General features: G+C 46.4%; 11 protein-coding genes, 1 non-coding gene and 3 pseudogenes across 20 annotated transcripts in view; 5 read left to right on the top strand and 10 right to left on the bottom strand.

Annotated features, from left to right (window-relative positions):
* cblc (Cbl proto-oncogene C, E3 ubiquitin protein ligase) overlaps positions 1–3,340 on the top strand; it is a 19,022-nt gene extending 15,682 nt beyond the window's left edge. The window contains exons 8-12 of the mRNA XM_014155438.3: positions 1–136; positions 272–330; positions 734–817; positions 2,643–2,709; positions 2,870–3,340. The exon at positions 1–136 is cut by the window's left edge and continues 14 nt beyond it. Coding sequence (XP_014010913.3) covers positions 1–136; positions 272–330; positions 734–817; positions 2,643–2,709; positions 2,870–2,953 — 430 coding nt within the window. The 3' untranslated portion in view covers positions 2,954–3,340. The remainder of the gene's footprint in view (positions 137–271; positions 331–733; positions 818–2,642; positions 2,710–2,869) is intronic.
* Positions 3,341–3,346: 6 nt separating this feature from the next.
* On the bottom strand, positions 3,347–4,951 carry LOC106577462 (trypsin; the record flags this gene model as incomplete). Its single annotated transcript, XM_082968627.1, has 5 exons — positions 4,849–4,951; positions 4,445–4,601; positions 3,962–4,060; positions 3,663–3,826; positions 3,347–3,435 (listed from the first exon to the last, which is right to left on the bottom strand). Coding segments are annotated over exons 1-5 (549 nt in total), but the record flags the coding sequence as incomplete, so codon positions are not given.
* Positions 4,952–10,327: 5,376 nt separating this feature from the next.
* On the top strand, positions 10,328–12,258 carry LOC106577461 (trypsin-2). Its single transcript, XM_014155458.3, has 5 exons — positions 10,328–10,442; positions 10,744–10,897; positions 11,205–11,464; positions 11,696–11,832; positions 11,941–12,258. Exons 1-5 carry the CDS (start codon positions 10,379–10,381, stop codon positions 12,088–12,090), a joined length of 765 nt encoding a protein of 254 aa, XP_014010933.1. The 5' UTR covers positions 10,328–10,378; the 3' UTR covers positions 12,091–12,258.
* Positions 12,259–27,532: 15,274 nt separating this feature from the next.
* Positions 27,533–32,073, bottom strand: LOC106577349 (interferon-inducible GTPase 5-like; annotated as a pseudogene).
* An 8,364-nt stretch (positions 32,074–40,437) lies between these two features.
* On the bottom strand, positions 40,438–43,701 carry trp-ii (trypsin II). The gene is made up of 6 exons (XM_014155449.3): positions 43,622–43,701; positions 43,292–43,442; positions 42,877–43,127; positions 41,069–41,205; positions 40,787–40,888; positions 40,438–40,606 (listed from the first exon to the last, which is right to left on the bottom strand). Exons 1-6 carry the CDS (start codon positions 43,695–43,697, stop codon positions 40,559–40,561), a joined length of 765 nt encoding a protein of 254 aa, XP_014010924.1. The 5' UTR covers positions 43,698–43,701; the 3' UTR covers positions 40,438–40,558.
* Positions 43,702–50,376: 6,675 nt separating this feature from the next.
* Positions 50,377–67,422, bottom strand: LOC106577430 (trypsin-2). 2 transcript variants are annotated; one of them, XM_082961265.1, is made up of 6 exons: positions 67,333–67,422; positions 67,003–67,153; positions 65,155–65,405; positions 64,836–64,972; positions 64,580–64,681; positions 50,377–50,437 (listed from the first exon to the last, which is right to left on the bottom strand). In XM_082961265.1, the coding sequence occupies exons 1-6, from the start codon at positions 67,406–67,408 to the stop codon at positions 50,390–50,392; spliced, it is 765 nt and encodes a 254-aa protein (XP_082817391.1). In that variant the 5' UTR covers positions 67,409–67,422; the 3' UTR covers positions 50,377–50,389. The 2 variants fall into 2 exon arrangements, with proteins under 2 accessions (XP_082817391.1, XP_014010878.3); XM_014155403.3 differs by lacking the exon at positions 50,377–50,437 and adding an exon at positions 64,236–64,403 and having other exon boundaries at positions 67,333–67,421.
* Positions 52,172–52,991, bottom strand: LOC106577581 (trypsin-1-like; annotated as a pseudogene). The gene is made up of 3 exons (XR_014380445.1): positions 52,928–52,991; positions 52,598–52,748; positions 52,172–52,425 (listed from the first exon to the last, which is right to left on the bottom strand). The product of XR_014380445.1 is annotated as a trypsin-1-like (transcript).
* A 2,488-nt stretch (positions 67,423–69,910) lies between the features above and the next one.
* Positions 69,911–82,255, top strand: LOC106577421 (trypsin-2-like; annotated as a pseudogene).
* A 2,775-nt stretch (positions 82,256–85,030) lies between these two features.
* Positions 85,031–87,059, top strand: mrpl17 (ribosomal protein L17 mitochondrial-like protein). 2 transcript variants are annotated; one of them, NM_001279117.1, is made up of 3 exons: positions 85,087–85,414; positions 86,195–86,263; positions 86,431–87,059. In NM_001279117.1, exons 1-3 carry the CDS (start codon positions 85,241–85,243, stop codon positions 86,689–86,691), a joined length of 504 nt encoding a protein of 167 aa, NP_001266046.1. In that variant the 5' UTR covers positions 85,087–85,240; the 3' UTR covers positions 86,692–87,059. The 2 variants fall into 2 exon arrangements, with proteins under 2 accessions (XP_014010769.1, NP_001266046.1); XM_014155294.2 differs by lacking the exon at positions 86,195–86,263 and having other exon boundaries at positions 85,031–85,414.
* Positions 87,060–90,267: 3,208 nt separating this feature from the next.
* Positions 90,268–186,076, bottom strand: LOC106577338 (transmembrane protein 145-like). Its single transcript, XM_014155305.3, has 15 exons — positions 185,771–186,076; positions 111,063–111,137; positions 110,472–110,549; positions 106,489–106,575; positions 104,544–104,645; positions 102,516–102,600; positions 101,901–101,972; positions 100,814–100,882; positions 100,341–100,421; positions 98,244–98,322; positions 96,379–96,472; positions 95,204–95,376; positions 94,751–94,871; positions 93,612–93,800; positions 90,268–91,972 (listed from the first exon to the last, which is right to left on the bottom strand). Exons 1-15 carry the CDS (start codon positions 185,873–185,875, stop codon positions 91,733–91,735), a joined length of 1,650 nt encoding a protein of 549 aa, XP_014010780.3. The 5' UTR covers positions 185,876–186,076; the 3' UTR covers positions 90,268–91,732.
* A 9,879-nt stretch (positions 186,077–195,955) lies between these two features.
* Positions 195,956–249,397, bottom strand: LOC106577399 (hormone-sensitive lipase). Of its 2 annotated transcripts, none has more exons than XM_082961227.1 (13): positions 249,056–249,397; positions 222,691–222,932; positions 221,722–222,006; positions 221,519–221,609; positions 220,333–220,478; positions 219,680–219,865; positions 216,822–216,974; positions 214,572–214,716; positions 212,254–212,481; positions 211,967–212,125; positions 210,731–210,957; positions 206,295–206,561; positions 195,956–202,429 (listed from the first exon to the last, which is right to left on the bottom strand). In XM_082961227.1, the coding sequence occupies exons 1-13, from the start codon at positions 249,141–249,143 to the stop codon at positions 202,028–202,030; spliced, it is 2,619 nt and encodes an 872-aa protein (XP_082817353.1). In that variant the 5' UTR covers positions 249,144–249,397; the 3' UTR covers positions 195,956–202,027. The 2 variants fall into 2 exon arrangements, with proteins under 2 accessions (XP_082817353.1, XP_082817355.1); XM_082961229.1 differs by lacking the exon at positions 249,056–249,397 and adding an exon at positions 242,446–243,112.
* A 412-nt stretch (positions 249,398–249,809) lies between these two features.
* On the bottom strand, positions 249,810–253,643 carry LOC106577375 (B-cell antigen receptor complex-associated protein alpha chain). 2 transcript variants are annotated; one of them, XM_082961271.1, is made up of 5 exons: positions 253,427–253,643; positions 251,639–252,004; positions 250,791–250,906; positions 250,500–250,559; positions 249,810–250,358 (listed from the first exon to the last, which is right to left on the bottom strand). In XM_082961271.1, the coding sequence occupies exons 1-5, from the start codon at positions 253,464–253,466 to the stop codon at positions 250,194–250,196; spliced, it is 747 nt and encodes a 248-aa protein (XP_082817397.1). In that variant the 5' UTR covers positions 253,467–253,643; the 3' UTR covers positions 249,810–250,193. The 2 variants fall into 2 exon arrangements, with proteins under 2 accessions (XP_082817397.1, XP_082817399.1); XM_082961273.1 differs by having other exon boundaries at positions 251,639–252,001.
* Positions 253,644–253,682: 39 nt separating this feature from the next.
* Positions 253,683–305,250, bottom strand: LOC106595078 (rho guanine nucleotide exchange factor 1). Of its 4 annotated transcripts, XM_045712925.2 has the most exons (30): positions 304,945–305,250; positions 282,270–282,356; positions 281,903–282,016; positions 281,328–281,426; positions 280,718–280,760; positions 280,490–280,595; positions 280,089–280,229; positions 277,519–277,548; positions 274,063–274,171; positions 273,762–273,852; positions 273,428–273,460; positions 272,044–272,253; positions 271,807–271,948; positions 270,640–270,651; positions 269,340–269,492; positions 266,331–266,527; positions 266,020–266,166; positions 265,190–265,269; positions 264,747–264,987; positions 264,482–264,582; positions 264,274–264,348; positions 264,080–264,155; positions 263,312–263,479; positions 262,719–262,806; positions 262,176–262,295; positions 261,846–261,907; positions 258,985–259,131; positions 258,658–258,899; positions 258,163–258,266; positions 253,683–257,900 (listed from the first exon to the last, which is right to left on the bottom strand). In XM_045712925.2, the coding sequence occupies exons 2-29, from the start codon at positions 282,318–282,320 to the stop codon at positions 258,195–258,197; spliced, it is 3,150 nt and encodes a 1,049-aa protein (XP_045568881.2). In that variant the 5' UTR covers positions 282,321–282,356; positions 304,945–305,250; the 3' UTR covers positions 253,683–257,900; positions 258,163–258,194. The 4 variants fall into 4 exon arrangements, with proteins under 4 accessions (XP_045568881.2, XP_082817346.1, XP_082817347.1 ...); XM_082961220.1 differs by lacking the exon at positions 270,640–270,651; XM_082961221.1 differs by lacking the exon at positions 273,428–273,460.
* trnaa-ugc (transfer RNA alanine (anticodon UGC)) lies at positions 287,691–287,766 on the top strand. Its single transcript has one exon. It is a non-coding gene; the product is annotated as a tRNA-Ala (tRNA).
* Positions 305,251–305,795: 545 nt separating the features above from the next.
* LOC106577047 (ETS domain-containing transcription factor ERF-like) lies at positions 305,796–442,265 on the bottom strand. The gene is made up of 6 exons (XM_045712965.2): positions 441,299–442,265; positions 318,070–318,146; positions 317,004–317,238; positions 312,843–313,026; positions 310,551–310,680; positions 305,796–308,735 (listed from the first exon to the last, which is right to left on the bottom strand). The coding sequence occupies exons 1-6, from the start codon at positions 441,316–441,318 to the stop codon at positions 307,903–307,905; spliced, it is 1,479 nt and encodes a 492-aa protein (XP_045568921.2). The 5' UTR covers positions 441,319–442,265; the 3' UTR covers positions 305,796–307,902.
* Between the last annotated feature and the right edge of the window lie 15,235 nt (positions 442,266–457,500).

The raw sequence follows: 457,500 nt of genomic DNA, 5'->3' as shown, positions 1-457,500 counted from the left end.
GTACCAATTCCCCAGCTCTCGCCTGGCTCCACCCCTCCCTCCCAAACACAGCACCTTCTCCCACTGCCCTTCCCCACAAGCCCCCTTACGACCCTCTGATATACTGGCCAAATACTCCCACTCTAACTCGCGTTCTGTAAGTTCCCCCATACACACACTCTACAGAATTGATAGTAAACAGTCCCACAATGGAAAAAATAAGTCTAACCCATATTCACTGATAACTGGGGCTTTGGTAGACAGGTAAAAGTGTGTCCTTATTCCACCACAGGCTCACAGTGACACCCCATCAGACAGAGTGCTTACACACCACAATGCCAGCACTAACAGGTGAGCTCTAAATGCCTACTGCAGTGGATGGATAACTGCATTTTAGGCTATTAAGACTTATTTGAAATGAATCAACAATATGGAAGATGTTTGTCGGAAAGAGAAGAATTGTGTACTGTAGCCTACATCCTAAAGAAGCTCAGGAGATAAAATAGGACAATGTAAACAATGTTAGCTCACTGTTTGTTCCTCCCTTGGTCTGATGTTTACTGGCCATAGCCATACAGTTTACTGAATACATTTTATATAAACACTTTTGGTTTGTATGGTTTTCGCAATAACCTGAAACCTCACTACTTTATGTGTGACCTAATGTTACACAACTAAATATAATTCATTTGGTTACAGTACTTCCTCATTGAACTTGATTGAGAGCTCTTGTGTTCTGTCTCCTTCCCTTAAGATGCCAGTGGGAGGAGCTAGCTAGTAGTGAGGAGGAGAATTCTGGGGGGTTCAGACAACCGCCCACACTCCCAATCTCTCACAGGTCAGGCCATGCCTGTCCCCCAATGGGACTATTTTTAGTGTAACACAATAATATACTTGCTATACAGTGAGGGGAAAAAGTATTTGATCCCCTGCTGATTTTGTACGTTTGCCCACTGACAAAGAAATGATCAGTCTATAATTTTAATGGTAGGTTTATTTGAACAGTGAGAGACAGAATAACAACAAAATAATCTAGAAAAACGCATGTCAAAAATGTTATAAATTGATTTGCATTTTAATGAGGGAAATACGTATTTGACCCCCTCTCAATCAGAAAGATTTCTGGCTCCCAGGTGTCTTTTATACAGGTAACGAGCTGAGATTAGGAGCATACTCTTAAAGGGAGTGCTCCTAATCTCAGCTTGTTACCTGTATAAAAGACACCTGTCCACAGAAGCAATCAATCAATCAGATTCCAAACTCTCCACCATGGCCAAGACCAAAGAGCTCTCCAAGGATGTCAGGGTACAAGATTGTAGACCTACACAAGGCTGGAATGGGCTACAAGACCATTGCCAAGCAGCTTGGTGAGAAGGTGACAACAGTTGGTGCGATTATTCACAAATGGAAGAAACACAAAAGAACTGTCAATCCTCCCTCAGCCTGGGGCTCCATGCAAGATCTCACCTCATGGAGTTGCAATGATCATGAGAACGGTGAGGAATCAGCCCAGAACTACACGGGAGGATCTTGTCAATGATCTCAAGGCAGCTGGGACCATAGTCACCAAGAAAAACAACTGGTAATACACTACGCCGTGAAGGACTGAAATCCTGCAGCGCCCGCAAGGTCCCCCTGCTCAAGGAAAGCACATATACATGCACGTCTGCAGTTAGCCAATGAACATCTGAATGATTCAGAGGACTACTGGGTGAAAGTGTTGTGGTCAGATGAGACCAAAATGGAGCTCTTTGGCATCAACGCAACTCACCGAGTTTGGAGGAGGAGGAATGCAGCCTATGACCCCAAAAACACCATCCCATCCGTCAAGCATGGAGGTGGAGAACATTACGCTTTGGGGGTGTTTTTCTGCTAAGGGGACAGGACAACTTCACCGCATCAAAGGGACGATGGACGGGGCCATGTACCATCAAATCTTGGGTGAGAACCTCCTTCCCTCAGCCAGGGCATTTGAAAATGGGTCGTGGATGGGTATTCCAGCATGACAATGACCCAAAACACACGGCCAAGGCAACAAAGGAGTGGCTCAAGAAGAAGCACATTAAGGTCCTGGAGTGGCCTAGGCCAGTCTCCAGACCTTTAATCCCATAGAAAATCTGTGGAGGGAGCTGAAGGTTCGAGTTGCCAAATGTCAGCCTCGAAACCTTAATGACTTGGCGAAGATCTGCAAAGAGGAGTGGGACAAAATCCCTCCTGAGATGTGTGCAAACCTGGTGGCCAACTACAAGAAACGTCTGACCTCTGTGATTGCCAACAAGGGTTTTGCCACCAAGTACTAAGTCATGTTTTGCAGAGGGGTCAAATACTTATTTCCCTCATTAAAATGCAAATCAATTTTATAACAATTTTTGACATGCGTTTTTCTGGATTTTTTTGTTGTTATTCTGTCTCTCACTTTTCAAGTAAACCTACCATTTAAATTATAGACTGATCATTTCTTTGTAAGTGGGCAAACGTACAAAATCAGCAGGGGATCAATGAATTTTTTTCCTTCCATTGTACATAAAAAAGTAAATGCGGCCACAAGTACTATGTTTTAATTGTAAACATTATTTGTATAGCACCTTGTATACAGTATTAGCTTTCCAAAGTGTTAAAACATGACGGTGGTGAATGCTGTTGTTGTGATCTCTGTGTAACAGTGAGGATTCTGTCTCAGAGCCGCAAACCTCCCCTCCTGTTCCGTCTCCTCCCAGTCCTGTGGAGAGGGTGAGTATCAGAGAGGAGGGGGGAGGGAGGGAGTGGAGGGCTGTTCTTTACCATAATAAACTATTTTACAGGGGCTTCTCCACTTACTGTAACACACAAAAGGTTGACCCCCTCACTAATCTCTCTCTCTCTCTCTCTCCTCTCTCTCTCTCTCATACAGTTGAAGTCCGAAGTTTACATACACCTTAGCCAAATACAAATACGTTTATTACAAAATACGTTTTTCACAATTCCTGACATTTAATCCTAGTAAAAATTCCCTGTTTTAGGTCAGTTAGGATCACCACTTTATTTTAAGAATGTGAAATTTAGGAATAATAGTAGAGAATGATTTATTTCAGCTTTTATTTCTTTCATCACATTCCCATTGGGTCAGAAGTTTACATACACTCAATTAGTATTTGGTAGCATTGCCTTTAAATTGTTTAACTTGGGTCAAACATTTCGGGTAGCCTTCCACAAGCTCCCCACAATAAGTTGGGTGAATTTTGGCCCATTCCTCCTGACAGAGCTGGTGTAACTGAGTCTGGTGTGTAGGCCTCCTTGCTCGCACACGCCTTTTCAGTTCTGCCCACAAATTTTCTATAGGATTTAGGTCAGGGCTTTGTGATGGCACTACAATACCTTGACTTTGTTGGCGGGTGAGCATGCCAGGGTAGGCCATCTCACACTTCTCCTCCTCCAGTATGGGCACATCCAGACACTGCAGACGGGCGGGCATGTTTACTGAGAAGGAAGCAAAAGACAGGGAGATTTAGTCATTTAATATCATTTTTTCCATAGTCATACCTCTTCTCCGGGTGAGGTGGTGTGTTGTTAGAGTGTGTGTGGATAAAGGCTCTGAGGGTATAATTAATGTTGGTAAAGTTTGTTTGGTATAGTGTGTTTGGTTGTAATTTATGTGATTACAGTTTTGTAAAGGTAAAAATGCAGGGGTATTTGGTCCGTCTCACCCTCCTCGCCAGTGGCGATGTTGCCCCAGCCAGAGACGGAGCAGGGGAGGCCTGCGTATGGGCAGCCTGTGGGCAACGGGATGGGCTTCACATAATCAGTGATCTCTACAGGGTGGAACAGCTTGATCAGCATCATGTCATAGTCCAGCGTCTGGTAGTCATAGCTACAGAGAGAAGAACAAAGATAGGCCAAGGGATTTGTATTGCATGTGATAAAACCCCATTCAGCCTGGGTTCAGTTGTTATAAAATGACTTCCCTACAGTGATATGTAAGGGGTAAGTGTGGGGTGTAGCTTGCCTGGGATGCCAGATTATGTTTTGAGTCTTCATGAGCTGCTCAGTTCCCTCAAACACACGCAGGTTGTGCTCTCCAAGCATGATCTGCATAGCGTAGGGGCTGAGAGAGAAGGACGAAGGAGAGGAAGGGCAGAGGAATGAGAGGAGGGAGAGGACAAAAGGAAAGACAGGGTGATACAATTATGATTACAGAGAAACCTCATGTCAGTTTGATAAGATTCAAAGTGTCACACTGCAGAAGACAAAGAATAGCCCTCCTTTTGGTCCATATTGGCCCAAAATCTGTCGTTCTGCCCCTGAGTAAGGCAGTTAACCCACTGTTCCCAGGGATGCCGAAGACATGGATGTTGATTAAGTCAGCCCCCCACACCTCTCTGATTCAGATTAAATGCGGAAGACACATTTCAGTTGAATGCATTCAATTGTACAACTGACTAGGTATCCCCCTTTCCCTTTCCCTCCCCTGCCCTCCACCCTTACTCACTTGTACCAGCAGTGAGCGACAGAGATCACCCACTGCTCGTTGATGAGCACGGCTCCGCAGAAGTGGTACCCGTAGTTGAGGGAGGCCATCCAGGGTCGGGAGTGAGGTTCACACTCCTGGCCACCGATGATCCTACCATCCTCACGGGGCACTGCCACTGAAACACACAAAGAGAGACACCATACAGAGAGAGTGGTCACAAGAGGGGAGAGATGAGGACATTGTTGCACTCTGAACAGTATTCATCAGAATTGTTCTACATCACATAGAAACAGCTTGTTGGGTAAAATAGTTTAACGCTGTTATAAGCTATATGAAAGATTAATATTCCCTATGAATAGTTTATGATATATAATTGGTAGACTATATTAAAGTACTGGATGTGTGTGTGTGTGTTTAATTACCAGCAGCTCCAACCAGCAGTATCAGAGCGAGCAGTCTCATGGTGTCTGTCTGTCCGGTGAACACTGGCTGATCAAAGACACCTGGACACACGCATGGACTTTATTTATACACACCCTATCTGCCCTCCCCCATCCCTCACACCCTACCTTACCTCCTCTACCCCTCACACCCTATCTGCCCTCCCCCACCCCTCACACCCTACCTTACCACCCCTACCCAGCACACCCTATCTGCTCTCCCCCACCCCTTACACCCTACCTTACCTCCCCTACCCAGCACACCCTATCTGCCCTCCACCACCCCTCACACCCTACCTGCACTGCCCTCCCATATGCTCACAACGTTCACTCTACCCTGCTGACCACCCTAATCACCTCCCCCTCCCCTTACTCTGCCTTATCCCTAAACATACAAGCATACAAGGGCCACAATATTTTATTTCATGCACCTGCATACACTTCCCAACATACACTCTCCTACATATTTATTTGGACAGTGAAGCTAAAACTATTCATTTGGCTCTATACTTCAGCGTTTTGGGTTTGAGATCAAATGTTTTATATAAGCTGACAGTACAGAATGTCACCTTACATTTGAGGGTGCTTTCATACATATCTGTTTTACCATTTAGAAATGAAAGTACTTCTTATGCATCTAGTCCTCCCATTGGAAGGTGTCATAAGCATTCAGAGTGTTGTAGTGTGCCATCTGATTTACATTTACATTTTACATTTAAGTCATTTAGCAGACGCTCTTATCCAGAGCGACTTACAAATTGGCGCATTCACCTTATGATATCCAGTGGAACAACCACTTTACAATAGTGCATCTAAATCTTTTAAGGGGGGGGGGGGGGGGGGGGGGGGGGGGGGTTAGAAGGATTACTTTATCCTATCCTAGGTATTCCTTAAAGAGGTGGGGTTTCAGGTGTCTCCGGAAGGTGGTGATTGACTCCGCTGTCCTGGCGTCGTGAGGGAGCTTGTTCCACCATTGGGGTGCCAGAGCAGCGAACAGTTTTGACTGGGCTGAGCGGGACTGTGCTTCCTCAGAGGTAGGGGGGCCAGCAGGCCAGAGGTGGATGAACGCAGTGCCCTTGTTTGGGTGTAGGGCCTGATCAGAGCCTGAAGGTATGGAGGTGCCGTTCCCTTCACAGCTCCGTAGGGAATCACCATGGTCTTGTAGCGGATGCGAGCTTCAACTGGAAGCCAGTGGAGAGAGCGGAGGAGCGGGGTGACGTGAGAGAACTTGGGAAGGTTGAACACCAGACGGGCTGCGGCGTTCTAGATGAGTTGTAGGGGTTTAATGGCACAGGCAGGGAGCCCAGCCAACAGCGAGTTGCAGTAATCCAGACGGGAGATGACAAGTGCCTGGATTAGGACCTGCGCCGCTTCCTGTGTGAGGCAGGGTCGTACTCTGCGAATGTTGTAGAGCATGAACCTACAGGATCGGGTCACCGCCTTGATGTTAGTGGAGAACGACAGGGTGTTGTCCAGGATCACGCCAAGGTTCTTAGCACTCTGGGAGGAGGACACAAGGGAGTTGTCAACCGTGATGGCGAGATCATGGAACGGGCAGTCCTTCCCCGGGAGGAAGAGCAGCTCCGTCTTGCCGAGGTTCAGCTTGAGCTGGTGATCCGTCATCCACACTGATATGTCTGACAGACATGCAGAGATGCGATTCGCCGCCTGGTTATCAGAAGGGGGAAAGGAGAAGATTAATTGTGTGTCGTCTGCATAGCAATGATAGGAGAGACCATGTGAGGATATGACAGAGCCAAGTGACTTGGTGTATAGCGAGAATAGGAGAGGGCCTAGAACAGAGCCCTGGGGGACACCAGTGGTGAGAGCGCATGGTGCGGAGACAGATTCTCGCCACGCCACCTGGTAGGAGCGACCTGTCAGGTAGGACGCAATCCAAGCGTGGGCCGCGCCGGAGATGCCCAACCCGGAGAGGGTGGAGAGGAGGATCTGATGGTTCACAGTATCAAAGGCAGCAGATAGGTCTAGAAGGATGAGAGCAGAGGAGAGAGAGTTAGCTTTAGCAGTGCGGAGAGCCTCCGTGACACAGAGAAGAGCAGTCTCAGTTGAATGCCCAGTCTTGAAACCTGACTGATTAGGATCAAGAAGGTCATTCTGAGAGAGATAGCAGGAGAGCTGGCCAAGGACGGCACGTTCAAGAGTTTTGGAGAGAAAAGAAAGAAGGGATACTGGTCTGTAGTTGTTGACATCGGAGGGATTGAGTGTAGGTTTTTTCAGAAGGGGTGCAACTCTCGCTCTCTTGAAGACGGAAGGGACGTAGCCAGCGGTCAAGGATGAGTTGATGAGCGAGGTGAGGTAGGGGAGAAGGTCTACGGAAATGGTCTGGAGAAGAGAGGAGGGGATAGGGTCAAGTGGGCAGGTTGTTGGGCGGCCGGCCGTCACAAGACGCGAGATTTCATCTGGAGAGAGAGGGGAGAAAGAGGTCAAAGCACAGGGTAGGGCAGTGTGAGCAGGACCAGCGGTGTCGTTTGACTTAGCAAACGAGGATCGGATATCGTCAACCTTCTTTTCAAAATGGTTGACGAAGTCATCCGCAGAGAGGGAGGAGGGGGGGGGGAGGGGGAGGAGGATTCAGGAGGGAGGAGAAGGTAGCAAAGAGCTTCCTAGGGTTAGAGGTAGATGCTTGGAATTTAGAGTGGTAGAAAGTGGCTTTAGCAGCAGAGACAGAAGAGGAGAATGTAGAGAGGAGGGAGTGAAAGGATGCCAGGTCCGCAGGGAGGCGAGTTTTCCTCCATTTCCGCTCGGCTGCCCGGAGCCCTGTTCTGTGAGCTCGTAGTGAGTCGTCGAGCCACGGAGCAGGAAGGGAGGACCGAGCCGGCCTGGAGGATAGGGGACAGAGAAAATCAAAGGATGCAGAAAGGGAGGAGAGGAGGGTTGAGGAGGCAGAATCAGGAGATAGGTTGGAGAAGGTTTGAGCAGAGGGAAGAGATGATAGGATGGAAGAGGAGAGAGTAGCGGGAGAGAGAGAGCGAAGGTTGGGACGGCGCAATACCATCCGAGTAGGGGCAGAGTGAGAAGTGTTGGATGAGAGCAAGAGGGAAAAGGATACAAGGTAGTGGTCGGAGATTTGGAGGGGAGTTGCAATGAGATTAGTGGAAGAACAGCATCTAGTAAAGATGAGGTCAAGCGTATTGCCTGCCTTGTGAGTAGGGGGGGAAGGTGAGAGGGTGAGGTCAAAAGAGGAGAGAAGTGGAAAGAAGGAGGCAGAGAGGAATGAGTCAAAGGTAGACGTGGGGAGGTTAAAGTCACCCAGAACTGTGAGAGGTGAGCCATCCTCAGGAAAGGAACTTATCAAGGCGTCAAGCTCATTGATGAACTCTCAAAGGGAACCTGGAGGGCGATAAATGATAAGGATGTTAAGCTTGAAAGGGCTGGTAACTGTGACAGCATGGAATTCAAATGAGGAGATAGACAGATGGGTCAGGGGAGAAAGAGAGAATATCCACTTGGGAGAGATGAGGATTCCAGTGCCACCACCCCGCTGGCTCGATGCTCTAGGGGTATGCGAGAACACGTGGGCAGACGAAGATTTGCTTAATATAAGGAATTTGATGTATAGCGTTTACTTTTACTTTGTACTTTTACTCAAGAATGACAATTTAATACTTTTTTACACCACTGCTAAATCAAGCTTGTGACTCTACAAACTTGTTGGATGCATTTGCAGTTTGTTTTGGTTGTGTTTCGGATTATGTTGTGCCCAATAGAAATGAATGGTAAATAATGTATTGTCATTTTGGAGTCACTTTTATTGTAAATAAGAATATAATATGTTTCTGAACACTTCTACATTCATGTGGATGCTACCATGATAATCATGAATGAATCTTGAATAATGATGAGTGATAAAGTTACAGATGCATGAATATCATACCTCCAAGGAAATCCTAACCTCCCCTGTTATTTGTAATGGTGAGAGGTTAGCATGTTTTTTGGGCATGACCTTTGTCCATCTGTAACTTTCCCACTCATCATTATTCATTCATGATTATCCGTTATCAAGGTAGCATCCACATTAATGTACAAGTGTTCGGGAACATCTTATATTCTTACCTACAATAAAAGTGACTCCAAAATGACACAATACATTATTTACCATTTGCACAACATCATCCAAAACACAACCAAAACAAACTGCAAATGCATCCAACAAGTTTGTAGAGTCACAAGCTTGATGTAGTCATTGTGTACTAGAAATATGGGACGAAATACTGAACTTTTGACTAAATTAAATACACTATAAGTGATGAGGGGACTGGATACAAAAAGTGCATTAATTTCTAAATGGTAAAACAAATATGTATGAAAGCACCCTAAAATAAAAGGTGTAATTCTGTACTGTTGCCTCATACACTACATGACCCAAATTATGTGGACACCTGCTTTTGCGTCCTGCCATTTTGCAGCTGCGCCATTTTTTCTCCTAGACGTTTCCACTTCACATTAACAGCGCTTACAGTTGACAGGGGCAGCTCTAGCAGGGCAGACATTTGTTGAACTGACTTGTTGGAAAGGTGGCATCCTGTGTCGGTGCCACGTTAAAAGTCACTGAGCTCTTCAGTATGGGCAATTCTACTGCCGATGTTCGTCTATGGAGATTGCATGGCTGTGTGCTTGATTTTATACATCTGTCAGCAACGGGTGTTGCTGAGCCAAATCCACTAATTTGAATGGGTGTCCACACACGTTTGGCCTTGTAGTGTATAAAACATTTGTTCTCAAATCCAAAATGTTCGAGTTTAGAGCCAAATTAAAGGTTTTATCTTCACTGCCCAAATAAATACGTGGGGGAGTGTACACCTAGCTGATGATTAAACAGTAGCTGGCAAACTGAATGTGACAGACATTTAGCCTTTTGAAGTGGCATGTGGCAAACAAGGACATGTACCCATGGCTGGCCATATGCAGTATCCAAAGGACCACGGCTACTTAACATCCCGTGCTCATCCCACAAAGTCTATTCGCTTCCCAATGTTGCATCTTACAGAACAACCAATTATTCTGTTGAATGCACTGATTGCACAACATTTTAAATGTGCAAATCATCTTTCTGTCTGGTTCTATTAAAATTTAACTCATAGAGTCTTCCTTATCTCTGCTACTATTCTTTAGTATACTTAGTATGCCCTTGAATATAGGCCAGGAGCTGTGAGAGAAATGGCCACCTGTGATGTTAGAACTCGTGCCTGAAAAGTACAAGTTTTTTCCCCCGCTTCTTTGAGGTGTTGCAAGAGGTCTCAATGATCCAACCACTCTGACAATCTGGCCAACAACTGTTCAACCCTGTTTCAACATAAACGCTCTGAGTACCTGGTAGAATGGAAGGGGAGTTTGTGATAAGACGAGGCATGATGGGGCAGGAGAGTTTGAGGTGGGGTGGGGCATCAGGCACGAGAGACTTGGAAAGGGGGCAGGGCAGGGTGGAGGGATATCAGTTGAGATAAAGGTATAAATGTAGAGAATCGCAGAGTGCACATGTCCAGTCTGGTGAATGAAGACTTGTCTCAGCAGCACGATGATTGGCCTGATTGTACTCACACTCCTGGGGGCTGCAGGTAACAAACACACACATAGAGACACACATAGAGACACGCAAAGAAACACGCATAGAGACACACATTGAGACACGCAAAGAAACACGCATAGAGACACACATCTTTTACAGACAATGTGGACATCAGTTTAATGCTCTCCTTTTGCCCATCTTGTATAATATAACATTATCTCTAACCTCTGCATCTCTCGGTCTTCTGTCACCTTCCTCCTGTCATGCTTTCTGAACACTACTCCCTCTCTCCATCCTACTCTCTTTCTCCTCTGACCCTCCCTCTCCCTTCCACTCCTTCCCTCCCTCAGCGGCAGCTCCTATGGATGACAGGATCGTGGGGGGTTATGAGTGTGAGGCTCACTCCCAGCCCTGGCAAGCCTCTCTTAACATCGGCTACCACTTCTGTGGTGGCTCCCTCATTAACGACCAGTGGATCATCTCTGCCGCCCACTGCTGGATGAAGTGAGTACTGCAGGGTCACTGTCAACCATCTTTTCCCTTTACTGTGCCTCCCTAAACGTTTCTATTTTTTTCTCCTCTCCCTTCTCCAATTTTCCATCTGTCTTCACGTTCTGTCTTCCCCTCTCTCTCCTTCTTGTTTTCTCTGCCTTCCTCTCTCCACTTCTTTACCTTCATCCCTTCCTGCTCTCCTTCCTCTCATAAATCATGTCCTCTCTCTCTCTCTCTCTCTCTCTCTCTCTCTCTCTCTCTCTCTCTCTCTCTCTCTCTCTCTCTCTCTTTCTCTCTCTCTCTCTCTCTCTCTCTCTAGTCCTTGGAGTCAGCTTGCCATCCTGGGTGACCACCACATCTGGAAGCACGAGGGAACGGAGCAGTACATGTCTGTGGATGCCATCTACTGGCACCAGAGCTATGACTACCAGACCATGGACCACGACATTATGCTGTTGAAGCTGGCCCACCCTGTCACTCTCAACAAGTTTGTCAAGCCCATCGCCCTGCCCACGGCCTGCCCCAAGGCTGGGGACATGTGTGTGGTGTCTGGATGGGGAAACATCTACACTGACTCTGGTATTTATGTAGAAGGGTGTATTATGGGATGGGGTGGAATAAGGATGAGATTGGGATGCTGAATGTAATCAACTAAAATACATTTTCCTTCAACTGTAGTTCACTGTAGGTCTACATGTTGACGGGAAATCAGCAAGTCAATTTACTTGAGAGGGTAGCTACTACTTCTCTCTCTCTCTCCAACTCTGTCTCTCTCTTTCTCTGTCTCTCGTCTGTCTCTCTCTCTGTCAGTGTTCAACCCATTTAACCTGCAGTGTGTGGACATCCCCATCCTGTCTAAGAAGGCCTGTGATGAGTCCTACCCTGGCCAGATTACTGATACCATGGTGTGTGCCGGATACCTGGAGGGAGGCAAGGACGCCTGTCAGGTATGGAGAAAACCCCTGAAACCTCACAAACAGAACATTTCATTTGTTTGTTTATTCATTTATATATTCATTCATTATCTCTCTCTCCCCCCTCTGTTTCTCTCTCAGGGTGACTCCGGCGGTCCCCTGGTGTGTAACGGAGAGCTGCATGGCATCGTGTCCTGGGGTGTTGGCTGTGCCCAGCCCAACTATCCTGGTGTCTACACCAAGGTCTGTGCCCTGCTGCCCTGGATCCATGAGATCATCACCAACTACTAGCCTGTACCCTCCACACCAGAGTAGAGAGAGAGAGAGAGAGAGAGAGAGAGAGAGAGAGAGAGAGAGGAGAGAGAGAGAGAGAGAGAGAGAGAGAGAGAGAAGGCTGATGTTGTTACATGCAGGAAGACAAAGACACATCTAGTCAATAAAATGGCATCTTTGACTTCACTACTGTATGTTTGTCTTTTTATTACAATTCTTTGTGTCAATTAAAAAAAATACCAAAACAATCATAATATTTAAAGTCACATCAAACACTTTAATAATTGAAAATTAGATGACACAAAGACTAATCTTTTTTTTTAAATAAGCATGCTAACAGAGGTACTCTTCCACTGTTTGGCATTTCCTAAGCACCCACCTACTAGTTCATAGTACAATCAAATAGTGACAATGGCATAGAGTACAGAGCAGGAAATTAGATGGCAAAGACAGATTAAATGGAAAAGTAACCATGCTAACAAACATATGCTAACAGATGTATGGCCTCCATTGTTTTGCACTACACAGATAATGCTGATAATGATGCAAATGCTAATAATGATGCTATAGCTAATACCAATACTAATGTTAATAACAACACTATAGCTAATAACAATGCTATAGCTAATTACGATGCTAATGCTAATAATGATGGTATAGCTAACAACAATGCTAATTCAAATAATGATGCTAACTCTACGTACAACACTAGAACTAAGTAAACAAACTCAAACCTTGGGTTCCTGGCTCTATTCATATTGTCATGGTAACAAAAGTGATCAGACATGAATCGGACATTTTACTTGTGAAAAGCAGTATCTAAAGTACAGCCATTGTAACCACATCCACCTTGAAGAACAGGGTGTTTTCAGTCTGATCATTTTTTTGTCATTCCAAGCCTGCCGCCATTAGCACTGCTTTAGCATCCTCCACCATCTCTTTTATTCCCTTGTGCAGAAGGTGTAGTGTAGTGGCAAAAGCAATCCCCATTGCACCAAAACTAAAAACAACAGTTGTCAACACAGCTTCGATAGCCTTGGCTGCCACCATGGCTGTTGTATGCATCATTCTAGCCACCACCTTCTCATCGACTCCCCCAGCGAAGCGAGACTTCATCGCTGAGCTCAGATCACCCACTGGCTTATTGACACGGTCTGAGAGTCTCTGGAGAGATTTCTCATCCAGTCCAAAGGTTAGGAAGTCCTTGTGGAAGAAGGCCTGCATAACACCAATCTCACAGCCCACTGAGAAGCCAGGGATGGGTACAGCTGCTGTGGTGGAGGCACCAGCAGCTGCAGCAAAGGCGGTTTTGAAAATATATTTCCTCTTCTTCTCAATCATGACTATTGAGCAAACCGGCAGACCTCTTGTGCTCTGAGAGGTTTTCATCTTCTGGATCTCTTTGGCCAGCATGATGTCATTCTCTTTGAACCTCACCGTGCTGATGATGATGAAGAAGTCGTATGTTTTAAACTTGACATCCTTCACGTACTTTTTTGCTTTAAAGTTAGGGCTGCCGATACCAGGCAGGTCCCAGATTTTCACGTTAGGCATTGTGTGATGGCTGTATCTAATGTGCTTCATTGTGGTCTCGGTCACTCCAGTTTCTGCTGCCCCTTCGTCCCCGTCCAAGTAAGGCATTAACAAAGGTGGACTTTCCCTCCCCGCTCTACCCTGTGTCATGACGTTGGCCTGTGGGTAAGGTTTATGACCCCCCCCCATAAATACCTTTCTCCCTTCCCCTCTCTTTCTGACCCTACTGAAGGACTGCAGAATAGCCTGTGTTAAATATAGAGAGTCTGTGAACATCAAACAAATGGGGAAAGGAACCATATTTTGGTAATAAAACCAGTTGGAAATATGCTTTGGAACGTAATGAGTATGGATGTCAGTTCAGTTGTCATCTGAGACATTATGACTGATGACAGGACGACATAAACTGTACCTGGGAAAGTATACACCCTCTAGTTATCAGAGTCACATGGAATTGTTATGCAATTGAAATGTTTGATATTGAAATTGTTTGTTAGGAGATGAAATGTAATTTTAGCTTCCAAATGAGAGAATTGGGTTTTCATAAGGAAAGTGCCCTGCTTGATCAGTGGCCCACCCCTGTGAAGAGACAGGGGTTATAAACGATGAAACACATCCTTCCCCCTCTCCACTATATAAGCCTTTGACGAAAAGATAACCAGATGTTCCAGTACGTGAGGTCTGCAGCCTCTACGTTAGAAGGACACACGTCAAGTACAGAACTAAGCCAACCTCGGCGTGAGCTTTGGTGGCGAATGGTATGAACTTTGAGCTTATTCACTACAGAAGTGATACTTCCTAGCCGTTGAGTTAGCAGCGGCCGCTGTAGACGTGGGCTAGGAAAGGACGGACGACGGATCCAGTCTAACAAACAGACGAAGATACCACCACGTATCCAATTTACCACCAGAGACATTCTTCCGAGGACAGGAAGATCTGTTGGCCAACCCGGCCAACATCTACGACCAATCTACCGAAGCGCAGCTCAGAGCAAATACAGTGGGGCAAAAAAGTATTTAGTCAGCCACCAATTGTGCACGTTCTCCCACTTAAAAAGATGAGAGAGGCCTGTAATTGTCATCATAGGTACACATCAACTATGACAGACAAAATGAGAAAAAAAAATCCAGAAAATCACATTGTAGGATTTGTAATGAATTTATTTGCAAATTATGGTGGAAAATAAGTATTTGGTCACCTACAAACAAGCAAGATTTCTGGCTCTCACAGACCTGTAACTTCTTCTTTAAGAGGCTCCTCTGTCCTCCACTCCTTACCTGCATTAATGGCACCTGTTTGCACTTGTTATCAGTACAAAAGACACCTGTCCACAACCTCAAACAGTCACACTCCAAACTCCACTATGGCCAAGACCAAAGAGCTGTCAAAGGACACCAGAAACAAAATTGTAGACCTGCACCAGGCTGGGAAGACTGAATCTGCAATAGGTAAGCAGCTTGGTTTGAAGAAATCAACTGTGGGAGCAATTATTAGGAAATGGAAGACATACAAGACCACTGATAATTTCCCTCGATCTGGGGCTCCACACAAGATCTCACCTTCGTGGGGTCAAAATGATCACAAGAACGGTGAGCAAAAATCCCAGAACCACACGGGGGGAACTACTGAATGACCTGCAGAGAGCTGGGACCAAAGTAACAAAGCCTACCATCAGTAACACACTACGCCGCCAGGGACCCAAATCCTGCAGTGCCAGACGCGTCCCCCTGCTTAAGCCAGTACATGTCCAGGCCCGTCTGAAGTTTGCTAGAGAGCATTTGGATGATCCAGAAGAGGATTGGGAGAATGTCATATGGTCAGATGAAACCAAAATATAACTTTTTGGTAAAAACTCAACTCGTCGTGTTTGGAGGACAAAGAATGCTGAGTTGCATCCAAAGAACACCATACCTACTGTGAAGCATGGGGGTGGAAACATCATGCTTTGGGGCTGTTTTTCTGCAAAGGGACCAGGACGACTGATCCGTGTAAAGGAAAGAATGAATGGGGCCATGTATCGTGAGTCTATGAGTGAAAACCTCCTTCCATCAGCAAGGGCATTGAAGATGAAACGTGGCTGGGTCTTTCAGCATGACAATGATCCCGAACACACCGCCCGGGCAACAAAGGAGTGGCTTCGTAAGAAGCATTTCAAGGTCCTGGAGTGGCCTAGCCAGTCTCCAGATCTCAACCCCATAGAAAATCTTTGGAGGGAGTTGAAAGTCCGTGTTGCCCAGTGACAGCCCCAAAACATCACTGCTCTAGAGGAGATCTGCATGGAGGAATGGGCCAAAATACCAGCAACAGTGTGTGAAAACCTTGTGAAGACTTACAGAAAACATTTGACCTGTGTCATTGCCAACAAAGGGTATATAACAAAGTATTGAGATAAACTTTTTTTATTGACCAAATACTTATTTTCCACCATAATTTGCAAATAAATTCATTAAAAATCCTACAATGTGATTTTCTGGATTTTTTTTCTCATTTTGTCTGTCATAGTTGAAGTGTACCTATGATGAAAATTACAGGCCTCTCATCTTTTTAACTGGGAGAACTTGCACAATTGGTGGCTGACTAAATACTTTTTTGCCCCACTGTATTTATTGCATTTTCCTTTTCCAAATGGGCGGTAATTTAGTAATGCATAAGATAATGTATTTACGATAGCATAGCTGCTGTTTCTTTGTTCCTAAGTCTTCCCGCTCTTTCATTCAAGCCCAACCCCCTTTCCTTTGTGTAACCAGCCGTCATACAGGTTCCGTCCACCAGGGACGTTTTCTGTATGACATCATTTGTATTCTGTGTATTTGTAATTCTGTGTGATTAGTTAGGTATTTAGTAAATAAATAATTAAACCCAATTTTGTATTGCTGATTCAACTTGTTAGCCAGGGTTCGTGAAGATAACCAAGAATTTACAACTTTCATTATGAGACTGAAAATAAGATGATTAAGATGACAGCTATCGATGTAAAAGATTACTAAGTATTTTAAGAGTTTATTCGGAAGATAACAGCTCTATAAACGTTCTTCCGTGGTGCCCCGACTTTCTAGTTAATTACATTTACATGATTAGCTTAATCAGGTAATATTATTTACAGAGAAAGGATTTTATAGAATAGCATGAAATATCACTTAATCTGGCATAGCCAAAGACATGACACCTGTCACAGCAATGTTAAGGGTCACTTTCTCCAGCAGATCCAGGTGCTCCTTTGCTTTGGCTGCATTCTCTGTTGGGGTAAACTTGTCATAGTTCTTCATTTCCTTGACGATGTCAAGATCCTCATATAAGTTTTCATCAGACATCTTGCTCCTGAAAACCCAGAAAAGTAGCTAAATGAATAACACACAAACATCCATCACATGCGGAACTATCAATTTATGTAATTTAAACATGCATTGTGCAATCTTAGAAAAAAGGGTTATTTGGGGTTTTCCGCATTGTTTTATGGATTGGCAAATTTGGTTCTTTGGGCGATATTTCTTTCTTTTTACTTTTTTGATTATTTGTGTATTGTTTTGTGTTTGTATTGTAAGATATTACTGCACTGTTGGAGCTAGGAACAAGCATTTCGCTGCACCTGTGATAACATCTGCAAATCTGTGTATGCGACCAATAAACTTTTATTTGATTTGACAAGATTAACTAACCATTCATTAAAGAAGGTTCTATATCTAAACCCAGTGAAGGCAAAAAACCTTGAGGTTTCTATCCCTATCCCAGAAGGTAATGTGGATTTTAGCAAACAACAGCTGAGAAAACCTAACACATTCACAGCAAACTCTGAAATGACAGCTAACTAGCTGCCTTTTCATTTGTTTTAGCTGTTTTGCATTGACATTTACATAAATATTAATGATGCTGCTGAATGGTCAGAAAAATGGCTAGCTATCTCGTCTGACACCGTTTACTCTCAATGGCAAGGGGTAGAGTATATTAGTATTTTTGCAGAATTGTTGCCGAGGTTGGAGTGGCAAAGACCAAGGTTCATACATTTTTTAAATTTAATTCAAATGCGTTTATGAAGCCATAATCATATAATAAACTGTAGGCTAGCTAGATAAGGTTGTTTCAGGATTTGAGCACATTTTTGTAAACAGGAAAAGGTAGGCTACTTTTAGTTAGCTTCTTTACAAGCTAGCTAAATCTTACAAATAAACATGAATATTTGTTAAAGAATATGCCCAATAGAGCTACAGACCACCTGACATTGGCAATTAGCTAACTGTTACTTTTATTTCAGCATTTCATTGTGGAGTCAGATGATGGGACTGTTTCATGAAGCCATTAGAAGACTGGACTGAGTGTTGCTGTCCTCTGATAAATGCACGACACGTGATGGGCTGTGAGCTTACTGAGAGGAGGTATGTATCTCATTTATGTATAATACATCTTGGTGATTCAACAGCTAATCATTACATTACTTTTAACACACTATCTACAGCGCCTTCAGAAAGTATTCACACCCCTTGACCTTTTTCACATTTTGTTGTGTTACAGCCTGAATTTAAAATGGTCATGAGTACAAATTTGTTTAACAAATCCCATAATAAGTTGCATGGACTCACTCTGTGTGCAATAATAGTGTTTAACATGATTTTTGAATGACTACCTCATCTCTGTACCCCACACATACAACTGTCTGTAAGGTCCCTCAATCGAGCAGTGAATTTCCAACACAAATTCAACTACAAAAACCAGGTAGGTTTTCCAATGCCTCACAAAGAAGGGCACCTATTGGTAGATGGGTACAATAAAAAAGAGCAGACATTCAATATCCCTTTGAGTATGGTAATGTTTTTAATTACAATTTGAATGGTATATCAATACACCCAGTCGCTACAAAGGTACAGGCGTCAATTTCTAACTCAGTTGCCGGAGAGGAAGGAAACATCTCAGGGATTTCACCATGAGGCCAATGGTGACTTTAAAACAGTTACAGAGTTTAATGGCTGTGATAGGAGAAAACTGAGGATGGCTCAATGACATTGTAGTTATTCCACAAAACTAACCTAATTGACAGAGTGAAAAGAAGGATAAAAATAATAAATATATTTCAAAACATGCATCCTGTTTGCAACAAGGCACTAAATACTGCAAGAAATATGCCAAATCAATTAGTCTTGAAAACAAAATGTTTTGTTTGGGGAAAATCCAATACTACGCATGACAGAGTACCACTCTCCATGCAAAGTAGTGGCTGAATCATGTTATGGGTATTTTTTTTATTTTACCTTTATTTAACTAGGCAAGTCAGTTATGAACAAATTCTTATTTTCAATGATGGCTTAGGAACAGTGGGTTAACTGCCTTATTCAGAGGCAGAATGAAAGGTTTTCACCTTGTCAGCTCTGGGATATTGCAACCTTTTGGTTGCTAGTCCAATGTTCTAACCACTAGGCTACCTGCTGCCCCATGCTTGTAATCATTAAGGACTGGGGAGATTCTCAGGACAAAAATGAAATGGAATGGAGCTAAGCACAGACAAAATCTTAGAGGAAAACCTGCTTTCCATCTGCTTTCAACCAGACTGGGAGATTAATTCACCTTTCAGCAGCACAATAACCTAAAACACAAGGCCAAATCTACACTGGAGTTTCCTGCCAAGAAGACAGGGAATATTCCTGAGTGGCAGAGTTACAGTTTTAACTTAAATCTACTTATATGACAAGACCTGAAAATGGTTGTGTAGCAATAATCAACAACCAATTTGACAGAGCTTGAAGAATTTAGTAAATAATAATAAGAAAATGTAGCACAATCCAGGTGTGGAAAGCTCTCATAGACTAACCCAGAAAGACTGACAGCTTTGATTGCTGCCAAAGGTGATTCTACAAATATTGACTCAGGGGTGTGAATTCTTATGTTTATTTACTTTTATTTTTATTTCACCTTTATTTAACCAGGTAGGCCAGTTGAGAACAAGTTCTCATTTACAACTGTGACCTGACCAAGATAAAGCAAGGCAGTGCAACACAAACAACAACACAGAGTTACACATGGAATAAACAAATGTACAGTCAATAACACAATATAAAAGTCTATATACAGTGTGTGCAAATCAAGTAAGATTAGGGAGGTAAGGCAATAAATAGGCCATAGTGGCGAAATAATTACAATTTAGCAATTAAACACTGGGGTGATAGATGTGCAGAAGGTGAATGTGCAAGTAGAGATACTGGGATGCAAAGGAGCAAAAAAAAAAAATATATATATATATATATATATATGGGGATGAGGTACTTGGGTGGGCTAATTACAGATGGGCTATGTACAGGTGCAAGGATCTGTAAGCTGCTCTGACAGCTGATGCTTAAAGTTAGTGATGGAGATATAAGACTCCAGCTTCAGGGATTTTTGCAATTCGTTCCAGTCATTGGCAGCAGAGAACTGGAAGGAAAGGCGGACAAAGGAGCAGTTGGCTTTGGGGGTGACCAGTGAAATATACCTGCTGGAGCGCGTGCTACGAGTGGGTGCTGCTATGGTGACCAGTGAGCTGAGATAATGTGGGGCTTTGCCTAGCAAAGACTTATAGATGACCTGGAGCCAGTGTGTTTGGCGACGGATATGTAGCGAGGACCAGCTAACGAGAGCACACAGGTCGCAGTGGTGGGTAGTATATGGGGCTTTGGAGACAAAACGGATGGCACTGTGATAGACTGCATCCAATTTGCTGAGTAGAGTGTTGGAGGCTGTTTTGTAAATAACATTGCCAAAGTCAAGGATCGGTAGGTTAGTCAGTTTTACGAGGGTATGTTTGCCAGCATGAGTGAAGGAGGCTTTGTTGCGAAATAGGAAGCCGATTCTAGATTTAACTTTGGATTGGAGATGCTTAATGTGAGTCTGGAAGGAGAGTTTACAGTCTAGCCAGACAACTAGGTATTTGTAGTTGTCCACATATTCTAAGTCAGAACCGTCCAGAGTAGTGATGCTGGTCGGGCGGGCCGGTGCAGGCAGCGATCGGTTGAAGAGCATGCATTTAGTTTTACTTGCATTTAAGAGCAGTTGGAGGCCACGGAAGGAGAGTTGTATGGCATTGAAGCTCGTCTGGAGGTTTGTTAACACAGTGTCCAAAGAAGGGCCAGAAGTATACAGAATGGTGTCGTCTGCGTAGAGATGGATCAGAGAATCACCAGCAGCAAGAGCGACATCATTGATGTATACAGAGAAAAGAGTTGGCCCGAGAATTGAACCCTGTGGCACCCCCATAGAGACTGACAGAGGTCCAGACAACATGCCCTCCGATTTGACACACTGAACTCTGTCTGAGAAGTAGTTGGTGAACCAGGCGAGGCAGTCATTTGAGAAGCTAAGGCTGTTGAGTCTGCCGATAAGAATGTGGTGATTGACAGAGTCGAAAGCCTTTGCCAGGTCAATGAATACGGCTGCACAGTATTGTCTTTTATCAATGGAGGTTACGATATCGTTTAGGACCTTGAGCGTTGCTGAGGTGCACCCATGACCAGCTCTGAAACCAGATTGCATAGCGGAGAAGGTACGGTGGGATTCGAAATGGTCGTAATCTGTTTGTTAACTTGGCTTTCGAAGACCTTAGAAAGGCAGGGTAGAATAGATATAGGTCTTTAGCAGTTTGGGTCTAGAGTGTCTCCCCCTTTGAAGAGGGGGATGACCGCTGGCAGCTTTCCAATCTATGGGAATCTCAGACGATACGAAAGAGAGTTTGAACAGGCTAGTAATAGGAGTTGCAACAATTTCGGCAGATAATTTTAGAAAGAGAGGGTCCAGATTGTCTAGCCCGGCTGATTTGTAGGGGTCCAGATTTTGCAGCTCTTTCAGAACATCAGCTATCTGGATTTGGGTGAAGGAGAAGTGGAGGAGGATTGGGCGAGTTGCTGTGGGGAGTGCAGAGCTGTTGACCGGGGTAGGGGTAGCCAGGTGGAAAGCATGGCCAGCCGTTGAACAATGCTTATTGAAATTCTCAATTATAGTGGATTTATCGGTGGTGACAGTGTTTCCTAGCCTCAGTGCAGTGGGCAGCTGGAAGGAGGTGCTCTTATTCTCCATGGACTTTACAGTGTCCCAGAACTTTTTGGAGTTTGTGCTACAGGATGCAAATTTCTGTTTGAAAAAGCTAGCCTTAGCTTTCCTAACTGCCTGTGTATGTCTGTTCCTAACTTCCCTGAAAAGTTGCATATCACGGGGCTGTTCGATACTAATGCAGTACGCCACAGAATGTTTTTGTGCTTGTCACGAGATGCTAGGAGCGGTGGTAGGAGTCAGGCGCAGAGAGCAGAGGTAAGGTATAATGTCCTTTATTCTTCCCGGCACAAAAACGGTCAACGCCAACACAAACGGGCACGTGAACAAAACGACCAACCCAGAACAACGGGCACACAGTCCGGAGAGAGAATACAAGGCGAAATAGCCAGCACATCCAAAAAACACAACGATAGCAAAATAATCCCGCACAAACCTGGGCGGGCTAAGCAGGCTTAAATAAACACAAATCAAGACACACAATAGGGAACAGGTGCAACCAATAAGACATTACAAACAGAAAAGGAAAAAGGGATCAGCGGTGGCTAGTAGGCCGGCGACGACGACCGCCGAGCGCCGCTCGAGCAGGCAGGGGAGCCACCTTCGGTGGGATTCGTGACAGTACCCCCCCTGACGCGCGGCTCCCGCAGCGCACCGCCACCGGCCTCGAGGGCGACCCGGAGGACGAGGCGCAGGGCGATCCCCATGAAGGCGATGGAAATCCCTCAGAAGTGAGGGGTCCAAAATGTCCTTCACTGGTACCCAGCACCTCTCCTCCGTGCCGTACCCCTCCCAGTCTATGAGGTACTGTAGGCCCCCCACCCGATGTCTGGAGTCCAGAATGGCGCGTATCGTATACGCCGGGGACCCCCCAATGTCCAGAGGGGGTGGAGGGACCTCCGGCACCTCACCTTCCTGCAGGGGACCAGCCACCACTGGCCTGAGGAGAGACACATGAAATGAGGGGTTAATACGGTAGTAAGATGGAAGTTTTAACTGGTAACACACCTCGTTTATCCTCCTCAGGACTTTAAACGGCCCTACACACTGCGGCCCCAGCTTCCGGCAGGGCAGGCGGAGGGGTAGGTTTTGGGCCGAGAGCCAGACTCGATCCCCTGGTGCAAACACAGGGGTCTCGCTGCGGTGCTGGTCAGCGCTCTTCTTCTGCCGTCCACTCGCCTTTGTTAATGCGTCCTGGATGGCTCTCCAAGTGTCCTTCGAGCGCTGTACCCACTCCTCCACCGCAGGAGCCTCGGTCTGGCTCTGGTGCCATGGAGCCAGGACCGGCTGGTAGCCCAACACGCACTGAAACGGTGACATGTTAGTTGATGAGTGACGGAGGGAGTTTTGGGCTACCTCTGCCCATGGGACGTACCTCACCCACTCCCTGGGCCGGTCCAGGCAATATGTCCGTTGATACCTACCCACTTCTTGGTTCACTCTCTCCACCTGCCCATTACTCTCGGGGTGGAAACCCGAGGTCAGGCTGACCGAGACCCCCAACCGTTCCATGAACGCCCTCCAAACTCTGGACGTGAACTGGGGACCCCGATCAGAAACGATGTCCTCGGGCACCCCGTAGTGCCGGAAGACATGGGTAAACAGGGCCTCCGCAGTCTGCAGAGCCGTAGGGAGACCGGGCAACGGGATGAGACGGCAGGACTTCGAGAACCGATCCACAACGACCAGGATTGTGGTGTTTCCCTGAGATGTGGGAAGGTTGGTGAGAAAGTCCACTGACAAGTGCGACCACGGCCGCTGTGGAACGGGGAGGGGCTGTAATTTCCCTCTAGGCAGGTGTCGAGGAGCCTTGCTCTGAGGGCACACCGAGCAGGAGGAAACATAAAACTGCACGTCCTTAGCCAATGTGGGCCACCAGTAATTTCCCCTAAAACTCCGCACTGTCCTCTCGATCCCAGGGTGACCCGAAGAGGGGAGATTATGGGCCCATTGAATCAATCGATCACGGACACCAAGCGGCATATACTGAGCAACTGCTGGACACTGAGATGGTGCAGGTTCCATCCGTAATGCCCGCTCGATCTCCGCGTCCACCTCCCATACCACCGGTGCTACCAAGCATGACGCTGGGAGGATGGGAGTTGGATTGATGGCCCTCTCCTCGGTCATATAGGCGGGACAGCGCATCGGCCTTCGTGTTTAAGGAGCCTGGCCGATAGGAGATTGTGAACCGAAATCGGGTAAAGAACATGGCCCACCTGGCCTGACGCGGATTCAGTCTCCTAGCTGCCCAGATGTACTCGAGATTACGGTGGTCAGTCCAGATGAGGAAAGGGTGCTTAGCCCCCTCAAGCCAGTGTCTCCACACTTTCAGAGCTTTGACTACAGCTAACAACTCCCGGTCCCCCAAATCATAGTTCTGTTCCGCCGGACCGAGCTTCCTTGAAAAGAAAGCGCAAGGGCGGAGTTTTGGTGGCGTGCCCGAGCGCTGTGATAGCACGGCCCCCACCCCAGTCTCGGACGCGTCCACCTCCACTATGAATGCCAAAGAGGGGTCCGGATGAGCCAGCACAGGAGCGTCGGTAAACAGCTCCTTCAGATGACTGAAAGCTCTGTTCGCTTCTGCTGACCAGCGCAAGCGCGCCGGGCCCCCCTTCAGCAGTGAGGTAATGGGAGCAGCCACCTGAACAAAGCCCCGGATAAACCTCCGATAGTAATTGGCAAACCCTAAGAACCGCTGCACCTCCTTTACCGTGGTCGGAGTCGGCCAATTACGCACGGCCTTAACGCGGTCACACTCCATCGACACCCCCGAGGTGGAAATGCGATACCCCAGGAAGGAAACGGCTCGTTTGGGAAACACACATTTCTCAGCCTTAACGTACATGTCATGCTCCAGCAGTCGCCCAAGCAACTTGCGCACCAGGGATACATGCGCGGCGCGTCTGGCGGAATAGATCAGGATGTCATCAATATACACCACCACACCCTTCCCGTGCAGGTCCCTGAGAATCTCAGAAAAGGAAAAAGGGATCAGCGGTGGCTAGTAGGCCGGCAACGACGACCGCCGAGCGCCACTCGAGCAGGCAGGGGAGCCACCTTCGGTGGGATTCGTGACAGTGCTGGTCAAGAGCAGTCAGTTCTGGAGAGAACCAAGGGCTATATCTGTTCCTGGTAAAACAAAATTGGAATGGTGCATGTTTATTTAAGATGGTGAGGAAGGCACTTTTAAAGAATAACCAGGCATCCTCTACTGACGGGATGAGGTCAATATCCTTCCAGGATACCCGGACCTGGTCGAATTGAAAGGCCTGCTCGCTGAAGTGTTTTATGGAGCGTTTGACAGTGATGAGGGGTGGTCGTTTGACAGCAGACCCATTACGGTTGCAGGCAATGGGTCAGTGATCGCTGAGATCTTGGTTGAAAGCAGCTGAGGTGTATTTGGAGGGCAAGCTGGTTAGGATGATATCTATGAGGGTGCCTGTGTTTACGGATTTGGGGTTGTACCTGGTGGGTTCATTGATAATTTGAGTGAGATTGTGGGCATCAAGCTTAGATTGTAGGATGGCTGGGGTGTTAAGCATGTCACAGTTTAGGTCACCTAGCAGCAAAATCTCTGAGGATAGATGGGGGGCAATCAATTCACATATGGTGTCCAGGCACAGCTGGGGGCAGAGGGTGGTCTATAGCAAGCGGCAACAGTGAGAGACTTGTTTCTGGAAAGATGGATTTTTGGATACAGACCTGGATAGTAAGACAGAACTCTGCAGGCTTCCTCTGCAGTAGATTGCAACTCCGCCCCCTTTGGCAGTTCTATCTTGTCGGAAAATGTTATAGTTAGGGATGGAAATTTCAGGGTTTTTGGTGGACTTCCTAAGCCAGGATTCAGACACGGCTAGGACATCCGGGTTGGCAGAGTGTGCTAAAGCAGTGAATAAAACAAACTTAGGGTGGAGGCTTCTAATGTTAACATACATGAAACCAAGGCTTTTGGAAGAAGTCAACAAATGAGAGCACCTGGGGAGTAGGAGTGGAGCTAGGCACTGCAGGGCCTGGATTAACCTCTACATCACCAGAGGAACAGAGGAGGAGTAGGATGAGGGTATGGGTAAAGGCTATCAGGACTGGTTGTTTAGTGCGTTCAGAGCAGAGAGTAAAAGGAGCAGGTTAATGGGCGTAAGAGAATAGATTCAAGGTATAATGTACAGATAGAGGTATGGTAGGATGTGAGTACATTGGAGGAAAAAACCTAGGCATTGAGTAATGATGAGAGAGATATTGTCTTTAGAGACGTTTAAACCAGGTGATGTTGAGGCATATTGAGCAGGGCTAGAGGCTCTACAGTGAAATAAGACAATAATCACTAACCAGGACAGTAATGGACAAGGCATATTGATATTAGGGAGAGGCATGCGTAGCCGGGTGATCAAATAGGGGTCCAGTGAGTGGTTGGGCTGACTGGAGACACGGCGATTCAGACAGCTAGCAGACCGAGGCTAGCTAGCTAGCTGACCGGGGCTAGCAAGCTAGCAGAAGGGCCTTAGAGGGATGTCTTGATGGAGGAAAGTCTGTTTTGGCCTCCGCGTGCGGTTACGTCGGTAGACCAGTCGTGATGGATTAGTAGGGTTCCGAGTAGCAGAGGGGTCCAAGTCCAACTGGCAAAATAGGTATAGTGGGCCAAGAAATTGGCCGTTGGATCTATACAGCTAACAGTCCAATATGCGGGCCACGGATAGCGGGCATTCAGGGGTGGTCGCGATGTAGAGGCCAGTTGAGTACCCCCTCGAGCAGATTTCGTCTTAGTCCAGTTGTGAAGGATCGGCGGGGTTCCGTGCCCCGTACAGGCAGTAGAAGGGGTCCGGGTATTGTAGCCCAGGAGTGGCTGATGGGCCTCTTTAGCTAACTGGGAGAAAGGGCCTAGCATGGGCTAGCTTCAGGCTAATTGGTGCTTGCTCCAGGACCAATGTTAGCCAGTACTCGGATAGCAGCTAGCTAGCTGCGAAGATCCAGGTGAAAATGTCCAGAGCTTGCGGTAGGAATCCGGGGATATGGAGAGAAAATAGGTCCGGTATGCTCTGGTTTGAGTCGCGTTGTACAGATTGGCGAGAGTTTTCCAAGCTAAAGGTTAGCTGCTGACTACTAGCTAGTAGCTAGTGAGTTGGCTAGCTTCTGTTGGGGGATTTCGGATTCGAGGTGAATAATACTTTCGAAAAAAACATCTGCACCACACTGGGTGAGGCGGGTTGCAGGAGAGTGCTTTGAAGTTGAGTTTTAGAAAAAAATATAAAAAGATATGCGAAGAAAAAGATATATAAAAAGAGAGATATATATATATATATATACACGGGACACAACAAGACGAGGACAAAAGACGTCTGATTGCTACGCCATCTTGGATATGAAGATACAATACAAAATATCTCAAATAAAAAGGGATGTCATTACTTCAATATAAACTCACATATTTTTTTTTAATAGATGATTTTACATTTCCCAAGCATTCACCTGCTAGTTACTTGTACAATCAAATAGTGACAACTGTAAAGAGTGCAGAGCAGGGAAAAAAATATGGCACAACGATAAATCAAAATGCTAACACAGATTTGGTAACACATATATGTATAGCATCCATTGTTTGACACTCAACAATGCTAATGTTAATAATGATACAAATGCTAATAACAACACCATAGCTAATAACTATGCTGCAACTAATTACAATGCTAATGCTAACAACAATGTTATAGCTAACAAAATGCTAATGCTAATAATGATGCTAATTCTAATAACAACGCTATAACTAAGTTAACAAACTCAAACCTTTGGTTCCTGACTCTTTGTTGTCATGGTAACAAAAGTGGTTAGACATTTGACATTGACATTTGACCTGTAGGATATGTATCTGCAGCCATTATAGTATCCACCATGATGAACAGGGTGTTTTCAGTTTGATAATTTTACATCATTCTACACCTGCCACCATGAGCACTGCTTTAGTTTCCTCCGCCATCTCTTTTAATCCCTTGTCCAGAAGGTGTAATGTAGTGGCAAAGGCAATCCCCACTGATCCAATACTACCAATGGCAGGTATGCTAGTCAACACAACCTCAATGGTCTTGGCTGCCACCATGGCTGTTGTACTCAGCATTCCAGCCACCACCTTCTCATCGACTCCCCCAGCGAAGCGAGACTTCATCACTGAGCTCAGATCACCCACTGGCTTATTGACACGTTCTGAGAGTCTCTGTAGGGATTTCTCATCTAGTCCAAAGGCTATAAAGGCCCTGAAGAGGAAGGCCTGCATAATACCAATCTCACAGCCCACTGAGAAGCCAGGGATGGGTACGGGTGCTGTGGTTGAGGCAGCAGCAGCAGCATCACAGGCAGTTTTGAAAAGCTCCTTCCTCTTCTTTTCAATCATGACTTTGGAGCAAACCAGCAGAGACTGGATCAAGGCAGACCACTTGTGCTCTGGGAGGTTTTTCGAGAGAGAGTCAATCTGCTGCTGGAAATCATACTTCCCCAGCTCAAAGGTGGAGATGAGGAAGACTTTGGGCTCCCTACGGTCTTCAAGTTCTCCTCCCAATTCTGTCTGATCTTGGAGAGCAGATCTTCCTCCCTGTAGTTCTTCTTCCATGCCTCGGCTCGGATGTCGTTGTCGATCTTCGACCGGATGAAGTAAAACATCTTCTTCATCTTCTGGATCTCTGTGGCCAGCATGATGTCAATCTCTTTGAACTTCACTGTGCCGATGATGATGAAGAAGTCATAGGTTTCAAACTTGACCTCCTTCAGGTACTTTTTTGCTTTAATGTATGGGGTGCTAATACCAGGCAGGTCCCAGATTATCATGTTAGGCATGGTGGGGTGGGAGTATCTGATGGCCTTCATGGTGGTCTCCATCACTCCGGTTTCTGGTGCTCCCTTGTCCCCATCCCTGAGTCCAAGTAAGGCATTAACGAAAGTGGACTTTCCTGACCCACTTTCCCCTGTCACAGCAATGTTAAGGGTCACATTCTCCAGGAGATCCAGGTCCTCCTTCGCCTTGGCTGCATTCTCTGCTTAGGTAAACTTGTCATAGTTCTTAATTTCATTGATGATGTCAGGATCTTCATGGAAGTTTTCATCAGACATCTTGCTCCTGAAAACCAAGAAAATGTATTAAATTGAGAAAAGTAATTACATTAATAACACACAAACATCCATCACATGCAGAACTATACATGTATGTAATATACATGCATTGCAACAAGAGGATAAGGCAGTGATGTAAGAAAGCCAGTTGTCCTGACTCTACCCTTTCATCAATGACAAACTGATGTTGTCTACTTACAGACGTGTATGTTGGAACCTAGACCTCGCGACAGGATAAAGTGACTATGGGGGCAATTGAAATCGCCGTGGCGGGAAACTTTCTGGGGGTTCTTGAATTAGAATTGTATTTAATTCTGGTTATGTAATTACACTACACCACAAAAAACATGAAGTTAAAACTCCAAGATCATTGAATGCTTTTAAAATCTGTAGCCTATATCTGCTGTGCTGTATCATCACAATGGACAGTGCCCTACACCTAAGCTGTTTTTGCTACAAGATAGATAGGACAATTCACCTATAACAAACATTCTATGTGAATGCAGCCGTACACACAGCAGTCTTACCAAAATAATGCAAATTAAGCAATGCCAGCCTACCATAAACACGTTTCCAATACGTACAGTTCCATTTACAGCAACGAAAACCAATAGGCTACCAAGAAAACCATAATAACCATCATCTACAATGAGTGTACAGAACATTAGGAACACTTTCCTAATATTGAGTTGCAACCCCTTTTGGCCTCAGAACAGACTCAATTCGTCAGGGCATGGACTCTACAAGGTGTCGAAAGCATTCCACAGGGATGCTGGCCCATGTCGACTCCAATGCTTCCCACAGTTGTGTCACGTTGGCTGGATGTCCTTTGGGTGGTGGACCATTCTTGATACACACAGAAAACTGTTGAGCGTGAAAATCCCAGCAGAGTTGCAGTTTTTGACACACTCAAACCGGTGTGCCTACACCTACTACCATACCCAATTCAAATGCTCTTAAAACTTTTGTCTTGCCCATTCACCTTCTGAATGGCACATGTAACCGATGTGAAATGGCTAGTTAGTTAGCGGTGGTGCGCGCTAATAGCATTTCAATCAGTGACGTCACTCGCTCTGAGACTTGAAGTAGGGTTTCCCCTTGCGTTGCAAGGGCCGTGGCTTTTGTGGCGCGATGGGTAACGATGCTTCGTGGGGTGTCAGTTGTTGATGTGTGCAAGGGTCCCTGGTTCGAGCCCAGGTTGGGGCGAAGAGAGGGACGGAACCTACACTGTTATACACACATACACAATCCATGTCTCAAGGCTTAAAAATCAATCTTTAACCTGTCTCCTCCCCTTCATATACACTTATTAAAGTGACATCAATAAGGGATCATACCTTTCACCTGGATTCACCTGGTCAGTCTATGTCATGGATAGAGCATGTGTTCCTAATGTTTTGTACACCCAGGGTATTTCTATGATGAAACATACTGATACCTAGCTATACCCAGGGGCATCATTTGGGTTCTTGCATTGGAGTTATATTGAATTCTGCTTATATCACGCTATAGCACAATAAACATCAAAGTGTAAAAAATCCTTTTGACCAAGAAGAGACAGGTCCCTGTGCTGAAACAGCGCAGTGGCGATACAGATTCTTTGGCCACCAACCTGTCATTTTTGGGCTATTTTTATATAGGGACATAAAACTAAAACTGAGGGGGCTGCGACCCCTTTAGCCCCCTCGTGGAGCTGGGCCCGGCTGCAACATTGATACATTGTGGGAGGCAACCCATCTGTCTAGAGAGACTATGCAGGGATGGATTGATCAGGGGATGTTCATTCATCAAACAAACCGCTAGCTGTCCAACTCTATGCGGGAGAGTAGAGTACCCATAAGTCTAAAAAGTAACAGAGAGTATATATGTACAGTCATATAGAGAGGTCTGAATGCTAGCTGTTAGGTTCTTAGCCTAGAAATTATGCAATGGTCTCAGCCTAGAATAAGTTTAGAGGGTGTAATACAATACAATACAAAACAATGTAATATTATCACATTTTCATCTCAATACTTCTTGTATTCCCCAAAAATGTTGTTTTGAACATACAGCGCCTTGCTAAAGTATTCAGACCCCTTGGATTTCTTCCCATTTTATTGTGTTACAAAGTGCGATTACAGTGTAAACGGTGCAATGAAATGCTTACTAGCAAGCTTTCTCAAAAGTGCAATGTAAAAAAAGCTTGAAAAAATTGTAAAATATAGCAAAGGGCAATAGTATGTAAAGATACAAATGCAAATACTATACCAATAAAAAGTTGTAAAAGGTAACAAAACATCAAATATATTGAAGAAATATACAGAATATACTATGTCAACTAATGGCATATAATACAAGTAGAGATTGAAAAGTGACCTACAGTAGTGAGTTTTCACATACTACAGTTAATATTTCATGCATTATGTCTTCAAGACAGATCTAGTGACTGAAGTTAAGTTTCAGTGTCAACAGAAATTGTATTTTAATTCTATTATTTAGAATCTGTATTAGGATATTGAATGTGAATGTAATATTTTTGAATGTTTAATCCAAAATTGAATCATTTCATTTATTCATCGAACTTGTATTTCATGATTTGAAACTTAATTGAATGAATATCACATTCAGTTTTACAATTACATTTTCAGTTTAATTGAATAATCAAGTTCAATATTTATATATTCAGTTTCAATATGGTAAATATTGCATTCATTGTCTGTGTATCAGGTTTACAAACTATAATTTCAAGTTAATCAAAGTTTCATATGTTCAACTTCTCAGATGCATTCAGGATCAGTTTTCAAATTCAGTTCTCTAAATTTAGATTCATAACCAGAGACAACATCCTGGTACTTTGCCAGCTAGGAAAGGCAGAGGAGAACAGATAGAATCAAAGGTTCTCTGTGGCAGAAGCTTCTGGCAGTTTCTGAAGCCAATGTGGCATATTGAATTAAAAAATGTTCCTATGAATTTGGCTCTAGTGTTTGAACTGCTTTGGCTATAAGCTATTAAGCTAAGGCTCTCTGGAGCATGGATTTTCTTTCTTTTCCCCTCTATGATGATCACAGTCCGTGTTAGAAAAGAATGTCACAAAAATAACACAATTTAGGCTTTAGCTAAGTGGGCTAACACAGTCTTGTGACATGCCAGAGACCTGGTTCGAACCTAGTCAGTCACAATAACTAAATTAAATAGGGATTGAAAGCTGGAATCGTTTATAAGATCTAGTACATTATAAAAGTAGAATAAAAGTATGACTATGTGATGATATCAAATGTAATGAAGAACCATTCCATCAAATCTGAATGAATAAGCCTTCTTATATTTGTTGTGCTGTCTAGATATGTTCACAATCAAGTTTGAAAATGAGAATATGATTTTACCTGCCATTTTTCTATAAAAAAAAATATAATACATTTGTGATAGTCATAATGTCTGAATTTTTATAGGTACTGTATTTTGTTGTCATTGATCTGATGCTGTATACAAACACTTAGAAGGAAGTGGTTACCCTGTTAGGGCGCATGAACCGCTAGCGGGACACCTACGACAACATCTGGTGAAATCGTAATATTAAACATTCATGAAAATACAAGTGTCATACATCATTTAAAAGCTTAACTTCTTGTTAATCCAACTGCGTTGTCAGATTTCAAAAAGGCTTTACGGCGAAAGCATACCATGCGATTATCTGAGAACAGCGCCCCATATCAAAATACTTTTTCAACCAGCACAGGCGTCACAAAATCACAAATAGCGATTAAATAAATCCCTTACCTTTGAAGATCTTCCTCTGATTGCAATCCCAAGGGTCCCAGCTACACAATGAATGGTTGTTTTGTTCGATAAAGTCCTTCTTTATATCCAAAAAAGTATGTTTAGTTGGCGCCAATGATATCAGTAATCCACTTGTTCAACATGCATACAAACAAATCCAAAAAGTTACCGGTAAAGTTTGTCCAAACAAGTCAAACAATGTTTCTAATTAATCCTCAGGTACTCTAATATCTAAATAAATGATAATATTTGAGACAGAGAATAGTATGTTCAATAGGGAAGATAAATAACGAAGAGCACGCGCACCTCATTCACACGCCAACAAGACTACTTTTCTAATGAGAGACACCTTGGAAAAACTACAACTACTTGCTCATTTTTTTTATAGCCTGAAACCCTTTCTAAAGACTGTTGACATCTAGTGGAAGCCATAGGAACTGCAATCTGGGAGGAATTATTTTGTATATCCCACAGGCTAGCATTGAAAATGCCTGTGACTTCAAAAACAAGTAATTCTGGACTGATTTTCCTCGGGTTTTCACCTGCCATATCAGTTCTATTATACTCACAGACATTGTTAAAATAATGTTAGAAACTTCAGAGTGTTTCCTATCCAATGCAACCAATTTTATGCATATCCTAGCTTCTGGGCCTGAGTAACAGGCAGTTTACTTTGGGCACATCAGTCATCCGAAATTCCAAACAATAACCAGTATGCTAAAGAAGTTGAAATGACGTGGAAACAACATTGATTCAACCAGTGTGTGCCCAGTGGGTAGGCCCTGTGAACGAGGTAGAACAAGACCGACATATTGTATTGTTTGTGAATGGCTGTGACCAACAGACCTGACTGTAATTACATTCTAATTTATCATGGTTAGATATTCCCGAAAGCTGGAACAATGTCTTTAAAACGTACATTGCGGACAAAGCGTGATCAGATCCTGGCCTGGAAAAAAGAGGTGCTATTACAGGCACCATCCAATACTACACTATTGGAAGCCACTGAGTTATTGTCTGCCCGTTTATTGTCTGCCAGTTTTCCTGAGGCAGTATGTCATTCACACACCTCACTAATAAAATAATATTTTCATTACAGCACACAAAAATAAGATTTCAGGGCCAAAATCGGGGACAGGCTGCTGCTGTCAGCTAATGAAAGTTAATGGGTGTTTAGTATAGAGCTGAGAGCAGTAGCTGGTTCCTTTATTCACCATTGTAAGCATATGGCATATGAAACACATTGGATTTCAAACAAATGTATTTATAGTTTAAAAAGCATAAATAGTATCAAAATCATTTAATCAAGCAACTTAGTGTCATGTGCACATATTTTGTTATGTATTTAAAGGTCTAATGCAGCTGTTTTTATCTCAGTATCAAATCACTTCTGGGTAACAATTAAGTACCTTACTGTGATTGTTCTCAATTAAAATGGTCAAGAAAAAACAAAAATAGCTTCCTAGCAAAGAACAGAAATGTATCAAGCAATAGTTTTGTTAGGACTATGTGAGAGTGGTCTGAGTGGGCAGGGGGAAACTAAAAATGTGATATTATTGGCTCTATAAAAAAATAAATAATAATAGGGGGTTTGGAAGTGTCTTTCATATTGGTCTATTAATTAATTTACCACAAAAATCCATGCCACCAAAGTAGGCTGAAATTTCAGGTGGTCTTTTCAAACATCTCTTACACTAAAAGTGAATTATCATACTTTTCACAATCTCACAGTATTATTCCAACCTCGTGTGAAAATATATATAAAACACAGGAAAGTCACGTGTTTGACTGCACTAGGCCTTTAAGTAGTACAGTGAGGGGAAAAAATGATTTGATCCCCTGCTGATTTTGTACGTTTGCCCACTGACAAAGAAATTATCAGTCTATAATTTTAATGGTAGGTTTATTTGAACAGTGAGAGACAGAATAACAACAAAAAAATCCAGAAAAACGCAGACGTTTCTGGTAGTTGGCCACCAGGTTTGCACACATCTCAGGAGGGATTTTGTCCCACTCCTCTTTGCAGATCTTCTCCAAGTCATTAAGGTTTTGAGGCTGACGTTTGGCAACTCCACAGATTTTCTATGGGATTAAGGTCTGGAGACTGGCTAGGCCACTCCAGGACCTTAATGTGCTTCTTCTTGAGCCACTGCTTTGTTGCCTTGGCTGTGTGTTTTGGGTCATTGTCATGCTGGAATACCCATACACGACCCATTTTCAATGCCCTGGCTGAGGGAAGGAGGTTCTCACCCAAGATTTGACGGTACATGGCCCCGTCCATCGTCCCTTTGATGCGGTGAAGTTGTCCTGTTCCCTTAGCAGAAAAACATCCCCAAAGCATAGTGTTTCCACCTCCATGTTTGATGGTGGGGATGGTATTCTTGGGGTCATAGGCAGCAATCCTCCTCCTCCAAACACGGCGAGTTGAGTTGATGCCAAAGAGCTCCATTTTGGTCTCATCTGACCACAACACTTTCACCCAGTTGTCCTCTGAATCATTCAGATGTTCATTGGCAAACTTCAGACGGGCATGTATATGTGCTTTCTTGAGCAGGGGGACCTTGCGGGCGCTGCAGGATTTCAGTCCTTCATTGCGTAGTGTGTTACCAATTGTTTTCTTGGTGACTATGGTCCCAGCTGCCTTGAGATCATTGACAAGATCCTCCCGTGTAGTTCTGGGCTGATTCCTCACCGTTCTCATGGTCATTGCAACTCCACGAGGTGAGATCTTGCATGGAGCCCCAGGCCGAGGGAGATTGACAGTTCTTTTGTGTTTCTTCCATTTGCGAATAATCGCACCAACTGTTGTCACCTTCTCACCAAGCTGCTTGCCGATGGTCTTGTAGCCCATTCCAGCCTTGTGTAGGTCTACAATCTTGTCCCTGACATCCTTGGAGAGCTCTTTGGTCTTAGCCATGGTGGAGAGTTTGGAATGGCATGGGGCTGTTAAATGTTAAATGACAGACATGTATAAACAAAAGTATGTGGACACCCCTTCAAATTATTGGATTCGGTTATTTCACCCACATCCGTTGCTGTTTGTCTATGCAATCTCCAAAGACAAATATTGGCAGTAGAATGGCCTTACTGAAGAGCTCAGTGACTTTCAATGTGGCACCGTCATAGTATGCCATCTTTCCAACAAGTGAAATTTGCCCCAGTCAACTATAAGTGCTGTTATTGTGAAGTGGAAAGTCTAGGAGCAACAACCGCTCAGCCGCGAAGTGGTAGACCACACAAGCGCAGAATGGGACCGCAGAGTGCTGAAGCGCGTAACGAGCAAAAATCGTCTGTCCTCGGTTGCAACACTCATTACCGAGTTCCAAATTGCCTCTGGAAGCAACATCAGCAAAATACCTGTTCGTCAAGAGCTTCATGAAATGGCTTTCCATGGCCGAGCAGCCACACACAAGCCCAAGATCATCATGCGCAATGCCAAGCGGAGTGGTGTAAAGCTTGCTGCAATTGGACTCTGGAACAGTGAAAATGCATTCTCTGGAGTGATGAATCACTATCTGGCAGTCCGACGGATGAATCTGGGTTCGGCAGATTCCAAGAGAATGCTACCTGCCCAAATGCATAGTGCCAACTGTAAAATTTGGTGGAGGAATAATGGTCTGCATACAATGACATTGTAGACGATTCTATGCTTCCAACTTTGTGGCAAAGGTTTGGGGAAGGCCCTTTCCTTTTTACGCATGACAACGCCCCCGTGCACGAAGCAAGTTCCATACAGAAATGTTTTGTCGAGATTGGTGTGAAAGATCTTGACTGGCCTGTACAAAGCCCTGACCTCAACCCCATGAAACACCTTTGGGATGAATTGAAACGACGACTGCGAGCCAGACCTAATCGCCCAACATCAATGCGCTTGTGGCTGAATGTAAGCAAGTCCCCGCAACAATGTTCCTTCCAATATCTAGTGGGAGGCCTTCCCAGAAGAGTGGAGGCTGTTATAGCAGCAAAGGGCGGACCAACTCCATATTAATGCCCATGATTTTGGAAGGAGAGAAGGTGTCCAAATACTTCTGGTCATGTAGTGTATTTGTTTAAAATCTATCACTTGATGGTTTCATTTCAGAGAGACAAATAATCATGTTTTTTTGCAAGATGCTATATACCCACTTCACTCTCAGAGAAATAGAACTGTACACATTTTACATTTGTGACATCAATATTTTTTATTTTTTTTTAAACAATTCAATACAGTAATATGAGATCTGTACGTAAAACATTTACATTTTACATTTTACATTTTAGTCATTTATTGAGAGCGACTTACAGTTAGTGCATTCATCTTAAGGTGAGCCAACCACATATCACAGTCAAATATACAGGATACGAACATTCCATTCTAGCTAAACAATGGATTAAAGCATTCTGCCCCCAAAAAATACATTTTCATACACATCAAAGATCTATGAATTAAACATCTGAGAACAGTAATATTTTAAACACAAATGAAGGTACCCATAAGCAGTAACTTCTGATGAAAAAGAACAAATGTGGAAAATTGGTGGATTTAGCATTTGGAAATAAGCTCTTCATATTCCCATTGATTTTTAAAGAATATAACTTATATGCCTCATCAGCTTAGTTCATGAACTGTTGTACCCCATCAGAACTCCTTATATAAGCCTGTGTAACGCCATTGTCCGTGAACAATATAATTGTAAACAAACCCTGTATACCCTCAAAACATCATTAAAAGTATTGTTTTGATATCATGGATGGTCAGTCCTTGCTTCCATGTTTCTGTCTAAGAGTTTGAGAGTGGTTACATTCCTCCAGCCCCATCCTTCAGATTTTCACCAAAACAGCGGCGGTGTGACCGCTTTGCTATTCTTTGAACTGCAGACTGCCTCTTTTAACCTTTCAAAAGTGTGAAATATTAAGCTTGAAGTATTGGCAATAACAATGATGTGTTTTCAGCCGTACCATTAATGGTTTCTTTGAAAATAACTATTCAATAGAAAGTCCACAAACAATAGAGGATTGCCAGAAAATAGAGTTGTCTTACCTTGTTGCAATCAAAAAGAAAAGTTGTGGTGAGATTTGTTTTCTCTGACTGTATCTCAGGGATGCTGTTTCAAAAGTAAATCAGAAAGGAGGATACCTACCACCTCAGGTCAAAAAGTTCTCAGTCCTCTTTCCTTGTACGTATAAGCCTCAGTCACATGCCGTTCAGAACATTGTAAAACAACACTGCATGTCCTATCAACTGATACTCATTTGGGTAGGACTTTATTTTGGTAACACCTTTATCTCACTTTAGGGCAGCATTAGGTTTTTAGCCATTACAGAAACATTATAATTAGCTAAAATCCCCTCCCCCCAAAGGGTATGTCCTAACCAGACATTCGCTAGTGGGTGGGCCTACTGAAGAGTATTTTTGTAATTATAATGTATACTTTTTGCATGTATGATTATATTTTTATTGCCATTCTTGTGTTTGAATGTGATCAGCGAAGATAGTTTGCTATGCATCTCGCCCAACTAGTTTCTTGTTTACTGAGGCTGACTCCCTACTGCGGTGAATAAATGTCTTCCTTATGAGAACTTTTCATCTGAACCTGTTTGACAACACATTTCTGTAGATTAGAGGTGTCAAATATATGACCAGATGCAAGGTGGCACCGCTGGCAATTTAGCAATTAGACACTAGCTTAACGCTCCACATTTGCCCATCTTCTATATCTCTAAACTCTGCATCTCTCTGTCTTCTGTCATCTTCCTCCTATCATGCTTTCTGAACACTACTCCCTCTCTCCATCCTTCTCTCTTTCTCAGTAGTTTTTCCAACAATTGTTTACAGACAGATTATTTCACTTATAACTCACTGTATCACAATTCCAGTGGGTCAGAAATTGACATACACTAAGTTGACTGTGCCTTTAAACAGCTTGGAAAATTCCAGAAAATTATGTTATGGCTTTAGAAGCTTCTGATAGGCTAATTGACACTATTTGAGTCAATTGGAGGTGTACTCAGTGCCTCTTTGCTTGGCATCATGGGAAAATCAAAAGAAAACAGCCAAGACCTCAGAAAAAAAATTGTAGACCTCCACAAGTCTGGTTCATCTGTACAAACAATAGTACGCAAATATAAATTACTATTTTGTTCAAAGATTGTAGCCATTCCAATTATGTGTGATTGCCTACACACTTCTTTATAATGTCAACCAAGAGCCTCCTCTTTCTGACATGCCATCAGCAGAAGTTTGTCTGGGGGATCTCTCATTTTCTGTCTCTCAGGGTGACTCCGGTGGCCCCATGGTGTGCAACACTGAGGTGCAGGGTGTTGTGTCCTGGGGTTATGGCTGTGCCGAGCCCGGTAACCCTGGTGTCTACGCCAAGGTAAGAATATAGGCTTCTGCTGCCAGGTTTGTGGGACAAAGCATCAAGTAGTTTGTGTGACAGCATTCCTTTAAATTAGATCGCTGGTTCATCCATGTCACAACTACATGTTTCTAACTTCAATAATACCAACTTTATCTCAGGTCTACAGTGACTTGGCCCTGTGTCCACTGATGTCTCCCTTCTCCTTCTCTTCCTCTAGGTGTGCATCTTCAACGACTGGCTGACCAGCACCATGGCCAACTAATACATCTGATCCTGGCTTCAGTCCCCCAGCACTATCGCACAACTCTACAACATCATCTGCAGTTCACCATTCACCTATTCACTGGAGATGCAAATCGTATGATGAATAAAGCATTTAAAATTATTTCAGTCTACTGAGACTGTTTGAACTTGTTTTAACAGCTCGGAGGGATTGGGCTGGGGAAATGTAGCCACTCTCAAATGTATAGACAGATCTATGGATGCAAGGAATGACCATCAATGAGACCAAAATAACCATGTTTTGAAGCTAAACTGTTTGTGTTAACAATTACACTGTTTACAAACAATAGAGTAAAAAGGCTGTATATTTGTGTTCTGATTGGGTAAGACAGTTGAACTAAGCTCATGATTAGGTATTTCTCTATAGTATAATACCATAAGCCACAAACTTGCAGCTGGGTCTGCTCACACAACTTTGCATAGATTATTCTCATTTTTGGCTCCTAAGTGCTTCGTCCAGAGACATGCCATAGGCCACTTTATACTCGCCTATGTTTTATATTTCTTTACGTTTTTTGTGTTTTTGGAATGTCTGTAACCATGGGAAACCGTGATGTCACAATGTACACCAGAATCTCAATTGAGATTCTCCCAATGTATAGAATGCTGCCTCTGTCTGGTCTTAACTTTCATTATAGTTGAAGTTCAAGTCTTCGAACCCCCTGAACGGCGCCTTACACTATTGAACACATACACAACAGTATGTGTTCAATAGCATACTGTAGCAAAAATATAAATGTGTATACACTGAATATAGTTAATTTTGATTTATCGGAGCGTTGGGGAAAATACATAGTTGTAACACTTTTTATGCATCAAGTGATCACTTCTCTCTGACATTTACGCAAGCATGGCCCCATAAAACGAATGTTGCCACTTGTGGATTTATGAAAAATATGAACATGTCTATGACGTTTCCAATAGAAAGATATTTCTAGTGAGAAATAATTCCTCTTAACAGTTTACAAGGTTAAAGGGATAGTTCACCAAAATTAAGAATGAACATAATCCTAATGATTTGTAGAGAGAGTAGTCTGTGCAGTCAGAGAATCTGTATTCTGTAGAGCCAGAGAATCAGCAACCCAAGTTTTGTTTGATATGTTCCCACATATTTGATAGCCAAACATAAATGGGACTGGTAGATCCCCCCCCTCTGTTACAATTACAGATTTATAAACAGACACAAATTTAGACATTCCACTTGTAAACAACACTCCTTTGATGACATACAGAACAAAATATTGCACTACTACATTCATGAATATGTGCTCTATGCTGCCTGCATGTAAGAAGTACCTTCTACGGTATATTCATTTTTATAGTTAACCTTGGGAAATAGACTCAGTAACTCAAATTATTTTAAATGCTTTATTTGTCATTAGTATTTAATCTCCAGCACATAAGGTGGATGTTGAACTGCAAACGATGTTGTAGAGTTGTGGGACCGTGCTGGAGGACCGAAGCTAGGATCAGATTTAGTAGGTGGCCATGGTGCTGGTCAGCCAGTCATTGAAGATGCAAACCTAGAGGAAGAGAAGAAGAGAGACATTAGTAGACACGCTCAATGGGAGGCAACATGAGAACCATCAATCAATGTTTTATAGACTCAGTGTCTTTTTTCAGGAAAACAAGGGATGTCACAGTGATGTATGAATGTTGATGTTTTCCTCAAACACAACAGGAAAACAGTTTTTCTGTCTTACCTTGGCGTAGACACCGGGGTTACCGGGCTCGGCACAGCCATAACCCCAGGACACAACACCCTGGAGCTCACCATTGCACACCACGGGGCCACCGGAGTCACCCTGAGAGAGAGAGCGAGAGAGAGAAAGATTGAGAGATCAAGAGAGAGGAAGGGAGAGAGAGAGAAAGAAGGGAGACAAGTGATATGAATTGGTTATTTCATTATCAATTTCTAATCAATTGAAAAAGTTAATTTAAAGTCATCATTGGTACCACTGAACTGAGGTCAGAGTAGTAAGTACCTGGCAAGAGTCCTTGCCTCCCTCCAGGTATCCAGCACAGAACATGGCGTTGGTGATCATGCCAGGGTAGGAGTTGTTACAGTCGCTGTAGGACAGGATGGGGATGTTCAGGCACTGAAGCTTGTTCTTGTCAGCGGCTGTGAGGAAAAGCAGACCGAGAGAAATGGAAGAATGGAGAGAGAGAGAGAGAGAGAGAGAGAGAGAGAGAGAGAGAGAGAGGATGGAGGGAGGAATGGAGGGAGGAAGGAAGGAAGGTAGAAGAAGGTGGAGAAGGAGGAGAGTTATTGTTAGATATAATGACATAGTGTTTTTAACCTCTCTTGGGTAGGGGGCAGTATTTTCACGTCCGGATAAAAAACGTACCCGATTTAATCTGGTTATTACTCCTGCCCAGAAACTAGAATATGCATATATTTGTTTGATTTGGAAAACACCCTAAAGTTTCTAAAACTGTTTGAATGGTGTCTGTGAGTATAACAGAACTCATATGGCAGGCCAAAACCTGAGAAGATTCTATACATCAAGTGCCCTCTCTGACCATTTCTTGGCCTTCTATAGCCTCTTTATCGAAAACAGAGGATCTCTGCTGTAACATGACATTTTCTAAGGCTCCCATAGGCTCTCAGAAGGCGCCAGAACGGGGAATGATGACTCTGCAGTCCCTGGCTGAAAAACAGTAGCGCATTTGGAAAGTGGTCGATCTGAGAACAATGACACGGGCGTGCGCGTGCACGTGAAGACACCATTTTCTTCTTTCAGTCTTTGAACGAAAACAACGTCTCCCGGTCGGAATATTATCTCTATTTTACGAGAAAAATCGCATAAAAATTGATTTTAAACAGCGTTTGACATGCTTCGAAGTACGGTAATGGAATATTTTGAAATATTTTGTCACGACATGCGTCCGCGCGTCACCGTTCGGATGGGGACCTGAACGCACAGACAAAAAAGAGGATATTTGAACATAACTATGGATTATTTTGAACCAAAACAACATTTGTGGTTGAAGTAGAAGTCCTGGGAGTGCATTCTGATGAAGAACAACAAAGGTAATCCAATTTTTCTTATAGTAATTCTGAGCTAGCCCGTGATGGCGAGCTATCTACTCAGAATATTGCAAAATGTGCTTTTGCCGAAAAGCTATTTTAAAATCTGACACCGCGATTGCATAAAGGAGTTCTGTATCTATAATTCTTAAAATAATTGTTATGTTTTTTGTGAACGTTTATCGTGAGTAATTTAGTAAATTCCCCTGGAAGTTTTCGGTATGTTTGCTAGTTCTGAACGTCACATGCTAATGGAAAAAGCTGGTTTTTGATATAAATATGAACTTGATTGAACAAAACATGCATGTATTGTATAACATAATGTCCTAGGACTGTCATCTGATGAAGATCATCAAAGGTTAGTGCTGCATTTAGCTGTGGTTTTGGTTTTTGTGACATTATAAGCTAGCTTGAAAAATGGGTGTGTGATTATTTCTGGCTGGGTACTCTCCAGACATAATTTAATGTTTTGCTTTCGTTGTAAAGCCTTTTTGAAATTGGACAATGTGGTTAGATTAACGAGAGTCTTGTCTTTAAAACTGTGTAAAATAGTCATATGTTTGAGAAATTGAAGTTATAGCATTTTAAAGGTTTTTCAATATCGCGCCACTCGATTCCACTGGCTGTTGACTAGGTGGGACGATGGTCCCACATACCCGAGAGAGGTTAATAGTAGGTCTACATTTTCTATGCCTGTAAACACTCTCGGTCACCATGAAGATGATCAACTGGCACAACCTTTGACCCAGATTCTGTACTCACTAGAACTCATGGTGTTGCCCCATCCAGAGACGGTACACATGGTGCCAGCGGGGGCACAGCTGGTGGGCAGAGCAACAGGCTGCACGTAGGTGTTGAGGGTGGCGGGTTTGCTCAGCTTGATCAGCATGATGTCATTGTCGATGTTGTAGGAGCTGTAGTTGGGGTGACGGATCACGCGGGATGAAGAGATGAACTGCTCGCTACCCTCAGTCACCTGGATGTTGTGCTCGCCCAGACGCACCTCCACACGGCTGAAAGAGAGAGAGTTCCATTTTTACGTTTTTTACTTTCACAGTTCATGTGAATGTGGAGTTCACCTGTGTCCTTTGGTTTTGGAAAAGTTATTTTTAACAAATTCTTGCAAGGTGTTATTGACTCAACATGTTGCTAGTAGTTCACATGGTATGCTACTTACGACTGGTAGCAGTGAGCAGCAGACACAACCCAGTTCTCATTGACCAAGGAGCCACCACAGAAGTGGTACCCAGAGTTCAGAGACACCTGGTGGGGCTGGGAGTAGGCCTTGCACTCATACCCTCCGACGATCTTGTCGTCCTCCGTGGCGACTGTAAAGGGAGAGCAGGCACATTCTTAGCTATATTACCTCACCTTTTGAGATGGAAAAGCAAGGAACTGTGATAAAACAACAACAACATATTTCTTAATAAAGTCAAAGAAACAAATGTGTGATGTTAGTGTCATTACACAGTCCTGTTCTTTATTCTATGATCATTACTATACTCACAAGCGGCTCCAATGAGCAGAACGAAGACCAGAGAAATCATGGTTGCTGTGTGATCCTGTCGATGAAAGGGGTTCATCTGCACCCCTGGTATATATGCAGAATTGGGTGTGCCGCCCCGTTTAATGAAACTGTTTGATTGGTCAAGAGAAAACCAATCAGAGGCAAAATGTGCAATGCCAAGGTCAGCATTATGACACAGCAGTTTCCATCAAGGATTGGTATGAAGTTGACCCTAAAAGCAGCATGAAGCTAAATATATGTTGTCATTAGTCCCAGTACTTTTTAAGTGCAGATTCTTGACGTCTGGATTTGATTTAATTTAATTTCTTACAGAAGAAAGTGATACATGTTCAGTAAACTACAACTGATAGTTTGAGATGGACAGTATTCTCTGCAGTTCAGACTGTATGTTGACCTCAACATGATTGGAACGCAGCTGTGTGGTTCACACGTTGGTGTTCTCTTGGATAAGTTGACAAACACAGGTTTGCTGCTCACAAGGCCAATTTTAGCTTTGTAAACAAGTAAACTGGGTTTAAGGGGTTTTGTTGAAAAGTCATTCAAGGCTGTCTTAAAAATATACTCTGTATAACTTATGGCCATGAGTTCATTACATAAATTATACTGTATGCAGTTAATATACAGTAAAACACTCAAAGTAAGCACACACTTACAATTTATTATGTTAGGTATTGTCATGGATCCCCCGGTATTGCTAATCATTCCGTTCACCAGCTCCAGAGGTCTACGTCACCATCATTATACAACGTGACAGAATAATCAACCCATCTAATGGAGACAGCAGGAAAGGCCAAGCTGGCGACCATCGTGGGGATAGACTAGCATCACGAGAACTGTCTCTCCAGACTCGGCAGCGCCATGGACAGCGTAGTGGCAACCATCCTGCATTTGGAGGGGAATGTGCAGTCCCTCCAGTCCCCAGCACCGGTTCCAGCATCAGCCCACACACCACCACTACCTGCCTCCATCCCATCTGAGCCGGTCTGCGGAATACCCCTGTCCCTCCCGGAGCGCTTTGACGGCTCCCCAGCGAGATGCAAGGGGTTCCTTCTACAATGCGACCTGTACCTCACTTGCTATGCCGAGGCTGTCTCCGGGAGAGACAGGGTTGCCACCGCCATCTTGGCACTGACCGGACGGGCCCTGGATTGGGGTGCCGTGGTCTGGGAAACTGGCGGACCCAAGGTCGAGTCCTACGAGCGCTTCATCCTCCTCTTCTACTCGGTGTTTGAGAGGGGGTTGAATGCCTACTCCAACTACGCCAGGGATCTAGGACCGCCTCGGAGTTTGGCATGGAGTTCCAGACCGTTGCAGCCTCCACCAGATGGAATGAGTCGGCTCTGGTCACCGTGTTCCACAGCGGACTGCGAGAGGATGTCACGTCCTGACCCTTGTAAGAGGTAATTTTCCATAGTAGAGGGGTCAGGGCGTGACAGGTGGATGTTTTGGGTGGTTTTGGTTTTCTGTTTCTATGTGGGGTTCTCTAGATTTCTATTTCTATGTTTTTGTTTTCTATGTTTTGGCCAGGTATGGTTTCCAATCAGAGGCAGCTGTCTATCGTTGTCTCTGATTGGAAGCCATACTTAGGCAGCCTGTTTTTCATGTGTGGGTGTGGGTAGTTGTTTTCCGTTTTGTCTATGTACCTGACGGAACTGTTGGCTGTCGTTTTTGTTATTTTGTTTAAGTGTTATCATTAAAAGGAAATATGAGCACTTTACACGCTGCGCCTTGGTCCCCTTTATACGACCCATGTTACAGAGGAGTTACAGGCGAAGTTAGCCTGCCATGATGACAACCTGTCACTCGACCAGTTCATCAGCATGACGATCCGGTTGGACAACCTCCTGCGGTCCCGACGAAGAAACTGCACATAATCCAGAGCTCATTGCCAGAGCTCATGTGGCCAGAGCCGATGGAGGTGGGTTTTGCACGTTTGCACGAGACAGCGCGTAGGAGAAGGAGGAATCTGGGCCTCTGCTCCTATTGTGGAGAAAGGGGTCATTTCTCCCTGACCTGCCCTCTATCCACTAATAGGCGAGGAGGTGACAAGCCAGGGAATTCCCCTGCTCCAACCCAGGGAGGATGCAAGATCTCCTCTCCTCTTCTGTCAACTCAACCAGTGTGTTTTCCCATTAAATGCCCAGAATATCCTAGCCCCTCACTCCCGTTAGATCTGATTGATTCCGGAGCTGCCGGGAATCTTTTAGGTAGAACACTGGCCACTGCATTACGCATTCCTTTGGCTCCCCTACAGTCACCCATTCCGGTTCGAGCCCTGGATAATCGTCCAATAGGAACAGGGCTCGTACATCACATCACTGTTCCCATTTCTCTGCTGACACATGACACTCATTTAGAACAAATCACCTTTTTGATTATAGACACCCCCACGCACCCCGTTGTTTTGGGTATCCCCTGGTTGAGTGGGCATAACCCTACTATTTCCTGGTCCGAGAGGAGACTGCTGGGTTGGTCGCAGGAGTGTCAAGGGAGGTCCCTCGCAGTGTCCGTCAACACCACTACGGTGGAAAGTCCGGACCACGCCCCTCAAGTGGATTTACCGGAGGAATACCAGGATCTGCACCGGGTTTTCTCTAAGACCCAGGCTACACGCCTGCCTCCTCATCGCCCCTGGGACTGTGCCATTGACCTGCTGTCTGACACAGAACTCTTGAGAGGACCCGTCTATCCACTCTCCTATGCGGAGACCGAGGCCATGGAGACCTACGTACAGGAGAGCCTCCAGCAGGATTTTATCCGCCAATCTACACCACCAGCCTCCCCAAGCTTCTTTTTTGTTAAGAAGAAAGATGGGGGACTAGCGCCCATGCATTGATTATCGAACACTGAATAATGCCACCGTTAAGTTCAGCTATCCTTTACCCATCCCAACCATCATCAAACAAATGCACGGGTGCAGTACTTCACGAAACTGGACTTGCCGAGCGCTTACAATCTGGTGGGCATTACGGCCTTTTCCACGACCACGGGGCATTACGAGTATCTCGTGATGCCCTTTGGCCTGTATAACGCTCCTTCAGTCTTCCAGGCCTTTATTAATGAAGTGTTCCGGAACATGCTGGGACGGGGCATTGTGGTTTATATAGACAACATTTTGGTCTATTCTGCTGACCACGCCAAGCATGTCTCATTGGTCAGGTCTGTGCTGGGAAAACTGTTGGAGCATAATCTATATGTTTGTTTTTCCAGCGGTCCGTGTCCTTTTTGGGCTACCTCATATCCACGGAGGGAGTGGAGATGGAGGAGCAACGCCTCAGCGCAGTCAGGTCATGGTCCATCCCGAACTCCGTGAAAGCAGTCCAGCAATTCCTGGGGTTCGCCAACTATTTCCGCAGGTTACTGTACATTGTGTTATGGTTTACATACCGTGTTAGTGTGCACTTATTATTACGGGTCTCGTCGCGTGTATTTATTAGAGGTTTACACCTCACTCTTTTGTTTGGGTTTACATCCCTGTGTTCCATATGTTCGTGTTTGTTTTGGGCTTCGTCCCTGTCATTTTCATGACATACGAAATAAAACCCCCTATTTTTGTATTCCTGTGACTGTCTCCCATCATTATACAACATGAAAGGCATGAATATACCTTGACAGTAGATTAAAGTCTACCCCCTGTCTCAACCCTAAACCTAGCTTAATGTCCAAGTCTCTGCTCAACCCGAACCTGAACCTTAACCCTAGCTTCAACCCTAACCCTAACCCGAGCTTCTCTTCCACATCCCTGCTCAACTCTAACCCTCAACCCTAACTAACCCTAGCTTCATGTCAACATCCTGGCTCAACCCTAACCCTAGCTGCATGTCCACATCCCTGCTCAACCCAAACCCTAACTCTCAACTCTAACCCTAACCCTAGCTTCATGTTCCACATCCCAGGTCAACCCTAACCTCAAACCTAACCCTAACCCTAGCTTCATGTCCACATTCCAGCTCAACCCTAACCTCAAACCGAACCCTAGCTTCATGTCCACATCCCAGCTCAACCCTAACCCTAATGTTTACCAACCTCAATTCGAAATACTGTTGTTGAGTGGAGATATTGACTTAAGTAAGAATAATACAAGAATAATATGTTTATCCATTTCTCAAAATAACAAGTTTACCCAACTGAAAATAATTAAATAAGTACATCAGTTTATCCAACTCATTATAAACATTTAACATACTCATAATACCACATTTTGGCTCAACCGTAACCCTAGCCTCAACACTAACCCTAAAACTAACCGTAACCCCAGCTTTATGTTCAACCCAGGCAACACCCACCAAATGGGAGCAAACGTGCCTCAAAGGCTGTTGAAAAATGATGCGCACCGTTTTGGGGAAACATGTGGTTCAGTACAAACAGTCACACAACGTAGCAACCGTTGAAGCGAACTGAATGCACCCCTGGCTCTCTTCTAACCTCTTCTAAAATTATTTTGGCTCATTACAGCATAAAAGTATGTATTCAATAGTATACTGTAGAAGCAATATAGAACTGCTATATACAGAAGACTCACCCAATATAGAGTACATTTAGATTTAATAGAGCAATGTGAAAAAATTGCTCTAGAGAATTGGTAGTCTTAAACAAATCTACTTTGAAACAAAAGTATACACCTCACATGGTCATAGAAGACAGCTGTACCATGTCAGATATAGAGTTGAAATGTATTCCATTTTGAGTTTGAATCCCAATATTACACTTTACATACATCACAAAAGACTAAAATATAACAAAACTGTTTGACATAGAAACACCAGGTTTTAACACCAGTTATACTCAGGACAGGTTCCAGGCATAAGCGACATAAGTGGTCGTTTAAGTCCCCTAGGCCACTAGGAGGCCCCCGACCCCAAAAACAAACACTTTTTTATATACAGTTGAAGTCGGAAGTTTACATACAAGTAGGTTGGAGTCATTAAAACTCATTCTTCAACCACTCCACAAATTTCTTGTTGACAAACTATAGTTTTGGCAAGTCGGTTAGGACATCTACTTTGTGCATGACACAAGTATTTTTTCCAATAATTGTTTACAGACAGATTATTTCACTTATAGTTCACTGTATTACAATTCCAATGGGTCAGAAGTTTACATACACTAAGTTGACTGTGCCTTTAAACAGCTTGGAAAATTCCAGAAAATGATTTCATGGCTTTAGAAGCTTCTGATATGCTAATTGACATAATTTGAGTCAATTGGAGGTGTAGCTGTGGATGTATATCAAGGCCTACCTTTAAACTCAGTGCCTCTTTGCTTGACATCATGGGAAAATCAAAAGAAATCAGCCAAGACCTCAGAAAAAAAATGGTAAACCTTCACAAGTCTGGTTCATCCTTGGGAGCAATTTCCAAATGCCTGAAGGTACCACATTCATGTGTAAAAACAATAGTACGCAAGTATAAACACCATGGGACCACACAGCCGTGATACGGCTGAGGAAGGAGAGGCGTTCGGTCTCCTCGAGTATAACGTACTTTGGTGCGAAAAGTGCAAATTGATTCCAGAACAACAGCAAAGGGCCAGGAAATTAAAAATGTTTCTCTCCACCGTCAAGAGGGGGGCCACTCAAATGTCTTGCTCCCAAAAGGCTAGAGCCGGCCCTGGTAATACTCTTCAAGAATCAATGGTTATGTAGATCATTGGAAAAGTCAAGAAATGGGTGTACCAATCACAGACTGTAGCTTTTAGCTGTTGTAATGACATACTGTAATTGTCACAAATGTATACATTCCACTTGCAATCAACACTCCCTTGATGCCATACAGAACCAAATATTTCACTACATACTTGACCATGTACTCTATGCTGCATGCATGTATGAGGAACATTCATAAGTATATATATATATATTATATAACCTTGGGAAAATGGCTCAGTAAACTGAAATGACGTTAAATGTTTTATTTGTCATTAGTATTTAATCTCCAGTATAAAAGATGGATGTTGAACTGCACAAGATGTTGTAGAGTTGTGGGACCCTATTGAAGGACCAAAGCTAGGATGAGAGAGATGAAGGGAGAGAGGGAGGAAGGGAGAGAGAAAGAGAACTATATGCGAAGGAGATGTGTCACACTGCATGAGGCAAATACAGTAGTGGTCACACCAGATACTGACTGGTATTCTGATCCACGTCCCTACCTTTTTTTATTAAGGTATGTGTGACCAACAGATGCATATGTGTATTCCCAGTCGTGTGAAATTCATAGATTAGGGCCTAATTAATTTATTTCAATTGACTGATTTCCTTGTACGAACTGTAACTCAGTAAAATCTTTGAAATTGTGCCATGTTTCGTTTCTATTTTTGTTCAGAGTAAAAACATTATGTAAGATCCAACCATGTTCATGTTGCACTACATAGTATTTCAGTAGCAACACAACTCTCACAGACAGAATACTCTAAATGAGTAATGTTCCTTGTTTTTTCTTGTTGTATTGATTAAAAAAAATTGTTAAGGTGACACAATGAATTTACCCCCTGCATCTTTTAGTGGTTACTAGTTTCTCTGGCGTTTACTAGTAATACCACTTGACATAAGAAGACAGAAATACCTTTACATAGATTTCTAAGGACAGTGAGAGTACAAACACAACAGCAAAAAAGTATTCAGTAGTAAATGCTTTATTTATCGTAAACATAAATAATGTATAATCTCCTGTACAAAAGGTGGATGTTCATCTGGAACGTGATGTTGTAGAGTTGTGCGAATGTACTCGACGACCAAAGCTAGGATCAGATTTAGTAGGTGGCCATGGTGCTGGTCAGCCAGTCGTTGAAGATGCACACCTGAAGGAAGAGAAGAAGAAGAGAGACATTAGTGGACACTCTCAATGGGAGGCAACATGAGAACCATCAATCAATGTTTTATAGACTCAATGTCTTTTTCCTTCAGGAAACCAAAGGATGTCATAGTGACGTATGAATGGCTCGGCACAGCCGTAACCCCAGGACACAACACCCCAGGAGCTCACCGTTGCATACCACGGGGCCACTGGAGTCACCCTGAGAGAGAGAGAGTCACCCTGAGAGAGAGAGAGAGAGAGAGAGAGAGAGAGAGTCACCCTGAGAGAGAGAGAGTCACCCTGAGAGAGAGAGAGAGAGAGAGAGAGAGAGTCACCCTGAGAGAGAGAGAGTCACCCTGAGAGAGAGAGAGAGAGAGAGAGAGAGAGAGAGAGAGTCACCCTGAGAGAGAGAGAGAGAGAGAGAGAGAGTCACCCTGAGAGAGAGAGAGAGAGAGAGAGAGAGTCACCCTGAGAGAGAGAGAGAGAGAGAGAGAGAGAGAGACAGAGAAAGAGAGAGAGAGAGAGAGAGAGAGAGACAGACAGTCACCCTGAGAGAGAGAGAGAGAGAGAGAGAGAGAGAGAGAGAGAGTCACCCTGAGAGAGAGAGAGAGAGAGAGAGAGAGAGAGAGTCACCCTGAGAGAGAGAGAGTCACCCTGAGAGAGAGAGAGAGAGAGAGAGTCACCCTGAGAGAGAGAGAGAGAGAGAGAGTCACCCTGAGAGAGAGAGAGAGAGAGAGAGAGAGAGAGTCACCCTGAGAGAGAGAGAGAGAGAGAGTCACCCTGAGAGAGAGAGAGAGAGAGAGAGAGAGAGAGAGTCACCCTGAGAGAGAGAGAGAGAGAGAGAGAGAGAGAGAGAGAGAGAGTCACCCTGAGAGAGAGAAAGAGAGAGAGAGAGAGAGAGTCACCCTTAGAGAGAGAGAGAGAGAGAGAGAGAGAGTCACCCTGAGAGAGAGAGAGAGAGAGAGAGAGAGAGAGAGAGAGGGAGAGAGAGAGAGAGAGAGAGAGAGAGTCACCCTGAGAGAGAGAGAGAGAGAGAGAGTCACCCTGAGAGAGAGAGAGAGAGAGAGAGAGAGAGAGAGTCACCCTGAGAGAGAGAAAGAGAGAGAGAGAGAGAGAGAGAGAGAGAGAGAGAGAGAGTCACCCTGAGAGAGAGAGAGAGAGAGGGAGAGAGAGAGAGAGAGAGAGAGAGAGAGAGAGAGAGTCACCCTGAGAGAGAGAGAGAGAGAGAGTCACCCTGAGAGAGAGAGAGAGAGAGAGAGAGAGAGAGAGAGAGAGAGAGAGAGAAAGTGATATGAATTGGTTATTTCATTATACATTTCTAATCAATAGAACAAGTCCATTTAAAGTCATATTTGTGGTACCACTGAATAGAGGTCAGAATGGTAAGTACCTGGCATTAGTCCTTGCCTGCCTCCAGGTATCCAGCGCAGAACATGGCGTTGGTGATCATGCCAGGGTAGGAGTTGTTACAGTCGCTGTAGGACAGGATGGGGATGTTCAGGTACTGCAGCTTGTTGCTGTCAGCAGCTGTAAGGAGGGGGAGAGAGAGAGAGAGAGAGAGAGAGAGAGAGAGAGACAGAGAGAGAGAGAGAGAGAGAGAGAGAGAGAGAGAGAGAGAGAGAGAGAGGAATGGAGGGAGAAGAAGGAAAGTTAGATATAATGACATTGTGTTCCTAATAGTATATTTTCTATGCCTTTTCAGTCACCATAAAGATGACCAACTGTCAGATTCTGTACTCTCTAGAACTCATGGTGTTGCCCCATCCAGAGACGGTACACATGGTGCCAGCGGGGGCACAGCTGGTGGGCAGAGCAACAGGCTGCACGTAGGTGTTGAGGGTGGCGGGTTTGCTCAGCTTGATCAGCATGATGTCATTGTCGATGTTGTAGGAGCTGTAGTTGGGGTGACGGATCACGCGGGATGAAGAGATGAACTGCTCGCTACCCTCAGTCACCCGGATGTTGTGCTCGCCCAGACGCACCTCCACACGGCTGAAAGAGAGAGAAAGAGATAGCTACATTTTTACGTTTCTTACTTACACAGTTCATGTGAATGTGGAGTTCACCTGTCTCCTTTAGCTTTGCTAAAGTCAATTTTAACAAATTGTTGCTAGGTGTTATTGACTCAATATGCTGCTAGTAGTTCACATGGTATGCTACTTACGACTGGTAGCAGTGAGCAGCAGACACAACCAAGTTCTCATTGACTAAGGAGCCACCACAGAAGTGGTACCCAGAGTTCAGAGACACCTGGTGGGGCTGGGAGTAGGCCTTGCACTCATACCCTCCGACGATCTTGTCGTCCTCCGTAGCAACTGTAAAGGGAGAGCAGGCACATTCTTAGCTATATTACCTCACCTTTTGAGATGGAAAAGCAAAGAACTGTGATAAAACAACAACAACATATTTCTTAATAAAGTCAAAGAAACAAATGTGTGATGTTAGTGTCATTACACAGTCCTGTTCTTTATTCTATGATCATTACTATACTCACAAGCGGCTCCAATGAGCAGAACGAAGACCAGAGAAATCATGGTTGCTGTATGATCCTGTCGATAAAGGGTGTTAATCTGCACTCAAAATCAAATCAAATCAAATGTATTTATATAGCCCTTCGTACATCAGCTGATATCTCAAAGTGCTGTACAGAAACCCAGCCTAAAACCCCAAACAGCAAGCAATGCATGTGAAAGAAGCACGGTGGCTAGGAAAAACTCCCTAGGAAAAACTCCCTAGAAAGGCCAAAAACCTAGGAAGAAACCTAAAGAGGAACCAGGCTATGAGGGGTGGCCAGTCCTCTTCTGGCTGTGCCGGGTGGATATTATAACAGAACATGGTCAAGATGTTAAAATGTTCATAAATGACCAGCATGGTCAAATAATAATAATCATAGTAGTTGTCGAGGGTGCAACAAGCACGTCCGGTGAACAGGTCAGGGTTCCATAGCCGCAGGCAGAACAGTTGAAACTGGAGCAGCAGCACGGCCAGGTGGACTGGGGACAGCAAGGAGTCATCATGCCAGGTAGTCCTGAGGCATGGTCCTAGGGCTCAGGTCCTCCGAGAGAGAGAGAAAGAAAGAGAGAAAGAAAGAGAGAATTAGAGAGAGCATATTTAAATTCACACAGGACACCGGATAAGCCAAGAGAAATACTCCAGATGTAATAGACTGACCCTAGCCCCCCGACACATAAACTACTGCAGCATAAATACTGGAGGCTGAGACAGGAGGGATCAGAAGACACTGTGGCCCCATCCGATGATACCTCCGGACAGGGCCAAACAGGCAGGATATAACCCCACCCACTTTGCCAAAGCACAGCCCCCACACCACTAGAGGGATGTCTCCAACCACCAACTTACCGTCCGAAGACAAGGCCGAGTATAGCCCACAAAGATCTATCTCCACCACGGCACAACCCAAGGGGGGGGGGGGGGCGCCAACCCAGACAGGAAGACCACGTCAGTGACTCAACCCACTCAAGTGACGCACCCCTCCCATGGACGGCATGGAAGAACACCAGTAAGCCAGTGACTCAGCCCCTGTAATAGGGTTAGAGGCAGAGAATCCCAGTGGAGAGAGGGGAACCGGCAAGGCAGAGACAGCAAGGGCGGTTCGTTGCTCCAGCCTTTCCGTTCACCTTCACACTCCTGGGCCAGACTATACTTAATCATAGGACCTACTGAAGAGATAAGTCTTCAGTAAAGACTTAAAGGTTGAGACTGAGTCTGAGTCTCTCACATGGGTAGGCAGACCATTCCATAAAAATGGAGCTCTATAGGAGAAAGCCCTACCTCCAGCCGTTTGCTTAGAAATTCTAGGGACAATTAGGAGGCCTGCGTCTTGTGACCGTAGCGTACGTGTAGGTATGTACGGCAGGACCAAATCGGAAAGATAGGTAGGAGCAAGCCCATGTAATGCTTTGTAGGTTAGCAGTAAAACCTTGAAATCAGCCCTTGCCTTAACAGGAAGCCAGTGTAGGGAGGCTAGCACTGGAGTAATATGATCAAATTTGTGGGTTCTAGTCAGGATTCTAGCAGCCGTATTTAGCACTAACTGAAGTTTGTTTAGTGCTTTATCCGGGTAGCCGGAAAGTAGAGCATTGCAGTAGTCCAGCCTAGAAGTAACAAAAGCATGGATTAACTTTTCTGCATCATTTTTGGACAGAAAGTTTCTGATTTTTGCAATGTTACGTAGATGGAAAAAAGCTGTCCTTGAAACAGTCTTGATATGTTCTTCAAAAGACAGATCAGGGTCCAGAGTAACGCCGAGGTCCTTCACAGTTTTATTTGAGACGACTGTACAACCATCCAGATTAATTGTCAGATTTAACAGAAGATCTCTTTGTTTCTTGGGACCTAGAACAAGCATCTCTGTTTTGTCCGAGTTTAAAAGTAGAAAGTTTGCAGCCATCCACTTCTTTATGTCTGAAACACAGGCTTCTAGCGAGGGCAATTTTGGGGCTTCACCATGTTTCATTGAAATGTACAGCTGTGTGTCGTCCGCATAGCAGTGAAATTTAACATTGTGTTTTCGAATGACATCCCCAAGAGGTAAAATATATAGTGAAAACAATAGTGGTCCTAAAACGGAACCTTGAGGAACACCGAAATTTACAATTGATTTGTCAGAGGACAAACCATTCACAGAGACAAACTGATATCTTTCCAACAGATAAGATCTAAACCAGGCCAGAACTTGTCCATGTAGACCAATTTGGGTTTCCAATCTCTCCAAAAGAATGTGGTGGTCGATGGTATCAAAAGCAGCACTAAGATCTAGGAGCACGAGGACAGATGCAGAGCCTCGGTCTGACGTCATTAAAAAGTAATTTACCACCTTCACAAGTGCAGTCTCAGTGCTATGATGGGGTCTAAAACCAGACTGAAGCGTTTCGTATACATTGTTTGTCTTCAGGAAGGCAGTGAGTTGCTGCGCAACAGCTTTTTCTAAAATGTTTGAGAGGAATGGAAGATTCGATATAGGCCGATAGTTTTTTATAATTTCTGGGTCAAGATTCAGCTTTTTCAAGAGAGGCTTTATTACTGCCACTTTTAGTGAGCTTGGCACACATCCGGTGGATAGAGAGCCGTTTATTATGTTCAACATAGGAGGGCCAAGCACAGGAAGCAGCTCTTTCAGTAGTTTAGTTGGAATAGGGTCCAGTATGCAGCTTGAGGGTTTAGAGGCCATGATTATTTTCATCATTGTGTCAAGAGATATAGTACTAAAACACTTTAGTATCTCCCTTGATCCTAGGTCCTGGCAGAGTTGTGCAGACTCAGGACAATGGAGCTTTGGAGGAATACGCCGATTTAAAGAGGAGTCCGTAATTTGCTTTCTAATGATCATGATCTTTTCCTCAAAGAAGTTCATAAATGTATTACTGCTGAAGTGAAACCCATCCTCCATTTGCGAATGCTGCTTTTTAGTTAGCTTTGCGACAGTATCAAAAATAAATTTCGAATTGTTCTTATTTTCCTCAATTAAGTTGTAAAAATAGGATGATCGAGCAGCAGTGAGGGCTCTTCGATACTGCACGGTACTGTCTTTCCAAGCTAGCCGGAAGACTTCCAGTTTGGTGTGGCGCCATTTCCGTTCCAATTTTCTGGAAGCTCGCTTCAGAGCTCGTGTATTTTCTGTATACCAGGGAGCTAGTTTCTTATGACAGATGTTTTTAGTTTTTAGGGGTGCAACTGCATCTAGGGTATTGCGCAAGGTTAAATTGAGTTCCTCGGTTAGGTGGTTAACTGATTTTTGTCCTCTGACATCCTTGGGTAGGCAGAGGGAGTCTGGAAGGGCATCAAGGAATCTTTGGGTTGTCTGAGAATTTATAGCACGACTTTTAATGCTCCTTGGTTGGGGTCTGAGCAGATTATTTGTTGCAATTGCAAACGCAATAAAATGGTGGTCCGATAATCCAGGATTATGAGGAAAAACATTAAGATCCACAACATTTATTCCATGGGACAAAACTAGGTCCAGAGTATGACTGTGGCAGTGAGTAGGTCCAGAGACATGTTGGACAAAACCCACTGAGTCGATGATGGCTCCGAAAGCCTTTTGGAGTGGGTCTGTGGACTTTTCCATGTGAATGTTAAAGTCACCAAAAATTTGAATATTATCTGCTATGACTACAAGATCCGATAGGAATTCAGGGAACTCAGTGAGGAACACTGCATATGGCCCAGGAGGCCTGTAAACAGTAGCTATAAAAAGTGATTGAGTAGGCTGCATAGATTTCATGACTAGAAGCTCAAAAGACGAAAACGTCATTGTTTTTTTTTTTTGTAAATTGAAATTTGCGATCATAAATGTTAGCAACACCTCCGCCTTTGCCGGATGCACGGGGGGTATGGTCACTAGTGTAACCAGGGGGTGAGGCCTCATTTAACACAGTAAATTCATCAGGCTTAAGCCATGTTTCAGTCAGGCCAATCACATCAAGATTATGATCAGTGATTAGTTCATTGACTATAACTGCCTTGGAAGTGAGGGATCTAACATTAAGTAACCCAATTTTGAGATGTGACGTATCACAATCTCTTTCAATAATGGCAGGAATGGAGGAGGTCTTTATACTAGTGAGATTGCTAAAGCGAACACCGCCATCTTTAATTTTGCCCAACCTAGATCGAGGCACAGATACGGTCTCAATGGGGAAAGCTGAGCTGACTACACTGACTGTGCTAGTGGCAGACTCCACTAGCTCACACTCCTGGTATATATGCAGAATTGGCTGTGCTGCTGTTTGATTGGTCAAGAGAAAGCCAATCAGAGGCAAAATGTGCACTGCCAAGGTCAGCATTATGACACAGCAGTTTCCATCAAGGATTGGTATGAAGTTGACCCTAAAAGCAGCATAAAGCTAAATATATGTTGTCATTAGTCCCAGTACTTTTTAAGTGCAGGTAATTTAATTTCTTACAGAAGAAAGTGATACATGTTCAGTAAACTACAACTGATAGTTTGAGATGGACAGTATTCTCTGCAGTTCAGACTGTATGTTGACCTCAACATGATTGGAACGCAGCTGTGTGGTTCACACATTGGTGTTCTCTTGGAGAAGTTGATAAACACAACTTGGCAGCTCACAAGGCCTATTTTAGCTTTGTAAACAAGTAACTGGGTTAAAGTGTTTTGGGGGGAAAGTCATACAAGGCTCTGGTAAAAAAAAAAGACTATAGCTTATATGTCCTTGTAATGCTATTAATTAAAAATGTATAATCGTAAGTTCCTCCAAAAACCATTATACTGTATGCAGTTAATATGCAGTAAAACAATCAAAGTAAGCACACACTTGGGTAGTGTGATTTATTATATTAGGTATTAATACATGATTTAAACAAACAGTTGTACCTTGCCAGTAGATTCAAGTCTACACCCCGGCTCAACCATAACCTTACCCATAACCCTAGAAAAAACCGCATTCATCTCTCCCCTCAGATTTGATCAGTTTGAGAGGATGCCACAAGGAGTCACTGGAGCCCCAGCAACATTCCAGCGCTTGATGGAGAAGACAGTGAGTGACATGAATCTCCTGGAGGTGCTTGTGTACCTCAAAGACCCGATATTCTTTGGGAAGACCCTTGAGGAGCACAAAGAGAAGCTTATGAAGGTGTTGGACCAGCTGGAGGCCTATGGGTTGAAGCTCTCGGTGGAGAAGTGCCAGTACTGCCATACACCAAACCTCGTCCAAACCAACCTCAAGACCCTTCAGTCTTTCCTGGGGTTCTGTGGCAATTACAGATGGTTCGTCAAAAGTTACTCCTCCATCGTGCATTCTCTTCATGAGCTGACAAAAAACTATGCTCCAAAGAGAAGGCAAAGTCGACCAGTCAAACCCTCTTCCTGGAGTTACCTACTTCAAGGACTGTGAGCCATTTGGAAATCATTGGACCCCAATCCTGAACTGCCTAACAGTCTCTCCTGTGTTGGCCGTTGCAGACCCAAGCAAGCCTTACCTGCTCCACATTAACACCAGTTTAATTGGCCTGGGAGAAGTGCTGTATCAAAAACAAGAAGAGGAGTGGCTCTCTATGGAATAAGGTGTGCTCTACAGACTCCATAGAGGCCCCAGTCAGGTCAAAAGAAAGCAGTTGGTTCTCCCCCAATAATTTAGAGCCGTGGTCATGAAGTCTCTCTACAATGAAATGGGACATTCTATTCACAATCTACTGCAGAGATAGCCTGCAGAGTTCTGTCCTGCTATCCAGGTCTGTACCCAAACAATTTGAACTTCTACTTTTAAAAATCCACCTCTCCAAAAACAAGTCTCTCACCGTTGCCGCCTGCTATAGACCCCCCTCGGCCCCTAGTTGTGCTCTGGACACCATATGTGAACTGATTGCCCCCCATCTATCTTCAGAGCTCGTGCTACTAGGTGACCTAAACTGGGACATGCTTAACACCCCAGCCATCCTACAATCCAAGCTTGATGCCCTCAATCTCACACAAATTATTAATGAACCCACCAGGTACAACCCCAAAGCCGCAAACACTGGCACCCTCATAGATATCATCCTAACCAACGTGCCCTCTAAATACACCTCTGCTGTTTTCAACCAAGATCTCAGCGATCACTGCCTCATTGCCTGCACCCGTAATGGGTCAGCGGTCAAACGACCTCCACTCATCACTGTCAAACGCTCCCTGAAACATTTCAACGAGCAAGCCTTTCTATTCGACCTGGCCCTGGTATCCTGGAAGGATATTGACCTCATCCCGTCAGTAGAGGATGCCTGGTTATTTTTTTTAAATGCCTTCCTCTCCATCTTAAATAAGCATGCCCCTTTCAAGAAATTTAGAACCAGGAACAGATATAGCCCTTGGTTCTCCCCAGACCTGACTGCCCTTAACCAACACAAAAATATCCTGTGGCGTTCTGCATTAGCATCGAACTGCCCCCGCGATATGCAACTTTTTAGGGAAGTTAGAAACCAATACACACAGGCAGTTAGAAACGCCAAGGCTAGCTTTTTCAAACAGAAATTCGCTTCGTGCAACTCCAACTCTAAAAAGTTCTGGGACATTGTAAAGTCCATGGAGAATAAGAACACCTCCTCCCAACTGCCCACTGCACTGAGGATAGGAAACTCTGTCACCACCGATAAGCCCACTATAATTGAGAATTTCAATAAGCATTTTTCTACGGCTGGCCATGCTTTCCACCTAACTACCCCTACTGCATTCAACAGCACTGCACCCCCCACAGCTACTCGCCCAAGCCTCCCCCATTTCTCCTTCTCCCAAATCCATTCAGCTGATGTTCTGAAAGAGCTGCAAAATCTGGACCCCTACAAATCAGCTGGGCTTGACAATCTGGACCCTCTCTTTCTAAAATTATCTGCCGAAATTATTGCAACCCCTATTACTAGCCTGTTCAACCTCTCTTTCGTGTCGTCTGAGATTCCCATACATTGGAAAGCAGCTGCTGTCATCCCCCTCTTCAAAGGAGGTGACACTCTTGACCCAAATTGCTACAGACCTATATCCATCCTACCCTGCCTTTCTAAGGTCTTCGAAAGCCAAGTCAACAAACAGATTACCGACCATTTCGAATCCCACCGCACCCTCTTCGCTATGCAATCTGGTTTCAGAGCTGGTCATGGGTGCACCTCAGCCACGCTCAAGGTCCTAAACGACATCGTAACCGCCATCGATAAGAAACAATACTGTGCTGCCGTATTCATTGACCTGGCCAAAGCTTTTGACTCTGTTAATCACCACATCCTCATCTGCAGACTCAGTAGCCTTGGTTTCTCAAACGATTGCGTCGCCTGGTTCACCAACTACTTCTCTGACAGAGTTCAGTGTGTCAAATCGGAGGGCCTACTGTCTGGACCTCTGGCAGTCTCTATGGGGGTACCACAGGGTTCAATTCTTGGGCCAACTCTTTTCTCTGTATACATCAATGATGTCGCTCTTGCTGCTGGGGAATCTCTGATCCACCTCTACGCAGACGACACCATTCTGTACACTTCTGGCCCTTCTTTGGACACTGTGTTAACAACCCTCCAGACGAGCTTCAATGCCATTCAACTCTCCTTCCGTGGTCTCCAACTGCTCCTAAACACAAGTAAAACTAAATGCATGCTCTTCAACCGATCGCTGCCTGCACCTGCCCGCCTGTCCAGCATCACTTCTCTGGACGGTTCTAACTTAGAATTTGTGGACAACTACAAATACCTAGGTGTCTGGTTAGACTGTAAACTCTCCTTCCAGACTCACATCAATCATCTCCAATCCAAAGTGAAATCTCGAATTGGCTTCCTATTTCGCAACAAAGCATCCTTCACTCATGCTGCCAAACATACCCTCGTAAAACTGACCATCCTACCAATCCTCGACTTCGGCGATGTCATTTACAAAATAGCTTCCAACACTCTACTCAACAAGCTGGATGCAGTCTATCACAGTGCCATCCGTTTTGTCGCCAAAGCCCCATATACTACCCACCACTGCGACCTGTACGCTCTCGTTGGCTGGCCTTCGCTTCATAATCGTCGCCAAACACATTGGCTCCAGGTCATCTACAAGACCCTGCTAGGTAAAGTCCCCCCTTATCTCCGCTCACTGGTCACCATAGCAGCACCCACCTGTAGCACGCGCTCCAGCAGGTATATCTCTCTGGTCACCCCTAAAGCCAACTCCTCCTTTGGTCGTCTCTCCTTCCAGTTCTCTGCTGCCAATGACTGGAACGAACTACAAAAATCTCTGAAACTGGAAACACTTATCTCCCTCACTAGCTTTAAGCACCAGCTGTCAGAGCAGCTCACAGATCACTGCACCTGTACATAGCCCATCTATAATTTAGCCCAAACTACTACCTCTTCCCCTACTGTATTTATTTATTTGATTTATTTTGCTCCTTTGCACCATATTATTTATATTTTATCTCTGAACTTTCTTCAAACTACAAATCTACCATTCCAGTGTTTTTCTTGCTATACTTTGCCACCATGGCCTTTTTTGCCTTTACCTCCCTTATCTCACATCATTTGCTCACATTGTATATAGACTTATTTTTCTACTGTATTATTGACTGTATGTTTGTTTTACTCCATGTGTAACTCTGTGTTGTTGTATGTTGTCGAACTGCTTTGCTTTATCTTGGCCAGGTCGCAATTGTAAATGAGAACTTGTTCTCAACTTGCCTACCTGGTTAAATAAAGGTTAAATAAATAAATAAATAAATAAAACATTTAGGTTATGAGTGGACATGATCTAGCCAGTGCTGGGTTCTACTGGCGCTTCATGATCAGAGACATTCAGTTTCACTGCAAGTCATGTTCAAGGTTTGTGCAGTTGAAGACACTGCCTGCTAGATCAGCAGCTTCAGTGAACATCACCACTGTGGCCCCCCTAGAGTTGGTGTGTATAGACCTGCTCTCTCTGGAGAATGACACAAAGAACATCAGTAACATCCTCGTAGTGACAGATCACTTCACTCGCTACGCCCAAGCTTACGCCACTTAAGACCAGGAAGCCAGCAATGTGGCCAGGGTGCTTTGGGAGAAGTTCTTTGTCCATTATGGCCTGCCTCTCTGCATAAACTTTGATCAGGGCATCAGGGCAGAAACTTTGAAAGAAGAGTCATCCGGGAGGTCCTTCAGCTGGCTGGATGAAGAAGTCCCGTACATCACCATACCATCACTTCACCTCATTACAGCGTGTTTTCTTGCACCACACACATATCATACTTCTGAGAGTTTTTTGGTTTGAGGGTGTGTTTTTATATGCCTGTGCTTTACTGTTGCATAGTGTTAAGAGAAGTTATAGCTCAAGGTGTGTTGTAAACTGTGTTATGTGTCGAATTCATTGTGATGCCTAATCTTCTGTTTTATGTATAACTTGTCGGGACGTCAAGTTTTCCTAGTGAGGGGTGAATGTAACCTCCTGTAAAGACTGGGTTTAGTTTATTCTATTATTTTATTTCCCGCATCCCCGTACAGATCTGTCCGCATCCATGTACGGTGTGACGTGAAGTAGATTGGGCGGGTACGTGCGTATTGGACGGAGGTGATCTTGGAGAACAATGACGGAGTTTGCTAGAGTGTTGCAACACCGAAATGTATTGTTCAATTTGCTTTTGTTTAATAGGCCGGGACGGTATGAGTATAGCCAACTACTTTTCACTCGCTATACTTGTTTAATGTTGTGGTTTACCGGGTTTGTCATCATTCTCGAGGGGCAGACAAACAACCTGCTGGCTAGCCAAGCTAGTCAGTACAGCTAGCTACTCAACCCGCAGCATCCTAGTGATCCTACCACTACACCATCACTGGCTGCCTTCAGTTATTGTGCAAGTAACCAACGTAACAGTTTTGCTTCCGTCCCTCTCCTCGCCCCACCCTGGACTTGAACCAGGGACCCTCTGAACACATTGACCACTGCTTCCCACGAAGCATTGCTACCTATCACTCAGTAAAAACCACAGCCCTTGCAGAGCAAGGGAAACAACTACTTTAAGTTCTCAGAGCGAGTGACTTCACCGATTGAAATGCTACTAGCGCGCCCTGTTAACTAGCTAGCCATCTCACATAGGTTACAGCTGTAACACATTAGTTCTCTCTGAACTGTACGCAACCATAGCCCCATAGAATACATAACTAATGTTTGAACTCAAATAAAAAATTTGATATATTTCCAATATAAGGATGTTCATATTGAGATTCCTCCTAACAGTTTAAATTGTTAAAGGGATAGCTCAACCAAATAAAAAGAAATGTTGTCTTATTGATTGCTATAGAGCAGGGGTATTCAACTCTTCCCATACAATGTCCAGAACCTGCTGGTTTTCTGTTCTAGAGTTGAGGGCTATAGGGAGTAGTAAATTGACTTTAAAAAGCAGAATAATCGACAGAGCAATGCGCTTGTCAACAATGCGCATATGATTGAATCATGACCCGTGTTTCGAAGTTATAGTGTTTGTTTACAGTTACATTGTTTACAAACAATGGAGTGAAATGTACTTATATGTTGAGTTCTTTTCTAATATATTTTTTTAATTTAACATGTATTTAACTAGGCAAGTCAGTTAAGAACAAATTCTTATTTACAATGACGGCCAACCAGAAGGCAAAAGGCCTCCTGCGGGGACGGGGGCTGGGATAAAAAAAAAAATCTATAAAAATATAGGACACAACACACATGATGACAAGAGAGACACCACATGACTACATAAACAGAGACCTTAGACAACAGCATAGCATAGCAGCTACGCATGACAACACAACATGGTAGCAACACAACATGTCAACAACATGGTAGCAACACAACATGGCAGCAGCCCAACATGGTAGCAGCACAAAACATGGTACAAACATTATTGGGCACAGACAACAGCACGAAGGGCAAGAAGGTAGAGACAACAATACATCACAGGAAGCAGCCACAACTGTCAGTAAGTGTCCATGACTGAGTCTTTGAATAAAGAGATGGAGATAAAACTGTCCAGTTTGAGTGTCTGATGGGGTACGACAGATTGCCTGAGCTCCTGAGGCATTTATACATTATACTCTTCAACAATCAATGGTTATAGCATTTATTTAAAAGTCAAGAAATATACTGTATGTACCAATCACAGACTATAGCTTTCAGCTGATGTAACTCCAGCATTTACTAACTGTCACAAATGAAGACATTCCACTTGCAATCCACACTTGCAATCCATGCTATACAGAACAAAATATTTGATATCATACATGAATATGTGCTCTATGCTACAGGCATGTAAGAAGTACCTTCGAGAGTATACTCACTTTTTTATTTATCTTTGAGAAAAATACTCAGTAAACTGAAATGGTGTTAAATGTTTTATTTGTCATTCGTATTTCATCTCCAGTATAAAAGGTAATGTTGAACTGCAAAGGATGTTGTAGAGTTGTGGGACCATGCTGGAGGACCGAAGCTAGGATCAGACTTAATAGGTGGCCATGGTGCTGGTCAGCCAGTCATTGAAGATGCACACCTGGAGGAAGAGAAGAAGAAGAGAGACATTAGTGGACACACTCAATGGGAGGCAACATAAGAACCATCAATCAATGTTTTATAGACTCAATTTCTTTTTTTCAGGAAAACAAGGGATGTCACAGTGATGTATGTATGTTGATGTTTCCACAACAGGAAAAAAAATGTCTGTCTTACCTTGGCGTAGACACCGGGGTTACCGGGCTCGGCACAGCCGTAACCCCAGGACACAACACCCTGCAGCTCACCGTTGCACACCACAGGGCCACCGGAGTCACCCTGAGAGAGAGAGAGCAAGAGGGAGGAAGGGAGAAAGAGAGAGAAATAAATAGTTATATACAATTCATAATTATTTCTGTATTCATTTAACTGAACAAGTCCATTTAAAGTCATCTTTGTGGTACCACTGAACTGAGGTCAGAGTGGTAAGTACCTGGCAAGAGTCCTTGCCTCCCTCCAGGTATCCAGCGCAGAACATGGCGTTGGTGATCATGCCAGGGTAGGAGTTGTTACAGTCGCTGTAGGACAGGATGGGGATGTTCAGGCACTGCAGCTTGTTGCTGTCAGCGGCTGTAAGGAAAAGCAGACAGAGAGAAATGGAAGAAAGGAGAGAGGGAGAAGGGGGAGAGTTATGGTTATATATAATGACCTTGTGTTCCTAATAGTATAGTTACAATACCTATAAACACACTCAGTCACCATGAAGATGACCAACTGGCACATGTAACCTTTGACCCAGGTTCTGTACTCACTAGAGCTCATGGTGTTGCCCCATCCAGAGACGGTACACATGGTGCCAGCGGGGGCACAGCTGGTGGGCAGAGCAACAGGCTGCACGTAGGTGTTGAGGGTGGCGGGTTTGCTCAGCTTGATCAGCATGATGTCATTGTCGATGTTGTAGGAGCTGTAGTTGGGGTGACCGATCACGCGGGATGAAGAGATGAACTGCTCGCTACCCTCAGTCACCTGGATGTTGTGCTCGCCCAGACGCACCTCCACACGGCTGAAAGAGAGAGAGTACCATTTTTACTTTTTTAACTTTCATGGTTCATGTGAATGTGGAGTTCACCTGTGTCCTTTAGTTTTGCAAAAGTTAATTTTAACAAAATGTTTCTAGGTGTTATTGACTCAATTTGTTGCGTCCTTTTTTCAGGACCCTGTCTTTCAAAGATGATTTGTAAAAATCCAAATAACTTCACAGATCTTCATTGTAAAGGGTTTAAACACTGTTTCCCATGCTTGTTCAGTGAACCATAAACAATTAATGAACATGCACCTGTGGAACAGTCGTTAAGACACAGCTTACAGACAGTAGGCAAGTAAGGTCACAGTTATGAAAACTTAGGACACTAAAGAGGCCTTTCTACTGGCTCTGAAAAACACTAAAAGAAAGATGCCCAGGGTCCCTGCTCATCTGCGTGAACGTGCCTTAGGCATGCTTCAAGGAGGCATGAGGACTGCAGATGTGGCCAGGGCAATAAATTGTAATGTCCGTACTGTGAAAAGCCTAAGACAGCACTACAGGTAGACAGGACGAACAGCTGATCGTCCTCGCAGTGGCAGACCACATGTAACATCTGCACAGGATCGGTACATCCGAACATCACACCTGCGGGACAGGTACAGGATGGCAACAACAACTGCCCGAGTTACACCAGGAACGCACAATCCTTCCATCAGTGCTCAGACCGTCCTCAATAGGCTGAGAGAGGCTGGACTGAGGGCTTGTGGGCCTGTTGTAAGGCAGGTCCTCACCAGACATCACCGGCAACAACGTTGCTAGGTGTTATTGACTCAATATGGGCACAAACCCACCATCGCTGGACCAGACAGGACTGGCAAAAAGTGCTCTTCACTGACGAGTCACGGTTTTGTCTCACCAGGGGTGATGGTCGTATTCGCGTTTATCGTCGAAGGAATGAGCGTTACACCGAGGCCTGTACTCTGGAGCGGGATCGATTTGGAGGTGGATGGTCCGTCATGGTCTGGGGCGGTGTGTCACAGCATCATCGGACTGAGCTTGTTGTCATTGCAGGCAATCTCAATGCTGTGCATTACAGGGAAGACATCCTCCTCCCTCATGTGGTACCCTTCCTGCAGGCTCATCCTGACATGACCATCCAGCATGACAATGCCACCAGCCATACTGCTCATTCTGTGCGTGATTTCCTGCAAGACAAGAATGTCAGTGTTCTGCCATGGCCAGTGAAGAGCCCGGATCTCAATCCCATTGAGCACGTCTGGGACCTGTTGGATCGGAGGGTGAGGGTCATTCCCCCCAGAAATGTCCGGGAACTTGCAGGTGCATTGGTGGAAGAGTGGGATAACATCTCACAGCAAGAACTGTCAAATCTGGTGCAGTCCATGAGGAGGAGATGCACTGCAGTACTTAATGCAGCTGGTGGCCACATGGGTCAGTATCTGGTGTGATTTTGACCCCCCCTTTGTTCAGGGACACATTATTCCATTTATTTTAGTCACATCAGTTTGTCTCAGTTGTTGAATCTTATGTTCATACAAATATTTACACATAAACGCAGTTGACAGTGAAAGGATGTTTCTTTTTTTGCTTAGTTTAGTTCACATGGTATGCTACTTACGACTTGTAGCAGTGAGCAGCAGACACAACCCAGTTCTCATTGACCAAGGAGCCACCACAGAAGTGGTACCCAGAGTTCAGAGACACCTGGTGGGGCTGGGAGTAGGGCTTGCACTCATACCCTCCGACGATCTTGTCGTCCTCCGTAGCAACTGTAAAGGGAGAGCAGGCACATTCTTAGCTATATTACCTCACCTTTTGAGATGGAAAAGCAAGGAACTGTGATAAAACAACAACAACATATTTCTTAATAAAGTCAAAGAAACAAATGTGTGATGTTAGTGTCATTACACAGTCCTGTTCTTTATTCTATGAACATTACTATACTCACAAGCGGCTCCAATGAGCAGAACGAAGACCAGAGAAATCATGGTTGCTGTGTGATCCTGTCGATGAAAGGGGTTCATCTGCACCCCTGGTATATATGCAGAATTGGGTGTGCCGCCCCGTTTAATGGAACTGTTTGATTGGTCAAGAGAAAGCCAAATCAGAGGCAAAAGGTGCCCTGCCAAGGTCACCTTTTGCCACATGCGCCGAATACAACAAGTGTAGACTTTACCGTGAAATGCTTACTTACAAGCCCTTAACCAACAGTGCAGTTCAAGAAGAAGAAAGTATTTACCATGTAGGCTAAAATAAAAAGTAATAATGAAAAGTAACACAATAAGAATAACAATAACGAGACTATATACAGGGGGCACCAGTACAGAGTCAGTGTGCAGGGGTACAGGCTAGTTGAGGTAATCTGTACATGTAGGTGGGGACGAAGTGACTATGCATTGTTAACAAACAAACAGCAAGAAGCAGCAGTGTACAAGAGTGTACAATTCATTTTTATGAATTATTCAGCAGTCTAATGGCTTGGGGGTAGAACCAGTTGAGTAGCCTTTTGGTCCTAGACTTGGTGCTCCGCTTGCCGTGCGGTAGCATAGAAAACAGTCTATAACATAGGTGACTAGAGTCTCTGACAATTTTATGGGCTTTCCTCTGACACGCCTATTATGTAGGTCCTGGATGTTGGAAGCTTGGCCCTAGCGATGTACAGGGCCGTACGAACTACCCTCTGTAGCGCCTTACGGTCAGCTGCCGAGCAGTTGCCATACCAGATGGTGATGCAACCGGTCAGGATGCTCTCGATGGTGCAGCGGTAGAACCATTTGAGGATCTGGGGGCCCATGCCAAATCTTTTCAGTCTCCTGAGGGGGAAAAGGTTTTGTCGTGCCCTCTTCATGACTGTCTTGGTATGTTTGGACCATGATAGTTCGTTGGTGATGTGGACACCAAGGAACTTGAAACTCTCGACCCGCTCCACTACAGCTCCCATTACAGTCGATGTTAATGGGAGCCTGCCCGCCTTTTCCTGTAGTCCACGATCAGCTCCTCAGCATTATGACACAGCAGTTTCCATCAAGGATTGGTATGAAGTTAACCCTAAAGGCAGCATAAAGCTAAATATACGTTTTCCTTTTTTTGTGCAGGTTCTTACCATCTGGTTTGATTTAATTTCTTACAGTGATACATGTACAGTACACTACAACTTCCATTTTGAGATGGGCAGTATTCTCTGCAGACTGTATGTTGACCTCAACATGATTGGAACGCAGCTGTGTGGTTCACACATTGGAATTCTCTTGGAGAAGTTGACAAACACAACTTGACAGCTCACAAGGCCTATTTTAGCTTTGTGAACAAGACCATGCTCATAAAAAAAGGGTCGTCCTCCCTCAACTTAAACGGCACCAACCATCATAGCTAAAACTAACAGACTGCCAACCCCACCCCCGCTGCTCCCTCTATGGACATTTCATTTTTATCATTGTCACAGTTGTAAATGTATATATCATTTTTATTTTATTGTTTCATTCACACCTGCACTGTTGGAGCTCGGAGCTTAAGCACTTCACTGTACACTGCAACGACATCTGCGACCCTGTGCATGTGACTAAATAAAAATCTAATCTACAAAATGATGGTAAGCCTTGGGTAGATTGTGTGTGTGAACTACACAGCTGTGTTGCAGCCATGTTGAGGTCAAGATACAGTTTGAACTGCAGAGAATACTGTCCATCTCAAACTGGCAGTTTTAATGTACTGTATCACTGTCTTCTGGTAGAAATGAAGGGTAGGATTTAATCCGTATCGCAGATGTTCGCAGAAGGTCCGCGTTATAACTCGATTGAAATTTAAAGGCATTTTCCCCTGTTCGCAGAGACTGCATTCACAGTAAACACCGCATATGTCAGCTCAATCTGAAATGACCTTCACATATTAATGCTGACCTTGAATGATACTTCCACAATACGGATTGAATCCAGTCCTAAATCTGGAATTAACTCAATCAATAAACACCATACTGGGCTTAATAAGACAACGTTGACCAATACTTAATGAAAAGGTAGGCCTACGTTTTGCGAGGTGATTTGACAGGTTTGAGTCTCATTCACATAGACGTTGGCCTTGGACACAGAGGTAGGATCAGTTGAGTTGACCCTTCCCATATCTTAACCATCACCAGTGAGTGGTGAGGATGCACAACTTTCTGACATTTTACAGCTTGACCTGCTGTATTATTTGCTGTCCAGAGAACCTTTTAAATCTGATTAGCTTTCTCTTGACAAATCAAAAAGTCCATGAAACTGGGCGGTACATAAACCAGGGGTGCAGATTAACCCCTTTCATCGACAGGATGACACAGCAACCATGATTTCTCTGGTCTTTGCTCTGGTCAATTGAGCAGCGTAAAAATGATCATAGAGGAATGTGTTATGACACTAACATCACAAATGTGTTTATTTTACGTTATTAAGAACTTTTATTCCACTTTTATCATAGTGCTATGCTTTTTTTAATAATCTCAAAAGGTGAGGAAATATAGCTAAGAATGTGCCTGCTCTCGATTTCCAGTTGCCATGGAGGACGACAAGATCGTCGAAGGGTATGAGTGCAAGGCAAGCCCTACTCCCAGCACCATCAGGTGTCTCTGCAGTCTGGCTACCACTTCTGTGGTGGCTCCCTGATCTCCAGCACATGGTGGTGTCTGCTGATCACTGCTACAAGTCTAAGTATCATGTGAACTACTTCCAATATATTGTGTCTAGCGTATTTTGTTCTGTCAACATCTAGGAAAGTTAACCTATTTTATTTATTTCACCTTTATTTAACCAGGTAGGCTAGTTGAGAACAAATTCCCATTTACAACTGCGACCTGGCCAAGATAAAGCAAAGCAGTTCGAAACATACAACAACACAGAGTTACACATGGAAAAAACAAACATGCAGTCAATAATACAGTAGATAAAGTCTATATACAGTGTGTGCAAATGAGGTAGGACAAGGGAGGTAAAGGTAATAAATAGGCCATGGTGGCGAAGTAATTACAATATACCAATTAAACACTGGAATGGCAGATGTGCAGAAGATGAATGTGCAATTAGAGATACTGGGGTGCAAAGGAGCAAGATAAATAAATAAATACAGTATGGGGTTGAGGTAGTTGGATGGGCTATTTACAGATGGGCTATGTACAGGTGCAGTGATCTGTGAGCTGCTCTGACAGCTGGTGCTTAAAGATAGTGAGGGAGATATGAGTCTCCAGCTTCAGTGATGTTTGCAGTTCGTTCCAGTCATTGGCAGCAGAGAACTGGAAGGAAAGGCGGCCAAAGGAGGAATTGGCTTTGGGGGTGACCAATGAGATATACCTGCTGGAGTGTGTGCTACAGGTGAGTGCTGCTATGGTGACCAGTGAGCTGAGATAAGGGCGGGGCTTTACCTAGCAAACACTTGTAGATGACCTGGAACCAGTGGATTTGGCGACGAGTATGAAGCAAGGGCCAGTCAACGAGAGCGTACAAGTTGCAGTGGTGTGTAGTATATGGGGCTTTGGTGACAAAACGGATGGCACTGTGATAGAATGCATCCAATTTGTTGAGTAGAGTGTTGGAGGCTATTTTGTAGATGACATCGCCGAAGTCGAGGATCAGTAGGATGGTTAGTTTTACGAGGGTATGTTTGGCAGCATGACTGAAGGATGCTTTGTTGCGAAATAGGAAGCCAATTCTAGATTTCATTTTGGATTGGAGATGCTTAATGTGAGTCTGGAAGGAGAGTTTACAGTCTAGCCAGACACCTAGGTATTTTTAATTGTCCACATATTCTAAGTCAGAACCGTCCAGAGTAGTGATGGTAGTCAGGAAGGTGGATGCGGGCAGTGATCGGTTGAAGAGCATGCATTTAGTTTTACTTGCATTTAAGAGCAGTTGGAACTCACGGAAGGTGAGTTGTATGGCATTGAAGCTCATCTGGAGGTTTGTTAACACACTGTCCAAAGAAGGGCCAGAAGGATACAGAATGGCGTCGTCTGAGTAGAGGTGGATCAGAGAATCACCAACAGCAAGAGCGACATCATTGGATGTATACAGAGAAGAGAGTCGGCCCGAGAATTTAACCCTGTGGCACCCCCATAGAGACTGCCAGAGGTCCGGACAACAGGCCCTCCGATTTGACACACTGAACTCTATCAGAGAAGTAGTTGGTGAACCAGGCGAGGCAGTCATTTGAGAAACCAGGGCTGTTGAGTCTACCAATAAGAATGTGGTGATTGACAGAGTTGAAAGCCTTGGCCAGGTCGATGAATACGGCTGCACAGTAATGTCTCTTATCGATGGCGGTTATGATATCGATTAGGACCTAGAGCGTGGCTGAGGTGCACCCATGACCAGCTCTGAAACCAGATTGCATAGCGGAGAAGTTACGGTGGGATTCGAAATGGTCGGTAATCTGTTTGTTAACTTGGCTTTCGAAGACCTTAGAAAGGCAGGGTAGAATATATATAGGTCTGTAGCAGTTTGGGTCTAGAGTGTCTCATCCTTTGAAGAGGGGGATGATCACGGCAGCTTTCCAATCTTTGGGAATCTCAGACGATACATAAGAGAGGTTGAACAGGCTAGTAATAGGGGTTGCAACAATTTCGGCAGATCATTTTAGAAAGAGAGGGTCCAGATTGTCTAGCCCGGCTGATTTGTAGGGGTCCAGATTTTGCAGCTCTTTCAGAACATCAGATATCTGTATTTGGGTGAAGGAGAAATGGGGGAGGCTTGGGCGAGTTGCTGTGCGGCGTGCAGGGCAGTTGACCGGGGTGGAGGTAGCCAGGTGGAAAGCATGGCCAGCCATAGAAAAATGCTTATTGAAATTCTCAATTATAGTGGATTTATCGGTGGTGACAATGTTTCCTAGCCTCAGTGCAGTGGGCAGCTGGGAGGAGGTGCTCTTATTTTCCATGGACTTTACAGTGTCCCTGAACTTTTTTGAGTTTCTGTTTCCTAACTGCCTGTCTGTATTGGTTCCTAACTTCCCTGAAAAGTTGCATATCACGGGGACTATTGAATGCATCGCCACAGGATGTTTTTGTGCTGGTCAAGAGCAGTCAGGTCTGAGTGAACCAAGGGCTATATCTGTTCCTGGTTCTACATTTTTTGAATGGGGAATGCTTATTTAAGATGGTGAGGAAGGCACTTTAAACAAATAACCAGGCTATCCTCTACTGACGGGATGAGGTCAATATCCTTCCAGGATACCAGGGCCAGGTCGATTAGAAAGCTCACTGAAGTGTTTTAGGGAGCGTTTGACAGTGATGAGGGGTGGTCGTTTGACCGCAGACCCATTACGGATGCAGGCAATGAGGCAGTGATCGCTGAGATCTTGGTTGAAAACAGCAGAGGTGTATTTGGAGGGCAAGTTCATTAAGATGATATCTATGAGGGTGCCCGTGTTTACGGATTTGGGGTTGTACCTGGTAGGTTCATTGATAATTTGTGTGAGATTGAGGGCATCAAGCTTAGATTGTAGGATGGCTGGGGTGTTAAGCATGTCAAGGTTTAGGTCACCTAGCAGCACGAGCTCTGAAGATAGATGGGGGGCAATCAATTCACATATGGTGTCCAGGGCAAAGCTGGGGGCAGAGGGTGGTCTATAGCAAGCAGCAACGGTGAGAGACTTGCTTCTGGAAAGGTGGATTGGGGGCAATCAATTCACATATGGTGTCCAGGGCACAGCTGGGGGCAGAGGGTGGTCTAGAGCAAGCAGCAACGGTGAGAGACTTGTTTCTGGAAAGGTGGATTTTAAAAGTAGAAGCTCGAATTGTTTGGGTACAGACCTGGATAGTAAGACAGAACTCTGCAGGCTATCTCTGCAGTAGATTGCAACTCCGCCCCCTTTGGCAGTTCTATCTTGTCGGAAAATGTTATAGTTAGGGATGGACATTTCAGGGTTTTTGGTGGTCTTCCTAAGCCAGGATTCAGACACGGCTAGGACATCCGGGTTGGCAGAGTGTGCTAAAGCAGTGAATAAAACAAACTTAGGGAGGAGGCTTCTAATGTTAACATACATCACCAGAGGAACAGAGGAGGAGTAGGCTAAGGGTACGGCTAAAGGCTATAAGAACTGGTCGTCTTGTAAGTTCGGAACACAGTGTAAAAGAAGCAGGTTTCTGGGTGCGATAGAATAGATTCAAGGCATAATGTACAGACAAAGGTATGGTAGGATGTGAATACATTGGAGGTAAACTTAGGCATTTTGCGATGAAAGATAAAGATATTGTCTCTAGAAACATTTAAACCATTTGATGTCACCGCATTTGTGGGTAGTGGAACTAAAGGGTTGGCTAAGGCATATTGAGCAGGGCTAGAGGCTCTACAGTGAAATAAGACAATAATCACTAACCAGAACAGCAATGGACAAGGCATATTGACATTAGGGAGAGGCTTGCGTAGCCGAGTGATCATAGGAGTCCAGTGAGTAGTTAGGCTGGCTGCTATATTTCCATCAGACCTGTTGTGAGTTTTCTTATCCGACTGGTACTTTACTTGCAAAATAATGTTTGGATGGAAACATGGTTAGTGACAATCTAACCTTGGTTAAACTAAAGGACATAGTTAAATACAAACTCTAAAACTAAGTTAATTAATTGGACCTCTCTCTCTCGCATTTATTTATTTTATTTAATCTTTATTTAACTATGCAAGTCAGTTAAGGACAAATTCTTATTTTACAATGACCGGCCTACTCCAGCAAACCCTCCCCTAACCCGAACAACGCTGGGTCAATTGTTGGTTGTGATACAGCCCGGGATCGAACCAGGATCTGTAGTGACGGCTCTAGCACTGAGATGCAGTGCCTTAGACTGCTGCACCACTCAGGAGTGTTCCTAGAATCTTCTGATCTTCTCATGTGCAGGTCTGTCTGGGCGAGCACAACATCCAGGTGACTGAGGGTAACGAGCAGTTCATCTCTTCATCCCGCGTGATCCGTCACCCCAACTACAGCTCCTACTACATCGACAATCAAATCAAATTTAATCAAATGTATTTATATATCCCTTCTTACATCAGCTGATATCTCAAAGTGCTGTACAGAAACCCAGCCTAAAACCCCAAACAGCAAGCAATGCAGGTGTAGAAGCACGGTGGCTAGGAAAAACTCCCTAGAAAAGCCAAAACCTAGGAAGAAACCTAGAGAGGAACCAGGCTATGAGGGGTGGCCAGTCCTCTTCTGGCTGTGTCGGGTGGAGATTATAACAGAACATGGCCAAGATTTTCAAATGTTCTTAAATGACCAGCATGGTCAAATAATAATAATCACAGTTGTCGAGGGTGCAACAAGTCAGCACCTCAAGAGTAAATGTCAGTTGGCATTTCATAGCTGATCAATGAGAGTATCTCTACCGCTCCTGCTGTTTCTAGATAGTTGAAAACAGCAGGTCTAGGACAGGTAGCACGTCCGGTGAACAGGTCAGGGTTCCATAGCCGCAGGCAGAACAGTTGAAACTGGAGCAGCAGCACAGCCAGGTGGACTGGGGACAGCAAGGAGTCATCATGTCAGGTAGTCCTGAGGCATGGTCCTAGGGCTCAGGTCCTCCGAGAGAGAGAAAGAAAGAAAGAGAGAAAGAAAGAGAGAATTAGAGAGAGCATACTTAAATTCACACAGGACACCGGATAAGACAGGAGAAATACTCCAATGACATCATGCTGATCAAGCTGAGCAAACCCATCACCCTCAACACCTACGTGCAGCCTGTTGCTCTGCCCACCAGCTGGCACCATGTGTGCCCCCCCGTGTGTGCAGTAAAGGTGGTCTAGAGTTGTTTTCCCTCTGGTTGCACATTTAACATGCTGATAGAAATTAGGTAAAACTGACTTAAGTTTCCCTGCATTAAAGTCCCCGGACACTAGGAGCACCGCATCTGGATGAGCGTGTTTCTGTTTGCTTATGGCAGTATACAGCTGACTGAGTGCGGTTTTAGTGCCAGCATCAGTCTGTGGTAGTATGTAGACAGCTATGAAAAATACAGATGAAAACTCTCTAGGTAGATAGTATGGTCTACAGCTTACCATGAGATACTCTACCTCAGGCGAGCAAAACCTCTAGACTTCCTTAGATATCGTGCACCAAGACACGGGCCCCCACCCCGTGTCTTACCAGAGGCTGCTATTCTATCCTGTCGATAGAGTTTATAACCCGCCAGCTGTATGTTATCAATCTAGAATCGGCTTCCTATTTCGCAACAAAGCCTCCTTCCCTCATGCCGCCAAACATACCCTCGTAAAACTGACTATCCTACCGATCCTTGACTTTGGCGATGTCATTTACAAAATAGCCCCCAACACTCTACTCAGCAAACTGGATGTAGTCTATCACAGTGCCATCCGTTTTATCACCAAAGCCCCATATACCTCCCACCACCGCGACCTCTATGCTCTCGCTGGCTGGCCCTCACTACATATCCGTCGCCAAACCCACTGGCTCCAGGTCATCTATACGTCTATGCTAGGTAAAGCCCCGCCTTATCTCAGCTCATTGGTCACCATAGCAACACCCACCCGTAGCACGCACTCCAGCAGGTATATTGCACTAGTCATCCCCAAAGCCAACACTTCCTTTGGCCGCCTCTCCTTCCAGTTCTCTGCTGCCAATGACTGGAACGAATTGCAAAAATCTCTGAAGCTGGAGTCTTATATCTCCCTCTCTAACTTTAAGCATCAGCTGTCTGATCAGCTTACCGATCACTGTACCTGTACACAACCAATCTGTAAATAGCACACCCGACTACCTCATCCCCATATTATTACTTACCCTCTTGCTCTTTTGCACCCCGGTATCTCTACTTGCACATCATCATCTGCACATATATCACTCCAGTATTAATGCTACATTGTTATTATTTTCGCCTCTATGGCCAATTTATTTCCTACCTCCCTACTCTTCTACATTTCACACACTGTACATAGATCTTTCAAAAAAAAAAATCTTTTGTGTTATTGACTGTACGTTTGTTTATGTGTAACTCTGTGTTGTTGTTTTTGTAGCACTGCATGCTTTATCTTGGCCAGGTCGCAGTTGTAAATGACTGGCCTACCTGGTTAATTAAAGGTGAAATAAAAATAAATGTATGTCGTTGTTCAGCCACGACTCTGTGTAACATAAGATAGTACAGTTTTTAAATGTCCCGTTGGTAGGATATACATGCTTTCAGTTCATCCCATTTATTTTCCAGTGATTGAACGTTGGCTAACAGTACGGATGGTAAAGGCAGATTAGCCACTGGTCGCATGATCCTCATAAGACACCCCGATATCTTTCCGTGAAATCGCAGTTTCTTTCTCCATCGAATGACGGGGATGAGGGCCTGTTCGTGTGTTTGGAGTATATCCTTCCGTCCGACTCATTAAAGAAAAATGATTTGTCCAATCGAGGTGAATAATCGCTGTTCTGATGTCCAGAAGCTCTTTTCGGTCATAAGAGACGGTAGCAGCAACATTATGTACAAAACAAGTTACAAACAATGCAAAAAAAACAAACAAAATAGGACATTAAGAGCCAATAAAACGGCAGCCATCCTCTCCGGCGCCATCTAGTCTAGTCTAATCTATTACCTCCTGTCACGTTCCTCGTATTCTCCCTCATCGGAAGATATGTCGAAATCACTCGATGACCAATACGCAGCAGGTTGACTGTTCCACATCATCTTTATTTTAGATGGAAACGACAAAACAAAATAAACACTCAGAGGAGAAAGGTGACAGTTTCACAGGTGAAACGAAACACAGTGCAAAATTACAATTACCCACAAAAATCAAACACAAACACACCCCACTATATGGGACTCTCAATCAAAGGCAGATAGACAACACCTGCCTTCAACTGAGAGTCCCAACCCCAATTAACCAAACAAACATACACTCACTAAACTCCACATAGAAATACCTAACCTAGAACCTACCCCAACACTCACAACCCCACTATACCATAACCAAACATAACTGCCACGTCCTGACCAAATATAATACAAAAAAACCTAAGTATATGGTCAGGACGTGACATTACCCCCCCCTAAAGGTGCATACACTGAATGCACAAAACCAACAGAAAAAAATAAAAAAAAAATAAAAAAAACAACACACAATTAACCTCCTAACTAAAGGGAGGGAAGGGAGGGTGGCTGCCGTCAACGACGGCACAGTGCTACACCCCCCCTCCCCAACCCACCTCTATTGGAGGTGGCTCCGGTTCTGGCCTACTGTCCAACAGACCGTAGACAGACCTGTTGGGCTTAGGACAGTAGGCAGACTTCTTTGGTTCTGGTTCGTGGGCCGACTCCGTCGGTCCCAGGCTGTAAGCAGACTCCTTCGGTTCTGGGTTGTAGGCAGAATCATCACAGTCATAGTTAATCAACTTTATTTTAGAATTGTGACCAGACTCACCCGGTTCTGGGTCACAGGCAGCTCCCCTCAGTCCCGGGTCGCAAGAGGTTGTCGGATACTCTGGTCCGCACCCCGGTGTCGGATCCTCTGGGCCGCACCCCGGTGTCGGATCCTCCGACGGCCCTGACCCAGGATTCACCAGGCTGGGGAGACATGATGGATGCCTGGCCCTGGGCACAGGCACAGGACTCACCAGGCTGGGGAGACCCACTGAAGGCCTGGTCCTGGGAGGTGGCACAGGATGAACCAGGATGGGGAGACCCACTGGAGGCCTGGTCCGAGGAGGTGGCACAGGACGGACCAGGATGGGGAGACCCACTGGAGGCCTGGTCCTGGGAGGTGGCACAGGATGAACCAGGATGGGGAGACCCACTGAAGGCCTGGTCCTGGGAGGTGGCACAGGACTCACCAGGCTGGGGAGACCCACTGAAGGCCTGGTCCTGGGAGGTGGCACAGGATGAACCAGGATGGGGAGACCCACTGGAGGCCTGGTCCGAGGAGGTGGCACAGGACGGACCAGGATGGGGAGACCCACTGGAGGCCTGGTCCTGGGAGGTGGCACAGGATGAACCAGGATGGGGAGACCCACTGAAGGCCTGGTCCTGGGAGGTGGCACAGGATGAACCAGGATGGGGAGACCCACTGGAGGCCTGGTCCGAGGAGGAGGCACAGGATAAACCGGGCTGTGGGGGAGCACTGGAGTTCTGGTACGGACACTCTTTACCCACACTCCAGGCTGAATGCCCACTTTGGCCCGGCACGGGCGGAGAGCAGGCATTGGGCGAACTGGACCCTCCCAGCGCTCTGGAGACACAGTGCGCAACGCCGGCGCAGGATAACCTGGACCGAGGAGGCGCACTGGAGACCAGACGCGCTGAGCTGGCACCATCCGCCCTGGCTCGATGCCTGCACTCGCATGGCACTTGCGGGGGGGCTGGTATGTAGCGCACCGGGCTTTGAACGTGCACTGGGGACACCGTGCGCTCCACAGCATAACACGGTGTCTTACCAGTACCACGCTGCTTCCGGTAAGCACGGGGAGTTGGCTTAGGTCTACCACCTGACTCCGCCAATCTCCCCGTGTGCCCCCCCAAAAAAAAATTGTGGGGCTGCCTCCCGTGTCCGTTGCGCTCCCTCTCCTCATACCAGCGCCTCTCAGCTCTCGCCGCCTCGATCTCCCACTGTGGGCGGCGATAATCCCCAGCTTGAGTCCATGGTCCTTTCCCGTCCAGGATTTCCTCCCAAGTCCATGACTCCAGATAGCCTTTCTCCTGGTGCCTCTCCTTGTGCTGCTCCTTCCTCTGCTGCTTGGTCCGTTGTCGGTGGGTAATTCTGTCGCGTTCCTCGTATTCTCCCTCATCGGAAGATATGTCGAAATCACTCGATGACCAATACGCACCAAATATAATACAAAAAAACCTAAGTATATGGTCAGGACGTGACACCTCCCTTTAAGTGTATCCACTAATGTCTCTCTTCTCCTTCTCTCCCTCCAGGTGTGCATCTTCAACGACTGGCTGACCAGTTTTAAAAAACAAACCAACAAAGAACAGGACAGGTTCCTATATTACAGATTCCTCTTCTACAGGTATGCATGCCGTGTTGACTTCATGCTGCTGCTGTGGCTACATGCCAAACCTTTCAGAATTCCTGTCGGGCAGCAAGGTACATCTTACAGAGGGTCGCCAAGTCCCAAGTTCATTAGTAAACATCTAACAAAAACCCATTTAATCATTGGTAGAATTGGGCCACAGCCGGGCAAGGATATCCAAAAACGACAGTATTCTAAACTCATTCTAATATTTGCTATTAACTCATTGGTGAGACTGTTATGACCTTTGCCTTATGTTCAACACCTGACTCAACCCCATCCCTAACTCCAACTCTAACCCCAGCCTTAACTACATGTCTCTCCTGCCCCCAAAAATGTATGGAAAGCCTAACTGATAAGGAATCGCATAATCTTACAGTATCGTCCTATGGCTGATTGGTCAGTCAAGAGCCAATGATGTTGCCCTGGAACTGAGGCAGCACTTCTGAATTTATATATAATGCAGAGGTGCAGGTAAACCTCACTCATTGACAGGATCATACAGCAACCATGATTTTTCTGGTCTTCGTTCTGCTCATTGGAGCCGCTTGTGAGTATAGGCTATGTCGTGGAAATTCAGTACTGAGAGAGACTTGGTCATTTCTTCAAACAATCATATTGTTTTAATATTGATTAATTATTGCAATAACGAAGCCGTCAATCCAACAGTCTTGACCGTCTTGACAGAGAATACCGGGTCTTTATATACCAAACCTAAAACTGCTCTTCAACCATGCAGATTGGGCACCATAACCCACCCTGGCTTCATCCTGTCGTTTATCTGCACAGGGGGGGGGGGGGGGGGGGGGGGGGGTATTCTACTCCTTCAGGTTAAGTTTCCCAGATGCAAGGATGAGAACAAACACTGAGATGTTTGTTTTATTCCTTCAATCTATCTCTATCTCATCTATAGAATGCAGGCCCAGTTAGACCGGAGACATATGTCTCACATGCACAACTATGATAGACTGGAATGTGGCAGTTTTTTTTTTTATCACTGAGACATCAATCAATTTTTAGCTTCAAGCTATCTCTAGTAATGCCCATGTCCTCGACACCCAGACTAGCTGCAGGAAGCTAGAGTGGACACCATAAAACTCAGCCTTAGCAGGCCAGTCTTACTCTTAGTTAAATATATAATAGTTTACTATTAATATCAAACAAACCAGGTATGTAATTTTTCTATCACAGCTATTTGAGATGGTAACACTATTCAGTGTCAAATAACTCCGTTTTCAGTGATTCATTTGAATGCATACTGCCATACAATTCAGTATGCTATCAGTATTAGAATATTTTACTTAGAAGGATCACTTTTTAGTAGCTCATGGGACAAGTTTGTCACACCTTTCCTGTTGCTTGTCAAAAATATCTACAGTCCTTTAGAGATGTCAAACAAATATCATGATCTTAGTTTTACATTATAATGTCACGATCATGATTTTCATAATCTCGAAAGGTGAGGCAATGTGTCAATGCTAACTGTGAGAGTTCTCTCTGTTTCCAGTTGCCACGGAGGAGGACCAGATTGTGGAAGGGAATGAGTGCAAGGCCTACTCCCAGCCCCACCTTGGTGTCTCTGAACTCTGGGTACCACCTCTGTGGTGGTTCCTTGGTCAATGAGAACTGGGTTGTGTCTGCTGCTTACTGCTACATGTCATGAGTAAACTACATACCTGTACATGAAGTATCCTATGTGCTTATAGATAAGACTTCCATGTAATGAATACATTCAATATGTGTACTGGTACATCAAGCTGCCTCGCGCTACAGAAACAGGAGATAGGCTCCTGTTCCTATTAGCCGTTCCGGCTCGCACACGCCAAGGCTTGTACAAGGTTATTTACTTACTTTACATGTCTGTCATGGCTTAACAACATCCTATCATCCAGATTATATCATGCAGTTCACGTCACCTGCACCCCAAGGCTCAGCACAGAACACCATCAAGTGACGAAAGACTTTCCTTTCCCTCTTTCTCTTTCACCCTAAGCCACGTGGAGGTGCATCTGGGCAAGAACAACATTGCCAGGACTGAGGGTAAAGAGTAGTTCATCTCTTCTTCCCGCATCATCCCCCACCCCAACTACAGCTCCTACAACATCAACAATGACATCATGCTGATCAAGCTGAGCAAACCCGCCACCCTCAACACCTACGTGCAGCCTGTTGCTCTGCCCACCAGCTGTGCCCCTGCTGGCACCATGTGTACCGTCTCTAGACGTGGCAACACCATGAGCTCTAGTGAGTACAGCAATAAAGGCACCATGTTAATGTATTTTGGGGTTACGTTATAAAATATACTTGGTCTGGTAACCATTGCCAGTGTTAAAATGTAAATGATCCATAAATTACATGTTCTGCCTTTCATTCACCCTTCTTTCTAACCATTCTTTTATTTTTCATCCAGCCTTACAGCTGCCGATAGCAACAAGCTACAGTGCCTGAAATCTCTCATTGTCTCTCTCTCTCTCAAGGTGACTCCAGTGGCCCCGTGGTGTGCAACGGTGAGTTGCAGGGTGTTGTGTCCTGAGGTTATGGCTGTGCCGAGCCCGGTAACTCCGGTGTCTATGCCAAGGTAAGAATATAGGCTTCCCTATATAGGCTTCCCGTCCCTGTCACAACTACATGTTTCTAACTTCAATAATACCAACTTTATCTCAGGTCTACAGTGACTTGGCCCTGTGTCCACTGATGTCTCCCTTCTCCTTCTCTTCCTTCAGGTGTGCATCTTCAATGACTGGCTGACAAGCACCATGGCCACCTACTAAATCTGATCCTAGCTTCGGTCCTCCAGCATGGTCCTACAACTCTACAGCATCCTGTGCAGTTCAACATCCACATTTTTTCCCATGACAAATAAAGCATTTAACACTAAATACTTTTTTTCTGTTGTGTTTGTACTCTCACTCTCCTTAGAAGTCTTTGTAAAGGTATTTCTATCTTCTCGTGTCAAGTAGTATTACTAGTAAACACCAGAGAAATTAGTAAAAACCAGCAAATTGTACCCTACCATAACACTTTGTTTTGTATCAATACAAGATACCACAAGGAACATTATTGATTACATTGATTTGTTTCTATAGTTGTGTATTGATGCGTTGCTGCATATTAATGAATAAGAGGTGCTTGGCTATAAATATCTATTATAAGGTTGTAATTCACTTCAGGAAATATGAAAGCCATACACTAGGGGAGAGTGGGGTAAGTTGAGCCACCCATGTTTCTAGGAAACCATACACAACGTTAATCATTTGACCAAATATTTAGAAAGAGGCCTTAATTTCATTGAGTCTGTGAAGTAAGAAACCACATGGAAAAAGTGGTAAGCAAGTTAGGTCCAAAAAACGGATTTTCACCAAGTCAAATGTATTTATTATATTAGAGGTTTCATGACGCTTGCAATGCATTATAGCTGGGATATGAGGTAACAACAGGGCCTGTCCTATGTTAAAAGTATAAAAAAAAATAACAAAGTGTTTGTTAGGTGTTAAGCCTTTGTTAAAAGATGCTTAAAATGCTTAAAATTGATTGTGTTGAATTCTGTTTTTAAAACGGCACTGGTAATATTTCATTCAGTCCAGAAATGTGTAGCCATCTTGACTTACCCTGTCCTGCGGCTAAACTTACCCCATACCTGGGGTAAGTTGTGCCAAGGAACCACTTTTGAATGATTATAACATCCTGAAATATATGTAGATATCTTTGTTAGAAAGAATACAATATTTCCCTTGATGGAGTGATGCTGAATGAAAAAAATGGCTCAACTTACCCCCCTCTCCTCTACTGTGAGAAACTGCTGATTAAGAGTGACTGAGATATTGATGCATTTTCAGAATGGTCCCAGACCCGTAGCCACAAGGGACCCAGAAGCAAAGCCAGTATGGTGGCCCGAAGGGCTATGCTATCTGGACAATTCTGTCTAGAATACTATTTTGGCTATGCATTTGGGATCATTCGGAGTACAATAATAAATAAATAAATGATATCTATCTATCTATCTATATATATATATCTATATATATATATATATACAGTACCAGTCAAAAGTTTGGACACACCTACTCATTCCAAAGTTTTTCTTCATTTTTACTATTTTCTACATTGTAGAATAATAGTGAAGACATCAAAACTATGAAATAACACATATGGAATCATGTAGTAAGCAAAAAAATATAAATATTTTATATTTGAGATTCTTCAAAGTAGCCACCCTTTGCCTTGATGACAGCTTTGCATGCTCTTGGCATTATCTCAACCAGCTTCATTAAGTAGTCACCTGGAATGCATTTGAATTAACAGGTGTCCCTTGTTAAAAGTTAATTTGTGGAATTTCTTTCCTTCTTAATGTATTTCAGTCAAACAGTTGTGTTGTGACAAGGTAGGGGTGGTATACAGAAGATAGAAGACCCAGAGTTACCTTTTCTGCAGAGGATAAGTTCATTATAAGTTACCAGCCTCAGAAATTGCAGCCCAAATAAATGCTTCACAGAGTTCAGGTAACAAACACATCTCAACATCAACTGTTCAGAGGAGACTGGATGAATCAGGCCTTCATGGTCGAATTGCTGCAAAGAAACCACTACTAAAGGACACCAATTAGAAGAAGAGACTTGGTTGGGACAAGAAACACGAGCAATGGACATTAGACCAGTGGAAATCTGTCCTTTGGTCTGATAAGTCAAAATGTGAGTTTTTGGTTCCAACTGTGTGTCTTTGTGAGACACAGAGTAGGTGAACGGATGATCTCCGCATTTATGGCTCCAACCGTGAAGCATGGAGGAGGAGGTGTGATGGTGTGGGGGTGCTTTGCTGGTGACACTGTCAGTGATTTATTTAGAATTCAAGGCACACTTAACCAGCATGGCTACTACAGCATTCTGCAGCAATACGCCATCCCATCTGGTTTGCCCTTAGTGGGACTATCATTTCTTTTTCAACAGGACAATGACCCAAAACACACTTCCTGGCTGTGTAAGGGCTAATCAACAAAGAAGGGAAGTTATGCAGTGCTGCATCAGATGACCTGGCCTCCACAATCACCCGACCTCAACTCAATTGAGATGGTTTGGGATGAGTTGGAACGCAGAGTGAAGGAAAAGCAGCCAACAAGTGCTCAGCATATGTAGGAACTCCTTCAAGACTGTTGGAAAAGCATTCCAGGTGAAGCTGGTTGAGAGAATGCCAAGAGTGTGAAAAGCTGCCATCAAGGCAAAGGGTGGCTACTTTGAAGAATCTAAAATATATTTTGATTTGGTTTGTTTTAAATAATGTGGGTTACTACATGATTCCACATTTGTTTTTTCATAGTTTTGATGTCTTCACTATTATTCTACAATGTAGAAAATAATAAAAAATAAAGAAAATGATGAGTAGGTGTGTCCAAACTTTTGACTGGTACTGCATATCTATGCTATTTGTCGTCATATATCGTAGAGAAATATGTAATTTAAATATTTACACTTATTTCCGATTACATTTCCAAATCAGAAATTAACCTTTTTTTTTTTTACATTTTGAAATCTCTATGCACATAGAACGGGCTGATATCTCATTTAAAAAATATATATATTAATTAATCAATTCATTAATAATGACAACTAGAAACAAATAGAATACATTTGATGCGGAACCATCCTAAAGTGGAACTATTTTTCACGGAACCCCATTCACCCACACAGACTGCGATTACTGATGCACCGGCAATGTCAAAATTGTCAAACGAAATTTGTCACGTTATGCGACCTCGGGGATGTATTAATGAGCACATGAACCTAATTTACACGAGAATAACGGAATATAATTTTCGTTAGAAACATTGGTTTACATTTTTAAAGGCCGGTTTGATTACTTTTTTTCTTTCTAGCCTCTTGTAGGTGTCTGAACTCGACAAGATGCGCCTCACCATTCAGATGTTGATATCCCATGGCCGGGTGGCCCGTAAAATGGGTCTCGGTCCAGAGTCCCGAATAAACATGCTTCGGAACATTCTTACCGGCCTCGTTCGACACGAGAGGATAGAGACCACCCGAGGCAGAGCAGACGAAGTTCGATTCTATGCTGAAAAGGTGAGGACATGGATGGTAACGTTACCCTTTTATGCAGCTCAACACAGCAGCTTCAACAATAGTAATTCAAAGGCTGGCAGATGGCGATATTGAGTCGTTTCATCTTACCGTCCAAAAGGAATGTATGCAGCCCGCTATACACGTGTATACCCCTTCAGCCAATCAGACCAGGGGTGGAACCTTTTTTGACTGCTCCAACCTGATTGGCTAAACGCGATTGGCAACATTCAGAACATGGCAGAAAATGGTGTTTCATAAGGAAAGTATTATTTTTTTTACCTTCACCTTCTCGCCATTAAATTGAGTTAAGGAGGAAATCGACTCCTTTGCAACCTGAATGGAGAATATTTTATGTGCAACCCGGTCCATGGGGGATATGAGTGTATAGCTGGCTACATAGATTTCCTTTGGATGGTAAGATGAAGAGACTCTTGTCATCTGCCGGAGTTTGGGCTACTCCACCAGTTCACTAAACTCAACTCCCATGGTGAAGGAAGTTTCTGATGAACTCCACCAGTTGAGTTTAGCGGAGTCCTGGCTTGGAAGAAATTCAGCTCTGACTACATTGATTCGCTCAAGGTCAATAGTAAATTATGAAACGCTTATCTTGTACCTATCTAGTTATGTGCCTTTTTTTGCTGAAATCCATACATTGTAATCAAACAAATACAACCATGGAGTATTCAGTCAGCTACTTCTTCAACCATCCCTGTTTAGTAGACTACTGTAGTTTTTGACAGCTTGTCACGTTGTTGACCAATGTGTGATGTTGTTTTGCAGTTGATTGACTATGCCAAGAAGGGAGACACTGATGAGAAAGCGATGAAAATGGCAAACTTCTGGCTCACAGTAAATGTTCTTTCTTTATGATCTTTGTTAGTATTTTACTGTTCTCAGACCCAGACTGTCCCAATGTCCCCAGCTTTGTTGTACTATTATCTACCAGATTAGTATGAGTGTGTTCCTAGTTCTTTCAGTCAGTCATCATCCTGTCGCTCTCTCCTCTGTGGTTTAAGGAAAAGGATCTGATCCCAAAGCTCTTCAAGGTCCTGGCTCCCAGGTTTGAGACCCAGCCCAAAGCCTACACCCGGATGGCCCGCATTCCCAACAGGGAGAACCTGGACAAGGCTGCTATGGCTGTGCTGGAGTATAAAGGCAACCCGTTCCCACCTCTCCAGACCGCCAAACGAGACAATGAACTCACACTAATCAACCAGCTCCTGAAAGGCTACAGAGAGGAGCGGGCACAGCAGGCAGCAGCCAAGGTTGAGGCATGATGCAACCAGCCACACACTGACATTACATGTGTTAGATCAGGGGTGTGTTCGGTGAAACATTTAGAATGTCATGTCTGTTCTACAGTATATGAAGATTCTGGAACGTTGCTCCCTCCTGAATAAGCCACTGTATTTCCCAAGAAGGGGACCCACTGGTGGGTTGTACTCTAAACTTTTATAGTCCACAGATTCTGACTAGGTCCTGGTTTGGAAACATTGTGTTACTTTGTGTGTAATAAGAAAAACACCCAAACAATTTTGGTGGATCACACTGTTTTAGATGACTGGCACAGTATTTGACTTTCTGTGGACCCCACTGAACATGAAAGAGGATGTTGTGTCAAAATAAATGTGATTGTTTGACAATGTTAAGTGTTCTGTTATTTTGACTCTTAGTCAAATGAAAAGTTATGTTCATGGCACTGTGAATTTAACAGATGTGCTTAAATATGCTGTTATTATTCCCTCTACTGGTTCAGAAACATGTCCCCCAAACTTTTCATTATTTTCATGGTTTGATGTCCTGTTTTTAATCCCTCTACTGATTCAGAATTAACAGACAGTGGCAAATAGAGGCAGGATATTTTATGAAAGCAACCACCTTCAACCAGGCAAAATCACACACTCATCATGAGCTTCCACATTCGTTCTATTTGTTTAGATTCAAACTGTTTTGTTATTAAGAGCTGCTGTAGAGTTTGGTTTTTACATACTGGTAACTACTTGCCTAAATTGCCCCAAACCTATTGCAATTACATTCAATTGGACCAGCTCTCCATTCTCCTTTGCCACTTGCCTGTAAGCGCTCCAATTGTGAGGTTGGTTCCAGAGAAGTAATTGTTCTGTACCAAGATGGAGTAGATGTTTTGGACGAATGCCCTTGCCCTTCTACATCACATAAAAATAACTCATACACATACACACTGTGGCCAAGGTATGAAAGAAACAGACACGGTTTCTAATAAAACCAACCATTTTAATTTGGCAAAAAGTGTATGTACAGCGTATTCAGAATATCCTAATTTGACACCATTAAAATGCATTCATTTCGAACAGTGCTTCAGTAATGTGCTCTTAACCAGACCTCTAAATGCCCAGGAAGCTGTGCTGTTGTCTGTCATGCATATAAAACCCTCTCACTCCTCTCCCTTTGCTCTTCCACTTGTGTATAATAGACAAATACCATAGATAAATTGATCATGCAGCTTGTTGTACAGGATGAATGGAACCTGTCTGTCAATACCAATCTATTCAGTCAAGTAATGGCATCCGTAACCATGGACAACAGTGGACTGTAACGGCAATAGACATACAGTTGAAGTCGGGAGTTTACATACACCTTAGCCAAATACATTTAAACTCAGTTTTTCACAATTCCTGACATTTAATCCTAGTAAATATTCCCTGTCTTGGGTCAGTTTATTTTAAGAATGTGAAATGTCAGAATAATAGTAGAGAGAATTATTTATTTCAGCTTTTATTTCTTTCATCACATTCCCAGTGGGTCAGAAGTGTACATGCACTCAATTAGTATTTGGTAGCATTGCCTTTAAATTGTTTAACTTGGGTCAAATGTTTTGGGTAGCGTTCCACAAGCTTCCCACAATAAATTGGGTGAATTTTGGCCCATTCCTCATGAAAGAGCTGGTGTAACTGAGTCAGGTTTGTAGGCCTCCTTGCTCACACATTCTTTTTCACTTCTGCCCACAATTTTTCTACAACATTGAGGTCAAGGCTTTGTGATGGCCACTCCAATACCTGTACTTTGTTGCCATTTTGCCACAACTTTGGAAGTATGCTTGGGGTCATTGTCCATTTGGAAGACCCATTTGCGACCAAGCTCTAACTTCCTGATGTCTTGAGATGTTGCTTCAATGTATCCACATAATTCCCTTCCTCATGATGCCATCTATTTTGTGAAGTGCACCTGTCCCTCCTGCAGCAAAGCACCCCCACAACATGATGCTGCCACTCCCGTGCTTCACGGTTGGGATGGTGTTCTTCGGCTTGCAAGCCTCCCCCCTTTTCCTCCACACATAACGATGTTCATTATGGCCAAACAGTTCAATTTTTATTTCATCAGACCAGAGGACATTTCTACAAAAAGTACGATCTTTGTCCCCATGTGCAGTTGCAAACCGTAGTCTGGCTTTTTTTATGGCGGTTTTGGAGCAGTGGCTTCTTCCTTGCTGAGCAGCCTTTCAGGTTATATCGATATAGGACTCGTTTTACTGTGGATATAGATACATTTGTACCCGTTTCTTCCAGCATCTTCACAAGGTCCTTTGCTGTTGTTCTGGGATTGATTTGCACTTTTCGCACCAAAGTACGTTAATCTCTAGGAGACAGAACGCGTCTCCTTCCTGAGTGGTATGACGGCTGCGTGGTCCCATGGTGTTTATACTTACTATTGTTTGTGCAGATGAACGTGGTACCTTCAGGCATTTGGAAATTGCTCCCAAGGATGAACCAGACTTGTGGAGGTCTACAATAATTTCTCTGAGGTCTTGGCTGATTTCTTTTGATTTTCCCATGATGTTAAGCAAAGAGGCATTGAGTTTGAAGGTAGGCCTTGAAATACATCCACAGGTACACCTCCAATTGACTCAAATGATGTCAATTAGCCTATCAGAAGCTTGTAAAGCCTTGACATAATTTTCAGGAATTTTCCAAGCTGTTTAAAGGCACAGTTAGCTTAGTGTATGCAAACTTCTGACCCACTGGAATTGTGATACTGTGAATTGTAAGTGAAATAATCTGTAAACAATTGTTGGAAAAATTACTTGTGTCATATACGAAGTAGATGTCCTAACCGACTTGCCAAAACTATAGTTTGTTAACAAGAAATTTGTGGTGTGGTTGAAAAATGAGTTTTACTGTGTGTATGTAAACTTCTGACTTCAACTGTATACGCCTACAGAGACAAAACCTTTGGAACACCAGAACAATCTAATTCAAGTATCATTCTTTTTTACAGACTACATTATACCTTTGACTGTATGTTCTCATGTACATAACATGTGCTGTACCATGTGCTGACCAACACAAGCCTACTCCAGACATTACTACAGAAAGACAATAAAGGGCTATTAATTAAACCATTAGAAACAGTAAATATACCACCATTATTTCCCCCACACCTTTGTTTTTACAGATTGGATAAAAAAAATGATTAAAGAGAGTTGCATGTTTCATACTTGGATAAGTTATACAAAAAAAAAAAAATGTAGTTCTTACTTCCATGATTTCCATTTCTTAGAAGAAAGAGGTGGTAAATTGGCCTTGACACTGTCTTATGAATTACACCCCCCCCCCCCCCCCACACACACATTGATATCATTAGGCTATTTAATCAACTTAATATTATTCAGATATATGTACATTTTTAAATGTCTGATAATGACACTTGATGACATTGATAAATATGAACATATCTACAGGTAACATTTGTATATTTGATACCGGAATATCATTGGATGTAGTGTGTGGAGACGTATAATTCAGATAAAAGCCCTATTCAAAGTCTCTTTGAAATAAATGGCGGAACAGAAAAACGAAGAGAAGGGGAACATTAAAGAGCTCCATGCAGGACAAACAGGACGTTGGTGCTACTACTTTCACAGTTACTCTAAAAGGTTTGCTTTAGCTGTTTATGGGCCCAGGACTTTTCATGTTCAGGAAGAACTACTGTTCCTACTTATGGATAAACAACAATGAGCAAGCCCCTCACACAGTTGACATGACATCATAACATACTAGTCGGGGGGGGGGGGTGAAGTTAGTTCATATCCTCGCTGGACAACCTTCCCTCCTTAAATCATGTGTCAAGGATGGAGGCTGAAATTGAAAGTAAAACAAGCTATAAGTATGATTTCTATGTAAAAAAATAAATAAAATGTTACTTTAAAACCAGCCCTTTCCTTGTGCTCTATTGCATTAATACATTCACCAAGATCTACATACATCAAGGAATTACATTCTGAGCAAGCTAGTATCTTGCACTCCAGTGAAAACTGAACAGTAGTATTCGGAGTTAAAACAGTTGTCTGTGGACAGTATGACATAAGGTTCCAATAGAAATCCAGAAGAACTGACATTAACACCTCCTCAGTAGCCTATATGGTATGAAATATACACAATTATTGTATAGTAGTACAACAGGCACACACTATATGAGCACATGGAGTATAATCAGTTTAGAGACAGGGAGTACATGCTTGTTTTAGCAGTACCTCAGGGGTCCACAGTAAACTGAACATTGTACACTTGTACACAAACATCAGTATATCAATCCTATAGCCTGGAGCAATCAACATATATACGAATATAAATCATCCCAACATATTCTATATGGAGAAATTCAATATTTTGTGTGTCAATATATCTGTCAAACATGAAGAAAAAAACATGAATGTATTGTTTCAGGATGTGAGTGAACATTTTACTCTTGTACAATGTAATGGCATGAGAACTGCAATGGTCACAGCACCACTTGGAATTCGACAATGTGGGAAAAAAACATCCCTTTTGTAATATAAACTCTGCAGCTATTTTAGAGTAATGGTAACTCATTCTCTTCAGCTATTTACATGTTTCCCTCAGCCTCTCCATTGGTGCCTTATAAATTCTTGAATAAAAGTGTTCATAAGAGTTTTGTTCAGTCTCCACTGTGCGCTCCTATCATTCTATTGGTCAGGCTACCACTCTGTCATCTCTCCCTCCCGGTGCCTCTCTCCCTGCTCATGTTCAAATATTTATTGCTTCTTTTTTCTTTTACAAGCGCAGCACTTTTTAACTCAAAGTCATTTCCTCTTCTTTATTCTGCTCTTTTCCCATTCTCTCTATTTAGAGGTGAAAATGGGACGTTTCGAACTTCTATTCCACATGTCTGCTTATGATGACTTCCCCTTCTCTTCCTCCTCATATCCATCCCTCCTTCCCTCGTGCCTATACACAGCTTGACCTGTTTTCTGTGCTACCTGATCTTCCTCCACCTCCCTCTCGATCTTTCTCTCTGTGTCCCTCTTTCTCTCTGTCTGTCTCATGCCTTGGTGCCCACGCCCCCTCCCCCCTGCATGCTGAAGTACTCGGTAAAGTGGGAGGGGAGTCGTGGAGGGGGAGGGGGTGGGCGGGCAGAGAGGTGGGGGGGCATGGGGGGAGGGAGTGGGGGGAAGGTGGGTGACGACAGGTCGGCCGTGGTGGTGATGATCTTATGCTCACTGTTCCTCTGCACTTCCTGTCCCTTCTGGGCCACCGTCTCCTCCACCGTCTTCACTGGGCCCTGAGAGAGATGGAGGTAAAGGTTGAAAGGTTAACTTGTTATGGATAGGGGGCAGTATTTTCACGGCCGGATAAAAAACATACCCGATTTAATCTGGTTCTTACTCCTGCCCAGAAACTAGAATATGCATATAATTAGTAGCTTTGGATAGAAAACACTCCAAAGTTTCTAAAACTGTTTGAATGGTGTCTGTGAGTATAACATAACTCAAATGGCAGGCCAAAACCTGAGAAGATTCTGTCCAGGAAGTACCCTGTCTGACCATTTCTTGGCCTTCTTTGTCATCTCTATCCAAAACAAAGGATCTCTGCTGTAACGTGACATTTTTTAAGGCTCTCCATAGGCTCTCAGAAGGCGCCAGAACGTTGAATGATGACTTTGCAGCCCATGACTGAAAAACAGTAGCGCATTTGGATAGTGGTCGATCTGAGAACAATGAGACGGGTGCGCGCGTGCACGTGAAGAGTTCATTTTAGATTATCAGTCTTTGAACGAAAACAACGACTCCCGGTCGGAATATTATCGCTATTTTACGAGAAAAATCGCATAAAAATTGATTTTAAACAGCGTTTGACATGCTTCGAAGTACGGTAATGGAATATTTAGAATTTTTTTGTCACGATACGCGTCCGCGCGTCACCCTTCGTTACCCTTCGGATAGTGTCTTGAACGCACAAACAAAACACCGCTATTTGGATATAACTATGGATTATTTGGAACCAAACCAACATTTGTTGTTGAAGTAGAAGTCCTGGGAGTGCATTCTGACGAAGAACAGCAAAGGTAATCCAATTTTTCTTATAGTAAATCTGAGTTTGGTGAGTACCAAACTTGGTGGGTGTCAAAATAGCTAGCCCGTGATGGCGAGCTATCTACTCAGAATATTGCAAAATGTGCTTTCACCGAAAAGCTATTTTAAAATCGGACACCGCGATTGCATAAAGGAGTTCTGTATCTATAATTCTTAAAATAATTGTTATGTTTTTTGTGAACGTTTATCGTGAGTAATTTAGTAAATTCAATGGAAGTGTTCGGTGGGAATGCTAGTTCTGAACGTCACATGCTAATGTAAAAAGCTGGTTTTTGATATAAATATGAACTTGATTGAACAAAACGTGCATGTATTGTATAACATAATGTCCTAGGAGTGTCATCTGATGAAGATCAACAAAGGTTAGTGCTGCATTTAGCTGTGGTTTTGTTTTTTGTGACATTATATGCTAGCTTGAAAAATGGGTGTCTGATTATTTCTGGCTGGGTACTCTGCTGACATAATCTAATGTTTTGCTTTCGCTGTAAAGCCTTTTTGAAATCGGACAGTGTGGTTAGATAAAGGAGATTCTTGTCTTTAAAATGCTGTAAAATAGTCATATGTTTGAAAAATTGAAGTTTTCGGATTTTCGAGGAGTTTGTATTTCGCGCCACGCCCAATCATTGGATATTGGAGCGGTGTTCCGCTAGCGGAACGTCTAGATGTAAGAGGTTAAAGGTCACGCTGGGTTGTATTTGTCACAATATCAGTTACCACATCCTTCTCTGACAACTTCCTCTGTGCTCTAACACCTCTGGAGTGTTACAGGGACTATATCACACCTTAGTATCAGTTACTACATCCTCTTCAGACCATGCATCCACTCACCGACTGGATGGAGAACAGTTCTGTGAAGTTGGGCTGGGAGTCGCCCAGGAAGGAGCTGTTCCCATAGGCGTGGTGGGGGAAACTCTCACTCGCCACACCCGCCTTCGGACTAGACAGCAGGATCCCGATCTGAGAGGTCCGCACGTGGTACGGGAAGTTCTTATTGGCCGCAGAGGGCCGTGTGATAGCCTGTGGCGAGGGGGGGGGGGGGGGGGGGGTGGCGGATGGGAGGAATGTATCATATCAGAATATTGTCTGTACAAATATTACCCTGTATTCTCCATACACTGATACACATTCATGCACATATAAGATCAGAACAGTAAGTTTCTGAATATGTCACTAACAAAGGACAGAGAGGCTCAGTCTGGTACAGAAGTCTCGAACCGAGAGGCTCAGTCTGGTATAGAAGTCTGGGACCGAGAGGCTCAATCTGGTATAGAAGTCTGGGACCGAGAGGCTCAGTCTGGTACAGAAGTCTGGGACCGAGAGGCTCAGTCTGGTATAGAAGTCTGGGACCGAGAGGCTCAGTCTGGTACAGAAGTCTGGGACCGAGAGGCTCAGTCTGGTATAGAAGTCTGGGACCGAGAGGCTCAGTCTGGTACAGAAGTCTGGGACCGAGAGGCTCAGTCTGGTATAGAAGTCTGGGACCGAGAGGCTCAGTCTGGTATAGAAGTCTGGGACCGAGAGGCTCAGTCTGGTGCAGAAGTCTGGGACCGAGAGGCTCAGTCTGGTGCAGAAGTCTGGGACCGAGAGGCTCAGTCTGGTGCAGAAGTCTGGGACCGAGAGGCTCAGTCTGGGGCAGAAGTCTGGGACCGAGAGGCTCAGTCTGGTGCAGAAGTCTGGGACCGAGAGGCTCAGTCTGGTACAGAAGTCTGGGACCGAGAGGCTCAGTCTGGTATGGAAGTCTGGGTTTGGGAGTATACTAACGCAGAGGCCGATGAGGACAGAGAGATATGACTCATAGATATTAAAAGAGAGGTGAGTGTGTGCGTGCCTGAGTGTGGAGGGCAGGGGGTTACTAACGAGGCGGGCGATGAGGTCTTCGAGATAATTAACGTCAACAGTGAGGCAGTGTGTGTATGTGTGCGCACATGCATGCCTGTGTGTGAGTGTGTAGAGAGATGAAGGGTACTAACGAGGAATACGATGTGAGCATAGAGGTGGATTCCCAGTTGGATGCCGTTGACAATCTTCTCCCGTGCCCAGCGAGGGATGCCAAAGTTAGCTATCAGAGCCATGACGGGAACCGCGAAAAACCTGCCAGAGGGAGAGAAGAGAGAGAGTTAATGAGGGAGAGAGATTATTAAGAGAGAGAGAGGAGAGAGAGATAGGGAAGGGGGAGATTGAGATATGTAAAAGAAGGAGGAGAAAAAAAGGAATATGGTGGAGTAGAGACAAAAGGAAACAAGAGGGAGGGAGAGAGAGGCGGAGGAGTGAGGACAGATTTAAGACGAGCAAGCGAGAAGTGGAAAAATAAGGGAGACGGGGAGTTTATTGGGTGCAATGCTTTTTAGGGAATGATGTTGATGAACCTGACAGAGACAAACTGCATGCAGAGAGTGAAGGGCTGTAGGACTATGTCCTCTCACCAGAGTGTGTATGCCGTGAAGAAGGGGATGTAGAAGGGTTGTTTCTCAGGGTAGTGTTTGAGGGAGATCAGGACGGCGTAGCAGAACCACACGTAGGCCAGCAGCTGGAGACCCATCAGACCGTAGCCCGCCGGGCTGTCATATGCATACAGCACCTCACCTGGGTCAAAGAACTGAGACACACACACACAACGTCATACAACCACTCTAATGGACCGCAGCCTACTAATCAACCTACTAACTTTACCCTCAAATAGCACAGAGGTGTATTACAATAGGTTCCCCAGCATGTTGTAACAGTCTGTGGATTGCTGACATGTTGGGATGTGAAATCTACTCGTTTTTGTTGGTGAGTGTGTCTACAAATGTGTGCGTATACATGTATGTATGTTTGTGTTTGTGCGTCATTGACACTTCTCTACAACTGGGTCATTGACACTTCTCTACAGCTGGGTCATTGACACTTCTCTACAGCTGGGTCATTGACACTTCTCTACAACTGGGTCATTGACACTTCTCTACAGCTGGGTCATTGACACTTCTCTACAACTGGGTCATTGACACTTCTCTACAACTGGGTCATTGACACTTCTCTACAGCTGGGTCATTGACACTTCTCTACAACTGGGTCATTGACACTTCTCTACAACTGGGTCATTGACACTTCTCTACAGCTGGGTCATTGACAGTGCCTCTGCTTCCAGGCTATGTATTCAGTTTCCCAGGCCAGAGATTGGATATCATTGGTCAAACAGGGTTACCCTTGGTCATCCCCTGCATTATGTATGTACAGGCCCAGTGCTAGGCACTGACAGGCTGGGTAAGAAACTCCTATCCCTGTATACTACAGTACATCAGGAGTAGGCCCCTTTTATTTCACCTTTATCTTGCCAGGAGGTCCCATGATATGTGAACCTCATTTCAAAGAGGGACCCATCCTAAATTATAGTAGAGCACATTTTACACTTGTAATGGAGGTGATTCTGTGATCCATGCTCGGCTGATGGGTAACCGTGCCCGAGACCAGCTCCTAGAGCTAATACCTAGGCTTCAACTCAGTAGGCTAACACAGTGTTGTGGGACACAGGAATCCCCGGTGGATACACTGGTCCTTCACGTATAGCATGGACAGTAGGAGTGTAGCAGCAGCAGTTCTGTAGCGTAGACTGCAGTACCTCTGCTTCGTATATGAAGAGGATGATATAGGTGACGGTGTAGACTGTCATGTAGATGGACAGCTTGACAGATCCACTGTGGCTGATCCTCGCCCTGACAGAGACAGATACACACAGGGGGTTAGCTTTTACACAGACAGATGAATACACACACACAAACATACACACACACTCTCTCTCTGGGCTACTGGTACGAGTTAGAAGGAGTGAGACAGAGAGACTGGGCTACTGGTACAAGTTAGAAGGAGTAAGACAGAGAGAGACTGGGCTACTGGTACGAGTTAGAAGGAGTAAGACAGAGAGAGACTGGGCTACTGGTACGAGTTAGAAGGAGTAAGACAGAGATGAGACTGGGCTACTGGTATGAGTTAGAAGGAGTAAGACAGAGAGACTGGGCTACTGGTACGAGTTAGAAGGAGTAAGACAGAGATGAGACTGGGCTACTGGTATGAGTTAGAAGGAGTAAGACAGAGAGACTGGGCTACTGGTACGAGTTAGAAGGAGTAAGACAGAGATGAGACTGGGCTACTGGTACGAGTTAGAAGGAGTGAGACAGAGAGACTGGGCTACTGGTACAAGTTAGAAGGAGTAAGACAGAGAGAGACTGGGCTACTGGTACGAGTTAGAAGGAGTAAGACAGAGAGAGACTGGGCTACTGGTACGAGTTAGAAGGAGTAAGACAGAGATGAGACTGGGCTACTGGTATGAGTTAGAAGGAGTAAGACAGAGAGACTGGGCTACTGGTACGAGTTAGAAGGAGTAAGACAGAGATGAGACTGGGCTACTGGTACGAGTTAGAAGGAGTAAGACAGAGAGAGACTGGGCTACTGGTATGAGTTAGAAGGAGTAAGACAGAGAGAGACTGGGCTACTGGTATGAGTTAGAAGGAGTAAGACAGAGAGAGACTGGGCTACTGGTACGAGTTAGAAGGAGTAAGACAGAGAGAGACTGGGCTACTGGTACGAGTTGGAAGGAGTAAGACATAGAGAGACTGGGCTACTGGTATGAGTTAGAAGGAGTAAGACAGAGATGAGACTGGGCTACTGGTACGAGTTAGAAGGAGTAAGACAGAGATGAGACTGGGCTACTGGTATGAGTTAGAAGGAGTAAGACAGAGAGAGACTGGGCTACTGGTACGAGTTAGAAGGAGTAAGACAGAGATGAGACTGGGCTACTGGTATGAGTTAGAAGGAGTAAGACAGAGAGAGACTGGGCTACTGGTACGAGTTAGAAGGAGTAAGACAGAGAGAGACTGGGCTACTGGTACGAGTTAGGAGTAAGACAGAGAGAGACTGGGCTACTGGTACGAGTTGGAAGGAGTAAGACAGAGAGAGACTGGGCTACTGGTACGAGTTATAAGGAGTAAGACAGAGATGAGACTGGGCTACTGGTACGAGTTGGAAGGAGTAAGACAGAGAGAGACTGGGCTACTGGTACGAGTTGGAAGGAGTAAGACAGAGAGAGACTGGGCTACTGGTACGAGTTAGAAGGAGTAAGACAGAGATGAGACTGGGCTACTGGTATGAGTTAGAAGGAGTAAGACAGAGAGAGACTGGGCTACTGGTACGAGTTAGAAGGAGTAAGACAGAGAGAGACTGGGCTACTGGTACGAGTTGGAAGGAGTAAGACAGAGAGAGACTGGGCTACTGGTACGAGTTGGAAGGAGTAAGACAGAGAGAGTGGCTGGAGGATTTAATCCTGAGACACACTGTAATGAAGCAGTGAACCTGTCAGCCAGACAAGCAGTTAGACTGACATGTCCTCTAGGGTAGAGGGTGTTATTAAGGCTGGGACAGCTACTGTAGCTCTGACCCTGAGACCATAGGTGAGACGGCCTGAGACACACACACAAGCACACTCCCTACCTGGTGACAGTGAAGCCTTTTCCCAGCAGGATCAGCATCAGCAGGAACACCAGGAAACTGACAGAAAACAGTAATTTCCCTGGAGAGAGAGAGATGGTGAGAAGAAGAGAAGAAAATGAGAACCCCACAGAGTGAAAGAAAGATTACTGTAAGTAGGTTATAGTATCTGAATATGTAACATCATACCAGAACCTAAAATCAGGTCACTCACTCACTCCAATACACGCTCACACACTTGCAACACACACCCAAATAAGGATACACTAACACTCTCGTGAGCACTCTCTTGCACTGTATGGGTTGTGTGGGAAAGTTTCTGCTTTACATCCTTTATCAGGGTGTTTCTGCATTACATCCATTATCAGGGTGTTTCTGCTTTACATCCTTTATCAGGGTGTTTCTGCATTACATCCTTTATCAGGGTGTTTCTGCTTTACATCCTTTATCAGGGTGTTTCTGCTTTACATCCTTTATCAGGGTGTTTCTGCATTACATCCTTTATCAGGGTGTTTCTGCATTACATCCTTTATCAGGGTGTTTCTGCATTACATCCTTTATCAGGGTGTTTCTGCATTACATCCTTTATCAGGGTGTTTCTGCTTTACATCCTTTATCAGGGTGTTTCTGCATTACATCCTTTATCAGGGTGTTTCTGCATTACATCCTTTATCAGGGTATTTCTGGATTACATCCTTTATCAGGGTGTTTCTGCTTTACAACCTTTATCAGGGTGTTTCTGCATTACATCCTTTATCAGGGGTTTTCTTGATTACATCCTTTATCAGGGTGTTTCTGGATTATATCCTTTATCAGGGTGTTTCTGGATTACATCCTTTATCAGGGTGTTTCTGGATTACATCCTTTATCAGGGTGTTTCTGCTTTACATCCTTTATCAAGGTTTTTCTTGATTACATCCTTTATCAGGGTGTTTCTGCTTTACATCCTTTATCAGGGTGTTTCTGCATTACATCCTTTATCAGGGTGTTTCTGCTTTACATCCTTTATCAGGGTGTTTCTTGATTACATCCTTTATCAGGGTGTTTCTGCTTTACATCCTTTATCAGGGTGTTTCTGGATTACATCCTTTATCAGGGTGTTTCTAGATTACATACTTTATCAGGGTGTTTCTGCTTTACATCCTTTATCAGGGTTTTTCTTGATTACATCCTTTATCAGGGTGTTTCTGCTTTACATCCTTTATCAGGGTGTTTCTGGATTACATCCTTTATCAGGGTGTTTCTAGATTACATCCTTTATCAGGGTGTTTCTAGATTACATCCTTTATCAGGGTGTTTCTGCTTTACATCCATTATCAGGGTGTTTCTGGATTACATTCTTTATCAGGGTGTTTCTGGATTATATTCTTTATCAGGGTGTTTCTGGATTATATCCTTTATCAGGGTGTTTCTGGATTATATCCTTTATCAGGGTGTTTCTGGATTACATCCTTTATCAGGGTGTTTCTGGATTATATCCTTTATCAGGGTGTTTCTGGATTACATCCTTTATCAGGGTGTTTCTGCTTTACATCCTTTATCAAGGTTTTTCTTGATTACATCCTTTATCAGGGTGTTTCTGCTTTACATCCTTTATCAGGGTGTTTCTTGATTACATCCTTTATCAGGGTGTTTCTGCTTTACATCCTTTATCAGGGGGTTTCTGGATTACATCCTTTATCAGGGTGTTTCTAGATTACATCCTTTATCAGGGTGTTTCTGCTTTACATCCTTTATCAGGGTGTTTCTGGATTACATCCTTTATCAGGGTGTTTCTAGATTACATCCTTTATCAGGGTGTTTCTAGATTACATCCTTTATCAGGGTGTTTCTGCTTTACATCCATTATCAGGGTGTTTCTGGATTACATTCTTTATCAGGGTGTTTCTGGATTATATTCTTTATCAGGGTGTTTCTGGATTATATCCTTTATCAGGGTGTTTCTGGATTACATCCTTTATCAGGGTGTTTCTGGATTATATCCTTTATCAGGGTGTTTCTGGATTACATCCTTTATCAGGGTTTTTCTTGATTACATCCTTTATCAGGGTGTTTCTGCTTTACATCCTTTATCAGGGTGTTTGTGATGATCAGACTCACCCATTATCTTGAGACTGCCGTTGCCCACTCCATCTCTGGCATACAGGCCCCAGTAGATACAGTGGAACAGAAGGCTGACAACTGAGGGGAGGAGGAGGGAGGAGAGGGAGAGAAAGAGAGAGGGATATTTCACTGTTCTGCACTGCAGAGCTGCATATAGCAGCAGCAGTCCTACCCTACACAGAGACAGGGAGCTATCTGTATGGTGCTGAAGCAGTGGTTCATATCTATGATAATCAGAAGGAGTCATTACCATGTCTGAGATGCCAACAACTGCAGTGTGTGAGTCAGATGGTGATGCTGCTGCAACCGGCCGCCTGTGTGTGTGTGTGTGTGTGTGTGTGTGTGTGTGTGTGTGTGTGTGTGTGTGTGTGTGTGTGTGTGTGTGTGTGTGTGTGTGTGTGTGTGTGTGTGTGTGTGTGTGTGGCGTGTGCGTGTGCGTGTGTGTGTGTGGAGTTGTGGTCCACACTCACCCTCTACACCAGCCGCAGTCATAAACATCTTATATGTCGTATGGAGAAGCTGCCTTCCTTTCAGATTATCTAGGAGAGATAGAGAGCGAGAGACAAATAAAGAGACAGATGAAGAGGAGAGGGAGATGGAGAGAGAGAGAGCGACAGATGAAGAGGAGAGAGCGACAGATGAAGAGGAGAGAGCAACAGATGAAGAGGAGAGAGAGCGACAGATGAAGAGGAGAGAGCGACAGATGAAGAGGAGAGAGCAACAGATGAAGAGGAGAGAGAGCGACAGATGAAGAGGAGAGAGAGCGACAGATGAAGGAGAGAGCGACAGATGAAGAGGAGAGAGAGCGACAGATGAAGGAGAGAGCGACAGATGAAGGAGAGAGCGACAGATGAAGAGGAGAGAGAGCGACAGATGAAAAGAGAGAGCGACAGATGAAAAGAGAGAGCGACAGATGAAAAGAGAGAGCGACAGATGAAAAGAGAGAGCGACAGATGAAAAGAGAGAGAGCGACAGATGAAAAGAGAGAGCGACAGATGAAAAGAGAGAGAGCGGTGGGTTAGAAGGGAAAGATGCCGTGACAGAGACACAAAAACAGAGATGGTAATGTAAAGAGAAGGATAGGGAATGAGAGAGAGGGAGAGAGAGGGGAGTGGTGTATTAGGCATTAGTATGTGCAGCAGGGGTCTGTGTGTTTGTAGACACATGGGCTGTATTATCTGAGAAGATACTCTCCATATTGAAACTCTGTCACATCTGCCTTCCCTTTATCTGCCCCACTTTACTTTCCCCGGCTGGCTTCTACATGTTCAGCCCTAATGACAAGTTCCTCCACCAGAGAGGGGGCCACTCTTCCCTCATTCCAGAAAGACATGCCCCCATGACTCCATAATGACAAGCTCTATTCCTCTACTCTTTGTCTTCATTCCAGAAAGGACTAGCACTAATTCTGACGTTTGGTGCATTGGTGCATTAATGCCAATGAGACATTTGTGTGAAGATGGGAGTTAAGAGCAGAGATCTCAGGTTAGGATTGGCTGCTAAGTGCTTTTCTGGTGTGAGGAAGACGAGATCTGATGATGTTCCTCAGGCACTTACAGGCAAAATAACACGAGAGTATGAAGACCAGGGAGAAGATAACCAGGAACGTGATGTCACTTTCCAGGATCCCTGAGAATAGAGGCATGGGGTTAGGGAGAGGTAGAGAGAGGTAGAAACAGAGAGAGAGAGGTAGAGAAAGAGAGGTAAAGAGGTAGAGAAAGAGAGGTAGAGAGAGAGGTAAAGAGGTAGAGAGAGAGATAAAGAGAGAGAGATAAAGAGAGAGAGGTAGAGAGGGAGAATGTGAGGGAGAAAGAGAGGGAGAAATGGAGGGTGAAATCGAAAGCGCGAAAGAGAGGGCAGATAGAGGGTGTGAGATGGTGATGAGAGAGAGAGGGGGAGGGAGGGAGTGAGGGGAAAAGAGAGAGCAACAGAGAGACAGAAAGAGAGAGGTCATTAGAACATCAGAATAAGAGAGTAGCTTAATATTGTCATTTTCTAAACTGAGTCCCTTTTTCCTTTTTACCCATTCCGCTCATGTTAATCCATCATCATTAATTCATTCATCCATTCCTTCCTTATAATCATTTGTTCATTTTAATATGCTTTATTGGCCGTGTTAAATAGTGTTGGACGAGCCATTAACGTTCATTCTGTAATCTGTGTCGTTCTCACCAAACTCGTCTGCAGAGAAATGCTGTGTCCAGAAAGACTGGCCATTGGTCAGCTTCATCTCGTACTCCAGCTGCAAACCTTCTCCCTGAGAGACAGAGACGGAGAGGGAGAGACAGAGGAAGAGGAAGAGAGGGAGAGAGAGAGACAGAGGAAGAGAGGGAGAGACAGAGGAAGAGGAAGAGAGGGAGAGACAGAGGAAGAGACAGAGAGGGAGAGAGAGACAGAGGAAGAGATGGAGACAGAGGAAGAGGAAGAGAGGGAGAGACAGAGGAAGAGACAGAGAGGGAGAGAGAGACAGAGGAAGAGAGGGAGAGAGAGAGACATAGGAAGAGAGAGAGACAGAAGAAGAGGAAGAGAGGGAGAGACAGAGGAAGAGACAGAGAGGGAGAGAGAGACAGAGGAAGAGAGGGAGAGAGAGACAGAGGAGGAGAGAGAGAGACAGAGGAAGAGAGGGAGAGAGAGAGACAGAGGAAGAGAGAGAGAGACAGAGGAAGAGAGCTGGGAGTTAGATGGAGTGATAGTGAGTGCACAAAGAGCTCATTTCACAGAGAGGAGTTCAAAGCCTCTGGAGTTTGTGTTGTTGTGCTGTAAGTGAGAGAAAAAAACCTTTGATTTCATCTGCCAGCCAAGACTCCATCTCAGTACCTCCATCAGAAAGAGTGAGGAGCATGAAGCGTGCACTGTCACAAAATCAATACTAGCCAGGCAGGACTGGGAGAGAGGGAGAGAGACAGAGAGCAGTGGGGAGACAGCCAAGACTGGGAGAGAGGGAGAGAGACAGAGAGCAGTGAGAGAAGACATGCAGGACTGGGAGAGAGGGAGAGAGACAGAGAGCAGTGAGAGAAGACATGCAGGACTGGGAGAGAGGGAGAGAGACAGAGAGCAGTGAGAGGAGACAGGCAGGACTGGGTTGGAGGGAGAGAGAGAGACATTGATGAGAGACAGAGCAGTGAGAGGAGATGAAGTGACGCAGAGAAAGAAGGCCACAGTAAAGGAGAGATTCAAAGAGTGAGTGAACAAGAAAGAGTAAGAATGAGAGAAAGAGGTGAAGAGAAAGAGAGAGAGAGTAAGAACTGAGAGAGGGTGGAAGGCGTGTATTATATTGGCAGTGTGCAGGCGAGGTATGGCGGGGTGAGACGGGGAGAGTCCCTGGGGCCATGTGGGCCGGAGACAGAGCTTTAACTTCAGTCCTACACCATTAGGCATCATGTCCGTCAACAGCCCTCCACTTGCTGCCGTGACAACACAACACACTCTCCAGGAAACATCCGCTTCAATCCTGTCTGTCCCTCTTCACAAACACTCACTCTCTACTAACACCACAACACTGCCCGTCAGTGTGTGGATACACTGGCCCTGCCACAACACACAGGCGCACACACACACACACACACACACTTGTGCATCCATATGCACACACAAAAGCACGCATACAGAGAAGATCTACACTGAGCATACCAAACACCTTCCTAATATTGAGTTGCACCCCCCTCCCCCCCAATTCGTCAGGGCATGGACTATACAAGGTGTCAAAAGCTTTCCACAGGGATGCTGGCCCATGCTGACTCCAATGCTTCCCACACTTGTATCAAGGTGGCTGGATGTCCTTTGGGTGGTGAACCATTCTTGATACACACAGACAACTGTTGAGCATGAAAAACCCAGCACAATAATTTTTTGTTTTGCCCATTCACCTTCTGAATGGTGCACAATCCATGTCTCAATTGTCTCAAGGCTTAAAAATCCTTTAACCCGTCTCATCCTCTTCATCTACGCTGATTGAAATGGATTTAACAAGTGACATCAATAAGGGATCATAGCTATCACCCGGATTAACCTGGTCACTCTGTCATGGAAAAAGCAGGTGTTCTTAATGTTTTGTACACTCAGTGTATGTCAATCTGCTAGTGTATTTGTTATGTGTGTGTGTGTGTGTGTGTGGGGGGGGGGGGGGGGGGGGGGGTGTCATCAGAGTAACAATGTCTGTGTGCGCTAGCCATCAGTGAGAAGTGAAAGGTAGGTGCTCACCCCACACTTGCTGAGAGCGATGTACCACCATCTCTCCCTCACCGAGCGGAAACTACGACCTCCCACACAACTCAGCACCTCCTCATCCCCCTCTCCTTCCACCTTAGAGACAGAGACAGCAGAAACAAAGAGAGACAGAGTTAATATTTCAAAAACACATTGAATCAACACATCCTAACACATTTCCAATGAGGGAGTTACACCCAGACACCTCGGTCTCACATACACATACTCCTCACACCTCAAAATAGCTAGCTCTTTTAGTTATAACTGAATAACTAAAAACAACCACAGTCCCATAGGCAAACATACAAGACAAGCCCACATATACAGTGCCTTCAATAAGTGTTAATACCACTAGACTTATTCCACATTTTGTTGTGTTACAGCCTGAATAAAAAATTGTTTAAATATATTTTATTCCTCACCCATCTACACACAATACCCCATATGGAAAGTGAAAAGATGTTTAGACATTTTCGCAAGTTTATTGACAATTAAATACAGAAATATCTCAATTACATATGTTTTCACACCTGAGTCATTACTTTGTAGAAGCACCTTTCGAGGCGATTACCGCTTTGAGTCGTCTTGGGTATGTCTGTATCAGCTTTGCACATCCAGAGTTACTTTGGCTGTATGTTTGGGGTCATTGTCCTGTTGGAACGTAAATCTTCGCCCCATTTTGAAGGTCGTTTGCACTCTGAAGCAGGTTCTCATCAAGAATTTGATTGTATTTGGCTCCATTCATTGTTCGCTCTATCCTTACCAGTCTCCCAGCCCCTGCTGCTGAAAAGCATCCCCATGGCATGAGTCTGACACCACCATGCTTCACGGAAGGGATGGTGTTAGACGGGTGAGGAGCTATGCCTGGTTTTCTCCAGACATAGCACTTTGCATTCGGGCCAAATAGTTAAATTGGCCTTTTGCCTTATGATCTCAGTCTTTCATGTGCCTTTTTGTAAACTAAAGGCATGCTGTCATGTGCCTTTTTCTCAGGAGTAGCTTCCGTCTGACGATTCTCCCAACAACCCAGATTGGTGAAGTGCTATAAAGCCTTCAAACTCAACTCTGGACCTCAAAGCTAATTCCACTGCATTTTTTCCTTGTTGCCCTTTAATCAGGGACTGATTTGGGTAAAATTAACTTTCAGGTAGAACAGAAAACCAGCAGGCTCCGGACCTCGTAAGGAAATAGCTGAATACCCCTGCTGTAGAGACTGTTGTCCTTCTGGCAGGTTCTCCCATCTCAGCCAAGGAACTCTGTAGTTCTGTCAGAGTGGTCAATGGGTTCTTGGTCACCTCCCTGACCAAGGTCCTTCTTGCCCAGTTGCTCAGTTTGGTCGGACAGCCAGCTCTAGGCAGAGTCTGGGTAGATCCATATTTTTTCCTAATGATTTTCCTAATTTCCTAATGATGGAGACCACTGTGCTCTTGGAGCCTTTCAACACTAGAAATTGTTTTATACCCTTCCCCAGATATATGCCACATCACAATTCTCCTTCAGAGCTCTACGGACAGTTCCCTGGACTTCATGGTATAGTTTCTGCTCTGACATGCACTATCAACTGTGGGACCTTATATATACACACCGATGTGTTTTTCTAAACCATGTCCAAACCATTTTATTGGCCACAGGTGGACTCCAATCAAGTTGTAGCGACATCTCAAGGATGACCAAAGAAAACGGAATGCACCTGAACTCAGTTTGGAGTGTCATAGCAAAGGGGTCTGATATTTCATTTTCAATAAATTTACAAAACATTTCTAAAAACATGTTTTCACTTTGTCATTATGTGGTATGTGTGTATTTTTATATTTAATCTATTTCATTTTGAATTCAGGCTGTAACACAACAAAATGTGGAATAAGTCAATGGGTATGAATACTTTCTGAATGCACTATATAAGACAGAGAGCTGTAGAGGAGGTTGTCCATGTTCTTACCACACAGCCAGACCAGGTGTAGCGTGTGGTCAGGTTGATAACCTGGTTATTCTCTGGCCTCAACACTGCCTCCTTCTGGTAGCAGTCCTGCGGTCAAGAAATACGGTAAAGATTAATAAATAAACGGTGTCATACACACATCACATTATGCACAGGTACTGGACGAACTAACCATAGAAATAGAATGAATAGAAAGGGCATCTCCATTCAAGTCAATGATGGCATAATCAGTGGACTGGCAGCCATTTTGAGTCCACCCATAGTCCCAGTTGGTATTAGATAGAACGTCGCAAGTAGAAAAGGACTCCCGTGGGTCTTGCAGGTCACGCGGGATTCCGGCAGGAATCAAAGTGATATTCTAGAGTCAAGATTGGGACAGGATGTGACAGTCCACAAGAACGGGCAGTACAGGAATAGTTTTAAACAGATTTTTTTTTTTTGGGGGGGGGGGGGTTAGGCTCACTCTCACTCCTTGCTCCAGTTGTAGTTGCCAACGTACGTCAGTGAATGATGAAGCCTTCAAGAGAGGAATTGTAACATCTCATTGCTGCCAAGGATCCACCACTAACAGTAGAGCCATTTAAAGGAAAGAGCAATGTTTTAGCAAAATGTGATATATGCACTACCGTTCAAAAGTTTGGGGTCACTTAGAAATGTCCTTGTTTTCCATGAAAACATACATGAAAATAGTTGAAAAATGAATTGGAAATATAGTCAAGACGTTGACAAGGTTATAAATAATGATTTTTAATTGAAATAATAATTGTGTCCTTCAAACTTTGCTTTCGTCAAAGAATCTTCCATTTGCAGCAATTAAAGCCTTGCAGACCTTTGGCATTCTAGCTGTCAATTTGTTGAGGTAATCTGAAGAAATTTCATCCCATGCTTCTTGAAGCAACTCCCACAAGTTGGATTGGCTTGATGGACACTTCTTACGTACCATACGGTCAAGCTGCTCCCACAACAGCTCAATAGGGTTGAGATCCGGTGACTATAATGGAGTGGCCAGCACAGACAGAATACCAGCTGACTGCTTCTTCCCTAATTAGTTCTTGCATAGTTTGGAGCTGTGCTTTGGGTCATTGTCCTGGTGTAGGAGGAAATTGGCTCCAATTAAGCACAGTCCACAGGGTATGGCATGGCGTTGCAAAATGGAGGGATAGCCTTCCTTCTTCAAGATCCCTTTTACCCTGTACAAATCTCCCACTTTTCCACCACCAACGCACCCGCAGACCTTCACATTGCCTCCACCACTTGCTTGACAGATGGCGTCAAGCACTTCTCCAGCATCTTTTCATTTTTTCTGCATCTCACGAATGTTCTTCTTTGTGATCTGAACACCTCAATCTTAGATTCGTAGGTCCTTAACACTTTTTTTCCCAAACTTCCTCTGTCCAGTGTGTGTCATTTTGCCCATCTTAATCTTTTATTTTTATTGGCCAGTCTGAGATATGGCTTTTTCTTTGCAACTCTGCCTAGAAGGCCAGCATCCCAGAGTCGCCTCTTCACTGTTGACCTTGAGACTGGTGTTTTGCGGGTACTATTTAATGAAGCTTCCAGTTGAGGACTTGTGAGGCATCTGTTTCTCAAACTAGACACTATAATGTACTTGTCCTCTTGCTCAGTTGTGCACCGGGGCCTCCCACTCCTCTTTCTATTCTGGTTAGAGCCAGTTTGTGCTGTTCTGTGAAGGGATTAGTACACAGCGTTGTACGAGATGTTCAGTTTCTTGGCAATTTCATGAAATAGCCTTCATTTCTCAGAACAACAATAGACTGACGAGTTTCAGAAGAAAGTTATTTGTTTCTGGCCATTTTGAGCCTGTAATCGAACCCACAAATGCTGATGCTCCAGATACTCAACTAGTCTAAAGAAGGCCAGTTTTATTGCTTCTTTAATCAGGACAACAGTTTTCAGCTGTGCTAACATAATTGCAAAAGGGTTTTCTAATGATCAATTAGCCTTTTAAAATGATAAACTTGGATTAGCTAACACAACGTGCCATTGGAACACAGGAGTGATGGTTACTGATAATGGGCCTCTATACGCCTATGTAGATATTACATAAACAATCTGCCGTTTCCAGCTGCAATAGTCATTTACAACATTAACAATGTCTACACTGTATTTCTGATCAATTTGATGTTGTTTCAATGGACACATTTTTTTGGTTTTCTTTAAAAAACAAGGAAATTTGTAAGTGACCCCAAACTTTTGAACGGTAGTGTATATTGAACAAAAATATAAATGCAACATTTAAAGTGTTAGTCCCACATTTCATGAGCTGAAAAATAAGATCCCCGAAATGTTCCATATGTACAAAAAGCTTATTTCTCAACTTTTATGCACTGATTTGTTTACATCCCTGTTAGTGAGCCTTTCACCTTTGCCAAGATAATCGATCCACCTGACGTGTGGAATATCAATAAGCTGACTAAACAGCATGATAATTACACAGCTGCGCCTTGTGCTGGGGACAATAGAAGGCCACAACACAATGCCAGAGATGTCTCAAGTTGAGGGAGTGTGCAATTGGCAGGCTGAGTGCAGGAATGTCCACCAGAGCTGTTGCCAGAAAATGTGTTAATTTCTCTACCATAAGCCGCATCTTATGTCGTTTTACAGAATTTTGCAGTACGTCCAACCGGCCTCACAACCGCAGACTATGTGTAACCATGCCAGCCCAGGACCTCCACATCCAACTTCTTCACATGCGGGATCGTCTGAGACCAGCCACCCAGACTGCTGATGAAACTGAAGGGTATTTCTGTCTGTAATAAAGCCATTTTGTGGGGAAAAACTAATTCTGATTGGCTGGGCCTGGCTCCTCAGTGGGTGGGTCTATGCCCTCCCAGGTCCACCCATGGGTGCACCCCTGCCCAGTCATGTGAAATCCATAGATTAGGGCCGAATAGCCTGAGGCCACAGGACTCTTTTCAAATGATCTATTTCTCTAAGTGTGAGCATTGCGAACCGTAGGTTGGGAATTTTGACCTGGTTACATGTGCATTGAACAACACAGCAGCTTTTCGGAATGTTTTGTTATTTCTGTATAACAAACAAAAGTAGACCATGAAGTTAGCTCTTTTACAATGGAGGTCAATGGGAAAGAATGTTTGTTTCCCCCAATTTGTGGGTGTGGTCGTGGGGAATTCCTTCATATGATGTGAATATCTGAATATCAACTGGCTATGCCAGGAAGTAAAAGCAGGAAGTGTACCCTTCAAAATGTGCTGTGATTTGTTGAGTAAACTCAACTGATATTACAAAAAAAACAATTGGCTGTTTTCGCTGCATAACATGTAGAAGTTGTCCCTTTTCAGGTTTAGAAGACTGCTAAATGCTAACTCCTGTTTGTATAAGCTGGTTAGCATACAGAAATCGGTGGTGGTAGTCAGTCATTTGTAACTGTAATGCAGTTGATTGGTAACAATGACATAAACATGCATTGGGTTTGACATCCATACAAGCCTTATATTCCGATTTTTACCTCAACATAGTGTGAAATACACATGTAAACAATAGCCTAAATGTAGGATCATTTTGCTGAGGCGCAATGAGGAGACTCAGGATCTTTTGCCCACGGCCCTTTCCCCCACGCGTTTCATGGCAATTCCATTGTTTTGGTCGAGTTCGATTGACCTCTTTACTGCATCCATCAGTTGATAGAACATTCCAAAATACCATGGAAATTATTGCATCACAATACCAGGCAGTGATTGCGAGTGTACCCATGAGTTTACCAGTCAAATTGCCAGGGTTAGAGCGTCCAAGCCCGTTCTATTCATTCTATTTCTATGGAACTAACTCCATATAAAGAAACAGAAATGCCTGTACACACAATGTTGCCCAGATCACAGAAGGAGCATGGTCAGGTAAAACAGAGCAGATGGAAACACACATACATATATATATATATATATATACACAGGAAGACACACACACACACACGCCAAGCGTGATACAGAGTAGTGGTTTCTCACCTTGTCCGGCTTCTTGTACACAGCTGGCCACTGAGAGCTGTCATCAAAGTAGAGCAATATATTCTGACAGCACCGCGACTAGAGGAGAGAGAGAATGAGAGAATGGAGGAGGGAAGGAATGGGAAAAGGAGGCCTAAGATTAACACCAGACTGCCTCAAAGTCTGCAGACCACTAACAGCAACCAGAGTAACACAGAAAGGAGGACAGAAATAAAAAAGAGGAGAGGAGAGGCCAGAGAGGAGGAGAGGACAGGACAGGAGAGGGTAAATGTATGGAGAATATAACAGGAACAGACAAAGGTAGATACAACTACCAAAGACAGAAAGAGTGAGGAGAGAGAGGGAGAGAAAATGAATCAGTGAGGAGAGAGACAAGAGAGAGATGGACATAGAGGAAAGATGATGAAGGATGACTTGTAAAACAAAGTTTGTCAGACAGAAAATAAGAAAAGAATAGGGTACAGGGGGACAATATGAGAGAGAGCGAGAGAGAGAGAGCAACTCACTAAGAAGGAGAGAGCCAACAATACTGATGAAACAAAATAAGAAAAGAGAATGATAGATAGGGGGTCAGTTGACCTATAACCTGACCTTTTGGTAGCGGAACCGGAAGTCCAGACGTCCAAAATCAGTGAGAAAACAGAAGCGAGTGAGGAACAACCAGTCCTGTTTAGAGTGGGGAACCAGAGACGGGCCGAGGAGGAGGAGGGAGAGAGGGGCATAGGGTAGAGAATGGGGAGAGGAGAGGGGGAGATGAAGGTGAGATGGGGAAGAGAGCAGGAAAACCTGGCTGTAATACTCAACCAGCATCATGTCAAGATATAGAGCTGATGGTATACAGTGCTTCACTGTCCTTCCATAAGGCACTGCAGCAGGGTCAGTCAATGGGCTGTCCTGCAGATGTAGGCTGACAGACACATACACAGGCTGTATAGAATTGATCATTTTAAACAACACAGAAAAGGTTGAACTTACAGCTGCACTATATCTCATAGATAGCGAGCAAATCCATAGCCATATGTCAGAGAGTAAGCCATCTGTAGTTAACAGTTAACACACTCAGCCATACAGTACCAGTCAAAAGTTTGGACACAACTGCTCGTTCAAGGGTTTTTCTTTATTTTTACAATTTTCTACATTGTAGAATAATAGTGAAGACATCAAAACTATGAAAAAACACATATGGAATCATGTAATAACCAAAAATGTGTTAAACAGATCAAAATATATTTTATATATGTTATATTGTTTAAAGTAGCCACCCTTTGCCTTGATGACAGCTTTGCACACTCTTGGCATTCTCTCAACCAGCTTCATGAAGAATGCTTTTCCAACAGTCTTGAAGGAGTTCTCACATATGCTGAGCACTTGTTGGCTGATTTTCCTTCACTCTGCGGTCTAACTCATCCCAAATCATCTCAATTGGGTTGAGGTCGGGTGATTGTGGAGGCCAGGTCATCTGATGCAGCACTCCATCACTCTCCTGCTTGGTCAATTAGCCCTTTCACAGCCTGGAGGTGTGTTTTGGGTCAACAAATGATAGTCCCACTAAGGGCAAACCAGATTGGATGTCGTATCGCTGCAGAATGCTGTGGTAGTCATGCTGGTTAAGTGTGACTTGAATTCTAAATAAATCACTGACAGTGTCACCAACAAACACCCCCACACCATCACATCTCCTCCTCCATGCTTCACGGTGGGAACCACACTTGCAGAGATCATCCGTTCACCTACTCTGCGTCTCACAAAGTCACGGCGGTTGGAACCAAAAATCTCAAATTTGAACTCATCAGACCAAAAGACAGATTTCCACTGGTCTAATGTCTATTGCTCGTGTTTCTTGGCCCAAGCAAGTCTCTTCTTCTTATTGGTGTTCTTTAGTAGTGGTTTCTTTGCAGCAATTCGTTCATGAAGGCCTGATTCACACAGTTTCCTCTGAACAGTTGATGTTCAGATGTGTCTGTTACTTGACCTCTGTGAAACATTTATTTGGGTTGCAATATGAGGTGCAGTTAATTCTAATGAACTTATCCTCTGCAGCAGAGGCAACTCTGGGTCTTCCTTTCCGGTGGGGGTCCTCATGAGAGCCAGTTTCATCATAGCCTTGATAGTTTTTGCGACTGCACTTGAAGAAACTTCTTTAAATTGACTGACCTTCATGTTTTAAAAGTAATGATGGATTGTTGTTTCTCCTCGCTTATTTGAGTTGTTCTTTCCATAATATGGACTTGGTCTTTTACCAAATAGGGCTATCTTCTGTATACCCCCCCTACCTTGTCACAACACAACTGATTGGCTCAAAAGCATTAAGAAGGAAAGAAATTCCACAAATGAACCTTTAACAAGGCACACCTGTTAATTGAAATGCATTCCATGTGACTACCTCATGAAGCTGGTTGAGAGAATGCCAAGAATGTGCAAAGCTGTCATCAAGGCAATGGGTGGCTACTTTGAAGAATCTCAAATATAAAATATATTTTGTGTTATTTCATAGTTTTGATGTCTTCACTATTATTCTACAATGTAGAAAATAGTAAAAATAAAGAAAAACCCTTGAATGAGTAGGTGTGCCCAAACTTGACTGGTACTGTATATCAAGAGGCCTAACTTCCAGACCTGCAGTACTACATACTACATACAGTAGTACATACTGCACTTCAATGTATTTTATTGTCCTAGATTGTATTATCCTAGGTTAAAGGTGTATCCATGACTACAGAGCAGTCACAAAGGAGGAGAGGTGGTGGGACTGGGGGCTGTGCCTGGGGTATATCATATGACTGCCCAAGGACTGTGAAAGACCCCCTTGTTAGGCTCAGACACACACACCAAACCTCCATTCCCCCCATTATTGTCATAGCAACTGACACATGCTGCCCGAGTTTGCAGCTGCCATAGAAACCATGAGAGTCACCGCACTCTCAGAAATACACACTCCTTTCTACTTCCTTCTCTCTTTCACATGCACACACACGCGCACACACCCAACCCTGTAAATTAATCTGTGTTGCACAGACATATTGATCTAATTTTAGACCCTCCAGGCCAAACAGGTTAACGTCTTTCCATTTGTATTGACCATCTCTCTCGCTCTAGCTGTCTTTCTGTCCTTCTGTATCTACGACCTCTTCTCTATTTGGCTGGGCTGTTTGGGGCCTGACGTTCGCAGCTGCTGAGCACTTCCGGCCATGCAGTCCTGTTTTACTCTGTTCTTACCCAATAACGTGGAAATGGTCATCAAAATTGTTAAAAGATAAATAAAAAAATATTCCCCTTAAATGCAATAGTTGAACAATGGATAAAGATACTCCAAACTTTTCACATTTTTATAATCCATCAGATAGTGAATTATAGCACATAATGAATAAAGTTCTGGGATTTCGGTGGGAATTCAGCTATTCAATCTATTGTATTTATTGTATTTTTTTTTCTAAGAATACACACATATATAAATGTTGTTACTGTATCAGGTATTTTTTTTATTTACAGTATATTTTGTGTTCAAATGAAGACAATTTTATGTGTGAAATTTGCTCACATACACCATGTATATTTGCATCTACGAACAAATTAACATAAGGGAAGGAACAGGGCTGCAATCACCAAAAACCTGCTCTGTCCACCCTACCTGCTCTGTCTACCCTACCTGCTGTCACCTGTGTTATCTACTCTACCTGCTCTGTCCACCCTACCTGTATTAACCTGCTCTTGTCTACCCTACCTGCTCTGTCCACCCTACCTGTATTAACCTGCTCTTGTCTACCCTACCTGCTCTGTCCACCCTACCTGTATTAACCTGCTCTTGTCTACCCTACCTGCTCTGTCTACCCTACCTGCTGTCACCTGTGTTATCTACTCTACCTGCTCTGTTTACCCTACCTGCTGTCACCTGTGTTATCTACCCTACCTGTATTAACCTGCTCTTGTCAACCCTACCTGCTCTGTCTACCCTACCTGCTGTCACCTGTGTTATCTACCCTACCTGCTCTGTCTACCCTACCTGTATTAACCTGCTCTCTACCCTACCTACTGTCACCTGTGTTATTCACCCTACCTGCTCTGTCTACCCTACCTGTATTAACCTGCTCTTGTCTACCCTACCTGCTCTGTCCACCCTACCTGTATTAACCTGCTCTTGTCTACCCTACCTGCTCTGTCCACCCTACCTGTATTAACCTGCTCTTGTCTACCCTACCTGCTCTGTCTACCCTACCTGCTGTCACCTGTGTTATCTACTCTACCTGCTCTGTCTACCCTACCTGTATTAACCTGCTCTCTACCCTACCTGCTGTCACCTGTGTTATATACCCTACCTGCTCTGTCTACCCTACCTGCTGTCACCTGTGTTATCTACCCTACCTGTATTAACCTGCTCTTGTCAACCCTACCTGCTCTGTCTACCCTACCTGCTGTCACCTGTGTTATCTACCCTACCTGCTCTGTCTACCCTACCTGTATTAACCTGCACTCTACCCTACCTGCTGTCACCTGTGTTATTTACCCTACCTGCTCTGTCTACCCTACCTGCAGTCACATGTGGTATCTACCCTACCTGCTCTCTCAACCCTACCTGCAGTCACCTGTGTTATCTACCCTACCTGCTCTGTCTACCCTACCTGCAGTCACCTGTGTTATCTACACTACCAGCTCTGTTACCCTACCTTCTCCGTCTACCCTACCTGATGTCACCTGTGTTGTCAACCATACCTGCTCTGTCACCCTACCTGCAGTCACCTGCTCTGTCTACCCAACCTTCTCTGTCTACCCTACCTGCAGTCACCTGTGTTGGCTACCCTACCTGCTCTGTCTACCCTACCTGCTTTGTCTACCCTACCTGCTTTGTCCACCCTACCTGCTGTCACCTGTGTTGTCCACCCTACCTGCTCTGTCTACCCTACCTGGTCTGTGTACCCTACCTGCTCTGTCTACCCTGCCTGCTCTGTCTACCCGACCTGCTCTGTCTACCCTACCTGCTCTGTTTACCCTACCTGCTCTGTTTACCCTACCCGCAGACACCTGTGTTGTCAACCCTACCTGCTCTGTCTACCCTACCTGCAGTCACCTGCTGTCCACCCTACCTGCTCTGTCTACCCTACCTGCAGCCACCTGTTCTGTTTACCCTACCTGCTCTGTCTACCCTACCTGCAGTCACCTGCTCTGTTCACCCTACCTGCTCTGTCTACCCTACCTGCAGTCACCTGCTCTGTTTACCCTACCTGCAGTCACCTGTTCTGTCTACCCTACCTGCAGTCACCTGTTCTGTCTACCCTACCTGCAGTCACCTGTGATGTGTACCCTACCTGCTCTGTCAACCCTACCTGCAGTCACCTGTGATGTCTACCCTACCTGCAGTCACCTGCTCTGTCTACCCTACCTGCAGTCACCTGCTCTGTCTACCCTACCTGCAGTCACCTTCTCTGTCTACCCTACCTGCAGTCACCTGCTCTGTCTACCCTACCTGCAGTCACCTGCTCTGTCTACCCTACCTGCAGTCACCTGTTCTGTTCACCCTACCTGCTCTGTTACCCTACCTGCAGTCACCTGCTGTCCACCCTACCTGCTCTGTCTACCCTACCTGCAGCCCCCTGTTCTGTTACCCTACCTGCTCTGTCTACCCTACCTGCAGTCACCTGCTCTGTTACCCTACCTGCTCTGTCTACCCTACCTGCAGTCACCTGCTCTGTCTACCCTACCTGCAGCCATCTGTTCTGTTTACCCTACCTGCTATGTCTACCCTACCTGCAGTCACCTGCTCTGTCTACCCTACCTGCAGTCACCTGCTCTGTCCACCCTACCTGCTCTGTCTACCCTACCTGCAGTCACTCGCTCTGTCTACCCTACCTGCAGTCACCTGTTCTGTTTACCCTACCTGCTCTGTCCACCCTACCTGCAGTCACCTGCTCTGTCTACCCTACCTGCTCTGTCTACCCTACCTGCAGTCACCTGCTCTGTTACCCTACCTGCAGACACCTGTTCTGTTTACCCTACCTGCTCTGTCTACCCTACCTGCAGTCACCTGCTCTGTCCACCCTACCTGCTCTGTCTACCCTACCTGCAGTCACCTGCTCTGTCTACCCTACCTGCAGCCACCTGTTCTGTTTACCCTACCTGCTCTGTCCACCCTACCTGCAGTCAACTGCTCTGTCTACCCTACCTGCAGTCACCTGCTCTGTCTACCCTACCTGCAGTCACCTGGTTTGTCTACCCTACCTGCTCTGTCTACCCTACATGCAGACACCTGCTCTGTCTACCCTACCTGCAGACACCTGCTCTGTCTACCCTACCTGCAGTCACCTGTGTTGTCTACCCTACCTGCTCTGACTACCCTACCTGTATTAATCTTCTCTGTCTACCCTACCTGCAGTCACCTGCTCTGTTTACCCTACCTGCAGTCACCTGTTCTGTCTACCCTACCTGCAGTCACCTGTTCTGTCTACCCTACCTGCAGTCACCTGTGATGTGTACCCTACCTGCTCTGTCTACCCTACCTGCAGTCACCTGTGATGTCTACCCTACCTGCAGTCACCTGCTCTGTCTACCCTACCTGCAGTCACCTGCTCTGTCTACCCTACCTGCAGTCACCTTCTCTGTCTACCCTACCTGCAGTCACCTGCTCTGTCTACCCTACCTGTAGTCACCTGCTCTGTCTACCCTACCTGCAGTCACCTTTTCTGTTTACCCTACCTGCTCTGTCTACCCTACCTGCAGTCACCTGCTGTCCACCCTACCTGCTCTGTCTACCCTACCTGCAGCCACCTGTTCTGTTTACCCTACCTGCTCTGTTTACCCTACCTGCAGTCACCTGCTCTGTTCACCCTACATGCTCTGTCACCCTACCTGCAGTCACCTGCTCTGTCTACCCTACCTGCAGTCACTTGCTCTCCCTTACCCTACCTGCTCTGTCAACCCTACCTGCAGTCACCTTCTCTGTCTACCCTACCTGCAGTCACCTGTTCTGTTTACCCTACCTGCTCTGTCCACCCTACCTGCAGTCACCTGCTCTGTACCCTACCTGCTCTGTCTACCCTACCTGCAGTCACCTGCTCTGTTTACCCTACCTGCAGTCACCTGTTCTGTCTACCCTACCTGCAGTCACCTGTGATGTGTACCCTACCTGCTCTGTCTACCCTACCTGCAGTCACCTGTGATGTCTACCCTACCTGCAGTCACCTGCTCTGTCTACCCTACCTGCAGTCACCTGCTCTGTCTACCCTACCTGCAGTCACCTTCTCTGTCTACCCTACCTGCAGTCACCTGCTCTGTCTACCCTACCTGCAGTCACCTGCTCTGTCTACCCTACCTGCAGTCACCTGCTGTCCACCCTACCTGCTCTGTCTACCCTACCTGCAGCCACCTGTTCTGTTTACCCTACCTGCTCTGTCTACCCTACCTGCAGTCACCTGCTCTGTTCACCCTACCTGCTCTGTCTACCCTACCTGCAGTCACCTGCTCTGTCTACCCTACCTGCAGCCACCTGTTCTGTCTACCCTACCTGCAGTCACCTGCTCTCCCTACCCTACCTGCTCTGTCAACCCTACCTGCAGTCACCTTCTCTGTCTACCCTACCTGCAGTCACCTGTTCTGTTACCCTACCTGCTCTGTCCACCCTACCTGCAGTCACCTGCTCTGTCTACCCTACCTGCTCTGTCTACCCTACCTGCAGTCACCTGCTCTGTCTACCCTACCTGCTTTGTCTACCCTACCTGCTTTGTACACCCTACCTGCAGTCACCTGTGTTGTCCACCCTACCTGCTCTGTCTACCCTACCTGCTCTGTCTACCCTACCTGCTCTGTCTACCCTGCCTGCTCTGTCTACCCGACCTACTATGTCCACCTTACCTGCTCTGTTTACCCTACCTGCTCTGTTTACCCTACCCGCAGACAACTGTGTTGTCTACCCTACCTGCTCTGTCTACCCTACCTGTATTAATCTTCTCTGTCTACCCTACCTGCAGTCACCTGCTCTGTTTACCCTACCTGCAGTCAACTGTTCTGTCTACCCTACCTGCAGTCACCTGTTCTGTCTACCCTACCTGCAGTCACCTGTGATGTGTACCCTACCTCCTCTGTCAACCCCACCTGCAGTCACCTGTGATGTCTACCCTACCTGCAGTCACCTGCTCTGTCTACCCTACCTGCAGTCACCTGCTCTGTCAACCCTACCTGCAGTCACCTTCTCTGTCTACCCTACCTGCAGTCACCTGCTCTGTCTACCCTACCTGCAGTCACCTGCTCTGTCTACCCTACCTGCAGTCACCTGTTCTGTTTCCCTACCTGCTCTGTTACCCTACCTGCAGTCACCTGCTGTCCACCCTACCTGCTCTATCTACCCTACCTGCAGCCACCTGTTCTGTTACCCTACCTGCTCTGTCTACCCTACCTGCAGTCACCTGCTCTGTTACCCTACCTGCTCTGTCTACCCTACCTGCAGTCACCTGCTCTGTCTACCCTACCTGCAGCCACCTGTTCTGTTTACCCTACCTGCTATGTCTACCCTACCTGCAGTCACCTGCTCTGTCTACCCTACCTGCAGTCACCTGCTCTGTCTACCCTACCTGCTCTGTCTACCCTACCTGCAGTCACCTGCTCTGTCTACCCTACCTGCAGTCACCTGTTCTGTTTACCCTACCTGCTCTGTCCACCCTACCTGCAGTCACCTGCTCTGTCTACCCTACCTACTCTGTCTACCCTACCTGCAGTCACCTGCTCTGTCTACCCTACCTGCAGACACCTGTTCTGTTTACCCTACCTGCTCTGTCTACCCTACCTTCAGTCACCTGCTCTGTCCACCCTACCTGCTCTGTCTACCCTACCTGCAGTCACCTGTGATGTCTACCCTACCTGCAGTCACCTGCTCTGTCTACCCTACCTGCAGTCACCTGCTCTGTCTACCCTACCTGCAGTCACCTTCTCTGTCTACCCTACCTGCAGTCACCTGCTCTGTCTACCCTACCTGTAGTCACCTGCTCTGTCTACCCTACCTGCAGTCACCTTTTCTGTTTACCCTACCTGCTCTGTCTACCCTACCTGCAGTCACCTGCTGTCCACCCTACCTGCTCTGTCTACCCTACCTGCAGCCACCTGTTCTGTTTACCCTACCTGCTCTGTTTACCCTACCTGCAGTCACCTGCTCTGTTCACCCTACATGCTCTGTCACCCTACCTGCAGTCACCTGCTCTGTCTACCCTACCTGCAGTCACTTGCTCTCCCTTACCCTACCTGCTCTGTCAACCCTACCTGCAGTCACCTTCTCTGTCTACCCTACCTGCAGTCACCTGTTCTGTTTACCCTACCTGCTCTGTCCACCCTACCTGCAGTCACCTGCTCTGTACCCTACCTGCTCTGTCTACCCTACCTGCAGTCACCTGCTCTGTTTACCCTACCTGCAGTCACCTGTTCTGTCTACCCTACCTGCAGTCACCTGTGATGTGTACCCTACCTGCTCTGTCTACCCTACCTGCAGTCACCTGTGATGTCTACCCTACCTGCAGTCACCTGCTCTGTCTACCCTACCTGCAGTCACCTGCTCTGTCTACCCTACCTGCAGTCACCTTCTCTGTCTACCCTACCTGCAGTCACCTGCTCTGTCTACCCTACCTGCAGTCACCTGCTCTGTCTACCCTACCTGCAGTCACCTTCATGTTTACCCTACCTGCTCTGTCTACCCTACCTGCAGTCACCTGCTGTCCACCCTACCTGCTCTGTCTACCCTACCTGCAGCCACCTGTTCTGTTTACCCTACCTGCTCTGTCTACCCTACCTGCAGTCACCTGCTCTGTTCACCCTACCTGCTCTGTCTACCCTACCTGCAGTCACCTGCTCTGTCTACCCTACCTGCAGCCACCTGTTCTGTCTACCCTACCTGCAGTCACCTGCTCTCCCTACCCTACCTGCTCTGTCAACCCTACCTGCAGTCACCTTCTCTGTCTACCCTACCTGCAGTCACCTGTTCTGTTACCCTACCTGCTCTGTCCACCCTACCTGCAGTCACCTGCTCTGTCTACCCTACCTGCTCTGTCTACCCTACCTGCAGTCACCTGCTCTGTCTACCCTACCTGCTTTGTCTACCCTACCTGCTTTGTACACCCTACCTGCTGTCACCTGTGTTGTCCACCCTACCTGCTCTGTCTACCCTACCTGCTCTGTCTACCCTACCTGCTCTGTCTACCCTGCCTGCTCTGTCTACCCGACCTACTATGTCCACCTTACCTGCTCTGTTTACCCTACCTGCTCTGTTTACCCTACCCGCAGACACCTGTGTTGTCTACCCTACCTGCTCTGTCTACCCTACCTGTATTAATCTTCTCTGTCTACCCTACCTGCAGTCACCTGCTCTGTTTACCCTACCTGCAGTCAACTGTTCTGTCTACCCTACCTGCAGTCACCTGTTCTGTCTACCCTACCTGCAGTCACCTGTGATGTGTACCCTACCTCCTCTGTCAACCCCACCTGCAGTCACCTGTGATGTCTACCCTACCTGCAGTCACCTGCTCTGTCTACCCTACCTGCAGTCACCTGCTCTGTCAACCCTACCTGCAGTCACCTTCTCTGTCTACCCTACCTGCAGTCACCTGCTCTGTCTACCCTACCTGCAGTCACCTGCTCTGTCTACCCTACCTGCAGTCACCTGTTCTGTTTCCCTACCTGCTCTGTTACCCTACCTGCAGTCACCTGCTGTCCACCCTACCTGCTCTATCTACCCTACCTGCAGCCACCTGTTCTGTTACCCTACCTGCTCTGTCTACCCTACCTGCAGTCACCTGCTCTGTTACCCTACCTGCTCTGTCTACCCTACCTGCAGTCACCTGCTCTGTCTACCCTACCTGCAGCCACCTGTTCTGTTTACCCTACCTGCTATGTCTACCCTACCTGCAGTCACCTGCTCTGTCTACCCTACCTGCAGTCACCTGCTCTGTCTACCCTACCTGCTCTGTCTACCCTACCTGCAGTCACCTGCTCTGTCTACCCTACCTGCAGTCACCTGTTCTGTTTACCCTACCTGCTCTGTCCACCCTACCTGCAGTCACCTGCTCTGTCTACCCTACCTACTCTGTCTACCCTACCTGCAGTCACCTGCTCTGTCTACCCTACCTGCAGACACCTGTTCTGTTTACCCTACCTGCTCTGTCTACCCTACCTGCAGTCACCTGCTCTGTCCACCCTACCTGCTCTGTCTACCCTACCTGCAGTCACCTGCTCTGTCTACCCTACCTGCTCTGCCTACCTGCTACATGCAGCCTACCTGCTCTGTCTACCCTACCTGCAGTCACCTGCTCTGTCTACCCTACCTGCAGTCACCTGTTCTGTCTACCCTACCTGCAGTCACCTGGTTCGCTACCCTACCTGCTCTGTCTACCCTACATGCAGACACCTGCTCTGTCTACCCTACCTGCAGACACCTGCTCTGTCAACCCTACCTGCAGTCACCTGTGTTGTCTACCCTACCTGCTCTGTCTACCCTACCTGTATTAATCTTCTCTGTCTACCCTACCTGCAGTCACCTGCTCTGTCTACCCTACCTGCAGTCACCTGCTGTCCACCCTACCAGCTCTGTCTACCCTACCTGCAGCCACCTGTTCTGTTTACCCTACCTGCTCTGTCTACCCTACCTGCAGTCACCTGCTCTGTTACCCTACCTGCTCTGTCTACCCTACCTGCAGTCAACTGCTCTGTCTACCCTACCTGCAGCCACCTGTTCTGTTTACCCTACCTGCTATGTCTACACTACCTGCAGTCACCTGCTCTGTCTACCCTACCTGCAGTCACCTGCTCTGTCTACCCTACCTGCTCTGTCTACCCTACCTGCAGTCACCTGCTCTGTCTACCCTACCTGCAGTCACCTGTTCTGTTTACCCTACCTGCAGTCACCTGTGATGTGTACCCTACCTGCTCTGTCTACCCTACCTGCAGTCACCTGTGATGTCTACCCTACCTGCAGTCACCTGCTCTGTCTACCCTACCTGCAGTCACCTTCTCTGTTTACCCTACCTGCAGTCACCTGCTCTGTCTACCCTACCTGCAGTCACCTGCTCTGTCTACCCTACCTGCAGTCACCTGTTCTGTTTACCCTACCTGCTCTGTCTACCCTACCTGCAGTCACCTGCTGTCCACCCTACCTGCTCTGTCTACCCTACCTGCAGCCACCTGTTCTGTTTACCCTACCTGCTCTGTCTACCCTAAATGCAGTCACGTGCTCTGTTCACCCTACCTGCTCTGTCTACCCTACCTGCAGTCACCTGCTCTGTCTACCCTACCTGCAGCCACCTGTTCTGTTTACCCTACCTGCTATGTGTACCCTACCTGCAGTCACCTGCTCTGTCTACCCTACCTGCAGTCACCTGCTCTGTCTACCCTACCTGCTCTGTCAACCCTAAGTGCAGTCACCTTCTCTGTCTACCCTACCTGCAGTCACCTGTTCTGTCTACCCTACCTGCAGTCACCTGCTCTGTCAACCCTACCTGCTCTGTCTACCCTACCTGCAGTCACCTGCTCTGTCAACCCTACCTGCAGTCACCTACTCTGTCTACCCTACCTGCTCTGTCTACCCTACCTGCAGTCACCTGCTCTGTCTACCCTACCTGCAGTCACCTGTTCTGTTCACCCTACCTGCTCTGTCCACCCTACCTGCAGTCACCTGCTCTGTCTACCCTAACTGCTCTGTCTACCCTACCTGCAGTCACCTGCTCTGTCTACCCTACCTGCAGTCACCTGTGATGTCTACCCTACCTGCAGTCACCTGCTCTGTCTACCCTACCTGCAGTCACCTTCTCTGTTTACCCTACCTGCAGTCACCTGCTCTGTCTACCCTACCTGCAGTCACCTGCTCTGTCTACCCTACCTGCAGTCACCTGTTCTGTTTACCCTACCTGCTCTGTCTACCCTACCTGCAGTCACCTGCTGTCCACCCTACCTGCTCTGTCTACCCTACCTGCAGCCACCTGTTCTGTTTACCCTACCTGCTCTGTCTACCCTAAATGCAGTCACGTGCTCTGTTCACCCTACCTGCTCTGTCTACCCTACCTGCAGTCACCTGCTCTGTCTACCCTACCTGCAGCCACCTGTTCTGTTTACCCTACCTGCTATGTGTACCCTACCTGCAGTCACCTGCTCTGTCTACCCTACCTGCAGTCACCTGCTCTGTCTACCCTACCTGCTCTGTCAACCCTAAGTGCAGTCACCTTCTCTGTCTACCCTACCTGCAGTCACCTGTTCTGTCTACCCTACCTGCAGTCACCTGCTCTGTCAACCCTACCTGCTCTGTCTACCCTACCTGCAGTCACCTGCTCTGTCAACCCTACCTGCAGTCACCTACTCTGTCTACCCTACCTGCTCTGTCTACCCTACCTGCAGTCACCTGCTCTGTCTACCCTACCTGCAGTCACCTGTTCTGTTCACCCTACCTGCTCTGTCCACCCTACCTGCAGTCACCTGCTCTGTCTACCCTAACTGCTCTGTCTACCCTACCTGCAGTCACCTGCTCTGTCTACCCTACCTGCAGACACCTGTTCTTTTCACCCTACCTGCTCTGTCTACCCTACCTGCATTCACCTGCTCTGTGTACCCTACCTGCTCTGTCTACCCTACCTGCAGTCACCTGCTCTGTCTACCCTACCTGCAGCCACCTGTTCTGTTTACCCTACCTGCTCTGTCTACCCAACCTGCAGTCACCTGCTCTGTCTGCCCTACCTGCAGTCACCTGCTCTGTCTACCCTACCTGCAGTCACCTGGTTTGTCTACCCTACCTGCTCTGTCTACCCTACATGCAGACACCTGCTCTGTCTACCCTACCTGCAGACACCTGCTCTGTCTACCCTACCTGCAGTCACCTGTGTTGTCTACCCTACCTCCTCTGTTACCCTACCTGTATTAATCTTCTCTGTCTACCCTACCTGCAGTCACCTGCTCTGTTTACCCTACCTGCAGTCACCTGTTCTGTCTACCCTACCTGCAGTCACCTGTTCTGTTTACCCTACCTGCTCTGTCCACCCTACCTGCAGTCACCTGCTCTGTCTACCCTACCTGCTCTGTCTACCCTACCTGCAGTCACCTGCTCTGTCTACCCTACCTGCAGACACCTGTTCTGTTTACCCTATCTGCTCTGTCTACCCTACCTGCAGTCACCTGCTCTGTCCACCCTACCTGTTCTGTCTACCCTACCTGCAGTCACCTGCTCTGTCTACCCTACCTGCAGCCACCTGTTCTGTATACCCTACCTGCTCTGTCTACCCTACCTGCAGTCACCTGCTCTGTCTACCCTACCTGCAGTCACCTGTTCTGTCTACCCTACCTGCAGTCACCTGGTTCGCTACCCTACCTGCTGTGTCTACCCTACATGCAGACACCTGCTCTGTCTACCCTACCTGCAGACACCTGCTCTGTCAACCCTACCTGCAGTCACCTGTGTTGTCTACCCTACCTGCTCTGTCTACCCTACCTGTATTAATCTTCTCTGTCTACCCTACCTGCAGTCACCTGCTCTGTCTACCCTACCTGCAGTCACCTGCTGTCCACCCTACCAGCTCTGTCTACCCTACCTGCAGCCACCTGTTCTGTTTACCCTACCTGCTCTGTCTACCCTACCTGCAGTCACCTGCTCTGTTACCCTACCTGCTCTGTCTACCCTACCTGCAGTCAACTGCTCTGTCTACCCTACCTGCAGCCACCTGTTCTGTTTACCCTACCTGCTATGTCTACCCTACCTGCAGTCACCTGCTCTGTCTACCCTAATTGCAGTCACCTGCTCTGTCTACCCTACCTGCTCTGTCTACCCTACCTGCAGTCACCTGCTCTGTCTACCCTACCTGCAGTCACCTGTTCTGTTTACCCTACCTGCAGTCACCTGTGATGTGTACCCTACCTGCTCTGTCTACCCTACCTGCAGTCACCTGTGATGTCTACCCTACCTGCAGTCACCTGCTCTGTCTACCCTACCTGCAGTCACCTTCTCTGTTTACCCTACCTGCAGTCACCTGCTCTGTCTACCCTACCTGCAGTCACCTGCTCTGTCTACCCTACCTGCAGTCACCTGTTCTGTTTACCCTACCTGCTCTGTCTACCCTACCTGCAGTCACCTGCTATCCACCCTACCTGCTCTGTCTACCCTACCTGCAGCCACCTGTTCTGTTTACCCTACCTGCTCTGTCTACCCTAATTGCAGTCACGTGCTCTGTTCACCCTACCTGCTCTGTCTACCCTACCTGCAGTCACCTGCTCTGTCTACCCTACCTGCAGCCACCTGTTCTGTTTACCCTACCTGCTATGTCTACCCTACCTGCAGTCACCTGCTCTGTCTACCCTACCTGCAGTCACCTGCTCTGTCTACCCTACCTGCTCTGTCAACCCTACCTGCAGTCACCTTCTCTGTCTACCCTACCTGCAGTCACCTGTTCTGTCTACCCTACCTGCAGTCACCTGCTCTGTCAACCCTACCTGCTCTGTCTACCCTACCTGCAGTCACCTGTTCTGTCAACCCTACCTGCAGTCACCTGCTCTGTCTACCCTGCCTGCTCTGTCTACCCTACCTGCAGTCACCTGCTCTGTCTACCCTACCTGCAGTCACCTGTTCTGTTTACCCTACCTGCTCTGTCCACCCTACCTGCAGTCACCTGCTCTGTCTACCCTAACTGCTCTGTCTACCCTACCTGCAGTCACCTGCTCTGTCTACCCTACCTCCAGACACCTGTTCTTTTTACCCTACCTGCTCTGTCTACCCTACCTGCATTCACCTGCTCTGTCCACCCGACCTGCTCTGTCTACCCTACCTGCAGTGACCTGCTCTGTCTACCCTACCTGCAGCCACCTGTTCTGTTTACCCTACCTGCTCTGTCTACCCAACCTGCAGTCACCTGCTCTGTCTGCCCTACCTGCAGTCACCTGCTCTGTCTACCCTACCTGCAGTCACCTGGTTTGTCTACCCTACCTGCTCTGTCTACCCTACATGCAGACACCTGCTCTGTCTACCCTACCTGCAGACACCTGCTCTGTCTACCCTACCTGCAGTCACCTGTGTTGTCTACCCTACCTCCTCTGTTACCCTACCTGTATTAATCTTCTCTGTCTACCCTACCTGCAGTCACCTGCTCTGTTTACCCTACCTGCAGTCACCTGTTCTGTCTACCCTACCTGCAGTCACCTGTTCTGTCTACCCTACCTGCAGTCACCTGTGATGTGTACCCTACCTGCTCTGTCTACCCTACCTGCAGTCACCTGTGATGTCTACCCTACCTGCAGTCACCTGCTCTGTCTACCCTACCTGCAGTCACCTGCTCTGACTACCCTACCTGCAGTCACCTTCTCTGTCTACCCTACCTGCAGTCACCTGCTCTGTCTACCCTACCTGCAGTCACCTGCTCTGTCTACCCTACCTGCAGTCACCTGTTCTGTTTACCCTACCTGCTCTGTCTACCCTACCTGCAGTCACCTGCTGTCCACCCTACCTGCTCTGTCTACCCTACCTGCAGCCACCTGTTCTGTTTACCCTACCTGCTCTGTCTACCCTACCTGCAGTCACGTGCTCTGTTCACCCTACCTGCTCTGTCTACCCTACCTGCAGTCACCTGCTCTGTCTACCCTACCTGCAGCCACCTGTTCTGTATACCCTACCTGCTATGTCTACCCTACCTGCAGTCACCTGCTCTGTCTACCCTACCTGCAGTCACCTGCTCTGTCTACCCTACCTGCTCTGTCAACCCTACCTGCAGTCAACTTCTCTGTCTACCCTACCTGCAGTCACCTGTTCTGTTTACCCTACCTGCTCTGTCCACCCTACCTGCAGTCACCTGCTCTGTCTACCCTACCTGCTTTGTCTACCCTACCTGCTTTGTCCACACTACCTGCTGTCACCTGTGTTGTCCACCCTACCTTCTCTGTACCCTACCTGCTCTGTCCACCCTACCTGCTCTTTCTACCCTGCCTGCTCTGTCTACCCGACCTTCTCTGTCTACCCTACCTGCTCTGTTACCCTACCTGCTCTGTTTACCCTACCCGCAGACACCTGTGTTGTCTACCCTACCTGCTCTGTCTCCCCTACCTGTATTAATCTTCTCTGTCTACCCTACCTGCAGTCACCTGCTCTGTTTACCCTACCTGCAGTCACCTGTTCTGTCTACCCTACCTGCAGTCACCTGTTCTGTTTACCCTACCTGCAGTCACCTGCTCTGTCAACCCTACCTGCAGTCACCTGTGATGTCTACCCTACCTGCAGTCACCTGCTCTGTCTACCCTACCTGCAGTCACCTGCTCTGTCTACCTTACCTGCAGTCACCTTCTCTGTCTACCCTACCTGCAGTCACCTGCTCTGTCTACCCTACCTGCAGTCACCTGCTCTGTCTACCCTACCTGCAGTCACCTGTTCTGTTTACCCTACCTGCTCTGTCTACCCTACCTGCAGTCACCTGCTGTCCACCCTACCTGCTCTGTCTACCCTACCTGCAGCCACCTGTTCTGTTTACCCTACCTGCTCTGTCTACCCTACCTGCAGTCACCTGCTATGTTACCCTACCTGCTCTGTCTACCCTACCTGCAGTCACCTGCTCTGTCTACCCTACCTGCAGCCACCTGTTCTGTTTACCCTACCTGCTATGTCTACCCTACCTGCAGTCACCTGCTCTGTCTACCCTACCTGCAGTCACCTGCTCTGTCAACCCTACCTGCTCTGTCTACCCTACCTGCAGTCACCTGCTCTGTCTACCCTACATGCAGTCACCTGTTCTGTTAACCCTACCTGCTCTGTCCACCCTACCTGCAGTCACCTGCTCTGTCTACCCTACCTGCTCTGTCTACCCTACCTGCAGTCACCTGCTCTGTCTACCCTACCTGCAGTCACCTGTTCTGTTTACCCTACCTGCAGTCACCTGTGATGTGTACCCTACCTGCTCTGTCTACCCTACCTGCAGTCACCTGTGATGTCTACCCTACCTGCAGTCACCTGCTCTGTCGACCCTACCTGCAGTCACCTGCTCTGTTTACCCTACCTGCAGTCACCTGTTCTGTCTACCCTACCTGCAGTCACCTGTTCTGTCTACCCTACCTGCAGTCACCTGTGATGTGTACCCTACCTGCTCTGTCTACCCTACCTGCAGTCACCTGTGATGTCTACCCTACCTGCAGTCACCTGCTCTGTCTACCCTACCTGCAGTCACCTGCTCTGACTACCCTACCTGCAGTCACCTTCTCTGTCTACCCTACCTGCAGTCACCTGCTCTGTCTACCCTACCTGCAGTCACCTGCTCTGTCTACCCTACCTGCAGTCACCGTTCTGTTTACCCTACCTGCTCTGTCTACCCTACCTGCAGTCACCTGCTGTCCACCCTACCTGCTCTGTCTACCCTACCTGCAGCCACCTGTTCTGTTTACCCTACCTGCTCTGTCTACCCTACCTGCAGTCACGTGCTCTGTTCACCCTACCTGCTCTGTCTACCCTACCTGCAGTCACCTGCTCTGTCTACCCTACCTGCAGCCACCTGTTCTGTATCACCCTACCTGCTATGTCTACCCTACCTGCAGTCACCTGCTCTGTCTACCCTACCTGCAGTCACCTGCTCTGTCTACCCTACCTGCTCTGTCAACCCTACCTGCAGTCACCTTCTCTGTCTACCCTACCTGCAGTCACCTGTTCTGTTTACCCTACCTGCTCTGTCCACCCTACCTGCAGTCACCTGCTCTGTCTACCCTACCTGCTTTGTCTACCCTACCTGCTTTGTCCACACTACCTGCTGTCACCTGTGTTGTCCACCCTACCTTCTCTGTACCCTACCTGCTCTGTCCACCCTACCTGCTCTTTCTACCCTGCCTGCTCTGTCTACCCGACCTTCTCTGTCTACCCTACCTGCTCTGTTACCCTACCTGCTCTGTTTACCCTACCCGCAGACACCTGTGTTGTCTACCCTACCTGCTCTGTCTCCCCTACCTGTATTAATCTTCTCTGTCTACCCTACCTGCAGTCACCTGCTCTGTTTACCCTACCTGCAGTCAACTGTTCTGTCTACCCTACCTGCAGTCACCTGTTCTGTCTACCCTACCTGCAGTCACCTGTGATGTGTACCCTACCTCCTCTGTCAACCCCACCTGCAGTCACCTGTGATGTCTACCCTACCTGCAGTCACCTGCTCTGTCTACCCTACCTGCAGTCACCTGCTCTGTCAACCCTACCTGCAGTCACCTTCTCTGTCTACCCTACCTGCAGTCACCTGCTCTGTCTACCCTACCTGCAGTCACCTGCTCTGTCTACCCTACCTGCAGTCACCTGTTCTGTTTCCCTACCTGCTCTGTTACCCTACCTGCAGTCACCTGCTGTCCACCCTACCTGCTCTATCTACCCTACCTGCAGCCACCTGTTCTGTTACCCTACCTGCTCTGTCTACCCTACCTGCAGTCACCTGCTCTGTTACCCTACCTGCTCTGTCTACCCTACCTGCAGTCACCTGCTCTGTCTACCCTACCTGCAGCCACCTGTTCTGTTTACCCTACCTGCTATGTCTACCCTACCTGCAGTCACCTGCTCTGTCTACCCTACCTGCAGTCACCTGCTCTGTCTACCCTACCTGCTCTGTCTACCCTACCTGCAGTCACCTGCTCTGTCTACCCTACCTGCAGTCACCTGTTCTGTTTACCCTACCTGCTCTGTCCACCCTACCTGCAGTCACCTGCTCTGTCTACCCTACCTACTCTGTCTACCCTACCTGCAGTCACCTGCTCTGTCTACCCTACCTGCAGACACCTGTTCTGTTTACCCTACCTGCTCTGTCTACCCTACCTGCAGTCACCTGCTCTGTCCACCCTACCTGCTCTGTCTACCCTACCTGCAGTCACCTGCTCTGTCTACCCTACCTGCAGCCACCTGTTAAATTTACCCTACCTGCTCTGTCTACCCTACCTGCAGTCACCTGCTCTGTCTACCCTACCTGCAGTCACCTGTTCTGTCTACCCTACCTGCAGTCACCTGGTTCGCTACCCTACCTGCTCTGTCTACCCTACATGCAGACACCTGCTCTGTCTACCCTACCTGCAGACACCTGCTCTGTCAACCCTACCTGCAGTCACCTGTGTTGTCTACCCTACCTGCTCTGTCTACCCTACCTGTATTAATCTTCTCTGTCTACCCTACCTGCAGTCACCTGCTCTGTCTACCCTACCTGCAGTCACCTGCTGTCCACCCTACCAGCTCTGTCTACCCTACCTGCAGCCACCTGTTCTGTTTACCCTACCTGCTCTGTCTACCCTACCTGCAGTCACCTGCTCTGTTACCCTACCTGCTCTGTCTACCCTACCTGCAGTCAACTGCTCTGTCTACCCTACCTGCAGCCACCTGTTCTGTTTACCCTACCTGCTATGTCTACACTACCTGCAGTCACCTGCTCTGTCTACCCTACCTGCAGTCACCTGCTCTGTCTACCCTACCTGCTCTGTCTACCCTACCTGCAGTCACCTGCTCTGTCTACCCTACCTGCAGTCACCTGTTCTGTTTACCCTACCTGCAGTCACCTGTGATGTGTACCCTACCTGCTCTGTCTACCCTACCTGCAGTCACCTGTGATGTCTACCCTACCTGCAGTCACCTGCTCTGTCTACCCTACCTGCAGTCACCTTCTCTGTTTACCCTACCTGCAGTCACCTGCTCTGTCTACCCTACCTGCAGTCACCTGCTCTGTCTACCCTACCTGCAGTCACCTGTTCTGTTTACCCTACCTGCTCTGTCTACCCTACCTGCAGTCACCTGCTGTCCACCCTACCTGCTCTGTCTACCCTACCTGCAGCCACCTGTTCTGTTTACCCTACCTGCTCTGTCTACCCTAAATGCAGTCACGTGCTCTGTTCACCCTACCTGCTCTGTCTACCCTACCTGCAGTCACCTGCTCTGTCTACCCTACCTGCAGCCACCTGTTCTGTTTACCCTACCTGCTATGTGTACCCTACCTGCAGTCACCTGCTCTGTCTACCCTACCTGCAGTCACCTGCTCTGTCTACCCTACCTGCTCTGTCAACCCTACCTGCAGTCACCTTCTCTGTCTACCCTACCTGCAGTCACCTGTTCTGTCTACCCTACCTGCAGTCACCTGCTCTGTCAACCCTACCTGCTCTGTCTACCCTACCTGCAGTCACCTGCTCTGTCAACCCTACCTGCAGTCACCTACTCTGTCTACCCTACCTGCTCTGTCTACCCTACCTGCAGTCACCTGCTCTGTCTACCCTACCTGCAGTCACCTGTTCTGTTCACCCTACCTGCTCTGTCCACCCTACCTGCAGTCACCTGCTCTGTCTACCCTAACTGCTCTGTCTACCCTACCTGCAGTCACCTGCTCTGTCTACCCTACCTGCAGTCACCTGTGCTGTCTACCCTACCTGCAGTCACCTGCTCTGTCTACCCTACCTGCAGTCACCTTCTCTGTTTACCCTACCTGCAGTCACCTGCTCTGTCTACCCTACCTGCAGTCACCTGCTCTGTCTACCCTACCTGCAGTCACCTGTTCTGTTTACCCTACCTGCTCTGTCTACCCTACCTGCAGTCACCTGCTGTCCACCCTACCTGCTCTGTCTACCCTACCTGCAGCCACCTGTTCTGTTTACCCTACCTGCTCTGTCTACCCTACATGCAGTCACGTGCTCTGTTCACCCTACCTGCTCTGTCTACCCTACCTGCAGTCACCTGCTCTGTCTACCCTACCTGCAGCCACTCTGTTCGTGTGTCTACCCTACCTGCCTACTGTCGTACCCTAACCTGCTAGTCTACTCTGTCTCTGTCTACCCTACCTGCAGTCACCTGCTCTGTCCACCCTACCTGCTCTGTCTACCCTACCGTGCAGTCACCTCGTCTCTGTCTACCCTACCTGCAGTCACCTGTTCTGTTCACCCTACCTGCTCTGTCCACCCTACCTGCAGTCACCTGCTCTGTCTACCCTAACTGCTCTGTCTACCCTACCTGCAGTCACCTGCTCTGTCTACCCTACCTGCAGACACCTGTTCTTTTCACCCTACCTGCTCTGTCTACCCTACCTGCATTCACCTGCTCTGTGTACCCTACCTGCTCTGTCTACCCTACCTGCAGTCACCTGCTCTGTCTACCCTACCTGCAGCCACCTGTTCTGTTTACCCTACCTGCTCTGTCTACCCAACCTGCAGTCACCTGCTCTGTCTGCCCTACCTGCAGTCACCTGCTCTGTCTACCCTACCTGCAGTCACCTGGTTTGTCTACCCTACCTGCTCTGTCTACCCTACATGCAGACACCTGCTCTGTCTACCCTACCTGCAGACACCTGCTCTGTCTACCCTACCTGCAGTCACCTGTGTTGTCTACCCTACCTCCTCTGTTACCCTACCTGTATTAATCTTCTCTGTCTACCCTACCTGCAGTCACCTGCTCTGTTTACCCTACCTGCAGTCACCTGTTCTGTCTACCCTACCTGCAGTCACCTGTTCTGTTTACCCTACCTGCTCTGTCCACCCTACCTGCAGTCACCTGCTCTGTCTACCCTACCTGCTCTGTCTACCCTACCTGCAGTCACCTGCTCTGTCTACCCTACCTGCAGACACCTGTTCTGTTTACCCTATCTGCTCTGTCTACCCTACCTGCAGTCACCTGCTCTGTCCACCCTACCTGTTCTGTCTACCCTACCTGCAGTCACCTGCTCTGTCTACCCTACCTGCAGCCACCTGTTCTGTATACCCTACCTGCTCTGTCTACCCGCTCTGACTACCCTACCTGTATTAATCTTCTCTGTCTACCCTACCTGCAGTCACCTGCTCTGTTTACCCTACCTGCAGTCACCTGTTCTGTCTACCCTACCTGCAGTCACCTGTTCTGTCTACCCTACCTGCAGTCACCTGTGATGTGTACCCTACCTGCTCTGTCTACCCTACCTGCAGTCACCTGTGATGTCTACCCTACCTGCAGTCACCTGCTCTGTCTACCCTACCTGCAGTCACCTGCTCTGTCTACCCTACCTGCAGTCACCTTCTCTGTCTACCCTACCTGCAGTCACCTGCTCTGTCTACCCTACCTGCAGTCACCTGCTCTGTCTACCCTACCTGCAGTCACCTGTTCTGTTTACCCTACCTGCTCTGTCTACCCTACCTGCAGTCACCTGCTATCCACCCTACCTGCTCTGTCTACCCTACCTGCAGCCACCTGTTCTGTTTACCCTACCTGCTCTGTCTACCCTAATTGCAGTCACGTGCTCTGTTCACCCTACCTGCTCTGTCTACCCTACCTGCAGTCACCTGCTCTGTCTACCCTACCTGCAGCCACCTGTTCTGTTTACCCTACCTGCTATGTCTACCCTACCTGCAGTCACCTGCTCTGTCTACCCTACCTGCAGTCACCTGCTCTGTCTACCCTACCTGCTCTGTCAACCCTACCTGCAGTCACCTTCTCTGTCTACCCTACCTGCAGTCACCTGTTCTGTCTACCCTACCTGCAGTCACCTGCTCTGTCAACCCTACCTGCTCTGTCTACCCTACCTGCAGTCACCTGTTCTGTCAACCCTACCTGCAGTCACCTGCTCTGTCTACCCTGCCTGCTCTGTCTACCCTACCTGCAGTCACCTGCTCTGTCTACCCTACCTGCAGTCACCTGTTCTGTTTACCCTACCTGCTCTGTCCACCCTACCTGCAGTCACCTGCTCTGTCTACCCTAACTGCTCTGTTTACCCTACCTGCAGTCACCTGCTCTGTCTACCCTACCTCCAGACACCTGTTCTTTTTACCCTACCTGCTCTGTCTACCCTACCTGCATTCACCTGCTCTGTCCACCCGACCTGCTCTGTCTACCCTACCTGCAGTGACCTGCTCTGTCTACCCTACCTGCAGCCACCTGTTCTGTTTACCCTACCTGCTCTGTCTACCCAACCTGCAGTCACCTGCTCTGTCTGCCCTACCTGCAGTCACCTGCTCTGTCTACCCTACCTGCAGTCACCTGGTTTGTCTACCCTACCTGCTCTGTCTACCCTACATGCAGACACCTGCTCTGTCTACCCTACCTGCAGACACCTGCTCTGTCTACCCTACCTGCAGTCACCTGTGTTGTCTACCCTACCTCCTCTGTTACCCTACCTGTATTAATCTTCTCTGTCTACCCTACCTGCAGTCACCTGCTCTGTTTACCCTACCTGCAGTCACCTGTTCTGTCTACCCTACCTGCAGTCACCTGTTCTGTCTACCCTACCTGCAGTCACCTGTGATGTGTACCCTACCTGCTCTGTCTACCCTACCTGCAGTCACCTGTGATGTCTACCCTACCTGCAGTCACCTGCTCTGTCTACCCTACCTGCAGTCACCTGCTCTGACTACCCTACCTGCAGTCACCTTCTCTGTCTACCCTACCTGCAGTCACCTGCTCTGTCTACCCTACCTGCAGTCACCTGCTCTGTCTACCCTACCTGCAGTCACCTGTTCTGTTTACCCTACCTGCTCTGTCTACCCTACCTGCAGTCACCTGCTGTCCACCCTACCTGCTCTGTCTACCCTACCTGCAGCCACCTGTTCTGTTTACCCTACCTGCTCTGTCTACCCTACCTGCAGTCACGTGCTCTGTTCACCCTACCTGCTCTGTCTACCCTACCTGCAGTCACCTGCTCTGTCTACCCTACCTGCAGCCACCTGTTCTGTATACCCTACCTGCTATGTCTACCCTACCTGCAGTCACCTGCTCTGTCTACCCTACCTGCAGTCACCTGCTCTGTCTACCCTACCTGCTCTGTCAACCCTACCTGCAGTCAACTTCTCTGTCTACCCTACCTGCAGTCACCTGTTCTGTTTACCCTACCTGCTCTGTCCACCCTACCTGCAGTCACCTGCTCTGTCTACCCTACCTGCTTTGTCTACCCTACCTGCTTTGTCCACACTACCTGCTGTCACCTGTGTTGTCCACCCTACCTTCTCTGTACCCTACCTGCTCTGTCCACCCTACCTGCTCTTTCTACCCTGCCTGCTCTGTCTACCCGACCTTCTCTGTCTACCCTACCTGCTCTGTTACCCTACCTGCTCTGTTTACCCTACCCGCAGACACCTGTGTTGTCTACCCTACCTGCTCTGTCTCCCCTACCTGTATTAATCTTCTCTGTCTACCCTACCTGCAGTCACCTGCTCTGTTTACCCTACCTGCAGTCACCTGTTCTGTCTACCCTACCTGCAGTCACCTGTTCTGTTTACCCTACCTGCAGTCACCTGCTCTGTCAACCCTACCTGCAGTCACCTGTGATGTCTACCCTACCTGCAGTCACCTGCTCTGTCTACCCTACCTGCAGTCACCTGCTCTGTCTACCTTACCTGCAGTCACCTTCTCTGTCTACCCTACCTGCAGTCACCTGCTCTGTCTACCCTACCTGCAGTCACCTGCTCTGTCTACCCTACCTGCAGTCACCTGTTCTGTTTACCCTACCTGCTCTGTCTACCCTACCTGCAGTCACCTGCTGTCCACCCTACCTGCTCTGTCTACCCTACCTGCAGCCACCTGTTCTGTTTACCCTACCTGCTCTGTCTACCCTACCTGCAGTCACCTGCTATGTTACCCTACCTGCTCTGTCTACCCTACCTGCAGTCACCTGCTCTGTCTACCCTACCTGCAGCCACCTGTTCTGTTTACCCTACCTGCTATGTCTACCCTACCTGCAGTCACCTGCTCTGTCTACCCTACCTGCAGTCACCTGCTCTGTCAACCCTACCTGCTCTGTCTACCCTACCTGCAGTCACCTGCTCTGTCTACCCTACATGCAGTCACCTGTTCTGTTAACCCTACCTGCTCTGTCCACCCTACCTGCAGTCACCTGCTCTGTCTACCCTACCTGCTCTGTCTACCCTACCTGCAGTCACCTGCTCTGTCTACCCTACCTGCAGTCACCTGTTCTGTTTACCCTACCTGCAGTCACCTGTGATGTGTACCCTACCTGCTCTGTCTACCCTACCTGCAGTCACCTGTGATGTCTACCCTACCTGCAGTCACCTGCTCTGTCGACCCTACCTGCAGTCACCTTCTCTGTCTACCCTACCTGCAGTCACCTGCTCTGTCTACCCTACCTGCAGTCACCTGCTCTGTCTACCCTACCTGCAGTCACCTGTTCTGTTTACCCTACCTGCTCTGTCTACCCTACCTGCAGTCACCTGCTGTCCACCCTACCTGCTCTGTCTACCCTACCTGCAGCCACCTGTTCTGTTTACCCTACCTGCTCTGTCTACCCTAAATGCAGTCACGTGCTCTGTTCACCCTACCTGCTCTGTCACCCTACCTGCAGTCACCTGCTCTGTCTACCCTACCTGCAGCCACCTGTTCTGTTCACCCTACCTGCTATGTCTACCCTACCTGCAGTCACCTGCTCTGTCTACCCTACCTGCTCTGTCAACCCTACCTGCAGTCACCTGCTCTGTCTACCCTACCTGCAGTCACCTGTTCTGTTTACCCTACCTGCTCTGTCCACCCTACCTGCAGTCACCTGCTCTGTCTACCCTAACTGCTCTGTCTACCCTACCTGCAGTCACCTGCTCTGTCTACCCTACCTCCAGACACCTGTTCTTTTTACCCTACCTGCTCTGTCTACCCTACCTGCATTCACCTGCTCTGTCCACCCTACCTGCTCTGTCTACCCTACCTGCAGTGACCTGCTCTGTCTACCCTACCTGCAGCCACCTGTTCTGTTTACCCTACCTGCTCTGTCTACCCAACCTGCAGTCACCTGCTCTGTCTGCCCTACCTGCAGTCACCTGCTCTGTCTACCCTACCTGCAGTCACCTGTGTTGTCTACCCTACCTCCTCTGTTACCCTACCTGTATTAATCTTCTCTGTCTACCCTACCTGCAGTCACCTGCTCTGTTTACCCTACCTGCAGTCACCTGTTCTGTCTACCCTACCTGCAGTCACCTGTTCTGTCTACCCTACCTGCAGTCACCTGCTCTGTCTACCCTACCTGCAGTCACCTGCTCTGACTACCCTACCTGCAGTCACCTTCTCTGTCTACCCTACCTGCAGTCACCTGCTCTGTCTACCCTACCTGCAGTCACCTGCTCTGTCTACCCTACCTGCAGTCAACCGTTCTGTTTACCCTACCTGCTCTGTCTACCCTACCTGCAGTCACCTGCTGTCCACCCTACCTGCTCTGTCTACCCTACCTGCAGCCACCTGTTCTGTTTACCCTACCTGCTCTGTCTACCCTACCTGCAGTCACGTGCTCTGTTCACCCTACCTGCTCTGTCTACCCTACCTGCAGTCACCTGCTCTGTCTACCCTACCTGCAGCCACCTGTTCTGTATACATCCCTACCTGCTATGTCTACCCTACCTGCAGTCACCTGCTCTGTCTACCCTACCTGCAGTCACCTGCTCTGTCTACCTTACCTGCTCTGTCAACCCTACCTGCAGTCACCTTCTCTGTCTACCCTACCTGCAGTCACCTGTTCTGTTCACCCTACCTGCTCTGTCCACCCTACCTGCAGTCACCTGCTCTGTCTACCCTACCTGCTTTGTCTACCCTACCTGCTTTGTCCACACTACCTGCTGTCACCTGTGTTGTCCACCCTACCTTCTCTGTACCCTACCTGCTCTGTCCACCCTACCTGCTCTTTCTACCCTGCCTGCTCTGTCTACCCGACCTTCTCTGTCTACCCTACCTGCTCTGTTACCCTACCTGCTCTGTTTACCCTACCCGCAGACACCTGTGTTGTCTACCCTACCTGCTCTGTCTCCCCTACCTGTATTAATCTTCTCTGTCTACCCTACCTGCAGTCACCTGCTCTGTTTACCCCACTTGCAGTCACCTGTTCTGTCTACCCTACCTGCAGTCACCTGTTCTGTTTACCCTACCTGCAGTCACCTGTGATGTGTACCCTACCTGCTCTGTCAACCCTACCTGCAGTCACCTGTGATGTCTACCCTACCTGCAGTCACCTGCTCTGTCTACCCTACCTGCAGTCACCTGCTCTGTCTACCTTACCTGCAGTCACCTTCTCTGTCTACCCTACCTGCAGTCACCTGCTCTGTCTACCCTACCTGCAGTCACCTGCTCTGTCTACCCTACCTGCAGTTACCTGTTCTGTTTACCCTACCTGCTCTGTCTACCCAACCTGCAGTCACCTGCTGTCCACCCTACCTGCTCTGTCTACCCTACCTGCAGCCACCTGTTCTGTTTACCCTACCTGCTCTGTCTACCCTACCTGCAGTCACCTGCTATGTTACCCTACCTGCTCTGTCTACCCTACCTGCAGTCACCTGCTCTGTCTACCCTACCTGCAGCCACCTGTTCTGTTTACCCTGCCTGCTATGTCTACCCTACCTGCAGTCACCTGCTCTGTCTACCCTACCTGCAGTCACCTGCTCTGTCAACCCTACCTGCTCTGTCTACCCTACCTGCAGTCACCTGCTCTGTCTACCCTACCTGCAGTCACCTGTTCTGTTAACCCTACCTGCTCTGTCCACCCTACCTGCAGTCACCTGCTCTGTCTACCCTACCTGCTCTGTCTACCCTACCTGCAGTCACCTGCTCTGTCTACCCTACCTGCAGTCACCTGTTCTGTTTACCCTACCTGCAGTCACCTGTGATGTGTACCCTACCTGCTCTGTCTACCCTACCTGCAGTCACCTGTGATGTCTACCCTACCTGCAGTCACCTGCTCTGTTTACCCTACCTGCAGTCACCTTCTCTGTCTACCCTACCTGCAGTCACCTGCTCTGTCTACCCTACCTGCAGTCACCTGCTCTGTCTACCCTACCTGCAGTCACCTGTTCTGTTTACCCTACCTGCTCTGTCTACCCTACCTGCAGTCACCTGCTGTCCACCCTACCTGCTCTGTCTACCCTACCTGCAGCCACCTGTTCTGTTTACCCTACCTGCTCTGTCTACCCTAAATGCAGTCACGTGCTCTGTTCACCCTACCTGCTCTGTCTACCCTACCTGCAGTCACCTGCTCTGTCTACCCTACCTGCAGCCACCTGTTCTGTTCACCCTACCTGCTATGTCTACCCTACCTGCAGTCACCTGCTCTGTCTACCCTACCTGCAGTCACCTGCTCTGTCTACCCTACCTGCTCTGTCAACCCTACCTGCAGTCACCTTCTCTGTCTACCCTACCTGCAGTCACCTGCTCTGTCAACCCTACCTGCTCTGTCTACCCTACCTGCAGTCACCTGCTCTGTCTACCGTACCTGCAGTCACCTGCTCTGTCTACCCTACCTGCTCTGTCTACCCTACCTGCAGTCACCTGCTCTGTCTACCCTACCTGCAGTCACCTGTTCTGTTTACCCTACCTGCTCTGTCCACCCTACCTGCAGTCACCTGCTCTGTCTACCCTACCTGCAGACACCTGTTCTTTTTACCCTACCTGCTCTGTCTACCCTACCTGCATTCACCTGCTCTGTCCACCCTACCTGCTCTGTCTACCCTACCTGCAGTCACCTGCTCTGTCTACCCTACCTGCAGCCACCTGTTCTGTTTACCCTACCTGCTCTGTCTACCCAACCTGCAGTCACCTGCTCTGTCTACCCTACCTGCAGTCACCTGCTCTGTCTACCCTACCTGCAGTCACCTGGTTTGTCTACCCTACCTGCTCTGTCTACCCTACATGCAGACACCTGCTCTGTCTACCCTACCTGCAGACACCTGCTCTGTCTACCCTACCTGCAGTCACCTGTGTTGTCTACCCTACCTCCTCTGTTACTCTACCTGTATTAATATTCTCTGTCTACCCTACCTGCAGTCACCTGCTCTGTTTACCCTACCTGCAGTCACCTGTTCTGTCTACCCTACCTGCAGTCACCTGTTCTGTCTACCCTACCTGCAGTCACCTGTGATGTGTACCCTACCTGCTCTGTCTACCCTACCTGCAGTCACCTGTGATGTCTACCCTACCTGCAGTCACCTGCTCTGTCTACCCTACCTGCAGTCACCTGCTCTGACTACCCTACCTGCAGTCACCTTCTCTGTCTACCCTACCTGCAGTCACCTGCTCTGTCTACCCTACCTGCAGTCACCTTCTCTGTCTACCCTACCTGCAGTCACCTGTTCTGTTTACCCTACCTGCTCTGTCTACCCTACCTGCAGTCACCTGCTGTCCACCCTACCTGCTCTGTCTACCCTACCTGCAGCCACCTGTTCTGTGTACCCTACCTGCTCTGTCTACCCTACCTGCAGTCACGTGCTCTGTTCACCCTACCTGCTCTGTCTACCCTACCTGCAGTCACCTGCTCTGTCTACCCTACCTGCAGCCACCTGTTCTGTATACCCTACCTGCTATGTCTACCCTACCTGCAGTCACCTGCTCTGTCTACCCTACCTGCAGTCACCTGCTCTGTCTACCCTACCTGCTCTGTCAACCCTACCTGCAGTCACCTTCTCTGTCTACCCTACCTGCAATCACCTGTTCTGTTTACCCTACCTGCTCTGTCCACCCTACCTGCAGTCACCTGCTCTGTTTACCCTACCTGCTTTGTCTACCCTACCTGCTTTGTCCACCCTACCTGCTTTCACCTGTGTTGTCCACCCTACCTTCTCTACCCTACCTGCTCTGTCCACCCTACCTGCTCTTTCTACCCTGCCTGCTCTGTCTACCCGACCTGCTCTGTCTACCCTACCTGCTCTGTTACCCTACCTGCTCTGTTTACCCTACCCGCAGACACCTGTGTTGTCTACCCTACCTGCTCTGTCTCCCCTACCTGTATTAATCTTCTCTGTCTACCCTACCTGCAGTCACCTGCTCTGTTTACCCTACCTGCAGTCACCTGTTCTGTCTACCCTACCTGCAGTCACCTGTTCTGTTTACCCTACCTGCAGTCACCTGTGATGTGTACCCTACCTGCTCTGTCAACCCTACCTGCAGTCACCTGTGATGTCTACCCTACCTGCAGTCACCTGCTCTGTCTACCCTACCTGCAGTCACCTGCTCTGTCTACCTTACCTGCAGTCACCTTCTCTGTCTACCCTACCTGCAGTCACCTGCTCTGTCTACCCTACCTGCAGTCACCTGTTCTGTTTACCCTACCTGCTCTGTCTACCCTACCTGCAGTCACTTCTGTCCACCCTACCTGCTCTGTCTACCCTACCTGCAGCCACCTGTTCTGTTTACCCTACCTGCTCTGTCTACCCTACCTGCAGTCACCTGCTCTGTTACCCTACCTGCTCTGTCTATTCTACCTGCAGTCACCTGCTCTGTTCACCCTACCTGCAGCCACCTGTTCTGTTTACCCTACCTGTTCTGTTTACCCTACCTGCAGTCACCTGTGATGTGTACCCTACCTGCTCTGTCTACCCTACCTGCAGTCACCTGCTCTGTCTACCCTACCTGCAGTCACCTGTTCTGTTTACCCTACCTGCAGTCACCTGTGATGTGTACCCTACCTGCTCTGTCTACCCTACCTGCAGTCACCTGTGATGTCTACCCTACCTGCAGTCACCTGCTCTGTCGACCCTACCTGCAGTCACCTTCTCTGTCTACCCTACCTGCAGTCACCTGCTCTGTCTACCCTACCTGCAGTCACCTGCTCTGTCTACCCTACCTGCAGTCACCTGTTCTGTTTACCCTACCTGCTCTGTCTACCCTACCTGCAGTCACCTGCTGTCCACCCTACCTGCTCTGTCTACCCTACCTGCAGCCACCTGTTCTGTTTACCCTACCTGCTCTGTCTACCCTAAATGCAGTCACGTGCTCTGTTCACCCTACCTGCTCTGTCACCCTACCTGCAGTCACCTGCTCTGTCTACCCTACCTGCAGCCACCTGTTCTGTTCACCCTACCTGCTATGTCTACCCTACCTGCAGTCACCTGCTCTGTCTACCCTACCTGCTCTGTCAACCCTACCTGCAGTCACCTGCTCTGTCTACCCTACCTGCAGTCACCTGTTCTGTTTACCCTACCTGCTCTGTCCACCCTACCTGCAGTCACCTGCTCTGTCTACCCTAACTGCTCTGTCTACCCTACCTGCAGTCACCTGCTCTGTCTACCCTACCTCCAGACACCTGTTCTTTTTACCCTACCTGCTCTGTCTACCCTACCTGCATTCACCTGCTCTGTCCACCCTACCTGCTCTGTCTACCCTACCTGCAGTGACCTGCTCTGTCTACCCTACCTGCAGCCACCTGTTCTGTTTACCCTACCTGCTCTGTCTACCCAACCTGCAGTCACCTGCTCTGTCTGCCCTACCTGCAGTCACCTGCTCTGTCTACCCTACCTGCAGTCACCTGTGTTGTCTACCCTACCTCCTCTGTTACCCTACCTGTATTAATCTTCTCTGTCTACCCTACCTGCAGTCACCTGCTCTGTTTACCCTACCTGCAGTCACCTGTTCTGTCTACCCTACCTGCAGTCACCTGTTCTGTCTACCCTACCTGCAGTCACCTGCTCTGTCTACCCTACCTGCAGTCACCTGCTCTGACTACCCTACCTGCAGTCACCTTCTCTGTCTACCCTACCTGCAGTCACCTGCTCTGTCTACCCTACCTGCAGTCACCTGCTCTGTCTACCCTACCTGCAGTCAACCGTTCTGTTTACCCTACCTGCTCTGTCTACCCTACCTGCAGTCACCTGCTGTCCACCCTACCTGCTCTGTCTACCCTACCTGCAGCCACCTGTTCTGTTTACCCTACCTGCTCTGTCTACCCTACCTGCAGTCACGTGCTCTGTTCACCCTACCTGCTCTGTCTACCCTACCTGCAGTCACCTGCTCTGTCTACCCTACCTGCAGCCACCTGTTCTGTATACATCCCTACCTGCTATGTCTACCCTACCTGCAGTCACCTGCTCTGTCTACCCTACCTGCAGTCACCTGCTCTGTCTACCTTACCTGCTCTGTCAACCCTACCTGCAGTCACCTTCTCTGTCTACCCTACCTGCAGTCACCTGTTCTGTTCACCCTACCTGCTCTGTCCACCCTACCTGCAGTCACCTGCTCTGTCTACCCTACCTGCTTTGTCTACCCTACCTGCTTTGTCCACACTACCTGCTGTCACCTGTGTTGTCCACCCTACCTTCTCTGTACCCTACCTGCTCTGTCCACCCTACCTGCTCTTTCTACCCTGCCTGCTCTGTCTACCCGACCTTCTCTGTCTACCCTACCTGCTCTGTTACCCTACCTGCTCTGTTTACCCTACCCGCAGACACCTGTGTTGTCTACCCTACCTGCTCTGTCTCCCCTACCTGTATTAATCTTCTCTGTCTACCCTACCTGCAGTCACCTGCTCTGTTTACCCCACTTGCAGTCACCTGTTCTGTCTACCCTACCTGCAGTCACCTGTTCTGTTTACCCTACCTGCAGTCACCTGTGATGTGTACCCTACCTGCTCTGTCAACCCTACCTGCAGTCACCTGTGATGTCTACCCTACCTGCAGTCACCTGCTCTGTCTACCCTACCTGCAGTCACCTGCTCTGTCTACCTTACCTGCAGTCACCTTCTCTGTCTACCCTACCTGCAGTCACCTGCTCTGTCTACCCTACCTGCAGTCACCTGCTCTGTCTACCCTACCTGCAGTTACCTGTTCTGTTTACCCTACCTGCTCTGTCTACCCAACCTGCAGTCACCTGCTGTCCACCCTACCTGCTCTGTCTACCCTACCTGCAGCCACCTGTTCTGTTTACCCTACCTGCTCTGTCTACCCTACCTGCAGTCACCTGCTATGTTACCCTACCTGCTCTGTCTACCCTACCTGCAGTCACCTGCTCTGTCTACCCTACCTGCAGCCACCTGTTCTGTTTACCCTGCCTGCTATGTCTACCCTACCTGCAGTCACCTGCTCTGTCTACCCTACCTGCAGTCACCTGCTCTGTCAACCCTACCTGCTCTGTCTACCCTACCTGCAGTCACCTGCTCTGTCTACCCTACCTGCAGTCACCTGTTCTGTTAACCCTACCTGCTCTGTCCACCCTACCTGCAGTCACCTGCTCTGTCTACCCTACCTGCTCTGTCTACCCTACCTGCAGTCACCTGCTCTGTCTACCCTACCTGCAGTCACCTGTTCTGTTTACCCTACCTGCAGTCACCTGTGATGTGTACCCTACCTGCTCTGTCTACCCTACCTGCAGTCACCTGTGATGTCTACCCTACCTGCAGTCACCTGCTCTGTTTACCCTACCTGCAGTCACCTTCTCTGTCTACCCTACCTGCAGTCACCTGCTCTGTCTACCCTACCTGCAGTCACCTGCTCTGTCTACCCTACCTGCAGTCACCTGTTCTGTTTACCCTACCTGCTCTGTCTACCCTACCTGCAGTCACCTGCTGTCCACCCTACCTGCTCTGTCTACCCTACCTGCAGCCACCTGTTCTGTTTACCCTACCTGCTCTGTCTACCCTAAATGCAGTCACGTGCTCTGTTCACCCTACCTGCTCTGTCTACCCTACCTGCAGTCACCTGCTCTGTCTACCCTACCTGCAGCCACCTGTTCTGTTCACCCTACCTGCTATGTCTACCCTACCTGCAGTCACCTGCTCTGTCTACCCTACCTGCAGTCACCTGCTCTGTCTACCCTACCTGCTCTGTCAACCCTACCTGCAGTCACCTTCTCTGTCTACCCTACCTGCAGTCACCTGCTCTGTCAACCCTACCTGCTCTGTCTACCCTACCTGCAGTCACCTGCTCTGTCTACCGTACCTGCAGTCACCTGCTCTGTCTACCCTACCTGCTCTGTCTACCCTACCTGCAGTCACCTGCTCTGTCTACCCTACCTGCAGTCACCTGTTCTGTTTACCCTACCTGCTCTGTCCACCCTACCTGCAGTCACCTGCTCTGTCTACCCTACCTGCAGACACCTGTTCTTTTTACCCTACCTGCTCTGTCTACCCTACCTGCATTCACCTGCTCTGTCCACCCTACCTGCTCTGTCTACCCTACCTGCAGTCACCTGCTCTGTCTACCCTACCTGCAGCCACCTGTTCTGTTTACCCTACCTGCTCTGTCTACCCAACCTGCAGTCACCTGCTCTGTCTACCCTACCTGCAGTCACCTGCTCTGTCTACCCTACCTGCAGTCACCTGGTTTGTCTACCCTACCTGCTCTGTCTACCCTACATGCAGACACCTGCTCTGTCTACCCTACCTGCAGACACCTGCTCTGTCTACCCTACCTGCAGTCACCTGTGTTGTCTACCCTACCTCCTCTGTTACTCTACCTGTATTAATATTCTCTGTCTACCCTACCTGCAGTCACCTGCTCTGTTTACCCTACCTGCAGTCACCTGTTCTGTCTACCCTACCTGCAGTCACCTGTTCTGTCTACCCTACCTGCAGTCACCTGTGATGTGTACCCTACCTGCTCTGTCTACCCTACCTGCAGTCACCTGTGATGTCTACCCTACCTGCAGTCACCTGCTCTGTCTACCCTACCTGCAGTCACCTGCTCTGACTACCCTACCTGCAGTCACCTTCTCTGTCTACCCTACCTGCAGTCACCTGCTCTGTCTACCCTACCTGCAGTCACCTTCTCTGTCTACCCTACCTGCAGTCACCTGTTCTGTTTACCCTACCTGCTCTGTCTACCCTACCTGCAGTCACCTGCTGTCCACCCTACCTGCTCTGTCTACCCTACCTGCAGCCACCTGTTCTGTGTACCCTACCTGCTCTGTCTACCCTACCTGCAGTCACGTGCTCTGTTCACCCTACCTGCTCTGTCTACCCTACCTGCAGTCACCTGCTCTGTCTACCCTACCTGCAGCCACCTGTTCTGTATACCCTACCTGCTATGTCTACCCTACCTGCAGTCACCTGCTCTGTCTACCCTACCTGCAGTCACCTGCTCTGTCTACCCTACCTGCTCTGTCAACCCTACCTGCAGTCACCTTCTCTGTCTACCCTACCTGCAATCACCTGTTCTGTTTACCCTACCTGCTCTGTCCACCCTACCTGCAGTCACCTGCTCTGTTTACCCTACCTGCTTTGTCTACCCTACCTGCTTTGTCCACCCTACCTGCTTTCACCTGTGTTGTCCACCCTACCTTCTCTACCCTACCTGCTCTGTCCACCCTACCTGCTCTTTCTACCCTGCCTGCTCTGTCTACCCGACCTGCTCTGTCTACCCTACCTGCTCTGTTACCCTACCTGCTCTGTTTACCCTACCCGCAGACACCTGTGTTGTCTACCCTACCTGCTCTGTCTCCCCTACCTGTATTAATCTTCTCTGTCTACCCTACCTGCAGTCACCTGCTCTGTTTACCCTACCTGCAGTCACCTGTTCTGTCTACCCTACCTGCAGTCACCTGTTCTGTTTACCCTACCTGCAGTCACCTGTGATGTGTACCCTACCTGCTCTGTCAACCCTACCTGCAGTCACCTGTGATGTCTACCCTACCTGCAGTCACCTGCTCTGTCTACCCTACCTGCAGTCACCTGCTCTGTCTACCTTACCTGCAGTCACCTTCTCTGTCTACCCTACCTGCAGTCACCTGCTCTGTCTACCCTACCTGCAGTCACCTGTTCTGTTTACCCTACCTGCTCTGTCTACCCTACCTGCAGTCACTTCTGTCCACCCTACCTGCTCTGTCTACCCTACCTGCAGCCACCTGTTCTGTTTACCCTACCTGCTCTGTCTACCCTACCTGCAGTCACCTGCTCTGTTACCCTACCTGCTCTGTCTATTCTACCTGCAGTCACCTGCTCTGTTCACCCTACCTGCAGCCACCTGTTCTGTTTACCCTACCTGTTCTGTTTACCCTACCTGCAGTCACCTGTGATGTGTACCCTACCTGCTCTGTCAACCCTAAATGCAGTCACCTGTGATGTCTACCCTACCTGCAGTCACCTGCTCTGTCTACCCTACCTGCAGTCACCTGCTCTGTCTACCTTACCTGCAGTCACCTTCTCTGTCTACCCTACCTGCAGTCACCTGCTCTGTCTACCATACCTGCAGTCACCTGCTCTGTCTACCCTACCTGCAGTCACCTGTTCTGTTTACCCTACCTGCTCTGTCTACCCTACCTGCAGTCACTTCTGTCCACCCTACCTGCTCTGTCTACCCTACCTGCAGCCACCTGTTCTGTTTACCCTACCTGCTCTGTCTACCCTACCTGCAGTCACCTGCTCTGCTACCCTACCTGCTCTGTCTATTCTACCTGCAGTCACCTGCTCTGTTCACCCTACCTGCAGCAGCCTGTTCTGTTTACCCTACCTGCTATGTCTACCCTACCTGCAGTCACCTGCTCTGTCTACCCTACCTGCTCTGTCTACCCTACCTGCAGTCACCTGCTCTGTCTACCTTACCTGCAGTCACCTGTTCTGTTAACCCTACCTGCTCTGTCCACCCTACCTGCAGTCACCTGCTCTGTCTACCCTACCTGCTCTGTCTACCCTACCTGCAGTCACCTGCTCTGTCTACCCTACCTGCAGACACCTGTTCTGTTTACCCTACCTGCTCTGTCTACCCTACCTGCAGTCACCTGCTCTGTCCACCCTACCTGCTCTGTCTACTCTACCTGCAGTCACCTGCTCTGTCTACCCTACCTGCAGCCACCTGTTCTGTTTACCCTACCTGCAGTCACCTGCTCTGTCTACCTACATGCAGACACCTGCTCTGTCAACCCTACCTGCAGACACCTGCTCTGTCCACCCTACCTGCAGTCACCTGCTCTGTCACCCTACCTGCAGTCACCTGCTCTGTCTACCCTACCTGCAGTCACCTGGTTTGTCTACCCTACCTGCTCTGTCTACCCTACCTGCAGCCACCTGTTCTGTTTACCCTACCTGCTCTGTTTAACCTACCTTCTCTGTCAACCCTACCTGCAGTCACCTGCTCTGTCTACTCTACCTGCAGTCACCTGCTCTGTCCACCCTACCTGCAGCCACCTGTTCTGTCTACCCTACCTGCAGTCCCCTGCTCTGTCTACCCTACCTGCTCTGTCTACACTACCTGCAGTCACCTGCTCTATCTACCCTACCTGCAGTCACCTGTTCTGTTCACCCTACCTGCTCTGTCCACCCTACCTGCAGTCACCTCCTCTGTCTACCCTACCTGCTCTGTCTACCCTACCTGCAGTCACCTGCTCTGTCTACCCTACCTGCAGACACCTGTTCTGTTTACCCTACCTGCTCTGTCTACCCTACCTGCAGTCACCTGCTCTGTCCACCCTACCTGCTCTGTCTACCCTACCTGCAGTCACCTGCTCTGTCTACCCTACCAGCAGCCACCTGTTCTGTTTACCCTACCTGCTCTGTCCACCCTACCTGCAGAAACCTGCTCTGTCTACCCTACCTGCAGTCACCTGCTCTGTCTACCCTACCTGCAGTCACCTGGTTTGTCTACCCTACCTGCTCTGTCTACCCTACATGCAGACACCTGCTCTGTCTACCCTACCTGCAGACACCTGCTCTGTCTACCCTACCTGCAGTCACCTGCTATTTCACCCTACCTGCAGTCACCTGCTCTGTCTACCCTACCTGCAGTCACCTGGTTTGTCTACCCTACCTGCTCTGTCTACCCTACCTGCAGCCACCTGTTCTGTTTACCCTACCTGCTCTGTTTAACCTACCTGCTCTGTCAACCCTACCTGCAGTCACCTGCTCTGTCTACTCTACCTGCAGTCACCTGCTCTGTCCACCCTACCTGCAGCCACCTGTTCTGTCTACCCTACCTGCAGTCACCTGCTCTGTCTACCCTACCTGCTCTGTCTACACTACCTGCACTCACCTGCTCTATCTACCCTACCTGCAGTCACCTGTTCTGTTTACCCTACCTGCTCTGTCCACCCTACCTGCAGTCACCTCCTCTGTCTACCCTACCTGCTCTGTCTACCCTACCTGCAGTCACCTGCTCTGTCTACCCTACCTGCAGACACCTGTTCTGTTTACCCTACCTGCTCTGTCTACCCTACCTGCAGTCACCTGCTCTGTCCACCCTACCTGCTCTGTCTACCCTACCTGCAGTCACCTGCTCTGTCTACCCTACCTGCAGCCACCTGTTCTGTTTACCCTACCTGCTCTGTCCACCCTACCTGCAGTCACCTGCTCTGTCTACCCTACCTGCAGTCACCTGCTCTGTCTACCCTACTTGCAGTCACCTGGTTTGTCTACCCTACCTGCTCTGTCTACCCTACATGCAGACACCTGCTCTGTCTACCCTACCTGCAGACACCTGCTCTGTCTACCCTACCTGCAGTCACCTGCTATTTCACCCTACCTGCAGTCACCTGCTCTGTCTACCCTACCTGCAGTCACCTGGTTTGTCCACCCTACCTGCTCTGTCTACCCTACCTGCAGTCACCTGCTCTGTCTACCCTACCTGCAGCCACCTGTTCTGTTCACCCTACCTGCTATGTCTACCCTACCTGCAGTCACCTGCTCTGTCTACCCTACCTGCTCTGTCAACCCTACCTGCAGTCAACTTCTCTGTCTACCCTACCTGCAGTCACCTGTTCTGTTTACCCTACCTGCTCTGTCCACCCTACCTGCAGTCACCTGCTCTGTCTACCCTACCTGCTTTGTCTACCCTACCTGCTTTGTCCACACTACCTGCTGTCACCTGTGTTGTCCACCCTACCTTCTCTGTACCCTACCTGCTCTGTCCACCCTACCTGCTCTTTCTACCCTGCCTGCTCTGTCTACCCGACCTTCTCTGTCTACCCTACCTGCTCTGTTACCCTACCTGCTCTGTTTACCCTACCCGCAGACACCTGTGTTGTCTACCCTACCTGCTCTGTCTCCCCTACCTGTATTAATCTTCTCTGTCTACCCTACCTGCAGTCACCTGCTCTGTTTACCCTACCTGCAGTCACCTGTTCTGTCTACCCTACCTGCAGTCACCTGTTCTGTTTACCCTACCTGCAGTCACCTGCTCTGTCAACCCTACCTGCAGTCACCTGTGATGTCTACCCTACCTGCAGTCACCTGCTCTGTCTACCCTACCTGCAGTCACCTGCTCTGTCTACCTTACCTGCAGTCACCTTCTCTGTCTACCCTACCTGCAGTCACCTGCTCTGTCTACCCTACCTGCAGTCACCTGCTCTGTCTACCCTACCTGCAGTCACCTGTTCTGTTTACCCTACCTGCTCTGTTACCCTACCTGCAGTCACCTGCTGTCCACCCTACCTGCTCTGTCTACCCTACCTGCAGCCACCTGTTCTGTTTACCCTACCTGCTCTGTCTACCCTACCTGCAGTCACCTGCTATGTTACCCTACCTGCTCTGTCTACCCTACCTGCAGTCACCTGCTCTGTCTACCCTACCTGCAGCCACCTGTTCTGTTTACCCTACCTGCTATGTCTACCCTACCTGCAGTCACCTGCTCTGTCTACCCTACCTGCAGTCACCTGCTCTGTCAACCCTACCTGCTCTGTCTACCCTACCTGCAGTCACCTGCTCTGTCTACCCTACATGCAGTCACCTGTTCTGTTAACCCTACCTGCTCTGTCCACCCTACCTGCAGTCACCTGCTCTGTCTACCCTACCTGCTCTGTCTACCCTACCTGCAGTCACCTGCTCTGTCTACCCTACCTGCAGTCACCTGTTCTGTTTACCCTACCTGCAGTCACCTGTGATGTGTACCCTACCTGCTCTGTCTACCCTACCTGCAGTCACCTGTGATGTCTACCCTACCTGCAGTCACCTGCTCTGTCGACCCTACCTGCAGTCACCTTCTCTGTCTACCCTACCTGCAGTCACCTGCTCTGTCTACCCTACCTGCAGTCACCTGCTCTGTCTACCCTACCTGCAGTCACCTGTTCTGTTTACCCTACCTGCTCTGTCTACCCTACCTGCAGTCACCTGCTGTCCACCCTACCTGCTCTGTCTACCCTACCTGCAGCCACCTGTTCTGTTTACCCTACCTGCTCTGTCTACCCTAAATGCAGTCACGTGCTCTGTTCACCCTACCTGCTCTGTCACCCTACCTGCAGTCACCTGCTCTGTCTACCCTACCTGCAGCCACCTGTTCTGTTCACCCTACCTGCTATGTCTACCCTACCTGCAGTCACCTGCTCTGTCTACCCTACCTGCTCTGTCAACCCTACCTGCAGTCACCTGCTCTGTCTACCCTACCTGCAGTCACCTGTTCTGTTTACCCTACCTGCTCTGTCCACCCTACCTGCAGTCACCTGCTCTGTCTACCCTAACTGCTCTGTCTACCCTACCTGCAGTCACCTGCTCTGTCTACCCTACCTCCAGACACCTGTTCTTTTTACCCTACCTGCTCTGTCTACCCTACCTGCATTCACCTGCTCTGTCCACCCTACCTGCTCTGTCTACCCTACCTGCAGTGACCTGCTCTGTCTACCCTACCTGCAGCCACCTGTTCTGTTTACCCTACCTGCTCTGTCTACCCAACCTGCAGTCACCTGCTCTGTCTGCCCTACCTGCAGTCACCTGCTCTGTCTACCCTACCTGCAGTCACCTGTGTTGTCTACCCTACCTCCTCTGTTACCCTACCTGTATTAATCTTCTCTGTCTACCCTACCTGCAGTCACCTGCTCTGTTTACCCTACCTGCAGTCACCTGTTCTGTCTACCCTACCTGCAGTCACCTGTTCTGTTTACCCTACCTGCAGTCACCTGCTCTGTCAACCCTACCTGCAGTCACCTGTGATGTCTACCCTACCTGCAGTCACCTGCTCTGTCTACCCTACCTGCAGTCACCTGCTCTGTCTACCTTACCTGCAGTCACCTTCTCTGTCTACCCTACCTGCAGTCACCTGCTCTGTCTACCCTACCTGCAGTCACCTGCTCTGTCTACCCTACCTGCAGTCACCTGTTCTGTTTACCCTACCTGCTCTGTTACCCTACCTGCAGTCACCTGCTGTCCACCCTACCTGCTCTGTCTACCCTACCTGCAGCCACCTGTTCTGTTTACCCTACCTGCTCTGTCTACCCTACCTGCAGTCACCTGCTATGTTACCCTACCTGCTCTGTCTACCCTACCTGCAGTCACCTGCTCTGTCTACCCTACCTGCAGCCACCTGTTCTGTTTACCCTACCTGCTATGTCTACCCTACCTGCAGTCACCTGCTCTGTCTACCCTACCTGCAGTCACCTGCTCTGTCAACCCTACCTGCTCTGTCTACCCTACCTGCAGTCACCTGCTCTGTCTACCCTACATGCAGTCACCTGTTCTGTTAACCCTACCTGCTCTGTCCACCCTACCTGCAGTCACCTGCTCTGTCTACCCTACCTGCTCTGTCTACCCTACCTGCAGTCACCTGCTCTGTCTACCCTACCTGCAGTCACCTGTTCTGTTTACCCTACCTGCAGTCACCTGTGATGTGTACCCTACCTGCTCTGTCTACCCTACCTGCAGTCACCTGTGATGTCTACCCTACCTGCAGTCACCTGCTCTGTCGACCCTACCTGCAGTCACCTTCTCTGTCTACCCTACCTGCAGTCACCTGCTCTGTCTACCCTACCTGCAGTCACCTGCTCTGTCTACCCTACCTGCAGTCACCTGTTCTGTTTACCCTACCTGCTCTGTCTACCCTACCTGCAGTCACCTGCTGTCCACCCTACCTGCTCTGTCTACCCTACCTGCAGCCACCTGTTCTGTTTACCCTACCTGCTCTGTCTACCCTAAATGCAGTCACGTGCTCTGTTCACCCTACCTGCTCTGTCACCCTACCTGCAGTCACCTGCTCTGTCTACCCTACCTGCAGCCACCTGTTCTGTTCACCCTACCTGCTATGTCTACCCTACCTGCAGTCACCTGCTCTGTCTACCCTACCTGCTCTGTCAACCCTACCTGCAGTCACCTGCTCTGTCTACCCTACCTGCAGTCACCTGTTCTGTTTACCCTACCTGCTCTGTCCACCCTACCTGCAGTCACCTGCTCTGTCTACCCTAACTGCTCTGTCTACCCTACCTGCAGTCACCTGCTCTGTCTACCCTACCTCCAGACACCTGTTCTTTTTACCCTACCTGCTCTGTCTACCCTACCTGCAGTCACCTGCTCTGTCTACCCTACCTGCAGTCACCTGCTCTGTCTACCTTACCTGCTCTGTCAACCCTACCTGCAGTCACCTTCTCTGTCTACCCTACCTGCAGTCACCTGTTCTGTTCACCCTACCTGCTCTGTCCACCCTACCTGCAGTCACCTGCTCTGTCTACCCTACCTGCTTTGTCTACCCTACCTGCTTTGTCCACACTACCTGCTGTCACCTGTGTTGTCCACCCTACCTTCTCTGTACCCTACCTGCTCTGTCCACCCTACCTGCTCTTTCTACCCTGCCTGCTCTGTCTACCCGACCTTCTCTGTCTACCCTACCTGCTCTGTTACCCTACCTGCTCTGTTTACCCTACCCGCAGACACCTGTGTTGTCTACCCTACCTGCTCTGTCTCCCCTACCTGTATTAATCTTCTCTGTCTACCCTACCTGCAGTCACCTGCTCTGTTTACCCCACTTGCAGTCACCTGTTCTGTCTACCCTACCTGCAGTCACCTGTTCTGTTTACCCTACCTGCAGTCACCTGTGATGTGTACCCTACCTGCTCTGTCAACCCTACCTGCAGTCACCTGTGATGTCTACCCTACCTGCAGTCACCTGCTCTGTCTACCCTACCTGCAGTCACCTGCTCTGTCTACCTTACCTGCAGTCACCTTCTCTGTCTACCCTACCTGCAGTCACCTGCTCTGTCTACCCTACCTGCAGTCACCTGCTCTGTCTACCCTACCTGCAGTTACCTGTTCTGTTTACCCTACCTGCTCTGTCTACCCAACCTGCAGTCACCTGCTGTCCACCCTACCTGCTCTGTCTACCCTACCTGCAGCCACCTGTTCTGTTTACCCTACCTGCTCTGTCTACCCTACCTGCAGTCACCTGCTATGTTACCCTACCTGCTCTGTCTACCCTACCTGCAGTCACCTGCTCTGTCTACCCTACCTGCAGCCACCTGTTCTGTTTACCCTGCCTGCTATGTCTACCCTACCTGCAGTCACCTGCTCTGTCTACCCTACCTGCAGTCACCTGCTCTGTCAACCCTACCTGCTCTGTCTACCCTACCTGCAGTCACCTGCTCTGTCTACCCTACCTGCAGTCACCTGTTCTGTTAACCCTACCTGCTCTGTCCACCCTACCTGCAGTCACCTGCTCTGTCTACCCTACCTGCTCTGTCTACCCTACCTGCAGTCACCTGCTCTGTCTACCCTACCTGCAGTCACCTGTTCTGTTTACCCTACCTGCAGTCACCTGTGATGTGTACCCTACCTGCTCTGTCTACCCTACCTGCAGTCACCTGTGATGTCTACCCTACCTGCAGTCACCTGCTCTGTTTACCCTACCTGCAGTCACCTTCTCTGTCTACCCTACCTGCAGTCACCTGCTCTGTCTACCCTACCTGCAGTCACCTGCTCTGTCTACCCTACCTGCAGTCACCTGTTCTGTTTACCCTACCTGCTCTGTCTACCCTACCTGCAGTCACCTGCTGTCCACCCTACCTGCTCTGTCTACCCTACCTGCAGCCACCTGTTCTGTTTACCCTACCTGCTCTGTCTACCCTAAATGCAGTCACGTGCTCTGTTCACCCTACCTGCTCTGTCTACCCTACCTGCAGTCACCTGCTCTGTCTACCCTACCTGCAGCCACCTGTTCTGTTCACCCTACCTGCTATGTCTACCCTACCTGCAGTCACCTGCTCTGTCTACCCTACCTGCAGTCACCTGCTCTGTCTACCCTACCTGCTCTGTCAACCCTACCTGCAGTCACCTTCTCTGTCTACCCTACCTGCAGTCACCTGCTCTGTCAACCCTACCTGCTCTGTCTACCCTACCTGCAGTCACCTGCTCTGTCTACCGTACCTGCAGTCACCTGCTCTGTCTACCCTACCTGCTCTGTCTACCCTACCTGCAGTCACCTGCTCTGTCTACCCTACCTGCAGTCACCTGTTCTGTTTACCCTACCTGCTCTGTCCACCCTACCTGCAGTCACCTGCTCTGTCTACCCTACCTGCAGACACCTGTTCTTTTTACCCTACCTGCTCTGTCTACCCTACCTGCATTCACCTGCTCTGTCCACCCTACCTGCTCTGTCTACCCTACCTGCAGTCACCTGCTCTGTCTACCCTACCTGCAGCCACCTGTTCTGTTTACCCTACCTGCTCTGTCTACCCAACCTGCAGTCACCTGCTCTGTCTACCCTACCTGCAGTCACCTGCTCTGTCTACCCTACCTGCAGTCACCTGGTTTGTCTACCCTACCTGCTCTGTCTACCCTACATGCAGACACCTGCTCTGTCTACCCTACCTGCAGACACCTGCTCTGTCTACCCTACCTGCAGTCACCTGTGTTGTCTACCCTACCTCCTCTGTTACTCTACCTGTATTAATATTCTCTGTCTACCCTACCTGCAGTCACCTGCTCTGTTTACCCTACCTGCAGTCACCTGTTCTGTCTACCCTACCTGCAGTCACCTGTTCTGTCTACCCTACCTGCAGTCACCTGTGATGTGTACCCTACCTGCTCTGTCTACCCTACCTGCAGTCACCTGTGATGTCTACCCTACCTGCAGTCACCTGCTCTGTCTACCCTACCTGCAGTCACCTGCTCTGACTACCCTACCTGCAGTCACCTTCTCTGTCTACCCTACCTGCAGTCACCTGCTCTGTCTACCCTACCTGCAGTCACCTTCTCTGTCTACCCTACCTGCAGTCACCTGTTCTGTTTACCCTACCTGCTCTGTCTACCCTACCTGCAGTCACCTGCTGTCCACCCTACCTGCTCTGTCTACCCTACCTGCAGCCACCTGTTCTGTGTACCCTACCTGCTCTGTCTACCCTACCTGCAGTCACGTGCTCTGTTCACCCTACCTGCTCTGTCTACCCTACCTGCAGTCACCTGCTCTGTCTACCCTACCTGCAGCCACCTGTTCTGTATACCCTACCTGCTATGTCTACCCTACCTGCAGTCACCTGCTCTGTCTACCCTACCTGCAGTCACCTGCTCTGTCTACCCTACCTGCTCTGTCAACCCTACCTGCAGTCACCTTCTCTGTCTACCCTACCTGCAATCACCTGTTCTGTTTACCCTACCTGCTCTGTCCACCCTACCTGCAGTCACCTGCTCTGTTTACCCTACCTGCTTTGTCTACCCTACCTGCTTTGTCCACCCTACCTGCTTTCACCTGTGTTGTCCACCCTACCTTCTCTACCCTACCTGCTCTGTCCACCCTACCTGCTCTTTCTACCCTGCCTGCTCTGTCTACCCGACCTGCTCTGTCTACCCTACCTGCTCTGTTACCCTACCTGCTCTGTTTACCCTACCCGCAGACACCTGTGTTGTCTACCCTACCTGCTCTGTCTCCCCTACCTGTATTAATCTTCTCTGTCTACCCTACCTGCAGTCACCTGCTCTGTTTACCCTACCTGCAGTCACCTGTTCTGTCTACCCTACCTGCAGTCACCTGTTCTGTTTACCCTACCTGCAGTCACCTGTGATGTGTACCCTACCTGCTCTGTCAACCCTACCTGCAGTCACCTGTGATGTCTACCCTACCTGCAGTCACCTGCTCTGTCTACCCTACCTGCAGTCACCTGCTCTGTCTACCTTACCTGCAGTCACCTTCTCTGTCTACCCTACCTGCAGTCACCTGCTCTGTCTACCCTACCTGCAGTCACCTGTTCTGTTTACCCTACCTGCTCTGTCTACCCTACCTGCAGTCACTTCTGTCCACCCTACCTGCTCTGTCTACCCTACCTGCAGCCACCTGTTCTGTTTACCCTACCTGCTCTGTCTACCCTACCTGCAGTCACCTGCTCTGTTACCCTACCTGCTCTGTCTATTCTACCTGCAGTCACCTGCTCTGTTCACCCTACCTGCAGCCACCTGTTCTGTTTACCCTACCTGTTCTGTTTACCCTACCTGCAGTCACCTGTGATGTGTACCCTACCTGCTCTGTCAACCCTAAATGCAGTCACCTGTGATGTCTACCCTACCTGCAGTCACCTGCTCTGTCTACCCTACCTGCAGTCACCTGCTCTGTCTACCTTACCTGCAGTCACCTTCTCTGTCTACCCTACCTGCAGTCACCTGCTCTGTCTACCATACCTGCAGTCACCTGCTCTGTCTACCCTACCTGCAGTCACCTGTTCTGTTTACCCTACCTGCTCTGTCTACCCTACCTGCAGTCACTTCTGTCCACCCTACCTGCTCTGTCTACCCTACCTGCAGCCACCTGTTCTGTTTACCCTACCTGCTCTGTCTACCCTACCTGCAGTCACCTGCTCTGCTACCCTACCTGCTCTGTCTATTCTACCTGCAGTCACCTGCTCTGTTCACCCTACCTGCAGCAGCCTGTTCTGTTTACCCTACCTGCTATGTCTACCCTACCTGCAGTCACCTGCTCTGTCTACCCTACCTGCTCTGTCTACCCTACCTGCAGTCACCTGCTCTGTCTACCTTACCTGCAGTCACCTGTTCTGTTAACCCTACCTGCTCTGTCCACCCTACCTGCAGTCACCTGCTCTGTCTACCCTACCTGCTCTGTCTACCCTACCTGCAGTCACCTGCTCTGTCTACCCTACCTGCAGACACCTGTTCTGTTTACCCTACCTGCTCTGTCTACCCTACCTGCAGTCACCTGCTCTGTCCACCCTACCTGCTCTGTCTACTCTACCTGCAGTCACCTGCTCTGTCTACCCTACCTGCAGCCACCTGTTCTGTTTACCCTACCTGCAGTCACCTGCTCTGTCTACCTACATGCAGACACCTGCTCTGTCAACCCTACCTGCAGACACCTGCTCTGTCCACCCTACCTGCAGTCACCTGCTCTGTCACCCTACCTGCAGTCACCTGCTCTGTCTACCCTACCTGCAGTCACCTGGTTTGTCTACCCTACCTGCTCTGTCTACCCTACCTGCAGCCACCTGTTCTGTTTACCCTACCTGCTCTGTTTAACCTACCTTCTCTGTCAACCCTACCTGCAGTCACCTGCTCTGTCTACTCTACCTGCAGTCACCTGCTCTGTCCACCCTACCTGCAGCCACCTGTTCTGTCTACCCTACCTGCAGTCCCCTGCTCTGTCTACCCTACCTGCTCTGTCTACACTACCTGCAGTCACCTGCTCTATCTACCCTACCTGCAGTCACCTGTTCTGTTCACCCTACCTGCTCTGTCCACCCTACCTGCAGTCACCTCCTCTGTCTACCCTACCTGCTCTGTCTACCCTACCTGCAGTCACCTGCTCTGTCTACCCTACCTGCAGACACCTGTTCTGTTTACCCTACCTGCTCTGTCTACCCTACCTGCAGTCACCTGCTCTGTCCACCCTACCTGCTCTGTCTACCCTACCTGCAGTCACCTGCTCTGTCTACCCTACCAGCAGCCACCTGTTCTGTTTACCCTACCTGCTCTGTCCACCCTACCTGCAGAAACCTGCTCTGTCTACCCTACCTGCAGTCACCTGCTCTGTCTACCCTACCTGCAGTCACCTGGTTTGTCTACCCTACCTGCTCTGTCTACCCTACATGCAGACACCTGCTCTGTCTACCCTACCTGCAGACACCTGCTCTGTCTACCCTACCTGCAGTCACCTGCTATTTCACCCTACCTGCAGTCACCTGCTCTGTCTACCCTACCTGCAGTCACCTGGTTTGTCTACCCTACCTGCTCTGTCTACCCTACCTGCAGCCACCTGTTCTGTTTACCCTACCTGCTCTGTTTAACCTACCTGCTCTGTCAACCCTACCTGCAGTCACCTGCTCTGTCTACTCTACCTGCAGTCACCTGCTCTGTCCACCCTACCTGCAGCCACCTGTTCTGTCTACCCTACCTGCAGTCACCTGCTCTGTCTACCCTACCTGCTCTGTCTACACTACCTGCACTCACCTGCTCTATCTACCCTACCTGCAGTCACCTGTTCTGTTTACCCTACCTGCTCTGTCCACCCTACCTGCAGTCACCTCCTCTGTCTACCCTACCTGCTCTGTCTACCCTACCTGCAGTCACCTGCTCTGTCTACCCTACCTGCAGTCACCTGTTCTGTTTACCCTACCTGCTCTGTCTACCCTACCTGCAGTCACCTGCTGTCCACCCTACCTGCTCTGTCTACCCTACCTGCAGCCACCTGTTCTGTTTACCCTACCTGCTCTGTCTACCCTACCTGCAGTCACGTGCTCTGTTCACCCTACCTGCTCTGTCTACCCTACCTGCAGTCACCTGCTCTGTCTACCCTACCTGCAGCCACCTGTTCTGTATACCCTACCTGCTATGTCTACCCTACCTGCAGTCACCTGCTCTGTCTACCCTACCTGCAGTCACCTGCTCTGTCTACCCTACCTGCTCTGTCAACCCTACCTGCAGTCAACTTCTCTGTCTACCCTACCTGCAGTCACCTGTTCTGTTTACCCTACCTGCTCTGTCCACCCTACCTGCAGTCACCTGCTCTGTCTACCCTACCTGCTTTGTCTACCCTACCTGCTTTGTCCACACTACCTGCTGTCACCTGTGTTGTCCACCCTACCTTCTCTGTACCCTACCTGCTCTGTCCACCCTACCTGCTCTTTCTACCCTGCCTGCTCTGTCTACCCGACCTTCTCTGTCTACCCTACCTGCTCTGTTACCCTACCTGCTCTGTTTACCCTACCCGCAGACACCTGTGTTGTCTACCCTACCTGCTCTGTCTCCCCTACCTGTATTAATCTTCTCTGTCTACCCTACCTGCAGTCACCTGCTCTGTTTACCCTACCTGCAGTCACCTGTTCTGTCTACCCTACCTGCAGTCACCTGTTCTGTTTACCCTACCTGCAGTCACCTGCTCTGTCAACCCTACCTGCAGTCACCTGTGATGTCTACCCTACCTGCAGTCACCTGCTCTGTCTACCCTACCTGCAGTCACCTGCTCTGTCTACCTTACCTGCAGTCACCTTCTCTGTCTACCCTACCTGCAGTCACCTGCTCTGTCTACCCTACCTGCAGTCACCTGCTCTGTCTACCCTACCTGCAGTCACCTGTTCTGTTTACCCTACCTGCTCTGTCTACCCTACCTGCAGTCACCTGCTGTCCACCCTACCTGCTCTGTCTACCCTACCTGCAGCCACCTGTTCTGTTTACCCTACCTGCTCTGTCTACCCTACCTGCAGTCACCTGCTATGTTACCCTACCTGCTCTGTCTACCCTACCTGCAGTCACCTGCTCTGTCTACCCTACCTGCAGCCACCTGTTCTGTTTACCCTACCTGCTATGTCTACCCTACCTGCAGTCACCTGCTCTGTCTACCCTACCTGCAGTCACCTGCTCTGTCAACCCTACCTGCTCTGTCTACCCTACCTGCAGTCACCTGCTCTGTCTACCCTACATGCAGTCACCTGTTCTGTTAACCCTACCTGCTCTGTCCACCCTACCTGCAGTCACCTGCTCTGTCTACCCTACCTGCTCTGTCTACCCTACCTGCAGTCACCTGCTCTGTCTACCCTACCTGCAGTCACCTGTTCTGTCTACCCTACCTGCAGTCACCTGTGATGTGTACCCTACCTGCTCTGTCTACCCTACCTGCAGTCACCTGTGATGTCTACCCTACCTGCAGTCACCTGCTCTGTCTACCCTACCTGCAGTCACCTGCTCTGACTACCCTACCTGCAGTCACCTTCTCTGTCTACCCTACCTGCAGTCACCTGCTCTGTCTACCCTACCTGCAGTCACCTGCTCTGTCTACCCTACCTGCAGTCACCTGTTCTGTTTACCCTACCTGCTCTGTCTACCCTACCTGCAGTCACCTGCTGTCCACCCTACCTGCTCTGTCTACCCTACCTGCAGCCACCTGTTCTGTTTACCCTACCTGCTCTGTCTACCCTACCTGCAGTCACGTGCTCTGTTCACCCTACCTGCTCTGTCTACCCTACCTGCAGTCACCTGCTCTGTCTACCCTACCTGCAGCCACCTGTTCTGTATCACCCTACCTGCTATGTCTACCCTACCTGCAGTCACCTGCTCTGTCTACCCTACCTGCAGTCACCTGCTCTGTCTACCCTACCTGCTCTGTCAACCCTACCTGCAGTCAACTTCTCTGTCTACCCTACCTGCAGTCACCTGTTCTGTTTACCCTACCTGCTCTGTCCACCCTACCTGCAGTCACCTGCTCTGTCTACCCTACCTGCTTTGTCTACCCTACCTGCTTTGTCCACACTACCTGCTGTCACCTGTGTTGTCCACCCTACCTTCTCTGTACCCTACCTGCTCTGTCCACCCTACCTGCTCTTCTCTACCCTGCCTGCTCTGTCTACCCGACCTTCTCTGTCTACCCTACCTGCTCTGTTACCCTACCTGCTCTGTTTACCCTACCCGCAGACACCTGTGTTGTCTACCCTACCTGCTCTGTCTCCCCTACCTGTATTAATCTTCTCTGTCTACCCTACCTGCAGTCACCTGCTCTGTTTACCCTACCTGCAGTCACCTGTTCTGTCTACCCTACCTGCAGTCACCTGTTCTGTTTACCCTACCTGCAGTCACCTGCTCTGTCAACCCTACCTGCAGTCACCTGTGATGTCTACCCTACCTGCAGTCACCTGCTCTGTCTACCCTACCTGCAGTCACCTGCTCTGTCTACCTTACCTGCAGTCACCTTCTCTGTCTACCCTACCTGCAGTCACCTGCTCTGTCTACCCTACCTGCAGTCACCTGCTCTGTCTACCCTACCTGCAGTCACCTGTTCTGTTTACCCTACCTGCTCTGTCTACCCTACCTGCAGTCACCTGCTGTCCACCCTACCTGCTCTGTCTACCCTACCTGCAGCCACCTGTTCTGTTTACCCTACCTGCTCTGTCTACCCTACCTGCAGTCACCTGCTATGTTACCCTACCTGCTCTGTCTACCCTACCTGCAGTCACCTGCTCTGTCTACCCTACCTGCAGCCACCTGTTCTGTTTACCCTACCTGCTATGTCTACCCTACCTGCAGTCACCTGCTCTGTCTACCCTACCTGCAGTCACCTGCTCTGTCAACCCTACCTGCTCTGTCTACCCTACCTGCAGTCACCTGCTCTGTCTACCCTACATGCAGTCACCTGTTCTGTTAACCCTACCTGCTCTGTCCACCCTACCTGCAGTCACCTGCTCTGTCTACCCTACCTGCTCTGTCTACCCTACCTGCAGTCACCTGCTCTGTCTACCCTACCTGCAGTCACCTGTTCTGTTTACCCTACCTGCAGTCACCTGTGATGTGTACCCTACCTGCTCTGTCTACCCTACCTGCAGTCACCTGTGATGTCTACCCTACCTGCAGTCACCTGCTCTGTCGACCCTACCTGCAGTCACCTTCTCTGTCTACCCTACCTGCAGTCACCTGCTCTGTCTACCCTACCTGCAGTCACCTGCTCTGTCTACCCTACCTGCAGTCACCTGTTCTGTTTACCCTACCTGCTCTGTCTACCCTACCTGCAGTCACCTGCTGTCCACCCTACCTGCTCTGTCTACCCTACCTGCAGCCACCTGTTCTGTTTACCCTACCTGCTCTGTCTACCCTAAATGCAGTCACGTGCTCTGTTCACCCTACCTGCTCTGTCACCCTACCTGCAGTCACCTGCTCTGTCTACCCTACCTGCAGCCACCTGTTCTGTTCACCCTACCTGCTATGTCTACCCTACCTGCAGTCACCTGCTCTGTCTACCCTACCTGCTCTGTCAACCCTACCTGCAGTCACCTGCTCTGTCTACCCTACCTGCAGTCACCTGTTCTGTTTACCCTACCTGCTCTGTCCACCCTACCTGCAGTCACCTGCTCTGTCTACCCTAACTGCTCTGTCTACCCTACCTGCAGTCACCTGCTCTGTCTACCCTACCTCCAGACACCTGTTCTTTTTACCCTACCTGCTCTGTCTACCCTACCTGCATTCACCTGCTCTGTCCACCCTACCTGCTCTGTCTACCCTACCTGCAGTGACCTGCTCTGTCTACCCTACCTGCAGCCACCTGTTCTGTTTACCCTACCTGCTCTGTCTACCCAACCTGCAGTCACCTGCTCTGTCTGCCCTACCTGCAGTCACCTGCTCTGTCTACCCTACCTGCAGTCACCTGTGTTGTCTACCCTACCTCCTCTGTTACCCTACCTGTATTAATCTTCTCTGTCAACCCTACCTGCAGTCACCTGCTCTGTTTACCCTACCTGCAGTCACCTGTTCTGTCTACCCTACCTGCAGTCACCTGTTCTGTCTACCCTACCTGCAGTCACCTGCTCTGTCTACCCTACCTGCAGTCACCTGCTCTGACTACCCTACCTGCAGTCACCTTCTCTGTCTACCCTACCTGCAGTCACCTGCTCTGTCTACCCTACCTGCAGTCACCTGCTCTGTCTACCCTACCTGCAGTCAACCGTTCTGTTTACCCTACCTGCTCTGTCTACCCTACCTGCAGTCACCTGCTGTCCACCCTACCTGCTCTGTCTACCCTACCTGCAGCCACCTGTTCTGTTTACCCTACCTGCTCTGTCTACCCTACCTGCAGTCACGTGCTCTGTTCACCCTACCTGCTCTGTCTACCCTACCTGCAGTCACCTGCTCTGTCTACCCTACCTGCAGCCACCTGTTCTGTATACATCCCTACCTGCTATGTCTACCCTACCTGCAGTCACCTGCTCTGTCTACCCTACCTGCAGTCACCTGCTCTGTCTACCTTACCTGCTCTGTCAACCCTACCTGCAGTCACCTTCTCTGTCTACCCTACCTGCAGTCACCTGTTCTGTTCACCCTACCTGCTCTGTCCACCCTACCTGCAGTCACCTGCTCTGTCTACCCTACCTGCTTTGTCTACCCTACCTGCTTTGTCCACACTACCTGCTGTCACCTGTGTTGTCCACCCTACCTTCTCTGTACCCTACCTGCTCTGTCCACCCTACCTGCTCTTTCTACCCTGCCTGCTCTGTCTACCCGACCTTCTCTGTCTACCCTACCTGCTCTGTTACCCTACCTGCTCTGTTTACCCTACCCGCAGACACCTGTGTTGTCTACCCTACCTGCTCTGTCTCCCCTACCTGTATTAATCTTCTCTGTCTACCCTACCTGCAGTCACCTGCTCTGTTTACCCCACTTGCAGTCACCTGTTCTGTCTACCCTACCTGCAGTCACCTGTTCTGTTTACCCTACCTGCTGTCACCTGTGATGTGTACCCTACCTGCTCTGTCAACCCTACCTGCAGTCACCTGTGATGTCTACCCTACCTGCAGTCACCTGCTCTGTCTACCCTACCTGCAGTCACCTGCTCTGTCTACCTTACCTGCAGTCACCTTCTCTGTCTACCCTACCTGCAGTCACCTGCTCTGTCTACCCTACCTGCAGTCACCTGCTCTGTCTACCCTACCTGCAGTTACCTGTTCTGTTTACCCTACCTGCTCTGTCTACCCAACCTGCAGTCACCTGCTGTCCACCCTACCTGCTCTGTCTACCCTACCTGCAGCCACCTGTTCTGTTTACCCTACCTGCTCTGTCTACCCTACCTGCAGTCACCTGCTATGTTACCCTACCTGCTCTGTCTACCCTACCTGCAGTCACCTGCTCTGTCTACCCTACCTGCAGCCACCTGTTCTGTTTACCCTGCCTGCTATGTCTACCCTACCTGCAGTCACCTGCTCTGTCTACCCTACCTGCAGTCACCTGCTCTGTCAACCCTACCTGCTCTGTCTACCCTACCTGCAGTCACCTGCTCTGTCTACCCTACCTGCAGTCACCTGTTCTGTTAACCCTACCTGCTCTGTCCACCCTACCTGCAGTCACCTGCTCTGTCTACCCTACCTGCTCTGTCTACCCTACCTGCAGTCACCTGCTCTGTCTACCCTACCTGCAGTCACCTGTTCTGTTTACCCTACCTGCAGTCACCTGTGATGTGTACCCTACCTGCTCTGTCTACCCTACCTGCAGTCACCTGTGATGTCTACCCTACCTGCAGTCACCTGCTCTGTTTACCCTACCTGCAGTCACCTTCTCTGTCTACCCTACCTGCAGTCACCTGCTCTGTCTACCCTACCTGCAGTCACCTGCTCTGTCTACCCTACCTGCAGTCACCTGTTCTGTTTACCCTACCTGCTCTGTCTACCCTACCTGCAGTCACCTGCTGTCCACCCTACCTGCTCTGTCTACCCTACCTGCAGCCACCTGTTCTGTTTACCCTACCTGCTCTGTCTACCCTAAATGCAGTCACGTGCTCTGTTCACCCTACCTGCTCTGTCTACCCTACCTGCAGTCACCTGCTCTGTCTACCCTACCTGCAGCCACCTGTTCTGTTCACCCTACCTGCTATGTCTACCCTACCTGCAGTCACCTGCTCTGTCTACCCTACCTGCAGTCACCTGCTCTGTCTACCCTACCTGCTCTGTCAACCCTACCTGCAGTCACCTTCTCTGTCTACCCTACCTGCAGTCACCTGTTCTGTCTACCCTACCTGCAGTCACCTGCTCTGTCAACCCTACCTGCTCTGTCTACCCTACCTGCAGTCACCTGCTCTGTCTACCGTACCTGCAGTCACCTGCTCTGTCTACCCTACCTGCTCTGTCTACCCTACCTGCAGTCACCTGCTCTGTCTACCCTACCTGCAGTCACCTGTTCTGTTTACCCTACCTGCTCTGTCCACCCTACCTGCAGTCACCTGCTCTGTCTACCCTACCTGCAGACACCTGTTCTTTTTACCCTACCTGCTCTGTCTACCCTACCTGCATTCACCTGCTCTGTCCACCCTACCTGCTCTGTCTACCCTACCTGCAGTCACCTGCTCTGTCTACCCTACCTGCAGCCACCTGTTCTGTTTACCCTACCTGCTCTGTCTACCCAACCTGCAGTCACCTGCTCTGTCTACCCTACCTGCAGTCACCTGCTCTGTCTACCCTACCTGCAGTCACCTGGTTTGTCTACCCTACCTGCTCTGTCTACCCTACATGCAGACACCTGCTCTGTCTACCCTACCTGCAGACACCTGCTCTGTCTACCCTACCTGCAGTCACCTGTGTTGTCTACCCTACCTCCTCTGTTACTCTACCTGTATTAATATTCTCTGTCTACCCTACCTGCAGTCACCTGCTCTGTTTACCCTACCTGCAGTCACCTGTTCTGTCTACCCTACCTGCAGTCACCTGTTCTGTCTACCCTACCTGCAGTCACCTGTGATGTGTACCCTACCTGCTCTGTCTACCCTACCTGCAGTCACCTGTGATGTCTACCCTACCTGCAGTCACCTGCTCTGTCTACCCTACCTGCAGTCACCTGCTCTGACTACCCTACCTGCAGTCACCTTCTCTGTCTACCCTACCTGCAGTCACCTGCTCTGTCTACCCTACCTGCAGTCACCTTCTCTGTCTACCCTACCTGCAGTCACCTGTTCTGTTTACCCTACCTGCTCTGTCTACCCTACCTGCAGTCACCTGCTGTCCACCCTACCTGCTCTGTCTACCCTACCTGCAGCCACCTGTTCTGTGTACCCTACCTGCTCTGTCTACCCTACCTGCAGTCACGTGCTCTGTTCACCCTACCTGCTCTGTCTACCCTACCTGCAGTCACCTGCTCTGTCTACCCTACCTGCAGCCACCTGTTCTGTATACCCTACCTGCTATGTCTACCCTACCTGCAGTCACCTGCTCTGTCTACCCTACCTGCAGTCACCTGCTCTGTCTACCCTACCTGCTCTGTCAACCCTACCTGCAGTCACCTTCTCTGTCTACCCTACCTGCAATCACCTGTTCTGTTTACCCTACCTGCTCTGTCCACCCTACCTGCAGTCACCTGCTCTGTTGACCCTACCTGCTTTGTCTACCCTACCTGCTTTGTCCACCCTACCTGCTTTCACCTGCTCTGTCTACCCTACCTGCAGCCACCTGTTCTGTTCACCCTACCTGCTATGTCTACCCTACCTGCAGTCACCTGCTCTGTCTACCCTACCTGCAGTCACCTGCTCTGTCTACCCTACCTGCTCTGTCAACCCTACCTGCAGTCACCTTCTCTGTCTACCCTACCTGCAGTCACCTGCTCTGTCAACCCTACCTGCTCTGTCTACCCTACCTGCAGTCACCTGCTCTGTCTACCGTACCTGCAGTCACCTGCTCTGTCTACCCTACCTGCTCTGTCTACCCTACCTGCAGTCACCTGCTCTGTCTACCCTACCTGCAGTCACCTGTTCTGTTTACCCTACCTGCTCTGTCCACCCTACCTGCAGTCACCTGCTCTGTCTACCCTACCTGCAGACACCTGTTCTTTTTACCCTACCTGCTCTGTCTACCCTACCTGCATTCACCTGCTCTGTCCACCCTACCTGCTCTGTCTACCCTACCTGCAGTCACCTGCTCTGTCTACCCTACCTGCAGCCACCTGTTCTGTTTACCCTACCTGCTCTGTCTACCCAACCTGCAGTCACCTGCTCTGTCTACCCTACCTGCAGTCACCTGCTCTGTCTACCCTACCTGCAGTCACCTGGTTTGTCTACCCTACCTGCTCTGTCTACCCTACATGCAGACACCTGCTCTGTCTACCCTACCTGCAGACACCTGCTCTGTCTACCCTACCTGCAGTCACCTGTGTTGTCTACCCTACCTCCTCTGTTACTCTACCTGTATTAATCTTCTCTGTCTACCCTACCTGCAGTCACCTGCTCTGTTTACCCTACCTGCAGTCACCTGTTCTGTCTACCCTACCTGCAGTCACCTGTTCTGTCTACCCTACCTGCAGTCACCTGTGATGTGTACCCTACCTGCTCTGTCTACCCTACCTGCAGTCACCTGTGATGTCTACCCTACCTGCAGTCACCTGCTCTGTCTACCCTACCTGCAGTCACCTGCTCTGACTACCCTACCTGCAGTCACCTTCTCTGTCTACCCTACCTGCAGTCACCTGCTCTGTCTACCCTACCTGCAGTCACCTTCTCTGTCTACCCTACCTGCAGTCACCTGTTCTGTTTACCCTACCTGCTCTGTCTACCCTACCTGCAGTCACCTGCTGTCCACCCTACCTGCTCTGTCTACCCTACCTGCAGCCACCTGTTCTGTGTACCCTACCTGCTCTGTCTACCCTACCTGCAGTCACGTGCTCTGTTCACCCTACCTGCTCTGTCTACCCTACCTGCAGTCACCTGCTCTGTCTACCCTACCTGCAGCCACCTGTTCTGTATACCCTACCTGCTATGTCTACCCTACCTGCAGTCACCTGCTCTGTCTACCCTACCTGCAGTCACCTGCTCTGTCTACCCTACCTGCTCTGTCAACCCTACCTGCAGTCACCTTCTCTGTCTACCCTACCTGCAATCACCTGTTCTGTTTACCCTACCTGCTCTGTCCACCCTACCTGCAGTCACCTGCTCTGTTTACCCTACCTGCTTTGTCTACCCTACCTGCTTTGTCCACCCTACCTGCTTTCACCTGTGTTGTCCACCCTACCTTCTCTACCCTACCTGCTCTGTCCACCCTACCTGCTCTTTCTACCCTGCCTGCTCTGTCTACCCGACCTGCTCTGTCTACCCTACCTGCTCTGTTACCCTACCTGCTCTGTTTACCCTACCCGCAGACACCTGTGTTGTCTACCCTACCTGCTCTGTCTCCCCTACCTGTATTAATCTTCTCTGTCTACCCTACCTGCAGTCACCTGCTCTGTTTACCCTACCTGCAGTCACCTGTTCTGTCTACCCTACCTGCAGTCACCTGTTCTGTTTACCCTACCTGCAGTCACCTGTGATGTGTACCCTACCTGCTCTGTCAACCCTACCTGCAGTCACCTGTGATGTCTACCCTACCTGCAGTCACCTGCTCTGTCTACCCTACCTGCAGTCACCTGCTCTGTCTACCTTACCTGCAGTCACCTTCTCTGTCTACCCTACCTGCAGTCACCTGCTCTGTCTACCCTACCTGCAGTCACCTGTTCTGTTTACCCTACCTGCTCTGTCTACCCTACCTGCAGTCACTTCTGTCCACCCTACCTGCTCTGTCTACCCTACCTGCAGCCACCTGTTCTGTTTACCCTACCTGCTCTGTCTACCCTACCTGCAGTCACCTGCTCTGTTACCCTACCTGCTCTGTCTATTCTACCTGCAGTCACCTGCTCTGTTCACCCTACCTGCAGCCACCTGTTCTGTTTACCCTACCTGTTCTGTTTACCCTACCTGCAGTCACCTGTGATGTGTACCCTACCTGCTCTGTCAACCCTAAATGCAGTCACCTGTGATGTCTACCCTACCTGCAGTCACCTGCTCTGTCTACCCTACCTGCAGTCACCTGCTCTGTCTACCTTACCTGCAGTCACCTTCTCTGTCTACCCTACCTGCAGTCACCTGCTCTGTCTACCATACCTGCAGTCACCTGCTCTGTCTACCCTACCTGCAGTCACCTGTTCTGTTTACCCTACCTGCTCTGTCTACCCTACCTGCAGTCACTTCTGTCCACCCTACCTGCTCTGTCTACCCTACCTGCAGCCACCTGTTCTGTTTACCCTACCTGCTCTGTCTACCCTACCTGCAGTCACCTGCTCTGTTACCCTACCTGCTCTGTCTATTCTACCTGCAGTCACCTGCTCTGTTCACCCTACCTGCAGCAGCCTGTTCTGTTTACCCTACCTGCTATGTCTACCCTACCTGCAGTCACCTGCTCTGTCTACCCTACCTGCTCTGTCTACCCTACCTGCAGTCACCTGCTCTGTCTACCTTACCTGCAGTCACCTGTTCTGTTAACCCTACCTGCTCTGTCCACCCTACCTGCAGTCACCTGCTCTGTCTACCCTACCTGCTCTGTCTACCCTACCTGCAGTCACCTGCTCTGTCTACCCTACCTGCAGACACCTGTTCTGTTTACCCTACCTGCTCTGTCTACCCTACCTGCAGTCACCTGCTCTGTCCACCCTACCTGCTCTGTCTACCCTACCTGCAGTCACCTGCTCTGTCTACCCTACCTGCAGCCACCTGTTCTGTTTACCCTACCTGCAGTCACCTGCTCTGTCTACCTACATGCAGACACCTGCTCTGTCAACCCTACCTGCAGACACCTGCTCTGTCCACCCTACCTGCAGTCACCTGCTCTGTCACCCTACCTGCAGTCACCTGCTCTGTCTACCCTACCTGCAGTCACCTGGTTTGTCTACCCTACCTGCTCTGTCTACCCTACCTGCAGCCACCTGTTCTGTTTACCCTACCTGCTCTGTTTAACCTACCTGCTCTGTCAACCCTACCTGCAGTCACCTGCTCTGTCTACTCTACCTGCAGTCACCTGCTCTGTCCACCCTACCTGCAGCCACCTGTTCTGTCTACCCTACCTGCAGTCCCCTGCTCTGTCTACCCTACCTGCTCTGTCTACACTACCTGCAGTCACCTGCTCTATCTACCCTACCTGCAGTCACCTGTTCTGTTCACCCTACCTGCTCTGTCCACCCTACCTGCAGTCACCTCCTCTGTCTACCCTACCTGCTCTGTCTACCCTACCTGCAGTCACCTGCTCTGTCTACCCTACCTGCAGACACCTGTTCTGTTTACCCTACCTGCTCTGTCTACCCTACCTGCAGTCACCTGCTCTGTCCACCCTACCTGCTCTGTCTACCCTACCTGCAGTCACCTGCTCTGTCTACCCTACCAGCAGCCACCTGTTCTGTTTACCCTACCTGCTCTGTCCACCCTACCTGCAGAAACCTGCTCTGTCTACCCTACCTGCAGTCACCTGCTCTGTCTACCCTACCTGCAGTCACCTGGTTTGTCTACCCTACCTGCTCTGTCTACCCTACATGCAGACACCTGCTCTGTCTACCCTACCTGCAGACACCTGCTCTGTCTACCCTACCTGCAGTCACCTGCTATTTCACCCTACCTGCAGTCACCTGCTCTGTCTACCCTACCTGCAGTCACCTGGTTTGTCTACCCTACCTGCTCTGTCTACCCTACCTGCAGCCACCTGTTCTGTTTACCCTACCTGCTCTGTTTAACCTACCTGCTCTGTCAACCCTACCTGCAGTCACCTGCTCTGTCTACTCTACCTGCAGTCACCTGCTCTGTCCACCCTACCTGCAGCCACCTGTTCTGTCTACCCTACCTGCAGTCACCTGCTCTGTCTACCCTACCTGCTCTGTCTACACTACCTGCAGTCACCTGCTCTATCTACCCTACCTGCAGTCACCTGTTCTGTTTACCCTACCTGCTCTGTCCACCCTACCTGCAGTCACCTCCTCTGTCTACCCTACCTGCTCTGTCTACCCTACCTGCAGTCACCTGCTCTGTCTACCCTACCTGCAGACACCTGTTCTGTTTACCCTACCTGCTCTGTCTACCCTACCTGCAGTCACCTGCTCTGTCCACCCTACCTGCTCTGTCTACCCTACCTGCAGTCACCTGCTCTGTCTACCCTACCTGCAGCCACCTGTTCTGTTCACCCTACCTGCTCTGTCCACCCTACCTGCAGTCACCTGCTCTGTCTACCCTACCTGCAGTCACCTGCTCTGTCTACCCTACTTGCAGTCACCTGGTTTGTCTACCCTACCTGCTCTGTCTACCCTACATGCAGACACCTGCTCTGTCTACCCTACCTGCAGACACCTGCTCTGTCTACCCTACCTGCAGTCACCTGCTATTTCACCCTACCTGCAGTCACCTGCTCTGTCTACCCTACCTGCAGTCACCTGGTTTGTCCACCCTACCTGCTCTGTCTACCCTACCTGCAGCCACCTGTTCTGTTTACCCTACCTGCTCTGTTTACCCTACCTGCTCTGTCAACCCTACCTGCAGTCACCTGCTCTGTCTACCCTACCTGCAGTCACCTGCTCTGTCCACCCTACCTGCAGCCACCTGTTCTGTCTACCCTACCTGCAGTCACCTGCTCTGTTTACCCTACCTGCTCTGTCTACCCTACCTGCAGTCACCTGCTCTGTCCACGCTACCTGCAGTCACCTGCTCTGTCTACCCTACCTGCAGTCACCTGCTCTGTCTACTCTACCTGCAGCCACCTGTTCTGTCTACCCTACCTGCTCTGGTTACCCTACCCGCAGTCACCTGTGTTGTCTACCCTACCTGCTCTGTCTACCCTGCCTGCTCTGTCTACCTTACCTGCAGTCACCTGCTCTGTCTACCCTACCTGCAGTCACCTGCTCTGTCTACCCTACCTGCAGTCACCTGCTCTGTCCACCCTACCTGCAGTCACCTGCTCTGTCTACCCTACCTGCAGTCACCTGCTCTGTCTACCCTACCTGCAGTCACCTGTTCTGTTCACCCTACCTGCTCTGTCTACCCTACCTGCAGTCACCTGTCCTGTATACCCTACCTGCTCTGGTTACCCTACCTGCAGTCACCTGCTCTGTCCACCCTACCTGCAGTCACCTGCTCTGTCTACCCTACCTGCTCTGTCTACCCTACCTGCAGTCACCTGGTTTGTCTACCCTACCTGCAGTCACCTGCTCTGTCTACCCTACCTGCAGCCACCTGTTCTGTTTACCCTACCTGCTCTGTCTACCCTACCTGCAGTCACCTGCTCTGTCTACCCTACCTGCAGTCACCTGTTCTGTTCACCCTACCTGTTCTGTTCACCCTACCTGCTCTGTCTACCCTACCTGCAGTCACCTGGTTTGTCTACCCTACCTGCAGTCACCTGCTCTGTCTACCCTACCTGCAGCCACCTGTTCTGTTTACCCTACCTGCTCTGTCTACCCTACCTGCAGTCACCTGCTCTGTCTACCCTACCTGCAGTCACCTGTTCTGTTCACCCTACCTGTTCTGTTCACCCTACCTGCAGTCACCTGTCCTGTATACCCTACCTGCTCTGTTTACCCTACCTGCAGTCATCTGCTCTGTCTACCCTACCTGCAGTCACCTGCTCTGTCTACCCTACCTGCTCTGTCTACCCTACCTGCAGCCACCTGTTCTGTTACCCTACCTGCTCTGTCTACCCTACCTGCAGTCACCTGCTCTGTCTACCCTACCTGCAGTCACCTGCTCTGTCTACCCTACCTGCAGTCACCTGCTCTGTCCACCCTACCTGCTCTGTCTACCCTACCTGATCTGTCTACCCTACCTGCAGTCACCTGCTCTGTCCACCCTACCTGCTCTGTCTACCCTACCTGCAGTCACCTGCTCTGTCTACCCTACCTGCTCTGTCTACCCTACCTGCTCTGTCTACCCTACCTGCAGTCACCTGCTCTGTCCACCCTACCTGCTCTGTCTATCCTACCTGCAGTCACCTGCTCTGTCTACCCTACCTGCTCTGTCTACCCCACCTGCAGTGACCTGCTCTGTCTACCCTACCTGCAGTCACCAGCTCTGTCTACCCTACCTGCAGTCACCTGCTCTGTCTACCCTACTTGCTCTGTCTACCCTACCTGCAGTCACCTGCTCTGTCCACCCTACCTGCAGCCACCTGCTCTGTCTACCCTACCTGCTCTGTCTACCCTACCTGCAGTCACCTGCTCTGTCTACTCTACCTGCAGCCACCTGTTCTGTGTACCCTACCTGCTCTGTCTACCCTACCTGCTCTGTCTACTCTACCTGCAGCCACCTGTTCTGTGTACCCTACCTGCTCTGTCTACCCTACCTGCTCTGTCTATCCTACCTGCAGTCACCTGCTCTGTCCACCCTACCTGCTCTGTCTATCCTACCTGCAGTCACCTGCTCTGTCTACCCTACCTGCTCTGTCTACCCTACCTGCAGTGACCTGCTCTGTCTACCCTACCTGCAGTCACCTGCTCTGTCTACCCTACCTGCAGTCACCTGCTCTGTCTACCCTACTTGCTCTGTCTACCCTACCTGCAGTCACCTGCTCTGTCTACTCTACCTGCAGCCACCTGTTCTGTCTACCCTACCTGCTCTGTCTACCCTGCCTGCTCTGTCTATCCTACCTGCAGTCACCTGCTCTGTCTACCCTACCTGCTCTGTCTACCCTGCCTGCTCTGTCTATTCTACCTGCAGTCACCTGCTCTGTCAACCCTACCTGCTCTGTTTACCCTACCTGCAGTCACCTGCTGTCTACCCTACCTGCTCTGTCTACCCTACCTGCAGCCACCTGTTCTGTCTACCCTACCTGCTCTGTCTACCCTACCTGCAGTCACCTGCTCTTGTCTACCCTACCTGCAGTCACCTGTTCTGTTTACCCTACCTGCTCTGTCTACCCTACCTGCAGTCACCTGCTCTGTCTACCCTACCTGCAGTCACCTGTTCTGTTTACCCTACCTGCTCTGTCTACCCTACCTGCAGTCACCTGCTCTGCCTACCCTACCTGCAGTCACCTGCTCTGTCCACCCTACCTGCAGTCACCTGCTCTGTCTACCCTACCTGCAGTCACCTGCTCTGTCCACCGTACCTGCTCTGTCTACCCTACCTGCTCTGTCTACCCTACCTGCAGTCACCTGCTCTGTCCACCCTACCTGCTCTGTCTACCCTACCTGCAGTCACCTGCTCTGCCTACCCTACCTGCTCTGTCCACCCTACCTGCTCTGTCTAACCTACCTGCAGTCACCTGCTCTGTCCACCCTACCTGCTCTGTCTATCCTACCTGCAGTCACCTGCTTTGTCCACCCTACCTGCTCTGTCACCCTACCTGCAGTTACCTGCTCTGTCTATTCTACCTGCAGTCACCTGCTCTGTCTACCCTACCTGCTCTGTCTACCCTACCTGCAGTGACCTGCTCTGTCTACCCTACCTGCAGTCACCTGCTCTGTCTACCCTACCTGCAGTCACCTGCTCTGTCTACCCTACTTGCTCTGTCTACCCTACCTGCAGTCACCTGCTCTGTCTACCCTACCTGCAGTCACCTGCTCTGTCTACCCTACCTGCAGTCACCTGCTCTGTCTACCCTACCTGCAGTCACCTGCTCTGTCTACCCTACCTGCAGTCACCTGTGATGTCTAGACAGTCTCATTAAATTACTGTTGTCATGTTGCTTAATTAAAAAACAATGCTTATAGCAGGATGCCCTCAGATTCAAAAGTCCAACACATGGTGTAAAAATAAATGTAGCCCCCTCCCCAACAATACAAATATTTGTTTACGCCCACAAATAACAACAACTGTATTGAACCTGTGTTTATAAACGTGGATAACAACTTATTGAGGCACAATGGAAAGCAGGCAGGGCTACGGGCCAGAAGGTTGAGGGTTTGCTGACCACCAGAGAAGAGCTCACCTGGCAGTTTCATTACACTACGATCAGAGCTGGCCAAAGACAATGATCAGCTAAGGGGAATTAGATTTTTAACATTTTGATTCCATATTTATAATTATATAAAATATATGCAATTCATTTTCCACCAACAGGTTTCTGTGCCAAGGCACCACACAACCAATAAATAAAGCATGCCGACTTCGGCACTTCAATATCAGGGTTTCCGTTTTCAACACCACAATACATAGATGTCAATCTCAGCAAACAGAAAATACATCCCTCCTTACCTTGTAGCCTTGCCCACTCTGATTGTCATCAAACTTTTTGGTGTTTTGTAACAGTTATCTCCTGATTGGAATGATTGATTGATTTTATTTGTCAGTAAAAAGTAGATATATACACACAGTACCCTTGTCAATTCAACGTCTGTATTGAAGCGTTAGATTCTAGGTGAGTCGGGAATAGCCGCTCGGATTGGAGAGGAGGCAGAGCACGCGTTAAAGTTTCCTGAATAACTGGGCCTGTCTGGAACATATGTTTCGGTTAGCTGGTAATTGCCGGCTTTAGGCCAATAAAATGTATTAAAAGCCGTGAAGGTTCAGACCAGTTCGTAAGTGTTTTGTTTAATTCTGAGCCCTTTTCTTTATTTGCCACAATATTATATCCTACTCGTATTTTCCCTATAAAAATGTACTTACTTTTGATATTACCCTAATAAAGTTTAGAAACTTGTGTGAAGGTTTAATGTGGCTATTAGCCTATTATACTGCAGGCCTATGATATTAAGGGAGTGCGCACCGACACTCCAACTGACACCAACAGTTGAACTTGAGGTGAGGAAAAATATTTTAGGCCTAGCAGAGTTACTCCCATAACCTTACAATATAATGATTATCTTTATAAAAAAATATTAGCATGAAAAACTAACGAAGTAGACTCCTTCTGTACGCCTATATCTCTATAGCAGACGCAGTAGGCTAGCCCATCTGACAAGGATAATTAAATGCATTCTGGTGTAATAGCATGCCCTCGTCATATCGCTCTCTCTCTCTCTGGGGCTAGGCCTAAGCTTCTCTTCCTTTATATAAATTGTTTATATTAATATCGTACAGTGGACGCCTAAATCAAATCAAACTTTATTTGCCACATGCGCCGAATACAAGTGTAGAACTTACCGTGAAATGCTTACTTACAAGCCCTTAACCAACAGTGCAGTTCAAGAAGAAGAAAATATTTACCATGTAGGCTAAAATAAAAAGTAATAATGAAAAGTAACACAATAAGAATAACGAGGCTATATACAGGGGGCACCGGTACTGAGTCAGTGTGCAGGTGTACATGTAGGTGGGGGCGAAGTGACTATGCATTGTTAACAAACAAACAGAGAGTAGGAGCAGTGTACAAGAGAGGGGGGGTCAATGTCTGACCATTTTATGGGCTTTCCTCTGACACCGCCTATTATAAAAGTCTATAGGCTTAAGCATGCAATGCCCAGATGCATTTAGTGCTCAAATCTCTGACAGCTGAACCATGAGGTGGACAATTATTATTTTAGGAAAGTAAAAACCAATAAAACAATAAGCTATAAAGCTTTGTAATGCTACACATCTACACACAAGGAAAGTGGCTCATTTGGCCAATATCCCTTGTTTATTGGTGACGCTGGTTGTATGGGTGACGCCCTAATGGGTTAAGCACCCAATGCATATGGATTTCTCAAATGTTCAATAAATAAAAATCTGGTCGATCTCCAAGGCATTATTAGTCGATCACCAAACATTTATGTAAATGTCTCGCTCTGTTGGTGGTGGGTGCACCTGATTCAGCTGCCCTGCGTACCGGGTAGGTGACGTGTTCACATTTTGAAACATTTCACATGTCTGAAGGTATAAACTCTGCCTTCCTGGCGGGCCCAGGGGGAGCAAATCAAGTGCACTATAGGCCTACAACTGGCCAATGGGATGGCTCAGATGACTGTGTCTGTAGTAACGTAGCAGGCGTTAAAGACAGCTACAGTGAAGTTGATACTGTGAGATTTATAAACACAGAGCATTTAACATCTTACTCAAATGTTTAAATATAAAAAAAAATTGGCAAGGCAATTCAAGCAAAGACAATATGCGGTAATAATGTTTTGGGCCTATAACCTACTGCTCAAATCTCATTACTACACTATTGTTTCATTAGGTTAATGTTGCATAGGCTTACATTTTTTAAGTAACGAAAAAAAACAATTTTAACGGTAGATCTCGGCTTGCATTTTGACTCAAACTGATCTTGACTCAAAAAAGTTGGGACCACTGCTATAGCCTATTACAGATCTGGACAAACAATCCACCTACCACTATTGTCACTTTGGCTCCCGAGTGGCGCAGCGGTCTAAGGCACTGCATCTCAGTGCTAGTGTCACGGCTGTTCGAAGGAGCGGACCAAGATGCAGTGTTTTTGTAGTTACACATATTTATTAGAAGTGAAACTGAATGCAATACATTAATAACTTGAAAATACAAAACAACAAACCGTGATGCAGAGAGGACAACACACTACTCAAAAGACAATAACCCACAAACAACATGCAGAAACACCCCTACTAAATATGACCTCCAATCAGAGGCAACGAGGACCAGCTGCCTCCAATTGAAGGTCAACCCAATAAACCCCAACCTAGAAATAGACAAACTAGAACTACAACATAGAAATATAAAACATAGTGCACATACAAAAACACCCCTGTCACGCCCTGACCACTCTACCATAGAAAATAACAACTTATATTGGTCAGGACGTGACAGTACCCCCTCCCCCCCACAGGTGCAGACGCCGAATGCACCCAGACAAATAAAATCCCCAACAAAACACAAAGGGAGGGTAGGGTTGGTGACTAATGTCTATGGCGGCAGCACTGGTTCTGGGCGTAGTACCCCCACCGCCCGCTGATCCCCCGCTTCTGTATGTCCGGAGGAACCAGACCATGGATCATCGCCGGAGGCTTCGGACCGCCAACCGCCGCTGAAGACTCTGGGCTAAAGGCCGCCGCTGAAGACACTGAGCTGCAGACCACTGCTGGAGGCTCTGGGCTGAGGAGCGTCGCTGGGGGCTCTGGGCTGAGGAGCGTCGCTGGGGGCTCTGGGCTGAGGAGCGTAGCTGGGGGCTCTGGGCTGAGGAGCGTAGCTGGGGGCTCTGGGCTGAGGAGCGTAGCTGGGGGCCGAGTGTTCACAGCAGGCACTGGCTGTACCGGGTTATGGACGCGCACTGGAGGGAGAGTGCGAGGAGCAGGAATCGGTCTCACCGGACTGGGGAGACACACTAATGGCCGAGTGCTCACAGCAGTCACTGGCTGTACCGGGTTATGGATGCGCCCTGGAGGCCTGATGCGTGGGGCTGGCATAGGAGGCGCCAGACTAGTAACACGCACCTCAGGGCGAGTGCGGGGAGCAGGAACAGGACGTACTGGGCTGGGCAGGCGCACTGGAGGCCTGATGCGTGGGGCTGGCTTTGGAGGCGCCAGACTAGTAACACGCACCTCAGGGCGAGTGCGGGGAGCAGGAACAGGACACCCCGGACTGGGCAGGCGCACTGGAGGCCTGATGCGTGGGGCTGGCTTTGGAGGCGCCAGACTAGTAACACGCACCTCAGGGCGAGTGCGGGGAGCAGGAACAGGACGTACTGGGCTGGGCAGACGCACTGGAGGCCTGATGCGTGGGGCTGGCTTTGGAGGCGCCAGACTAGTACCACATACCTTCAGGCTAGTGCAGGGAGCAGGAACAGGACGTACTGGGCTATGGTGGTGCACTGGAGGTAGAGTACGCGGAGCAGGCACAGGGTCCACTGGGTCTTGGAGATGCACTGGAGGTCTGGAGCGCACGGCCTGCACAACCCGTCCTGGCTGGATGGTCACTGTAGCCCGGCACGGGCGGAGCACTGGCACAGGGCGAACTGGGCTGTGCTGGGGAATGAGGGCTGCCGTGCGTAGAGCAGGCGCAGAATAAACTGGGCCGAGGAGACGCATTGGCGGCCAGATGCGCTGAGCAGGCACACTCCTTCCTGGCTGAATGCCAATCTTAGCCCGACAACGATGAGGAGCTTGCACCGAGCGCACCGGGCTTTGAATGCATATGGGCGATACAGTGCGCATTTCCACATAGCTCGGTGCTTTCCTCGTCACCCGCTCCCCATGGTAAGCACGGGGAGTTGGCTCAGGTCTCCATCCTGACTTAGCAAACCTCCCCGTGTGCCCCCCAAAAAAATGTTTTGGGGCTGCCTCTCGCACTTGCCTTTCGGTGCATATAACGCCTCGTAGTATCGTCGCTCTGCCTTCGCTGCCTCAAGTTCCTCCTTCGGGCACTGGTACTCCCCAGCCTGACTCCAGTGTCCTTCCCCGTCCAACATCTGCTCCCATGTTCATTCCTCCTGCTGCTCCTTCTTCTTACGCTGCTTGGTCCTTTGTTGGTGGGTTATTCTATCACGGCTGTTCGAAGGAGCGGACCAAGATGCAGCGTTTTCGTAGTTCCACATATTTATTAGAAGTGAAACTGAATACAATACATTAATAACTTGAAAATACAAACCAACAAACCGTGACAACACACTACTCAAAAGACAATAACCCACAAACAACATGCAGAAACACCCCTACTAAATATGACCTCCAATCAGAGGCAATGAGGACCAGCTGCCTCCGATTGAAGGTCAACCCAATAAACCCCAACCTAGAAATAGACAAACTAGAACTACAACATAGAAATAGAAAACATAGAACAAACACAAAAACACCCCCTGTCACGCCCTGACCACTCTACCATAGAAAATAACAACTTATATTGGTCAGGACGTGACAGCTAGAGGCGTCATTTCCACGGTCGTAACTTTAATGGGGGAAAAACGACAGGCACAAGCAAGAGTATGAAAGAGTCGCAGGAGTCAAATTAAAGCAATCACTGCAGCAAGATTTAAGTGACAAATGGATTTTGCACTCCTCAAACAGGAAATATATGGCTGAAAAAAGATACTCAGGTGGGGGGGGTATGCGCTTAAGGAACAGTAAGGGAATAGAGCCTAACAGTGTTTCTGAGCAGGCCAGTCCAGTCTAGCCCCAGTCCATGCAGCTCAGTGTAAGTCTAGCCCAGAGGACACCTGTAGTCCTGCCCTAGGCCCAGTCGGTCTCAGTGGAGAGTAGTGGAACAGGAGCAGTGGAACAGTGGATGGGGTGTCAACCTTAATCCCCCTTAGTCCTCTCATTACCCCACGGCCACTGCATTGTGACGCAGAGACATTGAGCCAGTGTGTGTGCGTGTGTATGTGAGTGAGTGAGAGAGTGTGTGTGTATATGTGAGTGAAAGAGGGTGTGTGTGTGTGTGTGTGTGTGTGTGTGTGTGTGTGTGTGTGTGTGTGTGTGTGTGTGTGTGTGTGTGTGTGTGTGTGTTAGACAGCCCATTAATCAAGTGCTAGGCCTCGATGCAGTATCCGGTCACTACAGCGGTCACTAATACTCCCTCTCTCTCTCTCTGTCCCTCTGTCTGTCCCTCCTTTCCTCGATCTCTCTCTTTCTCCCTTCCTCTTTACCTCTCTCTCCCTGTCCCTTTCTCACCATCTCTCCCCGCTCTCGCTGTCCCTCCCTTCCTATTTCCCTCTCTCTCTCCGTCTCTCCCCCTCTCTCCAGAACCCGGTTTGCTTGCTAAACCTCATTAACAATTAATTACCAATCAGCTATAGTCAAGTCACCCCTGGACCTCTCAATGATTCATTAGTAAGGTTACACAATGGTGCAACACAAACACACTCACTTGCCTCAACATACTCACTGCCACATGAAATCACAATCACACACAAACATAAATAAACTAAAAAACCTAACCTATAATCCTCCCCACCATCACTGAACCTGATCATACCTATAATCCTCCTCACCATCACTGAACCTGATCATACCTATAATCCTCCCCACCATCACTGAACCTGATCATACCTATAATCCTCCCCACCATCACTGAACCTGATCATACCTATAATCCTCCCCACCATCACTGAACCTGATCATACCTATAATCCTCCCCACCATCACTGAACCTGATCATACCTATAATCCTCCCCACCATCACTGAACCTGATCATACCTATAATCCTCCTCACCATCACTGAACCTGATCATACCTATAATCCTCCCCACCATCACTGAACCTGATCATACCTATAATCCTCCCCACCATCACTGAACCCGATCATACCTATAATCCTCTTCACCATCACTGAACCTGATCATACCTATAATCCTCCTCACCATCACTGAACCTGATCATACCTATAATCCTCCCCACCATCACTGAACCTGATCATACCTATAATCCTCCCCACCATCACTGAACCTGATCATACCTATAATCCTCCCCACCATCACTGAACCTGATCATACCTATAATCCTCCCCACCATCACTGAACCTGATCATACCTATAATCCTCCTCACCATCACTGAACCTGATCATACCTATAATCCTCCCCACCATCACTGAACCTGATCATACCTATAATCCTCCTCACCATCACTGAACCTGATCATACCTATAATCCTCCCCACCATCACTGAACCTGATCATACCTATAATCCTCCCCACCATCACTGAACCTGATCATACCTATAATCCTCCCCACCATCACTGAAACTGATCATACCTATAATCCTCCCCACCATCACTGAACCTGATCATACCTATAATCCTCCTCACCATCACTGAACCTGATCATACCTATAATCCTCCCCACCATCACTGAACCTGATCATACCTATAATCCTCCCCACCATCACTGAACCTGATCATACCTATAATCCTCCCCACCATCACTGAACCTGATCATACCTATAATCCTCCCCACCATCACTGAACCTGATCATACCTATAATCCTCCTCGCCATCACTGAACCTGATCATACCTATAATCCTCCTCACCATCACTGAACCTGATCATACCTATAATCCTCCTCACCATCACTGAACCTGATCATACCTATAATCCTCCCCACCATCACTGAACCTGATCATACCTATAATCCTCCCCACCATCACTGAACCTGATCATACCTATAATCCTCCCCACCATCACTGAACCTGATCATACCTATAATCCTCCCCACCATCACTGAACCTGATCATACCTATAATCCTCCTCACCATCACTGAACCTGAACATACCTATAATCCTCCCCACCATCACTGAACCTGATCATACCTATAATCCTCCCCACCATCACTGAACCTGATCATACCTATAATCCTCCCCACCATCACTGAACCTGATCATACCTATAATCCTCCCCACCATCACTGAACCTGATCATACCTATAATCCTCCCCACCATCACTGAACCTGAACATACCTCGCCTGCTGATTTGATATGTTGTACAGTCGTGGCCAAAAGTTTTGAGAATGACACAAATATTAATTTCCACAAAGTTTGCTGCTTCAGTGTCTTTAGATATGTTTATCAGATGTTACTATGGAATACAGAAGTATAATTACAAGCATTTCAAGTGTCAAAGGCTTTTATTGACAATTACATGAAGTTGATGCAAAGAGTCAATATTTGCAGTGTTGACCCTTCTTTTTCAAGACCTCTGCAATCCGCCCTGGCATGCAGTCAATTAACTTCTGGGCCACATCCTGACTGATGGCAGCCCATTCTTGCATAATCAATGCTTGGAGTCTGTCAGAATTTGTGGGGTTTTGTTTGTCCACCCGCTTCTTGAGGATTGACCACAAGTTCTCAATGGGATTAAGGTCTGGGGAGTTTCCTGGCCATGGACCCAAAATATCGATGTTTTGTTCCCCGAGCCACTTAGTTATCACTTTTGCCTTATGGCAAGGTGCTCCATCATGCTGGAAAAGGCATTGTTCGTCACCAAACTGTTCCTGGATGGTTTGGAGAAGTTGCTCTCGGAGGATGTGTTGGTACCATTCTTTATTCATGGGTGTGTTCTTAGGCAAAATTGTGAGTGAGCCCACTCCCTTGGCTGAGAAGCAACCCCACACATGAATGGTCTCAGGATGCTTTACTGTTGGCATGACACAGGACTGATGGTAGCGCTCACCTTGTCTTCTCCGGACAAGCTTTTTTCCAGATGCCCCAAACAATCGGAAAGGGGATTCATCAGAGAAAATGTCTTTCCCCCAGTCCTCAGCAGTCCAATCCCTGTACCTTTTGCAGAATATCAGTCTGTCCCTGATGTTTTTCCTGGAGAGAAGTGGCTTCTTTCCTGCCCTTCTTGACACCAGGCCATCCTCCAAAAGTCTTCGCCTCACTGTGCGTGCAGATGCACTCACACCTGCCTGCTGCCATTCCTGAGCAAGCTCTGTACTGGTGGTGCCCCGATCCCGCTGCTGAATCAACTTTAGGAGACGGTCCTGGCACTTGCTGGACTTTCTTGAGCCCTGAAGCCTTCTTCACAACAATTGAACCGTTCTCCTTGAAGTTCTTGATGATCCGATAAATGGTTGATTTAGGTGCAATCTTACAGGCAGCAATATCCTTGCCTGTGAAGCCCTTTTTGTGCAAAGCAATGACGACGGCACGTTTTTCCTTGCAGTTAACCATGATTGACAGAGGAAGAACAATGATTCCAAGCACCACCCTCCTTTTGAAGCTTCCAGTCTGTTATTCGAATCTGTTATTCGAATCAATCGGCATGACAGAGTGATCTCCAGCTTTGTCCTCATCAACACTCACACCTGTGTTAATGAGAGAATCACTGACATGATGTCAGCTGGTCCTTTTGTGGCAGGGCTGAAATGCAGTGGAATTTTTTTTTGGGGGGGGGGGATTCAGTTCATTTGCATGGCAAAGAGGGACTTTGCAATTAATTGCAATTCATCTGATCACTCTTCAAAACATTCTGGAGTATATGCGAATTGCCATAATACAAACTGAGGCAGCAGATTTTGTGAAAATTAATATTTGTGTCATTCTCAAAACTTTTGGCCACGACTGTACTCTACTGTGACTTTGAGGTGGAGGAGTGAGGCCATGTGCGTGTGTGTGACCTTGGGTGGGAATCCGCAGACAAGACTGATGTGTTGAACAGTCCCACTGGACAACACACACACACACACACACACACCCTATATCAACATGTCCAGATGAGTGTTGTGTCAGTCCACTCAGACCAGTGACATGGTGTTTGATGGAAGACACAACCCTGGTTCAGACTAACACCACGTAAGAGAAGAGAGTATAGAGTACGTCTGGCATGAGCTGGAGATCTAATATGGATTATGTTATTCATAAGCATTTCTGATATCATACAAACACTAGTGTATTTAGCTAGTTAACTATATTATAGTTTGTCAATTTTCAATAGCTATTGATTGGAAGCCACATGATCTGATAAGAAGCCTAAGTGTTTCTACATATGATATTGATTGATTGAATTTATTAGGCCATTTTTTTTTAAATACATACAAAAAGGGCACTCCAGACGGTGACACCTCCACATACAATAAGAAAATCATCAAGGATAATACAATAAAGTTTATTTCCATTGTGGTCCTTTTGAAGAGGGAAGGGGGAAGAGGGAATTAATTATATTGTGTAGGACTGGTGTTAGCCTACTTTATGAGGCATGACTGTCATGGGTTAAATATCACACCTGATCATCAAACTGTTATGCAGAAGTGGGACACTAAAAGAGCTGAGATGAGAAGAGTTATGAGAGAGCTCAGTGCACGGGATTGTCGCGGCTGGCGCACATCTGTCTGGTGCACTTTACACTTGCCCGACCTATAACGTGGTCACTCACAGCAGGGCATGGGAACAATATGAGCACAACATCTAAACGCAGAAGGAATCAATAGAAACAGATAGATTAAATCAGATAATAATATCTTTGAGATTCATAACAGATTGATATCAGGCTAGTGTTAAGTGTTGGAGCACGGCTGATGTGAGATGAGGAGGACCAATAATAAACAATATGTGACGTGAGCGACAACTGACGCACACCTGTAACGGCGGGGTTACAGTTATGATATGTGAACGATGGATGTGAGTTATATTGGTTACAGTGTAGGATATCACCAACGCTTGGCGCTATCACAAAGAAAAATAAATGCTAGATGAATTTGGAGGGCACATTCTCGTAAACATCCACAGCTTGCTTCTACCGGTTGGTGAGAGCCACAAACAGAGCCAGAACGATGTAGATAGAAATACGCTCACTCTGACACGCATAGAGATGCGCACAAATACAAGGCAGTATGGACATCCTGTAACATCTTGGAGTAATTGCTTGATTTGGAATAAAAATGATCAGGCAATTTCGGAGCGCGTCACACTCACAATATAATATAAACACGGAAAGGCTTTAGGCTACATGAGAAGGCGCTGCCGAGTCTTATAATGGTGTCATTGTCACAAGTGATAAATTAGGTATCAAACACCTTACCTCCTTGGTGTTGACGATACCTCTCACGTATTTCCCCAGAACCGAGCCAACGCAGAGAACGCTGGACACCACGGCCAGGCACAAAAGTCTCTCGCAAACCTCCATCTTATCCCAGAATTTCGCTACTCAGTGGTCGTCCCGGCCCCCCTTCCCAATCAACTGGAATGCAGGAAACGACAGTATCGGAGAAGGAAGCTGAGAAGACACAGGGCGCGCGTTCTCGCCTTTTGCCGATGCAAAAGGCGCCCCAATATTTCAGCTGTGAGCGCGCTTTGGATAAGCGCCTCTACTTCTTCCCCACTCACTGGTAACAGAGGCAGAATGCGCGTTCTCGCTCTCAGATTGCGACACATTCAAGAGACATACATCAATCATTCACGTTGAAATTCATTTGTTACCTATTTGGTCAAACATTTTCGATGAGTGGGGTTTTCACTCACATTATAGGCCTGTTATTCACTCTTAGCTTAGGCCTATAGAATTGAACAAGACTAATAGGCTACACCTTCTAAAACAACTACACAAAATAATGTAAATCATCACCCCAAGGATAGGCTACATGATTTTCACATGTTCAGATAAAAGTATTTATGTTTCTTTGTAATTTTGTCTTGTCTGGTTTTTCTTTATTTTTACTATTTTCTACATTGTATAATAATAGTGAAGACATCAAAACTATGAAATAATACATATGGAATAATGTAGCAACCAAAAAAGTGTTAAACAAATCACAATATATTTCTTGAAATAGTAAGCATTTCGCATTGATGACAGCTTTGCACACTCTTTGCATTCTCTCAACCAGCTTCATGAGGTAGTCACCTGGAATGCATTTCAATTAACAGGTATGCCTTGTTAAAAGTTAATTTGTGGAATGTCTTTCCTTCTTAATGCGTTTGAGCCAATCAGTTGTGTTATGACAAGGTAGGGGAAGTATGGAGATGGTCTTTTACCAAATAGGGCTAAGTCCATATTTTGGCAAGAACAGACAGCTCAAAAAGCAAAGATAAACAACAGTTCATCGTTACTTTAAGACATGAGGGTCAGTCAATATGGACAATTAAGACATTTTTAAGTTTCTTCAAGTACAGTCGCAAAAATCCTCAAGCGCTATGATGAAGCTGGCTCTCATGAGAACCGCCACAGGAATGGAAGACCCAGAGTTACCTCTGCTGTAGAGGATAAGTTCATTAAAGTTACCAGCCTCAGAAATCCGAACCTAAATAAATGCTTCACAGAGTTCAAGTAACAGACACATCTCAACATCAACTGTTCAGAGGAGACTGTAGGAATCAGGACTTCATGGTCGAATTGCTGCAAAGAAACCACTACTAAAGAACACCAATAAGAAGAATAAACTTGCTTGGGCCAAGAAACACGAGCAATGGACATTAATTAGACCAGTGGAAATTTGTCCTTTGGTCTGGAGTCCAAATTGGACATTTTTGGTTCCAACCGCCGTGTCTTTGTGAGACGCAGTGTGGGTGAACGGATAATCTTCACATGTGTATTTCCCACTGTAAAGCATGGAGGAGTAGGTGTTATGGTGTGTGGGGGTGCTTTGTTGGTGACACTGTCTGTGATTTACTTAGAACTCAAGGCACACTTAACCAGCATGGCTACCACAGCATTCTGCCGCGATACGCCATCCCATCTGGTTTGCGCATAGTGGGACTATCATTTGTTTTTCAACAGGACAATGACCCAACACACCTTCAGGCTGTGTAAGGGCTATTTTACCAAGAAGGAGAGTGATGGAGTGCTGCATCAGATGACCTGGCCTCCGCAATCCCCCGACCTCAACCAAATTCAAATGGTTTGGGATGAGTCGGGACACAGAGTGAAGGAAAAGCAGCCAACAAGTGCTCAGCGTATGTGGGAACTCATTCAAGACTATTGGAAAAGCATTCCAGGTGAAGCTGGTTCAGAGAATGGCAAAAGTATGTAAAGCTGTCATCAAGGCAAAAGGGTGGCTACTTTGACGAATCTGAAATATAAAATATATTTAGATTTTTTTAACACTTTTTTGGTTACTACATGATTCCATATGTATTATTTCATAGTTCTGATGTCTTCACTATTATTCTTCAACATAGAATATAGTAGAAATAAAGAAAAACCCTTGAATGAGTAGGTGTTCTAAAACTTTTGACCGGTAGGGTATGTGTTTTTCTTTTTACCGTCGAGGACCACTTTGGAAACAAACGTTTTAATTAATACTTTCAAGTGATATCCTCTGGGTCCACATTGTACATTTTGTTGTATATGTCTGTTACCCAAAATAAATTCAATTCAATAATAGCTCACAAATAAAGAATTATCCTTAGTCCAAACAGACACTGCCCGCTAACGAATGCCTACTAATTGATGAGTTAATTATACAAAGATCATTGTTCAGTTATATTAGGCAGCTTTCTCCTATTGCTAAAGCTTTTTCAAACACTAGTCCAATTTTAAACCATTTAAAATTAACTTTATGGTGGGTTATGTTCATTACATTACAAAATAAAAAAAACAATTGGCTCACTAAATTTGATATAATGCAGTTAAAACCGGTGTGTCAATCTGAGTAACATAGTAAAAATATCCCAATCAAAATCAATCAGTTTAAACTAGAGATTTTTTGTTGTTCCATGGGCTGCATCTCAATCCTCCACATCTGAGCAACAGCGGTGTCTGTCAGACCATGTCATGGGACTAGTCTGAAGGTAACTTATACAAATGAATGGTAGTATGGAGGTAGTTTTGAGCCAACAAAAATAAGAGGTTAAATATGTGTTAAAAAATATATATATATTTCCTGAGCTTTCTTATCTCCTAGATATAGGACATACACTAAAAAACCTTATTCCCAACAGTTTATACTTTGAGGTTAACAGCTTGTGTGCTATCCATACGTTTAGCATACCTCATACAAATAGGTCTATTGCCACATGTCCACCAGATGCAAACTCTTTGCTTCCGTCAGAAGTCATTCATCGTCAATGGAGCAGTCCGCAACACTATGTTGGGTGTGCTTCACTAGGCTGCGGTGTGTTCTGTGTACCTTATCCGTTCAATATTTTCAACTCGTTGCTTTACTGTACGGTGGTACAAACAGATGTACACACACAGACTCCAAATAGCTAGCTTTTAGCTATACTGAACAAAAATATAAAATGCAACATGTAAAGTGTTGGTCCCATGTTTCATGAGCTGAAATTAAAGATCCCCGAAATTTTACAAACAGACAAAAAGCGTGTCTCTCAAACTTTGTGCACAAATTTGTTTACATCCCTTTTAGTGAACATTTCTCCTGTGCCAAGATAATCCATCCACCAGACAGGTGTGGCATATCAAGAAGCTGATTAAACAGCATGATCATTACACAGGTGCACCTTGTGTTGGGGACAATAAAAGGCCACTAAAATATGCAGTTTTGCTTTTTTTTCCAAAGAGATATCCGGGATGGTAACATACTCTGTTTCACGGAAACATGGCTAGCTGGGGACATGCTGTCGGAGTCCGTACAGCCAATGGGATTTTCAGTGCAATACGCCGACAGGAATAAACATCTCTTCGGTAAGAAGAAGGGCGGGGGTGTATGTTTCATGATTAACGACTCATGGTGTAATTGTAACAACATACATAAACTGAAGTCCTTTTGTTCAGCTGACCTACAATTCCTCACAATCAAATGCTGAGCGTATTATCTCCCAAGAGAACTCTCCACGGTTATTGTCATAGCCGTGTATATCCCCCCGCATGCGGATACCAAGTCAGCCATCAAGGAACGTCACTGGACTTTATGCAAACTGGAAACCATATATCCCGAGGCTGCATTTATTGTACCTGGGGATTTTAACAAAGCTAATTTGAGAACAAGGCTACCTAAATTCTATCAGCATATCGATTGCAGTACACGAGCGAGTAACACGCTCAACCATTGCTACTCTAACTTCTGCGACGCATACAAGGCCCTCCCCTGCCCTCCTTTTGGCAAATCTGAACATGATTCCATCTTGTTGCTCCCCTGCTACAGGCAGAAACTAAAACAGGAAATGCCCGTGCTTAGGTCTAGCCAACATTGGTCTGACCAATTGGATTCCACACTTCAAGACCGCTTCGATCATGTGGACTGGGATATGTGTCATGTAGCCTCAGACAATAACATTGACATATACGCTGACTTGGTGAGTGAGTTTATAAGGAAGTGTATAGGAGATGTTGTACCCACTGTGACTATTAAAACCTTCCCTAACCAGAAACCGTGGACTGATGGCAGCATATGCGCAAAACTGAAAGCACGTACCACCACATTTGATCATGGCAAGGCACTGGAAACATGGCCGAATACAAACAGTGTAGTTATTCCCGCCGTAAGGCGATCAAACAAGCAAAGCATCAGTATAGCGACAAAGTGGAGTCGCAATTCAACGGCTCAAACACGAGATGTGGCAGGGTCTACAGACAATCACAGATTACAAAAAGAAAACCAGCCCCATCGCGGACATCGACGTCTTGCTTCCAGACAAATTAAACAACTTCTTTGCGTGCTTTGAGGACAATACAGTGCCACTGATGCGGCCTGCTACCAAAGACTGTGGGCTCTCCTCCTCCGTGGCCGACGTGAGTAACACATTTAAAAGTGGTAACCCTCGCAAAGCTGCTGGCTCCCTAGCCGCATCCTCAGAGCATACGCAGACCAGCTGGCTGGTGTGTTTACGGACATATTCAACAAATCCTTATCCCAGTCTGCTGTCCCCACATGCTTCAAGATGACCACCATTGTTCCTGTTCCCAAGAATGCTAAGGTAACTGAACTAAATGACTATCGGTCCCTAGCACTCACTTCTGTCATCATGAAGTGCTTTGAGAGACGAGTCAAGGATCCTATCACCTCCACCCTACCTGTCACCCTAGACCCACTTCAATTTGCTTACCGCCCCAATAGATCCACAGACGATGCAATCGCCATCACACTGCACACTGCACACTGCCCTATCCCATCTGGACAAGAGGAATACCTATGTAAGAATGCTGTTAATTGATTACAGCTCAGCATTCAACACCATAGTACCCTCCAAACTCGTCATTATGCTTGAGACCTTGGGTCTCGACTCGCCCTGGGCAACAGGGTCCTGGACTTCCTGACGGGCCTCCCCCAGGTGGTAAAGGTAGGAAACATCTCCACTCCGCTGATCCTCAATACTGGGGCCCCACAAGGGTGTGTTCTCAGCCCCCTCCTGTACTCCCTGTTCACCCACGACTGCGTGGCCATTTAGGCCTCCAACTCAATCATCAAGTTTGCAGACGACACTACAGTGGTAGGCTTGATTACCAACAATGACGAGACAGCCTACAGGGAGGTGAGGGCCCTCGGAGTGTGGTGTCAAGAAAATAACCTCTCACTCAATGTCAGCAAAACAAGAGAGATTATTGTGGACTTCAGGAAACAGCAAAGGGAGCACTCCCCCATCCACATCAATGGGACAGCAGTGGAGAAGGTGGAAAGCTTCAAGTTCCTCGGTGTACATATCACGGACAAACTGAAATGGTCTACGCACTCAGAAAGTGTGGTGAAGAAGGCGCAACAACGCCTCTTCAACCTCAGGAGGCTGAAACAAATGTGGCTTGTCACTGAAAACCCACTAACTTTTACAGGTGCACAATTGAGAGCATCCTGTCGGACTGTATCACCGCCTGGTAACGCAACTGCACCTCCCACAACCGCAGGGCTCTCCAGAGGGTGGTGCGGTCTGCACAACGCATCACCAGGGGCAAACTACCTGCCCTCCAGGAAACCTACAACACCTGATGTCACAGGAAGGCAAAAAGATCATCAAGGACAATAACCACCCGAGCCACTGCCTGTTCACCCAGGGACCATCCAGAAGGCGAGGTCAGTACAGGTGCATCAAAGGTGGGACAGAGATTGAAAAACAGCTTCTATCTCAAGGCCATCAGATTGTTAAACAACCTCCACTAGCACACAGAGGCAGCTCAGACTTGATTGGCCACTTTAATAATGCCACTTTAAGAATGTTTACATACCTCGCATTACTCATCTCATATGTTTATACTGTATCCTTCACTATCTATTATTTACTATCTATTGCATCTTAGCCGCTCTGTCACTGCTCATCCATATATTTTATACTTATAATAATATATTCTTATCCCATTCCTTTACTAGAATGTATTAGGTTTTGTTGTGGAATTATTAGATATTACCTGTTAGATACTGATGCACTGTCGGATCTAGAAGCATAAGAATTTCGCTCCACTCGGAATAACATCTGCTAACCATGTGTATGTGACAAATAAAATTTGATTTGACCACACCAGCCCAGGACCTCCACATCCGACTTTTAACCCTGCGGGATTGTCTGAGGCCAGCCACCCAGACAGCTGATGAAACTGAGGAGTTTTTCTGTCTGTAATAAAGCACTTTTGTGGGGAAAAACGAATTCTGATTGGCTGGGCCTGGCTCCCCAGTGGGTGGACCTATGCCCTCCCAGGCCCACCCATAGCGTCACCCCTGCCCAGTCATGCAATATCCATAGATTAGGGCCTAATTAATAAATTTTAATTGACTGACTTCTTTATATGAACTGTAGCTCAGTAAAATGTTTGAAATTGTTGCATGTTGCATTTATATTTTTGTTCTGTATACAGTGGGGGGGGGAAGTATTTGATCCCCTGCTGATTTTGTACGTTTGCCCACTAACAAAGAAAGGATCAGTCTATAATTTTAATGGTAGGTTTATTTGAACAGTGAGAGACAGAATAACAACAAAAATATCCAGAAACACGCATGTCAGAAATGTTATAAATTGATTTGCATTTTAATGAGGGAAATAAGTATTTGACCCCCTCTCAATCAGAAAGATTTCTGGCTCCCAGGTGTCTTTTATACAGGTAACGAGCTGAGATTAGGAGCACACTCTTAAAGGGAGTGCTCCTAACCGCAGCTTGTTACCTGTAAAAAAGACAACTGTCCACAGAAGCAATCAATCAATCAGATTCCAAACTCTCCACCATGGCCAAGACCAAAGTGCTCTCCAAGGATGTCAGGGACAAGATTATAGACCTACACAAGGCTGGAATGGGCTACAAGACCATCGCCAAGCAGCTTGGTGAGAAGGTGACAACATTTGGTGTGATTATTCGCAAATGGAAGAAACACAATAGAACTGTCAATATCCCTTGGCCTGGGGCTCCATGCAAGATCTCACCTCGTGGAGTTGCAATGAGAACGGTGAGGAATCAGCCCAGAACTACACGGGAGGATCTTGTCAATGATCTCAAGGCAGCTGGGACCATAGTAACCAAGAAAACAATTGGTAACACACTACGCCGTGAAGGACTGAAATCCTGCAGCGCCCGCATGGTCCCCCTGCTCAAGAATACATATACATGCCCGTCTGATGTTTGCCAATGAACATCTGAATGACTCAGAGGACAACTGGTGAAAGTGTTGTGCTCAGATGAGACCAAAATGGAGCTCTTTGACATCAACTCAACTCGCCGTGTTTGGAGGAGGAGGAATGCCGCCTATGACCCCAAGAACACCATCTCCACCGTCAAACATGGAGGTGGAAACATTATGCTTTGGGGATGTTTTTCTGCTAAGGGGACAGGACAACTTCACCGCATCAAAGGATGGGGCCATGTACCGTCAAATCTTGGGTGAGAACCTCCTTCCCTCAGCCAGGGCATTGAAAATGGGTCGTGGACGGGTATTCCAGCATGACAATGACCCAAAACACACGGCCAAGGCAACAAAGGAGTGGCTCAAGAAGAAGCACATTAAGGTCCTGGAGTGGCCTAGCCAGTCTCCAGACCTTAATCCCATAGAAAATCTGTGGAGGGAGCTGAAGGTTCAAGTTGCCAAACGTCAGCCTCGAAACCTTAATGACTTGGAGAAGATCTGCAAAGAGGAGTGGGACAAAATCCCTCCTGAGGTGTGTGCAAACTTGGTGGCCAACTACAAGAAACGTCTGACCTCCGTGATTGCCAACAAGGGTTTTGCCACCAAGTACTAAGTCATGTTTTGCAGAGGGGTCAAATACTTATTTCCCTCATTAAAATGCAAATCATTTTATAACATTTTTGACATGCGTTTTTCTGTATTTTTGTTGTTGTTATTCTGTCTCTCACTGTTCAAATAAACCTACTATTAAAATTATAGACTGATAATTTCTTTGTAAGTGGGCAAATGTACAAAATCAGCAGGGGATCAAATACTTTTTCCCCCCACTGTAGTTGTAAAGTGAAGCACGTGTGCCATGTATGGAAAATGCAGGCTAGACCTCCGGCAAAACAAAACACATCTGGTGAACATCGGCATAAGTAGTTTGAGAAGTTCGCAACATAGTCATGTCCATAAATATTTGGACATTGACCAAGTTATTATCTTAGCTGTCTACCACAGCATATTAGAATTGAAAGTAATAATGAATATGAGCTGAAAGTGCAGATTTCAGCTTTAATTTGAGGGGATTTACATCCAAATTGGGTGAACGGTGTAGGAATTACGGGACTTTTTGTGTGTCAAGTCAAGAATACAATACAGTAGGATAGAATGTGATAAAATAGAAAAAATGACTAAATAGCCTACAATAGAATAGTGTCTCTCTGTGTGGTTTGGTTTGGTTTGGCCTACTTCTCAGAAATGAGCCAGGGTCCCTTAAGGGACCAAAAGTAATTGGACAATTGGCCAGGTGTGTGTTATTCCCTCATTAGATCATTTACAGGTAAGCAGATAAAAGGTCTAGGAGTTGATTTCAAGTGTGGTATTTGCATTTGGAATCTTGCTGTTAACCCTAAATATGAAGTCCAAAGAGCAGTCATGGCAGTGAAGTAAGCCATCATTAGGCTGAGAAATCAAAACAAACCCAGCAGAGATAGCAAAAACATTAGGTTTGGCCTTATCAACTATTTGGTACGTTCTTAAAAAGAAAGAACGCACTAGTGTGCTCAGGAACACCAAAAGGCCCGGAAGACCACGGAAAACAACTGTGGACGACAGAATAATTATTTCCCTGGTGAAGAAAAACCCCTTCACAACAGTTGGCCAGATCAAGAACACCCTCCAGGAAGTAGGCGTATCTGTGTCAAAGTCAACATTCAAGAGAAGACTTGTGGTAAACTGTCTATTTGCTCAAGATGTAAACCATTGGTGAGCCTCAAAAACAGGAAGACCAGATTAGAGTTTGCCAAAAAAAAAAAAAATCCTGTACAGTTCTGGAACAACATCCATTGGACAGATGAGACAAAGATCAACATTTACCATTATGATGGTTAGAGAAGAGCATGGAGAAGGGAAGGAACTGCTCATGATCCGACGCATACCACCTTATCTGTGAATCATGGTGGAGGTAGTGTTATGACGTGGGCATGTATGGCTGCCAATGGAACAGGTTCCCATTGAATTTATTGATGTGTCTGCTAACAAAAGCAGCAGAATGAATTCTGAAGTGTTTAGGGCTATATTATCTGCTCAGATTCAGCCAAATGCTTCAAAACTCATTGGATGGACAATGTCCTGAAGCATACTGCGAAAGGCAAAGAAGTGGAATGTTCTGCAATGGCCAAGTAAATCACATGACCTGAATCCAATTGAGCATGGATTTCACTTGCTGAAGGCAAAACACCCCAAGAACAAGCCAGAACTGATGACAGCTGCAGTAAAGGCCTGGCAGAGCATCAGCAGGGAAGAAACCCAGCATCTGGTGATGTCTATGGGTTCCAGTCTTCAGGCAGTCTTTGACTGCAAATGATTTGCAACCAAGTATTAAAACTCACAATTTAATTTTGGATTGTTAGTTTGTCCAATTAATTTTAAGCCCCTAAAATTGGGGTGAGGCAAGGCACGTAAGTGCTGTAACTTCTACACCATTCACTCGATTTGGATTGTAAATACCCTCAAATTAAAGCTGAAAGTCTGCACCTTCAGCTCATCTTGTTTCCTTTCAAATCCATTGTGGTGGTGTAGAGCTAAAATGATAATAACTTGGTCAATGTATCAGTTATTTATGGATCTGACTGTGTCAAAGTCAGATTGATGAGCAGAATAAGCTTGTTGAAACAGCATTTTAAAGATCTGATTGACAGGTAATGAATTTAACCATAGGTCACAAAATGTCTGTTGCCCCAATTCCGTATTCTGACATTTCAGCTTCGAAATAAATACAGATGTAACATGTTTGAGAATATATTTATTAAAAAAAACAAAAAAGAAAGGAAAAACAAGGGTTACAAGAGACAAAATACTTATTGCATATGTGAAACATTCAACCAATCCTGTAAAGAGTCATTACAGGAGTCAAAAACAAAATAAGAGGAATAACAAGTGAAAGTAAAAATATCTATACAGGAAATTTATTTTAGTAATATAGAGTCATCTTTTATTCACATGGATGCACTTGTGGTGTTGTAAAATAACAGAAATAAAAATAAAGTATACTTCAAAACATTTTCTTCCAGTCTTTCTATGGCTTTGTGTAGCTTTTAATAAAATATAGTTATCTTAAATAGCTCTATATTAACCCCAGTGTCTTGTTCCATAAAGTGCAAACACAGAACTACTATGTAGATCTCAATGACACAGCTAACAGGACGCACAGACATCAACCCAGGCCAAAATGTCTGTTACTAATGTCAATGACAGTGATAGCAAGTTTCATATAAAACTAGACGCAATCTTTGGTTCTGTTTCAAGCCTTAATCTAACATGCACTTTATCACACAGGTGGTATTGTCTAAGTCAGGGGTTCGCAAAATATTTGGGGCTGGGGAGGGGAGCCCTTTTGTGATAGCAAATTCATCAGGACACCCCTCATAAATCATAACTAGAGTGAGATAAAAAAAAAATGTCCACAAGGAGTTATCATGACTTCTGCAGTGTATGGCTGAATGAACCAAGTCTCGGGCCTGGGGAAAGAACGTTTAAAGAACATTTGGGGCGGCAGGTAGCCTAGTGGTTAAAGCGTTGGACTAGTAACCGAAAGGTTGCAAGATCAAATCCCCGAGCTGACAAGTAAAAAATCTGTCGTTCTGCCCCTGAACAAGGCAGTTAACCCACTGTTCCTAGACCGTCATTGAAAATAAAAATTTGTTCTTAACTGACTTGCCTAGTTAAATAAAGGTAAAATGAAAAAAGGCCTGCCTCTTGGCATCAGAGTGAAAATGTTGTAGTTATCAAGCAAATTTCCTGCAACACCTTGTCATGGGGCAGAGGTTTGTTATTGTTGCAGCTTTAAAAGGTAATATCCTGCAATTGACACATTGCCATGAGGCAGAGAAAACAATTGCAGTTTAAAGCTTAAATTCAAGTGCATTTATGTACAACAAAACATTTGGGGGGGAATAGGTGAGTTAAAATGTATAATTGGTGAAAATGTCTTGTCTGGCTTCGGACGCCCTGCAGTACCTCCACAGACCCCACTTTTAAAACCCCTTGTCTGGCTGCGGACGCCCTGCAGTACCTCCACAGACCCCACTTTTAAAACCCGATGTCTGGCTTCGGACGCCCTGCAGTACCTCCACAGACCCCACTTTTAAAACCCCTTGTCTGGCTTCGGACGCCCTGCAGTACCTCCACAGACCCCACTTTTAAAACCCCTTGTCTGGCTGCGGACGCCCTGCAGTACCTCCACAGACCCCACTTTTAAAACCCCTTGTCTGGCCGCGGACGCCCTGCAGTACCTCCACAGACCCCACTTTTAAAACCCCTTGTCTGGCTGCGGACGCCCTGCAGTACCTCCACAGACCCCACTTTTAAAACCCCTTGTCTGGCTGCGGACGCCCTGCAGTACCTCCACAGACCCCACTTTTAAAACCCCTTGTCTGGCTGCGGACGCCCTGCAGTACCTCCACAGACCCCACTTTTAAAACCCCTTGTCTGGCTGCGGACGCCCTGCAGTACCTCCACAGACCCCACTTTTAAAACCCCTTGTCTGGCTGCGGACGCCCTGCAGTACCTCCACAGACCCCACTTTTAAAACCCCTTGTCTAAGGGGGACAAAATAGAGAAGAAAATAATTTCCTATAAAGAAGAACACATTCTGCGAAGCAGGCAGTCGAGATCAGTTCCATTCAAGTATTCTCAAGTGACCAGATTGTGTAGATTGCACAATGCTCTAGGCAAACTAAGTGGTACGCCGTCTGCTAAATGACCAAATGGAAATGGAAAATAGCCTTGCATAACTCTAGCCTCAGGGTTGATCGAAAGCATTTCAACCAATTAAGTGACTGAATTTTAGATCGAAAAAGGAGACATGGCTCACCAAAGACAGGAGATAAAACCTAGTAAAGGATGCTGGGGTGTTACTACATAGCTGTGTGTAGGGTAACATTTTACGGGGTACTTGACCTAAACAGCTTTTAGATAATATGTTGACGTACTAATAGGCTTTTCACACTGCATGTTTCAGGTTAGCCTAGAGCTAAAGACATCCCAGGGCTAAGAGATGTTGAATCCAGTGTAAATAGCCTATACATGAGGGAAATGGTTGAGGTACGATGTATAATCAAAACACACAAAGCCACTCCACACCACTTCAGCCATTTTGCATTTCAAGATCAAAATGAGGACCACACTCCCCAAAACAACTAGGAACTAGAAATTCTCCAACTTCCGAGCGTTCAAAACTGGGAAATCGAGGAAAAAGCGAATTCTGACTGAAAATGTATTTGAACCTTCATCCAACTCGGAATCTTGGGCCTCTTTCTAGAGCTCTGACTTTCCGACCTGAAGATCACTGACGTCATGATTTGACCTCATATTTTTCAGAGTGGCAAGTTGTTTTGACCGTGGCAACACGTACACAAATGCATCAAACGGCAGGTCGCCTAGTGGTTAGAGCATTGGACTAGTAACCGAAAGGTTGCAAGATCTAATCCCCGAGCTGACAAAGTAAAAATCTGTCATTCTGCCCCTGAACAAGGCAGTTAAACCCACTGTTCCTAGGCTGTCATTGAAAATAAGAATTTGTTCTTAACTGACTTGCCTAGTTAAAGATAAAATATATATATTTTTAAAAACCTCTAGAGGCATAGAAACAGTGGTTGGGAGACCATGTTCCAATGCTCTCAAATGGCTCCTCCCCTTTCCTGACAACCTAGACTAGGAAGGTGAAAACAAGATGGTGGTAACCTCACGAGACTAATGGGCTAGCACCATGCCATGGATTTCTCCTGTGCGGTGCCCTCCTCTCAGATCAGGTGAAGGATTGGTAGCCATTAAAAGAGCAGCTTATTGCAGTGGTTCCCAAAGCTGTTGCACTGTGACCCATATAAAATCATTTATTGTGACCCACCAAGAAAATAAGAGCAATGTTTCTGACCAGGACCTGGTCTAAAGCCACAACCCAAATAAAAAGGATTTGGTCATAAACCACCAAGCGGTTCTAACCCACCATTACACAGTTCCATAGATGGGTCAGAGGGCTGTACTAGCCTTGCTCATTGGGGGCGCTAGTAGTCTATAGGAGCCATTCAGGGCATCCCATAGGGCCTGGAGTGGTGCTGGTTGGGTGTGGGGTTATGATATCTACTCTGGCAATGGAGACGCCAGGCTACTAAATCTCAATATGCATGATCAGTCATGTTGCTAGAGCACAATGAGAACTGTATTCATCAAGGACCTTGTAATGGATGGCTGACAGAATGCATAATGTTAAATGGGATCTCAGAAGTCCTGCTTGGCTAACCAATAGTGTACTGTTCGACACCCATGAGATTCAGGGGCTTGGATTGCAGCTCATGGCCCCATACACCCACCTGCTGCTTTACTGCTGCAATTAAAAACACACAATCATGTTTCAAAGATGGTAGATGTTCCACCCACACAAGCACTGACAAACACGTGCAATGTTGGAGTCATTGATACACATACAGAATCCACTTACCAGACACTCACACGGGCACTAAACACAGACACACAGTTACACTTAACTTACAAAGAAAAAGTGTGAAATGATCATAACCAGCGTCTAAAACCATCAACCATTAAACACAAGACTTCTAAAAACAAGATAAGTGATTCCTTGAATACCTTCACAGTTAACAGCTCTCTTAATTTCTATCAGCCTGCCTCAAAACGCTGCAATAAGCACTGGCAGCAAACAGGACAGAGAATCATAATACTAGATCATGACCTTGTGCTGGATAAACCCTGCTCTTCTGGGGGGTGGGGGGTTAAATCCAGCCAAAACCCATCTTTATCACCCATCATAATTCTCAACAGATCTGGCAACCCAGGCCTGTGACCACCAGACAAGGACAGCACCAGAAGTGAGGTTGTCATTTATATTTAGTTCAAGGCTTGCTAGAGGACGACACAAAAGGGAAATGTCCTTCACTCCAATGTGAATCATTCATTCTCAACAAGCTAGACAGAAGCCATATCAAGTATCATATCAGATTCAGTCAAAACGTAGTAGTAGCATCAGCCCCTGAGTATTTGCACGGGGTAAAGATGGTGTAGAACACAGATTATCAGTCAGCCCCTGAGTATTTGCACGGGGTAAAGATGGTGTAGAACACAGATTATCAGTCAGCCCCTGTAGAATGTCCTAAAGGTGCACAGAAAGACACATTAGCTAACTAGAGAAGTCACCTGTTTAGTGACTATGAGCTCACTATCAGGCTTGTTCTAGATTCTCCTGCTTGCTCGGGACAGGCTGTTGGAGCAGAATGGATCCTGTGTGATTTGGACGGAGGTGCAGAAATGGGTCAGCAAGCAGGACGTCCCCTGGCTCAAGGGCTGTGGCAGTGTAACGCACTGCATCCTGGGATAGAGGGCTGCGTTTTTGGCAGTCAGTGCAGTGATGTACAGATATAGTATGAAGAGATCTGTCTGCTTCAGGCTTTCTTATTGAAGTTATTCACTGTGCTAATAGAGAAAGGATTTCCAGTCTTTAAAAAAAACATCTGTTTCTAAAGCCAGTCAGTCTATAGACGGCTAAGTGATTGCTTTTAGATGGCAACAAACAAAGGCTGAGCACAAGAGACTTAAAATCATAAGACTTAATTACTGTGTGTCAATAAAAATGATCAAAACAAAAATGACTGTGACTTGATGCTTTAGCCCCACAACAGTGCACTTAAATCCAAGCACAATATCATTATGGCTTCACTGAATCATGTTGATTGCACTGATGAAAATGCAGCTATAATATTGCATTAGCTATTTATGATTGGCTAGTTCTAATATATCAGTATAATAGAAAGACCAGAATATAATAATATCAACGCTCAGCCACATCTCACTGTGAGTTGACTGGTTAGGTGGGTAACAGCTAGCTGACCACTAGTCACTACAGTGGTAGAGGTTAACATTTGGCTACTTTGAACAACTAGGAATGAGCACCCACAGAGTAGGGCACGACACAGCTAGGAACATAACTTAGCATCCACCTCACAATATGCTCTTAAAAGCCTTGAACAAACAGGTATATACTATGATCCAGGGTTAAAATAAGAATACAATACGAGTATATATATACACACACACAATAAATACAAATAACAAGGAATACTATGGCATAATAAGCTCTTATGGTTAACAATTTCAAGGTACTACCAAACCCTTCCAGTTTCTAAGTTTGTTGTTTCCAGCGCTGCAGCGCCCTATTGATGGGCCAATAAGCAGAGTAAGTGACCGAACAGCGGCAGTATTCACAACCAACTAGTTTAACAGACCTCAGAGCTCTACAGTTATTAAGCTTGATTTAGAGTGGCTCCCTAAAAGACAAGTGGCCATTAAGTTGTGATGGCACTATGTAGGAGCTCATTGCACGTCTACCACTATCTGATTAGGGACTGGAATAGTCTTCTATAGGGAGATGGAACGACCATTCACCACAACGCTCTGTGCTGTTTTACAATGTCCAGGCTCCAAACTCACAGTTCTACACCAAGCACAATGCAGCAGACCAAAAGGCAAAGTGGTTTGGTGTGTGTGTGTCAACCAGTATGGGCAACATGTTGCTCTGCATGGTGCTAAACAGCAAGCAGCAATTGAGAGTTGGAAAGCTGAAGAGGTTGCATTTAGTACTTGCTGTCCTTCTCTCTATCCATGGGTGCTTCATTCTGTCTCTCCAAAACTGGGCACGCTACCAACTCCTTCTGCATATCCTCCTCCTGCCGTCTTTCCTTCGCTCTATTCTCTTCTCTCCCAGGCTTCATAAGGCCCAAATCCCCCCTTTTCTCCATCTCTTTTAAATCCTTTAAACAGTACTCTTAATCTAGCAAACCCTGATTATGCCTTTATCCCACAATATCTATGTCGTTCTGTGCTCCCACGCCAACTAGCCCCTCCCCATCTGGAACTAGAGCCCCTCCCCTGGCCACCAGCAGCTCCTCCTCCTGAATGGGTGCTGCAAAAAGCTTCTCTGGGTCACCCGTGGCAACAGAGGGAGCACGGCGATTGGTCCTTTCCAGCTTGCGGTGCATGCGCGGCTCCTGGGGCGAGTCCTTCTGGTCAAAGACGTCCCTGATTCTGTTGACGCAGACGTTAGCCGCTTCCCTAGTCTCCCTGGAGAGCTGTGATAGGCTGAGAAAGCCGTGGGGGAGGTCGTCCACCACACACAGGGTGACTGGCTGATCTACGTTCCTCAGGCGCTTGGCAAACATCACAGAGTCATCCAGCATGGGGTCTAGCGCACAGGCCTAGGGGGAGAAGGAGAGATAAACAACAGAGTCAAAGAGGGTCTTAGAGGAAAATTATAAAAAAAATACTAAATTGGTGGAAAAATCAGAAAAGGATTGGGACAAGCCAGTCGTCAACTCCATTTCCCTCCCTCCCACCACTAGGTAGTCCTCCCTCCCTCCCTCCCACCACTAGGTAGTCCTCCCTCCCTCCCACCCTCCCACCACTAGGTAGTCCTCCCTCCCTCCCACCCTCCCACCACTAGGTAGTCCTCCCTCCCTCCCTCCCTCCCACCACTAGGTAGTCCTCCCTCCCTCCCTCCCTCCCACCACTAGGTAGTCCTCCCTCCCTCCCTCCCTCCCACCACTAGGTAGTCCTCCCTCCCTCCCACCCTCCCACCACTAGGTAGTCCTCCCTCCCTCCCACCCTCCCACCACTAGGTAGTCCTCCCTCCCTCCCACCCTCCCACCACTAGGTAGTCCTCCCTCCCTCCCACCCTCCCACCACTAGGTAGTCCTCCCTCCCTCCCTCCCACCACTAGGTAGTCCTCCCTCCCTCCCTCCCACCACTAGGTAGTCCTCCCTCCCTCCCTCCCACCACTAGGTAGTCCTCCCTCCCTCCCTCCCACCACTAGGTAGTCCTCCCTCCCTCCCTCCCACCACTAGGTAGTCCTCCCTCCCTCCCTCCCACCACTAGGTAGTCCTCCCTCCCTCCCTCCCACCACTAGGTAGTCCTCCCTCTCACCACTAGGTAGTCCTCCCTCCCTCCCTCCCACCACTAGGTAGTCCTCCCTCCCTCTCACCACTAGGTAGTCCTCCCTCCCTCCCTCCCACCACTAGGTAGTCCTCCCTCCTTCCCTCCCTCTCACCACTAGGTAGTCCTCCCTCCCACCACTAGGTAGTCCTCCCTCCCTCCCTCCCACCACTAGGTAGTCCTCCCTCCCTCCCACCACTAGGTAGTCCTCCCTCCCTCCCACCACTAGGTAGTCCTCCCTCCCTCCCTCCCACCACTAGGTAGTCCTCCCTCCCTCCCTCCCACCACTAGGTAGTCCTCCCTCCCTCCCTCCCACCACTAGGTAGTCCTCCCTCCCTCCCTCCCACCACTAGGTAGTCCTCCCTCCCTCCCTCCCACCACTAGGTAGTCCTCCCTCCCTCCCTCCCACCACTAGGTAGTCCTCCCTCCCTCTCACCACTAGGTAGTCCTCCCTCCCTCCCTCCCACCACTAGGTAGTCCTCCCTCCCTCCCTCCCACCACTAGGTAGTCCTCCCTCCTTCCCTCCCTCTCACCACTAGGTAGTCCTCCCTCCCCCCCTCACCACTAGGTAGTCCTCCCTCCCTCCCACCACTAGGTAGTCCTCCCTCCCTCCCTCTCACCACTAGGTAGTCCTCCCTCCCTCCCACCACTAGGTAGTCCTCCCTCCCTCCCTCTCACCACTAGGTAGTCCTCCCTCCCTCCCTCTCACCACTAGGTAGTCCTCCCTCCCTCCCTCCCTCTCACCACTAGGTAGTCCTCCCTCCCTCCCTCCCTCTCACCACTAGGTAGTCCTCCCTCCCTCCCTCCCTCCCTCTCACCACTAGGTAGTCCTCCCTCCCTCCCTCCCTCCCTCTCACCACTAGGTAGTCCTCCCTCCCTCCCTCCCTCCCTCTCACCACTAGGTAGTCCTCCCTCCCTCCCTCCCTCCCTCTCACCACTAGGTAGTCCTCCCTCCCTCCCTCCCTCCCTCTCACCACTAGGTAGTCCTCCCTCCCTCCCTCCCTCTCACCACTAGGTAGTCCTCCCTCCCTCCCTCCCTCTCACCACTAGGTAGTCCTCCCTCCCTCCCTCCCTCTCACCACTAGGTAGTCCTCCCTCCCTCCCTCCCTCTCACCACTAGGTAGTCCTCCCTCCCTCCCTCCCTCTCACCACTAGGTAGTCCTCCCTCCCTCCCTCCCTCCCTCTCACCACTAGGTAGTCCTCCCTCCCTCCCTCCCTCTCACCACTAGGTAGTCCTCCCTCCCTCCCTCTCACCACTAGGTAGTCCTCCCTCCCTCCCTCTCACCACTAGGTAGTCCTCCCTCCCTCCCTCTCACCACTAGGTAGTCCTCCCTCCTTCCCTCCCACCACTAGGTAGTCCTCCCTCCTTCCCTCCCACCACTAGGTAGTCCTCCCTCCTTCCCTCCCTCTCACCACTAGGTAGTCCTCCCTCCCACCACTAGGTAGTCCTCCCTCCTTCCCTCCCTCTCACCACTAGGTAGTCCTCCCTCCCCCACCACTAGGTAGTCCTCCCTCCCTCCCACCACTAAGTAGTCCTCCCTCCCTCCCTCCCTCTCTCTCTCCCTCTCACCACTAGGTAGTTCTCCCTCCCTCCCACCACTAGGTAGTCCTCCCTCCTCCCTCCCTCCCACCACTAGGTAGTCCTCCCTCCCTCCCACCACTAGGTAGTCCTCCCCTCCCTCCCACCACTAGGTAGTCCTCCCTCCCTCCCACCACTAGGTAGTCCTCCCTCCTCCCTCCCTCTCACCACTAGGTAGTCCTCCCTCCCTCCCTCACCACTAGGTAGTCCTCCCTCCCTCCCTCCCTCACCACTAGGTAGTCCTCCCTCCCTCCCTCCACCACTAGGTAGTCCTCCCTCCCTCCCTCTCACCACTAGGTAGTCCTCCCTCCCTCCCTCTCACCACTAGGTAGTCCTCCCTCCCTCCCTCTCACCACTAGGTAGTCCTCCCTCCTCCCTCCCTCTCACCACTAGGTAGTCCTCCCTCCTCCCTCCCTCTCACCACTAGGTAGTCCTCCCTCCCTCCCTCTCACCACTAGGTAGTCCTCCCTCCCTCCCTCTCACCACTAGGTAGTCCTCCCTCCCTCCCTCTCACCACTAGGTAGTCCTCCCTCCCTCCCTCTCACCACTAGGTAGTCCTCCCTCCCTCCCGCCCTCTCACCACTAGGTAGTCCTCCCTCCTCCCTCCCTCCCACCACTAGGTAGTCCTCCCTCCTCCCTCCCTCCCACCACTAGGTAGTCCTCCCTCCTCCCTCCCTCCCACCACTAGGTAGTCCTCCCTCCTCCCTCCCTCCCACCACTAGGTAGTCCTCCCTCCTCCCTCCCTCCCTCACCACTAGGTAGTCCTCCCTCCTCCCTCCCTCACCACTAGGTAGTCCTCCCTCCCTCCCACCACTAGGTAGTCCTCCCTCCTCCTTCCCTCCCACCACTAGGTAGTCCTCCCTCCTCCCTCCCTCCCACCACTAGGTAGTCCTCCCTCCTCCCTCCCTCCCACCACTAGGTAGTCCTCCCTCCCTCCCTCCCTCCCTCACCACTAGGTAGTCCTCCCTCCCTCCCTCACCACTAGGTAGTCCTCCCTCCTCCCTCCCTCACCACTAGGTAGTCCTCCCTCCTCCCTCCCTCTCACCACTAGGTAGTCCTCCCTCCCTCCCTCCCTCTCACCACTAGGTAGTCCTCCCTCCCTCCCTCTCACCACTAGGTAGTCCTCCCTCCCTCCCTCCCTCCCTCTCACCACTAGGTAGTCCTCCCTCCCTCCCTCCCGCCCTCCCACCACTAGGTAGTCCTCCCTCCTCCCTCCCTCCCACCACTAGGTAGTCCTCCCTCCTCCCTCCCTCCCACCACTAGGTAGTCCTCCCTCCCTCCCACCACTAGGTAGTCCTCCCTCCCTCCCACCACTAGGTAGTCCTCCCTCCTCCCTCCACTAGGTAGTCCTCCCTCCTCCCTCCCTCCCACCACTAGGTAGTCCTCCCTCCTCCCTCCCTCCCTCTCACCACTAGGTAGTCCTCCCTCCCTCCCGCCCTCCCACCACTAGGTAGTCCTCCCTCCTCCCTCCCTCCCACCACTAGGTAGTCCTCCCTCCTCCCTCCCTCCCACCACTAGGTAGTCCTACCTCCCTCCCACCACCTCCCTCTCACCACTAGGTGTATTGGGGGCAATCCTCTCAGCATGCTGTCGGGGGCCAGTAGAGGAGACATGTAGGGGTTCCTGACGACTGGCGAGGTGGCCAGCTTCATCTCAGCCAGCCGCTCAGAGCGCAGCGGTTCGAAGCCAAGGGGGAACTCCCGAGGGTGCTCCAGCACCACACCCTCTTCCCCCTCAGGGGGCGCTATGGCAACAGAGGACAGAGCATCCGACATGGACACCACCTCCTCTTTGGAGAGGAAGAAGCTCACGTTGTCAGGCTGGAGGGATACAAGAAAAATATTTTACCATGGCAATACATAAGTTAACACTAGTCAAGGACCAAGACTGTGGAAACCTGATGGTATTAGATACTGGATAATACTGATGTGTCTTTCCGTTGGGACCAGACACTTGTTCTAAGAATCTACAAGCAGATTTTTTCCCCATTTGAAATCACAGGAACAAACATTGACGTTTCACTGTGACATCATGTGACAGTTTTTCATATTCCCCCTGTAGACAGAGGCATTAACTCAGACTGGCTTTATAGAAACACAGAGATTATCCCCATACTGATACACTAGAGGTCACACTCAGACACACAGTTCTGCTTGCCTCCGCCAGTTAAATCTGTGAAGGAGGAAACAAGACAAGCAGCTTGGTCACCATCTATTTGCATAACGAAGCCTCTCGCTGAATAATTTAAGACAAACACCAACAATTCAGTGACAAGTGTGTCTGAAGTGGTTGTAAAAGCAGTAAGTAGAGGTCGACCGATGATGATTTTTCAACGCCAATACCAATTATTGGAGGACCAAAAACAGCCGATACCAATTAAATCGTCCGATTTATATTTGTAAAAAACGACAATTACAACAATACTGAATGAACACTTATTTTAATACATCAATAAAATCAATTTAGTCTCAAATAAATAATGAAACATGTTCAATTTGGTTTAAATAATGCAAAACAAAGTGTTGGAGAAGAAAGTAAAAGTGCAATATGTGCCATGTAAAAAAGCTAACGTTTAAGTGCCTCGCTCAGAACATGAGAACATATGAAAGCTGGTGGTTCCTTTTAACATGAGTCTTCAATATTCCCAGGTAAGAAGTTTCAGATTGTAGTTATTACAGGAATTTTAGGACTTTCTCTCTCAAAACCATTTGTATTTCATATACCTTTGACTATTGGATGTTCTTATAAGCACTTTAGTATTGCGAGCCTAATCTCGGGAGTTGATAGGCTTGAAGTGAAACAGCGCTGTGCTTCAAGCATTGCTAAGAGCTGCTGGCAAACGCTGTAAAGTGCTGTTTGAATGCTTGCTTACGAGTCTGCTCCTGCCTTCTACCGCTCAGTCACACTGCTCTATCAAATCATATACTTAATTATAATATAACCACACACAGAAATACGAGCCTTAGGTCATTAATATGGTCAAATCCGGAAACTATCATTTCGAAAACAAAATGTTTATTCTTTCAGTGAAATACGGAACCGTTCCGTATTTTATCGAACGGGTGGCATCCATAAGTCTAAATATTGCTGTTACATTGCACAACCTTCAATGTTATGTCATAATTATGTAAAATTCTGGCAAATTAATTACGGTCTTTGTTAGGAAGAAATGGTCTTCACACAGTTCGCAACGAGCCAGACGGCCCAAACTGCTGAATATACCCTGACTCTGCTTGCACAGAACACAAGAGAAGTGACACAATTTCCCTAGTTAACCTGTTGGGTCTAGGGGGCAGCATTTGCACGTCTGGATAAAAAAAATGTACCCGATTTAATCTGGTTACTAATCCTACCCAGTAACTAGAATATGCATATACTTATTATATATGGATAGAAAACACTCTAAAGTTTCCAAAACTGTTTGAATGGTGTCTGTGAGTATAACAGAACTCATTTGGCAGGCAAAACCCTGAGACATTTTCTGACAGGAAGTGGATACCTGATGTGTTGTATTGACTTTAAACCTATCCCATTGAAAAACACAGGGGTTTAGGAATATTTTGGCACTTCCTATTGCTTCCACTAGATGTCACCAGCCTTTACAAAGTGTTTTGAGTCTTCTGGAGGGAGATCTGACCGAACAAGAGCCATGGAACGTTGATGTCCCATTAGACACCTGGCGCGCTAGTTCATGTTGGGTACCCTCGTTCCAATACGTTATAAAAGAGTATGCATTCGTCCACCTTGAATATTATTCATGTTCTGGTTAAAAAAGGCCCTAATGATTTATGCTATACAACGTTTGACATGTTTGAACGAACGGAAATATATTTTTTCCCCTCGTTCATGACGAGAAGTCCGGCTGGCTTACATCATGTGCTAACGAGACGGAGATTTTTGGACATAAATGATGAGCTTTTTTGAACAAAACTACATTCGTTATGGACCTGTGATACCTGGAAGTGACATCTGATGAAGAGAATCAAAGGTAATGGATTATTTACATAGTATTTTCGATTTTAGATCTCCCCAACATGACGTCTAGTCTGTATCGCAACGCGTATTTTTCCGGGCGCAGTGCTCAGATTATTGCAAAGTGTGATTTCCCAGTAAGGTTATTTTTAAATCTGGCAAGTTGATTGCGTTCAAAAGATGTAAATCTATAATTCTTTAAATGACAATATAATATTTTACCAATGTTTTCTAATTTTAATTATTTAATTTGTGACGCTGACTTGACTGCCGGTTATTGGAGGGAAACGATTTCCTCAACATCAATGCCATAGTAAAACGCTGTTTTTGGATATAAATATCAACTTGATAGAACTAAAAATGCATGCATTGTCTAACATAATGTCCTAGGAGTGTCATCTGATGGAGATTGTAAAAGGTTAGTGCATCATTTTAGCTGGTTTTATGGTTTTGGTGACCCTGTCTTTGACTTGACAAAACATTACACACAACTCTTGTAAATGTACTGTCCTAACATACTCTAAATTTATGCTTTCGCCGTAAAACCTTTTTGAAATCGTAAAACGTGGTTAGATTAAGGAGATGTTTATCTTTCAAATGGTGTAACATAGTTGTATTTTTGAAAAATTTGAATTTTGACATTTATTTGGATTCAAATTTGCCGCTCTTGAAATGCACCTGCTGTTGATGGAGTGCACCACGGGTGGCACGCTAGCGTCCCACCTAGCCCCAAGAGGTTATAAGAAATTCATGTTAGCAGGCAATATTAACTACATATGCAGTATTAAAAAAATATATACTTGTGTATTGATTTTAAGAAAGGAATTGATGTTTATGGTTAGGTACATTTGTGCAACGATTGTGCTTTTTGCGCGAATGCACTTTTGTTAAATCATCACCCGTTTGGCGAAGTTGAAGTAGGCTGTGATTCGATGATAAATTAGCAGGCACAGCATTGATTATATGCAACGCAGGACAAGCTACTTAACCGAGTAATATCATCAACCATGGGTAGTTAACTATTGATTATGTGATGACTGTTTTTTATAAGTTTAATGCTAGCTAGCAACTTTTGATGCAGCACTCGCGTAACAGGTGGTCAGCCTGCCATGCAGTCTTCTCGTGGATTGCAATATAAAATCGTCCATAATCGGCATCCAAAAAGGCCGATTACCGATTGTTTTGAAAACTTGAAATCGGCCATACTGATTAATCGGTCGACCTCTAGCAGTAAGGATGAAGCGGTCACACTGATCTGAAGTCAGTTTAACACAGAAATTGGTTGATGTTTTACTTTTGAGGAATGAAGAAGTACGGCTGTAAATTGTTCGTGTCACTGTGAAGGGCTGAAGCCTTTTATTGCGTGTACACAGGAGCACGCTCCGTGGTATTTTTCTTTGGTATTGAAAACAGATTATCCCGTCTTAAAATGTATCAATTATTTACTTTCTAGGATACCTGAGGAAGGATTAGGAATGTTGTTTGAAATGTTTGGACCAAGTTTACAGGTAACTTACTAGATACTTTGTAGGCATGTTGGGCGAGTTGAAACCGGTGTATTTCTGAATCAAACGTGCCAAATAAATTGGCATTTTTGGGACATAAAGGGACATTATCGAACAAAGGGAACATTTGTGATGTTTCTGGGACATTTTGGAATGCCAACAGAAGATCTTCAAAGGTAAGGCATATATTATATGGCTATTTCTGACTTTCGTGTCGCATCTCTCCTGGTTGAAAATGATATGTTACGCATTTGTGTGCTGGACGCTGTCCTCAGATAATCGCATGGTTTGCCTTCGCCGTAAAGCCTTTTTGAAATCTGACACCTTGGCTGGATTAACAACAAGTTAAGCTTTATTTTGATGAATTGCACTTGTGATTTCATGAAAGTTTAATATTTATAGTAATTTAATTTGAATTTGGCGCTCTGCTATTTCACCGGATGTTGGCCAGGTGGGACGCTACCGTCCCACTGATCTGCAAGAAATTAAGGGCAACTCAGGGAGTATCATACCGTGGGTTCGGGGAACACCATTGCATTGTGGGCAGGAGTGGTGGGGGCAGCAGTGGGGGTGGAATTGGCGTTGTTGGCGTGGCCTGCCAGGTCTTGGCAGGTGTGGCTCTTCAGAGACTCTCTCCTCAGGGAGAAGTCAGAGGGATGCTCAGGGGGCACGGGGGGGTCCGAGTGGGGCGAGCTGATGGATGCCTCAGACACACTCTTCCTCACTGAAGAAGACGTGTCTGAAGAAGAGAAAGAGTCAGACAAAATAAGACAGAGGCAGAATGAGAGACAAAGACTGAGGCCATTATGGAACAGGGAAACATCAATGAAGACATATGATTGAAGGACGGTGAGAAGAGACAGGGGTGAGGGACGTGTGGTTATCGGGAGATGGATATTAAAAGCTAGAATCGTTAGATACTACATTAATTTTTGGACTTAAATTATTGATATACACCATTGATTGTTGAAGAATAACTTAAAAATGCCTCGTGAGCTTAGTTCAACTGTCATACCCCATCAGAACCCCACATGATCTTATTTCACCCCAATGTTTGTAAACAATATAAATGTAAACTAACACTGTAAAGCTTTAAAAATTGTAGTTTTAACCATGTTTTATCACATGGATGGTAAGTCCTTCCATCCATAGCTGTCTATAGTATGAATTTGAGAATGGTTACATTGCTCCAGACCCATTCCTCAGCTTTTTTACCAAAACATACACGAGGTGCCCACTTTGATTCTAGCTTTAAGCCATAATGGTGTCATTATGATATGATCTCCCCGTCACAACACAGCTGTAAGAGGTGTCATGGCTTGTCTGTTCTCAAAGCTGAACTCCCCATCATGGCCTTTAATAATGTACACCCCCAATGACAGTCATTAGTCTGGCCCACAGCTGCTGGGTGTCAGGTAACATGGTGACACCTGGAATAGTCTGCTTACTGCAGGGTTTCAACACAATTAGTGGTGAGAGCCTTCTGTGGCCTGAGACGAAGCAGTGAATTGATATGGATGGATGAGGGTGTGACGCTACAGGGTGGTGGCCGTGGGTGATTGATTGGTTAATTAAACGTTAACTGTGGATATCAATGTCGAAATCTTCCATACTATATGTACATACATGGCCCTTCCGGTAATAGGAAAATATTATTTCACCTCAGTCAGACACTAAGATGCGTGAACACAAGTACATACAGAGACACACACACCCTCTCACCCCAACACACACACACACGTACCTACCTATTGATGCCGTGGCAGCGGCTCTGTTGGGGTCCAGTAGGGAGTGGATCCAGTTGGAAGCTCCCTGTTTGAAGTCTCTGAGCAGGAGGGCCGTGTCTCTCCTCACCATGCTCAGAGTGCTCACCTTCTCCACCTGCTTCTCTGCCTGGGGCTCCTCACCTGGGGGAGAGAGAGAGGAGGAGAGGGGAAATGTGGTACCCATCATACCAGCATTGATTGGCATGCACAAACACCACGCACTACACTCAGGGGCAGTAAATCATCTCTGCTCCCTCTCACAGCCGTACCTGCGTAGGCGCTGAGACACCTGGAGAGCACACTGAGGGGCAGTAGGGGGTCGAAGAGGGTGAGCAGGCGGGAGGGCGAGGCGTAGGCGGTGAGCAGGATGGCAGGGTAGGCAGCTACGATGCCATCAGGCATCCGCACACCGTGAGACGCAGCGCGCATCGATGTTGTAATACACAGGTTACCACCAGCACTGTCACCGGCCAGACAGACATTCTCCCCCGTCCAACCTGAGAGAGAGGAGTGTCAGAGTCAGTAGATTGAAGCAAGAGTGAGAAACAGAAAGAGGGAGAGAAAGGAGAAAAGCTGAGTAAAAGTGAGAGTCTGTATAACACTTCCAAGTCCCACTCTCTGTACCTGTGTCTATATGGGGCAATGAGGTGTTGTTTTATCTTGTCCCACAATGTTTTATAATTGAGACATAAGTTGAGACTATGGCCACCAGTTGAGTGAGTTCCAAGCTAACCAGTCTTTAGCTTTCTGCCATAATAATCTATTAAGTACCAGGAAATATCCAAAGTAAATATTGAGATCATTGGGAATAAAGCCCATCTGAAAAAGCAGGTCTGTCTATTTATATATACAGTTGAAGTCAGAAGTTTACATACACCTTAGCCAAATACATTTAAACTCAGTTCTCACAATTCCTGACATTTAATCCTAGTAAAAGTTCCCTGTCTTGGGTCAGTTAGGATCACCACTTTATTTTAAAAATGTGAAATGTCAGAATAATAGCAGAGAGAATGGTTTATTTCAGCTTTTATTTACTTCATCACATTCCCAGTGGGTCAGAAGTTAACATACACTCAATTACTATTTGGTAGCATTGCCTTTAAATTGTTTACCTTGGGTCAAACATTTTTGGGTAGCCTTCCACAAGCTTCCCACAATAAGTTGGGTGAATTTTGGCCCATTCCTCCCGACAGAGCTGGTGTAACTGAGTCAGGTTTGTAGGCCTCCTTGCTCGCACACACACAATTTTCAGTTCTGCCCACAAATGTTCTATAGGATTGAGGTCAGGGCTTTGTGATGGCCACTCCAATACCTTGACTTTGTTGTCCTTAAGCCATTTTGCCACAACTTTGGAAGTATGCTTGGGGTCATTGTCCATTTGGAAGACCCATTTGCAACCAAGCTTTAACTTCCTGACTGATGCCTTGAGATGTTGCTTCAATATATCCACATCATTTACCGTCCTCATGATGCCATCTATTTTGTGAAGTGCACCAGTCCCTCCTGCAGCAAAGCACCCCCACAACATGATGCTGCCACCCCTGTGCTTCACGGTTGGGATGGTGTTCTTCGGCTTGCAAGCCTCGCCCTTTTTCCTCCAAACATAACAATGATAATTATGGCCAAACAGTTCTATTTTTGTTTCATCAGACCAGAGGACAGTTCTCCAAAAAGTGCAATCTTTGTCCCCATGTGCAGTTGCAAACCGTAGTCTGGCTTTTTTATGGCGGTTTTGGAGCAGTGGCTTCTTCCTTGCTGAGCGGCCTTTCAGGTTATGTCGATATAGGACTCGTTTTTACTGTGGATACAGATACTTTTGTACCCGTTTCCTCCAGCATCTTCACAAGGTCCTTTGCTGCTGTTCTGGGATTGATTTGCACTTCTCGCACCAAAGTACGTTCATCTCTAGGAGACAGAACGCGTCTCCTTCCTGAGCGGTATGATGGCTGTGTGGTCCCATGGTGTTTATACTTGCGTACTACTGTTTGTACAGATGAACGTGGTACCTTCAGGCATTTGGAAATTGCTCCCAAGGATGAGGTCTTGGCTGATTTCTTTTGATTTCCCCATGATGTCAAGCAAAGAGGCACTGAGTTTGAAGGTAGGCCTTGAAATACATCCACAGGTACACCTCCAATTGACTCAAATCATGTCAATTAGCCCATCAGAAGCTTCTAAAGCCATGACATCATTTTCTGGAATTTTCCAAGCTGTTTAAAGGCACAGTCAACTTAGTGTATGTAAACTTCTGACCCACTGGAATTGTGATACAGTGAATTATAAGTGAAATAATCTGTAAACAATTGTTGGAAAAATTACTTGTGTCATGCACAAAGTAGATGTCCTAACCAACTTGCCAAAACTAGAGTTTGTTAACAAGAAATTTGTGGAGTGGTTAAAAATACGAGTTTTAATGACTCAACCTAAGTGTATGTAAACTTATGACTTCAACTGTACAGCATCAAAATGTTGTTAAATACATTTTCCCCCTGGGGACATTAAAGACCATTCTAAGATAAAGTGGTAGTGGTGTGTTGTCCTACCCAGCAGTAGGGTTAGATAAAGTGGTAGTAGTGTGCTGTCCTACCCAGCAGGTGGTGGTTCTTGATGGCCCAGCAGTAGGCGTAGAAGCAGTCCTCCAGGGCCCTGGGGAAGGGGGCTTCAGGGGCCAGAGAGTAGTCTACAGACAGGATGGGCACACCCAGGTCCTGAGACCAGCTCTTCAGGTACGGCTGGAGAAGAGAGAAAGGGGGTGAATGGAGGTGAAAGGAGTGAGTTTACTATAGATGGTGCAACCCCCTACCAGGGCAGGCAGAGTGCTGTTTGCAGTTCTGAATGTTTCTTAGTGCTCCCTAGCTATCCTTACAGGAGGTGGTGTTGGGAAGGATAGGAGAGAGGTCCTGGTATCAGATTCCCACCGTGCAGGTTCTGTATTGGTGAACTACCAACCCAACCCCAAACATACACTGCCTAACTCCAGTGGTGGCTTGGTAATTCTGTTATGAAAATACTAGGTATGTGCACTGTGCTCACAAATGCAACATGACAACCTTGCTCTCACGACACAGGGGTGGTGTTAACCTGTTGTTGCCATGCAATTTGATGTCATGGTAGCTAAATGATTAGCATTCTTAGACATACTTTCCAGATCAAACATCCTTAGAATACTTGCTTTTTATATTATAACCTTGTACGGTCATCAAGTACTTAGCTAAGTGAGAAGTCAAGAGTGTATACATCTGACAATATTAGTCTGCCCTCCTCTACAGAAGTTTCTCTCCTGTCCTTCGAACACCTCTCCTCTTCTCTCTAAGCATCAGTGACAGTGTCAGTAGTGACAGCTCCGCCTCTCTAAACAATACACAGAGAGCCTCACCTCAGTGGCCCATGACTGGATGTGACCACATCACACTGCCAGACACCACCTCAACACCATTCCTGGGAATCTGCCCTGCTCCCTTAAAGCCACGCTGTCATAATGCATCACAGTCTGGCACCGCTGGCATGTGTGGTGTGGCGTGGTGTGGCGTGGTGTGGCGTGGCGTGGTGTGGCGTGGTGTGCGCCTGCGTGTCAATTTGAACGACCGTCATTGTCAGTACATGATACGTTTGACACCCGTCAGCGCCGCTGGCCAGGTCTGCCAATCACAAGGCTTGCCAGCGGCCCCCATAGAGAGAGATGACTGCCCTCACAGACTCTATCCATCTCCTCACTGGCCATGAGGAAGAAGGAAGAACAGAGTGGGTACAGTGAAAAAGAGAGGAGAGAGAAAGGAAGGCAAAGAGCAGGGGTGGATTACAAAAATGACAGAAGAGGTCATTAGGACAAAGGAGAGTAGAGAACAAAGGGAATAATGATCAGAAAGGAGGAAAGTGTAGAGGACAGGGTTAGAGGAGAGAGCCTAGAGATCACACACAGACACACATCTTCCATTAGGGCCTATGTAATATAAAGCCATAATATCTTCATGCAGAGTTCCAGGCTAATTCAACATGACAGGCTTGTTCCTCCTCAGATCACTTCCTATAGCCTCTGGTTGCAAGGCTATTGGAGATCAAGGGACTGCCAGTCCACTCTGGTTTCATGGTGACGTGTCTCAGTTGTTTAAAGTACCCTGCTGGTTATATAATACAGGGGGGAGAGAGAGGAGATGGAATGAGGAGGGAGGAGAGACAGACGGGAGTGGAAGAGGGGGAAAGGGGGGCTGATCTGCACCAATCACTGGATAATATAGAGTGATACAAATAAAGTCAGGTTGTGTCTATCAAGCCTTTTGGATGAATTAAACAGTCATTAGCAGGAACGGCTCATTACAGGGAAGCCATGGAGTGAAAACACAATCATTCCGATGGTGGAACAAGCTCCCTCACGACGCCAGGACAGCGGAGTCAATCACCACCTTCCAGAGACACCTGAAACCCCACCTCTTTAAGGAATACCTGGGATAGGATAAAGTAATCCTTCCAACCCCCCCTTAAAAGATTTAGATGCACTATTGTAAAGTGGTTGTTCCACTGGATATTATAAGGTGAATGCACCAATTTGTAAGTCGCTCTGGATAAGAGCGTCTGCTAAATTACTTAAATGTAAATATCCTCAAGACCACCAAGTACCCCTCTAACAACGCAATTCTCAAACTGTTCATTAGAATGGTTTGATTCCAGTTAACTATAATAATAAATAAAAAAAAGACATTGAGGTCTTGAACATGATAGGCTGTGGAGAGAACCAGGCCACACCATGGGTTTCCACCATAGAGACACTAGTGAGGTTAAAGGTGAAACGTGATGGTCAATTCCTCCCCAACAAACAAACGAGAACAGAATGTGTTGTTACCTCGTGAGACTTGGAGGTCTGGGCCACAAAGCCTCCTCCGTGGTAGTGCACCAGGAGCCAGCGAGAAGGGGGGCTCTGCTTGGTCTTCATTCCCAGAGACAGGGAGATAGGACCCCCCTCAGAACGAGACAGGGACAGCAACGCCTCACTGTCCTACAGAGGGAGGGAGACAGAGACAGCCAGAGAATCACAATCAAAGCTAGAAAAATTCTGTTTTCACTTCAATTGCTACAGATGTTGATTTGTCCGTTTGCTTTACAGCTCTCTGTTGAACAATCCCTTCAGTCAGGATTAGCCGTGTGGTTTGTTCTCTGCTCTGGACGGTCCTTCCAGCTCCACCACAAACACACCATCCTCATTCCCATTCATTAACATTAGCAGGGAACAGCAGAGAGGCTTTCGCTTGTGTTCTCCACATAAGACAACAGCTCTTTGACTGAGCAGGATCAATGAGTGAGTTAAAAGTGTTGGCTGATATCATGTCTGGTTTAATGCCAGACTACAGATGCTCAGCGCTGCTGTTCAATACCTCCCCAAATAAATAAAATGTGTGTGTGGATTTAAAGGGATTAAGAGCTGCGGATGAGCAGAGAAGACACTGTCTTTTACTACAGCTGCTCTCAAACGAAGGAAACGCAAATTAACAGAATCCCTTGATGTTCAAGCATTTCACGCAGGAAGAGGCTTCTCAACAGCTGATGAAAGCAGCAGCTTAAAGCCAATTAATTTGGGAAATACACACTGTCAGACTGCTGCTGTCAAAGGTTTTATAGCGACAGCAGCACATTTTGATCTACCAGTCAAAGGTTCTGCGTGTCAGATTTGAAAGGTTAACAAAAGTGAACTTTGACCTACAACCAGCTGAGACTGGAATGTAACCAGTATGAGACCAGGGTTGTATTCACTAGGAACCAAAGAACGAAGCGGGACCTACAGTTGAAGTCAGAAGTTTACATACACCTTAGCCAAATACATTTAACTGAGTTTTTCATAATTCCTGACATTTAATCCTAGTAAAAAATCCCTGCCTTAGGACAGTTAGGATCACCACATTATTTTTAAATTGTGAAATGTCAGAATAATAGGAGAGAGAATTATTTCAGCTTTTATTTCTTTCATCACATTCCCAGTGGGTCAGCAGTTAACATACACTCAATTAGTATTTGGTAGCAATGCCTTTACATTGTTTAACTTGAGTCAAACATTTTGGGTAGCCTTCCACAAGCTTCCCACAATAAGTTGGGTGAATTTTGGCCTATTCCTCCTGACAGAGCTGGTGTAACTGAGTCTAGTTTGTAGGACTCCTTGCTTGCACACGCCTTTTCAGCTCTGCCCACAAATTTTCTATAGGATTGAGGTCAGGGCTTTGTGATGACCACTCCAATACCTTGACTTTGTTGTCCTTAAGCCATTTTGCCACAACTTTGGAAGTATGCTTGGGGTAATTGTCCATTTGGAAGACCCATTTGCGACCAAGCTTTAACTTCCTGACTGATGCCTTGAGATGTTGCTTCAATATATCCACATCATTTACCGTCCTCATGATGCCATCTATTTTGTGAAGTGCACCAGTCCCTCCTGCAGCAAAGCACCCCCACAACATGATGCTGCCACCCCTGTGCTTCACGGTTGGGATGGTGTTCTTCAGCTTGCAAGCGTCCCCCTTTTCTCCAAAAAGTACAATCTTTGTCCCCATGTGCAGTTGCAAACCGTAGTCTGGCTTTTTTATGGCGTTTTGGAGCAGTGGCTTCTTCCTTGCTGAGCGGCCTTTCAGGTTATGTCGATATAGGACTTGTTTTACTGTGGATATAGATACTTTTGTACCCGTTTCCTCCAGCATCTTCACAAGGTCCTTTGCTGTTGTTCTGGGATTGATTTGCACTTTTCACACCAAAGTACGTTCATCTCTAGGAGACAGAATGCATCTCCTTTCTGAGCGGTATGACGGCTGTGTGGTCCCATGGTGTTTATACTTGCGTACTATTGTTTGTACAGATGAACGTGGTACCTTCAGGCACTTGAAAATTGCTCCCAAGGGTGAAACAGACTTGTGGAGGTCTACAATTTTCTTTGAGGTCTTGGCTGATTTCTTTTGATTTTCTCATGATGTCAAGCAAAGAGGCACTGAGTTTGAAGGTAGGTCTTGAAATACATCCACAGGTACACCTTCAATTGACTCAAATTATGTCAATTAGCCTTTCAGGAGCTTCTAAAGCCATGACATCATTTTTCTGGAATTTTCCAAGCTGTTTAAAAGGCACAGTCAAGTTAGTTTATGTAATCTTCTGACCCACTGAATTATAAGTGAAATAATCTGTCTGTAAACAATTGTTGGAAAAATGACTTGTGTCATGCACAAAGTAGATGTCCTAACCGACTTGCCAAAACAATAGTTTGCTAACAAGAAATTTGTGGAGTGGTTGAAAAATGAGTTTTAATGACTCCAACCTAAGTGTATGTAAACTTCCGACTTCAACTCTACCTGCATTTGTCCAATTCAAACTTGTTTACATTGCACAACGTTTTGAATTATGCTTCTAGCCTTGATTTGCATTTTGATAACATATCTACAGTATTTCACTTTTGAATGTGTATAGTATTGCTTACTAGTTTTTCATCTTTGTTTCCATTGAACATACAAATAAAGGCATTTCAATTTATTATATGAACATTGCCTTGGTCCTCCTTTTTCATCACATATTAAGGTGGATTGTAATGTGGCTTGAAATATCCGATCCCATGTGCATTTTGGCTGTTCAGACTGCAGGAAAAGTACGATTTCAATCAGATTTTTTAAATATTTTTTTTTATGGATTCGAGTCACTTCAAACTGCCAATATGAACAAGGCTTTAGTTACCTGTCCCTCCCTCAGCTCGTAAGAGATCAGCCTCATCTGTACGGGGCCAGGGCCGGTGTGGGCTGACGGGGCCTCTATGGTGACAGTGAGGTGGGGATCAGCCACCAGTGGGAGGTCAAAGGGCACAGGGGGCACCGAGAGGGCACGGTTCACCTTCACCTGGGTGGATGTCATACTGGCTAGACTCTGAGGGGGAGAGTGGAAGGCAAGGAGGGGAGGAAGAAGATTACTTTGTCATCCGTCACAGATACACCGCAATGTTTCAGTCTTTTCCTTTAGGAGGAGGGACAAGAAAGAGAGGGAAGGCTGAGGGCGAATCAGATAAACATTCATAATTCACCATATAATTTCATTCTTTTGATCTTCCGGTCATTTGTTGGTCAATAAACTTGACAAAAGACAAAGCTGAGAGCATCTCCTCATGGCAGGAAAGCATCTGGTAAAATCTAAACACAGTGACAGTATTACATGCTCTGCAACTACATAACTTTGAGAGGAATGAAAGACACAGAGTCAAAATAGCCAACAGGACAAACGCTGAGAAACGCATACAAGGGAAGAGTAATCTACCACTGAGCTTTACATCCCAGCGCAAGGGGAGAGTATTCTACCAGCGACCCGTTCCAAGGTCCGTCCAGTGGTCAGTGACTCACAGATAGAACCTCGGTCTCTGTGATGTTCCAGAAGGCCTTCCAGAAGTGGACGTCCAGGTTCTGAGTGATGCGTTCAAACTCCGCCCCCCTTAACTCTGGGTCGATGGCGTACTTCCCTGAGGTAAAGAAGGAGCTGGCGGCTACACCTGGAGACAGAGGGAAGGGGGGAGAGAAGATAGTGGAGGCAGGCAAGAAGGAGAGGGTGATAAAGACAGTTGCAGGTAAAAAGAGCGGGGGACAAGGTAGTGGAAGTGGCAGAGGGAAAAATTTATAGGTATGGATAAAGATGAATGACAGAAAAGGGACAGGGAAAAAAGGGAGAGTGGAGGAGGAGAGGGAGTGAGTGGATGCTAACACATCAAATCGTAAGTCGCTCTGGATAAGAGCGTCTGCTAAATGACTTAAATGTAAATCAACTCACTGAGACAGAAACACAGGGATGGGGAGGCAGAGAGAGCGATGGCCATGAGTGGAGGCAGAAGATGCTACTGTTAAACAGAACTATTTCAATACCTGTAGCTACAGGAGTGACTGGATGAGACGGAGCAGTGGTCACCTGTTGTCCAGGAGAGCTGAATTGTATGGCTATTTGTATGGCACTAAAACAGATGATTCCACTAATCTAATTAAACACTAAGACTTGGTCATGCTATGCCTGTGGTCACCTATTAACCATGTCAAAGCCTGGCTTTATGTCCCAGACTAAGACTATGGCAGTGGTCAGGGGGACAGACACTCACCATACGGTGCAATACCTCCTTCCTCCACTGGGAAGCAGCATAGAGCAAAAGACTGTTAGATCATGTGCCATCACATCCTTCGTAAACAACAGGTGTAGACTGACAGTGAAATGCTTACTTGTGTATGTGTGCTGTACGGAGAAGGTGCTTTCTGTACTCACAAGTGTCCATATATCAATGACCTATGAAAGGTTGGAATCCTTGACTGTAATGTGATTTGGCGATTAAAATAAAGTATTTCAAATGTGTGTGTGAGTTAATGAAAGTCTCCCTTTAAATGATCCTTTAATGATGCATTGTCTCTAGCATTGATATTCACCCTCACAATCCCTTCACGTCGACTGAGTTGCCATGTCAGTAGAATGGTTTAGGATGTAAATGAGAATGACTTAATGATTGAGTGGCTTTTGTTTCCATCAATAGGGAGGTTTGCTGGAGCCACTGACCAATGCCTGACTGGTGGCGCCTGTAGTTCTCTCCGAAGGCCACCAGGCCGATGGCTATGGTCTGCAGACAGGGACGGATGGCTGGAGTGAACTGGAAGAGGAGAGACATGAAACAAAAATCACTACAAAATACTTTTCCCTGAGGCTAACAAAAAGGGCCTCAAGGTCATCCCAAAAGTATTCCTCCCTCCCAATCCCCCCACCTGGAATCCAAGGCAGCGTCCGTAGAAGCAGCCCTTGTGCATGGAGGAGTACTCCCGGATGAAGCTCTGGCTGAGGCCGCTCTCCTCGTGGAAGAAGAGGTTCCCGTGGCTGTTGTCGTGCAGCAGTCGCTGGGCCAGGTAGAGCAGGGCTCTCAGCTGACATAGGGCCGAGCAGTAGGCCTCCATCTCCCCTGCATTGTGGGCCGTCCGAAAGAAGATGCTGCGTCGGTTGGTGGAGATGTAGCGCCCCTTGTGGATGATGTGGAGAATGCAGCAGCGCACCACCTAAGAGAGGGGTGGGAGGAAAAGGAGAAGGGAGTGAGAAATAGGGGGAGGAAGAAAAGTGCTGTGTGTGAGTGATAGAAATAACATTCAAAAAAGAGAATGTGTGAGAGAAAATAACGACAGGTACAGAAAAGGAGTGTGAGAGACAGACCATTAAAAAAGTGGAGACAGAAATTCAGAGACATTTAATAGAGGTAAGCAGCTGGCAGAGAGAAGGTCATGATTTCTCATCAATACAAGAGGGAGCCTGAAGAGGTTATATTATGACACTCAATCAATTGGTAGCAAAAAAAAACTAACAGAATACAAAATAAACTTGAGGCATACAATATTGGTGCTGAATTTTTCCCAATGTTGAGAGACCGTCAGGCACACACATATGCACTAAGGACGCTCACATACACACTCCCTCTTAACGCTCACACACTCCCTCTTGGGGTGGCAGGTAGCCTAGGGGTTAGAGCGTTGGACAAGTAGCCGGAAGGTTGCAAGATCGAATCCCCGAGCTGACAAGGTAAAAATCTGTCGCTCTGCCCCTGAAAAAGGCAGTTAACCCACTGTTCCTCGGCCGTCATTGAAAATAACAATTTGTTCTTAACTGACTTGCCTAGTAAAATAAAGGTAAAACAAAAAAAAAACTAGGGAGTTGTCACACATACAGACACACAAACCCTGCCATCCTACCTTGACTAGAGAGCGGTATCCATTGGCTGGTATGTGTGGGTCAAAGTCAAAGTGGTGGTAGATGGCTGCGAAGCCGGAGATGACAGGTTCCAGGCTGCGAGCGTGCTCCTGGATCAGGGTCATGGTGTCCACCAGCCGCTGTGCCGCGCCACCCTGGACCCCCTGAGCACCCTCAGAGAAGAACGTAGCATTCTCCTCACACACACTGTACAGGGCAGTAAACACCGCCTTGGTGTCCATCACTGGGGGGGAAGAGAGGGAAGCATGCAACAAAGACTGATCATGTCTAATTCCCCAAAAAATGATCTCTATGGCCATACTTAATAGTCACTTCGTTGAAATGGCTAACCCACTATAGCCAGCATACAACAGGTGATTTAGAGTAAGAGTCTATCCCATGACATACCAGACAACATACACATGGCCACATTCAGAAAAACAGTGCTGTTACTAGAGTGGCACATTTTGGTGAATATTCAGAGGTGGAAACTTTCCGTAGGATTTAAATTAGGAATATATGCAAATTAATACCATTTAAAAAGTAGATTTTTTTTGCATATATTTACCTTATCATAAGTAAAAATAATTACAAATGATTAAATCCTTCCAAGAAAAAAGAAAAAAACGATTTAGTTACGATTTGAACTTTAATTAAATGAGTTGACTTCACATGATGATTTCACTGAACAACAAAAGAAAGGGAATTTTGAATGATCACCAATGATTCATTGCATCTCCCAAAAAATCTGTAAAATGATAGTCTAGAAACTAAAGCTTTGATGTCTTCCACTCAGGCTTCCATCTTCTCCCTGGACCTCCTCAATGTCCACCTCTTGAACATCAGACTGAGGCCTCATCTTCACTGTCGCTTTCCAATCTTGTGGAGAATGGCTCGTTGTCAGGCTCAAAAAGCCTCACATTTGCTCCGAAGGCCACAAATATTTCAACCATTGTATTGGTCAGCCTGTTGTGTGCTTTGGTGTGTGTGTTCCCAAACAAGGACCAGTTGCGCTCTGAGGCGGCTGATGTTGGTGGGATTTGGAGCGTGATCGAGGCAACGGGAAAGTGCCTCCGATCCACAAAGTCCCTTCCACCAGGTGGCTGATGAGATATGTTGGCACGACTGCCATATTGCATCTCCATCCCAAAGCCCTTGCTTAGAAGTGTCCTGTGCCAGACTGCCAAGAACCTTGCCCTCATCCAGGCCAATGTGGCGAGACACAGTAGTGATGACACCATAGGCCTTGTTGATCTCTGCACCAGACATGATGCTCTTGCCAGCATACTTGGGGTCCAACAAGTAGAGAAGGTTTGGGGCGAGCAGTCGCACCACGCTTCGCTCCACAGGTAATATTCCACTTCGCTACATTACAACGGCTTGATTTGTTTGATCTGAGCAATTCTTCTTAGCTAGCTACATAGCCGTCTTTGTATCAAAGATAATTGTGTAGTTTAGAGTAACTGAGTAATTATCGAGGCTAGCTATCTTCGTCCTCCTAACGTAGTCAACACTGCTAGCTGCTAGCTAGCTAGTCATCACTGTTAGCTAGCCAACTTCTACCGACTAACAGCACCGCAGAAACTATTACATTACAACGCAACGACTTGATTAGTGTGGTGTTAGTGTTAGTTAGCCAGCTACATAGTTGTCTGTGCTGTCTCTGTATCTAAGATAAATTGTGTAGTTTGAGTTTGAGTATTATCGAGGTGTGCTAGCCAGCCGCGACGCGGCGCCAGACTTACTCAACACACCTAGTCATCATTAACCCACTGCCAGATAGCCGTCCGTTACCGACTAGCAGTGCTGTAGTTACTAATACTTCACAACGGAACGATTTGACTAGTGCAGTGTTACCTAGCGAGCTACCTAGTTGTCTTTGTCATAGCTTGATAATTGTTAATTGATAATTGTTAGCTAGCCAGCCATCGAGGTTAGCTAGCCAGCTATTTCCGTCCCCCGCGACGCCATTTTTCCTAACCTAGCCAACTATTACCGACGAGCAGCATTGTTGAAACTAAATACACTACAAGGAACGTCTTGATTAGTGTTATGTTAGCTAGCTAGCTACAAAGTTGCTTTGTATCATGACAAGGTGTAGTACTGAAACTACCGAGGTTACCTAGCCAGCTACACGTTCAAAGTCAACAACGCAGCCACTGCTAGCTAGCCTACTCCACCAGCCAGCAGTACTGTATCATTTTAGTCAATAACATTTTTGCAACGTAAGCTTAACTTCCTGAACAATCGAGACGTGTAGTCCACTTGTCACTCCAATCTCATTTGCATTAGCGTAGCCTCTTCTGTAGCTTGTCTACTATGTGTCTGCCTATCCCTGTTCTCTCTCCTCTGCACAGGCCATACAAACGCTCCACACCGCGTGGCCGCTGCCGCTCTAACCTGGTGGTCCCAGCGCGCACGACCCACGTGGAGTTCCAGGTCTCCGGCAGCCTCTGGAACTGCCGGTCTGCGGCCAACAAGGCTGAGTTCATCTCAGCCTATGCTACCCTCCAGTCCCTAGACTTCCTGGCGCTGACGGAAACATGGATCACCACAGATAACACTGCTACTCCTACTGCGCTCTCCTCGTCTGACTACGTGTTCTCGCATACCCCTAGAGCATCGAGCCAGCGGGGTGGTGGCACTGGAATCCTCATCTCTCCCAAGTGGACATTCTCTCTTTCTCCCCTGACCCATCTGTCTATCTCCTCATTTGAATTCCATGCTGTCACAGTTACCAGCCCTTTCAAGCTTAACATCCTTATCATTTATCGCCCTCCAGGTTCCCTTGGAGAGTTCATCAATGAGCTTGACGCCTTGATAAGTTCCTTTCCTGAGGATGGCTCACCTCTCACAGTTCTGGGTGACTTTAACCTCCCCACGTCTACCTTCGACTCATTCCTCTCTGCCTCCTTCTTTCCACTCCTCTCCTCTTTCGACCTCACCCTCTCACCTTCCCCCCCTACTCACAAGGCAGGCAATACGCTTGACCTCATCTTTACTAGATGCTGTTCTTCCACTAATCTCATTGCAACTCCCCTCCAAGTCTCCGACCACTACCTTGTATCCTTTTCCCTCTCGCTCTCATCCAACACTTCTCACTCTCCCCCTACTCGGATGGTATTGCGCCGTCCCAACCTTCGCTCTCTCTCTCCCGCTACTCTCTCCTCTTCCATCCTATCATCTCTTCCCTCTGCTCAAACCTTCTCCAACCTATCTCCTGATTCTGCCTCCTCAACCCTCCTCTCCTCCCTCTCTGCATCCTTTGATTTCCTCTGTCCCCTATCCTCCAGGCCGGCTCTACATTTTCCTCTTCTGTCTCTGCTGCTAAAGCCACTTTCTACCACTCTAAACTCCAAGCATCTGCCTCTAACCCTAGGAAGCTCTTTGCTACCTTCTCCTCCCTCCTTAATCCTCCTCCCCCTCCCCCCCCCCTCCTCCCTCTCTGCGGATGACTTCGTCAACCATTTTGAAAAGAAGGTTGACGACATCCGATCCTCGTTTGCTAAGTCAAACGACACTGCTGGTCCTGCTCACACTGCCCTACCCTGTGCTTTGACCTCTTTCTCCCCTCTCTCTCCAGATGAACTCTCGCGTCTTGTGACGGCCGGCCGCCCAACAACCTGCCCACTTGACCCTATCCCCTCCTCTCTTCTCCAGACCATTTCCAGAGACCTTCTCCCCTACCTCACCTCGCTCATCAACGCATCCTTGACCGCTGGCTACGTCCCTTCCGTCTTCAAGAGAGCGAGAGTTGCACCCCTTCTGAAAAAACCTACACTCGATCCCTCCGATGTCAACAACTACAGGCCAGTATCCCTTCTTTCCTTTCTCTCCAAAACTCTTGAACGCGCCGTGCTTGGCCAGCTCTCTTGCTATCTCTCTCAGAATGACCTTCTTGATCCTAATCAGTCAGGTTTCAAGACTGGGCATTCAACTGAGACTGCTCTTCTCTGTGTCACGGAGGCTCTCCGCACTGCTAAAGCTAACTCTCTCTCCTCTGCTCTCATCCTTCTAGACCTATCTGCTGCCTTTGATACCGTGAACCATCAGATCCTCCTCTCCACCCTCTCCGAGCTGGGCATCTCCGGCACCGCGCACGCTTGGATTGCGTCCTACCTGACAGGTCGCTCCTACCAGGTGGCGTGGCAAGAATCTGTCTCCGCACCACGTGCTCTCACCACTGGTGTCCCCCAGGGCTCTGTTCTTGGCCCACTCCTATTCTCGCTATACACCAAGTCACTTGGCTCTGTCATATCCTCACATGGTCTCTCATATCATTGCTATGCAGATGACACACAATTAATCTTCTCCTTTCCCCCTTCTGACAACCAGGTGGCGAATCGCATCTCTGCATGTCTGGCAGACATATCAGTGTGGATGACGGATCACCACCTCAAGCTGAACCTCGGCAAGACGGAGCTGCTCTTCCTCCCGGGGAAGGACTGCCCGTTCCATGATCTCGCCATCACGGTTGACAACTCCCTTGTGTCCTCCTCCCAGAGTGCTAAGAGCCTTGGCGTGACCCTGGACAACACCCTGTCGTTCTCCACCAACATCAAGGCGGTGACCCGATCCTGTAGGTTCATGCTCTACAACATTCGCAGAGTACGACCCTGCCTCACACAGGAAGCGGCGCAGGTCCTAATCCAGGCACTTGTCATCTCCCGTCTGGATTACTGCAACTCGCTGTTGGCTGGGCTCCCTGCCTGTGCCATTAAACCCCTACAACTCATCCAGAACGCCGCAGCCCGTCTGGTGTTCAACCTTCCCAAGTTCTCTCACGTCACCCCGCTCCTCCGCTCTCTCCACTGGCTTCCAGTCGAAGCTCGCATCCGCTACAAGACCATGGTGCTTGCCTACGGAGCTGTGAGGGGAACGGCACCTCCGTACCTTCAGGCTCTGATCAGGCCCTACACCCAAACAAGGGCACTCCGTTCATCCACCTCTGGCCTGCTCGCCTCCCTACCTCTGAGGAAGCACAGTTCCCGCTCAGCCCAGTCAAAACTGTTCGCTGCTCTGGCACCCCAATGGTGGAACAAGCTCCCTCACGACGCCAGGACAGCGGAGTCAATCACCACCTTCCGGAGACACCTGAAACCCCACCTCTTCAAGGAATACCTGGGATAGGATAAAGTAATCCTTCTAACCCCCCCCTTAAAAGATTTAGATGCACTATTGTAAAGTGGTTGTTCCACTGGATATTATAGGTGAATGCACCAATTTGTAAGTCGCTCTGGATAAGAGCGTCTGCTAAATGACTAAAATGTAATGTAAATGTAAGTACGCTGCGGCGTGTATGGGCTTCAGGCAGAAGTCTTCATGCTTTTTTGATGCATTTCAGAACTGCAGTTTCCTCTGCATGGAGCAACAGTGAAGTGGGAAGGGCAGTACGGATTTCTCCTCTTACATCTGCAAGCAGAGTCTGAACATCAGACAGGGAGACAATGCTATCCACAATCTGTGCTACTGCTACCTACATCTATATCTATCTATCTATCTATATCTATTTATTTCAGGCTGCTTACCACTTTCTCCCAAAATACATCATCCAGGAGGATTCTCTTGATGGGGCTGTCCATATCGGCAGACTGATATGGCCATTTGTTGGAGAGACTCCCTCCCCTCCAGGAGACTTTCAAACATGATGACAGCACCAGCCCAATGGGTGGTCCTGGGCAGCTTCAATTTTTCACCTTTATTTAACCAGGTAGGCTAGTTGAGAACAAGTTCTCATTTGCAACTGCGACCTGGCCAGTGTGGTGCTCTTATTCTTCTCACTTTGCTTGGTGAGGTAGATTTATGCAATAACTTGAACCTTCACATACCTAACCATTTCCTTGTCCCTCTTGTAGAGTGTATCCATTGTTTTCAGTGCGATGATGTCCTTGAGGAGAAGATTCAATGCATGAGCAGCACAGCCAATGGGTGTGATGTGAGGGTAGAACTCCTCCACTTTAGTCCAAGCAGCCTTCATGTTTGCAGCATTGTCTGTCACCAGTGCAAATACTTTCTGTGGTCCAAGGTCCTTGATGACTGCCTTCAGCTCATCTGCAATGTAGAGACCGGTGTGTCTGTTGTCCCTTGTATCTGTGCTCTTTTAGAATACTGGTTGAGGGGTGGAGATGTAGTTAATTATTCCTTGCCCACGAACATTCGACCACCCATCAGAGATTGCAATGCAGTCTGCTTTCTCTGTGATTTGCTTGACCTTCACTTGAACTCTGCATCCAGCAAGTGAGTAGATAAAGCATGTCTGGTTGGAGGGGTGTATGCTGGGCGGAGAACATACATAAATCTCTTCCAATACACATTGCCTGTGAGCATCAGAGGTAAACCAGTTGCATACACATCTTGAGCAAGACATTCATCAGCATTGCTCGGACTACGTTTCTCCATTGAGTCAAAAACAAAACTTCTGATTCCAGGAGGACCATGAGCTGTTGCTATCGATAAGGTGTCTGATTCATCATTTTCATCTTAAAAAGAATTAGAGGGAATTTTGTCAGAGGTAGCTTGTGAGCGCTTCGGGCAATTTTTGCACTTGGCCAGATGATTCTGCATCTGTTGCATTTATCACATATGACTTGGCACAGTATTTGCAAATGTACACAGCTTTTCCTTCTACATTAGCTGCAGTGAAATGTCTCCACACATTATTTACCTGTAAAGACTAGCCTTAGTGTTCTTGGGCACAGGCACTATGGTGGTCTGCTTAAAACATTCTGGTATTACAGACTCAGACAGGGAGACGTTGAAAATGTCAGTGAAGACACTTGCCAGTTGGTCAGCGCATGCTCGCAGTACACGTCCTGGAAATCCATCTGGCCCTGCGGCCTTGTGAATCTTGACCTGTTTAAAAGGTCTTACTCACATCGGTTGCCGAGAGTGTGATCACACAGTCTTCCGGAACAACTGGTGCCCTCATGCATTTTTTTATTGCCATTTGCCTCGAAGTGAGCATAGACATAGTTTAGCTCGTCTGGTAGGCTTGTGTCACTGGGCAGCTCTCGGCTGTGCTTCCCTTTGTAGTCGGTAATGGTTTGAAAGCCCTGCCACATCCGATGTAGTATGATTCGATCTTAGTCCTGTATTGACGGTTCGTCGGAGGGCATATTGGAATTTCTTACACTTCCAGGTTAGAGTCCCGCTCTTTGAAAGCGGCAGTTCTAGCCTTTAACTCAGTGTGAATATTGCCTGTAATCCATGGCTTCTGGTATGTACGTACGGTCACCGTGAGGACGACGTCATCTATGCACTTGTTGATGAAGCTTATTTACAAAAATACATAGCCCGCCGCCCCTTGTCTTACCAGATGCTATTCTATCCTGCCAATACAGGATGTTATAAGCTAACTTTTTTGATGAATTTAAGCAAAATTCCCCAAATTCCCAGGCTTAACTTCCCATGGAAAATGTCTGGACATTTACTGGAAAGTATGACCCTTTGCAACCCTAGCTGTAACAGATCCACTGTAAAAAGCATAGAGACACTTTGACATTTGCAACATTGTTGCAATTTTGAAATTCGATCTCCACTGGGTACTGTAATAACGAACGTGTCGGGAATCGGGACGAGACAAAAGCTTCTCTGCCAGTTTAAATTATGAATCAGCATAATTTTTCTGGATATACAGTTGAAGTCGGAAGTTTACATACACTTAGGTTGGAGTCATTAAAACTCGTTTTTCAACCACTCCACAAATGTCTTGTTAACAAACTCTAGTTTTGGCAAGTCGGTTAGGACATCTACTTTGAAAAATTACGTGTCATGCACAAACAAATATTTCACTTATAATTCACTGTATCACAATTCCAATGGGTCAGAAGTTTACATACACTAAGTTGACTGTGCCTTTAAACAGCTTGGAAATTTACAGAAAATGATGTCATGGCTTTAGAAGCTTCTGATAGGCTAATTGACAATGTGTCAATTGGAGGTGTACCTGTGGATGTATTTCAAAGCCTACCTTCAAACTCAGTGCCTCTTTGCTTGACATCATGAGAAAATCAAAAGAAATCAATCAAGACCTCAGAAAGAAAATTGTAGACCTCCACAAGTCTGGTTCATCCTTGGGAGCAATTTTCAAAACGCCTGAAGGTACCACGTTCATCTGTACAAACAGTAGTACGCAAGTATAAACACCATGGGACCACACAGCCGTCATACCGCTCAGGAAGGAGACGCGTTCTGTCTCCTAGAGATGAACGTACTTTGGTGCGAAAAGTGCAAATCAATCCCAGAACAACAGCAAAGGACCTTGTGAAGATGCTGGAGGAAACAGGCACAAAAGTATCTATATTTACAGTAAAACGAGTCCTATATCGACATAACCTGAAAGGCCGCTCAGCAAGGAAGAAATCACTGCTCCAAAACCGCCATAAAAAAGCCAGACTACGGATTGCAACTGGACATGGGGACAAAGATCGTATTTTTTGGAGAAATGTTCTCTGGTCTGATGAAACTATTTGGCCATAATGACCATCGTTATGTTTAGAGGAAAAGGGGGGAGGCTTGCAAGCTGAAGAACACCATCCCAACCGTGAAGCATGGGGGTGGCAGCATCATGTCGTGGGGGTGCTTTGCTGCAGGAGGAAAATAGATGGCTTCATGAGGAAGGAAACGATGTGGATATATTGAAGCAACATCTCAAAACATCAGTCAGGAAATTAAAGCTTGGTCGCAGTTTATTTATTTTTTTTACCTTTATTTAACTAGGCAAGTCAGTTAAGAATAAATTCTTATTTTCAATGACGGCCTAGGAACAGTAGGTTAACTGCCTTGTTCAGGGGCAGAATGGCAGATTTTTACCTTGTCAGCTCGGGGATTCGGTCTTACAACCTTTCGGTTACAAGTCCAATGCTCTAACCACTAGGCAACCTGCCACCCTGTTGGGTCTTCCAAATGGACAATGACCCCAAGCATACTTACAAAGTTGTGGAAAAATGGCTTAAGGACAACAAAGTCAAGGTATTGGAGTGGCCATCACAAAGCCCTGACCTCAATCCTATAGAAAATTTGTGGGCAGAACTGAAAAAGCGTGTGCGAGCAAGGAGGCCTACAAACCTGAATCAGTTACACCAGCTCTGTCAGGAGGAATAGACCAAAATTCACCCAACTTATTGTGTGAAGCTTGTGGAAGGCTACCTGAAACGTTTGACCCAAGTTAAACAATTTAAAGGCAATGCTACCAAATACTATGAGTGTATGTAAACTTCTGACCCACTGGGAATGTGATGAAATAAATAATTCTCACATTTCACATTCTTAAAATAAAGTGGTGATCCTAGCTAGCTAGCAAGGGGGAAGAGCCTCCATAGCAACCATTTTTGGGTAGTTGTGCTTTACATGGCAGTCAGAAAGAGACCATATCACAGCCATGATAAATGTCCTAACACATGGCCTCAAGTGTTATTGCTTAAGTATAAAAGCTGATTGACTGAAATGTTGCGCAAGCTGGGAAAACTAAATCAAAGCTTCATTCCTCTAAGACAGTCATGTAACTGGAGCAGAGAGCAAGTGGTGAAACACATCGTGTTGCTGTCTTCTCCCCCTCTGTCCTTCCTCTCTTGTGGTCCCAAAGGGAGGAACACGACAAACAATTTCTGAGAGGAGTTCATCAAACAGAGTAACCATGAATTAATAGTGAACTGAACTGCCATCCAAGCAATAAACACCTCACGCCCTGGTGGACTCCTTGTGGAGTACTCAGCCTGTACTCTGCCTGCCTGCCAGCCAGGCTGCCTGCTGTATTGAGTTCTAGTGTGCCACCTGAGAGCACAGTTTCCACAGCAGAAGCACAGGGAAGAGCACCCCGGGTGACACAGGTACTTACTGTATAGAATGACCGAGATGGAGAGAGATAGGGAGAGAGCACGCAGATGGTCAGAGTGAGAGCATGACCACACAAGGGAAATAAAGAGCATGCAATGGAAGGTGATTCATGTTCTCTCAGACAGTCAAGGCCACTGATTCTAAGATCCAACAACGCTTCAATTATGAGTGTATATGAAGATAAGAGACAAGGAAAGGAATAAGGAAGGCATTACATGTACAATGCCTCTCAGAGAAATGGTGGGCCAGCTACAGACATTTATGGTACTGTGCAAGTCAGTCAGAGGGGCCATCACTTTGTTGTGAGGAATCTCAACCTCCTGACATCCAGGCAGCAAACTTGTCTCACACACACCAGTGAATCTCCCCATCACTACATCCTTCTCCATTTGCTTCTCTCCCCAGAAAGCAATGGAATGACACACTGGGCATGTGAAACTACCACTTGCTGGAGGGAGATGGCACAGAACTTCACAGTTTTGAAGAAAAATGTATTATCAGGCTTATTCATTGCCAATTAATTATCCTCCTCCAAAGCATGAAGCAAATCCTGTGAAATTACCTACTATTCTTCAATTGACTGCTATATTAAGAACACCCTATCCACCTTATGCTTTGCCCTACATTCCCAACCACTCTCTCCTATTCCCCAAATTCTCAGCCTCCTTCGTCACCAAGCATCCCAGAATGCAGCACTCCCTTTGGGACCAAACTCCTTCTCTTCCCCTAGCTCTTTGTATGCTCTCATTTTCTCCCTCCCTCTATCTCTCCCCCTCTCTGTGTCACAAACCTATAGTTAACCAGAAACAGAGGGAGGGTGTGTGTGCGCATTGTCATCAACTCTGTCCAGCAGAAATGTGTCCAAAAGAGTTTGTCTGCAATGCTGGGCCCAGGGGCCCCCAGTACCACTGACTGGACATGACACCCAGGTATAGCAACACTGAAACAGACACTGGCTTAGCAAGAGCTTAGTACAACTAGATACTTACACATTACATGAAAAATGTATTAGGTTTTGTGATTAAGTAAATCAGAAACCTAAACGGAACCTAAAAGCAGCATGAAATTCTATTAAAACTTGGTATCTAAATTAGAAAGCAAAATGCATTTGAAAGAGTAAGGCCTTATTTTATTTTAGAAGTTCTATGCATGTAATTTCCTATTAGTTCAAGTTACTGGGAATATAGTCTACTGGGCATGCCCCATGACTTGCACACTGCCACACTGAAAGGAAGAATACAGAGGGTGAGATGTAAGAGGCTTTAACAAATAGGGGGGCGCAGAATTGGCCCAGCGTGTTCCAGGTTAGGGGAGGGTTTGGCCGGGGTAGGCAGTCATTGTAAAATACGAATTTGTTCTTAACTGACTTGCCTAGTTAAATAAAGGTTAAATAAAATAAAAACAAACAAGGAGGAATGGCACAGGGAGAGGGAGAAAGTGATATGGACAGTCAAAAGGAGGAGAAGAATACTGATTGAGTGAATGTGTCAAAAGGACGAGTGGAAGACAATTTCCTTCAGATCAACCTTCTCGGAGACAACACACACACTTACTTATGAACATACTAAAAACGCAGGTTGACCAAACATGTACTCACGGACCACACACACACACACACACACACACACACGTTTTCCTTCACCACTGGTGGTGTGCAGCTCAGTGTTTCCGCTGCAGTCATTTAGCGGTGGCGGCACGCCACGGCAAAATCATTGCCAAAGCCCCCCAAAAAATGAAGCATTTAAAAAAAAGTATGCCGAGGCGCACTGAAGATATGCTAGAACAATCCTCATTTACTATTCCTCTGCTAACTAAAAACGAGTAATGAATAGAAAAACAACAACCTCATAGTATAACAGAAATGATCTATTTACCTAGTCTGCTTGTTGTTGTGCGTTCTATGCAAGAAACACTATAAATGGAAAAGTGGACACCCTTTCAAATTAGTAGATTCGGCAATTTGAGCCACACCTGTTGCTGACAGGGGTACAAAAATCGAGCACACAGCCATGCAACCTCCATAGACAAACACTGGCAGTAGAATGGCCTTACTGAAGAGCTCAGTGACTTTCAAAGTGGCACCATCATAGGATGCCACTATCCAACAAGTCAGTTTGTAAAATTTCTGCCCTGCTAGAGCTGCCCCGGTCAACAGTAAGTGAAAAAAAATTGTGACATGAAGTGTCTTCTGTGAGAAGTACAGGCACGGGGTGTATCACATTACACAGAGTACACCGAACATTAGGAACGCCTTCCTAATGTTGAGTTGGCTGGATGTCCTTTGGGTGGTGGACCACTCTTGATACACACGAAACTGTTGAGCGTGAAAAACCCAGCAGTGTTGATGATCTAGACATAAACCGGTCCGCCTGGCACCTACTACCATACCCTGTTCAAAGGCACTTAAATATTTTGTCTTGCCCATTAACCTTCTGAATGGCAAACATACACAATCCATGCATCAATTGTCTCAAGGCTTAAAAATCCTTCTTTAACCCGTCTCCTCCCCTTCATCTACACTGACTGGAGTGGATTTAACAAGTGACCATTGCTTTCACCTGGATTCATCTGGTCAGTCTATCGTGGAAAGAGCAGGTGTTCTTAATGTTTTGTATACTCAGTGTTTATGCTAGTTTTTTGGTACAAAATTCATCAATACATGCTAAATAGTAAAGATATTACATTTGGGATCTAGCTAACGATTTGCCCATGGTAAACGCAGATAGGTAAACCCATGCTTCAGCCTATTTATTTATAGCCACTATGCTGCGTCAATTGGGCTACAGGTGATCATTCTTTTTGCTAACAGCATACCTGATAGTATTGTCCAACGTATATGCAAGGACCAATATGTAATTTTATTTTTATTCATTTTGGTATAGAATGTCCTTTTAAAAAGTCAACAGAACAGCTTCTCAGAGATGTACTACCTAAACTTGTGCAATTTGATCACTGATCTCTTTCATTGTCAGTTTTTACCAATTTGCAACAGACAGAGCGAGCCAGACCGAGACAGAGAGCGAGCCAGAGTTTAGCTGTGAACATTGGAATTTGCTCACAGATCTTTCATTCTCAGTTTTTACCAATTTACAACAGACAGAGAGCGAGCCAGAGAGCGAGCCAGAGAGAGAGCCAGAGAGAGAGCCAGCGAGAGAGCCAGCGAGAGAGCGAGCGAGACAGAGAGAGAGCCAGCGAGACAGAGAGAGAGCCAGCGAGACAGAGAGAGAGCCAGCGAGACAGAGAGAGAGCCAGCGAGACAGAGAGAGAGCCAGCGAGACAGAGAGAGAGCCAGCGAGACAGAGAGAGAGCGAGCGAGCCAGACAGAGAGCGAGCGAGCGAGCGAGCGAGCCAGACAGAGAGCGAGCGAGCCAGACAGAGAGCGAGCGAGCCAGACAGAGAGCGAGCGAGCGAGCCAGACAGACAGAGAGCGAGCGAGCGAGCCAGACAGAGAGCGAGCGAGCGAGCCAGACAGAGAGCGAGCGAGCGAGCCAGACAGAGAGCGAGCGAGCGAGCCAGACAGAGAGCGAGCGAGCCAGACAGAGAGCGAGCGAGCCAGACAGAGAGCGAGCGAGCCAGACAGAGAGCGAGCGAGCGAGCCAGACAGAGAGCGAGCGAGCGAGCCAGACAGAGAGCGAGCGAGCGAGCCAGACAGAGAGCGAGCGAGCCAGACAGAGAGCGAGCGAGAAGGACAGAGAGCGAGCGAGAAGGACAGAGAGCGAGCGAGCGAGCCAGACAGAGAGCGAGCGAGCGAGCCAGACAGAGAGCGAGCGAGCGAGCGAGCGAGCCAGACAGAGAGCGAGCGAGCCAGACAGAGAGCGAGCGAGCCAGACAGACAGAGAGCGAGCGAGCCAGACAGACAGACAGACAGACAGAGAGCGAGCGAGCCAGACAGACAGACAGAGAGCGAGCGAGCCAGACAGACAGACAGACAGACAGACAGAGAGCGAGCGAGCGAGCCAGACAGAGAGCGAGCCAGACAGAGAGCGAGCGAGCGAGCCAGACAGACAGCGAGCGAGCGAGCCAGACAGAGAGCGAGCCAGACAGAGAGCGAGCGACCCATACAGACAGAGAGCGAGCGAGCCAGACAGAGAGCGAGCGAGCCAGACAGAGAGAGAGCGAGCGAGCGAGCGAGCCAGACAGAGACAGAGCGAGCGAGCCAGACAGAGACAGAGCGAGCGAGCCAGACAGAGACAGAGCGAGCGAGCCAGAGACAGACAGAGAGCGAGCGAGCCCGACAGAGAGCGAGCGAGCCAGAGACAGACAGAGAGCGAGCGAGCCCGACAGAGAGCGAGCGAGCCAGACAGACAGACAGAGAGCGAGCGAGCCAGACAGAGACAGACAGAGAGCGAGCGAGCCAGACAGAGAGCGAGCGAGCCAGACAGAGAGCGAGCGAGCCAGACAGAGAGCGAGCGAGCCAGACAGAGAGCGAGCGAGCCAGACAGAGAGCGAGCGAGCCAGACAGAGAGCGAGCCAGACAGAGAGCGAGCGAGCCAGACAGAGAGCGAGCGAGCCAGACAGAGAGCGAGCGAGCCAGACAGAGAGCGAGCGAGCCAGACAGAGAGCGAGCGAGCCAGACAGAGAGCGAGCGAGCGAGCCAGACAGAGACAGAGCGACCGAGACAGAGACAGAGAGCGAGCGAGCCAGACAGAGAGCGAGCGAGCGAGCCAGAGAGCGAGCGAGCCAGACAGAGACAGAGAGCGAGCGAGCCAGACAGAGACAGAGAGCGAGCGAGCCAGACAGAGACAGAGAGCGAGCGAGCCAGACAGAGACAGAGAGCGAGCGAGCCAGACAGAGACAGAGAGCGAGCGAGCCAGACAGAGACAGAGAGCGAGCGAGCCAGACAGAGACAGAGACAGAGAGCGAGCGAGCCAGACAGACAGAGAGCGAGCGAGCCAGACAGAGAGCGAGCGAGCCAGACAGAGAGCGAGCGAGCCAGACAGAGACAGAGAGCGAGCCAGACAGAGACAGAGAGCGAGCGAGCCAGACAGAGACAGAGAGCGAGCGAGCCAGACAGAGACAGAGAGCGAGCGAGCCAGACAGAGAGCCAGACAGAGACAGAGAGCGAGCGAGCCAGACAGAGAGCCAGACAGAGACAGAGAGCGAGCGAGCCAGACAGAGAGCGAGCGAGCCAGACAGAGAGCGAGCGAGCCAGACAGACAGAGACAGAGAGCGAGCGAGCGAGCGAGCCAGACAGAGAGCGAGCCAGACAGAGAGCGAGCCAGACAGAGAGCGAGCCAGACAGAGAGCGAGCCAGACAGAGAGCGAGCCAGACAGAGAGCGAGCCAGACAGAGAGCGAGCCAGACAGAGAGAGAGCCAGACAGCGAGCGAGCCAGACAGCGAGCGAGCCAGACAGAGACAGAGAGCGAACCAGAGTTTAGCTGTGAACATTGGAATTTGCTCACAGATCTCTTTCATTCTCAGTTTACCAAATTTGCAACAGACAGAGAGCGAGCCAGACCCAGCCAGAGAGCGAGCCAGACCCAGACAGAGAGCGAGCCAGACCCAGACAGAGAGCGAGCCAGACAGAGAGCGAGCCAGATTTTAGCTGTGAACATTGGAATTTGCACACTGATCTCTTTCATTGTCAGTTTTTAATCAAGCCAGACCAACCGAGCCAGACCGAGCCAGACCGAACGAGAGCGAGCCAGACCGAACGAGAGCGAGCCCGAGTTTAGCTGTTAACATTGGAAGAGCAATCTGATCAAAAAAAAATATATATTTTTTACCTTTATTTAACTAGGCAACTCAGTTGAGAACAAATGATTATTTACAATCACGGCCTAGGAACAGTGGGTTAACTGCCTTGTTCAGGGGCAGAATGACAGGTTTTTTACCTTGTTATCGATCTAGCAACCTTTCAGTTACTGGCCCAATGCTAACCACTAGGCTACCTGCCGCACCGAGATAATGTGACGACTGCAACATAATGCAGTATTGGGAGGCGCTTAATAAAATAAAGACCAGAATTAAATTCCCAGAACAAAGTAAAGTCCAGAGTGTGGCAGCAGCACTAGCCTAAGCCCTGCTGCCGGGCCAGTGTTGGGAAATAGTCTAAAATAACCTGACATTGCTTAATTAGTAACCGCCCCACAACAAGATTATAACTGCTGATACTGAATAAGCAGCAGATGTTGCAATTTGAACCAGAATAAAATCAGCATTATAGGCCCTCACTCTATTTTTTGTATATCAATAAAATGCAAAGTCATACACCAAAATTAATCCAGGATTAGACTAATACTCTGATCTCTCTCCTTCAGCCTATTATCTGTGCCAGTTAAGGAGGCAGCAAGACAGAATGTAAGATTATGATTTGCGTCGGTGAATCTAAAGAATACCCTGACTACACCACTCATGTCGCGTGCGCGAGCTTTGCAAAATAAATGTAGGAATCTATGTTATTCAATTATTGCGCGCGCCAACGAGCGTCTGCGTTGCCAAGGGCTAAAATAGAAGTCATCCCTATTTCTGACACAGATCGCGCTGCAAGTCCTGCCTCTCCCATCTCCTCATTGGCTTATAGAAGCAGGTACCCACGTGCCATCTCCTCATTGGTTATACCCACATGGGTGATTGAAAGACAAACTGTTTTGCCGGTTGTCGTGGTAATACTATGAAAGTGTAGATGCTAATCATATATTATAATATATATTCAAAAATGATAAAGCCTGGAAGGAGGAGAGATGACTAGAAACGATTCGGTTGACCGTTTTATGTGTGGATTAATTGTCGGAGTAGAGAACCTTGTGCATTTCAGGTAAAATAACAACTCAATGTTTATATCCCAGGACAAATTAGCTAGCAACAGCAAGCTAGATAAATAGGACAAATTAGCTAGCAAGTGCAAGCTAACTAGCTGAATTGCCATACATGTTTAATTCTTTTCGACCTGTCCCCAAATTAATGAGTGTCGTGATCGCGTTTGGTGTAGGGGGACAAAATACATTTATGCACGATGGCGCACACGCGCAGCCGGTTTGGGTTCAATGTAAAGATGATCTGCCATGCATAGCAAAGCCAACTACCAATAATTCACTTGACTAAGGGCCCAGAAGAAGTCTGCATTAATGTGTGATGCTAAAGTGAATGATGTACGTGTACATAACTCAAGGCAGAAGATTATTTCTATTGGTAAACAAAATATTGAACAATGTCTTTTGCATAGAAGTGTGGGCTGTAGTATTTTACTTTTAAATTGTTTAAAATATAGAATCAAGTGCTTGGCACTCACTATAGGCATCATGCATGTTTACTTTTAAAAAGTGTTTTTATCTTTCTGCCCACACCGCTACAGAAATGTGATCAAATTGACCATTGCTTTTTTTTTCCCCTCTTTACTGCTGTGGCCTAACTCTAATAGTTCCAAATTATACAGCAAACATGTCGTAACCCACGAATGATGCAGCGCCCACCCTTGGGCCAATTGAGATAACGTGACTAACACATTTCAGTTAATTACTATAGCTCCCGCCTTGGGCCAATCAGCGTAATTTTGTAAATTGCTGATCTCTATGGCAAAACGCATAATTCACCCAAGTTGTCAAAATCATCCCAGTGCTATCTGAGATATTGTGTGACCAACGAACAGAGACAGATCCACAGTCCCCTCCCCGATTCCATCGTTGGGTGATAAAGGGTATTATTGTCACCATAAAAAAAAAGGTGGAGGGCATTTTGTTGGCAGCGTTATAATGCTCAAACATGCGTATGTATGGCTACGCCAAGTATATAAATCAATATGTTTTAGACATACCTTCAGAAATGGCGCAAGCAGATATTGGAGGCTGACCCCTCCTGCCTCAGCCTCCAGTATTTATGCTGCAGTAGTTTATGTGTCGGGGGGCTAGAGTCAGTCTGTCACATCTGGAGTATTTCTCTTGTCTTTTCCGGTGTCCTGTGTGAATTTAAATATGCTCTCTCTAATTCTCTCTCTCTCTCTCGGAAGACCTGAGCCCTAGGACCATGCCTCAGGACTACCTGGCTTAACTCCTTGCTGTCCCCAGTTCACCTGGCCGTGCTGCTGCTCCAGTTCCAACTGTTCTGCCTGCAGCTATGGAACCCTGACCTGTTCACCGGACGTGCTACCTGTCCCAGACCTGTTGGAACCCTGACCTATTCACCGGACGTGCTACCTGTCCCAGACCTGCTGTTTTCAACTCTCTAGAGACAGCAGGAGCGGTAGAGATACTCTCAAAGATTGGCTATGAAAAAGCCAACTGACACTTACTCTTGTGTTACTGACTTGTTGCACCCTCGACAACTACTTGATGATTATTATTATTTGACAATGCTGGTCATTTATGAACATTTGAACATCTAGGCCATGTGCTGTTATAATCTCCACCCGGCACAGCCAGAAGAGGACTGGCCACCGCTCATAGCCTGGTTCCTCTAGGTTTCTGCCTTTCTAGGGAGTTTTTCCTAGCCACCGTGCTTCTACACCTCCATTGCTTGCTGTTTGGGGTTGTAGGCTGGGTTTCTGTACAGCACTTTGTGATATCAGCTGATGTAAGAAGGGCTATATAAATACATTTGATTTGATCAAGTTAGCCAGGTGTGTCTGGGGTTGATTACAGCCATCTATTGTATTTCATGTGTACATGTCTAGATAAGCGACCCATCCACTTAGCAAGATGTGGCTGGGGGGTGGTTATAACACTTCTTTCACATGACCCAACAATTTAGACAAGTATGTATGGGTAAGCATCTAACAATTATTCAATATTTAAGAAATATTTATTACTACTATTCAAGTAACCATTTCACTGCACATAATTACTTTCCCCATTGTTCCTCAACTGCAGTGTATGATATACCATTTTGTAGCGCTGAGTCTCTTTCATCCAATGTAAAAAAAAAAACACAATTTCAAATTTTGCAACATAAGCCTAAATTATTGTGGACTTGTCAGCATAACATTTGAATTCAGCAATGTTTTGCATTGACTTACCCCGTAACCTAATATGCTGTACTGCCCACGAATTCTGAAACATTGTCGAGGCTAGTATTTTTTTTATTTATTACAGTAGGCTAAACAGTAGCAGCATAAATACTTCAAAGTAAAATATCAACTGTCTGCATGGTCACCTGAAATTTGACTGTAGTCTACAGACCGGCTGCCTAGAAAAGGTGAGGAATTTATTCTGCAAAGGTTGTGAAAATAAAATAGATTCTTATGTCTAATTATTTAAAAAATGAACAGGGTTACACTCTTCTCACTAACGCCAAATGGCTGGATCTTGTTTTTATGAATAAGTGTCTCATATCCTTTATGTGCCCAAAATACTTAGCCTACTTGCAATACAATACTTCAACCACTAGAAAATATGTACAGGGTCTATTTTGTACTCACGGAACATTTATAAATGAGGCCCCTGGCCCACTAATTATCCTGAGAACATCCTGAAAGCATGACATTAAGAGGGCAAGAGGACAACTCAGACCCTTCAACCACCAATCAATTAAACTAATCAAATGAGTGAAAGCAGCAGCATACTATATTCTCTCTCTCAAGTCTATAGAGATGGAGGCAGCCTAAGCAAGCAACAGCTGTTCAGTCCATATCACCCATTAAAATCTTGGAAAGAACCTAACTTGGTTTCAGTCGCACTATAACCATTCTGACCAGTCAACCTTTACACCAGGCAGTTAAGTGTAAACAACCACACTGAACTAAAAGTGACACCTGGTCCCAAGACATTAAAGATGGATGAATACAGGCATTAATAAATCATGTACAACAACTACCACCAGCAGCACAACAGGCTTCTAATGAGCTCTACAGGGGGAATGGTGTGGGAGGGTGAGAGAAAGAGAGAAGGTAAATAATGTGTATGAGCAGGCAGATACACATAGGCATTAAGCATGCTGTAGGTCACAACTACTCTAAAGCCATAAGAGTATAAATAGTTTTTTTTTTTACCCGTGTCCGGGTTCATGGTTTTGTCCTTGTCTGTCTCCTCTCTTCAACAACAGCAACAAGAGAAGGAGGAAAGAAGAGTGAGAAGTAAAAAGAGAGACAGATAGGGTTTTGTGATTGGTCCTCCCTCGCTTCTCCTTTTCTCTCCTTCACTTGGTGACTCTTCCCCTGTCTGTTTTTGTGTCAGGCAGCATGTCATTCTTCATCCACTTCCAACCAGTCTTGTTTTTCTTTTCACTCTGTTCTGTTCTCCTCTCCCTCACTCTGTTTTAAAGGGCAGGGATTCTTTAGCCACATGCCAGCAGTCCCACTGAGCTGTACTCTGGGGACATGACTCTTCACCCAGTCAGGCGAAAACAGACACATTGTACGCATGCACACAGTATACACACAGAACTGAGCAGGGGGATTTGGTGCATGTATGTGCCCTGATGTCGGATTGAAATAATACCCTTTTCCAAGTGGTGACATACTGTAGCCTAACCTCTGCCTCTCCTCCCTGGCAGTTAGTAACATTGGCTGTTATTGGCTGTTCAGCATGCAACTCCCAGTGACCTTCAGACAAATTGGCAGATACCATGGTCAAAGACAACTGTGTGTGTGAGCGAGATAATTCCTTTTACCGGGTTCTAGTAGAGCTAGGCATTAAGACAAAAAAACATATTGCAATAAATTGAATTTTGTTTGCACTAACAAAAATCGATAAATCATTTTTGGGGACCTGCTAGAGCTGGCTGATATAGACAAAAAGTCATATTGAGATAAAAATAACTATTTTGCCTGATAAATGTTTTAATAAACAGTTCATTTACATTCACGGCAGGGCTCTAGACATTTTTTCCAGTGCCAAGTCAGTCAACTGAGACGGTAGCCTATGACTAAAAAAGCAAGCTATTTCATCTAACATCCAGAAAATGCATGATTGATATTTTGATGTGCAACCTGTCAAAATAGGATCCAGAATGATCCGATTTCTTTTTGGCTCTTCAGAGAATTTGTCGAGATCTTTGTGCATATTGGAGTATAAGCTATAGTATTCACCACCTGAGGAAGTGGGAACATGAAAAACACTTAGATTGCTAACTCTAAATATGTTGTTGCTATGCAGTCATGTAGGCTAATTGATTAATCTACCAGTATAAATGTAGACTAACGTCCTATAAAAATGTTTCAGCGCTAGGCCTAGGCTACATTGGTAAGAGGAAGGCAATGTCGTCCCAGCTCTAGGTTTTAGATCCTTCGTTTTATAGTTATGAGGTAAGACAGTTGTAAGGTATTTTAAAGTATTATTTTTCTAGATCAAAAGGGTAGGTCTACATTTCATTCACTGAATTTACTGGAGGTACATTAAAAAGTATGGTAAAGTAAGCTATAGGATAAACTAATTAAAAGGGTAGACTTTGGGCAACGGTCCAACTATGCCTCTTTCTTATAGATGTGTCATTCCTGTTATGCACGCCGCGGCCGACATAGCTAGTTCGTTAGCTAAGCTAGCCACTGTAGCTTGCCAGAATCTCTCCCCGTATGTGTTGACGTCATTTCACAGGATTTGTTTTTGGATAGAAGATGTAGAGATCGGTAAGAAATAGCTTCTGTAGCAATAGCTTCTGTAGCCAAATATCTTATTTACATAGATTTTTTTATATGATTTAAATGACACGCCCCAAAAGCATTTTATGGCTAAGTTCAGCGTTAGAACCTTTGTAGGAGCATCGTTAAATATTTTAACTGTTTCCCAAAACCATCGTTAACGTTGCACTTGAAAACGCTCCTGAACTAAAAAGCCTGCCTCAGACCACTCGTAGAACAGCTAAGTGCTTTGTTAGATGCTTTTTTGCCCTCCCGCGTCACTTTATACACAGAAGCTCTCCACGAAACAGACTTGCATGGTTAATCCATCTGTGATCACTAATAACTTCAGAACAAAGTTAACTACAATGTTTACGCAATTGATACAAACAAGTGACATAAAACCACGCTCAAATGAAAACCTAGATGACTGCATTAAAATATAAACAGTAGGAAGGAAGGCCTATTTAAATTATATTGAAATACATTAAACATTCAATCAATTGAGTTCGATTTTGCTACAGTCTAATTTGTCTCAATATATTTCAAATCCTAGATGCCATCGCCTGCCGTTGTGCCCTTCCCTTGAGCAAGTCACTTAACCCCCCCACAACAAGTACTCCACAGCTGTCCAGTGTGGCAGCACCCTGCAACCTCTTCAACCTGCATGTCTTTCAGAGGTTGGGAGCAGAAGTCATATTTCAGTGTGACCTTGTGTACAATAGACCAATAAAGGAATCTTCATCTACAGCCTACTGCACACTCACATGCAAACACACTTACTATACCACAAAACACTCAACCACCTCATACTGTCTGAACATGTGAGTTCAAGTCTTAACAGTAATACTGAACCTTTGAAGTGTACTATTTAGGGATGCTGAGATGTACACGTAGGCTAGGCCAAGTCTTGAGAAATGTCTAAGTCTGCTCCAGGCCTGAACCTCATTGTTGAATGTACTGTACGGTACGTACCAGGGCAGCAGCTGGATTGGTTGTTCCCTCTGTTTCCAAACAGAGGGAACAAATTATCTTGTTGGTGGGTGGCAGCTCAGCTCATTCCTCCTGGATTGCAGCTTGAGTCTGACTGGCTAGGCCTTAATATTGTTTTGGTTAATTTAGTGATTCACCAGGAAGTCTGAGGGGTTATAGAGGCTGTCAGAATGTTTTGGAAACCACATACTTAAGTCAGTTTTCAACTGAAATATGCAAGGTTGGGTGGCATCCTAATGATCCCATAGACTGCAGGACAAACATGATGAATCGTCTGAATACTGAGTAAGGATAGGTTAACTGAATGTTTTAGTACCATCCCTGAAAATCTTCAAGGCAAAGGTACATTCTCAGCCCAGGTACAATGAGAAAAGTAAAGAGGCAGGCAGAGTGAAATTACTTTCTCTCCTATCTAAAACGTAGTCCTACAAGTATATCTTGAAAGTCTTATTCAAATTAATAACAATGTCTGCTCATTGTTACAACCTTGGTACCTCAGTATCAGAGATAATTGGCTACTTGACAACCATTTAGAGTCGCCTATGCTCTTTGAATATGGTACATGTTCATGATATTCAAATAGTCAGGTATTAATTTAAACACTGTGGACTCACACATTGGCACAAAATACAGAGGCTCTACAGAGTGTGGGTGCAGAATTCTAAAAAGAACATCAAAGTGCAAAGTTCAACCACTAACATGAATACTAAAGCCTATAATATGTGTAATAGAGGTCGACCGATTAATTAGGGCCGATTTCAAGTTTTCATAACAATCGGTAATCGTAATTTTTGGACACCGATTATGGCCGATTACATTGCACTCCACGAGGAGACTGCGTGGCAGGCTGACTACCTGTTACGCGAGTGCAGCAAGGAGCCAATGTAAGTTTCTAGCTAGCATTAAACCCATCTTACAAAAACAATCAATCTTAACATAATCACTAGTTATCTACACATGGTTGATGATATTACTAGTTTATCTAGCATGTCCTGCATTGCATGTAATCGATGCGGTGCCTGTTAATTTATCATTGAATCACAGCCTACTTCGACAAACGGGTGTTGATTTAACAAGCGCATTCGTGAAAAAAAGCACGGTCGCTGCACCAATGTGTACCTAACCATAAACATCAATGCCTTTCTTAAAATCAATACACATGTATATATTTTTAAACCTGCATATTTAGTTAATATTGCCTGCTAACATGAATTTCTTTTAACTAGGGAAATTGTGTCACTTCTCTTGTGTTCTGTGCAAGCAGAGTCAGGGTATATTCAGCAGTTTGGGCCGTCTGGCTCGTTGCGAACTGTGTGAAGACCATTTCTCCCTAACAAAGACCGTAATTAATTTGCCAGAATTGTACATAATTATGACATAACATTGAAGGTTGTGCAATGTAACAGCAATATTTAGACTTATGGATGCCACCCGTTTGATAAAATACAGAACGGTTCCATATTTCACTGAAAGAATAAACGTTTTGTTTTCTAAATGATAGTTTCCGGATTTGACCATATATATGACCTAAGGCTCGTATTTCTGTGTGTGGTTATATTATAATTAAGTCTATGATTTGATATTTGATAGAGCAGTCTGACTGAGTGGTGGTAGGCAGCATCAGGCTCGTGAGCATTCATTCAAACAGCACTTTCCCGCATCTGCCAGCAGCTCTTCGCTGTGCTTCAAGCATTGCGCTGTTTATGACTTCAAGCCTATCAACTCCAGAGATTAGGCTCGCAATACTATAGTGCCTATAAGAACATCGAATAGTCAAAGGTATATAAAAATACAAATGGTAGAGAGAGAAATAGTCCTATAATTCCTATAACTACAACCTAAAACTTCTTACCTGGGAATATTGAACTCATGTTAAAAGGAACCACCAGCTTTCATATGTTCTCATGTTCTGAGCAAGGAACTTAAACGTTAGCTTTCTTACATGGCACATATTGCACTTTTCTTCTCCAACACTTCGTTTTTGCATTATTTAAACCAAATGCAACATGTTTCATTATTTATTTGAGACTAAATTTATTTTATTGATGTATTACATTAAGTTAAAATAAGTGTTCATTCAGTATTGTTGTAATTGTCATTATTACACATATATATACACACACACACACACACACACACACACACACACACACACACACACACACACACACACACATATATATATATATATATATATATATATAAACTGGCCGATTAATCGATATCTGCTTTTTTGGTCCTCCAATAATCGGTATAGGCGTTGAAAAACCATAATCGGTCGACCTCTAATGTGTAAGTCACCCGAATTGATCATGGCATGATGTCATCTAGGCCTAGAGATGTGATGGGTGGTGCACACCGTACTGCTCTTTGACTTTAGATGGCATAGAAGTTCACTTTCATCCAAAATGCCATGGTACCAATAATAGGCTACGCCTGAGGAAATAGGCCCTATTGCTAATTCAAGTCAAATAGCATTCAAACAGTGTGAAGGCTAGGCTACATCTTCCTTGGGCTGTTTGGGGGGGGGGGGGGTTCGGAAGGTGCGACCCTTGCTCCAGACTATTTCAGTTGTGGCCAAACTTCACAACAGGACGTTAGTAACAATGAGCCTCTCCACCCCTCACAACCAAGCATGCCTGGTGGCCTCACCGGTTTCCCCTCAGCCCTTTACTACACTGTCTGACTGAGACGACAGACCAGAAAAGAAAGTCTAGTACCACAGGTGGCTAGTCAACTGAGTTGAGTCAACATCTCATACAGCAGGTCATTGCTAAGGTCAGACAGAATCTGCAGCTCATGTTGACAACTAGGCTACATTCACCATTATCTGCATATTTTGATAGATAGGCTAAACGAAAGGTTAATGTTGTGGCAATCCAATCCACAGGTATTTTTGGAATTCAAATGTATGAGGAGGAAATCCTGCCCCTGTGGAATGCATCTGGCTCTTCACTCATGCTCTGGAATCACTCAAAAGGGGCTTACAGATAGAGATAATAACAGGTCTCTGCTCCACAATAACAGTCTAGTGCCAGTTTTCATCCAAGAGGCACGTTTGCTGAAGATAATATCATGTTTGTTCATCTCATTACTAAATACCTACAGATAAATGGTTTGTTTGTGAGAGACTATTGTGAAAGGCTCTTAGACATATTTAATCCAGCCTTCCCTGTAGGTCAGTTGGTAGAGCATGGTGTTTGCAACGCCAGGGTTGTGGGTTCGATTCCCACGGGGGGCCAGCACAGGATTTTTTTTAATGAAATGTATGGATTCACTACGGTAAGTCGCTCTGGATAAGAGCGTCTGCTAAATGACTAAAATGTAAATGTTGTTTTTAAATAGAGTGAGTTTAAATAAATACTAGTGAAGAAGCCTGCTACAGTGGAAGAACTGTCTGTCTGAATGGCATATCCCTGACCATGTAATGTCACCCCCTCAAGCATGTTATTTTCCACAGGCTGCCCATGTGTCACATTGTTGAGTACATGGTTACAAATGTAAACTGATGGCAACACTGTCTGAAGACTAGGATGCTGCTGTTGCAATGTGCAGCTTCTCAACGTCCCTCACCCCTCCATACACAAACACGCTAATCCCTGAGCCCACATACACTGCTGTGTTATCTGATTTGACAACCTGATCAGGTGGACCATTGTCATCGTCAGCCTACATGAGCTGGGACAAAAAAATATATACATAAAAAAAAAAAAAAAATTGTACAGTACCTACATTATGAAATAAACGAGTTGTGAAACTTTCAACCAAGCTGACGTTAGCTACTAAGCTTAGCTTCGAAACACTGGGAACTATTTTAATGCAAACCTCATATCACACAATGCAAGTTGCCAGAAAAAGTAATGCTAACGTTACATGTTAAGACTGTTGTCACTTCCGCGGCTTAAATCTTTCTGTAACTTGGCTAACGTTAGCATCCTAGTTAGCTAGCTAGAAGAGAGGCACGAGTTGGGGTTTGCAACCTAAGTTAACCGCCATTATCAAAAACCACTAAAGCGAATGGTCCAACGTCTAACTGCTGTAAATAACGTACCTATTGGCGCCTCCTTATGTTTTGACGAACGTCTTCCATTCAAACCTTTTTCGAGGCTGCTGTTTCCTCCCTTCTTTCCCGACGCCATCTTCGCCCACTATTTCCGCACCGCCTTCTCAAATATTCTAGTCATACCTGTAAAAAGAGCCACACCCACAACCAAAACTGCAGCCAGTCAGCGCTGGTAATGCATTCCTTCAGCCTATTGACGTGCTCCAGTTCGACAAACGCCACCCCTCTTTGCTGCGTTGCAATGTCCGAAAGCTTCCCCAGATAATAATCGGTGGTAAACAAAGTACAGTACTGTCTGTCAGTAGGCTTCCCATCACAGGGAGGTAAACCTTGATGTATTGACGGTTTTAATAGCTGATCTACAAGCTACAACATCGTCAGTGGAGGCTGCTGAGGGGAGGATGGCTCATAATAACGGTTGGAATGGAGCAAATGGAATGGCATCAAACCATGTGTTTAATGTATATGATGCCATTCCCACAAGCTCGTCCTCCCCAATTAAGGTGCCACCAACCTCCTGTGCTAGAGATCTATCACGAGCCTCTTGGTGTAATGGTAAGGTTGACAAGGATCCAGATTCAAGTCACAGTTGCGCTACCCCAAAATTGTGTCAGAAATGGGATAACGCTTCCTAGACACCATCAAGCGAGTCACTTCGGTATGGGTGCGAGGGACAGATGACAAATACATACATTTCATGAAGCTAAAATGCTAAATATGTAAACATGAAAGCATATGGCAATCAGTTTTATAATTTTATTTACTAAGCACAATTCAGGCGTTGAATTATGGAGATTGGAGAGGGAAACAAACATTTGGCCAATGCATACACAAAAGCATAGAAAATGCAAACATGCAGAAAAAAAATCTATCTTATGAATATAAAGTGTTTAGGTATTGGCATTTGTAATGAAAGGCTAAATTGAAAGCAAAATTCCCTCAGACATTGTAGGTTACTGTCTTTTTGGTCCACTAAGAAATGAGATTCAAATATAGGCAAAGGCTGCAAGGAAAACGCAGGTCACCTCTATAAATTCAAACATAAGTGGAGGGGGGGGGGGGGGGGGGGGGGCAGTTTTGAAGAAAATTCATATCAAAACCCTCACCACAATTCTGTTCTATCAAATTACTCTTCTCCCACCCTCTTTTCCTCCCCTCTCTCATTCAAGGCTTCTCTCTCCAGTTGGATTTCCTCCTCCATGATCATGTTTCCCACGTCTTGGTTGGGGCCCTGCACCAGAGAGCGCTGGATCTGATCATTTGTGGAGCAGCATTCCTCCAGATTTAGACCCTGGATATGGATTGAGGTAAGGGAGGTTATGATAGATCGACTTCCTCTTTCCATCTTCTAGAACTTGTTTGATTGACTGAAGAATGGTGAAAACAGTGACTATGACAGAAAGACAGAGAGAGGATCTCATTCAAGTCCCACCTCATAGATATTCTCTTCATTTTTGACCCTTTTCTTCTTCAGTTGATTGAGTTTGTTCGTCTTGAAAAGGAGAGGAAGTGGATGACATCATGATATATCGTAAATCTCTTGGCCAATGGTGTGAAAAAGGCTATTGTCGTCATACAGTAAGATTACCATACATACTAGTCCTTCTGGTTAAAGCAGTTTTCAAATGACAAAATTCACTATTGGAATGAGAGCAAATTAGGAATATTAGATCTAGTAGCCTAGCATTAGCAGTAGAAAAGGTGGCCTGCTTGGCTCTCTGACCTTACAGAGCATCATGGTACCATGCAGAAGCACTACCACCATCAGTAACATTCCCTCAGCAGCCAGGATCCTGTTCTTGGTGCTTTCACTGATGTCTAGAATCTTCACCATCGGCCCTAAGCAGGGAGAGGGGTCAGATAAAGGTCATCAGAGTAGATCTCACCTGCTGCTCTTTCATGGGAGAGATGCAGGCTAGATGCCAATGAAAGAGATAGGGGGTGGGGGACTGAGTACCATGCATCAGATTGCAGCAAGACAGAGGAGAATAGTTTGAGATAAATTATACAAAACAGCCAGTGTATGTTTAGCGGTGCAATTATAAAAATAAAAAAAACAATGCTCCTTATGTCACACAATTTCCCAGGAAAAACTATAAACAAAGCATTTATTTAACATTTCAACATTGGTCATTTGAATTAAATCAGAGGGATTACTACACAATGTAGCCATTCACTGGTGGCTTAAGTCTGGGTGCTTTAGGTGGATTGCAATCTGGTCTGATCTGTGTGCACTACCGGGACCCAACTTTTATTAGGTGAGCAGGTTGTCATGAGACCATCACAGATGATTTACTGTGATCCACAGGGAACAGATACTGCCATTCATGGTGCATTCCACTGGACTGGGCAGTGGTTAACTGGATTTGTGGATTACAAAGCATTCTGCATTGCTTAGCTGGTTTGACCCCACCCCCCAGACACCCACATGTACACACACATAATAGAAATACTGTACAACAAAGTACTGAGAGTACAGACCAGACTAAAGCTTTTGAGGGTTACACACACACAAGACCTGAAGGAAGGTGACATGGCTTCTCACACACACACACACACTCACTCACTCACTGTAGACCTGCAGGAAGGTGCCGTGGGTGTACACAGAGTGCCGCAGGGCGCTGTGATTGAGAAAACACTGGTACAACCCTGAGTCGTTCAGACGGGCCTCCCTCAGGATGAGCGTGTGACACATGACCCCTGCCGCCGTCAGGTTCCCCCCATCCACCGTCACACGGTTGTCTCTCCGGTCCACTCCCTGCGTGGCATACGTGCTGTTGACCGTCTGGATGCTGATGAACCAGGTGGTTTCCACAGCTCCCCTTGTGGCTGAGTAGCAGCAGCGCAGGGAGGCGGTGTGAGAGAGCTGCACCCTCACAGAGGGCCTGTCTGGCTCCAGAGTAACCTGGATACGGCTGAGGTCACCGTGGACACCTGCTAGAAGGCAGAGCAGCAGGAGTAGGATGAGGTTGACCCATAAGACACTGAGTAAAGGTCAGTTATTGACAGCATATCTGTCCAACTATTGGCCCCAGACACGGATGATAAAAATAAACTGGAGCCTAAAAAGTATAAGAACTCCACACAATCCAGAGTGCTGTAATATTATGTCTCTTAACATCAGGTTATTTAGAGTTATAAGTGTAGGGTATAGATTCTATTGTGTGATGATTGTGGACTACAGGAAAAGGAGGACCGAGCACGCCCCCATTCTCATCGACGGGGCTGTATTGGAGCAGGTTGAGAGCTTCAAGTTCCTTGGTGTCCACATCACCAACAAACTAACATGGTCCAAGCATACCAAGACAGTTGTGAAGAGGGCACGACAAAACCTATTCCCCCTCAGGAGACTAAAAAGATTTGGCATGGGTCCTCAGATCCTCAAAAAGGTTCTACAGCTGTACCATCAAGAGCATCCTGACTGGTTCCATCACTACCTGGTATGGTAACTGCTCGGCCTCCGACTGCAAGGCACTACAGAGTGTAGTGTGTACGGCCCAGTACATCACTGGGGCCAAGCTTCCTGCCATCCAGGGCCTATATACCAGGCGGTGTCAGAGGAAGGCCCTAAAGATTGTCAAAGACTCCAGCCACCCAAGTCATAGACTGTTCTCTCTGCTACCGCACGGCAAGCAGTATTGGAGCAAGTCTAGGTCCAAGAGGCTTCTAAACAGCTTCTACCCCCAAACCATAAGACTACTGAACATCTAATCAAATGGCTACCCAGACTATTGCATTGCCCCCCCCCTACACTACTGCTACTCTGTTATCTATGCATAAGTCACTTTAATAACTCTACCTACATGTATATATTACCTCAATTACCTTGACTAACCGGTGCCCCCGCACATTGACTCTGTACCGGTACCACCTGTAAATACCCTCGCTATTGTTATTTTACTGCTGCTCTTTAATTATGTTACTTTTATTTCTTATTTTTCTATAGGTATTTTTCTCAACTGCATTGTTGGCTAAGGGCTTGTAAGTAAGCATTTCATTGTTGTAGTCCGTGCATGTGACAAATAAAATGTGATTTGATTGCATAACCATCTGCTCTGGTAGGAGATACGGTTCATTAGAGCAGAACAGATACATTACTCACAGTCAAATAATCATGTTCCAAGGGATAAAATGGGGGAAAATTGTTTTAATGTTGCAATGCATGGTTTAAAGGGTTGAAATCTGTTAAAAGGATGTTGAGAATATTCATATTAATTCACTCAAATGCCATAGAATTATACTTCGGTCTCATCTTCATCCTCCACCTGTAAAGTAACTTCTCAAATAAAGGTGAATATGCACTGAAAGACTAACTACCCTGCATTGTTTATCAGCATATCCTAGCAGCCCCTTACTCACCAGCCCAGAAGCAAAGGAACAAGAATGTCATGGCCACCATCTTCTTCACTGTGTTTTATATTGGTTGCCAGTCGTTGCAGAAAATAAGCCTTTATGTTATTTTGAGTGTTGTGCCTTTCAACACAGCTATACACGTCTACCCAGTTGTCTTGTGAATAAACCTTCCTTCCTCTTTTGTTGGTCTCTCTGTGTCAGGATATATGCTTGAGTGACTGCAGTGTTCTAGAACTCAAAACAGTAAAAGACCCCAAAAATGTTGTTTTTTCTGCCCCCATTTATTAAAAAAAAAAAAAAAAAGGAAAATTACAATTAAAAAACGTACCTCATTTCTTCTTAAGTATACAATTAAAAACTCTTACACAATGAAATCAAAGCCAAAATACACAGTATAGATCTTGCATATTCATTTGTTTATAGATATACATGTGGCGGATGAATGTGCGACAGACCAGACCCTATTCTATACAAAGCGCTGGCTAGCTGGAGCAAACATGGCGCTGGTCAAACCTTGTAGTCACTGAGGTGAACACACACAATACACTTTGTAACATACATACCGCTGAGATAGCATAGTTACAGGGGACACTGCAGGACTTATACAGCCACCCCACAGTCAATCCCCCACAAACCACCTATCTGAAACCTTGGATTACCTAGAATTAAGGCCAGGGGGGTTTCCAGACCATGTGACCTAACTAGGAAAACCTCCTGGCCCAACCTAGAATGCATGTTGCTTTAGAGATTGCAAGAAAGGCATTTCACTGTAATTGTACATTAAACTGGAGACTTGATGTTGGTCACCCAACTCTTTCTACGTTCATTTCATGGTTCTTCTACCTTAACAGCCAAACATCTCCCCAACCAACAGTGTTTGTTTACTAGAGAGCCCTTTGGGAAAAAGCTTGATCGTCAGAACAAGGCACCCTTCTCTATAAAAACATATAAAACTAGACCACTATGTATTTGTAAATAGGATACATGAGGGGAAGCAAAGGGGGGGGAGAGAATTGTAAGCACACGTTTGCCAAGTAGTCTTGAGACTACAGTGGCGGTGGAGGTATTAACCTAAGCTGGTATAACAGGATTTAACCTGCTCATTACTGTGCTTCAATGGTGAAAAAGCCCAAGTTAGAGATAATCTCTTTAACCTCATCTTGTTGCCATCTAGTATTGTATAATACAAGTGAGTTGTCTCACATATGGGGTCTCTGAGCAAACAAAAGCTATCCAAGTCTCTTCCTCTTTCTACCATTTTTGCCAAATGCATAGTACATAATTACATATGTTCCTCTCAACAAAACATCACAAAAACAAAACCTCCCGACCCGTTTAAGCAAATGAAATAAAATACACCGCAACGTACAGTGAAATTGTGCGATAAGAAAAGGTGATGAGAGTAGTAAGGAAGTAAGGACTACATTTCTACGACTTCTAGAAGGAAGACAGGATGAAGGAGAGATGGAGACTATTATTGTGGACTTGGTGATGGAGAGGGGAAGACGAGAAAATAAAGGGGTGGGGGGTGAAAGAAAAAAAGGCAATGAAGTTTCAACACAACTTGTAACTACGCCCTCTGCTTCTTAGAGTAACTATCAATAACATTTGCATAATTACATATTTGGGGGACGGGGTAAGGGAGCGGTTGCTATGGCCACGACGAGAATGCATAATTCAAAAGTGATCGTGAAAGATAACCGTCATTACAGCACTGGCGAGTGACGACTTTTCGCGCCTGCAATTCCAGCATCCAAACTCCCCAGACCCACTCTTCATTCCAGAAGTGGTCTATAGAAACAGTAGCTTAATCCAGTAATGATGGGTATCTTACTGTACTGTACCGTCATCCCATGCTGTCCCTAAACGTGGTCCAGTTAATATCAAAGTGATGCTAGGTGAGTCATGTCTATAACAATACAGTGCAGCCCTGCTCACGCATGGTAGTAGTGAAGAGAGGATTTGAACGGCAGTGTGATTGTGAAGTGTCCAGTTAAATTTTGTTCATTAGTCTGGGGCAGCAGCATGGATGATGTATCACAATACAGTCGTCATACAAGTTTAGATATCATTATCTCCCTCTACGTTTCTACCCACTGTGTTGTTTTCTCTACATGTGACGCTGGAGTTTGGATGGAGGAGAAGCAGAGAGCCAAGGCTGCTTACTGTAGGCATCACTCTCCATTCAGCTTAAAGTGACTTTCTCCTATAGTAATAAGCAGTGGGACAATATAAACAGCTCATATGAGGATCTACAGGTACATGGGTGTCTCTTTGGTCCTGTTTCCCAGTCCACAGTTCAATGCCACTACTCTAAATCATCAAAATAATAACAATAATTACAATCAACTCCTGAAGAAAAATATGCACAAAAATGGTATTGCTACCATTAAAGAATATAACCTTTTAATCGGACAAAAAAACGTATCATACAGCATATAATACTATATGTCTCCTTTCTTTATGGATCAGCTACTAGCCCTAGTCAGGAAGTCGACTCCAGTCACATCACACAGGTGATGACCGTGCTCCTGTGTGACCATTGTTACTGCACTGGGCTCCCAAGCAATGTGAGTATCAGAGCACGTATGGGTCTGACTGACTTTGTCTATAGCCGATTATTTTATAATATAGATTTTTTTTTACCTCTTTTTTCTCCCCAATTTCGTGGTATCCAATTGGTAGTTACAGTCTTGTCTCATCACTGCGACTCCCGTATGGACTCGGGAGAGGTGAAGGTCGAGAGCCGTGCGTCCTCCGAAACACAACCCAACCAAGCCACACTGCTTCTTGACACAATGCCCATTTAACCCGGAAGCCAGCCGCACCAATGTGTCAGAGGAAACACCGTACACCTGACGACCGTGTCAGCGTGCATTGCGCCCGGCCCGCCACAGGAGTCGCTAGTGCACGATGGGACAAGGACATCGATGCCAGCCAAACCCTCCCCTAACCCGAACGACGCTGAGCCAATTGTGCGCCGCCCCATGGGTCTCCCTGTCGCTGCCGGCTGCGACAGAACCTGGACTCGAACACAGAATCTCTACTGGCACAGCTAGCACTGCGATGCAGTACCTTAGACCACTGCACCACTAGGGAGGCCCCAATAACCGATTCCACAGCACATTGAACACTGAACTTCAAGTCTTCTCTCTACATATACCTCCCTCACCATCTAATACGCTGCTAATCAAGTTGGTCTTCCAAGGAAAAACCCTTCTGCCTCCCCTTCTCTCCTTCCTTCCTTGCTGTATCCCTCCATCTCTAATCTACATCCCATCTCTGTGCATCTGTCCATCCCTCTATCGCCCGGCCCAGCACAGTAGCAGGGTCCAAAGGAGAGGCAGCTGAAGTCAAAAGCAGTACACACACCGTCTATATCCCTAACAACATGATCAATTCCAATACTACTGGATGAATGTTTGGGCCATAATTACAGTTCTAACAGAACTCTATTACAGTAACTCCAGAAGGCCATTCTGCTTCTACAACACTAACACACCAACACACACACACAGATCTTCTCAACAACTGGGGTAAAATGTAAAAATGGATGCATGCATGACTAAGTTGCTTTGGATAAAAGCGTCTGCTAAATGGCATATATTATAATAATAATAGTAATAAATATTTGCAAATTCAATGTGGGTGGTCACTTGAATTGGATTATACTAAATTAAAAGTCCATCTCTGCTGTACTTTGGTATGTACTGGATATAGGGGCCTACTAAATGTTCAGTAAAATGTCTAGGTTTGGAAAGTTTCCCAAAAATCTCAGGTTTTTCAGAAATCTCTGGTTGAAGGACTCCCAGAATTCCTCCTTATTCCCTCCTGAATCCAGGAATCTTCCAACCAGGATTTGGGGAAAACCTGTGAATTTTGGAAAAGTTACCAGAATTTCACAACTCTGAGCATGTTCCTGTCTGGTTCTACAGCTCTACATCGCCCTCTATAGGGCTGACACTAGTATCTCTCTCTACATGCATACATGGGGGTTTATTATACAGTCCAAACCCCTACAGTTGGCAATGATAGATATATTTATTGAACATGCACTGGGGGAAGTATCTGTTGTGTGTGTGTGTGTGTGTGTGTGCGTTGCAGAAGCTCACAATCAATAAGCCCAGGCAGCATCTCTCTCACATCATACTACTGCTCCAATCTTTGGCACCTGTTTGCAAAACTCCCATCTCTCACACGCTCACTCACTTGCACATACTAGCATGTTCACAAACATGCACAAACACACACACCTCAAACACACACCTCCCACATTTTATTACTCAACTACTTTGCGTAAAGCCGTTCTCCTCCGCCTTGCAAGGGCCTCACGGTTGGCTGTGACCCCCTGTACATTTTTAACAAGGGCTCAGGCATGGCAGTGGAGCACAAAGAGTGTTTAGTAAATAGGAAATTCCAGGATGCATTCATCAATCCTCCAAAAGCAACTCGAGCACTCCAATCCAGCACTTACAGTGATCTGAGGAAGACCAAGAGATGACAAGGTTAAAGAAAAGAGTTGGTGAGATTAGACAACATATCCTTTACACAATTCTAGTATTAATACCCATGGCATTGCAGAGCCGGAGGTAGTTGACCTTAACCACAGACCTAAAATCAGACTACTCTAACCCCAACCCTTATCTTAACTAGAGAGATAATACAAGGTCTGACCCTGTATCAGCGGTAAAGAAAAACTCCTCCTATGACATCAGTATAAAGGGTTGTATATGAAGGTTCACCTGGTGTCCTGAAGGTGGCGCTGTGTGTCTCACTAGAAGTTGCCCCCCTCCAGGGAGAACTTAGACAGGGCCTGCTGCAGCCTGTGGTGCTCCTCCTCAACACTCTGATGGAGCAAGATCAATACACAGTTAAATGCTGAATCACACACACACACACCCACACCCACACCCACACCACCCCTCCGTCTCTGCCATCCCTTCCTTTCATAATCTTCTTTCCCTTTTGTGGGTGCTCTTGTGACATCACACAGCTAGCTGCAGACAAAGGCCATTGTCCCAGAACTCCAATTTCACATAGACATTTCAGTGACAATAGCAACAGAGCAGCACAAGCCCTGGTGCAGTGATTTTCTCTGTCTTTCTCTTCTATGCTGCTGTTTGTCCCCATCTATCCTCCTTCGCTCACTCCTTTTATGCTTCAGTCATCCTTTGCAACCCCATTACTCAATCCTCTACAACTTCCTTCCTTCCTTCCTTCCTTCCTTGCTCTCTCACCTGCAGTCTCTTCAGCTGTACCTCCAGACTCTGCAGTTTCTGGCGCACCTCCTCCATCCTCTCCTGGGACAGAACCAGAGGAGCACTGATCCCTCCCTCCTCCTCCATCTTCATCCCTCCACCCTCCTCCCCTTGCAGTCCTTGGTCCTGGCTCTCTGGCCCCTCCCTTCCATTCTCCTCATCAAGCTGTGAGTTGTCTGATAGGCTGATGCTGCCAACCAATAGCCTCTTGAGGGACATGACTGTGGCAGGAGACAGGAACATAACAGTAAGAGGAACATCAGTGAAAATGGTAACCGTTTGGACCAATCAAATGTACCCACTCACCTTCGTTTAACGCGCTATTGGCCACTTTCACCTGATCACTGTTGCTGTGGCCAATCAAGTCGAAGCCTTTGTCCGAGAGGTAATCAATCAGCGAATGACGAGAGTCCACAGACTTCATCTGATCAGTCAGGATGTCCTTATCTCGTTCTATAGACACAGGAACAGTCTTGGTAGTAACGCAGTAACAGTAAAAACACAGGAACAGTCTTGGTAGTAATGCAGTAACAGTAAAAACACAGGAACAGTCTTGGTAGTAACGCAGTAACAGTAAAAACACAGGAAGTCTTGGTAGTAACGCAGCAACAGTAGAAACACAGGAACAGTCTTGGTAGTAACGCAGCAACAGTAAAAACACAGGAACAGTCTTGGTAGTAACGCAGTAACAGTAAAAACACAGGAACAGTCTTGGTAGTAACGCAGTAACAGTAAAAACACAGGAAGTCTTGGTAGTAACGCAGCAACAGTAGAAACACAGGAACAGTCTTGGTAGTAACGCAGTAACAGTAAAAACACGGGAACAGTCTTGGTAGTAACGCAGCAACAGTAAAAACACAGGAACAGTCTTGGTAGTAACGCAGCAACAGTAAAAACACGGGAACAGTCTTGGTAGTAACGCAGTAACAGTAAAAACACGGGAACAGTCTTGGTAGTAACGCAGTAACAGTAAAAACACAGGAACAGTCTTGGTAGTAACGCAGCAACAGTAAAAACACAGGAACAGTCTTGGTAGTAACGCAGTAACAGTAAAAACACAGGAACAGTCTTGGTAGTAACGCAGTAACAGTAAAAACACAGGAACAGTCTTGGTAGTAACGCAGCAACAGTAGAAACACAGGAACAGTCTTGGTAGTAACGCAGTAACAGTAAAAACACAGGAACAGTCTTGGTAGTAACGCAGTAACAGTAAAAACACAGGAACAGTCTTGGTAGTAACGCAGTAACAGTAAACACACAGGAACAGTCTTGGTAGTAATGCAGTAACAGTAAAAACACAGGAACAGTCTTGGTAGTAACGCAGTAACAGTAAAAACACAGGAACAGTCTTGGTAGTAACGCAGCAACAGTAAAAACACAGGAACAGTCTTGGTAGTAACGCAGCAACAGTAGAAACACAGGAACAGTCTTGGTAGTAACGCAGTAACAGTAAAAACACAGGAACAGTCTTGGTAGTAATGCAGTAACAGTAAAAACACAGGAACAGTCTTGGTAGTAACGCAGTAACAGTAAAAACACAGGAACAGTCTTGGTAGTAACAGCAGTAACAGTAACGCAGAACAGTAAAAACACGGAACAGTCTTGGTAGTAACGCAGTAACAGTAAAAACACAGGAACAGTCTTGGTAGTAACGCAGTAACAGTAAAAACACAGGAACAGTCTTGGTAGTAACGCAGTAACAGTAAAAACACAGGAACAGTCTTGGTAGTAATGCAGTAACAGTAAAAACACAGGAACAGTCTTGGTAGTAACGCAGTAACAGTAAAAACACAGGAACAGTCTTGGTAGTAATGCAGTAACAGTAAAAACACAGGAACAGTCTTGGTAGTAACGCAGTCAACAGTAGAAAACACAGGAACAGTCTTGGTAGTAATGCAGTAACAGTAAAAACACAGGAACAGTCTTGGTAGTAACGCAGTAACAGTAGAAACACAGGAACAGTCTTGGTAGTAACGCAGTAACAGTAAAAACACAGGAACAGTCTTGGTAGTAACGCAGTAACAGTAAAAACACAGGAACAGTCTTGGTAGTAACGCAGTAACAGTAACGCAGTAACAGTAAAAACACGGGAACAGTCTTGGTAGTAACGCAGTAACAGTAAAAACACGGGAACAGTCTTGGTAGTAACGCAGCTAACAGATAAAAACACAGGAACAGTCTTGGTAGTAACGCAGTAACAGTAAAAACACAGGAACAGTCTTGGTAGTAATGCAGTAACAGTAAAAACACAGGAACAGTCTTGGTAGTAACGCAGCAACAGTAAAAACACAGGAACAGTCTTGGTAGTAACGCAGTAACAGTAAAAACACAGGAACAGTCTTGGTAGTAACGCAGTAACAGTAAAAACACAGGAACAGTCTTGGTAGTAACGCAGTAACAGTAAAAACACAGGAACAGTCTTTGTAGTAACGCAGTAACAGTAAAAACACAGGAACAGTCTTTGTAGTAACGCAGTAACAGTAAAAACACAGGAACAGTCTTGGTAGTAACGCAGTAACAGTAAAAACACAGGAACAGTCTTGGTAGTAACGCAGTAACAGTAAAAACACAGGAACAGTCTTGGTAGTAATGCAGTAACAGTAAAAACACAGGAACAGTCTTGGTAGTAACGCAGTAACAGTAAAAACACAGGAACAGTCTTGGTAGTAACGCAGCAACAGTAAAAACACGGGAACAGTCTTGGTAGTAACGCAGTAACAGTAAAAACACAGGAACAGTCTTGGTAGTAACGCAGCAACAGTAAAAACACAGGAACAGTCTTGGTAGTAACGCAGTAACAGTAACGCAGTAACAGTAAAAACACAGGAACAGTCTTGGTAGTAACGCAGTAACAGTAACGCAGTAACAGTAAAAACACGGGAACAGTCTTGGTAGTAACGCAGTAACAGTAAAAACACAGGAACAGTCTTGGTAGTAACGCAGCAACAGTAAAAACACAGGAACAGTCTTGGTAGTAACGCAGTAACAGTAAAAACACAGGAACAGTCTTGGTAGTAACGCAGTAACAGTAAAAACACAGGAACAGTCTTGGTAGTAACGCAGTAACAGTAAAAACTAAAACATCAGTAATAACACCATTAACAACGACATTATCAACATCTAGAAGTTCAATGGCTTGAAAGAGGTGCTTTGTTGTCTGTTCTCACCAATGCTGTTTTTCAACAAGACTCCTCCATTTTCAGTGGGGCTGAGAGGGGGTTGAGGAAACCTGAAAGAAAGAGAAGGAGAGAAAGAAATGTGATCGGCGGCAGGTAGGCTAGCAGTTAAGAGTGCTGGGCCAGTAACCTAAAGGTCGCTGGTTCGAATCCTCATGCCGACTACGTGAAAAATCTGTGGATGTACCCTGAGAAAGACGCTTAACCCCAATTGCTCCTTTAAGTCACTCTGGATAAGAGCGTCTGCTAAATGACTCAAATGTGATCAGTGGTCAGAGGACTGGCTTATAACAGTGCACACTCAGAGCTGTGTTGACTCACGTGGTGGGGCTGTATGGGTTTCCTCCTCCTCCAGTTAAGATGCTGTTTCCTCTCTTCAGGTCAGATGGAGGTCCTGTCTTCTTCAGCTCATCTACCGCCATCTTGATCACATCTGTCCAGCTTCACACAACAAAGCCACATCACCACTACACTTGGTGCTTCGTCTTTATCTTCATATCTTCCACCTCTCCTCCTCCCTCCCCATAAACCTCTCTCCTCTCCCCCACTCACTTCTCCCTCTCCCAATCCCCTTCTCTCCTCCTCTCCCCTTCCCAAACCCTTCTCTCCCCCTCTCACTTCTCCCTCTCCCAATTCCCTTCTCTCCTCCTCTCCCCTTCCCAAAACCTTCTCTCCCCCTCTCCCCCACTCACTTCTCCCTCTCCCCCTCCCAAACCCTTCTCTCCCCCACTCACTTCTCTATCTCCCAATCCCCTTCTCTCCTCTCCTCTCCCCTTCCCAAACCCTTCTCTCTCCCTCTCCCACACTCACTTATCCCTCTCCCCTCCTAATCCCCTTCTCTTCTCTTCTCTCTCCCACACTCACTTCCTCCTCTCCCCGACAGATTGAGCCACCAGTTCGTAGATCTGAGCCCCGCTGTCCCAGGTGAAGATCACGTAGAAGGCCTTACGGTCTGACAGAGGGACAGAAGAGAGGGGGATTGAGCTGACATATTCCTGCAAGGTGTTTGTGTGTGCGTGCAGCTCCATGTTAATGATGTTGTGTTTTGTTGAATACCAAATATGGCAGGTGTTGTTGTTGTGGGGGGAGGCCGGAGACAGATACTCTTTTTGGAAGTGGGTTGCTCTTTTGACTCTTACATGGATCAGACCCTGTGCTGTCAAGTTTCTGAAATACCAGCCTCTTGAGTCATGCCTGAACAGCCTTTGGCCGTGTACGTAGGCTGACAGTGCATGGCCATCAGATTGCAGGACTGCATAGGAAAAAGGCAAAGCAGCTAGCAAGGTACTGCTCTTTGTCGGCGATCATGGACAGCCTGTATAGAGAAGGTGCTTTGACACTATTTTTGACACTACGTGTGTCCATGTATCTGTGAACCTTTGAAATGTTTGAATCCTTCGGGACTGTAATGTGATTTGTGCATTCAAATGAAGTATTTAAAGATGTGCGCGTCTCACCTGTGGCCACCTCTCGGAGGAAGGCAGAGTCTAGTTTGATGATAGGGCTGAGCATCTGCTTGCCCTCCTGAACAGCGATGTTACTCTTACTCTGACACTTCAACACCATCTTATCATCCTGCTTCTGTAACAGCACCAACAGGTCCCCCAGCAACACACACTGCACTTCTGAGAGGGGGACAGGAACAGGGTGGAGAGGAGAGGAGGAGAGTGGGGCAGGAACAGGGTGGAGAGGAGAGGAGGAGGAGAGGAGGAGAGTGGGGAAGGAACAGGGTGGAGAGGAGAGGAGGAGGAGAGGAGGAGAGTGGGACAGGAACAGGGTGGAGAGAAGAGGAGGAGGAGAGTGGGGCAGGAACAGGGTGGAGAGGAGAGGAGGAGAGGGGGACAGGAACAGGGTGGAGAGGAGAGGAGGAGAGTGGGGCAGGAACAGGGTGGAGAGGAGAGGAGGAGGAGAGGAGGAGAGTGGGACAGGAACAGGGTGGAGAGGAGAGGAGGAGAGTGGGACAGGAACAGGGTGGAGAGAAGAGGAGGAGGAGAGTGGGGCAGGAACAGGGTAGAGAGGAGAGGAGGAGAGTGGGACAGGAACAGGGTGGAGAGGAGAGGAGGAGAGTGGGGCAGGAACAGGGTGGAGAGGAGAGGAGGAGGAAGAGAGTGGGGCAGGAAGTGAACAGCAGAAGAACAACAGCTTGGGTTTGTGTAAAATGAAATCAGACAGACGATTGGTTGATACATCAAAACAAACTAATGTTTGTAGAGTTGATAGTGCACCTAAAGTTTTCTCCTTGGTCACTCTCCAGGTCAGAGGCCCCTCATAGATCATCCTTCTCTGGGCCAGGTCAAGGTACTGAGAGAGAAGAGAACAACAGAGACTGATAAAGAATGAGAGAACAGGACAACTGTAGAAAGGATAGCATGAAGAGCACTGGACCACACTACAAGAAGCCCTCACTATGGTCAGTCACCTTGTACTCCAGGTACAGCTCGTTACTGGGTTTGAGTCCTGAGGTGTCCAGCCTGCGCTGGTAGTCTTTCAGGGTCTGGAGGGAGAGAGAGAAATCATTTCTACTTTCCCTCAGACACTTATAAGAACAGCAGTAGTGTGTGTGTGTGTGTGTGTGTGTGTGTGTGTGTGTGTGTGTGTGTGTGTGTGTGTGTGTGTGTGTGTCGCACCAGCAGGTTCTCCATCTGTTTGACCTCCTCGTTGACGTGGTTGAGGATCTTCCTACAGCACTCTGCACTCTGCTGAATACTCTCCTTCTCCAAGGTGTCCTCTACAGGAATACACACAACACATGTCACCACACACACACACACACACACACACACACACACACACACACACACACACACACACACACACACACACACACACACACACACACACACACACACAGTCTGTTTATCTGAATGAGAGCACGGAAGGACACACACAGACCTGTGCACTTGGCGATGTTTTCCAGCAGCAGGGGGTATTTGGTGAGCCTCTGCATCTCAGTGGGGATGATGTCCTTCAGCTGCAGCCTACGACACTGAGGCCTACTCTCTGCCTCCAGTATGAAGGAGTTGAAACGAGGGTCTTTCTTCTGTCTCATCTTCAGCTGTTCCAGGGCCCACGTCTGGTGACTGCAGAACCTAGACGTCAGCTTCTGAAACCACTCACCCTCCGTCCCTCCAAACTAGACAGAGAGAGATGGGGAGAGAGAAAGTGAGAGAGAGAAAGAGGGAGTGATTAAAAGCTTTCTTTAGGGATCCATTTCCCCAAGTATCCACTTCATATAAGGGATGAGGGGGTTAGGCTGAGATGGGGTGAGGGGCACAGAGAGAGGGCAGTGAGGGGCAGAGAGACAGGGGGGTGATGGAAGGTGACCTGTTCCTTACCCTATTGAGTAACGTGGTTCCGATGGCCTTGACGATGAAATTGTGCTGACGCAGCTTCTTCAGGTGCTCATAGAAAGCATCTGCACAGAAACACACAGGGAGCACAGAGGTTGGACTGGGGCAGACTTATGGTTGGGTTATTATGGTCAGACTGAGGTCAATTTACAGTTGGATTCCAGTTACACTAGGGTTCATTTACTAGTGATGAGGGGAAAATATTGATACAGTTATATATCAGGATATCATTTTGGAAGGTATGCCGTATTATTTTGACAGTATCGCAATATTATTTGTGCGCTAGTTGCACCAAAGTTCCAGTATTTTCCCTTCAGAGCTTGTTCTCCATCTTCTTTTTAAATAAGGAACCAATTTGTTTTCAGCACTTTTATTTCCATGACTGATCAAAACTTGTTTTCTCATGACTCTCTCTTGTCCTCCTGCAGCAGACATTTGGTGAGCAGTATGTTTGGAACATGGAATCGTAATAAAATTACAGCATCGAATCGCAATACATATCGTCTCGGCACCTAAGCATTGTGGTAACATGGTATCGTGAGGTCTTTGGCAATTCCCAGCCCTACAATTTACAGTGGTCAGACTGACATCAGCCAGGATCAGAACTGTAGAAGTGCTGTTGTCGGGTAACGGTCACAGCCATGCAGTTGCAGTCATGTAGTCATACTGTGTAAGTGTGGTTGTATGTCAGGGGTTTTGCGGTCGTACTGTAGTTGGGGTTACGGTCGTCCAGTGGCAGAACATTGGTCATGTGGTTGTACTGTAGCGGGGGTTATGGTGATTCTACGGTCATGCAGCGGTGGGACTGTACTCACAGTGCATGTCTATGATCTCGTCCAGGCTGGGGAAGATGGTGGCCAGCTCTGTGGCGGTCATGAGTTCCTCTCTCTCCAGAGGCTTCCAGAACACGGTCTGCAGAACACTCAGCATGCGCACGTGGGCGTGCTCCGTCGCAAACAACTCTGAGAGAGAGAGAGATGACTCTAGTGCCAATTCATTCTCAATATTTTGCATCAGATGAGTAGCAGCTCAATGTTGCACTGCAATTATTTCTAAACCTTAGTTTCTTTCCTCCTCCGTAGGCTGGATGCCTCCATCCCCCACCCCTCCCCCCGCCCCTCCTCACCGTTGATGACCTCCTGCCGCTTGGTCTCCTTCTTGCTGAGGTCTTTGAGGGTGTCTGGGGGGGTGTGTTCTCTCCAGTTGGGCGGGTCCTGCTCCAGCTCCAGGAGGCGAGGGTCCTGTTCCTCCTGCTGGGGGGTGGGGCCAGAGAGGGAAAGACCTGGGAGCACACCCTCGGGGGGTAACACCCCTTCATCAACACTGATGGAAGAGAGGAGGAGGACAGAGGAGGAGGAGAGGGGCAGGTATAAGGGTATGGGGATAAAGGGTATGGGCGATAATATGAAAAGAATCTAACGCGACGCTAGAAAACCTGCTTGGGTTGAGAAGCATTTGGATTGGGACAGTAAGCTATTGGCTGGTTCAAAGTCTACATAATCCACACACAGCACTAACATTACACTTAGTTACAGTTAGTACTGTAGCCCTGACTCTAGGAAACTAAGTCTGGCTCTGGCCCTCCTCCTCCAGTCAAGCTGTGTCACTCAGCATGAATCTCTTCCTGTCTTAATGAAGCTTCTGAGAACACAGTGGAAGAAGCTTCCATTCACACTCACTCAGTCTTTCTGTATTATAGTCAGACATTAGACAGTCAATAAAGCAAAGTTAGTTGGTCAGTAATATCAGTCAGTCTGCCTGTCCGTCCATCAGTTACTATAGTCAGTCTGCCTGCCTGTCCGTCCATCAGTTACTATAGTCAGTCAGTCTGTCTGCCTGTCCATCAGTTACTATAGTCAGTCAGTCTGTCTGCCCGTCCATCAGTTACTATAGTCAGTCAGTCTGCCTGTCCGTCCATCAGTTACTATAGTCAGTCAGTCTGGCTGTCCGTCCATCAGTTACTATAGTCAGTCAGTCTGGCTGTCCGTCCATCAGTTACTATAGTCAGTCAGTCTGGCTGTCCGTCCATCAGTTACTATAGTCAGTCAGTCTGGCTGTCCGTCCATCAGTTACTATAGTCAGTCAGTCAGCCTGTCCATCAGTTACTATAGTCAGTCAGTCTGCCTGTCCATCAGTTACTATAGTCAGTCAGTCTGCCTGTCCGTCCATCAGTTACTATAGTCAGTCAGTCTGCCTGTCCGTCCATCAGTTACTATAGTCAGTCAGTCTGGCTGTCCGTCCATCAGTTACTATAGTCAGTCAGTCTGGCTGTCCGTCCATCAGTTGCTATAGTCAGTCAGTCTGGCTGTCCATCAGTTACTATAGTCAGTCAGTCTGGCTGTCCATCAGTTACTATAGTCAGTCTGCCTGTCCATCAGTTACTATAGTCAGTCAGTCTGCCTGTCCATCAGTTACTATAGTCAGTCAGTCTGGCTGTCTGCCCATCAGTTACCATAGTCAGTCAGTCTGGCTGTCCGTCCATCAGTTACTATAGTCAGTCAGTCTGGCTGTCCGTCCATCAGTTACTATAGTCAGTCAGTCTGGCTGTCTGCCCATCAGTTACCATAGTCAGTCAGTCTGGCTGTCCGTCCATCAGTTACTATAGTCAGTCAGTCTGGCTGTCTGCCCATCAGTTACTATAGTCAGTCAGTCTGGCTGTCCGTCCATCAGTTACTATAGTCAGTTAGTCTGCCTGTCCGTCCATCAGTTACCATAGTCAGTCAGTCTGGCTGTCCATCAGTTACTATAGTCAGTCAGTCTGGCTGTCTGCCCATCAGTTACCATAGTCAGTCAGTCTGGCTGTCCGTCCATCAGTTACCATAGTCAGTTAGTCTGTCCGTCCATCCATCAGTTAGTAAAGTCAATCAGTCAGTCTGCCTGCCTGTCCATCAGTTAGTATAGTCAGTCTGCCTGCCTAACCATCAGATAGTATAGTCAGTCAGTCAGTCTGCCTGTCCAACAGTTACTATAGTCAGTCAGTCAGTCTGCCTGTCCATCAGTTACTATAGTCAGTCAGTCAGTCTGCCTGTCCATCAGTTACTATAGTCAGTCAGTCAGTCTGCCTGTCCATCAGTTACTATAGTCAGTCAGTCAGTCTGCCTGTCCATCAGTTACTATAGTCAGTCAGTCTGCCTGACCATCAGTTACTATAGTCAGTCAGTCTGTCCGTCCATCAGTTACTATAGTCAGTCAGTCAGTCTGCCTGTCCATCAGTTACTATAGTCAGTCAGTCTGCCTGTCCATCAGTTACTATAGTCAGTCAGTCAGTCTGCCTGTCCATCAGTTACTATAGTCAGTCAGTCTGCCTGTCCATCAGTTACTATAGTCAGTCAGTCTGCCTGTCCATCAGTTACTATAGTCAGTCAGTCAGTCTGCCTGACCATCAGTTAGTATAGTCAGTCAGTCAGTCAGTCAGTCTGTCCATCAGTTACTATAGTCAGTCAGCCTGTCCATCAGTTACTATAGTCAGTCAGTCTGCCTGACCATCAGTTAGTATAGTCAGTCAGTCTGCCTGACCATCAGTTATTATAGTCAGTCTGCCTGCCTGACCATCAGTTAGTATAGTTAGCCAGTCTGCCTATCCATCAGTTAGTATAGTCAGTCAGTCTGCCTGACCATCAGTTAGTATAGTCAGTCAGTCTGCCTGACCATCAGTTAGTATAGTCAGTCAGTCTGCCTATCCATCAGTTAGTATAGTTAGTCAGTCTGCCTGACCATCAGTTAGTATAGTCAGCCAGTCTGCCTGACCATCAGTTAATATAGTTAGTCAGTCTGCCTGACCATCAGTTAATATAGTCAGTCTGCCTGCCTGTCCATCAGTTAGTATAGTCAGCCAGTCTGCCTGACCATCAGTTAGTATAGTCAGTCTGCCTGCCTGTCCATCAGTTAATATAGTCAGTCAGTCTGCCTGACCATCAGTTAATATAGTCAGTCAGTCAGTCAGTCAGTCAGTCAGTCAGTCAGTCAGTCAGTCAGTCAGCCTGTCCATCAGTTAATATAGTCAGTCAGTCAGTCAGCCTGTCCATCAGTTAGTATAGTCAGTCAGTCAGTCTGTCCATCAGTGACTCTGTCCATCTGTGGCTGCGCTCCTCTCTCTCCCCCTGTGAGAGAAGGCAGGGTAGGGAGTCTGCCTTACGAGGGGTGGGGAGAGGTCGGGGAGGAGTGTGCTGCCGTGGCGGCGGCTTGCAGGTCCACATCGCTACGGGAACGCGACTGTTTGGCCCGGGAGGAGCCACGGCGACGGGAGGAATGTCTGTCCACACGAGCACTCTCACTGCGCCCCACACGCCTGGGGAGGAAGGGAGGGAGGAAGGGAGGGAGGGAGGGAGCAGGAGAGTACATCGAGGGAAGGGAGAGAGGAGAGTGAGAGGAAAACCAGTGGGTGGGAAAAATACAAGGAGGATGGTAGTATAAGGAGGAAGGCAGGGGAGGAGAGGAAGTAGAGAGACAGGATACAGGAACCACAAGGAAATGGTGCAAAAGACCAAACCAAAGAGTACAGAGTGGAACAACAAAGACAGGGGAGATATTAGGATAAAGTGGATCCAAGCAGGAGAACCATTACAGAGGAAGTCAATGTGATGTCAAAGGAATGTAGAGGATTAAAAGAAAAACACACAAGAGATGTGACAGAGAATGGATGGTTAGACTCATAGCATAGACACACTCCACACAGTCCTGGGTTACTGCTTAATGACTGGCCCTATCAGAAACACATTGGAAGCATAGAGACACTACACACAGTCCTGGGTTACTGCTTAATGACTGGCCCTATCAGAAACACATTGGAAGCATAGACACACTCCACACAGTCCTGGGTTACTGCTTAATGACTGGCCCTATCAGAAACACATTGGAAGCATAGAGACACTACACACAGTCCTGGGTTACTGCTTAATGACTGGCCCTATCAGAAACACATTGGAAGCATAGACACACTCCACACAGTCCTGGGTTACTGCTTAATGACTGGCCCTATCAGAAACACATTGGAAGCATAGACACACTCCACACAGTCCTGGGTTACTGCTTAATGACTGGCCCTATCAGAAACACATTGGAAGCCCATCTTCCTCAAGACTATTAGTTAAGAAAGCGGTCCTTAGTAACATCTGTGTGTCTGTGTACCAAGGCCTTTCAATTACGCAATGTTAAATGGCAATCAATTGGGCTTATCAACCCTCCAATCTCACACACACACACTGACAAGAAGACTACTATTCTCTAACATCACAGCCCACTCACGTCACTTCAAGGTACAGGATAAACAATACTTAGCCATGCAGTGTGTGTGTGTGTGTGTGTGTGTGTGTGTGTGTGGTGTGTGTGTGTGTGTGTGTGTGTGTGTGTGTACAGTAACGCAGGATGGACTGTGTGTTATCAATATGAGGCCCAGTGCGTGTCCGTATCCCTGTCGCAGAGAAGTAGAAACCCACCTTGTCTTGCGTCTGTAAAAACACGGGACAGCACAGTTACATAACCACCACAACCATTAAACAGTAACACACCTCCTTTCTAGAAACCTCCAACTCCCCCATCAACCGCTGCAGCACACGGACAGAGGCTAACAGCACTGAACGCACTGTAAAACCACAGAAAGCAAAGCTCGCCCACAAACACAACACGTCTGCTGTCCTGAACATGGTACCACATGAAGCCCTGTGAAGACTGGACAACAGAACATAGCGGAACCCTATAGAACCACACACACCGATGCCTTCTGCAAGCAACAGACATGAAAGCGAACCAGACCTCACTGCTTGACTTACAGTAGGACTGGGATAAAGCCGACAACAGACAAATCTGAAGCTGGACCGCACGGCTGAAGCACAGTAAAAGCCAACTTAATGAACTTAAGCCTGTAGAGATACAATGCTGTACAAATCAAATATAGCACAATGAATGCCCAACTCAGACAGACGCACAACCCCAGACAACATAACGTTATACCAGCTTTCCCCAGCTCTGGTACTTGAGTCTAGCCTGCAGACACACAGACAAGATGACACGCTACAGTACAATGTTAACTATTATACACTTAACTTGCTCTGAACAACTGAGCAGAGTCAGCATCGCACAAACAAGGAGACAGCAGTGGTGCTTTGGAAGAAGAGCAAACAAACATGAAAAATGGACACACAGAGTGAAAGAAAGTGGAGAACAGGTAAACAAAACAAGAGATTTGTGGTAGAGGAGAAGGGAGGAGGGGTTGGGGGCTGGAGGGGAAGACCAGGTCCCTGTAGCCCCAGGAAGGGTCCATCTCCAAATGCTGGGTGGGTCTTGGTGATGTTCGCTACATGGAGCTGCTCTGGCAGGGCAGGGCTAAGGTGTGGTAGGTAGGCTAGGCAGCACAGTACACAGCAGGGACAGACGGAGACACTGAGGGAGTTTTACCACGCTCCCTCAGCCTTAGCATAGCCACTGACCCCTAACCTTTTTAAAATGTTTGACTGTATGTTCAACTTTACCTAATGGTGTTGGGTCTATGTTGGTATTTGGTTTTATACATCTCATCTACTCCACCATATCCCCCCCCCCCCCCCCCCGTCTCTTTACCTCTCTCTTCCTCTATTTATCCCTTTCCCTTACTACCTCTCTCTCACCTGTCTTTGTCCAGGTTTTCCTCCAGGGGGGGTTCATTGGGTGAGGGGGGCTCCCATATAGCCAGCCCCCCTGCCATCCCCGCGGGGGACACCTCACCCCCCTCCGCCACCAACTGGGGGTCCGAACGACTGCTGAACAGACCTGGGAAAGGAGGGAAGAAAGCACACATCAGATTCACCTCACTAAGTTAGGTTGGGTGCTGCTATGCTACCATGTATCCGTCCAATCAGCCTTACCTATCTCGCTGTGGGAGAAGTCTGGGCTGGAGGTCACACTGATGTGAACCCCTGAGCCCTCGCTGACCTCCAAACCCTGATGGGGGGAGGATCCTGTGGAAACAGACTTCCTGTTTATTGCTGGAGGGGCGGCATCAGGGGCAGAGGAGCCTCGAGAGGGGAAGGGGCCGCTGGAAACTTTACGCTCATGATTCACCTTCTCTTTATCCACTGAGAGAGAGGTAAAGAGAGGTAGAGAAAGATGGTAAAAGGGATGACATTGAGAAAAAAAAGAGTCAAAACAGTCAGTCATTTCCATGAGAGACCATGAGAGAGAGAGACAGACGGAGACAGACAGGATGAGTATAGGGCAATCAGCCGATCTGTGGTGAGAGAGGAGGGTTAATCATTCTCAGGGTGGGGACAGTTTAGTGCCTATGTTCACAACCCTACGACAGACTGACCGTGTGAGTGTGCGTGTGCGTGTGCGTGTGTGTGTGAGAGAGAGAGAGAGAGAGAGAGAGCTGGGTGAGATGGAGATCCATGTCGTGATAAATTGACCAATTGTTTCGATAATGATAAATCAGCAATAAATCATGTTTGGGGGAGGTGCTAGAGCTGGGCGAGATGGACAAAAAGTGATAATGTGATGATAGTAACTATTTTGCTCGATAACAATAAATAGCCTACAACAATAAAACTAAACGTTTTAAAAGGGACAGTTAGGCTACTTTACATTAGCGGGAGGGCTTTAGACTATTGATTTCCAGTGCCAAGCAAGTCAACTGAGATAGCAGTGGGAACTCAAAACACTTAGCTAGTGATATTGTTGCTATATAGACATGTAGGCTAATTGATTCATCTATCAGTAAATGTAGGCTAATCGATTCATCTATCAGTAAATGTAGGCTAACATCCTACAACAACCTTCCAGCGCTAGGCCTAGGCTACTTGATGTACAACAAGAGCTCACGGTTTTACCAATTTGACATCCGATTCTGATGGTTATCCGCGTTTCTCCAAACATCAAATTTCAAAGTTGCACAAACGTCACATTTCTGCAGGAATCATCATAACGCATAGGCTATTACCGTTGACCAAATAACGGTTTCAGAACAATCTACAGGAACATTGTATAGAAAAATCACAGATGTTTGTTTTTTCGCCCAAGATGTAGTGTATGTGGTCAGTCCATCTATCAAAACACCAGTGATTACAGATCATATAATCTACACCTAGACGCAAAACAGCAAGTCAACAAATCATAAACTTGGCATTCCCCTCGGATCCCCTTCCGGGTTGATTTGGTACATGCAAACATGCATTGGGGTTGATTAGTAAGGACTAAACCATTCTAGAGATAAAGGGGTGGGGAAGAGGAGATGAAAGAGCCAGACGGTGGTACCTTCAGCCTCCACTTTAGGAAGTTTGACCTCAGCTGAAAGAAGAACACAGGGCAAGACAACGGGTTCTTTTTAATTCTACAAAGACTTTGGCTTATACAGGCACTATGGTCATTCTGGTAGACCCACTTTTAGATAGCGATCGATAATCAAACACCTGACATAGCTTATACAATATGTCATCCATTCTGTTTCTCTGTACCTTCAGTATGCAGTATGTATTTAGTAGTGCATACAGTATGTATTTATTGTTTTTTAACTATGTAAGAAAGAAACTAATTTCCCCTTGGGTATTGATAAAGTACAATCTCATATCATGACACTGCTGGTACGTACTGCTGCCAGCAATCCAGCCACCGGCGGCGCTGAGGATGTTGGGAAAACCCCCCTTTGGTTTAGATTTAGTGGACTCCTCACTCTTCTTATTCTGAGAGGGAGGAAGAGAGACAAAGAGAGACAAAGAGAGAGCACATTATGACAAGAACAGTCTAATAATACTGGATAGGTTGGTGTGTGGTATGGACCGTGGAGTCCAGCTAGCTAGCTAGCTAGCTGCCAGACAGACAGACAGACAGACAGACAGACAGACAGACAGACAGACAGACAGACAGACAGACAGACAGACAGACAGACAGACCTTCCCAAGGGGTCTCCTGAAGAACCCTCTGGACTTCTTACTGTCAGCTACTCTGGACTTCACTCCTAGGTGCTTCATGTAGAAGGCCACTGCTGCAAAGATCGACGAACTGGAGGATGAGAGAGAGGGAGGGAGAGCGAGATCTCTGTAAAGTTCATGGTGATGAAAGTACATACTGTATAACTGCATATATATTGACAATGCAACAGAAACAGTAATGATACACTATTATAGAGGATGCTAAAGCATGAGCTGTAAATAAAAAGTATAGACGTGAAAGAGAGGGAGAAAAGGGGTGGGGTTGAGATGAGATGAGAAAAGGGGTGGGGTTGAGATGAGATGAGAAAAGGGGTGGGATTGAGATGAGATGAGAAAAGGGGTGGGGTTGAGATGAGAAAAGGGGTGGGGTTGAGATGAGAAAAGGGGTGGGATTGAGATGAGATGAGAAAAGGGGTGGGATTGAGATGAGAAAAGGGTTGGGGTTGAGATGAGAAAAGCGGTGGGGTTTGAGATGAGAAAAGCGGTGGGGTTGAGAAGAGAAAAGGGGTGGGGTTGAGATGAGAAGAGAAAAGGGGTGGGGTTGAGATGAGAAGAGAAAAGGGGTGGGGTTGAGAAGAGAAAAGGGGTGGGGTTGAGATGAGAAAAGGGGTGGGGTTGAGATGAGAAAAGGGGTGGGGTTGAGATGAGAAAAGGGGTGGGGTTGAGATGAGAAAAGGGGTGGGGTTGAGATGAGAAAAGGGGTGGGGTTGAGATGAGAAAAGGGGTGGGGTTGAGATGAGAAAGGGGTGGGGTTGAGATGAGAAAAGGGGTGGGGTGATGCTGGGTGGAGAGTTGGAAATTTACCAGAGAGGAAAGGAGGAGTAGAGAGAGGAGCTTGAGAGGGAAAATGCAAGAGCTTTTCAAACTGAGGCCATAAGACCATAAACCAAGTCAGTCTACATTAGCTACAGAATGCCATTTACGGCAAAGTAATGCAACTACAGGACTGAAGTCTGCACAACGTTCACCTACAGTACTGAAGTCTGCACAACGTTCACCTACAGTACTGAAGTCTGCACAACGTTCACCTACAGTACTGAAGCCTGCACAACGTTCACCTACAGTACTGAAGCCTGCACAACGTTGACCTACAGTACTGAAGCCTGCACAACGTTCACCTACAGTACTGAAGCCTGCACAACGTTCACCTACAGTACTAAAGTCTGCACAACGTTCACCTACAGTACTGAAGCCTGCACAACGTTCACCTACAGTACTGAAGTCTGCACAGCGTTCACCTACAGTACTGAAGTCTGCACAGCGTTCACCTACAGTACTGAAGCCTGCACAACGTTCACCTACAGTACTGAAGCCTGCACAACGTTCACCTACAGTACTGAAGTCTGCACAACGTTCACCTACAGTACTGAAGTCTGCACAACGTTCACCTACAGTACTGAAGTCTGCACAACGTACAACTACAGTACTGAAGTCTACACAACGTTCACCTACAGTACTGAAGTCTGCACAACGTACAATAACAGTACTGAAGTCTGCACAACGTACAATAACAGTACTGAAGTCTGCACAACGTTCACCTACAGTACTGAAGTCTGCACAACATACAATAACAGTACTGAAGTCTGCACAACGTTCACCTACAGTACTGAAGTCTGCACAACGTACAATAACAGTACTGAAGTCTGCACAACGTACAACTACAGTACTGAAGTCTACACAACGTTCACCTACAGTACTTAAGTCTGCACAACGTACAATAACAGTACTGAAGTCTGCACAACGTACAATAACAGTACTGAAGTCTGCACAACGTTCACCTACAGTACTGAAGTCTGCACAACATACAATAACAGTACTGAAGTCTGCACAACGTTCACCTACAGTACTGAAGTCTGCACAACGTACAATAACAGTACTGCAGTCTGCACAACGTTCACCTACAGTACTGAAGTCTGCACAACGCACAACTACAGTACTGAAGTCTGCACAACGCTCAACTACAGTACTGAAGTCTGCAAAACGTTCACCTACAGTACTGAAGTCTGCACAACGTTCACCTACAGTACTGAAGTCTGCACAACGTTCACCTACAGTACTGAAGTCTGCACAACGTTCACCTACAGTACTGAAGTCTGCACAACGTTCACCTACAGTACTGAAGTCTGCACAACGTACAACTACAGTACTGAAGTCTGCACAACGTTCACCTACAGTACTGAAGTCTGCACAACGTTCACCTACAGTACTGAAGTCTGCACAACGTTCACCTACAGTACTGAAGTCTGCACAACGTTCACCTACAGTACTGAAGTCTGCACAACGTTCACCTACAGTACTGAAGTCTGCACAACGTTCACCTACAGTACTGAAGTCTGCACAACGTACAACTACAGTACTGAAGTCTGCACAACGTTCACCTACAGTACTGAAGCCTGCACAACGTTCACCTACAGTACTGAAGCCTGCACAACGTTCACCTACAGTACTGAAGTCTGCACAACGTTCACCTACAGTACTGAAGTCTGCACAACGTTCACCTACAGTACTGAAGTCTGCACAACGTTCACCTACAGTACTGAAGTCTGCACAACGTTCACCTACAGTACTGAAGCCTGCACAACGTTCACCTACAGTACTGAAGCCTGCACAACGTTCACCTACAGTACTGAAGCCTGCACAACTTTCACCTACAGTACTGAAGTCTGCACAACGTACAACTACAGTACTGAAGTCTGCACAACGTTCACCTACAGTACTGAAGTCTGCACAACGTTCACCTACAGTACTGAAGTCTGCACAACGTTCACCTACAGTACTGAAGCCTGCACAACGTTCACCTACAGTACTGAAGCCTGCACAACGTTCACCTACAGTACTGAAGCCTGCACAACGTTCACCTACAGTACTGAAGCCTGCACAACGTTCACCTACAGTACTGAAGCCTGCACAACGTTCACCTACAGTACTGAAGCCTGCACAACGTTCACCTACAGTACTGAAGCCTGCACAACGTTCACCTACAGTACTGAAGCCTGCACAACGTTCACCTACAGTACTGAAGTCTGCACAACGTTCACCTACAGTACTGAAGTCTGCACAACGTTCACCTACAGTACTGAAGCCTGCACAACGTTCACCTACAGTACTGAAGCCTGCACAACGTTCACCTACAGTACTGAAGTCTACACAACGTTCACCTACAGTACTGAAGTCTGCACAACGTTCACCTACAGTACTGAAGCCTGCACAACGTTCACCTACAGTACTGAAGTCTGCAAAACATTCAACTATAGAGCAAAACAAACTCATTGAGGAGGAGGTCAAATAAGTATAAGGCATGTATGTATGGACTTTAAAACATCAATGAATCTAAGCAGGGAGCTGGACAAAACATGTCTAGCATGCATTGACGGAAGTGGTTCAGACACACACAGTACCGTGAAACACAGAACTCACCATTTCTCCTCGTCTGCGACGATGGAGGGACTGAAAGAGAGGAGATGAATAGATATTAAAGAGATAGAGAGAGAAAGATAAGTGCCGACATTGCCAAGTCTGTAGACTTACCGGCGGAGTCGATTAAGTGGCATTTTCCCTCGCTCTTTCTCGACCGATTCTTAACTCTGTTTTGGGACGGTGGAATCTGAAGCGACTAAGCTTCTCCTGATCCAACTCAAATCTGACTGCAGTGATATTGTGTTCAGAGCAGAGGCTACTGAACATACTCTGATCTTTCCAACAAAAAAAGGGAAAAAATAAAACAAATGAGAGATGCATTAATAGCTGCACCCAAAACAATGCACAAGAAACTATTGACAATTGTTTTAAAACTAAACACAAAAATCGCATAAATGTAATCTGTACAAATCTATCCAATCTGCTTTTCTGCACAAGGCAAGGTACTAGCTGTCTAACTATCTGCAAAAGATAAGTGTGAAGTCAAGGCACAGCTGCTCTCTGGGAGTTGTCTGCAGGGGGGGCGGGAAAATCTAACAATGCTTCAGGACAGCGGAAATGACTATTTAACTGTGTTTTAGTCTGATGCAACAAGCAGGCAAGAATATGGAAATTAGATCCTACTGTTTTTCTTTTCTATTAACATAAAGAGAGGGGAGGGGTTTCCTCGGGATTCCCCAAGTCAATCAGGACACCAAGCCCATCCCTCCATTCCACTGACTGACCAATGGGAAACAGAGGAGGTGAGATCACCATATTGTGGCGGAGAGACGGGGAGCAGCTGAACGAGGGGGAGTGTGGGATTGTGGAGGAGAGCAGAGGATGGTGTAAGTGAATCTAAATGGGCAGAAAAAATGAATAACTCTTTTGTAGTTAGGAGATAGAGAGTTGACAGAGAGTAACAGAGAGAGTTGATTGAGAGTCAGTAACAGAGAGAGTTGATTGAGAGTCAGTAACAGAGAGTTGATTGAGAGTCAGTAACAGAGAGTTGATTGAGAGTCAGTAACAGAGAGAGTTGATTGAGAGTCAGTAACAGAGAGAGTTGATTGAGAGTCAGTAACAGAGAGAGTTGATTGAGAGTCAGTAACAGAAAGAGTTGATTGAGAGTCAGTAACAGAGAGAGTTGATTGAGAGTCAGTAACAGAGAGTTGATTGAGAGTCAGTAACAGAGAGTTGATTGAGAGTCAGTAACAGAGAGAGTTGATTGAGAGTCAGTAACAGAGAGAGTTGATTGAGAGTCAGTAACAGAGAGAGTTGATTGAGAGTCGGTAACAGAGAGAGTTGATTGAGAGTCGGTAACAGAGAGAGTTGATTGAGAGTCAGTAAAACAGAGAGAGTTGATTGAGAGTCGGTAACAGAGAGAGTTGATTGAGAGTTGGTAATAGAGAGAGTTGATTGAGAGTCAGTAAAACAGAGAGAGTTGATTGAGAGTCGGTAACAGAGAGAGTTGATTGAGAGTCAGTAAAACAGAGAGAGTTGATTGAGAGTCGGTAACAGAGAGAGTTGATTGAGAGTTGGTAATAGAGAGAGTTGATTGAGAGTCAGTAAAACAGAGAGAGTTGATTGAGAGTCGGTAACAGAGAGAGTTGATTGAGAGTCAGTAACAGAAAGAGTTGATTGAGAGTCAGTAACAGAGAGAGTTGATTGAGAGTCAGTAACAGAGAGAGTTGATTGAGAGTCAGTAACAGAGAGAGTTGATTGTGAGTCAGTACGTTTATGATGTGTTTGGCACTGCCTGCTGACAAGCTTTTCATACTTCCTCCACAGACAATACAGTAGTAACCAGAGGAAAGGGACTTATGCATTGGGCATATCCCTTTTCCTTTTGTTGGTCTCTCTCTTACAGTCAGTCTTTCATCCTCTCTCTTCACACTGCAGGTTAAAGAGCTTGTCTCCTGCTCTCCTCCTCACTTGTTCCAGTGTTAATTCATTGTGTCTGGCCACTGGGTCAGAGATAGATGAACTTCCCCCTACATTCTCTCTGTGTCCGGCGGCCGGACTGCATCAATAACACTGCACTGCCCCTACTCTCCCTTCCTCCCTTCCTCCCCATCCTCCCCCTCTCCCTTCCTCCCCCTATCCCTTCCTCCCCCTCCCTCCTGTTGGCAGCATGCCAGGGGAGAGCCTCCCTGCCAACGTGGCACTGCTGACTATCCTTCTCCCTCCGCTTCCTCTCCTCCTCCTCCCTTTCACCCCCTCTGTTCCAATCACTGTTGTCCCTCTTTCTTTTCACCCCAAATCAGTCTCTCTCCTCCATGTCTTTAATCATCCATCTATCCTCCTAGTGGTCCCTGTGTGTTGAACTGGTTGTGTCACTGAGTGTATTTCTGCACCATATTCTAGAAATGTCCGCTGAGGGACTGGAACTGTGATGTCTAGAGGCCCGTGATGTCATCATGATACTACACAGCATTTAATTTAATTCAAATGAAACTTGCCCCCAAACGAAGCCATGGGAGGTTTAACTTGGCTAATTAGACTGTACCTTTATCTATGAAGCTACATAAAAGCTACACGCCATGTAGTACTGCATTATGACAGTCAATAATCCACCCCAGCCGTCCACTCACTGGATCTCAGACATTTTGTCCAGCAGGGTCTCTGCCACGGCCTTCTCCTTCATCTCCATGGGGATACGATCGGTGGGGTAGTGAGACTCCACCTCCAGCAGCTCTGCCGCGTTAGGGGTCATACCCATCATCCTCTTCTGCCTGAGGGGGGCACAGCAGGAAGTATCCCTTTAAGTATGTACATCTCACACTGTATAACTGTGATCAGTCTGACATTATCGCTGAGGGCTAGTTGGTACACATGTGTGTATGGGGAGCAACAAGACAGTTTGTGTTTAGGGCAGATACTATTTTAACCCAATGTTATCACTGGTGAGTCAATAGGTGCTGTTTCACTGGTTCCATAGATATGGCTGATTTTGACCAGGTCACTGCTGGTTCTATGGATGTGGGCGTGTCACCTAAAGTCTTCCAGCTGTCGCAGCACCTCTGGGGCCTGAGCCAACTGGACATCCTGGACAAACTTCCTCTGCTGCTCCTCACTGAGCAGGTCTGGTCTGGTACGGTCTGAGACAGAGAGATTACATACACACCATTATCCAGATAATGCTGAGTAGACCAGTGGTGGAATAGCAGTGTGACGGCTGCATTATCTACAATGACAAGAGAACGATCGTAGGAGGGCTTACCCAACTCAAACGACACATTGTGAGGGATTTGCACTCTGAGAATCTGTGTGGGTTGAAGAGAAGGAGGGAGAGAACATTTCATTTGACATAATGATAATAAGCATCACACTGACTTCTACAACAACATTTGTATAGAAATCTCAAACAATGCAGTACACCACAGTCACCACCAGATGTCACTTGAATACCATTTTATTTATGCAGGCAAGAGGAAAATTAGAAAACAGAAGTCATTTCTACTCCATGAGTCTCTCTCTACCTCTGAATGTTCCAATTAACTTTCACTAAACTTATCCTTTTAGAATAGAGAGGGAGTGTAAAACAGAAAAAGAGCAATAGAAATAGCCATTTTTCCCAAAGGTCATTCCCACGACCCAAACAGGAAGTAGTTTGTCAGCGTGAGAAAGTGTGAAACACTGAGTAGAGGGAGAGACACACAGGGCGAGAGGAAGAGGGGTATAGAGGGTACAGCCGGACAAACGGCCAGTAGCAAGAAACCAGAGGAAGTACGGTACAGAATAGGTACTAAGTACGGAACAGAACAGTGAGGTGCCATTCTGGCTCTGGGCTCTACAGTCGCTTCTTAGCTCCCTGTGTTTCTTGCACTTACAGCGCCCTTGTCCAGGAAGCTGTTGTAGAACTCCACAAACTGCTTCTTGGTCTCTTTGGTATTGAGGTTCTTGAAGAGGTCAGCATGGAGGTAACACAACTGAGTGGGGGAGGAAGGGAGAAAGAGAGAGCGAGAAAGAGAGAAATTAGGAAGGGAGCTAGAAGATGCGAGTACCACACACAAACCATTTTCTATAACACTATTAGGAGGTCATTTACGCAGCCGTATGCAGACTTTCTACAGCATATTGTGACACTATGGAGGACAGATAAGTGATCGGTATGGTCGGCGGAGGACAGTCTGGTGTATATTAAAAGGTGCATCGCTAGCTACAGGGACAGGCAGGGGAGAGGGAGGCTGTCTGGGCTGTGGAGGGGTAACAGTACCTGGGTGGATCACGGTGTCTGCATGCAGAATAAAAGGGAGAGACAGGCATGCTTAATATCACTGGAGATACACAGAAACATAGCTACACATGGAGCAGACAGACACTCATCACACACTAACATGGACATAAACACCCACACACACACCAGACAATACATCACCATACACACACACACTGTAGTTCTCACCAGGGAGGAGCAGTCGAACTGCAGGATGACGTGCTGAAGGAAGACCAGCAGGTGGGTTGGCCGACTCTTCACTAGCTCTATACTGGTGAAGTGACTGCTGTGGTCATCCACCGTCTGGGATGGACAGAGAGAGGGGGGGGGATTAGAAACAGTAGATATATTGAGGGAGAGGTAAGGAAAAGAGGAGGGAAGAAGGAGACAATACAGAGTGAAGGACAGATTAGATAGAGGACATTGGTGGACAGGGAATGAGGAGAAGGGTAGAGAATGGAGTATGTGAGAGGGACAGAGAGAAAGGTCAGAACAGATATGATCATTCATCAGTCTATTGTTCGCTACAGTTCATTGTCATCAGGGAGTTACTCACGGGGTCCAGATCATTCTCAAAGTCCTCATCCTCGGCCCCGATGATGCTCATGGCTGGGTTAGACCACTGAGCCCCAAACGCTCCCCACTACAGACAGAGACACAGTTAGACCACTGAGCCCCAAACGCTCCCCACTACAGACAGAGACACAGTTAGACCACTGAGCCCCAAACGCTCCCCACTACAGTCAGAGACACAGACCACTGAGCCCCAAACGCTCCCCACTACAGACAGAGACACAGTTAGACCACTGAGCCCCAAACGCTCCCCACTACAGACAGAGACACAGTTAGACCACTGAGCCCCAAACGCTCCCCCCTACAGACAGAGACACAGTTAGACCACTGAGCCCCAAACGCTCCCCACTACAGACAGAGACACAGTTAGACCACTGAGCCCCAAACGCTCCCCACTACAGACAGACACAGTTACAGTGAGGGAAAAAAGTATTTGATCCCCTGCTGATTTTGTACGTTTGCCCACTGACAAAGAAATGATCAGTCTATAATTTTAATGGTAGGTTTATTTGAACAGTGAGAGACAGAATAACAACAAAAAAATCCAGAAAAACACATGTCAAAAATTGATTTGCATTTTAATGAGGGAAATAAGTATTTGACCCCCTCTAAATCAGAAAGATTTCTGGCTCCCAGGTGTCTTTTATACAGGTAACGAGCTGAGATTAGGAGCATACTCTTAAAGGGAGTGCTCCTAATCTCAGTTTGTTACCTGTATAAAAGACACCTGTCCACAGAAGCAATCAATCAATCAGATTCCAAACTCTCCACCACGGCCAAGACAAAAGAGCTCTCCAAGAATGTCAGGTACAAGATTGTAGACCTACACAAGGCTGGAATGGGCTACAAGACCATCGCCAAGCAGCTTGGGGAGAAGGTGACAACAGTTGGTACGATTATTCGCAAATGGAAGAAACACAAAAGAACTGTCAATCTCCCTCGGCCTGGGGCTCCATACAAGATCTCACCTCGTGGAGTTGCAATGATCATGAGAACGATGAGGAATCAGCCCAGAACTACACGGGAGGATCTTGTCAATGATCTCAAGGCAGCTGGGACCATAGTACCAAGAAAACAACTGGTAACACACTACGCCGTGAAGGACTGAAATCCTGCAGCACCCGCAAGGTCCCTCTGCTCAAGAAAGCACATATACATGCCCGTCTGAAGTTTGCCAATGAACATCTGAATGATTCAGAGGACAACTGGGTGAAAGTGTTGTGGTCAGATGAGACCAAAATGGAGCTCTTTGGCATCAACTCAACTCGCCGTGTTTGGAGGAGGAGGAATGCTGCCTATGACCCCAAGAACACCATCCCCACCGTCAAACATGGAGGTGGAAACATTATGCTTTGGGGGTGTTTTTCTGCTAAGGGGACAGGACAACTTAACCGCATCAAAGGGACGATGGACGGGGCCAGGTACCATCAAATCTTGGGTGAGAACCTCCTTCCCTCAGCCAGGGCATTGAAAATGGGTCGTGGATGGGTATTCCAGCATGACAATGACCCAAAACACACGGCCAAGGCAACAAAGGAGTGGCTCAAGAAGAAGCACAATAAGGTCCTGGAGTGGCCTAGCCAGTCTCCAGACCTTAATCCCATAGAAAATCTGTGGAGGGAGCTGAAGGTTCGAGTTGCCAAACGTCAGCCTCGAAACCTTAATGACTTGGAGAAGATCTGCAAAGAGGAGTGGGACAAAATCCCTCCTGAGATGTGTGCAAACCTGGTGGCCAACTACAAGAAACATCTGACCTCTGTGATTGCCAACAAAGGTTTTGCCACCAAGTACTAAGTCATGTTTTGCAGAGGGGTCAAATACTTATTTCCCTCATTACAATGCAAATCAATTTATAACATTTTTGACATGCGTTTTTCTGGATTTTTTGTTGTTATTCTGTCTCTCACTGTTCAAATAAACCTATCATTAAAATTATAGACTGATCATTTCTTTGTCATTGGGCAAACGTACAAAATCAGCAGGGGATCAAATACTTTTTTCCCCTCACTGTAGACCACTGAGCCCCAAACGCTCCCCACTACAGACAGAGACACAGTTAGACCACTGAGCCCCAAACGCTCCCCACTACAGACAGAGACACAGTTAGACCACTGTGCCCCAAACGCTCCCCCCTACAGACAGAGACACAGTTAGACCACTGAGCCCCAAACGCTCCCCACTACAGACAGAGACACAGTTAGACCACTGAGCCCCAAACGCTCCCCACTACAGACAGAGACACAGTTAGACCACTGAGCCCCAAACGCTCCCCACTACAGACAGAGACGCAGTTAGACCACTGAGCCCCAAACGCTCCCCACTACAGACAGAGTAGATCTGGGACAATAAACAGAAAATTATCGACACCGACCATACCGATCACTTATTGCCGGCATTTTGCTGATATCGGTCATTACAATAAGTAGCCTATACTAGAGAAATGAAGTTTGAAATGAAATAAGTTTGCTAATGTGGGTGATAATGGGACAATTTTTAAACTGTGGTGCACATTAATGTTATAAACTTATAGTTCTATTTATTATTATCGCACCAATTCAGGCAACTAATTGCGATGTGGAGTTTTGGCACCATGAGGAGACAGAAAAGAGAGAGAGGACATTACATCATCTGACACCACCACAACCTGCTGAGTGACACTACGAAAGTCAACCCACACCGACCTCGGCCTCACCCACCACACACACACTTACATTCAAGAAGGATATATATATATATATATATATATATGCTAACCCATGGGTAGGCGACCCTGGTCCTGGAGTGCCGCAGGCACTTCATGGTTTTGGTTTAACTGACCTGGTCGACCAGGTGTGTTGATTTTAGCCAATCACTGAACTGATCAATTAGGTCAGTTGGTCAGGTGTGGTGCCTAGTTGGGACAAAATCCTGCAGCACCTGCGGCACTCCAGGAACAGGGTTGCCGACCCCTGGCCTAGCCTATAGGACCCCATAATTATACTACTAAAGCCTTGTTCACACTGCAGGCACCTGCATATTTAGCTAAAAGAAATCCAGGTTAGCAGGCAATATTAACCAGGTGAAATTGTGTCATTTTGCGTTCATTGCACACAGAGTCAGGGTATTTGCAACAGTTTGGGCCGCCTGGCTCGTTGCGAACTAATTTGCCAGAATTTTACGTAATTATGACATAACATTGAAGGTTGTGCAATGTAACTGGAATATTTAGACTTAGGGATGCCACCCGTTAGATAAAATACGGAACGGTTCCGTATTTCACTGACAAGAAAAACGTTTTGATTTCGAGATGATAGTTTCCGGATTCGACCATATTAATGACTTAAGGCTCGTATTTCTGTGTGTTATTATGTTATAATTAAGTCTATGATTTGATAGAGCAGTCTGACTGAGCGATGGTAGGCAGCAGCAGGCTCGTAAGCGTTCATTCAAACAGCACTTTCGTGCGTTTGCCAGCAGCCCTTCGCAATGCATTGCGCTGTTAATGACTTCAAGCTCATCAACTCCCAAGATTAGGCTGGTGTAACCGATGTGAAATGGCTAGCTAGTTAGCCGGGTGCATGCTAATAGCGTTTCAAACGTCACTCGCTCTGAGACTTGGAGTAGTTTTTCCCCTTGCTCTACATGGGTAACGCTGCTTCGAGGGTGGCTGTTGTCGATGTGTTCCTGGTTCGAGCCCAGGTAGGAGCGAGGAGAGGGACGGAAGCTATACTGTTACACTGGCAATACTAAAGTGCCTATAAGAACATCCAATAGTCAAAGGTATATGAAATACAAATCGTATAGAGATAAATAGTCCTATAATAACTACAACCTAAAACTTCTTACCTGGGAATATAGAAAACTCATGTTAAAAGGAACCACCAGCTTTCATATGTTCTCATGTTCTGAGCAAGGAACTTAAACGTTAGTTTTTTTACATGGCACATATTGCACTTTTACTTTCTTCTCCAACACTTTGTTTTTGCATTATTTAAACCAAATTGAACATGTTTCATTATTTATTTGAGGCTAAATTGATTTTATTGATGTATTATATTAAGTTAAAATAAGTGTTCATTCAGTATTGTTGTAATTGTCATTATTACAAATAAATACATGTAAAAAAATAAAATAATTATAATAATAATAATAAAAAAATAAAAAAAATATGTAAAAAAAAAAATCGTCCGATTAATCGGTAGCCGTTTTTTTTGGGGGGTCCTCCAATATTCGGTATCGGCGTTGAAAAATCAGAATCGGTCGACCTCTAGTTAAAAGTGACCAAATCAGATGTGTGTTCAGACAGCAGTCATTAGCTGACACGGCCAAGCTAGTTGTCATAGTAACCACTGGTGTGTGGCAGTGGTGTAGCAAAGATTTTTATAACTAAACCAAGATAGACCACAGCCTGTCGTTTCAAATGGAAACAAATGAGTCAGGGTGGGCAGAACAAGCAAGGAGGTGGGCAGGGCAGAGCCAAGCACAAGCTAGCGAGATCCTATTGGCCCGTTCTAGCATACATTTGCACATTTCCATTATGGAATGCCTACTCTGAAGTGTGCAATAACTCAATTCACCTTTTCACTTGTTCTAAGCAATGCCATTTTTTTTTACTTTAGCAAAGGGTAAAGTCTAGACAACTTTGTCCACAAGAGATTATAGTTTTGGGAACAGGAAACTGTATTGAGATCAAAGGTTTAATCAATGAGAAAATGTGCAGAATGTCGGCCAAAATCCATCTCGTTCCACCTTCTCCCACTGCCGGCCACTGGGCTTCCTCTCACCGCCATTATTGGTAGTGAGTGGGAACGCCAAGTGGATGCTTCACATTTATACATCCGGTGAAATATCTTCCTCATTGTTCTATCTGTGGGTGTACGCTGACTGGTGGTGGTGCTTGTGTTTCCTCTCACTCAGAAGTTATGTATCAAGTTAAAGTGACAATGCCTGCCATGGACGTTTCCCAGTTGCTTTGAATGTTCCAAAATCATAGTGTAAGAACACTTAAAGCCTCAAAGGATAAGACGGTCCAGCTTTCAAAAGGAGTCCTTTTTGGCTAGCCACAGCAGTCAACTAACTAGCTAGGTAGCTGTTAGCTTTCTAGCACATTCACTAATTTGCTTGTCAAACTGTCAAGATATGTCAAATAACTTGAGGGCAAATAAATCAGATTTGACTGTTCAGACAAGTCGCATAGCACCTACGAAGGTGGTTTGAAATGTGGCTTGAAACATCTGATTCCATCTGCCTTTTGGCTGTTGAAATTGCAAGAAAAATAACAGATTCGAATTAGATGTGACTGAAATCCACATTTTTGGCATAAGGAGTTGGGGGAGGGGTTAATTTCACTGCACCTATCCTGTGTATATGACAATTAAACATTATTTTATTTAGGGAGGGGCTAAACTCTGGTTAGGGAGGGGGGGGTCCCGTGTGGCTCAGTTGGTAGAGCATGGTGTTTGCAACGCCAGGGTTGTGGGTTCGATTCCCACGTGGGACCAGTATGGAGAAAAAAATGTATGAAATGTATGCATTCACTACTGTAAGTCGCTCTGGAGGGGGGTAAACTCTGGTTAGGGCCTTTGCTTGCTTATCACGACAGGTCATTACTGACGCAATTGACTGCAAGAAAATAAAAAAGGGGCCAATTTAAATTCTCCAATCAATGTTTGGAGAATGGCTAAATATCTAGCGCCATTAAAATCCTGGAGTGTTTGACTAATTAAGTAGAATCAAGGTGCTTTCTGCAAATCACAAATTCTTCTTCCTCCAGGCTCCTCTGAAACATTTAGATTTGGGATCGTAGCTTGGAGGGAGTTAGAAAGGGGGATAAATATACAAACAGTTGGACATGCCTTGCCAAAACCCAGTTTACAGCTGAGCATTCAACAAAGTTTAACTAAGCCTGAGCCAATAACGCCCTGAGGGAGATGGGTCCCCGTGAGAACTCACAACAGTCAGCGACGGCTAGGCCTGTCCAGAAACAACCCCCAAACCTTGAACTCTACCGCTAGACCCTAGGTTACACCTTCAGTATTTGCAGATCTGTAGACTGTAGGAATGGAATACGCTACACCAGCAATAACTTATGCAATAACTTCTTTAGGCGCCTGTGTGTGAATGAGGATGTGAGCGGGTGGGTGTGGGCCTGTGAAAGTGTAAAACACATTTTGTAGAAAGAGTTCAGCGTATCTACATGACTGAGGCGCGATAGCAGCAAATGTGTTGGGTTTGAGAGTGAGGTTAGGTAAGTGACAGAGACTAAAATAGCACATTGTCTTGTAAGGAGAAGTGGTGTTGCTGGTATGAGTTCAGAGGCTATAGAGGTCAAGGAGAGATGGAAAAATAGAGTTGGAGGAGTAGAGAACATGTGGTCATTCACGGTCATGTGTAGAGGTAAGTAAACCAGGGAACTGAGTGGAATGCACAAACACATGCACAAAGTAGGGTGAAATAATCCCACACACCAGTTGGTAAACCTTCCCCTCAGCACCACACATACCGACCGCTGTTGTTAGTAGCCTGAATCAACCAATGCCTGGGCTGCAATTACAGTAATCTTGTTCACCACACACTTCTGTCCAATTAGCCTGGGGACGAGGTGACATGTAAAGTAACACCGCTGCAGCAGCCCATCATTTACCCGACCGTACAGTTACATCACCATGGCTACCACAGAGGCTGAACGTACTGCTGCCTGGTGGAACTATGACATACTGTCACATGAAGTAGTATCCACTCCAGTGCAGACAGTGTTGGGATACTATAGCTTCAATCTGAGAGGGTCCCTTCTACTCTCCTCTCCTGACATACTGAACATTCCACAGCATGGCACCAGACTACACCAGTCTCTTCCCCTTCTCATCTCCTTGACTTCTCGTCCCCTTCCCTTCTCATCCCGATACATGAAAAGGGCTGGATGGGGCTGTTCTGACAGTGAGGAAAGGAGAGAAACTAATTACAGACTATTGGGACGTGACTTGGTGAGGAAAGGAGACAAGGAGAGGAAGTTTATTCAGGCCATTATTGGGACGTGGCCCAGAAGAGCAGGAGAGCCCTGGAGCTCCTGAGGCAGCTGTGCTACTCCTCCCACGCTCCTCTCCCCCTCCCCTTTCGTCACATTCCAAGGATAATTAGTTAGGTGTCAGCTGGCATCAATCTATTGATAGCTATCAGGCATACATGCCTCTGTACTTGGGTGTTTCTGTGTGTTAATGTGCAGGGGAGGGCTTGTGTGTGCATCTATTATAAAGCACCTGTTACAACTCCTAAACTTAGCAAAAAAAGAAACGTCACTTTTTCAAGACCCTGTCTTTCAAAGATGATTCGTAAAAATCCAAATAACTTCACAGATCTTCACTGTAAAGGGTTTAAACACTGTTTCCCCATGCTTGTTCAATGAACCATAAACAATTAATGAACATGCATCTGTGGAACAGTCGTTAAGACACTAATAGCTTACAGACCGTAGGCAATTAAGGTCACAGTTATGAAAACTTAGGACACTAAAGAGGCCTTTCTATTGACTCTGAAAAACACCAAAATAAAGATGCCCAGGGTCCCTGCTCATCTGCGTGAACGTGCCTTAGGCATGAGGACTGCAGATGTGGCCAGGGCAATAAATTGCAATGTCCGTACTGCGAGACGCCTAAGACAGCGCAGTGGCAGACCACGTGTAACAACACTGGTACAGGATCGGTACATCCGAACATCACACCTGCAGGACAGGTACAGGATGGGAACAACAACTGCCCCAGTTACACCAGGAACGCACAATCCCTCCATCAGTGCTCAGACTGTCCACAATAGGCTGAGAGAGGCTGGACTGGGGGCTTGTAGGCCTGTTGTAGGACAGGGCCTCACTAGACATCACCGGCAACAACGTCACCTATGGGCACAACCCCACCGTTACTGGACCAGACTGGACTGGCAAAAAGTGCTCTTCACTGACGAGTCACGGTTTTCTCTCACCGGGGTGATGGTCAGATTCGCGTTAATCGTCGAAGGAATGAGCGTTACACCGAGGCCTGAACACTGGAGCGGGATCGCTTTGGAGGTGGAGGGTGCGTCATGGTCTGGGGCGGTGTGTCACAGCATCATCAGACTGAGCTTGTTGTCATTGCAAACAATCTCAACGCTGTGCGTTACAGGGAAGACATCCTCCTCCCTTATGTGGTACCCTTCCTGCAGGCTCATCCTGACATGACCCTCCAGCATGACAATGCCACCAGCCATACTGCTCGTTCTGTACGTGATTTCCTGCAAGACAGGAATGTCAGTGTTCTGCCATGGCCAGCGAAGAGCCCGGATCTCAATTCCATTGAGCACGTCTGGGACCTGTTGGATCGGAGGGTGAGGGTCATTCCCCCCAGAAATGTCTGGGAACTTGCAGGTGCCTTGGTGGAAGAGTGGGGTAACATCTCACAGCAAGAACTGTCAAATCTGGTGCAGTCCATGAGGAGGAGATGCACTGCAGTACTTAATGCAGCTGGTGGCCACACCAGATACTGACTGTTACTTTTGATTTTGACCCCCCCTTTGTTCAGGGACACATTATTCAATTTCTGTTAGTCACATGTCTGTGGAACTTGTTCAGTTTATGTCTCAGTTGTTTGATCTTATGTTCATACAAATATTTACACGTTAAGTTTGCTGAAAATAAACGCAGTTGACAGTGAGAGGACTTTTATTTTTTTGCTGAGTTTATCTCCATTTTCACTTGAAACACATTCATATTATATGGTTATTCAACATGTTTTGTTTTACAGCATTTCTTAGTTCCACCAGGCAGGTAGGTCAGTGTGAGAGAGTTGTATTAATAATCACTGAGTCACTGTTACACCAGCTCTAGCACCAAGACCACAATCCCCATTGTGTAACCGTTTGAGCAAACAAACACCCACCGTGTCACCATTTACACAACCAATAAGAACGCAGGACACTGAGGGGCCAAACGATGACCTCACCCCACTGTGAGCTTCTTCACTGTCCATGATACCTTCACTGTCCATGATACCTGTCAATCAAGTTTCTTCAATGACAGTCACATTACAGTGACTGTCAGTCAGAGCAGTTTGTGTCAGCCAGTCAGAATCAGAATAGGAAGCATCATAGAAATTCTAGTTATATGGTGCCTGCCAATCCCAGTAAGAGTAGAGCATCACAGACCGCTGGAGTTTAGATAATGTCAACAGAGCCAACTGGTACAACACTTTAGAGGGATGAAGCCTTAGACAGACCCTTATGCAGTGGTGGAAAAAGGACTCAATTGTCATACTTGAGTAAAAGTAAAGATACCTTAATAGAAAACGACTCAAGTACAAGTCACCCAGTAAAATACTACTTGAGTAAAAGTCTAAAAGTATTTCATTTTAAATATACTTAAGAATCAAAAGTAAAACTATAAATAATTTCAAATTCCTTATATTAATTTTCTTGTTTTTTTTATTTACGCGTAGCCAAGGGCACACTACAACACGCCGACATAATTTACAAACGAAGCATTTGTGTTGAGTGAGTCCGCCAGGGCAGAGGCAGTTGGGATGAGCAGAGACCTTCTCTGTTTAGTGTGTGAATCGAACCATTTTCCTGTCAAAATGTAACGAGTACTTTTGGGTGTCAGGGGAAAAGTATGGAGTAAAAAGTACATTATTTTCTTTAGGAATGTAGTGGAATAAAAGTAAAAGTTGACAAAAATATAAATAGTAAAGTAGATACCCCAAAACACGACTTAAGTAGCACTTTGAAGTATTTTTACTTATCTACTTTACACCACTGCCCTTATGTGACTGGTGAGAGTCATATAGTACAGTAAAAATAAAAGCAACAAAGAGAAGGAGGGTTCTACAGTATCTATCAATCATAGAAGCCAGTCTTTCATCCCATCTGAAAACATAAAGTAGGTGCATTTCTAAGTACCAAACATTCATTCATTGTGTCAGCTAAGGTCACTCTTCACCCCAAACACCCGGTCCCGCACAATAGCCTGTTTCCGGTCTCCTGTGCCACTAAGACAGCATGGCCCTGAAATAGAACAGAGCCCTAATGGAAGCTAGCTGTGTCTGTGCTCTTTTTATCTGGCCTTCTCATCAGACAAGGCTTCATTGCACTGAATGAGTCCTGGCTTCTCTGGGGTCCTATGGCCCTGGCCGGGCTCCGAGGGGGTGTCCCCAGAGGCGCCTGAGTAGAAAGGGAGCGGGAGGCACACAGACAGGAAGTGGGTGTAATTTCCTCAGGAAACGATCAGAGCCATTTCCTGTTCGACCTGTCCGCAAGAGTCATGTCGAGAGATCGAGAGAGCGAAAGAGAAGACGAGAGAGAGAGGATGAGAAAGAGGGGAGGAGGGATGAGGAGAGGATAGAGGAGTGATGGTGTACAAAATGAGAAAGAGAGAAAGCAAGCTAGAAAGAGGAAGGATGGAGCATGGCAGAGGGGAACAAGGTCAGGGGTAAAATTAAGAAATGACACCCTTCTCTTTACTTGAACTGTGCTCATCACCTCTGTCGCTCAGAAAAGGAAGTTGGCAAATACTTCATGAACGAAATCAACCAAGGAAAGATGATTGAGAAACAGAGAGAGTCGAGGACACGTGGGTAAAACTGAGATATGGTGTGAGAAGCACAGTGAGGCCCTAGTACTGCTCACTGCCATCATGTGTGCGGGGGTGTGCGGATCAAATCAAATGTTATTTGTCACATGCTTCATAAACAACAGGTGTAGACTAACAGTGAAATGCTTACTTAGGGGCCCTTCCCGACATTGCTTACTTACAGGCCATTAATTAACCCAACAAAAATACAATGTGTGTGGTGTGTTGGGCAATGCAGGGACTGAAGTGTGAAATTCCTGGGCTAACTCAGGTTAATGAAGGATAATCATTCATAGCTGACAACTGTTGCAACACCACTGTGGTCAACCCATTTACATCAACACTGCAGATTACACACCACAGTCCAGAGTAGATACATTGATGTTCCAACTGCAAGTGAGATTAGGGATTAAATACAGTTGAAGTCAGAAGTTTACATACACCTTAGCCAAACACATTTACTTCATTTTTCACAATTCCTGACATTTAATCCTAGTAAAAATTCCCTGTTTTAGGTCAGTTAGGATCACCACTTTATTTCAAGAATGTGGAAAGTCAGAATAACAGCAGAGAGATTTATTTATTTCATCACATTCCCAGTGGGTCAGAAGTTAACATACAATCAATTAGTATTTGGTAGCATTGCCTTTAAATTGTTTAACTTGGGTCAAACGTTTCAGGTAGCCTTCCACAAGCTTCCCAAAATAAGTTGGGTGAATTTTGGCCCATTCCTCCCGACAGAGCTGGTGTAACTGAGTCAGGTTTGTAGGCCTCCTTGCTCGCACACACTTTTTCAGTTCTGGCCACACATTTTCTATAGGATTGAGGTCAGGGCTTTGTGATGGCCACTCCAATACCTTGACTTTGTTGTCCTTAAGCCATTTTGCCACAACTTTGGAAGCATGCTTGGGGTCATTGTCCATTTGGAAGACCCATTTGCGACCAAGCTTTAACTTCCTGACTGATGTCTTGAGATGTTGCTTCAATATATCCACATACTGTTCCGTCCTCATGATGCCATCTATTTTGTGAAGTGCACCAGTCCCTCCTGCAGCAAAGCACCCCCACAACATGATGCTGCCACCCCCGTGCTTCACGGTTGGGATGGTGTTCTTCAGCTTGCAAGCATCCCCCTTTTCCCTCCAAATATAACAATGGTCATTATGGCCAAACAGTTCTATTTTTGTTTCATCAGACCAGAGGACATTTCTCCAAAAAGTACAATCTTTGTCCCCATGTCCAGTTGCAAACTGTAGTCTGGCTTTTTTATGGCGGGTTTGGAGCAGTGGCTTCTTCCTTGCTGAGCGGCCTTTCAGGTTATGTTGATATAGGACTCGTTTTACTGTGGTAATAGATACATTTGTACCTGTTTCCTCCAGCATCTTCACAAGGTCCTTTGCTGTTGTTCTGGGATTGATTTGCATTTTTCACACAAAGTACGTTCATCTCTAGGAGACAGAACACGTCTCCTTCCTGTGCAATATGATGGCTGCGTGGTCCCATGGTGTTTATACTTGCGTACTACTGTTTGTACAGATGAACGTGGTACAGGCATTTGGAAATTGCTCCCAAGGATGAACCAAACTTGTGATGGTCTACAATTTTTTTTCTGAGGTCTTGGCTGATTTCTTTTGATTTTCCTATGATGTCAAGCAAAGAGGCACTGAGTTTGAAAGTAGGCCTTGAAATACATCCACAGGTACACCTCCAATTGACTCAAATGATGTCACTTAGCCTATCAGAAGCTTCTAAAGCCATGACATAGTTTTCTGGAATTTTCCAAGCTGTTTAAAGGCACAGTCAACTTAGTGTATGTACACTTCTGACCCACTGGAATTGTGATACAGTGAATTATAAGTGAAATTATCTGTCTGTAAACAATTGTTGGAAAAATGAATTGTGTCATGCACAAAGTAGATGTCTTAACCGACTTGCCAAAACTATAGTTTGTTAACAAGAAATTTGTGGAGTGGTTGAAAAACAAGTTTTAATGACTCCAATCTAAGTGTATGTAAACTTCTGACTTCAACTGTAGGTACAAAAATTACCCCAAATTAGTCATACATATATACAACAGTACATTTGTTTACATAGCAGAAAGTAGTATTGGGTAAACAAAGATTGTCATTCACAATTCAACATACTGTAATAGCAGACTCTGGACCTAAATGGATGTTCCAAAAGAGAGAGATCTAAGACAGAAGAAAGAACCAAGAGAGGCAAAGAGATGAGAATGAAAGAGTAAAAGGAGAGAAGAGAGAGAGAAGTGTCAGGAGGATGTGTGATGGAGGGAGGGGAACAGCTACGCTGAAAGTGGTGTGAATATGCCCTCATACCACATCCTCTCTATCCATCCCTCTTACAGTCTGCTTCTCTCGCTCTCTTCCTTCCCTCCCCGTACTCTCTTCTCCCCTCTCTCTCCACCTTCAAATCAATCTCAATCGCCAAGTTGCAGTTGTAAATGAGAACTCGTTCTCAACTGCACTACCTGGTTAAATAAAGGTGAACTAAAATAAAAAAATAAATCTTGGTTGTTATGGCCACTCCAATACAGCCAAGCCACTCATGACCAGAACAGTAGAGCCAATTACGTCATTTAACAGCCATTACGCACTGGCTAACATAAGACTAGCAACTCAAAACGTCCTCACCCCTAGAACACCAGTGGTGTGTTAAATCCCCTGCATCTCTTTCTGTCCCGATTTCCTATCCATTAGAGCCAAAATATACTTCCATACCCCTGACAACTCCTTGGCATTACTTTCCCTACCCCCTATTTTTCTCTTGCTCTCCATGTAAGTGGTCACTGTTTCATGCTTCATGGAAACATTGGATAGACGAGGGCCAATTGACTGGCACGGATTGGGTTCGCAGTGAGCCTCCTGCCTCTTTAACTGGTTCCAAATGTGTGTGTGTGTGTGTGTGTGTTGGTGTGTCTGGATAGTAGGGTAATTGCGCAGGCCAAACACAGAGGCCTTTGATTACCATTTGGGTCGTGGAGAAATGTTTTCATTCATTCAGAAGGGATGTATGTGTAAGGGGTGTGTGTGTGTGTGTGTGTGTGTGTGTGTGTGTGTGTGTGTGTGTATATGCATGTGTTGGCAGGACACGTTTTACCACCCCTATGTCCAGCGGTGGCTGATGATGACTTGAGGACTGCAGCACATAAAGCAGCTATGTCCGGCCAGAGTGTTGGAAGAGCTTTCCCAGAACCCCAATCTGGGCTGGCTCTGAACATGGAGGTAGCAATACCGCCGCCCAACAGACACGCCCCTCCATGACGGTACGGCCCACATAACGCACCAACCATGCAACACAGTCCTGCTGCATTCATATCCTCCATCTTAACTTAGCTCTATTACCGAGGCACCATAAACCACATACTGCAGATAGCATCATTATTGGGCATTTCTGTTAAATTTCCCAGTGAAAATGGCCTAATAATTAATATCTTCAGATTTAGTCATACAGCTCTGTCTCCCCCTTTTCTAACCAGACTTTTAGAAAATAATGTGTATACAACTCATTCAGAGCTGTAAATGTTAAGATAGTGTCGTGTCCTAACCCCTCTCGTTGTTTACATTAGTAACCTCATCAGCCCTGCTGCACTGTCAACATGGAGGGGTAATTTGAGGCTGCTTGTTCTCGTGATGGTGGTGTGTGTCTAAACCTCCACTCTTGTTCAAGTCCCACTTCTTGCAAGTTATCCCACCCACCCCTATCCCTCTCTCTCCAGCCATCCATCCCCAAGAGTAAACACAGTCCATGAAGCCCAGTCTTTTCCACCCTGACCCAGGGAATGAAAGAGCTCCTTCTCTCCCTCCGGTTCTCGACCAGTCTGACTCACATTCTGACTGAGGGGCAGAGCTGTTTCCATGTCACACCTGTCTGTATGTCTGCCAGCCAACACAAGAGAGACACAAACACAAGGCCTAATACAAAGACATAATACACACAGACAACTGTATACCACATACAGTATGTACAAATAGACTGTGCACACACACACACACACACACACACACACACACACACACACACACACACACACACCTCTTCTCCTCCCTACTACACACACCTCTTCTCCTCCCTACTAAAAGACTCAATCAGGGCTTGGGGATGTCACCACTTTGCACACATCTCCTTCACACATGTTCAGTTCCATTCCCCCGCCTCTACATAGTGTATCAGAGGACAGTGGGTTTGTCCTGGACTGTTCTGAACTACATGGCTGTGCTACAGGGCAGACACAGCACACTGAGACAGGAGAGAGAGATAAGCACTTCTACTGTACAAGCTGACAGTAAACCAGAGCTACCTGTTTTCACCTGAGAATACCCTGAGCTAGGCTAACTGAGAACCATCCCCCACCCTGCCGTTACGATCTCCACTTATTACAAATACACGGCTCATTTAACTGTCGTCTGGAATGCACACTAGGCTAATGGCAAACGGACATACAGTACGCACACACTGATGAACACACACGGTTCTTGGTTAGAAGATGCTCAGCTTCATCTTGCTCAAGGCCAGGATTAGTGCTGCTGCTTTCAGATCCTTCCGTCATGCCAGGGAGACCCAGGACGGCATAGCGCGCACACACACACGAGAGAGTGGCACTCTTCATTACACTTGATTAACATAAGAATCTGCACTGCAGATTACTCTACTCAACATGCCTTTATAGCTAAACTGAACAGCTGACATGTTGAGATGTTTCTTTTCTAAACCAGACATAGTAGTCCTATAGGGAATCCCTAGTAGTTGCCCCTTTGTCCAGAGGGACAGCCCCCTGGCTGTTGCATTGTGGGTAAGCGGCTATATTCTACCATCTGCTGGTTGTCTGGTCGTAACGCTCTGGCCTAGTTACTGAGCTCAGTGTACCTCAGCTGTAACTACACTAGGCCTAAACAAGCACTGGGATTCCTCTATTAATGCCCTGAGAGAATAGGATTGTGTACCTGAGAGAATAGGATTGTGTACCTGAGAGAATAGGATTGTGTACCTGAGAGAACAGGATTGTGTACCTGAGAGAACAGGATTGTGTACCTGAGAGAACAGGATTGTGTACCTGAGAGAACAGGATTGTGTACCTGAGAGAACAGGATTGTGTACCTGAGAGAACTAGGATTGTGTACCTGAGAGAATAGGATTGTGTACCTGAGAGAATAGGATTGTGTACCTGAGAGAATAGGATTGTGTACCTGAGAGAATAGGATTGTGTACCTGAGAGAACAGGATTGTGTACCTGAGAGAACAGGATTGTGTACCTGAGAGAACAGGATTGTGTACCTGAGAGAACAGGATTGTGTACCTGAGAGAATAGGATTGTGTACCTGAGAGAATAGGATTGTGTACCTGAGAGAATAGGATTGTGTACCTGAGAGAATAGGATTGTGTACCTGAGAGAATAGGATTGTGTACCTGAGAGAATAGGATTGTGTACCTGAGAGAATAGGATTGTGTACCTGAGAGAATAGGATTGTGTACCTGAGAGAATAGGATTGTGTACCTGAGAGAATAGGATTGTGTACCTGAGAGAATAGGATTGTGTACCTGAGAGAATAGGATTGTGTACCTGAGAGAATAGGATTGTGTACCTGAGAGAATAGGATTGTGTACCTGAGAGAATAGGATTGTGTACCTGAGAGAATAGGATTGTGTACCTGAGAGAACAGGATTGTGTACCTGAGAGAATAGGATTGTGTACTTGAGAGAATAGGATTGTGTACCTGAGAGAATAGGATTGTGTACCTGAGAGAACAGGATTGTGTACCTGAGAGAACAGGATTGTGTACCTGAGAGAATAGGATTGTGTACCTGAGAGAATAGGATTGTGTACCTGAGAGAATAGGATTGTGTACCTGAGAGAACAGGATTGTGTACCTGAGAGAACAGGATTGTGTACCTGAGAGAATAGGATTGTGTACCTGAGAGAATAGGATTGTGTACCTGAGAGAATAGGATTGTGTACCTGAGAGAATAGGATTGTGTACCTGAGAGAATAGGATTGTGTACCTGAGAGAATAGGATTGTGTACCTGAGAGAATAGGATTGTGTACCTGAGAGAATAGGATTGTGTACCTGAGAGAATAGGATTGTGTACCTGAGAGAACAGGATTGTGTACCTGAGAGAACAGGATTGTGTACCTGAGAGAATAGGATTGTGTACCTGAGAGAATAGGATTGTGTACCTGAGAGAATAGGATTGTGTACCTGAGAGAATAGGATTGTGTACCTGAGAGAATAGGATTGTGTACCTGAGAGAACAGGATTGTGTACCTGAGAGAACAGGATTGTGTACCTGAGAGAACAGGATTGTGTACCTGAGAGAACAGGATTGTGTACCTGAGAGAATAGGATTGTGTACCTGAGAGAATAGGATTGTGTACCTGAGAGAATAGGATTGTGTACCTGAGAGAATAGGATTGTGTACCTGAGAGAATAGGATTGTGTACCTGAGAGAATAGGATTGTGTACCTGAGAGAATAGGATTGTGTACCTGAGAGAACAGGATTGTGTACCTGAGAGAACAGGATTGTGTACCTGAGAGAATAGGATTGTGTACCTGAGAGAATAGGATTGTGTACCTGAGAGAATAGGATTGTGTACCTGAGAGAATAGGATTGTGTACCTGAGAGAATAGGATTGTGTACCTGAGAGAATAGGATTGTGTACCTGAGAGAATAGGATTGTGTACCTGAGAGAATAGGATTGTGTACCTGAGAGAATAGGATTGTGTACCTGAGAGAATAGGATTGTGTACCTGAGAGAATAGGATTGTGTACCTGAGAGAATAGGATTGTGTACCTGAGAGAATAGGATTGTGTACCTGAGAGAATAGGATTGTGTACCTGAGAGAATAGGATTGTGTACCTGAGAGAATAGGATTGTGTACCTGAGAGAACAGGATTGTGTACCTGAGAGAATAGGATTGTGTACCTGAGAGAATAGGATTGTGTACCTGAGAGAATAGGATTGTGTACCTGAGAGAATAGGATTGTGTACCTGAGAGAATAGGATTGTGTACCTGAGAGAATAGGATTGTGTACCTGAGAGAATAGGATTGTGTACCTGAGAGAATAGGATTGTGTACCTGAGAGAACAGGATTGTGTACCTGAGAGAATAGGATTGTGTACCTGAGAGAATAGGATTGTGTACCTGAGAGAATAGGATTGTGTACCTGAGAGAATAGGATTGTGTACCTGAGAGAATAGGATTGTGTACCTGAGAGAATAGGATTGTGTACCTGAGAGAATAGGATTGTGTACCTGAGAGAACAGGATTGTGTACCTGAGAGAACAGGATTGTGTACCTGAGAGAATAGGATTGTGTACCTGAGAGAATAGGATTGTGTACCTGAGAGAACAGGATTGTGTACCTGAGAGAGGGATTGGCGGAGGGTGGGGAGTGTGTGTGTGTGTGTGTGTGTGTGTGTGTGTGTGTGTGTGGCGTGCGTGCGTGCATTCGTTAGGGCTGGGCGAAATGGCCTACAAATCATATCTCCATTTTTTCTAACTTATGGGCGATTCACGATGTATACAGTTTCTCTAAATAGGCTTTGTTGTACAATTAAAGGTCAAATGCACTGCATTTCAAACAGTCAGCAATAATCTAATGAATTCAGGACTTGTAAAATTATACCTAGGTTAAATATAAGCCTTCCACAACCATAAGACGCACTAATCAAAATAGTTTAACCTGCTTTTTTACAATAATCACTGATCTGGCTTTCAAGTCTGTCTATGAAAATGCCCTTTTTATTACAAATGTAACCAGAAACATGCACATTCACTAATAATGACTCACTTCTTGTAGCAAGGACTATAGAAAATTAACACCGGTCTCATCAACAACCTCTCAAGCACAAGTGCTAGCGAGAAGCCAGCTAATCTTTATATTTCAACTTCAGACAACTTGAATTTATTTGCTTGCTAACAAGGTCTAACTGTTGAATTGTTATGAACACATCCTTCTGTCCGTCTCCAACAGTTTGAACAGCATGCTAGCCTGTCCACTTTGTTCAGATGTTAAAATCGAATGGCTCTTATTTCTCAGAATGAGAACGAGTTGCCACTGAGAATGAGAACGAATTCTTTATATAATTGTGTTTTATGCTATAACAGTCTTTGGCTAAAATGCTGCTAGCAGTATGTGTTACTGCAACGCCACCGTGAGCGACAAACTGAGCATTCATTTTCCAGAATCAACATTCATTGATACTCCTGTTTCAGTAGTGTCTGCTCTGCCCCCAATTTGAGGAGTTGAGACATAAAAATGACATAGAGGAGTTAACCTTTCTAACTATTACAGTAAAACAATGTCTCAATGTGTTTCAGTCTCCATATGACCCATTCTGTTGGACCAAAGCTCAAATAGCGAGTTGAAACCGCTTGTCAGAGGAAGAAGTGATCTCTCATCTTTGTTGTTGTGAGTAGCAGGGGGAGGGGCTTGATGTGAGGGGGGGGAGCTGGGTGTGTGGGGGGAGGGGCTTGGTGTTCATGTGTAAATGGAAAGGTGCACAGTCTCAGCAGAAGAAGCAAAGGAGATGAGGCCAAAAAGACAACATGTTGAAAACAAGCAGACATAAACGCAATTTTTTTTTTTTTAAATAAACAATACCTTGATTCTTGCGATACGGGCATTTAGATATCACGCCAAAACATAAATTCAAATGATCAAATTCAATATATAACCCAGCCCTAGTATGTGTGTGTGTGTGAGTGAGAGAAAAGAAAGAAACTTCAATTAAATAGCCCACATTCCTTTAAAAGGAAGAGACGGTACCCATTGAGCTTCAGGCAAGACTGCACTTGCAGAGGTAGAGAAAGAAAGAAATAGAGGGAGGGATGACAGCGTTGTGTTGTTGTTCCTCTAACAGAGACAGGAAGCCTCTGTAGTTCAGTGGTTGCCGCTGACACATCACAACGCTCCAAGCCCAACCGCCGTTTCAGCATCACGTCTCATCTGATCAGTTCAGCTACAGAACTACTCCAAAACAACTACGGGTCAACCCACAGGCCCATAACAACAGACCATGGCTGAACTTGAGACAGTGTGGTGTTCAGATTCTGAGCAAAGGTCATACATAGCACCAAAACCTATATTTTTTGTGATTCAGCATTCACGATGTGGATGTGTTGTAGGCCCAATTCAGTCCCTTAGTAACACATAGACAAGGTTATTTTTGGAGTTCAATTGAGCCTGCGAAACTAAACAGCTAAATAAGTGGTGATCAACTCAAACCATGGATAATGGTCCAACCCTCTAGGTCTGATCAAGTACAATTGAAGTCAGAAGTTAACATACACTTAGGTTGGAGTCATTAAAACTTGTTTTCCAACCCCTCCACAATTTTCTTGTTAACAAGCTATAGTTTTGGCAAGTCGGTTAGGACATCTACTTTGTGCATGACAAGTAATTTTTCCAACAATTGTTTACAGACAGATTATTTCACTTATAATTCACTGTATCACAATTCCAGTGGGTCAGAGGTTTACATACACTAAGTTGACTGTGCCTTTAAACAGCTTGGAAAATTCCAGAAAACTATGTCATGGCTTTAGAAGCTTCTGATAGGCTAATTGACATCATTTGAGTCAATTGGAGGTGTACCTGTGGATGTATTTCAAGGCCTACTTTCAAACTCTGTGCCTCTTTGCTTGACATCATGGGAAAATCAAGAGAAATCAGCCAAGACCTCAGAAAAATGTGTAGACCTCCACAAGAGAGATTTGGTAAAAGTGCAAATCAATCCAAGAACAACAGCAAAGGACCTTGTGAAAATGCTGGAGGAAACGGGTACAAAAGTATCTATATCCACAGTAAAACAAGTCCTATATCGACATAACCTGAAAGGCCGCTCAGCAAGGAAGAAGCCACTGCTCCAAAACCGCCATAAAAAAACAGACTATGGTTTGCAACTACACATGGGGACAAAGATTGTACTTTTTGGTGAAATGTCCTCTGGTCTGATGAAACAAAAATGTTTGGCCATAATGACCATTGTTATGTTTGGAGGAAAAAGGGGGAGGCTTGCAAGCTGAAGAACACCATCCCAACCGTGAAGAACGGGGGTGGCAGCATCATGTTGTGGGGGTGCTTTGCTGCAGGAGGGACTGGTGCACTTCACAAAATAGATGGCATCGTGAGGAAGGAAAATTATGTGGATATATTGAAGCAACATCTCAAAACATCAGTCAGGAAGTTAAAGCTTAGTCGCAAATTGGTCTTCCAAATGGACAATGACCCCAAGCATACTTCCAAAGTTGTGGCAAAATGGCTTAAGGACAACAAAGTCAAGGTATTGGAGTGGCCATCACAAAGCCCTGACCTCAATCCTATAGAAAATGTGTGGCCAGAACTGAAAAAGCGTGTGCGAGCAAGGAGGCCTACAAACCTGACTCAGTTACACCAGCTCTGTCAGGAGGAATGGGCCAAAATTCACCCAACTTATTGTGTGAAGCTTGTGGAAGGCTACTCAAAATGTTTGCCCAAGTTAAACAATTTAAAGGCAATGCTACCAAATACTAACTGAGTGTATATAAACTTCTGATCCACTGGGAATGTGATGAAAGAAATAAAAGCTGAAATAAATCATTCTATTATTCTGACATTTCACATTCTTAAAATAAAGTGGTGATCCTACCTGACCTAAGACAGGGATTTTTTACTAGGATTAAATGTCAGGAATTGTGAAAAACCGAGTTTAAATGTATTTGGCTAAGATGTATGTAAACATCAACTGTATATTATTCGCTTGATCTTTGATCCCAGAATTTCTAAGTCACTGTTATTACAGGAGCTGGCTAACACCCGGTACTCTACCCTGCACCTTACAGACTGCTTTGCCCTATGTACATAGTGACTGAACACTGGTCACTTTAATCATGGTTACATACTACTTTACCCACTTCATATGTATATACTGTATTCTAGTCATGGCTCATCCTATACAACTACTGCTGTACACACCTTTTCTATTAATATACTGTCTATACCAGTTTATATATATTCCAGACTTTGACATTGCTCGTTCTGAAATGCTTTATTTATTTATTTGTACTTATTGGATTATGTGCATATTGTTGTGTAATGCTAGGTACTATTACCGCATTGTTGGATTCTAGAAACACAAGCATTTCGCTGACCTGCATATGCAATCAGTACATTTATTTGATTTTGATTTGTCGAGGATTAAACGGAATGATGGGGGAGGGGAGAGGCAAAAAAGGCCAAAAGTGGGATGGAGTCCAGTGACAGATGTGTGTTTGTATAGCTGCTGTACTTTTCATATAGAAAGAGAAACTAGTGTGATCAACTGTAAGCAGGAGAAATATGCTACAGTGTATGATACATCTACTGGTACAATCTCACAACTTGCTATCAGTAGGCTTTCTACCTTTGATAATGACGAACTATCTTATCAGTATAATGTGTGTAATTATGTCTAAATAACACTCCGACTTTAGGCTGGTTTAACAGCTAAATCAAACATGGCTATTAATGTTATTTGATAAAATATACTTTTTAGATTTTAAATGTCACATTGAAATACTCGTAAAAAGAATACATAGGCATGCAAATCATTGCACGTCGGCCTGGCCACATTGCTGGCAATAACTGCTATAGTTACAGAGTTACATTAAATAATAGGCTACAATGTTGCGAGTCCTTTTACAAACTATGTTCTTTGCAACATTTTTGTAACATGACGGTTAGCGATACTTTGTAGCCTGTTAAAAAATATCACTTGATTGAACAACAAATTAGCTAGCGACCTGACACGTACCCCTCAAATACCAGTATGCTTCAGCAAGTCCTACTTTGTAATAAATTAGTGTTTAATTAACTCTAAAACACCTGATTTTGGGACTCGAGAGAACGAGATGTTCCGCTAGATTGTAGCCAAACACAACATTCCTTTAGCTAGACGTTAACTAAAGGCTGTCTGGTGAGCTGGCTAGCGAGAGACAAGACTTCACTCGCGGAATAATCGAATTAAATCCCAAGTTTTTTTAATAAGTAACTAAGCATCGAACGTATGTACATGTTAAATATATTATCAAAATGTTTCAACGAGGTACTCACCTCAAAATACAGCAACAGCAACAAAAAAAAGACTGACAAACGTCTATTATGGTTTGCTGTTCGAAAGTTGTCGTATGTCGCTGGAAAAAAACATTATACGCGGAAGTACAAATTCAAGTGCACAATTTCCCCTTGCCTGATTTTTTTTTATCTGCATAAACCACTGGCAAAGTCATGCATGACGATGTCAAAATATATTGGTTTGATGTAATAATACAGTTTTCAATATGATCTAGCTATATAAAATCTGGTTTTCATGTAACTTTTTTCCATCCCCAGTTGTTTCCTGATGGGCTTCCATACTAGATTGTGTTACACGGTATTCGGTCCCCTCGTCTACCCATGGGAGTCAAGCGTATCAACAGTTATTCAATGCATCTTCAATGTGTTTATGTAGCAACATTTTAGTTCACTGCCAATCTTTTCACACATAAGGTAATCCGTGTTGAAATATTAATTATGGAATTGAAAGCATTATGTCAATTATTGAACAGTATTGAAACCCTGAATACATTTAGGAATATCCAGTAGAGGCAATGCTTTTGTTTCCGTAAACTTCTGTTTCACTTAGCAATATGATCTCATATGTTTCACAATTCACAAATAGGCTATCACACAAAGTAATTCCGATTTAGGTAGGGTTGGCTGTTTGTGAAAGTTTAGGGCTTGCACCTATCTTGGTTTGTCATCTTCATTTCCCTTCTTATCCGGCCTTTACTACTCTCTGCTTCTAAGTACATCCGAAATTGCACCCTATTCACTTTATAGTGCACTGGTCAAATGTAGTGCACACTATGTAGAGAAAACTATGACATTTTCTGACATTTTAATCAACACGTTTAATAAAGGTAGGCGGCAGATTTTCATGACATATCCTTGAGAGAGGAGGCCATATGGCATATGCTGTCCCATTACCCTGACTATTACAACTCATTGAACTCAATCAGTCAATTACACATGCAAGGAAAATAAGACTAAGGGAAACCATGGCCAATTTTTTACTCATGCTCATGAAATCAAACCCTTCCATGATATAATGCAAACTATTCGTGTAGACTAGATAAGGTCATTACATTGTAATATAGGTCCAGGTTCGCCACCCTGTGGAGAAAGGATGCTCTACACCAGGGGTCTCAAGCAGGCCTATAGGAGCCTCTTCCTGTGTAAAGCACACATTCACACAGTGAGTTCAGTGCCAACAACAGTCCAATCTCCAGAATAATGTTTATTGCTTTAGAAGTTATTCATATTTTTTTCTTATTTTTGATCTTTCCATTTTTCCTCTTTACAATAAAACAAAGAGATGTGACTTATTATTTCACGGCATGATCATTTTGGATGTGTACACATACATTCACAAAGGAAAGAGTATTTACAGCGGTGTTGGTGAATGCCACACAGAGATCATAAAACAGAGATTTCTGGTAGAATCCAACAAATATAGAATTACATGACCTTTACAATAGGGCTTTCACACCTAATGTTATACCTCCACCTGTTACAAACCATACCATATGAATCTGTACAATGTGGGGTAGTTAGTATGCACTCTGTGCTTCAAAGTGAGCAACATGGAATGTCCCTAGTTGGTATTGAGATACTTTGTACCTCTTGTTTTAATTTCTACAGGGGGACCAACTGCCTAACTGTTGCCATGGATAAAAAGCTTAGACTCAAAAATAATCTACATATTTTGTTGTTGTTGTAGTTGAAAGAATGTGCTGAAACCAAAATTTCTCACATTTGAGAAATTACAGAACAGTTACACTGGGTGAATGCTAACTATAAAAATAAGACTACCAGAATATTTAAACCCAAAGGGCTTCTTGGAAAATGACCAAAGGGTACAATTAGCTGGAGTTGAGAAAATATGAGACAATTCCCCATATATGAGTCCTCCTCATAGAAAAAACACCTTCCCAGTGCAGATACTCTGACTGCTGTTAAGTATTTAAAACTTTAATACACCTATACTTGTCAATTTCCCAACATTATTTAAATACGTAATTAAATCACACCAACACAGCTAACTTTTATAATATTGATAATAATTAAATGTAATGTACACCATAATAAAATATATACAATTAAATATTGATACAAATTCTAAATTTGTCCAGCTCTCTCTTTTGCTCTGTCTTTCTCTCTCTCTCTCTTTCTCTCCCTCTCACTGAAAAAAGTTAAGCAATTTAAATGAGCATTAAACAATAACAAACAAACAAGTATGGAGTTAGAAATGTGCATTACAATACCAGAGCATTACATTAGCAGAGCAAAATGACTAATTGTTTGGATTTGGGGGATGATCATGTTTCCCAACAAACAATGAACTGTAGCAGCCTCCTATAAAGACCACCAGCTGGCAATGTTTGACTATGTTTTGAATAGAAAAATACATACCGGTACCCAAGAAAAGGAATCCCCAAAAAACTAAAGCAATGTCTCTGTCAGATATAATTTCTTGCGGCCATTATTGCAATTCATCTTATGTGTGTATATTGTAGTGTTGTTTATTATTGTTCTAGTATTATATTTTAATGTAATTCATTATACATTGAGTTATATTTATGCAGTTTTATGGGCCCATTGCAGTAACACGGTAACATACGAATAGCACAGAACAACGTACAATGCTGTTAAAGCTCAAAACATCACTGAAACCTTGAGACAATAAAATCTGTGGGAGCACATGATGAATAAGTAGTACACATACATCTGAAACATGGTAGACTCTCAGTAATGTCAAAATCAGCAAGCTCACTATCTCAGCTATGTTGGACAAGTCAACATGTAAAGAGAGAACAGAAGGGTGGAGAGAGAGAAGAAGGGTGGAGAGAGAGAGGAAGAAATAAAAATAGAGAGACGGGGCAAGATGGCTCAAATAAAGGACAACATAACAGATGAAGGGAGCGAAAGAGAGGAGAGAGAAAGAGATAGAGAGTTATCTAATAGAATCTATTAGCTGTGGATCAATTTTAGAGTCTCTGTCTCCCTGTGCCGTTCAACCAGAGCCATGGAGGGAGAGAGGGATAGAGGGAGGGACGGAGGGGGAGGGGTGAGGGGCACCAGGCTCTTGAGAGGATGGGAGGACACGGGGGGAGGGAGGGAGGAGAGAGGTGGCAGTGCTCCCCCTTTCTTCCCCTCCACCAGGGTCTGTGATCGATCACTCAGCCTGGTCTCCTTGGTGATGCTGAAGTCAGGCTCGTTGTCGTTGTCTGAGCTGCAGTCGCTCAGATCTGTGATCTCCAGGTCTGAGTCTGACTCTGGGTCCTGCTTCACCCCGCCTCGCCGCTCTAATGGGCTCTGTCGCCCCCCAGCAACACCACCAAGACCCATCCCTCCCAGACCCAGCCCTAACCCTAGCCCCAACCCAGGCTCCGTGCCTGGGGTGTTGGATTCCCTTCTCTCCCTCTCACCAACAGAGCCCCCGTTGACAATGTCCGTCCGGCCCAGCGACAGAGCACCAGGGTAAGGAGGCAGGCAGAGTCTGGGCTGCCCACCTGCCGTGCCGTTAGTAACCCCGGTCTGGCCCGCTGCTCCCCTCTGTCCCCCTCCTGCCACCTCCCCCGGGGGGAGTAGGGAGGAGAAGGGGTGAGGCAGCTGGCCCAGGCTGGTCTGCAGCGGGTTGGGGTAGAAGTGGGAGGGATAGAGGGAGCCGGGGGGCAGCTTGGGGCAGTTGTTGAGGGAGAAGGCCCCTGAGAGGTAGGGGTTGAAGCCCCAGGGGTAGTCGAAGGGAGGGTTGCGGGGGTAAGGACCCAACAGGGACGGGGGCTTGGAGTAACAGGGAGCGGCTGGAAGAGAACAGAGACACAGAGACAGAGGTTAGCTCTCCGAAGGGGTAAAGATCTCCTGACATACCACATCCAAGCATGTTCACTAATTATGCTCTGCAATAATTAGCAACGCAAATCCACAGCTATGTGCTGAAGCAAAATGAGAGCGCTGTTGATTTGAATAGAACCCTGATCTTAGACTATATGCCTGCCAGACGTATTCACACATTCAACTGGTTCACCACAAATATGAACATGATGAGAGATATGCTCTCTGGCAAATTAAAGTATCCCGTTAATAACAGAATAGTTATGCCACTGTAATAAAATAATACTGTCTATGAAAAAAGGAAAATGGACTGTGGTAAGAGAAACCCAGTTATTTAGAAAATCTGGCTGTTGTTGGCCGTGTGCATAGTCCAGGTGTTGGTGAAGTCAACTTAATAATAGAAAAACATAGCCTAGTTTGCTCCATCAAACTTTCAGAAACCTAATTAACATAACAGCTGATATAATGTGCATGTGTATTACATCAGCTTCCCTATATGCATCATTTAATAACAACTGAAACAAAGGAGGTAAATCTGAGGTGATACTGGAATTCAATTTTAGTGCGCAAACAAAAGAACTCTCTATGACCTCGACTGTATTTCCTTCCAACAACAGACAGCAAACTCAAAGATTTACCCCATTTCTCTCTCTCTCTCTCTCTCTCTCTCTCTCTCTCTCTCTCTCTCTCGCTCTCTCTCTACCCCTCTCTCTCTACCCCTCTCTCTCTACCCCTCTCTCTCTTCCTCCCGCTCTCTCTCTCTTCCTCCCGCTCTCTCTCTCTTCCTCCCGCTCTATCTCTCTCGTCCTCCTGCTCTCTCTCTTCCTCCCGCTCTCTCTCTCTCTGTTATTTGCTATGGAGGGCTAATTTGACAGTGCTTGAGTCTCTGTGTGCTGGGCCAGAAGTAGCTGGCAGACAAATTAATATTGAATCAGTCAGGCAGGCCTCACTTGCTTATGAAAACACAGTAATGGGAGCCCACAGGCCACAAACTGAAGCCTGCACCCTCAATTAGGGCCTTCCTGCCTGGGATGGGATTAGGACAGGGGGGACACATGGGAGGGAGAGGTGGGGGAGGAGGGAAGGAGGGGGGAATAGGACCTGAGGACAAACAAAACAGGGGGGCCAAGTTGTGATGTGAAGGGGAGTGTGTTCACAGTGAACACACACTAACTCACACACACTCACTGTACTGTAAACGCACACATTCTGATGCAGTAGCAGGGCTGAAACGCGCACATGGAGTATCCAGACAGACAAAGGCATTTGTACACACACACACACACACGCACAAACACACACACATATGCCCGCACGCTCACCCACACACAAATGCACACAAATAAAACACACACATCCAAACTGAAGGCGTATATAAAGGGAAAATGCTAATTATTACACTGACATTAACTCCAAAAACCTTAATTGAGCATCAGCCTCATATCACTGTAATAATCTGATAATTTATACTGTAGATCACTCCCATCTAACCCTTCCTCTCACCTGAAGGAGAGTATGAATTGGAGGCAGTAAAGGGACATATCTCTGCTGTGTAAAGTACTGCAGTGAACATGGATTTGATCTTGTTCTCTCTCTCCTTATGCTCTCCTCATTTCCTCTATCATTCTCAAGCTCCACTTTCCATCAGTTCTCCACCTTCCTTCCTTCCTTCCTTCTCTCCTCTGTTCTTTACCTTCCCTCTCTTTTTTCTCAATCATCTTCTACCTTATTTTTTACCTCTGTCACCCCTCTCCCTCTCGCCTCTCTCCTCTCCTCTCTCTCACCTGAGCTGAGGAAGGGGAATGTGTCCAGTCTCAGTTTATCTCCCTCTGGTCCCGGGACTGTGGCCACTCGATCAAACAGGGAGGTTCCTCTCCCTGACTCTGGCAAACGAGGGAACAGAGACTGCAGGGCCTGGGAGAAAGAGGGAAGACAGGGAGACAGAAAAAAAACATTAGAATCTGCTCATGTCAGTTAAGCATTTAATAGATATTCATTTCATCAGCAAAGAAAAACTAGACTTGTCTTTAGGATCCTCAACCTCCTCTTTAAATCAGCATGTATTTAGGGTAAGTCATTTGATGGAGATGGCACCCTGTTGTGTGTGGTGCAAACACACCAACAGTCACAGCAAGGACAGGATAAAAGGAAGTGCCAGGGGACTGAGGGAGAACAGAGGAGAAGATGAGGAGAGGAGGTAGGAGGACACAGAGGCTCAAAGACTCAAAGCCAGGAGAAGTACAGAGTCAAATGGAGGCCAACGATTAAGTGGGCACAAAGGATAAACGACGAGAGATAGAGGGATTGGGCGCCCTTCGTGGAGGGAAGAGTGTGAGGGGACAAAGGAGGGAAAGGAATGATGCAAGGATTGATGGAAGGGTGAGAGAGACTAAACAACATAATAGCTGTGGGGTAAGAGAGAGAGAGAGAGAGAGAGAGAGAGAGAGGGGAGAATGTATGTGTGTGTCTGCTCATGAGGTGTGTGTGTGTGTGTGTGTGGGGGGGGTGTGTGCATGAGGTGTGTGTGTGTGGGGGGGGGGGGGTGCATGAGGTGTGTGTGTGTGTGTGTGTGTGTGTGTGTGTGTGTGTGTGTGTGTGCGTGCGTGCGTGCGTGCGTGCGTGCGTGCGTGCGTGCGTGCGTGCGTGCGTGCGTGCGTGCGTGTGTGTGTGTGTATAGAGGTGCTTTAAAACAGGAAAGAGAAAGGAGGCCAAACAAACGAAACAGTTAAGTCACACAGAGTCGAGGGAGACAGAGAGAGAGACAGAGAGAGAGAGAGGATTTCTCTTTTTTTAGTAGAGCTGGGATCAATAATTTCTGTCACCCCTCAGCTCCAAGTTTGAAAAGCGAGACTGTACTTCCAAGCTACATGATCTGGATTGCTTAACCAAACCTGCATTAATGACCGAACATTGATCTGATCTAACGTATCTACTTGTCTTTTATTTCTTTCATTTTCCAATCGATGACAGAGGGATAGGCCATCCGAGACGGGGATGTGAGAAGGGTGGATAACATCTTCTTTTGTTTTAAGGACAAGTTAAAACCATCTCTCAAGTTTTTTCTTCACTTTCTTTGTGACTCTTTTTCTATCTTTCAGGACAAGCAAAGACTCTTCTAGTCATTTAAAGTTAACTCTATTCCCTTTTAAATACATTTCATGAATTAAATTAATAAAGATAAAATACTATTTGCACTAGTATCACAATGTCCATTTTTTTTGTATTTGTAAAAAATCGGTAAAAAATAATTGGCATAGCATTTTCTATATCAAAGCAAATGAGAAAGTATGAATCAGTTAGTGTTTCATTTGCATATATCATCACCTAAATGGATTCGTCAGAAATATGCATCCTGAGCACAGACCATTACTTCAGTACGTGTATCTATTGTTTCATTACAAACTGTAACAGGACAGTTTTATTCATACAACCCCTCTGGTGGTCCAAGAACATTTATCTCTGTAAAAATTTCAAGATGACTCTGGGCAAATAATAAGTGAAGACCATTTTATCATGATCAGGACTGCTGCTATTAGAGACAGTGAATAAAAGATGTATGATAAGACACGCGGAATACAATTGATCCTCCCGTAACTGAAGAATGAATACACAGCAGGAGTCTGTACAGTACAATCTGCAGTTCCCTTTAGCTAGACCCGCTGAATCAAATCAACATTAATAAACAATCAAGTATGGAGTTGTGGCAACCATATTTCCATCTCTCCCTCTCAGTTTCCTCCCTTTATTTCTCTCTTCTTTTTCCAATGTTGATGGTTCTCAGGTACTCGGAATCTGCTGGTCTTCTATCCAACTTGTCACTTCATTTTGGTGAATTCAAACATGTACTGTTCAAATGACAGCTCACTTTAGACAATGTGATGCATTGTGTTAACAGCGGGAAATAACTTGGAGTCGCTGTCTATTCTGGAAAACCTGTAATTCCTGTCCTTCCAATCCTCTCTTTCTCTTCTCCCTTCATACCCTCCTCCATCCATTACCCTTCTCTCCGTCCCTCCCTCTGTCCTAAACTCCATTCGTTCCTCCCTCCCTCACTTCCTCCGTTCCTCCTTCCGTACCTCGGGTGTGACAGGGCTGCAGTCGGGCGCGGCGGAGCCCCCATTGAAGTGGTTCTGGAGCAGGAAAGGGGAGCTGGCCATGTCCAGCAGAGGATAGTTCACCAGCACCACCTTACTAAAGTTAAACTTGTAGGTGAAACGCTTCCCCTTGGTTTTGTGCAAAATGCGCTTATTATAGTAGTACCTGGGTGGGGGAGGATGAAGAGAAAGGTGAACAGGAAGAGATTAGGAAAGAGGGAATGGAGAAAGGAGAGAAAAAAAATAGGAAGAGTTAGAAACAAATATCCATGTTGTCATCGATGGTTCACAGCAGAGCTATCATCCTGTAGGTTTTCCCTCCAACCTGCTTCCTGGAGAGCTATCATCCTGTAGGTTTTCCCTCCAACCTGCTTCCTGGAGAGCTATCATCCTGTAGGTTTTCCCTCCAACCTGCTTCCTGGAGAGCTATCATCCTGTAGGTTTTCCCTTCAATCTGCTTCCTGGAGAGCTATCATCCTGTAGGTTTTCCCTTCAATCTGCTTCCTGGAGAGCTATCATCCTGTAGGTTTTCCCTTCAATCTGCTTCCTGGAGAGCTATCATCCTGTAGGTTTTCCCTCCAACCTGCTTCCTGGAGAGCTATCATCCTGTAGGTTTTCCCTCCAACCTGCTTCCTGGAGAGCTATCATCCTGTAGGTTTTCACTCCAACCTGCTTCCTGGAGAGCTATCATCCTGTAGGTTTTCCCTCCAACCTGCTTCCTGGAGAGCTATCATCCTGTAGGTTTTCCCTCCAACCTGCTTCCTGGAGAGCTATCATCCTGTAGGTTTTCCCTCCAACCTGGTTGGTAAAATGAATCAGGTTAGTTACACCTGGTGTTGGAGCGAAAACCTGCAGGAGGGTAGCTCTCCAGGAAGCAGGTTGGAGTGAAAACCTACAGGATGATAGCTCTCCAGGAAGCAGGTTGGAGGGAAAACCTACAGGATGATAGCTCTCCAGGAAGTGCTGGAGAGCCCTGGTCAACAGTAATGTGTTCTCTTAACAGCAGGGGGAACAACACAGGTCCTCCAGGGCTGAACTCCTGCTGGGTTTGTTTCTCCCTGGCATCTCACTGATCAATTCAAGTTTTGACTTGACTCTCCACACACCTCGTTAGGCAGGACTAAATAAGTCCCTGAGTAAAACCAAAAACAAGCACATAAATAAACAACATCCCTCCAGAGCCTGATCTGACCTGCTGTGCACTGTTGACATACAGCAATTATCATGTAAAAATATTTGGTAAGAGCCCTAAGTAAGCATGTCACTGTTTATCCACACCTGTTGTTTACGAAGCATGTGATGAATACATTTGATTTATTACAGGTACAGTATATGTACAGAAATATGCATAATAGATATACATCAACTCTTGCTGTCAGTGCTTCTGGCATCATTCACAACTGAAGTGCCTCTTTGAGGGCGGGACTACAATGTGAGTGGTGTCTCTATGAAAACAACCTCAGGTGCCAGTCACTCCAACCTTACAGTGCTTGTTTCCTGTGCCACCTACTGAGGTGTCACAGGCTACAGTACCTGTCAGAATCCTACACTGTCAGATACTACATACTGCCATATGGTTCAGATGAGAGGATTGGTACTTCAGGTACAGAGGTCACGTGGGGTGGGGGGTGTTCTCAAAACTGAATAAAGAAATAACATATTATATTAAGCTGGTGACTGTCCTGATACATTCTTAGACTTTAAATGACTATTTTAAGCATGTAAGTCATTTAAAATAGGCCTGTGACAAAGTCAAACTCCTGTATACCTACGCTGCAGATATAAGGTAACAACTTCACAGGCATACAGACCTGTATACAGTGCATTCGGAAAGTATTCAAAACCCTTCACTTTTTCCACATTTTGTTACGTTACAGCCTTATTTCCTCATCAACCTACACACAATACCCTATAATGACAAAGCAAAAACTGTCTTTTAGATTTTTTCAAATGTATAAAAAATCGAAAACTGAAATATCACATTTACTTAAATATCACAGACCCTTTACTCAGTACTTTGTTGAAGCACCTTTGGCAGAGATTACAGCCTCGAGTCTTCTCGGGTATGACACTACAAGCTTGGCATAACTGTATTTGGGGAGTTTCTCCCATTTCTCTCTGCAGATCCTCTCAAGCTCTGTCAGGTTGAATGGGGAGCGTCGCTGCACAGCTATTTTCAGGTCTCTCCAGAGATGTTCGATCGGTTCATGTCCGGGCTCTGGCTGGGCCACTCAAGGACATTCAGAGACTTGTCCCGAAGCCCCTCCTGCGTTGTCTTGGCTATGTGCTTAGGGTCATTGTCCTGTTGGAAGGTGAACCTTCATCCCAGTCTGAGGGCCTGAGCACTCTGGAGCAGGTTTTCATCAAGGATCTCTCTGTACTTTACTCCGTTCATCTTTCCCTCGTACCTGAATAGCCTCCCAGTCCCTGCCGCTGAAAAACATCCCCACAGCATGATGCTGCCACCACCATGTTTCACCGTAGGGATGGTGCCAGGTTTCCTCCAGACGTGACGCTTGGCATTTAGGCCAAAGTGTTCCATCTTGGTTTCATCAGACCAGAGAATCTTGTTTCTCATGGTCTGAGAGTCCTTTAGGAGCCTTTTGACAAACTCCAAATGGGCTGTCATGTGCTTTTTATTGAGGAGTGGCTTCCGTCTGGCCACTCTACCATAAAAGCCTTTTTGTTGGAGTGCTGCAGAGATGGTTGTCCTTCTGGAAGGTTCTCCCATCTCCACAGAGGAACTCGGGAGCTCTGTCAGAGTGACCATTGGGTTCTTGGTCACCTCCCTGACCAAGGCCCTTCTCCCATGATTGCTCAGTTTGGCCAGGCGGCCAGCTCTAGGAAGAGTCTTGGTGGTTCCAAACTTCTTCCATTTAAGAATGATGGAGGCCATTGTGTTCTTGGGGATCTTCAATGCTGCAGAAATGTTTTGGCACCCTTCCCTAGATCTGTGCCTCGACACCATCCTGTCTTGGAGCTTTACGGACAATTCTTTTGGACTCATGGCTTGGTTTTTGCTCTGACATGCACTATCAACTGTGGGACCTTATATAGAGAGGTGTGTGCCTTTACAATTCATGTCCAATCAATTGAATGTACCACAGGTGGACTCCAATCAAGTTGTAGAAACATCTCAAGGATGATCAATGGAAACAGGATGCACCTGAGCTCAATTTCCTGTCTCATTGCAAAGGGTCTGAATACTTATGTAAATAAGGTATTTCTGTTATTTATTTTTATAAGTTAGCAACAATTTCCCCAAAACTATTTTTGCTTTGTCATTATGGGTTATTGTGTGTAGATTGATGAGGATTTTTTTTTTAATCCATTTTAGAATACTTTCCAAATACAATGCATATCAGTATGTATACACAACAAACAGTTGGGGCCCTCGCAATGATTTGTACACTTTTGCTTTGCGTGGCAATTGTGTCGCGGCCTTTAATTGAGCAATTAAGCTAGGCTAATCAAGAAGGCTAATTATGGCCCCAGCCAATTCATAACAATTAGACCCCTACGACAGCCCCCATTAACGAGAGGGCAGGGGAAACCAGGGAGGGGGGTAACAGTGTGTGTGTGTGTGTGTGTGTGTGTGTGTGTGTGTGTGTGTGTGTGTGTGTGTGTGTGTGTGTGTGTGTGTGTGTGTGTGTGTGTGTGTGTGTGTGTGTGTGTGTGATTGTCATTTGATTTGCATAAGCAAGCGATGAGTAGCGGTGGGATGTGGGGTAAATTCAATAGAATGATCTATAGCAGAATAGGTAGCAGGGCTATAGTTTAAATCACATAGCAATGCGTAGAGTTTTGAGCCAAGTATTTCTGAGAATTTCCAAGCTATTTCACATGGGGGATTAATTCCGAAATTCTTATTGAATTTTTTATATAGAGGTTTAATAGTGACATTGGACATTGGAAAATAAGGTGGAATCGAGGGTATTTACATTTTTAAGGAAAAAACATCATGTTTTTCTTTCCATTTTTACTGACATGGAGGGAGAAGATGAATGAGACACGTAGGATTTATATCCACTAAAAATGAATACTGCTACTTTTTCTGGCTTCTTATACTGAAAAAGATCTAATAAAGCACACACATACACACAAACACACACACGCACAGGCACACACACACACAGTTCCTACCTTAGCGCCCTGCTCAACTTATCGTAGTTCATGTGGGGTTTGCATTTCCTGAGGCCCCACAGTTTGGCCACCTCGTCAGGGTCCTTGATGACAAACTCTCCATATTCCCCCTGCCAGGAAATCACACTCTGGTACTCCTCCTTCTGCAGCAGCTCCAGGATGAAGTGCCAAAGCTGAATCTGTCGCGAGCCGGGGCTCGACTCAGGCTTGTAGGCCCAGTCTGGGAAGGCGATGCCTGAGGAGGAGGAGCAGGAGAGTGGGAGGATGAGACTGAGGCCTATTGGTTTGTGAATGGTGAGTGCTGGCCAAAGGGGCTAGCTGTCTGGATGACTGATGGAGTGATGCAGTTAAGGGATGATGTGTTTAATATCATAGAGCATGCCTACAGCAATGTTGCTCTGTGGTAATACTAATGCCCACTAGCTTGGACCCACTGGCTGGTCAGTTAGATTTCTGCTCTCTTTCAGAGTTGATGGATGCTACTTACATTTTGATAATACTTGAATTCTAACTGCCTGCTGCTGTACACTTCTAATATAATAAAATAGCTCATCAATTGAACAAAAATTCTGGCTAATTGCCTTGCAGAATAAGTAAAGAAACATGAATCCTAACAAATTAGAAACGCTATTTGTTCACTGATGTGTGTGGTAAGTTTTTTGTTGGACTTGTTGGAGTATACATATTGACCATTAGTAAACACTAGCTATCAAGGCCTGATGTACTAAGCAGTAACACAGGGGAAAAGTATGCAAGGGAATACAAATAGGTACATAAAGGTTAAGCGGTAGGAATAAAGCATTTAGTTGAAGTGTAAATAAAGACAGTTTGGTAAATTAGCATCAAGGTTTTTTGTCGTCTGTTTTATTCCTGCTGAAAATAACATCTAACACCAAACATTGCACAGGTACAAGCACTTTGTACATCTCCCCTTAGTGTATAACTGGTATCTGCCCTCCCCCAAAAGTTAATCAAATGTTCCTCCACAACCCTAATAAAATCCCCAACTCCCCAAACCACGTACCCCGGCTTCCGCAAAAAAGTGCCCCAATCCTGCTTGCCTCACCTGGAGTCCAGAGGGCAGGGACAGGGGGGGTGAGCAACAGATCACTGACGCAGTTACAGTCCATGCCTCCACTACACCTGAGAGATGGGGAGACAAAGGGAGAGAAGGGGAGAGAGGGAAAATGTCCAATTTAATTCAAATTACTTTTATTTCTTGGGAGAAAACAAAAAAGAAAGGTGGGAGAGAGGGATGAGTTAACCAAGTCCGAGGTGAGAGATGACCTGCAGAGCAAAGGGCAGGGGATGGTTTTACACCGTGGTTTTGAGTCCCTCATATCAACGTTCCATACAGTATATATCAAGAGCTTTTGTAGATTATGTGTTTGATGGAGCGATCTAGCAGGGTTAGAGAGCACTAACTGATGCAATGTGGACACCCCTACAGAATAGAATATGAGAAATTAAAACATCTCCTTTAGACTTGAAGAAGGCGCAGAATAATGAGGTGATAGATAAAAGCTGTTTTGATCAAAAAGTGGGAGTAGGGAGTAGTGATTCATTCCAAAATGGTTAGTGGTTTAGTGGTTATAACGGCTATATTGACAAAGACGTAACATGAAAGACTGATATATTCAATTTACAATCCTTTAAAATAATTCATATTTGTAATACAATGAGTAGAAAATTACAAAAATAGAAACTAAAATGAGAACCAAGGCCAGGTGTGTAAAAACAAATAAAGCTGTATTTTCATATTTTCACATTGCTAATACCTAAGTTAAGATCTGTATCGAATATGCCAAATAAATGCCCATAAATTGGAATTGGGTTGGCTAGTGAAAAGCACAACAGGTAAATGTACACAATAAATACATCTAGACATGTTTATTGCCCAGCAAACTGTTGATCAGCAGTCTTTCTGTCTGAACATTCACATCATTTTATTTCTGAGAAAATAATCTCTGAATATAGAAATTAAACTGTGAATTAGGGCGGCAGGTAGCCTAGTGGTTGGAGCGGTGGGCTCTAAATACCCGAGCTGACAAGATGAAAAATCTGTCGATGTGCCCTTGAGCAAGGCACTTAACCCTCATTTGCTCCTACTATGGCTGACCCTGTAATATGAGTGAATATGACTAAAGACAGAGTTGTAATTCTACTGTGCACATTAGACAACTGTGGAGGTGAATGGTGAAATACTAAGGATGAGCACCTGTCAATGTTAGGATGAAGTGAAGTGAGACGAGTTCAAGAGATTGGATACAGTTTGGATATTACAATTTCATTTTGGTTGTTTTACAAACCTCAAATGGAAAAGAAACCCTGCCACTGCAAAAGTATCTTTAATGCTGGTCTTTCCATCTCTCTCTCCATCTCTCTCTCTCTTTCCACTCTCTGTCTCTATTTAATTATGCTCTGTGAAATGTGGATTTTCCCTCCAGCATTGAAATGGTACGTGAATTATTGAGGTGTGTTAGTATAAATTATTATTACTAACTCCAGGCATTTCTCTCTCACTCACTCTCACCCTCTCACATACTCTCACCCTCTCACTCACTCTCACCCTCTCACTCTTTTTAGTCTTTGGACTGTGGCTCATCCCGCTCTCTTCATCTTTGTGTTTTCAGACCTCCTTCTTTCTCAGAATCCACCGTCTGACTGCATATATCCGTTCTTCTTTTTCCTTTCTTCCTCATTTTCTTGTTCTCCCTGCTCCTCCTTTACTGTCCCTCCTTTACTGTCCCTCCTTTACTGTCCCTCCTTTACTGTCCCTCCTTTACTCTCCCTCCTTTACTCTCCCTCCTTTACTGTCCCTCCTTTACTCTCCCTCCTTTACTGTCCCTCCTTTACTGTCCCTCCTTTACTGTCCCTCCTTTACTGTCCCTCCTTTACTCTCCCTCCTTTACTGTTCCTCCTTTACTGTCCCTCCTTTACTGTCCCTCCTTTACTCTCCCTCCTTTACTGTCCCTCCTTTACTCTCCCTCCTTTACTGTCCCTCCTTTACTGTCCCTCCTTTACTGTCCCTCCTTTACTCTCCCTCCTTTACTCTCCCTCCTTTACTGTTCCTCCTTTACTGTCCCTCCTTTACTGTCCCTCCTTTACTCTCCCTCCTTTACTGTCCCTCCTTTACTCTCCCTCCTTTACTGTCCCTCCTTTACTGTCCCTCCTTTACTGTCCCTCCTTTACTGTCCCTCCTTTACTGTCCCTCCTTTACTCTCCCTCCTTTACTGTTCCTCCTTTACTCTCCCTCCTTTACTGTCCCTCCTTTACTGTCCCTCCTTTACTGTTCCTCCTTTACTCTCCCTCCTTTACTCTCCCTCCTTTACTGTTCCTCCTTTACTGTTCCTCCTTTACTGTCCCTCCTTTACTGTCCCTCCTTTACTGTCCCTCCTTTACTCTCCCTCCTTTACTGTCCCTCCTTTACTGTCCCTCCTTTACTGTCCCTCCTTTACTCTCCCTCCTTTACTGTTCCTCCTTTACTGTCCCTCCTTTACTGTCCCTCCTTTACTGTCCCTCCTTTACTGTCCCTCCTTTACTGTCCCTCCTTTACTGTCCCTCCTTTACTGTCCCTCCTTTACTCTCCCTCCTTTACTCTCCCTCCTTTACTGTCCCTCCTTTACTGTCCCTCCTTTACTCTCCCTCCTTTACTGTTCCTCCTTTACTGTCCCTCCTTTACTGTCCCTCCTTTACTGTCCCTCCTTTACTCTTCCTCCTTTACTCTTCCTCCTTTACTGTCCCTCCTTTACTCTCCCTCCTTTACTGTCCCTCCTTTACTGTCCCTCCTTTACTGTTCCTCCTTTACTGTCCCTCCTTTACTCTCCCTCCTTTACTCTCCCTCCTTTACTCTCCCTCCTTTACTCTCCCTCCTTTACTCTCCCTCCTTTACTGTTCCTCCTTTACTGTCCCTCCTTTACTGTCCCTCCTTTACTGTCCCTCCTTTAGTGTTCCTCCTTTACTGTCCCTCCTTTACTCTCCCTCCTTTACTCTCCCTCCTTTACTGTTCCTCCTTTACTGTCCCTCCTTTACTGTTCCTCCTTTACTGTTCCTCCTTTACTGTTCCTCCTTTACTGTCCCTCCTTTACTGTCCATCCTTTACTGTCCCTCCTTTACTGTCCCTCCTTTGCTGTCCATCCTTTACTGTCCCTCCTTTACTGTTCCTCCTTTACTGTCCCTCCTTTACTGTTCCTCCTTTACTGTCCCTCCTTTACTCTCCATCCTTTACTGTCCATCCTTTACTCTCCCTCCTTTACTGTCCCTCCTTTACTGTCCCTCCTTTACTGTCCCTCCTTTACTGTTCCTCCTTTACTGTCCCTCCTTTATTCTCCCTCCTTTACTGTCCATCCTTTACTGTTCATCCTTGAGTGCAAACTCTGTCTGTCGCAAGTAATTCTCTTCACCTGTAACTAGCAACCCTATACTCCCTGTTCAATAATTTAGTTAGACAACTATGTGTTCTGGGAAGCTGTACATTCAAAACAATTTTCCAGAGATTGTTGTGGAATTATTTCAACACCTTTAGAGGCTACATGTACAGTATTTAAGCAGTATTTAAGCATATTTGAGACCTGACAGGCACTGCACTGAATTTCAACTTGTCTATTTATTTGATCTTTACAGCCATAGAGCTCCTATATGTCTATGATTCCATATGTAATTCTATGTTTGCAACAATCTATGCCTCTCCCTATTCCCTTGAGCATTGGGCCATCAATAGCACATCATCCTATCATTTACCATAGACTCCTAAACCCCAGTCTGTACTCTCAGAGGATACACAATATGAGTGCTTTAGTACCAGACAAGGTCTACCTCTCTTTCCTCCTACGCACCTCCTCAAAATCTATACGCACCCATCTGCTATCTATCTGCCAGCCTATCTCCACAGTTGACTCCTCCCTTCCCTTTCCCACCTGTCCACTGTCTTCTCTCCCTCCCTCCCTCTCCTGCTCTGTGTGTTATGCTTCGGCACAGTAATTTTCCGTTTGATTTCGGAGGTAATGCATTTTTTACAAATCAAAGAGGAAGCCAGGCCCCCACCCCCCCATTCCCCCACCCCCGATCTCCCTCTCTCGCACCCCTCAGCCCCCCAGGCCAGAGAGGAGATAAAGGAGCCCCCATCATTTCCTTGTTAGTTTTGATTTGGGCAGCACAGGGCTTTCAAGTTCCCCCTATCACCCCCAGAAACATTATAACTAGCAGCTCAGGGAATACTGCTCCTCATGCACACACACTGGCAGATACAGAGGCACACAGATAGACTAATGGAGTGTATACACACACAGACACACCGAGTCACAAGTATATACTCTACTCACACATACCAACACCAGTGTACAGGTAGAGACTGATAGTGATAATAATAGCACACACAATGAGGCGTTGTTGAAACCGTGGATACTAACTGAATCAATACACACACACACACACACACACACACACACACACACACACACACTCACACACACACACACACACACACACACACACACACACACACACACACACACACACACACACACACACACACACACACACACACAAACACATACATATTTATCGCAGGGCTGAAAGATACAATTTTCATTGTTTACCAAAGATGGAGACAAAGGCTAAAAGATACTCACAAAGAGGTTTGCACGTAGCATTGAGGACGAGCCTATAATGGACCAAAGAAAAGACCAGTCTCACACAGTAACTGCTGGCCACCCAATACAACAGTATAGATGATGGATTACTCTAATCACCAATACCAAAAAAGGCAGAGCGTGAGACATATTGTCCCAGTTTTACACTGGCAACTATTGTTTCACTGTTACACTAATACACCTATAATATGTGTCCTGGAACCCCATAGTACACCTGCACCTGCCTTGGAGTTCACTATTGAGCTTTTCTGTGAATGGAAATGAAGAATCAGATTCTATATGGTAATGAACTGCAGTTCACTAAATCATGGCTGACAGATGAGTGGGGACTTGAAACAGGGGTAGAGTGGGGACTTGGAACAGGGGTAGAGTGGGGACTTGAAACAGGGGTAGAGTGGGGACTTGGAACAGGGGTAGAGTGGGGACTTGGAACAGGGGTAGAGTGGGGACTTGGAACAGGGGTAGAGTGGGGACTTGGAACAGGCGTAGAGTGGGGACTTGGAACAGGGGTAGAGTGGGGACTTGGAACAGGCGAAGAGTGGGGACTTGGAACAGGCGTAGTGTGGGGACTTGGAACAGGGGTAAAGTGGGGACTTGGGGTAAAGTGGAGACTTGGAACATGCGTAGAGTGGGGACTTGGGGTATAGTGGGGACTTGGAACAGGGGTAAAGTGGGGACTTGGGTTATAGTGGGGAATGGAACAGGGGTAAAGTGGGGACTTGTGGTAGAATGGGGACTTGGAAAAGGGGTAAAGTGGGGACTTGCAGTAGAGTGGGGACTTGGAACAGGGGTAGAGTGGGGACTTGGGGTAGAATGGGGACTTGGAAAAGGGGTGAGGTGGGGACTTGGAACAGGGGTAAAGTGGGGACTTGGGGTATAGTGGGGACTTGGAACAGGGCTAGAGTGGGGACTTGTGGTAGAATGGGGACTTGGAAAAGGGGTAAAGTGGGGACTTGCAGTAGAGTGGGGATTTGGAACAGGGGTAAAGTGGGGACTTGGGGTAAAGTGGGGACTTGGAACAGGGGTAAAGTGGGGACTTGCGGTAGAGTGGGGACTTGGAACAGGGGTAAAGTGGGGACTTGTGGTAGAATGGGGACTTGGAAAAAGGGTAAAGTGGGCACTTGCAGTAGAGTGGGGACTTGGAACAGGGGTAAAGTGGGGACTTGGGGTAGAATGGGGACTTGGAACAGAAGAAAGACTGGTAATGGAGAAACTGTGGACAGAGAGGGAGCAGAGTGAAGAGTAGCAGCCAGAGATGGAAAGTGGACAGACTGACATTCTGGCAACATTTTGTCTCCAGTGGTGTCTAAAGATGGAAAAAGTGTAGGGTCTCAAAAATATATATATATACATATGAGAAGAGCTACGCGTCTGGCCTCTCTCGCTCTCTGTTTCCAACAGATGAAACAAACTCTGTACATCTGTCTCATCTTTCTTTTTTGGTTGCCCCTGAAAATGCCCAACTGAACCCCCTCTCTCTATCCTTCTACCCCCTCTCCCTCTCCCTCTTTCTCTGTTCCTCTCTCTGGTTAGCTCTGACACTCTGGTCAGCCTCGGGGTGGAAGAACAGAGGGACTGTGGTATGGGTTTGTAAGAGGAGACGGAGAGGGGGATAGGAGAGGAGGGAGGGAGGGAGGGAGGGAGGGAGGGAGGGAGGGAGGGAGGGAGGGAGGGAGGGAGGGAGGGAGGGAGGGAGGGAGGGAGGGAGGGAGGGAGGGAGGGAGGGAGGGAGGAAAAGTGCAGGAGGATGGAAGACAGGACCTGCTGGCTGTCCAAATGTTCAACTGGAAGGTGGAGAGGTCTATGGAACAGACAACAGTACAACTAGGATCAATGGTGGGAGAAATGGAGAGGGAAAATAAATAAACAAAAGTCAAAAGAGGAAGAGGTCAAGAAGAGAAAATTATGGAGAACTTGAAATGAGCCTGTAAAAATTACTATAAACCCAAACTGCTGAACCAGTTCAGAAACAAAATGTAATTTCATCAACAACAAAAAAGAAGACCATACAATTTAGGCCTATAAGCATTGGGTGCTTGAAAACTATGGGCCTTTTGGAGATATGTGTGTATGTGGATCGACATCCCCAAACAGCCATCCCACTGGGAACAGACCTCAATTCAAATTCTAGGCCCTATTTCACCTTAGTTCAACTTAATTTCATTGAAATTACGTGGAATCAACGTTGATCAACCAGTACATGCGGGGAAATAAAGGGGGTAAAGTTTTGTATGTGAATCCTAATGATGACGATTTTATTAAGAAAACTAACTGGTGTGTTTAATTATGAAGCTAAATTATAAATAAATATACAGTAGATTGGCATTTGGATGAGGAAGCCAATGTTTGGAAAACTTGCTCAAGTTAAGGAGATGGTGAATGGAGAGGGTTGCATGTGATATGGTATCACCACCTTACAGAATACCGGCCTTAAGATATAAGGAGGAAAATACGAAGAAAAAAAGAGGAAGAAAAAGTATCAATCGATAGGGTTAAATTATTCATCGTCATTAATTATCGATCGCTCTCCGCTGCCGGCTCGTCCGCCGAGCGCCAGAGTTGAAAGGAGGGAAAGCGCGCTTTATTAAAACCGGCTCGAGCCTCATTGTTTCATGTCCCGCGGCAAAGAAAAAGCTCGAGCTTGGCTCTACCGGTGCCAGTGAAAAATCCACACAGACGCACACACACATTGCCCCCCTTTGCGATTTCCCTCTCTCCTTGCTTGCTCTCTCTCTCTCCCGACGCGCGGGAGAGCTTTGGGGAGCCTAGTACGGTGTTCACGGGGCGGCTGTGTCTCGCGTGGATCGATGAGGGATCAATGGCTCGCGCTGACTAATAGCCAGAGAGCGCCTTTGATCTCGCGGCTGAGAGATCAAAACGTGCGCGAAGAGAGAGGGAAGAGAGAGGGGAAGAGAAAGAGGAAAAGAAACTGCTCTGGCGAGCGGACCTTAAACTTCACACAAGCGGAGACACGCATATTCAAGTCTAGTACACACAAAGAGACACACGCACATACATGATTACGTCTACAAACATATATACGAAATATTATTCATGGTGAGGCAATTTCACAGAGTTTGATTAACTGCAAATGACTTTCAGATACAAAGTGTGTGTGCGTGTCTGTGTGAGTGGTTTGGTTTTACTATCCTTGTGGGGACCAGAGGTTCGGACAAGTGCAGACATTTCGCTGATCCCACAAGGAAATGGCTATTTTAGGTTTAGGGCTTATGTTTATGGTTACAATTAGGGCTAGGGTTAGGTTTAAGTTTAGGGATTTGGGGTTAGGGTTGATGTTGACTCCTCCAGACAGGTTAGGCCAGTGAGAACAGGAGAACCATCTGTTGTTTCTATAGAGCAAATGAGTGACCTATGGGCTCAACTTCACCCTATCCTAAAGGTAAACAGGGAAGGTGTGTGTGTGAGAGAGAGAGATTTGAAAGATACCAAAAGCTATCAAACTTGTTCATTAAAAACAACAGTTTTATGGAAAAATCTGACATTTGAACATAATATTTTCTTAGTTGACCAGAATGTAGCCAACTTAAACTCTGCATTGTTGTTTGTCAGATTAGGGGATCAAAATGCCATTCTATTTCCTATAGTGTGCACTACTTTCAGCAGTGCCTGGTCAAAATAGTGCACTTTAAAGGGAATAGGGTGTCATTTCGGACACAGACAGTTATGGGATTCAGAGGTCAAAGTTCAGCAGAAAAAAGACACCTTTAACTCCATCCTGCAAGACCAACACTGTACCTCCATGCTTTCAACACCTGTCTTTAGATGCATGGTGAGAAAAGCTGCCATTGTCAATGATTTCACCCCATGAGGAGATGCACTTGTTACAGACCCTTCTCTCCTCCTTATCCTTCCCTTCCCTGCTCTCTACCCCCCTCTCTATTTATCCTTCCTCCTCCCTGGTCAGTGAGTTACTCTCTCTATCGCTCTCACTTCCCGAATTAACCACTCAAGAAGTCACCACCGACTAAATCAATAGCTCATACATAAACCTTGCTATAATCACTCCCCCACTTGTCTGTCTGCCCCTCCCTCCCGTCTCTCATCCCCCTCTCTTTACCCTTTCACTCTCTTCTCTGACACTCTTTTCTTCCTCATCCCCTTCTGTGTCTTGCCAAGTCGCTTCTTTATTTCTTCCTCTTCCTCCTCTTCCTCTCCCCATTGTTCCATCAATACTGTATTGTATTACCCACTTCTATATTCAGTCCCCTGTTTTGTTATGATGACTCTAAAGAGTCCTACTCTCCCTCCCTCCATCTCCCACCATATTCTGATATATACCTGAGCCACACACACACACACACACCACACACACACACACACCACACACACACACACACACACACACACACATCATCATCATCACAAAAATGATTGGCCTAAAAGCAACATGAGAAGTAAAACAAAACAGCATATGCTTCTCCAGCTGTCAATTAAACCAATTCGTGTCACCCCTCTGAACGCTCAACTATAGATGACAACTTATCTCAGGTGCTTGTTAGCGCAGCATTGTACGGCCGTGTAATACACACTAATGATCAACTGAACTGAGGCAGGCCGTGTATCACCGTGTTAGTGTGTCAAGGAGCCATCAATATTACATTATGTCTCATGTTTAACTATGAAACACAAACAGTTGTTTTGGGCTTAAAGATATTGTATTGCCAAAGGAGCCATGTGCAGACATCCACATGCACAAGGAAAAAAAACACCGAATTTTTAAATTACACACACCCCTCTCTTCCCTCCTCTCTCTTTCTCTCTCCAAGTCTTTGATTCGCGTGCGGTTTGATCTGTGAGAGAGCGAGTTTTGTAAACACATTTTTCACGATCACATAGCCATGGGCAAGGGGAGAGCGAGGCGAGGAGGAAGGAGGGCGGGAGTGGGAGCACAAACACGCGGGGAAGGGGAGAGAGGGACGTTTAATGAGCGCGCGAGATGGAGAGATGGACTGACAGACATGTATGCACCGACTGACCAACAAACAGAAGCACACACACACCAGCAGATTGCCTTTGCCAAGTAAAGCATCAGAGGGGCTGACGAAATGTGAGGCAACACCGAGAAAAACGACTTATTTTATTTTTCATTATTGCTAAAAGATGACAATGTATTCCCCAATTTCACATTTCCTGACATTGAATTCAACAAAGTCCGAATAAAGCACGAGAGAGAGATAGATAGAGAGAGAGATTTCGTTGTAAGGGTCAACAACAAAAAAGAGTTAAAAGTTGCAAACTGATTATGGGTAGAGAAATAACGGTACAGGTGTGAGCTTAACTAATAAAAGGACGCACTCTCACTCCTTTTTCACTTCGTTTTAAAATGTTCTCCCACACCGGCATCTGGGGTTCCTAATTCGTTTAGGTTCGATTGCTCCGGCAGTAATCGTGCTAACCCGTCGCCTCTGCCGACTCCTCTCCACGGGATGCGCCGACCGGAAGAGACTTTGGATCGGTATCGGAATAGAGCAGACAGGCGCAGAGGCACAGGCCGAGTCAGGCAGAGGAAAAGACAAAACAATTCAGCAATGCATTACATATCTATTACGAAATAACGTTCAGCAAACTATATGAACTACTAAATACAGGCATAATAACCATAATCATAACGATAACGATAATGATAATAACCATTATAATAATAGTAAGCTATTAATATAATAATAATAACGCAATTACAAGTAAATATATAGGCTAATATCGGTAAGCCAAAAATCGTTTTTTTAGGGCTATAATTACCTACATTAAGCAGAAAGACTAAAACTGAGAAGGCCAATGGTCTTCCTGCATACTGCCTTGGTGAACCAGCCGATACCATTTATTTCTAAATAGTTGGTGGTAACATTTGTTTGTATTTTAGTGTTGAGCTATGCTCATTCATTTCAAGCGTTTTGAAATACCCCTCATCGTTTATTTATTCTAAAAACACTCCCCGCTCAAATCCCTCGCGCCAGTCATTAAAATGATATTATTTTCATTTCTCCGTTACTTGCTTTTTACTGCTTTTTAAAAAGAAGAATAGCTGGAAGGAGTGAAGTTGCTTGTCAGTAGGGTAAATTGGGGAGGTGTGTGTGTTTTTTCCTCGTATTTACTTTCTTTCTTCTCGCTCTTTCTCTCTCTGTCTCTGTCGGGGGAATTGTTCTCAATGTCCACAAACACATCGCAAATACCCGCCGGCCCCAACAGCATCGATTTCTAATTAGACGCCAGGATAATCGTTGGAGAGAGAGATGAAAAAAGGAAAGAGGAATAGCGAGATGGGCTAAATAAATATATAAACGAATTAGACGCGGGATTAATTGAATGAATATGAGCATTAAGAAATGATGAATGGTGGATTTATATATAGCTCGCCAAAATGCTTGATGGACTAAGGAAATATCATGAAGGGGTAACAACCAAGGAAACAATTGTAATAATGACAGGATGACAACAAAGTATATTTAATAACGCGGTTCACTGATATGTTTTCATGGCTATCTACATACAAAAAACTAGCTATGGTAAAACATGTGAACCCTGAAAATGACTGGTCCGTAAAAAGAACACCGTGGTTACAATGACATGTAGTTAAACCATCCCAACCCATACAGTGGAAGAAGCATGACATCAAACATACACTATATGATAACGGTAGCTATTTATTTCCAAATCCCCCAAGTTATTTGAATTCGATTCAAGGGCACTTGGCAAATTAGTCCACGAGTCATGCCAACTGCTGTTACTGTCCTCTACTTGACATGAGAGCTCATCTTTGGATAGTGGTGGACATGTTGGAAAAGTAGAGGATATGTATCCAGTCACTACAGCCCAACCTCGGTGCAACACTGGAGCACCGGCTCTCAACAGTGGCACTTTCATACCCATTCAATACACTTCCTTGGATACCAAAATGAACAGTGACAACTGTCCATAACTGGTACAAGGTCATACAGAACATAAATTATTCCCGATTACCCATAAACAATGCCGATGCCATGTAAAGTATAGAAAATACCCATAACAAGAGGTATTGGGTAAACTTAGTTGTTTGGTTCATAATGGTTCATATGAAAAGGCAACATGGGAAACTAAACCTGGACCTAAAGGCACAACTATTGAACATCAAGAACTTCCGTCTTCCCTAAATCTCTGTCTCGTCTTCCCACTACCTCGTTCCATCTCTCCCTAGTTCATTCACTCTCTTCTGCTCTTGACAGAGTGTGACAAGGGGTTAGTCGAAGGGCTCAGGTAGCTCGTTTACTTTAATTCGCGTTTTATTATCTGCAGAGCGGCACCCTACTCTTCAACACGTACTCTTTCAAGCTGCTCCCTCTCTCATCCTGTTTTCTATCCATTCATCATCAACCTCTCTCTCTCTCTCTCTCTCTCTCTCTCTCTCCTCCACTTTCAGGCTCACTCCCATATTTTCTTTTACATCTTGCTGTCATAAGCTCTTTCTTCCCCTCTCTCCCTCCCTTTCTTTCTTATCTTCCATCTCCTGCTCACTCAAGCATACAGTAATATTTGAAGCACACATCCAGTACCCACTCTCTTCCTTCATCGCTCCTCTGTCTCCTCTCCTTTGCTCTCTCTTTTCCTCCGAGTGTCCCCTCTCCATCCTTCTCTCCTTCATCAACCTCCTTGATCACCTTGTTCTCTATCTGTCCTCGGTTTCCCCCCTTTCCTCTTTCTCTCTCTCTATCTCGCTCCTTCCCTCTCTCCTCCGTCCACTCCTTGTGTCATAATGATGGTGATTAAGTACAGAATTACAAGGAGGGCCAAAGCAGTGAGTGCCCTGCCCCAAACATCAACACAGACCATTAATCTCTCTGCCACCACCTCCCAACTCTAACACACTCCCTCCTTCTGCCCAAGTCCTCTCTCTTTCTCTCTCTCTCTCTCTGTCTCCATACATCCCCCTCTCTTCTTCACCTGCTGTATCACTCATCTCCGCCTTCATTTCATGCTGCTTCTTCGTTTCCTGTATACTTTTCCACGTTTTTTTCTAAATTCTGGGCTACTACTCGTTCATTTAATTCGTAGCCCATCCACATTTATAGTAAAACAGATTTGCTGGAATGCAAACAAGATGTAGATTCTAACAGATCTTTTTAAATTCGTAAAGATTTCGATCTAAAAAAGTATGAGAGGGGGAAAGAGTGTTGTTTTTCAGAAAGAGAGTCGGACGGTAATGAACCGTTGTTAGTTGTTCATTTCTTTCTGTCTTCATCCGGATTGGCCGCCGCCGGTTTGGGCTAGACGTTTGTTTGAAGTTCTTAGTCTTGTCTCACTACCGCAGCTTTTGCAAAACGGAAACGGCGGGTTGAACTCCCCCCAGAACCGTGTAGACAGGTGCTTTTCCTCTTCATTGCTCCTCCCATCGCCTCCTGTCTCTTCCCTTGATTTGATCGTTCATGTTTACCGAAAAGTAGCACTCTACAGATAAATAAGGGCAATTTGAATAGCCTAAATGTCTGAATGTTGAAACAACAAGCTCATAACATCAGTGAGCTATATCAATCATTAAACGGACACAAAAATACTGGTAACATTTCGTTTTTGTGTGTGTGTTTGATTTATAGGCATGATGTTTGATAAGTAGCCCACTGAAAAGTAATTAGTCAACGAATCATGTGCATTTTCACAATTTATGAATAAATGTTCTCCTTTTTGACAACCACGGAATTAATTGTACTATTATTATTATTGTTCATGTTATTATTATCATTATTATTGTTGCTATTATTATTAATAGTAGTAGTAGTAGTACTAATAATAATTCTTATTACTGTTATTATTATAGGCCAAACCCTAATTTATTTTCGTTCCTTGTCTGCCTAGTGATGGTTAAGCTATTCAGTTATTCTATGGACAATATTACAAGCATAAATGTGTTTGCTTCTTCGTTCTATTTTACTGGCCTGGATTACAATGACATGTACAATTCGAATTCTATCGAAATAGCAGACGAGAAGAATGGTCTTGGGAAGATACATTTGGATACATTATAATTGGTAGGCTACAGAAACGCAAGTCCTAATCTTGGGAAATTGTTTCTTAAAACTTTCTTCATTGAAAAACGATGGAAAAATTCACCAGCTGAATATCCACATAAGACTGTACGTGATGCCATTGAACGTGACCATGTGCCTAATAAACAACCTCAAAGTAAAGTAGCCTACGGGAAGGGAAAGGGTGTGGTCTGAGACACGTATAGGGGTTCTAGACACAGCGTGAAGCATGATGATAGTTTAAACTGTTTAAAACACTTACAGTGGTTACTGGATTTGCAGCCTTGTGGGGTTGAGAACGTGATCAAACCCACCATACCCGTGGGGAACCGAGAGGTGGGAGCTCCCATACAAATTGATAAAAGTAAGAGAGCGAAAGGAGAGATACGCTGTCCTCACAATTCACAATACACTTACTAAAGAAGATTTATGCAGTCTTCTTTTCCTCCATTTGAGACCCCCGGGGAACTAGGACTGCAGTGCTATGAGATGGGAGTTGTAGTTTTTGGGTCATCTTGATTCAACCTGGACACTTTCAAATTGGAGGTGAGTGTGACTTCAAAAGATGGTAATAGGACAAGCTCGTTGATGAGCATGGAAAGCGTGTAATGTAAAAATGTCTAAATGTGTATTCATAACGTCAATAAATGATGAAACAGCGTCAGGGGCGGAAATCCCGGGGGGGGACGGGGGGACATGACCCCCCCATCCTGGGAAAAATATGATTTGTCCCCCCCCCAATATATCACTGAAACATAACTATGTAATTTAAATAATATTAATAATACGCAATGAAAGCAATTGTGCTGATTATAGACACTTAATAGCGCGTTTTTACGTTTCAAAAGATTGCGCCCTTTGCCTCACAATGGTTTGATCCACTGCCAGTTCCTTAGCTTGCTACGTAACTGCCGTGTGGTTCATCCAGTCAATCGCGCAGAGCTAGCGCGCAAATATTAACTATTAAGCTAGCTAGTACCTATTCCATTTATGTGGCGTCGTCAAAGATGGAATCAGCATGCAGATGATGTAAGTTAGTGCTTCAAAGTCCCTGTGATAAGGTTAGCGATAAACTGAAGTCCAAACTGAACAGAACTACACTCTCATCTACCATTGTCTTAAATATATTTAATGGTCTCGTTGCAAAAGCTAAATTGTCACAAGGGGACTTTTATTTATTTAATTTCACCTTTATTTAACCCGGGTAGCAAAGATTATAGCAAACACCACTGAAACTGAATTGGTGCTCGCTAGCTTTGCAAATTCAGCTATTGTTGGAAGCCAGCCAATATGAAACAAACTATTAAAATTACAAAAGGTTGCAGCATATGTTGTGTAAATGGTGAACTCATACAGCTGTCAACTCTTGTCATTTTAATCCGTTTCACATTTGCTAGCTACCTTTTAGATCGAAGCCCATATAGAATGATTGAAGATGATAGAAGCCCATCTCCTACTGTAAATAACCTACACACTGTGTGTGTGTGTAGCCAGCCAGCCAGCCAGCCAGGTAGAAAAATGTCAGAAAAATAAAAGACGGACATCAGAGTATTTTTCAATACACCAAAACGCATAGTAAGAACCCTAGTAGCCTAATATCTCAAAGACTAGTTGATAAAAATGTTCATAAGAAAGAAATGAAATTCTAATGGAAATGTTTCACAATGATGTCATTAGGCAGAGCAGGCAACAGATGGCACACAGACAGCAGAGTTGGGGACAGATATGCAGGGACAGACTGGCAGAGACAGGGAGTCTCAGGTAAGTTTGTTGAGTCTTTGTTTGGCAACATTATGAAAGGTTCTCAATTTTTTTGACTTGTAAAATAGGAACATAATTGGAAAATGCCATGGATACCCCCACTCTCAACTTAAACTGGTGACTGAACTAAGATTTGTTAAAGGCAATGGTATTGCTGTTGTGAGTAGTTGTGTAGTTTTGGGTACCGGAAGTTAGGAGTACGGCAAACACCTTATTTCTTTGGTTCCTCAATATAAATTTACCATATTACAATGTAGGCTATGTGTTACAGCACTACTTTTGGTGTCCCCCTCAGGAATTGCTCTTGAGAAAATTTCATGTAATTGTCCCCTCCAAAGTGGATATCAGATTTTCGCCCCTGAACAGCGTGAACAGTAAAAAAACATGGAAACACAAACAATGTTGTGGAGAGCAGAAATTCCTAATACAATCACAATGTATAATACCCGGATCATCACTATCAAAATGAATCTAGTACCATTCATCATATTAATAATCCTATCATGGGAGACAAATCATTCATTTCTACAATGCATATTCATTCAGCGATATCAGCAGAAAAATGAAACCTCTATCAGAAGTCATTTTGATAGCTATATGTATGATAGTCTTTCCTTCTATCAGAAGTCATTTTGATAGCTATATGTATGATAGTCTTTCCTTCTATCAGAAGTCATTTTGATAGCTATATGTATGATAGTCTTTCCTTCTATCAGAAGTCATTTTGATAGCTATATGTATGATAGTCTTTCCTTCTATCAGAAGTCATTTTGATAGCTATAGGTATGATAGTCTTTCCTTCTATCAGAAGTCATTTTGATAGCTATAGGTATGATAGTCTTTCCTTCTATCAGAAGTCATTTTGATAGCTATATGTATGATAGAAGGAAAGACTATCAGAAGTCATTTTGATAGCTATATGTATGATAGTCTTTCCTTCTATCAGAAGTCATTTTGATAGCTATATGTATGATAGTCTTTCCTTCTATCAGAAGTCATTTTGATAGCTATATGTATGATAGTCTTTCCTTCTATCAGAAGTCATTTTGATAGCTATAGGTATGATAGTCTTTCCTTCTATCAGTGCACTACTGACTATTCATTGACCAACTGGCTTTGTGTCTGGCTGTGAGTGTGGTGTAACTGAGTGTGTTTGTGCAAATGTGTGTTTGTGTAAATGTGTGTGTTTGTGTAACTGTGTGTGTTAACCCTGTCTCTCTGAACTCCTGTGTGACTGTGTCTCCTCTCTGTACTGAGACCTCTCAGAACTCTTTGTTTCCAGTGAAATCAAAAGACCTTTACTACTCCTGCATCACACACACACAGCGTGCCCGCCAGCCTGGCCCCCGTCGGCCCTCGCCTCTGTGCGTGTCAAATGGAATCTCCACCTCAGTGCGTAGTACACCTGCTGTGCCGGCGTATAATACGCTGCATACAGTGAGCCTCGATGACGGATTACTGAATTAGACCAATAATGACAACTGACACTTCTGTTACCGCTCCCTGAGCCACCGCAGAGAGCAGGAGAGAGAGGTAAATAAAGAGCAGAGGGAGAAATACACAGACTGAGAGAGGGAGAGAGAGAGAGGGGGGACAGAGAGAGAGAGAAATAAATTAATAAATACACACAGGGAAAGGGAATGAAAGACAGAATGAAACAGAGACAGAGCAAGTCACGGATGGATTTGGGATTCTATTTCTGTGTTGTTCAGTAAAATAAATAAGTTCTGGCTCGTTCCAGAGGAACACTCCTCCCGCTGTCTCGCACTCACCCGTCCTCCCCCCAAACCTGCCTGCCATCTGTGGAGGATGAGGGTGAGGCAAGAGTTGTCCCATATTGCAGGGCTGGGGTCAATTACATTTGAATTCAGTCAGTTCAAATGAGATACAATGAAATCCAATTTATGAATTGAAAAGTGAGAGAGAGACAAAATGAAAAATTGATGATCCATTAAATGAATTTCAATACCTATTTTGAATTGACTGAATCCAGAAGAAATGGATCTAAACGGGGCCTGTCCTGTCTGAAAGCATGAGCTGTCATAACTCAGAATACCCCTTCAATAAAGCTCTAATGTGTTTAGAAATAGTTCATGAGTGCTCCAAGTAGGCTTCCCCTCCAACCCCATAGTGTGCAGGATGTCAACCCCCCATAGCTCCCCATGCCCAGCCCCACGCCCAGCCCCACGCCCAGCCCCAGGCCCAGCCCCACGCCCAGCCCCACGCCCAGCCCCACGCCCAGCCCCAGGCCCAGCCCCAGGCCCAGCCCCACGCCCAGCCCCAGGCCCAGGCCCAGGCCCAGGCCCAGCCCGAGGACCAGCCCGAGGACCAGCCCCAGGCCCAGCCCCAGGCCCAGCCCCACGCCCAGCCCCACGTCTCAGCTGAACAAGCTAAAGATGAGATGAAGCACTCCTGCAGTTCAAATGAATACATGAGCTCTCTCTCTCACACACACACACACACACACACACACACACACACACACACACACACACACACACACACACACACACACACACACACACACACACACACACACACACACACACACACACACACACACACACACACACACACACACACACGCAACCGCTCATCATCAATGCATCAAGTTCAGTGACTACTTGTGTGAGAATGGCTAATATGGAAGGTAATAGAGAACGGCTGATGAGCACTGTATCTAGATCTTCCTATAGAGCTATATGGGACAGAAACACCTTGGAACACTACACTGTTCATTTGGTTATCCCTTTCCCCTGCAGACTCGCATAATAATACTGTGTCATCATTGTGGGATACAGACCTGGAGAATTTACAGAGGCAACTGAATGTGTGCTCAAGTTAATGTCCCTCTGGTTATTTTTCATGTATAAATCCTCACGGGATTAAAACCTTCACATAGCCTGTGAATCTGTGTGGGAACTACACAGAGAGACAAGGAGAGATATAAAGACGTGCTGGTCTGAGAGAAAGGGAGATTACTCAACTGGGACTGAGAGAGAGAAAGAGAGAGAGAGCGAGAGAGGGAGCTGGAGAGAAACAGAGTGAGAGAGCTGGAAAGAGACAGCAAGGGAGCGAGGGAGCAAAAGGAGAGCACAGAGGAAGGAAGACAGAAAGATATATTGACAAAGCCTAGATATACACATAAGTCACCCTGTGTGGCCTGCCTGCTCCCTGTATTTTATAGGAGCGCTCTGTACTGGCGGAACAAGATGACAGGCCAGTTCCTTCATCGGAAAAAAATGTCCCTCTCTTGCCCCCTCCTTCCCTATAACTCCTGTTTTCTGTCTATCCACCTCGATATCATCCTGTCACATCTCCGTCGCTTTTTTCCCTCATCCCCTATTTTCCCCCAACACTCCATTTTATAGGTTTTCTATGTCCACCCCTCCAGTCATGTATTGCTTTTTATATTTATCTTTCTGTCACTCTCTTAATCCCTCTCGTTTGCTCTCCCTGTTTCTTATTTCTCCATTTCTCTTCCTCTCCTCCTGTCCAATTTTCCACTCTCTCCCATTTCCCCCTGCTTCTCTCCATTTCCCCTTCTCTTCCACATTCATTTCCTCCATCCTTGTCGTATTATTCATTCCTCTATCCATGTCGTGCTATCCATCCTTTTTTACTACGTCCCTCCCTCCCTCCCTCCCTCCCTCCCTCCCTCCCTCCCTCCCTCCCTCCCTCCCTCATCTGTTAGGCTACTCCATCTCTCTATCACTCTCCCTCCACATCATTAACACAGACTTATCCTAACCTTTTCACTTCTGCCCTTTATCCATCTCCCTAAATACAATTCAATTCAAGGGGCTTTATTGGCATGGGAAACATATGTTAACATTGCCAAAGCAAGTGAAGTAGATAATATACAAAAGCGAAATAAACAATAAAAATTAACAGTAAACATTACACTCACAGAAGTTCCAAAAGAATAAAGACATTGTTGTGTTGTCATGTTGTGTTGCTACCATTGCTATGTTGTCATGTTTTTCTGCCTTGTTATGTTGTTGTCTTAGGTCTCTCTTTATGTAGTGTTCAGTCTCTCTTGTTGTGATGTGTGCTTTGTCCTATATTTATATTGTATTTATTTTGTTTATTTATTTTTTTATCCCAGGCCCCCGTCCCCGCAGGAGGCCTTTTGCCTTTTGGTAGGCCGTCATTATAAATAAGTGTTTGTTCTTAACTGACTTGCCTAGTAAAATAAAGGTTAAATAAAATAAATAAAAAGTACAAATGTCATACTATGTATATATAGAGTGTAACGATGTACAAATGGTTAAAGTACAAAAGGGAAAATAAATAAGCATAAATATGGGTTGTATTTACAATGGTGTTTGTTCTTTACTGGTTGACCTTTTCTTGTGGCAACAGGTCACACATCTTGCTGCTGTGATGGCACACTGTGGTATTTCACCCAGTACATATGGGAGTTTATCAAAATCGGGTTTGTTTTTGAATTCTTTGTGGATCTATGTAATCTGAGGGAAATATGTGTCTCTAATATGGTCATACATTGGGCAGGAGGTTAGGAAGTGCAGCTCAGTTTCCACCTCATTTTGTGGGCCGTGTGCGCATAGCCTGTCTTCTCTTGAGAGCCAGGTCTGCCTACGATGGCCTTTCTCAATAGCAAGGCTATGCTTTCCTTAAGTTTGGGTCAGTCACAGTGGTCAGGTATTCTGCCACTGTGTACTCTCGGTTTAGGGCCAAATAGCATTCTAGTTTGCTCAGATTTTTTGTTAATTCTTTCCAATATGTCAAGTAATTATCTTTTTGTTTTCTCATGATTTGGTTGGGTCTAATTGTGTTGCTGTCCTGGGGCTCTGTGGGGTCTGTTTGTGTTTGTGAACAGAGCCCCAGGACCAGCTTGCTTAGGGGACTCTTCTCCAGGTTCATCTCTCTGTAGGTGATGCCTTTTTTATGGAAGGTTTGGGAATCAATTCCTTTTAGGTGGTTGTAGAATTTAACAGCTCTTTTCTGGATTTTGATAATTAGTGGGTATCGGCCTAATTCTGTATGCATTATTTGGTGTTCAACGTTGTACACGGAGGATATTTTTGCAGAATTCTGCATGCAGAGTATCAATTTGGTGTTTGTCCCATTTTGTGAATTCTTGGTTGGTGAGCAGACCCCAGAGCTCACAACAATAAAAGGGCAATAGGTTCTATAACTGATTCAAGTATTTTTAGCCAGATCCTAATTGGTATGTCAAATGTTATGTTTCTTTTGATGGCATAGAAGGCCCTTCTTGCCTTGTCTCTCAGATCGTTCACAGCTTTGAGGAAGTTACCTGTGGTGAAGATATGTATAGTTTTTTGTGTGCTCTAGGGCACGGTGTCTAGATGGAATTTGGATTTGTGGTCCTGGAGACTGGACCTTTTTTGGAACACCATTATTTTGGTCTTCCTGCGATATACTGTCAAGACCCAGGTCTGGCAGAATCTGTGCAGAAGATCTAGGTGCTGCTGTAAGCCCTCCTTGGTTGATGACAGAAGCACCAGATCATCAGCAAACAGTAGACATTTGACTTCAGATTCTAGTAGGGTGAGGCTGGGTGCTGCAGACTTTTCCAGTGCCCTTGCCAATTCCTTGATACATATGTTGAAGAGGGTGGGGCTTAAGCTGCATCCCTGTTTAACCCCACGGCCCAGTGGGAAGAAATGTGTGTGTCTTTTGCCTATTTTAACCGCACACTTGTTGTTTGTGTACATGGATTTTATAATGTCGTATGTCTTTCTCCCAACACCACTTTCCATCAATTTGTATAGCAGACCCTGATGCCAAATTGAGTCAAAGGCTTTTTTGAACTCAACAAAGCATGAGAAGACTTTGCCTTTGTTTTGGTTTGTTTGTCATTTGGGGTGTGCAGGGGGAATACATGGTCTGTCGTACGATAATGTGGTAAAAAGACAATTTGACATTTGCTCAGTATATTGTTTTCACTGAGGAAATGTACGAGTCTGCTGTTAATGATAATGCATAGGAGTTTCCCAAGGTTGCTGTTGACGCATATCCCAACGGTAGTTATTGGGGTCAAATTTGTCTCCACTTTTGTGGATTGGATTGATCAGTCCTTGGTTCCAAATATTGGGGAAGATGCCAGAGCTAAGGATGATGTTAAAGAGTTTTAGTATGGCCAATTGGAATTTGTTGTCTGTATATTTGATAATTTCATTGAGGATACCATCAACACCACAGGCCTTTTTGGGTTGGAGGGTTTTTATTTTGTCCTGTAATTAATTCAAGGTAATTGGAGAATCCAGTGGGTTCTGGTAGTCTTTAATAGTTGATTCTAAGATTTGTATTTGATCATGTTTATGTTTTTGCTGATGGTTCTTTGATATAGAGCCAAAAAGATTGGAGAAGTGGTTTACCCATACATCTCCATTTTGGATAGATAATTATTCATGTTGTTGTTTGTTTAGTGTTTTCCAATTTTCCCAGAAGTGGTTAGAGTCTATGGATTCTTCAATTACATTGAACTGATTTTTGACGTGCTGTTCTTTCTTTTTCCGTAGTGTATTTCTGACTTGTTTTAGTGATTCACCATAGTGAAGGCGTAGACTCAGGTTTTCCGGGTCTCTATGTTTTTGGTTGGACAGGTTTCTCAATTTCTTTCTTAGATTTTTGCATTCTTCATCAAACCATTTGCCATTGTTGTTCATTTTCTTCGGTTTTCTATTTGAGATTTTTAGATTTGATAGGGAAGCTGAGAGGTCAAATATACTGTTAATATTTTCTACTGCCAAGTTTACACCTTCACTATTACAGTGGAACATTTTGTCCAGGAAGTTGTCTAAAAGGGATTGAATTTGTTGTTGCCTAATTGTTTTTTGGTAGGTTTCCACACTACATTCCTTCCATCTATAGCATTTCTTAATATTACTCAGTTCCTTTGGCTTTGATGCCTCATGATTGAGTATTGCTCTGTTCAAGTAGACTGTGATTTTGCTGTGGTCTGATAGGGGTGTCAGTGGACTGACTGTGAACACTCTGAGAGACTCTGGGTTGAGGTCAGTGATAAAGTAGTCTACAGTACTACTGCCAAGAGATGAGCTATAGGTGTACCTACCATAGGATTCCCCTCGAAGCCTACCATTGACTATGTACATACCCAGCGTGCGACAGAGCTGCAGGAGTTGTGACACGTTTTTGTTGGTTATGTTGTCATAGTTGTGCCTAGGGGGGCATATGGGGGAGGGAATGCTGTCACCTCCAGGAAGGCGTTTGTCCCCCTGTGTGCTGAGGGTGTCAGGTTCTTGTCCGGTTCTGGCATGTAGGTCACCACAGACTAGTATATGTCCCTGGGCCTGGAAATGATTGATTTCCCCCTCCAGGATGGAGAAGCTGTCTTCATTAAAGTATGGGGATTCTAGTGGGGCGATATAGGTAGCACACAGGAGGACATTTTTCTCTGTTAAGATCATTTCCTTTTGAATTTCTGGCCAAATGTAAATTGTTCCTGTTTTGATAAATTTAATTGAGTGAGTTAGGTCTGCTCTATACCAAATTAGCATACCCCTTGAGTCCCTTCCCTGTTTCACACCTGGTAGTTTGGTGGATGGGACTACCAGCTCTCTGTAACCTAGAGGGCAACCAGTGGGTCCATCTCCTCTATATCATGTTTCTTGTAGGATGACAATGTCTGTATTTCTGATTTATTTGATGAAGTCCAGGTTCCTGCTCTTTAGGCCAAAGGCAGATGACCTCAGGCCTTGGATATTCCAAGATGAGATAGTGAAGGCTTTGTGTTCCATAAAGTGTCCAATGTTGTTGGTCGTGTGGTTTGGCCTCAGGCCAGTAAGTGTAAGCAGAGCCCGCTGAGCATCTGGTACATGCCATTGGCTTGGGTTAGTGTAAGAGTGGGGGGGTTGGGCCTGTTTGCCTGCTCACGGCCTGGGCGTATGTGTGACTTCCATGTTGAGGCCCTCTTTGTGGGGGTGGGGTGCATGGGGTGGGCAGAAGGGGCATAGGTCTGATCTGAGGGGGCCTACATGGGGTGTGGGCATGGTTGACTTGGGGGGGGGGGGTTGATTGGTTGGGGTGGGGATGTGGATGTGGCTGGTGGTGTTGTGGTCTGGATGTAGGTCCTCTCGGCGTGGGTCCTCTATGAGTAGGTCCAGGGGGGGTCCCGCAGGGCTGGGAGAGTGTCTCGCTGGTCTGGGCGGGGTGTCTATTGATCTGTTGCTCCTGTGTGAAGTGTTGGGGCTGCGTTTGAGAGCGATGTCCTTTAGAGTCCGGGCGAAGGTGGGCACTGCTGCCTTGTATAGGTGGACATGGTCATAAAGGCTGTTCAAGTCCAGGGGGGAGTGGTGGGCCAGGAAAACATTTGGTTTTGAGGCACAGTCACGGGAAATTCTTGCGTTTACCCACTGTATGGTAGCAGGGTGGATGTCTTTTCGTGGTAGCAGGGTGGAGATAATCACTTGTGCATTGGGGAAAGTAGAAGAAGCTTTTTCAATCACTCCCTTCAGTGCTGTGGCCACCCTTTCCTGCTGTGTTCTCAGGTCGTTTGTGCCTGTGTGTTATTATGTGGCTGGGTGACCCTAGTTGGTCCTCAGACAGAAGGTCTAGGGCGCGTTGGGTGTTTGGACACACTGTGTTTGGGAAAAAAGTGTATTTTCTTCTATATATTTCCCATTTGAGTCCATAAGGAGCACAATCTGTGTCTTGTGTATGTCCTCAGTGGGTGTGTGGGGGTTGTCAGGAGGGCTATCAGATGGCTGACAGGGGGGGTGCTCAGAGGGAGTGAGAGCCCCTGGGCTTGGGGTTCTTCATTTGTCTGTTCTGTTGTGATGTCGACGCTATGGTCAGGGTCTGGTGTGGACTGTTCTGCTGTGGTGTCGAGACCTTTGTCAGGAGCTGAGGTGGGCTGTTCTGCTGGCTTCTCTGCCGAGGTGGCCACCTCTCTAGTGGGTTGTTCTCTGTCACACGCCATCCCCCTCAACCTCTCCTCCAGCAGTCTGATCCTCTCCTCCATCCCCCTCAACCTCTCCTCCAGCAGTCTGATCCTCTCCTCCATCCCCCTCAACCTCTCCTCCAGCAGTCTGATCCTCTCCTCCAGCAGTCTGATCCTCTCCTCCAGCAGTCTGATCCTCTCCTCCATCCCCCTCAACCTCTCCTCCAGCAGTCTGATCCTCTCCTCCATCCCCCTCAACCTCTCCAGCAGTCTGATCCTCTCCTCCATCCCCCTCAACCTCTCCTCCAGCAGTCTGATCCTCTCCTCCATCCCCCTCAACCTCTCTTCCAGCAGTCTGATCCTCTCCTCCATCCCCCTCAACCTCTCCTCCAGCAGTCTGATTCTCTCCTTCCATCCCCCTCAACCTCTCCTCCAGCAGTCTGATCCTCTCCTCCATCCCCCTCAACCTCTCCTCCAGCAGTCTGATCCTCTCCTCCATCCCCCTCAACCTCTCCTCCAGCAGTCTGATCCTCTCCTCCATCCCCCTCAACCTCTCCTCCAGCAGTCTGATCTTCTCCTCCATCCCCCTCAACCTCTCCTCCAGCAGTCTGATCCTCTCCTCCATCCCCCTCAACCTCTCCTCCAGCAGTCTGATCTTCTCCTCCATCCCCCTCAACCTCTCCTCCAGCAGTCTGATCCTCTCCTCCATCCCCCTCAACCTCTCCTCCAGCAGTCTGATCCTCTCCTCTAGAGCTCTGTTCTTCTCCTGGTCTTGTTTTTTATATTGTTGAAGTTGTCTCACCACAGTCTAGAGTGCAGATATGTCTCTCTCCACCTCCAGCACTCCGGGTCTGGTTAAGGGGGTGTTGTTGTGCTGGACTGTTGTCTGGGTCTGGTTAAGGGAGTGTTGTTGTGCTGAACTGTTGTCTGGGTCTGTGTTGACTGGAGTGTAATCACCTGCTGTTCCAGCTCCACCTGTCTTACCTCCAGCTGGGAAAATGTATCCTTCATTTCAATGAGGGAGTAGTGCTCTGTGCTGGGAGGTTGACTTTCCGCTGGGGGTTGCTCGTCTGTGGGGTTATATAATGAAGAGGTCTGGTCTGACCCACTCGGGGTGGGGGTACCTTTCTCAAGGGAGAGCTTCTCCTGCTGAGCTAATTCTTTGATTAGGTGAGAGTCCAGCTGAAACTGTTTGGGGTTGCCCTGTACCAATACTGTTCCAGACTTATAGAGATTTATATTAGCTGACTCAGAGTCCTCGTTGTCTAGTATCCTGAGTTTCCACCCCTCGTTAACACCCCCCTCTCTTAACAGAGGGGTAGTGTACTAATATAGCACTGTGCCATGCCAGGGGATGGTCTGGTTAATATAGCACTGTGCCATGCCAGGGGATGGTCTGGTTAATATAGCACTGTGCCATGCCAGGGGATGGTCTGGTTAATATAGCACTGTGTCATGCCAGGGGATGGTCTTGTTAATATAGCACTGTGCCATGCCAGGGGATGGTCTGGTTAATATAGCACTGTGCCATACCAGGGGATGGTCTGGTTAATATAGCACTGTGCCATGCCAGGGGATGGTCTGGTTAATATAGCACTGTGCCATGCCAGGGGATGGTCTGGTTAATATAGCACTGTGCCATGCCAGGGGATGGTCTGGTTAATATAGCACTGTGCCATGCCAGGGGATGGTCTGGTTAATATAGCACTGTGCCATACCAGGGGATGGTCTGGTTAATATAGCACTGTGCCATGCCAGGGGATGGTCTGGTTAATATAGCACTGTGCCATACCAGGGGATGGTCTGGTTAATATAGCACTGTGCCATGCCAGGGGATGGTCTGGTTAATATAGCACTGTGCCATGCCAGGGGATGGTCTGGTTAATATAGCACTGTGCCAGGGGATGGTCTGGTTAATATAGCACTGTGTCATGCCAGGGGAGCACTGTGCCAGGGGATGGTCTGGTTAATATAGCACTGTGTCATGCCAGGGGATGATCTGGTTAATATAGCACTGTGCCAGGGGATGGTCTGGTTAATATAGAACTGTGTCATGCCAGGGGATGATCTGGTTAATATAGCACTGTGCCAGGGGATGGTCTGGTTAATATAGAACTGTGCCATACCAGGGGATGGTCTGGTTAATATAGCACTGTGCCAGGGGATGGTCTGGTTAATATAGAACTGTGTCATGCCAGGGGATGATCTGGTTAATATAGCACTGTGCCAGGGGATGGTCTGGTTAATATAGCACTGTGCCATACCAGGGGATGGTCTGGTTAATATAGCACTGTGCCATGCCAGGGGATGGTCTGGTTAATATAGCACTGTGCCATACCAGGGGATGGTCTGGTTAATATAGCACTGTGCCATGTCAGGGGATGGTCTGGTTAATATAGCACTGTGCCATGCCAGGGGATGGTCTGGTTAATATAGCACTGTGCCATACCAGGGGATGGTCTGGTTAATATAGCACTGTGCCAGGGGATGGTCTGGTTAATATAGCACTGTGCCATACCAGGGGATGGTCTGGTTAATATAGCACTGTGCCATGCCAGGGGATGGTCTGGTTAATATAGCACTGTGCCATGCCAGGGGATGGTCTGGTTAATATAGCACTGTGCCATGCCAGGGGATGGTCTGGTTAATATAGCACTGTACCATGCCAGGGGATGGTCTGGTTAATATAGCACTGTGCCATACCAGGGGATGGTCTGGTTAATATAGCACTGTGCCAGGGGATGGTCTGGTTAATATAGCACTGTGCTATGCCAGGGGATGGTCTGGTTAATATAGCACTGTGCCATGCCAGGGGATGGTCTGGTTAATATAGCACTGTGCCATACCAGGGGATGATCTGGTTAATATAGCACTGTGCCATGCCAGGGGATGGTCTGGTTAATATAGCACTGTGCCATACCAGGGGATGGTCTGGTTAATATAGCACTGTGCCAGGGGATGGTCTGGTTAATATAGCACTGTGCTATGCCAGGGGATGGTCTGGTTAATATAGCACTGTGCCATGCCAGGGGATGGTCTGGTTAATATAGCACTGTGCCATGCCAGGGGATGGTCTGGTTAATATAGCACTGTGCCAGGGGATGGTCTGGTTAATATAGCACTGTGCCATGCCAGGGGATGGTCTGGTTAATATAGCACTGTGCCATACCAGGGGATGATCTGGTTAATATAGCACTGTGTCATGCCAGGGGATGGTCTGGTTAATATAGCACTGTGCCATACCAGGGGATGGTCTGGTTAATATAGCACTGTGCCATGCCAGGGGATGGTCTGGTTAATATAGCACTGTGCCAGGGGATGGTCTGGTTAATATAGCACTGTGCTATGCCAGGGGATGGTCTGGTTAATATAGCACTGTGTCATGCCAGGGGATGGTCTGGTTAATATAGCACTGTGCCATGCCAGGGGATGGTCTGGTTAATATAGCACTGTGCCAGGGGATGATCTGGTTAATATAGCACTGTGCCAGGGGATGGTCTGGTTAATATAGCACTGTGCCATGCCAGGGGATGGTCTGGTTAATATAGCACTGTGCCATGCCAGGGGATGGTCTGGTTAATATAGCACTGTGCCAGGGGATGGTCTGGTTAATATAGCACTGTGCCATGCCAGGGGATGGTCTGGTTAATATAGCACTGTGCCAGGGGATGGTCTGGTTAATATAGCACTGTGCCATGCCAGGGGATGGTATGGTTAATATAGCACTGTGCCAGGGGATGGTCTGGTTAATATAGCACTGTGCCAGGGGATGGTCTGGTTAATATAGCACTGTACCATGCCAGGGGATGGTCTGGTTAATATAGCACTGTGCCATACCAGGGGATGGTCTGGTTAATATAGCACTGTGCCATACCAGGGGATGGTCTGGTTAATATAGCACTGTGCCAGGGGATGGTCTGGTTAATATAGCACTGTGCCATGCCAGGGGATGGTCTGGTTAATATAGCACTGTGCCAGGGGATGGTCTGGTTAATATAGCACTGTGCCAGGGGATGGTCTGGTTAATATAGCACTGTGCCAGGGGATGGTCTGGTTAATATAGCACTGTGCCATGCCAGGGGATGGTCTGGTTAATATAGCACTGTGCCAGGGGATGGTCTGGTTAATATAGCACTGTGCCATGGGATGGTCTGGTTAATATAGCACTGTGCCAGGGGATGGTCTGGTTAATATAGCACTGTGCCATGCCAGGGGATGGTCTGGTTAATATAGCACTGTGCCATGCCAGGGGATGGTCTGGTTAATATAGCACTGTGCCAGGGGATGGTCTGGTTAATATAGCACTGTGCCATGCCAGGGGATGGTCTGGTTAATATAGCACTGTGCCAGGGGATGGTCTGGTTAATATAGCACTGTGCCAGGGGATGGTCTGGTTAATATAGCACTGTGCCAGGGGATGGTCTGGTTAATATAGCACTGTGCCAGGGGATGGTCTGTGTGGAAGATGAGGTTGCTGATGTTCCCATTTTTATAATAGTCAGCAAAAAGTGTCTCTTGATTTTCCATAAGGAGCTTCATTTTGTGATCTTTTCTTGCCTTATTATTCTTTACATACACAGGGTACTGTATATTTATTACCTCTGAACAGTGGTAGGCAGCTTCTAAGGCCTCTCCATTTGGTTGGAGTAGACTGTGCGACTCTTCTGCCATTGGGCTAAAGGACTTTGACATTCTCACTTGACACGTCAGTACTAATTGAAGTTGTATCAAGCTTGGCAGCCTTGATTTAGCATTCAGTCCTTATTAAGTAATGTCATGTATTGTTCTTCTTGGCTTTTGGAAATAAAATAGAGCTTCAGACTAAACATGACTCACTCAGGTCCAGGTAGGATGGTGTTTTCAGGTTTCTGTTGTTTTCCAGAGCATTTGCTGTATAGCGTTGGAATAATACTCTTTGGTAGTTGTAAGCCTTTCAAGTTTATCTAACTCTAAAACGATATTTTTTTAAGAACTTGATGAAAAATGCAGGAGCTCATCTGATCATGACCTCTCTCTCTCTCATCCTTTCTTTTTTCCATTCAGTCACTGCTCTCACAATCTTCAGGATGTATTTTGTTTGGTTGTAGGTATTTTCATTTCATTTTTTGTCCATTTGCTGTTTACACCTCTCTCTCTCTCTAAACCCCCCTCTCTCTCTAAACACCTCTCTCTCTCTAAACCCCCCTCTCTCTCTAAACCCCTCCCTCTCTAAACCCCCCTCTCTCTCTCTCTCTAAACCCCCCTCTCTCTCTAAACCCCTCCCTCTCTAAACCCCCCTCTCTCCTCTCTAAACCCCTCCCTCTCTAAACCCCCCCCTCTCTCTCTCTCTAAACCCCCCTCTCTCTCTAAACCCCTCCCTCTCTAAACCCCCCTCTCTCTCTCTCTAAACCCCCCTCTCTCTCTAAACCCCTCCCTCTCTCTCTAAACCCCCCTCTCTCTCTAAACCCCTCCCTCTCTAAACCCCCCTCTCTCTCTCTCTAAACCCCCCTCTCTCTCTAAACCCCTCCCTCTCTAAACCCCCCTCTCTCTCTCTCTAAACCCCTCCCTCTCTAAACCCCTCTCTCTCTCTAAATCCCTCTCTCTCTCTAAACACCTCTCTCTCTCTAAACCCCCTCTCTCTCTCTAAATCCCTCTCTCTCTCTCTAAACACCTCTCTCTCTCTAAACCCCTCTCTCTCTCTCTAAACTCCTCCCTCTCTAAACCCCTCCCTCTCTAAACCCCTCTCTCTCTAAACCCCTCTCTCTCTCTAAACCCCTCCCTCTCTAAACCCCTCTCTCTCTCTCTCTCTAACCCCTCCCTCTCTAAACCCCTCCTCTCTCTAAACCCCTCTCTCTCTCTAAACCCCTCTCTCTCTCTCTAAACTCCTCCCTCTCTAAACCCCTCCCTCTCTAAACCCCTCTCTCTCTAAACCCCTTCTCTCTCTCTAAACCCCTCTCTCTCTCTAAACCCCTCTCTCTCTCTCTCTAAACCCCTCCCTCTCTCTCTAAACCCCTCCCTCTCTAAACCCCTCTCTCTCTCTAAACCCCTCCCTCTCTAAACCCCTCCCTCTCTCATCCGCAGTCCAAACAGAGAGACCCAAGTGTCGGAATCAATTAGGAGTGAGCGCCATCACAGCCGCTCTTTCACGAAGGTAAATATTAAACTGCACGGAGCGCCGGGGAGGAAGAGAGGGAGGAAGGAGGGGAGAGGGAGCCCTCCGTCCCTAATCCACCGCATCGATCAGCCGGGGATGAGGGTAATATATTATTTTGACAAGATACGATCCTCCGACGCGCACCGCTATCCCCGGCGATCGATTTCTTTTCTCTCCTTTTTTCTTCTATTTTTCCCCTCAGCAAGAGGGACAGTGTGTTGTTGAGATTCCCAGCATGTACATGTGCGCCCAAGTGTGGATGGGTGACAATGGGAACAACATTAGGAAATGTGGGGAGGTTAGTGGCGGCATTAGTGTTTCTCCTTATAAACCTTTATTGAGACGTGGTCTTGCATCTATTTACAATAACAACAAATATATACCATGGAATAGTTTAAACGGGAACGAGTGAAAAAGGCTAGTTTCCATATGGGCAAGTTAACGGGAACATAAACTAAGATTCTACAAAAATACCTGCCAACTTCCACCGAGCATCCTGTCGTTTTAGTATAATTCTATAAAACAAAAACACTTCTGAAATGATTTTACACCCCGCAGGTATTTACAGTACACCCTAACCTACGCCGGGGTTACAGTTAGTCAATTGGGCAAAGCTGACCTATTGTAAAGTTAAGTGTCCTCCCCCTATATTCCCCTCTGCTCCCGCGCCTCCCCTCCATATCGCTTTGTAAACTGTGTCTAAATGCTAAATTCCCGGATCAATTTTTTTCATTCAACCTCTCCCCATCCCCTCGCTCCCTCTGCCCCTGCTTCTGTCCCCTGAAATGGTGTGAAGTACTGTGTGTGTGTGTGTGTGTGTGTGTGTGTGTGTGTGTGTGTGTGTGTGTGTGTGTGTGTGTGTGTGTGTGCGCGTGTGTGTGTGTGTGTGCGCACACACACACACACAAAGGCATTTATGTGCGTTTGTCAGGCCAAGACTAAGATTCAGAAACTCACAATGTAAAGATGGAAAATAATGTCTGGACAACAAATCAACTGCTTTTTGGCTCAACATTATATTCAAGTCATGGAGACCTTATGTAATAAATCAACCTATGAGACACAATACAACAGGAGGTCCAAAAGAGTAAAGACAGAACCCTATACAACAGAATGGTGCCATACAGTCCCAATGTAAAGAAGAGTGCATCAGAGTACACATGTATCTGTTTTCCTAAATAGAACCGTCCGCAGCCGATAGGGCCACAGTGCTTTCATTTCCCATGCATGGTCTCTGTTACCTATATGTCCCTCAGTCAGATCTCCTCATGTATAGTCACTGTCTGCCAACACATACAACAACACAACATCCAGTATGGACCACCTCCACCCCACAACTCTCTTTCTCTCTCTCCCTCACTCTCACATTTCCTCTTTCTGTTTCTCTTTTGTTCTGTCCTCTATCCCTCTTTTTATTGTACCATTTTCTGCCACTTTGGTCCAAGAAAAGGAGACCGTAATGCAATCTCTCCCCCTCTCCGCCCCCTGCTGTGAGGGAGAGTAGCTTGCCCTGTGTGCTGGCCCAGGGAGAAGGGGGCCAGGGAGAAGGGGGAGAGACAGGGTCAAGGTGAGCTCTAATACACTATTGATCCACCCCAATTGAAAACCTGATGGAAATTTTACCCCCCCCCTCTCTCTGTTTTTCTCCCCTCTCTCTCGCTCTCTTCCTCTGTCTCTATTTCTCTCCCACCCTTCTCTTTCTCTTATGTCTTTTTTCCTTCCTGTGTGTATCCTCTTCTGTGTCCTTGTCTTCCTCTTTTCAGGTGTCTCCATCCCTGTTTTCTCTTGGCTTAATGTCTCTTTCAGCCACTGACCGCGCTCTCTTGTTATCTCTCTATCGCTTGCTCTCATTCACCATCTACGTCTCTCTAACTCCACCCCCCACCCCCCCTCTCTCCATCCCTCTCTCCTCTCTTTGGCTCCATGCTTTTCAAACCATGTCTCTGATAATTTCCTCTCCTTTTGTCTCCTTTCCGTATCTCCCTGGATCCCTCACTCTGACCTTTCCTCTCTTTCCCTGTATATCCTTTCCTATTTCTCTCTCCCACTTCCTCCCTCGTTCTCTCTCATCCTCACTCCCTCTTTCAGTCTGTGTCAGATGCTCCGTTTCAGTCTAGACTAGTGCATATTGATTCCTACGGCTGCTGCATGCAGTGTACAAGTTAGGGAGACCACTGCTACAGTGTATTAAACGCCACAAATGGTTTGGAGACGGGGCTGGGGACACGCCTCCCCTGCAAGAGCCAGTCAATACAACCTCCCTCTGTCAACACAGGCCAAATGTAATGCTCTCTCTATCTGGGGTATCCAGTGGCGTGTATTCATGGATGCCAAGGGAAGCCAGGCTTCCCCAAAAAAGAAAAAAACATACAAAATAATCATTTATCTTTCGTCTCGCTGTGTTGCATACATTTCCTTCAATTCGCAAGAGTCTGAATGTATCTCACCAGAGAAAGCATCCGAGCGAACGAACCAGCGCTCCTCTGTCTCAGTATGTGTAGCATATCTATCTGATGCTGTCTGGTCAGAAAGACTATGACATTGTAACAAGAAAGGGAAGCCAGTAAGCCTTGATAAAAAACATATAAGATATTAGCCAACCAGCGTTCAGCTAAACTAAGTGAGCTCTACTGTGAATAGTCCTGATGCACCAGAAAAAAAGTGTCAAGGGAATTATTATTTTTTCATTTAACCTTTATTTAACTAGCTAAGTCAGTTAAGAACAAATTCTTATTTACAGTGACAGCCTACCCCGGCCAAACATGGACGACGCGACGCTGGGCCAATTGTGTGCCGCCCTATGGGACTCCCAATCACGGCCAGATGTGATACAGCCTGGATTCAAATCAAGTGACTGTAGTGACACCTCTTGCACTGAGATGCAGTGCCTTAGACCGCATTGACAGAAAAAAGGTTGAATTGTTGCTTCTCATTGTGTTTTTGTCCTCCGGTGGCTAGCTAGCCGAAATCGACCCTTTCCTAAATTAGCCATGGATGGAGATATGGATTTGGATTTGTGGTTTTACTTAAATTCTCCATACTGGCTAATGATTATAATGGCGATTCTGATCAACTATAAATTCATACATTGCACCCCTGGCCTGAGAGGATAGAAGTTCAACATGTAACTAGATGTAGTATGCTAATGTTAACTAGCTTTCCTGGCACATCGTAGCCCATGAAAGGAAGTTAGGCTAGCAAGCAAGTATTTTAGCCAGGTAGCCTAGAACAACAACAACTAAAAGCATGTAACATTACTATATGACAGTCATAGACCGTTTAGGCAACATGAAAGAGGAGGACGGCACTGGTGTTTCTCTACAAGTAGGCTCAGTCAACATGTTTTTTCTACTTGCACACGCACGCACACAGACAGACAGACAGACAGACAGACAGACAGACAGACAGACAGACAGACAGACAGACAGACAGACAGACAGACAGACAGACAGACAGACAGACAGACAGACAGACAGACAGACAGACAGACAGACAGACAGACAGACAGACAGACAGACATAAATCAGTATCATGGACAGCCATATCATATTTAGCTTACGCTGATTGGAATAAATACTTTTTTGGAATCTTTTAGTTGTAACTGTATTAGACTAAGCATCGGTGATTTGATGACGTTGAAATGTTGAAGTTGAAATGGTGCTGGAATAGTGGAGGCAGCACCTGTTGTCTTTGGGACTTGCGGTAACTCTCCGTGGTTCTAAATCAATAGTTGTTCAGTAGTCAGAAAATGTGGGAAACATTACCTTGCTTGACCATGCTGTAAGTCATGTAACTTTGTTACATGTAATATGTTTTGTGGACTTCACCGGACAGATGTTGCTCTCCGGTTTTGTAATGAAACAAAGGTGTGGTTGAATTTATTCTGCCATTGTGTGTTCTTATTGTCTCGGCCTTAGCCCTATACTGTATATCACGGTGTCAAGGCATATGAACTAACAGGTTATAGAACAAACAACACAATTATCACAACACAGAGGTTGTAAAATGACTTTTTTTCTGGATTGGCTTCTCCAGTGATTTTACCCACGCACTGCTACTGGGGGTATCATACATGGACTGGGTAACCCATAGGATAGAATGTATACCCATAGAATGGGAATGAGAACCCTGTATATCTCAATGGGCTGGCTATTCTGTGCCCTAATGGTGTGTTACGGTTGTTTTAAGGATGGTAAATAATGGTACAGTTTAATTTAAATCTCAAACGACATGCAACCGAATCCAATTCAAGCCAACAATTTTCTCATTAAGACTGTGAGTAACACAGATAGACACAACGAGAACAAGGAGCCGAGCAATACAGATAATCTCAAACCCAACCCTTTCCCCTACTTAGCAAACCTGTTCTCTCTCTCTCTCTCTCTGCAGAGTTGGCTCCTATCTGAGGTGTGCTGAGTGAGAGATAAAGCGTGAGTGTGTGTCTCTATGTGTGTGATTTATGTTCTGTTGTGTACATGTCAGGCGGGAGAGCTATCAGGACCACAATCTCCCAATAGACGCACCAATGCTACAGGGACGACGGGGCCCTCTGTCCACCCCAGGACCCCGATACACATCTGGAACAACCGAACCCAGAGAGCAGAGCACGGCGGCTGGGGGCTGAGGGTGGAGAGGGCAAAGGAGGAAGGAGAGGGGGAAAAGGGCCTACTTTTCATCTATATGCACCAGAGTTACCCTCCTCGCTCCTCTCCTCTTTCTCACCTTCAGTAGAAAGAAATCGCCCCTCCACCTCCTACATCACTGTATTAGATGGAAGACCGGGATTCAACATATGCAGAGTTTACCATGAATGTGGTCTCTGCGGATGCGGGGACATTGCCTTTACAATGTGCATTGAGGACAAAGTGTGATCGGGTTGAATCCTGGCCTATGTCTACCGCCTGTTTACAAGGTCATAGTTTTGATTATAGCTGGCTATTGAGAATAGAGCTGTATTATGTGGGGTGTGGTGGTTGCTTGGGTCAAGTTGTTATGGTTGCTTCATCTGTGGAGGAGTACCGACTGATACTACCAGTAAAGCTGCTTCCCCTTCCCACCTACCCCCTCTCATTCTCCTCCCTCTCTTCTTTTCTCTGTCTATGATTCCCCCTCCTCTCTAGGAAGGAATCAGTCTCACCTTAATTGCTGTTAAATCGGATTAATGACTGACCCAGGACATGTTGACTTAATAATCTCTGTTCTAGTAAATCTCCCCTCTTCCCGTACATCACTTGTATACACTCATCTTCATCCTCTCTCCCTCTGAGTCACTCTGTCTGAGTCACCAATCTTACCCCACTCACCTCATCTCTCTCTTTCTGAGTCATCCATCTTACCACACTCACCTCTTCTCTCTCTGTCTGAGTCACCCATCTTACCCCACTTACCTCATCTCTCTCTGTCTGAGTCACCCATCTGTCACGCCCTGACCTGAGAGAGCCTTTTTTATGTCTCTATTTAGGTTTGGTCAGGGTGTGATTTGGGTGGGCATTCTATGTCCTTTTTTCTATGCTTTGTATTTCTTTGTTTTGGCCTGGTATGGCTCTCAATCAGGGACAGCTGTACATCGTTGTCGTTGATTGGGAGTCATACTTAGGCAGCCTGTTTTCCTTTGGGGTTTGTGGGTAGTTAATTTCTGTTTAATGTTTTGCACCTGACAGAACTGTTTGGCTGTCGGTTTTTTGTTTAAAGTGTTCTATCTTTAATAAATTCATGATGAGCACTAACCACGCTGCGCCTTGGTCTACTCTCTTCAACGACGGCCGTTACAGAACTACCCACCAACAGAAGACCAAGCAGCGTGGTTTGGAGCATTGGGGGGAAGGATGGACATGGGAGTTGGATCGTCAACTCCGGGAGGACAAGCGAAGGGAGCTATGGGAACCTGAGAGGCAGCCCCAAAAATAATTTTTGGGGGGCACACGGGTAGTTTGGCAGGGCCAGGGTTGAGCCCTAAGCCAACTCCCCGTGCTTACCAGAGGCAGCGTGGTACTGGTCAGGCCCTATGCTATGGGGTGATGCGGACTACGTCGAGGCCGAGTATCCACAGGCCGGTGTGCTCGGTGCCAGCGTCCTGCATTTTCCGGGGGGAAGTGGGCACCCAGCCAGTACGGGCGGTGCCAGTCCTGCGCTCGAGACCGCCAGTGCGCCTCTACGGCCCAGTGTATCCTGCTCCCCGCACTAGCCCTGAGGTGCGTGTCTTCAGTCTGGCGCCTCCAAAGCCAGCCCCACGCACCAGGCCTCCAGTGCGTCAGCCCAGTCCAGCTCGTCCTGCTCCTGCTCCTCGCACTAGCCCAGTGGTGCGTGTCCCTAGTCTGGCGCTTCCTAAGCCAGCCCCACGCATCAGGCCTTCAGTGCGCAGTCCCCGTCCAGAGCTTCCAGCAACAGTGCCTCATCCAGAGCTTCCGGCGACAGTGCCCCGTAGAGAGACGGCCCACAGTCCGGATCCGAGAGAGTCGTCCTACAGTCCGGCGCAGCCAGAGTCGCCCGCCTGTCCTCCGGCGCAGCCAGAGTCGCCCGCCTGTCCTCCGGCGCAGCCAGAGTCGCCCGCCTGTCCTCCGGCGCAGCCAGAGTCGCCCGCCTGTCCTCCGGCGCAGCCAGAGTCGCCCGCCTGTCCTCCGGCGCAGCCAGAGTCGCCCTCCAGTCCGGGGCCTTCGGCGAGGGACCCCGCTCTAGAGGCGCCACCTAAGTGGGGTGAGCCAGTGGTGGAGCAGGGTCTGCGTCCCGCTCCAGAGCCGCCACCGTGGAGAAATGCCCACCCAGACCCTCCCCTATAGGTTCAGGTTTTGCAGCCGGAGTCCGCACCTTTGGGGAGGGTACTGTCACGCCCTGACCTGAGAGACTTTTTATGTCTCTATTTAGGTTTGGTCAGGGTGTGATTTGGGTGGGCATTCTATATCCTTTTTTCTATGCTTTGTATTTCTTTGTTTTGGCCTGGTATGGCTCTCAATCAGGGACAGCTGTACATCGTTGTCATTGATTGGGAGTCATACTTAGGCAGCCTGTTTTCCTTTGGGGTTTGTGGGTAGTTAATTTCTGTTTAGTGTTTTGCACCTGACAGAACTGTTTGGCTGTCGGTTTCTTGTTTATTTGTTTAAAGTGTTCTATCTTTAATAAATTCATGATGAGCACTAACCACGCTGCACCTTGGTCTACTCTCTTCAACGACGGCCGTTACCCCACTCACCTCATCTCTCTCTGTCTGAGTCACCCAACTTACCCCACTCACCTCTCTCTGTCTGAGTCACCCATCTTACCCCACTCACCTCATCTCTCTCTGTCTGAGTCACCCATCTTACCCCACTCACCTCATCTCTCTCTGTCTGAGTCACCCATCTTACCCCACTCACCTCATCTCTCTCTGTCTGAGTCACCCATCTTACCTCACTCACCTCTCTCTGTCTGAGTCACCCATCTTACCCCACTCACCTCATCTCTCTCTGTCTGAGTCACCCATCTTACCCCACTCACCTCATCTCTCTCTGTCTGAGTCACCCATCTTACCTCACTCACCTCTCTCTGTCTGAGTCACCCATCTTACCCCACTCACCTCACCTCTCTCTGTCTGAGTCACCCATCTTACCCCACTCACCTCTCTCTGTCCGAGTCACCCATCTTACCCCACTCACCTCATCTCTCTCTGTCTGAGTCACCCATCTTACCCCACTCACCTCACCTCTCTCTGTCTGAGTCACCCATCTTACCCCACTCACCTCATCTCTCTCTGTCTGTCACCCATCTTACCCCACTCACCTCATCTCTCTCTGTCTGTCACCCATCTTACCCCACTCACCTCATCTCTCTGTCTGAGTCACCCATCTTACCCCACTCACCTCTCTCTGTCCGAGTCACCCATCTTACCCCACCCAACTCATCTCTTCTCCACCCCTCTTTTCTTTCTTCCCCAGACACCCTTACCGTTTATTTTGCACTCTTTACAGTTCTTGCCCACTGCTTCTTCTTGACAGTCGTTGATGTTTTGCCAGTTATGAGCTCTCTCTCCCTCTTTCCCTCTCTCTCTCCTTTTTCCTTCTCTCTCACTGTCTCTCTGTCTTGCCTGCATGGCATGTTGGAGTGTGTGTGTGTTAGCACTCATCGATGTGGGCCTGTCATTGCCTCCTAAGTGCTTTGGCAATACTAGGGATCTGCTGTCATGCCAGTGCGACTAATCTCAATCGAATGACATTGAGCTCGTATTGAGACGGCGGGAAGGGACATGAGCGTGTGTCTGGATGCTCGGCCAAGCAGCTCCCTCAGTCACACACAGTAGCACAGTCTGGAAGTCAGTCTGTCTGGTGGATGGTCTGCTCTTTCTCTGTCTCTGTGCCCGTCCGTCTGTCTGTCTTTCTATCCACTGTCTCTTGTTCTTTCCTCTCCAACCATCTGTCTTTCTATGCCATCTCTCAGTCTCTTACTGTATTCTCTCCACCATCAGTCCATCTGTCTGTCTGTGTCAATGTCTGGATAGAAAGAGCAGTATGCATTTCACGCATTATCCATTATCAAAGTCCACTAAAGCATTAACGTTTTTTGACATCACTGTCAAAGCGATAATTATGACTCAGCAAAAGAAACCCCCAAAATAAAATGAACTTGGGTTGAGAATTGTCATTAAGTCCTTTCAAAGAGCAGAAGGTTTATCAACTGAGGCCATGCTATAGTTCAGACATTCTTCTGAAGGGCGCGAGGACAGAGAAAGTGGGTCCATTTCTAAACCACTGCCACTTTAAAAAATATATATATGAAGAAAATTCTCAGACTAGCTTTGTGTTCTAAAGCTTATTTCCTCTCTGTTGCTCGGTCTTATTGTTGGACTAACATCCTATTGTCTCATGAGTGCTTCAGAAATCTGCCAATCATACAAGGTTTGTTTTTCTCAACTTTACACGTTGGGGGACAGACATAGCTGTGAGATAATACCACTGTAAACTCTCTACTAAGTTTGCACAAGCTGCCAAAAATAAGGTCAAAACCATTACAACTTCTAAGTATACTCTTCCTGTCCAGAATTATCCAGGAAACATATAGAAAGAGCATGAATCGGTTATCTTTCTCTGTGTGAATATAATGTAGAAGTAGAGATGGTCCTGTTGCTATGTCCATGTTGCTATGTCCATGTTGCAATGTTCCTCCACTTACAACTTCAACGCCCATTTTGCTTTAACCCATTTACTTTCCTATTTTCTCTCTCTCTCCCTATATCTCCCCCCCTCTCTCCCTCTGTCTCTACATCCCTCCCTCTCCCTCCTTCCCTATCTCTCCCTCTCTTTCTGCCTCCGACTTTCTCTCTCCCCCCTCTCTCCCTCTGTCTCTACATCCCTCCCTCTCTTTCTGCCTCCGACTTTCTCTCTCCACCCCTCTTTCTTTCTCTCTAACTCCCCCACTCACTCTCTCCTCTTCTCGCTCTCTTCTTTCTCTCTTTCTCCAGTCAGGATTAAACATTTATCTCGTCAGTCCCCCTCTCCTTTGGCCCTAAACGCCGTGTGGATGATAAGAGTCGCTGGGATTTGTCAAATTGTGTGCCATCGATTAACTGACCTTTCACGCCTGCGAGTCTCTCAGCCACTCCACTAACTGCAGACAGGCCAGATAGAGAGAGAGAGAGATAGATGGATACATCTCGCTGTTATTATTGTGTACAAGTTTGTAGTTACCAGGTGTGCCGGGGAGAGAGGACAGGGGTAGGGGGCGAGGAGAAAGAGATGAGGGAAAGGGAGGGGTAGAGGAGACGGGGGGTAGGAAGAGATAGATCCAGGGAGAGTCCTTCAATTGTCCTATAGGTGCAGTATGTATGGAGATAACTGTATGCATTAAAGAGAGGTTATAGGTATTGTGACCTTTGCTACCCATATTGCATTATAAATCAGGTCAAGAGAACTACGTTTTTCTCTTATAACATACGAAACAAAATGGCTTTGATATCTTTGCTTTTATTCACTATTGAGCTTATCACTGTAGACAGACAGTGCTGATCAAAGCTCAAAAGGCATTGTGAAACCCATTCAGTATGAGGTGCAGTCACATTGGTTCAATTAGAATGAGAAAATAATTGTACTTTCCCTTTTTGCGATGCTTAGCTATAATGTTTTATTGACATGATAACAAGTATTGTCAATAGGTCTATTTTGGATTTTGGTCGTATACATTGGTAAATACATTCAGTTAGTGAGAGACAGTAGTCCTAATTGAAAAGCTAGAAGGGGTATTGTCATCAAGGGAGCGGGCTGCCACCAACCTGGACTCCCGCGTCGCCCCGCCTCAGAGATGCACCTGAGGCCGAAGCCCGAACTCCAAACACCGCACTGAACTGGACCTCTTTGGGCTGCGCTGGTTCCGGACGGAGAGACGAGGGAAGTCCCGCGTCGTACTATAGTGATGGTACACTAAAAAATGAATAGTTTCGTTCAACTTATTTGTGATTCAACCCATTTAAATAATATGTATTTTATTTAATAAACGAGATAAGGCTAATTCCGTATGTAGCCTATTGTTGGGCCTATAACCACGTCCAACACCAACACCACGTCATGTTGGCTATGAATTTGCTTCATCATGACCTAGTGCTTCCCCAAAAGAGAAGACACTCTTGGGGAAGAAATAATCAAACACACGACAAGTGGAAGATATTCGTGCTTTCTTCCAGTTGAACAGAACCGTCCCTGGGACTTGAGTTGTGTCCGGGAGGGCCACTTCAGCCTCTACATCACAGAAGATTGACAGGTGGAACCACTCCACCCCATCCGATCAATCACCTTATTTACTCTTGACTGTCATGGCGAGAGGAGAGGAGAGGAGAGGAGACGGGTGGACTGGTGAGATGAGACAGGGGTAGCCTACTGGCTCAGGCAACGAGTATTCCCTGGAATTGAATGCCGCGCATCATCACTGAAGTGGGCCTCCTAGCGTCTCATGCACTATCGATAGGGCGCTTGCCGTCCTCGAAACTGTATTGACCGCACTAACTAGCTGCACTTCGATCATACCAAATTAGCTTCCAGATGCAAGACATTAAGGATAATAACGTTTTCAGAAATCAAACCACACGGCGCTCATTTCAAAGTAGGCTTAGGCGTTTTACCCCGAATATTTGATGGTGCTATTAGCATTAGAAAGTTGATTGTGGCTGAGAAGCAACATTCAACTACGAGGACTTCAAAACACTGGTATCGAGCCTGAACTAAATGAGAAGGTGAATACGCTGCCATGCATGGGCAAATGGTTGACCTTCAAAATTTGCTTTAATTCTACAAATGCATTTCCTGAATTTAAATATATTATCCTTCCTCTGTGTGTATCCAAAGGTTCATATATGTGAAATGATTGATATGGCTCCTATATGTAAGGTGTAACGATGCGTATGGGAACATTATCAAGAGATTATCCAGGAAAATTCAACATTTAGAAGTGGAGAAATGTCAGATTATGCATTTTCCTCAGTGGATTGATTAACATGACGATATTGACCTCAACAGGTCACGTTAAAGCCAGGCGAGACGGCAGCTCGATATGACAGACTTTTTGGACAACTGCATGCGCAGGCATTTTGTAGGCTACATACGTTAAATTGATAATTGAAGAATTATAATATATTTAAAATGTAATCGTTCATTTTGGAGTTCCTTGTCGACATATTATATTGTTGTATGCCTTTACATGTTAGTTTTCTACCAGAAAGTCATGGAATTAGAATTGATTATTTTGTAAGATACCGTTTTAAACGTTGTAACAATTACATCTATCATTATTGCAATATATTAAAATGGAACAATACTAATACTAATAATACTACTAGCCTACTACTACCAATAATAATAATAATAATAATAATAATAATATAGCCTACGTGTTTGCCAAAACGGCACACAAATAGGCCTACCAAAATGTGAGCAATTGTTGTTAATAATAATAATAATAATGATAATAATAATGACTTATTTAATCGATTCGAATTAAGTTAGAAACAACTCAAACTAAAATCACCGATAGCTTATAACAAATATAGCCTAATCGGACAGGTGAAGAACTTTAAGCCCAAACTCAAGATGAGGGGGAAGGGAGTGCAGGGTGGGGGATGTGGGAAGAGATTTCCCCAAATGCCATTTAATGTCGGAAATATTTCTACCAAATATTGACAAGAGAAAGATATAGGCAGCCGGGAAGAGGCGGCACAAACCGCGGAAATAATTAAATGAATGGTCAGTTTGGAGATGAGAGAAAATGAGGTTTGACACTCCCACTTAAACACTGCAAAAACTAAACCAAGACAAAACAACAAAAGACAAAACCAAAATATACAGAAAGAATGTAACTTTCTAAGTAAACAATATGCATTGAATTAGAATATATTTTTAAGTGGAATACATTGAATGAGAGTGCAGGGAATTATTTGTTATTTTTTACTTTCACAATTTCGGACATTTAGTCCATCAAAAATATATCCTTAACCAAGCTTTCTGCATTCCTTTTTCATGGATACAAATCTGCACTGTTAACTATTTCTTTACACTATTTTTCGTAATTGACGCTGAATTAAATTAAATGTATTATTATTATTATTATTATGCTCTTACCATTATTATTATTCAATATGCACAGCATTGTCATTATTGTCACCATTGTTAGGTCTATATCATAGTAATAGCAATGCAAACCAATATACGATTAGAAGAGTAGGTCTATAGTCTATTAAAATTAAGACAACTTTAATTTAAGCCTTGAACTCAGCAACTCACACTAGATGCTTGTGAGCAGTGGCAAAGTTGTGAAAAGTTAGATGATATATTGAATAATTGAACAGAGAAAAAAATAAACATTCGGTCGGGTTAGGTGGACCTATTGATCTATCTCTTAATCTGGAATAGTTACATGCATCTATTGATTTATAAACACTGTTTATCTAGAAATGTACTGGCACAAATAATTGATAAGGTACACCCACGGTGCCCATAAATATGCATCAACGTTTCACCGGGGTAAACAACTTTTTTGGGGGTGGGGGGTGGGGGGCAAGTCAAGTCAAACAGAGGCTAGATTATTCCAAAAGATTTGAGGGTTTTCTCTGCGACTATATCGCTGCCAGGTCACCCGTGATCAGCATCGACACATCTCCAACTCCCATCTAGGCTAAACATGAATGCGCGCGCGCACACACAACTCTCTCTCACACACACACACACACACACACACACACACACACACACACACACACACACACACACACACACACACACACACACACACACACACACACACACACACACGTTGCACACACACACACACACACGTTGCACACACACACACACACACACGTTGCACACACACACACACACACACACACACACACACACACACACACACACACACACACACACACACACACACACATCTGAATTAGAAAAGCAAATAAACTCACAATACCACTTATTTAAATTGCGATTAAAATAATATTATAATCGATTATATTCTAATAAACGTGTTATTTTTTCCACAAAATCAAGTGCACATCCAAATTTGCCTAGCCTATTTCCAACTGTATGGTGTCCCTATCACAACAAATTACACCATTGTAAACATGTGGGGCTATTATCTAAAGCCTAAAACACAAATTTTAGGTCTGATTTTGGATACCCAACCGTTTAAAAAAAATCATAAGCAAACTTTTACTCGCGCAATGATGAATGGGTCTGCCAAAAGCACTGCTTCCCTTACATGTTACATGTATTTGCATCCTGGCTCACGAGAGCGTGAAAAAGATGACACAAAGATAAATGCATCCGCGGCCAAACATTACATACACTTTGTGAAGGTAAATTAGGCTGGGTCACTCATACAGACAGAGAGATACACACACAGCCCAGGTTGCGCATAGCCGACATTAGACGCCTCTTGCTAGCCGTGTGAGTGAGTGGCTGTTTAATTGACTGATTGATACTGTGGTGTGGAGGTGAGGGTTAGACGTAAAGCGTTAACAAATAGAGACACTTAACGGCTAATCCGGGCCAGCACAGACAGCTCTGCGCGGGAGACAACCTCCCCCTCAACGAGACCGGAGAGCAGCAGTGGTCTAACATGCATGCTGGGCTGGGCAAGACGGGAGACTCAAATGTGACTCCACAAAATCTAGCCTATTTGTGATTGTTCACTATTTAAAGTAGGCTACTATCCAGACGGGAAGCCAACTACTCATTTTCAAAACTAAAATAAACAATGATATAGTTAATCGAATCTAAAGTAGCATTGTGTTAAAAGCTCAGCCTAATAACAATAACAATAATAATAATCCCAATAATATTGGTTTGTCACTTGACACAACAAAAAGTAAACTCATAAAAGAAAACACAGATCCAAAATCTAACAAACAATCATATACTTTTTCTAAAACTAAAACATTTTACGCCAAAGATATGGCGTTATAGACGATGACATACCTCAAGTGTCTTTGCCCAGTGGTTCAGTATTCTTTCAACAGCCAAAGTGTGAGCAGTCTACCCAGGTGTGAGATCACTCTCCAGGCGTTTGTTCCAGTGGCGCACCGAGCCGGGGACCGTGGAAGCAGCACTACTCTAACAACCTCGACCGAGGGAACTGACAGAGGGAGGGAGGGAGGGAGGGAGCGGAGGAGGTGTGCATCTCTCTGTGTGTAAGTAGTTAATTAGTAAATCCCCATTCGCTGTGCCTCGGGTCGGTTTGTTTTCCCCGGTCGACAAGCCGAGAGGAAAGAGAATTTGAAGTAGGATTCGACCCGTTTCCGCTCCTGTGTTTCGTATATGAGGTTTGTGTGTGTGTGTCTTTGTGTGTGTGCACGAGTTTGACTGTGTATATATATGTGTGTTTTTCCTTTCACACTCTTCTTTTCATTCGCGGAGCCACAAGAGGAGCCCCTCTGTCTTACCTCCTCACTGGTTAGTCACATATACTTCCTCACCCTTCCTCTGTTTTAGTGCCATTTTCCAAAAATGGCAATTTACCAAAATCTTTGTCAATTTTTTGTACTCAACAATGCAATTACGCGTCAATTAACAAAGTATTGGGTTATTTTGCACCGCTAACCTATTTCAGGATAGGCTTAACCCATTCTCGTCAAAGTCTATTCCACGTTGGTTCAACGCAATTTCATTGAAATTACGTGGAAACAACGTTGATTCAACCAGTGTGTGCCCAGTGGGAAGACGTAGAATAAAGCCCCAAAATGTACCATTGTGCACTCCAAGTGATACGTCAAACATCGTTATTGGTCGTTATTCTATCCCTTCACATATTCGCTCCCCTCACTATCCTCACTATTCTTTCAGACTGAATCCTCACTATTCTTTCAGACTGAATCCTCACTATTCTTTCAGACTGAATCCTCACTATTCTTTCAGACTGAATCCCCACTATTCTTTCAGACTGAATCCCCACTATTCTTTCAGACTGAATCCTCACTATTCTTTCAGACTGAATCCCCACTATTCTTTCAGACTGAATCCCCACTATTCTTTCAGACTGAATCCCCACTATTCTTTCAGACTGAATCCTCACTATTCTTTCAGACTGAATCCTCACTATTCTGTCAGACTGAATCCCCACTATTCTTTCAGACTGAATCCCCACTATTCTTTCAGACTGAATCCTCACTATTCTTTCAGACTGAATCCTCACTATTATTTCAGACTGAATCCTCACTGTTCTTTCAGACTTAATCCTCACTATTCTTTGACTGAATCCTCACTATTCTTTCAGACTGAATCCTCACTATTCTTTCAGATTGAATCCCAACTATTCTTTCAGACTGAATCCCCACTATTCTTTCAGACTGAATCCTCACTATTCTTTCAGACTGAATCCCCACTATTCTTTCAGACTGAATCCCCACTATTCTTTCAGACTGAATCCCCACTATTCTTTCAGACTGAATCCTCACTATTATTTCAGACTGAATCCCCACTATTCTTTCAGACTGAATCCTCACTATTATTTCAGACTGAATCCTCACTATTCTTTCAGACCGAACCCTCACTATTATTTCAGACTGAATCCCCACTATTCTTTCAGACTGAATCCTCACTATTATTTCAGACTGAATCCTCACTGTTCTTTCAGACTGAATCCTCACTATTCTTTCAGACTGAATCCTCACTATTCTTTCAGACTGAATCCTCACTATTCTTTCAGATTGAATCCCCACTATTCTTTCAGACTGAATCCCCACTATTCTTTCAGACTGAATCCTCACTATTCTTTCAGACTGAATCCCCACTATTCTTTCAGACTGAATCCCCACTATTCTTTCAGACTGAATCCTCACTATTCTTTCAGACTGAATCCCCACTATTCTTTCAGACTGAATCCCCACTATTCTTTCAGACTGAATCCTCACTATTCTTTCAGACTGAATCCCCACTATTCTTTCAGACTGAATCCTCACTATTCTTTCAGACTGAATCCCCACTATTCTTTCAGACTGAATCCTCACTATTCTTTCAGACTGAATCCCCACTATTCTTTCAGACTGAATCCTCACTACTCCTGATTAGATTCCATGCCAGATGATGCCTAAAAACGCATAAGCCACCGCCACAGCCACTGCCATATTTCTAGAGGGAATTCAACATAATAGGTAAAAGAAAAGGAGAAGATATTAAGAAGATACAGTATCATTCACTTTCACAGTCAAGGGCCATTTATTTCCTCTTACCACACATCCAACATTCAATAAAAGGGTGTAGTTAAATGTCTCTATGGGACATAATTCCCTAAATATCACTGTATACACCACAATTACCAACAAGAGAAAAAAGACACGTAGGGCTGCAAAAGCAAGGCTGTAGCGCTACGCTATACCACACACACACTTCAATGTACATCCTCAGTCCCATGCCAGCAATCGACCCTGCGCTAACCAACTTTAATTACTTAATTGATCCTCAATCAGCTACTTAATAATCAATTAGGTAAACCTATGGAACTCACTCGAGTGCAGAGAGGTGCAGTATCTGACAAGGGAGTCACAGAGACAGAGGAGAAGATGGAGAGAGGGATATGGTGATGGGGTGCATGCATGGGTAGCAAGAGATAGTGTGTGTATCACAGGAGGTTGGTGACACCTTAATTGGGGAGGAAGGTCTCGTGGTAATGGCTGGTGCAGAATAAATATCAAATACATCAAACACATGGTTTCCATGGTTTCCAAAGTATACAAAGTATATTGAAAGCAGGTGCTTCCACACAGATGTGGTTCCTGAGTTAATTATGCAATTAACATCCCATCATGGTTGGGGTCATTTATAAAAATGCTGGCCAGGCCATTATTTTGTCTACCATGGCTATGCCCCAATGATGTCGCATCCCTCCAATAGAGTTCCAGACACTTGTAGAATCTATGTCAAGGTGCATTGAAGCTGTTCTGGTTCGCTGTGGCCCAACACCCTATTTAAGACACTTTATGTTGTTGTTTCCTTATTTTGGCAGTTACCTGTAAGTCCACAGTGGATATTCAGATAAGAACTTTCGGGTCAAACAAGAACAAGATACCAAAACACACACACGCACACACACACGCACATACACACACCTCTTTACCGCCCTCTAGTGTGTCCTGTGCTGATGTGACTGTCTGGGCTTGTTAAAGATGCTTGTGCATGTTCTGCATGACGTCCCCATCCTTTCTCCTCCCTACGAGCCCTTCTATGTCCATCTAACCTTTTCTGGTCATTTTTCACCTCCATGTTCCCTTGAGTTTCCTGTCAAGTTTCCCCTATAACACCAAACCTATCATGATACTGTGCTGAAGCATGCAATTATAAGTCCTTGACATTAACCCATGTCTGTTTACGTGTGTGTATCATAGTGTTTACACACATGTCTGGGAGGGGGCTAAGTGTGTGTGTATCTGTGTTTACACACATGTCTGGGAGGGGGACTAAGTGTGTGTGTATCATAGTGTTTACACACATGTCTGGGAGGGGGACTAAGTGTGTGTGTATCAGTGTTTACACATGTGTCTGGGAGGGGGACTAAGTGTGTGTGTATCATAGTGTTTACACACATGTCTGGGAGGGGGCTAAGTGTGTGTGTATCACTGTTTACACATGTGTCTGGGAGGGGGACTAAGTGTGTGTGTATCATAGTGTTTACACACCTGTCTGGGAGGGGGGCTAAGTGTGTGTGTGTATCAGTGTTTACACACATGTCTGGGAGGGGGACTTAGTGTGTGTGTATCATAGTGTTTACACACGTGTCTGGGAGGGGGACTAAGTGTGTGTGTATCATAGTGTTTACACACATTTCTGGGAGGAGGGCTAAGTGTGTGTGTATCATAGTGTTTACACACGTGTCTGGGAGGGGGACTAAGTGTGTGTGTATCAGTGTTTACACACATGTCTGGGAGGGGGACTAAGTGTATCAGTGTTTACACACATGTCTGGAAGGGGGGCTAAGTGTGTGTGTATCAGTGTTTACACACATGTCTGGGAGGGGGACTAAGTGTGTTTGTATCATAGTGTTTACAAACATGTCTGGAAGGGGGGCTAAGTGTGTGTGTATCAGTGTTTACACACATGTCTGGGAGGGGGACTAAGTGTGTGTGTATCATAGTGTTTACACACATGTCTGGGAGGGGGACTAAGTGTGTGTGTATCAGTGTTTACACATGTGTCTGGGAGGGGGACTAAGTGTGTGTGTATCATAGTGTTTACACACATGTCTGGGAGGGGGCTAAGTGTGTGTGTATCACTGTTTACACATGTGTCTGGGAGGGGGACTAAGTGTGTGTGTATCATAGTGTTTACACACCTGTCTGGGAGGGGGGCTAAGTGTGTGTGTGTATCAGTGTTTACACACATGTCTGGGAGGGGGACTTAGTGTGTGTGTATCATAGTGTTTACACACGTGTCTGGGAGGGGGACTAAGTGTGTGTGTATCATAGTGTTTACACACATTTCTGGGAGGGGGCCTAAGTGTGAGTGTATCATAGTGTTTACACACGTGTCTGGGAGGGGGACTAAGTGTGTGTGTATCAGTGTTTACACACATGTCTGGGAGGGGGACTAAGTGTATCAGTGTTTACACACATGTCTGGAAGGGGGGCTAAGTGTGTGTGTATCAGTGTTTACACACATGTCTGGGAGGGGGACTAAGTGTGTGTGTATCATAGTGTTTACACACATGTCTGGGAGGGAGACTAAGTGTGTGTGTATCAGTGTTTACACACATGTCTGGGAGGGGGACTAAGTGTGTGTGTATCATAGTGTTTACAAACATGTCTGGGAGGGGGGCTAGGTGTGTGTGTATCAGTGTTTACATACATGTCTGGGAGGGGGACTAAGTGTGTGTGTATCATAGTGTTTACACACATGTCTGGGAGGGGGACTAAGTGTGTGTGTATCAGTGTTTACACACATGTCTGGGAGGGGGACTAAGTGTGTGTGTATCATAGTGTTTACAAACATGTCTGGGAGGGGGGCTAAGTGTGTGTGTATCAGTGTTTACATACATGTCTGGGAGGGGGACTAAGTGTGTGTGTATCATAGTGTTTACACACATGTCTGGGAGGGGGACTAAGTGTGTGTGTATCAGTGTTTACACACATGTCTGGGAGGGGGACTAAGTGTGTGTGTATCATAGTGTTTACAAACATGTCTGGGAGGGGGGCTAAGTGTGTGTGTATCATAGTGTTTACATACATGTCTGGGAGGGGGACTAAGTGTGTGTGTATCACTGTCTACACACATGTCTGGGAGGGGGCTAAGTGTGTGTGTATCATAGTGTTTACACACCTGTCTGGGAGGGGGGCTAAGTGTGAGTGTATCACTGTTTACACACCTGTCTGGGAGGGGGGCTAAGTGTGAGTGTATCACTGTTTACACACATGTCTGGGAGGGGGACTAAGTGTGTGTGTATCATTGTGTTTCCACACATGTCTGGGAGGGGGGCTAAGTATGTGTGTATCAGTGTTTACACATGTGTCTGGGAGGGGGACTAAGTGTGTGTGTATCATAGTGTTTACACACATGTCTGGGAGGGGGACTAAGTGTGTGTGTGTATCACTGTTTACACATGTGTCTGGGAGGGGGACTAAGTGTGTGTGTATCATAGTGTTTACACACCTGTCTGGGAGGGGGGCTAAGTGTGAGTGTGTATCAGTGTTTACACACATGTCTGGGAGGGGGACTTAGTGTGTGTGTATCATAGTGTTTACACACGTGTCTGGGAGGGGGACTAAGTGTGTGTGTATCATAGTGTTTACACACATGTCTGGGAGGGGGGCTAAGTGTGTGTGTATCATAGTGTTTACACACGTGTCTGGGAGGGGGACTAAGTGTGTGTGTATCAGTGTTTACACACATGTCTGGGAGGGGGACTAAGTGTGTGTGTATCATAGTGTTTACATACATGTCTGGGAGGGGGACTAAGTGTGTGTGTATCATAGTGTTTACACACATGTCTGGGAGGGGGGCTAAGTGTGTGTGTATCATAGTGTTTACACACGTGTCTGGGAGGGGGGCTAAGTGTGTGTGTATCAGTGTTTACATACATGTCTGGGAGGGGGACTAAGTGTGTGTGTATCATAGTGTTTACACACATGTCTGGGAGGGGGGCTAAGTGTGTGTGTATCATAGTGTTTACACACGTGTCTGGGAGGGGGACTAAGTGTGTGTGTATCAGTGTTTACACACATGTCTGGGAGGGGGACTAAGTGTATCAGTGTTTACACACATGTCTGGAAGGGGGGCTAAGTGTGTGTGTATCAGTGTTTACACACATGTCTGGGAGGGGGACTAAGTGTGTGTGTATCATAGTGTTTACACACATGTCTGGGAGGGAGACTAAGTGTGTGTGTATCAGTGTTTACACACATGTCTGGGAGGGGGACTAAGTGTGTGTGTATCATAGTGTTTACACACATGTCTGGGAGGGGGACTAAGTGTGTGTGTATCAGTGTTTACACACATGTCTGGGAGGGGGGCTAAGTGTGTGTGTATCATAGTGTTTACACACATGTCTGGGAGGGGGACTAAGTGTGTGTGTATCATAGTGTTTACACACATGTCTGGGAGGGGGACTAAGTGTGTGTGTATCAGTGTTTACACACATGTCTGGGAGGGGGACTAAGTGTGTGTGTATCATAGTGTTTACAAACATGTCTGGGAGGGGGGCTAAGTGTGTGTGTATCATAGTGTTTACATACATGTCTGGGAGGGGGACTAAGTGTGTGTGTATCATAGTGTTTACACACATGTCTGGGAGGGGGACTAAGTGTGTGTGTATCAGTGTTTACACACATGTCTGGGAGGGGGACTAAGTGTATCAGTGTTTACACACATGTCTGGAAGGGGGGCTAAGTGTGTGTGTATCAGTGTTTACACACATGTCTGGGAGGGGGACTAAGTGTGTGTGTATCATAGTGTTTACAAACATGTCTGGGAGGGGGGCTAGGTGTGTGTGTATCAGTGTTTACACACATGTCTGGGAGGGGGACTAAGTGTGTGTGTATCAGTGTTTACACACATGTCTGGGAGGGGGACTAAGTGTATCAGTGTTTACACACATGTCTGGAAGGGGGGCTAAGTGTGTGTGTATCAGTGTTTACACACATGTCTGGGAGGGGGACTAAGTGTGTGTGTATCATAGTGTTTACAAACATGTCTGGGAGGGGGGCTAGGTGTGTGTGTATCAGTGTTTACATACATGTCTGGGAGGGGGACTAAGTGTGTGTGTATCATAGTGTTTACACACATGTCTGGGAGGGGGACTAAGTGTGTGTGTATCAGTGTTTACACACATGTCTGGGAGGGGGGCTAAGTGTGTGTGTATCATAGTGTTTACACACATGTCTGGGAGGGGGACTAAGTGTGTGTGTATCATAGTGTTTACACACATGTCTGGGAGGGGGACTAAGTGTGTGTGTATCAGTGTTTACACACATGTCTGGGAGGGGGACTAAGTGTGTGTGTATCATAGTGTTTACAAACATGTCTGGGAGGGGGGCTAAGTGTGTGTGTATCAGTGTTTACATACATGTCTGGGAGGGGGACTAAGTGTGTGTGTATCATAGTGTTTACACACATGTCTGGGAGGGGGACTAAGTGTGTGTGTATCAGTGTTTAGACACATGTCTGGGAGGGGGGCTAAGTGTGTGTGTATCATAGTGTTTACACACATGTCTGGGAGGGGGACTAAGTGTGTGTGTATCATAGTGTTTACAAACATGTCTGGGAGGGGGACTAAGTGTGTGTGTATCATAGTGTTTACACACATGTCTGGGAGGGGGGCTCAGTGTGTGTGTATCAGTCTTTACACACATGTCTGGGAGGGGGGCTAAGTGTGTGTGTATCATAGTGTTTACACACCTGTCTGGGAGGGGGACTAAGTGTGTGTGTATCAGTGTTTACACACATGTCTGGGAGGGGGACTAAGTGTGTGTGTATCACTGTTTACACACATGTCTGGGAGGGGGCTAAGTGTGTGTGTATCATAGTGTTTACACACATGTCTGGGAGGGGGCTAAGTGTGTGTGTATCACTGTTTACACATGTGTCTGGGAGGGGGGCTAAGTGTGTGTGTATCATAGTGTTTACACACATGTCTGGGAGGGGGACTAAGTGTGTGTGTATCAGTGTTTACACACATGTCTGGGAGGGGGACTAAGTGTGTGTGTATCACTGTTTACACACATGTCTGGTAGGGGGCTAAGTGTGTGTGTATCACTGTTTACACATGTGTCTGGGAGGGGGGCTAAGTGTGTGTGTATCATAGTGTTTACACACATGTCTGGGAGGGGGCTAAGTGTGTGTGTATCACTGTTTACACACATGTCTGGGAGGGGGACTAAGTGTGTGTGTATCATAGTGTTTACACACATGTCTGGGAGGGGGGCTAAGTGTGTGTGTGTATCACTGTTTACACACATGTCTGGGAGGGGGATAAGTGTGTTTGTATCATATTGTTTACACACATGTCTGGGAGGGGGACTAAGTGTGTGTGTATCGTAGTGTTTACACACATGTCTGGGAGGGGTGCTAAGTGTGTGTGTATCATAGTGTTTACACACATGTCTGGGAGGGGGCTAAGTGTGTGTGTATCAGTGTTTACACACATGTCTAGGAGGGGGGAAAAGTGTGTGTGTATCATTGTGTTTCCACACATGTCTGGGAGGGGGACTAAGTGTGTGTGTATCATAGTGTTTACAAACATGTCTGGAGAGGGGGGCTAGGTGTGTGCGTATCAGTGTTTACATACATGTCTGGGAGGGGGACTAAGTGTGTGTGTATCATAGTGTTTACACACATGTCTGGGAGGGGGACTAAGTGTGTGTGTATCAGTGTTTACACACATGTCTGGGAGGGGGACTAAGTGTATCAGTGTTCACACACATGTCTGGAAGGGGGGCTAAGTGTGTGTGTATCAGTGTTTACACACGTGTCTGGGAGGGGGACTAAGTGTGTGTGTATCATAGTGTTTACACACATGTCTGGGAGGGAGACTAAGTGTGTGTGTATCAGTGTTTACACACATGTCTGGGAGGGGGGCTAAGTGTGTGTGTATCATAGTGTTTACACACATGTCTGGGAGGGGGGCTAGGTGTGTGTGTATCATAGTGTTTACACACATGTCTGGGAGGGGGACTAAGTGTGTGTGTATCACTGTTTACACATGTGTCTGGGAGGGGGACTAAGTGTGTGTGTATCATAGTGTTTACACACATGTCTGGGAGGGGGGCTAAGTGTGTGTGTGTATCAGTGTTTACACACATGTCTGGGAGGGGGACTTAGTGTGTGTGTATCATAGTGTTTACACACGTGTCTGGGAGGGGGACTAAGTGTGTGTGTATCATAGTGTTTACACACATGTCTGGGAGGGGGGCTAAGTGTGTGTGTATCATAGTGTTTACACACCTGTCTGGGAGGGGGACTAAGTGTGTGTGTATCAGTGTTTACACACATGTCTGGGAGGGGGACTAAGTGTGTGTGTATCAGTGTTTACACATGTGTCTGGGAGGGGGATTAAGTGTGTGTGTATCATAGTGTTTACACACATGTCTGGGAGGGGGACTAAGTGTGTGTGTATCACTGTTTACACATGTGTCTGGGAGGGGGACTAAGTGTGTGTGTATCATAGTGTTTACACACATGTCTGGGAGGGGGGCTAAGTGTGTGTGTGTATCAGTGTTTACACACATGTCTGGGAGGGGGACTAAGTGTGTGTGTATCATAGTGTTTACACACGTGTCTGGGAGGGGGACTAAGTGTGTGTGTATCATAGTGTTTACACACATGTCTGGGAGGGGGGCTAAGTGTGTGTGTATCATAGTGTTTACACACCTGTCTGGGAGGGGGACTAAGTGTGTGTGTATCAGTGTTTACACACATGTCTGGGAGGGGGACTAAGTGTGTGTGTATCAGTGTTTACACACATGTCTGGGAGGGGGACTAAGTGTGTGTGTATCATAGTGTTTACAAACATGTCTGGGAGGGGGGCTAAGTGTGTGTGTATCAGTGTTTACATACATGTCTGGGAGGGGGACTAAGTGTGTGTGTATCATAGTGTTTACACACATGTCTGGGATGGGGACTAAGTGTGTGTGTATCAGTGTTTACACACATGTCTGGGAGGGGGGCTAAGTGTGTGTGTATCATAGTGTTTACACACATGTCTGGGAGGGGGACTAAGTGTGTGTGTGTATCACTGTTTACACACATGTCTGGGAAGGGGGCTAAGTGTGTGTGTATCATAGTGTTTACACACATGTCTGGGAGGGGGACTAAGTGTGTGTGTATCAGTGTTTACACACATGTCTGGGAGGGGGACTAAGTGTGTGTGTATCATAGTGTTTACAAACATGTCTGGGAGGGGGGCTAAGTGTGTGTGTATCAGTGTTTACATACATGTCTGGGAGGGGGACTAAGTGTGTGTGTATCATAGTGTTTACAAACATGTCTGGGAGGGGGGCTAAGTGTGTGTGTATCAGTGTTTACATACATGTCTGGGAGGGGGACTAAGTGTGTGTGTATCATAGTGTTTACAAACATGTCTGGGAGGGGGACTAAGTGTGTGTGTATCAGTGTTTACACACATGTCTGGGAGGGGGGCTAAGTGTGTGTGTATCATAGTGTTTACACACATGTCTGGGAGGGGGGCTAAGTGTGTGTGTATCAGTGTTTACACACATGTCTGGGAGGGGGGCTAAGTGTGTGTGTATCACTGTTTACACACATGTCTGGGAGGGGGACTAAGTGTGTGTGTATCATAGTGTTTACACACATGTCTGGGAGGGGGGCTAAGTGTGTGTGTATCACTGTTTACACACATGTCTGGGAGGGGGGCTAAGTGTGTGTGTATCACTGTTTACACACATGTCTGGGAGGGGGCTAAGTGTGTGTGTATCATATTGTTTACACACATGTCTGGGAGGGGGACTAAGTGTGTGTGTATCGTAGTGTTTACACACATGTCTGGGAGGGGTGCTAAGTGTGTGTGTATCACTGTTTACACACATGTCTGGGAGGGGGACTAAGTGTGTGTGTATCAGTGTTTACACACATGTCTGGGAGGGGGACTAAGTGTGTGTGTATCAGTGTTTACACACATGTCTGGGAGGGGGCTAAGTGTGTGTGTATCACTGTTTACACACATGTCTGGGAGGGGGGCTAAGTGTGTGTGTATCACTGTTTACACACATGTCTGGGAGGGGGGAAAAGTGTTTGTGTATCATTGTGTTTCCACACATGTCTGGGAGGGGGGCTAAGTGTGTGTGTATCAGTGTTTACACATGTGTCTGGGAGGGGGCTAAGTGTGTGTGTATCACTGTTTACACATGTGTCTGGGAGGGGGACTAAGTGTGTGTGTATCATAGTGTTTACACACCTGTCTGGGAGGGGGACTAAGTGTGTGTGTATCAGTGTTTACACACATGTCTGGGAGGGGGGCTAAGTGTGTGTGTATCACTGTTTACACACATGTCTGGGAGGGGGGCTAAGTGTGTGTGTATCATTGTGTTTCCACACATGTCTGGGAGGGGGGCTAAGTGTGTGTGTATCAGTGTTTACACATGTGTCTGGGAGGGGGACTAAGTGTGTGTGTATCATAGTGTTTACACACATGTCTGGGAGGGGGACTAAGTGTGTGTGTATCACTGTTTACACATGTGTCTGGGAGGGGGACTAAGTGTGTGTGTATCATAGTGTTTACACACATGTCTGGGAGGGGGGCTAAGTGTGTGTGTGTATCAGTGTTTACACACATGTCTGGGAGGGGGACTTAGTGTGTGTGTATCATAGTGTTTACACACGTGTCTGGGAGGGGGACTAAGTGTGTGTGTATCATAGTGTTTACACACATGTCTGGGAGGGGGGCTAAGTGTGTGTGTATCATAGTGTTTACACACCTGTCTGGGAGGGGGACTAAGTGTGTGTGTATCAGTGTTTACACACATGTCTGGGAGGGGGACTAAGTGTGTGTGTATCAGTGTTTACACATGTGTCTGGGAGGGGGATTAAGTGTGTGTGTATCATAGTGTTTACACACATGTCTGGGAGGGGGACTAAGTGTGTGTGTATCACTGTTTACACAAGTGTCTGGGAGGGGGACTAAGTGTGTGTGTATCATAGTGTTTACACACATGTCTGGGAGGGGGACTAAGTGTGTGTGTATCATAGTGTTTACACACGTGTCTGGGAGGGGGACTAAGTGTGTGTGTATCATAGTGTTTACACACATGTCTGGGAGGGGGGCTAAGTGTGTGTGTATCATAGTGTTTACACACCTGTCTGGGAGGGGGACTAAGTGTGTGTGTATCAGTGTTTACACACATGTCTGGGAGGGGGACTAAGTGTGTGTGTATCAGTGTTTACACACATGTCTGGGAGGGGGACTAAGTGTGTGTGTATCATAGTGTTTACAAACATGTCTGGGAGGGGGGCTAAGTGTGTGTGTATCAGTGTTTACATACATGTCTGGGAGGGGGACTAAGTGTGTGTGTATCATAGTGTTTACACACATGTCTGGGATGGGGACTAAGTGTGTGTGTATCAGTGTTTACACACATGTCTGGGAGGGGGGCTAAGTGTGTGTGTATCATAGTGTTTACACACATGTCTGGGAGGGGGACTAAGTGTGTGTGTGTATCACTGTTTACACACATGTCTGGGAAGGGGGCTAAGTGTGTGTGTATCATAGTGTTTACACACATGTCTGGGAGGGGGACTAAGTGTGTGTGTATCATAGTGTTTACACACGTGTCTGGGAGGGGGATAAGTGTGTGTGTATCAGTGTTTACACACATGTCTGGGAGGGGGCTAAGTGTGTGTGTATCATAGTGTTTACACACGTGTCTGGGAGGGGGATAAGTGTGTGTGTATCAGTGTTTACACACGTGTCTGGGAGGGGGGCTAAGTGTGTGTGTATCACTGTTTACACACATGTCTGGGAGGGACACTAAGTGTGTGTGTATCATAGTGTTTACACACATGTCTGGGAGGGGGACTAAGTGTGTGTGTATCATAGTGTTTACAAACATGTCTGGGAGGGGGGCTAAGTGTGTGTGTGTATCAGTGTTTACATACATGTCTGGGAGGGGGACTAAGTGTGTGTGTATCATAGTGTTTACACACATGTCTGGGAGGGGGACTAAGTGTGTGTGTATCATAGTGTTTACAAACATGTCTGGGAGGGGGACTAAGTGTGTGTGTATCATAGTGTTTACACACATTTCTGGGAGGGGGACTAAGTGTGTGTGTATCAGTGTTTACACACATGTCTGGGAGGGGGACTAAGAGTGTGTGTATCATAGTGTTTACAAACATGTCTGGGAGGGGGGCTAAGTGTGTGTGTATCAGTGTTTACATACATGTCTGGGAGGGGGACTAAGTGTGTGTGTATCATAGTGTTTACACACATGTCTGGGAGGGGGACTAAGTGTGTGTGTATCATAGTGTTTACACACCTGTCTGGGAGGGGGACTAAGTGTGTGTGTATCAGTGTTTACACACATGTCTGGGAGGGGGACTAAGTGTGTGTGTATCATAGTGTTTACACACATGTCTGGGAGGGGGGCTAAGTGTGTGTGTATCATAGTGTTTACACACATGTCTGGGAGGGGGGCTAAGTGTGTGTGTATCATAGTGTTTACACACCTGTCTGGGAGGGGGACTAAGTGTGTGTGTATCAGTGTTTACACACATGTCTGGGAGGGGGGCTAAGTGTGTGTGTATCATAGTGTTTACACACGTGTCTGGGAGGGGGACTAAGTGTGTGCGTATCATAGTGTTTACACACATGTCTGGGAAGGGGGCTAAGTGTGTGTGTATCATAGTGTTTACACACGTGTCAGGATGGGGACTAAGTGTGTGTGTATCAGTGTTTACACACATGTCTGGGAGGGGGACTAAGTGTATCAGTGTTTACACACATGTCTGGAAGGGGGGCTAAGTGTGTGTGTATCAGTGTTTACACACATGTCTGGGAGGGGGACTAAGTGTTTGTGTATCAGTGTTTACACACATGTCTGGGAGGGGGACTAAGTGTGTGTGTATCATAGTGTTTACACACATGTCTGGGAGGGGGACTAAGTGTGTGTGTATCAGTGTTTACACACATGTCTGGGAGGGGGACTAAGTGTGTGTGTATCATAGTGTTTACAAACATGTCTGGGAGGGGGGCTAAGTGTGTGTGTATCAGTGTTTACATACATGTCTGGGAGGGGGACTAAGTGTGTGTGTATCATAGTGTTTACACACATGTCTGGGAGGGGGACTAAGTGTGTGTGTATCAGTGTTTACACACATGTCTGGGAGGGGGGCTAAGTGTGTGTGTATCATAGTGTTTACACACATGTCTGGGAGGGGGACTAAGTGTGTGTGTATCACTGTTTACACACATGTCTGGGAGGGGGCTAAGTGTGTGTGTAGCATAGTGTTTACACACGTGTCTGGGAGGGGGATAAGTGTGTGTGTATCAGTGTTTACACACGTGTCTGGGAGGGGGGCTAAGTGTGTGTGTATCACTGTTTACACACATGTCTGGGAGGGACACTAAGTGTGTGTGTATCATAGTGTTTACAGACATGTCTGGGAGGGGGGCTAAGTGTGTGTGTATCACTGTTTACACACATGTCTGGGAGGGGGGCTAAGTGTGTGTGTATCATAGTGTTTACACACGTGTCTGGGAGGGGGACTAAGTGTGTGTGTATCATAGTGTTTACACACATGTCTGGGAGGGGGCTAAGTGTGTGTGTATCATATTGTTTACACACATGTCTGGGAGGGGGCTAAGTGTGTGTGTATCGTAGTGTTTACACACATGTCTGGGAGGGGTGATAAGTGTGTGTGTATCAGTGTTTACACACATGTCTGGGAGGGGGACTAAGTGTGTGTGTATCATAGTGTTTACACACATGTCTGGGAGGGGGACTAAGTGTGTGTGTATCAGTGTTTACACACATGTCTGGGAGGGGGGCTAAGTGTGTGTGTATCATAGTGTTTACACACGTGTCTGGGAGGGGGACTAAGTGTGTGCGTATCATAGTGTTTACACACATGTCTGGGAAGGGGGCTAAGTGTGTGTGTATCATAGTGTTTACACACGTGTCTGGGAGGGGGACTAAGTGTGTGTGTATCAGTGTTTACACACATGTCTGGGAGGGGGACTAAGTGTATCAGTGTTTACACACATGTCTGGAAGGGGGGCTAAGTGTGTGTGTATCAGTGTTTACACACATGTCTGGGAGGGGGACTAAGTGTGTGTGTATCAGTGTTTACACACATGTCTGGGAGGGGGACTAAGTGTGTGTGTATCATAGTGTTTACACACATGTCTGGGAGGGGGACTAAGTGTGTGTGTATCAGTGTTTACACACATGTCTGGGAGGGGGACTAAGTGTGTTTGTATCATAGTGTTTACAAACATGTCTGGGAGGGGGGCTAAGTGTGTGTGTATCAGTGTTTACATACATGTCAGGGAGGGGGACTAAGTGTGTGTGTATCATAGTGTTTACACACATGTCTGGGAGGGGGACTAAGTGTGTGTGTATCATAGTGTTTACACACATGTCTGGGAGGGGGACTAAGTGTGTGTGTATCACTGTTTACACACATGTCTGGGAGGGGGCTAAGTGTGTGTGTATCATAGTGTTTACACACGTGTCTGGGAGGGGGATAAGTGTGTGTGTATCAGTGTTTACACACGTGTCTGGGAGGGGGGCTAAGTTTGTGTGTATCACTGTTTACACACATGTCTGGGATGGACACTAAGTGTGTGTGTATCATAGTGTTTACAGACATGTCTGGGAGGGGGGCTAAGTGTGTGTGTATCACTGTTTACACACATGTCTGGGAGGGGGGCTAAGTGTGTGTGTATCATAGTGTTTACACACGTGTCTGGGAGGGGGACTAAGTGTGTGTGTATCAGTGTTTAAACACATGTCTGGGAGGGGGCTAAGTGTGTGTGTATCATAGTGTTTACACACGTCTGGGAGGGGGACTAAGTGTGTGTGTATCACTGTTTACACACATGTCTGGGAGGGGGACTAAGTGTGTGTGTATCAGTGTTTACACACATGTCTGGGAGGGGGACTAAGAGTGTGTGTATCAGTGTTTAAACACATGTCTGGGAGGGGGCTAAGTGTGTGTGTATCATAGTGTTTACACACGTCTGGGAGGGGGACTAAGTGTGTGTGTATCACTGTTTACACACATGTCTGGGAGGGGGACTAAGTGTGTGTGTATCAGTGTTTACACACATGTCTGGGAGGGGGACTAAGTGTGTGTGTATCAGTGTTTACACACATGTCTGGGAGGGGGCTAAGTGTGTGTGTATCACTGTTTACACACATGTCTGGGAGGGGGGAAAAGTGTGTGTGTATCATTGTGTTTCCACACATGTCTGGGAGGGGGGCTAAGTGTGTGTGTATCAGTGTTTACACATGTGTCTGGGAGGGGGACTAAGTGTGTGTGTATCATAGTGTTTACACACATGTCTGGGAGGGGGCTAAGTGTGTGTGTATCACTGTTTACACATGTGTCTGGGAGGGGGACTAAGTGTGTGTGTATCATAGTGTTTACACACCTGTCTGGGAGGGGGGCTAAGTGTGTGTGTATCACTGTTTACACACATGTCTGGGAGGGGGGCTAAGTGTGTGTGTATCATTGTGATTCCACACATGTCTGGGAGGGGGGCTAAGTGTGTGTGTATCAGTGTTTACACATGTGTCTGGGAGGGGGATTAAGTGTGTGTGTATCATAGTGTTTACACACATGTCTGGGAGGGGGCTAAGTGTGTGTGTATCACTGTTTACACATGTGTCTGGGAGGGGGACTAAGTGTATCAGTGTTTACACTCATGTCTGGAAGGGGGGCTAAGTGTGTGTGTATCAGTGTTTACACACATGTCTGGGAGGGGGACTAAGTGTGTGTGTATCATAGTGTTTACACACATGTCTGGGAGGGGGACTAAGTGTGTGTGTATCATAGTGTTTACACACATGTCTGGGAGGGGGACTAAGTGTGTGTGTATCAGTGTTTACACACATGTCTGGGAGGGGGACTAAATGTGTGTGTATCATAGTGTTTACACACATGTCTGGGAGGGGGACTAAGTGTGTGTGTATCAGTGTTTACACACATGTCTGGGAGGGGGACTAAGTGTGTGTGTATCATAGTGTTTACAAACATGTCTGGGAGGGGGCTAAGTGTGTGTGTATCAGTGTTTACATACATGTCTGGGAGGGGGACTAAGTGTGTGTGTATCATAGTGTTTACACACATGTCTGGGAGGGGGGCTAAGTGTGTGTGTATCACTGTTTACACACATGTCTGGGAGGGGGGCTAAGTGTGTGTATCATTGTGTTTCCACACATGTCTGGGAGGGGGGCTAAGTGTGTGTGTATCAGTGTTTACACATGTGTCTGGGAGGGGGACTAAGTGTGTGTGTATCATAGTGTTTACACACATGTCTGGGAGGGGGCTAAGTGTGTGTGTATCACTGTTTACACATGTGACTGGGAGGGGGACTAAGTGTGTGTGTATCATAGTGTTTACACACCTGTCTGGGAGGGGGGCTAAGTGTGTGTGTATCAGTGTTTACACACATGTCTGGGAGGGGGACTTAGTGTGTGTGTATCATAGTGTTTACACACGTGTCTGGGAGGGGGACTAAGTGTGTGTGTATCATAGTGTTTACACACATGTCTGGGAGGGGGGCTAAGTGTGTGTGTATCATAGTGTTTACACACGTGTCTGGGAGGGGGACTAAGTGTGTGTGTATCAGTGTTTACACACATGTCTGGGAGGGGGACTAAGTGTATCAGTGTTTACACTCATGTCTGGAAGGGGGGCTAAGTGTGTGTGTATCAGTGTTTACACACATGTCTGGGAGGGGGACTAAGTGTGTGTGTATCATAGTGTTTACAAACATGTCTGGGAGGGGGGCTAAGTGTGTGTGTGTATCAGTGTTTACATACATGTCTGGGAGGGGGACTAAGTGTGTGTGTATCATAGTGTTTACACACATGTCTGGGAGGGGGACTAAGTGTGTGTGTATCAGTGTTTACACACATGTCAGGAAGGGGGACTAAGTGTGTGTGTATCATAGTGTTTACAAACATGTCTGGGAGGGGGGCTAAGTGTGTGTGTATCAGTGTTTACATACATGTCTGGGAGGGGGACTAAGTGTGTGTGTATCATAGTGTTTACACACATGTCTGGGAGGGGGACTAAGTGTGTGTGTATCAGTGTTTACACACATGTCTGGGAGGGGGGCTAAGTGTGTGTGTATCATAGTGTTTACACACATGTCTGGGAGGGGGACTAAGTGTGTGTGTATCAGTGTTTACACACATGTCTGGGAGGGGGCTAAGTGTGTGTGTATCATAGTGTTTACACACGTGTCTGGGAGGGGGGCTAAGTGTGTGTGTATCACTGTTTACACACATGTCTGGGAGGGGGACTAAGTGTGTGTGTATCATAGTGTATACACACATGTCTGGGAGGGGGGCTAAGTGTGTGTGTATCATAGTGTTTACACACATGTCTGGGAGGGGGGCTAAGCGTGTGTGTATCACTGTTTACACACATGTCTGGGAGGGGGCTAAGTGTGTGTGTATCATATTGTTTACACACATGTCTGGGAGGGGGACTAAGTATGTGTGTATCGTAGTGTTTACACACATGTCTGGGAGGGGTGCTAAGTGTGTGAGTATCATAGTGTTTACACACATGTCTGGGAGGGGGCTAAGTGTGTGTGTATCACTGTTTACACACATGTCTGGGAGGGGGACTAAGTGTGTGTGTATCAGTGTTTACACACATGTCTGGGAGGGGGACTAAGTGTGTGTGTATCAGTGTTTACACACATGTCTGGGAGGGGGCTAAGTGTGTGTGTATCACTGTTTACACACATGTCTGGGAGGGGGCTATGTGTGTGTGTATCATTGTGTTTCCACACCTGTCTGGGAGGGGGACTAAGTGTGTGTGTATCAGTGTTTACACACATGTCTGGGAGGGGGACTAAGTGTGTGTGTATCATAGTGTTTACATACATGTCTGGGAGGGGGCTAAGTGTGTGTGTATCATAGTGTTTACACACGTGTCTGGGAGGGGGATAAGTGTGTGTGTATCATAGTGTTTACACACGTGTCTGGGAGGGGGGCTAAGTGTGTGTGTATCATAGTGTTTACACACGTGTCTGGGAGGGGGCTAAGTGTGTGTGTATCATAGTGTTTACACACGTGTCTGGGAGGGGGATAAGTGTGTGTGTATCATAGTGTTTACACACGTGTCTGGGAGGGGGACTAAGTGTGTGTGTATCATAGTGTTTACACACGTGTCTGGGAGGGGGATAAGTGTGTGTGTATCATAGTGTTTACACACGTGTCTGGGAGGGGGGATAAGTGTGTCTGTATCACTGTTTACACACATGTCTGGGAGGGGGGCTAAGTGTGTGTGTATCACTGTTTACACACATGTCTGGGAGGGGGACTAAGTGTGTGTGTATCAGTGTTTACACACATGTCTGGGACGGGGACTAAGTGTGTGTGTATCATAGTGTTTACACACATGTCTGGGAGGGGGACTAAGTGTGTGTGTATCAGTGTTTACATACATGTCTGGGAGGGGGGCTAAGTGTGTTTATCATAGTGTTTACACACATGTCTGGGAGGGGGACTAAGTGTATGTGTAATATAGTGTTTACACACATATCTGGGAGGGGGGCTAAGTGTGTGTGTATCATAGTGTTTACACACATGTCTGGGAGGGGGACTAAGTGTGTGTGTATCAGTGTTTACACACATGTCTGGGAGGGGGGCTAAGTGTGTGTGTATCATAGTGTTTACACACGTGTCTGGGAGGGGACTAAGTGTGTGTGTATCACTGTTTACACACGTGTCTGGGAGGGGGACTAAGTGTGTGTGTATCAATGTTTACACACATGTCTGGGAGGGGTGCTAAGTGTGTGTGTATCATAGTGTTTACACACATGTCTGGGAGGGGGCTAAGTGTGTGTGTATCACTGTTTACACACATGTCTGGGAGGGGGCTAAGTGTGTGTGTATCATATTGTTTACACACATGTCTGGGAGGGGGACTAAGTGTGTGTGTGTATCGTAGTGTTTACACACATGTCTGGGAGGGGGCTAAGTGTGTGTGTATCACTGTTTACACACATGTCTGGGAAGGGGGCTAAGTGTGTGTGTATCATAGTGTTTACACACATGTCTGGGAGGGGGACTAAGTGTGTGTGTATCAGTGTTTACACACATGTCTGGGAGGGGGACTAAGTGTGTGTGTATCATACTGTTTACACACATGTCTGGGAGGGGGACTTAGTGTGTGTGTATCATAGTGTTTACACACGTGTCTGGGAGGGGTGCTAAGTGTGTGTGTATCATAGTGTTTACACACATGTCTGGGAGGGGGCTAAGTGTGTGTGTATCACTGTTTACACATGTGTCTGGGAGGGGGACTAAGTGTGTGTGTATCATAGTGTTTACACACCTGTCTGGGAGGGGGACTTAGTGTGTGTGTATCATAGTGTTTACACACGTGTCTGGGAGGGGGACTAAGTGTGTGTGTATCATAGTGTTTACACACATGTCTGGGAGGGGGGCTAAGTGTGTGTGTATCATAGTGTTTACACACATGTCTGGGAGGGGGACTAACTGTGTGTGTATCAGTGTTTACACACATGTCTGGGAGGGGGACTAAGTGTGTGTGTATCATAGTGTTTACACACATGTCTGGGAGGGGGGCTAAGTGTGTGTATATCATAGTGTTTACACACATGTCTGGGAGGGGGACTAAGTGTATGTGTAAAATAGTGTTTACACACATATCTGGGAGGGGGGCTAAGTGTGTGTGTATCATAGTGTTTACACACCTGTCTGAGAGGGGGACTAAGTGTGTGTGTATCAGTGTTTACACACGTCTCTGGGAGGGGTGCTAAGTGTGTGTGTATCATAGTGTTTACACACATGTCTGGGAGGGGGACTAAGTGTGTGTGTATCACTGTTTACACACATGTCTGGGAGGGGGCTAAGTGTGTGTGTATCATATTGTTTACACACATGTCTGGTAGGGGGACTAAGTGTGTGTGTATCGTAGTGGTTACACACATGTCTGGGAGTGGTGCTAAGTGTGTGTGTATCATAGTGTTTACACACATGTCTGGGAGGGGGCTAAGTGTGTGTGTATCACTGTTTACACACATGTCTGGGAGGGGGACTAAGTGTGTGTGTATCAGTGTTTACACACATGTCTGGGAGGGGGACTAAGTGTGTGTGTATCAGTGTTTACACACATGTCTGGGAGGGGGCTAAGTGTTTGTGTATCACTGTTTACACACATGTCTGGGAGGGGGCTAAGTGTGTGTGTATCATTGTGTTTCCACACATGTCTGGGAGGGGGGCTAAGTGTGTGTGTATTTGTGTTTACACATGTGTCTGGGAGGGGGACTAAGTCTGTGTGTATCATAGTGTTTACACACATGTCTGGGAGGGGGGCTAAGTGTGTTTGTATCAGTGTTTACACACATGTCTGGGAGGGGGACTAAGTGTGTGTGTATCAGTGTTTACACACATGTCTGGGAGGGGGGCTAAGTGTGTGTGTATCATAGTGTTTACACACATGTCTGGGAGGGGGAGTAAGTGTGTGTGTATCAGTGTTTACATACATGTCTGGGAGGGGGGCTAAGTGTGTGTGTATCATAGTGTTTACACACCTGTCTGGGAGGGGGACTAAGTGTGTGTGTATCAGTGTTTACACACATGTCTGGGAGGGGGCTAAGTGTGTGTGTATCATAGTGTTTACACACGTGTCTGGGAGGGGGCTAAGTGTGTGTGTATCATAGTGTTTACACACGTGTCTGGGAGGGGGATAAGTGTGTGTGTATCACTGTTTACACACATGTCTGGGAGGGGGGCTAAGTGTGTGTGTATCACTGTTTACACACATGTCTGGGAGGGGGACTAAGTGTGTGTGTATCAGTGTTTACACACATGTCTGGAACGGGGACTAAGTGTGTGTGTATCATAGTGTTTACACACATGTCTGGGAGGGGGACTAAGTGTGTGTGTATCAGTGTTTACACACATGTCTGGGAGGGGGGCTAAGTGTGTGTGTATCATAGTGTTTACACACATGTCTGGGAGGGGGACTAAGTGTGTGTGTATCAGTGTTTACACACATGTCTGGGAGGGGGCTAAGTGTGTGTGTATCATAGTGTTTACACACGTGTCTGGGAGGGGGGCTAAGTGTGTGTGTATCACTGTTTACACACATGTCTGGGAGGGGGACTAAGTGTGTGTGTATCATAGTGTATACACACATGTCTGGGAGGGGGGCTAAGTGTGTGTGTATCATAGTGTTTACACACATGTCTGGGAGGGGGGCTAAGCGTGTGTGTATCACTGTTTACACACATGTCTGGGAGGGGGCTAAGTGTGTGTGTATCATATTGTTTACACACATGTCTGGGAGGGGGACTAAGTATGTGTGTATCGTAGTGTTTACACACATGTCTGGGAGGGGTGCTAAGTGTGTGAGTATCATAGTGTTTACACACATGTCTGGGAGGGGGCTAAGTGTGTGTGTATCACTGTTTACACACATGTCTGGGAGGGGGACTAAGTGTGTGTGTATCAGTGTTTACACACATGTCTGGGAGGGGGACTAAGTGTGTGTGTATCAGTGTTTACACACATGTCTGGGAGGGGGCTAAGTGTGTGTGTATCACTGTTTACACACATGTCTGGGAGGGGGCTATGTGTGTGTGTATCATTGTGTTTCCACACCTGTCTGGGAGGGGGACTAAGTGTGTGTGTATCAGTGTTTACACACATGTCTGGGAGGGGGACTAAGTGTGTGTGTATCATAGTGTTTACATACATGTCTGGGAGGGGGCTAAGTGTGTGTGTATCATAGTGTTTACACACGTGTCTGGGAGGGGGATAAGTGTGTGTGTATCATAGTGTTTACACACGTGTCTGGGAGGGGGGCTAAGTGTGTGTGTATCATAGTGTTTACACACGTGTCTGGGAGGGGGCTAAGTGTGTGTGTATCATAGTGTTTACACACGTGTCTGGGAGGGGGATAAGTGTGTGTGTATCATAGTGTTTACACACGTGTCTGGGAGGGGGATAAGTGTGTCTGTATCACTGTTTACACACATGTCTGGGAGGGGGGCTAAGTGTGTGTGTATCACTGTTTACACACATGTCTGGGAGGGGGACTAAGTGTGTGTGTATCAGTGTTTACACACATGTCTGGGACGGGGACTAAGTGTGTGTGTATCATAGTGTTTACACACATGTCTGGGAGGGGGACTAAGTGTGTGTGTATCAGTGTTTACATACATGTCTGGGAGGGGGGCTAAGTGTGTGTGTATCATAGTGTTTACACACATGTCTGGGAGGGGGACTAAGTGTATGTGTAATATAGTGTTTACACACATATCTGGGAGGGGGGCTAAGTGTGTGTGTATCATAGTGTTTACACACATGTCTGGGAGGGGGACTAAGTGTGTGTGTATCAGTGTTTACACACATGTCTGGGAGGGGGGCTAAGTGTGTGTGTATCATAGTGTTTACACACGTGTCTGGGAGGGGACTAAGTGTGTGTGTATCACTGTTTACACACGTGTCTGGGAGGGGGACTAAGTGTGTGTGTATCAATGTTTACACACATGTCTGGGAGGGGTGCTAAGTGTGTGTGTATCATAGTGTTTACACACATGTCTGGGAGGGGGCTAAGTGTGTGTGTATCACTGTTTACACACATGTCTGGGAGGGGGCTAAGTGTGTGTGTATCATATTGTTTACACACATGTCTGGGAGGGGGACTAAGTGTGTGTGTGTATCGTAGTGTTTACACACATGTCTGGGAGGGGGCTAAGTGTGTGTGTATCACTGTTTACACACATGTCTGGGAGGGGGACTAAGTGTGTGTGTATCAGTGTTTACACACATGTCTGGGACGGGGACTAAGTGTGTGTGTATCATAGTGTTTACACACATGTCTGGGAGGGGGACTAAGTGTGTGTGTATCAGTGTTTACATACATGTCTGGGAGGGGGGCTAAGTGTGTGTGTATCATAGTGTTTACACACATGTCTGGGAGGGGGACTAAGTGTATGTGTAATATAGTGTTTACACACATATCTGGGAGGGGGGCTAAGTGTGTGTGTATCATAGTGTTTACACACATGTCTGGGAGGGGGACTAAGTGTGTGTGTATCAGTGTTTACACACATGTCTGGGAGGGGGGCTAAGTGTGTGTGTATCATAGTGTTTACACACGTGTCTGGGAGGGGACTAAGTGTGTGTGTATCACTGTTTACACACGTGTCTGGGAGGGGGACTAAGTGTGTGTGTATCAATGTTTACACACATGTCTGGGAGGGGTGCTAAGTGTGTGTGTATCATAGTGTTTACACACATGTCTGGGAGGGGGCTAAGTGTGTGTGTATCACTGTTTACACACATGTCTGGGAGGGGGCTAAGTGTGTGTGTATCATATTGTTTACACACATGTCTGGGAGGGGGACTAAGTGTGTGTGTGTATCGTAGTGTTTACACACATGTCTGGGAGGGGGCTAAGTGTGTGTGTATCACTGTTTACACACATGTCTGGGAAGGGGGCTAAGTGTGTGTGTATCATAGTGTTTACACACATGTCTGGGAGGGGGACTAAGTGTGTGTGTATCAGTGTTTACACACATGTCTGGGAGGGGGACTAAGTGTGTGTGTATCATACTGTTTACACACATGTCTGGGAGGGGGACTTAGTGTGTGTGTATCATAGTGTTTACACACGTGTCTGGGAGGGGTGCTAAGTGTGTGTGTATCATAGTGTTTACACACATGTCTGGGAGGGGGACTAAGTGTGTGTGTATCAGTGTTTACATACATGTCTGGGAGGGGGGCTAAGTGTGTGTGTATCATAGTGTTTACACACATGTCTGGGAGGGGGACTAAGTGTATGTGTAATATAGTGTTTACACACATATCTGGGAGGGGGGCTAAGTGTGTGTGTATCATAGTGTTTACACACATGTCTGGGAGGGGGACTAAGTGTGTGTGTATCAGTGTTTACACACATGTCTGGGAGGGGGGCTAAGTGTGTGTGTATCATAGTGTTTACACACGTGTCTGGGAGGGGACTAAGTGTGTGTGTATCACTGTTTACACACGTGTCTGGGAGGGGGACTAAGTGTGTGTGTATCAATGTTTACACACATGTCTGGGAGGGGTGCTAAGTGTGTGTGTATCATAGTGTTTACACACATGTCTGGGAGGGGGCTAAGTGTGTGTGTATCACTGTTTACACACATGTCTGGGAGGGGGCTAAGTGTGTGTGTATCATATTGTTTACACACATGTCTGGGAGGGGGACTAAGTGTGTGTGTGTATCGTAGTGTTTACACACATGTCTGGGAGGGGGCTAAGTGTGTGTGTATCACTGTTTACACACATGTCTGGGAGGGGGACTAAGTGTGTGTGTATCAGTGTTTACACACATGTCTGGGACGGGGACTAAGTGTGTGTGTATCATAGTGTTTACACACATGTCTGGGAGGGGGACTAAGTGTGTGTGTATCAGTGTTTACATACATGTCTGGGAGGGGGGCTAAGTGTGTGTGTATCATAGTGTTTACACACATGTCTGGGAGGGGGACTAAGTGTATGTGTAATATAGTGTTTACACACATATCTGGGAGGGGGGCTAAGTGTGTGTGTATCATAGTGTTTACACACATGTCTGGGAGGGGGACTAAGTGTGTGTGTATCAGTGTTTACACACATGTCTGGGAGGGGGGCTAAGTGTGTGTGTATCATAGTGTTTACACACGTGTCTGGGAGGGGACTAAGTGTGTGTGTATCACTGTTTACACACGTGTCTGGGAGGGGGACTAAGTGTGTGTGTATCAATGTTTACACACATGTCTGGGAGGGGTGCTAAGTGTGTGTGTATCATAGTGTTTACACACATGTCTGGGAGGGGGCTAAGTGTGTGTGTATCACTGTTTACACACATGTCTGGGAGGGGGCTAAGTGTGTGTGTATCATATTGTTTACACACATGTCTGGGAGGGGGACTAAGTGTGTGTGTGTATCGTAGTGTTTACACACATGTCTGGGAGGGGGCTAAGTGTGTGTGTATCACTGTTTACACACATGTCTGGGAAGGGGGCTAAGTGTGTGTGTATCATAGTGTTTACACACATGTCTGGGAGGGGGACTAAGTGTGTGTGTATCAGTGTTTACACACATGTCTGGGAGGGGGACTAAGTGTGTGTGTATCATACTGTTTACACACATGTCTGGGAGGGGGACTTAGTGTGTGTGTATCATAGTGTTTACACACGTGTCTGGGAGGGGTGCTAAGTGTGTGTGTATCATAGTGTTTACACACATGTCTGGGAGGGGGCTAAGTGTGTGTGTATCACTGTTTACACATGTGTCTGGGAGGGGGACTAAGTGTGTGTGTATCATAGTGTTTACACACCTGTCTGGGAGGGGGACTTAGTGTGTGTGTATCATAGTGTTTACACACGTGTCTGGGAGGGGGACTAAGTGTGTGTGTATCATAGTGTTTACACACATGTCTGGGAGGGGGGCTAAGTGTGTGTGTATCATAGTGTTTACACACATGTCTGGGAGGGGGACTAACTGTGTGTGTATCAGTGTTTACACACATGTCTGGGAGGGGGACTAAGTGTGTGTGTATCATAGTGTTTACACACATGTCTGGGAGGGGGACTAAGTGTGTGTGTATCAGTGTTTACACACATGTCTGGGAGGGGGGCTAAGTGTGTGTGTATCATAGTGTTTACACACATGTCTGGGAGGGGGGCTAAGTGTGTGTATATCATAGTGTTTACACACATGTCTGGGAGGGGGACTAAGTGTATGTGTAAAATAGTGTTTACACACATATCTGGGAGGGGGGCTAAGTGTGTGTGTATCATAGTGTTTACACACCTGTCTGAGAGGGGGACTAAGTGTGTGTGTATCAGTGTTTACACACGTCTCTGGGAGGGGTGCTAAGTGTGTGTGTATCATAGTGTTTACACACATGTCTGGGAGGGGGACTAAGTGTGTGTGTATCACTGTTTACACACATGTCTGGGAGGGGGCTAAGTGTGTGTGTATCATATTGTTTACACACATGTCTGGTAGGGGGACTAAGTGTGTGTGTATCGTAGTGGTTACACACATGTCTGGGAGTGGTGCTAAGTGTGTGTGTATCATAGTGTTTACACACATGTCTGGGAGGGGGCTAAGTGTGTGTGTATCACTGTTTACACACATGTCTGGGAGGGGGACTAAGTGTGTGTGTATCAGTGTTTACACACATGTCTGGGAGGGGGACTAAGTGTGTGTGTATCAGTGTTTACACACATGTCTGGGAGGGGGCTAAGTGTTTGTGTATCACTGTTTACACACATGTCTGGGAGGGGGCTAAGTGTGTGTGTATCATTGTGTTTCCACACATGTCTGGGAGGGGGGCTAAGTGTGTGTGTATTTGTGTTTACACATGTGTCTGGGAGGGGGACTAAGTCTGTGTGTATCATAGTGTTTACACACATGTCTGGGAGGGGGGCTAAGTGTGTTTGTATCAGTGTTTACACACATGTCTGGGAGGGGGACTAAGTGTGTGTGTATCAGTGTTTACACACATGTCTGGGAGGGGGGCTAAGTGTGTGTGTATCATAGTGTTTACACACATGTCTGGGAGGGGGAGTAAGTGTGTGTGTATCAGTGTTTACATACATGTCTGGGAGGGGGGCTAAGTGTGTGTGTATCATAGTGTTTACACACCTGTCTGGGAGGGGGACTAAGTGTGTGTGTATCAGTGTTTACACACATGTCTGGGAGGGGGCTAAGTGTGTGTGTATCATAGTGTTTACACACGTGTCTGGGAGGGGGCTAAGTGTGTGTGTATCATAGTGTTTACACACGTGTCTGGGAGGGGGATAAGTGTGTGTGTATCACTGTTTACACACATGTCTGGGAGGGGGGCTAAGTGTGTGTGTATCACTGTTTACACACATGTCTGGGAGGGGGACTAAGTGTGTGTGTATCAGTGTTTACACACATGTCTGGAACGGGGACTAAGTGTGTGTGTATCATAGTGTTTACACACATGTCTGGGAGGGGGACTAAGTGTGTGTGTATCAGTGTTTACACACATGTCTGGGAGGGGGCTAAGTGTGTGTGTATCATAGTGTTTACACACATGTCTGGGAGGGGGACTAAGTGTGTGTGTATCAGTGTTTACATACATGTCTGGGAGGGGGGCTAAGTGTGTGTGTATCATAGTGTTTACACACATGTCTGGGAGGGGGACTAAGTGTATGTGTAATATAGTGTTTACACACATATCTGGGAGGGGGGCTAAGTGTGTGTGTATCATAGTGTTTACACACCTGTCTGGGAGGGGGACTAAGTGTGTGTGTATCAGTGTTTACACACATGTCTGGGAGGGGGGCTAAGTGTGTGTGTATCATAGTGTTTACACACGTGTCTGGGAGGGGGCTAAGTGTGTGTGTATCATAGTGTTTACACACGTGTCTGGGAGGGGGATAAGTGTGTATGTATCAGTGTTTACACACGTGTCTGGGAGGGGGGCTAAGTGAGTGTGTATCACTGTTCACACACATGTCTGGGAGAGGGCTAAGTGTGTGTGTATCACTGTTTACACACATGTCTGGGAGGGGGACTAAGTGTGTGTGTATCAGTGTTTACACACATGTCTGGGAGGGGTGCTAAGTGTGTGTGTATCATAGTGTTTACACACATGTCTGGGAGGGGGCTAAGTGTGTGTGTATCACTGTTTACACACATGTCTGGGAGGGGGCTAAGTGTGTGTGTATCATAGTGTTTACACACATGTCTGGGAGGGGGCTAAGTGTGTGTGTATCACTGTTTACACACGTGTCTGGGAGGGGGACTAAGTGTGTGTGTATCAGTGTTTACACACATGTCTGGGAGGGGTGCTAAGTGTGTGTGTATCATAGTGTTTACACACATGTCTGGGAGGGGGCTAAGTGTGTGTGTATCACTGTTTACACACATGTCTGGGAGGGGGCTAAGTGTGTGTGTATCATATTGTTTACACACATGTCTGGGAGGGGGACTAAGTGTGTGTGTATCGTAGTGTTTACACACATGTCTGGGAGGGGGCTAAGTGTGTGTGTATCACTGTTTAAACACATGTCTGGGAGGGGGGCTAAGTGTGTGTGTATCATAGTGTTTACACACATGTCTGGGAGGGGGACTAAGTGTGTGTGTATCAGTGTTTACACACATGTCTGGGAGGGGGACTAAGTGTTTGTGTATCATAGTGTTTACACACATGTCTGGGAGGGGGACTTAGTGTGTGTGTATAATAGTGTTTACACACGTGTCTGGGAGGGGTGCTAAGTGTGTGTGTATCATAGTGTTTACACACATGTCTGGGAGGGGGCTAAGTGTGTGTGTATCACTGTTTACACATGTGTCTGGGAGGGGGACTAAGTGTGTGTATCATAGTGTTTACACACATGTCTGGGAGGGGGGCTAAGAGTGTGTGTATCATAGTGTTTACACACATGTCTGGGAGGGGGACTAAGTGTGTGTGTATCAGTGTTTACACACATGTCTGGGAGGGGGACTAAGTGTGTGTGTATCATAGTGTTTACACACATGTCTGGGAGGGGGACTAAGTGTGTGTGTATCAGTGTTTACACACATGTCTGGGAGGGGGGCTAAGTGTATGTGTATCATAGTGTTTACACACATGTCTGGGAGGGGGACTAAGTGTGTGTGTATCAGTGTTTACACACATGTCTGGGAGGGGGGCTAAGTGTGTGTGTATCATAGTGTTTACACACATGTCTGGGAGGGGGACTAAGTGTATGTGTAATATAGTGTTTACACACATATCTGGGAGGGGGGCTAAGTGTGTGTGTATCATAGTGTTTACACACCTGTCTGGGAGGGGGACTAAGTGTGTGTGTATCAGTGTTTACACACATGTCTGGGAGGGGGGCTAAGTGTGTGTGTATCATAGTGTTTACACACGTGTCTGGGAGGGGGCTAAGTGTGTGTGTATCATAGTGTTTACACACGTGTCTGGGAGGGGGATAAGTGTGTGTGTATCAGTGTTTACACACGTGTCTGTGAGGGGCGCTAAGTGTGTGTGTATCACTGTTTACACACATGTCTGGGAGGGGTGCTAAGTGTGTGTGTATCATAGTGTTTACACACATGTCTGGGAGGGGGCTAAGTGTGTGTGTATCACTGTTTACACACATGTCTGGGAGGGGGCTAAGTGTGTGTGTATCATAGTGTTTACACACATGTCTGGGAGGGGTGCTAAGTGTGTGTGTATCATAGTGTTTACACACATGTCTGGGAGGGGGCTAAGTGTGTGTGTATCACTGTTTACACACATGTCTGGGAGGGGGACTAAGTGGGTGTGTATCATAGTGTTTACACACATGTCTGGGAGGGGGCTAAGTGTGTGTGTATCACTGTTTACACATGTGTCTGGGAGGGGGACTAAGTGTGTGTGTATCATAGTGTTTACACACTTGTCTGGGAGTAGGACTTAGTGTGTGTGTATCATAGTGTTTACACACATGTCTGGGAGGGGGACTAAGTGTGTGTGTATCATAGCGTTTACACACATGTCTGGGAGGGGGGCTAAGTGTGTGTGTATCATAGTGTTTACACACGTGTCTGGGAGGGGGACTAAGTGTGTATGTATCAGTGTTTACAAACATGTCTGGGAGGGGGACTAAGTGTGTGTGTATCAGTGTTTACACACATGTCTGGGAGGGGGACTAAGTGTGTGTGTATCATAGTGTTTACACACATGTCTGGGAGGGGGACTAAGTGTGTGTATCAGTGTTTACATACATGTCTGGGAGGGGGACTAAGTGTGTGTGTATCATAGTGTTTACACACATGTCTGGGATGGGGACTAAGTGTGTGTGTATCAGTGTTTACACACATGTCTGGGAGGGGGCTAATTGTGTGTGTATCATAGTGTTTACACACATGTCTGGGAGGGGGACTAAGTGTGTGTGTATCAGTGTTTACATATATGTCTGGGAGGGGGGCTAAGTGTGTGTGTATCATAGTGTTTACACACATGTCTGGGAGGGGGACTAAGTGTGTGTGTATCATAGTGTTTACACACATGTCTGGGAGGGGGGCTAAGTGTGTGTGTATCATAGTGTTTACACACCTGTCTGGGAGGGGGACTAAGTGTGTGTGTATCAGTGTTTACACACATGTCTGGGAGGGGGACTAAGTGTGTGTGTATCAGTGTTTACACACATGTCTGGTAGGGGGACTAAGTGTGTGTGTATCATAGTGTTTACACACATGTCTGGGAGGGGGACTAAGTGTGTGTGTATCATAGTGTTTACACACATGTCTGGGAGGGGGGCTAAGTGTGTGTGTATCATAGTGTTTACACACGTGTCTGGGAGGGGGACTAAGTGTGTGTGTATCATAGCGTTTACACACATGTCTGGGAGGGGGGCTAAGTGTGTGTGTATCATAGTGTTTACACACGTGTCTGGGAGGGGGACTAAGTGTGTGTGTATCAGTGTTTACAAACATGTCTGGGAGGGGGACTAAGTGTGTGTGTATCATAGTGTTTACACACATGTCTGGGAGGGGGACTTAGTGTGTGTGTATAATAGTGTTTACACACGTGTCTGGGAGGGGTGCTAAGTGTGTGTGTATCATAGTGTTTACACACATGTCTGGGAGGGGGCTAAGTGTGTGTGTATCACTGTTTACACATGTGTCTGGGAGGGGGACTAAGTGTGTGTATCATAGTGTTTACACACATGTCTGGGAGGGGGGCTAAGAGTGTGTGTATCATAGTGTTTACACACATGTCTGGGAGGGGGACTAAGTGTGTGTGTATCAGTGTTTACACACATGTCTGGGAGGGGGACTAAGTGTGTGTGTATCATAGTGTTTACACACATGTCTGGGAGGGGGACTAAGTGTGTGTGTATCAGTGTTTACACACATGTCTGGGAGGGGGGCTAAGTGTGTGTGTATCATAGTGTTTACACACATGTCTGGGAGGGGGACTAAGTGTGTGTGTATCAGTGTTTACACACATGTCTGGGAGGGGGGCTAAGTGTGTGTGTATCATAGTGTTTACACACATGTCTGGGAGGGGGACTAAGTGTATGTGTAATATAGTGTTTACACACATATCTGGGAGGGGGGCTAAGTGTGTGTGTATCATAGTGTTTACACACCTGTCTGGGAGGGGGACTAAGTGTGTGTGTATCAGTGTTTACACACATGTCTGGGAGGGGGGCTAAGTGTGTGTGTATCATAGTGTTTACACACGTGTCTGGGAGGGGGCTAAGTGTGTGTGTATCATAGTGTTTACACACGTGTCTGGGAGGGGGATAAGTGTGTGTGTATCAGTGTTTACACACGTGTCTGTGAGGGGCGCTAAGTGTGTGTGTATCACTGTTTACACACATGTCTGGGAGGGGTGCTAAGTGTGTGTGTATCATAGTGTTTACACACATGTCTGGGAGGGGGTTAAGTGTGTGTGTATCACTGTTTACACACATGTCTGGGAGGGGGCTAAGTGTGTGTGTATCATAGTGTTTACACACATGTCTGGGAGGGGTGCTAAGTGTGTGTGTATCATAGTGTTTACACACATGTCTGGGAGGGGGCTAAGTGTGTGTGTATCACTGTTTACACACATGTCTGGGAGGGGGACTAAGTGTGTGTGTATCATAGTGTTTACACACATGTCTGGGAGGGGGCTAAGTGTGTGTGTATCACTGTTTACACATGTGTCTGGGAGGGGGACTAAGTGTGTGTGTATCATAGTGTTTACACACTTGTCTGGGAGTAGGACTTAGTGTGTGTGTATCATAGTGTTTACACACATGTCTGGGAGGGGGACTAAGTGTGTGTGTATCATAGCGTTTACACACATGTCTGGGAGGGGGGCTAAGTGTGTGTGTATCATAGTGTTTACACACGTGTCTGGGAGGGGGACTAAGTGTGTGTGTATCAGTGTTTACAAACATGTCTGGGAGGGGGACTAAGTGTGTGTGTATCAGTGTTTACACACATGTCTGGGAGGGGGACTAAGTGTGTGTGTATCATAGTGTTTACACACATGTCTGGGAGGGGGACTAAGTGTGTGTATCAGTGTTTACATACATGTCTGGGAGGGGGACTAAGTGTGTGTGTATCATAGTGTTTACACACATGTCTGGGATGGGGACTAAGTGTGTGTGTATCAGTGTTTACACACATGTCTGGGAGGGGGCTAATTGTGTGTGTATCATAGTGTTTACACACATGTCTGGGAGGGGGACTAAGTGTGTGTGTATCAGTGTTTACATATATGTCTGGGAGGGGGGCTAAGTGTGTGTGTATCATAGTGTTTACACACATGTCTGGGAGGGGGACTAAGTGTGTGTGTATCATAGTGTTTACACACATGTCTGGGAGGGGGGCTAAGTGTGTGTGTATCATAGTGTTTACACACCTGTCTGGGAGGGGGACTAAGTGTGTGTGTATCAGTGTTTACACACATGTCTGGGAGGGGGACTAAGTGTGTGTGTATCAGTGTTTACACACATGTCTGGTAGGGGGACTAAGTGTGTGTGTATCATAGTGTTTACACACATGTCTGGGAGGGGGACTAAGTGTGTGTGTATCATAGTGTTTACACACATGTCTGGGAGGGGGGCTAAGTGTGTGTGTATCATAGTGTTTACACACGTGTCTGGGAGGGGGACTAAGTGTGTGTGTATCATAGCGTTTACACACATGTCTGGGAGGGGGGCTAAGTGTGTGTGTATCATAGTGTTTACACACGTGTCTGGGAGGGGGACTAAGTGTGTGTGTATCAGTGTTTACAAACATGTCTGGGAGGGGGACTAAGTGTGTGTGTATCAGTGTTTACACACATGTCTGGGAGGGGGACTAAGTGTGTGTGTATCATAGTGTTTACACACATGTCTGGGAGGGGGACTAAGTGTGTGTATCAGTGTTTACATACATGTCTGGGAGGGGGACTAAGTGTGTGTGTATCATAGTGTTTACACACATGTCTGGGATGGGGACTAAGTGTGTGTGTATCAGTGTTTACACACATGTCTGGGAGGGGGCTAATTGTGTGTGTATCATAGTGTTTACACACATGTCTGGGAGGGGGACTAAGTGTGTGTGTATCAGTGTTTACATATATGTCTGGGAGGGGGGCTAAGTGTGTGTGTATCATAGTGTTTACACACATGTCTGGGAGGGGGACTAAGTGTGTGTGTATCATAGTGTTTACACACATGTCTGGGAGGGGGGCTAAGTGTGTGTGTATCATAGTGTTTACACACCTGTCTGGGAGGGGGACTAAGTGTGTGTGTATCAGTGTTTACACACATGTCTGGGAGGGGGACTAAGTGTGTGTGTATCAGTGTTTACACACATGTCTGGTAGGGGGACTAAGTGTGTGTGTATCATAGTGTTTACACACATGTCTGGGAGGGGGACTAAGTGTGTGTGTATCATAGTGTTTACACACATGTCTGGGAGGGGGGCTAAGTGTGTGTGTATCATAGTGTTTACACACGTGTCTGGGAGGGGGACTAAGTGTGTGTGTATCAGTGTTTACAAACATGTCTGGGAGGGGGACTAAGTGTGTGTGTATCAGTGTTTACACACATGTCTGGGAGGGGGACTAAGTGTGTGTGTATCATAGTGTTTACACACATGTCTGGGAGGGGGACTAAGTGTGTGTGTATCAGTGTTTACACACATGTCTGGGAGGGTGACTAAGTGTGTGTGCATCATAGTGTTTACAAACATGTCTGGGAGGGGGGCTAAGTGTGTGTGTATCAGTGTTTACATACATGTCTGGGAGGGGGACTAAGTGTGTGTGTATCATAGTGTTTAGACACATGTCTGGGATGGGGACTAAGTGTGTGTGTATCAGTGTTTACACACATGTCTGGGAGGGGGCTAATTGTGTGTGTATCATAGTGTTTACACACATGTCTGGGAGGGGGACTAAGTGTGTGTGTATCAGTGTTTACATATATGTCTGGGAGGGGGGCTAAGTGTGTGTGTATCATAGTGTTTACACACATGTCTGGGAGGGGGACTAAGTGTGTGTGTATCATAGTGTTTACACACATGTCTGGGAGGGGGGCTAAGTGTGTGTGTATCATAGTGTTTACACACCTGTCTGGGAGGGGGACTAAGTGTGTGTGTATCAGTGTTTACACACATGTCTGGGAGGGGGGCTAAGTGTGTGTGTATCATAGTGTTTACACACATGTCTGGGAGGGGGCTAAGTGTGTGTGTATCATAGTGTTTACACACATGTCTGGGAGGGGGGCTAAGTGTGTGTGTATCATAGTGTTTACACACATGTCTGGGAGGGGGACTAAGTGTGTGTGTATCAGTGTTTACACACATGTCTGGGAGGGGGACTAAGTGTTTGTGTATCATAGTGTTTACACACATGTCTGGGAGGGGGACTTAGTGTGTGTGTATCATAGTGTTTACACACGTGTCTGGGAGGGGTGCTAAGTGTGTGTGTATCATAGTGTTTACACACATGTCTGGGAGGGGGCTAAGTGTGTGTGTATCACTGTTTACACATGTGTCTGGGAGGGGGACTAAGTGTGTGTGTATCAGTGTTTACACACATGTCTGGGAGGGGGGCTAAGTGTGTGTGTATCATAGTGTTTACACACATGTCTGGGAGGGGGACTAAGTGTGTGTGTATCAGTGTTTACATACATGTCTGGGAGGGGGGCTAAGTGTGTGTGTATCATAGTGTTTACACACATGTCTGGGAGGGGGACTAAGTGTGTGTGTATCATAGTGTTTACACACATGTCTGGGAGGGGGACTAAGTGTGTGTGTATCAGTGTTTACACACATGTCTGGGAGGGTGACTAAGTGTGTGTGCATCATAGTGTTTACAAACATGTCTGGGAGGGGGGCTAAGTGTGTGTGTATCAGTGTTTACATACATGTCTGGGAGGGGGACTAAGTGTGTGTGTATCATAGTGTTTAGACACATGTCTGGGATGGGGACTAAGTGTGTGTGTATCAGTGTTTACACACATGTCTGGGAGGGGGCTAATTGTGTGTGTATCATAGTGTTTACACACATGTCTGGGAGGGGGACTAAGTGTGTGTGTATCAGTGTTTACATATATGTCTGGGAGGGGGGCTAAGTGTGTGTGTATCATAGTGTTTACACACATGTCTGGGAGGGGGACTAAGTGTGTGTGTATCATAGTGTTTACACACATGTCTGGGAGGGGGGCTAAGTGTGTGTGTATCATAGTGTTTACACACCTGTCTGGGAGGGGGACTAAGTGTGTGTGTATCAGTGTTTACACACATGTCTGGGAGGGGGGCTAAGTGTGTGTGTATCATAGTGTTTACACACATGTCTGGGAGGGGGCTAAGTGTGTGTGTATCATAGTGTTTACACACATGTCTGGGAGGGGGGCTAAGTGTGTGTGTATCATAGTGTTTACACACATGTCTGGGAGGGGGACTAAGTGTGTGTGTATCAGTGTTTACACACATGTCTGGGAGGGGGACTAAGTGTTTGTGTATCATAGTGTTTACACACATGTCTGGGAGGGGGACTTAGTGTGTGTGTATCATAGTGTTTACACACGTGTCTGGGAGGGGTGCTAAGTGTGTGTGTATCATAGTGTTTACACACATGTCTGGGAGGGGGCTAAGTGTGTGTGTATCACTGTTTACACATGTGTCTGGGAGGGGGACTAAGTGTGTGTGTATCATAGTGTTTACACACATGTCTGGGAGGGGGGCTAAGAGTGTGTGTATCATAGTGTTTACACACATGTCTGGGAGGGGGACTAAGTGTGTGTGTATCAGTGTTTACACACATGTCTGGGAGGGGGACTAAGTGTGTGTGTATCATAGTGTTTACACACATGTCTGGGAGGGGGACTAAGTGTGTGTGTATCAGTGTTTACACACATGTCTGGGAGGGGGGCTAAGTGTGTGTGTATCATAGTGTTTACACACATGTCTGGGAGGGGGACTAAGTGTGTGTGTATCAGTGTTTACATACATGTCTGGGAGGGGGGCTAAGTGTGTGTGTATCATAGTGTTTACACACATGTCTGGGAGGGGGACTAAGTGTATGTGTAATATAGTGTTTACACACATATCTGGGAGGGGGGCTAAGTGTGTGTGTATCATAGTGTTTACACACCTGTCTGGGAGGGGGACTAAGTGTGTGTGTATCAGTGTTTACACACATGTCTGGGAGGGGGGCTAAGTGTGTGTGTATCATAGTGTTTACACACGTGTCTGGGAGGGGGCTAAGTGTGTGTGTATCATAGTGTTTACACACGTGTCTGGGAGGGGGATAAGTGTGTGTGTATCAGTGTTTACACACGTGTCTGGGAGGGGGGCTAAGTGTGTGTGTATCACTGTTTACACACATGTCTGGGAGGGGTGCTAAGTGTGTGTGTATCATAGTGTTTACACACATGTCTGGGAGGGGGCTAAGTGTGTGTGTATCACTGTTTACACACATGTCTGGGAGGGGGCTAAGTGTGTGTGTATCATAGTGTTTACACACATGTCTGGGAGGGGGCTAAGTGTGTGTGTATCACTGTTTACACACATGTCTGGGAGGGGGACTAAGTGTGTGTGTATCATAGTGTTTACACACATGTCTGGGAGGGGGCTAAGTGTGTGTGTATCACTGTTTACACATGTGTCTGGGAGGGGGACTAAGTGTGTGTGTATCATAGTGTTTACACACTTGTCTGGGAGTAGGACTTAGTGTGTGTGTATCATAGTGTTTACACACATGTCTGGGAGGGGGACTAAGTGTGTGTGTATCATAGCGTTTACACACATGTCTGGGAGGGGGGCTAAGTGTGTGTGTATCATAGTGTTTACACACGTGTCTGGGAGGGGGACTAAGTGTGTGTGTATCAGTGTTTACAAACATGTCTGGGAGGGGGACTAAGTGTGTGTGTATCAGTGTTTACACACATGTCTGGGAGGGGGACTAAGTGTGTGTGTATCATAGTGTTTACACACATGTCTGGGAGGGGGACTAAGTGTGTGTGTATCAGTGTTTACACACATGTCTGGGAGGGGGGCTAAGTGTGTGTGTATCATAGTGTTTACACACATGTCTGGGAGGGGGACTAAGTGTGTGTGTATCAGTGTTTACATACATGTCTGGGAGGGGGGCTAAGTGTGTGTGTATCATAGTGTTTACACACATGTCTGGGAGGGGGACTAAGTGTATGTGTAATATAGTGTTTACACACATATCTTGGAGGGGGGCTAAGTGTGTGTGTATCATAGTGTTTACACACCTGTCTGGGAGGGGGACTAAGTGTGTGTGTATCAGTGTTTACACACATGTCTGGGAGGGGGGCTAAGTGTGTGTGTATCATAGTGTTTACACACGTGTCTGGGAGGGGGCTAAGTGTGTGTGTATCATAGTGTTTACACACGTGTCTGGGAGGGGGATAAGTGTGTGTGTATCAGTGTTTACACACGTGTCTGGGAGGGGGGCTAAGTGTGTGTGTATCACTGTTTACACACATGTCTGGGAGGGGGCTAAGTGTGTGTGTATCATAGTGTTTACACACATGTCTGGGAGGGGGACTAAGTGTGTGTGTATCTAGTGTTTACACACATGTCTGGGAGGGGGCTAAGTGTGTGTGTATCATAGTGTTTACACACATGTCTGGGAGGGGGCTAAGTGTGTGTGTATCACTGTTTACACACATGTCTGGGAGGGGGACTAAGTGTGTGTGTATCATAGTGTTTACACACATGTCTGGGAGGGGGCTAAGTGTGTGTGTATCACTGTTTACACATGTGTCTGGGAGGGGGACTAAGTGTGTGTGTATCATAGTGTTTACACACTTGTCTGGGAGTAGGACTTAGTGTGTGTGTATCATAGTGTTTACACACATGTCTGGGAGGGGGACTAAGTGTGTGTGTATCATAGCGTTTACACACATGTCTGGGAGGGGGGCTAAGTGTGTGTGTATCATAGTGTTTACACACGTGTCTGGGAGGGGGACTAAGTGTGTGTGTATCAGTGTTTACAAACATGTCTGGGAGGGGGACTAAGTGTGTGTGTATCAGTGTTTACACACATGTCTGGGAGGGGGACTAAGTGTGTGTGTATCATAGTGTTTACACACATGTCTGGGAGGGGGACTAAGTGTGTGTATCAGTGTTTACATACATGTCTGGGAGGGGGACTAAGTGTGTGTGTATCATAGTGTTTACACACATGTCTGGGATGGGGACTAAGTGTGTGTGTATCAGTGTTTACACACATGTCTGGGAGGGGGCTAATTGTGTGTGTATCATAGTGTTTACACACATGTCTGGGAGGGGGACTAAGTGTGTGTGTATCAGTGTTTACATATATGTCTGGGAGGGGGGCTAAGTGTGTGTGTATCATAGTGTTTACACACATGTCTGGGAGGGGGACTAAGTGTGTGTGTATCATAGTGTTTACACACATGTCTGGGAGGGGGGCTAAGTGTGTGTGTATCATAGTGTTTACACACCTGTCTGGGAGGGGGACTAAGTGTGTGTGTATCAGTGTTTACACACATGTCTGGGAGGGGGACTAAGTGTGTGTGTATCAGTGTTTACACACATGTCTGGGAGGGGGACTAAGTGTGTGTGTATCATAGTGTTTACACACATGTCTGGGAGGGGGACTAAGTGTGTGTGTATCATAGTGTTTACACACATGTCTGGGAGGGGGGCTAAGTGTGTGTGTATCATAGTGTTTACACACGTGTCTGGGAGGGGGACTAAGTGTGTGTGTATCATAGCGTTTACACACATGTCTGGGAGGGGGGCTAAGTGTGTGTGTATCATAGTGTTTACACACGTGTCTGGGAGGGGGACTAAGTGTGTGTGTATCAGTGTTTACAAACATGTCTGGGAGGGGGACTAAGTGTGTGTGTATCAGTGTTTACACACATGTCTGGGAGGGGGACTAAGTGTGTGTGTATCATAGTGTTTACACACATGTCTGGGAGGGGGACTAAGTGTGTGTATCAGTGTTTACATACATGTCTGGGAGGGGGGCTAAGTGTGTGTGTATCATAGTGTTTACACACATGTCTGGGAGGGGGACTAAGTGTGTGTGTATCAGTGTTTACACACATGTCTGGGAGGGGGGCTAAGTGTGTGTGTATCATAGTGTTTACACACATGTCTGGGAGGGGGACTAAGTCTGTGTGTATCAGTGTTTACATACATGTCTGGGAGGGGGGCTAAGTGTGTGTGTATCATAGTGTTTACACACATGTCTGGGAGGGGGACTAAGTGTGTGTGTAATCATAGTGTTTACACACATGTCTGGGAGGGGGGCTAAGTGTGTGTGTATCATAGTGTTTACACACCTGTCTGGGAGGGGGACTAAGTGTGTGTGTATCAGTGTTTACACACATGTCTGGGAGGGGGACTAAGTGTGTGTGTATCAGTGTTTACACACATGTCTGGTAGGGGGACTAAGTGTGTGTGTATCATAGTGTTTACACACATGTCTGGGAGGGGGACTAAGTGTGTGTGTATCATAGTGTTTACACACATGTCTGGGAGGGGGGCTAAGTGTGTGTGTATCATAGTGTTTACACACCTGTCTGGGAGGGGGACTAAGTGTGTGTGTATCAGTGTTTACACACATGTCTGGGAGGGGGACTAAGTGTGTGTGTATCAGTGTTTACACACATGTCTGGGAGGGGGACTAAGTGTGTGTGTATCATAGTGTTTACACACATGTCTGGGAGGGGGACTAAGTGTGTGTGCATCATAGTGTTTACAAACATGTCTGGGAGGGGGGCTAAGTGTGTGTGTATCAGTGTTTACATACATGTCTGGGAGGGGGACTAAGTGTGTGTGTATCATAGTGTTTACACACATGTCTGGGATGGGGACTAAGTGTGTGTGTATCAGTGTTTACACACATGTCTGGGAGGGGGCTAATTGTGTGTGTATCATAGTGTTTACACACATGTCTGGGAGGGGGACTAAGTGTGTGTGTATCAGTGTTTACATATATGTCTGGGAGGGGGGCTAAGTGTGTGTGTATCATAGTGTTTACACACATGTCTGGGAGGGGGACTAAGTGTGTGTGTATCATAGTGTTTACACACATGTCTGGGAGGGGGGCTAAGTGTGTGTGTATCATAGTGTTTACACACCTGTCTGGGAGGGGGACTAAGTGTGTGTGTATCAGTGTTTACACACATGTCTGGGAGGGGGGCTAAGTGTGTGTGTATCATAGTGTTTACACACATGTCTGGGAGGGGGACTAAGTGTGTGTGTATCATAGTGTTTACACACATGTCTGGGAGGGGGGATAAGTGTGTGTGTATCATAGTGTTTACACACATGTCTGGGAGGGGGACTAAGTGTGTGTGTATCAGTGTTTACACACATGTCTGGGAGGGGGGCTAAGTGTGTGTGTATCATAGTGTTTACACACATGTCTGGGAGGGGGACTTAGTGTGTGTGTATCAGTGTTTACACACATGTCTGGGAGGGGGGCTAAGTGTGTGTGTATCATAGTGTTTACACACGTGTCTGGGAGGTGGACTAAGTGTGTGCGTATCATAGTGTTTACATACATGTCTGGGAGGGGGGCTAAGTGTGTGTGTATCATAGTGTTTACACACATGTCTGGGAGGGGGACTAAGTGTGTGTGTATCAGTGTTTACACACATGTCTGGGAGGGGGGCTAAGTGTGTGTGTATCATAGTGTTTACACACATGTCTGGGAGGGGGACTAAGTCTGTGTGTATCAGTGTTTACATACATGTCTGGGAGGGGGGCTAAGTGTGTGTGTATCATAGTGTTTACACACATGTCTGGGAGGGGGACTAAGTGTATGTGTAATATAGTGTTTACACACATATCTGGGAGGGGGGCTAAGTGTGTGTGTATCATAGTGTTTACACACCTGTCTGGGAGGGGGACTAAGTGTGTGTGTATCAGTGTTTACACACATGTCTGGGAGGGGGGCTAAGTGTGTGTGTATCATAGTGTTTACACACGCTAAGTGTGTGTGTATCATAGTGTTTACACACCTGTCTGGGAGGGGGACTAAGTGTGTGTGTATCAGTGTTTACACACATGTCTGGGAGGGGGACTAAGTGTGTGTGTATCAGTGTTTACACACATGTCTGGGAGGGGGACTAAGTGTGTGTGTATCATAGTGTTTACACACATGTCTGGGAGGGGGACTAAGTGTGTGTGTATCATAGTGTTTACACACATGTCTGGGAGGGGGGCTAAGTGTGTGTGTATCATAGTGTTTACACACGTGTCTGGGAGGGGGACTAAGTGTGTGTGTATCAGTGTTTACAAACATGTCTGGGAGGGGTACTAAGTGTGTGTGTATCAGTGTTTACACACATGTCTGGGAGGGGGACTAAGTGTGTGTGTATCATAGTGTTTACACACATGTCTGGGAGGGGGACTAAGTGTGTGTGTATCAGTGTTTACACACATGTCTGGGAGGGTGACTAAGTGTGTGTGCATCATAGTGTTTACAAACATGTCTGGGAGGGGGGCTAAGTGTGTGTGTATCAGTGTTTACATACATGTCTGGGAGGGGGACTAAGTGTGTGTGTATCATAGTGTTTACACACATGTCTGGGATGGGGACTAAGTGTGTGTGTATCAGTGTTTACACACATGTCTGGGAGGGGGCTAATTGTGTGTGTATCATAGTGTTTACACACATGTCTGGGAGGGGGACTAAGTGTGTGTGTATCAGTGTTTACATATATGTCTGGGAGGGGGGCTAAGTGTGTGTGTATCATAGTGTTTACACACATGTCTGGGAGGGGGACTAAGTGTGTGTGTATCATAGTGTTTACACACATGTCTGGGAGGGGGGCTAAGTGTGTGTGTATCATAGTGTTTACACACCTGTCTGGGAGGGGGACTAAGTGTGTGTGTATCAGTGTTTACACACATGTCTGGGAGGGGGACTAAGTGTGTGTGTATCAGTGTTTACACACATGTCTGGGAGGGGGACTAAGTGTGTGTGTATCAGTGTTTACATACATGTCTGGGAGGGGGAATAAGTGTGTGTGTATCATAGTGTTTACACACATATCTGGGAGGAGGACTAAGTGTGTGTGTATCAGTGTTTACACACATGTCTGGGAGGGGGGCTAAGTGTGTGTGTATCATAGTGTTTACACACATGTCTGGGAGGGGGACTAAGTGTGTGTGTATCAGTGTTTACACACATGTCTGGGAGGGGGGCTAAGTGTGTGTGTATCATAGTGTTTACACACGTGTCTGGGAGGTGGACTAAGTGTGTGCGTATCATAGTGTTTACATACATGTCTGGGAGGGGGGCTAAGTGTGTGTGTATCATAGTGTTTACACACATGTCTGGGAGGGGGACTAAGTGTGTGTGTATCAGTGTTTACACACATGTCTGGGAGGGGGGCTAAGTGTGTGTGTATCATAGTGTTTACACACATGTCTGGGAGGGGGACTAAGTGTATGTGTAATATAGTGTTTACACACATATCTGGGAGGGGGGCTAAGTGTGTGTGTATCATAGTGTTTACACACCTGTCTGGGAGGGGGACTAAGTGTGTGTGTATCAGTGTTTACACACATGTCTGGGAGGGGGGCTAAGTGTGTGTGTATCATAGTGTTTACACACGTGTCTGGGAGGGGGCTAAGTGTGTGTGTATCATAGTGTTTACACACGTGTCTGGGAGGGGGATAAGTGTGTGTGTATCAGTGTTTACACACATGTCTGGGAGGGGGGCTAAGTGTGTGTGTATCACTGTTTACACACATGTCTGGGAGGGGGACTAAGTGTGTGTGCATCATAGTGTTTACAAACATGTCTGGGAGGGGGGCTAAGTGTGTGTGTATCAGTGTTTACATACATGTCTGGGAGGGGGACTAAGTGTGTGTGTATCATAGTGTTTACACACATATCTGGGAGGAGGACTAAGTGTGTGTGTATCAGTGTTTACACACATGTCTGGGAGGGGGGCTAAGTGTGTGTGTATCATAGTGTTTACACATGTCTGGGAGGAGGACTAAGTGTGTGTGTATCAGTGTTTACATACATGTCTGGGAGGGGGACTAAGTGTGTGTGTATCATAGCGTTTACACACATGTCTGGGAGGGGGGCTAAGTGTGTGTGTATCATAGTGTTTACACACGTGTCTGGGAGGGGGACTAAGTGTGTGTGTATCAGTGTTTACAAACATGTCTGGGAGGGGGACTAAGTGTGTGTGTATCAGTGTTTACACACATGTCTGGGAGGGGGACTAAGTGTGTGTGTATCATAGTGTTTACACACATGTCTGGGAGGGGGACTAAGTGTGTGTGCATCAGTCTTTACACACATGTCTGGGAGGGTGACTAAGTGTGTGTGCATCATAGTGTTTACAAACATGTCTGGGAGGGGGGCTAAGTGTGTGTGTATCAGTGTTTACATACATGTCTGGGAGGGGGACTAAGTGTGTGTGTATCATAGTGTTTACACACATGTCTGGGATGGGGACTAAGTGTGTGTGTATCAGTGTTTACACACATGTCTGGGAGGGGGCTAATTGTGTGTGTATCATAGTGTTTACACACATGTCTGGGAGGGGGACTAAGTGTGTGTGTATCAGTGTTTACATATATGTCTGGGAGGGGGGCTAAGTGTGTGTGTATCATAGTGTTTACACACATGTCTGGGAGGGGGACTAAGTGTGTGTGTATCATAGTGTTTACACACATGTCTGGGAGGGGGGCTAAGTGTGTGTGTATCATAGTGTTTACACACCTGTCTGGGAGGGGGACTAAGTGTGTGTGTATCAGTGTTTACACACATGTCTGGGAGGGGGACTAAGTGTGTGTGTATCAGTGTTTACACACATGTCTGGGAGGGGGACTAAGTGTGTGTGCATCATAGTGTTTACAAACATGTCTGGGAGGGGGGCTAGGTGTGTGTGTATCAGTGTTTACATACATGTCTGGGAGGGGGAATAAGTGTGTGTGTATAATAGTGTTTACACACATATCTGGGAGGAGGACTAAGTGTGTGTGTATCAGTGTTTACACACATGTCTGGGAGGGGGGCTAAGTGTGTGTGTATCATAGTGTTTACACACATGTCTGGGAGGGGGACTAAGTGTGTGTGTATCAGTGTTTACACACATGTCTGGGAGGGGGGCTAAGTGTGTGTGTATCATAGTGTTTACACACGTGTCTGGGAGGTGGACTAAGTGTGTGCGTATCATAGTGTTTACATACATGTCTGGGAGGGGGGCTAAGTGTGTGTGTATCATAGTGTTTACACACATGTCTAGGAGGGGGACTAAGTGTGTGTGTATCAGTGTTTACACACATGTCTGGGAGGGGGGCTAAGTGTGTGTGTATCATAGTGTTTACACACATGTCTGGGAGGGGGACTAAGTGTGTGTGTATCAGTGTTTACATACATGTCTGGGAGGGGGGCTAAGTGTGTGTGTATCATAGTGTTTACACACATGTCTGGGAGGGGGACTAAGTGTATGTGTAATATAGTGTTTACACACATATCTGGGAGGGGGGCTAAGTGTGTGTGTATCATAGTGTTTACACACATGTCTGGGAGGGGGGCTAAGTGTGTGTGTATCATAGTGTTTACACACGTGTCTGGGAGGGGGCTAAGTGTGTGTGTATCATAGTGTTTACACACGTGTCTGGGAGGGGGATAAGTGTGTGTGTATCAGTGTTTACACACATGTCTGGGAGGGGGGCTAAGTGTGTGTGTATCACTGTTTACACACATGTCTGGGAGGGGTGCTAAGTGTGTGTGTATCATAGTGTTTACACACATGTCTGGGAGGGGGACTAAGTGTGTGTGCATCATAGTGTTTACAAACATGTCTGGGAGGGGGGCTAAGTGTGTGTGTATCAGTGTTTACATACATGTCTGGGAGGGGGACTAAGTGTGTGTGTATCATAGTGTTTACACACATATCTGGGAGGAGGACTAAGTGTGTGTGTATCAGTGTTTACACACATGTCTGGGAGGGGGGCTAAGTGTGTGTGTATCATAGTGTTTACACATGTCTGGGAGGGGGACTAAGTGTGTGTGTATCAGTGTTTACATACATGTCTGGGAGGGGGACTAAGTGTGTGTGTATCAGTGTTTACACACATGTCTGGGAGGGGGACTAAGTGTGTGTGTATCATAGTGTTTACACACATGTCTGGGAGGGGGACTAAGTGTGTGTATCAGTGTTTACACACATGTCTGGGAGGGTGACTAAGTGTGTGTGCATCATAGTGTTTACAAACATGTCTGGGAGGGGGGCTAAGTGTGTGTGTATCAGTGTTTACATACATGTCTGGGAGGGGGACTAAGTGTGTGTGTATCATAGTGTTTACACACATGTCTGGGATGGGGACTAAGTGTGTGTGTATCAGTGTTTACACACATGTCTGGGAGGGGGCTAATTGTGTGTGTATCATAGTGTTTACACACATGTCTGGGAGGGGGACTAAGTGTGTGTGTATCAGTGTTTACATATATGTCTGGGAGGGGGGCTAAGTGTGTGTGTATCATAGTGTTTACACACATGTCTGGGAGGGGGACTAAGTGTGTGTGTATCATAGTGTTTACACACATGTCTGGGAGGGGGGCTAAGTGTGTGTGTATCATAGTGTTTACACACCTGTCTGGGAGGGGGACTAAGTGTGTGTGTATCAGTGTTTACACACATGTCTGGGAGGGGGACTAAGTGTGTGTGTATCAGTGTTTACACACATGTCTGGGAGGGGGACTAAGTGTGTGTGTATCATAGTGTTTACACACATGTCTGGGAGGGGGACTAAGTGTGTGTGTATCATAGTGTTTACACACATGTCTGGGAGGGGGGCTAAGTGTGTGTGTATCATAGTGTTTACACACGTGTCTGGGAGGGGGACTAAGTGTGTGTGTATCAGTGTTTACAAACATGTCTGGGAGGGGGACTAAGTGTGTGTGTATCAGTGTTTACACACATGTCTGGGAGGGGGACTAAGTGTGTGTGTATCATAGTGTTTACACACATGTCTGGGAGGGGGACTAAGTGTGTGTGTATCAGTGTTTACACACATGTCTGGGAGGGTGACTAAGTGTGTGTGCATCATAGTGTTTACAAACATGTCTGGGAGGGGGGCTAAGTGTGTGTGTATCAGTGTTTACATACATGTCTGGGAGGGGGACTAAGTGTGTGTGTATCATAGTGTTTACACACATGTCTGGGATGGGGACTAAGTGTGTGTGTATCAGTGTTTACACACATGTCTGAGAGGGGGCTAATTGTGTGTGTATCATAGTGTTTACACACATGTCTGGGAGGGGGACTAAGTGTGTGTGTATCAGTGTTTACATATATGTCTGGGAGGGGGGCTAAGTGTGTGTGTATCATAGTGTTTACACACATGTCTGGGAGGGGGACTAAGTGTGTGTGTATCATAGTGTTTACACACATGTCTGGGAGGGGGGCTAAGTGTGTGTGTATCATAGTGTTTACACACCTGTCTGGGAGGGGGACTAAGTGTGTGTGTATCAGTGTTTACACACATGTCTGGGAGGGGGACTAAGTGTGTGTGTATCAGTGTTTACACACATGTCTGTGAGGGGGACTAAGTGTGTGTGTATCATAGTGTTTACACACGTGTCTGGGAGGGGGATAAGTGTGTGTGTATCAGTGTTTACACACATGTCTGGGAGGGGGGCTAAGTGTGTGTGTATCACTGTTTACACACATGTTTGGGAGGGGTGCTAAGTGTGTGTGTATCATAGTGTTTACATACATGTCTGGGAGGGGGACTAAGTGTGTGTGTATCATAGTGTTTACACACATATCTGGGAGGAGGACTAAGTGTGTGTGTATCAGTGTTTACACACATGTCTGGGAGGGGGGCTAAGTGTGTGTGTATCATAGTGTTTACACATGTCTGGGAGGGGGACTAAGTGTGTGTGTATCAGTGTTTACATACATGTCTGGGAGGGGGGCTAAGTGTGTGTGTATCATAGTGTTTACACACATGTCTGGGAGGGGGGCTAAGTGTGTGTGTATCATAGTGTTTACACACATGTCTGGGAGGGGGGCTAAGTGTGTGTGTATCATAGTGTTTACACACCTGTCTGGGAGGGGGACTAAGTGTGTGTGTATCAGTGTTTACACACATGTCTGGGAGGGGGGCTAAGTGTGTGTGTATCATAGTGTTTACACACGTGTCTGGGAGGTGGACTAAGTGTGTGCGTATCATAGTGTTTACATACATGTCTGGGAGGGGGGCTAAGTGTGTGTGTATCATAGTGTTTACACACATGTCTGGGAGGGGGCTAAGTGTGTGTGTATCAGTGTTTACACACATGTCTGGGAGGGGGGCTAAGTGTGTGTGTATCATAGTGTTTACACACGTGTCTGGGAGGTGGACTAAGTGTGTGCGTATCATAGTGTTTACATACATGTCTGGGAGGGGGGCTAAGTGTGTGTGTATCATAGTGTTTACACACATGTCTGGGAGGGGGACTAAGTGTGTGTGTATCAGTGTTTACACACATGTCTGGGAGGGGGGCGAAGTGTGTGTGTATCATAGTGTTTACACACATGTCTGGGAGGGGGACTAAGTGTGTGTGTATCAGTGTTTACATACATGTCTGGGAGGGGGGCTAAGTGTGTGTGTATCATAGTGTTTACACACATGTCTGGGAGGGGGACTAAGTGTATGTGTAATATAGTGTTTACACACATATCTGGGAGGGGGGCTAAGTGTGTGTGTATCATAGTGTTTACACACCTGTCTGGGAGGGGGACTAAGTGTGTGTGTATCAGTGTTTACACACATGTCTGGGAGGGGGGCTAAGTGTGTGTGTATCATAGTGTTTACACACGTGTCTGGGAGGGGGCTAAGTGTGTGTGTATCATAGTGTTTACACACGTGTCTGGGAGGGGGATAAGTGTGTGTGTATCAGTGTTTACACACGTGTCTGGGAGGGGGGCTAAGTGTGTGTGTATCACTGTTTACACACATGTCTGGGAGGGGTGCTAAGTGTGTGTGTATCATAGTGTTTACACACATGTCTGGGAGCGGGCTAAGTGTGTGTGTATCACTGTTTACACACATGTCTGGGAGGGGGCTAAGTGTGTGTGTATCATATTGTTTACACACATGTCTGGGAGGGGGACTAAGTGTGTGTGTATCGTAGTGTTTACACACATGTCTGGGAGGGGTGCTAAGTGTGTGTGTATCATAGTGTTTACACACATGTCTGGGAGGGGGCTAAGTGTGTGTGTATCACTGTTTACACACATGTCTGGGAGGGGGACTAAGTGTGTGTGTATCATAGTGTTTACACACATGTCTGGGAGGGGGCTAAGTGTGTGTGTATCACTGTTTACACATGTGTCTGGGAGGGGGACTAAGTGTGTGTGTATCATAGTGTTTACACACTTGTCTGGGAGGGGGACTAAGTGTGTGTGTATCATAGTGTTTACACACATGTCTGGGAGGGGGGCTAAGTGTGTGTGTATCATAGTGTTTACACACGTGTCTGGGAGGGGGACTAAGTGTGTGTGTATCAGTGTTTACAAACATGTCTGGGAGGGGGACTAAGTGTGTGTGTATCAGTGTTTACACACATGTCTGGGAGGGGGACTAAGTGTGTGTGTATCAGTGTTTACACACATGTCTGGGAGGGTGACTAAGTGTGTGTGCATCATAGTGTTTACAAACATGTCTGGGAGGGGGGCTAAGTGTGTGTGTATCAGTGTTTACATACATGTCTGGGAGGGGGACTAAGTGTGTGTGTATCATAGTGTTTACACACATGTCTGGGATGGGGACTAAGTGTGTGTGTATCAGTGTTTACACACATGTCTGGGAGGGGGCTAATTGTGTGTGTAGCATAGTGTTTACACACATGTCTGGGAGGGGGACTAAGTGTGTGTGTATCAGTGTTTACATATATGTCTGGGAGGGGGGCTAAGTGTGTGTGTATCATAGTGTTTACACACATGTCTGGGAGGGGGACTAAGTGTGTGTGTATCATAGTGTTTACACACATGTCTTTGAGGGGGGCTAAGTGTGTGTGTATCATAGTGTTTACACACCTGTCTGGGAGGGGGACTAAGTGTGTGTGTATCAGTGTTTACACACATGTCTGGGAGGGGGGCTAAGTGTGTGTGTATCATAGTGTTTACACATGTCTGGGAGGGGGACTAAGTGTGTGTGTATCAGTGTTTACATACATGTATGGGAGGGGGGCTAAGTGTGTGTGTATCATAGTGTTTACACACATGTCTGGGAGGGGGGCTAAGTGTGTGTGTATCATAGTGTTTACACACATGTCTGGGAGGGGGGCTAAGTGTGTGTGTATCAGTGTTTACACACATGTCTGGGAGGGGGGCTAAGTGTGTGTGTATCATAGTGTTTACACACGTGTCTGGGAGGGGGACTAAGTGTGTGCGTATCATAGTGTTTACATACATGTCTGGGAGGGGGGCTAAGTGTGTGTGTATCATAGTGTTTACACACATGTCTGGGAGGGGGACTAAGTGTGTGTGTATCAGTGTTTACACACATGTCTGGGAGGGGGGCTAAGTGTGTGTGTATCATAGTGTTTACACACATGTCTGGGAGGGGGACTAAGTGTGTGTGTATCAGTGTTTACATACATGTCTGGGAGGGGGGCTAAGTGTGTGTGTATCATAGTGTTTACACACATGTCTGGGAGGGGGACTAAGTGTGTGTGTATCAGTGTTTACACATGTCTGGGAGGGGGACTAAGTGTGTGTGTATCATAGTGTTTACACACATGTCTGGGAGGGGGACTAAGTGTATGTGTAATATAGTGTTTACACACATATCTGGGAGGGGGGCTAAGTGTGTGTGTATCATAGTGTTTACACACCTGTCTGGGAGGGGGACTAAGTGTGTGTGTATCAGTGTTTACACACATGTCTGGGAGGGGGGCTAAGTGTGTGTGTATCATAGTGTTTACACACGTGTCTGGGAGGGGGCTAAGTGTGTGTGTATCATAGTGTTTACACACGTGTCTGGGAGGGGGATAAGTGTGTGTGTATCAGTGTTTACACACGTGTCTGGGAGGGGGCTAAGTGTGTGTGTATCACTGTTTACACACATGTCTGGGATGGGGCTAAGTGTGTGTGTATCATATTGTTTACACACATGTCTGGGAGGGGGACTAAGTGTGTGTGTATCGTAGTGTTTACACACATGTCTGGGAGGGGGGCTAAGTGTGTGTGTATCAGTGTTTACACACATGTCTGGGAGGGGTGCTAAGTGTGTGTGTATCATAGTGTTTACACACATGTCTGGGAGGGGGCTAAGTGTGTGTGTATCACTGTTTACACACATGTCTGGGAGGGGGACTAAGTGTGTGTGTATCATAGTGTTTACACACATGTCTGGGAGGGGGCTAAGTGTGTGTGTATCACTGTTTACACATGTGTCTGGGAGGGGGACTAAGTGTGGTGTATCATAGTGTTTACACACATGTCTGGGAGGGGGCTAAGTGTGTGTGTATCACTGTTTACACACATGTCTGGGAGGGGGACTAAGTGTGTGTGTATCAGTGTTTACACACATGTCTGGGAGGGGGACTAAGTGTGTGTGTATCATAGTGTTTACACACATGTCTGGGAGGGGGACTAAGTGTGTGTGTATCAGTGTTTACACACATGTCTGGGAGGGGGACTAAGTGTGTGTGCATCATAGTGTTTACAAACATGTCTGGGAGGGGGGCTAAGTGTGTGTGTATCAGTGTTTACATACATGTCTGGGAGGGGGACTAAGTGTGTGTGTATCATAGTGTTTACACACATGTCTGGGAGGGGGACTAAGTGTGTGTGTATCAGTGTTTACACACATGTCTGGGAGGGGGCTAAGTGTGTGTGTATCATAGTGTTTACACACATGTCTGGGAGGGGGACTAAGTGTGTGTGTATCAGTGTTTACACACATGTCTGGGAGGGGGACTAAGTGTGTGTGTATCAGTGTTTACACACATGTCTGGGAGGGGGACTAAGTGTGTGTGCATCATAGTGTTTACAAACATGTCTGGGAGGGGGGCTAAGTGTGTGTGTATCAGTGTTTACATACATGTCTGGGAGGGGGACTAAGTGTGTGTGTATCATAGTGTTTACACACATATCTGGGAGGAGGACTAAGTGTGTGTGTATCAGTGTTTACACACATGTCTGGGAGGGGGGCTAAGTGTGTGTGTATCATAGTGTTTACACATGTCTGGGAGGGGGACTAAGTGTGTGTGTATCAGTGTTTACATACATGTCTGGGAGTGGGGCTAAGTGTGTGTGTATCATAGTGTTTACACACATGTCTGGGAGGGGGACTAATTGTGTGTGTATCATAGTGTTTACACACATGTCTGGGAGGGGGGCTAAGTGTGTGTGTATCATAGTGTTTACACACCTGTCTGGGAGGGGGACTAAGTGTGTGTGTATCAGTGTTTACACACATGTCTGGGAGGGGGGCTAAGTGTGTGTGTATCAGTGTTTACATACATGTCTGGGAGGGGGGCTAAGTGTGTGTGTGTATCATAGTGTTTACACACATGTCTGGGAGGGGGACTAAGTGTGTGTGTATCAGTGTTTACATACATGTCTGGGAGGGGGGCTAATTGTGTGTGTATCATAGTGTTTACACACATGTCTGGGAGGGGGACTAAGTGTGTGTGTATCATAGTGTTTACACACATGTCTGGGAGGGGGACTAAGTGTGTGTGTATCAGTGTTTACACACATGTCTGGGAGGGGGACTAAGTGTTTGTGTATCAGTGTTTACACACATGTCTGGGAGGGGGACTAAGTGTGTGTGTATCATAGTGTTTACACACGTCTGGGAGGGGGACTAAGTGTGTGTGTATCAGTGTTTACACACATGTCTGGGAGGGGGGCTAAGTGTGTGTGTATCATAGTGTTTACACACATGTCTGGGAGGGGGACTAAGTTTGTGTGTATCAGTGTTTACATACATGTCTGGGAGGGGGGCTAAGTGTGTGTGTATCATAGTGTTTACACACATGTCTGGGAGGGGGACTAAGTGTGTGTGTATCAGTGTTTACAAACATGTCTGGGAGGGGGACTAAGTGTGTGTGTATCAGTGTATACACACATGTCTGGGAGGGGGACTAAGTGTGTGTGTATCATAGTGTTTACACACATGTCTGGGAGGGGGGCTAAGTGTGTGTGTATCAGTGTTTACACACATGTCTGGGAGGGGGACTAAGTGTGTGTGCATCATAGTGTTTACAAACATGTCTGGGAGGGGGGCTAAGTGTGTGTGTATCAGTGTTTACATACATGTCTGGGAGGGGGACTAAGTGTGTGTGTATCATAGTGTTTACACACATGTCTGGGAGGGGGACTAAGTGTGTGTGTATCAGTGTTTACATACATGTCTGGGAGGGGGGCTAAGTGTGTGTGTATCATAGTGTTTACACACATGTCTGGGAGGGGGACTAAGTGTGTGTGTATCATAGTGTTTACACACATGTCTGGGAGGAGGGCTAAGTGTGTGTGTATCATAGTGTTTACACACATGTCTGGGAGGGGGGCTAAGTGTGTGTGTATCAGTGTTTACACACATGTCTGGGAGGGGGACTAAGTGTGTGTGTATCATAGTGTTTACACACATGTCTGGGAGGGGGACTAAGTGTGTGTGTATCAGTGTTTACATACATGTCTGGGAGGGGGGCTAAGTGTGTGTGCATCAGTGTTTACACACATGTCTGGGAGGGGGACTAAGTGTGTGTGTATCATAGTGTTTACACACATGTCTGGGAGGGAGGCTAAGTGTGTGTGTGTATCGTTGTGTTTACACACGTCTGGGAGGGGGGCTAAGTGTGTGTGTATCATAGTGTTTACACACATGTCTGGGAGGGCGACTAAGTGTGTGTGTATCATAGTGTTTACACACATGTCTGGGAGGGGGGCTAAGTGTGTGTGTATCATAGTGTTTACACACATGTCTGGGAGGGGGACTAAGTGTGTGTGTATCATAGTGTTTACATACATGTCTGGGAGGGGGACTAAGTGTGTGTGTATCATAGTGTTTACACACATGTCTGGGAGGGGGACTAAGTGTGTGTGTATCATAGTGTTTACACACATGTCTGGGAGGGCGACTAAGTGTGTGTGTATCATAGTGTTTACACACATGTCTGGGAGGGGGACTAAGTGTGTGTGTATCATAGTGTTTACATACATGTCTGGGAGGGGGCTAACTGTGTGTGTATCATAGTGTTTACACACATGTCTGGGAGGGGGGCTAAGTGTGTGTGTATCATAGTGTTTACATACATGTCTGGGAGGGGGGCTAAGTGTGTGTGTATCAGTGTTTACACACATGTCTGGGAGGGGGCTAAGTGTGTGTGTATCAGTGTTTACATATATGTCTGGGAGGGGGGCTAAGTGTGTGTGTATCATAGTGTTTACACACATGTCTGGGAGGGGGACTAAGTATGTGTGTATCATAGTGTTTACACACATGTCTGGGAGGGGGGCTAAGTGTGTGTGTATCATAGTGTTTACACACCTGTCTGGGAGGGGACTAAGTGTGTGTGTATCAGTGTTTACACACATGTCTGGGAGGGGGACTAAGTGTGTGTGTATCAGTGTTTACACACATGTCTGGGAGGGGGACTAAGTGTGTGTGTATCATAGTGTTTACACACATATCTGGGAGGAGGACTAAGTGTGTGTGTATCAGTGTTTACATACATGTCTGGGAGGGGGACTAAGTGTGTGTGTATCATAGTGTTTACACACATATCTGGGAGGAGGACTAAGTGTGTGTGTATCAGTGTTTACACACATGTCTGGGAGGGGGGCTAAGTGTGTGTGTATCATAGTGTTTACACATGTCTGGGAGGGGGACTAAGTGTGTGTGTATCAGTGTTTACATACATGTCTGGGAGGGGGGCTAAGTGTGTGTGTATCATAGTGTTTACACACATGTCTGGGAGGGGGACTAATTGTGTGTGTATCATAGTGTTTACACACATGTCTGGGAGGGGGGCTAAGTGTGTGTGTATCATAGTGTTTACACACCTGTCTGGGAGGGGGACTAAGTGTGTGTGTATCAGTGTTTACACACATGTCTGGGAGGGGGGCTAAGTGTGTGTGTATCAGTGTTTACATACATGTCTGGGAGGGGGGCTAAGTGTGTGTGTGTATCATAGTGTTTACACACATGTCTGGGAGAGGGACTAAGTGTGTGTGTATCAGTGTTTACATACATGTCTGGGAGGGGGGCTAAGTGTGTGTGTATCATAGTGTTTACACACATGTCTGGGAGGGGGACTAAGTGTGTGTGTATCATAGTGTTTACACACATGTCTGGGAGGGGGACTAAGTGTGTGTGTATCAGTGTTTACACACATGTCTGGGAGGGGGACTAAGTGTTTGTGTATCAGTGTTTACACACATGTCTGGGAGGGGGACTAAGTGTGTGTGTATCATAGTGTTTACACACGTCTGGGAGGGGGACTAAGTGTGTGTGTATCAGTGTTTACACACATGTCTGGGAGGGGGGCTAAGTGTGTGTGTATCATAGTGTTTACACACATGTCTGGGAGGGGGACTAAGTGTGTGTGTATCAGTGTTTACAAACATGTCTGGGAGGGGGACTAAGTGTGTGTGTATCAGTGTTTACACACATGTCTGGGAGGGGGACTAAGTGTGTGTGTATCATAGTGTTTACACACATGTCTGGGAGGGGGGCTAAGTGTGTGTGTATCAGTGTTTACACACATGTCTGGGAGGGGGACTAAGTTTGTGTGCATCATAGTGTTTACAAACATGTCTGGGAGGGGGGCTAAGTGTGTGTGTATCAGTGTTTACATACATGTCTGGGAGGGGGACTAAGTGTGTGTGTATCATAGTGTTTACACACATGTCTGGGAGGGGGACTAAGTGTGTGTGTATCAGTGTTTACATACATGTCTGGGAGGGGGGCTAAGTGTGTGTGTATCATAGTGTTTACACACATGTCTGGGAGGGGGACTAAGTGTGTGTGTATCATAGTGTTTACACACCTGTCTGGGAGGGGGACTAAGTGTGTGTGCATCATAGTGTTTACACACATGTCTGGGAGGGAGGCTAAGTGTGTGTGTGTATCGTTGTGTTTACACACGTCTGGGAGGGGGGCTAAGTGTGTGTGTATCATAGTGTTTACACACATGTCTGGGAAGGGGGCTAAGTGTGTGTGTATCATAGTGTTTACACACATGTCTGGGAGGGCGACTAAGTGTGTGTGTATCATAGTGTTTACACACATGTCTGGGAGGGGGGCTAAGTGTGTGTGTATCATAGTGTTTACATACATGTCTGGGAGGGGGCTAAGTGTGTGTGTATCAGTGTTTACACACATGTCTGGGAGGGGGCTAAGTGTGTGTGTATCATAGTGTTTACACACGTGTCTGGGAGGCGGCTAAGTGTGTGTGTATCATAGTGTTTACACACATGTCTGGGAGGGGGGCTAAGTGTGTGTGTATCAGTGTTTACACACATGTCTGGGAGGGGGACTAAGTGTGTGTGTATCAGTGTTTACACACATGTCTGGGAGGGGGACTAAGTGTGTGTGTATCATAGTGTTTACACACGTGTCTGGGAGGGGGGCTAAGTGTGTGTGTATCATAGTGTTTACACACATGTCTGGGAGGGGGCTAAGTGTGTGTGTATCATAGTGTTTACACACATGTCTGGGAGGGGGGCTAAGTGTGTGTGTATCACTGTTTACACACATGTCTGGGAGGGGGCTAAGTGTGTGTGTATCATAGTGTTTACACACATGTCTGGGAGGGGGGCTAAGTGTGTGTGTATCAGTGTTTACACACATGTCTGGGAGGGGGACTAAGTGTGTGTGTATCAGTGTTTACACACATGTCTGGGAGGGGGACTAAGTGTGTGTGTATCATAGTGTTTACACACGTGTCTGGGAGGGGGGCTAAGTGTGTGTGTATCATAGTGTTTACACACATGTCTGGGAGGGGGGCTAAGTGTGTGTGTATCAATGTTTACACACATGTCTGGGAGGGGGCTAAGTGTGTGTATCAATGTTTACACACATGTCTGGGAGGGGGCTAAGTGTGTGTGTATCACTGTTTACACACATGTCTGGGAGGGGGGCTAAGTGCGTGTGTATCACTGTTTACACACATGTCTGGGAGGGGGACTAAGTGTGTGTGTATCATAGTGTTTACACACATGTCTGGGAGGGGGACTAAGTGTGTGTGTATCAGTGTTTACACACATGTCTGGGAGGGGGACTAAGTGTTTGTGTATCAGTGTTTACACACATGTCTGGGAGGGGGACTAAGTGTGTGTGTATCAGTGTTTACACACATGTCTGGGAGGGGGACTAAGTGTGTGTGTATCATAGTGTTTACACACGTCTGGGAGGGGGACTAAGTGTGTGTGTATCAGTGTTTACACACATGTCTGGGAGGGGGGCTAAGTGTGTGTGTATCATAGTGTTTACACACATGTCTGGGAGGGGGACTAAGTGTGTGTGTATCAGTGTTTACAAACATGTCTGGGAGGGGGACTAAGTGTGTGTGTATCAGTGTATACACACATGTCTGGGAGGGGGACTAAGTGTGTGTGTATCATAGTGTTTACACACATGTCTGGGAGGGGGGCTAAGTGTGTGTGTATCAGTGTTTACACACATGTCTGGGAGGGGGACTAAGTGTGTGTGCATCATAGTGTTTACAAACATGTCTGGGAGGGGGGCTAAGTGTGTGTGTATCAGTGTTTACATACATGTCTGGGAGGGGGACTAAGTGTGTGTGTATCAGTGTTTACACACATGTCTGGGAGGGGGACTAAGTGTGTGTGTATCATAGTGTTTACACACATGTCTGGGAGGGGGGCTAAATGTGTGTGTATCATAGTGTTTACACACGTGTCTGGGAAGGGGCTAAGTGTGTGTGTATCATAGTGTTTACACACATGTCTGGGAGGGGGGCTAAGTGTGTGTGTATCAGTGTTTACACACATGTCTGGGAGGGGGACTAAGTGTGTGTGTATCATAGTGTTTACACACATGTCTGGGAGGGGGACTAAGTGTGTGTGTATCAGTGTTTACATACATGTCTGGGAGGGGGGCTAAGTGTGTGTGCATCAGTGTTTACACACATGTCTGGGAGGGGGGCTAAGTGTGTGTGCATCAGTGTTTACACACATGTCTGGGAGGGGGACTAAGTGTGTGTGTATCAGTGTTTACACACATGTCTGGGAGGGGGGCTAAGTGTGTGTGTATCAGTGTTTACACACATGTCTGGGAGGGGGCTAAGTGTGTGTGTATCAGTGTTTACATATATGTCTGGGAGGGGGGCTAAGTGTGTGTGTATCATAGTGTTTACACACATGTCTGGGAGGGGGACTAAGTATGTGTGTATCATAGTGTTTACACACATGTCTGGGAGGGGGGCTAAGTGTGTGTCTATCATAGTGTTTACACACCTGTCTGGGAGGGGACTAAGTGTGTGTGTATCAGTGTTTACACACATGTCTGGGAGGGGGACTAAGTGTGTGTGTATCAGTGTTTACACACATGTCTGGGAGGGGGACTAAGTGTGTGTGTATCATAGTGTTTACACACATATCTGGGAGGAGGACTAAGTGTGTGTGTATCAGTGTTTACATACATGTCTGGGAGGGGGACTAAGTGTGTGTGTATCATAGTGTTTACACACATATCTGGGAGGAGGACTAAGTGTGTGTGTATCAGTGTTTACACACATGTCTGGGAGGGGGGCTAAGTGTGTGTGTATCATAGTGTTTACACATGTCTGGGAGGGGGACTAAGTGTGTGTGTATCAGTGTTTACATACATGTCTGGGAGGGGGGCTAAGTGTGTGTGTATCATAGTGTTTACACACATGTCTGGGAGGGGGACTAATTGTGTGTGTATCATAGTGTTTACACACATGTCTGGGAGGGGGGCTAAGTGTGTGTGTATCATAGTGTTTACACACCTGTCTGGGAGGGGGACTAAGTGTGTGTGTATCAGTGTTTACATACATGTCTGGGAGGGGGGCTAAGTGTGTGTGTGTATCATAGTGTTTACACACATGTCTGGGAGAGGGACTAAGTGTGTGTGTATCAGTGTTTACATACATGTCTGGGAGGGGGGCTAAGTGTGTGTGTATCATAGTGTTTACACACATGTCTGGGAGGGGGACTAAGTGTGTGTGTATCATAGTGTTTACACACATGTCTGGGAGGGGGACTAAGTGTGTGTGTATCAGTGTTTACACACATGTCTGGGAGGGGGGCTAAGTGTTTGTGTATCAGTGTTTACACACATGTCTGGGAGGGGGACTAAGTGTGTGTGTATCATAGTGTTTACACACGTCTGGGAGGGGGACTAAGTGTGTGTGTATCAGTGTTTACACACATGTCTGGGAGGGGGGCTAAGTGTGTGTGTATCATAGTGTTTACACACATGTCTGGGAGGGGGACTAAGTGTGTGTGTATCAGTGTTTACAAACATGTCTGGGAGGGGGACTAAGTGTGTGTGTATCAGTGTTTACACACATGTCTGGGAGGGGGACTAAGTGTGTGTGTATCATAGTGTTTACACACATGTCTGGGAGGGGGGCTAAGTGTGTGTGTATCAGTGTTTACACACATGTCTGGGAGGGGGACTAAGTTTGTGTGCATCATAGTGTTTACAAACATGTCTGGGAGGGGGGCTAAGTGTGTGTGTATCAGTGTTTACATACATGTCTTTGAGGGGGACTAAGTGTGTGTGTATCATAGTGTTTACACACATGTCTGGGAGGGGGACTAAGTGTGTGTGTATCAGTGTTTACATACATGTCTTTGAGGGGGACTAAGTGTGTGTGTATCATAGTGTTTACACACATGTCTGGGAGGGGGACTAAGTGTGTGTGTATCAGTGTTTACATACATGTCTGGGAGGGGGGCTAAGTGTGTGTGTATCATAGTGTTTACACACATGTCTGGGAGGGGGACTAAGTGTGTGTGTATCATAGTGTTTACACACCTGTCTGGGAGGGGGACTAAGTGTGTGTGTATCAGTGTTTAGACACATGTCTGGGAGGGGGGCTAAATGTGTGTGTATCATAGTGTTTACACACGTGTCTGGGAAGGGGCTAAGTGTGTGTGTATCATAGTGTTTACACACATGTCTGGGAGGGGGGCTAAGTGTGTGTGTATCAGTGTTTACACACATGTCTGGGAGGGGGACTAAGTTTGTGTGCATCATAGTGTTTACAAACATGTCTGGGAGGGGGGCTAAGTGTGTGTGTATCAGTGTTTACACACATGTCTGGGAGGGGGACTAAGTTTGTGTGCATCATAGTGTTTACAAACATGTCTGGGAGGGGGGCTAAGTGTGTGTGTATCAGTGTTTACATACATGTCTGGGAGGGGGACTAAGTGTGTGTGTATCATAGTGTTTACACACATGTCTGGGAGGGGGACTAAGTGTGTGTGTATCAGTGTTTACATACATGTCTGGGAGGGGGGCTAAGTGTGTGTGTATCATAGTGTTTACACACATGTCTGGGAGGGGGACTAAGTGTGTGTGTATCATAGTGTTTACACACCTGTCTGGGAGGGGGACTAAGTGTGTGTGCATCATAGTGTTTACACACATGTCTGGGAGGGAGGCTAAGTGTGTGTGTGTATCGTTGTGTTTACACACGTCTGGGAGGGGGGCTAAGTGTGTGTGTATCATAGTGTTTACACACATGTCTGGGAAGGGGGCTAAGTGTGTGTGTATCATAGTGTTTACACACATGTCTGGGAGGGCGACTAAGTGTGTGTGTATCATAGTGTTTACACACATGTCTGGGAGGGGGGCTAAGTGTGTGTGTATCATAGTGTTTACATACATGTCTGGGAGGGGGCTAAGTGTGTGTGTATCAGTGTTTACACACATGTCTGGGAGGGGGCTAAGTGTGTGTGTATCATAGTGTTTACACACGTGTCTGGGAGGCGGCTAAGTGTGTGTGTATCATAGTGTTTACACACATGTCTGGGAGGGGGGCTAAGTGTGTGTGTATCAGTGTTTACACACATGTCTGGGAGGGGGACTAAGTGTGTGTGTATCAGTGTTTACACACATGTCTGGGAGGGGGACTAAGTGTGTGTGTATCATAGTGTTTACACACGTGTCTGGGAGGGGGGCTAAGTGTGTGTGTATCATAGTGTTTACACACATGTCTGGGAGGGGGCTAAGTGTGTGTGTATCATAGTGTTTACACACATGTCTGGGAGGGGGGCTAAGTGTGTGTGTATCACTGTTTACACACATGTCTGGGAGGGGGCTAAGTGTGTGTGTATCATAGTGTTTACACACATGTCTGGGAGGGGGGCTAAGTGTGTGTGTATCAGTGTTTACACACATGTCTGGGAGGGGGACTAAGTGTGTGTGTATCAGTGTTTACACACATGTCTGGGAGGGGGACTAAGTGTGTGTGTATCATAGTGTTTACACACGTGTCTGGGAGGGGGGCTAAGTGTGTGTGTATCATAGTGTTTACACACATGTCTGGGAGGGGGGCTAAGTGTGTGTGTATCAATGTTTACACACATGTCTGGGAGGGGGCTAAGTGTGTGTATCAATGTTTACACACATGTCTGGGAGGGGGCTAAGTGTGTGTGTATCACTGTTTACACACATGTCTGGGAGGGGGGCTAAGTGCGTGTGTATCACTGTTTACACACATGTCTGGGAGGGGGACTAAGTGTGTGTGTATCATAGTGTTTACACACATGTCTGGGAGGGGGACTAAGTGTGTGTGTATCAGTGTTTACACACATGTCTGGGAGGGGGACTAAGTGTTTGTGTATCAGTGTTTACACACATGTCTGGGAGGGGGACTAAGTGTGTGTGTATCAGTGTTTACACACATGTCTGGGAGGGGGACTAAGTGTGTGTGTATCATAGTGTTTACACACGTCTGGGAGGGGGACTAAGTGTGTGTGTATCAGTGTTTACACACATGTCTGGGAGGGGGGCTAAGTGTGTGTGTATCATAGTGTTTACACACATGTCTGGGAGGGGGACTAAGTGTGTGTGTATCAGTGTTTACAAACATGTCTGGGAGGGGGACTAAGTGTGTGTGTATCAGTGTATACACACATGTCTGGGAGGGGGACTAAGTGTGTGTGTATCATAGTGTTTACACACATGTCTGGGAGGGGGGCTAAGTGTGTGTGTATCAGTGTTTACACACATGTCTGGGAGGGGGACTAAGTGTGTGTGCATCATAGTGTTTACAAACATGTCTGGGAGGGGGGCTAAGTGTGTGTGTATCAGTGTTTACATACATGTCTGGGAGGGGGACTAAGTGTGTGTGTATCAGTGTTTACACACATGTCTGGGAGGGGGACTAAGTGTGTGTGTATCATAGTGTTTACACACATGTCTGGGAGGGGGGCTAAATGTGTGTGTATCATAGTGTTTACACACGTGTCTGGGAAGGGGCTAAGTGTGTGTGTATCATAGTGTTTACACACATGTCTGGGAGGGGGGCTAAGTGTGTGTGTATCAGTGTTTACACACATGTCTGGGAGGGGGACTAAGTGTGTGTGTATCATAGTGTTTACACACATGTCTGGGAGGGGGACTAAGTGTGTGTGTATCAGTGTTTACATACATGTCTGGGAGGGGGGCTAAGTGTGTGTGCATCAGTGTTTACACACATGTCTGGGAGGGGGGCTAAGTGTGTGTGCATCAGTGTTTACACACATGTCTGGGAGGGGGACTAAGTGTGTGTGTATCAGTGTTTACACACATGTCTGGGAGGGGGGCTAAGTGTGTGTGTATCAGTGTTTACACACATGTCTGGGAGGGGGCTAAGTGTGTGTGTATCAGTGTTTACATATATGTCTGGGAGGGGGGCTAAGTGTGTGTGTATCATAGTGTTTACACACATGTCTGGGAGGGGGACTAAGTATGTGTGTATCATAGTGTTTACACACATGTCTGGGAGGGGGGCTAAGTGTGTGTCTATCATAGTGTTTACACACCTGTCTGGGAGGGGACTAAGTGTGTGTGTATCAGTGTTTACACACATGTCTGGGAGGGGGACTAAGTGTGTGTGTATCAGTGTTTACACACATGTCTGGGAGGGGGACTAAGTGTGTGTGTATCATAGTGTTTACACACATATCTGGGAGGAGGACTAAGTGTGTGTGTATCAGTGTTTACATACATGTCTGGGAGGGGGACTAAGTGTGTGTGTATCATAGTGTTTACACACATATCTGGGAGGAGGACTAAGTGTGTGTGTATCAGTGTTTACACACATGTCTGGGAGGGGGGCTAAGTGTGTGTGTATCATAGTGTTTACACATGTCTGGGAGGGGGACTAAGTGTGTGTGTATCAGTGTTTACATACATGTCTGGGAGGGGGGCTAAGTGTGTGTGTATCATAGTGTTTACACACATGTCTGGGAGGGGGACTAATTGTGTGTGTATCATAGTGTTTACACACATGTCTGGGAGGGGGGCTAAGTGTGTGTGTATCATAGTGTTTACACACCTGTCTGGGAGGGGGACTAAGTGTGTGTGTATCAGTGTTTACATACATGTCTGGGAGGGGGGCTAAGTGTGTGTGTGTATCATAGTGTTTACACACATGTCTGGGAGAGGGACTAAGTGTGTGTGTATCAGTGTTTACATACATGTCTGGGAGGGGGGCTAAGTGTGTGTGTATCATAGTGTTTACACACATGTCTGGGAGGGGGACTAAGTGTGTGTGTATCATAGTGTTTACACACATGTCTGGGAGGGGGACTAAGTGTGTGTGTATCAGTGTTTACACACATGTCTGGGAGGGGGGCTAAGTGTTTGTGTATCAGTGTTTACACACATGTCTGGGAGGGGGACTAAGTGTGTGTGTATCATAGTGTTTACACACGTCTGGGAGGGGGACTAAGTGTGTGTGTATCAGTGTTTACACACATGTCTGGGAGGGGGGCTAAGTGTGTGTGTATCATAGTGTTTACACACATGTCTGGGAGGGGGACTAAGTGTGTGTGTATCAGTGTTTACAAACATGTCTGGGAGGGGGACTAAGTGTGTGTGTATCAGTGTTTACACACATGTCTGGGAGGGGGACTAAGTGTGTGTGTATCATAGTGTTTACACACATGTCTGGGAGGGGGGCTAAGTGTGTGTGTATCAGTGTTTACACACATGTCTGGGAGGGGGACTAAGTTTGTGTGCATCATAGTGTTTACAAACATGTCTGGGAGGGGGGCTAAGTGTGTGTGTATCAGTGTTTACATACATGTCTTTGAGGGGGACTAAGTGTGTGTGTATCATAGTGTTTACACACATGTCTGGGAGGGGGACTAAGTGTGTGTGTATCAGTGTTTACATACATGTCTTTGAGGGGGACTAAGTGTGTGTGTATCATAGTGTTTACACACATGTCTGGGAGGGGGACTAAGTGTGTGTGTATCAGTGTTTACATACATGTCTGGGAGGGGGGCTAAGTGTGTGTGTATCATAGTGTTTACACACATGTCTGGGAGGGGGACTAAGTGTGTGTGTATCATAGTGTTTACACACCTGTCTGGGAGGGGGACTAAGTGTGTGTGTATCAGTGTTTAGACACATGTCTGGGAGGGGGGCTAAATGTGTGTGTATCATAGTGTTTACACACGTGTCTGGGAAGGGGCTAAGTGTGTGTGTATCATAGTGTTTACACACATGTCTGGGAGGGGGGCTAAGTGTGTGTGTATCAGTGTTTACACACATGTCTGGGAGGGGGACTAAGTGTGTGTGTATCATAGTGTTTACACACATGTCTGGGAGGGGGGCTAAGTGTGTGTGTATCATAGTGTTTACACACATGTCTGGGAGGGGGACTAAGTGTGTGTGTATCAGTGTTTACATACATGTCTGGGAGGGGGGCTAAGTGTGTGTGCATCAGTGTTTACACACATGTCTGGGAGGGAGGCTAAGTGTGTGTGTGTATCGTTGTGTTTACACACGTCTGGGAGGGGGGCTAAGTGTGTGTGTATCATAGTGTTTACACACATGTCTGGGAGGGGGGCTAAGTGTGTGTGTATCATAGTGTTTACACACATGTCTGGGAGGGGGACTAAGTGTGTGTGTATCATAGTGTTTACACACATGTCTGGGAGGGGGACTAAGTGTGTGTGTATCAGTGTTTACACACATGTCTGGGAGGGGGACTAAGTGTGTGTGTATCATAGTGTTTACACACATGTCTGGGAGGGGGGCTAAGTGTGTGTGTATCATAGTGTTTACATACATGTCTGGGAGGGGGGCTAAGTGTGTGTGTATCAGTGTTTACACACATGTCTGGGAGGGGGCTAAGTGTGTGTGTATCATAGTGTTTACACACGTGTCTGGGAGGCGGCTAAGTGTGTGTGTATCATAGTGTTTACACACATGTCTGGGAGGGGGGCTAAGTGTGTGTGTATCAGTGTTTACACACATGTCTGGGAGGGGGACTAAGTGTGTGTGTATCAGTGTTTACACACATGTCTGGGAGGGGGACTAAGTGTGTGTGTATCATAGTGTTTACACACGTGTCTGGGAGGGGGGCTAAGTGTGTGTGTATCATAGTGTTTACACACATGTCTGGGAGGGGGCTAAGTGTGTGTGTATCATAGTGTTTACACACATGTCTGGGAGGGGGGCTAAGTGTGTGTGTATCACTGTTTACACACATGTCTGGGAGGGGGCTAAGTGTGTGTGTATCATAGTGTTTACACACATGTCTGGGAGGGGGGCTAAGTGTGTGTGTATCAGTGTTTACACACATGTCTGGGAGGGGGACTAAGTGTGTGTGTATCAGTGTTTACACACATGTCTGGGAGGGGGACTAAGTGTGTGTGTATCATAGTGTTTACACACGTGTCTGGGAGGGGGGCTAAGTGTGTGTGTATCATAGTGTTTACACACATGTCTGGGAGGGGGCTAAGTGTGTGTGTATCATAGTGTTTACACACATGTCTGGGAGGGGGGCTAAGTGTGTGTGTATCAATGTTTACACACATGTCTGGGAGGGGGCTAAGTGTGTGTGTATCAATGTTTACACACATGTCTGGGAGGGGGCTAAGTGTGTGTGTATCACTGTTTACACACATGTCTGGGAGGGGGGCTAAGTGCGTGTGTATCATAGTGTTTACACACATGTCTGGGAGGGGGGCTAAGTGTGTGTGTATCAATGTTTACACACATGTCTGGGAGGGGGCTAAGTGTGTGTGTATCAATGTTTACACACATGTCTGGGAGGGGGACTAAGTGTGTGTGTATCATAGTGTTTACACACATGTCTGGGAGGGGGGCTAAGTGTGTGTGTATCAATGTTTACACACATGTCTGGGAGGGGGCTAAGTGTGTGTGTATCAATGTTTACACACATGTCTGGGAGGGGGCTAAGTGTGTGTGTATCACTGTTTACACACATGTCTGGGAGGGGGGCTAAGTGTGTGTGTATCAATGTTTACACACATGTCTGGGAGGGGGACTAAGTGTGTGTGTATCAGTGTTTACACACATGTCTGGGAGGGGGACTAAGTGTGTGTGTATCATAGTGTTTACACACATGTCTGGGAGGGGGCTAAGTGTGTGTGTATCAGTGTTTACACACATGTGTGGGAGGGGGGCTAAGTGTGTGTGTATCACTGTTTACACACATGTCTGGGAGGGGGCTAAGTGTGTGTGTATCATAGTGTTTACACACATGTCTGGGAGGGGGGCTAAGTGTGTGTGTATCATAGTGTTTACACACATGTCTGGGAGGGGGACTACGTGTGTGTGTATCATAGTGTTTACACACATGTCTGGGAGGGGGGCTAAGTGTGTGTGTATCATAGTGTTTACACACATGTCTGGGAGGGTGACTAAGTGTGTGTGTATCATAGTGTTTACATACATGTCTGGGAGGGGGGCTAAGTGTGTGTGTATCAGTGTTTACAAACATGTCTGGGAGGGGGCTAAGTGTGTGTGTGTATTAGTGTTTACACACATGTCTGGGAGGGGGCTAAATGTGTGTGTGTATCAGTGTTTACACACATGTCTGGGAGGGGGGCTAAGGGTGTGTGTATCATAGTGTTTACACACGTGTCTGGGAGGGGGGCTAAGTGTGTGTGTGTATCAGTGTTTACACACATGTCTGGGAGGGGGCTAAGTGTGTGTGTGTATCAGTGTTTACACACATGTCTGGGAGGGGGGCTAAGGGTGTGTGTATCATAGTGTTTACACATGTCTGGGAGGGGGGCTAAGTTTGTGCGTATCATAGTGTTTACACACCTGTCTGGGAGGGGGACTAAGTGTGTGTGTATCATAGTGTTTACACACGTGTCTGGGAGGGGGGCTTAGTGTGTGTGTGTATCAGTGTTTAAACACATGTCTGGGAGGGGGACTAAGTGTGTGTGTATCATAGTGTTTACACACGTGTCTGGGAGGGGGGCTAAGTGTGTGTGTATCATAGTGTTTACACACGTGTCTGGGAGGGGGGCTAAGTGTGTGTGTATCATAGTGTTTACACACATGTCTGGGAGGGGGCTAAGTGTGTGTGTATCATAGTGTTTACACACATGTCTGGGAGGGGGGCTAAGTGTGTGTGTATCAATGTTTACACACATGTCTGGGAGGGGGCTAAGTGTGTGTGTATCAATGTTTACACACATGTCTGGGAGGGGGCTAAGTGTGTGTGTATCACTGTTTACACACATGTCTGGGAGGGGGGCTAAGTGTGTGTGTATCATAGTGTTTACACACATGTCTGGGAGGGGGACTAAGTGTGTGTGTATCACTGTTTACACACATGTCTGGGAGGGGGCTAAGTGTGTGTGTATCAGTGTTTACACACATGTCTGGGAGGGGACTAAGTGTGTGTGTATCACTGTTTACACACATGTCTGGGAGGGGGACTAAGTGTGTGTGTATCACTGTTTACACACATGTCTGGGAGGGGGCTAAGTGTGTGTGTATCATAGTGTTTACACACATGTCTGGGAGGGGGACTAAGTGTGTGTGTATCACTGTTTACACACATGTCTGGGAGGGGGCTAAGTGTGTGTGTATCATAGTGTTTACACACATGTCTGGGAGGGGGACTAAGTGTGTGTGTATCACTGTTTACACACATGTCTGGGAGGGGGCTAAGTGTGTGTGTATCAGTGTTTACACACATGTCTGGGAGGGGACTAAGTGTGTGTGTATCATAGTGTTTACACACATGTCTGGGAGGGGGACTAAGTGTGTGTGTATCACTGTTTACACACATGTCTGGGAGGGGGCTAAGTGTGTGTGTATCATAGTGTTTACACACATGTCTGGGAGGGGGACTAAGTGTGTGTGTATCACTGTTTACACACATGTCTGGGAGGGGGACTAAGTGTGTGTGTATCACTGTTTACACACATGTCTGGGAGGGGACTAAGTGTGTGTGTATCATAGTGTTTACACACATGTCTGGGAGGGGGACTAAGTGTGTGTGTATCACTGTTTACACACATGTCTGGGAGGGGGCTAAGTGTGTGTGTATCAGTGTTTACACACATGTGTGGGAGGGGGGCTAAGTGTGTGTGTATCATAGTGTTTACACACATGTCTGGGAGGGGGACTAAGTGTGTGTGTATCAGTGTTTACACACATGTGTGGGAGGGGGGCTAAGTGTGTGTGTATCACTGTTTACACACATGTCTGGGAGGGGGCTAAGTGTGTGTGTATCATAGTGTTTACACACATGTCTGGGAGGGGGGCTAAGTGTGTGTGTATCATAGTGTTTACACACATGTCTGGGAGGGGGACTACGTGTGTGTGTATCATAGTGTTTACACACATGTCTGGGAGGGGGGCTAAGTGTGTGTGTATCAGTGTTTACACACATGTCTGGGAGGGGGCTAAGTGTGTGTGTATCATAGTGTTTACACACATGTCTGGGAGGGGGGCTAAGTGTGTGTGTATCATAGTGTTTACACACATGTCTGGGAGGGGGACTAAGTGTGTGTGTATCACTGTTTAAACACATGTCTGGGAGGGGGGCTAAGTGTGTGTGTATCATAGTGTTTACACACATGTCTGGGAGGGTGACTAAGTGTGTGTGTATCATAGTGTTTACATACATGTCTGGGAGGGGGGCTAAGTGTGTGTGTATCAGTGTTTACAAACATGTCTGGGAGGGGGCTAAGTGTGTGTGTGTATTAGTGTTTACACACATGTCTGGGAGGGGGCTAAATGTGTGTGTGTATCAGTGTTTACACACATGTCTGGGAGGGGGGCTAAGGGTGTGTGTATCATAGTGTTTACACACGTGTCTGGGAGGGGGGCTAAGTGTGTGTGTGTATCAGTGTTTACACACATGTCTGGGAGGGGGCTAAGTGTGTGTGTGTATCAGTGTTTACACACATGTCTGGGAGGGGGGCTAAGGGTGTGTGTATCATAGTGTTTACACATGTCTGGGAGGGGGGCTAAGTTTGTGCGTATCAGTGTTTACACACGTGTCTGGGAGGGGGGCTTAGTGTGTGTGTGTATCAGTGTTTAAACACATGTCTGGGAGGGGGACTAAGTGTGTGTGTATCAGTGTTTATACATGTGTCTGGGAGGGGGGCTAAGTGTGTGTGTATCATAGTGTTTACACAGGTGTCTGGGAGGAGGGCTAAGTGTGTGTGTATCAGTGTTTACACATGTGTCTGGGAGGGGGACTAAGTGTGTGTGTATCAGTGTTTACACACATGTCTGGGAGGGGGACTAAGTGTGTGTGTGTGGGTATCAGGAGAAGGGGATATCAGACACACTGTCACATACTCAGCAGATGAAAGCTCCGCCAATACTCTCATAGTCCCTAAGGATCATAGGAATATTGATACGGACACTGGTGTGTGTGTGTGTGTGTGTGTGTGTGTGTGTGTGTGTGTGTGTGTGTGTGTGTGTGTGTGTGTGTGTGTGTGTGTGTGTGTGTGTGATGTCTACATACGTGTGTGTGTGTGTGTGTGTGTGTGTGTGTGTGTGTGTGTGTGTGTGTGTGTGTGTGTGTGTGTGTGTGTGTGTGTGTGTGTGTGTGTGTTTCTCACAGCCAAAAGGGTGGAAGCAGTGGACAATACAGTACCTCCTAACCACTGACCCAGGGCCAATCCCAGACGCCTTATAACACCAATAGGGTTGAAGCAGTAGTGTGGTCACAGATCCTAGATCTGGGCTTGGGATGTGGTTCCGGCGCCTGGTAGGCATTCTGCCAGAGAGTAGTGGTGGAGGGGGAGGATGGATAACTGACCTACAGCATTCCCATTGATTGAGGTAATTAATATAAGTAGAGCAGGGGAATTTTAGCTCACTTTTCACTGTATAGATTTGCTGTCTCCTTATATTTTGTATGTTTTATGTCTTTTCAATGCAAATCCAATGTATTTTGTCCCCCGTCAGATCATGACAGCTAATTTGGTATAAGAGAGATTTTGATAGGGGAGGTTTTAATTGTGGTACAACAAAGACGTGGCTTGATTGGTTGATATACAACCTCACAGCAGTGTGGGTGTCAGACTGCTTTGGAGTGAGGGGTTTAGAATCAAGTTATTTAAGTCTATACTACTGTACATTTATCATGAATTTACTGTACAGTTCTATTTCTACATTTCTAGACTTTACTACATCAACAGTGGTCTTGGCAGATGTTTTTACCTTGTTTCCAAAGGAAACGAGTGCATATGAGAGAGAGGGAGAGAGAGAGAGAGAGAGAGAGAGAGAGAGAGAGAGAGTGAGTGAGAGAGAGAGAGAGAGAGAGAGAGAGAGCAAATAGATAGGCCTAATAGGTACAGACAGAGATTGGGAAAGAGAAGGAGAGAGGATGTAGAGAGAGGAGGAGGGAGAGAAGGGGGGGACAGACAGACACAGAAATCCTCATAGACATTGACAGAGTCTGTGTGTGTGTGTGTGTGTGTGTGTGTGTGTGTGTGTGTGTGTGTGTGTGTGTGTGTGTGTGTGTGTGTGTGTGTGTGTGTGTGTGTGTGTGTGTGTGTGTGTGTGTGAGAGAGAGAGAGAGAGAAAGAGGGGGGAAGAGTCAGGTAGGAAAAAGAAAGAAAGAGGGGGATAGATAGCGGGAGGTGACACAAGCAGGACAGACAAGAAGACAGAAAGAAGAAGGTGGGAAATGGAGAGAAAAGGGGGGAGAGCAAGAAAGAGCTCCACTGCCTAGTCTTAATCTGAGCTGTTCTAATCAATAGCCCATTTCCCATTGTTGCCAGAGCCCTTCGATCGCTACACCAGGGAATTAACACACCCACTTTAATCTAGAGGGGGGAGACAGGTCTGGGGTGGGGGGGAGACAGGTCTGGGGTGGGGGGGAGAAGGGAGAAGGGAGCAGCTGTGGAGGCATTCTCAAATGAAATCAAATCGAATTGTTATCAGTGTCGGGTCTGACGTTATTACTACCACTGTTAGAATTAACCCCAGCATATAGCTGTACTATTCCCCATTAGTCTGTGTATTAGGGTGCAAACTGGATTAAATCATCTGAATTCAGGTTTCTTTGTTTCATTTTTATGGTTTTAGAGATTGGGTTTATGGATGGGGTGGGGGGGTGCTCTTCCTTAGACTGACAAATACTGAGCTCTGTTGTGTTTTGTTGAGCTAATGGCTGCTTCATGATGCCTACAGTCCCCTACTATAGCCCACTTCATGACACAATGCAAAGCAAGACATCATGTAAATCTGTTTGGATCTCCATAGATTCCATAAACCTACCCATGACTCATGGTAACCGTCTATAGCTTCACCTGCATCGAGCTACTGATACTCCCACAGACAATCTACCCCACTGCTCAAGTCAGTCTGCCTCGTCTTTAGCCTGCTATTGGTTAGGCTCATTAATGCAGAATCAAACAAGTATCCAGGATAATTTTACTAAATCAAATCAAATTGTATTGGTTACGTACACAGATCTGCAGAGAAATGCTTGTGTTTCTAGATCCAACAGTGCAATAATACCAATCAAAAAAACTATACACACATAATGCAGAAAAATTATAAAATGACTTATAAAACATGATCCATGACTATAATACAGTATACTATATACTATACCCACATTCTGGCTTTTCTGTGGGGTCCAGCATCAAAGAAGTCCTCCTACATCAGTCTGCTACTTGCCTTTACTATCCCTCTGCCACACCATCATGTTTCATTAGCTAGGGCGGTTGATATGTTCAATTGAAGAACCTATATCAAATTGGACTCAATATAAAATAGTAGAGCAAACCTCAAATGACAGCCTTTTCACAATATAGCGATTTTAGTCAGAGCCACATACTGCATGTTGCATGCTGTACACAGGACTGATACTGTATGGGGAATAGGATGTCATTTTGGACACACTTTTAGTGTCTACAGCCCCAGGTGTGGCCAATAGGTCTTTGCACATCCAGCCTAAGGAAACATCCTTGGGGGTAAAAGGAAACACTGCATGATAACTCTCCTCTTCCCTCCCAGTCTCCCCCAAGGCTAGCGCCCAACTTTTCCTCGAATCCATTCTACTTCCTCCAGTCCCCTTTTGAAGTCATTTCATAACAGAGCAATTTTCTCGTTAGCGTTGGTCTTTAATTGTGGGTAATTAAGCGTGGTGGTGTGGTGGAGGGAGCGCTGCTCGGCCGACTAGGGGGAAATTAGCCGCAGTTCAGCTGTGAAATATGGGGTTAAGTGAGAGAAGGGGGTGGGGGGGTAAGTGACTCCCAAACATGGGGCAGGCCAACTTGGGGGTAGGTAGGGCAGGTGGGACGGGAGGGTTGAAGAAAGGAAGGGTGGATAGAAAGAGAGGGGTGAATCAGAGAGGCAAATATGGTTTACTGAAGAGCAAAGAAAAGATAACAGTAAGGACAGAAGAAAAGGGAAGGATAACAGTAAGGACAGAGGAAAGGGAAGGATAACAGTAAGGACAGAGGAAAGGGGAAGGATAACAGTAAGGACAGAGAAAAGGGAAGGATAACAGTAAGGACAGAAGAAAGGGGAAGGATAACAGTAAGGACAGAAGAAAGGGGAAAGATAACAGTAAGGACAGAAGAAAGGGGAAGGATAACAGTAAGGACAGAAGAAAAGGGAAGGATAACAGTAAGGACAGAGGAAAGGGGAAGGATAACAGTAAGGACAGAAGAAAGGGGAAGGATAACAGTAAGGACAGAAGAAAGGGGAAGGATAACAGTAAGGACAGAAGAAAAGGGAAGGATAACAGTAAGGACAGAGGAAAGGGGAAGGATAACAGTAAGGACAGAAGAAAGGGGAAGGATAACAGTAAGGACAGAAGAAAAGGGAAGGATAACAGTAAGGACAGAAGAAAGGGGAAGGATAACAGTAAGGACAGAAGAAAGGGGAAGGATAACAGTAAGGACAGAAGAAAAGGGAAGGATAACAGTAAGGACAGAAGAAAGGGGAAGGATAACAGTAAGGACAGAAGAAAAGGGAAGGATAACAGTAAGGACAGAAGAAAGGGGAAGGATAACAGTAAGGACAGAAGAAAAGGGAAGGATAACAGTAAGGACAGAGGAAAGGGAAGGATAACAGTAAGGACAGAGAAAAGGGAAGGATAACAGTAAGGACAGAGGAAAGGGAAGGATAACAGTAAGGACAGAGAAAAGGGAAGGATAACAGTAAGGACAGAAGAAAAGGGAAGGATAACAGTAAGGACAGAAGAAAGGGGAAGGATAACAGTAAGGACAGAAGAAAGGGGAAGGATAACAGTAAGGACAGAAGAAAAGGGAAGGATAACAGTAAGGACAGAAGAAAAGGGAAGGATAACAGTAAGGACAGAAGAAAGGGGAAGGATAACAGTAAGGACAGAAGAAAAGGGAAGGATAACAGTAAGGACAGAAGAAAGGGGAAGGATAACAGTAAGGACAGAAGAAAGGGGAAGGATAACAGTAAGGACAGAAGAAAAGGGAAGGATAACAGTAAGGACAGAAGAAAGGGGAAGGATAACAGTAAGGACAGAAGAAAGGGGAAGGATAACAGTAAGGACAGAAGAAAAGGGAAGGATAACAGTAAGGACAGAAGAAAGGGGAAGGATAACAGTAAGGACAGAAGAAAAGGGAAGGATAACAGTAAGGACAGAAGAAAGGGGAAGGATAACAGTAAGGACAGAAGAAAAGGGAAGGATAACAGTAAGGACAGAAGAAAGGGGAAGGATAACAGTAAGGACAGAGAAAAAGAATGAGGTAAATTCACAGGCACTGATAAGAGGGAACATAAAGCAAGACTGTATAAAGCAGGAACAATGTTTTTCTATCTATTTTACTATCAATTGGTTGAATGAATAAACAGATAACACATCAAGTATCATGATCTCTTTATGGAGTGCAGTCATCTAATAAGATTACCTATAGACAAACATCCATGCAACAGTCCTCTGCCGTGTCTCAGCCAAACTCTGAAGCAGATCTAGCTGACATGGAGTGGATTACTGACTTTATGAACTGGGAGTGACCCTTGATTAAATGTAGTACCCAGCTGAATAAAGCCCCCGTGCCCTTCACATCCGTTAATGCGTTTACGTAAGCCCGCCTAACGGCTATAAACGTCGGAAGAGCCATAAAGCAGATGAGGAATGATTGGAGCCATTGACTGTACTGTCATCGTCTCAGTGCTGGAGGACTGACTCTGGACCTGCCTTTATGACTGTTTTATCACTCATGGAACCATTCAACCTGACAATAATCAACCTGTTAAAGTCAACATAAATATCACCTCAGTCGACCAACGTACAAGACAAATAACTGAACGGCTGTGTTTCTGAGAGGTGTGGATGTTGATGTAGCCGACCTAATCAATGGATGAGGCTCAAAGCCACTGATCAACCAGCCAGGCTGTTCAAGATTGACGTTGAAATTGGACGTCTTTCCATGTCCTGAGAACGTTGGGAAATGCCTTCAAAACTGGCCACTAGGGGCAACAGTGGGTTTTGATGGGTTTTGATGGGGTGTTGGGTTTGGTTTTGATGGGGTGTTGTGGAGAGGGTGCTGGCATGTGCGTAATCCCATAACTCTGGATCAGAAGGTCATGTGTTCAATCCCAGTTGTGGACACTGTTAATTTATTTTTGGTTTTAACCCTATCCCAAACCTTAACCCTTTCCTTACCATTCAGAATGAATGATTAAACGTAATGTTTTAACCCTATCCCAAACCTTAACCCTTTCCTAAACCATTCAGAATGAGTGACTAAACTTAATGTTATAACCCTATCTCAAACCTTAACCCTTACCTTAACCATTCAGAATGAATGACTAAACTTGACCTTTAACTTCGACGTTTGACCTTCGGGGAAATGGAACAATACAGAGCAGCAGGAGCATCAAAATGTGACGTTTGGAGAACATGGATGAACGTCTAATTCTGCAGTGAGACTGAGACCTTGTTGCTTTTCCAGCCAGGCATCCTGAATAACAAAAATATACCTGTGATTGATACCACTGATATAATTGGAAAAAAATCCTATGCTTACTTAGCCTTTACCTCTGGCCCAGCCGGTGTCTCATGCCTAATGCTTTACCCTGACTGATCACACTGTGGCCCATCTAGATACAGCCCTGACACTGCTACAGAGATACACCTCACAGGGGCTTGACTGATTGGTGTCTCACCTTTTCCCCCATCCCTAGCAAACACAGCTGATTAATCAAATGTCATTCTAAACTGAAGATCGTGATTAGTTGATTGGAGTCAGGTGTGTTAGCTGGGGCAAAATTGTGCCTCCAATCAGGCCCTCGAGGACTGGAATTGTCCACCCCTGCTCTACAGGTAACTTTCCCCCTCAAATATACACCATTGTAAACCTACTTACATTATAAGTGCTGCAAACATTAACTAAGGCCAGCCACACACTGTATGAGTTTGAGGCTTTCCTTGCACATAAACACACACGCACACACACACATTCTGTACCTACAACTTCTCAAGCGAAACCTCCATTTGTTTACCCATGTACTAAAGCTCCCTTGCCTTCTCACTTCCTCTCCTTCCACACTCTCTCGCCACTTAGATACACGGCTTTACATCTCACCGTTTCGCTCTTTTGAAGCGAAGAAATACACTACCGTTCAAAAGTTTGGGGTCACTTAGAAATGTCCTTGTTTTTGAAAGAAAAGCACATTTTTTGTCCATTAAAATAACATCAAATTGATCAGAAATACAGTGTAGATATTGTTAATGTTGTACATGACTATTGTAGCTGGAAATGGCTGATTTTAATGGAATATCTACATAGGCCCATTATCAGCAACCATCACTCCTGTGTTCCAATGGCATGTTGTGTTCGCTAATCCAAGTTTATAATTTTAAAAGGCTAATTGATCATTAGAAAACCCTTTTGCAATTATGTTAGCACAGCTGAAAACTGTGGTGCTGACTAAAGAAGCAATCAAACTGGCCAGCATTTGTGGGTTCGATTACAGGCTCAAAATGGCCAGAAACAAATAACTTTCTCCTGAAACTCATCAGTCTATTCTTGTTCTGAGAAATGAAGGATCTCGTACAATGCTGTGTACTACTCACTTCACAGAACAGCGCAAACTGGCTCTAACCAGAATAGAAAAAGGAGTGGGGGGCCACGGTGCACAACTGAGCAAGAGGACAAGTACATTAGAGTGTCTAGTTTGAGAAACAGGCGCCTCACAAGTCCTCAACTGTCAGCTTCATTAAATAGTACCCGCAAAACACCAGTCTCAGCGTTAACAGTGAAGAGGTGACTCCGGGATGCTGGCCTTTTAGGCAGAGTTATAAAGAAAAAGACATATCTCAGAATGGCCAATAAAAAGAAAAGATGAAGATGGGCAAAAGAACACAGACACTGAACAGAGGAACTCTGTCTAGAAGGCCAGCATCCCGGAGTCTCCTCTTCACTGTTGACGTTGAGACTGGTGTTTTGCGAGTACTATTTAATGAAGCTGCCAGTTGAGGACTTGTGAGGTGTCTGTTTCTCAAACTAGACACTCTAATGTACTTGTCCTCTTGCTCATTTGTGCACCGGGGCCTCCCACTCCTTTTTCTATTCTGGTTAGAGCCAGTTTGCGCTGTTCTGTGAAGGGAGTAGTACACAGCATTGTACGAGATCTTCAGTTTCTTGGCAATTTCTCACATGGAATAGCCTTAATTTCTCAGAACAATAGACTGACGAGTTTCAGAAGAAAGTTATTTGTTTCTGGCCATTTTGAGCCTGTAAACAAACCCACAAATGCTGACGCTCCAGATACTCAACTAGTCTAAAGAAGGCCAGTTTTATTGCTTCTTTAATAAACACCACAGTTTTCAGCTGTGCAAACATAATTGCAAAAGGGTTTTCTAATGATCAATTAGCCTTTTAAAATGATAAACTTGGATTAGCTAACACAATGTGCCATTGGAACACAGGAGTGATGGATGCTGATAATGGGCCTCTGTAACCCTATGTAGATATTCCATTAAAAATCAGCCATTTCCAGCTACAATAGTCATTTACAACATTATCAATGTCTATGCTGTATTTCTGATCAATTTGATGTTATTTTAATGGACAAAAAAAATTAAAATCTTTCAAAAACAAGGACATTTCTAAGTGACCCCAAACTTTTGAACGGCAGTGTACACTGAGTGTACAAAACATTGAGGACACCTTCCTTATATTGCGTTGCACCCCCCCCCCCCCCCCATGCTGGCCCATGTTGACTCCAATGCTTCCCACAGTTGGCTGGATGTCATTTTTTTGTGATGGACCCTTCTTGATACACATGGGAAACTGTTGAGCGTGAAACCCCCAGCAGCATTGCATTTCTTGACACAAACCGGTGCGCCTGGTACCTACTACCATACCCCATTCAAAGGCACTTAAATCTTTTGTCTTGCCCATTCACCCTCTGAATGGCACACATACACAATCCATGTCTCAATTGTCTCAAAGCTTAAATATCCTTCTTTAACCTGTCTCCTGTCATTGAAAGAGCAGGTGTTGTTGATGTTTTGTACACTCAGTGTAGGCCTACATTACAAATGCAACGCAACACGTTTTCTCATCAAAGAAGCAACTCAATTTCTCGTCAAAGAAGCATCGCAATAGTGCTTAATAGCAAAGGAACCCGCGTAGATCTATTTGGAGACGCATAGAGCGCAGTACAATACACTCCCGTGCGCATTCTGTAGATCAATCAATTTCTGAAGGAGCCACGTGTTTTTCCTCTCAATCTCTTGAGCTCTCTGTTTCCAGAGCACTCCGACGTCTTCTTTTAGTATTCCTCTCACTTAGTCTAATGTGTCTATCCAGAGGCAATGGGAAGAGAGCATGCTTACCTTCTCCGATGCGCTCTCATCGACTTGGCAGTAGGTCCCACTTGAGTTTCCGGGGTCCGGTCGACGTAACTGACATAGACAGAGCTTTCTGACGACTGGGAATCAACTCATGAGCACTTTTCACTGCCCATCCTCCACCTGTGCATAATAGTAGGCTAAAGCAACTCAAAGAAATATAAATAGGCTAATAAATCGGGTAGACTATAGCTATAAAAGTTACTGATAAACAGAAAATAATCTGAATATTGAGTATTAGGTTAAAGAAAAACGGACCTAGTATGAGTAGACTAGAGTGTACACAACCAGGCTGGTAAACAAAAACAAACAAAACTCTGTTGAAATGTCCTGCGTAAAAACAGATAGGCTAGTTTGATAAAAGAAAAGAGGACAAATGCAAAAAAAATGTTGTCCGCTCTAAACGTTTCCTATGTCACTTCCATCTGCGTCCGCGGTGCGTAAGAGATGGGACAAGAAGAAGAAGCTGCGAACCAGATGGAGATATGACGAGAAACACGATAAACAATGCTATATGAGAGGGCGAGGCAGGTTGAGAGGGCGAGGCAGGTTGACAGCGCTTGCTAGCGGGAGAGCAAGCGAGCTTGAAAGAGAGGTCCAGGACGCGGGGAAAGAGCAGAGTAGAGATGGGGGTGGAGAGAAAGAGATTGAGAAGCTCATATGGGTCTAGCCTTCTACACCCAAGCTGGCTGCACTTAAGTTTTTCTATCTGCTCTGTAAAATGTGTTTTGCGCGTGTTCCTGTGTGTGCACGAAACAAAAAATTGACCAGCCGACTCTAAGCAAAGTGGGAGACCGCCACTGAAAATATATGTAGACGGTGGCCAGATAGAGCATCGATCAGGTTATCATTCTTCCCAAAGTCGGGGAAAATAAAGTTCATGGAGGAATGAAATTTGAAAACAGATGGCGAATCTCGTCGCCTTAAATAAGATTCGATCTCTTGGAATGGAGTGTAGATAATATTTGGTTGGACGTTTGATGAAAATGACAGATTTTTCATTTTGGACAGGTGGGGGTAGAGAGGTGATGGAGTAACAGGGGGAGGGGGTCCGGGGGCGGGTGACAGAGGGAGTGAGACTACGTGCAGGTGATAGAGGGGGGATCCGATGTGGCTAGGGACAGAAACTAAACTTGGGAGAAGAAAACGGTGTATTTCTTCCTTTAGAGCTTATCCCATCCTCATCCCTCTATTTCTACCTCCACAGCGTGGTAACTGCCCCTCCCTTCGAACCCCGCACACCCTCGGCGTTCCACAAAGAGGGGGGAGGTGGGGAGAGAAAACAAGAATACCAAATAAATGAGAAATTTTCGTACAGGCCCCGCTTCCGTGCGTTTCATGCTAGCAATAACAATTAAATATCGACCGCTTTCCCGGCCGAAGAGAACCTGAGATACCCAGAGACTGCCAAGTACGGAGACCCCCGCGCGCACCCCCTCCCCTCTATTTCTCCATCTTGCTCATATGCACTCACTCTCCTCCTTTTCTAGTCATCCCTCTCTCCTTATAATCCAACTCCAACTCAATCTCTTCTAATGTTGTGTATCTCATTTGTCTTGACGCTTTCCATCCCTCCTCCCACCATTTGTCATCAGCTGCAGCGCTCTTAACATCGTTTTTTGTGGTAGCCCTTGGCCCAACCTCTGCTTTTCTCTCAACACGAAACACAACAAAATATGCCTGTGACTTTATTCAAATCATATATAATGAACTGAGATTCATAAAGGTTGCCACCAGAATAGTGGTTATATTTAGGCATATGAATAGTAGAAGATAGGGGACCATCTTCAGCTCAGCATCTTCCTCTCCAAGTAGGCCTAAACCGCTTGTAGTATGTCGACATTTTGATTATTTTGATCTGAGTCATTTAGCAGGTGCTCTTATCCAAAGCGACTTACAATAGTGAGTGCATACATACATTTTCAAATTTGTTCCTACTGGTCCCCCGTGGGAATCGAACCCACAACCCTGGCGTTACAAGTGCCATGCTCTATCAACTTAGCCACACGGGACTGTATTTACTATATAGTCCCCTTTTAGAAAGGGATCTATGGGTCTATTGGCCCATTTCATCAAACTAAAACAATGCCTTTTATTTGGCAAACATTTATGGTTTCACACTGTAGCCTACTACAGCATGTCTACTGTGTTATATATACAGGAAGGAAAACAGGTATATCTAGGACATGGGCCAGAGGGCCTAAAGGGCCAATGCAGGGGCCAGTAAAAGGGCGGCAAAAAACAGGTAGACTTCATTTTCTTCCAACAGCCTTCTTTAGTTGATTGACGTGTCCCCTAGATTCATGGAACTCGTGACAAGAATGTGAGAGCGGTGGCATTATGTTGGACTGAATTCTTGAGCGCGAGCAATACCAACTTTCCAAACGAATTGCACACCTATCAAAAGTTTCTCCATCATTGTCGTGTGTCTTCTCGCTGCTCTTTATACTTTTTTTCCGCCTCAGAACTTCTTTCTCTTCGCACCCAAGTCATTCGATTTCTATTTATTCACCTACCCACCCCAACCTCCCCTCTCAGCACTTCACCTTCGCTCTCTCCTCATCCGATCTAGCCGTTTTCACACCTCTCCGCATCTTCGTCCGCTATTAAAACCCATCCCTCCCCATTGTCGCCTTATTTCTCTCTTTTGCCATCCCACTCTCTTCCCCTCCGTTCTTCCCTCCACCTCCTTATCTCACCGATAGGATTTAATTAGTTAATGCATTAATTATCTACGCCCCAATACCTGCACCATTAACATACCTTCCCCCTAGCCCTCTCACCTCCCAGACCTCCAGGCTAGCTGTGTAGCTGTGTCCGTGCACACAAAAAAATCCCCGTTTTTCCCTTTTACCCCATGCCTCTTTTTCACTCTATTTCTCGGTCTTCCACTCTTTGCCCCCTACCGATTTCCCCCCAGTCATCTCTCCCCGTCTATCTCTCTTCTGCCCCCCCCTACACTCTCCCCTTTTCTCTCAGAGCCGAGCAGTCGCCTGCGCCGGCTAGTCTCTCTCCCCGGCGTTGGAATTATGAAAAATGCGCCCATCGACAGAGCGCCTCAGCTTCGATTAGCCGAGATGGGACATGACAGGCCGCGATCAATACTTATACCGTCCTATAACGTGTCAACTAATGAATCAATCTCGGCTAAATTTTCCATTTTTCAAAAGCCGACGCGAGAGACTGGAATATCCTCTTTTGTAAAGATATTATTATCGATTTCGTCGGCAATTTGACATCGGGGGTAGTTAATTCCACTCTAGAATAAAATTGAAAACACTTGAGATTGAAGTGAGAGAGGGAGGGAGCGAGGGAGGCAAGGGCAGGCAGGCGGGGAGGGGGGGACGGTTGTTGACTTGATAAAAGAGGATGGGAAGATGGAAGGAAGGGGAAAACGTGTAGGAAGAAGAGATACCACTATAGTCCTATAGATTTTCTCTATCTTCAAAAATAAAAATTCTAAAATAAAATATATCGTTTGAGAGGGACAGTAATAAATAAATATGGTTAGTAAATGAATGGTGGTCAGTGAATGTTTGAGTAGTATACTGCCCTACCAAGCAAGAAAACAGTATACTGCCCTACCAAGCAAGAAAACAGTATACTGCCCTACCATGCAAGAAAACAGTATACTGCCCTACCAAGCAAGAAAACAGTATACTGCCCTACCATGCAAGAAAACAGTATACTGCCCTACCATGCAAGAAAACAGTATACTGCCCTACCATGCAAGAAAACAGTATACTGCCCTACCAAGCAAGAAAACGGTATACTGCTCATTTTGTCAAAAATGAGTAAATATAATTTTGCTACATTAAAAATACATGCTTAATCATGCGGACAAGTATCCTGCCTCTATTGTATTGTGTTCTGGAGAAAATGGGGGTCATGTTAGCAGTAACTGCATAAAGTTACTGTGAAACCAAGGTAAATAAAAGCCATTGTTTTTCAGTTCCAGCTATGAGCAGTTTATGCTTTTTTGCTTGGTAGGGCAGTATAGACCTATAGAGAGGACGTATTCAGCCCACTGTCATGTTAGCATATGCTATACAGTATGTGAGGTTGTGTGAGAGTGTATATGTATCAGTGTGTACATTATGTGAGGTTGTGTGAGAGTGTATATGTATCATTGTGTACAGTATGTGAGGTTGTGTGTGAGTGAATATGTATCAGTGTGTGCAGTATGTGAGGTTGTGTGTGAGTGAATATGTATCAGTGTGTACAGTATGTGAGGTTGTGTGTGAGTGTATATGTATCAGTGTGTACAGTGTGTGAGGTTGTGTGTGAGTGAATATGTATCAGTGTGTACAGTGTGTGAGGTTGTGTGTAGTAGAGAGAGGGAGTCAGCATGCGTGTCAGAGTGAAATATAGATGGAGGCCAGCGTGTGTGAGGGTCAGCGAGGTGCAGTGTAACTGTCCACAATCACAGCCTTATTTACCTGTCAAAAACACTATCATCCCACACAGCCCCAGCCAAGCAATTTCTGCTGTCTCTCCCTCCCTCCTCTTTCTCTCTTTCTCTGCCTCCAATTACAATCTAGAGGGCTATTTCTCTCCAGGACAAAAACACTACCCGTAAACCCTCCCTCTCTCTTCCGATCACCCTCTCTCCTGCTCTCCTTTTCTCTATCCCTCTCTCTTTCCTGCGCTCTCTCCCTCACTCTTTTCTCAGCTGAGAGTTGCAGAGTGGAAATGAACAAGCTGTAAACACACACCACTTATCGGAGTGTGTGCTATTGTGTGTTTGTGGGGGTAGCGTTGGCTATAGGAATAGGTGGAGGGTTAGGGTATAGGGAGCCATACACACAGACAGACAGACAGACACACACACACAGACAGACATACAGACAGACCACAGGTACACAGACTGACTTTAATATGATTGACAGTTGTGAAGAGCATGGCCTTCTTTAGGAAAACCAACATCTTGATGAGGACCCAGTCTACTCTGTAGGTTAACATCTTGACCAGGACCCAGTCTACTCTGTAGGTTAACATCTTGACCAGGACCCAGTCTACTCTGTAGGTTAACATCTTGACCAGGACCCAGTCTACTCTGTAGGTTAACATCTTGACCAGGACCCAGTCTACTCTGTAGGTTAACATCTTGACCAGGACCCAGTCTACTCTGTAGGTTAACATCTTGACCAGGACCCAGTCTACTCTGTAGGTTAACATCTTGACCAGGCCTCAGTCTACTCTGTAGGTTAACATCTTGACCAGGACCCAGTCTACTCTGTAGGTTAACATCTTGACCAGGACCCAGTCTACTCTGTAGGTTAACATCTTGACCAGGACCCAGTCTACTCTGTAGGTTAACATCTTGACCAGGACCCAGTCTACTCTGTAGGTTAACATCTTGACCAGGACCCAGTCTACTCTGTAGGTTAACATCTTGACCAGGACCCAGTCTACTCTGTAGGTTAACATCTTGACCAGGACCCAGTCTACTCTGTAGGTTAACATCTTGACCAGGACCCAGTCTACTCTGTAGGTTAACATCTTGACCAGGACCCAGTCTACTCTGTAGGTTAACATCTTGACCAGGACCCAGTCTACTCTGTAGGTTAACATCTTGACCAGGACCCAGTCTACTCTGTAGGTTAACATCTTGACCAGGACCCAGTCTACTCTGTAGGTTAACATCTTGACCAGGACCCAGTCTACTCTGTAGGTTAACATCTTGACCAGGCCTCAGTCTACTCTGTAGGTTAACATCTTGACCAGGACCCAGTCTACTCTGTAGGTTAACATCTTGACCAGGACCCAGTCTACTCTGTAGGTTAACATCTTGACCAGGACCCAGTCTACTCTGTAGGTTAACATCTTGACCAGGACCCAGTCTACTCTGTAGGTTAACATCTTGACCAGGACCCAGTCTACTCTGTAGGTTAACATCTTGACCAGGACCCAGTCTACTCTGTAGGTTAACATCTTGACCAGGACCCAGTCTACTCTGTAGGTTAACATCTTGACCAGGACCCAGTCTACTCTGTAGGTTAACATCTTGACCAGGACCCAGTCTACTCTGTAGGTTAACATCTTGACCAGGACCCAGTCTACTCTGTAGGTTAACATCTTGACCAGGACCCAGTCTACTCTGTAGGTTAACATCTTGACCAGGACCCAGTCTACTCTGTAGGTTAACATCTTGACCAGGACCCAGTCTACTCTGTAGGTTAACATCTTGACCAGGACCCAGTCTACTCTGTAGGTTAACATCTTGACCAGGACCCAGTCTACTCTGTAGGTTAACATCTTGACCAGGACCCAGTCTACTCTGTAGGTTAACATCTTGACCAGGCCTCAGTCTACTCTGTAGGTTAACATCTTGACCAGGACCCAGTCTACTCTGTAGGTTAACATCTTGACCAGGACCCAGTCTACTCTGTAGGTTAACATCTTGACCAGGACCCAGTCTACTCCGTAGGTTAACATCTTGACCAGGACCCAGTCTACTATGTAGGTTAACATCTTGACCAGGACCCAGTCTACTCCGTAGGTTAACATCTTGACCAGGACCCAGTCTACTCTGTAGGTTAACATCTTGACCAGGACCCAGTCTACTCTGTAGGTTAACATCTTGACCAGGACCCAGTCTACTCTGTAGGTTAACATCTTGACCAGGACCCAGTCTACTCTGTAGGTTACCAGGGTTCTGATCATAGAATGCAGTAAATTTGTAAGTTAATTAAAATTCCATGTATTCATTAAAAAATGAACTTAGAAAATAATGGCTTTGAATTCTCTTTCTGATTTGAAAACTGAATTGACCCCCACCCTGATACATCGACCCTTCGGGATTGTCGTTTCAAGGAATCACTGAAAAGGTTTTTTCTAGTTTTTTGCAGATTCATGACTTATTATTTACAAAACTATAGCTAACTGTTTTAAATAAAGTATGGCGGAAGCAGTCTATCTGGCTTCTTAATAGGTACTTCCTGTGTAGGCCTTCCTGTAGCAGGATTGCATATTCAGATTCAGCACCTTGGACAGCAGTGAGGCCAATTCATATTCACGTCGGTAGCCACGAAGTGCTTTGAAAGGCTGATCATGGCTCACATCAACACAATCACCCGGGAAACCCTAGACCCACTCCAATTCACATACTGCCCCAACAGATTCACAGATGACGTAATCTCAATCGCACTTCACACTGCCCTTTCCCACCTGGACAAAAGGAACACCTATGTGAGAATGCTGTTCATTGACTACAGCTCAGCATTCAACACCATAGTGCCCACGAAGCTAATAACTATGCTAAGGACCCTGGGACTAAACACCTCCCTCTGCAACTGGATCCTGGACTTCCTGACGGGCCACCCACAGGTGGTAAGGGTAGGCAACAACACGGGGGCCCCTCAGGAGTGCGTGCGTAGTCCCCTCCTGTACTCCCTGTTCACCCACGAATGCGTGGCCAAGCACGACTCCAACACCATCATTAAGTTTGCTGACGACACAACAGTGGTAGGCCTGATCAACGATAACGATGACACAGCCAATAGGGAGGAGGTCAGAGACCTGGCAGTGTGGTGCCTGGACAATAATCTCTCCCTCAATGTGAGCAAGACAAAGGAGATGATCGTGGACTACAGGAAAAGGTGGGCCGGACACGCCCCCATTCACCACGACGGGGCTGTAGTGGAGCAGGTTGAGAGTTTCAAGTTACTTGGTGTCCACATCACCAACAAACTATCATGGTCCAAACACACCAAGACAGCCGTGAAGAGGGCACGACAACACCTTTCCCGCTCAGGAGACTGAAAAGATTTGGCAATGGTCCCCAGATCCTCAAAAAGTTCTACAGCTACACCATCGAGAGCATCCTGACCGGTTGCATCACCGCCTGGTATGGTAAGTGCTCGATATCTGACCGTAAGGCGCTACAGAGGGTAGTGTGTACGGCCCTGTACATCACTGGGGCCAAGCTTCTGCCATCCAGGACCTATATACTAGGAGATGTCAGAGGAAGGCCCCACAATTGTCAAAGACTCCAGTCACCCAAGTCATAGACTGTTCTCTCTGCTACTGCATGGCAAGTGGTACCGGAGCACCAAGTCAAGGTCCAAAAAGCTCCTTAACAGCTTCTACCCCCAAGCCATAAGACTGCTGAACAATTAATCAAATGGCCACCCGGACTATTTACATTGACCCCCCTTTGTTTTTACACTGCTGCTACTAGCTGTCTATTATCTATGCATTGTCACTTTACCCCAACCTACATGTACAAACTACCTGTACCCCTGCACATTGACTCGGTACTGGTACCCCCTGTATATAGCCTCGATATTGTTATTTTATTGTGTTACTTTTTAGTTTATTTAGTAAATATTTTCTGAACTCTATTTCTATAACTGCATTGTTGGTTAAGGGCTTGTAAGTAAGCATTTCACGGTAAGGTCTACACCTGTTGTATTCGGCGCATGTGACAAATAACATTTGATTTGATGTTCAGGATTCCCCTAGAGGTCATTGATGTTGCTGCAGCTTTACCAGACAGAGCTTCTCTCCACTGTTATTTAGTTCTGAACGGCAGATTGCAGGTATTCTGATCACGCTGTCCGTGGTGTTGAATATGCATCTCTGCTATCTGCGCTATTTGCTTGTTTGTTTACATTATTATTCACGTGAAACCACGGGGATAACCTAAAAAAAGGTCTGGACAAAGAGTCATATTTTCAACATGGATGTGAGGGTGCAACCCTATAATTTGAACTCTGCTAGCTAGAGACTTTATGATAGCTTGAGTACTGTATGATGCCAGCACCAGCCTCTCTGACTGACTGACAGACAGTGAGAGATGGGGCTGCCCGCTGCAATGCCAGACTGAAAAGCGGGAGAGTTTTGGCTCAGGCGGATACTTGGATGGCCTTTTATTTCCCCTTCTGAGATTGACACTGGTGAATGAGGCACACACACACACACACACACACACACACACACACACACACACACACACACACACACACACACACACACACACACACACACACACACACACACACACACACACACACACACACACACACACACACACACACACACACACACACACACATAGAGAGAGCGAGAGAGACTGATAGCATTCCCCTGCCTGTCGTAGTGACTGGCTCTCTGGAGTGTTTGACAAACCCATTAGGGAGAAGGCAGTGTAATACCTTGGTATGTGTGTCTGTAGTGACTGGTACAGGAAGACTTATAGTCGCTGTGATGACTGACTCACCACGTCTGACTGACATGTTACTGAGACTGTCTGTGCTGAAAAGAAACACTGAGACCCTGACACCAAGAGAGGAAGCCCTCAGACACAAAGAGATACAGAGACGAGGACACACAGTGACTCCATGTGATGGTCTGGCATGGTTCCTCTCCCCATATCTCTGTCTTGTGTCAGTAAGATTAGTATGTAAATCTTGGTGGAGCAAAACACATATATCTATATATATAGATATATGTTTGGGATGCATGCCAGCAAAGCCACTACACAACACTACACTAAACAAAACATGAATTGCACTATACCATGGCTATACCTGGCTATCAGTGGAGCCTTGTCTGGCAGCGAAACAGTTCATTCAGCCTCATTTACTGCGTTTTAAAAAAAACATAGCTGATATGGCTGACTTGCTTCAACAAATGTGGTTTCTACTGACAATTGAGATGTACAAACTATGGCATAAGGGGACGACAAGCAGATAAGAGGCAATCCGTAATTTCGATTAAGACATTAATGAGCGAGCTAGAATGGACGTAGTCAATATACCTGTTTGTTTAGCACTTTTGAAATGTACAGCGACAGAATTCAGAACATGGGCCATTCTTACAGTGTTCTCCCTGTACACCAAGTCAGAACTGTAGGATAAATAAAGTGGGAATATAAGCAGACAATGAAAGCTCTTACAATATTCAATGATTACATTTCTCAAAAACAGGTTATAGGCTACATGTGCACCACCAAGTCAGAACATTAGGTGAAATTAAGAGGTGAAAATAGACAGTTATTAGGGTGAGGTCCAATCCGCTACTAACAGCTTACTACACAACATACACTTAGTATTACTTTCTAGGCTACAGTATACATATTTCCCTGGCATATTACATAATTTATGCAGAAGCATACAATACATTTTTGGACTCAACTTGTTGTGCTGTGCTCACTTAAACAGGAAGGTGGCGCAGTGGTCATTTGTGGAGTTATGGTGCTTTCAAGACAACTCGGGGGAAAAAAAGGTTGAATCGTGATGACGTCAGTGATCTTCAGGTCGTAGCTCTAAAAAGAGGCCCGAGTTCCTGATTTACAATTCTGAGTTGGATGAAAGTTCAAAATGCATTTTCCCAGTCGTAGCTCGTTCTTCACGAGTTCCCAGTTGTTTTGAACTCACTAAAGTCAGATTTTGTAGTTCCGAGTTAACAGTTGTTTTGACCGCGGCACAAATCATGCTTCATTGACAGCATAGCCAATGTTGAATGTTTATCATTTTAAACTAGGAAAAGAGACCCTTAATCTTAAACTTAGGACCACACAGCCACAGCCACTCCACTGAATAGCAGGCTAATGATTGCTTTGCAACACTTGCAGTGATTCCTCCCAAATCTAGCCACTGATTCCTTCCAAATCACTCATTGTTGAAATTGCGATTTCCAACTTGTTGTGTAATGTTTATGTCCAACGGCCGATGAGCACCGATACATTTAAAAAAATAAATATATTTTTTACTTTTATCCCCTTATTTTTTTACCTCTTTTTCTCCCCAATTTCGTGATATCCAGTTGGTAGTTACAGTCTTGTCTCATCACTGCGACTCCCGTACGGACACGGGAGAGCCGAAGGTCGAGAGCCAGCCAAACCCTCCCGTAACCCGGACGACATGGGCCAATTGTGCACCGCCCCATGGGTCTCCCGGTCGTGGCCGGCTGCGACAGAGCCTGGAATCAAACCAATCTCTAGTTGCACAGCTAGCACTGCGATGCAGTGCCTTAGACCACTGCGCCACTCTGAAGATGCACCGATACATTTTATCTATAATTTCTCTCCATTATTTATCTTCATATGACAAGGATTAAAAAGGATTTGCCAGTAGATTGTCGACTTGATTCATGATGATGACTGCTAGCTAAGATTTTGAAAGTAGTCCAATCAAAGCTACTGTATATATATCGTGATTTGACGTCAATTTAATCTGTGGTCAATGACCTTGAGCCTTCTTGGATGGGCACTTGTAACTCTGGCTTGCCCCACCACCACAGAAAGCACTAAACTAGGCTGAAACACCTGCATTTTGGAGCTGACTTACTCAAGAAAACAAAAAAGTTTGTTTTGTATTCAGCTTTATTAACTCAATAATATATATATATTTTACATTGTTTGCACACTGGCATGTGACACGTATTAATGCCAAAATAACATGCAAAATAGGCAAGCCTTTTTTTGTCTCTGCCCCACCTGCCCTGAATGACGGGTCACCACTGAAGGGGAGACAGATATAGACATATACGGAAGATATCAGAGGACAGCCACTGGTGTGTCCACATTTATGTGTCCACATTTACAGAAGGGTGTGACTAAATCTAGGTGTCAGACTTGTAACATGGTGTTGTTGGGGTCAAATGTCTATGATAGACGGGTCAAATAAAAAAGGGAAAGTGAGGTAGAACAGAGAAATAGAAGAGAGCCACAGAGGGAGACAGTGGTAGAAAGAGAGAGAGCAGGGAGAGTGAGATACAGAGGAGAGAGACAGACAGAGACAAAGCATGAGACCAAGAGAAAAGAGTGATGGTGAATTGAGGATGTGTGTGTGTGTGTGTGTGTGTGTGTGTGTGTGTGTGTGTGTGTGTGTGTGTGTGTGTGTGTGTGTGTGTGTGTGTGTGTGTGTGTGTGTGTGTGTGTGTGTGTGTGTGTGTGTGTGTGGGGGGATTAGTGTGTGCAGCGGGGCCGGGGCCGGCAGCAGGCAGCTGAGCAGAACCAGCCAGCCCTCACAAACCAATCAGGCCTTCATTAGGCCGGGCGGGAGGGATCGATGGGCAGCCTGCATCAATTAAACAGGACCCACACCACACACACCTAGGTTACACAACGCTTAACACACCCACACCACACACACCTAGGTTACACAACGCTTACCACACCCACACACCTACACCACACACACCTAGGTTACACAACGCTTACCACACCCACACACCTACACCACACACACCTAGGTTACACAACGCTTAACACACCCACACCACACACACCTAGGTTACACAACGCTTACCACACCCACACACCTACACCACACACACCTAGGTTACACAACGCTTAACACACCCACACCACACACACCTAGGTTACACAACGCTTACCACACCCACACCACACACACCTAGGTTACACAACGCTTACCACACCCACACACCTACACCACACACACCTAGGTTACACAACGCTTACCACACCCACACACCTACACCACACACACCTAGGTTACACAACGCTTAACACACCCACACCACACACACCTAGGTTACACAACGCTTACCACACCCACACACCTACACCACACACACCTAGGTTACACAACGCTTACCACACCCACACACCTACACCACACACACCTAGGTTACACAACGCTTAACACACCCACACCACACACACCTAGGTTACACAATGCTTACCACACCCACACCACACACACCTAGGTTACACAACGCTTACCACACCCACACACCTACACCACACACACCTAGGTTACACAACGCTTAACACACCCACACCACACACACCTAGGTTACACAATGCTTACCACACCCACACCACACACACCTAGGTTACACAATGCTTACCACACCCACACCACACACACCTAGGTTACACAACGCTTACCACACCCACACCACACACACCTAGGTTACACAACGCTTACCACACCCACACACCTACACCACACACACCTAGGTTACACAACGCTTAACACACCCACACCACACACACCTAGGTTACACAATGCTTACCACACCCACACCACACACACCTAGGTTACACAACGCTTACCACACCCACACACCTACACCACACACACCTAGGTTACACAACGCTTACTACACCCACACCACACACACCTAGGTTACTCAACGCTTACCACACCCACACCACACACACCTAGGTTACACAACGCTTACCACACCCACACCACACACACCTAGGTTACACAACGCTTACCACACCCACACCACACACACCTAGGTTACACAACGCTTACTACACCCACACCACACACACCTAGGTTACACAACGCTTACCACACCCACACACCTACACCACACACACCTAGGTTACACAACGCTTACCACACCCACACCACACACACCTAGGTTACACAACGCTTACTACACCCACACCACACACACCTAGGTTACACAACGCTTACCACACCCACACACCTACACCACACACACCTAGGTTACACAACGCTTACCACACCCACACCACACACACCTAGGTTACACAATGCTTACCACACCCACACCACACACACCTAGGTTACACAACGCTTACCACACCCACACACCTACACCACACACACCTAGGTTACACAACGCTTACCACACCCACACCACACACACCTAGGTTACACAACGCTTACCACACCCACACCACACACACCTAGGTTACACAACGCTTAACACACCCACACCACACACACCTAGGTTACACAATGCTTACCACACCCACACCACACACACCTAGGTTACACAACGCTTACCACACCCACACCACACACACCTAGGTTACACAACGCTTACCACACCCACACACCTACACCACACACACCTAGGTTACACAACGCTTACCACACCCACACCACACACACCTAGGTTACACAACGCTTAACACACCCACACCACACACACCTACGTTACACAACGCTTACCACACCCACACACCTACACCACACACACCTAGGTTACACAACGCTTACCACACCCACACACCTACACCACACACACCTAGGTTACACAACGCTTACTACACCCACACCACACACACCTAGGTTACTCAACGCTTACCACACCCACACCACACACACCTAGGTTACACAACGCTTACCACACCCACACCACACACACCTAGGTTACACAACGCTTACCACACCCACACACCTACACCACACACACCTAGGTTACACAACGCTTACTACACCCACACCACACACACCTAGGTTACACAACGCTTACCACACCCACACCACACACACCTAGGTTACGCAACGCTTACCACACCCACACACCTACACCACACACACCTAGGTTACACAACGCTTACCACACCCACACCACACACACCTAGGTTACACAACGCTTACCACACCCACACACCTACACCACACACACCTAGGTTACACAACGCTTACTACACCCACACCACACACACCTAGGTTACACAATGCTTACCACACCCACACCACACACACCTAGGTTACGCAACGCTTACCACACCCACACACCTACACCACACACACCTAGGTTACACAACGCTTACCACACCCACACACCTACACCACACACACCTAGGTTACACAATGCTTACCACACCCACACACCTACACCAAACACACCTAGGTTACACAACGCTTACCACACCCACACACCCACACCACACACACCTAGGTTACACAACGCTTACCACACCCACACACCTACACCACACAACTCAAGACACATGCCTTCCCTACACAATGCAACACACAATTACGCTACCCAACACTACACACACCTTCAGGCTATACACACACCTTCGCTACACAAACTACACAATTCTACAAACACTAAACAACAGTACAGACACACCACACATGCTACACACAACTACAACACAATATACACACTATACTAAGCATATAATATATACAGTTGAAGTGGGAAGTTTACATACAGTTAGGTTGCTGTCAGTAAAACTCGTTTTTCAACCACTCCACAAATTTCTTATTAACAAACTATAGTTTGTTATGACACAAGTCATTTTTCCAACAATTGTTTACAGACAGATTATTTCACTTATAATTCACTGTATCATAATTCCACTGGGTCAGAAGATTACAGAAGATTACATACACTAAGTTGACTGTGCCTTTAAACAGCTTGGAAAATTCCAGAAAATTATGTCATGGCTTTAGAAGCTTCTGATAGGCTAAGTGACATCATTTGAGTCAATTGGAGGTGTACCTGTAGATGTATTTCAAAGCCTACCTTCAAACTCAGTGCCTCTTTGCTTGACATCATGGGAAGATCAAAAGAAATCAGCCAAGATCTCAGAAAAAAATGTAGACCTCCAGAAGTCTGGTTCATCCTTGGGAGCAATTTCCAAACACCTGAAGGTACCACGTTCATCTGTACAAACAATAGCACGCAAGTATAAACACCATGGGACCACGCAGCCGCCATACCGCTCAGGAAGGAGACGTGTTCTGTCTCCTAGAGATGAACGTACTTTGGTGCGAAAAGTGCAAATCAATCCCAGAACAACAGCAAAGGACCTTGTGAAGATGCTTGAGGAAACAGGTACAAAAGTATCTATATCCACAGTAAAACGAGTCCTATATCGACATAACCTGAAAGGCTGCTCAGCAAGGAAGAAGCCACTGCTCCAAAACCGCCATAAAAAAGCCAGACTACGGTTTGTAACTGAACATGGGGACAAAGATTGCACTTTTTGGAGAAATGTCCTCTGGTCTGATGAAACAAAAATATAACTTTTTGGCCATAAGGACCATTGTTATGTTTGGAGAAAAAAGGGGGAGGCTTGCAAGCCCGAAGAACACCACCCCAACCGTGAAGCACAGGGGTGGCAGCATCATGTTGTGGGGGTGCTTTGCTGCAGGAGGGACTGGTGCACTTCACAAAATAGATGGCATCATGAGGACGGAACATTATGTGGATATATTGAAGCAACATCTCAAGACATCAGTCAGGAAGTTAAAGCTTGGTCGCAAATGGGTCTTCCAAATGGACAATTACCCCAAGCATACTTCCAAAGTTGTGGCAAAATGGCTTAAGGACAGCAAAGTCAAGGTATTGGAGTGGCCATCATAAAGCCCTGACCTCAATCCCATAGAAATGTGTGGGGAGAACTGAAAAAGCATGTGCGAGCAAGGAGGCCTACAAACCTGACTCAGTTACACCAGCTCTGTTAGGAGGAATGGGCCATA

This window comes from Salmo salar, chromosome 02 (genome assembly GCF_965601325.2).
Source record: "Salmo salar chromosome 02, fSalSal1, whole genome shotgun sequence".
Lineage (NCBI taxonomy): Eukaryota > Metazoa > Chordata > Actinopteri > Salmoniformes > Salmonidae > Salmo > Salmo salar.
Note: the sequence above shows the minus strand (reverse complement) of the source record. Positions and strands in the feature narration are given on the sequence as shown.

What these genes read in the sequence shown, in the direction of transcription:
- LOC106577461 (XM_014155458.3), top strand. Translation starts at nt 10,379, where the DNA reads ATGAAGACTTGTCTCAGCAGCACGATGATTGGCCTGATTGTACTCACA. An exon ending in CACACTCCTGGGGGCTGCAG is followed by an intron (nt 10,443 to 10,743) that starts GTAACAAACACA and finishes TCCCTCCCTCAG; the next exon opens with CGGCAGCTCCTATGGATGAC. An exon ending in AAACATCTACACTGACTCTG is followed by an intron (nt 11,465 to 11,695) that starts GTATTTATGTAG and finishes TCTCTCTGTCAG; the next exon opens with TGTTCAACCCATTTAACCTG.
- trp-ii (XM_014155449.3), bottom strand. Translation starts at nt 43,697, where the DNA reads ATGAACCCCTTTCATCGACAGGATCACACAGCAACCATGATTTCTCTG. An exon ending in GCTGCTCACTGCTACCAGTC is followed by an intron (nt 43,128 to 43,291) that starts GTAAGTAGCATA and finishes TCTCTCTTTCAG; the next exon opens with CCGTGTGGAGGTGCGTCTGG. An exon ending in ACCCCGGTGTCTACGCCAAG is followed by an intron (nt 40,607 to 40,786) that starts GTAAGACAGAAA and finishes CTCTTCCTCTAG; the next exon opens with GTTTGCATCTTCAATGACTG.
- LOC106577430 (XM_082961265.1), bottom strand. Translation starts at nt 67,408, where the DNA reads ATGAACCCCTTTCATCGACAGGATCACACAGCAACCATGATTTCTCTG. An exon ending in TCTGCTCATTGGAGCCGCTT is followed by an intron (nt 67,154 to 67,332) that starts GTGAGTATAGTA and finishes CTCCCTTTACAG; the next exon opens with TTGCTACGGAGGACGACAAG. An exon ending in GGGCAACACCATGAGCTCTA is followed by an intron (nt 64,973 to 65,154) that starts GTGAGTACAGAA and finishes TTTTCCTTACAG; the next exon opens with CCGCTGACAGCAACAAGCTG.
- mrpl17 (NM_001279117.1), top strand. Translation starts at nt 85,241, where the DNA reads ATGCGCCTCACCATTCAGATGTTGATATCCCATGGCCGGGTGGCCCGT. An exon ending in TTCGATTCTATGCTGAAAAG is followed by an intron (nt 85,415 to 86,194) that starts GTGAGGACATGG and finishes GTTGTTTTGCAG; the next exon opens with TTGATTGACTATGCCAAGAA. An exon ending in TGGCAAACTTCTGGCTCACA is followed by an intron (nt 86,264 to 86,430) that starts GTAAATGTTCTT and finishes CTGTGGTTTAAG; the next exon opens with GAAAAGGATCTGATCCCAAA.
- LOC106577338 (XM_014155305.3), bottom strand. Translation starts at nt 185,875, where the DNA reads ATGGAGGTTTGCGAGAGACTTTTGTGCCTGGCCGTGGTGTCCAGCGTT. An exon ending in ATGCTCACATCGTATTCCTC is followed by an intron (nt 93,801 to 94,750) that starts GTTAGTACCCTT and finishes CCCTCGCCACAG; the next exon opens with GCTATCACACGGCCCTCTGC. An exon ending in AACTGTTCTCCATCCAGTCG is followed by an intron (nt 91,973 to 93,611) that starts GTGAGTGGATGC and finishes CATCTCTCTCAG; the next exon opens with GGCCCAGTGAAGACGGTGGA.
- LOC106577399 (XM_082961227.1), bottom strand. Translation starts at nt 249,143, where the DNA reads ATGGCGTCGGGAAAGAAGGGAGGAAACAGCAGCCTCGAAAAAGGTTTG. An exon ending in GATACCGCTCTCTAGTCAAG is followed by an intron (nt 222,007 to 222,690) that starts GTAGGATGGCAG and finishes CCCCTCTCTTAG; the next exon opens with GTGGTGCGCTGCTGCATTCT. An exon ending in CAGAGACCGAGGTTCTATCT is followed by an intron (nt 219,866 to 220,332) that starts GTGAGTCACTGA and finishes TCTCCCCCTCAG; the next exon opens with AGTCTAGCCAGTATGACATC.
- LOC106577375 (XM_082961271.1), bottom strand. Translation starts at nt 253,466, where the DNA reads ATGGTGGCCATGACATTCTTGTTCCTTTGCTTCTGGGCTG. An exon ending in CACCTTCCTGCAGGTCTACA is followed by an intron (nt 250,907 to 251,638) that starts GTGAGTGAGTGA and finishes CTCCCTGCTTAG; the next exon opens with GGCCGATGGTGAAGATTCTA. An exon ending in GTACCATGATGCTCTGTAAG is followed by an intron (nt 250,560 to 250,790) that starts GTCAGAGAGCCA and finishes CTCCTTTTCAAG; the next exon opens with ACGAACAAACTCAATCAACT.
- LOC106595078 (XM_045712925.2), bottom strand. Translation starts at nt 282,320, where the DNA reads ATGAGCATCATCGGGGCCGAGGATGAGGACTTTGAGAATGATCTGGAC. An exon ending in GCGGCAGGAGGTCATCAACG is followed by an intron (nt 266,167 to 266,330) that starts GTGAGGAGGGGC and finishes TCTCTCTCTCAG; the next exon opens with AGTTGTTTGCGACGGAGCAC. An exon ending in GACCAAGGAGAAAACTTTAG is followed by an intron (nt 263,480 to 264,079) that starts GTGCACTATCAA and finishes TCCCCCTCTCAG; the next exon opens with AAGTGCAGTGTGTGTTGCTG.
- LOC106577047 (XM_045712965.2), bottom strand. Translation starts at nt 441,318, where the DNA reads ATGAGAGCGCATCGGAGAAG. An exon ending in CCCTGCCCTCTGGACTCCAG is followed by an intron (nt 317,239 to 318,069) that starts GTGAGGCAAGCA and finishes CCTCCTCCTCAG; the next exon opens with GCATCGCCTTCCCAGACTGG. An exon ending in AAGTTGAGCAGGGCGCTAAG is followed by an intron (nt 313,027 to 317,003) that starts GTAGGAACTGTG and finishes TCCCCCACCCAG; the next exon opens with GTACTACTATAATAAGCGCA.